The sequence below is a fragment of the Pleurodeles waltl genome, chromosome 11 (assembly GCF_031143425.1).
Source record: "Pleurodeles waltl isolate 20211129_DDA chromosome 11, aPleWal1.hap1.20221129, whole genome shotgun sequence".
NCBI lineage: Eukaryota > Metazoa > Chordata > Amphibia > Caudata > Salamandridae > Pleurodeles > Pleurodeles waltl.
The window spans coordinates 985791699-986368414 of record NC_090450.1 but is presented as its reverse complement, the minus strand read 5'-3'; the positions used below and the strand labels follow the sequence as shown (position 1 = coordinate 986368414).

General features: G+C 47.6%; 2 protein-coding genes across 2 annotated transcripts; one reads left to right on the top strand and one right to left on the bottom strand.

Moving 5' to 3' along the window:
- Positions 1-113741: 113741 nt before the first annotated feature.
- TXNRD2 (thioredoxin reductase 2) lies at positions 113742-469726 on the bottom strand. The gene is made up of 17 exons (XM_069215297.1): positions 469580-469726; positions 460977-461042; positions 432775-432831; positions 431463-431607; positions 428902-428976; positions 408211-408289; positions 384124-384186; positions 376674-376744; positions 310423-310442; positions 308891-308982; positions 281939-282113; positions 205678-205814; positions 182880-182975; positions 174437-174529; positions 150033-150104; positions 137109-137206; positions 113742-118855 (listed from the first exon to the last, which is right to left on the bottom strand). The coding sequence occupies exons 1-17, from the start codon at positions 469668-469670 to the stop codon at positions 118732-118734; spliced, it is 1554 nt and encodes a 517-aa protein (XP_069071398.1). The 5' UTR covers positions 469671-469726; the 3' UTR covers positions 113742-118731.
- A 59821-nt stretch (positions 469727-529547) lies between these two features.
- LOC138266469 (catechol O-methyltransferase-like) lies at positions 529548-576506 on the top strand. Its single transcript, XM_069215294.1, has 5 exons — positions 529548-529760; positions 550486-550768; positions 560255-560448; positions 561577-561708; positions 573834-576506. Exons 2-5 carry the CDS (start codon positions 550486-550488, stop codon positions 574011-574013), a joined length of 789 nt encoding a protein of 262 aa, XP_069071395.1. The 5' UTR covers positions 529548-529760; the 3' UTR covers positions 574014-576506.
- The last annotated feature ends 210 nt before the right edge of the window (positions 576507-576716 follow it).

Here is a 576716-nt window from a genome sequence, read left to right as displayed (position 1 = left end):
TGGTCTCTCCCTCTAAATTTGGTTGCTGGGGCTTCACACACCCCGCATTTGGCAAACTGGTGGCCCCATATAAGTTCCTAGTGTATGGTACCTGGGAACCAAGGGCATTGGGGCACCAGGGGTGCCCCATGGGCAGCAGCATAGATTAAGCCACCAATGGGGGCCCATGTAAAATGTATTTACACACCTGCCATTGCACCATGCGTGAAAAGGTGCACGCACCCTTTCACTACAGGTCACTGCAGCAGGTCACCCCTATGGTAGGCCCTCCTAGCCCAGAGGGCAGGGTGCAGGTACCTGTGTGTGAGGGCACCCCTGCATGGACAGAGGTGCCCCCATGAAATCCAGCTACATTTTCCTGGACTTCCTTAGTGCGGGGATGCAATTTTATACGTGTACTGGACATAGGTCCCTACATTTGTCCAGCTACATAATGGTAACTCCGAACCTTGGCATGTTTGGTATCAAACATGTTGGAATTATACTCCAGTACTGTTGCCAATATTGGTTGTATGAGTCCATGCACTCTGGGGGCTCCTTAGAGGATCCCCAGCATTGCTCCTACCCTACCAGCTTTCTGGGTTTTTCCCGGCAGCTCACGCTGCTGCCACCCCTCAGACGGGTTTCTGGCCTCCTGCTGCTTGACCAACTCAAGCCCAGGAAGGCAGACCAAAGGATTTTCTTTGGGAGAGGGGGTAAAACCCTCTCCCTTTAGAAATATGTGTTACATGGGTTGGGAGGGGTAGCCTCCCCAAGCCACTGGTATGCTTTGAAGGGCACAGTTGGTGCCCTCCTTGCATAAACCAGTCTGCACCGGTTCAGGGACCTCCAGTCCCTCCTCTGGTGTGAAACTGGACAATGGAAAGGGGAGTAACCGCTCCCCTGTCCATCACCACCCCAGGGGTGGTGCCCAGAGCTCCTCCAGGTGGCCACTTGATTCTGCCATCTTGAATCCAAGTTGGGCAGAGGCCTCTGGGAGCATCTGAGTGGCCATGTCAGGCAGGTGACGTCACAACCCCCTCCTGATAGGTGGTCACCTTGCTTGGTGACTAATCCCCCTTCCAGGGCTATTTAGGGTTTCCCTCTTGGGTGGATCCTCAGATTCGACAGGCAAGACTCCAGCAGAACTCTGCTGAAATGTTTGCTTCGACTTCTGGCTGTTGGAACTGCAACTGGACTCCACTGGAATCTACAATCTGCAGCTACAGCAACGTCTCTGCTCTGCAACATTGTTTCTCCGGCTCCTTCCAGCAACTGCAACATTTCCCCGGCTGTGCATCCTCTGTGAGTGACAAGTCTTTAGTCTGCACCAAGAAGCAAGAAGGAATCTCCCTTGGAGTGGGGAAGTCACTCCCCTGAATCTGCAGGCACCAACTGCAACGACGACCGGCTGCGTGGATCTCCTCTCTTCGTGAGCTGTGTGGATCATGCATCATGAGTGGTGGTCTGGAGTGGTCCCCTTGGTCCTCTTTGCCAGCTTTCCAACTTTGGAGTCGGTAAGTCCTTGCCTCTCCACGCAGAACAGTACCTCTGTGCACTACATCTCTTGCAGCTACCAAGGCTTGGCATCTCCTCTAAGGGATCTTCAGGCTTGGTGTAGCTCCAGCCCCAGCCCCCAGCAATCTTCCCCGTGATGCATAGCCCTCTGTTTGTTCCTCCTGCGACATGGGGCTCCTTTCTAGTTGTGTTGCGTGGGCCTCTCCACGACTCCTGTGCTTGCTGCCTGTGGGTCGCCTGTGGGGGCTGCCTCCTCTTCTTCTGACTCTCCTGGGTCCTGAGGGTCACCTGGAACTACCTTTCCTTGGGTTGACTCCCCCAGACCTTGCTGATCCCCGGTGGCTCCACTGTTCTTCATTCGCGACATCTGCTTTTGCCAAGGCTTGTTGGTGGTTTTTCCACACCGCAGACCAAAAGCAATTCTTCATCCAGCGTGGGACGTCAACTGCATCACTCAGGAACCCTTCAGCTGCTCCAGGGCTGCATTGCTGACCGTCTTCGTCTCACCCTCAACCAGATCCTGCATCCACAGACAGGTGGGTAGTGGCTCCGACCATCACCAGACTCTCCAACGTGAACTGGACTTGGTCCCATTATTTTACAGGTCTTCCTCTTCCAGGAACCACATTTGGTTTCCTCCAATCTTGTCTAGGTCTTGTAATATCCTTCTCTGAAGTATTTTTGCTGGGTTTGGGAAGAACCAAGCACTTACCTTTCTTCTCCTGGTCTCCGGGGGGCACTCTGGTACTTACCTTGTGGGTTTCCTAGTTACTCAAGCTCCCCTCTACGGATTCCACTTCTTTGGGTGGGGGCTCGACGTTCGCATTCCACTTTCTTAGTATATGGTTTGCCCCCCCCCCCCGGCCTTCATTGCTTACTATTCCTTCCACTGTTTTCTATTGCATTCTAAGCTAATTCATGACTTCTGCTGTGCATATATTAGTGTGTTTTACTTACCTCCAGTTGGGGTATTCCCTATAGAGTATTTTTGTATTTGTGTTAGCATAATAAAGTACCTTAATTTTCGAAACACTGTGTGGTTCTTTCATGTGTGTAAGTGCTGTGTGACTACAGTGGTATTGCATAAGCTTTGCATGTCTCCTAGATAAGCCTCGGCTGCTCGTCCACAGCTACCTCTAGACAGCCTGGTTTCCTAGACACTGCCTACACTTCACTAATAGGGGATAAGGTGATAACACCATTGGTGCTCACTACATACCAGGCCAACTTCCTACAAAAGTGTACGGTGGAGGTGCTCCAGGTTTAGATTGGTGTAATGTGGATTAAAATAGCCAGGAGATACCCAAATAAATTTAATGGGCGGGTTCTCTTGTCAAAATTAAAAAGCAGTGGGTGGCTGAATGTGGAGGTAAGGATCCCATACACCTCATAAAATGGTGTGTATAAAGATTGACATGTTTCTTGCTTCGTGTGTCGTTATCGATCAGGGCAATTCCTCAGGAACAAAAACCCAAAACCTAATCTACAAGGGATGGGGGAGGATGGGGGCAGCATGAGAAAGAGTACCGCAATCACACACATCCAAATCCTCACAGTAAAGTCTACCTGGGGATGTCTAAAACCCGACCCAAGTTCAGAAAGCTACTGACCCCTTAGGTGGTGGCAGGGACCATGCTAGCTGTGGAACAAAAGGTTTCCAGCGCACTGACTTAGCGGCGACCTACCCCTTCTCTGCCACCCTGGAGGGTAACCCGAGAGAGGTACCAGCTAACTCTCAAATTGTAAGTTACACCAAGGTCTATCTGTGATGGAGGCTTCCATCAATATATCTGTAATACATGGCCTCTCCCCTTCTCTGCTTCACTCCTGAATCATATCCCCTCAGCATCTCCATCCCAGCTGCCTCACATGCTTTCCAACTCAGCACCAACTTTCTGCCAGTGATATCACAGATGCTTCAGTAGAGCGGACTCCATAATCTTTTGCACCACACCAAATGTAGATGTCCATCATACAGACAAACACGCAAAGAAATAAAGAATCCCCACGACATGCAACTCCTGCTTGACAGAAAAGCCAATATTGCCTTGAAGGCTGCACAAACTAAAAACACTGACAGACACTGTGTACCAGCAGTAGCCTTTGCAGTGCTAACTATACCTAGAAGTTACTGATGGGTGAGCTCTTCCAAACCTACTCTGGGGCAATTGAGGTTCAAACTGTAACCCAAGGTTAAAAGAATCCCAAGTGCCCTCAGTATGCACCCTGTGTGGCCTCATAAAGTGTGAAGATCAGCTTGTACATATCAAAGACTGAAAAAGTCTATTCAAGTCTTTCAGACAACCAGTCAAATTCTCCTTTAAGCCAGAATCAGAACCCCAAACCTCCAGACATTGCTGGCTTTATTTACTCCAGTGGTCTTCCAGGAAGGATCTGGCAAGAAGATCATTCCAATTGTCTAACACTCTCCTGCCGGAGCCATGTCCTCTTGCGTTCCTCAAATGGGGCATTGGTACCCATGTTTTCAAAATTATGGGAGTGCTCACTGTATCCCTTTTACCAGATCTAGGGTCAGCACAACCATTGCTCCTTTGATTAAAAAACCTGGAGTGGCTAAAAAAGACCTGGCATGTGACCGTCCCAAATCGAACCCCCCCAACTCCCACGTATGATTATAAAAGGTGTTGTGCAGTCAACAACTTCAGAACTTATGGAAAGTCACATTATCTTCCATAATTGTGAATAATGTTTCAAGCTGCTCAAGGAAACAGAGACAGCACAGTGTGATATACATGCTTTCTTTTCATCTCAAACACAGATCAGTAAGAGGTCCTAACACTCCTTGTCTAATCATTGGCATATGAAATGGTCTTCCAAGGTATCCCCCTGAACTGCCTGGGTGAATGGCCTGGAGTCATAGTCAATGCTCTAGTCAGGGGCGTAGCTTGGTGAGGAAGGTTGGGGGAAGTGAACTTCAGATTTCACAACAATGTCGCTGGTATATCTTATTATAAAATGAGAAGCGGGACAAGAGGGGGGGCTTAAGAGGCAGTGGAAAGTGAAGGAGTGCGGATTGTTAGGGTTACTTTAAACACAATATTTTCCAAACTAATCAACATTTTTTTAGGCCTTTTTTTAAAGGTTTTTGTCTTTTTGTATGTAAAACTCAAGGGTGAAATTTGACACTTCACAATACCCGACTAAAAGCACTTGTATCCAACTATTTACATCAGAATACATTTTTTGGGGGGCTGTGACACCCCAAACTCCTCCCTGAAGCTACGCCCCTGCCTCTAGTATGACACAGTCACGTCCTTCACCATACACATGTGCTGTGGAGTCCCCCAAGGCTCACCTCTCTCACCACTGCTATTCATCTCTGTATGGGTCCTCAAATGGCTGAGATCACTGTGTTTCATCCAGGTGCATTTTGAGATCCCCAGTTTCACCTCCTACTAGAGCACAACTATCAAAATGCAAAACTGGGAAATGCTTTTTGTGAAATTTGAAAACAATTGTGCAACATTTCAGGAAATTCACGTTGCGGTATCTTGCATTGAAATTGAACATGATGGCAAAACATGCATCCAAAAGTCATGCAAGAGACTGTTAAGAGGACTGGTCAGAGGACACATTTTCTCCTGTGAGCCATGTTCTCCTCAAGCAGAGTCCAGTAAAAAAAAAAGGAATGCAAATGTTGCCACAATAAAATTTGCAGGATTTTGTAGATTTCTATTAATCATAACAACAGTCCTTGTGACAGCATCTGCAGCGGATTGCACCATACCATTCAACTACTCATCAAAATGGCAGCAGCCAAATCTTGTGGCTCAGTGGGTTAATGCACCCACCATAGGGATCTATGTGTGACAGTAAGCTACAGTGGCGAACCCCTTTGAGCCCACTCAGCTTTTCATCATTCTGAGGTCAGAAAAGTCCATTCCTTTCAGTTGTGTAACAATAAACACCTACTACCTGTATGTAGCATCGAGAGGTTTCTTGGGGTGTGCGTTCACTCAATAAATAAGCCTTCTATTTTATGTGACATTGACACCAGTGAGTAAAAAAAACATCTTCAAATATGGTTTAAATTGTGCCACCCCTTTAATTACGAGACCCCAGCTTTTGTAAAGAGAGCATACTACCAGATTTGGATGTCTAGGAGGTACTCCCAGTGTTGTGGTGACTCATAGAAAGATTCCAAGAGAACTGGTCTTAAACCCTCTGAGATACTGTTTATGTAGCCCACATTGGAGCACCAAGGTTTGGCTTATCGAAACTCCAGTTGATACAGACACCAGCGGGATAAGTCTACCTGAAGTTGAGGTAGACAGACCACATCTCACCACTCTCAGTAGAGCTGCTTTGGGTTTATTGGAACTGAGGATAAATTAAGTTTCTATGTACAGTTTACAACGTCTTTCGAAGTAATGGAATGCTATGTGCGCCGGTGGTTTGATATCGTATAGTAATTAAAATTACTTTACGTGAAAAAGAAAATAAATTAATTGACTAAAACAAAGGTTACAGGGACATTATAGTTAGGCTCACATTTTAAATGCACAGAACCATAGAAATTCATATGTTAAAGTTAGAGTTATTTGAAGTAACTATAACTTGTGCCCTCGGGTAACTATCTGCGCCTCTGCCCCTCAGCTGCTTTCTTGTTCTTCCTGCTCGTGAAAGTCTGAGGATTAAAATTAAATGCTGTTCCCCGAAAAAGAGTGCTGGTGGGCTCTACCTGGAAATACCAGTTCAAATTAAGCACTAATCAGGGATGTCTTCACGGTGGTTCGAAAGAGCTGGATCCAGGTCAGAATTTCAGGATAATCATTAAATACATGAGTTTCTATTGCATTCTTTTTATGTACCTATCTCAAATAGATATCTGGAAGATTTGGGATGGATCCTGCCCTCCTGGGCCTATGTTAGACATCCCTGCAGTATGGAATGCTGAGGCTGGCTCCTCCAGTGATAACGCTTATGGCCATACTTATTGATGCAGCATGGTGCACGAGCGACGCAAACCTTAAGTCTGATTTCTGAGGCTATGCAAAGCCACTTTACGTGGCTCTGATTGGCTTAAAAAATCTGAAGCAATGAAATGCAGGGCAAATTGCTGCATTGCGTTATTCTGCCCTGGAAAGCGTTCCATGGACGTTGTGGTGTTCTCACAAAACTCCAATGGATTCGGACGCATCCCCAGATTTACAAGAACTTGTACACCTGGAGATGCGCCAAAATCTTATGCCTTCTTATTTCTTCCTCTTTCTATGAGTGCTGCATTCGGAAAAGTCTCCGTGGATTGTTTTTCTGTGCGGAAAATTGCTCCTTCCTGCAGAAAAACAATCCCGTGTGCAATGCAGGCGCCCTTGCACCATGGTGCAACGATGCCTGCATTGGCAGTAGGCAGCCCGTTGTGCGCCAGCACAGGGGAAAGGACAGGAATGCGTAGTGTTGCCTTAAATATGGTGCATTCCTGCCCTTTCCCTATGATGCAGCGAAGCTAGATGGCTTGCTGTGATGCATTGCACCAATGTCCCATAAATATGCCCCTTACAATTTTCAGTAACAGGATGAAGCGTTCTCAGTGAGGCACTGTGTCCCGGTTGCGGATATGGAGGTGATAATAGCCTGATAGCCTACATCCTAGCTTACATCCTATTGGTCGTTAACTAATGTTACTGGCCCTTCCCGCTCATTAAGGAATCACACCTTTTTGCTAAGTCCTTTAACTGAAGCAAGGGCAATTAATATTAATCAAAGTCTGCACTAATTGCTATCAATCAGTGTTAACACCTTGAACAGAGGATTAGAGCACTTAACTATCAGGATAAATTGGACGTATTAAAATGTGATGCTGTTAAGGAACTGTGCAGCGCCTCGACGCCTGGACCGGCCCAGTGGCTAGCTCACACTCTGCGAAACAGTCTAATGAATACATATACAGGTCCTGAGCTCGCCCCCCACGACCGCAGCACCAACCTGCTGCCTCCTGCCTCTGTCCCCTGACCACGCTGCTGTTTGCGTGTTCGAGGCCCTCCTCCACCCGCAGGCATCCTCCTGCGCCTCATCCCTGGGGTCTAGTGGGCTCTGACTAGCTTCACTTAACCCGTGTGCCGCTTTCCGCCGTCCCGTAAGTGTTTTTCGTTTTTTTCGCTTTTTCCAGCGCCTCGCCGCCGGCGCTTCTGCCCCCTTTGTGCCCCCCTGATTGCTGTCTCCCCGATCGTATATTGTGCCATTATTGTTTTTCTGATTGTGTGCTTTTCTTATTGTAACTGCTTGTATTTTGCTCGTTTTCAGTGTTTTGCCCCTTGTGCGCTCCCCGTTCCCTGCCGCTGCCTCCCTGCGGCCCCGCCCCCCTCGCGCCCCCATTTGCCGCTCCCTCCCGCCTCCCGCCTCCCAGCTGCTCCTCCCTCCCCCTCCCTTCTTAATGGCTGGCGCTGCGCGTCGCGAGTGAGCGACCTCTGACCTGTTTCAGGTCCTGAGCTCGCCCCCCACGACCGCAGCACCAACCTGCTGCCTCCTGCCTCTGTCCCCTGACCACGCTGCTGTTTGCGTGTTCGAGGCCCTCCTCCACCCGCAGGCATCCTCCTGCGCCTCATCCATGGGGTCTAGTGGGCTCTGACTAGCTTCACTTGACCCGTGTGCCGCTTTCCGCCGTCCCGTAAGTGTTTTTCGTTTTTTTCGCTTTTTCCAGCGCCTCGCCGCCGGCGCTTCTGCCCCCTTTGTGCCCCCCTGATTGCTGTCTCCCCGATCGTATATTGTGCCATTATTGTTTTTCTGATTGTGTGCTTTTCTTATTGTAACTGCTTGTATTTTGCTCGTTTTCAGTGTTTTGCCCCTTGTGCGCTCCCCGTTCCCTGCCGCTGCCTCCCTGCGGCCCCGCCCCCCTCGCGCCCCCATTTGCCGCTCCCTCCCGCCTCCCGCCTCCCAGCTGCTCCTCCCTCCCCCCTCCCTTCTTAATGGCTGGCGCTGCGCATCCGCGCAGCGGGCGCGCCAGAGGCAAGCCCGTCTGCGCCCGTCCGCGCCTGGACCGCGCCCAGCGCCACACCCCCTGGCCCTCGCGCCCCCCGCATCCGCTACTCGATCAACGAACTCCGCGCCTTCAACCCCGGCCCCTCCACTGAATGCTACCGGGCATCCCCGAAGCACACTAAAGGACCTTTTTCCTGCCGTACCTGCAACTTCTCCTGCATCAGAACGACCAATCCAACTACGAAAACATCCAACCCCAACCACCTGAACTGCATCCTCATCAACACCCGCTCCGCACGAAAACACGCCATCGAGCTCTGGGATTTGCTCGACACCACTGCTCCTGATGTGGCTTTCCTGACCAAAACCTGGTGGAACGACTCCTCGTCTCCGGACATCGCCATCGCCATACCGGACGGCTACAAAATCACCAGAAGAGATCGAACCAACGGAATCGGCGGCGGAATAGCCATCGCTCACAAAGCTACCCTCAAAATCCACACCCACTCGGACGACACCCTCAGGACAGCCGAACACCTCCACTTCCAGATCCACACGGACCCCAACACGACCCTCAGAGGAACCCTCATTTACCGCCCTCCAGGACCAAGAGCCCCCTTCAACGACACCATCGCCGACCTTGCAAGCACCCACGCCCTCGCTTCCCCGGATTACATCCTCCTGGGAGATCTGAACTACCATCTGGAAAATGCCAACGACGTCAACACCGCGTCACTGACCTCCAACCTCCTCAACCTCGGTCTCCGCCAGCTAGTCAACACACCTACCCACATCGCCGGTCACACCCTTGACCCCCTCTTCACCTCTAGCAACCACATTTCCTTCAGCCACACCTCCGAACTCCACTGGACTGACCATCACTGTGTCCATTTCACCTATAAGAAAACCACAGAGCAACACCGCATCCAGCTACCTCCCCACCGCCGCTGGGGCAAAGTCACCCAAGAACAACTGACCAGCACCCTCATCAACAACCTTCCACCCGACGCAATCGACCCGAGCACAGCCGCCAACAACCTCCATCAATGGATCCTCGACTGCGCCAACACCCTTGCCCCTCTCAAGAAACCCACCACCATCCAAGGAAAGAAAAAACCAGCCTGGTTCATAGACGATCTCACCACCTCCAAAAGCAACTGCCAGAAGCTCAAAAAGAAATGGATCCAAGAACGCACACCCGACAACCTCGCCGCCCTCAAAAACGCCAACCGCCAACACCACCAACGGATCCGCACCGCCAAGCGCGCCCACTTCACCGAACGCATCAACAACAACGCCCACGACTGCAAAGAACTCTTCGGCATCGTGAAGGAACTCTCCAATCCGAAAGCCAACTCCAACGACATCCCGCCCTCCCAGAAACTCTGCGACGACCTCTCCACCTTCTTCCACCAGAAAATCACCACCATCCACGACAGCTTCATCACCGGTCCACCGCCAGACCCCACCCCCGACGTCTCCTCCCGCGACTGCCGCCTCACCGCCTGGACCCACGTGGACGAGGCAGAAACCATAGCAACCATGAACACCATCCACTCAGGCTCCCCCACGGACCCCTGCCCCCATCATGTTTTCAACTCAGCCAACACCACCATCGCCCCCGAACTCCGCAAGATCATCAACCTCTCCTTCACTTCTGCCACCTTCCCGGACAGCTGGAAACACGCAGAAATCCAACCCCTCCTCAAAAAACCCAAGGCTGACCCCAACGACCTCAAAAACTTCCGTCCGATCTCTCTCCTCCCTTTTCCAGCGAAAGTCATCGAGAAGATCGTCAACACTCAGCTCACCCACTTCCTCGAAGACAATTCCATCCTGGACCCCTCACAATCCGGATTCAGACGAAACCACAGCACTGAGACCGCCCTCCTCGCCGCCACAGATGACATCAGACATCAAATGGACAACGGCGAAACCTCAGCCCTCATCCTCCTCGACCTATCAGCCGCTTTTGACACCGTCTGCCACCGCACCCTACTGACCCGCCTCCAGGAAGCCGGCATCCAAGATAAAGCCCTCCACTGGATCTCATCCTTCCTCTCCGACAGAACGCAGAGAGTCCGTCTCTCCCCTTTCCGCTCCAAAGCCACCAACCTCATCTGCGGCGTCCCCCAAGGATCCTCCCTCAGCCCCACGTTGTTCAACGTCTACATGGCCCCCCTCGCTCAACTGGCCCGCCAACATCATCTCAGCATCATCTCCTACGCCGACGATACCCAGCTCGTCCTCTCCCTGACCAAAGACCCGCTCACCGCCAAGACAAACCTCCACGAGGGACTAAAATCCATCGCCGATTGGATGAACAACAGTCGCCTGAAACTCAACTCCGACAAGACGGAAGTCCTCATCCTCGGACGCACTCCCTCGGCCTGGAACGACTCATGGTGGCCCTCCGTCCTCGGACCCCCACCCACCCCTGCCAGCCACGCAAGAAACCTCGGCTTCATCCTGGACTCCGCCCTCACCATGTCCAAACAGGTCAGCGCCGTCTCCTCCTCCTGTTTCAACACCCTTCGAATGCTCCGCAGAATCTTCAAGTGGATTCCAACAGAAACCAGAAAGACGGTGACCCAGGCCCTCGTCAGCAGCAGACTTGACTACGGCAACGCACTCTACACAGGCATCCCAACCAAAGACATCAAACGCCTCCAACGTATCCAAAATGCCTCCGCCCGACTGATCCTCAACATACCCCGCCGAAGTCACATCTCCCCTCACCTAAAGGAACTCCACTGGCTCCCGGTAGACAAGAGGATCACCTTCAAACTCCTGACCCACGCTCACAAGGCACTTCACAACACCGGACCCTCCTACCTCAACACCAGACTCAACTTCTACACTCCAACACGTCAACTCCGATCCGCCAACCTCGCCCTCGCCATCGTACCCCGAATCCAGCGCAAGACATCCGGCGGCAGATCCTTCTCCTTCCTCGCCGCCAAGACCTGGAACTCTCTCCCCACATCTCTTCGCCAGACCCAGGACCTCCTCGCATTCAGAAGGCTCCTCAAGACCTGGCTCTTCGACCGCTAAACCAGCAGCGCTCCCCCCCCCCCCCCCCCCCCCCCCCCCCCTCAGCGCCTCGAAACCCTGACGGGTACATAGCGCGCTTTATAAATACTATGATTGATTGACGTTTTAAGGCCTGGGCAAAGTGGGCACTGTCCCGGGGCCCCAGCCTGCCAGGTGGCTCCTGATAAAGCCATCTCTCTTCTGCAGATAACCTTGAATAATTCATTCTTAAACAGATTGGAAAGAATACAATTTTCCTTTAATTTACTTTTAATGTGGTTGATATGAGGGAGTCTTCTAAATACATTTTGCAGAGAAATGCTGTGTTTATGTTTAATGAAACATCCATAAAGTTTCTTTTAGTTTAGAACATGATCTCGCATATGAGAAATGAGAGGGGGTCACAGAGATTATTTGCAGTAGTATTAGTGAACTGCTGCGTGATACAATATTGAAAACACACGTCACTATCCCTGAATATAAGATGTCAACACATTTAGACTTTGGACTAGTTTCCTGTGCACTGTCAGTGACCTGTCCAAAGCGGGCATAAAAGAGCTGAAATTGGATCATAAATTCAAAGCTGTTCTGAACAGGAGCCACAAGAATATGTTTGGCCCGGGGACCCCAATATCCTTAAGATGTCCCTGTACATATTTGCACATTAGGTGGCGGGTCTAGTAAGGGGCTGTATCGTCCCCCAAACTGGCCTGCCCTGTGGGTAGCTTGTCCTAACCCTGCAATAATCACACAGGAAGTTTTTGTCAATCAATTCTTCCGAGAGTAAATTGCCTGAGCGGAAGGGCGTGTGGGGGACCCCTGTACATGGGGGGACGCGCAAACCGTGGCGAGCTCAGCGCCTCGCCTGTCAAGGCCAAAATCACAGAGAATTAAAAAAGCACATGGGCGCGGGAGGAGACGCTGCCTGTCCCTACACGGGCTGCCTGCCTTGTGATCACAGGCGAAATAAAAAGGATATGAACTTGGAAACCTATCATGTGTCAAGAGTCACCGAGAACACAAACATTCCCCCCTCTGCGCCCTCCGTGTCGACAAACCACAGCATTTCTGAGGCTAATGTGGGAGAGATAAAACAATGCAGGAGGGGAGCCCGGCTGAGTCAGCGCTTTCAAAAACAAACACAAAAATCAGCTTTTGAAAATAGCAACACATTAAGGCTGGAAGAAGCCCGAGCGGGACAAAGAGATCGTGTTTGTACAGCTTTGCAGCGTGTGGGCCCCGCCTTTTTCTGCTGCCGACATGTGCAGCTCCTAGAATCACAGTGCGAGGCGCCGGTGGCAGCTGGAGGCGCGTGGTGGGGCCGGAGAATGGAAAGTGGATGTTTTCATCTAGTCTGGGCTACGAAGGAAGGCGTGAGGGCGACTTTTTAGAGCACAAATAGAGTCAGAAAAGCGTGTTTTAGATTCTCACATAGCGCCCACATCCTGGGGCAAAGTTTGTGCCAGTGGTGAGCGCTAGGTCTCATTTTCACCCTCCTCCTCTGCCCCAGAGCAAGAGATGCATAACACGAAGAAAAGTGCGAAAACAGTGTCAAAGGGAGAGAGAAACCTACGAGGAGAGAGATAAAGAGAGAGGAAGTTAAGGGCGTTGTAATTCGCAGAGGCTGGGGTCAGTGCCTTAGAAACAAGCATTTGCAATGCAATGGGTTACGCGTTTGCTCGAGTTAGAGGTACTAGCGTTGTAAATTCCTAAGTGGTCTTTTCTTGCCACATAAATTGAAAATGAAAAGTAAAACAGTTTACATAAGCAAGCCGATTCCAAGCGCCATGGCCGTCGTGAGCGTGAGCGCAAAGGAGAGACACAAATGGAAAAAGAAGTTCGCTCGCAGTCAAACGTATCGGCAAACGTGCAATTATCCATGTAGAATGGTCTGTATCCAAGAAGGTAACAAAACTGCCCCAAGGAGGGACAAACATAAAACATATACAAATGATAACAAAGATTTTTGAAAGGCAAGCCCATGAACGAGTGAAAGTGATGGGCGTGGTTAAAAGCCCACAGATAGATTACAACAGGCCGGACAGCTTGCACACTCGACCTAAAAATGTGGGCTCTTACACTTGTGTCTGTTTTGTAAACACATGATGCACCATTCATAATTCCCATATGTCCCTTACTTGAAAGCACTACGCGTAGGTGAAAGACCACAGGGCCTGATTTAAAGTTTGCCTGAAAGGGTTCTCCGTATCACAGACATGTCCTCCTAACTTTCAGTTCGCCCACCTCATTTAGAGACAGCAGACCCTATGCTTTCCGTCGACAGGGCCCGCTGGTTTCCAGCAACACCAAAGCTTCCTCCGGGGCGGAGAAAGGGCAATAAACAATTGCCTACTTTGGGTGTCTTTTCTGTCTCTGGGGGTTCATTAGGTTTTTTTTTTAACACACTCCTGTTTCAGAGTTTATTTCTGAAAAACAAAGAAGTTTGGTAGACAGCCATCAAAACCTACGACATCCTTTCCACTAAACTTTTTGTACTTCGAAGGGAACCAATGTGATGTGATTTCTGAACACTGGATGTCTCTTCCAATTAGATATACTCATTTGCTTATGATAATTGCCATTTATTTCATGATTGGGTCCCATGTGCTATACAGCACCTTTTCAGTTGAGCGAAGAGTTGATTTGAGGGCCTCTTAAGAGCAGGCAACTTTTGGAATTTAGAGTTGTTCTGTTTTGAAAATAAGGAAACCCCCCGTTTCAACAAATTTCCAAACCAAACAAAGTCTAGAGAGAACAAGTTGGTAGAACTTTATTTAAAGTTAAAAGGATGAAATACCTTTTCCACAAAAATGTATTGTTCTCATGGAAAAGGTAAATGTAGAGAAAGAAAATAACAGCTTTACAAAGAGTTAAGAATAGAAATGGGGTAGATTGCAGTACAGAGGATGGCGGGGATGGGAATGGGGAGAGATTGTAAAGGGTTTTTTGGGGAAAAAAAAGTAGTAAAGGGGGAGGAAGTTAGTTTTTTTTTAAAGGGAGTAAAGCGGGATGGGGGAAGGGGTTTGTAAAAAAAAACGTGTAAAGCTGGAGGGGAAGTAAAGCGTTTGTAAAGAAATAGAGTAAAATGTGACTGGGTAAGAGGTTTGTATAAAAATAAAACAGGATGAAAAGGAGTAGGAGTAACGGTTTTGAAAAAACGGAGTAAAGCGGGGGGTTAAAGGGTTTGTAAAAATGTGGGAGTACAGCGTTAGAAGGTGGATGGTGGTTAAGGGGAAACACCCCCCTTTTGAAAAGGAACAAAAGAAACAGCCTGAAGTAAGGAATTTTTTGTCAAGAAAAGCGTTCGCCGGATTGATTTTGTCACCTTGTTGAAAACCTTTCTTGATAACCAAAAAGTCACCAACAATAGCTCAACAGAAACATGTAAGTTGATTCGTAATCCAAAAATGTACACCCGAAATTAATAGTGTTTTTGTTTTATAGATAGCACCTCAGATTTCCAGTTTTAACCACTGTAAGTAACAGATGCCACCCGTATCCTACTTATGGTAACAATTGAAAGAACTTAGAAGGATGGAAGGCTGAGTTGGCCTTGTCAAGAACTTGTGACCTTCAGGTGACCAGATGCCAGCAGTGAGTGCTCAACTCATGTAATGAGCCATCTTACTAGCACAAGGCATAGAAGTATGAATGTATGAATATAAGAATGTCAGAGGGCTCGGGTGACTAATACAAGCGGAGAAAAACAAGCTAAGACAAGTGAAATGAACAAAAAAATCCTTAACAAAACTGTGTCAGCAGACACATGGAAGTCTACACCAGTGTAGGATTAGAAGAAGCATGTAGGGTGCAAGGGCTGAGGTGCACCAGGTGCTCTGTTAAATCGACGGGTAACATCAGGATGTCAGTATCGTGAAGCCGCTTGTCTTTTTAGGGTCGAGCCTGCGAGTGCATATGCTAGCGCATGCGTCTTGCTTGCGAGACGTTGTTGTGTTCAGTACAGGGCTTGAACCCCGCCTGTCGCTCACCATTGGTTAGTTTGCGTGGCACTCTTCTTTACAGCATCGTAATTCGTCAAGGCATGTCTGGCATCATTTCTGTTCCTCAGTGTGGAGCAGGGATCAAGCACTAATTGATTTCAACTCAATTAGTGCCCGTCCATTGCTACCGACGTGATCAAGGTAATATTTGTTGTTTTTATCTTCGAGTGCCCCTCAAACAGAAGGCTTGTGATTGGCAAAAATGTGCCCAGCAGGCACAAAATTTCAAAGTTTTATTCTTTAAATCTAACTTTATTTTATTTTGCCAAGTTGTATTTTCTCAGTTTCTTCTCATGTTTTCTTTTATTTTTGCTCGTGGGCGCTGTTGTCAAAAGATGACAATATGCAAGACCTATAGCATTGCAAATGCTTGTCCTGCGTTGTTTTCATTTTTATTTTTGTGATGATTATATAAGGGATAAATTGCCCCCGGTGGTACATTACAAGGATATTGCAAGTCACGGAAGAGTTCCATAACCATCGACAGAAACGAGTCCTAAGGCTGAGTTCCTTTATAAGATTATAGAACTCTGAGGTGATTTGTAATATCTTTTTCATGCTCGGTTAACTTCATATAATAGATGGCCACCTCATCACCTTTCCCACAAACGACTTAAATACTTGGTATGTAGCTCTTTCATATGAAAGAGCAACCACATTTGCAAACATGAGGAATAAAAATAACCTAGTGAGTGCAAACCTAAACACATCAAAAAAACATATTAAATATTTGTTGCAAACAGATATTAGAAACTGTTCATATGTCCGTTAAAAAAAAGCAAAAAAAAAAAAAAAAAAAGCTACAGTAGCTTGGAACCAGTAGAAATGCGTGGAAAGATTCTAGCTTTTCTGTATCTAAAGAGTGCAAAAAATAAACATGCTCTCTCTGCCTCTCATTGTAAGCTATTAAAATAGAGCAGAAGAAAGAAAAGCAACCTTCAGTTTTTGTGCTTTAAACAGCTGCTTTAATTACGCTCCGTGACCTGACCTGCCTTTCATCTCGGCTGCTGACAGCAGTCATTGTGACATCTGTAATAACCTTATAATAGTTGAGTCCTGACATCTTGTCTGCGAATTGGTGCGTCACATATCACTGATTATAAAGGAATTAATGACTGCTGTTTATACAGGCATTACAGAATCCCAATGTATTATATGTATACATCTGTATTATTAAAAAACAGTGTTACATTCTGCATTCTTGTCATCATAAGCATGCTATACCTTCGTTGTCCCACACGATTCCTACTGTGGAGTGTGTTTCTTCAAAGATTGGGATGTTTCTAGGTGATAGTTAGTTGGAGCACTTCTCAGAGCTATGGTGATAAAAGTATGTTCTTGTGATTTCAGTGGCTTTAAGTCATCATTTGGCTCCACGACACTCGCATGCCTATTTTTATTTTTAGGTCGAGCGCGCAAGCTCTCTTGCCTGTTGTAATCCATCTGCGGGCTTTTAGCCACACCCACCTCACACCCATCACTGCCCACCGCACGCCCATCACCATCACTCGTTCATGGGCTTGCCTTTCAAAAATCCTTTGTTATCATTGGTAAATGCTTTACGTTTGTGCCTCCTCGGGGCGGTTTTGTTACCGCCTTGGCCATCGACCCTGTTACATGGATAATTGCACGATTGCTGATACGTTTGACTGCGAGTGAACTTCTTTTTCCTTTTGTGTCTCTCCTTCATGCTCATGATCATGACGGCCGTGGTGCTTTGAATCGGCTTGCTTATGTCAACTGTTTTACTTTTCATTTTCAATTTATTTGTCAAGAAAAGTCCAGTTAGGAATTTACAACGCTAATAGCTCTAACTCGAGCAAGCACGAGACCCGTTGCATTGCAAATGCGAGTTACTTTTCTTCTTGCCCACATTACAACAAGGTACTCAAATATACACTTCCCCTGAATATTTGAAAACTGGAGTTCCAATAGTAAATTATCCTGTATCTGAACCTTTGGTGTACTTCTGTGATTCCACTCCCCATAAAGAGAAAGTATCAGAATATTCCTTCTTAAAGCAGATATAGAGATATACGGTAGCTCAAATGGCTAGAACACCACTGTCTCCTTTGACAGGGCCACGGACCACAAGTCCCCTTTCTATTTCGAGGAGTTGAAAAAGAAAGAGGACTTTTTGGACTAGTTGTCAGAGTCTTCATTTAAAAATTACCAGCTTTGACCTCTCCATATCGAACTGTTTCCCAAGGTTTTTAGCTGAGGAGCTAGGGGATATAAAAAAATCCAATGAAGGAAACAAGTCCAGGGCGGGCATGGATTACAAAATACTTTATCTTTAGAAATATTACGTTCAACAAGGTCTGAATGTCATGGATTAGAGCAGTGGTTCCCAACATGCGGTCCGGAGACCCCTAGGGGTCCTCGAAGCCTCCTCAAGGGGTCCGTGACTGCTTAGAAAATTAAACAATATTAACAGATTAGGTCCCCAGCTTTCAGTAATGACTCAGTGTCCCCATATTCCAATAATGATTCAGTGGGGGTCCCCGGATTCCAGTAATGATAAAGTGGGGGTCCACAGAAGTCAAAAGGTTGGGAACCACTGGATTAGAGGACAGCATAGCAATCCTCACCAAATATGGAGGGTTGTTTAATACTATTCCGCACAATGCAGGAAGGGAAATATCTTATAAAAGTAGTGGCAGGGTTCTCTGAGCCAGAGACTCTTACACACAATCTTACAGGAGGTTCGGACCTTGCGAGAACAGGTGCCATGTTGGAACCAGATGGCATCTACGAAGCCCTCAAACTATCGTTCTCACTGAAAAGCTGAGCATCTGAAGCCTGTTACTTCGATTTCCTGCCATTTGGATTGAAAAGTTCTTTGATTTATTTGACTCCCTGACAACTTGCGAGGGGTACTTTCTCAAGCTTATTATATTTTTGGACTAACTGCTTTGTTTAGACTTTGGCAGACATGAGACTCATTCACAAATGTGACAGATGTCCTGTCAATCACCGTACTATGAGTACATTGCATTTATGGCAGACAGGATAGCCACTGCATTTTAAGGGGGCCTCCCCTATGCCAAACTTTAAATAAGACCCTAAGTTTGTTTCCAGTTTCCTCATTCGTTAAATTTGATGGAATACACTTTTTACCTAAGGACTGTTGAGATCCGTTCCTTGGATTCTGAAACTGTGGAATTCATATTTTGCGTACCCACAAAACACTTCTGGATTTCTCTTCAGTGAATATTATTTCTACTCATGCATGCATATGTTTGTATCAATAGTTTATGCTTAAAGCTTGTCTTTGTGGCTGGTGCTTGCACAATATATGGTCTCTACTATATGCACAGTATACTGACCTCTTATCTATGCACAGTATCCTGGCTTCTGATCTATGTACAGTATACTTGCCTCTGATATATATATGCATACAGCATTCTGCAATGTGATATATGCACAGTATACTGGCCTCTGATATATGCACAGTGTACTGGCCTCTGATATATGCACAGTATACTGGCCTCTGCTATATGCACAGTGCACTGGCCACTGATATATGCACAGTGTACTGGCCTCTGATATATGTGCAGTATACTGACCTCTTATCTTTGCACAGTATACTGGACTATGTTAAAGGCACAGCATACTAGCCTCTGATATATGGACAGTGTACTGGCTTGTGATATATGCACAGTATATTGGCCTCTATTATAGGCACAGTATACGGGCCACTAATATATGCACAGTGGACTGGCCTCTGATATGTGCACAGCATACTGGCCTCTGATATGTGCACAGTCGACTGGCTTCTGATATATGCACAGTATACTGGTCTCTGATATATGCACAGTATACTGGCTTCTGATATACGCAAAGTATACTGGCCTCTGATATATGCACAGTGTACTGCCTCTGATATATGCACAGTGTACTGGCCTCTGATATATGCACAGTGTACTGGCCTCTGATATATGCACAATACCTGGTCTCTGATATATGCACTGTATAATGAACTCTGATAGATGCACATATATAGCCTTTAATATATACACAGTATACTGTCCTCTAATATATGCACAATATCTGGTCTCTAATATATGCACTTTATACTGGCCTCTGTTGTATGAACAGTATACTGGCCTCTGATATATATATATATATATATATATATATATATATACACACAGTATACTGGCCTCTGATATATGCACAGTGTACTGGCTTGTGATATATGCACAGTATACTGGCCTCTGTTATATGCACAGTATACTGGCCTCTAATATATGTACAGTGTACTGGCCTCTGATATATGCACAGTATGCTGGCCTCTGATATATGCACGGTGTACTGGCTTCTGCAATATGCATAGTGTACTAGCCTCTGATATATGCACAGTGTACTGGCCACTGATATATGCACAGTGTACTGGCCTCTGATAGATGCACATATATAGCCTTTAATATATACACAGTATACTGTCCTCTAATATATGCACAATATCTGGTCTCTAATATATGCACTTTATACTGGCCTCTGTTGTATGAACAGTATACTGGCCTCTGATATATATATATATATATATATATATATATATATATACACACACAGTATACTGGCCTCTGATATATGCACAGTGTACTGGCTTGTGATATATGCACAGTATACTGGCCTCTGTTATATGCACAGTATACTGGCCTCTAATATATGTACAGTGTACTGGCCTCTGATATATGCACAGTATGCTGGCCTCTGATATATGCACGGTGTACTGGCTTCTGCAATATGCATAGTGTACTAGCCTCTGATATATGCACAGTGTACTGGCCACTGATATATGCACAGTGTACTGGCCTCTGATAGATGCACATATATAGCCTTTAATATATACACAGTATACTGTCCTCTAATATATGCACAATATCTGGTCTCTAATATATGCACTTTATACTGGCCTCTGTTGTATGAACAGTATACTGGCCTCTGATATATATATATATATATATATATATATATATATATATATATACACACACAGTATACTGGCCTCTGATATATGCACAGTGTACTGGCTTGTGATATATGCACAGTATACTGGCCTCTGTTATATGCACAGTATACTGGCCTCTAATATATGTACAGTGTACTGGCCTCTGACATATGTACAGTACACTGGCCTCTGATATATGCACAGTATACTGGCCACTGATATATGCACAGTGTACTGGCCTTCTATATATGCACAGTATAGTGGCCTCTGATATGTGGACAGTATACTGGCCTCTGATATGTGCACAGTGTACTGGCCTCTCATATATGCACAGTGTACTGGCTTGTGATATATGCACAGTGTACTGGCCTGTGATATATGCACAGTATACTTGCCTCTGAAATATGTGCAGTTTACTGGCCTCTGATATGTGCACTGTGAACCGGCCTCTGATAGATGCACAGTGTACTGGCCGCTGATATATGCACAGTGTACTGGCTTCTGATAGATGCACAGTGTACTGGCCTCTGACATATGTACAGTGTACTGACTTGTGATATGTGCACAGTATACTGGCCTCTGTTATATGTGCAGTTTACTGGCCTCTGATATATGCACAGTGTATTGGCCTTTGATATATGTATAGTGTACTGGCCTCTGATAGATGCACAGTGTACTGGCCTCTGATATATGCACAGTGTACTGGCATCTGATATATGCCGAGTATACTGGCCTCTGCTATATGCACAGTGTACTGGACTCTGCTATATGCACAGTGTACTGGCCTCTGATATATGTGCAGTATACTGGCCTCTGATATATACACAGTATACTGGCTTCTGTTATATGCACAGTGTACTGGCCACTGATCTATGCACAGTGTACTGGCCTCTGATAGATGCACAGTATATGGCCTTTATTATATACACAGTATACTGGCCTCTCATATATGCACAGTGTACTGGCTTGTGATATATGCACAGTGTACTGGCCTCTGATATATGCACAGTCTACTTGCCTCTGAAATATGTGCAGTTTACTGGCCTCTGATATATGCACCGTGAACCGACCTCTGATAGATGCACAGTGTACTGGCCTCTGATAAATGCACAGTGTACAGGCCTCTGACATATGCACAGTGTACTGGCTTGTGATATGTGCTCAGTATACTGGCCTCTGTTATATGTGCAGTTTATTGGCCTCTGATAGATGCACAGTGTACCGGCCTCTGATATCTGCACAGTACACTGGCCTCTGATATGTGAACGGTATACTGGCCTCTAACATGTGCACAGTGTACTGGCCTCTGATATGTGCACAGTACACTGGCCTCTGATATGTGCACAGTACACTGGCCTCTGATATGTGCACAGTACACTGGCCTAGATATATGCACAATATACTGGCCTCTGATATGTGCACAGTACACTGGCCTCTGATATATGCGCAGTATACTGACCTCTGAGATGTGCGCAGTATACTGGCCTCTGATATGTGCACAGGATACTGGCCTCTGATATATGCGCAGTACACTGACCTCTGAGATGTGTACAGTAGACTGGCCTCTGATATATGTGCAGTGTACTGGCCTCTGATATATGTGCAGTGTACTGGCCTCTGATATATGCGCAGTATAGTGGCCTCTGATATATGTGCAATATAGTGGCCTCGGATATATGCGCAGTATACTGGCCTCTGCTATATGCACAGTGTACTGGCCTCTGCTATATGCACAGTGTACTGGCCTCTGATATATGTGCAGTATAGTGGCCTCTGATATGTGCACAGTATACTGGCTTCTGTTATATGCACAGTGTACTGGCCTCTGATAGATACACAGTATATGGCCTTTAATATATACACAGTATACTGGCCTCTCATATATGCACAGTGTAGTGGCTTGTGATACTGTATATGCACAGTGTACTGGCCTCTGATATATGCACAGTATACTTGCCTCTGAAATATGTGCAGTTTACTGGCCTCTGATATGTGCACCGTGAACCGGCCTCTGATAGATGCACAGTGTACTGGCCTCTGATAGATGCACAGTGTACTGACCTCTGATATGTGCACAGTACACTGGCCTCTGATATATGCATAGTATACTGGCCTCTGATATGTGCACAGTATACTGGCCTCTGATATATGCGCAGTATAGTGGCCTCTGATATATGCATAGTATACTGGCTTCTGATATGTGCACAGTATACTGGCCTCAGATATATGCGCAGTATAGTGGCCTCTGATATATGTGCAGTATAGTGGCCTCTGATATCTGTGCAGTATACTGACCTCTGAGATGTGCACAGTATACTGGCCTCTGATATATGTGCAGTATAGTGGCCTCTGATATCTGTGCAGTATACTGACCTCTGAGATGTGCACAGTATACTGGCCTCTGATATATGTGCCGTATAGTGGCCTCTGATATATGCACAGTATAGTGGCCTCTGATACATGCGCAGTGTACTGACCTCTGAGATGTGCACAGTATACTGGCCTCTGATATATGTGCAGTATAGTGGCCTCTGATATATGCGCAGTGTACTGACCTCTGAGATGTGCACAGTATACTGGCCTCTGATATATGTGCAGTATAGTGGCCTCTGATATATGCACAGTATGCTGGCTTCTAATATGTGCACAGTATGCTGGCCTCTGATATGTGCATAGTATACTGGCCTCTGATATATGTGCAGTATACAAACCTCTTAGATGTTCACAGTATACTGGCCTCTGATATATGCGCAGTATAGTGGCCTCTGATATATGCACAGTATACTGACCTCTGATATATGCGCAGTATACTGGCCTCTGATATATGCGCAGTATACTGGCCTCTGATATATGCATAGTATACTGGCTTCTGATATGTGTACAGTAGACTGGCCTCTGATATATGTGCAGTGTACTGGCCTCTGATATATGCGCAGTGTACTGGCCTCTGATATGTGCACAGTATACTGGCCTCAGATATATGCGCAGTATAGTGGCCTCTGATATATGTGCAGTATACTGACCTCTGAGATGTGCACAGTATACTGGCCTCTGATATATGTGCAGTATAGTGGCCTCTGATATCTGTGCAGTATACTGGCCTCTGATATGTGCACAGTATACTGGCCTCAGATATATGCGCAGTATAGTGGCCTCTGATATATGCACAGTATGCTGGCTTCTAATATGTGCACAGTATGCTGGCCTCTGATATGTGCACAGTATACTGGCCTCTGATATATGTGCAGTATACAAACCTCTTAGATGTTCACAGTATTCTGGCCTCTGATATATGCGCAGTATAGTGGCCTCTGATATATGCACAGTATACTGACCTCTGATATATGCGCAGTATACTGGCCTCTGATATATGCGCAGTATACTGGCCTCTGATATATGCATAGTATACTGGCTTCTGATATGTGTACAGTAGACTGGCCTCTGATATATGTGCAGTGTACTGGCCTCTGATATATGCGCAGTGTACTGGCCTCTGATATGTGCACAGTATACTGGCCTCAGATATATGCGCAGTATAGTGGCCTCTGATATATGTGCAGTATACTGACCTCTGAGATGTGCACAGTATACTGGCCTCTGATATATGTGCCGTATAGTGGCCTCTGATATATGCACAGTATAGTGGCCTCTGATACATGCGCAGTGTACTGACCTCTGAGATGTGCACAGTATACTGGCCTCTGATATATGTGCAGTATACTGGCCTCTGATATATGCACAGTATACTGGCTTCTGTTATATGCACAGTGTACTGGCCTCTGATAGATACACAGTATATGGCCTTTAATGTATACACAGTATACTGGCCTCTCATATATGCACAGTGTAGTGGCTTGTGATACTGTATATGCACAGTGTACTGGCCTCTGATATATGCACAGTATACTTGCCTCTGAAATATGTGAAGTTTACTGGCCTCTGATATGTGCACCGTGAACCGGCCTCTGATAGATGCACAGTGTACTGGCCTCTGATAAATGCACAGTGTACTGACCTCTGATATGTGCACAGTACACTGGCCTCTGATATATGCATAGTATACTGGCCTCTGATATGTGCACAGTATACTGGCCTCTGATATATGCGCAGTATAGTGGCCTCTGATATATGCATAGTATACTGGCTTCTGATATGTGCACAGTATACTGGCCTCAGATATATGCGCAGTATAGTGGCCTCTGATATATGTGCAGTATAGTGGCCTCTGATATCTGTGCAGTATACTGACCTCTGAGATGTGCACAGTATACTGGCCTCTGATATATGTGCAGTATAGTGGCCTCTGATATCTGTGCAGTATACTGACCTCTGAGATGTGCACAGTATACTGGCCTCTGATATATGTGCCGTATAGTGGCCTCTGATATATGCACAGTATAGTGGCCTCTGATACATGCGCAGTGTACTGACCTCTGAGATGTGCACAGTATACTGGCCTCTGATATATGTGCAGTATAGTGGCCTCTGATATATGCGCAGTGTACTGACCTCTGAGATGTGCACAGTATACTGGCCTCTGATATATGTGCAGTATAGTGGCCTCTGATATATGCACAGTATGCTGGCTTCTAATATGTGCACAGTATGCTGGCCTCTGATATGTGCACAGTATACTGGCCTCTGATATATGTGCAGTATACAAACCTCTTAGATGTTCACAGTATACTGGCCTCTGATATATGCGCAGTATAGTGGCCTCTGATATATGCACAGTATACTGACCTCTGATATATGCGCAGTATACTGGCCTCTGATATATGCGCAGTATACTGGCCTCTGATATATGCATAGTATACTGGCTTCTGATATGTGTACAGTAGACTGGTCTCTGATATATGTGCAGTGTACTGGCCTCTGATATATGCGCAGTGTACTGGCCTCTGATATGTGCACAGTATACTGGCCTCAGATATATGCGCAGTATAGTGGCCTCTGATATATGTGCAGTATACTGACCTCTGAGATGTGCACAGTATACTGGCCTCTGATATATGTGCAGTATAGTGGCCTCTGATATCTGTGCAGTATACTGGCCTCTGATATGTGCACAGTATACTGGCCTCAGATATATGCGCAGTATAGTGGCCTCTGATATATGCACAGTATGCTGGCTTCTAATATGTGCACAGTATGCTGGCCTCTGATATGTGCACAGTATACTGGCCTCTGATATATGTGCAGTATACAAACCTCTTAGATGTTCACAGTATACTGGCCTCTGATATATGCGCAGTATAGTGGCCTCTGATATATGCACAGTATACTGACCTCTGATATATGCGCAGTATACTGGCCTCTGATATATGCGCAGTATACTGGCCTCTGATATATGCATAGTATACTGGCTTCTGATATGTGTACAGTAGACTGGCCTCTGATATGTGCACAGTATACTGGCCTCAGATATATGCGCAGTATAGTGGCCTCTGATATATGTGCAGTATACTGACCTCTGAGATGTGCACAGTATACTGGCCTCTGTTATATGTGCCGTATAGTGGCCTCTGATATATGCACAGTATAGTGGCGTCTGATACATGCGCAGTGTACTGACCTCTGAGATGTGCACAGTATACTGGCCTCTGATATATGTGCAGTATAGTGGCCTCTGATATATGCGCAGTGTACTGACCTCTGAGATGTGCACAGTATACTGGCCTCTGATATATGTGCAGTATAGTGGCCTCTGATATATGCACAGTATGCTGGCTTCTAATATGTGCACAGTATGCTGGCCTCTGATATGTGCACAGTATACTGGCCTCTGATATATGTGCAGTATACAAACCTCTTAGATGTTCACAGTATACTGGCCTCTGATATATGCGCAGTATAGTGGCCTCTGATATATGCACAGTATACTGACCTCTGATATATGCGCAGTATAGTGGCCTCTGATATATGCGCAGTATACTGGCCTCTGATATATGCGCAGTATACTGGCCTCTGATATATGCGCAGTATACTGGCCTCTGATATATGCGCAGTATAGTGGCCTCTGATATATGCACAGTATAGTGGCCTCTGATATATGCACAGTATACTGGCCTCTGATATATGCGCAGTATACTGACCTCTGATATATGCGCAGTATACTGGCCTCTGATATATGCGCAGTATAGTGGCCTCTGATATATGCACAGTATACTGGCCTCTGATATATGTGCAGTATAGTGGCCTCTGATATATGCACAGTATGCTGGCTTCTAATATGTGCACAGTATACTGGCCTCTGATATATGCGCAGTATACTGGCCTCTGATATATGCGCAGTATAGTGGCCTCTGATATATGCACAGTACACCGGCCTCTGATACGTGCACAGGAAGCAGGTCTTTACAGATTCATAGCATGAAAACCTCATTTTCGTGTAGTGCATGCAGGCCTCTGAGCTTTGGCTCGTATTCAAGTCTCCGATACTTAGTAATAATACTTTATATGAAATGTTTCATATTGCATGTTTGATGTTTTTGGCAGTATAAATAATGGTCATGGGTGTTACTCAATTTGACAACCTCAGAAGGATGGAAATCCCTGCTAGGATTCAAACTCACGATTTACAGATCACACTGGGTGTCCGGGGTGAGCACTGACTCGGTGTACTAGTGGGATTACTACATGCACAGTTAATAGATGTCTGAAACATGAATCACTTACGTGTATCTGAGGTCTCCAGTGTGGAGATCTGCAATGCTGTCCATGCACCGGAGGCTGTGCACTCTTGGCGTCCATCAGAGGCTTGCAGAATGCTCTGTGCATTGTAGAGGCCTTTATACTGTGTATATAGTAGAGTCTGTATATACGTGCAGGGATCCAAGGCGTGCACACTGTGCATATATCCAAAGCCTTCCTGCACTCTGTGCACGTGTAACTGTGCATTAAGCCTGTGCACACTGTGTGGGGCAGTAGAATCCATAGTGGCCACCTCTCCGGCAGCAGCAAAGGTCTCACCTCTCTACAAGGGAGGACCATGGCGTGGGATGTGTGGTCACTTACCGAACGATTAGGAGTCACCTCACATTGTGCGAACCTCTAGGATGAGTTTTTGAGTGAGAAAGGGGGTGCATGTGTCTATTGACTCGCAGTGGGGTGACAGGTAATTTAAGCGGGGAACGGTAAAAGTGAATATTGGTGTCAAGCATTAGAAACAGAGCTCACATAGTTCAGATGAGAAGCAGAGAACCCATTCATGTGGCAGACTCACCCCCTAACATATGAGGTGCGATACCGAGAGGAGCCTTACATTTGGGTTCAAGATGAGGCCGGATTAAAGAGACCAGGATGTTGTGACTGGTGGAGGAAATGGGAGATTACAATTTGAATTGTGCCCTATGCAGCTCTAGTATTCATGTTTTATATTCCCCGTGTTCATACATTTACAATTTTTAAGTCACATCAACAAAAAGTTATTCTTCCAGGATCACACAATGAATTTGGTCGCAGGCTAAATAGAGAACCCATCAAAACCTCGTTAAGTTGCATTACATTTATTTTTGACTTGTGCTTTGAAAGCCAATACTTTTTTCAAATAAATGCTAGAGAAGTATAACGCTATTATAGAAAAATAAAATAAAAATTGCATTGTGGGCACATTAAAACCTAAGCACACACAGCAGAATTGCAAAAAACATCCCTGCAGGTATTCGATTTCAACCCCATGACCCGGACCAACATTGCCTACGAACCCTCTGATTACTTATTTCATGTTGTAGTTATCTTCGGGGCTGCCCCCCCTCCCCCCCCTTCCCAAAAACCCATACTCCTGGCTAGAAACCTATTCGAAGCCAGTTTTCCGCTTGTGTTGGTCACTACCAGACTTTACCATAGAACTTAAAACTTCTCTCCCAGGATGGTTTGAGCCCCGCCAAGGCCCGGCTCAGCCTGGGCACATTAGGGGCGACAGCTAGAGCGCCTGTTTTATGGCGGGAACCCGACCCCAGAGGGAAAATGTACCGATTCGTAACCAGGATTAGACGCTAATGCCTGAACATGGGGTGTCGTAGTTTCACAGCCAGCCCTTTACACGCGATGGGGTGGGCCGGGCTCTTAAAAGCACAGATTGGAAGCCCCCCTCTCCCCTCAGCACGCCGCGGGGGCTTGTAAGTGGGCACAGGTTGCGTGGAGGCGTGCAGTGGGGTTAGGCGGGCCCCCGAAATCAGAGAGGCGTCTAATCTGGGTAATACCACCCCCTATTCCCGGCAGATGAAAACGGTCACACACTCTGGTCACAGCTGGACGCTAAGCTCGTAACCATTAAATGTCAGTAGCCACCGTGTAGCTGGCTCGGAGCCCTGGCACTAATGTGCCACTAAGGCCGCGGGCACAGCTGCCCCGGGGCACCGCCCTCGCCTGCCTGGCTACACAAGCAGCCCCTATCCTTTTATCCAGGGGAGACCTAGAGAGAAAACAAGGGTTCCAAGTTCTATTCACCGGAGGAAAGGTCTCTGGCTTTGGGCCGTTTTAAAAAGCACTTTTTGAGTTCACTCAGAACAGTGGCGGCCAATTTTGGGAAGTCAGAAGAAAAATAAGTACATCTATACGTCTTCCGGGCACTTGGTAAAGCACCACAGCGGGTGGCACTTTCCTCTTGTCGGCAACCAAAAACACTTCACGGTCTTGTTTTCTCCTTTCAAAAGCACTTTAGGGTTCTTGTTGTCTGCTTCCAGGCACTTCACCTCCTAGTCTTGTTGTCCGATTCCAAAAGCACATCCTGGTCTAATCTGCTTCCAAGCACTTCAACTCCTAGTCTTGTTGTCTGCTTCCAAAAACACTTCCTGGTCTGGTTGTCTGCTTCCAACCACTTCACTTCCTGATCTTGTTGTCTGCTTCCAAAAGCACTTCCTAGTCTTGTTGTCTGCTTCCAAGCACTTCACCTCCTAGTCTTGTTGTCTGCTTCCAAAAGCACTTCCTGGTCTTGTTGTCTGATTCCAAAAGCACTTCCTGGTCTTGTTGTCTGCTTCCAAAAGCACTTCCAGGTCTTGCTGTCTGCTTCTAAGTACTTCACTTCCTAGTCTTGTTGTCTGCTTCCCAAAGCACTTCCTGGTCTTGTTGTCTGCTTCCAAAAGCACTTCCTGGACTTACTGTCTGCTTCCAACCACTTCACTTCCTAGTTGTGTTGTCTGCTTCCAGGCACTTCACCTCCTAGTCTTGTTGTCTGCTTCCAAAAGCACTTCCTGGTCTTACTGTCTGCTTCCAACCACTTCACTTCCTAGTTTTGTTGTCTGCTTCCAAAATAACTTCCTGGTCTTGTTGTCTGATTTCAAAAGCACTTCCTGGTCTTGTTGTCTGATTCCAAAAGCACTTCCTGGTCTTGTTGCCTACTTCCAAAAGCACTTCCCGATCTTGTTGTCTGCTTCCAGGCACTTCACCTCCTGGTCTTGTTGTCTGCGTCCAAACACTTCACCTCCTAGTCTTGTTGTCTGCTTCCAAAAGCACTTCCTGGTCTTGTTGCCTGCTTCCAAAAGCACTTCCCGATCTTGTTGTCTGCTTCCAACCACTTCACATCCTAGTCTTGTTCTCTGCTTCCAAAAGCACTTCCTGGTCTTGTTGTCTGCTTCCAAGCACTTCACCTCCTAGTCTTGTTGTCTGCTTCCAGGCACTTCACCTCCTAGTCTTGTTGTCTGCTTCCAAAAGCACTTCCTGGTCTTGTTGTCTGCTTCCAGCCACTTCACCTCCTAGTCTTGTTGTCTGCTTCCAAAAACACTCCCTGGTCTTGTTGTCTGCTTCCAAGCATTTCACTTCCGGATCTTGTTGTCTGCGTCCAAACACTCCACTTCCTGGTCTTGTTGTCTGCTTCCAAAAGTACTTCCTGGTCTTGTTGTCTGCTTCCAAAAGCACTTCCTGGTGTTGTTGTCCGCTTCCAAAAGCACTCGCTGGCCTTGTTGTCTGCTTCCAAGCATTTCACTTCCTGATCTTGTTGTCTGCGTCCAAACACTCCACTTCCTGGTCTTGATGTCTGCTTCCAAAAGTGTCACGGTTTTCAATGGGCTTACCGTCGAAGTTGATGAGGGTTGGGGAACGACCCCGGTTCCGGCAGGTTCTGCTCTGGCCGAGGTAGGGGCGACCCCTTCCGGTAGCCACGGTGCTGTTTGACAATAGCAAGCCACTACAGTCCGTGCCCTCCAGAAGGAGTCCCAGAGGAAAAACGCCAATAGGGTAAAAAACCTCCAACAGGAACTCCCTGAAACAGAAGGAGGACACCAAGGCGTTAGAGCTGAAGATCCGAGGGTACAGGAAGACTGGAAACGAAGACAGGTCAGGAAATACGGGATTCACAGGAAGAAACCAGCCGGAGCGTGACTACCACCACAGGAGTGTTGCAACGCAATGAACAAGCAGCTGAATTCCCCTTATATACCCCTAGACAGGAAGTAGGAAACAGGAAGTAGAAACACCACCATCTTGGATTGGGGAAAAGAGTATAATAGTGAATAAAGTACATGCGTCCAAACAAAGAGAAACAATGCATCCTGGGAAGAGAGGAAGGGGGCAGCATGCTGGGAAAGGGAAAAGACAGGCATAAAAACACCACCATGTGCAAGTATTCGGCTTTTGCCTGTAGACACTGGTAAGTGGTGAGCAGATATTTATATAAATTAGACTGAAATGTAAAGCGCACTAAACGCGCTATGCGCGGTCAGGCCTGAAACCCACTTGGGGTCTCAAGCCCTGCCGCGTCTGCCTTTGCGGCAGAATTGAAAGAAGGGGGCGCGGCGAGTGCCGCGACCCCTGACCAGGCTTATGGCTTTTCCTGCGGCTTGTGCGCAAGCCACGGCTTCTCCTGTGGCCTGTGTGCAAGCCGCGGCTCGCACACAGGTCACGCTATGAAAAGAATGCCGAACCGTGGCGTGACAGTAGGTCCCCCCCGAGGCCCCAGGTTTGTGAGGGAAGAGTCGAAAAAAGCGACGGACCAAAAGAGGGGCATGAACTGAAGGGGCATCCTCCCAGGAACACTCACTCATAGGGTATCCTTTCCAATGCATAAGATATTGGAGGCGCCCATGGAAAAACCGAGAGTCACAGATTTCCTGGACCTCGTACTAGGGCACATTATCAACCAACAGAGGAGGGGGACAGGAAAATTGTCTGTGAAAAGGATCAGGAAGGTAAGGTTTAAGTTGAGAGACATGGAATACAGGGTGAATTTTCCACGTCCGGGGCAGGCGAAGACGCACAGACACTGGGTTAATCTTTTTGAGAATCAGGAAGGGACCATAAAAGCGGGGTTTGAATTTGTTCTGAGTGAGTCGGAGAGGTAGGAATCTAGAAAAGAGCCAGACTTTATCATGGACCTGATATTGAGGAGCCGCACAACGTCTCCTATCTGCTATCCTCTTCATGCAGGACTTAGTGGCCACAAGGTTGGAATGGATAACACGTTGGACACCCCGTAACTGTCGAACATAGGAGGAAATGGCAGGAAGATTGGAATTATCTCTCAGGGGAGTTGGAAAGGCCTTGGGATGGAAACCGTAGGAGCCATAGAAGGGAGAGACCTTCGAGGCGCTGTGTATGGAGTTGTTATAGGAGAATTCTGCAAGCGGTAAATAGGTAGCCCAATTACTCTGCGTAGCATTGCAGAAGCTACGTAAATATTGTTCGAGTACTTGATTGAGTCGTTCCGTCTGTCCGTTGGTTTGAGGATGGAACCCAGATGATAAGGCCACTTTGATTCCCAATGTCTTACAGAATTGATTCCAGAATTGGGAGATGTATTGAGGACCCCTATCCGATATAATGACCTGAGGTAATCCATGAAGTCGAAAGATTTCTTGTGTAAAGAATTGACCTAAATCTTTTGCTGTTGGCAACTTTCTTAAGGCCGTGAAGTGAGCCATTTTAGTGAAGGAGTCCACAGTCACCATTATTACGTGATTTCCCATTGAAGAGGGTAATGAGCACATGAAATCTGTGGACATGGTGTGCCATGGACCTGGGGGAACTGGTAGTGGGCGAAGTAACCCTACTGGTTTAGTACGGGGTGTCTTGGCTTGAGCACATATAGGACAGGATGATACATATTCTTCCGTATCTGACTTGAGAGTTGGCCACCAGAAGGAGCGAATCAGAAGTTCTTGCGTAGCTTTCATTCCTCGATGACCTGCGATGGGGGAATCATGGCACATACGTAAGGCTTCAATCTGTACTCGTTTAGTGGGTAAGAACAGGGCCTGATCATGATAGTAATACCCTTGCTCTACATGAAATTGCGGCCCCAACTTATTCAATTCTGTGTCTTCTAGACGGGCGTATTCAGACCTGACTTGGTCTAAGAAGTTCTGTATTAAACCAATGATTTTGTTATTATCAAATAGGTTCTGAACCGGAGAATCACTGCACTCAGGGTAACGTCGGGACAAGGCATCCGCCAGGATGTACTGAGAACCAGGAATGTATGTGATATAAAAGTCATATTGGCTAAAAAAGAAGGCCCATCGAGCCTGCCGGCTATTCTGACACTGAAAGTTTCTTAGGCACTGTAGATTTCTGTGGTCTGTCCGGGCTTCAAAAGGTTCTTTCGAGCCCATCAGAAAGTGTCTCCATTCTGTGCATGTGGTCTTTAAGGCGAGTAATTCATGTTCTAGCACGGAATAGTTCAGTTCTGAGTCGGATAGGATATGGGAAAGGTAGAATACCGGGTGCTCTAAATCATCATTGTCTTGTCTTTGCAGTAAGGCAGCCCCAATGGCTCTTTTTCGGTGGCTCCCTTGGGTTCAGGACGGACTTCCTCAGTACGATGAGAGAAGGTTCGAGATGTCCCTGAGTGTGATGGCAAACGACTCTTCCTTTTCTCCATTCTTCGTTCATTCAAGCGATATTCTATAGTCAGAGTCTGATCCATCAATCCTTTAAAGTTCTCTATTCTAGCAGAGTGCACCAGTTCGTCCTTAATGTCTTCTCTGAGACCTCTGCGGAACAGTGTCACCAAGGTACGTTCCACCCAGGATGTTTCTGCTGCTAATTGTCTGAAACAGGTGATGTATTGTAATACATCTTGATTCCCTTGTTGGATATCACAAAGAGCTTCTTCTGCTGAAGCCTCGAGTCCAGGACCCTCAAACATCTGTTTAAAGGTAGTGGCAAAGGTGGAATAATTAGACAGGCAAGGATCATTTCTTGTCACTAAAGGAGTGGCCCAAGCCAAGGCTGGCCCCGATAAGGCACTCATCAAATACCCCACCTTGGTCTTGTCTTGCACAAATTGCGAGGGGCGAAAGGCAAAGTAAACCGTCAAGGCATCCAGAAATTCTCTCAATTTGTTAGGCTCCCCGGAGAAACGGGGTGTAGTGGTAGATACTGAGGGGACGTCAGTGGTCCTGGATGCAAAGGCTTGTCGATAGACGGTATTTTCAGTACGTAGCTGTTGGAGTTCTTGAGCCTGTTGTTGTATTGTCATGAGCAGGGTCTGACTAGTGGGTTCCATATTTGCCACTGGATTATCCATGGTTCTGGACTGCAACTGGATTCTTTGGCGTTGCAATCTGTCACGGTTTTCAATGGGCTTACCGTCGAAGTTGATGAGGGTTGGGGAACGACCCCGGTTCCTGCAGGTTCGGCTCTGGCCGAGGTAGGGGCGACCCCTTCCGGTAGACACGGTGCTGTTTGACAATAGCAAGCCACTACAGTCCATGCCCTCCAGAAGGAGTCCCAGAGGAAAAGCCCCAATAGGGTAAAAAACCTCCAACAGGAACTCCCTGAAACAGAAGGAGGACACCAAGGCGTTAGAGCTGAAGATCCGAGGGTACAGGAAGACTGGAGACGAAGACAGGTCAGGAAATACTGGGTTCACAGGAAGAAACCAGCCGGAGCGTGACTACCACCAAAGGAGTGTTGCAACGCAATGAACAAGCAGCTGAATTCCCCTTATATACCCCTAGACAGGAAGTAGGAAACAGGAAGTAGAAACACCATCATCTTGGATTGAGGAAAAGAGTATAATAGTGAATAAAGTACATGCGTCCAAACAAAGAGAAACAATGCATGCTGGGAAGAGAGGAAGTGGGCAGCATGCTGGGAAAGGGAAAAGACAGGCACAAAAACACCACCATGTGCAAGTATTCGGCTTTTGCCTGTAGACACTGGTAAGTGGTGAGCAGATGTTTATATAAATTAGACTGAAATGTAAAGCGCACTAAATGCGCTATGCGCGGTCAGGCCTGAAACCCACTCGGGGTCTCAAGCCCTGCCGCGTCTGCCTTTGCGGCAGAACTGAAAGAAGGGGGCGCGGCGAGTGCCGCGACCCCTGACCAGGCTTATGGCTTTTCCCGCGGCTTGTGCGCAAGCCACGGCTTCTCCTGCAGCCTGTGGGCAAGCCGCGACTTCTCCCGCGCTTGCACACAGGCCACGGTATGAAAAGAATGCCGCGCCGCAGTGACCTGAGCATGCGGCCGCGGCCGCCACAGGAGCCGCGGTGGCCACGGCGTGACAAAAAGCACTTCCTGGTCTTGTTGTCTGCTTCCAACCACTTCACATACTAGTCTTGTTCTCTGCTTCCAAAAGCACTTCCTGGTCTTTGTTGTCTGCTTCCAACCACTTCACTTCCTAGTCTTGTTGTCTGCTTCCAGGCACTTCACCTCCTAGTCTTGTTGTCCGCTTCCAAAAGCACTTCCTGGTCTTGTTGTCTGCTTCCAGCCACTTCACCTCCTAGTATTGTTGTCTGCTTCCAAAAGCACTTCCTGGTCTTGTTTTCTGCTTCCAAGCATTTTACTTCCTGATCTTGTTGTCTGCGTCCAAACACTCCACTTCCTGGTCTTGTTGTCTGCTTCCAAAAGTTCTCCCTGGTCTTGTTGTCTGCTTCCAAGCACGTCCTAGTCTTGCCTGCTTCCAAAAGCACTTCCTGGTCTTGTTGTCTGCGTCCAAACACTTCACCTCCTAACCATGTTGTCTGCTTCCAAAAGCACTTCCTAGTCTTGCCTGCTTCCAAAAGCACTTCCCGTCCCTGTTGTCTGCTTCCATAAGCACTTCCTAGTCTTGTTGTCTGCTTCCAAAAGCACTTCCAGGTCTTACTGTCTGCTTCCAAAATCACTTCCTGGTCCTGTTGTCTGCTTCCCTAAGCACTTCCTGGTCAGAGATCTGCCTACCTGGAATCCAAGATGGCTGCCTCTGCAGAGAGCCAGGTGTTCAGGTCTTGGAGTTCAACAAGGGATAGCTGATTTCAACATTAGGCAATACTTGTTCTTAGGCCAGTCCATGTCTGAGCTGTTTTCTCCAGTAGCCGCAGTAGTTGTCATCAAGTAGTCTTGGATTGGAAAGATTTATCAACAGTAACTAGTGACCCAGCAGAGGACCCCAACTTTGCATAGCCACAAAGCTCACTAAACGTTATGTTGTGTTAACTGGTTCTTGTTTTATAGCATATACCGGCCACTGGTACAACCTCGAAGCGGTTTAGCCTGGCTTGCATGCACTTTTCCACATGGAACGGCTTATGAATGTCCGGAGTACAGCTTATGTATTGCTGGGTGTTCTGTGTACCACTGGCATGCACTCTTGTGGCTGACGCAGGGATGTGATGTAGGGAGGGACATGTACGGAGGGAGGCTCGTGTTAGGTGGCTTGTAAGTTGAGTTGTTGCTATCTGCGTCACTACAGTCATTACTGCTGGTGGCAAGTGTTTTTTAATTGCTGACTTGCACGTACAGCAAACACCAACCGTAGGCTGGTAGGTTACACCAACAGAGTGTAAAACAGTGCTTAATTTGAGCCAGTGGTATCTGTTGCTTGGCACCGGTACTTATTTGTCAACACCACCACTTTGTACAATCTGCCACATGGTGGCACTGTTTAGCTAATTTGAGAATAAAGCACAACAGTTGTTTTTTAATTAAACATACAGTAGAAATGACTAATGTCTGCCGCTCAAGATATTCTTATAGCTTTGGGAGCCTAGAATAGCCTGAATTGTCACACTTCCAGGAGTGTGATGTTTGTAGCTGTGTTGCTACTGTCATTGGCAACACTGGCAGGGGGAATGTGTGGGGCACGCTGCAGTGCCTCCCGACGAGGGCCCCGGCACTCATATTTAAACAAATTAAGCACTGGTGTAAAAACAGACGTCACAGTGACCCGGGGGCGGCTCGAGCAGCAGTGGGGATCCCTGAACCCTCCAGGGCGCCCCTCTCCCTCGGCACTGCAGAGCCGTTCAAATGGAAGGGGTGGGCTATGTAAACAATTGTGCGACAAAAAACATACCTGTGCTTTATTTCAGAGCCAAAAACACTACAAAGAGCTGCATATTTATTGGAAATGTACCGTCGTTATTCTGCTCATTTGAAAAGTGAACAGAATACCAGTCTGTACAATAACTCAGCTGCAAAAATATTTGTATTAAATTAAATATGTTCACGTCGTGCCAGTCTATCCAGTGGGCCACCAAGCGGGTAACTTTACACCGGAAGTGCAGAACAGCAGCTGGTACTGAGACCCGGTCAGTGGCAGGAGCAGAGCCTATGTTAGGCCTCCAAGGGCACAGGTTTCAGGTGTTCGAGCCTGCCAGGGAGAGGCCAGCTTTGTGCAGAGTTACATCCGAGGTCAGAAGAGAAACAGTACTTTTGCCAGGTGCACTGCAGTCATCAGTGCACTGACTGTTTATGTATATATAATATACATATATATATTTTTTACATATACCCACTTGTGTTAAAGCAAGTGAGGGGGAGGGGGGAGAGGATAGAGTAACATTGTTCCAGGTGCTTTCATGAAAACTGTCTTCCCCTGCTTTTCAGGTAAATCCCCATCATCTGCAAATTGTATTAATTACATTATGAAAGTGTAGGATGGCTTTTAACCAGAAAGCCAACCCGCCAGTATATACCAATATACCTGCACCCTGCTCACAGGAGGAGGAGAGTGGCTTGAAAAGCGGAAGGCTATCTTTACTCCAGGCACTGAGCATCTCAACTGAAATGGAATTCAGAAACTCCACTCTGAGTGGAAAAATAAATGAATGATGGAGGGAAAAATGAACACATTAAGAGACCCCCACTCGCATATGGATTACAGGCTATATTTGTTCATTCCCTGCTACCATTTCCTTTCGAAAATGCTTTCTAGGCGCTTTAGACAAGTTACACAACAAAACGTAGACATCTAACGTCCTATGAAGAGAATAGTACAGCCCTCGACTTTGGTAAAAGGCGTGACACCACTTTTAAAATAGAAGACATCAAAAATCTCTTTAGAGCCTTGGGCTCGTATCAGGTCACGTGAGTAAATCAGTTCTGATCACCCTTTGACTGTAGGAATATTCATGGAAGAAAAACTACCACCTAGTCACTTTTGCACAAGAATCTCCTCTTGATACCTAGTCACACCTATTAATCTCACTTACACACATTCGCGTTTTTTGTCTACCTGCAACAATGCAGCCTAAAATTGACTAGGCATGTTCTTCATGAAGTAATTGTGTGTGAATGAGTTTATTGTTCTGAAAATACAAATAGAAGTTTTGAAAAACACTTATTTATAGTACAAAGAGCATCAAATCTGGCTGGGATTGAAAACAGCCAAGAATGTGTAACGTGAGATCGACACCTTTTTGAAAGACGTGAGAAACGTTCGTGCTCCTCCCAAATAACTCGAGGGAAGCGGAAGGGTGTGATCCTCGGCAGCCATCACTGAGAGGAGACAAGCCTCAGCAAAGCCAATTGGTCTGGCCTTGGCAACTTAGCCTCGTGATTCATTTTTATCTTTTTCATTGCTAGCATATGGCACAGAATAAAAAGAAGAAGAAAAAAAAAGAAAACGAGGAATGGGAAAAAACAAGCATTGGTAATAAGAAAGCAAAAAAGAGAGGCCATGTAACCCAATAATCATAAAGAGATGCACAAAGAAAAGTAGTACAAATACAGAAGGAAAAAAGGGAGAGTCACGTCAGATACCTTCAAAAACATGGAAAAGTTTTCCATGTTTTGACGTGAACCACTTGCCGAACGTGGCATTAATGTCTATTTGGAGATTATGAAATCAGAATGTGATTAATGCCTGGACTACTCCGTTGCCTAAGCCTCGTCATAAGCATATTTAGCCATTAAGAACTTTCATTCGAATTGTCCTAAAACAAGCGGAGGAGGTTTTTCCTTTCTGCCCTGAGGAAGCCCTTGACTAGGCGAAACGTGTTGGCTGTGCTATTTGTGTACACTAAGAAGAAATAAAAGAAATACAAGATCAAACACGGACTCTCACTTTTTTCTTCTGTATTTGTACTACTTTACTTTGTGCGTCTCTTTATAATTATTGGGTTATCTTGCCTCTCTATTTTGTTTTCTAGCTTCTTATGTGGGGCCATTTGCCAGCTGGTCACTAGAGGTGGGCAACACTGTCCTTGTACGAGGTGACAATTTGGGGTGGTGCACCAACAGATTCCCTCGCTGCCATTTTTCATTCTAGCATTGGTAATGCCAGTTGGTCTGGCTTTACAAGAATGTTTTATGATAACACAAATAATTACAAGCAAATAGCACTGGAATGTATACATGTTTGTGTGAAAGCAAATAACTGTACAATAATATTGGTGTAGGTTATAAGATCAGGTGACCTTGCACTGTCAAGCCAGACCTAAAAAAACATGGATGTTAATGACTGCCCTCCTGCCATCTGTGCTACTGCTAGGAAAACAATCTACAACATACATAATCTAGTTATCTAAGACACTGTCATAGCATTGCAGTGTCAAGTGCGTGACCCTGAAAGATCAAGCTCAGGAAGCTGGGTAAAGGAACAAAATAATTCCACTTGGGTGGAGAGCAAGCACTTTTTTGTGGAAGCACACACTTCTGCCCAATCAAAATGTGTACCCTTTACTCCCAACATGTAAGCAAAACCAAGGCTCTGCTCTAGTGATGCTCACATAATTGTCTGGCGATAGCTTTGCAGTCAAGCCATACCGTCCTGATGGGTGGAATTACTTGAGGTCACATCAGTTTTTTTGCCAATCATGCTGCCTCAGCCAGGAACCAGTCACAGGTAAATCAGCCTTGGTCTTGCTTCAGTTTGAGCAGTACAGTTTAAACTGCCAGGCCAGGCTCCTCTAAACCTGGACACAAGCACCCCGTACCCCTTTGAGGCTATCTGGGTCTCTTCAGTTGGGCGTAGCTTTGTTCAAGTGTCACAGTGAGCATGGGTCCCGTGTCCGGGCATACTTGGTGCATTTACGGAGTTGCACTGAGCAAACAAAAAAGCCATAGGTAATATGCTTAATTAGTCCTATCCACTGGGCCCCATCACAGTCCATCCTTTGTTCCCACTATGCCACCTCAGACAGGAGCCAGCCATATGCAAATCAGCCTGGGTGCTGCTCCAATGGGAACTGTCCAGCCTGAATCGTCAGGTGAGGCCCCCTCTGAACTGGAACACAAGCAACCCCAGACCAGTTTCAGCCTAGTTGGGCCTCTTCAGTTGCGCAGTTTACCTCCAGTGGCAGGGTGAGCATGGTACTCACTTCTAGGAATATCCATCGTTGTATTCTTCAGGGTGACGTCTTGAGTGTGGCAGCCATGTGCATGCAATAAACATGTTACGTTTGTTAAATTAAAAACAAATCACATAGAATTTTAAATAGAACAGCACCGGGGCTTCCTAGAACAAGTATAGAAATTATGTTTAGTTTTAATACATAACACAGGCAAATATGATTCTTTTAGTCAGAAAGAATATGTGTTATTGATTTTAAATTACTGTAACCCGAGGACCCTGTTTAAACACACATACAAGTGTGACTACAAAAAGTTAAAAAAAAGGTTAAAAAAACAAACAAAATTAAAAGAACAGTGGAAGTGTGAGATCTTCCCCCCAGCCTTGGCACTGAAGAGCACTTGTTTGTAGGCAGATGTGCATGTGATGAGTCCAAATGCTGTCGCTCACCAAATGCTAAAGTGAGCTGAAGGGGGTGGCCACATGTTGTATGCTGTGTGTGTGGCAGAAGTAAATTGTAAATGACACCTGACTGATGGGTGAAGAGGACTGACAAACACTTCTGAGTATGCAGGCGCTATGTATTGTTTCATTTTGTGTTTTTTTATTACATGAGGCTGACAAAACATTTCAATCTGTGTCTGGGCCACATTTTCATCCGATATTTACAGTCCCCACGAGGCAGGTACCCATTGTCAAACATAGAGGAGAAATTAACTAAGATTTCCACATAGTCTCACCTGAGATGCAAGAGGCGTAACAGCTGGAGGGGGTTCATTAAATGCTGGTAAGACAGCTTGGTTGGTTGTAAGTGTCCTGCAGAGCTTTGTTCAGAGTCCACCAGCCACACATTTCAATCATGACAGGACTCTTGTTTTTCAATTCTTACTGGATCTGTAAGATGAGAACCAATGAGTACTTTTAAACAATCTATTTTTGTGTGATAGTTCAGTTTGTTTTGTGATATAAGTGGTATCCATATTTCTTCTTTCAGTATGTGAAAAACTTACATTATTTGCATAGAAAACGTGTCTCTCACTTTCTTATTACAGTGTAGTTGTGACATCACTAGAAACCAGCAATAGCATAGCTTCTCTACTGTAGTAAGTTGATATAGTTGAGTTGTAACATCACAATACCTGATGGTATAGACCAGTGGCTCCCAACCTTTTTATTTCTGTGGACCTCCACTTAATCATTAGTGGAACCTGGGGACCCCCACTAAATAATTATTGGAATCTGGGGACCCCAATGAGTCATTAACGAAAGCTGGGGACCTAACCTGTTAATATTATTTAATTTTCTAAGCAGTCGCGGACCCACTGAAGAAGCTTCGCGGACCCCAAGGGGTCCCCGGACCACAGGTTGGGAACCACTGGTATAGACAGTGTGCAAGGCTAGTCGCTGAGCAGAATTACAACTGTTGTTGGAACAACGAAAGGGAGAAATATCTTTTCTGCTCTTCTGAGTGGTTACACCATGGAAATACGCAGTCATTGGCGATAAGGAGTCATTTATTGCAGAGTCTTTATTTTCGCACTGACAGAGTTCTTTACACAAGAACAGGATTCTGCCTGCATGTTGCCACTTATTGTGAACTGCAGCTGTTTCTTAAAAGTGACTTATTAAACTGCTTTCAGTATGGTTTGCAGTTAAGTAGCTGCATACTGGTGTGTTTGATTCCGCACTTCACCAATAACTTCAGATAGCTGTAACCATACTCTCTCAGTTACATGAAGAAACAAGAGCTCACACATTTAAGCTTTTTGGGTGAATGTAGCTGTTTTCCACTGTATTATAAGGAATAAAATACCATCTGTGTGAGTTAAAAAACATTGAAAGTCACCCTTGAGTTTCATAAGATCATGTCCTTGTAAATGCACTTTGCCTTTGGCCTTATTATTCTATATGGTCACGGGACTCCTCAGCAAAACCGACTTTAGGACGGTGCGACCTGTGCAGCTGCACCGGGCGATGAGTTGGGGGTGGGGGGCAAGGGCAGGGCGCTAAGTTCCAGGGGCGCTGTGTTACAAAATAACTTATGGATTTAAAAACAACCGCTCTGACTGTGTCCAGCAGTTTTCGGGCAACAATAAAAATGTCACGATAACTCTGGTGGTTAATGTTACTGCTGGAGGGAGATGGGGGCTTGTCTAGTGTTAGTTTTGACTCACCATAAAGTAGCACAGAGGGTTAATATGCCTCCTGCAAAGAACATGGATCAGGAATGTCACAGAGCTGTATTTCTGTGGACAGCTCAGTGGGTTACTGCTTTAGTCGCAGAGATCCTTTTGTTACTTGCAGTTCATAAGTTACAATCTTAATATAGCACAGCGAGCTATGAACTGGCATCAAAGAGCTGCACGCAAACTGCATGGAATAGGTTAGAATTATGTTTTCCCCCAGTCTTTCATTACCTTAATGTTACTAAAAAGGGTTAGTATGGATAAAAATAAATTCTTATTAGTAAAGTCAACTCCAACCGCAGTGTAATGTTTTTAATTGTAAATTTGCACTTCTCTAGATCAAACACCCTTAAAATATCATGCGTACTAGTATAAACGACATGATTCCTACATCTTGCAATCCTGATTGTTTTATGTAACATTTCCAAAAGACTCATTTGGTCACATAGGATTCATCGTTTTTGTATTAAGTGTGTGTGATGTAAAGTGCTCCGACACCCTACACTGGTATGCGTAGCGCTATAAAACAAATGCTATGCAAGTGAGAGAGGAGCTATGGAGAGATGAGGGCACTGCTGGAGAGTGGTAGTGAGGGAATCCGTGGAGAAGGTGGTTGTGGGTGTGGGGCACCGACAAATATTGTCACACCGGAGGCCCCCTGCGCTGGTGCCTGTCAGAAGATAAATGCTGCTCTCACACAAGATCAAACCATGTGCTCCTGGGCACGGTACTCAGTTCTCCTATTTGCCAAAAATTCTGAGAACCAAGGAGGCCATGGGGGGCAGGTGCAAGCAAGGAAAATGCCCCCTTTTACTGCTACTGGGATAGTAAAATACAGCAATTATCAGGGTTCAACGCCCCCCCCCCTCGGGGCCCGGTGCCACTGCACCTGCTGCACCAACGATCGCTAGGCACCTGCTAACTTATTAGGCTCTATTTATAGACGGCACATCTGATTCGAGCTATTTAGTGGCATTTTGAATTCCGAATTCAGAGAATTAGAAAACACTCGAAAACGTATTTAAAAAGAAACCTTCCAGCAAATGGCTTGGGCTGGGGACAAACGTTTAGGTGAAAAACATATTTTCTGGCAGATTATATGGCTTCACTGAAACGGACGCTGTTATTTTTCAGGGAAATTAAACCATACAATGTTGACTCAAAGGTGAAAAAACAGGGGCAACCTCAAAAGATCAGGCTGGGTCTGTCCAGCAGCTGCACCCACAAAGGGCCCCCGCATCTCCGTGTTATATAGACAGGGACACGAGTGAAAACAGGCAATGAGTGTCGGCAACATCTTCAGCCTGGAGATAGACGGCACAGATAGGGTAAGAGAGACAGGAACAGAAAGGAGCCCTTGCTAAAAACAAAATGAACGAACGTCTGGTGATGATTCCTATCTCATGCAAGTGCCAGTTCCCATCATAAAGCAGCTGGGTGCCAGGTGCACCCCTGGCCTGGCCTCTGCGTGCCCTGCCTGCTTTGATGGACAGGCTGGTTATGAAAAATGTCCCGGTAACAGGCAGGCTCTGGGCCAATGGGCGCACAGCACCTGCTCCCACACTAATGAGTCTGGCGCACAAGGTGTTCACTGTTCAAGGATGGTTATTCACGAGTTTTTTTTTCTTTTTTCTCACCCTTCGTTTCCTCTTCTTCTCTTCTACGATGTATCAATTAAAATTCTGCTCCGGGCCCCCGGGGGCTCTTTGCGCCGGCCAAGATCTGAATAACCGCGCTGTGAGTAGGTAGGGCGCATGGCAAGCCGGGAAACGGAAAGGCAGCCAGGTATTTGCTTTTGGGATGAAGCATAAATCAAACATTTGGCCTTTGTGTTCGCGCCTTCACGTAGCATCGCTCCCAACGTGATTCACGCATTGCAAGAGGAGGCTGCAACAGGCACTGATCGCCCAGCCTCCCCACGGCGGCTCACCTGCGTAGAGAGTTACAGACGTGCCCACCTGGTGGAGAGGGGGAAGGGGCGGATCGTGGTGCTGATGGGAGGGTCTCTGCGGAACAGTGGTCTCAGGTGCCTTCTAGCATCTGTTCACCTGCACTGGGCCTGCTAAGCCACCCTCAGCTCCTGAAACCCCATCAGACTGCTGAGGACAACATGGCAGCCATGCTTGTTTGATGCACACATGGGCACTCTTTGCTGATGGCATCCTGCGGGTGCCTGCTATAACCTCTGTTCACCTGCACTGGGCCTGCTAAGCCACCATCAGCTCCCGATTGCCTGAATCCCCATCAGACTGCTGAGGACAACATGGCCAACATGGGAGCAGCCATGTTTGTTTGAAGCAGCTCATGGGAACTCTTGGCTGGTGCCATCCTGCTGGGGGCCCGCTCTAACCTCTGTTTACATGCACTAGGACTGCTAAGCCGCCCTCAGCTCCTGATTGCAAACGTGCAGTCCAAGGGTTGCCTGAACCCTCCCTGGCCCTGCTGAGGAGCTCATGGCTGACATGGGACCAGCCATTGTTATTTGAAGCACATCATGGGCACTCTTTGCTCAGATAATTTGTAAGACATGGGCAAAGTGGGCTCTGGCCAGGGCCCTCACCTTTCTAGGGGCCCCATCATTAAGCACAGTTCAGAACAGTTCCAGACTGTCTAGAATTTTATATAACCATGTTGCTTACCTTACCAATTTTTTTTATTTTTGAGCCAGTCCAGGTTGTCCGGCCAACACTGAAGGATAGTGAGGGATAAAGAAAAACACCTTTAAGTTCTGGAAAGATTCAGCAAGCCCTTTAACCTTTTAACATGCACAGGCCCAGTCCAATTGTACAGGCTTTTGCCTTTATGGAGCATGTGCCACTTACTGTGTGCTCTCTCGGTGACTGCATTGTTCTTGTGGAGCTGCAGCCGAACATGCGTGATAATAGCCTCATCACCAGCCCCCTGCAGCACAGGCTGCGCAATAGACAAAATCACCCATCAGCACCGCATGCTTGAATGGTGCTGACAGACTTGATGCACTGCATATTGTTGACAGACGGCTTGAACAAACCAGGGGCCATATTTATACTGTTTCTGCGCCGCATTTGCGCCATTTTTTTTACGCAAAAGCGGCGCAAACTTACAAAATATAATTGTATTTGTTACGTTTGCGCCACTGTTGCGTCAAAAAAGTGACGCAAATGCGGCACAAAAAAAGGTATAAATATGGGCCCAAGTCTTTTTGCTTTTCTGGTGCAATCCAGTTGCAGACCGCTTGGGTTAGCCATGTGACAATGTAAACAACACTCCTTCTGGAGTAAACAACCAACCTGCTAGATCCAAAGCACAGATGTCGGATGCCCTTTTGCAAGACAGGAGGCACAGCAGCGTGGTCAGTTTGGCAAAGAGCTGCTTCCTGGACAGGTCAGCATTGTCCGGCCAGCTCTTAAACAAGTGGATCCTTTTTGACCCTTTGGGTGGACACCGCCTCTGTACTCGAGAGGTGAGTCATCTACCTATGAAGTCAATTTTATAGCAGGTATTCGGCTGCTATCTTACACTGTCACTATCATTTTTTGAGAAAATAAACTTTTTTAGAAATTACAACCCAATAGGATTGTCAGGCATGAGCTGACCTACCCTGGAGTGATGACAGTTGCAAGGAACTTTACTTTATTGGATAACTACGTGGTTGGAGGCACATCGTGACTCCAGGTGAGTCAGGTCTTGCTATACCATGCCTATCACGATACATAAGTCCTCACAGTCTGCTTGTTTTAAACAAACAGGTTGCTTCTAGCATAGTCCTGAGCAGTGCTTAATTTGGAAATAAAAACGTGCTGGTGCTCAAAGCCCTCCTCTTAAACATGCAGCTGCTGCAATTAAATGTGGGAACATGGAATACTGAGGCAGCGTAATCCTGGAGCCATCTCGGGCCTCTTCAGTCTATTTACAGCCACTCCCTGCCCCTTCAGCTCACTTTTGCAGCTTTCTACTTTCTCCCTTTGTGACGCTTTTTCGTTTTTTCCCTTCATCTGTCTTTACCATATCTGTCTTTTGCTCCCAGCAAATGCTTGAGGCAGAAGAATTAGCCCCGGCCCTAAAAAATAAGTGCCAGTGCTCAGCACCGGGAACAACAAGCACAAATTAAGCACTGGTCCTGAGGAAGATCAGCGCTGATGTTTAATTTCAAACACGTTGATAGAGGGCCAAAACGTCGAAGATCAAGTAGAAAGTACCTGTACTGCAAAATGGTCCCGGAGACAGCAAAGAAGAGATACAATTCCACATGATCACAGACAGGCTAACACCAGTGCCCTTCAAACTCTGTTGCCCATACTGCATAAGTTCCAAAAGATTTTGTTTGCTTTACTTATACAGTCACATTGTGCTCACTTCATGCACTGCACAAGCACCTTTCCTGTTGCACATATGACGCAACCTCCATCAATTGAAAGTAAATATGAATGTAAAATGTGATAAACAGAAAATATTTTGAATACAAAAAACAAAGTGTGATATGCCTGTGTGTGTTCTGTTTTTATGTTTATTGTTTACACCTCTTTTTCTTGTTAACGTGTGTTTTTATGAAGAAAAATAACGATTGATGTCTCTTTGATGCAGTTACTAACAAACTGTACATGCCATGACGATAGTTGTTCCAACACAACCAATTGTTTCTTTATACTAATTAATACGCAGATTCTGAGGAATACAGGGTTACCCCATTGAGGCTTGATGTTGCATCGGGGTCGGTAGGTTGCACTTGATCATCGGATGGACTTCTCCTACCGCTCCCTGTAAGACTCCCTGAAATGCTGGAAAGATCACAGGACAATTGCTCTACATCTGGAGGAGAAGAGAGAACCAAGCTTGAGATCGCCATAGTAGTGTCACTAGGGTAATCTCTGCCTGCTGACACCTGGCTGAGTCACCTCCCAGGTAATCATGATGAAAGGAGGGAAGACATAGTCCAACCCTTCACTCCAATCCTGATTGAATGCATCTACTTCGGTGGCTTCAGGATCTGGTCTCCAACTGAAGAACTGCGGAGCCTGTGCATTTAGTCCTGATGTAAACAGGTCCCTGACGGGGGCTTCACCATCTCTGGCAGAGGAGAAGGAGGATCTAGTCTCCAGTCACTGGAGTCCGTCAGAAAGTGAGAGTTCCAGTCTGCCATTGTGTCGGAGGAGCCCAGAGAGTGGCCTGCTGACACTGAAATGTCTTTCTCTAGGCAATAGTGCCAATAATTAATCACTATCTCTGCCAGAGTCCTGGATCACGCACCCTTAGCTTGTTGACGTATTGCACTGCTAAGATGTTGTCCATTCTTAACGAGATGCAACACTTCACCTTGTCCTTCGCTAGGCTGCAAATTGCCTAGGAACTCACCAGCAGTTCAAGGCAATTGATATGAAGGTTTAGCTCTTCCTGGGACCAACATCCCCCTGCTGAAACATCCTCACATCTGACACCCGAGCAGCTGGCCTCAGATTCTATCACCATCTCCGGAGTTGATCCAAAAATCAGGGTGGGAACTTCCTCTGAAAAGGAAAGGGAAATGGTTGCCTTGTGGCCGTAGAGTACCCTGAAGTCTATGTGGAATCCTTGCACTGTCTTAAGGACCCATGCACCTGAGGAAATCTCCTCCCATTTGTCTTGACACTCCGCCTTTCTTCCCCCCAGTCTTACGAGGAAAGAAAACCTGGTCCTCACCTGCAGAGATGGTGGATCTTCTGCCACCACCTCTGGAGGTGTGTCCTCAGCCAAACTTGTTGTTGGAGGGAGTATACCCCATGAACGGTCCACTCATAACATCTGGGACCTTGGTTCTCGCTGGACCCCTGATGTAAGAAGCGACCGGACTAACGGCCCGTCAACGCCCGGCCCATCTAAAAACCTTAGAGTGGGACACTTTTTTAAGCATGGCTTGCACCTTATCAAGGACAGTAAAGGCCTGGTCGAAGTTTGCCAAATCTTTGACAAAGGCGTCACATTTGATGTCAATTTATATTGACATTTTGAAACCAGACCTGCCTTCACGGAGGCCCGCTCCACAAGTTTTGGGTCCAACGAAGGAGGAGATAGTGCATCAACTCAATGGACAGCAATTGGCATTTTCTACGAGACAAAACAGCCCTTTGGGGCCAACCTGAGTAGATCAAGGGGTCAATCGTTTCTCATGTATGTTTGGAGTCTTCCATCATTTTCATTATCTTTGAGAAAGGTACAGTAGTAATGAAAAGTTTGTCCTGACATGATCGCCATGGTCTATTTATACACCTTTTGAGGTCTTTAATGAGCCGTCCCTTGAATGTGACAATGGTAGCATCCAGTCTAGGAATGGCTGCGATTTTCCCCATCAGTGGAGGGTCTTGGGCATTCCGCCTGAGATCTATCTGAAATCTCCTTGTCCAAGAGCTGTCTGAGGTCTTGTTTCAGGTAGTATGCCACCTTGGAGGATGGCGCCCACTCTGAAGAGACGAGTTGCCAGATATTCTTTGGATCAAAATTGTCAATTTGGTCCTGGTCATTGGGGTTTGTGACAGTCTTCAACTTCTTTTAAGACCCCCACCGAGGGTTGCCTGTACCTTGAACGCTTGGACACCTTGTCCAAATCTAAGTAGGCGTGGGGGTCAGAATTGTCATGGTCCTGATCTTGATCACGGTCTGACCATGGAGCCCCTCAAGAGGTGTTTTTAAAAGAGGCGTCTGGGTCTCGCTCCGACTTGGGAAAGATCTACCTGGGTAGTTTGCAATAAGTGTTGCAACTTACCAAACCATTCTGCTGGACCCCTAGAGTGTTTGTTACCTGGTGCCTCAATGGGGGTCTCCCCTACACCTTAATGGTGTGCCTTAGGTACAGTGCCCACAGGACCCTTGGGGTTCTTGGCGGGGCACTCTGTTATTTTTGTGATGTGATGGCTATCGCATTTTCAACTGACTTGGGGACCACCAGGTCAATCATCTCCACCATCTTAGGGTCAATGGCACATTGCTGCCCCACCTCCTCCTGCCTCCCATACACATGGTCATCAGCCATCCTAAGAGTTAGGGTAAGGTAAGTAAACTACACCCCAGAGAGATTCAAGGGGGGAAAAAGTAGCACTAGGGCTGAAATAGAGTGGTGTGCTGATAATGCCAGGTGATCTGGCCAGATTCTAAAATGGCCAACGTGACTCTCACAAGGCAGAAGCAATCGATCAATTTATCAATCAGTCTGCAGAAGAAGCATGACCACTCCTGAAAACTCCCTTTGGGCAGATGTGCAACATTAAGGTGGGGTGGTAGAGATTAGATGCTGCTGCGCTGTCCCATCCTGACGGGACGCGCACACTCCTCAAGTCCTCCCCGAGCGCAGTCTCCGAGCGTTCTGTCACCAGAGTGCACGACAGGGAGGAAACAAAGACCAAATAATCAGCGACTGCACAAATTGTTGAATTAAAATACAAACTCACTATTAATCGCTCAGGTGAAGAAATGTACTTACCTGAAGCTCGTGTGAGCTGCAAAGAAAGAGGACAACCAGAGGATGATGCTGTGTTATATACTGTTATGGACAATATTGATGGTTGGATTGGTCACCAGTTTGTGGCTTTATACTGTGTTCGTGGAAGTTGTAGTTTTTCTATTGCGGCTGCTATGAGAACAAGCATTTGCAATGCAATAGGGTCTCGCATTTCTCCGAGTTACAGCTATTAGCAGTTGTAAACTCCCAACCGGATTTTTCTTGCCACATTGAATGGAAAAAAACAGCGTGATTGTGCTACTACAATTCACTCGTAGTGAAACCTATCGACAAAAGTGCAATTATCTACATAACCGGCAAAAGTGCAATTAACTAATTAACAGGGTCGATGTTATGCAAAGCGCTCGCCTTCTGCCAAGCGAGATCACACTGCGAACAAAAGATAAAAAGTAGTCCACAAACCTGATGGGAAACAGCGAGCCTCGCATGTTTTCAGTACTTGGTCGCTGCGCCCGAGGAGGGCTAACCACCAGAAAAGGCATGACGTATGCGTGCCTTCCACTAATGAAAGCAACCAGATTTTAACAGGCAAGCCCACGAACCAATGAAAGACACTGACGTGACATGGAGAGGGCTCCGAGCCCTTTTCTAGCTCCTAAAGCGTCTCGCAAGCGAAACGCATGCGCAAGCGCATGCGACGCAGACTCGACCCTAAAAAGGGAGAAAAGCAGAATTGAGCCTCTTGTCCCGACATGGAATTCCTTAGACAATACAGTGCCTAATATTTTTATACATTAAGCGCTGCCTTAACGCTCAATCTTGACCCTGTCCTGTGCTTCATTATCCTAATTTGGATTAAATATATTTCTTTGATTAACATTTCTGATTTGTTTTTCAATTAAATGCTTTTTCAGTTACATTTTTTTCATGGAAATGTCTTTACTCTGAAATGTACTTTTATGAAGTGACAGGATATCGAATACTTTCAAGTACATCTTTTTATGCTCACTATACCATGGCAGGGACCACCCATAAGCAAATAAGCCTTGGTCTGGCACCAAATGGGACACTTCATCCTAGACTCAAGACCACATAACAGGAGACAAAGCAGATGAACCCAAGATCCAGTGGAGCCTTATTTGTAGTTTTTGGTGACCACTAAATGACTTCAATAACTGATCCTGAGAATTAAATAAGCTGAAACTTGCACCAACTTCTGCCCTGTGGAATGGAAGGCGAAATGTGCCAAACTTTGTGACATCATTACCAAATTTACAAGCAAACCTAATGATGCAGCAATGAAAATCAGCATGCCCCTAATTCACCCTAGATATGGGTTTAATGTTCAGTGCCACACTGGTGGGTCTGCGCTCAGATGGTGGTCACCGTGGGGTCAATTACCTCGACTGTGATCGAGGGTCACAAGGATTTTTATGGGTTATTCAAGAAGTCTGTGATGCAGGAACGTGATCTGCTTTGTGGGACGCGAGTTCACATATGTTTGGCAAGTCAACAGAAGGCATCATTTAGGGTCCCAGTGTGGCGGCTATCCAAGGGTCGGTGCCTAACCCGGAGTCATACAGGGTGGTCTGCTCAAGAGAGACAGAGTATGAAAGGGGCCTGCCCTTTGCAGGCTGGGCCACTTCCAGGACAACACAATCACCAGTGGGCATCAACAGAAACACCAGGGGGCACTAGACTGACTTGAAGGTAGCAAATGGTGTCACATGGTGAGGGGTGCAAGGTGATAAATGTTACTTCACCTACAGTAAAATGTAAAACTTAAACTTCGCACTTGTATAGCGCACTACTCACCCGTTAGGGTCTCAAGGCGCTGTACGCATACCGGGGTGGAACCCCTGCTGGCTTTTCCCTGTGAGGCACCCACTCCTGGGCAAAACCCAGGGTGAAGCCAGTCATCCAAGCGCTGTCAGGGCCGTTGTGGATCTTAAGCAAGCTATTGCCCAGAGTTACAGAGTGGGACCCATTAATTAGATTAGGCACAGAGGCGAGAATTATCTGGTCCAAGGGAATTGAGCCCAAGACCCGCCGAGGTGGGAATTGAACCCTGGTCCCGGGCCAGATCTCTGCATCAGGGCCTGCCGCTCTAACCATTGTGCCACATTTCTCCACTAGTAGCAAACATCCTTGAACTCACTGTCACTGAAGATCAGAGGAAAGTTGTGTAGAGCTGGAATAACAGTGGAGAGGAGTGTTGGATTGCAACCACCCTGGGAGCAGAGGTTTTTAAAGACCTCGGTAAAGTGGTCAATTGCCCAGGGCTTCCACTTTCAAAGAGCCCCCTGACAAAGTGATTGGAACAGTAAGTCTCTCTCTTTCTCTTTCTTTCTTTCTTTTTCTCTCTCTCTCTCTATCCCTTTCCCTTTCCAGCTTAAGGTTTTGCTCCCTCACCTCTCAAGCTATACTCTCTCTCTGCCTTGCACCCCCTCTTAACTCTTCTCCATACTTCTCTGTCTACCTCCAAGCTACTCTCACCTCCCACTCTCTGCTCCCTTCACTTTCTACCTTGCTTTTCTCTTCATCATCTCTGTTTACTGCTTGTTCGTATTTTATTTCTTGTCTCTCTACTTCACCAATCACCAAACACTTGCCCTCCTGTCTTCCTCACTTCTTAGTGTACCCCTCTTTCTGGTTGCCTCCGTCTCTTCTTTCTACCACCATCTACCTTTATTTCTCCGCCTTACCTCTCTTTCTTTCACACGCTTCTCTCGTTACTTCACCTCACCTCCCCATCTCAGATTTATCACTTTACTTCTCTTGCTGTCTATGTCTGTGTTCCTATCTACTATACGCCCGATTCACCAAGGTAGACATGCAGCTGAAGTTTAGACCTAAACTCTAACTTTAGACCTGATGTCCAAGTTTAGACCTAAAGTCTAACTTTAGACCTGATGTCTAAGTTTAGACCTGAAGGTTAACTTTAGACCTGAAGTCTAAGTTTAAAGCTGAAGTCTAAGTTTATACTTGAGGTTTAAACTTAGACGTTAGGTCTAAACTTCGGCTTTAGGCCTAAGTTTACTTTTGTGAATCAGGCCCTATGCATATACCTCTACTCTACCTCACCTCTGTGTCCTGCACCTCTCTTTCAAGTTTCCTCTTTCTCTCTTCCCCATCTCTCTCTGCCCATGTCTCACAAACTCACTTGTACTCTGTGTGCACCCCCACAACCCTATCACACTACTGTGTCACAGTCTCTGCCTAGTTATCTCTCTGCCCCCCATGGCTGTGTTTCCATCTCACCCCCCTGCAGCTCTCCTTTCTCTATGCCATCTCTCTCTCTAACCTCATTACTCTGTACCTTACTCCTTTTCTACCTTATTTTTTTACCTTACATCTTTCTCACTGTCTCATCCTTCGCTACCCCGCTTCACTTTCTTTTTTTCCATAACTCAGGTGCTTTCAAACTGGGGGGGGCAGGCCGCTGGTAGTGGGGGCTCAAGTGATCCCATGGGGAGGGGGGCACCAGCCTCTGGCCAAGAGAAGCATCATGCTGATAACAGGGCTTTGTTTAAGCTGAACAGAACTGAGCAGCAGTAAACACTCTGTCAGGGGCCATCACTGGCATGCTCTGTCCTTTATAGCCAAGCTGGGGGTGTGTTAAAAGGGAAGGGTCTCCAAATACTCTTCAACGGCCCCCACACACCACTTCTAATAATCACACTGTGGATACTTTTACAACTTAGTAAGACCTCCCTGACCAGAATAGTATGTTTGGCTTCATGTATTTGATTGCATTTTTAAAACAGTAACAAACTTAACTGCTATGTTTTAATAAGGCTAGACATATTTAAACTTTTCCAATTTAATAGAATAATTAGGAGGGGGCGCAATATATATTTTTTCCAGAGGGGTGGCATTGAAAGGTTTGAAGACCACTGCCCTAGCCTCTCAGTGTACCTTCTCATTCATTCCCCAAGTCTCCTCTCCATCTAACGTCTGCGACCTCTGCTCCCGTCTACCTCTCCTCTCATAGTCCCAGGGCTTCTTCCCTCCATCGTTCTCTACTTCTCATCTATTCCTCCCTCGGTTTCTCATTGCTTGCTCTCACTTCTTCCGGTACCACCTTCCCTACCTCACGTTTCCTTCTGTCTTCCTCTTTTTATAGATGTCCCTGCTCTTCCGATGCCTGCCTCTAATGCTCTCTACCTCGCTCTCCCTGCTGCCGTATTATACTCACCTCTCCTCGCCTCCTTTGCCCTCTCGTTCCCCTTCCTTGCCACACTGGGCTTTTTACCTCTCAGATTCCCTTATCCTACTCCCTCTGACTTCTCTCACTCAGCAGAGCCAGAGGTGCTGTCCAGGCAGCGAGGTGCCCTCACGGAAAGAGTAGAAAAGAAACAAGATGGGGAGAGAGTTAAATAGAAATTAATCCGATTTCAACCTATGTGTCATGGTGAAGATTCTCAGAGCGATGCTTTGATTTTCACTGTTCCAGCAAGAATGCCAGTTGGGGAATTAATTTGTGATTATGACTATCAATGGGCGTCTGCAGTGGGTGGGGGATTTAGGGGGACCCTTGCCGCCCCCCCACCCCAAATTTAGCTCACAATGCAGCATTAACACTATGGGCCTGCACTAGTACGTTAAAATTGTGCCCCTGCCAAAAGAAATTTCTGTGGATGCCCATGTGAATATCTACCAATTAATACTACAATTTCATGAGCTATGTGCACATGTCTCATTTAATTCGATGCACTAGTCGACTTACTGTGTCACCGAATCACCTTTTCAGTGTCTTTCTCAGTGTGGGACAAACAGGCTCCTTAGACACTGAACTACACACAAGTTATTATTGCTTCAAGACTAAAAAAAATCTAGATCCAAGCGCAAAAAGAAATGGCTTTACCAATGCTCCTTTAAGCTTCATATTTCACTGGTGGCTGCTTGATGTTTCCACAGTTTTGTGTGCCCCCATTTCTTTAAGTATAAAGTATAATTACACATTGTTTGTCATTGGGACCCCTGAATTACCTGAACATGGGGAATGAATTTGAAGTTGTTCTGCACAGGGAGGCTTAAAATGTACCTTGGCTGCCCCCAAAAAATCGTTAGGGGTTCATGGGTACTCTGACGTGTTTTGGGTGGACTTTAGGGGCGGTCACTGACACGAAGAAACACGTTAATTTGGTAGTTTTAAAGGGGTTTCATGATATATCATAGGTGGATGTTGATGCATCTTGTTAAAAAAAAAGGCGGTCACTGTGTCCGTATAAGAAATAAATCTATATGGTGTAACGAGTAACGCATGTCCTTTCACTGACAAATAAATGCATGCTTTGAATTGTATGTACTTTGGGACCGCACAGCGACTTTCACCAGGGTAAAAGAGTGCAAATGCACAGAAAGGTGAGCGCTGGTATATCACTCACCTGGTCTCTGCCCCGTTTCACGGATAAAAGAGTGCAAATGAACAGAATGGTGAGCACTGGTATATCACTCACCTGGCTCTGCCCGTTTCACGAGGGTAAAAGAGTGCAAATGAACAGAAAGGTGAGCGCTGGTATATCCCTCACCTGGCTCTGCCCCGTTTCACAGATAAAAGAGTGCAAATGAACAGAAAGGTGAGCACTGATATATCACTCACCTGGCTCTGCCCCGTTTCACGGGGTGAAAGAGTGCAAATGAACAGAATGGTGAGCACTGGTATATCCCTCACCTGGCTCTGCCCCGTTTCACGGGGTGAAAGAGTGCAGATGAACAGAATGGTGAGCACTGGTATATCCCTCACCTGGGCTCTGCCCCGTTTCTCAGGAGTGAAGGAGTGCAAATGCACAGAAAGGTGAACATTGGTATATCCCTCACCTGGCTCTGCCCCGTTTCACGGGGGTAAAAGAGTGCAAATGAACAGAAAGGTGAGCACTGATATATCACTCACCTGAGCTCTCCCCCGTTTCACGAGGGTAAAAGAGCGCAAATGCACAGAAAGGTGAGCACTGATATATCACTCACCTGAGCTCTCCCCCGTTTCACCGGAGTGAAAGAGTGCAAATGCACAGAAAGGTGTGAACTGGTATATCACTCACCTGGCTCTGCCCCGTTTCACGGGGTGAAAGAGTGCAAATGAACAGAATGGTGAGCACTGGTATATCCCTCACCTGGCTCTGCCCCGTTTCACGGGGGTGAAAGAGTGCAGATGAACAGAATGGTGAGCACTGGTATATCCCTCACCTGGGCTCTGCCCCGTTTCTCAGGAGTGAAGGAGTGCAAATGCACAGAAAGGTGAACATTGGTATATCCCTCACCTGGCTCTGCCCCGTTTCACGGGGGTAAAAGAGTGCAAATGAACAGAAAGGTGAGCACTGATATATCACTCACCTGAGCTCTCCCCCGTTTCACGAGGGTAAAAGAGCGCAAATGCACAGAAAGGTGAGCACTGATATATCACTCACCTGAGCTCTCCCCCGTTTCACCGGAGTGAAAGAGTGCAAATGCACTGAAAGGTGTGAACTGGTATATCACTCACCTGGCTCTGCCCCGTTTCACGGATAAAAGAGTGCAAATGAACAGAAAGGTGACCACTGGTATATCACTCACCTGGGCTCTGCCCCGTTTCACGGATAAAAGAGTGCAAATGAACAGAAAGGTGAGCACTGGTATATCACTCACCTGGGCTCTGCCCCGTTTCACGGGGGTAAAAGAGTGTAAATGAACAGAATGGTGAGCACTGGTATATCACTCACCTGGCTCTGCCCCGTTTCACGGGGGTAAAAGAGTGTAAATGAACAGAATGGTGAGCACTGGTATATCACTCACCTGGCTCTGCCCAGTTTCACGGGGGTAAAAGAGTGCAGATGAACAGAAAGGTGAACATTGGTATATCACTCACCTGGCTCTGCCCCGTTTCACGGGGGCAAAAGAGTGTAAATGAACAGAAAGGTGAGCACTGGTATCTTACTCACCTGGGCTCTACCTCATTTCACCAGAGTGAAAGAGTGTAAATGAACAGAATGGTGAGCACTGGTATATCACTCACCTGGGCTCTGCCCCGTTTCACGGGGGTAAAAGAGTGTAAATGAACAGAATGGTGAGCACTGGTATATCACTCACCTGGGCTCTGCCCCGTTTCACCGGAGTGAAAGAGTGCAAATGCACAGAAAGGTGTGAACTGGTATATCACTCACCTGGCTCTGCCCCGTTTCACGGATAAAAGAGTGCAAATGAACAGAAAGGTGAGCACTGGTATATCACTCACCTGGGCTCTGCCCCGTTTCACGGATAAAAGAGTGCAAATGAACAGAAAGGTGAGCACTGGTATATCACTCACCTGGGCTCTGCCCCGTTTCACGGGGGTAAAAGAGTGTAAATGAACAGAATGGTGAGCACTGGTATATCACTCACCTGGCTCTGCCCCGTTTCACGGGGGTAAAAGAGTGTAAATGAACAGAATGGTGAGCACTGGTATATCACTCACCTGGCTCTGCCCCGTTTCACGGGGGTAAAAGAGTGCAGATGAACAGAAAGGTGAACATTGGTATATCACTCACCTGGCTCTGCCCCGTTTCACGGGGGCAAAAGAGTGTAAATGAACAGAAAGGTGAGCACTGGTATCTTACTCACCTGGGCTCTACCTCATTTCACCAGAGTGAAAGAGTGCAAATGAACAGAAAGGTGAGCACTGGTATATCACTCACCTGGTCTCTGCCCCGTTTCACGGGGGCAAAAGAGTGTAAATGAACAGAATGGTGAGCACTGGTATATCACTCACCTGGCTCTGCCCCGTTTCACGGGGGTAAAAGAGTGCAGATGAACAGAAAGGTGAACATTGGTATATCACTCACCTGGCTCTGCCCCGTTTCAAGGGTAAAAGAGTGTAAATGAACAGAAAGGTGAGCACTGGTATCTTACTCATCTGGGCTCTACCTCATTTCACCAGAGTGAAAGAGCGCAAATGAACAGAAAGGTGAGCACTGGTATATCCCTCACCTGGGCTCTGCCCCGTTTCTCAGGAGTGAAGGAGTGCAAATGAACAGAAAGGTGAGCACTGATATATCACTCACCTGGCTCTACCTCATTTCACCAGAGTGAAAGAGCGCAAATGAACAGAAAGGTGAACATTGGTATATCACTCACCTAGCTCTGCCCATTTCACGAGGGAAAAAGAGTGTAAATGAACAGAAAGGTGAGCACTGGTATCTTACTCATCTGGGCTCTCCCCCGTTTCACCGGAGTGAAAGAGTGAAAATGCACAGAAAGGTGTGAACTGGTATATCCCTCACCTGGCTCTACCCCGTTTCACGGAAGTAAAAGAGTGCGAATGAATAGAAGTGTGTGCACTGGTCTTTCCCTCACCTGGCTCCGCCCCGTTTCACAGGGGTGAAAGAGTGCAAATGAACAGAAGGGTGAGCACTGGTATATCCCTCACCTGGCTCCGCCCCGTTTCACAGGGGTGAAAGAGTGCAAATGAACAGAAGGGTGAGCGCTGGTATATCACTCACCTGGCTCTGCCCCGTTTCACGGGGGTAAAAGAGTGCAGATGAACAGAAAGGTGAGCACTGAAATATCACTCACCTGGGCTCTGCCCCGTTTCACGGATAAAAGAGTGCAAATGAATAGAAAGGTGAGCACTGGTATATCCCTCACCTGGGCTCTGCCCCGTTTCACGGATAAAAGAGTGCAAATGAATAGAAGTGTGTGCACTGGTATATCACTCACCTGGCTCTGCCCCGTTTCATGGGGTAAAAGAGTGTAAATGAACAGAAAGGTGAGCGCTGGTATATCCCTCACCTGAGCTCTGCCCCGTTTCACGGATAAAAGAGTGCAAATGAACTGAATGGTGAGCACTGATATATCACTCACCTGGCTCTGCCCCGTTTCACGGGGGTAAAAGAGTGCAGATGAACAGAAGGGTGAGCAGTGGTAGCTCACTCACCTGGCTCTGCCCCGTTTCACGGGGTGAAAGAGTGCAAATGCACAGAAAGGTGAGCACTGGTATATCACTCACCTGGCTCTGCCCCGTTTCACGCGGGTAAAAGAGTGCAAATGAATAGAAAGGTGAGCACTGATATATCCCTCACCTGGCTCTGCCCCGTTTCACGCGGGTAAAAGAGTGCAAATGAATAGAAAGGTGAGCACTGATATATCCCTCACCTGGCTCTGCCCCGTTTCACGGGGGTAAAAGAGTGCAGATGAACAGAATGGTGAGCACTGATATATCCCTCACCTGGCTCTGCCCCGTTTCATGGGGTAAAAGAGTGCAGATGAACAGAAAGGTGAGCACTGGTATATCACTCACCTGGGCTCGGCCTGGTTTCACGCAGGTAAAAGAGTGCAGATGAACAGAAAGGTGAGCACTGGTATATCACTCACCTGGGCTCGGCCTGGTTTCACGCAGGTAAAAGAGTGCAGATGAACAGAAAGGTGAGCACTGGTATATCACTCACCTGGGCTCTGCCCCGTTTCTCTCGAGATGTCATTCAACATCTGCCTGGTAGCAATGCGCGTGACAAGATGTGGAATTTGGGAAAAACGGCGCAAGGTTTAGTGGTAAAACCCCGAATCCGACACGGTCCCGGCGCGTTAGGGAAAGTTGGCGCCTAAACTGAAGTTTTCAGAGCGATCGGTCTTGCGGGTAACTTCTCCTTCTGTGCGCCACAGCGCCTGGTACCCATGGTTAGGGTGACCAGACGTCCCGGATTTCCCCGGACACTCCCGGTTTTTAGAGGACTGTCCCGGCGCTTCTCTTAATTTTAAATAAATGTCCCGGTTTTTGGAACAAAGGTCAGATCAATAAATAAATGTCCCGGTTTTTGTGCCAAAGGTCAGATTATCTAGGAAAGCAGAAGTTAAAGTATAAAATATATAATACACACACACACACGTATAGGCACACATTCACAAAGCTAAGCAAAAAAAAACGGGACAGGCCAGATATAAAAGTGAGTGTAAAGTCGTTAGTCCTTCTTTTATATGCTGAGTGACGCAGGGACATGTGCTTGACACACTGAGTAATGTACACTGTTAGTAAGGGCATTGTCTCCAAAGAGCACTTGGGGAGTCAGTGCTTCAGGGAAACATCTATAACAAACCCATGCTTTAGCAATTTTATCTACTGTGCATCTCCCTTAAGGTTGAAATCAATATTATTTGGAAACACAAGGGCTTGAAATAGCTGAAAATGGGCAATACATTTAAAGCGGACCTGTACAGGGGGTCCCAAAATCCGTCTCTACCAGGGCCCCAAAAATCCTTTAAGATAGTCCTGTGTGAAGTAGGGAGCGTGCCTATGCCTGACTGACTGGTCTAAAAATAAACAGGGAGGGCTTAGGCGAGGCTGCCCAGGTCCCTTTGTTTGCCCTGAGCTGAGGATAGGCTCAGAACTCTCCTGAATGCAGAGGTACACCATAGCTTGCCCTGAGGACAGGCTCAGGCGAAACAGCCTTTTCTACCCGGCCGGAGTCATGCAGGCCGAAACCACGCAAGCTTTACCACGCTTGCCTGAACCACGCATGTGCCTGAACCACGAAAATGCGTTGTTAAGGCACCATGCAAATGTGCAGTTCAAGCACACAGTGGGAACAGCCGGGAGAGGAATGCCGCAGCCGGGTAAGTGGGGTTGGGGTGGGTGGAGGGATTTTTAAGGACAGGGTGGGGTAGGTATTAGAGTCCAGGGTGGGGGCGAAGGGTTTGAGTAGTTTTTAGGATAGGGCAGGGTAGGTTTTAGGGTTTAGAGGGAGGCAAGTGATCGGGGTAGATTTTAGGACAGGGCAGGGTAGGTTTTAGGGTTCAGGGTGGAGGTGGCGGACTCTGGGTTGTTTTTAGGACAGGGCGGAGTAGTTTTTAGGATAGGGCAGGGTAGGTTTTAGGGTTCAGGGCGGAGGTGGCGGACTCTGGGTTGTTTTAAGGACAGGGCGGAGTCGTTTTTAGGGTTGAGGGTGGGGGACTCTGGGTTGTTTGTAGGACAGGGCAGAGTAGTTTTTAGGATAGAACAGGGTAGGTTTTAGGGTAGGGGGTCGGGTTAGATTTTAGAACAGGGCATGGTAGGTTTTAAGGTTTAGGACAGGGGGTCGTGATGGTTTTTAGGACAGGGTAGGTTTTAGGGTGCAGGGCGGTTGTGGGGGACTCAAGGTTGTTTTTAGGACAGGGCGGAGTAGTTTTTAGGGCAGGTCAGGGTAGGTTTTAGGGTTCAGGGTGGGGGACTCGCGGTTGTTTTTAGGACAGGGTGGGGTAGGTTTCCAGATTCAGGGCAGGTGCGCTCGAGGGGTTGTATCACACAAGCACATGTGTCATTACCACATATGCCATTACTAAGCATGCATTCTAAAGGTGCAGTCATGGTTCCGTGGTTCTGCTATGCGTGGTTCTGTCATGCAACCCAGGCTGAGAAGTGTCCTGACTGCAGAGGTACACCTTAGCTTGCTCGGGTGGGCACAGGTGATATACACCTGTTTTGGATGAGTTGAGCTTGAGGGGGTTCAGTAGCACACATCATTCCGCTGCTTGGAGGCCTTGCCTGAGTGAACAGTTGTCTAGACCAAGAGGGATTGTCAACCTTTGAGACGGTCTGGTAGACGTCTATATCATACAGCATGGTAAGGATGAAGGACTTGCTGAGGTCAGGTAGAGGTCTGTACTAAACACTGAATAGAGGAGAATTAGTGGACTTTCTCAGCGCTCCGAGGGTAAAGGTGAAAATGTGAATGTCAAAGCTTTCGACTAGTACCGGGGATAAAAGTGAAGAGAAGACAATGTTGGATTTTTCAACTAGTAAGAAAGATGTCTATCCAGGAAAGAACCTTGATTTACAATCTAAAGATAACGGTTAAACGTGACGAGGAGACAATGTTGCTTCTTTCGGCTAGTAAGAAGAATGTCTATCCAGGAATGAAGCTTCATTCCCAAACCGAGGATAAAAGTGAACAGGAGACAGTGTTGGGTTTTTCGACTAGTAAGAAAGATGTCTATCCAGGAAAGAACCTTGATTCCCAATCCAAGGATAAGAGTAAAAAGAAGGCAATGTTGCATCTTTCGACTACTAAGAAAGATGCTTATCTAGGACAGATATGTGATTCCTAATCCGAGGATAAGATTGAAAAGGAAACAATGTTGGATCTTTCGACTAGTAAGAAAGATCTCTATCCAGGAAAGAACCTTGATTCCCAATACGTGGATAAGAGTGAACTAGTAAGAAAGATGTCACTCCAGGACAAAAAACTGACTCCTAATCTGATGATAAAGGTGAGAAGGAGACGGTGTTGCATCTTTCGACTAGTGAGAAAGATGTATATCCAGGTCATAACCCCGATTCCCAATCAGAGCATAAGGGTGAAGAGAAGAGAATGTTGGATCTTTCGACTAGTAAGAAAGATGTATATTCAGGTTAGAACCCTGATTCACAATCCGAGGATGAAGGTGAAGAGGAGACAGTGTTGCATCTTTCGACCAGTAAGAAGATGCTTATCTAGAACAGATCCGTGATTCCCAATCCAAGGATAAAGGTGACGAGGAGACAGTGCTGCATCTTTCGACCAGTAAGAAGATGCCTATCTAGGACAGATCCTTGATTCCCAATCCGAGGATGAAGGTGAAGAGGAGACAGTGTTGCATCTTTCGACTAATAAGAAAGATGTATATTCAGCTTAGAACCCCGATTCCCAATCAAAGGATAAAGGTGAAGAGAAGAGAATGTTGGATCTCTCGACTAGTAAGAAAGATGTTTATTCAGGTTAGAACCCCAATTCCCAATCAAAGGATGCAGGTGAAGAGAAGAGAATGTTGGATCTTTCGACTAATAAGAAAGATGTATATTCAGCTTAGAACCCCGATTCCCAATCAAAGGATGAAGGTGGAGAGGAGACAGTGTTGCATCTTTCGACTAGTGAGAAAGATGTATATCCAGGTCATAACCCCGATTCCCAATCAGAGCATAAAGGTGAAGAGAAGAGAATGTTGGATCTTTCAACTAGTAAGAAAGATGTATATTCAGGTTAGAACCCTGATTCACAATCCGAGAATGAAGGTGAAGAGGAGACAGTGTTGCATCTTTTGACCAGTAAGAAGATGCTTATCTAGGACAGATCCGTGATTCCCAATCCAAGGATGAAGGGGGAGAGGAGACAGTGTTGCATCTTTCGACCACTGAGAAAGATGTATATCCAGGTCATAACCCCGATTCCCAATCAGAGGATAAAGGTGAAGAGAAGAGAATGTTGGATCTTTCGACTAGTAAGAAAGATGTATATTCAGCTTAGAACCCCGATTCCCAATCAAAGGATGAAGGTGGAGAGGAGACAGTGTTGCATCTTTCGACCAGTAAGAAGATGCTTATCTAGGGCAGATCTGTCATTCCTAATCTGAGGATAAAGGTGAAATGGAGACAGTGTTGCATCTTTCCACTAGTAAGAAAGATGTGGTTCCAGGACAAAGCCCTGACTCCCAATCCAAAAATAAAGGTGAAGAGGAGAGAATGTTGGATCTTTCGACTACTAAGAAAGATGCCTATCCTGGAAAGAACCTTGATTCCCATTCTGAGGATAAGATTCAAAAGGAGGCAATTTGGATCTTCCGACCAGTAAGAAGATGCTTATCTAGGACAGATCCGTGATTCCTAATTTGAGGATAAAGGTGAAATGAAGACACTGTTGCATCTCTCGACTAGTACGAAAGATGTTTATCCAGGTCGTAACCCTGTTTCCCAATCAGAGGATAAAGGTGAAGAGAAGACAATGTTGCATCTTTTGACTAGTAAGACAGATGTTTATCCAGGACAGAACTTTGATTCCCGATATCACACAGCTTTTGTAGGATGTGGAGTGATGCTGGATGGGGGTTGCTCTTGAGGTCATCCAAGAAGGGAACCAACTCATGCACTGTGAGCCTCAGCTGCACTCGATGGTTCGTATCAACTACACATCTACACAACACTCCATCATTCTTTTCACAAGTGGAGCAAAATGTACCAACCCTCACGTCTGGATCTATCTAAACACACGTCTCTGCACCTAGTGTACACACATGACGTGCTCAAATGGTGTGCCAAGCAGAGATTCCAAATTTTGCACAAGGCTGTGAACTCTTTACTGACCTGGTTCACACACTAAAAAGAACCCTCAAAATAAAGACAGAAATAAGTAAAGGAAATCAAAATGGAGCCAGATAAATTGACTGGTAGTAAACCGGTGTAATACCCTTCAAAGTTGAGAAGTGTAACGCTTATCTGTGGGGAAGTATTCAATGCCCAACACTGGGACCATGGAAGGCTGGCGTGGACTGGTGTATACAAGCTGAAAACACAATGTACAGAGTGGGGGGGCTACACACAGAAGTTTGGAAAGGTGTGGACGCTCATGGAAAGACTACAGAAATATGGTATGATGACCAGGGTTGGGACGCACCCCATTCTATGGTAGGACACTGATTGGTGTATGCGTAATGCTATATGACCTGTTTCTATGCCTGTATTACTGCTGTAGTGTTGACAACACAAAATGAAATAAAATAAAAAGCTCTCTAGAGCAAAAAAAAAAAGTGTAACACTTGCAGAGTGTCAGGGTCTGGTTTAGATTTGGATGGTAATGGAAAATCCCCACAGTTCAGCAACACCCGGACAAGACTCCACCCCTGTGGCTTCCCCTGAAACATCACCATAGTTGTGGATACACACCCCGGGTGCATCTCCTCCGGATTTAGTACACCCTCCAGTCGATAGCCAGCCACCTCTAAATCAGACCCTCGAGCCCTCATTCACAAAGGTAACTTACACTTTTAAGTAATTACTACTTTTCTGTATTCACAAACTGCACTTTTGTAGTAAGCCCAGCACGACACGTGGCTACCCACGGGTACTGTAACACCCTCCCATAGAAAATAATGGGGGTAGGGACTAATTACAAAAGTATAATTTACTACTACAGTGTAAGTTACCACGAAGTGCAGTTTGTGAAACAGGCCCAATGTGCTTGACTGCCTTGTGCCTTCACAGTGCTTGGAGGTGCTCTGAAGTGGCAAGGTGGCAACTTGGAGCTACACGACACATACAAACAAAGGTTGCATGGATGCCACTGCTTGGCCTAGTGATAGGGAAAGACTGCACAAAAGGGCACTTCCACCAGATGCTAGCAGGCAGGTGCGGTTCAGGTAACCAATGATGAATGCCCCACGCACTCGGAAGAGCCCATCACATAGGCTTTCCTGCTCTGAATGGTTCCCCAGGAATCAGCCTACAGCAATAATCCGCAGATAGAAACCCAGGGATGCGTGGAGCCAGTTCCGCCAGTAAATGTTGATCTTGGCGGCCAAGGGCCTGTTGCCGTGCCTGTGGTATTATCTGACACGCCCTGAAGGCAGACTGCATAGGTTAGGTGCTACCCTGTGCCAACTAATCTTTTGCAGAAAATGTGATGGCATGGCTCTGAAAACATCAAACTTTTCCACTCAGATGCATTGTAGCAAGAGGGCAAAGGTGAAGTTTTGGTTGTGCAGAAACCCAGTGTGGCCTCAACTGATATGTGCATGTACAAAGTGCAACTGTCCAGGTCAGGGTGCAGGACAGGGCCCTGGAGTGTGCCCTCTTTCCAAGTCTGTGTCCACCGCCATCAGAGGTTGAATCCATTTCTTTTAGTGCTCAAAGGTCTGACTCCAGTAAGTTCACTCAGCTGCAGCTGGTAGAGATTGTCAACACAGCAAACCTGACATGACCCCCTAATTCAATGCCATCGCCGTCTCATGCTTCCATACCATGAAGAGACTGAGGAAGATTTTCAAATGGCTCTCAGTCAGCACCTGGAAAACCGTCACACATGCCCTGGTCACAAGCAAGCTGGACTATGGGAACACCCTCTATGCAGGGATCAACAAAAAACTCACCAGGAAGCTGCAGACCATTCAGAACTCGGCGTTCAGAATCACTCTCAACCTTCCACACCGCACTCACATCACACCACACCTGAAGGAGCCCCGCTGGCTCCCCATTCACAAACAAGCACAATCCAAACTCCTCACCCACACTTTCGAGGCACTACATAACACTGGCCTAGCATATCTCAACAATCGTTTCCGTTTTTCAGAAACCTTCCAGACACCTCCGCTTGTCCGACTCCTACTGGCACACATCCGACGCATACAGAAAACCAGATCCGGCGGTCGAGTCTTCTCCTACATCGCTCCTGAAGCAAGGAACGACCTGCCGCTACACACAAGAGCCTCCTCCTCACAGCTTGAATTATGCAAGAAGCTGCAGACCTGGCTTTTCGAGTAGTCCCACTAAGCCCTAGGCGTGCCTACACTCACACCTGCTCGGTGCCAGGATACCCTCTTGGGTGATAGTGCGCCCTAAAAATCTGTATAACGTAACATAACGAACCCGCAGCTCAACGTGTGTCTCTTGTCCACGAATGTATCTTGTTCAACAATTCAATATGATACAATCCCTCGAAAAAGAGCCACACTGCAGGTTTCAATAAAGATTCTTTTTTAAAAATATGGGCAATCACCTGCCACTGAGGACAAGTATCTTGTTATGACACTTCCTATGATGCCAGCAGGACCAGTTCTTTCTGGATATGACTTTTCAAGATGTCATCAAGAGCAACATGTACTAAGAATGTGTGATATCACTTTCTGTTATATTACTGAAGGTGACATTAATGTGTGATGTCACTTCATTTGTAGAGAAGCAGGATTAGGGGTATATCATAATACTTCCTAATGTATCACTGGTGGGGATGCGTCTTAAAATTGGGTGATATCAATGTATGTGATGTCATCGGAGGGGACAGGTCATAAGGATATGTGCTATCACTTTCTGCAGTGCCACTTGTAGGGACATGTGTCGGGACATATTCGGAGGATGTGTGATATCACTTCCTGTGATGACACCAAAGTGGACAAGTTCCAAGGCTGTCTAAAATCTCTTCCTGTGATGTCATCAGAGACAACAGGTTTCTATGCATGTGTGATTTGATGCCATCGGAGTGGACAGGTTGTAAGACTGTAGCATATCATACCTGTGGTATTAACTGATGCAAGCTGGGCGTGAAAGTGCTGCTAATGGTATTAGGGACATGCTGATCTTGATGGTCTACTCACCCAGAAAGAGTGTAATCCTTTTTAGAATAGAAAGGCCTTTCAACTTTTTAGTTTCAAAGAAAACATGCACTAACGCTCAGCTGTTCACAAAGATAACTTACACTTGTGAGTACTTAACATATATAATTTACTCTTACACTTCTGAGTAAACCTAACTGCTTTTGGCTAATCACAAAATCCGAGTGTAAAGTTACTCAGAAGTGTAGACTTACACGGTTCCACCCCAAGTATAAGTTACTACTGCCAAAAACAAACAGTAGTTAGTCTAGCACCACACATGGTCAACCAATGATGCTGCATCGCCCTCCTGTAGAAAATAATAGACACATGACATTAAACTAAAACCAACGGGAAATAATGTTAAAATCTATTGAATTATTTGAATCAGTTTAAAATATGAATACATATGATTTAATCTTAAAAAATATAACAAAATACAACATATTAATCCATTTTAAACTATTTTAACAGTTTCAAATTGTAATTAATGCAACATTACTTTTATTAAAATCTAATTCAACTATTTTTACTATTTTTACTTAATTTTATACATCACTTTGGCAGAAAAATAATTTTTATTACATTTGAAGATTTAATTAAAAATTGAGTTGATAGTATTGTAAAATGTCTTACTTTTTCGTTCTACATTAAAAAAAATATATATAATTAATTTACAATGATATTGAACATAAAGAAATGTTTACTAATTTATTTTGAAGTTCACTAAATTTTACCTACACTTTACCAATGGGAGATTTCCACCCCGAATGTGATACTAAGGTATGGGGAAAAAGTAAAAAAGTTTACTTAACTAGAAAAAATACTATAAATATTTTTGTGTTCTCGGGCAAGTCATCGGTCCAGTAGTCATGTCACCTGCACTGGATTATCATGGGCAGTTCTCATCTGTCAGGTGGGGTGTTTCTGTAGAGCAGAAAGCAAATTTGGGGTCTTCCTCAAGGTTTCAGTCTGCTGATTGGAGTCTTTATGAAGGTCCATGAGACTTGTCAGTACAGTTTGGAATGAGCCAGTGATAGGTTTTCAGGAGAGCTGGGCACCAAGTCCAAACGGTGCTAATGCAATACTGAAGTCATGGATAACATTCGATAAGCGAGTGAGCCTAGGTACTGGTTTTCATTCCAGCTGGGGCAGGGTGAAGCTTTGGGCTGAGATGGACGGGTTTCTTTACAAGCCCCGTGGAGAAGGGCAGTGCAGAAAATGGCCTTGGTGCGCTACCCCACGCCACAGGGAATGGGCAGAAATGTGGCTTATCTGCACGATGCAGCACATTTCTGTCCTCTCCTCCGTGCTGTTTAACGTCGATACAGACACCCTGGCACCATGGAGCAAGGATGCCTGCATCACAGGCAGGATTGTTTCTGTGCAGGAGGGAGCACTTTCCTGCACCTCAAAAAGAATCCATGGAGACTTTTTCCTCTTTCTATGTGCGCTGCAGATAGAAAGAGGAAACTAGATGGAGAAATAAAGATATTTCTCCTTTTTGTGCTTCCCCTGGGGAGGTGTAAGGTTTTGACGCATCCCATGTTTACATTGCCTTGTAAATCTGGGATTGCGCTGAAACCCATGAGTGTTGCATGGGAAAACCCACCGCAAAACACTCATGGAACGCCCCCTCCTGATGCAGTGTAAGGCAACGCAGCGACCTGCACTGCAAATTGGCTTTGTGTGGCCTTGTATATATGGGCCTGCACAATGCACTGCTGGTGGGTCACAAAAAGTGACGGACCAGCCGCGCACAGGGCTTGTAAATAAGCCCCTGGATGTGTACGGCAGCCTCTGTCTGAGACATGATTACAATCTCTTCCGTCAGCTTTTCTTTCACCTGGAAGAGCATTGCCATCTGCTTCTTCGTAGAGTTTGTGTTGACCGCTGCCTAGATTGGAAGTTATGTGTATTTTCTGGACAGTGGAAAAGGAAGTGCAGGAGATGCACTGAGTACAGACCTATTCTCTGTGCTGGCTCTCATCGGCTGAGGACAGAGGTGTAGTTATCAGTGGTGCAGCCGGTGCAATGCACCGGGACCGAGAGGTGGAAGGGAGCCCAACAACAACATCGGCCAAATAACCATGCTGGAATCCGACGGTGACTGAGCATTAAAGACGACTTTAAATGTTGTTTTTCTCTTGTCACATTTGGTATGCAGTTTAAACAGAGAGGTCAAATGTCAGCCTAGACTACTGACAAATTGATGCTTATTTTCTTAACATGTAGACTGGTGTTTTCTTTCTTACTGCAAAGTATGAGGATTTTGTAAATGAACTATGTGATATGTTTGCTGATGTGAAAATAAAGGCTGTAACATCTCTTTTCTTCTAACACACAACAAAATGTAAATACCTATAAATGAACTGACAAATATTTCAACAGTTTAGAAGACACAAATGAGGCACATTTTGTCTAAATCTAGTGTGCTGGAAACTAAGAGTTTAGTAAGATGAAAAAAATCAAGGCAGTTTGCTTGTTGATGCGCAAATGACAAATATTTGCTGAAACACAATTTCCACACATTAACGGTGTGTGCTGTATAGTTTTATCTGTAAAACTGTACGTCTGTGCAAATGTAGTGGTCCTTTCAATGGGAACCGTGCTGTCTGTAAATGACACTAATCCATGCTTCAGTAACATATGTGTGAGTGTGCTCCTAAATGCAGCAGCAGCTACATATTACACGCTTACCACATATTTCATGTCTTTGAAGGGAGGACACTTGCACTGGCCCTACAGTACCATTCTTGTTCCATGCTTTTCAGGGAAGATTGTGATGCTCCTGACCAACGTTATTTGTCTTGTGCGTGTGAGCCATGCACTGGCTGCGCTCGTGCTTTCTGTGCTCTATTTCTGTGCGTTTTAGGCAGGACCAATAAACAGTTTTAGCTGTCTTGCCCGCATCATGTTTTCTAAACAATAGTGCATGATCTTGCTTAGAGAAATAAGACTTTCTGCAGACAGAGTGTAATTCACATATTGGTTCAGCGCTTCGGAGGAGTATACATACAAATAGGCAGTGGATCAGCCCTCTGGTTTTGTTGCCAATGTTTGCTTCTGCGAAGTAGACAACTGCTGGTCGTTAGGATGTCAGGCAGTCTGAGTAACAGTATTTTGCCCGCTTGGTCTGTGTCACTATGCAGCCTGAGAAGTTTGACCTCATGAGTTTTCTCTTTTAGTTCATCTCCAGCAGCTCACCTACAATTTCACACTAATGCTAACTGAGTAATGAGAGCACGAGCACTCACCTGCCATTGGTACTCAACTTCCTTAGGGGGCAATCCAGGCATCACTGCTGCAATTTTAAAAACCATGCCGCCATCTTGAAATAGTATAATGCATACTCTGTGCTCTATCATTTTTGCTGTTCCAAGATGGAAGACCAGTGCAAAGCTTTGCTTTTGATTATTTTTTAAGGAAACACATGCACTTATTTTGTTTTTCTTTGTTTCTTTCGTCATTCATTTATTTTACTATATGCAGGACTTTTGTGATGCCAACACTCTTCCTCAGTAGAGTCCACAAAGATCAGATACACAGTCTGCAGGGCAAGAGCTTTGAATTACACTAGTGGACCGATGCACCAGATACTCAACATGTGCCACCATCTGTCCCAACTCCATCCTTCCTAGTGAGCACTGTACCTGTGTAGGAGCAGTGTGCTTGTGTGAGTGCATGTTTGCAACCATGCTTATGAATGCTTTGTTAGGGGTGTTTTTAGGATTAACATTGTCTTTTGTTAGTGCAGGGTGAGTGGTCTACAGGTTGAAGGTTGTGCCTCTGTGAGTGCAGTGTGAGGGTGTGACTATGAGAGGGCAGCAGTGTGAAATTAGGGGTCCCTACAAGTTATGCCTCTTTGTTTGCATGCACTTTAAAACGGCCAAACCTATTGGCTTTGGTAATGCTTTTCAGGGTTATGGCTTTGATTTGCAGGAATGCAGAGCAGGGAGTAGAAGTACATTAGTGTGTGTATGCAAATGGTAGTGAGTTTTAATATGGCAGATGCAGACTCTGTCTAAGGAGGTTCACGAGTGTCGTGGGCAGCTGACAGACTGAAATGTCATCCCAGTGAGGGGGCCCATTTACTTTACGTGGACTAGGACTCATGGCACCCTAGCAACTCCACCGGCTGAGGATTTGCAGGCCTATTCCAAAAAAGGTACAATTCTAAAAAAACAGTTTTCACCATATACTTGACCCCCAGTCACCAAAACCTGTTGCAGCCTTTTGATGAATGCTCTCTGACCAGAATCAAGGCAAACACAGAGAACAGCGCCTCACAACCTTTTCCACACACTGTAGGCGCTATTATTTAAGCAAGTTCTTTTGTCTTTCAGGCTCTGCGATGCTCTTGGAAATCACAAAATGACTTCAGTGGAACCCCACTTTATCATTACTGGAACCAAGGACCTCTACTGAATCATTGTTGAAATCCGGGGACCCCTTCTCGGTCATTACTGGAATCTAGGGATCGCCCCACTGAGTCATTACTGGGAGCTGGGATCCCGGCCTAAACATTGTTGATGATTTGACCCACAAAGCAATACACACAAAATACAGAAACACGCATTCCATCAAACACATAGACAAATGAAAACACATTTTATTTAATTTACAAACAAATAAAATAAAAAAATGTAAATTTTATAGTGAGGTTGGAGCTTTTCTAAATTCAACTGAAGCCACAAATTGTCCATTCTATATTCTGTTTGATGCACCCGCGCTGCTCCCACATATCAATCTGAGGACACTAATTTAATTTTTAGCCTCCAATTTCAAAGTCCTTGACACTTACAGTACGTTTTAAAATGTTGTACGTTTAGCCACTTTACTTATATATTCATCCGTTAGTATTATTTAATTTTCTATGCAGACATCGGCCCCCTGAGGAGGCTTTGCGGACGTCCAGGGGTCCTCGGACTACAGGTTGGGAACCACTGTGGTACAGCATCGGCAAGAAACTGAGCAGCATGGGAAAAAGCGAAAAGAAAAGTATGGTGAGGCAGCTACATCAGTTTCTACGGCACGCATGCTCTAATATGCACGCATGCCTGCAAAGTGAGGCCGACTGCATTTTTTTTTCATTTACCCATTTGAAATGGATCAGTAAATTAAAAAAGCCGAAGTAGCCCAAAAGCACTTTTAAGGCAGACGGGCTGAATAAATTTGCTGTCTGGTCCTCTGCAAAAAGAAAGAAAATATATTAATAAATATTAAAAAAGACCGTGAGTAGGGGCACAAACAGGCAGAGGAGGGTGGGGGTCAGAAAAGTGGAGCTGGTGGGTTGAAAGGGAATCAGCACTCGAGGGAGAAACACATGAGTAAAAAAAGCAACAGGCAGAAGTATACAACAATGAGTGCAACATGGTGGAGCTGGCGAGGAAGCACATAGTGAGAGAGCAACACAGAGTGTGGTGCTGGGTGGAAGAGAAGTACATGAGGGAGACAGCTGAAAAACACATACACTGTCATGGAGTGTTTAACCAAAAAGAAAAAGGTAGCTCCCAAAAAGTAAGCAGTGTAAGAACACACGTAAAGAGGCAATGCTTCAGGGGAGGGACAAATACTGAATAAGAAGGCAAGCCCACATATGACAACAAATAAAAATCAATAAACAGAAAGCTAATGAGAGTGACAATACAGCAAAGAAATGGTGAGCTGTGGGTGGGCTGGAAGCTCACAGTAAGCTAAGAATAGGTCGTTTGCCCCCAGGCAGCTTGCACTGTCTGGTAGATGAGACCTAAAAAAGGAAACTGCACAAACACTGTTGTATCTGCTATTGGACATGTCACCTGGAGTAGCACAAAAAATCCCCAAATACTGTATACCAAAGTGTCTACAAATGTTTGTGAGAAATAAAGTAAAAATCTGCAAAGAAAACTTCAGACTCTGATGAAATCATATATTTATTTTTTTATATAATTCCAAAAAGAATTAAACAAATCCAATCAAATTATACTCACTGCATCATTTTAAATCCATCATGCCTAAATGTTTAGAAAGCAAACTAATAGAAATGTGTGAAGTGAACCTATTGAGATATTTAGGAGGGTCTGTCCCTCTTGCACACATCTCTCGTCAGCCTTTCTTGTTCTGATACCAGGTTCATTTCCTCTCCAGCCCCCACTGTGCATCCTGATGTCAAGGTCTCGGTCGCCCTCACACACATCCCTCGACAGCTGTGTCCTGATGCCAGGGTCTCTACGCCTCCTACACCTCACCACAGCCTCCTTGGCTGCTTTGTGCCCCACAGAGCCCCCACGTACTTGCCAAAGTGAGCCATTGTGGATACAAGAGACTAGTGTTTAGTGTGTAAAAACACAGAGACCCTGACAGCCCACTGCCTCCACTGCTGGATGCTGGGTCTGCTGAACTCCAAGGATGTCTCCTCACTCACTCCTTCTCCACCACCCTACACTTCCACCGTCGCACTCTTGAAGGCTCTTTTTCCTGGTTTTTTCCCCTTTGTCATTGTTTTTCTATCTTTGTCTTCCTTCCACTTCTGCATTTCTCTCTTGCTGTGGGTCAAAGTCTAATGATGAAAAATACCTCTTGGTCCCCAAAAATGAGTCCTGAGGTCCCCCAAAATCACAACTAGTGGAGCGACTGCTGGGTGGATGCAACCCTGTCAAGTTTCCTAGGTTCATGCCTGATGTGCTGGGCCAGTTCTGGTTTTTATTGTGAATTCTGGGACTTGTAGTCTTGTTTTTCCATTACAAAACAGGACTACAACTCCCAGGATGCAAAGAAAAATAAAACCTGGAGTGGAACAGCACATCACACATGGACCTATATCTTCCCAGCAGATATGCTCTAGGTAGTTGCCCACTGCTCAGTCTAAGCTGTGGGGAGCTAATGATGACTGCCTCCCTCAGGGGCATTTTACAGATTTTGGGGTCCCAGGGCCAAACATACTTTGGGTCCCCTGGTCAGAACAACTTTGAATTTATGATCCAGTGTCCGCTCTTTCACGCCCTCTTTAGCCAGGTCACTGACAGCGCACAGGACACTCCTCCAAGTTCTACATGTGTTTACATCTAATATTCAGGGACAGTGACGTGTTTTCAATATTGAAAAACAACAACAGTTTATTAATATTGCTGCAAATAATCTCTGTGACGCCCATTTCTAATATGTGAGGTCCTATTTTGATGGAAAATGAACTTTTTTGTGGTTGTTGCATGAAACATAAACACAACATTGCAAAAAGTCTGTAATAGACTCTCACACATCACCCACCATAAAAATAAATTAAGGAATTAGGAAAATCTGTTTAAGAATTATTTAAGGTCAACAGAGCAAGACTCTCTGTAGAACAGAATTGGCTCTATCAGGGGCCCCCTGAAATGATGGGGCCCTGGGCCAGAGCCAACTTTGTCCATGCCTTAAATAGACTCAGGCCCCCTTGCAGCTCCGAGGCTCAGACTTCCATTTCATCTCCACCTGTTGAAATTCCCAAGAAATGTTCAGGGATTTAAATTAAGCGCTTAATGGTTTCATTCGGGGATTGACTTCAGGATTAGATGAAAGGTTTGGAAATGTAGGAGCTAAAATACTCCAGAGGTGGTTGGGTCTGGAGGAGCAGGAATTCAGTAACTGTAATTTAGGACGACATAGCTAAAAGACTAGGCGCTTGGCGAAGTTAGGGATTAAAATGGTGAAAGTTTCCGTAGCAAGAGGAGTGGCTCGATGGCAGGACCACCCTTGCTCACTTTCCACCAGTGCCAGCATCTCTAATGCCCATCACTGTGGGCACAACACACTCTCCACCAGTGCCTGCTTCTCTTAACGCCCATCACTGTGGGCACAACACAGTATTCACCAGTGCCAGCATCTCTAATGCCCATCACTGTGGGCACAACACACTATACACCAGTGCCAGCATCTTTTAACGCCCATCACTGTGGGCACAACACACTCTCCACCAGTGACAGCATCTCTAATGCCCATCACTGTGGGCACAACACATTCCCCACCAGTGCCAGCATCTCTAATGCCCATCACTGTGGGCATAACACACTATACACCAGTGCCAGCATCTCTAATGCCCATCACTGTGGGCACAACACACTCTCCACCAGTGCCTGCTTCTCTAATACCCATCACTGTGGGCACAACACACTCTCCACCAGTGCCAGCATCTGTAATACCCATCACTGTGGGCACAACACACTATACACCAGTGCCAGCATCTCTAATGCCCATCACTGTGGGCACAACACACTATACACCAGTGCCAGCATCTCTAATGCCCATCACTGTGGGCACAACACACTATCCACCAGTGCCTGCTTCTCTTAACGCCCATCACTGTGGGCACAACACATTCCCCACCAGTGCCTGCTTCTCTTAACGCCCATCACTGTGTGTACATCACACTCCACCAGTGCCAGTATCTCTTAACATCCATCACTGTAGGCACAACACACTATCCACCAGTGTCAGCATCTCTAATGCCCATCACTGTGGGCACAACACACTCTCCACCAGTGCCTGCTTCTCTTAACGCCCATCACTGAGGGCACATCACACTCCACCAGTGCCAGCATCTCTTAACGCCCATCACTGTAGGCACAACACACTCTCCACCAGTGCCAGCATCTCTTAACGCCCATCACTGTGGGCACAACAAACTCTCCACCATTGCCTGCTTCTCTTAACGCCCATCACTGTGGGCACAACACACTATCCACCAGTGTCAGCATCTCTAATGCCCATCACTGTGGGCACAACACATTCCCCACCAGTGCCAGCATCTCTTAACGCCCATCACTGTGGGCACATCACACTCTCCACCAGTGCCAGCATCTCTAATACCCATCACTGTGGGTACAACACACTATACACCAGTGCCACCATCTCTAATGCCCATCACTGTGGGCACAACACATTATACACCAATGCCAGCATCTCTAATGCCCATCACTGTGGGTACAACACACTATCCACCAGTGCCTGCTTCTCTTAACGCCCATCACTGTAGGCACAACACACTCTCCACCAGTGCCAGCATCTCTTAACGCCCATCACTGTGGGCACAACACACTCTCCACCAGTGCCTGCTTCTCTTAACGCCCATCACTGTGGGCACCTCACACTATCCACCAGTGCCAGCATCTCTAATGCCCATCACTGTGGGCACAACACATTCCCCACCAGTGCCTGCTTCTCTTAACGCCCATCACTGTGGGCACCTCACACTCCACCAGTGCCAGCATCTATTAACGCCCATCACTGTGGGCACAACACACTATCCACCAGTGCCAGCATCTCTTAACGCCCATCACTGTAGGCACAACACACTATCCACCAGGGCCTGCTTCTCTTAATGCCCATCACTGTAGGCACAACACACTATCCACCAGTGCCAGCATCTCTTAACGCCCATCACTGTGGGCACAACACACTATCCACCAGTGCCTGCTTCTCTTAACGCCCATCACTGTGGGCACAACACATTATCCACCAGTGCCAGCTTCTCTAAACGCCCATCACTGTGGGCACAACACACTATCCACCAGTGCCAGCTTCTCTTAACGCCCATCACTGTGGGCACAACACACTATCCACCAGTGCCAGCTTCTCTTAACGCCCATCACTGTGGGCACACCACACTATCCACCAGTGCCTGCTTCTCTTAACGCCCATCACTGTAGGCACAACACACTATCCACCAGTGCCAGCTTCTCTTAACGCCCATCACTGTGGGCACAACACACTCTCCACCAGTGCCTGCTTCTCTTAACGCCCATCACTGTGGGCACAACACACTATCCACCAGTGCCAGCATCTCTTAACGCCCATCACTGTGGGCACAACACACTATCCACCAGTGCCTGGTTCTCTTAACGCCCATCACTGTGGGCACAACACACTCTCCACCAGTGCCAGCATCTCTTAACGCCCATCACTGTGGGCACAACACACTATCCACCAGTGCCTGCTTCTCTTAACGCCCATCACCGTGGGCACATCACACTCTCCACCAGTGCCTGCTTCTCTTAACGCCCATCACTGTGGGCACAACACACTCTCCACCAGTGACAGCATCTCTTAATGCCAATCACTTTAGGCACAACACACTATCCACCAGTGCCAGCATCTCTAATGCCCATCACTGTGGGCACATCACACTCTCCACCAGTGCCAGCATCTCTTAACGCCCATCACTGTGGGTACAACACACTATCCACCAGTGCCTGCTTCTCTTAATGCCCATCACTGTGGGCACAACACACTCTCCACCAGGGCCTGCTTCTCTTAATGCCCATCACTGTAGGCACAACACACTCTCCACCAGTGCCTGGTTCTCTTAACGCCCATCACTGTGGGCACAACACACTCTCCACCAGTGCCAGCATCTCTAATACCCATCACTGTGGGTACAACACACTATACACCAGTGCCAGCATCTCTAATGCCCATCACTGTGGGCACAACACACTCTCCACCAGGGCCTGCTTCTCTTAATGCCCATCACTGTAGGCACAACACACTCTCCACCAGTGCCTGGTTCTCTTAACGCCCATCACTGTGGGCACAACACACTCTCCACCAGTGCCAGCATCTCTAATACCCATCACTGTGGGTACAACACACTATACACCAGTGCCAGCATCTCTAATGCCCATCACTGTGGGCACAACACACTCTCCACCAGTGCCTGGTTCTCTTAACGCCCATCGCTGTAGGCACACCACACTATCCACCAGTGCCAGCATCTCTTAACACCCATCACTGTGGGCACAACACACTCTCCACCAGTGCCTGCTTCTCTTAACGCCCATCACTGTGGGCACAACACACTATCCACCAGTGCCTGGTTCTCTTAACGCCCATCACTGTGGGCACAACACACTCTCCACCAGTGCCTGCTTCTCTTAATGCCCATCACTTTAGGCACAATACACTCTCCACCAGTGCCAGCATCTCTTAACGCCCATCGCTGTGGGCACAACACACTATCCACCAGTGCCTGGTTCTCTTAAGGCCCATCGCTGTAGGCACAACACACTCTCCACCAGTGCCTGCATCTCTTAACGCCCATCACTGTGGGCACAACACACTATTCACCAGTGCCAGCTTCTCTTAACGCCCATCACTGTGGGCACAACACACTCTCCACCAGTGCCAGCATCTCTTAACGCCCATCACTGTGGGCACAACACACTCTCCACCAGTGCCTGCTTCTCTTAACGCCCATCACTGTGGGCACCTCACACTATCCACCAGTGCCAGCATCTCTAATGCCCATCACTGTGGGCACAACACATTCCCCACCAGTGCCTGCTTCTCTTAACGCCCATCACTGTGGGCACATCACACTCCACCAGTGCCAGCATCTCTTAACGCCCATCACTGTGGGCACAACACACTCTCCACCAGTGCCTGCTTCTCTTAATGCCCATCACTTTAGGCACAATACACTCTCCACCAGTGCCAGCATCTCTTAACGCCCATCGCTGTGGGCACAACACACTATCCACCAGTGCCTGGTTCTCTTAAGGCCCATCGCTGTAGGCACAACACACTATCCACCAGTGCCTGCTTCTCTTAACGCCCATCACTGTGGGCACAACACACTATCCACCAGTGCCAGCTTCTCTAAACGCCCATCACTGTGGGCACAACACACTATCCACCAGTGCCAGCTTCTCTTAACGCCCATCACTGTGGGCACAACACACTATCCACCAGTGCCAGCTTCTCTTAACGCCCATCACTGTGGGCACAACACACTATCCACCAGTGCCAGCTTCTCTTAACGCCCATCACTGTGGGCACACCACACTATCCACCAGTGCCAGCTTCTCTTAACGCCCATCACTGTGGGCACAACACACTCTCCACCAGTGCCTGCTTCTCTTAACGCCCATCACTGTGGGCACAACACACTATCCACCAGTGCCAGCATCTCTTAACGCCCATCACTGTGGGCACATCACACTCTCCACCAGTGCCTGCTTCTCTTAACACCCATCACTGTGGGCACAACACACTCTCCACCACTGACAGCATCTCTTAATGCCAATCACTTTAGGCACAACACACTATCCACCAGTGCCAGCATCTCTAATGCCCATCACTGTGGGCACATCACACTCTCCACCAGTGTCAGCATCTCTTAACGCCCATCACTGTGGGTACAACACACTATCCACCAGTGCCTGCTTCTCTTAATGTCCATCACTGTGGGCACAACACACTCTCCACCAGGGCCTGCTTCTCTTAATGCCCATCACTGTAGGCACAACACACTCTCCACCAGTGCCTGGTTCTCTTAACGCCCATCACTGTGGGCACAACACACTCTCCACCAGTGCCAGCATCTCTAATACCCATCACTGTGGGTACAACACACTATACACCAGTGCCAGCATCTCTAATGCCCATCACTGTGGGCACAACACACTCTCCACCAGTGCCTGGTTCTCTTAACGCCCATCGCTGTAGGCACACCACACTATCCACCAGTGCCAGCATCTCTTAACACCCATCACTGTGGGCACAACACACTCTCCACCAGTGCCTGCTTCTCTTAACGCCCATCACTGTGGGCACAACACACTATCCACCAGTGCCTGGTTCTCTTAACGCCCATCACTGTGGGCACAACACACTCTCCACCAGTGCCTGCTTCTCTTAACGCCCATCACTGTGGGCACAACACACTATCCACCAGTGCCAGCTTCTCTTAACGCCCATCACTGTGGGCACACCACACTATCCACCAGTGCCAGCTTCTCTTAACGCCCATCACTGTGGGCACAACACACTCTCCACCAGTGCCTGCTTCTCTTAACGCCCATCACTGTGGGCACAACACACTATCCACCAGTGCCAGCATCTCTTAACGCCCATCACTGTAGGAACAACACACTATACACCAGTGCCTGCTTCTCTTAACGCCCATCACTGTGGGCACAACACACTCTCCACCACTGACAGCATCTCTTAATGCCAATCACTTTAGGCACAACACACTATCCACCAGTGCCAGCATCTCTAATGCCCATCACTGTGGGCACATCACACTCTCCACCAGTGCCAGCATCTCTTAACGCCCATCACTGTGGGTACAACACACTATCCACCAGTGCCTGCTTCTCTTAATGTCCATCACTGTGGGCACAACACACTCTCCACCAGGGCCTGCTTCTCTTAATGCCCATCACTGTAGGCACAACACACTCTCCACCAGTGCCTGGTTCTCTTAACGCCCATCACTGTGGGCACAACACACTCTCCACCAGTGCCAGCATCTCTAATACCCATCACTGTGGGTACAACACACTATACACCAGTGCCAGCATCTCTAATGCCCATCACTGTGGGCACAACACACTCTCCACCAGTGCCTGGTTCTCTTAACGCCCATCGCTGTAGGCACACCACACTATCCACCAGTGCCAGCATCTCTTAACACCCATCACTGTGGGCACAACACACTCTCCACCAGTGCCTGCTTCTCTTAACGCCCATCACTGTGGGCACAACACACTATCCACCAGTGCCTGGTTCTCTTAACGCCCATCACTGTGGGCACAACACACTCTCCACCAGTGCCTGCTTCTCTTAATGCCCATCACTTTAGGCACAACACACTCTCCACCAGTGCCTGCATCTCTTAACGCCCATCACTGTGGGCACAACACACTATCCACCAGTGCCTGCTTCTCTTAACGCCCATCACTGTGGGCACAACACACTCTCCACCAGTGCCTGCTTCTCTTAACGCCCATCACTGTGGTCACAACACACTATCCACCAGTGCCAGCATCTCTAATGCCCATCACTGTGGGCACAACACACTCTCCACCAGTGCCTGGTTCTCTTAACTCCCATCACTGTAGGCACAACACACTATCCGCAGTGCCAGCATCTCTTAACGCCCATCACTGTAGACAAAAACACACTCTCCACCAGTGCCTGCATCTCTTAACGCCCATCACTGTAGGAACAACACACTATACACCAGTGCCTGGTTCTCTTAACGCCCATCACTGTGGGCACAACACACTATCCACCAATGCCAGCATCTCTTCATGCCCATCACTGTGGGCACAACACAGTATTCACCAGTGCCAGCATCTCTTAACGCCCATCACTGTGGGCCCAACACACTATCCACCAGTGCCAGCTTCTCTCTCCCTGTTCAAGAATTGCATCTTGCTGAACGAAGTACCGGATAGCTGGAGAGGTGCAATCTTAACGCCAATTCACACAAAGGGTGCATAGGATCAGCCCGCCAATTCCTAATTAATTGCCCTGCTGAACATCGAGGGCAAATTGTTTTGCAAAAATTCTGAATAAGGAGCTAGAGGAATGGGCCAATACAAAGTGCATAATCCCCATTAGTCAATCTGGCTTCAGGCGCGGGCACAGGAACTGAGGACATTTTAACTATCTGGTCCGTGTTAATCTCTGCAGCCAATATAGAAGTACCCCAAGTCTATGTACCCTCAATAGACTTCACAACTGCGTTCAATAAGGTGAACCGACCAAGGCTGCGGCAAAAGCTGACCTGCTGAGGCCTCTCGGGAAACCTGCTCAGAGCCATTAGGAGTCTATACACCAGAGCAGGGGTCTTGTAAAGAGCCCCGAACATAGGGCCTGATGTACCAAAGGATTTTACGCATTCTGTGTCTATGGGAAAAAGCTTTCGGACATATGGCCCATAGTAACAACCGGTATGATGAAAACTGGTGTTAAACAAGGATGCATTTAAGCTCCTTTATTGTTCAGCCTCTATTTGGCTGATATAAGTGCGCTCTAGTCCAGTCCGTGCCTTCCTCCAAAGTTTGCAGCGCACACATGCACTGTGTCCAGGACGCAGATGACACATTCCTAGTTAATCACACTGCGGTGGGGCTGCAGCGTTCATTGCAGGCTCTTTCGCTGTACTGCAACAACACATGATCAATCAACCTCCACCCACAATATCCTTCAGGTCTCTCCAGTAAGTGCCACAACAACAGGAACCTACACGCTGGACCCACCTTTCTAGGATCTTCTCACAGTGCACGACTGCTAGCTGTGCACGGTAAGGACCAGTTTTCACCAACAGCCTTGCTTCTTGTTTGCTAAAGTGCGTTAGACTGTCGTGCCATGGTACCCAAGATCCAGAGAGAGTTGCAGAAAGGATGCTAAACAAGGGACCAGCCAGAAAATAAATATCCCCCTCCCCCACTTGGACCAGTCCTCTGTTCACGTCAGCACATGACGCAAGCAAACCACCCTTCATTGGAATAGTTCCTTTCCCCTTTCATCTTCGTTCTATCGACTTGTACCTCCATCCTTTTGGCCACCTGTTCATGCTTTCACCTTCACATCAATCCACCTATCCCTTCATCCTTCAACTCTCTTCTGCCAGCGTTCCCCCATCCGTCCATTCCTCTCTCTTCCATCTATCAAGCCTTTCACCTATTCAGCTTTTCACTCTTCCTTTCACTCTTCCATCCTTCCAGGCACTTCTTTCACCTCACCCCTCCCCCTCTTCTAGTCCGCCTTTCATATTTTCTTCTTTCTTTCCCGTCATCCTTTCTTCCCTTCTTTCAACCATCTACTGGTCTTCTTTCTCATGCTTCATTTTGTCTTCCTCACCTCTCTCGTGCTCACTTCTCCTGTTTGCTAGTCTATGTTTTCTTCTGCTTTCATCATTTCTCTTTCTTTTTTTCCTTAAATGTCCACGTCAGCCCATGGCCCACATCCAATGCCATGGTGTTCCCTAACAATGTTATGAGTGTTTTTTACCTGCAGGCAGAAGAGGACCATAAAAACTAGTTAACATTTTAGTGGGACCGAGTTCACCAACCCAGGTGCAGCCCCGGCTTAGGCTGCTAAAGTGGGGGTGTTCAGTACCCCGCGGATGCTGAAAGCCGTTCACATCCTAGTGGTACATAACCATATCATAAACATTCTCAGCAGTTCCTGAAATATGCTGCACTTCCCATGATGCACTGGGGCAAACTGGGTGCTGGGATATAAGGCAGTGTGCCCCCACCTTCCTCCTGTTTGAAACTGAACCCTTGGGCTGCTGAGCTGACGAGCTTGGGGTGATGCACCTGCACCCAGTGAGGGGTCCAGAGACCTGAGGAGACTGGGCAGCTTCTCCTGCTCCCCTAAACAACTTGTTGCTCTCTACTGATGAAACATTGGATCCAGAAGCACATGTCTAGAGTTACACAGCACAGGCTGCACCAACAAGGGTGAAAAATTAAAGACTGCTACTGAAGAGTTATCCTGCAATACATTTACCATGAGGCATTGGGGCAAACTGAGGGCCGGGGTGTGCGCCCACCCTCCTTCAATTCCTCAAATATTTTGAGCATTAGAAACTGATCATCACATTCATTAGATTTTTTTTTTTTTTTTTAACAGAAAATTGACTTCCAGTTGCAATGATTTGACATTGTGTTTTTGACTCTTCGTGGTTGAGAGATAACAGCCCATAACCGAAGAATAACAGCCAAAACAGGTTTCGCCTCGTCTCCGTCAGCAGGTCTTGGGCTTTTTCAGGGCTAAAGAATAATATCTTGGTTATTAGGTTGTCCGATCACTGTCAGCCTGCCCTGGATGAAACTTTCCAATGCTCAAAGTCGTCCTTCAGGATTGTTGCTGGTCTGTCAGGCAAGGACCCGCTCGGGACTGCTACCGCAGTGTTTTGCGTCCTTGATTGGTATAGTCACTGGTGCATCCAGAGTAAATGTTCTCATGCAGTCTGTTGAGCGTTTCAGTGGGAGCAGGTTCGAGACAGGGATGTCCATACTGCATAATTCAGCAGTGCTGGTCAAGATGCTAGGATATGCCATCCACTGGTCCAGGGGCCACTGCATTGTACCTTGGTGGACAGTGGCAGCCGGCAGCTTTAGGAGGGAGGGGGTGGGCGGGAAGCGCGCACACACACACACACACACACACTCATTCTTTCATACACAGACAAGCATGCACGCACGCATGCACATCCATCAACAACACTCATACCAATCAAACATGCACGCACGCACCAAACATTCATTTTAAAACATCACACACACTCATTCTTTCACACATACACGCACGCACGCACATCCATTAACAACACTCATAACACTCAAAGATGCACGCGCGCACCAAACATTCAATTTAAAACATCTCTCTCACACACACACACACTTATCTTCAGTCTCCAGATTCCAGGAGGGTTGGGACTGCTGCCTTCCCTCATTGGCCCCTAGGTCAGCCAATGAGGGAAGGCAGCAGTCACAGCCTCGTCACAGAGTGGGATGGGGTCAGTGAGACTGCTGACCCCACCCCACTCTTTGACAAAGTGTCACTGATTGACACTCGCCCTGGGCGCTTCAGGGCTTAAACCTGAAGCGCCCAGGGCGAGTGTCAATGGGTGATGCTTTCCTCGTCACCCAGGGGAGGGCCTCAAGGCACCTTTACTGAGCCAAGGAGGTCACGCCCATAGGAGCTGTGACCTCCTCAGCCCAGCAAAGTTCAGCTCAGGCAGCCAGGTGTCTGCGCAAATCGCACATGGCTCACTCCTGGCTGTCTGAGCTGAACATGGAGAGTGTCTGTCAGGCTGGCCATGGTTCAGCCTGACAGACACTCTTCATGAGGGGCAAAAGGTGGGGGGGGGTGGCCCTTCTGCCCTAAAGGACGGGCCGCCACTGTTGGTGGACTTCCCCTTCGTCGCCAGGAACAGATGCTTCATGTGGAAGGAAATGTTTCCTTAGGATGCAGCGGCTGGCCAGTGTATACTTAAGTGACTTTTACAGTGAAACCTGGGCAAGCCTGAAATCTGCAGGAGAGGGCAGTCTTCAATCTAGACTAGTATTTTGCCACACTCGCTGCACGCTTACGCCTACTTTTCAATACATACATAAGTGATCTGGTAAGGAAACGACATGCTCAAGATTACCTCCAAAGTCGGGAGGTACAAATAATGCACCCATGGTTTCACCAACTATACTGGGCACTTCGACTTGTCATCAGTGGTTCTGAATTTAATTTCCTGAAGGTTCACTCAGCAGAAAATCACTCTAGGATAAACCTATATTTTGGCCTCGGAATTGCTAAACGTAGCTGATATTTGGGCTCCCCATAGCCTGGTTTTGTAATAAAATATGGCTACATCTGGAGTCCAGTGACCCCACGCACACCACTGGGCCCAGTGCCACTGCACCTGCTGCACTACTGATAGCTACGCCCCAGCTGGAGAATGTGTCCTATAAGTTCTTGGAGTTACAAGTTGTGCACGACCTGAGTTGGACCCTATATTCGTCACCAGGAGGTGTTCAAGGCACTATATAAGGGGCCTTGAATACTTCAGCATCACCTATTTGATGGGCTTCAATCTCACCCTTTAGAAAGCGCCATCTGGGGGGCGTGACTTGGATGCAGAGTGGATGGATGGGTAACCTTACAGCTCTGTCCCACAGGACCCGCTAAAGTTCTTCTAGATGCTGAACCACTGAAACTTTTTGATGACAAAGAGCAGATACTCACTTGGAGGTGTCCGGTAAGAAGTCTTCATGGTTTTCTGCCCAAGAGACCTGGGATTTTGATGGTTCCCATGCTGCCACAAGCATGAAGCATACTGCACTCACCACTTTGAATGACAACGCGGTGCCCACTTTTTGGAAACTCTGGTCCCCTCTTCTGAGGGAATAGTTTGGTGCCTGAAGCCTCTTCTGAATATTGCCTCTCACAACTTTCACAGCAATGGGGAAACATTTATGGGCATTCGCTATTATTTTCTTAGTTATCTTCATTTTGGCTGCCATTTTTGTTGTATTTTTATAAGGTTTCTCTTCAAGACTTCCAAATAAGCTGTTTGTGACACCAATTATCACTGAGGAGCAACATTCAACACCACGTGGTAGCAATACAAGGTATTTAAGACCTCTCTTCTCTCCATGTTTTGTCCTGCAGCCTGATAGTTATTCTACCAATGGTTTCAAGACAATTGTTTACTTAGATGTCACAGTATGCCGAAGAGCTTTAATGAACTCTTTCTATTTATCCATTTTTTCTAGAGGACTCTTCTTTTGAATTTCCTGATTTCTCTTTGCTTGATACTGTATGGGGGGAAGGGAAATTACGTTCCTGGAGACCTCCTCGTGTAATGTTCTGGTAGCTCCAAGCGTCATACTATCTCCCATCCGTCTTTTACTTGTAGAACAAATGCACTAATGGCAGAACCAGCAGTTCCAGGTGATGAGGAGACACCGGTGGTCAATGAATCTTGAATCTCAATGAGTACCTAAAAATGTACCCTCATCTACTAATAAAACCAAAAATGATCCACATTCTCCGGAGAAGTCTCCTACCCTTCTATCTATGGAGCTACTGTTAGAGGAAATTAGAGCTTTGAAACCATATATGGAAGATATTAATAAAACTCTGTATATTCTTCAGGAAAAATGATCTCCTATGGACAAAAGTGTGTCCAAATTGGAGCACTGAGTTAGTGATATTCAGACTCTACCACTAAAATAGACAACCTACAATGGAAAGTTCATGAACTAAAGAGACACACTGAGGACCTTGAGAACAGAAATTACAGAAATTATTTGAGAATTCATGGTCTGCCGGAGAATATGAAGCGAAATGATCCGATTCATTCCTTCCAATATTTCTGGATTGCTCTCATGCAATATCTCTGAATACTCAAAGGACCCGTAGATTGGGTCACAAATCAGTCTCTAAACCCAGAGGAGTTATCATCCTTTTATGAACATACTGACCTTATTAAAATCCTTAATGCTGCCAAATTAAAAAAGCAGGTTGTACGGTCTGGTGACTGGCTGTACTTCTCTCAAGATGTGGCTAAAAGCTACAGGATACAGGAGAAAGCAATTTTGTGATCTTCGACCACAGCTGCAGGTATAAATACTAGATTTGCCTCGATTCATGCCTGCAGGTTTAAAGTGACTCTGAGAGATAAAATAATGACTTATGAGGATTCTGTGCAAAGAAAGAAATATGTGCATGCGTGTAGATAAGACGTGATGGAGACTGCTATGTCATGATGTGTTTTCTATTTGTAAAGGTAACTAATTGGTCCCTTTTCAGTTATTATGTAAAACTTAAATTGATGTTTCTTTTATTTTAAAGTTACTCACTTTGAGTAGTCTTATTTATATGGATCGTGACTGGGACAGATTCATGTTCGTCTCTGTTTTGTGCTCCCACCCTCCCTGCAGCACAAGAATCCCCCAAGAAGTATGTTTTTCAGTCCTCATTCATTTGGTCTGTATAATCTTCTTTTTATTATTACTTGGCCTTCTGTCTTTCTCCCTATCTTCTGCCCATCTATCTTTGCTCACATTTCTTCTGCATCTTTCTTCTTTCATTCCCTGTGCATGCGTACCTTTAACCATATGTCTCAAATTATCACTTTCATTGATTATTCTTTTTATAATGTTATTGTAATCATAGGTGAGATGTTTACTCCTGTACTCCATTCAGGGTAATATCATGGAATGTCAAGGGTTTGGGTTGGGTACCACAGTTAAAAGACAAAAGGTGCTTTCGCATTTGGCCAGATTGAAGGCTGATACTGCTCTACTGCAGGAGACACACTCACCTGAGCCAAAAGCAGTAAAACTTAAGCAACGTTGGGTAGGTCAGGTTTTTGTGTCCCTGGCTTTGCAGAAAAAGAACAGTACAATTCTTCTTGAGAAGAATTTAAATGTGCAGGTGTTATCACAATCAAGTGATACTGAATGGAGATGGATTGCAGTAGAGTTACTGATAAATCAGATCTGTCCTCTCTGCAAAGAAGCCCCATCTTGTAGATATACATATATATATTGCTTTAAGGTACCACAGCCTCAATATGGCACCGAGGAAGCACATATATGATGCTTCGCTTAGGGGTTTCACCCCGGCTGACATCACTATGGCTGTTATGGCCTAGTCTAAGGGGTGGCGGGCTCCACTGCCTTTTTGTGGCCAGGCTGAGGTGTCCCCCTCCCCACATTGTAAGAACATTTGCGGACTTGTCAAGGCACCCACACATATGAGGCTTCGGTGTGCTGGCACGTGAGGGCTCACAGGCAGAATGTCAATTTGCAACACGGAATTTGCTGTGGAGCTGCTATGTGGGGAATGTTCACGGATATTTCCAACTTTATGCATTCATTTGATTTTGAAGTTTGAAATTCTGTAGCTATTAAATGCGATGACTGTTCTCATGTTGCTAATTTTGTTTTTGTATTATAGAATGTTTGCACAGTTCACATAAACCGTTATCAAATTTACATAAATAAACATTTTCAAGCAAGAAAAGGTACCAGTTTCGCACATTTCCTGCCAGCCTCTACCACTGTCCACAGATCTGCATCAGACCTGCTCAGGAGAGGAGATGGAGTAGGACTTCAGAGTCCTTGCACATTCAATACCTGGCCTCTCTGCTGAGACCTATCACAGAGGGACCAACGTAATCCATTTCCTTTCTAGCTCCAAAACCTTTCTGTTGGCAACAAACAATGAGGAGAAAACACGCAGCCTAAACTGAACTCTGCTGAACACCAAAGAAAACGCCTTGAGAAGTGAACAGATATAAATTAAGTATGATAAAAGGAACATCATAACGGCCATGACATCACGTGGGTCGCCATTGGCACTATTTACCAGTAAACAATTATGTCCAGAGCCACTTGAATTATTTGGCAATGGAGGATCAAATTATACGACAGAGCTGAATAAATTAAGCCCATGTAAAGTCAGATTATGAGGCATCATACAACACATTATGTGGCATAATCATGCTACTATTTTATCATTTTAACACATTTGTAACTATTGTTTGAGCGAATGTTTCACCCCATTAGTACCTGTTTAACGCCTGAAAAAGCAGTCAGCCACGAAATGGTGGCAAGGTGGCCCCTGTTAATGGTCTACCACTGCATGGACACACGTGTGGCACGTTTTAGGCAACTTTTGATCTGTCCAGCTACAAACAAAATCTGCAAAATATGTGTCGGGAAGTGGGGTATGTGGGTAGCTGAAATACCCTTAGTTATGCAGAATCACATAATGGACCTGATGGCGTCCCAGGGCCAGCTCCGATTCAAAGATTTTCCGAGCCAGATGTGAAATAAGTTTGCCTTTTTGGACACACCATCTTGCCTAGCAGTTTTTGAGTCTGTGCGTGGCAATCGGATGCCCTCTAAATGTGGCAACACAAGGCAGCTGCTGACGATGTCCTTAATGTAGTTAGTGCCAGCCATGCCCAGGGCACGGACACCAACACCGGGCACCGTGTGACTTTGATCTGAACCACAGTCACTAGGAAAGTGTAGAACAAAGCAACGCAGCTCTGTCCACAGCGTGAGATTCAGCGGGCTCCACCCTCTGATTTAATATTTGTTATTGTATTTACATAGCGCGTATTGCCCCTCATAAGGCGTTAAAGCGCTGTTTGGCGAGTGAAAAGATCATACAGAATTAACTGCAAGGAGTTATCTGCTCAGGACTATTTGCAGCCCTTCATAAAATCAGGATTCACTGGCAGACAGCTTTAAAGAATGTGCATTTTGCTCTGCACCAGTCCTTAACTTGTGCAGGTGTTTGCAGGTAGTCAGCACCACCTCTCATTTTTGGGGACCAGGATGTTTTCATAACCCGTGTTAGGTGCACCGAGGGAGTCTAATGGTTTCTGCTTGTGGAAGAGATGTGGCCCAGTGGACCAGCGTCAGACATTTAAACCAGGTGACCTGGAGACTAACCCTTGACCAAAATTGTGTGATCCTGGGCAAATCACACCATCTTCCTAGGTGCTCGTTTTCATATCTACTAAAAGCTTCCAAAGGCCAGCATTCAGAGAAGAGGGGGTTCACATGGTGGTGCCGGACTACACTAGTCCTCTCAACCGTCCTGTCCCCTCCATACACTCTGAAGTGCCCCCCAACCCTAAAGACTTCAAGGCAGCTTTGGGGCACCCTCCATGCCAGGCACCCAAAGATCTTGCACCTCCTGGGAGACAGAAGGCACAGAGAGTAACGTCTAACCCACACGTGCACCACTTGTGTACTTTTTATGAACTTTCCTCTTATCTGGGCTCACATACCTCCCCCCCTCCATCGAGGCAGCAGGGTCCTTGACCCCCCGAGCACATGTTAAAGGGAGGGTTGGGGACAGTGAGATCACAGGACGCCTGTTCGAGGGAGGTGCCAGGGATGGGATTGGCACCGAGATGGGCTCCGGGGGAGTTGGACGCCAGACTTTCATCCTTCAAGGTCAGATGCTTAGAGAGCTGTTCCGGCACTGACCAGGGCTTGAAAGAAGGTCCCGGTCTGTGGGTACATCTGAAAGGACAAGGGGTCCCGTCCAGGCTATGGGAACGCTGAAGAAAGGCGCGTCCACTCAGCCACGAACCCACAGCCATGGGGGGGCGGTGAGTAAAGGCGCCATGAGGCAAAGCGGGGCTGGGGGGAATGGAAATAAAATGTGAGGAGAGGCGGGCTCTGTCAGCGCCCTCCCCCTCCTTCAGGAGTGAAGAATACCGAGGAGAACAAGGGCATGCTGGGAGGGTGAGAGCAGTGCTTAATTTGTGAAATAAGAACTCCCGGGAACCTGGCCAGGAGGCCACCACAGCTCGCACCACACACTGCCCCTGCCTGTGCTGCCAATAACACTACCTACACAACTCCTAGCCATCACACTGCTACAAGTGTGACAATTCGGACTGTTCGTGGCCCCCAAAACTATAAGAATCGAGTGGGATGCAGCTATCAATCAATCGATGAGGGAATTTGTAAAGCGCACTACTCACCCGTGAGGGTCTCAAGGCGCTAAGGGGTTGTTTTAATGTATATTGAATAAATAAACAACTGCTGTTCCGCTCATCTTTAAATTACACAAACAGCTCCACCATGTGGCAGTTGTCATAAGTGCAAGTGTTGGAAATTAAGTGCTGGTGTCAAGCACCGGAAACTACTGGCTCAAATTAAGCACTGAATGAAAGGCGCCATCATGGACGTCAATTCACCGAAACGCCAGGGGTAGTGCAAGTGACATCACATGCCCTTTCACCTCCACTTTCACTGACACGCAAATTCACTCATATACACACCCTCTCACCCGCAAGCACGCGCACAACATACATTTAAAGACATTTTCTACTTACCTCAGCTGCCAAGGAAGGGCATAATCCAGCTAATTGTACCCCGTTTTCATTACACAAATAGTGAATAATGTATTATTAGTCACTGTTACTGTAATAAAAAATTGACAGAGAACAAGAGTGGAGGCCCAGTCAACGTCCATGAGGAGGAGCTGCCACTGTGTTTCTGGCACTTAGTTTGCCACCTCTGATGCCAGGGGTCCCAAAGGCAGTGCCAGGGGTAGCAAAGAGCAAGCCAGGGGTGGCAGCTGAGACCTCTGACGACCTCTAAATGGCATCCATGCTGTGACATGGAGAGTCTCTTTGTGCAGGAACACACCTGCCTACCAGTAAGGGTAATCTCTTAATAATACTCAGCATGCATTTAGCACCTACGCATATCAAGCACTCGTACTCGCTATACAAACAAGTGTTATTCCTCCACTCACTTTATTGACCTCAGAAACCCATGTCAGGTTTTGAACCTGTGATCACAGACAGCTGGTGTATTGTAGTGTTGTACATGCCTTGCTCATTGTCAACTGCTGGGACTTCACATGTGTGTACACATCTGTCACCAGATGAATCTGTGTCACTGCAACACAATTGTTTCAGTCTTGGGCTTCCCTGCGAAAAATCACTCTTTTCTGGTGTCTTAGTTCAATTATTTAAGTTTATTTGAATCAGGACTACAACTCCCAGAATGTACTGATTTGTTAAAGGGTATCAGATCTGTTAAACCTAGGGTGGTATCTAGGGCCTGCAATGGCATTCCACCACCTCCTCTAGGTTTCCACAGACTTGCGAGAAGTTAGGAAACAACTGCTATAGCTGAACAAAGGGCATTGCCAAGGAGGGGTGTTGAGAACACAACATACAATTGCACACATGAGCCGGCAACAAGGTTGTTTTCTTCCAGCCATGGGGACCCGTAAAAAATGTCCAGGGGCCCAAAAACGTGTATCTGTAACGTGGAGGTTTGCATTGATGCCTTTAGGGTGGTGGTCAGGAAAGTGGAGGATGAGTTGGGGGTGGGAGATGGTGTAAGGTGGTTGTAGGGGAAGCACAACACATAAATCTAGTGGCTAAACTGCACAATATGAAACCATAAAATCCGGGTTTATTTCAGGCGCCCCCAGATTACCAAATGGTATGATCCTAAGCAGTTGTTTTATTTCACTTTCCCTTCTTTTTCTTCATTAGCACATATAAAAGGTCCTTGAAATACGTGACTTCAGGATGCGCGTTGTACATAACCTACTCTTGTGTTCAGTTTAATAATGTTATTCATGTATAATAGGAACCCGGGCCACTCAAAGAGGGCACAGAACAACAGACTTTGGCATTGTTGTCAGGTGGGCGGGGCGTTTGTAAAGTCATGTTTGAAAAATATCACTTTAAAGAAAATACCTCTCAAAGCACCAATGTAACCTGATGTACTGAGGTGAAATGGCTCTGCATGTTAATGAAATGCACTCTTTGAATTAGGAAGAGACTGTCATATGTTTATACTTGAATTGCACACCTGGTCACCGCCCACCCGTCACCATATGACATAGTAGGCTAAACGTCCCCCCTGCATCCCCTGGGAAGCGCCCACCACTTTGACCCTCCCTATCTGCAGTGTGCACACTTAGGTGCTAACACAAACACAACAACTCCTGTCAACATCAATCGACTAATGTACAACACACATGTGATCCTCAGTGTAATGCGTGTGCTGTGTGATGCTCTCAGCTGAATATGTGGCTTTCTTTGTTACCTCTCCCCTCTCTCTCTCCCTCTGCACATGTTGTTTATGTAAAACAATAAAAATATATTTAAACAAAAATCATATATTTACAGTTTTGCTGCAAGATGTCTTTAAAATAAAAGCGTTTCTAAATTTAAGGTGTGCAGTATAATATAGCTCAGTGGTTCCCCAACCTGTGGTCTGGGGACCCCTGTGGGTCCGCAAAGCCTCCTCAGGGGGTCCGCGACTACTCAGAAAATTAAATAATATTTACAGATTAGGTCCCCAGCATTCAGTAATGACTCAGTGGGGGGGTCCCCGAATTCCAATAATGAGTCAATGGGGGTCCCCGGGTTCCACTAATGATAAAGTGGGGGTCCACAGAAGTCAAAAGGTTGGGAGCCACTGATCTAGCTACTTCCTTTCTTCAACCAACCTAGTGCAGTAAACAGCAGCCCGGTGCTGCTGCTGACCTGGGGACTACATGTAAAGGTCAGGGGTCCTCATGTACCCCCCACCCTTCCCCTGGGGTACTACATCTAAAGGTCAGGAGGCTCTCATGTACCCCCCCCTCACCTTCCCCTTAGGGTACTACATGTAAAGGTCAAGGGTCCTCATGTATCCCCCACCCACCCCTTGAGGTACTACATGTAAAGGTCGGGGGGGAGGAGGGGGCTCATGTACCCCCCCCCCCCCTCTTCCCCTTGGGCGTACTTTGAGCATCACTGCTCCCAGCTCTAGGTTACCAATGAAGGACTGGGACAACAGTGGACTTTCCTAGGACATCACTTGGAATCACCCTGGTCTCTTCAACACCCCTGAGCCCCAGTAAATATCCTGTTGTTATTACCCATGCACTATTCAGTTTAAAATCCACTGTTTTCAATGTAGCACGTATCTCTGCTACTTATACGTAGGATCTCCAGATTTTGGCCGGTAAACCACTCGCCCGCCTCACCACCAGTCAGTTGCCCTGACAGTTTTGGTCAGCAAATTTACCCCCAGACATTGTTACATATTTACAAATTTTGCCTGGGCGGTCCTCGAAAATCCAACATCTTGTGGGCCATCCACTGTGGCCACAGAGGTTTGTACACTTCAACATGGGAAAAGCCACCGTGGAGAAACAGATTAGTGGAAAATCCACCAATATCCGTCATTGCTGGTGAACTTTCCTCTAACAACCTCTTGCACCAAAATGTACGTCCAAAGTGGGTAACACTGCCAGTGACAGCATCCTAGTCCATGCGCCCCTAGGGCTAGAACCCCCCCCCCCCCTCCCACTCTACCCCCACACCCACTTTTGTGTCTTGGCCCGGGCTGCAGCTGCCACAGCGCACACAGATCTTTAGAAGGTAGGTCATTGGTTGTTTCCAAAGGAGAACCAGGCTTTCCTTCTGAGTGCATGAGAGCAGGGCCATGGTCGGTGGGACATCGATGTAGCTACGAAATGAAGAATATATTCTGCGACTAGTATGTCAACCTTCAGGCAAATACATACAAAATATAAAGCACACACCTTAAAAGAAACACAGATGCCACAATAATCTGTGGGAAATGTATTCTTTTATGCTATGAAAGCTGAGTTGGTTAATGGGCTCTCTATGGATTTGTGTGTATAGTCACACAACTGAATCCTGGTTTGATAAACCAGTAACATATATCTATAGCGCTACGCGGTCCCACTCTGTGATAGAAAGCACTGTGAATATGCAAGCCATTATTTTAAAGATGCATTACACTCAGTATACGAAGGGGTATATGTGCAGAGACGAAGGGGAACATTTAGTAACTTTTCACTCGACACCACAGCAACCATAGTTGTGCTGTGTTATGTGAAAAGGAGAGAGCAGAATCTATTAAAATGCGGCAATAAGCCCATACCTACTAAGATATGCCACTGTTCACTTCTCTCCCTGAGCTGGCGCACTTGTGGCTGACATGCGCGAAAACACTCTCGCACTGGTCTAATAGAGTGTGTGTTCTGGCAGGCACAGGACAGGTACCTTCCAGTATAAAATAATATGCTAAAACATAGTTTAACATGTTCCCCACTTTGTGTGGGTGCTGTACAGTGCAGCACACAAAGTGGGGAACATCTGGAGAAACAAAAGCATCCGGGTCAACGTCAGCCACAAAGCTACATTATTTTTCTGCACAAAGCCCTGTCTACAAATGTTGGTCAATAGGAATGTACGTGAACCCATGGGTGGGCGCTTGGTAATGCCCATGTACCACCCACGGTGTGCTGCCTTGATGCAAAGCTGAGCTAGTGACACTTTTTGAGACGTGAGGGCTACTTTCCAGCGAAAATAACATTTTGCGCTGGAAAATAAATCTCAAATCAACAGTCTGAGTGACTTTTGCGCACATAATGGATGAACCGTTAGTAAATCTGCTCCTATCTGTTTAAAAGCAAAAACAAAACAAGTGTGTTAAAAGTATATATTTTTAGAACAATACTATCAAACTCTACCTAGCGCAAGCCTGGCTTCCATTAGAAGGAACCATTCCATAATGCAGCGTTAACCTACCAAAATAATAAACGTTTGTCACCATGAAACATGAAATGCCTCCATCAATTAAAGCCTACACTGGCTCACACACATCCTTTAGATTAGCTGATTAACTAATTGCACACATTTACTTTTATTTCAGGTAGGAGGCGACCGGACAAGTGGGTTTCTTTCTGTTTTAGCTCTGTTCCTCGCCCTTTAAAAAAAAAATATATATATTTATAATAATGGTGAAGTGTGAAATATTTGCACAGGCAGAGTTACTATGTGTAACAACTACAAAATAAACAAGCAATACAATTACAAAATGTGCTGCATAATATACCTTTTCTTGTTGCATAATTTAGTCAACCCTGACACATAATTTGATCCTCTCTTGCAGCATAAATCCAGTGGCCCTGCCTATAGAGCTGTTGTACTGCCGGCATAGCAGGTATGGGGTCAGATGGCCCTTTCCTACACTAGAACATATATATATATATATATATATATATATATATATCTACATATATATATATATCTACATATATATATAGAGATATATATATATATATATATATATATATATATTTGACACCGTAATCACCCGTATGAAGAAAGCCTGTCATGGCCTCCGACGAGAGCCCTTTGCTTACCATGAGCCCATCACGCGTGCTCCGACCAGAGCCCTTTGCTTACCATGAACCCATCACGCGTGCTCATTCTAGACACATAGTTGACTTAGCAGCAGAAATGAAGGGTGCCTGCAACTCCGGAGCCAGCAGACTTATCAGGAACCCAGTGCAGCCACTGGGCCAAAGAAAAGAGTGTTCTATTTCGACTGCTACTCGTTCATCTCATGAGGGGAAATGCGGGGCAGGCCACCTCAGTGGGTTGAGTGGATGCTGCACAAATCTGTGAGCAAATTTAGGCCACAGTTTAAAACGCAAGGGTGAGAGCCTCCCATTCTTCTGATGACGATAAAATGTTTACAGCCTAGTAGATAATAAGAGCAATCCAATATTGTGTCCCTACCAAAAAAGATGAACAAGTTACTTACTTTTGGTAACGCCTTATCTGGTACGGACTATCTAGTCGCAGATTCCCTACCTTAGAATATTCCCCAGGCACCAGACTGGATCTGGCATATCTTGAGCAGTAAATCTGCGTGCTGGTAAGTGGCATTGATTGGCACCACAACTGCATCATATGCGCCAAAAGTGACGTGCGTGATGCCTATCCAGGCGCCACTCCAATGCGCTGTCATCAGTTTCTTTTCATGACTATTTTTGCGCCAAAAGGACAGAGCCACGACAGAAGGCTGATTCGACAACTGCGCAGATTTTGAGAGCCTGATTTTCTTCAGAACGCGGGGTAATAGTGGTATTATGGGAAAGGCCAACAGGAGTCCTGAGCTCCACTCGAGATGAAAGACGTCTCCGAGCAAGAGCTACATGGAAACTGCAACACACAGAATTGCTGACGTTGCGTGATCTTGGCGGTGGCAAACTGATCTAACAAAGGTACTCCCTAATCACGGAATATACCTCAATCCACCTTCGAGTGAAGACATCATTTGTGATTTGCAAGTCATCAACGGCTGAACTCGTCCACCCGAGTTCAGAGATCCCATCAGGTGCTGCATGACCAAGAAACTGCCTTGACATTCCAGCCATGCCCAGGGCCTCCTGGCACATGGTCCAACACTCCACCCCGCCCTGCTTGTTGCAGTGCCACATGTGGTGATGTTGCTTGTGAACACCTGGACCAGCCTCTCCTTGATGGAGGGAATGAAGGCTTTCAATGACAAGAGAGTCACTTTCAAATCCAACAGGTTGGGGTACGGCTGAGATCTGGCCGAAGACCAGAGGCCTCTGATCTCAACCTCACCCATATGGTCATCCCAGCACAAGAGTGACACATCTGTCTGCCTGGGGCAATCTCGCCTTCAACAGCCAGTCGTTGAGGTAGAGGAATAAAACCCCTGACCTCTGCAGATGGACTGTAACCACCATCATCACTTTTGTGAACACCTAGGGGGCTCTGGCAAGGCCAAAGTAGAACACAGCGATTTAAATGTGCTTGCGACCACTGCGAACCAGAGGTAAAGTCTGTGAGTCAGCAGGACGAGCATTTAAAAATAAGTGCCCTGCAAGTCCAGTGCTACCATCTATTCTCCAGGGTCGACAGTAGACAGGACCTCAGCCAGCATGATAATTTTGAATTTCTCCCTCTTCCGGAAGTAGATGAGTGGGTGCAGATCTAGTATAGGGCGGAAGCCTCGGTCATTCTTTGGCACCAGAAAGTAGCAGGGACAGCAACCACAATCTACTTCTGATGTTGGCACTCTCTCAATGGCTTATTTGACCAAAAGAGCCTGCACCTTCTGACACAACAAAGAGAGATGGTCCTCCATCAGCTGGTCTGAGGGTTTTGATAAATGGAAAGGCGTAACCCTGCTGAACAATTTGGAGCACCCATTTGTCTGGAGTTATAGACTACCAGGGGGGCAGGTGGTGCCTGATCCTGTTGTCAACTGGTTGCCCATGATGTTCCAAGGGCACATTAAAGGGATTTGGAGGATTGAATGTTGATTGGGTGGGGGAGGGACTGGATTGGGGAGATCTCTAGCCTTTGGCCCCCCAAGGTTTGTGGGAGCCACTTCTGCTGGCCAGGGTGGCTAGGAGTAAATGTTTGCAGCTGGTAGCACTACCGTAGCCGCAGAAGGCAGAATGGGGTTTGTGTAGGGCCGTGGAGAGACTCAACAGCCTGGCGGTAGCCCTCCAGCTCTTGAAGCGCTCTAATATTGAATCTGCCCTGTTGCCACAGAGGCAAGTGCTGTCAAAGGGCATGTCCATGATGGATGCCTGACACCAGCCAGGCATGGCAATGACCTGCCTCCAGCAAAACAATTGCCTAGAGAGTTTGCTGTGTCCAGTCCACAGCGCATCGTGAACGTTGCTGTGTCCTTGCCATCGGCAATAGCCTGAGTCAGAATGGCTCTGGCTTCCTCCCATACAAAGGGCAGCGGTGTTTCCAAACCGGATAGTCTTGTACTGGTTGGCGCCGGAGTCGATTTCGGTTGGCTCTGGTCCGACTCTGTAACAGAGTCCAGTATAATGATGGGTCAGGAATGGCACCACTGGAGTGGACTCCGATGAATGTCTTGGATCTACAACAGGAGCCGATCCGGATCCAGGAACAGATGCAAAGGGCTAAACTGGCATCAAGAGTGAAACTGCCCCCAGGAGTCCAGTTGGGGCACCTGCTGAACCATGGGGCGAGAAGGTTCTCCAGAGGAGTGAGAACTCTTCAACTGCGTGGGGATTGCTCTGGTTTTGGGAAATCCTGGATGGTGCGGAGCAGCCCTGGCCTCAGGCTCAGCAGGTGCCATGTGGGAGCAGGGCCTAGGTTTGCAATGTTGTTCTCATGCCTCGTCCGAAGCTTTTACCAGGTGCAGTGAAGCTGAAGAATGCTTTGACTGCTTGGATTTCTTTTTCTTCTATGACATACCGAACAAGGATTTCGATCCTGATGGTGACCAACGAGTGGCACCGACAGTGGGCTCAGGACCATCCAAGGCCTGGAGCGGTGCAGAGATGCTGGCGTTCAGCAACCAGGAGCTTCAGGGCACGCTCGCAGAACACCGTAGGGTTCATGGCACAGCAGTCAGGACAGGCCTTGGAGTTGTGTTCCAGCTCCAGACACCACAAACAAACCAGGTGTGGGCCTGTCACAGACATCTCCCTGTGACAAGAACCACAGGGTGTAAACCCCAGAGGGTTTTTAAGGGAGATCCCTTATACACACTCAGAGTGTAGCTCTAAAAGAATTTTGCAGAAAAGGTTGACCAAAAAAGGACTGAGGTATCCAGATCTGCGCTGTCGTGGATAGAAAAGAATGTGTATCACGTGTATGTAGGCACCACGCATGTCACTTCCGGCGCGGATGACGCAGACTATGCCGACACAAAGCCAATCGATGCCACCCACCGGTGCCCAGAGGTACTGCTCAAGATTTTCCGGATTCACTCTGGCGCCTGGTAAATATATTCCAAGGTTAGGAATATGCGGCTAGACGTCTCTATCAGATGTTCTAATGTATAGTACCACAGTTGGTAAGGTATGTTGTGGCCGTAAAACAGCTGACGTTTTCTCACGTCAAATGTGGTCCTTCCAGTCGTGTATTTTTCAAACCTAATTGTCTTGACAGAGAGCATTAAAGTGTATAGTTTAAAAACCCCACAAAAGCAGTGCCACATGTGGGAGATGGCTGGCTGCCCTGCAGTCTTGTAAACTGATGTCTCTCCTCTGTCACTGCTCAGCCCCACGTGTGAAGCATGGCCCGGCTTCAGCCTCTAAAAGTGACTTATGTCCTCTGATAGCTTCCTGTCCCAGCCTTAATATACCGGATAATGAGACTTGGGAACCAGAGAGCCGGGGCAGCCAAGGCAGGACCAGGAAGTGAGCAAGAGTGTGTGTGCTTCAGGAGAGGAAGTCTCCCATCCTCAGATCAGCAAGCTTCATCTACACACCCGAAGGCCGGGACTCTCGGACATGCATAGGACCGGGGAGAGACCGAAGGCCAAGCAACAAAAACATCTCACTGCAGAAACACCGGAATTCAATTAAAATAATAAATAAATCCAGGACTTGCAAAGCGCTGCAAATCACCTGTGAGAGTCTCAAGGCGCTGAATTGTGGGCGCTGGAGATTAAGTGATTTGCCCAGAATCACAGGATGTTGAGCTTCCCCGAGACTCGAACCTGCTTCCTAGGCCACATCCTTTCAGCTAATCATTTTCTGGTCTAGTGGCAAGAATTTTGGGAGAGAATTACTGGCTCCTTCAGACGTACAGACTCTTCCACTGCTTGCAAAACAGTCATAAAGGAATTCCCCCCTAAACAGCCCAGTCCACTTGGTGAGTGAGTGCCCGAGTTTAGGTCCATGGGGTGAAATCTTCTATCAGAACAATTAAACAAAACATTATTTTAATACCACTCCACCTGAATTAACTATAAAGGGATGGGAGCAGTTTTAAGACAAACTGTGCACAAGTGGAAGTCAATGCGTCTCTGTTTTGCATGTCGATGTTATGTTTTACAAGTGTGTGAACTGAGCTAACTGGCAAAAAGCGCACGAGCAGAAGGCCTGGTTGTAACCCCTCCCCCCCCCCCCATATTGGAGAAATGTGCAATACTGGCGAATCAGCCTCCGGGGACCCGTAGGGTGGAAATATGGCGGGAAAGGATACGAGGCGATTCCTGCAGGGATCCGCCACAGCCTGTCCAGGGGTTGATGAATGTAGGTATTCAAAGCGTCATCCTTGCCAGGGTATGTTTTCCGCCCCTGTCTCTATTGATAAATATTCTACAAGCAAATGTGTCTATTGGCCCCAAAGCCTCTGGTGCAATTTAACATTTCTGGCACAAATCCCACTGCTGTGTTTTTTTGCCATTGAATCGTCACATTGGTCGGTATATTGAAATAAGGCGGAGTTTCATCTGGTCAGACAGCGGAAGTTTGCAGCCTGCCACTGGCAGAAACAGTGTCGCCAGTGCTTAATTTGTAAATAAAAACGTGCCGGTGCTCGAAGCCCTCCTCCTAAACTGGCTGCTGCTACATTTAAATGTGCGAGCACTGAATACGGAGACAGCGTAATCCTGAAGCCATCTCGGGCCTCTTTAATCCATTTACAGCCACTCCCTGCCCCTTCAGATCACTCTTGCAGCTTTCTCCCAATGTGCCGCTTTCTCGTGTTTCTCTACCTCCGTCTTTCCCATATGTGTCTTTTGCTCGCAGTAAATGCTTGAGGCAGAAGAATAAGCGCCGGCCCTCAAAAATAAGTGCGGTGCTCAGCACCGGAATGAATAAGCACAAATTGAGGATTGAGCGTCGCTCTGATGCACCGTTTGATTCTGAGCAGGTAACCCACAGAAACAGGGCCGGCTGGGGGGGAGGAACAGTACACATCAAGAAATGTTATCCCTGAAATAAAATCGCTGCACAATATACCCCGGGAAGTAGCGTTTATTTGCGAAATGTTTGTTACGAGTAAAATTTCCCCCTAGAATTAAGTACTGTCGTCTTTTTTTCTACAATGGCCGTGACAATATCACGCCCACCCTAGACGCCCTCCTTTGGCTCCATGTACAGGAACGAGATGCCTTGTCCACAAAGTCTTGTGGACAAGCAGCCCCAAAATGTGTGTCCCAACCCTACAAAGCCCAAATGCTTAAGACCAGTGGGCCAGGGCAATCCACGCACTCGTATCCTCCCTTCGACCATATCTAAGACTAAAAAATGCTTTTTCAATTTCGGAAAACTTAAAAACCCATCTTGTCTTCAGGGCTGTTGGTTCGTCTTCTGAAGCCATCATCCCGCACAGCTGCACCAGCTGCAATCAGTGATACACGAGCATTCACACAACAAAAAGGTTTTTGTTAAAATCTGCAGGTTATGCGGCAAAAGATGGATTGTGCGGCAAATGCGGCAGATCAATAATTATGCAGAAGTAGCCGCATTATTCCATCGGCACGGGATATAATCTTCTTGCGAGATGCGCCCCGAGGAAGGTTATGGGACACCTCACCTAAAGGTAAACGTCACTGAATGCAGATATATGGAAGGATTGCATTTGCCTCCAGCCAGAATGTTTCCCCATCTCACAAGGTAGACGAAGAGGCGGGAATGAATCTTATTTTTTTTTTTAACTGATATCTTCTGGTTAGTTAGGACTGACGGACTCCCCTACTCAAAACATCTGCGAGGAACATGGCGGGGCTAGGACTTTCTAGCTGTTTTATAGTTTATACGGATGCTTTTTCACGCCAGATAATCGGACCCCTTGTTTTATATCCCGAGTGGTTTTTAGGGGGTACTTCTTATGTGATGAAAACAGCTGCTATGGCCACGGAGCGCTGGTGCACCACAAACTCTGCAGCCCTGTGGTAGCCATAAAGGGCACTTTCCACCTGTGTGAAGGTCAAACTGGGCAGGTTTTGCGGGTAAGACTCGCTGTAAAGCGGTAATTTAAAGAGCTGACACCCTCACAAAAGATTATTTTTGACTACCCGACTTTCTCCCTTATATGTTTTCCAGTGGTCACAAAGCGCCACACCATCCCTTCTCGCCCTCGGCCTGCCAGATGGCTTGTGACTGAAGCAACCGTGAGCATCGGGGCGCCAAGAAGCGACTTTCCTCTTCTGTACCTCAAATCACACTGAACCCCACAGCTGTGACCAGGAACGAGGCTAAGCAGTTCTCTCCTCCTCAGACCAAACACACAGAACCCTTTTGGACTCTACGTGCTTCTGCAGCAAGAAGTCCGACCCAAACTGCAACCTCTCTGGGTGCCTGGCCCTGTGGTACAAGGCTTCAGCACATCCTACTGCCTGGTGCCAGCAGCACCACCAGTGGGCACAGGACCACGAACACACAGTGTTACCGAGCTGATACATACCACTGGGGCATTTCACAAATCAGTGCATTCTGGGAGTTGTAGTCTTGAAATGGTTGAACATATTCCATTGCACTATCCAGGTGGAAACAATGATCAGTTAAAGGATAAGGTGTTCTGCTGCCATGGAGTGACTGAGCCTCCTCCTGTTTGTTCCTTAAGGCCTTGTTTAATCCATTCTACCTGAATCGTAGCACCGCCCACTGAGGTATCTCTGCCATAAGCTGCTTTGCTCCCTTCGAGTACGTTTTAAGGCATGGGCAAAGTGGGCTCTGGCCCGGGGCCACATCCTTTCAGGGGGCCCGCGATAGAGCCAGCTCTGTTCCACAGAGAGTTTTGCCCTGTTGACCTTGAATAATTCTTAAACCGATTGTTTTAAATACTGTTTTCCTTTAATTTGTTTTTAATGTGGGTGAAGTGTGAGAATCTATTATAGACATTTTACAGGGAAATGGGTTTGTTCCATGCAAAATCCACAAAAAAAGTTTATTTTAGATCAACTCAGGGCCTCCCATATGAGGAATGGGAGGGTGACATGTGAGTGAGCTGTTACTGAGTTACAATACTGAAAACACACATGTGCCTAAACATTAGCTGTAAACACATCTAGAATTTGGAGGAGTCTGCCTGAGCGCTGTCAGTGACCTGGCCAAAGAGGGCATGAAAGAGCTGAAACTGGATCATAAATTCAAAGGTGTTCTGAACAGGGCCCCCCCCAAAAGATGTTGGGCCCAGGGCCCCCCAAATACCGGAGATGACCATGTAATAAAGGTGTAAATGATCACAAACTGCCAGTGTTGATGGCTGATTGGAACCATGTGCACATGGCACAGCTGCCCGAGTGCCCCCACTGCCGGCAGCACTGCCAGTGGTTGGCTGTGTTACAAAGAGTAAGTTTGTGTTGGCACACGCGCCCTTAAGCAAATTAGAACAAAAACAGAGTATTCCCTCTGCACCACCACATCTGGGTTGTGGATAAAGAAACATCGCGACACACTGATCGTGAGTATCGCTCCCATTTCTTTATGGACCACACTGCTAAGCGCTATGTCCCATAACACAATAATCGCACCTCGGTGGTGTCATCACGCATGACATGGAAACACTTCCCACATAGGACCAAAACAAAGACAAGGTCCTTCCAACCACACACCCTACACGGTGTGTGCTGACCAAGCACACAAACGCTTCAGTGCCTCACACGGGGAATTGGGCGCTATATCAATGTTTCAATACAATAATGCTTCTAATGAAGGCCTGTGTGTGTGTCACTACGGCCAACACACCTCCCTGCTCTACAAACTTCCACAGCAGACCCAGTGACCACCTCCGGCAGTGTCAGGCCTAGTTCCCTCTCAAGCCCACTTCCTGCCTGTGTCCATCCCATGAGTAATGTCCCATCCTTGTCCATAGCTACCACGTTTTCCAGGTCCATGCAGAATGTTCTGCTCCAGTCCAGGCTTTTTTTAAATTGAATTCTGGGACTTGTAGTTCTTTTTTTATAATGGAATAAACATGACTAAAAGTCCCAGAATTGAAAGGAGAAACCTGGACTGGAGCAACACATCACGCATGGGCCTGGGAATCCTGGCAGGGCTGCCTCTCTCGCCTGTAGCGCCCATGTGTTCTTAAGGATCCGTGCCTCTGGGAGCGCCCAGAGCAGGTGTGTCTCAACACAACACAACACACTTCCAGCCTCTAGTGCAAGACGGATGTCAGCTAAACACGCTAATAGAACCTGCCACTCGTTGGAAACCCACACAGCTGGCAACCCTCTATGAGGGGGGATTAGGGGTGACAATGGCTGACAAAGAGGGCTCGGGGAGCCACAATGGGAAGGTGATTAGCTGCCTGACAGTGAGTGGGCAGCTCTGATTTGGGTCTGAGTGAGTCCACCCAGGCCCTGCCTTGTTTCCTTTCAGAGTGACTGACAGCTCGCTGTGTCCATCTTCACCTCAATGGGCCTGTGTCCAGGCCACTTCCCAAGTGCCACTCACCAGGGATGTTCGGATGACACCAACGTCACGAGATCCACTTACATCACAAAACTGCTGAGTGAAAGGTGACAGGCTGGGATGAGCTACCTACAAGCTACTCTACAGGTAACCAGGGTCTGCTGAGAGGAAGTCAGTGCTCCCACAGCTGGAGCAGCAATAACTATCTGAGCAGTTGGACTGCTGAGGCCTACCTGCTACCTTGTGCTCTAGTCTGTGGGTGCTGTTGTCGCCCTGTGCCTTTAAGAAAGGAACGCATATTGTATTCATTTGTACAAATATCTATAATAACTATGTTTTTAAAATATATAGATACTCTTTAGGTCTGCTTAACAAAGGCATATATTACTTACGGTTAATAAAAATATATATATATTATACTATGTTTAACATGTTTATAAATCACTGCTTAGTTTTTCTATATAAATTGTTTGATTAGATACTTAGTTGTCTCTGTTTTATCACAATAGGTAAATATAACTATCTACAGGCATTTCACTATTGAAATATTGAGGAAATAATACAGTTTAAAAAAAATTATTAAAAAAAAAAACAGTTGTTAAAAAAAAAAAAAAAAAAAAAAATTACCTTCAAGTACTGCAAAACTTGAAAGTCTGCGTTTATATTTCCATATACTAATCTACAACAAATCCTTCTGGGTTCCGGAGTAGCGTGCTACTCGTCAAAAAGCGCTTGAAGGCCTCATCAGGGGTAGTAAGCGCTACATAAATACAATTACAGTACCTTTCCTCGTTATGCTTTGTGAGAGTGAAGGAGTTGTGTCCTAGCCTGTAGGCCTGTTGCTCTATTGAACACTTGAAGTGGAGCGGTTGTATTGTGGCGTGAGTGTGGCGTGAGTGTGTGGCGTGAGTGTGTGGCGAGTGTGCGGTTCCACATGTCCTAGGCTGTGGGTCTGGCTGCTGTGATCTTCCTGTGGGAACGGGAGGAGTGGTGTTCATCTGTTTGCTGGGCTTGCATGTAGGGATGAGTTACGTTCTAGTCTGCTAGTCCTGTTGTGCCATTTCTTTGCGAAATGAAAGAGTGCTGCATCGGGACTTGGTGGGCCTTGTTTATATGTTTTGTCATAATCCGTGGGCACTGTCGTTCTCATTCACTTTAAAAAGGGAGGACTGTTGCACATCACTTTCACGGGCCTTCTACGTATGTATGCATGTATGTATACATGTATGTATGGGATATCTGCCAGCATAAAGGAGAAGCAAGGAGTTTTTAGAGCTCAGTGGTGGGTATTTTATCAAATAAAATTTACATTTTTATTAAAATATAATTGTTAAAACAATAAAGTCATATATATCACATTTTAAAACATAAAATGTACATAAATATGATTTGTTATTCTTTTTATGCATGTGTGTGCATGAGTAAAATATGTACCCATATGTACATTTTAAACAAATATACTGATCACCTTGCCTAGGAGGTAAAGTAACCCTGATGTAAAGTGATGTAACTGAAGGGGAAGAAAGTAATTGCTGAGTTAAAATACACTCATTCTTATATTACGGCTGTCTGAAACTGACCAGAAATGTTACCAACAACTGGCTTATCTAGACAGTCAAAGGATCACATTAATTTTGGCCTTTGCAGGAGGAGCCATTTCTCAATTAACAAAATCAGTGAATGTCGCTATAACATCAAAAGAACATAAACCATACACAACTGCATATGTTGGCACACTAAGGGCCTGGTTTAAATCTTGGCGGAGGGGAATATCCTGTCTGCCGTATTACGATCCCATTATATCCTAAGGGGATTATTATATGGCGGATGGGAAATCCGTCACATTTGTGAAAGTGCATCCCTCCGCCGATCTCTAAATCAGGCCCTAAGTTGGTAATTGACATCACTAAATGTAACTGCAATCGTATATTTACAGGAAGCACTATACGCTGTCTGAATGAAAGAATATTGGAACGCATTAGGGCCATCCATCCATCATCAGAATGAAGGAAGCCCCTTGGCTAAACTCCACATATCACACCACGCCCAGGATGAGAAGATTAACGTTAGGTTTCAGGGTGTAGAAATAATTAAAGTGCACCCAGAGGAGGTGACCGGGTGTTAAGGTGAAGAAAAACTGGTGCCAACAGGATTGCTAGACTCAGAACTGTAGATACAAATCTAAATCAAGATAGAGAACTACAACACCTTTTGGGCAGTAAATAATTAATATATTTAATATGTTGTAATAACAATCATTGTGAACTATGATATTCTGAAAAAATAATACGCCAAAGCAAACAAGTCTTTCCACCTCTTCAGACAAGTAATTAATTTCAGGGTTGTGATTGCTGTCTTCCTTGACATGCACAATACTGAATATGAATTGTTATGAAAGGATCAGACAATATCACCAACTTAGAAGATATTGTAATAACATATGAATCTCTGAGTATAAATATGAACAAGGATCCCCTATGTCGCGCTTGGCCACATTACAATTCGTTCTGCTTTCACTAGTCATTGCAGTATTGTTCTCCAATTTCAATATGTCACTATATTAGGACATTGCTATTATCTAGGATGTTATTACAGGGCATCTTTAACTTCTACTTGAAGAACTTCTGGCTGTCACCTTTCTTTGAACACTCTCCAAACTAGCAGTTCATCAAATCGCAACTCATTCCTGGACCTATACTGAATTATAAAACTCCTTTATTTAGTTTACCCAACATAAGATGCCCTCCTTGTCTACTGTGTACCAAGTATATCACATACACAACATACTTCTCACTCTCTCTTACGCCTGCTTTATTCAATATAGTCATGGGACACGGACTCATGTTTATCTACCACGCCGGTGACCAGAATTTTCACTTTACCACCTTTTTTCCTCCGACTGCTGACCTTTATATCGCAACAAACAGATTGGGTCACCATCCACAGCGACGCACAAGTTAGTTACCATCGGTAATGCTCCTTGTGGTGGACACTCAATCTAACCACACATTCCTCACCTTCTGAATAGCCCCGGGTGCCAGGCTGGATCCAGAGATGTTTCTTGGCATTCCTTCTGTGCAACAGGGGGGAGCGTCGAGCAGCTCCACATCGGGTTTGTCCTGCCCCGGAAGTGACGCCGAAGCCACATATATCCACCACCCCTGCGTGCTGTCAGTTTCTTGTCCGTCTGCGCCGTCGGATGTGGAGCTCAATAACTGAACAGATGTACAGTATGCAGATCTCTAGGTTGAGACCTTTTTATAGACATAGAGACCATTTCGCAGGGCGGGAGATCCGTGAAGTATCTGTGGTTAGAGTATCCACCAGAAAAGACTGTTAAAGTTAAATAATTTGTTCTTCTGTCCTCATAACCCTCACTATGTGAATTGATACCAAAGCAATATCCACCAAGGTGGTTGGTCTGTGGAATGGCTCAAACCAAAAAGTCCTGCAGGACTAAACAGGCAAAGTGCCCTTCTTGCCAAACCTGGCTATCGAAGCTGTGGTGCTTCGCAAACATATGGAATGATGCCCACGTCACAGCCTAACAGATATCTATAACAGGATCTCCGTGGGCCAACGCAGTGGTAGCTGCCTTGGCTCTGGCCAAAACAAACCTCAGTTCCTCCAAGGGCTGCTTCTTGCCAATGCAAAGCAGACCTTAATACAGACGTCTATCCACCTCAAATGGTCATTTTCTGCCCGGCTTACCATTCTTGGCCCTAGAGAACACAACAGAGAGCTGATCCCCCACCTGATGGCCCTTGGTACCATCAATGTAAAACCTAAAGGCTCTTTTGCGATCCAAGGGATGGAGTCTCTCCTCTTCTTTTTGGGGATGGAGGGGGGGGGGTGATTTGAAGCACAAAATGCCCCAAGAGTGATCGATTGGCTGACATGAAAGGGAGTCAAACCTTCTGCAGCAATTCTGCTCTGGTCTTCTAGACCAGTTTGTCTGGGGAAAAGGTGGTGTATGGAGGCTGAAAAGAGAGGTTGCAGCTCGATCATGCAACATGCTGAAGTCATGGAAATGAGAAAGACTGTTTTAAGAGTCAGAAGACACAGAGGACAGATGTGCATAGGCTCAAATGGGGAATGCGTGAACCAAGTTAAGGTTCCACTACGGCACCACACAAGGTTTGGGTGGGAACATATAAAATAAACCTTTAAAAGCCAATCACAACAGGTGAGTTAAAAAAGAACAGTTTGTCTGGCAAACACAAAAAGGCCATTGGACATCTTTGCTTGCAACGTGTTTATATGGCAGGAACTACACCAGGCGACTAACTTACTGCATCGTCTGACAAACAGATTTTGTGGATGGATGCCTGGCAGGTGGAATTACATCCACAACTGCGGTTCGGGGGGGCTGAAGGCAGTCAACTGTCATCACTCAGTCTCCACACATAGATGTAGATAACACAGGCCCAGAAGCAGGATCCTGCGACTGAAGATACTCCCAAATCCGCAGCCTGATCCAAAACACCCCTGGGACTGCCGGCCGGATCTCGCCAAGCATGTCCATAAGGCAGGACTGTATCTTCCCAGCAAGCAGCTGTCACTGGCTGGCTGTGGAAAACATCTAACTCCTAAAGGTCTCAAGGCATTTCCAAATTCTGCCAGGAGAAGTTGTGGAGAAAGAACTGGGGCTCACCCTATTGGTAAAGCCTGGACCACTAAAGTCTCTTGTGTAGGGTGGGTGCTGTGTCAATAAATACGGCTCACCCGGTGCAGACTTGTGGCCCCTGGCACCCTGCTTATTTACTGGAAAGAAGGAACAGGGCTTGGACCGGCTGCCCATAAGGGCGTCATTCAGGGCCTCATTAAATGGGAGTAAAGGTTCTTACGAAGTTTGTCCAAGTTTGTAAAATCTCTGGTAGCGCATTAGTTTTGACTTCCTAAGAGGGCAATTGCAAATCTAAAACCTCTGCCATGCTTCTCATCACCAGGAAGGAGGACACACTCTCCTGTCAGTGGTCCAGAGAGAGAATACAACCCAGAGTCTGGGGAAGTGTACAATCCAGTGGCATCTTGTAAATCCAGCCATCCTCATAATGTTGGGGAAAATACTCCACCATCATCACCATTGTCATTCCTATAGGCTAGCTGGCTCTAGTCAGAGTCCAACACCAAACGTTGGTGGAGCGCTACGGTACAGCTCTAAGATAGTGTTATAGTTCTGTCGGACTCTGAATGCACTGGGACCGAGTGTAGCGGTATGGTGTCGAGACCAGACCTCGGCCAAGATGGATTTCGTCTCAGGGTCAGATAGGACATCCTCTGGTGTTGGTGGCATCGGACTTGGCGTCAAATTCCAGGGGCTGGCTTGGATCTTGGTGCCAGATTGGAAGTCCGCTCTGGTGTCCGAGCGGAAATCTAGGTAGGTTCTGTAGGCACAGATGGCACGGAAGGTGGGCGCCTCGTGGTATCCCGACTAGAGGCCTGGACATGGGTCCCGAACACTCACCAGAGGGAGCCAAAAGGGTGATGAAAATTCTCTTTGAATACCTTAATCTAGTCAACATTGTTGATGGACCCTGAAACTAGGGGTGTGTCAGGATTAGCTGCAGAATCGGTCTTCAGCAAGGTACCGAAAGTAGGACCACAAGACAACTTGAAGTCCTAGTCAAGTTCTCAGGTTTTGGATGGCGGAGTGGGAGGAATCCTCCTTTTTTCCATCTACTTAGATTCAGAATTACTTGAAAACTTGGACCTCAATGATGACCTGTTTCTGGAACAGCCTCGAGAGCCGTCATGGGTTTCTGCCTCGACTTCAAAACAGCAACAGGACTTCCAAGGCTTCATTTGGTGTTTGATAAAATGCGCCATCACTTTACATTGCCAGATCACCCTCGGGTTCATAAGGGTGCACTTCTCACAGGATTTGGAGTCATGCGCTGAGCCCAAACACCAAAGACAGACCTCATTGGAATCTGTCACAGGCAACTGTTAGCCACAGCGCCTGCAAGCCTTAATTTGTGGTCTTACGGGAGGACATAGACCTTGTACACTAGAAAATAGAATTTTGAGAAAAATAAATCATCATATGATGAGTAAAAAGTTGGAAGAAAGCTACATAGCTACATACGAAGATGTGGAAACAAAGGAACTGACGTCAGCAGGCATGGGTGACGCTTAACTGCGTGCTCCATTCTTCACCTCCAGGGTGGGATGAAGCCAGAACGGAGCCTCACGATGCCATCTACTGGTGCATGGGAGCAATGATGTCACAATCTTGCAGATAAATCTGGCGTCTGGGGCTAGTCTAAAGGTGAGGAATCTGTGGTTAGAAGTATCTATTCGAAGTTGATTTACTCAAGTACTTCACATATATAAAATGTATTTTTCCATAGTAAAGAAAAATTTCCTGAACAGAGAAGGCCCTTTTCTGCACCCCACCAATAAATATGAAGATAATCCCACCTTGGAAATGCACTTACTTCTACAAGCATTTCCGGGGTGGAAATCTACCAGGAAGAGTATATAAGCTTGTGGATGCCGTAATTCAATTTCCAGTTTCAGAAGTGCACTTCCACAATGTAAAATTCCACCAATTTTAGTTCTGTGAACCAGGAAGTCGAATTCACATTCACAAATAGCTGTTTTTGCATTCCTGGCTTCCACTAAGTTGGACAATAAGGTTTTTTGTGAAATGGGCTGGAAAACTTATTTCCTGTTCTGCTCCACGATTTCCTTCCTGTAATATGGAGGGTGATAGCTCCTTGTCCCTAGGTCTGACCTTGCGACAGCTTTTGTCGTCTGCCCAGTCCCATGTTCTCCAAACATTACGTCATAAAAATACATTTGGGGATTTTGGGTCATCTCTCTTCATCCATTGCTCTCTTTACTGTGTGACGGCACTTTGCTTGTGCACATCCACCTAAAGTGTAAGTGCTGGTAGGCGACCCTGTGCTTTTGCTTCATGCTTTTAATACATTTTTGTGATGGGTCCTGATTTCACATATTGTAAAGACATTTGTAAACAAAAATGCACGCGCCTGCAAAAATAGAAAAACATTTTTTTTTTTTTTTAAATGCAGGTTTGCCAAGTCCATACCACTTGGATTTGCCAGTGCTTGTTTCTTTTTGGTCCTTGCTGGTTTCTTCTATTTTTATTTATATTTGCACATTTTGTACTTAAAGAACTGTGCCGTTTGCTGGGCTTGGTTTGTGATTCACACAACTTCAAAAAATAAGTAGGTATCACCACTGGTAACTCTGCCTGTGACAGGTTCAACAATCACTTGCAAGTGCCATTTCATGGGGCTCCCTCTGTGCAGTGTCCACATGCACCATAATGGCAGGACACAGGCTTGCAGACCTTTCCTTTTGTACTACAGACCATTATCAGATGTGTCAGTCCAAGTGACTTCCCCAATCAAACCAGGAACACATCTTCCAGGACACACCAGGCTTTGAAATGAGTCTAGGACTGGAAACAAGTGAAGCTGGTGACATGTAGTGACGTGATTTATGAACAGTGCTAAAAGCAAATATTGAGTAACCCAATGCATCATTTGTCAGAGGTATGTTGGTGTGGGGTGTCGAGTTGAATGTTGTTCCCTTTGCAATTTGTGGGTACAGATGAGAATTAGTGTGGGTTTTCTTCTGGTGTGAGCAGAGGTGGTTTCTGCAGGGGGGGGAGGGGGCCGGTTTCAGCCCCTGTTGCTCCTGACTCTAAGATGGGGATCCTTCATCCAAGGGTGGACCAGGTGAGGGGTCAATTTTGCTGATGCCCGGGGTGTCTCGCGGGCGGTTCTAGCTCATACTTTTTTGAGATATATATATATGTATATATATACTGTATAATGTGCAGGAAGTGTAACATCATTTTATTCTGCTGAAATTTGGCTGCCCATGATTTTCTTTGGTGAAAGTGGCAGCTGCAGACCTGTGGGGCCCTGGTCAAAAGTAAAATGACCTTTTCTCGAGATCACTCGATCTACCTGCAGATTCTTTAACTTTCAAATACCCTCAGGCACCAGAGAGTATCTAGACTTTTTTCTGTCGAATCGCAGGACTGACGTGGGCCATATGGTGCCTCTCAAAGCTGTGCCCTTGCTTCCACATCCGTTTTTTCAGAGTCCTTGGAGGCAGAACAAGCGCAGCATCCGATCGAACGTGGATGTGCAGTTCAACAATCTAAAATGTCCCATTATTGGCATTAGCATATATGACCACCTTTCAGAGCTGTGAGCTGGGCGCATCGGTGTGGAATATGCCAGAAAGACTGTTACCAAAAGTAATTAACTTTTTCTTCTGATGGATAATTTTACCTGCAGATTCCTCACCTTTTGAATAGATACCACATAGTCAGACAAGGAAATCCTGGAGCATGGAATAAGCAAAACAGCCACCCTGTCTCACTTCTGACCCCAAGAAAAAAAGCTTTGCTGAAGTCTGATGAGAAGCACGTGTTTCTGTGTGGAAGAGAGGGGGAAATAAGAGAACAGACATGATTGCGCCAAGGTGGGGCTTTACGGCTCCAGTGATGTCACACCTGTGCCACGTTCGGAGCCTAGAAGGACCTGGCATCACCTACCAGCGGAGGAGAGCTATCACAAACGTAACCAGCTCTCGTCTGGCACCTGAGGATATTCAAAAGGTGAAGGATCTACAGGTAGAAATAGCCATTAGAAACATAGTGTGATCTCTTATTTGTGTTCCCAAACCAGGAGTTACCGGGGAAAACAAGTGGGGAAGGAATCACACATACACAAGCCTTACCCACCTACCTGCAGGTTACTAACAGATCACCAGACGGAGAGCTCAACACCCTGGACTGTTGTATGAGGACTCCAACGCGTAACCTGCAGGTTACACCCTTGTATGTGTCATGTGGACAGTTCATTGATCTAGGACCAGCTTGCAGCAAGTTATGTTTTTATAACACCAAACAGTGCTCTGGGGTTTGGCTAGATGTGTAGCGTCGGTGAAGTATATAGCATTGGTACTGAGTATCTAAAACGAGAGTTAGCATTCTTCTGCGGCATCGTTCACAGTTTATCAACCACAGAAGGATGAAACGCCGAGTCACCCCATGTACTTATTTCCTGCAGTACCTTACCAGAAGGCAGGATTGCAGCAACTACCTGCTGGGGTGTGTTTCGTCGCATTCATCATGTCGGGTGCATCAGCCTTGGGGCACCCCTACATTCGGCAGTACTGGGAAGGGGTGATTAGATGCACGCATGTTTACTGGCCACCAACACATTAGATCTCTGCACAGGGACAACCCCGTCCAGGACTGGGGGAGAAGGTCGCCGCCGCTATTTGCTACTTCCGCCACTAGATGGCGCCATTTTAAAACCATTTACTAGACTAGCGCGGCCTGGCAGTCTGTTTTGGGGAACATGTCCCAGTTTTGAGACCGTCTTAGATCTCCTAATGCACTCTAATCCCAAGAGATGCTTTTCACCACGGAGCCACAACAGTTTGTCACAGGCGTGACTCCATGGCTTCCTTTTAACGCTTGTTGAAGGAAAAAAAACACACACAACACATTAGAAATATTACTCTTTATTGAATCATAACTGGTGTAATAAATATTGCAGTTTAATGTCTCGGTCAGCAGTACTCGAGCCTGTGCCGCCCGCAGTCTGGGTTTACGCACAGACCGTCATGAGCCGACCTCTGTGAGCTGCAGCCGGGGACATGTGCTCACTCACACATTCATCCAAGGAGCACACCCACCCATTCTGGCACATATCCCGGCGCCGCTCTAGCTGGGAAAAGTCACCCCTGTGAAGCACACTAAAGACCTGGGCAGAAAGGAGGGGTCACCTCGGGTCACTCGCTGGATTCCATACAAATCTGCAGAGGAAAACACGTGTATGTGCAGGGACGCCGAAATGTCAGCCTAAATTTAGCAGCGAGCAAAAGGGCATTGTTTGTGCCAAATCAAACAGAAAGGCTTTTTAAAAAGCACCCCCGGAGCCTGGAGGGGTTGTGAAGGGAAAGGGCAGGGATATTTTGCGCAAACACCGGAAAGTAGCGTAGAATAAACTCGCTAGGCGCTACCTTTGATAAGGACTGGCACACGTTGTAATATAGCTGGAACGGTGCTCACCGGGGCCCGTGCATGGACGGAAGGCCGTGTTAATGTGTCGTGTCAACGCCGTGGTGATGGGGCCGGGGCCAGTGGGCATGTGGCATGCCTGGGAGGGCAGGGACCCGGGCCATGGAAAGATGAGACCTGAGCTCACCCCCTTCCCCGTGAGGGATCCGCACCAGCCAGGGGTCCTCTGAAAATTGGCTAAATGATGTGTACACCTGGGAGCCTGGAGGGACGGGGGTGGGGGGGCTCTGCCAACCAATCACCCATCAGCCTAGATGGGAGAGGGTGCCCTGGGCAGCAGGGGGCCAATGGGTGACCTTCAGGGGACCTGAAAGTTTTAAATAGGGGAGAGCGGGCAGGACAGGTGAAGGGCCAATTTCAAGAGAGTTCCTTTCTAAGGTGGAAAGAATGGGAGCTGGTTCTCTTGAAGGTATAAAGACGTGACAAGGAGGGACCGACATCAGTTTACAACCACCCGAAGGACGGCCGAAGTCAGAGACAACTGTAGCGGTTCCTCTCTTTAAGGACACCGACCTCCTCGGCTGCCCCAGCGCCCGCAGCGGTGTGAGTTCATCAGCTGCCCTCACACATCACATGAACAGTTCAGGGGTCTAGGCTTGCACTCTCATCGCTCCACTGGTAGTGACTACAACTCTTGGGTCAGTCTCCTGACTCACTGGTGACAGCGACATCTGTCTTCTTAGCATCAGTGGCTGTGACCGCGACTACTCTCGCAGTCTTGTAACACACACTGGCAGTACTCACAACCATCTCCTCTGTAACAGTGGTTGTGAGTACAAGTCCTAGCGCGGGCTCTTAACACACCCTGGTAGTACTCACAACCATCTCATTTGTAACAGTGGTTGTGAGTACAAGTCCTAATACAGGCTCTTAACACACCCTGGTAGTAGTTACAACCATCTCCTTTGTAACAGTGATTGTGAGTACAAGTCCTAGCACAGGCTCTTAACACACCCTGGTAGTACTCACAACCATCTCCTTTGTAACAATGGTTGTGAGTACAAGTCCTAGCGCAGGCTCTTAACACACCCTGGTAGTACTCACAACCATCTCATAGGGCCAGCAGTTGGGACTACAAGTCCTGGTATCCAGCCTGACATTAGTTACAACTCTCTTGCTGGGATCAGTGTTTGGGCTACAAGTCCTGGTGCACCATTTTCACACACAGGCAGAAGTTACAACTGTCTTGATGCGACTGAGGGTTGTATCTACAAGTCCCTTTTCACCCGTATCACTGCATATTAGTTACAACTGCTTCTTGGGCTCAGAAGTGGTATCCACAACTTTGTTCACCCGTCTGACAGACTGATATTAGTTACAACTGTCTTCTTGGGATCAGCGGTTGTATCTACAAGGCTCCCTTCAACCCGTATGACAGGCTGGTTTTAATTACAACTGTCTTGTTGGGATCAGCGGTTGTTTCTACAAGTCCTTGTTTACCCCCTATGACAGACTGGTATTAGTTACAAATGTCTTGTTGGGATCAGTGGTTGTATCTACAAGGCCCCGTTCAAGCGTATGGCAGGCTGGTATTAGTTACAACTGTCTTGGGATCAGCGGTTGTACCTACAAGTCCTTGTTCACCCCCATGACAGATTGGTGTTAGTTACAAATGTCTTGTTGGGATCAGCGGTTGCATCTGCAAGGCCCTGTTCACCCGTATGACAGGCGGGTATTAATTACAACAGTCTAGTTGGGATCAATGGTTGTATCTACAAGGCCCCGTTCACCCCTATGACAGGCTGGTTTTAGCTACAATTGTCTTGTTGGGATCAGCAGTTGTACCTACAAGTCCTTTTCCACCCGTATGATAGACTGATACTAGTTGCAAATGGCTTGTTGGGATCAGTGGTTGTATCTACAAGGCCCCGTTCACCCCTATGACAGGCGGTTATTAGTTACAACTGTCTTGGGATCAGCGGTTGTATCTACAAGCCCCCGTTCACCCGTATGACAGGTTGGTGTTAGTTACAAATGTCTTGTTGGGATCAGCGGTTGTTTCTACAAGGCCCCGTTCACCCCTATGACAGGCTGGTTTTAGCTACAATTGTCTTGTTGGGATCAGCAGTTGTACCTACAAGTCCTTTTCCACCCGTATGATAGACTGATACTAGTTGCAAATGGCTTGTTGGGATCAGTGGTTGTATCTACAAGGCCCCGTTCACCCCTATGACAGGCGGTTATTAGTTACAACTGTCTTGGGATCAGCGGTTGTATCTACAAGCCCCCGTTCACCCGTATGACAGGTTGGTGTTAGTTACAAATGTCTTGTTGGGATCAGCGGTTGTTTCTACAAGGCCCCGTTCACCCCTATGACAGGCTGGTTTTAGTTACAATTGCCTTGTTGGGATCAGCTGTTGTACCTACAAGTCCTTTTCCACCCGTCTGATAGACTGATACTAGTTGCAACTGTCTTGCTGGGATCAGCGGTTGTATCTACAAGTCCCTGCTCACCAATATGACTGGATGATATTAGCTTAAACTGTCTTGTAAGGCTCAAAACTTGTATGCTGATCCATTACACACTACACAGACTTCCATACTTTCCCAGGCCAGTAACTAGGGCCCTTTCGCGTGACAATACAACATGTCCTTCCACCTGGTCCGCACATCGCGGAGTTACCGTAAGCTACTCTCTGGGGGAGGCCTGGCTGCCACATCAGTCGCATGAGACACTTCCTCAGGATGTCCTCAGCTATTTCTGATAGCACCAGAGGGAATCCCAGGCCTTTGATGGGGACTTGTGAGTCTGACAATATTTTCACCAAAGTCCACAGAAACCGGCACGGGTCCAAGGGTATTTTCGGCTTCGAAAGTTTCCTTTCGCAGGCGCGGCGTGCTCGCGTGAGTAGGACAGATGTTGTGTCAAGAGTGGAACTGAGCACTCATAGCAGGTCTTTCATGTCAAGCCTTCCTTTCCGGGACCCCCACACCCTTTCCATGGCATCCTGGTTTCGAGAAATGAAATCTTCTCAGTGGGAATGTCCTGTGCAGGTTCATCTTAATCAGGACTCAGACTGCACAAACATCTGAGCCTGCAGCCTCTTCTGCAACACAAGGATGCTAAGAGCCCCAGCAGCACTTGCACTAAGATCACCATCTTCAAGCTCAGCATTTTAATGAACAGCCCACACTTTGACGCCAGACCTGGGCACAAAGAAGTGAAAATGTATGAAAGAACAGCTGAGGAGGCGAGGTGAATGAGAGCTTTCGATAGACCTCCAGATTCACAGATTTCATAATTCTGAGCCCTCCAAGTGCTGTCTTGACACATACCAATCTCTTCCAACCATTAACTCTACCAGCTGCTAACTGAATAAGCAGAAACTCCTGCCCATGGCCATCACAGTTCCACCAATGGACCTCAGTCCATGGTTGCACCACTACTGACCCTGAAAGTTTACAGCTTCCTTCTGACTCACCTGCCAGATATATCTAGATCAGTTGCCACAAGGTGCAAATGTCGCCATGGCTGGCTTCGAAAGCAGGAGGCGCTGTGGCATCAAACCACCCCAACACCCTCCCACAAGCCTCAAGTCTGACAAGCTGTGGAGATGCACACATCTTCTTGAAAAGGATTCAGGTCCTCTGGAAGGAAAGTTCCTCAACACGTCAGCCTCGATCAGCGACATTAGAGAGTTCTGTGACAATCATCTAAAAGCTGGAATGAGATGCGATTCAATCACATTTTTGTACATTAAACTAATGATTGACAAACTATCAGAAGGGCATGCCCATGCTCTAAGAAAGCACCTGGCTAAAGACCAGTGTTTGGAGGCCTTATCTTAAAGCAGGTGCCACCAGCTCAAACTTGTCTCTTTAGCTGCACACAGTACATCACTGCTACTACTTCTGGATCTACAGGTCAAGTTCCCGGACACTTCTGTATCCATGGCGCCAGCAACCAGTTGTTTCTCTACAACAAAGGCTGGATGCCACCCACATCCGCCTAGATGGAATGTAAGGGCCGGATGGGCAACCCCAGACCTACTGATCATTCGCAGACCACCATGTCTGTTGGTATGCCTCCAGATATTGCTCTTGGCCAGTCCACCAGTGGTCTGAACCCAAGAAGCGGCGTCCGTTTTAGTGTTCAATCTTCTCACTTTTCAACGTTTGCACCGACCTTCTGGGGAACTTCCTTTGGCACTTGCGGAAATGTCCATGAGAGAGAGCGAGCTCATAAGGGCGGATTGGGAACATCCTTCAGTGACGTGTCAACGGAGGGGTTAAACGTTTCAATGAAAATGGCCTCTGCTTGAAGTGTGAAGGGTCACCCACATGATGTCCCCCCTACACGTAAGTGTTGGGGTATGAGTCTGAGAGTGCGTAGCGGGGATGGAGGGGGCCCTGCAGGTTACCCCTACTCTCCGGCCCAGTCCATAGGTGCTTCTTCAGCAGGGGTGGGCTTAACCTCAGCAGCCGGTGACAGTGGCGTCCAGGCCCGAGCGCTTGGTGACGCGCAGCTTGGTCACTTCCTCGGCCGTGGTAGGGTGGATCCCCACAGTCTTCAGTAATTGCCCATACGTGGCGCCACACCTGCAAGGTGCAAACAAAAAGACAAAAGGGAAGGACTGATCAATGAAATAACCTACGGTGGAGAGGCCACTGACGAGACAAGGGCTGTGATATGGACTGGGGCCGCTCGTTTGGGAGGGGCTCTGTCATCATGCCATTGGCTGAACACATTTCATTATGGACCAGACCCCTGGGGAAGACTTGAGTGCTCTGATGCGGTAAGAGCTTCTTTGTAATGTTTGAGTTTGCACCTGGGGCTTGAGTTGCACAGATGTTTTTGCAGTTTTTTTTTATTCTTACTGTGCGGTGCTCGGTTAGCTAACCAACAGTTTATGCTCAACAGGAACTGAATAGGTATCAGTGCAAAGTCTTTGTATGTGAGTGGATGTAAGTCATGATACGTCAATGGCTGTACATTATCTGCGTGACTACGCCATTGTGCATGAGTAACTAGAGGGAGCTATGTGTGGGAGGGCCTGGAAGTCATTGTCCTTCAGTGGCTACAAAAGACTGTGTAAGGCCTAGAAGTCTCTGGGTGCACGAGGCTACTTGCCATCTTGTGAGAGTGGCTGTCATCTGATGTTGTGATTTGCTATATGAGTGAGTGTCTCTATATAATTTTTTTGTGAGTGTCTATATACAGTTTCATAAGAGGCTATATACCATCTTGTGTGAGAGGCTATATGCGCTCTTGTGTGAATGGCTATACACCATCTTAGGTGAGAGGCTATACGCGCTCTTGTGTTAGTGGCCATGCACCATCTTGGGTGAGTGGCTATACGCCATCTTGTGAGAGTGGCTATGCACCATTTTGTGTGAGTGGCTATGCACCATCTTGTGTGAGTGGCTATGCACCATCTTGTGTGAGTGGCTATACACCATCTTGTGTGAGAGGCTATACGCGCTCTTGTGTGAGTGGCTATACACCATCTTGTGTGAGAGGCTATACGCGCTCTTGTGTGAATGGCTATACGCCATCTTGTGTGAATGGCTATACACCATCTTGTGTGAGAGGCTATACGCGCTCTTGTGTGAGTGGCTATACACCATCTTGTGTGAGAGGCTATACGCGCTCTTGTGTGAGTGGCTATACACCATCTTGTGTGAGAGGCTATACGCGCTCTTGTGTGAGTGGCTATACACCATCTTGTGTGAGAGGCTATACGCGCTCTTGTGTGAGTGGCTATGCACCATCTTGGGTGAGTGGCTATGCACCATCTTGGGTGAGTGGCTATGCACCATCTTGGGTGAGTGGCTATGCACCATCTTGGGTGAGTGGCTATGCACCATCTTGGGTGAGTGGCTATGCACCATCTTGGGTGAGTGGCTATGCACCATCTTGGGTGAGTGGCTATGCACCATCTTGGGTGAGTGGCTATGCACCATCTTGGGTGAGTGGCTATGCATCATCTTGGGTGAGTGGCTATGCATCATCTTGGGTGAGTGGCTATGCATCATCTTGGGTGAGTGGCTATGCACCATCTTGGGTGAATGGCTATGCACCATCTTGGGTGAATGGCTATGCACCATCTTGGGTGAATGGCTATGCACCATCTTGGGTGACTGGCTATGCACAATCTTGTGTGGTGGCTATACACCATCTTGTGTGAGAGGCTATACGTGCTCTTGTGTGAATGGCTATAAGCGCTCTTGTGTGAATGGCTATACGCCATCTTGTGTGAATGGCTATACGCCATCTTGTGTGAATGGCTATACGCCATCTTGTGTGAATGGCTATACGCCATCTTGTGTGAATGGCTATACGCCATCTTGTGTGAGAGGCTATACGCGCTCTTGTGTGAGAGGCTATACGCGCTCTTGTGTGAGAGGCTATACACCATCTTGTGTGAGTGGCTATACACCATCTTGTGTGAGTGGCTATACACCATCTTGTGTGAGTGGCTATACACCATCTTGTGTGAGTAGCTAAACGCCATCTTGTGTGAGTGGCTAAACGCCATCTTGTGTCAGAGACTATACGCCATCTTGTGTCAGAGACTATACGCCATCTTGTGTGAGTGGCTACACACCATCTTGTGTGAGTGGCTATACGCCATCTTGTGTCAGAGACTATACGCCATCTTGTGTGAGTGGCTGCACACCATCTTGTGTGAGTGGAAATGCACCATCTTGTGTGAGTGGAAATGCACCATCTTGTGTGAGTGGAAATGCACCATCTTGTGTGAGTGGAAATGCACCATCTTGTGTGAGAGGCTATACGCGCTGGTGTGAATGACTATGCACCATATTGTGTGAGAGGCTAGACGCGCTCTTGTGTGAGAGGCTATACGCGCTCTTGTGTGAGTGGCTATACACCATCTTGTGTGAGTGGCTATTCACAATCTTGTGTGAATGGCTATACACCATCTTGTGTGAATGGCTATACCCCATCTTGTGTGAATGGCTATACACCATCTTGTGTGTATGGCTATACACCATCTTGTGTCAGAGGCTATACACCATCTTGTGTCAGAGGCTATACGCCATCTTGTGTGAGTGGCTATGCACCATCTTGTGTGATTGGCTATGCACCATCTTGGGTGAGTGGCTATGCACCATCTTGGGTGAGTGGCTATGCACCATCTTGGGTGAGTGGCTATACACCATCTTGTGTGAGTGGAAATGCACCATCTTGTGTGAGTGGAAATGCACCATCTTGTGTGAGTGGCTATGCACCATCTTGTGTGAGTGGAAATGCACCATCTTGGGTGAGTGGCTATACACCATCTTGTGTGAATGGCTATACACCATCTTGTGTGAATGGCTATACACCATCTTGTGTGAATGGCTATACACCATCTTGTGTCAGAGGCTATACGCCATCTTGTGTGAGTGGCTATGCACCATCTTGTGTGAGTGGCTATACACCATCTTGTGTGAGTGGCTATACACCATCTTGTGTGAGTGGCTATACACCATTTTGTGTGAATGGCTATACGCCATTTTGAGTCAGAGGCTATGCGCCATCTTGGGTGAGTGGCTATGCACCATCTTGGGTGAGTGGCTATGCACCATCTTGGGTGAGTGGCTATGCACCATCTTGGGTGAGTGGCTATGCACCATCTTGTGTAAATGACTATGCACAATCATGTGTAAGTGGCTATACACCATCTTGTGTGAGTTGAAATGCACCATCTTGTGTGAGTGGAAATGCACCATCTTGTGTGAGTGGAAATGCACCATCTTGTGTGAGTGGAAATGCACCATCTTGTGTGAGTGGCTATACACCATCTTGTGTGAGTGGAAATGCACCGTCTTGGGTGAGTGGAAATGCACCGTCTTGGGTGAGTGGCTATACACCGTCTTGTGTGAGTGGCTATACACCGTCTTGTGTGAGAGGCTATACGCGCTCTTGTGTGAGAGGCTATACGCGCTCTTGTGTGAGAGGCTATACGTGCTCTTGTGTGAGTGGCTATATACCATCTTGTGTGAGTGGCTATATACCATCTTGTGTGAGTGGCTATGCACCATCTTGTGTGAGTGGCTATACACCATCTTGGGTGAGTGGCTATACACCATCTTGGGTGAGTGGCTATACACCATCTTGGGTGAGTGGCTATACACCATCTTGGGTGAGTGGCTATACACCATCTTGGGTGAGTGGCTATACACCATCTTGGGTGAGTGGCTATACACCATCTTGGGTGAGTGGCTATACACCATCTTGGGTGAGTGGCTATACACCATCTTGGGTGAGTGGCTATACACCATCTTAGGTGAGTGGCTATACACCATCTTGGGTGAGTGGCTATATGCCAATACTGGATTATCCCGCTTGAATAAATCCATTGTACAGTTAATGTGACTGAGCTGCTGTGCGCCAAGTAAGCCGGGTCATTTCTATCAACAGCCTAAAAGTGGAGTGGGGAGATCACCTTTCCTTTGACCTCAACAAATGATGGATGGGACATCCCATGACATTTGACATATGATGGGTAAGTATATATTTTACATAAACATTCTTCAGCAATACCCTGGGGTGAACACCTATTAATAGACAATAATGGGCAGCATGCACATACAGGGAGTGCAGAATTATTAGGCAAAGGAGTATTTTGACCACATCATCCTCTTTATGCATGTTGTCTTACTCCAAGCTGTATAGGCTCGAAAGCCTACTACCAATTAAGCATATTAGGTGATGTGCATCTCTGTAATGAGAAGGGGTGTGGTCTAATGACATCAACACCCTATATCAGGTGTGCATAATTATTAGGCAACTTCCTTTCCTTTGGCAAAATGGGTCAAAAGAAGGACTTGACAGGCTCAGAAAAGTCAAAAATAGTGAGATATCTTGCAGAGGGATGCAGCACTCTTAAAATTGCAAAGCTTCTGAAGCGTGATCATCGAACAATCAAGCGTTTCATTCAAAATAGTCAACAGGGTCGCAAGAAGCGTGTGGAAAAACCAAGGCGCAAAATAACTGCCCATGAACTGAGAAAAGTCAAGCGTGCAGCTGCCACGATGCCACTTGCCACCAGTTTGGCCATATTTCAGAGCTGCAACATCACTGGAGTGCCCAAAAGCACAAGGTGTGCAATACTCAGAGACATGGCCAAGGTAAGAAAGGCTGAAAGACGACCACCACTGAACAAGACACACAAGCTGAAACGTCAAGACTGGGCCAAGAAATATCTCAAGACTGATTTTTCTAAGGTTTTATGGACTGATGAAATGAGAGTGAGTCTTGATGGGCCAGATGGATGGGCCCGTGGCTGGATTGGTAAAGGGCAGAGAGCTCCAGTCCGACTCAGACGCCAGCAAGGTGGAGGTGGAGTACTGGTTTGGGCTGGTATCATCAAAGATGAGCTTGTGGGGCCTTTTCGGGTTGAGGATGGAGTCAAGCTCAACTCCCAGTCCTACTGCCAGTTCCTGGAAGACACCTTCTTCAAGCAGTGGTACAGGAAGAAGTCTGCATCATTCAAGAAAAACATGATTTTCATGCAGGACAATGCTCCATCACACGCGTCCAAGTACTCCCCAGCGTGGCTGGCAAGAAAGGGTATAAAAGAAGGAAATCTAATGACATGGCCTCCTTGTTCACCTGATCTGAACCCCATTGAGAACCTGTGGTCTATCATCAAATGTGAGATTTACAAGGAGGGAAAACAGTACACCTCTCTGAACAGTGTCTGGGAGGCTGTGGTTGCTGCTGCACGCAATGTTGATGGTGAACAGATCAAAACACTGACAGAATCCATGGATGGCAGGCTTTTGAGTGTCCTTGCAAAGAAAGGTGGCTATATTGGTCACTGATTTGTTTTTGTTTTGTTTTTGAATGTCAGAAATGTATATTTGTGAATGTTGAGATGTTATATTGGTTTCACTGGTAATAATAAATAATTGAAATGGGTATATATTTGTTTTTTGTTAAGTTGCCTAATAATTATGCACACCTGATATAGGGTGTTGATGTCATTAGACCACACCCCTTCTCATTACAGAGATGCACATCAACTAATATGCTTAATTGGTAGTAGGCTTTCGAGCCTATACAGCTTGGAGTAAGACAACATGCATAAAGGGGATGATGTGGTCAAAATACTCATTTGCCTAATAATTCTGCACCCCCTGTACAGCTAAGCACTAAAACTTCGAGTTTACAGATGTACTTACCAGTAAAAGGTCAACAGAGGAGTTACGTCACCACATTCACTAAAGAGCACCGTAGGGGTGGCTTGTGCCAGTTTGGGGACCTATATAGCCTAGCTACATTCAGAATCCTCTCTCCCAACCTGACACATACATTTATGATTTTAAATAACGCTCACCACAGTTAGCTTGCTTCTGAGCTACATATTAGCTGGTACATATTTCAGCAGAGAAGGGATGAAGGGACTTCCACTTGGATAAACAACGTCGGATGATGAGCAATGCTCTCTGAAGCGTCGTGTCAGTAATGTACACACACAAACTGACGGACAAGTTACTTACCTTTGGTAACGCCTTATCTGGTACAGACTATAACTAGCTGCAGATTACTTACCTTTGAATTCTCCCCAGGCGTGAGACTGGATCTGGAAGATTTTCACAAGCAGTACCCCTGCGCACTGGTAGGTGGCATCGATCACCTCCGCATCTGTCGTCCGCCCTTGAAATGACACTGTGGTCCCTATAGGAGCTCCACCCAGGTGGGGGACGTCAGTTTCTTTTCACAAGTTTCCACACCAGAAGTGCAGAGCCATGAAAAACACTGACCACCTCTGTGTTCAAACTAGGGCCCTGAAAGACGAGTCCCTGCCCCTAGAAATCAGTGCGCAGTGCGGGGAGGATGGATAGGTCGGTAAGGAATCTGCTCTTCGATACAAGACCTGATTTAGAATTTGGCAAACAGGTTACTCCATCACAACGGTGACGGATATCCCGTCCTCTGAAATATAAATCCAATAAGATATAAGGGGATTGAAGGGAGTGCATATCAAAAAGGTCAGAGTCAAATCCAGATCCCATTGGGGCATAATGAATGGGGAAGGAGGAAAGAGATGAGTAAAACCTTTAAGGAACCTATGTACAATAGGAGAGTTAAACAAGGAAGGTTGATTAACAAACAGCAAACAAAGCAGAACTAGGAGACAAATATCCCTTGAGAGTGCCTAAGGATGGGCAAGGGAAAGAATGAACAATAGGACCTCAGAAAGTGGGTCAACAGACTTCTGCACCATGCCACAATTTTTTTCCAACAACAGACAGATACTGTTTTGGTGGAGGGACGCCTGGCTGCCAAGAATACATTACAGACTTCTGGAGGATGGTCAAAACATGTCCACTGCTGCCGCTCAATCTCCACGCAAGAAGTTGGAAAGTGGACAGGTTCGGGTGATGAACCCTCCCCTGCTGCTGCGTCAGAAGATCCTCCCGAAAGGGACGTCTGATCGGAGGTTTTTTTTAACATGCTCAGCAGCTCAGGATAAAAGACTCTGTACTCAGTCCAGAGCCACAAGGATGACCTGGGACCGGTCTTTCCTGATCTTCTTGAGATCTCTGTGGAAGAGTGGTATGGGTGGAAATGCATACAGGAAGTCTGAGCTCCACTCAAAACGAAAAACGTTTCAGAGCAATTGCCACCTTGGAAACTAGAACTCGCAAAACTGCTGACATTGCGCGTTCTCTGCGGCGACAAACAGGTTTAATCAAGGCTCTCCCTAATGCTGAAAGAGACCTTGTGCCACCTCCGGATGGAGATGCGATTCGTGATCAGCTGGGCATTTTTGACTGAGTTTGTCTGCTTTGGCGTTCAGAGAGCCCACCAGAAGTTGAATCACCTGGGATATTCCCTGATGTTCAAGCCATGTCCAAAGGCGTAGAGCCTCCTGACAAAGGGTCCACGCCCCCCACCCGCCCTGCTGTTTGCAGTAATACACGGTGGTGGTGTTGTCTGTGAACACCTCCATCATTTTTCCCTTGCTAGAGGGAAGAAAGGCTTTCAGTGCCAGTCAGATTGCTCAGAGCTCCATCATGTTGATGTGAAGTCCAGCTTCCATTGGAGACCAGATGCCTCTTAAATCCACCTCTTTCACATGGCAGCCCCAGCCCAGAAATTATGTGTCTGCCCCTACTGTCAGATCTGGCTGGAGAAGGGAGAGGGCCCAATCGCGGTTCATTAACCACACTGCAGATCTTTCACAGTTCCCTTTCGAGATGTGGACCATGTCGGAGAGATTCCCCTGAACCTGCGCCCACTGGAATTTTAGTTCCTACTGCAGAGCCCATGTATGCCATCTGGCATGTGTCACCAGCAGGATGCACGCCATGAGCCTCAGAGTCAGTCTCACTGAAATCCAGGATAGAGGCTGTAACAGCACTATCATAGTCAGAATATCCTGATCTCGACACGAAGGATAAGCCCGAATTCGCACCATGTCCAGAACATCTCCAATGAAAGGAGCATCTGAGAGGGAGTCAGGTGTGACTAGAGGCCCTGCAAGTCCAACACTACCATCCAGTCTACTGGACCTAGGGCAGACAAGTCCTGAGCCAGTGTGAGGATCTTAAACTTCTCCTTCTTGAGGAAGAGGATGAGGGCTTGTAGGTCGCGGTTGGTAACTCCTTCCATAGCCAGGAAAGGGGTGAAAGGCATACTGAGTGGGATGATGGGCTGGCGCGTGGCCAAAAGACCTGGCTGTAGCATGAGAATCCTTGAAGTACTCGAGTGCCAAGTCTCCGCAGAGACGGGTGCCATCAAAGGGCATGTCCATCAAAGAAGCATGGACATCCCCGAAAAGCCAGTCGTCCTCAGCCAGGCTTGGTGCCTCAGGGCCACAGTCGTGGAAAATGCTCTGCCTAGTGAGTCGGTCGTATCAAGTCAGCAAAGAAATGTGAACTTGCTGCATCTCTCCAGTGACAACAGCCCAAGAGAACAGCACCGGCCTCCTCTGGGACCTTTGGCAGTACTTATACAACTGTATCCCACAGCATGTGGGAATAACACCCCAAAACGCCTGCAATGTTCACTGAGTGCAATGCAAGGCTGGCAGAAAAAATACATCTTCTTCCTAAATGAATCTAATCTTTTGGATTCCCTTTCCGGGGGAAGCGGCAGGGAATGCCCCTTGGGAAGTAGAGACTTGGACCACCAAGCTCCCAGGGGTGGGGTGCTGCTTCATCAAACTGGAGTCCCCCAGGTGCGGGCGATGTGAGCGGCAATGGTCCTGTTCACAGGAGCCCCGGTGCTGGGTTGGGACCAGGTACCCGGTAGGACGTCAGTGAAAGCATCACTGACCAGGAGCAGGGGTTCTGAGGTGGAAGCTCCCGGTTGCAGCACCTCTGTCAAGAGATTAGTCTTGATACCCACTGAGGGTAGCTGAAGGTCCGGAACCTCAGCTGCCATCTTCACCACCATTGCATAAGAAGCTCCCTTCTCTGTAGCCGCGGTGAGGGTAGAAAGCATGCCAGTATCTGGATATGTGTCCAGTCTGCTGGCTTCACCCAAGTCCGTATGCCAGTCTATTTCACCTTCATATGGATGTATTCTAAAGGGTCCAGTGACCCCTCCCATTCTTCCCCGAGCCTAGCCCAGCGAAATAGGGCTCGGGATCCGAGCGAGGTCACAAAACCTCTGCCGGCGCTGGAGTCGATCGGGGCCCATTCAGGTCTGTGTCAGGGATGACAATGGGTCTGGATCCATGACTGGACTGCATCTCTGAGAGACCACTGGCGGCAAGGCCGAAGCCACCAGCGCAGATTTCGATGGGACCAACTCTGACTCCGCGGGCCTGAACGTGCTCCAGAATCATCGAACTGACCAAAAATGAGCCACAAACTGCCCAAAAATGAGCCTCTGATATCAGCAGGGGTCGCTCTGGCTTCTGGAAATTCAAGGAGGCACAGAGCCAGCCCAAGCACAGGTTCCACAGAAATAGGCCTAGAATGACAACGCTCCGTTGTTGTGTTGGCCGTCGAACGAGGAGAAGTCGAAGACCGCTTTGACTTCTTGCTTTTCTTTTAATGCCTCAACTTAGCTGATCTTCCCAAGGACTTTGAATGGGACGACAATGACTTTGGACCAGAAGGGACAGTGATGGTCTGCCTCGAGAAGAGGCCTGACCTCAGCCTGTCCAACCACTGACAGCATGTGATCTCCCCCCTCCCCTTGTTAAGTTCCCTCCTTTCCCTGGGGCCTGGACTAGCGAGCTCGACAAAGCCCCAGAGGGAGACTCTATTGGACACGCAGGATTAAGATCGACGCTGCCTGCTGATTAGCTCAAACCTGACCACTGGGCTTGACAGTGTGACAGCAGTAAATGTGACTGCTTGGGAAATCCGACAAGCTGCTGCTCCAGGGCCAAATATATCGATTTAAAAGCTTTAGAAATACTGTTTTGTCATGAAAATGGGAACCTTTATGGGAATTCAACTTGTTTACACAAAATTCTGTGCTTCATGATGAAACGTCAGAATTTTCAGAAACTGACAAGCTCATGTTTCATATGAAATGAATGCATTCATAAAATATAATTTGACCCTTGTGCTTGAGGGTGATGCATGCTGAGTTCAGGAGGCTTACTGCTGCCTTTGGTTGCTTCATAGCAGAGGACACTTGCTGCTAAGGCTGCTATTTCATGACTTTCACGCCCCACCACCCTCACAGCTCACTGGCCACCACAGGAGGTTATGCGACTTGCCCAGGATCACAAGGCCGGTCAAGTGGGGAAGCCGGGCTTTGGACTAGGAGCTCGACGGCTCCACAGCCGCAAGCTTGGGCACTAGATCGCATCTTCCGGGTTTCTCTGGGGGCGCAGAGCGAGGAGCCGAGGCCTGTACCCAGGGTTCAGGCCTGCCATCCTGTCGGGCCGTTCAGAGCTCATCTGAAGAACAGGGCCAGGCCGGGAGGGTGTGGGCGACTGAAAAAACTCAAGGGCAATAAGGACCACGCCCAGCGATCCAACTTTCTCAGGCTTCCACCGACTAATCCTTGACAGGTGGCCCCTAAACTTGCCTAAATATTGCTCTGTGATGCGAAGAGGTTGTGATAGCAATCAGGGGCGAGGGAATGTAAACAGCCGCCGAGCACACATGACTTGGGCTGTGCACGCAGCTCGTTAGGAGCGCGCACCATCCAGGCATTTCCTTCCATGCTTGTTTTGGATGAAACTTCAAACCACCTCCGGGCTGGTCCTGTGCGGAGCACAAACACGTGCTGGGGGCGTGCGGGGTCCCCTAGCCTTGCAGGACACCCTTCTCCCCAACTTATGGTGTGCCTTTGTCCCTCACAGGTCAGCAAGCCGTAACGCTAAACAGTGACCCTGCGTAACACCCCCGAGGGGCAGGGAGCGTGTCATGGAATGCAGGGCCCTCCGTCTTCATCAGGAAACAAGCAATTAATTAATCACACGAGTATTATACAAAGAAGACGGGTCTTTGAAAACAAGCCTCGGTGCAGCGTGATTGGGACTCTCGACCGCATCAATAACGAGTGCGGGGGTGCCAAGAACTGAATTACGGAGTATGGACAGGCGGGCCATGGTTACACATGGTGCACAGCAACCCATGATACCCAGAGAGGGGTGGTCACAGCATCCTTCGTGCTCTGGGACCGGGAGGAAGGCTCCTGACCAAGGAAGATGGGCTGAAAGTTCGAAAAAAATGAGGACAACGTAACGTGAGAAACTTTTAGAATAAACACGTGGAAATGTATTAAAAACTAGAAGAATATCGAGCATTTTATACATAAGTAAAGAGCCCTCGCTTTTTTGTCTTTAAATTATGAAAACTCTTTTCTCATCCTAACTCTGACTACCTTGCTTTGCATTGACCCCCTCAATGTAAGCACTGAACCCCTCTAATCACTCCAGGACCCTAAACCGATCCCTAACACTAATCATATCCTAGGCAGGAAGCATTCCTTTCTTTTATCCTATCAAAACCCTATCTCTATCCGTAACTTAAACCTTAAAGTGATCTATCAACATCCCATAACACAAAGCCTATCCACAGCCTCCAACATAAATCATAACCCCTGCCGACATAGCCTAACCCAAGCCTACATCCATTAACCTGAACTGTAACCCAGGCCTACACCCTCTAACCTAAACCTACATCTAACATAAACCTAAATCCACCAACCCAAACCTACATCTCTTAACCCAAACCTACATCTTCTAACCCAAACCTAAATCCATAACCCTAACCCAAGCCTACATCACCTAACCCAAACCCAATACAACATCAACAAACCCAAACCCAAGTCCACATAACCCAACCCGAACCCTAACTCAAGCTTACATTACCTAACCCAAACCCTAACCCAAGCATACATCATTTAACCCAAACCCAATACTACATCAACTAACCCAAACCCTACCCTAAGTCCACATAACCCAACCCAAACCCTAACTCAAGCTTACATCACCTAACCCGAACCATAACTCAAGCATACATCACTTAACCCAAACCCAATACTACATAAACTAACCCAAACCCTACCCCAAGTCCACATAACCCAACCCGAACCCTAACTCAAGCTTACATCACCTAACCCGAACCCTAACCCAAGCATACATCACTTAACCCAAACGCAATACTACATCAACTAAACCAAACCCTACCCCAAGTCCACATAACCTAACCCGAACCCTAACTCAAGCTTACATCACTTAACCCGAACCCTAACCCAAGCATACATCACTTAACCCAAACCCTAACCCAAGCCTACACCACCTAACCCAAAACACAACCCAAGCCTACACCTCCTAACCCAACCCTACATCCCCTAACCCAAACATACATCACTTAACCCGAACCATAACCCAGGGCTACACCCCTTGACCCACACCTACATCTCCTAAACCAAACCCAAGCTTACATTGCTTAACCCAAACCCTAACCTACATCTCCTGACCCAAGTCTACATCCCTTAACCCGCACCGTAACCCAAGACTACATCCCCTAACGCAAACCCAAGCCTACATCACCTAACCCAAATCCTAAACCAAGTCTACATCTCCTAACCTGCATCCCCTAATTGAAACCCAGCCCAAACCTAGAACCTCAATATTCCCATCCCCAACCTAGTCCCGTTTGTTCCCCTAGCTGTATGGATCGATGTCACGCAGTCACTGCGGCTGACCGAAGACATAGACACTGCGGAGGGGGTGTACTTGGGGTGCCGGCACGTGAGACCCGCCTCTTCTCCTAAAACAACAGAGGTTTTAGTTGCACATCTCAGAGCTCCGAGTCTTCCCTTCTCAGTCAACACCCCGCTGTCTACGTGCTTCAGGGACACCCCAATTCCCCCAAGCACCGCCTCACTGTGGGTGACTTTGTTGTGTCTGCCTGAAGCTTTGAAGCAGGACACAGGACAATAAACAGCGGCGTCCTTGTCTGTACGGATCAGGGATACTGGGGGCGCAGATGTCATCCTGGGCTTCTAAGCGCGAGGTTTCAGGAGCACAGAGGAAGAAAGGCAGTGCTTAATTTGTGCTTGTTGTTTCCGGCGCTGAGCACCGGCACCTATTTTTGAGGGCCGGCGTTTATTCTTCTGTCTCAAGCATTTGCCGCGAGCAAAAGACACGTGGGAAAGACGGAGGAAGAGAAAAACGAAAAAGCGCCACAGAAGGAGAAAGCAGAAAGCTGCAAAAGTGAGCTGCAGGGGCAGGGAGTGGCTTTAAATAGACTGAAGAGGTCCGAGATGGCTTCAGGATTACGCTGCCTCAGTATTTCGTGTTCCCACATTTAATTGCACCAGCCGCGTGTTTAAGAGGAGGGATTTGGGTACCGGCACATTTTTATTTACAAATTAAGCAGTGAAGAAAGGCAATGTTTATTGTAGGTTAATCCCGTTATCAGTGGCTGGGAACGGGGGGAGGCGGGATTAACCTGCAATAAACTGTGACCGACCTCTGAAGAACATACGTGCATTCACAGCCCCCACAAAGTGTTAAATGTGAAAACATCTATCCCCGAGGTGCATTTCTTAAAGTCATGAAATCTCAACTATGATGCACTTTAAGGTGTCCAATTATCCTTTATAGTGCCCTAAAGGAAACTTTACAGCACCCCCAAAAAGATAAATTCAGGAAGACAACTTTAACCCAAGAGGGTACTCGAGGGACAATGAAAGTAGCCCACAAACACCTTCACGCGGCTCAGAGTGCCACAAAAGTAGAGGCAGAAAGGCCCCTCCCATGGCTTGAGAGGAGAGGGCGAGGACTCAGCAAGATGACTTCCCAGGAAACGGAGAGCTGGTCACCCCACGTACCCGGGGAGCATCCTTCCAGAATCCCAAAGTCCTGTCCAAGAAGACCGCTCCAGGTAAACACCGCACCTCGGGGTGCTCGACCCCCCGGTCCTGTCTGTGCGCCAGATCCACCGGGCTGCCCACACTCTGAGCTCAGCATCCGCCACCAGCGGGATACTGCCAGGGCTCAGGCCTCTTGAGAAACGGTGTCCACCCTTCATTCTTCTCATCACCGACTTCAGAACCACCCCCTGGACCTTCAAGGGGTCCCCCTAACTCTCGAGCCTGGAGCTGTGACACGACCTCCGAAATAAAGCCAGAGTGAGACCTCATCCTTCGGTCCGACCCATCCCAGGCCACCCACCTGGCGTCTTCCAGGCACTGCAAACACCGGCAGCAACACAGCTCCCCTCCCGTCTGAAGCCTGGTGAGTAACCTCCAGTCCAGCTCCACCCAATGCAGAAAGGAGCACTGGCCCTTCTGAACATAGGGGAGGAGGCAGTCGCCACCCGCGACAAACACCAAGCCGGATACCGCTACCCACATCAGCAGCCGTCAACAGCACGGATCATAGTGGGCTCTCCTGTTTGGTTGTGTGAGTAGGAACCATTCTGTCCCAGTTCACATCCTCCATGAGCAGAGGCCACTCTACAAAATGGTGCCCCAAAGCTCCTCCATCACCTACAAAGTCCTACAGTGAAAGCCCGCTCACTGATCCTCTTGAGTTGTAGTCAGCCAAAAGCAAACAGAAGAGACAACAGCTTTCACAAGTCGCTGCAGACACCAACATCCACCTGACACTGGAGGAGGGATCCGGGAAATGACACAAAGTGTAACTCCCAGAAGCTGATTACTGTGACTCAGCGGACGGAAAAGGTGTCATCATCAAGGGCTTTTTGGACCCAACATCTCTTGCACTCACAGGTTCTTGGTCCGTCAACAAAGTTTGAACAAAAGTACCCCTGCCATCAATGTTCTTCAAAACTAAACTCTCCTTTCCTCCACAGGTGAACTCCATCACCCAGAATGCCTTCCATCATCTAAGCATTCCACGAAATGGAATGGACAGGATGGCGACAGGACAGGGAGACGCCGGGACAGGACAGCGAGACGTCATACCGCAATGGCCCAAAGTGCATGCACAGTAACACACTTGGGAAGAGCAAGGCTTGGACTTGCTCATTTTCCAGGATATAGAGAATGGCTTCTAGTACAAGAGAAGACTTGAAATCTTCTTTGTAGTAGCTTTTGTGAACCCTAATTACCTCATAGCCACCCAGGACCTTCTAACCTATGGGAAAATCATGCAGGATCCGAATAATAATTATGAAAAAGTGAAGGACGCGTAATGTTCATGTTTGTAAGAAGATCCAAAGGAAACTTTGGTAAAAGTGAAGGATAAGCCGATGGAGCCACCTTGTATTCACAGAAAGCTTCATAAGTCTTCTCCTACGATGGATGAGCAGCGAAAACATCTTCAATATCCCCAGTTTCTCCTATCGTTAGATTCCAGATGACATAATACAACAGTTGATTCTCAAGAGGAGAAACCACCAAACTGTGGACTGCAGACGGAGATGCACATCAAAGAGAAACTTATCAACTATCTGAAGACAATCCAACATATCTTCAGCATCTGGGGAAGGACCTATCTACATAAAAGGTAGGACAGGAAGGGCAGATCATGACCAGACCAACTCCAATTATTATAAAAGAATTTGGTGGACCAACTCCAATCACTGTAGAACAAAGGGTGAAAGACAGAATCATGTGACCTCAGTGTAGGGTGAGATATGATAGACAAGTACATCAGTGCAGCACAGTATGTAAAGAACAGGTATAATTTATGTGACAGTGTTGGAAAACACTTATGAACAAAGCGGGAAGGATGCAGTCATCGTGGCAAATGCTGAATCCACGTTTTAAGGGGTTTGCACAACAGAGTAGCACCGTGTCAGAGGAACAGAGAGTAACAATAGCACACTGATGAGAGGTTAGTTTCCGGGTCATCGGAAAGAGTCTAGAATGGGTCTTCTTCCTTTCCTAGCCAAGACTTCCAACAAGATGACAACGCACAGAATGGACCGATTACAGGGAAACAGGATGGCAAGCACATTTTCTAGAGTGACAAGTTAACCAAACGGATGGCGCGAAGGAGAACAAGAAGTGAGCTATAACTAACGCCAGTGGAAATGTCAGGACACCTCTTGATACAAGCCGGAGAGCGCATTAGGAGCACAGGAGTAGGAAATAGGCCATGCACTCCTCAAACGAGGAAAAACTTGAACAAAAGGGGCCATTTGGTGATCATAAGAAAAGGGTGGGCTATGCACGGCTTTAGTAGGTGGTTGACTCCCCTCCATCTAGTCCAGTATAAGGGCAACTTTCAAGGCAAGGGACAGCGATGAGACGAGCTTACACTGGGATGTGCAGGGGTAGGCAATGCCCCAAAGATAAAACATCCCTGTGTTTCCTTGTCTCCTGTTTTTTATGCGTTAATGAGACAAATAAAAACACATCTCTCATTGAAGTTATAGGATGCTAATTCATGCAAGTTACTGCAAATAATTGAACACGTGGATAAATGGCTTATTGTTAAAGGTGCGCTGGTGGAAGGGGGCAGCACAATGTGTGTCTCTAGAGGTTCATTTTGGAGTTTAGGATTTTTCTCTTCCTCCAGCCCTGTTCCCATCCTACCCAAACACCTTCATCATGGGGGCTGAGGACATCAGTGAGGCAGCAGGATGGATACAGCCCAACTCCATGCTGCTTGCTCATTTCTGCCCCTTGCTTGGTCACACAGCAATCCCTCCAAGGAGGCACACGGTGTACCACATCCCAGCATCCTTGCAGTGACAGCAGCAGAGGTGGACAGAACAGGGCAGGGTGCCGCAAACTAGCATCAATCCCAGACAGTCAGTTCAATGCCACCCCCCCGCCCACATAGCATACTTTAGTAACATGCAGCATATCATATTCTGATACCGTCACTTCCTCTTAGCATCAATAAATCTAAATTGCATGTCACGAGGAGTAGGGTGTGACCCCATCAGTGAGTTGGGGGGTGGAAAACACTGGTGGCACTGCCTGCTGAGCGGGGGACCTTTTGATAGGAAGGTGCCAAAGATCCAGGGAGCCTCACCAGAGGACAGAGATTCCAGCCATGGCACAAACAGATGCATTATTAACTGCTATGCCCATGAGTGGATGGTCTCCAGTGTCTGTACTGTGGAACCTCTCAGGGGAATCTATTACGGTTCACCCATCACTTGAGGATCTGGTCCTCAGCTGACCCACAGGAAACATTCCATGGGGAAGAAACCTCTGAAGCAGCCTGTGACAGCGGTGATAGACTTCCTATGTATTTTCTTTACTCTGGCTTGCAGCATCTTGAATCAAAGTGATGCCTTCAGTTCTAGAGTCACTGCACTCTTCCTGTGGCACACGGGGCTCTTTCAACAGCCCACCTGTTAGGTCAACTGTGTCACTCCATATAGAATCTCATGCCAGGTCCTAAATGCCCCAATGTTAGGGTAACCTGGGATGTTCCCCAGTGGCATTTTGGAGTGAGCCCTTGGGGTATGGACACTTTAGGGCCGTGTCCTGTTAGAACATGGAAGCAACTCAGGAATGTCAACACAACTGGGGAAACACAAGTAAATCACCCTAGAACAGGCCTCCGGAACCAGCCACACTATGAGAGTCTTTTTCCAAACCACCAGGTCTGCCAGGAGCGAAGGGATCACTCTGTAGTCAGCCTATGTGAAGAGACTCCAAGACCCGAGATGGATGGAAACAAAGTGTGCCTATGCAGCTATACTTGACTGGTCTAGATGAAACTGAATCACACACTGAGCACAGATGCACAGGTGCTGGGGCTGCAGTCAGTTGAAGACCAATGTGACCTTCAGGATCCACATTAGTTATATCCTTTTACCAGTGGAACAAGCAGGAGATAGGAAGCAAGGATAAGATGACCTACTGCCATAAAGAACTACTGAAGCACCAGGAAACACAGCACAAGTAAAAGCTGAGAGCACTAGGCAACAAAGTCTGAGGATTTTTAAGTGGGAAAAGAGCTGGAGTCTTGGCACTGGCTGCCTGTGCTTCTACTTACAACGGCATCAACTCTGGCTGCATAAGGATGCCGTGGTCCATGTCCGTACAGGCAGCGATGATCCATTTGTCTGGGGAAGACGTTGAAGTCTTTAGAGGGCATGCAAATTCGTGATATGGCTTCTGATCTAGCTGGGACTTGATGAAGTTGTTTGCACGGTTTCACATCTAAGCTTTTCACCGTATTGCCTCCCGCTCACCAACACAAACAGATCGCCCACCTCTCTTTGCCAGAACAATGCAGGATTTCGAGGATAGCCACTATGAATATTTGCCCCTTAGATTCATTGCATGTGGATGTGATGAGCATCTGGCATGGAGTTGGAACTTGGGGCTAACAGTAGACACTACTGGTGTAAAGCTTTGTACAATATCACGTCCGCTAGTACAACCTACCGCTGACCTACGATGGCCATAATCCCCCCATCCGCGTGCACCACCTTCAGTAAGATATGCTCAGCTTTGAAAACATGTGAAACTCACTTTATTCCAAGAGCGAATCCTTGGATGACTTCACCAGCATTTGGACCGATGAAATGAAGGCCAAGTATCCGCTGTCCTTCGTCGCGCAGGCAAACCATCTGCAGAAAGAAAATACAAATTCAGCAAACAAATAAAATTGCAGATAATGGTACAACATATATGTAAAAAATGCAGTATTACCCAACATGTCAGCCCTCAAGCCTAACGAAAATTCAAGACATATTTTACTCCAATGAATGGGTAAAACTATTTTACTTTGAAGGCAGTGACACATAGCTGGAAATACAGCTTTGCTGGGACATGGTAGTTTTACAACACAGCTTCTGCAAACTGCAAAGGTAAGTCTGTCACCATCACCTCAGGCCCACCTGAGCCCAGAATAAATGTGAGCAGCTTGCTGCGAATAAGCAGCGAAACATATAGGTCAAACGCCATTAAAAGCCCTTCATGGCGGCGTGGCCAAGATGGCTGCGCGCTAGGACGTGCCTGTCCGAGCTCCGCCACCCTGGCCCAGAACAACGCTTACTGGCCCGGCGGGGGGACACCCTGAGGCCCCCCCGAATCGACGGGCGCTTCTGTGGGCTGTTGACCGCCTGGTAGAGGCTCTGGGGCGCGTCACGCTGCTCCCGCTGGGAGAGGAGCGGCTGGGGCCGCGGAGCGGCTTTGGCGGTGGCCTGGGCTGCGAGGCAGGCCCTTCCCCGGCGGATTCCTGGGCCCGGCGCCGGAGGGGCCGAAGGCCTAGAGGGCTTGTTTTGGGCCCCGCGAGTGGCGGGACCTCAGTGGGGGCCTAGACTCCAGGATCTGCGAGCGCCTTGGGTGCGGGGGCGCCCCCGCACGCAGGATCTGGTCGGGGGCTGGCGCCCCCCACCCAGACGAGCCTCTGCGGGTCGGAGGAGAGGCCTGAAGTTCTGGGCAAAGACGGGAGGTCGTCGCTTTGCCCACAAGGAGCTCAAGTAAGTGCGGGCCCTTGCAGGAGGAGGCAGAGGCTATAACAGCGAAGCTTCGCAAGGAGGAGGCTACCGGGTGCTGGGTCCAGGTGCAATCTCTGACGCGGCGACGCCTGGTGATCTGTCCCAGACGGAGCTTTTGGAGAGATTTGTGGGGCTGAGCCGGCGAACCGAGACTGGGCCCGTGAGCTATGGCGACGTCCAAATCCAAGCGAGAGCGCTCAGTGAGAGAAATGCTGACAGGGGCCCGCCTTACATCGGGTGGTATGGCTGAGGACTCACCGGCGACGAGACCCCTGGAGGGTCGGACGGAGATGGATTCGGATGAGGGTTCACCGGTCACGAAGGGCTTTTTGACCTCCCTGTTTGATTCGCTACGTAGCGACATTCAGGAGCTGCGTAGGGACATATCCCAGGAGGTGAAGGAGTTGCGAGGAGAGGTTACCTCCTTGGGAGAGCGAGTTTCGCAGCTGGAAGATGGTGAGATTCCACGTGGTGAAGAGGTGGCGGCCTGCAGCAGGAGGTAATCCGCCTCCGAGAGCAGCAGGATCTCCTCCAGACAGCGGTCAAGGAATTGGAAAACCGCTTGAGGAGATAAAATATTCGCACCAGAGGGGCCCCAGTGGGGGCGGAAAAGGAGGACATTGGGGACTATGTGGTGGGCCTGTTTCGCTCTCTGCTTGGCCCGGACGCGACTCAAGAGATAGTCCTGGATAGAGTTCATCGTGTCGGCCGCGCTGGTGGCCTTGGAGACCACCCCCCAGATATTCTAGCCTGTCTCCACAATTTTGTCCTTAAAGAAAAGATCCTACAGCGGGCTCGCAATCTTCAGCAGGTACTCTTTAGAGGGCATGAGCTCCAACTATTCCACGACCTCTCTGTGCGGACCTTGCAAATGCAGAGAGAATTTAGACCGATTACGGAGCACTGGCGGGCCCACAATGTGTCTTACTCTTGGGGCCACCCGTTCCGACTGGTCTTCCGCTGGGAGGAGCAGCTCCGGCAGGTGAAATCCATTTTGGAAGCAAGTCGGATCCTGGGTCTGGAGGATATATGCCAGGAAGCGAGCAAGAAGGCGGCCTTGCCTGTGGGGGGTCCTCCGTGCTGGCGGCGAAAGGAGAAAAGAAGGAAGCTGCAGCACCCAACGGCTTCGGAGCTGAGGTCGGAGAGGGAATCTGTTTTGAACAGTGTGGCCGCCGGAACTTCAGCTTAGAGAAGTGGAGGTGGGAGGGTGGGGGGAGGGGGTCCCGAACTGCGGTTGGCCTGCACGTTAACGGCATGTTGATCGCTGAAGAGGGTCAGAGCGGCGGCGATGGACCTGGTTTACCAAATATGAATGGTTCTACTGCCCTGTGGAGACTTTTCCTCGTGAAGATGGATGTTCGAGGACTTCTGTGTTGTATGCACCTGTTGTGTGTATTGGTTGAATGTTGATGGGTTTCCCTGCGATGCTGGCTTTTTTGTGGAGATACTCACAGACCTTGGTGCTATAGGTGGTGTAGATTTTGGCGCGGGGGTGCTCTTCTTGCGAGCTCCCTTTCTTCTTGCATGCTGCCCTCATTTTAGTATATGATTATTAAATGTACAAGCTGGAATGTCCGTGGGCTCAATAATCCTGCCAAGAGGCTACCCATCCTGTCAGCCTTGGAGAGATCGGGGAGTCACATATGCCTGCTGCAGGAGACACACCTTGTCCCGAAAGATACTTATCGTATGCGCTCCAAGTGGTTCCCCAGGCAGTTCTGGTCTTCGGCTCCCTCAAAGCATGCAGGGGTGGCGATACTATTAGCGCGCTCATTCCCTGGGGAAGTGGTGACAAAGCTTCATGAGGTGCAAGGGAGGCTTCTAGCTATGAGAATGAGGCTGGGGTTTTTTCCCTTCACTATTGCTTCCCTCTACGCGCCTAATTCCCAGAAATAAATCTTCCTAAAACAGGCTTTGACCCCGCTGCTGCAATCCCCTGACGGTGCCATCCTGGTGGGGGGTGATTTTAACCTGGTGATGGATGGTGATCTGGATCGTTCTGGTCACCGGTATGGGCAGACGGGGTCAATGACGTTGGCTGGTCATCAGTGGCTGAGTGTGGTCTGGAGGATGTGCGGAGGAGGGCGCACCCCACGTTAAGAGACTACTCCTTTTACTTGGCAGCGACTAAGACATATGCTAGGCTGGACCTTTCCTTGGCCTCGCAGGAGTTTCTTCCCCCGGTCAGGGAGTCAGAGATTGAGCCTCGAGCCCTGTCGGATCATGCCCCGGTTACAGTTGAGGTTCACATGAACATGGAGCGCGTGGGCGCATCGGGTTGGCGATTTCGGGACTCAATGCTTCAGAACAGTAGGGGCGATTCGTAGGACAATAATAGACTACCTTAGCCTTAATGACGACGGGACTACTTGCATGGCGACGCTGTGGGAGGCACTGAAGGCTGTAGTGAGGGGTGAGGTGATGTCACTGTCCGCTAGGGATAATAAAGCAAGGAGATTACTCAGAGAGGATTTAGAACAGCGAGTGAGGGTGTTGGAGCGTTCACATAAGTGCACCGGTGCACCGAGAGTATGGAGAGAGCTTGAGAAAGTAAGGAAGCAGTTGAGGAGGTTGGATTGGGACAGGGCGGAGTATGCGGTAGCTCGCCTTAAGCATAAGTACTACATAGGAAGTAATAAATGTGGGAAGCTACTGGCACATCGGTTGCGAGCGCAGCGTCAATGATAAAAATGGTTTGCTCTCCCTCGGGAGCGGAAGCACGCACGAGCGACCAAACTGCGGAGGCCTTTACGGAATTCTATCGGGAACTATATGGGGCTGAGGAGCCCGGTAATTCAACTCCAGAGGCCTTCCTAGAGGGTATAGCAATTACTTCCTTGACCAAGAGGGAGGCGACTTCGTTAGATCAACAGATAAGGGCAGAAGAGGTCATATCAGCAATTGCGCGCTTGCAGGCCGGGAAGTCACCTGGCCCGATGGTTTCTCCGCACTTTTTTATAAGATCTTCTGTATGGAACTTGTACCCGTTTTAGTGTGACTTTTTAATTCCTTTCGACATACGGGGGCTGTCACTTCTAGCATGTTGGATGCCACTATCGTGGTTATTCCGAAGCCGGGGAAGGACCCCGGGGAGTGCGCCTCATACAGGCCTATCTCCCTCTTGAATATTGATGCCAAACTGTTCACTGGCATACTGGCATACCGTCTCAATTATTACATGCCGGGCCTTGTGGATCCTGACCAAGCGGGATTTATACTGCATAGGCAGTGTAGTGATAACACCAAGCGACTGCTTCATCTCTTGGATAAAACTGATCACTCGCGTGGGGAGGCGCTCTTCCTCTCTATCGATGCCGAAAAGGCGTTCAATAGGGTCCATTGGCCATACCTGTTCAGGGTGCTAGAGCGCTTTGGGCTGGGCCCGGGCTTCATGGCATGGATTCGCTGTATTTATCAGGCGCCTCGGGCGGCGGTCCGAGTTAATGGGACGCTTTCGTTGCCATTCTCAATTCAAAGAAGGACCCGGCAGGGTGCCCGCTTTCGCCCCTCTTGTTCGCGCTCTATATGGAGCCCATGGCGCACGGCTTCGGGATAACCAGCGGATTACGGGCTTGCAGTTTGGGGGAGAGGAGCATATCATATCATTATACGCGGATGACATGATTCTTACTTTGGCGGAACCCGCAACCTCACTGCCTGCCCTAATGGGTATACTAGAGGAATTTGGACGGGTCTCGGGATTCAGGATAAATATGCTAAAGTCGCAGGCCATGAGCAGGTTTATCAGTGCCGAGCATGAAAGAGATTTGAAGGCCCGATTACACTTTATATGGCCTTCCTCAGTGCTCCCGTACTTGGGGGTTGAGTTGGGGTCCACGGTCGCTCGTACGGCGACGTTGAATTACACAAAATTGATTCGGGAGGTGCAGCGAGACTTAGAGACATGGGGGAGACTTAAACTGTCTTGGTTGGGTAGGGTGGCGGCAGTGAAGATGACCATCCTACCACGTGTACTGTACGTGTTTCAGGCACTTCCAGTAGAACCCCCGCCACGAACGATAGCAACCCTTCAAACAGCGGTTCTTAGATTTATCTGGGAGGGAAAAGCGACGCGGCTACCACGACAGGTGTTGTATCGCCCTAAGCAGGAGGGAGGATTGGCGGTCCCCTGCCTTTTACGATACTTTCATGCAGCACAATTGCGTTTCCTATTAGAATGGAGTCGCCCGTCTTCCGAGAAACATTGGTGCTTCATGGATCAGGCGGTGGCGGGCTCCCATATATGGAAGGAGCCCTGGCTTAGGCGCCGTCACATAGCGCGGGGGCTGTACGTATCCCCGGTCACGGAAGTGTCAATGAGGGTGTGGGACATTGTGGCCAGCAGAAGGGGCTTGACAACTTTCCCGTCCCCAATTATCCCCCTAGGTGCGAACCCTGATTTTGGTCCGTGCCTTCAATTGGAGGCATTGCGTCGTTGGCATGAAGGGGGCTGTAAAAGGGTGGGATACCTTTTTGATGAGCAGGGGGTGATCCCCTTTGACCAGATGATGGAGACATATGGCTTAACCGAGGCGGACAGGATGATGTATTATCAAATACGACACTGGGCCCTGCTACCAGCCAATAAAGCATTAATAGATAGGCCGTTAACACCGTCTGAAAAAGGGATTCTAATGAAAAAGGACGATAAACGGGTGATTTCAGAGCTTTACGCTCTCCTGCGGGGGGAGGCCCTCTCGCCTAAGACGAAGGGTCAGCTGAGGTGGGAGAAGGAAATGGAGAGGGAGCTCTCTGATGAGGAGTGGGATAGCTTCTTTTATAGGACACACCACACAGCTTAAAACGCGGCTGGTACAGAGACAGCTTATAAAGTGGCCTCATATTGGTACTACACCCCAGCAAGGATTCATGCTTGGGATCCCACTAAGTCCCTCCTTTGTTGGATAGGGTGTGGGGGTGGGGGGTCGCTTGTCCACTTACTATGGCATTGCCCTAAGCTTCATCGGTACTGGGAGAATATATTAGACATTATTGACAGGGCGTTTGATACTCAGATCCCCAGATTTCCTGCATACACTTTGCTTGGCCTGCCTAATCCGCTCACTTTCTCCCTGAGATCATTGAAAGGACGGCAGATGGCCTTGGCACTAAACACGGCACTACAGCTGCTATTAACCGTGTGGGGGACTGACCAGATCCCGACAGTAACACCATGGCTCCATAAGCTGTGGTTTATCCTCGCTATGGAAAAGCTCACTTTGACTTCACAGCAGCGTAGTGGGGACTTTAAGGAACTTTGGCAACCATTCTTACAAATACTGTCTGTGGAGTTCACAGAATTGACATGTCCAGCCTATTTGAGGGTTCTTGCGTTGATTTGAGCGATTGGGAGCGAATGTGCAGTAGAGATGTATATTTAGGGCCAAGATTGCATGGGTACGAGGCCTGGGATCGTTTGACTGTTGTGTGGCACGCCAGCCGCAGGGAAACATAGTTGAAGTTGTTAGGTTCAACTAAGGTTAGGTTTTCTATCATTGCGCATGGAGCATGCTGTATATCTATGCAATTGTATTATTCTGATGCGTTGCCTATGTGATGTTTATAATTAAAAATATCAATAAACAGATTTGATCCATAAAAGCCCTTCATGACAAGGCTGACCAATCTGGTATGGTCTGCAGCCGAGGCAGTAACACCTCAGCAATGACACATGCTATATTGCTAAAACCACACAGGTTTATCAACAAATACTAGAAGCTACTGCCTGGTACCTCGTGCTATCGTAGAACATGTGATGTCCTTCCAGAGAGGGCAGCCTGAAAGTGAGGACAAGTGCAGGGAGATGACATTTTCAGAATTGTTCAGGGAAACACATTTCCACAGCTTGGGAGATGTGCTGAGTTTCTTGGTCCAATAGTTTTGCTCTGATTAACTCCCTCATAAAAGTCTAACAATCCACTGACACTTGTGTCTGGTTTTCCCTCAGTTACTGTGCCACCAAAAGGGCTTAATTGTCCAATTCAGACGGTTTCTTCTCTCAACTCGAGTACCTGTTCCGCACTGTAAGGAAGAGATGAGATGAGATGAGATGAGATTCCTTCTGATGAAACCAAATCCTTGATGAAGTCTCTGTTTCATGGAATTTATCTCAGGGGGAAATAGACAGATAGAATGAATGAATATATATCCAAAACAAAGCAGTCCAAAGAACACTACGCGCTCAGTAGCTGGTGCGAGACAGGGGGCTGGCCGAACCCTGGATAATCTTTTCCGAAAAAAAATGATAGCCGCGCACTCCGTTCAGACCACAAAGAGCAATATCAAAGTTTATTCAGTGGAGAGGTGAACAACGCGTTTCGACTTAGCGGTCTTCTTCCTAGTTACCTAGTCCTTCCTCTATCCTATTTATACTACTTTATTTCAAAGACCAATACAATGCATTCTGGTCAAGGTAGTTCTTTGTATGTAATGTATAATATACACTAATTTTTTATTCAACATTATTCAAAAAATTATAATTAAATAGATGAATTTCTAAATACATTTAAACACAACTCAAATACTAAAAATCAAAGTTAGAGGAGGACATAATAAGTCATAAATGATATGTGAGTTAATAATGGGAGGAGAATAATACGCAGTGCTCATTAAATATGATGAGGATTCTTATAGAATATGCTAAATTGGATTTAGAAGAGATATATAATAAAATTAAGGACTTGGAAGAACAGGCTGGTAAAAGTGAAGAGAAAGATGAACAATCATCACTTAGGAAAAATATGGAAGGTAAACTGGACAAATATGAGACTGAAATACAGGAACGTAAGAAAAATAAATTCATACGGGATGAAAAAGACTATAAATATGTCAGAATCTTAACATTTGCTAAGAGATTTGAGAGTCTGAAATTTGATATGCAACGGAAGGATATGAAAATCATTCAGACCAAGTGAGTCTGATGTAGATGTGAGTGAGGGAGAGAGTTCCTCGGAACGTATGGAGACCTCAAGTAAGAACACTTTCTTTTAGAGGAAATGCTAGTGCTATATATAGATCAACGGTTAATGAGAGGGAGAGGAAGAATTCAAAGTCGAGGTCTTGGAAGAAAAATGGATCAAATGGAAAACAGAAGAGAAAAAACAAAAGAGCCAAAAGAAACAGAAAAGAGGCAATACCCCCTCATAAGCCAGAAGAAACAACAATAGAAACGCCAAAGTTAGTGGTAAATCTTTCAGACTATGAGTTAACATCATCTGAACTTCAGTTATTAAATAAAGGCTTGTCATTTTGTCCTGAGAAACATTTTAACTATGTAAATACTCGAATTGACATTTACAAATTCATTCGAAAGTTAAAATTGGTTAAATATCATTCGATGCATTCTAAGGATACAGGATTGGATCAAGATGAAGTAACAACTGATAATTCTAAGAAATCAGATTTGTGCATTGATCAAATTGCAGATTTAAAAACCTTATTTGATTTGTATTATGATCTACCGGATGAGGAGTATACAGAATTGGAAGTCCTTCGAGAGTTGGAAGTAGACACTAATAAACATCCATTTAGTAACTTTAAAGAAAAATCTAAGTTTTGCCCAGTTTTGTCACCAGGAAATAAGATTGATATCTTTTCCGTATAAATATTGGAGGATTTGGAAAGACTACAAAATATTAGGCATCACGGGCAACGGGAGAACTTAACTAAGGATGAACGAATGGCATTAAAAAAGCTAACAGATGATAACAACATTATAATTAAACCAGCTGACAAAGGTGGAAATATCGTGATCCTTAACATACAGAGTTACATGGCTGAGGCATATAGACAGTTAAATGATGAATCTAATTATAAACAAAACTTGATCATAATCCCCTTAATCAAATGGTTTATCAACTGCATTCAAAGTTGAATGATTGGTACCAACAATCACTTTTGAATAGGGATGAATATCATTGTAGTCTGAATGGAGTGCGCGTCTATCATTTTTTGTCGAAAAAAAAAATATATATATATATATATATGGATAAAAAGTGAAGGAGCATAAAGTTCTGTACGGAGAGAGGAATCTAAGATATTTCATTACGGAGGATAGACAACCTAAATGGAGACTGGAGAAGTAGGAAGCTCTACAAATTTCATGAAACAAACACCGGCTCAATTAATCAAGGAGCTTGAAAAGGCAAGAAGAACTGAGAAGAAGCATTGGTGGGAGATGATTACAAGTAATTTTACTGCTTACATATAAAGAAATGGATGACGACCTGATAAATGAATGGCGTGAGAACACATAATAATGTTCAGTGAGGCTAACGAGAACATTGATAAAGCATGCGAAGAGAAAAATAGAAACACAAGCAGGAAAGACTTATATGATTATAAAAGAATTGGAGAAATATAAGGATGATATGACAGTGAAATATCAGCTGGAGAAGATGGAAAAGCCATTGAAAAATATGATGAAGAGACCACAGAACGAAAAGCAAGGAAATTCAATAGGGACAGACTGGATTACTAATATGGTTGAGTGTATACCTTATCAAAGAAGTATGGCTGTTTGAGGGTCAAAGAGAAAATAAATATACCATTGAGAAATCTTCAGAGTGAAAGTGAGATCAGCTCGGACCCAGGCTCGAGTGCAGATGAAGCACGAACAGAGAAAATGGATCTTCACAGAGAACTTCAGGTGTTGCGGATGACAATGCAACAAGGTGGGGGAAATGGAACACAAGAGCCACGGAAAAGGAAATGTGAGACAAGGAGGGGCAAGAGGAAAAGGACGAGGGATACATATATGGAGTTCAGGTAAAATAAATAGTTAATGTGAGATCCCGCATAGTGAATATTTAATCTATAACAGTGGGCCCTAATCAAAAGAGGTTATTGAAGTTGGGCTTAAAATTTCGCCCAACAGCAAGTCCAAATTTCAGATTCTCAAATTGAACTCTACAAATATGTTAGAAAATAAAAGCTTCACAAATACCATCAAATGAGTGAAGAACACCACCATGAAATCGCCAAAAAGGGGGAAATCCTCTATGTTTAAAATATCTGATATTTCTGATTTAAATACCTATTCATGATGTGGCCAATGCAAATAATAGTACAACAACATTATGAATGGATAACATCACTGAAATGGATGGGTACCCAGATATACAAGAATATGATGGAATGAGAGATCAGGGCATTTTGAAATCTATCTCTGAAAGGTATGTCCTGATCGATATGGGACTTGAAACGGATCATCATGTAGGGAGTGGCCTGAACCCAAGAAGCAAAATCTGCCATCAGCTCCCCCAGAGGGAATCAAATAGATCTCTTCCAGCAATTGATCATGTAGGATCTGAATGTATTACGGAAGAAAGTAAGGAACAATTTTAAAGGAAGGAATAATAATAATTTTTCCATGAAAGACTGGAAGGCTATCTATGAGTTGAAAAATAACCCTATATCGATTGTTAAACCATCAGACAAAGGGGGTAACATTGTCCTAATGGACCAGAAAATGCATTTAGAAGAGGCCGGTAAAACAGCTAAATAACGTGGCACCTTGCGCTTGTCTTCCTGGGAATCCGCCGAAGGATCTAGAGAAGGGATACCCTTTGAAGTTGAAACCATGGTATGAAAGGGGTTTATTAGAATGGGAGGAGTGTTAATATCTCAAAGTGGAACATGCAAAAATGGTGACTTCCTATCTACTCCCTAAAATACATAAGGAAAAGCAAAATCGACTGGGAAGACCAATTGTAAGCTATATAGGAGCCTTCTTGGAAAACAGTTCACGCTATTTGGACCTGTTTTTACAGGATTATGTTATGAATTTGTCATCATATTTAGAAGATTCAAGTGATTTTTTTAAGAAAAGAAATCATATCCCATGGAAACAGGACTACATAATGGTTACACTTGATGTTGTATCTTCTCTATTGGTCATGAGGAGGGGATTAAAGCGTGTGAACATTTTTTAGGAGATCGCCCTATAGAATGGTTGGACCATACTAGGATGTTACTGGAGATGCTGAGGTACTGCCTTACCCACAATGTTTATACTTTTGATGGCAGATATTATTTACAACAGGGCACGGCCCCACCTATGCAAATGTATTCATGAGGTGGAGGGTGAAGGTAGTAGCCTGTGCCGAGGAGAATGAGGAGTTTACTCCAAAGGTTGCCCTTTGGACTCGGTTCATAGACGACTTGTTTATTTTGTGGGAAGAGAATGAGAACAAGCTGAATGACTATCAGAATGACCTTAACCTACAATTGACTTGTACCCAGAGCCAAACTCACCGCGAATTTCTTAATGTGGAGTTAGATGTGGTGAGTAATGTATTAAAGACGAAAATCTATAGAAAACCCAGGGCCACAACCTCCCTATTACATGCTAACAATGGACATCCGGATGCTCCTAAGTGGAGCATCCCGTACAGTCAAATGTCAAACAGTCAGAAAAATAGGTTCAATGGATAAATTATTCAATGAGGGAATACACAACATGACTGAACGATTTAGAGCAAGAGAATATAAAAAAAAAAGTCCCGGAGGATGCAAAAAAAGAGAGTTGGTGGAAAAACTAGAGAACAACTGTTGTATTCCCAAACCAAGGGTAAAGATAGACTGGGTGACGAAGTGAAAAGATTATTTTTTTTTAGAGTTTAGCTCGGCCAAACCCAGCATAAAAAAAGGATTTTACAAAAGAATTGGCATGTCCTAAAAAAAGATGTACATCTTACAGCCATTGTGAGAATGGGTCCAAGAGTAACTTCGAAGAGAAGGAACATGAAAGGTTTCATAAGGTGCAGTTCTTGCAAGGCATGTAAATATGGGCTGAATAGCAAGGATTATCAGACTTCTGAAGGGGCGCGTAATACCAATCAATGATAGGATAACTTGCAACACGGAGTATGTAGTATATGTTCTTAAATGTGGTTGCAATAAGCTTTATGTGGTGAGTACTATTAATAGGTTGAAGATCAGGTTAGTCCAACACATCAGAACTATTACAAATGGAGATGAGGACTACACAATGGCTTGCCACTTTGATAAGTGTCTTGATTGATCGTTGGAAACATTCTGATATTATGGGATTATACATGTGCGGGATCGTCTCAAAGGTGGTGATCGAGAAAGAGAATTAAGAAAACAAGAATCACGGTTAATCATAGCACTGGGCACTGAATCACCATGGGGTCATATACTGATGCAGAACTGTATGTGCATTTGTGCATAAGATGGACTAATACATAAGAAAATTGAATGTTTCCCCATATGTTCCCTTCCTTTTAAATTGAATGTATTTTGACTGATATGCAATTTATATGAATATGTGACTAATGTTCAGTATTTATTGTTATGATATGCACTTTAGCGATATTGGGCATTATGTGATCGGGGTGCCTTTTAAGATGGCAGTAGGAATTTGTTGTTTTTAACGGCACTAGGCACTTTCTATGTTGCAATTTACATCTTCCTAGGCCTCTTTAGGGCACCAATAAAAACGAAACATGGTCATAAACAATTTTTACCTCAGCTTGTGGTTTATATATCACAATAATAGCACTGTAAATCATATATATATATACATGCGTGTGTAATGCACATTGCTAGGTTTTTCCTCACTGATAACTGGAATGGTGAGTGTAACAAGGTTGTGACAGTCCTTAGTATGAAATGACATTGACACTAACAACACTAATTTTTCCGCCTTTTATTTTTCTGGGACTTGGTCACTGCTTTCGGGGTTCAAGGGATGGCAAGCTTGGGCATCAAGAACTTTCTGGTTGCCCTACACAAAATTAATAAGTTGCTTACTGTTCTTGAGTTAGGGTGAGTTCTTTCATTCCAGGGTATTTTCCATGAACTATGTTTGTGAGTAAAGGACTCCTTCAAGGCAGCTTCATCATCTCGTATCCCAATGAAACTGCTCATCTGAACTGGACCCAACCAACAAATATTGGGAACCTGGCTTCTATGTCCAACACTCACTTACCTTTATATAGCACTGAGAAGAGTCTCTCCCCGCCACAGTGAATTCCAGAGGTTTGTAATAGGCATGATAGACCTGAGGATAATGAAGATGAAAGCATCAATAACGCCATCTTAGGACAAAAACAGAAAGCTCTTTATCATGCATCTGTTACCAGCATAGGTTGGTGGGATGATAAATTAAAAAGAAGGTCAGCAACTGATGAGAAGTTTTATGGATTTATGTGTATAACACACTGCACTGTCTACATCGAGACCTTCAAGGATCAAGCAAAGAATACAATCACAAACTGTGTAGGAGGGACAAGATTTGAGCCCTTTTAAAATGCAAGTTTTTCCAATTACAAGAATACAAAGCTTGGGTAGATGAACTGTAGACTACAAAGAGATCATCAAACATGTGACTAAAGGTTCCATGGCCATCACATGGGCCTTTCAACATCCAAGCATTCAGTTTATTTTACCTATTCTCCCACAGTCTACTCAAAGTAACACCTATTGTGTTGAGTGGAGTGGCATAGAGCGGAATGGTACAGAGTTAAGTCAGGCATAGAAGAATGGCGTGGCGCAGAGTAGAGTGACATAGAGGAGAGTGGTGTGGAGTGGCATAGAGTGGACTGGAGTAGAGTGGCTTGGAGGAGATGGTGAAGAACAGCGTAGAGTGGAGAGGCGTAGAGTAGCACAGAGTGGAGTGACAAAGTGGAATAGCACAGAGCAGAATGGCATGGAGTGGAGAGCAGTGGCATAGAATGGGGTGGTATAGAGTGGCGTGGAGTGGCATTGCATGGAATGGAGTGGCCTACAGTGAAGTGGTGTAGAGTAAGTGGAGTGGCATACAGTAGAGTGGCATAGAGTAGACTGTTGTGGTACACAGAGTGCCATGGAGTGGAGTGGAGAGGCGTGGAGTGGAATAGAGTCAAGTATAGTAAAGTGGCGGAGAGTGGAGTATCATACAGTGGAGTAGAGTACAGCAGAGTGGTGTTGTGTAGTGCAGTTGTGGGTGTAAGTAGCTTAAACAAGGAGCTGAACTTAAAAGAAATGCAAAAGTATGAAGCATAAAGGGAATGAGTGGCTGAAAGGCAAAAAAAATAGGCAAGCGGCGGCAAACATCATGAAGGTGTAAATGTGTTATTAGTGTGACATTTATACAATACAACGACCTAGTCCTGTGTATATAAAGTGTATTTTATTTTAAGTGTATGAGTAAGCCAAACCATGCAGGTGTAGAACAATGTCCAAAAATGAAAACAGAACGAATGGCGAAAGTAGCAGGAGAACTAGAAACAGAGGTAGTGTCCAGAAACACTTACGTGTACGGCGTTAAGCAATATAAAAATATTAAAAAAAGATGTATGTAAAAAGTGTAGCAGTGAAAGAATTAGTATCTGAATCACAGAGCGTGGAGCAGACGGACACTAATTAAGATAAATCAATCTCTGCTTGGTCAATGCTCCACAGAAAGAAAAGGCAGTGACCCTTGGAATGTGCTGACCAATTAGGAGGCAGAAGAGTGACAATGATGCCAACAAATGGTAAGCAATGGACAGGATCCTAGCCCTTTATAGTAAACAGTACCCTTCCCAGCGGACTTCATATGCGCTGCCGGCAGGCAAGACCTAAAAACATCCACTCATCCCACGGGCAGACATACATGGTCAAGAGACTGTATAAAGTCTAAAACACAGCTTGCCTCCTTATAGTTACGCTAAATAAAACGGCAAGCTACGGCAACCCAAGTCACAAGCATTGGTAAAGGCAATAGGTCTCACCTTGGGGACTCATTGGATTTGCCAATTCCTTTTGCTCCTTGGATGCTGTACAGAATTGGGAAAAAAAGATTTTTGCTGATGCTATGCAGACACAGCCAAAAAGAGAAAAGGGGAAAATAAGGGGCCATGATGCAGCCTCCAGCATTTTGTCTGAAGTTTTGTGTCAACACAAAAACATGCACATGCTCCTCAACTGCCTCTCAGCACAGGAATGAATATAATTCATGGGTCTTGCTTAACCTACAAGTGCACGGAACTCTCAGCTCAAAAATACTTAGAAATATTTGTTATCCCTCCACACACAGTCCTCCACAAAAGAAAATCTCACATAGTTACAAAAAACGAGAGCAGCGAAGACAGATTTGCAGTGCTGGTACCCTGCCCCTGGAACTAACTAGGGCCTTTGTCTATAGGGAGACAGTACATGGAACCTGGAGTAACATGCTGCCAGGATCAAGACTGAACTGCTAAAGTAGCCTCTGGGCAAAACTTTCCATTTCCCATCATTTTCATTGTATTGCATACATTTGCTTTGAAAAAATTATTGTGGCAAAGGCACTCAACAAACAACATGCACAGTAAAAAAAGATGGCAGATATTTGCCAAATGATTATGAACCCAGAACAGGCAGGAGTAATACTGGTCAGAATGACCAGGGCAAAAGGAAGAAGTAAATACTAACCCAAAATCATGGTTCTCCCCAGAATACGTTCTCTTCACAAAGCCACAGTTTTGGACCAGTCTGCTCACCAGCTGCAAACCGTGAACAATATTTTAAGGGAAGACAGACAGTGATGGTGCACTTGAACACTCCTTCCAGAGCACCAGTGCACACACCGTGGGGCTGGTGAGGGTAGACGTGACCACTCCTCCCAGAGCACCAGTTTCCACAGCGTGGCGCTGATGATGGGAAACGTGACCTCCTCCCAGAGCACCAATGCCCACACCATGGGGCTGGTAATGGTAGACATGACCACTCCTCCCAGAGCACCGGTGCCCACACTGTGGGCTGGTGATGGTAGATGTGACCCCCCCTCCCAGTGACCACACTGTGGGGCTGGTAAGCGTAGCCATGGCCACTCCTCCCAGAGCACCAGTGCCCACACAGTGGCGTTGGGGATGGTAGACGTAACCGCTCCTCCAACACCAGTTCCCACACTGTGGGGCTGGTGATGGTAGCATTACTGTCCACACTGTGGGGCTTGTGATGGCAGACGTGACTGCTCATCAGAGAGAACCAGTGTCCACACCATGGCGCTGGTGAGGGTAAAGGTGACCTCTGCTCCCAGAGCCCTAGTGCTCACACTGTGGTGCTGGTGAGGGTAAAGGTGATCTCTCCTCCCAGAGCAGCAGGGCCCACAGCGTGGGGCTAGGGATGTTAGATGTGACCTCTCCTCCAAGAGCACCAGTGCCCACACCCTGCTGGTGATGGTAGATGTGACCATGACTTCCAGAGCACCGATGCCCACACCATGGTGCTGGTAGACATGATCGCTCCTTCTAGAGCACCAGTTCCCACACCGTGGGCTTAATGATGGTAGATGTGACCACTCCTCCCTGAGCACCATTGCCCATAGCGTGGGGCAAGTGAGGGTAGACTTTACCGCTCCTTTCAGAGCACCAGTGTCCACACCGTGGTGCTGGTGATGGTAGATGTGACCATTACATCCAGAGCACCGATGTCCACACCGTCGTGCTGGTAGACATGATCGATCCTCCCAGAGCACCAGTGCCCACACCATGGGCCTAATGATGGTAGATGTGACCACTCCTCCCAAAGCACCATTGCCGTGGTGCTGGTGAGGGTAAAGGTGATCTCTCTTCCCAGAGCACCAGTGCCCACAGCATGGGGCTAGGGATGTTAGATGTGACCACTCCTCCCAGAGCACCAGTGCCCACACCCTGCTGGTGATGATAGATGTGACCATTACTTCCAGAGCACCAATGCTCACACCGTGGTGCTGGTGATGGTAGACATGATCGTTCCTCCTAGAGCACCAGTGCCCACACAGTGGGCTTAATGATGGTAGATGTGACCACTCCTCCCAGAGCACCATTGCCCATACCGTGGGGCCAGTGAAGGTAGACTTTACCGCTCCTTTCAGAGCACCAGTGCCTACACCGTGGTGCTGGTGATGGTAGATGTAACCATTACTTCCAGAGCACAGATGTCCACACCGTGGTGCTGGTAGACATGATTGCTCCTCCCAGAGCACCAGTGCCCACACTGTGGGTTTAATGATGGTAGATGTGACCACTCCTCCCAATGCACCACTGCCCATACAGTGGTGCTGGTGAGGGTAAACAGGATCTCTCCTCCCAGAGCACCAGTGCACACAGCATGGGAATAGGGATGGTAGAAGTGACAGCTCCTCCCACAGCACCAGTGGTAATGGTAGACATGACCACTCCTCCCAGTGTCCACACCATGGCGCTGGTGAGGGTAAAGGTGACCTCTGCTCCCAGAGCCCTAGTGCTCACACTGTGGTGCTGGTGAGGGTAAAGGTGATCTCTCCTCCCAGAGCAGCAGGGCCCACAGCGTGGGGCTAGGGATGTTAGATGTGACCTCTCCTCCAAGAGCACCAGTGCCCACACCCTGCTGGTGATGGTAGATGTGACCATGACTTCCAGAGCACCGATGCCCACACCATGGTGCTGGTAGACATGATCGCTCCTTCTAGAGCACCAGTTCCCACACCGTGGGCTTAATGATGGTAGATGTGACCACTCCTCCCTGAGCACCATTGCCCATAGCGTGGGGCAAGTGAGGGTAGACTTTACCGCTCCTTTCAGAGCACCAGTGTCCACACCGTGGTGCTGGTGATGGTAGATGTGACCATTACATCCAGAGCACCGATGTCCACACCGTCGTGCTGGTAGACATGATCGATCCTCCCAGAGCACCAGTGCCCACACCATGGGCCTAATGATGGTAGATGTGACCACTCCTCCCAAAGCACCATTGCCGTGGTGCTGGTGAGGGTAAAGGTGATCTCTCTTCCCAGAGCACCAGTGCCCACAGCATGGGGCTAGGGATGTTAGATGTGACCACTCCTCCCAGAGCACCAGTGCCCACACCCTGCTGGTGATGATAGATGTGACCATTACTTCCAGAGCACCAATGCTCACACCGTGGTGCTGGTGATGGTAGACATGATCGTTCCTCCTAGAGCACCAGTGCCCACACAGTGGGCTTAATGATGGTAGATGTGACCACTCCTCCCAGAGCACCATTGCCCATACCGTGGGGCCAGTGAAGGTAGACTTTACCGCTCCTTTCAGAGCACCAGTGCCTACACCGTGGTGCTGGTGATGGTAGATGTAACCATTACTTCCAGAGCACAGATGTCCACACCGTGGTGCTGGTAGACATGATTGCTCCTCCCAGAGCACCAGTGCCCACACTGTGGGTTTAATGATGGTAGATGTGACCACTCCTCCCAATGCACCACTGCCCATACAGTGGTGCTGGTGAGGGTAAACAGGATCTCTCCTCCCAGAGCACCAGTGCACACAGCATGGGAATAGGGATGGTAGAAGTGACAGCTCCTCCCACAGCACCAGTGGTAATGGTAGACATGACCACTCCTCCCAGTGCCCACACTGTGGGGCTGGTGAGGGTAGACGTGACCGCTCCTCACAGACCATGGTGCTGGTGATGGTAGACATGACTGCTTCTCTCGGAGCACCAGTGGCCACACCGTGGGGCTGGTGATAGCAGACGTGACCACTCTTTCCAGAGCACCAGTGCCCACACTGTGGGGCTGGTGATGGTATATGTGACCGCTCCTCCCAGAGCACCAGTGCCCATGCTGTGGGGCTGGTGATGGCAGCACCAGTGTCCACACCGTGGGGCTGGTGATGGTAGACGTGACCGCTGCTCCCAGAGCACCAGTGCCCACACCATGCTTGTGACGGCAGGCATGACTGCTCCTCACAGAGCACCAATGCCCACACCATGCTGGTGATTATAGATGTGACGGCTCCTCCGAAAGCACCAATGCCACGGCATGAAGTGACCGCTCCTTCCAGTTACCAAACCATGGGGTTGGTGATGGAAGACATGACCGCTCCTCCTACAGCACACCAGTGCCACACCATAGGGCTGATGATGGCAAATGTGACCACTCCTCCCACAGCACCAGAGGCCACACCGTACTGGTGATGGTAGAAGTGACTGCTCCTCCCAGGGTACCAATGCCCACATCGTGCTGCTGGTGATTGTAGACGTGAACGCTCCTCCCACAGCACCAGTGCCCATACCCTGGAGTTGGTGATGGTAGACATGACTGCTTCTCCCAGAGCCCACATTGTGCTGCTGATGATAGTAGACGTGCCCGCTTCTCCCAGTGCCCACACCGTGGGGCTGGTGAGTTTAGACGTGACCACTCCTCCTACACGTGGTGCTGGTAGACGTGACCGCTCCTCCTACAGCACCAGTGCCATATCATAGGGCTGATGATGGCAAATGTGACCACTCCTCCCACAGCACCAGAGGCCACACCGTACTGGTGATGGTAGAAGTGACTGCTCCTTCCAGGGTACCAATGCCCACATTGTGCTGCTGGTGATGGTAGACGTGAACGCTCCTTCCAGAGCACCAGTGCCCATTCCGCGTCTTCCCAGAGCCCACATCATGGGGCTGATGATGGTAGACGTACCCGCTCCTCCCAGTGCCCACACCGTGAGGCTGGCGAGTTTAGACGTGACCGCTCCTCCCACACTGTGGTGCTGGTGATGGTGGACGTGACCGCTCCTCACAGAGTACCAGTGCCCACACTGTGGGGCTGGTGATGGTAGATGTGACCACTCCTCCCAGACCACTGGTGCCCACACCGCGGTGCTGGTGACGGTAGATGTGGCAGCTCCTTGAAGAGCACCAGTGGTCACACCAAGCTGATGATGACAGACATGACAGCTCCTCCCAGAGCTCACACCGTGGGGCTGATGATGCAGATGTGCCTGCTCCTCCCATAGCCCACACAATGGGGCTGGTGAGGGTAGATGTTACAACTCCTTGCAGAGTACCAGTGCCCACAACGTGGGGCTGGAGATGGTAGACATGACTGCTCCTCCCACACTGTGGTGCTGGTAATGGTAGATGTGACTGCTCCTCGCAGAGCACCAGTGCCAACACAGTGGGGCTGGTGATAGTAGACGTGAGCGCTCCTCCCACACCGTGGTGCTGGTAGACGTGACCGCTCCTCGCAGAGCACCAGTGCCCACACTGTTGGGCTGGTGATGGTAGACGTGACGCTCCTCACAGAGCACCAGTGCCCACACTGTGCTGGTGACGGTAGATGTGACTGCTCCTCCCAGTGCCCACACCATGGAGCTGGTGAGGGTAGATATTACCACTCCTTGCAGAGTACCAGTGCCCACAATGTGGTGCTGGTAGATGTGACTGCTCCTCCCAGTGCCCACACCGTGGGGCTGTTGATGGTAGACGTGATCACTCCTCCCAAGGCACCAGCAGCCACACCGTGGTGCTGGTGATGGTAGATGTGACCGCGCCTCCCAGAGCGCCAGTGCCCACACCGTGGGACTGAGAATGACAGATGTGACCCACTCCTCCCACAGCACCAGTGGCCACACTGTGCTAGTGATGGTAGAAGTACTGATTCTCCCAGAGTACCAATGCCCACATTGCGCTGCTGGTGATGGTTGACATGACAGCTTCTGCCAGAGCACTAGTGCTCACATCGTGCTGACTGTGCTACTGGTGATGGTAGACGTGACCACTCCACGCAGACCACTGATGCCCACACCGTGGTGCTGGTGACGGTAGACGTGACCACTCCTCGCAGACCACTGATGCCCACACCGTGGTGCTGATGATGGTAGACGTATGCAACAAGAACAGTTGATGGACGGAATGTAGACCAAATCAAACATTCACCCCCAGTCACAGATCTGGGTTTAATCCATCCGTTTTTTTGCTCACCATGCCATTCCAGTTTGGACCCAGCCATATGCAAATCAGTCGACCCTGTTCTCCATGGGAACAGTCCAGCCCGAACTGCCAGGCCAGGTCCTCCCTAGACTGGAATCAAACATTCGTGAACCGGTTTCGGGGTATCACCCTTAATCAGCCAGGCTAGCTTGAATCTGGTGGCATAGTGAGCGCGGGACCCACGTCTGGGCATACCCTTCCCACTTGGGGCGACAAATGCAAAAAGAACAGATGATGGACGGAATTCAAGCTAGCCTGGCTGAAGAGGGGCGATACCCCGAAATCCGTCCGAGGATGCTTGTTTCTGGTCCAGGGAGGACCTGGACATTTGCATATGGCTGGGTCCAAACTGGAATGGCATGGTGAGCAAAAAAACAGATGGATTAAACCCAGATCTGTGACTGGGGGGTGAATGTTTGATTTGGTCTACATTCCGTCCATCAACTGTTGTTTTTGCATTTGCCGCCCCAAGTGGGAAGGATATGGCCAGATGTGGGTCCAGTGCTCACTATGCCACCAGATTCAAGCTAGCCTGGCTGAAGAGGGGAGATACCCCGAAACCGGTCCCAGGATGCTTGTTTCTGGCCCAGGGAGGACCTGGCCTGGCAGTTCGGGCTGGACTGTTCCCATGGGGAACAGGGTCAAGACTGATTTGCATATTGCTGGTTCCAAACAGGAATGGCATGGTGAGCAAAAAAACTGATGGATTAAACCCAGATCTGTGACTGGGGGTGAATGTTTGATTTGGTCTACATTCCGTCCATCAACTGTTGTTTTTGCAGATGATGGTAGACGTGACAGCTCCTCCCAGAGCTGACACCGTGGGGCTGATGATGCAGATGTGCCTGCTCCTCCCATAGCCCAAACCATGGGGCTGGTGAGGGTAGACGTTACCACTCCTTGCAGAGTACCAGTGTCTACACTGTGGGGCTGGAGATGGTAGACGTGACTGTTCCTCCCACACTGTGGTGCTGGTGAATGGCAGATGTGACTGCTCCTCGCAGAGCACGAGTGCCCACACTGTGGGGCTGGTGATAGTAGACGTGACTGCTCCTTCCACACTGTGGTGCTGGTAGACGTGACCGCTCCTCGCAGAGCACCAGTGCCCACACCGTGCTGGTGATGGTAGATGTGACTGCTCCTCCCAGTGCCCACACCGTGGGGCTGGTGAGGGTAGACATTACCACTCCTTGCAGAGTACCAATGCCCACAATGTGGGGCTGGAGATGGTAGACGTGACTGCTCCTCCCACACTGTGGTGCTGGTGATGGTAGACGTGACTGCTCCTCACAGAGCACCAGTGCCAACACTGTGGGGCTGGTGATAGACGTGACTGCTCCTCCTACACCGTGGTGCTGGTAGACGTGACCGCTCCTCGCAGAGCACCAGTGCCCACACTGTTGGGCTGGTTATGGTAGACATGACGCTCCTCGCAGAGCACCAGTGCCCACACCATGCTGGTGATGGTAGATGTGACTGCTCCTCCCAGTGCCCACACCATGTGGCTGGTGAGGGTAGACATTACCACTCCTTGCAGAGTAGCAGTGCCCACACTGTGGTGCTGGTAGATGTGACTGCTCCTCCCAGTGCCCACACCGTGGGGCTGGTGAGGGTAGACATTACTATTCCTTGCAAAGTGCCCACACCGTGGGGCTGGTGATGGTAGACGTGACCGCTCCTCCCACACCGTGGTGCTGGTAGACGTGACAGCTTCAGCCAGAGCACTAGTGCTCACACCGTGCTGATTGTGCTACTGGTAAGGGTAGACTTGACCACTCTTTCCAGAGCCCTGGTACTGGATTCTGTCACCCACTGTTATGTCTTGTGTTAGAAATGGGGTTGGCAGTTAGTTTACACCCCGTCCAAGTAGGGACCCTCACTCTAGTCAGGGTCAGGGAGATACACAGTTCACATAACTCCTGCTCACCCCCTTGGTAGCTTGGCACAAGCAGTCAGGCTTATCTCAGAGGTAATGTGTAAAGTATTTGCAGAAATACAAACAGTAACAGTAAAAACACCACAAAAGGACTCCACACCAGTTTAGAAAAATAGCCAATAGTTATCTAAATCAAACAAGACCAAAATGACAAAAATCCAACATACACGAGCAAAGATATGAATTTTATGTAAGGACCAGAGGAGAGGATTATGCTCTCTTCCTTCTTTTATTTTACTTGCAGCAGATTCAACAACAACAAAAAAGTATCTTTCCATTCAAACCCATGGGAAAGAACTACAAAGAATACAGCCAATCATAGTCCATCCATCTTCAGATAACCGCGCGTTCCTCCGACGTCTTCCTCTTCCTGCTTGCCACCAGATAAGTACCCTTCCATTCGCTAATTACAATCTTTGAGGGTGTTTAACCTTGTCCTTTTACCGAAGCAGGTTTTGTTGTGCTAGTTGTCGCTTGGCACACCTCAGAGCCCCTTCGCAGCAATCGTCAGTTTCGGGTTACTGCTCGAGTATGGTACGGCCACTAGAGGGCACCGGTCACGCGCTTGCATGCGACCTTGACAGATCGCTGGAGTCTGTCGCCTGAGTTAGCTGGCCTAGGTGCCTCGTTCGGTCACCTGAGCCGCCTGGAAGCCTGAGGCCCATCTCTTTAGGGGTCTGTATTAGAACCAAACCACAAGTGTTGGATTGTTGGGGACAGCCGACGCTTGCCGAGCGCATCGGCACATGTAAATGGGCTGAGTGCGCATTGTTAATGAAAGGGGCTGTCCCGAGGGCCCCAGCACAGGTGAGAAGAAGAAGAAGAGTTTCTTTGGTTTTTTTTCAGTAACCCCCAGAAATCGGGGACGTGGGCCACAGATACATAGTACATTGCGCCCAGCACAGCCAAAACACCTCTGGCTTGCCCAGTCCTAAAAGAATAGCCATTGTGCTGCATAAATTGCCCCCTCTTGGCCTGCAAGCCTAATTCTCCACAGGCAACCGTGTCTCCGGCATCTGAATTTGCCTGTAGGAACTGCAGCAGAGTACTGCTCTGCCTATATACATACACCCTTTTGTTCGCCCCCAAGAGAAGTCATGGCAGAATATTCGGAGGAGGAATCCTTGCAGGTCCTCCCCCACTGACAACGAGTTTTGCAAGGTGGTGGATGCCTCTATCCACCAGACCGTCGCAGCAGCGATTGAACCTTTAGAGCGCCACCTTCTAGCACTTGCAGCAGGATGCGCCTTTCCCCTTCCCGGGCTGTGCTATCCTCAAAAGTGCACACAAAAGCGAAAAAGCGATACAGGCCTCAATATAGAGGCTTTTGACTGCCTAAAGAAGGCCTTATTGACTACTCCACAGACAGGGGACGCCCCTGCTGCCTCCGAGGAGGCCCCACTGTCCCCTGACCTGAATGAAGATGATCTTGAAGGGGACTCCTCTGACGAAGCTGGCCCCTCACACCCATGGCGTTCCTCACTGATCCCAGGAGACCAGCGCAAGGAAACCATGGATATAATGGAACCAGAGTACCTAATTCATCCGCACTCTGTGGAATGGATCCCAACTGAGAAGGTGGCAAAACAGGTGGCCAGCTGACTTAGGAAGTCCATAGGCAATGATGTCCGCGTCTACCTGAAGCCAGCATGTCCACATCCCTGCCTCCCCGGGAAGGTGGCCCTTACACCAGAACTAAACCCACGTATGGCCACCTTCCTCCAGAAGTATATTTGCGATCCCAAGAAAGGGATCCATAGGTCCTGGCGGTCTTGCCAGGAAAAATCTCCCGGACATCAGTGGGCCCTTGACCAAGAACCTCGTGCTCGCGGAGGAGGCAAAATCCTCTGGCAACTCAGTGTCGCCTAATGTCCTCTCTGGATGGGCACAGCAGGTGGTGATTTTCTTGAGGAACGCTAATTGTGCCCTATCAGCAGAGCGACACCGCTCTTTCTTGTTGAAAGTAGACCCCAAGCTGGGAGACCTGGCAACCACAGAGGTGCTCTTCAGGGAGCCTTCCATGAAGGAGCTGAGCAAGTTTGTGGCCATGTTCACGTCGCTCAACAACGCGCAGACCTCGATCAAGAAGATTTTTCACCCTAGGGTTTCCATTGGGGCCGGTTGTGGTAGGGGGTGCTCGACCGGCCGCGAAGGGTTGCAAGAAGCCACAGGAGCAGACCAGGCAAGGGGAGTTCTTTGCCTCACGCAGAGGTTTCCACAGACGGTACCCCAGAAGTTCGTCCAGAGGACACTTCCAAACAGGTAAAGAGTTTCCCATTCTTCCCTACTAAAAGTGGGAGGCAGACTAGGACGGTTTGCGTGGGCAGTCCTCACGTCTGATGCGTGGGTCTTACAAACGGTCAGTGGGTTCTGCACAGACTTCTACAGGACCCCACCCCAGCCTGTTCGCCCAAGAATGCTGACCTTTTAAAAACAGCAGTCTTTACTGATAGACAGGGAAGTCGAATATCTCCTCCAGAAGGAGGCCATTATCCCGACACAGCTCCACCCTAACAGGTTTCTAAGCAATATCTTTCTTGTGGACAAGAGGGATGGTGGCTAGAGACCAGTCATCAATCTAAGAGAATTCTAGGGTGGCTCATATATAACCACTTCAAGATGGAGGGGATACACCTTTTGAGCGGCCTGCTGCATCCCAACGACTGGATGGTTCGCTTGGACCTTCAGGACGCGTACTTGGAGGGTCCAATTTTTCCCCCACTCTGCAGGTTTCTTCAGTTCCTGTGGAGAGACCAGGTGTTCGAATTCACCTCTCTGCCATTCAGGCTGTCGTCAGCCCCCGGGTGTTTCACCAAACTCCTTAAACCCGTGGAGGAGTACCTTCAGGCTCTAGGTCTCCAACTCATAATCTACTTGGACGACATTATGCTGATGGAGCAATGCCCGATCCATTTGGTGGATCAGCTTCAGGCGACGATTCACTTGTTGGAGCAATTAGGCTTCATTGTCAACGAACAGAAGTCCCTTCTGACTCCCTCCAGGCAGACAACCTTTTTGGGGTTTGTAGTGGACTCAGATAAAAAACACCTGGAGTCTTCCCTCCTAAAAAAAATTGGCAAGATTTGTGACGAGCTGCAGCAGACGCTGTCCGGACCTTCCACCTCTCTCAGATAGGTGGCAAGCATGATGGGACTCCTTTCCTTATTGGTTCTGACGACCTTTCTGAGCCCTCTCCATTGTAGGGCCCTTCAATGCCTCAAATGCAAAAAGAACAAGTGATGGATGGAATGCTGAACAATGTCAAACATTCACCGGAAGCACCGAGATCTGGGCCTAATTCCATCATTTATTTTGCTACCCATGCCATTCCAGTTTGGACCCAGCCATATGTAAATCAGTCTTGAACCTGTTCCCCACGGCCCGAACTGCCAGGCCAGGTCTTCTCTGAACTTGAAACAAGCATCCTGGGACCAGATTCGGGGTATCACCCCTCCTCAGCCAGGTTAGCTTGAATCCAGTGGCATGGGGAGCACGGGACCAACGTCAGGGCATACCCTTCCCACTTAGGGCGACAAATGCAAAATGAACAAGTGATGGACGGAATGGTGAACAATGTCAAACATTCACCCCCAGTACAGAGATCTGGGCCTAAATCCATTGTTTTTTGCTACCCATACCATTCCAGTTTGGACCCGGCCATATGCACATCAGTCCTGACCATGTTCCCCATGGGAACAGGCCAGCCCGAACTGCCATGCCAGGTCTTCCCTGGACTGGAAACAAGCATCCTGGAACCGGTTTCGGGGAATCACCCCTCCTCAGCCAGGCTAGCTTGAATCCGGTAGTCTGGGTAGCACGGGACCCACTTCTGGGCATACCCTTCCCACTTAGGGCGACAAATGCAAAAAGAACAAATGATGGACGGAATGTTGAACAATGTCAAACATTCACCCCCAGTACAGAGATCTGGGCCTAAATCCATTGTTATTTTGCAACCCATGCCATTCCAGTTTGGACCCAGCCATATGCAAATCAGGCTTGACCCTGTTCCCCATAAGAACAGTCCAGCCCGAACTGGCAGGACAGGTCTTCCCTGGACAGGAAACAAGCATCCTGGGATCGGTTTTGGGGTATCGCCCCTCAGCCAGGCTAGATTAAATCCAGTTGCATGGGGAGCACGGGACCCATGTCTGAGCATACCCTTCCCACTTAGGGCGACAAATGCAAAAAGAACATGGACGGAATGCCGAACAATGTAAAACATTCAGCGCCTCAAGGCCTCCCATTAACCCAAGGGCCTCCAATACTCAGAGCAGATCCTTCTCTCAGACGAAGTCCGGGACGAGATGCAATGGTGGCTAGCACACATGGAAGCCTGGAATGGGCGTGCCATATTTGGTTCAGACCCAGATATTGTGACAGAGTCTGATCCCAGCAAATCCAGCGGGGCGCCCGTTGTGGGTACTCGTCTACAGGTGGAAAATGGTTTGCAGAGGAACGACAATTCCATTTCAATCGTCTGGAGCTGATGGCAGGATACTTCGCAATAAAATGCAGGATGAGGGACATGGTGCAGTGCCACGTGCCGTTGAAGATGGACAATATATCAGCAGTCTGGTATATCAACCATCTGGGGGGTATCAGATCCAAAGCCCTGGCAAATCTAGCCAAGGATCTTTGGGAGTATTGCCTCACAAACAGCATATTGCTCACAGCGGAATACCTTCTGGGAAAATCCAACATGGTAGCGGATCGATACTCCAGGGTATGGTCGGATTCCAGCCTATGGCAGTTGAAACCGCAGGTGTTCAGGGTGCTGGAAGCCCAGTGGGGTCCGTTCTCGTAGACCTCTTTGCTTTGAGGTTGGATCATCAGGTTCCCAGATTTTTCAGTAGGAAACCGGATCCACTCACAGCAGCAACAGATGCTTTCCTGCATGACTGGGCAAATGAGCAGGGGTATTCTTTCTCCCCATTATCAATGATCATGAGGCTATCCGCTCAAATAAGGCGACAGGGCACAAGACTAGTGCTGATCACTCCCTGCTGGAGGTCGCAAGTCTGGTTTCTGGTTCTTCTGGAACTTTCTTGGAATTCTCCAATCCCTCTAACGCATACGCCAGATCTCCTCAAGGATCCCCTGGGCAACCCTCCTCCCCTGATACCCCAGGGTCGGATGCCTCTCGTGGCCTGGTGGATTTCAGGCAACGCTGGAGAGTCTCAGGCCTTTTGGAGGACGCTGAGAGAATGCTCTCTGCGTCTTGGGCGGACAGTACCAATAAACGGTACAAGTCCACAGGGACACAGTGGGTGAGTTGGTGTATTCAAAACCACCAGGATCCCCTGGGGTGCGATGCTGTCCCTATCATAAAATTCCTGGCATCCCTGGTGGCAAAAGGACTAGTACACAGGACTGTAGACTCGTATTGATCAGTAATTTCGGCGGGCATGTTCCGATCCGGGGCTCTCAAGTAGGAGAGCACCCTCTAGTGTGCAGAGTGATGCGAGGGATTCGCCTGGTTCTTCCCCCTGGCCTGCAGTACTCCATCCAGATTTTCCTTTCAAGGGCCCATGGACTGTACGTGGCACCACTGGGCAGGGTAGGGGTCTCAGCAAGAGAGCCCAGGTGCTGGCAGATTAAGTCTTTGATGTCCCTGAGACTTCAAAACAGGGGGCAAGCTCAGTCCAAGTCCTTGGAGAAACTTCACAAGCAGGTTTTTTAGAAAAGCAAAGTTCAGTTCTTACCCTCCTCAAGCAGAACCAGCAGCAGCAGGCCGGCACAGCAAATTAACAGGCAGAGTGGCAGGTCCTCCTCCAGCATCACGCTCTTCTCCTTGGCAGAAGTTCCTCTTGATCCAGAAGTAATCTAAAGTTGTGGGGTCAGCAGTCCAATACTTATACTCATTTCTGCCTTAGAAGTAGGCAAATTAAATTTCAAAGGAAAGTCTTTGCAGTGCACAAGACCCTGCCTCTTCCTTGCCCTGTCCCAGACACACAACAGGGGCCGGAGTCAGTATTGTGTGAGGGCAGGCACAGCCCTTTCAAGTGCAGGTGTCAGCTCCCACTCTAGCCCAGGAAGACTCACCAGGATATGCAGGACACACCTCCACTCCCTTCGTGTCACTGTCTAGAGTGAACTCACAAACAGCCCAACTGTTCAGTCTGACCCAGACTTGTATTCAGCAGCCAAGCAGAGGCACAGAATGGCAAGGCAAGAAAATGCCCAGTTTCTAAAAGTGACATTTTCAAACAGACAATCTAAAAAACAACTTCACTAAAAAATTTATTTTTAAATTGTGAGCTCAGAGACCCCAAACTCCGAATCTCTATCTGCTCCCAAGGGTAAACTGCACTTAAAAGATATTTAAAGGCAATACCCCTGTTATCCTATGGGAGAGATAGGCCTTGCAATAGTGAAACACGAATTTGGCAGTATTTCACTATCAGAACATGTAAAACACAACAGTACATGTCCTACCTTTTAAATACACTACACCCTGCTCATGGGGTTACCTAGGGCCTACGTTACGGGTGACTTACATGTACAAGAAGGTTTGGACCTAGCAGGTGGGTACACTTGCCAAGTCGAACTGATAGTTTAAAACTGCATGCACAGACACTGGAGTGGCAGGTCTGAGACATGTTTACAGGGCTACTTATGTGGGTGGCACAACCAGTGCTGCAAGCCCACTAGTAGCATTTGATTTACAGGCCCTGGGCACACACAGTGCACTTTCCTAGGGACTTGTTAGTAAATCAAATATGCCAATCATGGATAAACCAATCACCACTACAATTTAGACAGAGAGCATATGCACTTTAGCACTGTTTAGCAGCGGCAAAGAGCCCAGAGTCCTAAAGCCAACAAAAACAGGTCAGAAAAAAATAGGAGGAAGGAGGCAAAAAGTTTGGAGATGACCCTGCAGAAAGGGCCAGGTGCAACATCTTGGTTTTTGATCTCTGTACAGATGTGCTTGAAGCACCAATATTTACAAAGTCACTAAAACTCTACATTGATATAATGAATCTGCTGCAGAGATCTGTTAAAATGTACTTTTTGTTTAAAGCTCAGAGTACATATCTTCGCCTCTTTGCGCTTCCGCAGAAAGGCGAAAAATACCAGTGTTGTCAAAAAAACAGCTGCAGGTGCTTATAGGTGGACAGAGGACCACTGAAGGGCGAGCACCTCCTTTGTTTCCAGTATTTAGATGCTGGCTCTCGGACATAAAAGGCCATAACTCAGTTCCATGGACCAGGGGTGGCCTGCTGACAACTGTGTCCAGTTGGACCTCTGGTACTTATAAGTGATGCTTAGAATATCTTCTAATGTGCCAAGCCAAGGAGGCTTGGCACATTAGAAGATATTCTCAGAAATGCAAGGATTAGGTAACAGTTAACTTTGGGGAAAGCTCATACAGGGTCATTTTCACATTTTCTTTAACATTGTGCAAAAACTCCTTGGTGCAAATTACACTATGGCACATGCATGGTTGCAAAATCACTAACATCACATAAATGAGGAATACACGTGGAAGCAACATTGGTGTCTGTTACTCCTGCATGTTCACGGTTTTGTTCTCGTTGTTACCACCTACTCATAGTTGGAGGTAATGAAGATAGAAAAACCCAAGTTAAGCGCCTATGGCTCGGTCGCCCGCCTCTCTTCTCTTCTCTCCACAGCCGTCGCGTGGTCTCCCACTTTCTCTGAGAACCCAACCCAGCCCAACCATCCTCCCTGAGCAGCTGAACACAGCACGTGTTAAGGTGATTTGGTAGTCAGGCATACTTCTCTCTTTCGTCAGGGTGGCGCTAGGATTCCCTCTTGGATCGCAGTGCGCTTTAGAAACCCAGACTCATTCATTATAAGTCAGATCGGCGCGCGTCTGTGTGGATTCTGCAGCCAGATCGAACCCAGCATGTTGACTCAGTCTTCCATCCTTCTAAGAATGATAACATGATGACCAAGTCTCAAGGGCAATGGCTGCTCTGCTAGAAGCACAGATCTCTAGCGCCTTCCGAGTGCGGTGTGGTAAAAACCTAGGACGATCCTGAGCGCTCACACAAAGCGCCTAGACTGCAGAAGGACCAGTAGGGGGGGGGCGTTTATTTACATCACACGCTGAACAGGCCTAGGTGCAAAAAAACAGATGCTACCGCAGTGACAAGAGACTAAACGAGCATCTCGGCTGAAGGCCGCTGATTTAAACCTACAAAGGTGGCTACTTCCCCATGAGACGGGGGGGTTGTTTCCAGAGTCTGGGTCACAGCACAGAGAGCCTCTGGTGACCCCACGATCTACAATTAATTTGGGGACCCGTTAAGGGCACAAGGTTAGCCTAAGTAGAGCACTGTACCCTCGCCCCCTCAGGTCCAGAGGACTGAGTCCCCCATCCCTCGCGCCCCAGGGTCACGTAGGCATCCATCACTCCATGCCACGGCTCTCTCCACGTCCAGGGTTCACGGCAGCGCCGGTGCGCGGCTGTCAGTCACTCCTGAAGAGTGGGCAGGAGGGCATCGGCGGCTGTCACTTACTCCTGCAGGTGGCGCCGACATACCCCTGGAAGAAATGCGCCATCCTGCGCCTCAAAGGAAGGCATGCGGCGCCGGCGCCCTGGGCGAGCAGGAAGCCCGTCAGTGTCAAGTCTAGTGCCTCGAGGAGGACATCAATGCGCGCAGGCCCTTGATGCTGGGGACACCGCCGACAGCGAGGACGGCTTCCTTCCACCAAATGCGTCTTCAATCTGGGTTTACAGCAGAACAAAGTCTAGTTTTACCCGCAGAATTTTAATAGCTGTTCAAACAAACCCTGAACATGGCATTTTTTAACTGCCTGGGAGTGGAAAAGTTACCTCTTGGTGACCGCGTTATTTTCGGTTCTTCTTTCCTGTCAATCAGCGGATCCTGGAAAGTGTCGCCCCCAAGTGGAAATACAGGGGGCAGCTCCTAAAACTATTAGAAATAAAACAGCCTCGCGCTGGGCTCGCGCATGCGCGTCCCTGCATGCAGGCGACCCCTGTGGCGAAAAGTGTCATAAGATGTGAACCTGGACATCTTTTCATCTGGTTGGACATTAGTAAATGCTCAGCCCCCCAGAGGGAACAACAACTTGAATTAAACGGAGCTGCCAGCCCCAGGAGCCAGTTTTCAATGTTCCCTGGATGCGAGGTGTTTAGGTAGGGGACCCTAGTACAGGCGTTTTAAGGCAGAGGCAAAGTGAGCTCTGGTCCAAGGCCCCCACTTTTCAACGCCCCCCCCTCCTTAGGCTTTTGTGACAATACTAGACTGCACAGAGGTTTTAAATAACCAGTTTGTTTACTAAGTTTTCTGTTTTTTAGCCAGCCCAGGCTGACCACCCTCTCCAGTCCCTGCCTGAGAGATGGGAAGAGTTAATCAAAAATACCTAAGAGATTCTGGTTAGCTCCAGCAAGCGTTTAACATCTTAAAGTATACAGGTCCGGCCCAGTTGCACCAGCCTGTGCTTTGTGCAGCGTGTCCTACGCTCACTGTGCAGTGGAGACTGATAGTGTGTGTTCCCTCTGTCAGTGCATCCTTCTTTTGGAGCGAGTGCCAGACAGGTGCGATCGTGGCCTAGTACCACCGGCCTGTCAATGCCAGCCCTACGTACGGAAGCCGATAGTAAACAAAAGCACCGTCGGTGCTGAGCCACAAACTGTGCCACACATTGTGGGTAGAAGGCTTGGTCCGGCTGAAGACCGCTCTCACCGAGGTAGGGACCAAGGGCACGCCAGCAGTGTGGTCCACGTCACCATCCACGCGGAGCCACAGCTGGATAGAGCGATCAGAGCATCGTGCTAACTGACTCCCAGTCGCTGCTCCTCGCACAAAGGCAACTGGAGTGCATTAAACAACAAGCATTTGCAATGCAACGGGTCTCGCATTTCTCCGAGGTAGAGCTATTAGCAGTTGCAAACTCCCAACCGGACTTTTCTTGCCACATTGAATGGAAAAAAGAGCGCGGTCGCGCTGCTACAGTTCACTCGTAGTGAAACCTATCGGCAAAAGTGCAATTATCTACGTAACCGGCAAAAGTGCAATTAACTATGTAACAGGGTCGATGTCATGCAAAGCGCTCGACTTCTGCCAAGCGAGATCGCCATTCGAACAAAAGATAAAAAGTAGTCCACAAACCTGACGGGAAACAGCGAGCCTCGCATGCTTTCTGTACTTGGTCGCTGCTCTCGAGGAGGGCTAACCACCGGAAAAGGCATGACGTATGCGTGCCTTCCACTAATGAAAGCAAGCAGATTCTAACAGGAAAGCCCACGAGCCAATGAAAGACACTGATGTGACATGGACGGGGCTCCGAGCCCTTTTTTAACTACTAAAGCGTCTTGCAAGTGAAACGCATGCGCAAGCGCATGCTCGACCCTAAAAATGCACGCTCTCTGTATGTACAGGCCCAAAAGATGAGTCATCAGCCACTGCACCGCATGCAGCTGGCTTGGTCATGTCGCTAGTCTCTCTGCTTCACTAGTGCTGGCCAGCCGGAGAGAACCGGTTTGTTGCAGGGTAGTGCCCAGAGGGCAGCTGGCCAAGGAGGGGGGTTGTCAATGATCCCCTCAGCTGATGTCGCGACTGAGCTGGAGAATAATAAATTCAGAGTTGTTGCAAGCAAGGGGCCCCCAAATTAGGTTTGGCCCAGGAACCCGCAAAATCCTTAAGATGTCCCTGGTTCTGAGTAAAACAGGTTCCCTAGCGCCAGAGCCAATGGACAAAAGGCTTGTCCGCCAAGTAGTGACATTCGGAACTGGGGGGAGGACAGCTGAATATAGTTATGGTATTGAGGCGCACAAGAATGTACCCGTGGGGCCTGATTCACAAAGGTAAACTTACATGTTTGTGGAAGTTCATGCTTTTTTAGTATTTGCAAAACTGCATTTTAATAGGGATTTTACGTGAGTGGTGACTTCGCAGTTGGGGTGGAGAACTCTGCACCTAACAAGATATACATGAAGGAGGAACTAGATTGTGTATAACTGTCCTATCTTTTTATGTGCAGAGAAAGGCCTGTCCTTTATGTGCAGAGAAAGGACTGTCCTTTATGTGCAGAGAAAGGCCTGTCCTTTATGTGCAGAGAAAGGCCTGTCCTTTATGTGCAGAGAAAGGCCTGCACTTTATGTGCCGAGAAAGGCCTGCACTTTATGTGCAGAGAAAGGCCTGCACTTTATGTGCAGAGAAAGGCCTGTCCAATCTCTTTATGGGCAGAGAAAGGCCTGTCCTATCTTTTTATGTGCAGAGAAAGGCCTGCCCTTTATGTGCAGAGAAAGGCCTTTCCTATCTTTTTATGTGGGGAGTTCTTCACCCCAACCCGGTAGTCTACACACCAGTAAGTTTACTATCAAAATGCAGTTTTGTGAATACTGAAAAAGCGCAAATCTACACAAATGTGTACGTTTACCCTTGTGAATCAGGCCCATGGTGTCAGTTTCTCCCTCAACCTCATGTGATAAAGGACTGCAGAGCAACAGAGTTCTTCAAAGTGATCTGATACGTCACTCAAGGTCAATATAAAAGTCACAACAGGCGTCGGCTACACAGCCATATTTATAGACACCTTAGCTAGATGCAGATCTGCAATCTGTGCATGACGCAGTTTATTTAGTAAACCAAGAAAAGGCCAATTAAATGGTCTTGGCATCAGAAGGCCCTGCCAGCTGATAAAGGAATTTGGAACCAGAAGGGGAAGATGGGTCGGAATAAAATTAACAATCTTCCTAGTAAGATATGGTCTAGAACCATCATCTGGGATTTCATGGTAGGCCAATTATCCTGGTTAGGAGTCCCCCGGGGTAGGAAGTTCATCCAGGGTGCTAGGCCGGATCAAGGCGCTTGGAGATTCTGGTTCCCATTGGTAACCCTCAGCTGTGTGTTTCTGTAATTATTCGCACTCTAGATTGCCAGGAGGCACCAATAACCAAAGATCGCCATCCACTGGAGGAGGATCTGGATCGCAGCCTAGAAGTCAAACTGAAAATTAAGGCCCGCGGGATTAAGAAATGTTAGGGTTGGTAAGGCTCCGATTCATAAAATCAGAGCCTTTTCCACCACAAAATGTCCATTCACCAAAGAGACATAGTGATTCGGTAAGTTTACAGAATCTTACCGAATCGCATTGGGGTTGGGAATAAGTAATGATTTGGTACTTGGGCATCCCTTCCAGATACTGAATCTTTAAAATATTTGAAAATGTTTTGTGACCGAAATCCGGTCGCAAAACATCAATATTTTACTACCTCCTTAAAGGAGGTGCTACGCCGTTCGCAAACGAGAAGGGGTCCCTTTGGGACCCCTTCTCATTTGAAAATGTTCACAAAAATCTCTTTTATGAGCAGGCAGTGGTCAATGAGACCACTGCCTGCTCATAAAAACGGTTTGGGTAATTCTTTTTTTTTTTTTTTTTAACGTATCCCATTTTCCTTTGAGGAAAACAAGCTGCATGTAAAAACAAGCGTTTGCTCGAGTTAGAGCTATTAGCTTGTAAATTCCTAACTGGACTCTCCTTGCCACACAAATTGAAAATGAAGAGTAGAACGGTTGACAGAAGCAAGTCAATTTAAAGTGCCACGGCCGCCATGAGCGCAAGAGTTATTGGCTTCCTGCGTGAATGTCTAGAAAGGATTGCAGCTGGGATGAAAGGCAAACGGAAACCAGAGGCGGGGGCCACCACACGCTGTAACAGGAGGAAGAGTGACAGTGTGATGGCCAACAAAAATGTTCACTTAGTGAAATCGCCTGGGAGGGAACTCAACAAAGGATGGACAATTCACAAAATGCACCAATAAAAATTAAGACAAGCACAACAAAGAATGAATAGCAAAAGTGGGCGTGGTTAAAAGCCCACAAAGAGATTACAACAGGCTAGAGTGCTTGCGCGCTCAACCCTAAAAAAGATTGCTTTATTAAAAAGCAATCACAGAGATGGGGGTCTGCTGATCCCAGCAGACCACCATGCCTCTGACTGTAGCAGTCGTACTGAGCCACAAAGTACCAACTACCTCATGCATATTAATGAGGTAGGTCGAATTGCGACCCACTACGATTATGTATTTTGAAAACCGAACTATCAGTACATAGGTCAGTTTGCAAAATACAACTGCATTCGGTAAAAGTCGTTATGCTTTTACCAAATCCATTTCTGTATATTCCTGTTAAGGAATCGCAAATTGTGAATCGTTAAATTCTGCTAATGATATTTGTGACGCTACTCCTGGTCACACTACTTCCTGGAAACCACTAGAATCACTGGTAGTTTGAAACTACGTTGGAACGCCTAAAATTACTACACCAGTAAATCAACAACTACCATTCAACTGAGCAAGACTCCCAATTCACCCGTCAGACTAAAGGTGACAAGGTACAGTATACCTTTTTACACAGTGTTTTGAAAAGCTAACTCTTTGTTTACGTAACTCAATGTGTAGGTTACTCCATGAAAATGCACAGTGTACTCAATGAGCGTCAACTCGTTGAGTGCACCCAATACTCCATAGCCGCGTACAACAGCCTGTAGGGTTTCGATCTCCACCAGGGTCAGGCTGAAGAAGATACTCAGACAGTCTGAGAGACTACTCACGGTGTTGACCAGGCCCAAGACTTGGGGGTACAGCTCCAGCAAACTCTAATCCTGCACCAGGACTGGCCAAGTCCTCATTCGGTCTTAGGAAGTCTTGGAAGGGTCCACCGTGTGCTGAACTTCTAGGCGGCTGTCTGGGCGCCTCATTAGCTTTAAGAACCTCGATTCCCCACGCCGTCAGTTCACTATGTCAGCCTGCCAGCTTTCCACCCCCTCAGTGTGGTTTTGCTTTCTGTGCTTTGGAACCGACTGCCCCTCTCATTCCTTGCTGCCTTTCATTTTACTCCAGTACTGCTAAAGGCGTCAGACTGCAGAACTTACCTTGGAGCATCCAAACAACCACTGTCAACATGAGCTCCTGGGAAGAGAACCGAGTACCTGGGGGTCTCCGTGTGGGGCTGTACATAGTTTAGTGGCGTGTTGCCCTAACCATTGCGGAGGAGAAAATGCATCCTGTTAGTTTATTTCACACATGATGTCAGGAGTTTGTCCTATATGTCATGTTCTGGTGTAACCTGTGCCAGGCGCTGTTTGCTCTTTCAGGTGTCTCCTGACTCATTTAATCTCAGTCAGTCCATAGCTCTGTTGGAACAGTACTGCTAGTAAGGTACCACTGCCTGATACACACAATACCTGGGTCAGAAACAATGCAGAACACCCTCATCTCTGGTGGCCCTGTGCTCTCTGTCCCTTTCTCTATGACTGAGGGCGCCTTGAGACCCTCGCAGGGGGTTTGCTGCGCTTTATAAATCCTGATTGATTGATTGATTCTGCCTGTGGGTAATGGGCTCCAAACTACCCATGAGGGTAGTCTGGAGGAGGCTTTTGTTTGTCCCACACACCATAAAAGTGCCGATGTATACTTCATGAGCCTTCACTCTCCTGTGGTAGGAAAAATAATCTAATAATATCATATTGATTTTATATAGAGCCTAAAACTCCAATGCTGAGGCTTCTAAGTGCTGCAAATAATAGCTGTTACTATTAATAATTAATGGTACTCAATTCACTGACCTTAAGAGGATATAAGGCCGATTCAGCCATGCCCAGATTCCAAATAATGATCAGCAGACCACTGCGTACATCAGCGGTGAGCGTTTAACTCATCCTGCAGCTCTATCTTGTTCTACTGTTGTCAAACATCTCTTACCTTTGCGTAAGGGACCCAACACCACGTCAACAGGACATAGCCTTACCTCAATGTTGTCCTCCCCGTGGTGCTCAATGGCTTCCTCTTCTGACAGCCCCACACATCCATACTCCAGAGGGGTGAAGACAGTGGTAGGCACCTGCACAGCCCCAGCAGATATATGAAAGCAAGCATTAGTCTTGGCCAACAGAAGTACTCTATATTAAGGTACAGTGTAGTATCTCAGCACATTAAAAGTGGTTTACGGGCAAACACAAGGCGTTAAGTGGGGCGGGTCCTGCCAGGTCTCAGATCCAGCATTAATGAAAACCAAACTATGAAACAGGGACTTACCGGGCCTCATATTTGTGTCCTCAAGTCTGCAGACATAAACCTGATCCATTTGTAAACCGAGGCTGTAGACTGAGGTAATCCATGTCCATGATGCAGGCACGTTTCACATTTAATTCAATGTATTTTCTTCCCTACGAGCATTTCCTTTCCCTGATGTTGCATTTCTGTAGTTGTATATACAACATACAACCCTTGAATGTTTCATACTGTGAACTGAGTCACTGCTACATGTCTGGGTGAGTTCAGGCAGTAGGTGGGTGTGTTTGACCTGGCACGACTGAGAGCTCCAGAGTTGGGCCTGAAGGCAAAGTGAGTTTTGCACAGTGCTAGTCAGTGTGTTATAACATGTCCACACTCAGTGCCCATACAAACCTTGGTCTCTCTACATAGAGAACAGTGCAATGGTCTTAATATGTGCCATTTGTAATGAACATTTTATGCAAAAGTCTATGAGGCGGTACACAGCTGTTCAGAGCACCAAACCAATACGACATGCTGTGATTCCAGGCGAGGGGGGGCGGAGGTGTGCATGGGGAGGAGAAGAAGTAAGTGTAGAAGGACAGAATGATGAGACAGTGATGAAGAGGAAGGAGATCATATCTGCGATAGGCAGAAGGAGGACTTCAGAAAGATGTGGGAAAAGAAAGTGACTAATGGAGCGAGAGACAAAAGAAAACTTTTGTGAAGGGGAGAACAGGAGTGACAGAGTTCCCAGACACCACAGTGATGTTTAACATGGTCTCATCCTTCCAGAATTGAAACATCTTCACTCTAATCCCAATAAAATATCAGTGAACTCACTTATCTAAAATTGCATCGGCAAAGCCAGTAGGTCTGGCTTGTTCTAGGTGTTTGTTCATTGCTTTGAGAAAAGTCTGGATGCAACAAGAGGAAGCTCACAGGGGGGCGCAGGCAAATACCGGTCAGGTGGGACTCAGCGTGAAGCTCAGGAGTTCAGTACACATGGCTTAAACCACACCCTAATTACATAGGCCACGCCTCTTGGAAAGACTCCTAGTTACGCTTCAGTTGCCACGCCCCTTTTAGAGATCACCTAATTATTTTATTATACCACTTAAAGCACCAGCAACAGTACTGTGTGTGTGCATCACTAAATGACCAATCACAGCCCACACCAGCCTTAAAGTACCTCGGACTCATTGATGGTAGGCAGCAGCTGCTATACAGCTAAGGTGTCCAACACTGGTCCACGAAAAGATAGGTCCAGGACAGATTTTCGGGATAACCGATACAGACGTGCAAGGATAGGACTTTGTTGCATAAAACATGCGCAAGCATGCATAAGTCACAGCACGCAAGCTCAGGGCTTTAAGTGGGGTTAAAAAACTGGGGGAGGAGGTTTAATCTCTCAAAGGGGCGTGGCCGGTGTAATTAAGGGCGTGGTCTGTGTGCAGCCGACTGGTATTTTGCTGCTTCTTTCTGTCATTGCAGCCAGATATATAATACAAGTAACATTACACCTACAAGTCAGGACTACTGGCTTTGTCAATGGTTGTTAGTTGCAAAAGATAAATAAGCAACAACAGTGGCTTTGTTATGTATACTACTGAGAAAGCTTCAGTTCTGAAATGAGACTGTGAAAGAACTATAAGGAGTCTCTTTGAAGTTACATCAAAGGCAGAGAACGCTGATACTGCTGCAGAGTTACGTTTGTTTTGCACAGTGAGGGAGAGGACAAAAATAGGGGCCCGATAGGGACCGTCTCAGCCAGTGCTTAATTTGAGCCGGTGGTTTCCGGTGCTGGGCCGGCACTTATTTTTCTGACTCGAGCATTTACTGCGAGTAAAAGACACCCTAGGGAAAGACGGAGGAAGAGAAAAATGAAAAAGCGTCACAAAGGGAGAAAGCTGCAAGAGTGAGCTGAAGGGGCAGAGAGTGGCTGTAAATAGATTGACAGGGCCGAGATGGCTTCAGGATTACGCTGCCTCAGTAGTCGGTGCTCGCAGATTTAATTGCAGCAGCCGCATGTTTCAGAGGAGGGCTTTGTGCACCGGTACGTTTTTATTTACAAATTAAGCACTGGCAGCGCCCGGCCCACTTTAAGCCCTGTGCAAGCTCATGGTAAAACAGCCATACGAGGAGTTTAAGGGCCTGACAATAGTTGTCAGCCAGGGTCACCCACATGTGCAAACTGAGAAACAGCAGCAAAGTCCTCAGATGAACCTTGTTTAAAAAGTCAACTGTCCTAACTATTCAGACCCTGTCCCGAGGTTAGGGAGAACGCTGCTGTGTTCTGCTTGGCTTGCAGGGAGTGCAGAAGTCTGTGCATTACTGGGCACCATGCAAGCGCTATATCAGGGGAGAGGAAGGGGTTTTGAAGGATGCAGCTCTCTCCCTTAAACCTCGCTCAGGCAGTGACTTAACACTGACGTCACAAGCCACCTATGAGTTATGACATCACAGGACTGAATGCAGATCAATGTAGGTGGAATAATATATCAGATTTTTATATACAGGTACAGAACTTAAAGTAGCTTCAGAATACCCTCGAAATGCCCTTCAAAAGGGGGGGGGGGGAATGAGGGGGGTAAAGGAGGCATAATTTAGCATCATCATGGATTTTTTAAGTTTAGAAGAATGCTCCAGACGCTGCATGGTGAGCACTTTTTCACAGTCTATTAGAGGATATGGTTGCAAGGGACACTCTGGGGAGTGTGAAAACTACTTGGGGCGACTGGAGAGGGTATGCACGGTGTATGGATTATGGGGGCCCAGGGCCAAACCTATTTCGGGGGCCCCTGTTGGACAGCTTTGAATTTCTGATCCAATTTCGGCTCTTTCACGCCCCCTTTGAGCAGCTCACTGACAGTGCACAGGCGCGTCCACATCCTAGAGGTGTTCACATCTAATATTCAGGGATAGCGACGTGTTTTCAATACTGTAACACAGCAGCAGCTCGCGAATATTACCGAAAATAATCTCTGTGAGGTCCTTTTTGCGTGCAACAAACACATTTTTCTGCAAAATTTAATAGTTTCTCGCACATTAAAAATAAATTGAAGGGTAACAGTACTTAAAACAATCTGTTTTAGTATTATTCACGGCCATTAGAGCAGGAATCTGCAGAATAGAGCTGGATCCCCGGGCCAAAGCCCCCTGTACTCATGCCTTAAAACGTCTCTGGTGTTACCTCGCAAAGTGACAGCTCTACAGGGGTGTTCAAGGAGGCCCAACTTCACAACAGTGCGCTCGGAGTCACAAGAACTCACTAGGACCTCATGGGCGACCACGTCCCACAGGGGTGAGGGCGCAGATGTGATTTATTCCCACCCAGCAAGTTACCACCTGATTACATGACCAGATTTTGAAGGCCCAAAACAGGAAAATTAGCAAATACAGACGAAGGACTACATTTTACATCATTCAAGGGGCGCTGCCTGACTTAAATGAGAACGCTCATTAACATAGAAACACAATGAGGGACTATTGGACTAAATTACATGAAACTTTTAAACCCATGTTCATGCGAGATCATTAAATGACTTCCCAGTAAAAGCTGCTAACTCATTCTGCGTTGGAACATAAAAACGTGCCTCACTCTCTTTTCAGTCCATCCTCTCTGAAAACTAGAACATGTTCGAAATTTGCCCAAATCTGCCAGGGCAGATGGTTGTACAAGCATTGGCAAAACCAGTAGGTCTCGCCTGTGCAAGAGCTAATGGCTTTACCCATGTGTTTTAGCCATGTGGTTCACAAGCGTGGCTGCTGTTCAGCTTGGCTAACAGTTAGTGGCACAGAGGACGGTGGTGTAAAGTGTCGTAGAGTGGAATGGCAAAGAGTGGAGTAGAGTGTTGTGGAGTGGCAGAGAATGTGTATTGAGTGGCAAAGTGTGCAGTTGTGTAAAGTGGCACAGAGTAGAGTGCACTGGCGTAGAGTGTTGCAGAGTATAGCAGCATAAAGTACAGTGACATTAGGGGCAGTGGATTCAGTGGAGTACAGAACAAAGTCATAGAATGCAGTGACATATATTATAGTGGTGCATGGCAGAGTGCAGTGGTGCAGAGTGGAGAGGAGTGGAAGCAGAGTGGAGAAGAGTACAGTGGCACAGAGTGCAGTGGCATAGAATGGTGCAGAGTGGAATGGTGCAGAGTGCAGTGGCGTCGATTCGGGTGACATGGAGTGCAGTGATGTAGAGAGTGGAGAAGAGTTAAGAGACATCGGGTGCAGTGGCGCAGAGTATGGATTAGTGTCCAGTGGCATTGAGTGCAATGTCAGAGTGATACAGAGTAGAGTATCACAGAGTTGAGTATAGTGCCGTAGCGGCAGTGGCGTCAAAAGTACCGTAGAGTTCAGATGCAGATAGTGCAGTGTTGTAGAGTGTCAGAGTGCAGTGGTGTAGAGAGGCAGAGAGCAGAAGCATAGAGTACAGTGATGCAGAGTAGAGTGCAGTGACAGAGTGCAGTTGTTTAAGTGCACTGACGTAGAGTGCAGTGGTTAATAGCAGAGTGACAGGGTGCAGTGGGACAGAGTAGATTTTTCAAAGTACAATGAAGTGGCACACAGTGGAGTGGTGCAGCGTAGAGTGCAGTTGGATCGAGTGTAATGGCAAACTGTAAAGTGGTGTAGAGTGCAGTGGTGAAGAGTAGATTTGAGTTTCTTACAGTGGATTGGCGTAGCTTGCAGGAGCATAAAACTCAGTGTTACAGAGTGAAGTGGCGTAGAGTGCAGTGTTGAAGAGTAGAGTGACGTAGAGTGGAGTTGTGCAGAGTAGATTGCTGTGGCCTTGACTGGAGTGCTTTAGAGTGCAGTGGTGTAGAGCAGAGTGGCGAAGAGTGAATTGGCATAGAGTGGAGTGGCACACAGTAGAGAGGCACAGCGTGAAGTGGCGTGGAGTGGTGTAAAGTGGAGTGGTGCAAAGTAAAGCGCAGTGCTGTGGAGTTGTGCAGAGTAGAGTGGAGTAGAGCGGAGTATTCAGTTGAAATGACCATTACATTTGCACAGACTTACTGGTTTTCTAATAAAACTACAAAGCACACAGACGAAAATGTGTGGAAATTGCATCGCCTAGTGTAATGATTTGTTTGGATCATTTTAAAGGTTTTGTTTTCTCCAACACGCTTCAGAAATAGCAAACTATGGCCCTCATTACAACCCTGGCGGTAAATCCCGCTTACTGCGGTGCAGAAGACCGCCAACATACCACTGCGGCCACGGAATTCCGCTACAGGTATTACGATCCACAGCCCAGAATCCGCCACAATACAGACACCCACACAAGTCCGCCACACCAAAGGTCAGTGATAAACTGGCGATACCAAATTGACACTGTCACGCCAACAAGAATACGCCCACACTATCACGACCCATGAATCAACGCGGCGGTCTTTCAACCGCAGTAATCTATTGGCGGTACACACCGCCGCGCTCAAAATACACACACATATACAAAACACAACCACATTGGACAATTCGAAATACACACACCTGACACACATACACACACCACACACCCACAACATTATAAAACACACACCCACATTACCCACAAACCCTTACTACCAGAAATTTGAACTCAAAGAAGAAGGTGGTTGATGCCAACGTAGCACATCCGAAACACAATACCGATCAGTCTTCCCATAACAAGAAGCAAATAACAAATGGTGCAATCCTGGTTGAAAAAAACCCAACCACCACGGGTTTTATAGGTACACAAAACCACAGGTGGACCTAGGAAAAGGAACCGTCTATGGCATGTGCTGTAGAAACAAGATGCGAAAGAAAAAAGGACAACCAAGGCACTCCAAGGTCAATAAAGTGTCCGTATGAATCCAGTTGTTGTAGAATGTTTATTTAGCAAGAAAGGCTTGTTATAATGGTTCAAGACATGAATAAATCCATAAATGTCACAAAAGAACAACAGCCAACACGTGTTTCGTCCTATTGGACTTTTTCAAGGCTCAGCAAAAATCGTCGAGGTAACATGTAGACCACAAACACTATTCAAAAATAGAGTAGCATGTCGTGTCATCCTAGGTCCAAGTGAGAAACCCAGGTTAAAGAAGTAGCCGTAAGGGGGTAAAAAATGTTGTCAAAACGGCGTAGATTCAAGTGCTTCTAAGAAGATGTAATGGAGTAATCGTCTGAACATTAAGTCCGTCTTACTTGAAGGAAAAGTAGAGATCCTATGTTAAGAGGTAACGGCTGCGCATGGTAACGCTTCCAGTCGGTGCAATACTGTGACATTTATGGATTTATTCATGTCTTGAACCATTATAACAAGCCTTTCTTGCGAAATAAACATTCTACAACAACTGGATTCATACGGACACTTTATTGACCTTGGAGTGCCTTGGTTGTCCTTTTTTCTTTCGCACCAGAAATTTGAAAGCAGGCCACAGAGAGAGACTACCTAAAACAACACCATCATCCACAGACACACAACACCATCACTTACACAACATCCACGCACCTCAAACAACACACACACCAACACACCCCCTCACACATCACAACAGACACCACCTCACAAATCACCCACACCACATCATGGCACCTCAACGACACCCCAGGTTTTCTGAGGAGGAGCTCAGTATCATGGTGGAGGAAATCGTCCGGGTAGAGCCATAGCTATTCGGATCACAGGTGCAGCAGACGTCCATTGCAAGGAAGATGGAGCTATGGCGCAGAATTGTCGACAGGGTCAACACAGTGGGACAGCATCCGAGAACACGGGATGACATCAGAAACAGGTGGAACGACCTACGGAGGAAGGTGCGTTCTGTGGTCTACAGACACCAAATTGCTGTACAGAGGACTGGCGGTGGACCCCCACCTCCTCCCCCACAACTAACAACATAGGAGGAGCAAGTCTTGGCAATACTGCATCCTGAGGGCCTCGCAGGAGTAGCAAGAGGATTGGACTATGGTAAGTCAAATCTTTACCACTATATCCCCCCCCCACCTGCATGCCATCACATACTCCCCCCTTACCCTCACACCCATCACCCCAACAACCCACAGATACCCCACCAACACAACCCACACATCCCAAAGCCAAGCCCTGCATGTAACACCAATGCATGAACACCCATCACCCAAGCATGTCCAGTACAGAGATTCACTCATGTCCCAAAATCACCAATCACACAAGGACCAAGCCAATAATGCAAGCACTGGAGTAGAGGGTCAACCACCCATTGCACACGATGGCACACACAGATACAATAATTATGCATTTACACCCCAACAGGACCCCTACCCAATGTCACCGGACAGGAGGTGCCAGACATATCCAGTCCCCCCACAGAACAGGCCCACAGTGATGACAGCAGCTCTGCACAACTGGATCAAGATGACCAGCCCGGCCCATCTGGGCCCTCGGGACAGTAGGTTCCCCTGACACTGTCACAAGCCACCACAGAGCCTCCCCCCTCAGGAAACATCGGCACAGCACCCAGCCAGCGGGCCCATCCCTCTGTCCCCAAGACACGTCAATCAGCAGTGTGCCACCACTACAGGGAACCCAGGCAAACCCACCAACCCAAGAAAATTAGGGACCTAATTCTGATATATTTTGAAATATTTACACAGTTCATTTAAATGTTGTTGTGTGCTAGAAAAAATTATTTCCTACCCCCACTATACAGCAAGATTGTCGCATAAATCCTCTCACTTTGAATTTAGAAAAAGAAAAATAAACAAGCACCCTCAGAAGACATCGCCTGGCATTTGACCTCAGTCTTTGAATGAACAGCAAAAGTGAGAAGATAAGAACAAAATTTACAGGCCTGTTCACAGAAAGGGAACTCTCAGAAGGATACTGTAAGTAAGGTTTGGGCAAGGGAAGGTATGAACTCAAGCTGGACAGCCTAAAACAAAGCCTGCAAATGGAAATCAAGAAAATGTGAGTTAGAAACCACAAACCCAATAACAAGTAATGGGCAGAATGCATTCCTACGGCAGCTTTTTGAATGTCCCCGGGATGTTTTTAGCAACAGCTGTCTGGTAGGCTGCAACCTAAAAACCAGGACAGTCTTGGCAACTTCAAGAGGCCTGGTCATCTTATCACCTGATTTATAGATTCTGGCTCTGCCACCAGTGAGTGCCTAGAAACAGTGTCATGTGTGCTATGCCAGGCGACAAGGTCAGATAAGTTGTGACATCAGTGAGACAAATGAAGGTCGGTGTGCACTTACGTTGTCATAGTCCATGGTCTCGGATGAGTCATTGAACAGGCGCTGAGCCAGAAGCTTCCCGGCAACAATCGCAGTCGGTGTCAGCTCTGGGCGACCCTACAAGCAAAACATAGGAGGCAACATGAGCCAACGATAATCATTTACTAAGCACCCTCCTACTCTCAGAAAGTGCCCTATTGCTAGACCCAAGCAAGAAAAGCTACTAATCTGAAAGTGTGACTCATCAACATTATGCCAGGCATGCCGAGGGGGCAAGGTAGTAGCAAGTCTGGGTACAGACCCATAGTGCTTTCACTCCACTGATATTCTGAACATTCATTTATTTAAAAGTTTTACATAGCTCTCTTTCCACCATGTATATCAGGTCATATGTCACTTTACCAGGCACTATGAAGAGAAAAATAAGCATAGCAGCATAGTGATGCGACTGGGGGTTGTGGGCGGGGAGCAGGCAAATGAGAAATTGGGGGGGGGGGGTGGAGGAAGGGAAGAGATACCAAAAAAAAACAAGAGAAGTTTGTATATAGCCTTAGATCTGTGAATTAATCACCTTTAGAATACTTCCCGAGTCAAATTAGGGATTATGAACAATTACTGTAATGAAGAGGGGTTGTAGGGGTGAACCATGCCAGAGGCACTTGGTGTGAGATGATGGGCTTGGATCTTCAGGCGGCAGGAGCGAATTGCAGGCCCCTGCAGTCCCTGTGGTGCGGGGGGGCTAGGGTTCCTTGTTTTGGAGGCGGACCCTCACCCTCTAAGCCATGCCATTGCATGCATTGCAAAAATGTGTGCAATGTCACAGAATAACAAATAGTTAAATGCTTGAGAAAGGGACTGTGTGTTCCCGAGCTGACCACCTGAGCTTCAGGGGGTACAGCAGGTTTTGGGGGAGAGGGGTGTCAGGGTGGACATCTGTTCAGGGGGGCACCACTAAGACCAAGAAAAATGAATATCTGTGCAATATGGGAGACACTGCGGTCCCTCATCACATTCTGCACAATTTTGCGTTCTGCCACTGTCTTCAAGGTAGAATCTAAACAGTGAGTCTTTGGTACTTTTCTGAAAATCAGGATGTTCCCTGGTGCTTTCAGCAGATGCTGCAGAATGTTGCAGGAGCTAGAAGTGGAATCAGGAAAGGATTATTTTAAGGTAAAGGAGGATTTGAATTTCAGGGCAAGGGAGGATTTGAGTTTTGGTGTTTCCAGGATGAGAGAGCACTCAATCCTTAGTTGTCTGAAGCCTCCAGACAGGACCAGAAGGTCCACTGGGTGTCAGTATCAGTGAAAGAGCTGCTAGCCTCCATATCATGACCTGTGCATGTGCTCTTTCTCAGACTGATGGACCCTGCCATCCTTCTAGGTAGGGGTGGGCGAATAATTCTGCTGCGCCGTCAGAGTTCGCTGAGTTTTGCCCACTCTGCACTCCGCTTGGAGTATGGATTTATGGCGAAATTCTGCCAACCGCCGCATGGTGGAGTTTTTTTCTCAAGTGCTGCATGCCAACGTTAAGTTGGCGAGCGCAAGCTAGAATTTGCATCCCCTAGGGTGATTTTTAGGTGCTAGGACACCTCCCGGTGAGATTTCTCAGTTCGAGTTGAGAAAGCTGCTGCTCGAGTAGAAAATCTACTCGAGCGGCAGAAAGAAGCAGAGCCCTCTGGTGCGCTGAGTGATGCAATTTGGGCTGAACAAGCTCCTGGTGCAAAACAATCTGCGCAACGTGCCAGAATTTCACCCACTCGGGGAATTCCGCTGAATCTCAGAGAGTTTTTTTATTCCTCGAAATTCTGTGGAGTGAAACTCTGCAAGTTCTGACCAGCCCTACTCCTGAGCTGCTACGCCCGCATGTCAGCATCTTTCACAACAGTTGGGTATGTGCCACATTTCAACCTTCGCTACCAAAGAAATAACATCCTCACATAGATACCCGCTGTCCTACGGTGAAATCAGGAGAGCTCTAGGAAGGCTGATGACATTCTACCAAATAAAGATGTTCAATGGTACAGAGGATGCTTGCTGATTCTGCACACATGCGATTAGTAGAGCCCTTAAGATGGGGTAACTCCCAGACCTGCACTGTCCAAGATCAACGCTGAGTGCTATAGCTATTACCAATGGGGATCAGCACTACTAGAATTAAGCAGCAGAGGAAGACCAAATCATGCGGCAAGGCTGAACAAATTGTGCGGCAAGAAAAGGCAAATTATGCGGCACATGTTGTGAGTATTACTTCATTATTTTGGTACGGAGGAGGCTGACAGACCTCCATCGCTGGTACAGAGACAGCATGTTGTCACTGCACATTAACAGGTTTACTAGCAGGCGGTGCGGTACGGAGGAGGCTGACAGACCTCCATCACTGGTACAGACACAGCTTGTTGTCACTGTCCATCAACAGGTTTACTAGCAGGAGGTGTGATAGAGAGGAGGCTGACAGACCTTTATCACTGGTACAGGGGCAGCTTGTTGTCACTGCCCATCAACAAGTTTACTAGCAGGCGGTGCAGTAAGGAGGAGGCTCACAGACCTCCATCGCTGGTACAGACACAGCTTGTTGTCACTGCCCATTAACAGGTTTACTAGCAGGCGGTGTGGTACAGAGGAGGCTGACAGACCTCCATCACTGGTACAGAGACAGCTTGTTGTCAATCAATCAATCACAATATTTATAGAGCGCACTACATACCCGTTAGGGTTTCAAGGCGCTGAGGGGTGGGGGGGTTGCTGCTACTGGTCGAAGAGCCAGGTCTTGAGGAGTCTCCTGAAGGTGAGAAGGTCCTGGGTCTGTCGCAGGGCGGTCAGGAGGGCGTTTGCAGGTCTTGGCGGCGAGATGGGAGAAGGATCTGCCGCCGGAGGTCTTGCGATGGAAGCGGGGAACTATGGCGAGGGCGAGGTTGGCGGAGCGGAGTTGGCGGGAGGGGACATAGAAGTTGAGTCTGTTGTTCAGGTAGACTGGTCCGCGTTGTGGAGTGCCTTGTGTGCGTGGGTGAGGAGCTTGAAGGTGATCCTTTTGTCCACGGGGAGCCAGTGTAGGTCTTTCAGGTGGTGGGAGATGGGGCATCGGCGGGGTACGTCGAGGACCAGTCGGGCGGAGGCGTTTTGGATTCGTTGTAGGAGTCGGATGTCTTTTGCTGGGATGCCTGTGTAGAGTGCGTTGCCGTAGTCTAGTCTACTGCTGACGAGGGCCTGGGTCACCGTTTTTCTGGTGTCCGTGGGGATCCATTTGTAGATTCTACGGAGCATGCGGAGGGTGTTGTAGCAGGAGGAGGACACGGCGTTGACCTGCTTGGACATGGTGAGGGTGGAGTCGAGGACGAAGCCCAGGTTGCGTGCGTGGTTGGTTGGTGTTGGAGGGGGGCCCAGCGCGGTGGGCCACCAGGAGTCGTCCCAGGCCAAAGGGGTGCGTCCGAGGATGAGGACCTCCGTCTTGTCGGAATTCAACTTCAGGCGGCTTTTTCTCATCCATTCGGCGATGGACTTCATTCCCTCTTGGAGGTTGGTTTTGGCGGTGAGTGGGTCTTTGGTGAGGGAGAGGATGAGCTGGGTGTCGTCGGCGTAGGAGAGAATGTTGAGGTTGTGCTCACGGGCCAGTTGTGCAAGGGGGGCCATGTAGATGTTGAACAGCGTCTGGCTTAGGGAGGAGCCTTGGGGTACGCCGCAGATGATGTTGGTGGCTTCGGAACGGAAGGGAGGGAGTCGGACTCTCTGGGTTCTGCCGGAGAGGAAGGAGGAGATCCAGTTGAGGGCTTTCTCTTGTATTCCGGCTTCGTGAAGGAGTGTTAGTAGGGTGTGGTGGCAACCCGTGTCGAAGGCTGCAGAGAGGTCAATGGAGGATGAGGGCTGATGTTTTGCCGTTGTCCATTTGCTGTCTGATGTCGTCTGTGGCGGCGAGGAGAGCAGTCTCGGTGCTGTGGTTGCGTCTGAAACCGGACTGGGAGGGGTCCAGGATGGAGTTGTCCTCGAGGTGGTAGGTGAGTTGAGCGTTGACTATCTTCTCGATGACCTTCGCTGGGAAGGGGAGGAGGGAGATCGGGCGGAAGTTTTTGAGGTCGTTGGGGTCTGCCTTGGGTTTTTTGAGGAGGGCGTTGATTCCGGCGTGTTTCCAGCTTTCAGGGAAAGTTGCGGTTTCGAATGATAAGTTGATGTTCTTTCGAAGTTGGGGGGCGATGGTGGAGTCAGCTTTGTTGTAGACGTGGTGGGGGCATGGGTCAGAAGGGGATCCTGAGTGGATGGAGTTCATGATCTTGCAAGTTTCCGATTCATCTACGTGGGTCCAGGAGGTCAGGCGGTTGGTGTAGGTGGAGCTGTCGGGGGTGGGGTCTGGCGGAGGCGTGGTGTTGAGGCTGTCGTGGATGTCGGCGATCTTCTGATAGAAGAAGGAGGACAGGGCGTCGCAGAGTTCTTGGGAGGGAGGGATGTCATTGGCGTTGGCGCTGGGGTTGGATAACTCTTTCACGATGCAGAAGAGTTCTTTGCTGTCGTGTGCGTTGTTGTCCAGGCGTTCTGTGAAGTGGGAACGTTTGGTGCGTCGGATTAGCTGGTGGTGCTTGCGGGTGGCTTCTTTGTGGGCTGTCAGGCTGCCTGGTGTGCGTTCGAGGAGCCATTTCTTCTTTAGTTTCTGGCAGGTGCGTTTGGAGGTGATGAGTTCGTCTGTGAACCAGGCGGCTTTTTTCTTTCCTTGGTTGTCGGCGGGTCTTTTGAGAGGTGCAAGGGTGTTGGCGCAGTCGTTGATCCATTGTCGTAGGTTTAGAGCGGCGGTGTCTGGGTTGGTGGGGTCGGTAGGCGGGTTCTGGGCGAGGGTGCTGGTCAGTTGGTCTTCGGTGACTTTGCTCCAGCGGCAGTGGGGTGGTAGTTGGGTGAGGTGGTGTTCGATGTGCTTCTTGAATGTGAAGTGGATGCAGTGGTGGTCGGTCCAGTGGAGTTCGGTGGTGTGGCTGAAGGTGACGTGGTTGCTTGCAGAGAAGATCGGGTCGAGCGTGTGGCCGGCGATGTGGGTTGGTGTGTTGACCAGTTGTTTGAGGCCGAGGTTGGAGAGGTTGACGATCAGGGCTGTGGTGTTGGCGTTATTGTTGTTGTTCTCCAGGTGGAAATTGAGGTCTCCAAGGAGGATGTAGTCCGTGGAGGCGAGGGTGTGGGTGCTCGTGAGGTCGGCGATGGAGTCGCTGAAGGGAGCTCGTGGTCCTGGGGGGCGGTAGATGAGTGTTCCCCTGAGCATAGTGTTGGGGTCGGTGTGGATCCGGAAGTGCAGGTGTTCAGCGGTCTTGAGGGTGTCGTCCGTGTGGATCTTGAGGGTAGATTTGTGGGCGATGGCTATTCCTCCTCCGATTCCGTTGGGGCAAACTCTTCTGGTGATCTTGTAGCCGTCAGGGATAGCTATAGCGATGTCGGGTGCTGAGGAGTCGTTCCACCAGGTTTCGGTTAGGAATGCTACGTCTGGGGCGGTGGTGTTGAGCAGGTCCCAGAGCTCGATGGCGTGCTTTCATGCGGAGCGTTTGTTGAGGAGTATGCAGTGGAGGTGGTTTGTGCTGGTTGTTGCAGGTTTCCTTGTTCTGTTGCAGGTGAAGTTGCAGGCGAGGCAGGAGAAGGGTCCTTTGGTGTTCTTCGGTGTGGCCTGGGAGCATGTTGTGGAGGAACCGGGGTTGAGAGCGATGAGTTCGTTGGCCGAGTAGCGGCGTCTGTTGGTACGGGGGTCGCGCGGACCAGGGGGGCTGGCGCTGGGCGCGATCCGGGCGCAGACGGGCTTGCCAGCTGCGCAGAAGCGCAGCGCCAGCCATTAAGAAGGGAGAGGGGTAGGGGGAGGGAGGAGCAGCAGGGAGCCGGGAGGGAGCGGCGAATGGGGGTGTGAGGGGGGCGGGCCGCAGGGAGGCAGCGGCAGGGGAAAGCGGCAAGGGGGAGTGCCCAAGTGGCAAAAAACAAGCAGAGAAAGCACAAAAAGTGAAAAAAGGCACAAGGCAATCACAAAATAAGGAATACAGTCACAAATACGGTAAACGGCACAACACAAGCGGAATACAGCAATTTAAAAAGGCACAAATGGGGGCAGAAGCGATAGGAAGCAAGGCGCAGAAAACAGAATACAGTTAAAAGATACGGCGAAAACGGCACAATGCACACAAGTCTAGCGACGCTTACCAGAAGCCCACTAGACACAAGGGATGAGGTGCAGGAGGAGGCCTGCGGGTGGAGGAGGGCCTCGGACACGCTAGCAGCAGCGTGGGCGGGGGTCAGGGACACGGAGACAGCAGGGTGGTGCTGCGGACGTGGGGGGCCAGCTCTTGACCAAAAACAGGTCAGAGGTCGCTCCACAGTCACTGCACATCAACAGGTTTACTAGCAAGCGGTGCGGTACAGAGGAGGCTGACAGAAGAGGCTGACAGACCTCCATCACTGGTACAGAGACAGCTTGTTGTCACTGCCCAATAACAGGTTTACTAGCAAGCGGTGCAGTACAGAGGAGGCTGACAGACCTCCATCACTGGTACAGAGACAGCTTGTTGTCACGGCCCATAAACAGGTTTACTAGCAGGCGGTGCGATACAGAGGAGGCTCACAGACCTCCATCGCTGGTACAGAGACAGCTTGTTGTCACTGCCAATGAACAGGTTTACTAGCAGGAGGTGCGGTACGGAGGAGGCTGACAGACCTCCATCAATGGTACAGACACAGCTTGTTGTCACTGCCCCTTCAACAGGTTTACTAGCAGGCGGTGCGGTACGGAGGAGGCTGACAGACCTCAATCACTGGTACAGAGACAGCTTGTTGTCACTGCCCATAAACAGGTTTACTAGCAGGTGGTGTGGTACAGAGGAGGCTGACAGACCTCCATCACTGGTACAGACACAGCTTGCTGTCACTGCCCAATAACAGGTTTACTAGCAGGCGGTGCGGTAAGGAAGAGGTTGACAGACCTCCATCATTGGTACAGAGAGAGCCTGTGGTCACTGTACATTAATAGGTTTTTGGACAAGTTAAGTGGTTAAGCGAAGACTGACTTACAATGAGCGGTGTAGAGGGGGGGAGGTTGTAACCCCACCTTAAGAGTCTCATTAACACGCAGCGGGGTGTGGAAAGGAATGACCGAACCATCACTGGTACAGAAGCAGGTGTTCTCACTGCGCATGCGCATTATCAGTAGGTTCATCACCACGGGCGAAGCCTTACAAGTCGCCCTCGGCTCAGGGCGGGGTAACCCAAAATGGTTTGCCTCCTTCCTCTCTGATAGATCCCAAATGATCAAAATAGCGAACAGTCTTTCAGCTCCTTTAGCGGTCAGTCAAGGTGTTCCTCAAGGCTCCATACTTGCACCCACACTGTTCAATCTCTATTTAGAACCGTTGGGAAATCTCCTGAGTAAATCCGGGATCCACTATCATCTATATGCGGATGACACTCAGATCTACCTTAAGGTGGCCTCCACTCACGATCTCTCCTTCCTTAGCTCTACTCTCGACTCCATTCAAAACTGGATGTTAACTCATCAACTGATCCTGAATCCCTCCAAAACAGAATTCCTCCTCCTCTCCTCCTCACTCTCTCATCCCCCAGTGCAATCATGGATGGATCAGATCAATCTAATGAACAATAAGCCCATCATTGTCGAGAGCGCAAAATCCCTTGGTGTCATTCTCGACAAAAAACTCAATCTACTCTCCCACATCGACTCCATTGCAAAGTCTGCTCGACACCAACTGCGCCTTCTTTGGGGGATTCGTCGCTTCTTCCCGGAGCACGACCTTAAAACCCTGGTCCAATCGCCGGTTCTCTCCAGATTGGACTACTGCAACTCTCTTCTTACTGGCCTTCCCAAATCCCACCTTTCCCCCCTGAAGTCTATTCTCCATTCAGCAGCTCGTTTCATATATGGGGCCAAAAGAAGCGACCACATCACACCCATTTTATCCACCCTCCGTTGGCTTCCCATCGAGGCAAGATCTATCTACAAAACTGCATGTATCACCCACAAAGCCTTGCACTCCTCCTCCCCTCGCTACCTGGTGAATAAACTGAAACTCTCTGGGGGCTCCAGACCATCACATAATGCAGAAAAGTTATTGCTTGAACCTTCCATTTTCAAGAAGGAAAGATCGATGGCCCAATCCTTTCCAGGCAACGCGGTGAGAATCTGGAACTCACTTCCGCCTCAGCTTCGGACCACCACCTCTTCCCAGGCTTTCAAAACTGACCTCAAAGCTCTCCTCCTTCAAAGACACTTCCAAATGTAATTCTAGCCCTCTGTTTTCTGAAGGAAGTCCTTCCATTATAGGAAATTCTGTTCTCCATGCCTATAGAAGTGCCTTCTCAGGGTGTTTTTGTATTTTGAGTGTCTGCCATTTAGTGCAGTATTATACGTCTACCTGTATTTTGTACTCTTCTGTAACATGCACACGGCACCTTTCCTTTTACAACCTATCATTTGCTACCTCTTATATCTTGTTTACTTTTGATACATGCACAACGGCCACCACTGCCTCATGTAACGTAACTATTGTTTGAGTGTTTTGAGTGTCTACCATTTATTGAAATTTTTTTTTACCTCTACTCGTACTTGATGTGCTCTTGTAACCTGCACACGTCACTTTTTCCTCGTCACGTATCGTTTGCTACCTCGTGTATTTTTTGCTCTTGATACTTGCACAATTATCACTATTGCCTCATGTAATGTAACGTTTGTTTTTGTAACAGGCTCACTTGTAATTCTTCTCCTCTTGTATCTTTACTCTGCCTATTGTGAAGCGCTCTGACACCTTCGGGTAAAGTCCGCGCTATATAAAAACGCATTAAATAAATAAAAAATAAAAAAAACTCTTGTCCCCTCCGCCCTATGATGACCAATGGCAGGGTTCAGGCCTCGAAGCCTCCACGGAGGCTGGGGCTGGGGCTTCGGCCTCCCTGCACGCCGCCCACGGCCAAGCCCGACATTTGTTTAGCTTTCCAGGCATTTGTCGTGAGCGCAGCTGCCCATCGCGGCGGCTGCAGGAAATGCAGATGTTGTTCTGGCATCCCACAAATGGAGCCCAGATTGGAGGGGAGATTACATTCTCAGCGCACTGATGCCAGCTTTCTGTTTAAGCGCACTAATTGCCAAAACATCCTTGCAGATAACACATGCTTTCTCCTGAACAATGGCTTCCCGGGCCCGGCCGGCTGAGTGCCGTTGGTTAAACCCTTTTAATGCCACGATGCTGGGCAGGGCAGGGGCAGCATCCTTTCCAGTGTACACAGCATGGGCGCGTGGGACCATGGCACCCGAGGATGCTTTGAAGAAGATGGAGGGAGATCGTTTCCTTGCGTTTCCACTTGGTTTCATCACCGCCGCAGAATCCGAAGCCCTTGAACTGTGCCATGGGGCGAGGGATTATGAATCGGGCACCTAAAGCGGTGCCCGTGAAGGGAAACGAGTGGACAGGAAGGCATTGACTGGAAGGCGTCAAAGGATCCCAATTCACAAAAACATTCGCCCACTCAGCAAATCCAAGATTACTCACTCAAAATTACATCAGAATGGGGACATTCTACACGTGAAGCAAATTTGCTAGTGAAGTGGGGGGCGATGCCACGGAACACTGGTTAATCGACAAATCCTGTATGGCATATTTGATGCCCTGGAAAGGAGTAAATCTATACACACCATGGAAATGGACGGGGAGCAATTCCATCGTTGGTGGGGAAAGGCGTCCCTCAAACAGGAAAAATATTTTCTTTGTGGAGAAAAAGGACTGCAAAATGGTAGCAGATCGCAAAAGTACTCATGCTAAGCAGTTGCACATTATGAATCTACATAACGAATGTGTAAATACTTAAGATTAGAAAGGTATTAATGCAACTATCACAGATTCCAAATAACTATCAGATAATTTTTTTAATTAAAAAAAACTTAAATAAACTTTGAACAGGTAAAATCTCTCTCGGTGGTCGCAAAAAGATTGCAGCAGAGTTTCCCCATTGTCGAAAGATGCCCTTTGCCACCTGGGAAAGAAGCTGTCATTCGTGATCCACAAAGCAAGGCCAGCTGAGTTTGTCGGCCAGGTGTTTAAAGATCCTGCCAGGTTCTGTGCAACCAGAGAGATGCCCTGATGACTCCGAGAGCTCGAGAGGTGCAGAGTCTTTTGGCATAGGACACTCAGTGCTACCCAACCTCGCTTGTTGGAGGACCCCATGGTGGTGGTGCTGTCTTGTAAGTACCTGCACTTGTCCCCTCTTGATGGACAGTAGGAAAAGCCTTCAGTGGAAAGCAAATTGCCCACAACAGGTTGATGAGGAGGGCGGTTTCCACTAAAGACCAGAGTCCTCTGATCTCCACCTCTCCCAGATGGGTAGACTAGTATTCCCAACCTCCTTAAATGGGCAGCAACCACCACCATCACTTTTGTAAACACCCGAGGGGTACTAGTGAGGCCTAAGGGGAGCACAGAGAACTGAAAATGGTTGTGGCCTACCTGAAAGTGCAGGTAAAGTCTGTAGGATTACAGGACTGAAATGTGAAAATAGTCATCCTGTCAAATTGTTGGTATGATGCAGTTGCCTGGATCCAGAGTAAACAGAACTTGGGCCAATGCATGCATCCTGAACTTGTCCTTCTTTAGGAAGTTCAGGGGGAGGAGATCTAAAATAGGACAAAGTCCTCCATCTTTCTTTGGCTCCAGAAAGTAGCACCCAGTTCCGTTCTCTGTTTTCAGGTAGCTTCGCTAAGGCTTCCTTCTCTAAGAGAGCGTGAACTTCTTGCCAGAGAATGGGCAAGTTGTCCTTTGAAATCATGGTGTAGGCAGAACGTCTGGAGAGATGGAGGAAGAGAAGACAATTAACACACTGGACGATTTGTAGCACCCATATCTCTGATGTGATACTTTGTCACCTGTGGAGATAATAACTCATCCGGCCCTCAACCAGGTAACAATGCGCCACCGAGGACAACACTCATCATTGCCCACAACGCATACGAGTAACTAGAGTTGACAGACCAAAGAGCATGGCTGGCAGAGGAGATCACTGTGCTCATGAACGCCTCCATACATTTCGATTCTGTCCGGCTGAACAGTCGGCAATGCAGTCAGGTCGAGCTGGCTGGTGGATGCCTGGACAACTAGGCTCTCTGGTGTTGAGCGCGGCAGGAGAACAGATGGCTCTCCTGGAGCTAGTTGGTGTAGCCGGGCTATCTGCCTGTTGCCCGGGAAAGGGGCAAGATCCTGACTTTGAGTGCCCAAGAAAGTGTCTGTGCAGGTTTTATTCACAGGGAGAAGTGGTTCTGAGGAGCCTACCCTGGCTGTAGGACCTCAGTAAGCACATTTGTTTAAACCCCCACTGAGGGAAGCTGGAGATCGAGAACTTCTGTTGCTCTTCTAATTACTAAAGAAGCTGATTCCTCCTTAGTTGCTTACACAGTTGAAAAGATTTGTGAATTTTTTTTTCCTGTCAAGTGACAGAAAATGAGGGCGCGAACTCCGGATTCGCGTCTGATGACACAGAAACAAAGAAACGGACATGCAGATGTGGCAGTGGTTGTATTGTGGCTCTGATGTCACTTCTGAGGGAGGGTGGAGCAGACGTAGGCTGCATGACGCCACCTACCAGCACACAAGGGAACTGCTGAGAGAACTCTTAGACCCAATCAGGCACTTTGGAGTATTCACAAGTTGAGGAACCTACGGTCAGAAGTATCCATCAGAAAATAGCCGATTCTATGAATGACATAACACGCTGTGATAATGCACCTGCCTAGTTTACAGCGAGAACTAGCTAAATGTAGTTATTGTAATGTAACTTATCACTGGGAATCTGTCGGCGGTCATCGTTAATTACGTGATGGTATGAGTAAATATGATGGTAAAATAAAAAGAGCGGTGGCGTAATTACTGACAAGTGGGTGCCATTAACACAATGATGGTGTAGTTTATAAAATATTGATCTTTGCCTGCATAACTAATGCAGCTAGTAACAGGCTAGTCATGTTAAAATGCAGTTACTGACATGACGGATAAACTAACAACATGACAGTGCATTTTAGGAGGATACCCTAATTAACAATAGAACAGTATAGTTAATGACCTTTTCTTCTTTTTTCTTTTTTACAATGAACAAGTAGTGCTACCAATTACACGATAGTGCATTCAATCACATGACTATACAAAAAGTAACGATATGGTAGTGAAATAAATGAAATGGAGTCAGTCATAGAATAGTGTACATAACTACAGGTTGTAATTAATATAATGGCGCGACTAATGCCACAAGGATGCAGAATTAATAGGGCAGTGCAGTTATTGAAAACATTGCAAACAAAAGAAAGTAATGAATGCAATGGGGGTATTGTTTGATGATATGCTAGAATTAATTATATGATTTATATTATTAAGGGGTTATTTGTGACACGGTGATTTGTTAATTTAAAGACGTGTAATAACACAATCTGGTGTAATTAACGCGCAGATGGAGCAATTAGCAACATGGTGCAATAAAAGTCGCTGTGATGCAAGTGATCAGGCAGGGGTGAAGTTATTCACTTGGCAGGGCAAGTGTGAGGCAAATAATGGGATATAATGGGAATTAATGACAAGAATGCATGTAATGCCAATATCTTGCTACTAATGACAGGATGGCACAATTAATAACACTGCAATGTAAACACTGAGATGGTGGTACGAGTGGTGACATATTGAGGAAACTACTGACCCTTCAGTGTAATTAATGACCAGTGAAGCTATTAATTACATCATTTTTAAAAACATGCAAGTGCGATTCATGATGCTAGGGTTATTAATGGAATGACAATGCAAATACTGACGCTGGTGGACACGGTGGCATCTGTTAGGGCACATTACCTAGCAGAGGGGTGGGATACACTTCTTTTGCACATCTCTGCGCCGGCCGCCTGTTTATACTTTTCTGAGCAGCCCTGTGTATTCCCCCAGTGACCCTGACACAAAAGCTCACTCACTGAGGGTACGTCAGTGTCGAAGGGGGAGCCCAAAGAGCACTGCTGTTTGAGGGACCGACTGTCCTCTGCAGCCATGCTGTGGGATACTGACAGAGGAGACAGCATGACCTGCAGGCAGGGGATCAAGACTCATGACCTGCACCTCCCTGGAATGATGGACCACCGGTTCCCTCCAAGTAAAGTCTGTGATGTCTCCATTACCTGGGGTTCTTTGCTATCATGATATCTGACATGCGCGAAGGGTGTTGGCCAGTAAATGTGAGTTGGGAATGTAGGATTTCAAGTGTACCTGGATAGATGACTGGAGTCCATTGGAGTCAATGAGTTTGTGATGCTCTAGGCAGTGGTTGCATCTAAGTGAGGTTGCCAACTCCATCCCAGACACTGCAGCCTGTATATTCACAATATCCCCCTCCTTACACCGTACTCGGTGGGATGTTGACGGTAATCCACCCATTCCGTCGATATAGCCCTTCTTCCCCTACTAGAGTTACATTCTCCCCCTTTCTTTTCGGGATCTGAATCTTTTGGGAGATGAACTCTTGACTGCAACCATTCAACATGTTACTGGTCTGAGCAAGCAGCATGACCTGGACATCACCATGCCTGGACCATCATGACCAGAAATGAAGAGTCCCCAAGAAATTCATACGGTGGAGACACAAGATTGATCAGGCCTTGCCAACCAGGTAAAATACATTACATCATTTAATCCCGCAGAGTAGAGATCCGAGCACGTCCTCTGCACCAGCCCTGGAGAGACACTGACAAGCTCCAACAGCGGAACCACTGAAGGGTTTCCACTTTCCTTATGGACTGGGACTAAGGCCCACATTATGAACTTGGCACGGTGCCCCGCCGCCAACCGTGCCGGCAGTCAATGAAAGACAGCCAGTGGCGGCGGCCGGCATCCCGCCAAATAATGACGCATGGAGCTTCACAGCCATTGATGGCAGTGAGGGCCGCCATGCGCCACGATGGCGGTCGGTGGCGGGGGGGTTGGGGGAATGCTGCTCCACCCTCACCGCCACATCAGACCATACACCGCCACACCTATAATGAAGCAGTTATAGGCGTGTCGGTGTATTGAGAGGCGGCGATGGCGGCGGGGCAGCATCCAGGGAGCCCGTTCCCTCTCGGAGCAGCGCAATGGAAGAGGTAAATGCTGTCCGAGAGGGAAGGGGGGAGGGGTGTGTGTGTGTGTATGTGTGGGGGGGGAGTGGTGTCTGAGTGCATGTATGCGTGTGTGCATGTAGGTGAATGGGTGCATGTGGATGTGGGGGGTTGGGTTTTGGGGGACCTGTATGTAGGGGTGGGGGGTGGTGAGGGTTGAGTTGGGGGGGCCTACATGGGGTTTTGGGGGTGTAGGGTCGCTTTTCAGGGTTTTGGGGGTGGGTGCGGATCTGGCCTGGCAGTGGGTGGTAGTGAACTAGCTGCTTTGCAGCCAGTTCACTACTGTGTTCAGAATATGGCGGTATGGACCACCATGCTGTTGGAGGTAAGGACTGCCACCACCGGCGTGACGGTCCAGACCGCCATGTTCATAATGACCACCTAAGTCTGGGAAGACCCAAAGAGACTGCTTGCTTGACGCTGGGAGCAGGGGGAAGTTGCATATCTGCACAAAGAGCTGGAGTGCTCTTGCCAGGAGCAAGTGACCTGCTAACCAGGTAAGTACTGAAGTCCAGCTCATTGGAACAACCTGTGGTACATCCCAATGACTTGTGATGTCCCCCAGACCCAAGGTCGCCATAGCAAACTGCTCAAGGCAAGAAGCACATGTGGGTTCAGGAAAGGCTACGCTCCCTTAAAGTGTGAATCTGCTCCACACTTTGCAACCATACCTGTGCTAATTCTTTAGCCATTCTTGGAGGTCAAAGGAAATCCTGGGCCTGAGGGGGTGGTCTCCCTAATTAGGGAACCATTGGAATTGTCTTCCTAGCTAACATCAAACAAATTCTGAAGATATCATGATCTGAAAACCCATTCACCAACCCCTCTGTCAGCCAGGAGGCAACTGGCAATTACAGTTCCTAGAGCCTGCTTTGGGTACCTCAGACCAGTAGGTGGCCAAGCTACAGGAAACTTTTAACAAGGACTGGAATGTTCTGAGATGCTGGCCCACTTCCCCCCTTTGGCACTGCAGGGTCACCCAGAGTGACCTTCCATTCAAGCTCGCCACTTACACCCGACCCAACCCCGCAGTGACTACTGCATCTAGGACTCGAGTGACAGTGCCATCTCCAAGAGGCAAAGGTGACCAAGCACTTAAGTTGGGAACACGGAAGACATCCCTAAACAAAATATATACCAGGAAGAGTGTGCTCTTTGTTTCTTTTGGGTAGGAGGCTATTTGCTTTCTTGGACAACTTTAGGTCTCTAACAGGGACACAAGATGCCTTCCTGAGCCCATCCCCAACACTACTTACTTTAGACCCCTCTCAAGTCCAAACCAGTCAAAGAATTTAGGCAACTAGATGGATGATTCTCTCTTTCGAGACCGAAGCCAAATCACATGTAGGTACCTGCTTCGATCTCTTAAAAGGCCTTAAACCCATCATTGGTTTCTTCAACCCTCTGATCCGGCAGACTGTTATTTAGGGCCAGATGTATCAAAGGGTTTTGCCCATTCTGTGTCTATGGGAAAATGTGTTCGTACATATGGCCCTTAATCGCTAATTCTGTCTCATCTCATTGCAATGTTCTATATTTGGGGGTCAATAAATTAGTTACAAAAAGGCTCCAGACTGGCCAAAATGTTGCAGCTAGACAGATTTTCTCTCTTCCTAAATTCTGCTCAGCCTCCGGGTTCTTCCAAAAACTCCAATTGCTATTTATATATAACCATATACATTTCAAAACCCTGTGCATTGCTCACAAGATCTTACATTGTCAAGGAGCTCACAAACTTGCTGGGCTCCTTTTACAATACGTGTCTACTAGGTCCTTTCGCTCGGCCGATCTCAATCTAGTTATCAGCCCCCGGATCAAAAGGAAAAGAGCAGGAGGGCGCTCTTTCCGAACCATGGGCCCAGCCTTATGGAATGAACGAACGAGTTACTTACCTTCGGTAACGACTTTTCTGGTGGATACATTAGCTACCTGTGGATTCCTCACCTCATGAATACTCCCATGGCGCCAGCATTCGACGGAAATCTTCTTACTAGTCTCTGCACGTCGACGAGGACGTCACTGTCTCGCACGCGACGCCGTCTGACGTCATACAGGCAATAAGAGGTCCTCGACGACGTGCAGACGTCAGTACCAATCATTTTTTACGTGCATGAGAACAACCAGGCAATGCAATGAAAGAGCAAGGCAACATCCATTATATTGTAAAATGCACCACATTGTATGAATAACTGTAAATCTTTTTATGTACATATATATATATATATATATATATATATATATATAAAACTCTCTCTTTTAAAATATATACACACACCAAGTATATACCATATACAGATATATATATACAAATATATTATATATATACATCTATTGCACCCTCAAGGACCAAGAGGAGCGCACTCAAGGATTACTTGGCAAGACCATAAAGGCAACGGGGAGGCGGGTGGGACCGTGAGGAATCCACAGGTAGCTAATGTATCCACCAGAAAAGTCGTTAGCGAAGGTAAGTAACTCGTTCTTCTGATGGATACAACTACCTGTGGATTCCTCACCTCATGAATAGAGTCCCAAAGCAGTACCACGCCCGGCGGTGGGTGCCTAAATGGTCAAACCAAGAAATCCTGCAGCACTGACCGTGCAAAATGGCCGTCCCTTCTAACCTCAGAATCTAAACAGTAATGTTTTGCAAAAGTGTGAAGGGACGACCAAGTTGCGGCCTTGCAGATGTCGACCACAGGAACACCTCTGGCTAAGGCCGAAGTGGCCGACTTAGCTCTGGTGGAATGAGCTCTAATGCCCTCAGGAGGATCCTTCTTTGCCAAAGAGTAACATATTTTAATGCAAAGAACAACCCACCTGGATAGTGTTCTCTTGTGGACTGCCTTTCCTCTCCTCTTGCCCACGTATCCAATAAACAGCTGATCCTCCAGCCTGAAATCCCTTGTTCTATCGATAAAGAAGCTCAACGCTCTCTTTGGGTCCAGACGGTGCAGTCTTTCTTCCTCTTTGGAAGGATGAGGCGGAGGATAGAACGTGGACAAAGTAATTGCCTGAGCCAAATGGAAGGGTGAAACAACCTTCGGGAGGAAAGCAGCCTTGGTCCTCAACACCACCTTATCCCCATAAAAAGTTGTATAAGGGGGTTTTACTGATAAGGCCTGCAACTCACTCACTCTCCTTGCTGATGTGATAGCTATCAGGAAGACTGTTTTTAAAACCAAATACCTCAAGGGGCAAGAATGCATAGGTTCAAAAGGGGACCCCATAAGGAAAGTCAGGACTAAGGACAAATCCCATTGCGGCATAACGAATGGCTTTGGAGGATATTGATTTAGAAGACCTTTCAAGAATCTGATAACAATAGGGGATTTAAATAAAGATGGTTGGTCTGGAAGACATATGAAGGCTGACAAGGCCGATAAATAACCTTTAATGGTAGCCACTGCACAACCTTTTTGCGCCAGAGATAGAGCAAAAGACAAAATGTCCGATAGATGAGCATGTAAGGGATCAATCTGCCTCTCTCCACACCACGCAACAAATTTAGACCACCTATTAGCGTAGATAGATTTAGTGGAGTGTCGCCTGGCCGCTAATATAACATCCACTACCTCAGGCGGGAGAGAGAAGGAACTCAGGTTGCCCCGTTCAATCTCCAGGCATGTAGGTGCAGACTCTGGAGGTTGGGGTGTAGAACCTGCCCCTGCGACTGTGAGAGGAGGTCTGCCCTGAAAGGGAGACGGAGCGGCGGGCACGTTGAGAGTTGGAGAAGGTCGGAGTACCACACCCTCCTTGGCCAATCCGGAGCTATTAAGATTACTAGAGCCCGGTCTTGGCGAATCTTCCTCAATACTCGAGGAATCAAGGGTATGGGAGGAAACGCGTAAAGCAACTGGCCGCACCAGGTCATTTGAAACGCGTCCCCCAACGCTTCCTGCATCGGATACTGAAGGCTGCAGAACAACGGACAATGCGCGTTCTCTCGAGTGGCGAACAGATCTACCCGAGGAAACCCCCACTTCTGGAAGATTAAACGGACTTGATCTGGATGGAGACGCCACTCGTGGTCTGCCGAGAAGTGGCGACTGAGACTGTCCGCACGCACGTTCAAAACTCCGGCCAGATGGTTTGCTATCAAGCAAATCCGATGGTCCTTTGCCCAGGACCATAGTCGAAGAGCTTCTCTGCAGAGAAGGTACGACCCCACTCCTCCCTGCTTGTTTATGTACCACATCGTGGTAGTATTGTCCGTTAGGACCTGTACCGACTGACCACGAAGGGAAGGGAGGAAGGCCTTGAGAGCCAGACGTACAGCCCGTAACTCTAACAGATTGATGTGAAAAATCTGTTCCTCTGGAGACCAAAGACCTTTGATCTCCAGATCCCCCAGATGAGCTCCCCACCCTAGAGTGGAAGCATCCGTTATGACTGTGGCCACTGGTGGCGACTGCTGGAACGGCTTTCCTTGTGAAAGATTGTTGCTTGCAATCCACCACTTCAAATCCACAGCAGCATCTCTGGAGATCTTGACAGTACCCTCGAGATCCCCTCTGTGTTGAGACCACTGCCTTCGGAGGCACCACTGAAGAGCCCTCATGTGCCAGCGAGCATGCGTGACCAACAGAATGCAGGAGGCAAAAAGACCGAGCAGACGAAGGACCTTGAGGACTGGAACTACCGCTCCATTTCGAAACATTGGAACCAAATCCTGAATATCTTGAATCCGCTGAGGCGGAGGAAAGGCCCGACCCAATGTTGTATCCAGTACTGCCCCTATGAACAGGAGGCGCTGAGAGGGCTCTAGGTGAGATTTGGGCTCGTTCACCGAAAAGCCCAGGTCGAACAACAACTGGGTTGTTGACTGCAGATGACGCAACACAAGCTCCGGGGACTTGGCTTTGATTAACCAATCGTCCAAGTAAGGGAATACTGCAATCCCCTTCCTTCTGAGCTCTGCCGCAACCACCGACATCACCTTCGTGAAGACTCGAGGTGCTGAAGTAAGACCAAACGGAAGGACCGCAAACTGGTAGTGTTGCGATCCCACCACAAACCGGAGATACTTCCTGTGTGACTTGAGTATCGGGATATGAAAGTAAGCATCCTGCAAGTCGACAGACACCATCCAGTCTTCCATGTTCAACGCCAAAAGCACCTGTGCTAGGGTCAGCATCTTGAACTTTTCCTGCTTGAGGAACCAATTCAAGATCCTCAGGTCCAGAATTGGTCTCAAACGACCATCCTTCTTGGGAATCAGGAAATACCTTGAGTAAACTCCTTGACCCCTTTCCTGCTCCGGGACCAACTCCACCGCACCCTTTAAAAGGAGGACTTCTACCTCCTGTTCTAGCAACAGGAGGTGTTCTTGTGAACAATACGAAGGGCGGGGCGGGATGAGGGGCGGAAACTCCCGAAAGGGAAGGGTGTAGCCTTTTCCCACAACACTGAGAACCCAAGTGTCCGACGTAACAGTCTCCCATTTGGTGAGAAAATGCTGTAATCTTCCCCCTACAGGAGAGGAGTGAGTGGGAAATGGTGGAAGCCTAAGGCTGCTTCCCCTGCTGCACCCCGCCAGAGGATGAGGAAGAGGCAGAGTGCTGCTGAGAAGCTCCCCTGGTGCGGACCCTACCCCTCCCCCTAAAAGATCTATAGGGATGGGAAGAGGCAGGTTGCTGATATCTTCCCCGAAAGGAAGAGGAGGAAGAGCCACGCCCAAATCCACGAAACCTCCTGAAGAATCTGGAAGAGGCCGTGGAAGAAGGAGCTTGGAGTCCCAGCGACTTAGCCGTGGCCCTGCTCTCCTTAAACCGTTCCAAGGCCGAATCAGCCTTAGCCCCAAACAGTTTGTCCCCATCAAACGGGAGATCCAACAATGTGGACTGTACATCTGCCGAAAAGCCCGAGTTACGGAGCCAGGCCTGTCTCCTTTCCACCACAGTTGTGCCCATTGCTCTGGCTACCGAGTCGGTGGTATCCAGTCCCGTCTGGATAATTTGGGTCGCAGCAGCCTGAGCATCAGAGACAAGATCCAAAAGACCCTGGGGAAGCTCTGTAAACGAAGAGGAGATGTCATCCATCAGAGCATGAATATACCTCCCCAGGATACAGGTTGCATTGGTGGCTTTTAAAGCCAGACTGCATGACGAAAAAATCTTCTTCGACTGCGCCTCCAGCTTTTTTGAATCTCTGTCCCCCGGCACCGTCGGAAAAGAACCAGGCGCTGACTTGGACGAACAGGAGGCCTGCACAACCAAGCTCTCCGGCGTAGGGTGCCTAGATAGGAAACCAGGATCAGTTGGAGCCGTCCGATACCTCCTGGCCACGGCTCTGTGAACTGCTGGGGAAGATGCCGGCTTCTTCCACACCTCTAAAACCGGATCCAGCAGAGCGTCATTAAAAGGTAATAGAGGCTCCGCCGCGGCTGAGGCCGGATGCAACACCTCTGTCAAAAGGTTTTGTTTCGCCTCCACCACCGGCAAAGGCAGGTCCAAAAAACTAGCTGCCTTCCGTACCACTGTATGAAAGGAAGCAGCTTCCTCGGTATATTCCCCCGGGGACGAAAGGTCCCACTCAGGGGAAGTGTCCAGCCCACTGGCCGACTCCAGTCCACGCAGCCCATCACCCGAGTCCTCTAGCTCTCCTTCCTCTAGGGCTCGTTGGTACTCCTGCTCCTCTAGTACCCGGAGAGCACGCCTCCTTGAATGCAGTCGTTGCTCAATCCGCGGAGTCGACAATACCTCCGCCGAAGTCGGAGATCGGCGCCGATCTTCCGAAGCCACCGACGCCGCATCCGGCGCCACAGGTAACTTCGGCGCCGACTGAAGAGCAGATGAAACGGATGGACCCACCGGAGTCACAGGCCGAAATCTCGACGGGATGGAAATCCCTGGGGCCAATCCGTCCGAAGCCATCGGAGCGGCCACCGGCGCCGACACTGGCGCCGAGCCCACGTTCCCAAACGGGAGAAAGGGCATAAAGGGTGCCGGCCGAAGAGGCGCAGGATCACCCAAAGAAAAGGCCAAAGGCCCAGCCGGAGCACCCCCTGGAGCCATCTGTTGGAAGATGGCATACATCGCATTCAAGAATGCGGAACTATCGGCTCCAGGGGTGGGAAAAGCCGGATACTGGGGTGCCTGACTCGGAGGCGACCCCGACGCCGGCCTCGGCGTCTGCGCCGGAGAAAACACTTGAGGCTCCAATACCTCAATCACCGACGCCTGTCCAGGCGAAGTTGGAGACGCCGGAGAGAGCAACGGCGTCGAAGGATGCGGCGTCACCGTGGGGCTGACCTCCCATGTCCTCCGGCGCCGATCCGGAGACCTGGAACGAGCCTCCCTTGAATGACGCCGAGATTCTCTACGGCGCCGGGAGTCTCGATGACGCCGATGTCTTGGAGAAGACTTTTTCTTGTGATGCTTCTCCTTTGACTTGGCCATAAACAGCTTCGCCTCGCGTTCTTTAAGGGCCTTCGGATTCATGTGCTGACACGAATCACAAGTCGAGACGTCGTGGTCGGAGCTCAAACACCAAAGGCAATCGGAATGAGGATCCGTCACCGACATCTTGCCTCCACACTCACGACAAGGCTTAAATCCAGACTTTCTCTGCGACATTATTTCCACAGAGAAAGAGTACGCAGCAAGATATACACTGTAACCGCAAGAGTAACAGTTGCTCCCTCGAAGATAACCGTTTCGAATGCACGGAAAAAAGGGAACTGACGTCTGCACGTCGTCGAGGACCTCTTATTGCCTGTATGACGTCAGACGGCGTCGCGTGCGAGACAGTGACGTCCTCGTCGACGTGCAGAGACTAGTAAGAAGATTTCCGTCGAATGCTGGCGCCATGGGAGTATTCATGAGGTGAGGAATCCACAGGTAGTTGTATCCATCAGAATGCCCCTTTACCTACGGAATAACCCAAACCATCTCAACTTCGGGAAACTACTTAGGACCTAGCTATTCACCTCTTAGCTGTTTTCATTCTCAAGTTGTTCCCCTTTTGTGATGGTATTTTGAGAGTACCAAGTCTCTATGGTTCAGTTCTAGGAAGACCCATTAATTGGGCAGTTAAGCACTTTACAGTCTTTTTAACATAACATAACTACAACAGAAAATAAATCACTGCAATCCAAACTAAAGGACCATTTGTTTTGGTTTTAGAATAATCCTGAGACCCGAGTACTTCCAACATTTTCCAGAGTTGAGTTGCATTGCCCCATGGGATAACTCTACCAAAAGCACTCAATGTTAAGCTATTTTATGCCTCAAGCACTTAGGATACATAAACCTGCCCTGTGTTGAACCCTGCACCATAAAGTCCCTCTAGGCCCTAGGTTTGGCTAGACTCACACCTCCTCAGTGCCAGGGTACCCTTCCAGATGATAGTGCGCCGCTCTACAAATCTGCATAACATGACAGGACACAACAAAACGTGACATTACATAACAAAGTGTTAGGTACTTTTTCGATTTATCTATAATTGGTGTGTAGAATTGAGGCAAAGAAACACCAGGACATTCCAGTTATACAGTGTTACCTGCAGATGTAATTTATCTTTGAACGCCTAGCCCCACACTATCTCCTGGAATAAGCCCTGACTCCTTCACCCCAGTACTTACGTGGAGTCAGATACTAAAAGGGAGTACCTGGTCAGTGAGTGCACTCTGACACCAGTATACCAAATTAGTTAAATGCACTACAGCAAACTAGCGAATGTTATGAAAAGACCACTGCACCTCGGTTATGTCTCCAACGGCGTAAATGTGAGGGATGGAGGTAGCTTCAAAAGCATCAACAATTATCTTCCCCGAACTGGGATCTGTCCGAACGCCAACCTTCTCCAAATTCAAAAATTTGGTTTCTGGAGCCCGACCTTTCAGAGACAAAAAATAAAAAGAAACAAGCAGGTTAAGTCTGCAAATGTGCTCTCCTTGGCCCAACACAAAGTCCATAGTCCTTCACCCCAGAAGAAGTGGAAACAAAATGGGGGCTGGGGTTGGTCTTTGGGTCCACTCCCCTCAATGGCTGTGTAAAGGCTGCCCCAATGAAGCATTTTATGTATGCATATTGTTACGTATATATGTAGCATTCGTATTGTGTAGGTCAGTGGTTCCCAACGTTTTGACTCCTGAGGACTCCCACTGAATCATTACTGGAAGCCGGGGAACCCCCAAGCAATTTATACGATTTAAATTTCAAACTTTAAAACAGTAATTCGCAAAAAATATAGCAAGTGCACACCAAACAAATGCTCAAATTACTAAAGATATAATTTGGTAATATTGAAAAAGTATGCAAAAATCGAAACATTTTAATGGAAAGGTTGGCGCTGCCTCACTAATTTTTCAATGTTTGGTTTTATTTAGGAAAGGTGAATTCTCAGGTTAGGTCGCCCACACTACAGAGGGGCGGTTCGGGTCCGCTGCAGTCACAATGCGGGGCTTTGCCTGGTGTTTTAGAAGACAGCAGCACTAAGTGACCGCACTTTAAACCAGTTTTATAGAACAAGCAAAGGCTGTCGAGGGACAGCGCACAGCGGGTACACTGGGGTATTTGTAGTGTGCTCGAAGCGCTTTGTCGCAATAACGCGCAGGCACTAAATGCTGATTTTCCTGGACGTTTCACTGTGACTTTAAGATGGGATTTCCACAGAGGTCGTGAACGCGACGTTATTACGAAGAACTTATGGTGACTCCAGATGATTACACAAGGACTTTTCAAGGTGAATAATTAATGACAGTGTATGGTTAATGGGAATATTTTATTGCGCAACGTTTATTAACTGCCGTGCATCTCGCAGCGCTTGCTGGAGACACCCCAGATTAATGATAACGCACATTACAGAAGTTTCTCATAACGTGTTCTTACCCGACTCATTTATATGTTTCTATCGACTCTGGCAGGAGCAGAGGCTAAAAGGCCCACATGGAGCTTTTAAAGCAAACATATCTGCAACAGATGCACTATTTAATCCACTTCTGGAGCGCGGCTCACGATGACGACATTGGGCAAGTTTGTGATTCTCGTGTCCCCCTCTCCCCCTCGTCCCCCTGCAGAATGCGACCAGGGCACTTCCTGTACTATATCTCACAGATATTGCTTAGCTATGGGGTGGATGGGGCCCCCCTGAAGGACTGGGGTACCCCCTGCGTCTGTGTCACGCCCCTGTGTGCATTGTTTACACAAGACACGATGACAACCAGCAGCACTTAAGTTTGCTTCTTTGCAGCACTTCATAGACAGTATGCAGAAGCACTTAATGGTGGATTAGGAAGACGAATCCTTAGGTAAATAAAACGGGCACTTTTCCTATTGACGTTAGGTGACACCTCATGAGAGGCTCAGAATACAACCGAAAACAGGCTCGGGCACCAAAATAAAAGGATCCTCCATTAGCGAATCAGAGAGCTAAAAAAAGGGTTTCACGTTTGCAAATCAAGAAGTTTTGAACTTAGTTTTGAACTTGTAAAGACACGGTATATAGGTGGTTTGCAAGGAACAGAAGACTGAAGGCATGTATGCTTACTGCAGACAATGTTTATGGTAATATCAAGGGACATCAACCCTAAAAGAGGCCCACAAACAGCCACAAAACGGCCCAGAGAGCTCTCCGACCCCGCTTGATGAAGATTTCATAGAGCTTATGACCTGTTAAGAGGGGCTCAGGGCTCAATCTTGCACAGGCCTTTGACCGGTGAAGTTTTAAACCATCTGCTCCCAGGCCACAGATGGAAGCAAGGGACCCTTAAAGCTGTAATGGGGTGCCACGGACACGAGGCCTTGCACCCTACCTGTGGCTCCGCCCCCACAACAGTTAATGACATCCCCCACCAGGTCAACTAGACATTCTATAAGGTAAAGCGGCATTAGCATTGGCAAAGCCAACAGATCTGGCTTATATGAGAAAACAATATGTGTTCTTGTTTTTATTAGCATGTGAGCTCGTTAAAGCCAAACAGGTTGGATTTGGTAGTGTGGATGGTGGTGGTAATTGCTGGTGTTGGTGGTGGTGTGGATGGTGTGGATGTTGGTGGTAACATTGGTGTTTGTGGTAAGGTTGATAACATTGGGGTCCATGGTGGTGGTGTTCGTGGTAATGTTCAGAACGCTGGTGTTGATGGTGGTGGTGTTCGTGGTAAGGTTGATAATGCTGGTGTTGAGGGTGGTGGTATTCATGGTACGCTTGATAACGCTGGTGTTGATGGTGGTGGTGTTCGTGGTAAGGTTGATAACGCTGGTGTTGAGGGTGGTGGTATTCATGGTACGCTTGATAACGCTGGTGTTGATGGTGGTGGTTTTCATGGTAAGGCTGATAACACTGGTGTTCGTGGTATGGTTGAGAACGCTGGTGTTGGTGGTGTTAGTGGTAAGGTTGATAATGCTAGTGTTGGTGGTGGTGTGTGTGGTAAGGTTGTTAACGCTGGTGTTGATGGTGGTGGTATTCGTGGTAAGGTTGATAACCCTGGTGTTGATGGTGGTGGTGTTCGTGGTAAGGCGGAGAACGGTGGTGTTCATGGTAAGGTTGATAACGCTGGTGTTGAAGGTGGTGGTGTTTGTGGTAAGGTTGATAATGCTGAGGTCGATAGTGGTGATGTTCGTGGTAAGTTTGAGAATGCTGGTGTTGATGGTGGTGGTGTTTGTGGTAAGGTTGATAATGCTGGGGTTGATGGTTGTGGTGTTCGTGGTAAGGTTGAGAACGCTGGTGTTGAGCGTGGTGGTGTTTGTGGTAAGGTTGATAACACTGGTGTTGGTAGTGGTGTTGGGGGTAAGGTTGATAACGCTGGTGTTGGTGTTCGTGGTAAGGGTCATAACACTGGTGTTGATTGTGGTGCTCGTGGTAAGGTTGATAATGCTGGTGTTGGAGGGTGGTTGTGGTAAGGTTGATAACGCTGGTGGTCGTAGTAAGGTAGCTAATGCTGGGGGTCGATGGTGGTGGTGTTCGTGGTAAGGTTGAGAATGCTGGTGGTGTTTGTGGTAAGGTTAATAATGCTGGTGTTGATGGTGGTGGTGTTCGTGGTAAGGTTGATAACACTGGTGTTGGTGGTGCTGTTTGTGGTAAGGTTGAGAAAGTTGGTGTTGGTGGAGTTCGTGGTAAGGTTGATAATGCTGGTGGTGGTGTTTGTGGTAAGGTTGGTGGTGGTGTTCGTGGTAAGGTAGATAACTCTGGTGTTGGTGGTGGTGTTCGTGGTAAGGTCGATAATGCTGGGGTCGATGGCAGTGGTGTTTGTGGTAAGGTCGGTAACGCTGGTGTTGGTGGTGATCGTGGTAAGGTTGGTAATGCTGGTGTTGATGGTGTTCTTGGTAAGGTTGATAATGCTGGTGTTGATGGTGGTGTTCGTGGTAATGTTGAGAACGCCGGTGTCGATGGTGGTAGTGTTCGTGGTAAGGTTTATAACGCTGGTGTTGGTGGTGGTGTTGGCAGTAAGGTTGCTAACGCTGGTGTTGATGGTGGTGTTTGTGGTAAGGTTGAGAACGCTGGTGTTGATGGTGGTGTTCGAGATAAGGTTGATAATGCTGGTGTTGGAGGGTGGTGTTTGTGGTAATTTTGATAATGCTGGTGTTGGTGTTCGTGGTAAGGTGGAGAATGCTGGTGGTGGTGTTTGTGGTAAGATTGATAATGCTGGTGTTGATGGTGGTGGTGTTCGTGGTAAGGTTGGTAATGCTGGCATTGATGGCGGTGGTGTTCATGGTAAGGTTGAGAATGCTGGTGTTGATGATGGTGGGGTTTGTGGTAAGGTAGATAACACTGGTGTTGGTGGTGGTATTCGTGGTAAGGTTGATAACGCCAGGGTCGATGTTGGTGGTGTTTGTGGTAAGGTTGATAACACTGGTGTTGGTGGTAAGGTTGATAATGCTGGTGGTGGTGTTCGTGGTAAGATTGAGAACGCTGGGGTCGATGGTGGTGGTGTTCGTGGTAAGGCTGAGAATTCTGGTTTTGGTGGTAAGGTTGACAATGTTGGTGTTTGTGGTAAGGTTAACTCTGGTGTTGATAGTGGTGGTGTTTGTGGTAAGGTTGATAATGCTGGTGGTGGTAATGCTGGTGTTAGTAGTGGGATGGTGCTGGTGGTGTTGGTAACTGTACTGATAATCTTCATGGTAGTCGTAATTGACAAGGCAACCAGTGGTGCTAACGGTAGTAACAGTGGTGGTAGAAGTAGAGTAGTGGGGTTGTAGTCATAATGGTGGTAGTAGCAGTTGTAATGGTGGTCGTGGTGGTAGGATGGTGGTGCTGATTGTAAGATTAGTAATGCTGGTGGTTGTGTTATAGATGGTGCTAATAGTAATGGTGGTGGTGGTAATATTGTGGTGGTGGTATGGTGGTAGGATGGTGTTGACGGTAAGATTAGTCATGCTGGTGGTTGTGGTAATGATGGTGCTAATAGTAATGGTGGTGGTAATGGTAGGAGTAGTAATGGCAGTAGGATGGTGATGTCAATTGTAAGATTAGTAATGTTGGTATTCGTGGTAATGGTGGTAACAATAATTGGGGCGGGGTGGTATTGACAATAGCTGTAGTAGTAATAATTGTTATGGCTAATGGTGGTGGCGTTGGTAATTGTGGAGGTAAAGGTAGCAGTGGTAATACGTTGGTGTCACTGCTAATGGTGGTAGTAATGATAATAACAGGAGTGGTAATAGTAGAGGAGATGAGTTAGAAGGCAGAGACAGAAAACAGGCAGTGGAGTAACAAGATGACGGGCCACCCTCGAGAATGTGATGAGGGGCCCGACGTCTCCCAGATTGCACAGATATTCATTGGTCTTGGCCTTATTGAGGGCCCCTGAATGACTGCCCCTCCACCCTTAACTGCAGGGGTCTGTCCTGGAAAGCAGAGTGGCTTTCCCGAGCCTTTAACTATTTCTTATTCCATGACATTGCACGCATTCTGCAATACATGCAATGGCATGGCTTAGGGCGTGAGGGGAGCCCCTCCAAAATGAGGAGCCCCTGCATCTCGGGAGCTGAGGGGGGACCCCCATTATGCCCCTGCAAACAGAAGTGCTTCTCAGCAGGGGAGCGGGTGCCACAAGCAGGGGAAAAGCTGCTGGGCCAGGTGCTGTGACATGCACAAGAGTGCTTCACAGGTGCTCAATGGTGGAACACAACGAAAGAGCATCATGGGAGCTGCCTGGCCAGCTGGAAGTGTGTGAAGTGGCCCATCAGCGGGAAAGCCAAGGTAACAAGGAGGGCGGAGTTCAGCCACAGCAAGGATCTTGTGAGTCGGGACATCCTGATGCTTCAAAACGAAAAACCAATTGGGCGGTCATCCTAAGGTCAGGCAAGCACTAATGTCTGGACAAGAACATTTAACAAAAGCCTACTGCAGTGAAAAACAAATACAAGGGTTGCTTTCTGTATACAATATATGCATGAGATAAACAACTGAATGTCTGATGACCGAGTTAATTTTTCAAATGTAACATGCATTACAACTCAAGTGCTTTAAGGGAGACAGAATGACACGCCCACCAGACACTAGCATGAGGTGATAGAGTATTAACTATCTATGAGACTAAGCCCATTCTGTGTATATTTTAAGTAATTGACAACAACACCTTAACAGATAACTGGCCCAGGCCAGACCTAATAACGGGATATTCCATGACGAGCCTAAGTCAGCGTCTCTGAAAGGCTAGCTAGGCTGGGGGCAGAGGGGGTGTAGGAAGCTGGCCTGGTGAATGGTGGACACCTATGGTGTTTGCACCTTATACCAGGTTCAGGCAAGTGAGAAAGTGTCTAGAAGCCAGGACTCTCTAGTGGTAGCTGTGCTGAGCAGCCAAGACTTATCTAGGAGGAGTGCAAAGCACTTGCAATACCTCAGCCGTCCCACACCAACTTATCACACCTGAAAGGAACCACATAGTGTTACAAAAATAAAGGTACTTTAGTACACTAGCACTGAACTAGATTACTTATAGGCAGTCCCCCAACTGGAGGTAAGTACACACTTTATATACACACAGTAATTATTAGGCATTAGCATATAGAAACAACAAGCATAGGCAAGAAATAGCAGAGAATAGCTAGGGCCCTATAGGGAGGACAAACCATAAACTAAAATAGTGGAATGCAAGGTTAGGTCCCCCACCCAGGGCGTGGAATAGTTAGAAGGGAACTCTGGACCACAAAAGGTGAGTAGCTAGGTGACCCCCAGTGACCAGGAGAGCAGAGGTAAGTTACCTGGTCTTTCCAAGGACCAACAAAGGGAATGGGAAAAGGAAGATTGCAAGACCAGCACCAGCCCAGCGGAACCCAACGGTAGATTCTGGAAGAAAAGGACATGCACCAGGAGGGGACAGAGTCCAATCCACACAGGTGGGCAGGAGCCACTACCCACCCTTCTGTGGAAGAAGATCTGGGTCGACGAGGGAAGATGAAGATCAGCTGTGGAGCCCAGGAGCTGTAGAGAGGTGCTTGGAGTTGTGCAGATGACTTGCTTCTTTGGTGCAGCTGAAGTCTTGCCGACCCCAGAGGATGCATAGAGGTCCTTGGAGTCGTGCAGATGACTTGTTCTTTGGTGCAGCTGAAGTCTTGCCGACCCCAAAGATTGCACAGCCATGGAAATGTTGCAATTGCTACAAGGAGCCGAAGAGACAATGTTGCAAGGCCAGGTTGTCTCAGGAGTTGCAGGCTTGTTTGTTTCCTGTGAAGTCCAGCAGTGGTTTAGATAGCCATGAGCAGAAGAGGTCATTACAGAGGAGCCCTGGTGGAGTCTTGCATGCTGAATCTGGGGACCGAATCGCAAGGAAGTCCCTAAATAGCCCTAACAGCGGGCTTGGTTACTCTTCAGGGTGACCACCTATCAGAGGGGGCCACTGATGTCAGTCACCTGCCCTGATCAACCAGATGCTCCGAGGGGCCTCTGTACATCTTGTTTTCAAGATAGCAGAATCAAGTGGCCACCTGGATGAGCTCTAGGTACCACCCTGGGGTGGTGTTGGACAGGGGAGTGGTCACTCTCTTTCCTTTGTGTGCTTTTGCACCTGAGCAGGGACCGGGGGTCCCTGGACTGGTGCAAACCGGATTATGAAAGGTGGGCACCAAATGTGCCCTTCAAAGCAAGCAAGCCATTAGCGTGGGGAGGCTACTCCTCACCAGCCTTGTAATACCTATTTCCAAGGAACAGGGTGTTGCCTTCCTATCCCACAGGAAATCGTTTGTTCTGCCTTCCCTTGCTTGAGCTGGTCAAGCAGCAGGAGGGCAAACACCTGTCTGAGTGGCTGCAGCAGCAAGGGCTGCCCGCAAACCCTGGAAGACTAGTAGAAGCAATACTGGGGGGGGGGTCCTCTTAGGAGCCCCCAGAGTGCATGGAATCGTGCTACCAATACATGCATTAGTATTGGGATATGATTCTGACGTGTTTGATACCAAACAAGCCTAAGTTCGGAGTTACCGTTATGTAGCTAGACCACAGGTAGTGACTTGTGGCCAGTACACGGGTAAAATGGCTTCCCCGCACTCACGAAATCCAGTGCATTGGAACTGGAGTTCTTAGGGGCACCTATGCTCATGCAGGGGTTCCCTCACACACAGGAACCTGCACCCTACACTCTGGGCTTGGAGGGCCTTACAGTGACCTGGTGCAGTGACCAGCAGTGAAAGGGTGAATGCACCTTTTCATGCAGGCTGCAATGGCAGGCCTGCAGATACAGGTTGCATGGGCTCCCATTAGTGGCATAATACATGCTGTAGCCCATTGGGGACTGCAAGAGGGGGGGAGGGGGGTTCCCCGGGTGTACCAATGCCCTGGGTACCCAAGTACCATGTACTAGGGACTTACAGAAGTACACCAGTATGCCAAATGTGGGGAGCAAAGGGTACCAAAGCACCCAAGTTTAGAGGAGAGAGCACAATCTCTGGGGTCCTTCTTTGCAGGATCCCAGTGAAAACAGTCTAAACAAACTGATAAACAGGCAAAAAGTAGGGGTAACCATGCTAAAAAGAGTGAATTCCCTACAGGGGGTTGGGGGAGGGGGGGGGGGGGGGGAAGAGCAGCTGAAAGCACGAGCCATACTTGAGCCTGAAACCTGGCTCTAAATCAGCTCGAGGTCCTGTTGGAACCTCGAGCTCATAACAAGCCGAGCTTTTATGTGGCTTCTGCTTGCCACCCTCGCTCTACCCTTATGCACAAAGAGGTAACAAGCATTGGCAATGCCAACAGGTCTCGGTAATCTGAGAGCTATAGGCACTGGCAGTGTTAATGCATTTGCGTACAACTCTGGGGCTGGATTTTTTAATATACACAATGCATTAATATTGCAAAAGCCTATAGTTACTGGATTGCTGAGACCTATTGGCAGTGCCAGCACTCACACTCTTGTGATCATAGTGAACGTTCCACCTCTTCTCATCAGGAGCCAGATTCTGGTCCCTACCCATTAACTTGGTGAGTAGCTGAGTGGCTGACAACATCATTCAGCTCGCATACTCCAGCGGAGATTGTTTGAATATCTGAAGACTCTATGCCAGAAATGCAGAAAATGGAGGCACAAGTGGGTTTGACGCAGACAGAGGACTAACTAATTGTGAAAAATAATGCAGCCATTTTAAAATTCAGCTTTAACTACATGATTTTTCAACGCTCTTAAAGGATGTTAGCCCAGATTATCAAAATGGTTTCATACTCTTAATATTTGTAGTATCTTTTTAACACAAGTAGATATATATTTTAGAAAACTCGAAAACATAAGCCTCTGAGGATGTTCAACAAAACAAACACAACACTGGCTCTCAGACAGATAGCTATTCAATAGACCATAAAAATAAACTAATTATTTGATGGAGGTGCAATTAATATATGTGGGCACTTAGTACGGCTGCCATTTGGCAGCTGTGCATTTCTTCTACCAAAATGCAACTGTATTTAGAAGCCGGTTGTTAGTAAACAGGAGCAGAAAACACTAGAGCGCGCACCTCAGTGGAGAACTAGTATCTTGGCAGATAAACTCACCTCCTTTGGTGTGACGTTGGTGGCCTTTCCGAGACCCACTAAGAACTCAGCCACCTTCATGTGATCAGCAGACAACAATACACATCCTAGAAATACAGCCATTCCCAAGAATGTCCCCTGTAGAAATTAATACACTAAAGCTAGCAGTCGCAACAAGAGTGCCGCTCTTTTCTTTTACAGATTGTGTATGTGCATAAAATGTGCTGCGGAAAACGGAGCGGAGGAAAACACAAGTGCTTGTTTACCTTGTTTTCAGCACTTCCCACATGCACTTGGGTTTTTTGCCGCTCAGTTGGATATTTTTTGCTTGTTTTCAGTGCTTAACATGAGCGCTTGTGTTTTCAGCCAAAAATAAATGCGTGTGTTAAGCTCTTGAGTTAGATGCTCAAAAGAAACAAAAACAAAAATGCACGTTGGAGTGCAGAGCGGCCAAAAGCACAAGCGCTTGTGTTAAGTGTTGAAAACAAACTAAAAAATGAGTCCCTAAACACTAATCAAAAATGGGAGGAGTGGATGAATGGCAGTACTTGGTCCCTGCTTTCGGGAGAGGGATAGAGACATGAAGAGGCATGATATACGCATGCCATTACAAATGAGTATTACAATTAGGAGAGCGACGATGGAGCAAACAAATCAGAAGCTTATGGGCGGGCTGAAGCCCACAAAGTAGATACAGCATGTTTCGGTTTAAGACAGCGACAGTAACTCTTTCATAGAGAGACCCATACGTACCCATATAATGGCTGATTTGTATTAAGTGAAGCAAGAAAATCTACATTAATTGCGACTTCCCTGCTTAACCAAATTGTGTGATCTATTGCAAATATTTTGTTTTAAAAAACGTCCTTTTTTTCCACTATCACATATAAAAACATTCATGTAAGTGAGTTCAAAATGCAAGCTGTACAAAAACACATTGTTGTAATGAATAGACTGTAATGTCGCTCTATGTTTAAGAATCTGCACCACACACGGGGTTCAAGTGACAACTGTTGTTCAGTAAAGGCACTGTCGCAAATATGGTGCGAGGGCAGAATGGTTCTACATTCATGGTTTAAAACTATAACTTTAAATAATTACTTCTCGGTGCAGTGCTATGTGACGTATTAATGTTGAAGCTTCCACATGTTAAATAAATACATTATTTTTTTTAAGTTCGAAGTGATGTATTTTGTGTGATGTTTGTTGCATGATTTACATGGCAAACATTTTCAGGGCTCGGCTCGTGCACGGGCTGTAAGAGCCGAGCCAGCCCCTCAGCTCGGCTCGCCTTGTTAACCTGCAGTCTCACCCACCTCTACTGGTCACACGTGCCGCGCATACAAGGGTCCAGTCAGACTCGCCTCACGTGGCGACTAAACATGGTGCTATTTTCTCCCTGTCCACCCATGAGACTGCTCCACTTCTGTCCCATCCCTGCTCACAGGTGTCCCCCTGGTCTGATGCTGTCAGACAGCACTTGGCTGTACCCCCACCCACAACCCTCCTGGCATGGCGGGTCCCTGGCCTGATGCTGTCAGACAGTACTTGGCTGTATCCCCCAACAGCAACCCTCCCGGCATGGCAGTCCCTGGCCTGATGCTGTCAGAGAGCACTTGGCTGTACCCCCACCCACAACCCTCCCGGCATGGCGGGTCCCTGGCCTGATGCTGTCAGAGAGCACTTGGCTGTACCCCCACCCACAACCCTCCCGGCATGACGGTCCCTGGCCTGATGCTGTCAGACAGCACCTGGCTGTACCCCCACCCCCAACCGCAACCCTCCCGGCATGGCGGTCCCTGGCCTGATGCTGTCAGACAGCACCTGGCTGTACCCCCACCCCCAACCGCAACCCTCCCGGCATGGCGGTCCCTGGCCTGATGCTGTCAGAGAGCACTTGGCTGTACCCCCACCCACAACCCTCCCGGCATGGCGGGTCCCTGGCCTGATGCTGTCAGACAGCACCTGGCTGTACCCCCACCCCCAACAGCAACCCTCCCGGCATGGCAGTCCCTGGCCTGATGCTGTCAGAGAGCACTTGGCTGTACCCCCACCCCCAACCGCAACCCTCCCGGCATGGCGGTCCCTGGCCTGATGCCGTCAGACTGCACTTGGCTGTACACCCCCCCCCCCCCCCCCCCCCCTGCTCACTGGTCCCCGGCATCATGCTGTTATATTATACCAATATCGCACCCCCTGGGCCTCATTCCGGCTCGGATGTGAGACAACTTCCCTCCAGGGAGGGCTCCTTTGTGCCGGGACACAAGTGACCGCACGTGCTGGACACGGGGCTTTTCTCGTTTCTACCACTTCCCGTGACTGTAGTGCCAAGAAGCGAGCGAGGCACGCAATACCAGGAACTACACCCCATCTGTGAAGGAAGGGGGCTGTGACAAAAACAACAGCTTAGACATCAAAAGGTGGGGGCTGGTTGGGGGGGTAGCTCACCTGTGAGCCAACCATAATCGCCGCCTGCACCGCAGCCGGAGCTCTAACCCACTCAGCTGCAATTACCAAAGCCCGAAGGGAGCTGGACGCTCGGCGAGCTGTGGCTGGGGTCAGCGCCTCACCTTCGGAGGGGGGTCACCACAAGGTGTTGGAAGCATCCGTAGAGCGACAGGTAACCTGCAGCCTGGGTCGAGTGAACTGGGAGAGCATCTTAGAAGAATCCACCAATCCGCACGGCTCTAAAGTTTGTATAGAAGATGAACCGGGCAGCATTGTAATTATTACAATTACAGGTGAGGCGCCAGGTAAAGACAACAGAATTATCACTGCAGCCACGGGGGGGCAAACACGGTGCAGGATTATCAATGATGTCCGAAGGGCAGACATTACTGGCCCGGTGGGTGGGGGGGCACCTTCAGCCGCCGCCCTCCGAAGTGGGGGACGTTTGAATCCCGGCTTCGGCTGATCATCCTGTGATTTCTGGCAAAATCGCGTTATCTCGCCGTGCCTAGAAAATGTGTAACTAGTTTGCTTCTATTTTCAGGCGCTCCAAAGGCCTCGGGACAACAATGCAATAAAAAAAAAACACGTGACATCAGCAATAAAAAAGTAGCTATGGAGAGCAGGACTGCCGAGCTTATAATAGTGAAATAAGCAATCACGAAACACGACGAACGAATATCACGAAAGACTGGTGGTGGCAAACACGCTGCAGGAGTATTACAAGATAGAGGTACAGACATGACGCGGTGCCAGAGACAGCGAGCAGAACATACGTGTAACATGAAAACACGGCAACAGCAGACACGAAATACACGGATCAAGAAAGAGGGAAAATGTGGACTCAAATTATTAATACCAAGAAAGATGGGAGTACCCAACATGATATAAAGTCATCACACAGGGTGGAGAGCAGCAAACACCATATACAAGATCATGAGAGACAAGAGTAACAAACATGATATAATGTCATTACAGAGGATAGAGAGCAGCAAACACCATATACAAGGATCATGAGAGACGGGAGTAACAAACATGAGATAAATTCATCACAGAGGATGGAGCGCAGCAAACACCATATACTGGGAGCATGAGACAGGAGTAACAAACATGATATAAAGTCATCACACAGGATGGAGAGAAGCAAACACCATATACAAGAGCATGAAAGACGAGAATAACAAACATAATATAAAGTCATCACACAGGATGGAGCGCTGCAAACACCATATACAAGGATATAAAGACGAGAGTAACATTGATATAAAGTCATCACACAGGATGGGGTGCAGCAAACACCATATACAAGGATCATGAGAGACGGGAGTAACAATGATATAAAGTCATCACAAAGGACGGAGTGCACCAAACACCATAGAGAAGGCTCATGAAAGACTAGAGTAACAAACATGATATGAAGACATCACAAAGGATGGAGAGCAGTAAACACCATATACAAGATCACAAGAAATGGGAGTAACAAACATGATATAAAGTCAACACACAGGATGGAGTGCAGCAAACACCACCCATGAGAGACGGGAGTAACAAACATGATATAAAGTCATCACACAGGATGGAGAGCAGCAAACACTATACACAAGGATCATGAAAGACGGGAGTAACACACATGATATAAAGTCATCACAAAGGATGCTGAGCAGCAAACACCACATACAAGGATCATGAAAGACAAGAGTAACCCATGATATAAAGTCATCACAAAGGATGGAGCGCAGCAAACACCATATACAAGGAGATGAAAGACAAGAGTAACAATGATATAAAGTCATCACACAGGGTGGAGCGCTGCAAACACCATACACAAAGATCATGAAAGACCTGAGTAACACACATGATATAAAGTCATCACACAGGATGGAGAGCAGCAAACACTATACACAAGGATCATGAAAGACGGGAGTAACACACATGATATAAAGTCATCACACAGGATGGAGAGCAGCAAACACTATATACAAGGATCATGAAGGACGGGAGTAACAAACATGATATAAAGTCATCATACATGATGGAACGCAGCAAACACCATATACAAGGATCATGAAAGACAGGAGTAACAAACACAATGTAAAGTCATCGCAGAGGATGGAGAGCAGCAAACACCATATACAAGATCATGAGAGATGGGAGTAATAACCCTGGTATAAAGCCATCAGAAAAGACGGAGAGCAGAAAACACCATATGCAAGACTCATGAAAGACGGGGAATAACAAACATGATATAAAGTCAACACACAGGATGGAGCGCAGCAAACACCATATACAAGGATCATGAAAGACAAGAGTTTCAATGATATGAAGACATCACAAAGGAAGGAGCGCAGCAAACACCATATACAAGGATCATGAAACGGGAGTAACAAACATGATATAAAGTCATCACACAGGATGGAGTGCTGGAAACACCATACACAGGGATCATGAAAGACAGGAGTAACAAACACAAAGGGATGGAGTGCAGCAAACACCATATACAAGGATCAAGGAAGGCAAGAGTAACAATGATATAAAGTCATCACACAGGGTGGAGAGCAGCAAACACCATATACAAGGATCATGAAACGGGAGTAACAAACATGATATAAAGTCTTCAGAAAGGATGGAGCGCAGCAAACACCATATACAAGATCATGAAAGACAGGAGTAACAAACATGATATAAAGTCATCACACAGGGTGAAGTGCAGCAAACACCATATACAAGGATCATGAGAGACCGAAGTAACAATGATATGAAGTCATTACAAAGGATGGAGCGTAGCAAACACCATATACAAGATCATGAAAGACAGGAGTAATAAACATGATATAAATTCATCACACAGGGTGAAGCGCAGCAAACACCATATACAAGGATCATGAGAGACCGAAGTAACAATGATATGAAGTCATTACAAAGGATGGAGCGTAGCAAACACCATATACAAGGATCGTGAAAGACGGGAGTAACAAACATGATATGAAGACATCAGAAAGGATGGAGCGCAGCAAACACCATATACAAGATCATGAGAGACGGGAGTAACAAACACAAAGGATGGAGAGCAGCAAACACCACATACAAGATCATGAAAGACAGGAGTAACAAACACAGAGGATGGAGAGCAGCAAACACCATATACAAGTATAAATAGCATAGGGCAGCCGACGCTGTCTGGAGGTATCTTAAATGCCAGAGGGAAGCTGACACTGTCCAGAGGTATCCTAAATACCAGAGGGCAGATGACACTGTCCAGAGGTATCCTAAATACCAGAGGGCAGATGACACTGTCCAGAGGTATCCTAAATACCAGAGGGCAGCTGACACTGTCCGGAGGTATTTTAAATAACAGAGGGCAGCTGGCACTGTCCGGAGGTATGTTAAATACCAGAGGACAGGAAATAGTGCACAAATGTATGAAAGGCCAGGGGACTGCAAACACCCTATAAAGGACAGAGGGCAGTTATTACCGTGCAGGTGTATCACAAATGACATAGGGCAGGTGTATCACAAATGACAAAGGGCAGTTAACACCGTGGAGGTGTAGCACAAATAACAGAGGGCACTCAACACTGCAGGTGTATCACAAATGGCAGAGGACAGATAACACTGTGCAGGTGTATCACAAATGGCAGAGGACAGATAACACTGTGCAGGTGTATCACAAATGGCAGAGGACAGATAACACTGTGCAGGTGTATCACAAATGCCAGAGGGCAGCAAATACTGCATAGGGGTGCAGTGAATGTCAGAGGGCTACAAATACAATACAGAGCTGCCAGAGGGCAGATACTGTCCAGAGGTGTCCTAAATACCAGAGACCAGCTAAGACAGTACAGGTGTACCTAAGTGTAAGAGGGCCACAAACATGTACCTGTGTATCATACGTCAGAGGGCAGCACATACTGTCCAGAAGTATCACAAAGGCCAGAGGTCTGCAAAAACCCTACAGATGTATCTAGTGCTAGAGGCCAGCAAAGACAGTAACATAAAAGCCGGGGGGCTGCAAATATTATACAGCGGCATCAGAACCGATAAATTCCAGGGGGAAGCGTACACTGTACATGGGTACCCAAGTAGTCAAGAGCGACAAAAACTGCACAGTAGTATCATGGATACAATGGTAAGTCGTAACTACTGTAGAGAGGTTTCATGAATGTCAGGGCAGTAAAACTGTACAGATGTACCATAAGCCCCAGAACGCACCTACTATTGTACAGAGGTAAGAGAAATGCTAGAGGATAGTGACAGCTGTACACAGATAGCAGGAAATGCACAGTGAGTAGCACAGAGTCCAAATGTGTCATGAGCACAAAGAGACTACCAAATAGACACCCGAGTAATGCCCAAATATGTTTTTGGTGTTGTTGGGCAGGAGGCTTGGTAGAGGTGTGAGTTAGTACAGTGTGGTATGTGGTGAGTGTGTTGGTGTCATGAATGAGGTTCAGACATGTATTTAGGTTCTGACAAATGTGTCGCTGAGCGTAAACATAGAATGAAGCCGGCACTTGCAAGGAGGATGGACATGCTTTGGTGCAGAATTATAATCTCCGGGCAGGTCAATGAGCAGCTGTGCAAATCTTTGTTCTGGGTCTGATCTAATGGGAAGAGTTCGAGGGTGGCCATGGAAACCTCCAGTCCTCTACAGGGCACCCAGGAGAGGGTGGGACGATAACGGGACAACACACTGGCAGCTTGGCTACCAATCAATCAATCAGGATTTATAAAGCGCAGCAGATCACTTGTAAAGGTCTCAAGGCGCTGGAGTAGCTAGCTGCTTTGCTGTGCTCTGTTCATTCAAACAGCCATGTCTCCAGTCCTTCCCTGAATTCCAGGAGCGGTGCAGCATTCCTAAGGTGCAGGGGAAGGTTGTTTCAAGCTTTTGCCAGCAGGTGAGAGAAGGACCACCCTCCGCAGTTGGATCGGCGGATCTAGGGGTGTCTGCGAGAGACAGGGAGGTGGATCGCAGGTGTCTGGTCGGTCCACAAAGCGTCACTAGGAGTCTATGAGGTCCAACCAGGAGCAGCTGGGATACAATCCAACAAGGACACTGCTCTTTAAAACCATTAAGTGGGTAAGAGCCTACGGAGCTCACTCTTAAGCTGTTGTGGTGCGATTCAGAGGAAGGCAATGTTGCTCAAACCATTAAGTGCTTAGCACACTATCAAGTTCATAAAAGTACAACAGGGACTTCCCCATAATCATTCCTGCACCTCCAGAGCACACGGCAACAAGTGGACTCTAGAAGAAGTCACAGCTGGTCACCACCAAACAAAGAGAATGTATTGGTTCCACCCAGGAGGGTAGGGAACCAGGTGACTGGTAGACACAGCTTCCCAGACCACAAATTCAGACATAAAAGTGTGAGATTCAGCCAGGAGTTATGAGTCAGCTAAGTTATGGTTTAAGGGGTCTTCTTGATGGGATGCAGACACCTACTGTTAGGGTCTTATGGGTCTACGGAGGAGAGACTTCAAAGAATGTAGTCTGGGCCCTTGGTGAGATGCGTTAACTCAACAGAAACCAAGGAAGAAGCATGAGAAGGCTGGTAGTGAAGGGCAGGAGAGAAGAAGAGGAGGGATTCTAGTCCTAAGCCCTTTCAGACCCTAGCAGGCCAGACAGGGAAGACACTACAGGAAGACACTCTTAGCACTTTACTTCCTGGAGTCCCTGGGAGGTCAAGGAACACCTTGGGAGTGAATGATGCAACCAGGGCACAGCCGAGGCCATGCACCCAAAGGGGTTGCCAGACACATTAGTGGCCTGAAGGTGGACCAGGCTCAAAACTTCAGCAGAACACAGAAAAGGGACTGACCAAGTGACAAGTTAATGCACAATGTACAGAATAACCTATGCAGAGTGAGGGGAAATGGCCCAGACCTCAAACCTCAGCAGGACACAAGTAATGGGGGGCTGTGGGGGCAGGAAGCAGCGTTATCGAGAAAGTGTGTGAGACGTCGATACATACGTGAGGTTTGGAGTGCACAGTAGAAGTCCTATGAAACCAGGGGAATCTCAAACACGCTGCAGAAGTACTAGTTTTTCAAACCTGACAGCATCCTTTCAAACAGCACACCCACAAACTCCAAGAAGAAATCCTACCCTGCCATAGGAAGCCCTCAGTTTATTTGAAATACAGCGAAGCCCCCGCTTAATGTAGTCGGTCGGAGTGAATTTCCTGCACTGCCACGGCGAACATTTCCTGTACTTCTGTTTTCTTTCACTGGAGGTGGAAACACAATACACTGCGGAGAACGATCCGTCTGCCGTCCTGAGCCAGTGACTGGCGCAGAAACCCAGCCCGTTCCCGAACATGCGAGTCCCCGCGGAGGAGTCCAGGTTTATCAACACAAACAAACTGAGAATTCAGGCCAGGATGTCCAGGCGCCCCGGGCGAGAACAGAACTGCGAAAATGAGCTGTACCCCTAGGTGATCTGATCATCAGGGGTGGCGGTTCTTTCAGAAAAGAGTGATTTAAAAACAGCACGTTGGAGAGACTTGAGAGCAGCACACTGGACAGGACCTGAACAGCACAATAGGTTCATGAACAGCACAATTAATAGGTTCATGAACAGCACATTGGACAGATTTAAGAACACAATGGATAGGTTTAAGAACAGCACATCGGATAGGTTTAAGGACAACACACTGGGTAGGTTTAAGGACAGCGCATTGGGTAGGTGTAAGAACAGCACATTGGGTAGGTGTAAGAACAGCACATTGGGTACGTGTAAGAACAGCAAATTGGATAGGTTTAAGAACAGCGCATTGGGTAGGTTTAAGAACAGCACATCGGATAGGTTTAAGGACAACACACTGGGTAGGTGTAAGAACAGCACATTGGGTAGGTTTAAGGACAGCACATTGGGTAGGTTTAAGGACAGCACATTGGGTAGGTTTAAGGACAGCACATTGGGTAGGGTTAAGACATTACATTGGGTAGGTTTAAGAGCAGCACATCGGGTAGGTTTAAGAGCAGCACATCGGGTAGGTTTAAGGGCAGCACATCGGGTAGGTTTAAGGGCAGCACATCGGGTAGGTTTAAGGGCAGCACATCGGGTCGGGTAGGTTTAAGGGCAGCACATCGGGTCGGGTAGGTTTAAGGGCAGCACATCGGGTCGGGTAGGTTTAAGGACAGCACATCGGGTAGGTGTAAGGACAGCACATCGGGTAGGTGAAAGGACACATATTGGGTAGGTTTAAGAACAGCGCATTGGGTAGGTGTAAGAAAAGCGCTTTGGATTGGTTTAAGAACAGCACATCGGATAGGTTGAAGGACAGCACATTGGGTAGGTTTAAGAACAGCGCATTGGGTAGGTTTAAGAACAGCGCATTGGGTAGGTTTAAGAACAGCGCATTGGGTAGGTTTAAGAACAGCGCATTGGGTAGGTTTAAGAACAGCGCATTGGGTAGGTTTAAGAACAGCGCATTGGGTAGGTGTAAGAACAGCGCATTGGGTAGGTGTAAGAACAGCGCATTGGGTAGGTTTAAGGACAGCGCATTGGGTAGGTTTAAGGACAGCGCATTGGGTAGGTGTAAGAACAGCGCATTGGGTAGGTGTAAGAACAGCACATCAGATAGGTTTAAGGACAGCGCATTGGGTAGGTTTAAGAACAGCGCATTGGGTAGGTTTAAGAACAGCGCATTGGGTAGGTTTAAGAACAGCGCATTGGGTAGGTTTAAGAACAGCGCATTGTGTAGGTGTAAGAACAGCACATTGGGTAGGTGTAAGAACAGCGCATTGGGTAGGTGTAAGAACAGCGCATTGGAAGGTTTAAGGACAGCACATTGGGTAGGTGTAAGAACAGCACATCAGATAGGTTTAAGGACAGCACATTGGGGAGGTGTAAGAACAGCAAATTGGATAGGTTTAAGAACAGCACATTGGGGAGGTTTAAGATCAGCACATTGGGTAGGTTTAAGAACAGCGCATTGGGTAGGTTTAAGAACAGCAAATTGGATAGGTTTAAGAACAGCGCATTGGGTAGGTTTAAGAACAGCGCATTGGGTAGGTTTAAGAACAGCGCATTGGGTAGGTTTAAGAACAGCACACTGGGTAGGTTTAAGAACAGCACACTGGGTAGGTTTAAGAACAGCACACTGGGTAGGTTTAAGAACAGCATATTGGGTAGGTTTAAGAACAGTGCATTGGGTAGGTGTAAGAACAGCAAATTGGATAGGTTTAAGGACAACGCATTGGGTAGGTGTAAGAAAAGCACATTGGGTAGGTTTAAGGACAGCACATTGGGTAGGTTTAAGAACAATGCATTGGGTAGGTTTAAGAACAGCGCATTGGGTAGGTTTAAGAACAGCACATTGGGTAGGTTTAAGAACAGCACATTGGATATGTGTAAGAACAGCGCATTTAGTAGGTTTAAGAACAGTGCATTGGGTAGGTTTAAGAACAGCGCATTGGGCAGGTTTAAGAACAGCACATTGAATGGGTTTGAGAACAGCGCATTGGGTAGGTTTAAGGACAGCACATCGGATAGGTTTAAGGACAACACATTGGGTAGGTTTAAGGACAACGCATTGGGTAGGTGTAAGAAAAGCACATTGGATTGGTTTAAGAACAGCGCATTGGGTAGGTTTAAGAACAGCGCATTGGGTAGGTTTAAGAACATCGCATTGGGTAGGTTTAAGAACATCGCATTGGGTAGGTTTAAGAACAGCGCATTGGGTAGGTGTAAGAACAGCGCATTGGGTAGGTGTAAGAACAGCAAATTGGATAGGTTTAAGGACAACGCATTGGGTAGGTGTAAAAACAGCAAATTGGATAGGTTTAAGGACAACGCATTGGGTAGGTGTAAGAAAAGCACATTGGATTGGTTTAAGAACAGCGCATTGGGTAGGTTTAAGAACAGCGCATTGGGTAGGTTTAAGAACAGCGCATTGGGTAGGTTTAAGAACAGCGCATTGGGTAGGTTAAAGAACAGCGCATTGGGAAGGTGTAAGAACAGCACATTGGGAAGGTTTAAGAACAGCGCATTGGGTAGGTTTAAGAACAGCGCATTGGGTAGGTTTAAGAACAGCGCATTGGGTAGGTTTAAGAACAGCGCATTGGGTAGGTTTAAAAACAGCGCATTGGGTAGGTGTAAGAACAGCACATTGGCTAGGTTTAAGGACAGCACATTGGGTAAGTTTAAGGACAGCACCTTGGATAGGTTTAAGAACAGCGCTTTGGGTAGGTTTAAGAACAGCGCATTGGGTAGGTTTAAGAACAGAGCATTGTGTAGGTTTAAGGACAGCGCATTGGGTAGGTTTAAGAACAGCACATTGGGTAGGTGTAAGAACAGCACATCAGATAGGTTTAAGAACAGCACATTGGATACGTGTAAGAACAGCGCATTTTGTAGGTTTAAGAACAGTGCATTGGGTAGGTTTAAGAACAGCGCATTGGGTAGGTTTAAGAACAGCGCATTCGGTAGGTTTAAGAACAGCGCATTGGGTAGGTTTAAGAACAGCACATTGGGTAGGTTTAAGAACAGCACATTGGGTAGGTTTAAGAACAGCACATTGGGTAGGTTTAAGAACAGCGCATCGGATGGGTTTAAGAACAGCACATTGAATAGCTCTTCACTTGGGCATTCTGGTGAATGAACTATCTGGTGCAGTGCTGGGAACGTATCTAGCCACAAATTTGACTAGATCCAAGGTGGTGATTTTTCCATTTGTAGGATGCTCCGGCTTTGTAAGAAGGTGTCCTGGCGTTGATCACTGCCTGAGTCTGCCAGTTTGGTTCGGCACCTGTCTAAAGTCTGCTGAGACATGTTGTCAATGATTTTGTGAACTGCAACATTTCGGAGGTGGGGCATAAATGCCAACAGCGGTAAAATTACCGCTGGCGGAATGCACATTATTAAACAGCTAGGAGAGCAGAAGTTTTATATGTGTCCGGTAGTACATTTTGATGATGGCGGTAAAACAAATGACCTTCTTTTCCCCAGCCCTGGAACAAAAGTGTGAACTGACGAGGCACTGACTAAAAGCCTTTGGCAAAACAACCCTTTCTTTTTCGATACCGCCTGCGAGCGGGTAGGGGTGCCATCAAAGCAAAGTTTCATGAGCAGAAGTTGCATCAGACTTTGGCACTATGTAATGCCAGCTATTACAAAGGCTGGAGATCTGGCCTGGCACCTTTGAAACTGCTTAGTCCTTCATTTCCGGGTCATCTAGGACAATGGGAATCCAGAGTCATCTGACTGGCGTTATGCAGCATATCCCAGGGACCACGGGGCTCCCGCTTGCTTGGCTTGTACCTATGACCCCTGATGTAACTCCTCTAGCAGTACCAGGGCATTACCAGATATGTGCTGATGACACTCAAATCCTCTTCATGCTGGAGTACAGCCCAAGCTAACATCACAACATGCTTGGATCATGACTTCCACCAGATGAAGGAGACATCCCCTGCATGAAGCTGAAACCAAAATCAATGTGATGGGCGTGACAGCACCAGGCCCTCTTTCCTTTGTCTAGCACCAAAACGTGGAACACCCCCACAGCTCCACCAACAGTAAGGAACACGGGGACTATCCTGACTTTTGAGCAACTGAAACCAGCACTGTGGCCTCGGTGCGTCAACACACAACTCTGCTTTTTACAGAAAATTTGTCTTTTTCTTCCAACTGACTTCCGCATGAAACGCGCAATGGTGTTGGTAATGGCACACTTTGACTATCCTAATGTCCTCTAGTCAAGGATATCTAAGAAACTCATTGAACGGTTCAAAGGTTGCAAACACAGGCTGCAACAACATGCTTGGACCTAGAATAGCATCATGTAATGGCCAAACCTCTATAGGCAGCTTGTAGACTTGTGTGTCTAACTGCATTAATCTGTGTGTATTTTTTAATCAATTGTAATAAGTAGCTGTAGATTGCCTTCTGAGAGCGACCTGTATAATTAGTTGAATTATAACAAATGTATTCATTATGAAAGAAGATGTATAGCTTTCTTAATTTGCATTCAATATCTTTAATGTTAACCATTTTCATTTAGAACCTGTTTAAATCTAATGTTGGCCTCATCTGTAAGCAAACCTAGCAAACGTTACGTTTCATGAAAATGTTTTCTCTTCTCTGCAGGTGTCTTACTGATGTGCTTGCTAAGTTAGAATACCCTTATTGTTCCGTTTGTTAGATTAGGGAGGTCTGATCTTTTAATTAAATTTTAGCCTCCGATGTGGAGACTGTTGCAGTGGGAGAAATCATCCTGGACCAGACAGACCCGACTGATGTCCCATCCAAGGTTAGTCCGATGATTGCTTCTTTGTAGGGAGCTGGGAAACTAGGGAGTCAACCTGCTATCAGAGAACAGTCTTTTGATTGGTGCATTCGATGGACAATGATAAGGAGAAGCCTTCCAGAAACTTCTTTCCTGCTTTGTGCGCTCTTTAGAATCGCAGACCAGACCCCACCTGACTCTGCTGAGAGAAGACCTCTTCTCAGCTCTGCTGATTTCCGCTGCCCAGAGGGTTACGCTTCATGCTTGAATACGCAGACTCTTTCAATTGAGCCTTAAACCTGGTTCATCAGATGCTGACATCTTCTACATAAAATTTCCCCTTGCTACTGTCAAAATTCCTTTATGGATACTGCTCAAGTCATATTTTGTCCGCGGTATGGTACTCTACTTTGGATATTCTTTCTCATCACATACAAATTCAGACTGCATGAACCTTTAAATATCTATGCTTTTACCATATTTCCCATCAATTTTACTGACGGATTTAACTTATAATCTGTACTAAATTTGTTAATAAAACCCATCAGGTATTACACCACCCACTGTCGCTTCTGTGAGTCACATTGTTTTCACTGTACTTGCAAAGTATTTCTAAAGGCATCTCCTTTCCTACACTTCACGTCGACGATCAATAGTCTACACGAATAGAGGGAGGAATGTGTTTGATTACTTCACTAAGAGATCAAGATTCAAGAAACTCCGCTATGTCAAATCTTTACAAACATGACCACATTTTGAGATGCAAATGTAGGCTACTTGATGTACAGCTGTGTTTTCAGTGCCAGACTGCGTGCGCACAGTATCCCAGGGTTTGATTTTGGCCCTGGCCTGACACTCATCCAGTACACAGATATCTAGACTTGAACCCTGACACGTGGGAGGTACTGGACCTGGACTGTGACATGAAGGGGCGCAACAAACATGCCTTCATTGTACATGCCTGTGGACTACTGCCACAGGTTTGGTACATAGAGCGGTGATGGCAGCATACTATGTTTTGTGAATCTGTAGTTGTGACCAGACCTGTTTATCTGTTACTGGTGTGGAGGCCCATTGGCTCACTTGTGCAAAGTTCAGCATTTACGCACAAACCAAGATCCTAGCGCTAACATTTCAAATGGATGTTGTGCATATTTGTGCATGAGCCTTGCATGGAACATGCATGATGTGTATGAGTGAACCAAACTAATGGAGGCCTGTGGGATCCATTTTGAATTTTTTAATATCCAAAAACTGGCTTTGTGCATAAGATGGAGGTGAGGGTTTTTTCCTAGGCAGTAGCAGTATATGGTTGACGTTCCTGAAGCTACGGAGTGGAGACCTTGACACAGAAGTAGGGGAAAGAGAAGAGAAGACTCATTTAGAAATCTGAATATGCCTTTTGCTGAGAAGAGCTTTTTCCTAAAGCTCTGCCATTTGGTAGTTGGTGGGGATGAAGGATTGGACTGCGGTTTCTGTTGCCCCAAGTGAAAGGGGCACCTTAGATGAGGCCAGCCTTTCCTCTGTCCCCTGATCACTCTTCAGTGTGGCTCATGACAACCAGGTGCAGAAAGCTCAAACCTCTGTGTGCCTCGTTTGTGGATATTCCAGGCTGGAGGCTGCCTTTTTGTGAGGAGCATCCCTCTACACAAAGGCTACCTCTGGAGAGCAGCCTATAGAGAACATTTGGAATGAAAACCACTGTAAACTGTTTTCAACATTGCAGATCCACATCTTCTGTCTGCTTTTTACTGTAAAAAAGTGGGGCTCACTGACCCACTTGTTGTTCCAGTTCCACCTTCTTTATGGCCAAGGAAGGCACTGCTCTGCTGAGTACTCCAGAGTACACCAGAGCTGGTGGCACAGCTGGTGAGGGGACATCGCCTGAGTCCATCTGCTGAGAGAGGGAAGGAGCCTGACTATCCTGGAAGGGGAGTGACTGTACAGGAAGAGTGAGGCGCAGGGTGACCCCGATGTCTGTAGAAGAGGAGGACACTGAAGAGTGATCCAAGTGCCCTAGTGTCAGGCTGCGTGTCTTGGTGCAGGTAAAAGTGAAGACACAACATGGCACACAGCCTGTGAGCCCTGTCCCTTAACACTGCGTGCAATATATGTAATTCACCCCTTACAGCAGGCCTTACAGTATGATTCCCGGTGAGAATCGTGAAGCTGTGACATGACCTGATCCACTCACCAGATCTGTGAAGCTGCTGCAAGACCCGAGATGCTGAGGATCTGTGAACCTGCAACATGATCTGAACCGCTACACATGTATTGTGAAACCGTGGTGTGGCCAGGAGCTACTGAACAGGCACCCTGTCGCCGAGAGACCTCGAGCTGTTGCGCGACCTTGGCGTGCTGTACTCTGATCTACCATCCAACCAGTGCTCGAGCCATGCAGAGCGCGGCTGCACTGATTTGGACCTGAAAACCCCAAACTGCGCTGCCCTGAGCACCGTCAGGATGAGCCATGAGAAGATCCTGCAATCCCCTGAGCAGCCGTCTGCGACAACTTCTGCATCACCCAGACGCGACTTCTGAAGAGGACGAGGCGCTGCATGCTTGCACTCAGCACAAATGTGTGAGTGAGCGAGGCTCGGAGGAGGTGAGTACCCCACCTGAAAGGCACCGGCCTGTTCACAGACTTAGAGGGACTTGAGTGAGAACCAATTAACTAGTTTAAAAAGACTGCGCTAATACAAGAGTATGGTATAATCTGCACCTGACCCTAACCCCACCTAGGACCAGACCCATGGCGGAAACAGCCTGAACCATAAGGAGACCCAGAGTCAATAGTGGTTAAGGGTGTCAAACCACTCCAGTGCCAGGACACTAAATAGCATGGTGTATGTTTTCTTATGAGTAGCATTAATCCTGGTGTGCTTTAAAGTACATTTTGCCTTGAAAGTCAAACACTGGGCTCAACAATCCTTCATTCTACTAATGTGTGTTTGTTGAGTGTGGATCTCTAACACGTCCACATTATCTCACTGAGGAACCTGTGACTATCGCCATTGCTACCACTGAAAGACAAAAGCTGAATGATTCTCCTTGAACCAGTTGGCAGAGCCAAAGGAGGACATACCCTGGAACATCAGGTGCGAACAAGCTCCACTCTCACGGCAGAGGCCCAGTAGGCCCTGCTTGCCCATAAGCCCTTCGAATGAGGTCTAACACCACATTATCCCAGATCTAAAAGCACACTATAGCTTAACAGTGGATGCACAGATTACCTTCAGTGTCCCTTCCATCATCCATAAGGCCTCAGGTATCTACACACATTACAACTGAATAGTCATCAATCAAGAACCCTCACTAAACAACTGCACAGCTCATCACCCAGCAATCCTCCAAGCGGCTCAAACAGTAGATTCTTCTGAGTTAGAGCTATAAAACAACCAGGACTCGTACATGGATCACATCAACTAAAATGTGGTTCAGACAATAGGTGCAAATGAACTCTTCACCCCAGCTACATCTGACATGTCACAGACTGAAAGGGTCTGGAATAAATAAGGTTGGATATGGTTTGACTGCAGACAACCAAATCAAGCATTACAAGCTGACTTTTCTTAGCATGAATTTCAGCACTCAAATGTAAATGAAAGAAGACTTATTGCTATAAAAATAAAATCACATTAATTCCAGATTTCATAACCCTGAGTGCTTAAATAGAAGGGATTTAAGGGATTTAAGGCTATTTAAGCACTCAGAGTTATGAAATCTGGAATTAATGTGATTTTATTTTTATAGCAATACGTCTTCTTTCATTTACGTTTGAGTGCTGAAATTCATGCTAAGAAAAGTCAGCTTGTTCAAGAGTCAAGATGACCTCCATGTCAGAGCTTTAAATGAAATCATAAATAAAGGTTGAGAAAATGGGTGCTGCTTTCCCTGATACAAGTGTATTCCCTTAGATTTCCTCCTGGTCTCGTCAAATACATATGTAAAGAGTTCTATGTAGACTGGGCAAAAGCAGAGTGAATTTTTCAATTTCAAAAACATGGGGTGTCTCTTGACCTTGGAACATCTCTAACATTGTTAGTGTTCTGACATGGAGGCCCTCTCAGATCTTGGATTGGTCTTCTTTCATCACAATATGACATGGAGGCTATCTTGACTCTTGAAGGTGTCTTCTATGTCTGTGACAGAGGACAACTTGAATCTTGAACAGATCTGTTGTCAGTGCTCTGACATGGAGGTCATCTTGACTCTTGAATAAGTCTTCTATACTTACACAACAATTACAATTTGGAATGTTGAACCGGTCTTCTATTTTCAGTGTTCTGACGTGAAGGCCACTTGATTCTTCAATATGTCTTGTATTGTCAGTGCTCTGACATGGAGTTTATCTTGACTCTTGAACATGCCATCTACATGACTTCTCTGACACGAAGGCCCGACGCTTAAAGATGTCTCCAAAGTCACATTATCGGACATATAGGCCATCCTGACTCTTGAACAGGCCTTCCATTGTCAGTGCTCCGACATGGCGGCCATCTTGACTCATGAATGGGTATTGAACGTATCTTTAATATGTCTTCCGTTGTCAGTGCTCTGACATATTGGCCAAGTTGACTCATGAACATGTCTTGAACGTATTTTCAATATTCCTTCGATTGTCAGTGCTCTGAAATGGAGGCCATCTTGACTCATGAACGTATCTTAAATATGTCTTCGACAGTCAGTGCTCTGACATGGCAGCCATCTTGACTCATGAACGAGTCTTGAACGTATCTTCAAAATGTCTTCCGTTGTCAGTGCTCTGACATGGCGGCCATCTTGACTCATGAACGAGTCTTGAACGTATCTTCAATATGTCTTCCGTTGTCAGTGCTCTGACATGGCGGCCATCTTGACTCATGAATGTGTCTTGAGCGTATCTTCAATATGTCTTCGATTGTCAGTGCTCTGAAATGAAGGCTATTGTGACTCATAAGCACAGCTTTTGTTATGACTTCCCTGACATGAAGGCCATTATGCCTCTTGAAGATGCCTTCTATGTCGCTTTTCAAACAATATAGGCCATCTTGAATCTTGAACAGATCTGTTGGCCGTGCTCTGACATGGAGGTCATCTTGACTTACGCATGTGTCTTCTATTGTAAGTCTGACATCAGTACCGTTTGGAATCTTGAATGGATCGACGTGGCAGAAAATAGTTGTAATTCCATTTAAACTGTCTTCCCCATATTTTAATCTTGCCAGACGGACTCCGCAATACACACTGAAAAGGGCGCAGCCTCTGCAATTTTCACCATCACTTCATATAGACTTCACACCCTTTTCGTTAAAAAGTTCTCCTTTCAAAGGAGAAAAGGTTGTGTCATGCCCCACGATTCTCAGAGGGTCGGGAAGAACTCAATGACGAAGCATGACACTAAATAACATTCAGTGAGGGAGAGTTCCTTTTAGGAAAAAGGTTTCTTTCCTTGGACAAGTGGGCTCCCGTCACATGATCCAAGGGTGACTCTTGATTGCACCGCTGTATGGGGGAGGGTGACTCTCAGCCTCCTGTTTTCCGCTTTCCTCCCTCTCTTGATCTTTATTTTCTATTGTCAGTAGCCTGACAAGAGGCCTTTTTGTATCCTGACCAGGTCTTCTGTTCAGCCAGAATGAACCTTCTGCCTTCATTGCGCTGCGAAAATAACGAGTAAGGCAGTGCATAGCATCTTCTATTTGTAAACTTGGATCCACTTAGTTGCATAAATATTAAATATTAAATGAGGTCCTGCTATTTGTTTATGTCTTTGGCTCATAAAGTATTTTCAGCCTTCCCAAAGATGCCTAATAGAAAACGCATAAGTGGTAGCAACTCATTCATGTGCACATCAGTGACTTGCACAAGACTTTGTAAGAACTGTTTCAACCTGCAGTCAGTGGTCCTTCTTCATGCAGAGTGTGTTCTCAGTTCCACGTGTGGCAATGTAGCGACATATCACATCACACTGTATCACTCCATCTCATACACGCGTCATGTAATGCCAAAAGAGGTTTAACTACTGACAAGCAGCATGCCAAGCCACAGAGGCCAAGACATCCTGGAGGAGCTCAGTGTGTGATGAAGACCACAGGTCTTGGAGATAAAGAGGGTTTCAAACCACCCCAGGGACTGTAGCCGTGGCCTTCTCCAGGACATTGCCCTGTTCTGTAACTCGCCTCCCCCTGGCAGCCCCAAGCTTCTTTCTGTTAGATTTACTGTGAAGCTCCTGGACTCCATATGCTCTCATGTGTGATAATGAATTAAAAGGAAGCTCTGTGAAATAAAAAGTGTGTCTAGGATCACACCATTTGCAAAGGGGAAAAGGGGATTAATCACAGGTTTTCTTTGCCAATCTTGTTCCAAAACTCAGGAACTCCCACCTCAGGACGAAAGGAAACCTGTCAAGTTTCAGAAACTAACTCAAAACCCATTAACCCATTTATTTGCCTGAAAGGCTCACCTTCTCATCAGTCCTGTTACCGCTGGGAAGCCTGTTTTGGTAGTCACCCACTGTACTAAAACCCCTTAATAATACTACCACCACAGCTGCCAGTCGCCAGGCTGGCACACATCACTCAAAATGACCCCCCTGTTTAGACTAGATCTGGTGAAACGTGCCCGCTGTCTCCGATGAAACATCCGCACGGCCTCTTCTCTCGGACGAAGGATCTAAGATGCAGATCACCAGGCAGGAATCCCTCCGCTGGGCACGTTCTGGATGTGTTATCTGAGGCGCCTGGTTGTGGGTGCGTCGAGGCGCAGAAAACACAATGAATCCTGTCCCGGGTGCAGTTCCGCCAGCTGCTTCCAGCGGTTGGCGCCTTTAATCCTGCTGGGTGGAGGGACTGGAGTGAAAAGGGCCGGGACAACACTTGTAATTTCAGAGTTTCCACCACGGACACTAGCGCTTCGACGCTGTCCAATGGCGTAACAAAACTTGAGGGCCCCCCATGGAGAATACCACTTCCTGACTCACTCCGGGGCTCTCAGGCCAGGTATCTGTGCTGAGGGGGGCGGGGGAGGGGAGGAAGCACCGCGATGGCTGCGGGGGCCTTTGTTGCCACTGACCCTGCATATAACAAGCCGCGCGGCCGGAGGAAGCTGGTGCGCAGACTTGGACCAGTCTGATCACCCCCGGACACAGAACGGCTCTTCTGGCCCAGAGAACTGAGGGTGCTATCAGCCAATCCCTGCACCTCTCTCTCACTACTGCCCCCTGATTTCTGATGCTCGTGCACCGACGCCGCCTCCTCTCCTGGGGCTGAGAATGATTCTTGTGGTCCTGCCCCACCGCCCCTTCACAGACAGCATCCGCCCTCCCAGGTGCAGAGAAGCCAGCAAGGGATGAGGGATGACCCCCGGCCCATCTCTCCGGGCTGAAGGCCTATCCGTGGAGAAGCCACTGACACAACATCTCTCCAGGCGAGTCTGACGGGCTCAAGAAGATAAGGTTTCAGAAGAAATCCACCTACCTGTAAATTAGCTAAACTGAAAATAAAAAAGAGGGAACTTGACAGGACACGGACTAGTAGAAAAGGAGTCTGACGGCGGTTCCCGGCTCCGGCTCAGACAGATCTGGATAACAAATCTTGACTGGGAGAAGCCGGCTGTCATCCACATCAGATAATGATGAATCACTTAACCGCTGCTGGTGGGAGGGGGACACAGGGAGGCAGGGCTCACGGACATGGCGGCCGGTGCTGCAGCTGAGGCTGGGGTGCCCTGGCAGAGACTCCTGGTGGAGGGGTCCAAGGACATCTGCAATGCTAAAGGGAAAGAGATATGTACAGGGACTCCTGGTGGAGGGGCACGGGGACATCTGGCAAAGGAACATCTGGCAATGCTAAAGGGAGAGACAGATGTACAGAGACTCCTGGTGGAGGGGTACGGGGACATCTGGCAAAGGAACATCTGCAATGCTAAAGGGAGAGACAGATGTACAGAGACTCCTGGAGGAGGGGTCCAAGGACATCTGCAATGCTAAAGGGAAAGAGATATGTACAGGGACTCCTGGTGGAGGGGCACGGGGACATCTGGCAAAGGAACATCTGCAATGCTAAAGGGAGAGACAGATGTACAGAGACTCCTGGTGGAGGGGTACAGGGACATCTGGCAAAGGAACATCTGCAATGCTAAAGGGAGAGACAGATGTACAGAGACTCCTGGAGGAGGGGTCCAAGGACATCTGCAATGCTAAAGGGAGAGACAGATGTACAGGGACTCCTGGTGGAGGGGCACGGGGACATCTGGCAAAGGAACATCTGCAATGCTAAAGGGAGAGACAGATGTACAGAGACTCCTGGTGGAGGGGCACGGGGACATCTGGCAAAGGAACATCTGGCAATGCTAAAGGGAGAGACAGATGTACAGGGACTCCTGGTGGAGGGGCACGGGGACATCTGGCAAAGGAACATCTGCAATGCTAAAGGGAGAGACAGATGTACAGAGACTCCTGGTGGAGGGGTCCAGGGACATCTGCAATGCTAAAGGGAGAGAGATGTACAGAGACTCCTGGTGGAGGGGTTCGGGGACATCTGGCAAAGGGACATCTGCAATGCTAAAGGGAGAGACAGATGTACAGAGACTCCTGGTGGAGGGGCACGGGGACATCTGGCAAAGGAACATCTGCAATGCTAAAGGGAGAGACAGATGTACAGAGACTCCTGGTGGAGGGGTACAGGGACATCTGGCAAAGGAACATCTGCAATGCTAAAGGGAGAGACAGATGTACAGAGACTCCTGGTGGAGGGGTACGGGGACATCTGGCAAAGGAACATCTGCAATGCTAAAGGGAGAGACAGATGTACAGAGACTCCTGGAGGAGGGGTCCAAGGACATCTGCAATGCTAAAGGGAAAGAGATATGTACAGGGACTCCTGGTGGAGGGGCACGGGGACATCTGGCAAAGGGACATCTGCAATGCTAAAGGGAGAGACAGATGTACAGAGACTCCTGGTGGAGGGGTACAGGGACATCTGGGAAAGGGAAAGACAGACGTACAGACTCTTGGTAGAGGGGCACGGGGACATCTGGCAAAGGGACATCTGCAATGCTAAAGGGAGAGACAGATGTACAGAGACTCCTGGTGGAGGGGTACAGGGACATCTGGGAAAGGGAAAGACAGACGTACAGACTCATGGTAGAGGGGTACCGGGACATCTGGGAAAGGGAAAGACAGACGTACAGAGATTCCTAGTAGAGGGGTACGGGGACATCTGGCAAAGGGAAAGACAGACGTACAGAGACTCCTGGTGGACGGGTACGGGGACATCTGGCAAAGGGAAAGACAGATGTACAGAGACTCCTGGTGGACAGGTACGGGGACATCAGAGACTCCTGGTGGAGAGGTCCAGGGACTTCTGGCAAAGGGACATCTGCAATGCTAAAGGGAGAGACAGATGTACAGAGACTCCTGGTGGAAGGGTATGGGGACATCAGAGACTCCTGGTGGAGAGGTCCAGGGACTTCTGGCAAAGGGACATCTGCAATGCTAAACGGAAAGAGAGATGTACAGAGACTCCTGGTGGAGGGGTACGGGGACATCTGGCAAAGGGACATCTGCATGCTAAAGGGAGAGACAGATGTACAGAGACTCCTGGTGGAGGGGTACGGGGACATCTGGCAAAGGAACATCTGCAATGCTAAAGGGAGAGACAGATGTACAGAGACTCCTGGAGGAGGGGTCCAAGGACATCTGCAATGCTAAAGGGAAAGCGATATGTACAGGGACTCCTGGTGGAGGGGCACGGGGACATCTGGCAAAGGGACATCTGCAATGCTAAAGGGAGAGACAGATGTACAGAGACTCCTGGTGGAGGGGTACAGGGACATCTGGGAAAGGGAAAGACAGACGTACAGACTCTTGGTAGAGGGGCACGGGGACATCTGGCAAAGGAACATCTGCAATGCTAAAGGGAGAGACACATGTACAGAGACTCCTGGTGGAGGGGTACAGGGACATCTGGGAAAGGGAAAGACAGACGTACAGACTCTTGGTAGAGGGGTACCGGGACATCTGGGAAAGGGAAAGACAGACGTACAGAGATTCCTAGTAGAGGGGTACGGGGACATCTGGCAAAGGGAAAGACAGATGTACAGAGACTCCTGGTGGAAGGGTATGGGGACATCAGAGACTCCTGGTGGAGAGGTCCGGGGACTTCTGGCAAAGGGACATCTGCAATGCTAAAGGGAGAGACAGATGTACAGAGACTCCTGGTGGACAGGTACGGGGACATCAGAGACTCCTGGTGGAGAGGTCCAGGGACTTCTGGCAAAGGGACATCTGCAATGCTAAAGGGAGAGACAGATGTACAGAGACTCCTGGTGGAAGGGTATGGGGACATCAGAGACTCCTGGTGGAGAGGTCCAGGGACTTCTGGCAAAGGGACATCTGCAATGCTAAAGGGAAAGAGAGATGTACAGAGACTCCTGGTGGAGGGGTACGGGGATATCTGGCAAAGGGACATCTGCATGCTAAAGGGAGAGACAGATGTACAGAGACTCCTGGTGGAGGGGTACGGGGACATCTGGCAAAGGGAAAGACAGATGTATAGAGACTCCTGGTGGACAGGTACGGGGACATCTGGCAAAGGGAAAGACAGACTTAGAGACTCCTGGCGGACAGGTACATCTGGCAAAGGGAAAGAGACGTACAGAGACTCTTTGTGGACGGGGACATCTGGCAAAGGGAAAGACAGACGTACAGAGACTCCTGGTAGAGGGGTACGGAGACATCTGGCAAAGGGAGAGACAGATGTACAGAGACTCCTGGTGGAAGGGTACTGGGATATCTGGCAAAGGGAAAGACATATGTACAGAGACTCCTGGTGGACGGGTACAGGGACATCTGGCAAAGGGAAAGACAGACGTACGGAGACTCCTGGTGGACGGGTACGGGGACATCTGGCAAAGGGAAAGACAGACATACAGAGACTCCTGGTGGAAGGGTACGGGGACATCAGAGACTCCTGGTGGAGCGGTACAGGGACATCTGGCAAAGGGAAAGAGAGATGTACAGAGACTCCTGGTGGAGCGAAAGAGAGATGTACAGAGACTCCTGGTGGAGCGAAAGAGAGATGTACAGAGACTCCTGGTGGAGCGAAAGAGAGATGTACAGAGACTCCTGGTGGAGGGGTACAGGGACTTCTGGAAAAGGGAAAGAGGAAGCACGGTGGGCAAATAAACGATGGATTACCCAGATCTGTGACTGGGGTGAATGTTTGCATTGTTCGGCTTTCCGTCTGTCCTAAGCACAGCACCGTTCGCTGAGATGCACTGGCAGAGCTGTGCTTAGGTCATGAGTGGACTGTGCTGCGGGAGGAGTGCTTGGGTCTGGACTGAGATGCACTGGCAGAGCTGTGCTTGGGTCATGCAGAGGAGCGCTTGGGTCTGGCTTGAGGTGCACTGGCAGAGCTGTGCTTACGTCATGCAGAGGAGTGCTCGGGTCTGGCTTGAGGTGCACTGGCAGAGCTGTGCTTGGGTCATGCAGAGGAGCGCTTGGGTCTGGCTTGAGGTGCACTGGCAGAGCTGTGCTTACGTTATGCAGAGGAGTGCTCGGGTCTGGCTTGAGGTGCACTGGCAGAGCTGTGCTTGGGTCATGCAGAGGAGCGCTCGGATCTGGCTTGAGGTGCACTGGCAGAGCTGTGCTTACGTCATGCAGAGGAGTGCTCGGGTCTGCCTTGAGGTGCACTGGCAGACCTGTGCTTAGGTCATGAGTTGACTGTGCTGGCGGAGGAGTGCTGGGGTCTGGCTTGAGGTGCACTGGCAGAGCTGTGCTTGGGTCTGGCTTGAGGTGCACTGGCAGAGCTGTGCTTAGGTCATGAGTGGACTGTGCTGGCGGAGGAGTGCTGGGGTCTGGCTTGAGGTGCACTGGCAGAGCTGTGCTTAGGTCATGAGTGGACTGTGCTGGCGGAGGAGCGCTTGGGTCTGGATTGAGGTGCACTGGCAGAGCTGTGCTTAGGTCATGCAGAGGAGTGCTTGGGTCTGGCTTGAGGTGCACTGGCAGAGCTGTGCTTAGGTCATGAGTGGACTGTGCTGGCGGAGGAGTGCTGGGGTCTGGCTTGAGGTGCACTGGCAGAGCTGTGCTTAGGTCATGCAGAGGAGTGCTTGGGTCTGGACTGAGATGCACTGGCAGAGCTGTGCTTAGGTCATGCAGAGGAGTGCTTGGGTCTGGCTTGAGGTGCACTGGCAGAGCTGTGCTTAGGTCATGAGTGGACTGTGCTGCGGGAGGAGTGCTTGGGTCTGGACTGAGATGCACTGGCAGAGCTGTGCTTAGGTCATGCAGAGGAGTGCTTGGGTCTGGCTTGAGGTGCACTGGCAGAGCTGTGCTTAGGTCATGAGTGGACTGTGCTGCGGGAGGAGTGCTCGGGTCTGGCTTGAGGTGCACTGGCAGAGCTGTGCTTGGGTCATGCAGAGGAGTGCTCGGGTCTGACTTTAGGTGCACTGGCAGAGCTGTGCTTACGTCATGCAGAGGAGTGCTCGGGTCTGGCTTGAGGTGCACTGGCAGAGCTGTGCTTGGGTCATGCAGAGGAGCGCTTGGGTCTGGCTTGAGGTTCACTGGCAGAGCTGTGCTTACGTCATGCAGAGGAGTGCTCGGGTCTGGCTTGAGGTGCACTGGCAGAGCTGTGCTTGGGTCATGCAGAGGAGCGCTTGGGTCTGGCTTGAGGTGCACTGGCAGAGCTGTGCTTACGTCATGCAGAGGAGTGCTCGGGTCTGGCTTGAGGTGCACTGGCAGAGCTGTGCTTGGGTCATGCAGAGGAGCGCTCGGATCTGGCTTGAGGTGCACTGGCAGAGCTGTGCTTACGTCATGCAGAGGAGTGCTCGGGTCTGCCTTGAGGTGCACTGGCAGACCTGTGCTTAGGTCATGAGTTGACTGTGCTGGCGGAGGAGTGCTGGGGTCTGGCTTGAGGTGCACTGGCAGAGCTGTGCTTGGGTCTGGCTTGAGGTGCACTGGCAGAGCTGTGCTTAGGTCATGAGTGGACTGTGCTGGAGGAGGAGTGCTGGGGTCTGGCGTGAGGTACACTGGCAGAGCTGTGCTTAGGTCATGAGTGGACTGTGCTGGCGGAGGAGCGCTTGGGTCTGGATTGAGGTGCACTGGCAGAGCTGTGCTTAGGTCATGCAGAGGAGTGCTTGGGTCTGGCTTGAGGTGCACTGGCAGAGCTGTGCTTAGGTCATGAGTGGACTGTGCTGGCGGAGGAGTGCTGGGGTCTGGCTTGAGGTGCACTGGCAGAGCTGTGCTTAGGTCATGCAGAGGAGTGCTTGGGTCTGGACTGAGATGCACTGGCAGAGCTGTGCTTAGGTCATGCAGAGGAGTGCTTGGGTCTGGCTTGAGGTGCACTGGCAGAGCTGTGCTTAGGTCATGGGTGGACTGTGCTGCAGGAGGAGTGCTTGGGTCTGGACTGAGATGCACTGGCAGAGCTGTGCTTAGGTCATGCAGAGGAGTGCTCGGGTCTGACTTTAGGTGCACTGGCAGAGCTGTGCTTACGTCATGCAGAGGAGTGCTCGGGTCTGGCTTGAGGTGCACTGGCAGAGCTGTGCTTGGGTCAGCAGAGGAGCGCTTGGGTCTGGCTTGAGGTGCACTGGCAGAGCTGTGCTTACGTCATGCAGAGGAGTGCTCGGGTCTGGCTTGAGGTGCACTGGCAGAGCTGTGCTTGGGTCATGCAGAGGAGCGCTTGGGTCTGGCTTGAGGTGCACTGGCAGAGCTGTGCTTACATCATGCAGAGGAGTGCTCGGGTCTGGCTTGAGGTGCACTGGCAGAGCTGTGCTTAGGTCATGAGTTGACTGTGCTGGCGGAGGAGTGCTGGGGTCTGGCTTGAGGTGCACTGGCAGAGCTGTGCTTAGGTCATGAAGAGGAGTGCTTGGGTCTGGCTTGAGGTGCACTGGCAGAGCTGTGCTTAGGTCATGAGTGGACTGTGCTGGCGGAGGAGTGCTGGGGTCTGGCTTGAGGTGCACTGGCAGAGCTGTGCTTAGGTCATGAGTGGACTGTGCTGGCGGAGGAGCGCTTGGGTCTGGATTGAGGTGCACTGGCAGAGCTGTGCTTAGGTCATGCAGAGGAGTGCTTGGGTCTGGCTTGAGGTGCACTGGCAGAGCTGTGCTTAGGTCATGCAGAGGAGTGCTTGGGTCTGGCTTGAGGTGCACTGGCAGAGCTGTGCTTAGGTCATGAGTGGACTGTGCTGCGGGAGGAGTGCTCGGGTCTGGCTTGAGGTGCACTGGCAGAGCTGTGCTTGGGTCATGCAGAGGAGTGCTCGGGTCTGACTTTAGGTGCACTGGCAGAGCTGTGCTTACGTCATGCAGAGGAGTGCTCGGGTTTGGCTTGAGGTGCACTGGCAGAGCTGTGCTTGGGTCATGCAGAGGAGCGCTTGGGTCTGGCTTGAGGTGCACTGGCAGAGCTGTGCTTACGTCATGCAGAGGAGTGCTCGGGTCTGGCTTGAGGTGCACTGGCAGAGCTGTGCTTGGGTCATGCAGAGGAGCGCTTGGGTCTGGCTTGAGGTGCACTGGCAGAGCTGTGCTTACGTCATGCAGAGGAGTGCTCGGGTCTGGCTTGAGGTGCACTGGCAGAGCTGTGCTTGGGTCATGCAGAGGAGCGCTCGGATCTGGCTTGAGGTGCACTGGCAGAGCTGTGCTTACGTCATGCAGAGGAGTGCTCGGGTCTGCCTTGAGGTGCACTGGCAGACCTGTGCTTAGGTCATGAGTTGACTGTGCTGGCGGAGGAGTGCTGGGGTCTGGCTTGAGGTGCACTGGCAGAGCTGTGCTTGGGTCTGGCTTGAGGTGCACTGGCAGAGCTGTGCTTAGGTCATGAGTGGACTGTGCTGGAGGAGGAGTGCTGGGGTCTGGCGTGAGGTGCACTGGCAGAGCTGTGCTTAGGTCATGAGTGGACTGTGCTGGCGGAGGAGCGCTTGGGTCTGGATTGAGGTGCACTGGCAGAGCTGTGCTTAGGTCATGCAGAGGAGTGCTTGGGTCTGGCTTGAGGTGCACTGGCAGAGCTGTGCTTAGGTCATGAGTGGACTGTGCTGGCGGAGGAGTGCTGGGGTCTGGCTTGAGGTGCACTGGCAGAGCTGTGCTTAGGTCATGCAGAGGAGTGCTTGGGTCTGGACTGAGATGCACTGGCAGAGCTGTGCTTAGGTCATGCAGAGGAGTGCTTGGGTCTGGCTTGAGGTGCACTGGCAGAGCTGTGCTTAGGTCATGAGTGGACTGTGCTGCAGGAGGAGTGCTTGGGTCTGGACTGAGATGCACTGGCAGAGCTGTGCTTAGGTCATGCAGAGGAGTGCTCGGGTCTGACTTTAGGTGCACTGGCAGAGCTGTGCTTACGTCATGCAGAGGAGTGCTCGGGTCTGGCTTGAGGTGCACTGGCAGAGCTGTGCTTGGGTCAGCAGAGGAGCGCTTGGGTCTGGCTTGAGATGCACTGGCAGAGCTGTGCTTACGTCATGCAGAGGAGTGCTCGGGTCTGGCTTGAGGTGCACTGGCAGAGCTGTGCTTGGGTCATGCAGAGGAGCGCTTGGGTCTGGCTTGAGGTGCACTGGCAGAGCTGTGCTTACATCATGCAGAGGAGTGCTCGGGTCTGGCTTGAGGTGCACTGGCAGAGCTGTGCTTAGGTCATGAGTTGACTGTGCTGGCGGAGGAGTGCTGGGGTCTGGCTTGAGGTGCACTGGCAGAGCTGTGCTTAGGTCATGAAGAGGAGTGCTTGGGTCTGGCTTGAGGTGCACTGGCAGAGCTGTGCTTAGGTCATGAGTGGACTGTGCTGGCGGAGGAGTGCTGGGGTCTGGCTTGAGGTGCACTGGCAGAGCTGTGCTTAGGTCATGAGTGGACTGTGCTGGCGGAGGAGCGCTTGGGTCTGGATTGAGGTGCACTGGCAGAGCTGTGCTTAGGTCATGCAGAGGAGTGCTTGGGTCTGGCTTGAGGTGCACTGGCAGAGCTGTGCTTAGGTCATGAGTGGACTGTGCTGGCGGAGGAGTGCTGGGGTCTGGCTTGAGGTGCACTGGCAGAGCTGTGCTTAGGTCATGCAGAGGAGTGCTTGGGTCTGGACTGAGATGCACTGGCAGAGCTGTGCTTAGGTCATGCAGAGGAGTGCTTGGGTCTGGCTTGAGGTGCACTGGCAGAGCTGTGCTTAGGTCATGAGTTGACTGTGCTGGCGGAGGAGTGCTGGGGTCTGGCTTGAGGTGCACTGGCAGAGCTGTGCTTAGGTCATGAAGAGGAGTGCTTGGGTCTGGCTTGAGGTGCACTGGCAGAGCTGTGCTTAGGTCATGAGTGGACTGTGCTGGCGGAGGAGTGCTGGGGTCTGGCTTGAGGTGCACTGGCAGAGCTGTGCTTAGGTCATGAGTGGACTGTGCTGGCGGAGGAGCGCTTGGGTCTGGATTGAGGTGCACTGGCAGAGCTGTGCTTAGGTCATGCAGAGGAGTGCTTGGGTCTGGCTTGAGGTGCACTGGCAGAGCTGTGCTTAGGTCATGAGTGGACTGTGCTGGCGGAGGAGTGCTGGGGTCTGGCTTGAGGTGCACTGGCAGAGCTGTGCTTAGGTCATGCAGAGGAGTGCTTGGGTCTGGACTGAGATGCACTGGCAGAGCTGTGCTTAGGTCATGCAGAGGAGTGCTTGGGTCTGGCTTGAGGTGCACTGGCAGAGCTGTGCTTAGGTCATGAGTGGACTGTGCTGCGGGAGGAGTGCTTGGGTCTGGACTGAGATGCACTGGCAGAGCTGTGCTTAGGTCATGCAGGAGTGCTCGGGTCTGACTTTAGGTGCACTGGCAGAGCTGTGCTTACGTCATGCAGAGGAGTGCTCGGGTCTGGCTTGAGGTGCACTGGCAGAGCTGTGCTTGGGTCATGCAGAGGAGCGCTTGGGTCTGGCTTGAGGTGCACTGGCAGAGCTGTGCTTACGTCATGCAGAGGAGTGCTCGGGTCTGGCTTGAGGTGCACTGGCAGAGCTGTGCTTGGGTCATGCAGAGGAGCGCTTGGGTCTGGCTTGAGGTGCACTGGCAGAGCTGTGCTTACGTCATGCAGAGGAGTGCTCGGGTCTGGCTTGAGGTGCACTGGCAGAGCTGTGCTTAGGTCATGAGTTGACTGTGCTGGCGGAGGAGTGCTGGGGTCTGGCTTGAGGTGCACTGGCAGAGCTGTGCTTAGGTCATGAAGAGGAGTGCTTGGGTCTGGCTTGAGGTACACTGGCAGAGCTGTGCTTAGGTCATGAGTGGACTGTGCTGGCGGAGGAGTGCTGGGGTCTGGCTTGAGGTGCACTGGCAGAGCTGTGCTTAGGTCATGAGTGGACTGTGCTGGCGGAGGAGCGCTTGGGTCTGGATTGAGGTGCACTGGCAGAGCTGTGCTTAGGTCATGCAGAGGAGTGCTTGGGTCTGGCTTGAGGTGCACTGGCAGAGCTGTGCTTAGGTCATGAGTTGACTGTGCTGGCGGAGGAGTGCTGGGGTCTGGCTTGAGGTGCACTGGCAGAGCTGTGCTTACGTCATGCAGAGGAGTGCTCGGGTCTGGCTTGAGGTGCACTGGCAGAGCTGTGCTTAGGTCATGAGTTGACTGTGCTGGCGGAGGAGTGCTGGGGTCTGGCTTGAGGTGCACTGGCAGAGCTGTGCTTAGGTCATGAAGAGGAGTGCTTGGGTCTGGCTTGAGGTGCACTGGCAGAGCTGTGCTTAGGTCATGAGTGGACTGTGCTGGCGGAGGAGTGCTGGGGTCTGGCTTGAGGTGCACTGGCAGAGCTGTGCTTAGGTCATGAGTGGACTGTGCTGCCGGAGGAGCGCTTGGGTCTGGCTTGAGGTGCACTGGCAGAGCTGTGCTTACGTCATGCAGAGGAGTGCTCGGGTCTGGCTTGAGGTGCACTGGCAGAGCTGTGCTTAGGTCATGAGTTGACTGTGCTGGCGGAGGAGTGCTGGGGTCTGGCTTGAGGTGCACTGGCAGAGCTGTGCTTACGTCATGCAGAGGAGTGCTTGGGTCTGGCTTGAGGTGCACTGGCAGAGCTGTGCTTAGGTCATGAGTGGACTGTGCTGGGAGAGGAGTGCTGGGGTCTGGCTTGAGGTGCACTGGCAGAGCTGTGCTTAGGTCATGCAGAGGCGCGCTTGGGTCTGCCTTGAGGTGCACTGGCAGAGCTGTGCTTAGGTCATGCAGAGGCGCGCTTGAGTCTAGCTTGAGGTGCACTGGCAGAGCTGTGCTTAGGTCATGCAGAGTAGTGCTTGGGTCTGGCTTGAGGTGCACTGGCAGAGCTGTGCTTAGGTCATGCAGAGGAGCGCTTGGGTCTGGCTTGAGGTGCACTGGCAGAGCTGTGCTTAGGTCATGAGTGGACTGTGCTGGCGGAGGAGTGCTTGGGTCTGGCTTGAGGTGCACTGGCAGAGCTGTGCTTAGGTCATGCAGAGGAGTGCTGGGGTCTGGCTTGAGGTGCACTGGCAGAGCTGTGCTTAGGTCATGCAGAGGAGCGCTTGGGTCTGGCTTGAGGTGCACTGGCAGAGCTGTGCTTAGGTCATGCAGAGTAGTGCTTGGGTTTGGCTTGAGGTGCACTGGCAGAGCTGTGCTTAGAACATGACTGGATTGTGCTGGGAGAGGAGTGCTTGGGTCTGGACTGAGATGCACTGGCAGAGCTGTGCTTTGGTCATGCAGAGGAGCGCTTGGGTTTGGCTTGAGGTGCACTGGCAGAGCTGTGCTTACGTCATGCAGAGGAGTGCTTGGGTCTGGCTTGAGCTGCTCTAGCAGAGCTGTGCTTGGGTCATGAGTGGACTGTGCTGGCAGAGGAGCGCTTGGGTCTGGCTTGAGGTGCACTGGCAGAGCTGTGCTTAGCTCATGCAGAGTAGTGCTTGGGTCTGGCTTGAGGTGCACTGGCAGAGCTGTGCTTAGGTCATGAAGAGGAGCGCTTGGGTCTGGCTTGAGGTGCACTGGCAGAGCTGTGCTTAGGTCATGCAGAGGAGTGCTGGGGTCTGGCTTGAGGTGCACTGGCAGAGCTGTGCCTAGGTCATGCAGAGGAGCACTTGGGTCTGGATTGAGGTGCACTGGCAGAGCTGTGCCTAGGTCATGCAGAGGAGCGCTTGGGTCTGGACTGAGATGCACTGGCAGAGCTGTGCTTAGGTCATGAGTGGACTGTGCTGGCGGAGGAGTGCTTGGGTCTAGCTTGAGGTGCACTGGCAGAGCTGTGCTTACGTCATGCAGAGGAGTGCTCGGGTCTGGACTGAGGTGCACTGGCAGAGCTGTGCTGGGGTCATGCAGAGGAGTGCTCGGGTCTGGACTGAGGTGCACTGGCAGAGCTGTGCTGGGGTCATGCAGAGGAGTGCTCGGGTCTGGATTGAGGTGCACTGGCAGAGCTGTGCTTAGGTCATGAGTGGACTGTGCTGCGGGAGGAGTGCTCGGGTCTGGCTTGAGGTGCACTGGCAGGGCTGTGCTTAGGTCATGCAGAGGAGTGCTCGGGTCTGGCTTGAGGTGCACTGGCAGAGCTGTGCTTAGGTCATGAGTGGACTGTGCTGCGGGAGGAGTGCTTGGGTCTGGACTGAGATGCACTGGCAGAGCTGTGCTTGGGTCATGCAGAGGAGCGCTTGGGTCTGGCTTGAGGTGCACTGGCAGAGCTGTGCTTACGTCATGCAGAGGAGTGCTCGGGTCTGGCTTGAGGTGCACTGGCAGAGCTGTGCTTGGGTCATGCAGAGGAGCGCTTGGGTCTGGCTTGAGGTGCACTGGCAGAGCTGTGCTTACGTCATGCAGAGGAGTGCTCGGGTCTGGCTTGAGGTGCACTGGCAGAGCTGTGCTTGGGTCATGCAGAGGAGCGCTCGGATCTGGCTTGAGGTGCACTGGCAGAGCTGTGCTTACGTCATGCAGAGGAGTGCTCGGGTCTGCCTTGAGGTGCACTGGCAGACCTGTGCTTAGGTCATGAGTTGACTGTGCTGGCGGAGGAGTGCTGGGGTCTGGCTTGAGGTGCACTGGCAGAGCTGTGCTTGGGTCTGGCTTGAGGTGCACTGGCAGAGCTGTGCTTAGGTCATGAGTGGACTGTGCTGGCGGAGGAGTGCTGGGGTCTGGCTTGAGGTGCACTGGCAGAGCTGTGCTTAGGTCATGAGTGGACTGTGCTGGCGGAGGAGCGCTTGGGTCTGGATTGAGGTGCACTGGCAGAGCTGTGCTTAGGTCATGCAGAGGAGTGCTTGGGTCTGGCTTGAGGTGCACTGGCAGAGCTGTGCTTAGGTCATGAGTGGACTGTGCTGGCGGAGGAGTGCTGGGGTCTGGCTTGAGGTGCACTGGCAGAGCTGTGCTTAGGTCATGCAGAGGAGTGCTTGGGTCTGGACTGAGATGCACTGGCAGAGCTGTGCTTAGGTCATGCAGAGGAGTGCTTGGGTCTGGCTTGAGGTGCACTGGCAGAGCTGTGCTTAGGTCATGAGTGGACTGTGCTGCGGGAGGAGTGCTTGGGTCTGGACTGAGATGCACTGGCAGAGCTGTGCTTAGGTCATGCAGAGGAGTGCTTGGGTCTGGCTTGAGGTGCACTGGCAGAGCTGTGCTTAGGTCATGAGTGGACTGTGCTGCGGGAGGAGTGCTCGGGTCTGGCTTGAGGTGCACTGGCAGAGCTGTGCTTGGGTCATGCAGAGGAGTGCTCGGGTCTGACTTTAGGTGCACTGGCAGAGCTGTGCTTACGTCATGCAGAGGAGTGCTCGGGTCTGGCTTGAGGTGCACTGGCAGAGCTGTGCTTGGGTCATGCAGAGGAGCGCTTGGGTCTGGCTTGAGGTGCACTGGCAGAGCTGTGCTTACGTCATGCAGAGGAGTGCTCGGTCTGGCTTGAGGTGCACTGGCAGAGCTGTGCTTAGGTCATGAGTTGACTGTGCTGGCGGAGGAGTGCTGGGGTCTGGCTTGAGGTGCACTGGCAGAGCTGTGCTTAGGTCATGAAGAGGAGTGCTTGGGTCTGGCTTGAGGTGCACTGGCAGAGCTGTGCTTAGGTCATGAGTGGACTGTGCTGGCGGAGGAGTGCTGGGGTCTGGCTTGAGGTGCACTGGCAGAGCTGTGCTTAGGTCATGAGTGGACTGTGCTGGCGGAGGAGCGCTTGGGTCTGGATTGAGGTGCACTGGCAGAGCTGTGCTTAGGTCATGCAGAGGAGTGCTTGGGTCTGGCTTGAGGTGCACTGGCAGAGCTGTGCTTAGGTCATGAGTGGACTGTGCTGGCGGAGGAGTGCTGGGGTCTGGCTTGAGGTGCACTGGCAGAGCTGTGCTTAGGTCATGCAGAGGAGTGCTGGGGTCTAGCTTGAGGTGCACTGGCAGAGCTGTGCTTAGGTCATGCAGAGGAGTGCTTGGGTCTGGACTGAGATGCACTGGCAGAGCTGTGCTTAGGTCATGCAGAGGAGTGCTTGGGTCTGGCTTGAGGTGCACTGGCAGAGCTGTGCTTAGGTCATGAGTTGACTGTGCTGGCGGAGGAGTGCTGGGGTCTGGCTTGAGGTGCACTGGCAGAGCTGTGCTTAGGTCATGAAGAGGAGTGCTTGGGTCTGGCTTGAGGTGCACTGGCAGAGCTGTGCTTAGGTCATGAGTGGACTGTGCTGGCGGAGGAGTGCTGGGGTCTGGCTTGAGGTGCACTGGCAGAGCTGTGCTTAGGTCATGAGTGGACTGTGCTGGCGGAGGAGCGCTTGGGTCTGGATTGAGGTGCACTGGCAGAGCTGTGCTTAGGTCATGCAGAGGAGTGCTTGGGTCTGGCTTGAGGTGCACTGGCAGAGCTGTGCTTAGGTCATGAGTGGACTGTGCTGGCGGAGGAGCGCTTGGGTCTGGATTGAGGTGCACTGGCAGAGCTGTGCTTAGGTCATGCAGAGGAGTGCTTGGGTCTGGACTGAGATGCACTGGCAGAGCTGTGCTTAGGTCATGCAGAGGAGTGCTTGGGTCTGGCTTGAGGTGCACTGGCAGAGCTGTGCTTAGGTCATGAGTGGACTGTGCTGCGGGAGGAGTGCTTGGGTCTGGACTGAGATGCACTGGCAGAGCTGTGCTTAGGTCATGCAGGAGTGCTCGGGTCTGACTTTAGGTGCACTGGCAGAGCTGTGCTTACGTCATGCAGAGGAGTGCTCGGGTCTGGCTTGAGGTGCACTGGCAGAGCTGTGCTTGGGTCATGCAGAGGAGCGCTTGGGTCTGGCTTGAGGTGCACTGGCAGAGCTGTGCTTACGTCATGCAGAGGAGTGCTCGGGTCTGGCTTGAGGTGCACTGGCAGAGCTGTGCTTGGGTCATGCAGAGGAGCGCTTGGGTCTGGCTTGAGGTGCACTGGCAGAGCTGTGCTTACGTCATGCAGAGGAGTGCTCGGGTCTGGCTTGAGGTGCACTGGCAGAGCTGTGCTTAGGTCATGAGTTGACTGTGCTGGCGGAGGAGTGCTGGGGTCTGGCTTGAGGTGCACTGGCAGAGCTGTGCTTAGGTCATGAAGAGGAGTGCTTGGGTCTGGCTTGAGGTACACTGGCAGAGCTGTGCTTAGGTCATGAGTGGACTGTGCTGGCGGAGGAGTGTTGGGGTCTGGCTTGAGGTGCACTGGCAGAGCTGTGCTTAGGTCATGAGTGGACTGTGCTGGCGGAGGAGCGCTTGGGTCTGGATTGAGGTGCACTGGCAGAGCTGTGCTTAGGTCATGCAGAGGAGTGCTTGGGTCTGGCTTGAGGTGCACTGGCAGAGCTGTGCTTAGGTCATGAGTTGACTGTGCTGGCGGAGGAGTGCTGGGGTCTGGCTTGAGGTGCACTGGCAGAGCTGTGCTTACGTCATGCAGAGGAGTGCTCGGGTCTGGCTTGAGGTGCACTGGCAGAGCTGTGCTTAGGTCATGAGTTGACTGTGCTGGCGGAGGAGTGCTGGGGTCTGGCTTGAGGTGCACTGGCAGAGCTGTGCTTAGGTCATGAAGAGGAGTGCTTGGGTCTGGCTTGAGGTGCACTGGCAGAGCTGTGCTTAGGTCATGAGTGGACTGTGCTGGCGGAGGAGTGCTGGGGTCTGGCTTGAGGTGCACTGGCAGAGCTGTGCTTAGGTTATGAGTGGACTGTGCTGCCGGAGGAGCGCTTGGGTCTGGCTTGAGGTGCACTGGCAGAGCTGTGCTTACGTCATGCAGAGGAGTGCTCGGGTCTGGCTTGAGGTGCACTGGCAGAGCTGTGCTTAGGTCATGAGTTGACTGTGCTGGCGGAGGAGTGCTGGGGTCTGGCTTGAGGTGCACTGGCAGAGCTGTGCTTACGTCATGCAGAGGAGTGCTTGGGTCTGGCTTGAGGTGCACTGGCAGAGCTGTGCTTAGGTCATGAGTGGACTGTGCTGGGAGAGGAGTGCTGGGGTCTGGCTTGAGGTGCACTGGCAGAGCTGTGCTTAGGTCATGCAGAGGCGCGCTTGGGTCTGCCTTGAGGTGCACTGGCAGAGCTGTGCTTAGGTCATGCAGAGGCGCGCTTGAGTCTAGCTTGAGGTGCACTGGCAGAGCTGTGCTTAGGTCATGCAGAGTAGTGCTTGGGTCTGGCTTGAGGTGCACTGGCAGAGCTGTGCTTAGGTCATGCAGAGGAGCGCTTGGGTCTGGCTTGAGGTGCACTGGCAGAGCTGTGCTTAGGTCATGAGTGGACTGTGCTGGCGGAGGAGTGCTTGGGTCTGGCTTGAGGTGCACTGGCAGAGCTGTGCTTAGGTCATGCAGAGGAGTGCTGGGGTCTGGCTTGAGGTGCACTGGCAGAGCTGTGCTTAGGTCATGCAGAGGAGCGCTTGGGTCTGGCTTGAGGTGCACTGGCAGAGCTGTGCTTAGGTCATGCAGAGTAGTGCTTGGGTTTGGCTTGAGGTGCACTGGCAGAGCTGTGCTTAGAACATGACTGGATTGTGCTGGGAGAGGAGTGCTTGGGTCTGGACTGAGATGCACTGGCAGAGCTGTGCTTTGGTCATGCAGAGGAGCGCTTCGGTTTGGCTTGAGGTGCACTGGCAGAGCTGTGCTTACGTCATGCAGAGGAGTGCTTGGGTCTGGCTTGAGCTGCTCTAGCAGAGCTGTGCTTGGGTCATGAGTGGACTGTGCTGGCAGAGGAGCGCTTGGGTCTGGCTTGAGGTGCACTGGCAGAGCTGTGCTTAGCTCATGCAGAGTAGTGCTTGGGTCTGGCTTGAGGTGCACTGGCAGAGCTGTGCTTAGGTCATGAAGAGGAGCGCTTGGGTCTGGCTTGAGGTGCACTGGCAGAGCTGTGCTTAGGTCATGCAGAGGCGTGCTGGGGTCTGGCTTGAGGTGCACTGGCAGAGCTGTGCCTAGGTCATGCAGAGGAGCACTTGGGTCTGGATTGAGGTGCACTGGCAGAGCTGTGCCTAGGTCATGCAGAGGAGCGCTTGGGTCTGGACTGAGATGCACTGGCAGAGCTGTGCTTAGGTCATGAGTGGACTGTGCTGGCGGAGGAGTGCTTGGGTCTAGCTTGAGGTGCACTGGCAGAGCTGTGCTTACGTCATGCAGAGGAGTGCTCGGGTCTGGACTGAGGTGCACTGGCAGAGCTGTGCTGGGGTCATGCAGAGGAGTGCTCGGGTCTGGACTGAGGTGCACTGGCAGAGCTGTGCTGGGGTCATGCAGAGGAGTGCTCGGGTCTGGATTGAGGTGCACTGGCAGAGCTGTGCTTAGGTCATGAGTGGACTGTGCTGCGGGAGGAGTGCTCGGGTCTGGCTTGAGGTGCACTGGCAGGGCTGTGCTTAGGTCATGCAGAGGAGTGCTCGGGTCTGGCTTGAGGTGCACTGGCAGAGCTGTGCTTAGGTCATGAGTGGACTGTGCTGCGGGAGGAGTGCTTGGGTCTGGACTGAGATGCACTGGCAGAGCTGTGCTTGGGTCATGCAGAGGAGCGCTTGGGTCTGGCTTGAGGTGCACTGGCAGAGCTGTGCTTACGTCATGCAGAGGAGTGCTCGGGTCTGGCTTGAGGTGCACTGGCAGAGCTGTGCTTGGGTCATGCAGAGGAGCGCTTGGGTCTGGCTTGAGGTGCACTGGCAGAGCTGTGCTTACGTCATGCAGAGGAGTGCTCGGGTCTGGCTTGAGGTGCACTGGCAGAGCTGTGCTTGGGTCATGCAGAGGAGCGCTCGGATCTGGCTTGAGGTGCACTGGCAGAGCTGTGCTTACGTCATGCAGAGGAGTGCTCGGGTCTGCCTTGAGGTGCTTTGGCAGACCTGTGCTTAGGTCATGAGTTGACTGTGCTGGCGGAGGAGTGCTGGGGTCTGGCTTGAGGTGCACTGGCAGAGCTGTGCTTGGGTCTGGCTTGAGGTGCACTGGCAGAGCTGTGCTTAGGTCATGAGTGGACTGTGCTGGCGGAGGAGTGCTGGGGTCTGGCTTGAGGTGCACTGGCAGAGCTGTGCTTAGGTCATGAGTGGACTGTGCTGGCGGAGGAGCGCTTGGGTCTGGATTGAGGTGCACTGGCAGAGCTGTGCTTAGGTCATGCAGAGGAGTGCTTGGGTCTGGCTTGAGGTGCACTGGCAGAGCTGTGCTTAGGTCATGAGTGGACTGTGCTGGCGGAGGAGTGCTGGGGTCTGGCTTGAGGTGCACTGGCAGAGCTGTGCTTAGGTCATGCAGAGGAGTGCTTGGGTCTGGCTTGAGGTGCACTGGCAGAGCTGTGCTTAGGTCATGAGTGGACTGTGCTGCGGGAGGAGTGCTTGGGTCTGGACTGAGATGCACTGGCAGAGCTGTGCTTAGGTCATGCAGAGGAGTGCTTGGGTCTGGCTTGAGGTGCACTGGCAGAGCTGTGCTTAGGTCATGAGTGGACTGTGCTGCGGGAGGAGTGCTCGGGTCTGGCTTGAGGTGCACTGGCAGAGCTGTGCTTGGGTCATGCAGAGGAGTGCTCGGGTCTGACTTTAGGTGCACTGGCAGAGCTGTGCTTACGTCATGCAGAGGAATGCTCGGGTCTGGCTTGAGGTGCACTGGCAGAGCTGTGCTTGGGTCATGCAGAGGAGCGCTTGGGTCTGGCTTGAGGTGCACTGGCAGAGCTGTGCTTACGTCATGCAGAGGAGTGCTCGGGTCTGGCTTGAGGTGCACTGGCAGAGCTGTGCTTGGGTCATGCAGAGGAGCGCTTGGGTCTGGCTTGAGGTGCACTGGCAGAGCTGTGCTTACGTCATGCAGAGGAGTGCTCGGGTCTGGCTTGAGGTGCACTGGCAGAGCTGTGCTTGGGTCATGCAGAGGAGCGCTCGGATCTGGCTTGAGGTGCACTGGCAGAGCTGTGCTTACGTCATGCAGAGGAGTGCTCGGGTCTGCCTTGAGGTGCACTGGCAGACCTGTGCTTAGGTCATGAGTTGACTGTGCTGGCGGAGGAGTGCAGGGGTCTGGCTTGAGGTGCACTGGCAGAGCTGTGCTTGGGTCTGGCTTGAGGTGCACTGGCAGAGCTGTGCTTAGGTCATGAGTGGACTGTGCTGGCGGAGGAGTGCTGGGGTCTGGCTTGAGGTGCACTGGCAGAGCTGTGCTTAGGTCATGAGTGGACTGTGCTGGCGGAGGAGCGCTTGGGTCTGGATTGAGGTGCACTGGCAGAGCTGTGCTTAGGTCATGCAGAGGAGTGCTTGGGTCTGGCTTGAGGTGCACTGGCAGAGCTGTGCTTAGGTCATGAGTGGACTGTGCTGGCGGAGGAGTGCTGGGGTCTGGCTTGAGGTGCACTGGCAGAGCTGTGCTTAGGTCATGCAGAGGAGTGCTTGGGTCTGGACTGAGATGCACTGGCAGAGCTGTGCTTAGGTCATGCAGAGGAGTGCTTGGGTCTGGCTTGAGGTGCACTGGCAGAGCTGTGCTTAGGTCATGAGTGGACTGTGCTGCGGGAGGAGTGCTTGGGTCTGGACTGAGATGCACTGGCAGAGCTGTGCTTAGGTCATGCAGAGGAGTGCTCGGGTCTGACTTTAGGTGCACTGGCAGAGCTGTGCTTACGTCATGCAGAGGAGTGCTCGGGTCTGGCTTGAGGTGCACTGGCAGAGCTGTGCTTGGGTCAGCAGAGGAGCGCTTGGGTCTGGCTTGAGGTGCACTGGCAGAGCTGTGCTTACGTCATGCAGAGGAGTGCTCGGGTCTGGCTTGAGGTGCACTGGCAGAGCTGTGCTTGGGTCATGCAGAGGAGCGCTTGGGTCTGGCTTGAGGTGCACTGGCAGAGCTGTGCTTACATCATGCAGAGGAGTGCTCGGGTCTGGCTTGAGGTGCACTGGCAGAGCTGTGCTTAGGTCATGAGTTGACTGTGCTGGCGGAGGAGTGCTGGGGTCTGGCTTGAGGTGCACTGGCAGAGCTGTGCTTAGGTCATGAAGAGGAGTGCTTGGGTCTGGCTTGAGGTGCACTGGCAGAGCTGTGCTTAGGTCATGAGTGGACTGTGCTGGCGGAGGAGTGCTGGGGTCTGGCTTGAGGTGCACTGGCAGAGCTGTGCTTAGGTCATGAGTGGACTGTGCTGGCGGAGGAGCGCTTGGGTCTGGATTGAGGTGCACTGGCAGAGCTGTGCTTAGGTCATGCAGAGGAGTGCTTGGGTCTGGCTTGAGGTGCACTGGCAGAGCTGTGCTTAGGTCATGAGTGGACTGTGCTGGCGGAGGAGTGCTGGGGTCTGGCTTGAGGTGCACTGGCAGAGCTGTGCTTAGGTCATGCAGAGGAGTGCTTGGGTCTGGACTGAGATGCACTGGCAGAGCTGTGCTTAGGTCATGCAGAGGAGTGCTTGGGTCTGGCTTGAGGTGCACTGGCAGAGCTGTGCTTAGGTCATGAGTTGACTGTGCTGGCGGAGGAGTGCTGGGGTCTGGCTTGAGGTGCACTGGCAGAGCTGTGCTTAGGTCATGAAGAGGAGTGCTTGGGTCTGGCTTGAGGTGCACTGGCAGAGCTGTGCTTAGGTCATGAGTGGACTGTGCTGGCGGAGGAGTGCTGGGGTCTGGCTTGAGGTGCACTGGCAGAGCTGTGCTTAGGTCATGAGTGGACTGTGCTGGCGGAGGAGCGCTTGGGTCTGGATTGAGGTGCACTGGCAGAGCTGTGCTTAGGTCATGCAGAGGAGTGCTTGGGTCTGGCTTGAGGTGCACTGGCAGAGCTGTGCTTAGGTCATGAGTGGACTGTGCTGGCGGAGGAGTGCTGGGGTCTGGCTTGAGGTGCACTGGCAGAGCTGTGCTTAGGTCATGCAGAGGAGTGCTTGGGTCTGGACAGAGATGCACTGGCAGAGCTGTGCTTAGGTCATGCAGAGGAGTGCTTGGGTCTGGCTTGAGGTGCACTGGCAGAGCTGTGCTTAGGTCATGAGTGGACTGTGCTGCGGGAGGAGTGCTTGGGTCTGGACTGAGATGCACTGGCAGAGCTGTGCTTAGGTCATGCAGGAGTGCTCGGGTCTGACTTTAGGTGCACTGGCAGAGCTGTGCTTACGTCATGCAGAGGAGTGCTCGGGTCTGGCTTGAGGTGCACTGGCAGAGCTGTGCTTGGGTCATGCAGAGGAGCGCTTGGGTCTGGCTTGAGGTGCACTGGCAGAGCTGTGCTTACGTCATGCAGAGGAGTGCTCGGGTCTGGCTTGAGGTGCACTGGCAGAGCTGTGCTTGGGTCATGCAGAGGAGCGCTTGGGTCTGGCTTGAGGTGCACTGGCAGAGCTGTGCTTACCTCATGCAGAGGAGTGCTCGGGTCTGGCTTGAGGTGCACTGGCAGAGCTGTGCTTAGGTCATGAGTTGACTGTGCTGGCGGAGGAGTGCTGGGGTCTGGCTTGAGGTGCACTGGCAGAGCTGTGCTTAGGTCATGAAGAGGAGTGCTTGGGTCTGGCTTGAGGTACACTGGCAGAGCTGTGCTTAGGTCATGAGTGGACTGTGCTGGCGGAGGAGTGCTGGGGTCTGGCTTGAGGTGCACTGGCAGAGCTGTGCTTAGGTCATGAGTGGACTGTGCTGGCGGAGGAGCGCTTGGGTCTGGATTGAGGTGCACTGGCAGAGCTGTGCTTAGGTCATGCAGAGGAGTGCTTGGGTCTGGCTTGAGGTGCACTGGCAGAGCTGTGCTTAGGTCATGAGTTGACTGTGCTGGCGGAGGAGTGCTGGGGTCTGGCTTGAGGTGCACTGGCAGAGCTGTGCTTACGTCATGCAGAGGAGTGCTCGGGTCTGGCTTGAGGTGCACTGGCAGAGCTGTGCTTAGGTCATGAGTTGACTGTGCTGGCGGAGGAGTGCTGGGGTCTGGCTTGAGGTGCACTGGCAGAGCTGTGCTTAGGTCATGAAGAGGAGTGCTTGGGTCTGGCTTGAGGTGCACTGGCAGAGCTGTGCTTAGGTCATGAGTGGACTGTGCTGGCGGAGGAGTGCTGGGGTCTGGCTTGAGGTGCACTGGCAGAGCTGTGCTTAGGTCATGAGTGGACTGTGCTGCCGGAGGAGCGCTTGGGTCTGGCTTGAGGTGCACTGGCAGAGCTGTGCTTACGTCATGCAGAGGAGTGCTCGGGTCTGGCTTGAGGTGCACTGGCAGAGCTGTGCTTAGGTCATGAGTTGACTGTGCTGGCGGAGGAGTGCTGGGGTCTGGCTTGAGGTGCACTGGCAGAGCTGTGCTTACGTCATGCAGAGGAGTGCTTGGGTCTGGCTTGAGGTGCACTGGCAGAGCTGTGCTTAGGTCATGAGTGGACTGTGCTGGGAGAGGAGTGCTGGGGTCTGGCTTGAGGTGCACTGGCAGAGCTGTGCTTAGGTCATGCAGAGGCGCGCTTGGGTCTGCCTTGAGGTGCACTGGCAGAGCTGTGCTTAGGTCATGCAGAGGCGCGCTTGAGTCTAGCTTGAGGTGCACTGGCAGAGCTGTGCTTAGGTCATGCAGAGTAGTGCTTGGGTCTGGCTTGAGGTGCACTGGCAGAGCTGTGCTTAGGTCATGCAGAGGAGCGCTTGGGTCTGGCTTGAGGTGCACTGGCAGAGCTGTGCTTAGGTCATGAGTGGACTGTGCTGGCGGAGGAGTGCTTGGGTCTGGCTTGAGGTGCACTGGCAGAGCTGTGCTTAGGTCATGCAGAGGAGTGCTGGGGTCTGGCTTGAGGTGCACTGGCAGAGCTGTGCTTAGGTCATGCAGAGGAGCGCTTGGGTCTGGCTTGAGGTGCACTGGCAGAGCTGTGCTTAGGTCATGCAGAGTAGTGCTTGGGTTTGGCTTGAGGTGCACTGGCAGAGCTGTGCTTAGAACATGACTGGATTGTGCTGGGAGAGGAGTGCTTGGGTCTGGACTGAGATGCACTGGCAGAGCTGTGCTTTGGTCATGCAGAGGAGCGCTTGGGTTTGGCTTGAGGTGCACTGGCAGAGCTGTGCTTACGTCATGCAGAGGAGTGCTTGGGTCTGGCTTGAGCTGCTCTAGCAGAGCTGTGCTTGGGTCATGAGTGGACTGTGCTGGCAGAGGAGCGCTTGGGTCTGGCTTGAGGTGCACTGGCAGAGCTGTGCTTAGCTCATGCAGAGTAGTGCTTGGGTCTGGCTTGAGGTGCACTGGCAGAGCTGTGCTTAGGTCATGAAGAGGAGCGCTTGGGTCTGGCTTGAGGTGCACTGGCAGAGCTGTGCTTAGGTCATGCAGAGGAGTGCTGGGGTCTGGCTTGAGGTGCACTGGCAGAGCTGTGCCTAGGTCATGCAGAGGAGCACTTGGGTCTGGATTGAGGTGCACTGGCAGAGCTGTGCCTAGGTCATGCAGAGGAGCGCTTGGGTCTGGACTGAGATGCACTGGCAGAGCTGTGCTTAGGTCATGAGTGGACTGTGCTGGCGGAGGAGTGCTTGGGTCTAGCTTGAGGTGCACTGGCAGAGCTGTGCTTACGTCATGCAGAGGAGTGCTCGGGTCTGGACTGAGGTGCACTGGCAGAGCTGTGCTGGGGTCATGCAGAGGAGTGCTCGGGTCTGGATTGAGGTGCACTGGCAGAGCTGTGCTTAGGTCATGAGTTGACTGTGCTGGCAGAGGAGTGCTTGGGTCTGGCTTGAGGTGCACTGGCAGAGCTGTGCTTAGGTCATGAGTGGACTGTGCTGGGAGAGGAGTGCTGGGGTCTGGCTTGAGGTGCACTGGCAGAGCTGTGCTTAGGTCATGCAGAGTAGTGCTTGGGTCTGGCTTGAGGTGCACTGGCAGAGCTGTGCTTAGGTCATGAGTGGACTGTGCTGGCGGAGGAGTGCTTGGGTCTGGCTTGAGGTGCACTGGCAGAGCTGTGGTTAGGTCATGCAGAGGAGTGCTGGGGTCTGGCTTGAGGTGCACTGGCAGAGCTGTGCTTAGGTCATGCAGAGGAGTGCGTGGGTCTGGCTTGAGGTGCACTGGCAGAGCTGTGCTTAGGTCATGCAGAGGAGTGCTGGGGTCTGGCTTGAGGTGCACTGGCAGAGCTGTGCTTAGGTCATGCAGAGGAGTGCGTGGGTCTGGCTTGAGGTGCACTGGCAGAGCTGTGCTTAGGTCATGCAGAGGAGTGCTGGGGTCTGGCTTGAGGTGCACTGGCAGAGCTGTGCTTAGGTCATGAAGAGGAGTGCTGGGGTCTGGCTTGAGGTGCTCTGGCAAAGCTGTGCTTAGAACATGACTGGACTGTGCTGGGAGAGGAGTGCTTGGGTCTGGACTGAGATGCACTGGCAGAGCTGTGCTTTGGTCATGCAGAGGAGTGCTTGGGTTTGGCTTGAGGTGCACTGGCAGAGCTGTGCTTACGTCATGCAGAGGAGTGCTTGGGTCTGGCTTGAGGTGCTCTAGCACAGCTGTGCTTGGGTCATGAGGGGACTGTGCTGGCAGAGGAGTGCTTGGGTCTGGCTTGAGGTGCACTTGCAGAGCTGTGCTTGGGTCATGAGTGGACTGCGCTGGCTGAGGATTGCTTGGGTCTGGCTTGAGGTGCACTGGCAGAGCTGTGCTTAGGTCATGCAGAGGAGCGCTTGGGTATGGCTTGGGGTGCACTGGCAGAGCTGTGCTTGGGTCATGAGTTGACTGTGCCAGCGGAGGAGTGCTTGGGTCTGGCTTGAGGTGCACTGGCAGAGCTGTGCTTGCGTCATGAGTTGACTGTGCTAGCGGAGGAGTGCTTGGGTCTGGCTTGGGGTGCACTGGCAGAGCTGTGCTTGGGTCATGAGTTGACTGTGCTGGCGCAGGAGTGCTCAGGTCTGGCTTGAGGTGCACTGGCAGAGCTGTGCTTACGTCATGAGTTGACTGTACTGGCGGAGGAGTGCTTGGGTCTGGCTTGAGGTGCACTGGCAGAGCTGTGCTTAGGTCATGAGTGGACTGAGTTGGGAGAGGAGTGCTGGGGTCTGGCTTGAGGTGCACTGGCAGAGCTGTGCTTAGCTCATGCAGAGGAGTGCTTGGGTCTAGCTTGAGGTGCACTGGCAGAGCTGTGCTTAGGTCATCCAGAGTAGTGCTTGGGTCTGGCTTGAGGTGCACTGGCAGAGCTGTGCTTAGGTCATGAGTTGACTGTGCTGAGAGAGGAGTGCTTGGGTCTGGCTTGAGGTGCACTGGCAGAGCTGTGCTTAGGTCATGAGTGGACTGTGCTGGCGGAGGAGTGCTTGGGTCTGGCTTGAGGTGCACTGGCAGAGCTGTGCTTAGGTCATGAGTGGACTGTGCTGGCGGAGGAGTGCTGGGGTCTGGACTGAGATGCACTGGCAGAGCTGTGCTTTGGTCATGCAGAGGAGCGCTTGGGTTTGGCTTGAGGTGCACTGGCAGAGCTGTGCTTACGTCATGCAGAGGAGTGCTGGGGTCTGGCTTGAGGTGCTCTAGCAGAGCTGTGCTTGGGTCATGAGTGGACTGTGCTGGCAGAGGAGCGCTTGGGTCTGGCTTGAGGTGCACTGGCAGAGCTGTGCTTTGCTCATGCAGAGGAGTGCTTGGGTCTAGCTTGAGGTGCACTGGCAGAGCTGTGCTTAGGTCATGCAGAGTAGTGCTTGGGTCTGGCTTGAGGTGCACTGGCAGAGCTGTGCTTAGGTCATGAAGAGGAGTGCTGGGGTCTGGCTTGAGGTCCACTGGCAGAGCTGTGCTTAGGTCATGAAGAGGAGTGCTGGGGTCTGAATTGAGGTGCACTGGCAGAGCTGTGCTTAGGTCATGAGTGGACTGTGCTGGCGGAGGAGTGCTGGGGTCTGGCTTGAGGTGCACTGGCAGAGCTGTGCTTAGCTCATGCAGAGGAGTGCTTGGGTCTAGCTTGAGGTGCACTGGCAGAGCTGTGCTTGGGTCATGAGTGGACTGTGCTGGCAGAGGAGCGCTTGGGTCTGGCTTGAGGTGCACTGGCAGAGCTGTGCTTAGGTCATGCAGAGTAGTGCTTGGGTCTGGCTTGAGGTGCACTGGCAGAGCTGTGCTTAGGTCATGAGTGGACTGTGCTGGCGGAGGAGTGCTTGGGTCTGGCTTGAGGTGCACTGGCAGAGCTGTGCTTAGGTCATGCAGAGGAGTGCTGGGGTCTGGCTTGAGGTGCACTGGCAAAGCTGTGCTTAGAACATGACTGGACTGTGCTGGGAGAGGAGTGCTTGGGTCTGGACTGAGATGCACTGGCAGGGCTGTGCTTTGGTCATGCAGAGGAGTGCTTGGGTTTGGCTTGAGGTGCACTGGCAGAGCTGTGCTTAGGTCATGCAGAGGAGCGCTTGGGTCTGGCTTGAGGTGCACTGGCAGAGCTGTGCTTAGCTCATGCAGAGGAGTGCTTGGGTCTAGCTTGAGGTGCACTGGCAGAGCTGTGCTTAGCTCATGAGTGGACTGTGCTGGGGGAGAAGTGCTTGGGTCTGGCTTGAGATGCACTGGCAGAGCTGTGCTTAGGTCATGAGTGGACTGTGCTGGCGGAGGAGTGCTGGGGTCTGGCTTGAGGTGCACTGGCAGAACTGTGCTTAGGTCATGCAGAGGAGTGCTTGGGTCTGGACTGAGATGCACTGGCAGAGCTGTGCTTAGGTCATGCAGAGGAGTGCTTGGGTCTGGCTTGAGGTGCACTGGCAGAGCTGTGCTTAGGTCATGAGTGGACTCTGCTGCGGGAGGAGCGCCTGGGTCTGGCTTGAGGTGCACTGGCAGAGCAGTGCTTACGTCATGCAGAGGAGTGCTTGGGTCTGGCTTGAGGTGCACTCGCAGAGCTGTGCTTAGGTCATGAGTGGACTGTGCTGGCGGAGGAGCCCTTGGGTCTGGATTGAGGTGCACTGGCAGAGCTGTGCTTAGGTCATGCAGAGGAGTGCTTGGGTCTGGCTTGAGGTGCACTGGCAGAGCTGTGCTTAGAACATGACTGGACTGTGCTGGCGGAGGAGCCCTTGGGTCTGGATTGAGGTGCACTGGCAGAGCTGTGCTTACGTCATGCAGAGGAGTGCTCGGGTCTGGATTGAGGTGCACTGGCAGAGCTGTGCTTAGGTCATGAGTGGACTGTGCTGGCGGAGTAGCGCTGGGGTCTGGCTTGAGGTGCACTGGCAGAGCTGTGCTTGGGTCATGAGTGGACTGTGCTGGCGGAGGAGCGCTGGGGTCTGGCTTGAGGTGCACTGGCAGAGCTGTGCTTAGGTCATGCAGGAGTTCTTGGGTCTGGCTTGAGGTGCACTGGCAGAGTTGTGCTTAGGTCATGCAGAGGAGCGCTTGGGTCTGGCTTGAGGTGCACTGGCAGAGCTATGCTTAGGTCATGCAGAGGAGCGCTTGGGTCTGGCTTGAGGTGCACTGGCAGAGCTGTGCTTAGGTCATGCAGAGGCACGCTTGGTTCTGGCTTGAGGTGCACTGGCAGAGCTGTGCTTAGGTCATGAGTGGACTGTGCTTGGAGAGGAGTGTGGGTCTGGCTTGAGGTGCACTGGCAGAGCTGTGCTTACGTCATGCAGAGGAGTGCTTGGTTCTGGCTTGAGATGCACTGGCAGAGCTGTGCTTAGGTCGTGAGTGGACTGTGCTGGCGGAGGAGCGCTTGGGTCTGGCTTGAGGTGCACTGGCAGAGCTGTGCTTAGGTCATGCAGAGGAGTGCTTGGGTCTGGCTTGAGGTGCACTGGCAGAGCTGTACTTAGGTCATGCAGAGGAGTGCTTGCTTCTGGCTTGAGGTGCACTTGCAGAGCTGTGCTTGAGTCATGAGTGGACTGTGCTGGCGGAGGAGCGCTTGGGTCTGGCTTGAGGTGCACTGGCAGAGCTGTGCTGGGGTCATGCGGAGGAGCGCTTGGGTCTGGCTTGAGGTGCACTGGCAGAGCTGTGCTTAGGTCATGAGTGGACTGTGCTGCTGGAGGAGTGCTTGGGTCTGGCTTGAGATGCACTGGCAGAGCTGTGCTTAGGTCATGAGGAGGAGTGCTGGGGTCTGGCTTGAGGTGCACTGGCAGAGCTGTGCTGGGGTCATGCAGAGGAGCGCTTGGGTCTGGCTTGAGGTGCACTGGCAGAGCTGTGCTTAGGTCATGAGTGGACTGAGCTGGGAGAGGAGTGCGTGGGTCTGGCTTGAGGTGCACTGGCAGAGCTGTGCTTAGGTCATGAGTGGACTGTGCTGCGGGAGGAGTGCTTGGGTCTGGCTTGAGATGCACTGGAAGAGCTGTGCTTAGGTCATGAGTGGACTGAGCTGGCGGAGGAGCGCTTGGGTCTGGCTTAAGGTGCACTGGCAGAGCTGTGCTTAGGTCCTGAGTGGACTGTTCTGGCGGAGGAGCAGTGGCAGAGCTGTGCTTAGGTCATGCAGAGGAGCGCTTGGGTCTGGCTTGAGGTGCACTGGCAGAGCAGTGCTTAGGTCAAGAGTGGACTGTGCTGGGAGAGGAGTGCTTGGGTCTTGCTTGAGGTGCACTGGCAGAGCTGTGCTTAGGTCATGCAGAGGAGTGCTGGGGTCTGGCTTGAGGTGCACTGGCAGAGCTGTGCTTAGGCCATGCAGAGGAGCGCTTGGGTCTGGCTTGAGGTGCACCGGCAGAGCTGTGCTTAGGTCATGCAGAGGAGCGCTTGGGTCTGGCTTGAGGTGCAATGGCAGAGCTGTGCTTAGGTCATGCAGTGGAGCGCTTGGGTCTGGCTTGAGGTGCAACAGCAGAGCTGTGCTTAGGTCATGCAGAGGAGTGCTTGGGTCTGGCTTGAGGTGCACTGGCAGAGCTGTGCTTACGTCATGCAGAGGAGTGCTTGGGTCTGGCTTGAGATGCAATGGTAGAGCTGTGCTTAGAACATGACTGGACTGTGCTGGGAGAGGAGTGCTTGGGTCTGGCTTGAGATGCAATGGCAGAGCTGTGCTTAGGTTTGCCTGATATCCACCGTCATACCTCGCCCTACCTCAGAACAGCATGCACTGGCGCAGTGCTGCTTGAGTCATGAGTGAGCTGCGGTGGCAGAGGGCTACCTGGGTCATGAGTGAGCTCCGGTGGCAGAGGGCTGCTTGGGTCATGAGTGAGCTGCCCTGGCGCAGTGCTGCTTCGGTCATGAGTGAGCTGCGGTGGCAGAGGGCTACATGGGTCATGAGTGAGCTCCGGTGGCAGAGGGCTGCTTGAGTCATGAGTGAGCTGCAGTGGCAGAGGGCTGCTTGGGTCATGAGTGAGCTGCGGTGGCAGAGGGCTGCTTGGGTCATGAGTGAGCTGCGGTGGCAGAGGGCTGCTTGGGTCATGAGTGAGCTGCACTGGCGCAGTGCTGCTTGGGTCATGAGTGAGCTGCAGTGGCAGAGGGCTGCTTGGGTCATGAGTGAGCTGCACTGGCGCAGGGCTGCTTGGGTCATGAGTGAGCTGCACTGGCGCAGTGCTGCTTGAGTCATGAGTGAGCTGCACTGGCGCAGTGCTGCTTGAGTCATGAGTGAGCTGCAGTGGCAGAGGGCTGCCTGGGTCATGAGTGAGCTGCGGTGGCAGAGGGCTGCTTGGGTCATGAGTGAGCTGCACTGGCGCAGTGCTGCTTGAGTCATGAGTGAGCTGCACTGGCGCAGTGCTGCTTGAGTCATGAGTGAGCTGCACTGGCGCAGTGCTGCTTGAGTCATGAGTGAGCTGCACTGGCGCAGTGCTGCTTGAGTCATGAGTGAGCTGCGGTGGCAGAGGGCTGCTTGGGTCATGAGTGAGCTGCACTGGCACTGTGCTGCTTGAGTCATGAGTGAGCTGCAGTGGCGCAGTGCTGCTTGGGTCATGAGTGAGCTGCGGTGGCAGAGGGCTGCTTGGGTCATGAGTGAGCTGCACTGGCGCAGTGCTGCTTGGGTCATGAGTGAGCTGCGGTGGCAGAGGGCTGCTTGGGTCATGAGTGAGCTGCGGTGGCAGAGGGCTGCTTGAGTCATGAGTGAGCTGCACTGGCGCAGTGCTGCTTGAGTCATGAGTGAGCTCCGGTGGCTCCGGTGGCAGAGGGCTGCTTGGGTCATGAGTGAGCTGCACTGGCGCAGTGCTGCTTGGGTCATGAGTGAGCTGCACTGGCGCAGTGCTGCTTGGGTCATGAGTGAGCTGCGGTGGCAGAGGGCTGCTTGAGTCATGAGTGAGCTGCGGTGGCAGAGAGCTGCTTGAGTCATGAGTGAGCTGCACTGGCGCAGTGCTGCTTGAGTCATGAGTGAGCTGCGGTGGCAGAGGGCTGCTTGGGTCATGAGTGAGCTGCGGTGGCAGAGGGCTGCTTGGGTCATGAGTGAGCTGCCCTGGCGCAGTGCTGCTTGAGTCATGAGTGAGCTGCACTGGCGCAGTGCTGCTTGAGTCATGAGTGAGCTGCACTGGCGCAGTGCTGCTTGAGTCATGAGTGAGCTGCGGTGGCAGAGGGCTGCTTGGGTCATGAGTGAGCTGCACTGGCGCAGCGCTGCTTGAGTCATGAGTGAGCTGCAGTGGCGCAGTGCTGCTTGGGTCATGAGTTAGCTGCGGTGGCAGAGGGCTGCTTGAGTCATGAGTGAGCTGCGGTGGCAGAGGGCTGCTTGGGTCATGAGTGAGCTGCACTGGCGCAGTGCTGCTTGGGTCATGAGTGAGCTGCGGTGGCAGAGGGCTGCTTGGGTCATGAGTGAGCTGCGGTGGCAGAGGGCTGCTTGGGTCATGAGTGAGCTGCCCTGGCGCAGTGCTGCTTGAGTCATGAGTGAGCTGCGGTGGCAGAGGGCTGCTTGGGTCATGAGTGAGCTGCCCTGGCGCAGTGCTGCTTGAGTCATGAGTGAGCTGCGGTGGCAGAGGGCTGCTTGGGTCATGAGTGAGCTGCCCTGGTGCAGTGCTGCTTGAGTCATGAGTGAGCTGCGGTGGCAGAGGGCTGTTTGGGTCATGAGTGAGCTGCGGTGGCGCAGTGCTGCTTGGGTCATGAGTGAGCTGCACTGGCGCAGTGCTGCTTGAGTCATGAGTGAGCTGCGGTGGCAGAGGGCTGCTTGAGTCATGAGTGAGCTGCACTGGCGCAGTGCTGCTTGAGTCATGAGTGAGCTGCGGTGGCAGAGGGCTGCTTGGGTCATGAGTGAGCTGCGGTGGCAGAAGGCTGCTTGGGTCATGAGTGAGCTGCACTGGCGCAGTGCTGCTTGGGTCATGAGTGAGCTGCGGTGGCAGAGGGCTGCTTGGGTCATGAGTGAGCTGCGGTGGCAGAGGGCTGCTTGGGTCATGAGTGAGCTGCCCTGGCGCAGTGCTGCTTGAATCATGAGTGAGCTGCGGTGGCAGAGGGCTGCTTGGGTCATGAGTGAGCTGCCCTGGCGCAGTGCTGCTTGAGTCATGAGTGAGCTGCACTGGCGCAGTGCTGCTTGAGACATGAGTGAGCTGCACTGGCGCAGTGCTGCTTGAGTCATGAGTGAGCTGCAGTGGCAGAGGGCTGCTTGAGTCATGAGTGAGCTGCACTGGCGCAGTGCTGCTTGGGTCAGGAGTGAGCTGCACTGGCGCAGTGCTGCTTGAGTGAGCTCCGGTGGCAGAGGGCTGCTTGGGTCATGAGTGAGCTGCCCTGGCGCAGTGCTGCTTGAGTCATGAGTGAGCTGCGGTGGCAGAGGGCTGCTTGGGTCATGAGTGAGCTGCCCTGGCGCAGTGCTGCTTGAGTCATGAGTGAGCTGCACTGGCGCAGTCCTGCTTGAGTCATGAGTGAGCTTCGGTGGCAGAGGGCTGCTTGGGTTATAAGTGAGCTGCACTGGCGCAGTGCTGCTTGGGTCATGAGTGAGCTGCACTGGCGCAGTGCTGCTTGGGTCATGAGTGAGCTGCGGTGGCAGAGGGCTGCTTGAGTCATGAGTGAGCTGCGGTGGCAGAGAGCTGCTTGAGTCATGAGTGAGCTGCACTGGCGCAGTGCTGCTTGAGTCATGAGTGAGCTGCGGTGGCAGAGGGCTGCTTGGGTCATGAGTGAGCTGCGGTGGCAGAGGGCTGCTTGGGTCATGAGTGAGCTGCCCTGGCGCAGTGCTGCTTGAGTCATGAGTGAGCTGCACTGGCGCAGTGCTGCTTGAGTCATGAGTGAGCTGCACTGGCGCAGCGCTGCTTGAGTCATGAGTGAGCTGCAGTGGCGCAGTGCTGCTTGGGTCATGAGTTAGCTGCGGTGGCAGAGGGCTGCTTGAGTCATGAGTGAGCTGCGGTGGCAGAGGGCTGCTTGAGTCATGAGTGAGCTGCACTGGCGCAGTGCTGCTTGAGTCATGAGTGAGCTGCGGTGGCAGAGGGCTGCTTGGGTCATGAGTGAGCTGCGGTGGCAGAAGGCTGCTTGGGTCATGAGTGAGCTGCACTGGCGCAGTGCTGCTTGGGTCATGAGTGAGCTGCGGTGGCAGAGGGCTGCTTGGGTCATGAGTGAGCTGCGGTGGCAGAGGGCTGCTTGGGTCATGAGTGAGCTGCCCTGGCGCAGTGCTGCTTGAATCATGAGTGAGCTGCGGTGGCAGAGGGCTGCTTGGGTCATGAGTGAGCTGCCCTGGCGCAGTGCTGCTTGAGTAATGAGTGAGCTGCACTGGCGCAGTGCTGCTTGAGACATGAGTGAGCTGCACTGGCGCAGTGCTGCTTGAGTCATGAGTGAGCTGCAGTGGCAGAGGGCTGCTTGAGTCATGAGTGAGCTGCACTGGCGCAGTGCTGCTTGGGTCATGAGTGAGCTGCACTGGCGCAGTGCTGCTTGAGTGAGCTCCGGTGGCAGAGGGCTGCTTGGGTCATGAGTGAGCTGCCCTGGCGCAGTGCTGCTTGAGTCATGAGTGAGCTGCGGTGGCAGAGGGCTGCTTGGGTCATGAGTGAGCTGCCCTGGCGCAGTGCTGCTTGAGTCATGAGTGAGCTGCACTGGCGCAGTCCTGCTTGAGTCATGAGTGAGCTTCGGTGGCAGAGGGCTGCTTGGGTTATAAGTGAGCTGCACTGGCGCAGTGCTGCTTGGGTCATGAGTGAGCTGCACTGGCGCAGTGCTGCTTGGGTCATGAGTGAGCTGCGGTGGCAGAGGGCTGCTTGAGTCATGAGTGAGCTGCGGTGGCAGAGAGCTGCTTGAGTCATGAGTGAGCTGCACTGGCGCAGTGCTGCTTGAGTCATGAGTGAGCTGCGGTGGCAGAGGGCTGCTTGGGTCATGAGTGAGCTGCGGTGGCAGAGGGCTGCTTGGGTCATGAGTGAGCTGCCCTGGCGCAGTGCTGCTTGAGTCATGAGTGAGCTGCACTGGCGCAGTGCTGCTTGAGTCATGAGTGAGCTGCACTGGCGCAGCGCTGCTTGAGTCATGAGTGAGCTGCAGTGGCGCAGTGCTGCTTGGGTCATGAGTTAGCTGCGGTGGCAGAGGGCTGCTTGAGTCATGAGTGAGCTGCGGTGGCAGAGGGCTGCTTGGGTCATGAGTGAGCTGCACTGGCGCAGTGCTGCTTGGGTCATGAGTGAGCTGCGGTGGCAGAGGGCTGCTTGGGTCATGAGTGAGCTGCGGTGGCAGAGGGCTGCTTGGGTCATGAGTGAGCTGCGGTGGCAGAGGGCTGCTTGGGTCATGAGTGAGCTGCGGTGGCAGAGGGCTGCTTGGGTCATGAGTGAGCTGCCCTGGCGCAGTGCTGCTTGAGTCATGAGTGAGCTGCGGTGGCAGAGGGCTGCTTGGGTCATGAGTGAGCTGCCCTGGTGCAGTGCTGCTTGAGTCATGAGTGAGCTGCGGTGGCAGAGGGCTGTTTGGGTCATGAGTGAGCTGCACTGGCGCAGTGCTGCTTGGGTCATGAGTGAGCTGCACTGGCGCAGTGCTGCTTGAGTCATGAGTGAGCTGCGGTGGCAGAGGGCTGCTTGAGTCATGAGTGAGCTGCACTGGCGCAGTGCTGCTTGAGTCATGAGTGAGCTGCGGTGGCAGAGGGCTGCTTGGGTCATGAGTGAGCTGCGGTGGCAGAGGGCTGCTTGGGTCATGAGTGAGCTGCACTGGCGCAGTGCTGCTTGGGTCATGAGTGAGCTGCGGTGGCAGAGGGCTGCTTGGGTCATGAGTGAGCTGCGGTGGCAGAGGGCTGCTTGGGTCATGAGTGAGCTGCCCTGGCGCAGTGCTGCTTGAATCATGAGTGAGCTGCGGTGGCAGAGGGCTGCTTGGGTCATGAGTGAGCTGCCCTGGCGCAGTGCTGCTTGAGTCATGAGTGAGCTGCACTGGCGCAGTGCTGCTTGAGACATGAGTGAGCTGCACTGGCGCAGTGCTGCTTGAGTCATGAGTGAGCTGCAGTGGCAGAGGGCTGCTTGAGTCATGAGTGAGCTGCACTGGCGCAGTGCTGCTTGGGTCATGAGTGAGCTGCACTGGCGCAGTGCTGCTTGAGTGAGCTCCGGTGGCAGAGGGCTGCTTGGGTCATGAGTGAGCTGCCCTGGCGCAGTGCTGCTTGAGTCATGAGTGAGCTGCGGTGGCAGAGGGCTGCTTGGGTCATGAGTGAGCTGCCCTGGCGCAGTGCTGCTTGAGTCATGAGTGAGCTGCACTGGCGCAGTCCTGCTTGAGTCATGAGTGAGCTGCGGTGGCAGAGGGCTGCTTGGGTTATAAGTGAGCTGCGGTGGCAGAGGGCTGCTTGGGTCATGAGTGAGCTGCACTGGCGCAGTGCTGCTTGAGTCATGAGTGAGCTGCACTGGCGCAGTGCTGCTTGAGTCATGAGTGAGCTGCACTAGCGCAGTGCTGCTTGAGTCATGAGTGAGCTGCGGTGGCAGAGGGCTGCTTGGGTCATGAGTGAGCTGCACTGGCGCAGTGCTGCTTGAGTCATGAGTGAGCTGCAGTGGCGCAGTGCTGCTTGGGTCATGAGTGAGCTGCAGTGGCGCAGTGCTGCTTGGGTCATGAGTGAGCTGCGGTGGCAGAGGGCTGCTTGGGTCATGAGTGAGCTGCACTGGCGCAGTGCTGCTTGGGTCATGAGTGAGCTGCGGTGGCAGAGGGCTGCTTGGGTCATGAGTGAGCTGCGGTGGCAGAGGGCTGCTTGGGTCATGAGTGAGCTGCCCTGGCGCAGTGCTGCTTGAGTCATGAGTGAGCTGCAGGGGCAGAGGGCTGCTTGGGTCATGAGTGAGCTGCCCTGGCGCAGTGCTGCTTGAGTCATGAGTGAGCTGCGGTGGCAGAGGGCTGCTTGGGTCATGAGTGAGCTGCCCTGGTGCAGTGCTGCTTGAGTCATGAGTGAGCTGCGGTGGCAGAGGGCTGTTTGGGTCATGAGTGAGCTGCACTGGCGCAGTGCTGCTTGGGTCATGAGTGAGCTGCACTGGCGCAGTGCTGCTTGAGTCATGAGTGAGCTGCGGTGGCAGAGGGCTGCTTGAGTCATGAGTGAGCTGCACTGGCGCAGTGCTGCTTGAGTCATGAGTGAGCTGCGGTGGCAGAGGGCTGCTTGGGTCATGAGTGAGCTGCCCTGGCGCAGTGCTGCTTGAGTCATGAGTGAGCTGCACTGGCGCAGTGCTGCTTGAGACATGAGTGAGCTGCACTGGCGCAGTGCTGCTTGAGTCATGAGTGAGCTGCAGTGGCAGAGGGCTGCTTGAGTCATGAGTGAGCTGCACTGGCGCAGTGCTGCTTGGGTCATGAGTGAGCTGCACTGGCGCAGTGCTGCTTGAGTGAGCTCCGGTGGCAGAGGGCTGCTTGGGTCATGAGTGAGCTGCCCTGGCGCAGTGCTGCTTGAGTCATGAGTGAGCTGCGGTGGCAGAGGGCTGCTTGGGTCATGAGTGAGCTGCCCTGGCGCAGTGCTGCTTGAGTCATGAGTGAGCTGCACTGGCGCAGTCCTGCTTGAGTCATGAGTGAGCTGCGGTGGCAGAGGGCTGCTTGGGTTATAAGTGAGCTGCACTGGCGCAGTGCTGCTTGGGTCATGAGTGAGCTGCACTGGCGCAGTGCTGCTTGGGTCATGAGTGAGCTGCGGTGGCAGAGGGCTGCTTGAGTCATGAGTGAGCTGCGGTGGCAGAGAGCTGCTTGAGTCATGAGTGAGCTGCACTGGCGCAGTGCTGCTTGAGTCATGAGTGAGCTGCGGTGGCAGAGGGCTGCTTGGGTCATGAGTGAGCTGCGGTGGCAGAGGGCTGCTTGGGTCATGAGTGAGCTGCCCTGGCGCAGTGCTGCGTGAGTCATGAGTGAGCTGCACTGGCGCAGTGCTGCTTGAGTCATGAGTGAGCTGCACTGGCGCAGCGCTGCTTGAGTCATGAGTGAGCTGCAGTGGCGCAGTGCTGCTTGGGTCATGAGTTAGCTGCGGTGGCAGAGGGCTGCTTGAGTCATGAGTGAGCTGCGGTGGCAGAGGGCTGCTTGGGTCATGAGTGAGCTGCACTGGCGCAGTGCTGCTTGGGTCATGAGTGAGCTGCGGTGGCAGAGGGCTGCTTGGGTCATGAGTGAGCTGCGGTGGCAGAGGGCTGCTTGGGTCATGAGTGAGCTGCCCTGGCGCAGTGCTGCTTGAGTCATGAGTGAGCTGCGGTGGCAGAGGGCTGCTTGGGTCATGAGTGAGCTGCCCTGGCGCAGTGCTGCTTGAGTCATGAGTGAGCTGCGGTGGCAGAGGGCTGCTTGGGTCATGAGTGAGCTGCCCTGGTGCAGTGCTGCTTGAGTCATGAGTGAGCTGCGGTGGCAGAGGGCTGTTTGGGTCATGAGTGAGCTGCACTGGCGCAGTGCTGCTTGGGTCATGAGTGAGCTGCACTGGCGCAGTGCTGCTTGAGTCATGAGTGAGCTGCGGTGGCAGAGGGCTGCTTGAGTCATGAGTGAGCTGCACTGGCGCAGTGCTGCTTGAGTCATGAGTGAGCTGCGGTGGCAGAGGGCTGCTTGGGTCATGAGTGAGCTGCGGTGGCAGAGGGCTGCTTGGGTCATGAGTGAGCTGCACTGGCGCAGTGCTGCTTGGGTCATGAGTGAGCTGCGGTGGCAGAGGGCTGCTTGGGTCATGAGTGAGCTGCGGTGGCAGAGGGCTGCTTGGGTCATGAGTGAGCTGCCCTGGCGCAGTGCTGCTTGAATCATGAGTGAGCTGCGGTGGCAGAGGGCTGCTTGGGTCATGAGTGAGCTGCCCTGGCGCAGTGCTGCTTGAGTCATGAGTGAGCTGCACTGGCGCAGTGCTGCTTGAGACATGAGTGAGCTGCACTGGCGCAGTGCTGCTTGAGTCATGAGTGAGCTGCAGTGGCAGAGGGCTGCTTGAGTCATGAGTGAGCTGCACTGGCGCAGTGCTGCTTGGGTCATGAGTGAGCTGCACTGGCGCAGTGCTGCTTGAGTGAGCTCCGGTGGCAGAGGGCTGCTTGGGTCATGAGTGAGCTGCCCTGGCGCAGTGCTGCTTGAGTCATGAGTGAGCTGCGGTGGCAGAGGGCTGCTTGGGTCATGAGTGAGCTGCCCTGGCGCAGTGCTGCTTGAGTCATGAGTGAGCTGCACTGGCGCAGTCCTGCTTGAGTCATGAGTGAGCTGCGGTGGCAGAGGGCTGCTTGGGTTATAAGTGAGCTGCGGTGGCAGAGGGCTGCTTGGGTCATGAGTGAGCTGCACTGGCGCAGTGCTGCTTGAGTCATGAGTGAGCTGCACTGGCGCAGTGCTGCTTGAGTCATGAGTGAGCTGCACTAGCGCAGTGCTGCTTGAGTCATGAGTGAGCTGCGGTGGCAGAGGGCTGCTTGGGTCATGAGTGAGCTGCACTGGCGCAGTGCTGCTTGAGTCATGAGTGAGCTGCAGTGGCGCAGTGCTGCTTGGGTCATGAGTGAGCTGCAGTGGCGCAGTGCTGCTTGGGTCATGAGTGAGCTGCGGTGGCAGAGGGCTGCTTGGGTCATGAGTGAGCTGCACTGGCGCAGTGCTGCTTGGGTCATGAGTGAGCTGCGGTGGCAGAGGGCTGCTTGGGTCATGAGTGAGCTGCGGTGGCAGAGGGCTGCTTGGGTCATGAGTGAGCTGCCCTGGCGCAGTGCTGCTTGAGTCATGAGTGAGCTGCGGTGGCAGAGGGCTGCTTGGGTCATGAGTGAGCTGCCCTGGCGCAGTGCTGCTTGAGTCATGAGTGAACTGCGGTGGCAGAGGGCTGCTTGGGTCATGAGTGAGCTGCCCTGGTGCAGTGCTGCTTGAGTCATGAGTGAGCTGCGGTGGCAGAGGGCTGTTTGGGTCATGAGTGAGCTGCACTGGCGCAGTGCTGCTTGGGTCATGAGTGAGCTGCACTGGCGCAGTGCTGCTTGAGTCATGAGTGAGCTGCGGTGGCAGAGGGCTGCTTGAGTCATGAGTGAGCTGCACTGGCGCAGTGCTGCTTGAGTCATGAGTGAGCTGCGGTGGCAGAGGGCTGCTTGGGTCATGAGTGAGCTGCGGTGGCAGAGGGCTGCTTGGGTCATGAGTGAGCTGCCCTGGCGCAGTGCTGCTTGAGTCATGAGTGAGCTGCACTGGCGCAGTGCTGCTTGAGACATGAGTGAGCTGCACTGGCGCAGTGCTGCTTGAGTCATGAGTGAGCTGCAGTGGCAGAGGGCTGCTTGAGTCATGAGTGAGCTGCACTGGCGCAGTGCTGCTTGGGTCATGAGTGAGCTGCACTGGCGCAGTGCTGCTTGAGTGAGATCCTGTGGCAGAGGGCTGCTTGGGTCATGAGTGAGCTGCCCTGGCGCAGTGCTGCTTGAGTCATGAGTGAGCTGCGGTGGCAGAGGGCTGCTTGGGTCATGAGTGAGCTGCCCTGGCGCAGTGCTGCTTGAGTCATGAGTGAGCTGCACTGGCGCAGACCTGCTTGAGTCATGAGTGAGCTGCGGTGGCAGAGGGCTGCTTGGGTTATAAGTGAGCTGCGGTGGCAGAGGGCTGCTTGGGTCATGAGTGAGCTGCACTGGCGCAGTGCTGCTTGAGTCATGAGTGAGCTGCACTGGCGCAGTGCTGCTTGAGTCATGAGTGAGCTGCACTAGCGCAGTGCTGCTTGAGTCATGAGTGAGCTGCGGTGGCAGAGGGCTGCTTGGGTCATGAGTGAGCTGCACTGGCGCAGTGCTGCTTGAGTCATGAGTGAGCTGCAGTGGCGCAGTGCTGCTTGGGTCATGAGTGAGCTGCAGTGGCGCAGTGCTGCTTGGGTCATGAGTGAGCTGCGGTGGCAGAGGGCTGCTTGGGTCATGAGTGAGCTGCACTGGCGCAGTGCTGCTTGGGTCATGAGTGAGCTGCGGTGGCAGAGGGCTGCTTGGGTCATGAGTGAGCTGCGGTGGCAGAGGGCTGCTTGGGTCATGAGTGAGCTGCCCTGGCGCAGTGCTGCTTGAGTCATGAGTGAGCTGCGGTGGCAGAGGGCTGCTTGGGTCATGAGTGAGCTGCCCTGGCGCAGTGCTGCTTGAGTCATGAGTGAGCTGCGGTGGCAGAGGGCTGCTTGGGTCATGAGTGAGCTGCCCTGGTGCAGTGCTGCTTGAGTCATGAGTGAGCTGCGGTGGCAGAGGGCTGTTTGGGTCATGAGTGAGCTGCACTGGCGCAGTGCTGCTTGGGTCATGAGTGAGCTGCACTGGCGCAGTGCTGCTTGAGTCATGAGTGAGCTGCGGTGGCAGAGGGCTGCTTGAGTCATGAGTGAGCTGCACTGGCGCAGTGCTGCTTGAGTCATGAGTGAGCTGCGGTGGCAGAGGGCTGCTTGGGTCATGAGTGAGCTGCGGTGGCAGAGGGATGCTTGGGTCATGAGTGAGCTGCACTGGCGCAGTGCTGCTTGGGTCATGAGTGAGCTGCGGTGGCAGAGGGCTGCTTGGGTCATGAGTGAGCTGCGGTGGCAGAGGGCTGCTTGGGTCATGAGTGAGCTGCCCTGGCGCAGTGCTGCTTGAATCATGAGTGAGCTGCGGTGGCAGAGGGCTGCTTGGGTCATGAGTGAGCTGCCCTGGCGCAGTGCTGCTTGAGTCATGAGTGAGCTGCACTGGCGCAGTGCTGCTTGAGACATGAGTGAGCTGCACTGGCGCAGTGCTGCTTGAGTCATGAGTGAGCTGCAGTGGCAGAGGGCTGCTTGAGTCATGAGTGAGCTGCACTGGCGCAGTGCTGCTTGGGTCATGAGTGAGCTGCACTGGCGCAGTGCTGCTTGAGTGAGCTCCGGTGGCAGAGGGCTGCTTGGGTCATGAGTGAGCTGCCCTGGCGCAGTGCTGCTTGAGTCATGAGTGAGCTGCGGTGGCAGAGGGCTGCTTGGGTCATGAGTGAGCTGCCCTGGCGCAGTGCTGCTTGAGTCATGAGTGAGCTGCACTGGCGCAGTCCTGCTTGAGTCATGAGTGAGCTGCGGTGGCAGAGGGCTGCTTGGGTTATAAGTGAGCTGCGGTGGCAGAGGGCTGCTTGGGTCATGAGTGAGCTGCACTGGCGCAGTGCTGCTTGAGTCATGAGTGAGCTGCACTGGCGCAGTGCTGCTTGAGTCATGAGTGAGCTGCACTAGCGCAGTGCTGCTTGAGTCATGAGTGAGCTGCGGTGGCAGAGGGCTGCTTGGGTCATGAGTGAGCTGCACTGGCGCAGTGCTGCTTGAGTCATGAGTGAGCTGCAGTGGCGCAGTGCTGCTTGGGTCATGAGTGAGCTGCAGTGGCGCAGTGCTGCTTGGGTCATGAGTGAGCTGCGGTGGCAGAGGGCTGCTTGGGTCATGAGTGAGCTGCGGTGGCAGAGGGCTGCTTGGGTCATGAGTGAGCTGCGGTGGCAGAGGGCTGCTTGGGTCATGAGTGAGCTGCGGTGGCAGAGGGCTGCTTGGGTCATGAGTGAGCTGCGGTGGCAGAGGGCTGCTTGGGTCATGAGTGAGCTGCCCTGGCGCAGTGCTGCTTGAGTCATGAGTGAGCTGCGGTGGCAGAGGGCTGCTTGGGTCATGAGTGAGCTGCCCTGGCGCAGTGCTGCTTGAGTCATGAGTGAGCTGCGGTGGCAGAGGGCTGCTTGGGTCATGAGTGAGCTGCCCTGGTGCAGTGCTGCTTGAGTCATGAGTGAGCTGCGGTGGCAGAGGGCTGTTTGGGTCATGAGTGAGCTGCACTGGCGCAGTGCTGCTTGGGTCATGAGTGAGCTGCACTGGCGCAGTGCTGCTTGAGTCATGAGTGAGCTGCGGTGGCAGAGGGCTGCTTGAGTCATGAGTGAGCTGCACTGGCGCAGTGCTGCTTGAGTCATGAGTGAGCTGCAGTGGCGCAGTGCTGCTTGGGTCATGAGTGAGCTGCAGTGGCGCAGTGCTGCTTGGGTCATGAGTGAGCTGCGGTGGCAGAGGGCTGCTTGGGTCATGAGTGAGCTGCACTGGCGCAGTGCTGCTTGGGTCATGAGTGAGCTGCGGTGGCAGAGGGCTGCTTGGGTCATGAGTGAGCTGCGGTGGCAGAGGGCTGCTTGGGTCATGAGTGAGCTGCCCTGGCGCAGTGCTGCTTGAGTCATGAGTGAGCTGCGGTGGCAGAGGGCTGCTTGGGTCATGAGTGAGCTGCCCTGGCGCAGTGCTGCTTGAGTCATGAGTGAGCTGCGGTGGCAGAGGGCTGCTTGGGTCATGAGTGAGCTGCCCTGGTGCAGTGCTGCTTGAGTCATGAGTGAGCTGCGGTGGCAGAGGGCTGTTTGGGTCATGAGTGAGCTGCACTGGCGCAGTGCTGCTTGGGTCATGAGTGAGCTGCACTGGCGCAGTGCTGCTTGAGTCATGAGTGAGCTGCGGTGGCAGAGGGCTGCTTGAGTCATGAGTGAGCTGCACTGGCGCAGTGCTGCTTGAGTCATGAGTGAGCTGCGGTGGCAGAGGGCTGCTTGGGTCATGAGTGAGCTGCGGTGGCAGAGGGATGCTTGGGTCATGAGTGAGCTGCACTGGCGCAGTGCTGCTTGGGTCATGAGTGAGCTGCGGTGGCAGAGGGCTGCTTGGGTCATGAGTGAGCTGCGGTGGCAGAGGGCTGCTTGGGTCATGAGTGAGCTGCCCTGGCGCAGTGCTGCTTGAATCATGAGTGAGCTGCGGTGGCAGAGGGCTGCTTGGGTCATGAGTGAGCTGCCCTGGCGCAGTGCTGCTTGAGTCATGAGTGAGCTGCACTGGCGCAGTGCTGCTTGAGACATGAGTGAGCTGCACTGGCGCAGTGCTGCTTGAGTCATGAGTGAGCTGCAGTGGCAGAGGGCTGCTTGAGTCATGAGTGAGCTGCACTGGCGCAGTGCTGCTTGGGTCATGAGTGAGCTGCACTGGCGCAGTGCTGCTTGAGTGAGCTCCGGTGGCAGAGGGCTGCTTGGGTCATGAGTGAGCTGCCCTGGCGCAGTGCTGCTTGAGTCATGAGTGAGCTGCGGTGGCAGAGGGCTGCTTGGGTCATGAGTGAGCTGCACTGGCGCAGTGCTGCTTGAGTCATGAGTGAGCTGCACTGGCGCAGTGCTGCTTGAGTCATGAGTGAGCTGCACTAGCGCAGTGCTGCTTGAGTCATGAGTGAGCTGCGGTGGCAGAGGGCTGCTTGGGTCATGAGTGAGCTGCACTGGCGCAGTGCTGCTTGAGTCATGAGTGAGCTGCAGTGGCGCAGTGCTGCTTGGGTCATGAGTGAGCTGCAGTGGCGCAGTGCTGCTTGGGTCATGAGTGAGCTGCGGTGGCAGAGGGCTGCTTGGGTCATGAGTGAGCTGCACTGGCGCAGTGCTGCTTGGGTCATGAGTGAGCTGCGGTGGCAGAGGGCTGCTTGGGTCATGAGTGAGCTGCGGTGGCAGAGGGCTGCTTGGGTCATGAGTGAGCTGCCCTGGCGTAGTGCTGCTTGAGTCATGAGTGAGCTGCGGTGGCAGAGGGCTGCTTGGGTCATGAGTGAGCTGCCCTGGCGCAGTGCTGCTTGAGTCATGAGTGAGCTGCGGTGGCAGAGGGCTGCTTGGGTCATGAGTGAGCTGCCCTGGTGCAGTGCTGCTTGAGTCATGAGTGAGCTGCACTGGCGCAGTGCTGCTTGAGTCATGAGTGAGCTGCGGTGGCAGAGGGCTGCTTGAGTCATGAGTGAGCTGCCCTGGCGCAGTGCTGCTTGAGTCATGAGTGAGCTGCGGTGGCAGAGGGCTGCTTGGGTCATGAGTGAGCTGCACTGGCGCAGTGCTGCTTGGGTCATGAGTGAGCTGCACTGGCGCAGTGCTGCTTGAGTCATGAGTGAGCTGCGGTGGCAGAGGGCTGCTTGAGTCATGAGTGAGCTGCACTGGCGCAGTGCTGCTTGAGTCATGAGTGAGCTGCGGTGGCAGAGGGCTGCTTGGGTCATGAGTGAGCTGCGGTGGCAGAGGGCTGCTTGGGTCATGAGTGAGCTGCCCTGGCACAGTGCTGCTTGAGTCATGAGTGAGCTGCACTGGCGCAGTGCTGCTTGAGTCATGAGTGAGCTGCGGGTGGAGAGGGCTGCTTGGGTCATGAGTGAGCTCCGGTGGCAGAGGGCTACTTGGGTCATGAGTGAGCTGCCCTGGCACAGTGCTGCTTGAGTCATGAGTGAGCTGCGGTGGCAGAGGGCTGCTTGGGTCATGAGTGAGCTGCCCTGGCGCAGTGCTGCTTGAGTCATGAGTGAGCTGCACTGGCGCAGTGCTGCTTGAGTCATGAGTGAGCTGCGGTGGCAGAGGGCTGCTTGGGTCATAAGTGAGCTGCGGTGGCAGAGGGCTGCTTGGGTCATGAGTGAGCTGCACTGGCGCAGTGCTGCTTGAGTCATGAGTGAGCTGCACTGGCGCAGTGCTGCTTGAGTCATGAGTGAGCTGCGGTGGCAGAGGGCTGCTTGGGTCATGAGTGAGCTGCACTGGCGCAGTGCTGCTTGAGTCATGAGTGAGCTGCAGTGGCGCAGTGCTGCTTGGGTCATGAGTGAGCTGCGGTGGCAGAGGGCTGATTGAGTCATGAGTGAGCTGCGGTGGCAGAGGGCTGCTTGGGTCATGAGTGAGCTGCCCTGGCGCAGTGCTGCTTGAGTCATGAGTGAGCTGCGTTGGCAGAGGGCTGCTTGGGTCATGAGTGAGCTGCCCTGGCGCAGTGCTGCTTGAGTCATGAGTGAGCTGCGGTGGCAGAGGGCTGCTTGGGTCTTGAGTGAGCTGCCCTGGCGCAGTGCTGCTTGAGTCATGAGTGAGCTGCGGTGGCAGAGGGCTGTTTGGGTCATGAGTGAGCTGCACTGGCGCAGTGCTGCTTGGGTCATGAGTGAGCTTGGGTCATGAGTGAGCTGCACTGGCGCAGTGCTGCTTGAGTCATGAGTGAGCTTCGGTGGCGCAGTGCTGCTTGGGTCATGAGAGAGCTGCACTGGCGCAGTGCTGCTTGGGTCATGAGTGAGCTGCACTGGCGCAGTGCTGCTTGAGTCATGAGTGAGCTGCGGTGGCAGAGGGCTGCTTGGGTCATGAGTGAGCTGCGGTGGCAGAGGGCTGCTTGGGTCATGAGTGAGCTGCCCTGGCAAAGTGCTGCTTGAGTCATGAGTGAGCTGCACTGGCGCAGTGCTGCTTGAGTCATGAGTGAGCTGCGGGTGGAGAGGGCTGCTTGGGTCATGAGTGAGCTGCGGTGGCAGAGGGCTGCTTGAGTCATGAGTGAGCTGCACTGGCGCAGTGCTGTTTGGGTCATGAGTGAGCTCCGGTGGCAGAGGGCTGCTTGGGTCATGAGTGAGCTGCGGTGGCAGAGGGCTGCTTGGGTCATAAGTGAGCTGCGGTGGCAGAGGGCTGCTTGGGTCATGAGTGAGCTGCACTGGCGCAGTGCTGCTTGAGTCATGAGTGAGCTGCAGTGGCAGAGGGCTGCTTGAGTCATGAGTGAGCTGCACTGGCGCAGTGCTGCTTGAGTCATGAGTGAGCTGCAGTGGCAGAGGGCTGTTTCACAGAGGACTGAACTGTGTTGCTTATTTCAGATTGAGATGCCTGGGCAGAACTGTGCTTAAGTCACAACTGAGCTGTACTGGCAGAGCTGTGCGTAAGACATGAGTGAGCTGTGCTGGCAGAGGAGTGCTTGGATCAGGTATGAACTGCCCTGGCAGAGCTGCAGCTGTGCCAGATGAAGTCATGGCAGAGCTGGGCTTAGGGAAAGCTAAGAGGACTTTTCTTACCTGTGTGCTGTGCTACCAGGTGAGTGCTTGGGTCTGACATCAGCTGCCACTCCAGAGGTGAGGCTAATCCAAATTAAGGGCCTGATGGAGACTACTCCAAATTAAGGGCTCCAATTGGGGGAGGGAGTTACTCTATCACACACATGACGGATATCCTGTCTGCCATATTACGAGACCGTTATATGCTATGGTCATTGTAATAAGGCGGATGGGATATCCATCACGTTTGTGATAGATTAACCCGTCCACCAAACTTTAAATCAGGTCCTAAGATGCAAAAGTAGAGCTGTGCTTAGGCTACACTGAAACACTCTTTAGAAACCAAGTTGACACGCACTGGTACAACTCTGCTTAAATCAGGAGTGAGAGGCGCTGGGGCTATGGTGAGAACTGAGCACTGGTGGGAGAGTTGAATTTAGGCCAGAATGAGACGCACCGGCAGAGCTGTGCTTAGGTCAGGATTAAAGGGAACTAGCAGAGGTGTGCTCAGGCCAGATTGACATGCCCTGGCAAAGCTCTGTTTAGGTCAAAATGAAGCTGTGGGGTGTGGTTCCAAGGACCTCATTTAGGTATATCATGAAGCACTTTCATTACAGCCAGTCAAAGTTCTAAGGGTGTATTGTATTAGGAATTTATAAAGCACATTATACCCGCAGGTGTCAAAGCGCTAGCAGAGAAAGTGAGCGAATACAAAAAAACAATAGAGGAGTGAACCAAGCACATCCATCAAGGAAGAGAAAAAAGCCAGGTTTTTAGCTGCTTACGGAAGCAGTGTGGAAGTTTAGCCTCGCACTATGAGCAGGAAGTGGATGGGTGGCTCTGCAAAGGGTACTTGAATGCCAGAGACGGTGGAGAAGCGAACCCTAAATGTCAGACATAGAACCTGTGAGGCCAGAAGGTACCAACGCAGATGCATTCTGGACAAGCTGCTAATAGAAACCTGCCAAGGTTTCCATACAGGACATCCACTGGAAGGTTAGTAAGGAGACCACCACTACTCCAAGTCATCAGAGATACTTAACTTGGGATCCACTATGATTACTCAAGGGGTCCATGACTGTTTGGAAAATTAATTAAATATTAGCAGATTAAGGAAGTACATATACATAAATAAGCAAAATTGAAAATTCTAAAACTGTATGTACGTATGAAGATTTTTGAAACTGGAGACTAAAATTATTTAAGTTGCTCTCCTTATCTTGATTTTGTGGGAGCAGCCAAAGGATAGCTAAACCATCTAGCGTGGACGGTCTGTGGCCCCAATGGAAGCATGGGTTAGCACTGACAGAAAGAGAGCATGAATTTGGAGCAAATAAGACAAAATGATATGCTGGAGTCCTTTAGAAATTAAACAAGATTTTGAAATGCTTCAACCTTGCGTTTAAAATTTTAAATGTTGATTTTTGCACGTCTTTGCTTCTGAATTAAATAAAACACTTCATAATTCGAGTATTTGACATAGATGTGTTTCCGTATTATGGGTATTGTTTTGAGGTTCAAATCATATAAATGGCTTAGGTAGTTTCCTGGGCTAGTGACATGGCAGCTGACTGTCAAACATCCATCTTTAAAAGGTTCATAATCAGAAGCTGAAAGAAAGCAGCTCCCCAAAATCAAAAGGCACAGCTTGATTCTGACTACCTGTGCCAACTATACGGGGCAAGCTAGAGACATTGATGGACAGCACTTACCTACGGCCCACATCACCGTGTCAAACGTGCCCACCTCCTCCGCACCGGAGTCCAGGTTCCGCCATGTCACCAGGAGCTTGCCGGCTTTATCCTTCTGTACTCTGGTCGGGGTGCACTTCCGTAAAAACTTAGTGCCGTAGGACGTCATGTAATCCGTCACCAGCGCCGCCATTTGCTGCAAAGACAGAGGGAAGCGAACACAGCAAAAGCAGAGTTCAGTCTTGTAAAATTAGAAGCAAATGCACCTTACATTAATTGTAAGTCTTTCAGCAAGAAGAGCTTATAAGGATTATGGGCGCATCACAAAAAATGTAACTTTAATATGACCTGCAAAAAATGTATAAGTGAAACTTCAAAGAACGGTTGTTTGGGAAGCTGACAATTTTGGATATCAGTAAAGGTAGCGACTAGGGCCAAGGAGAAGCTGGTAATACCGTCACCACACTGGCACTGGGTAGATTTATTGGCGAGGCAGGGTATTTCATGAAAAAAGACTGATAAAATGAATGTGCTGCAACACTCTCTTCATCCATAAATTATAAAACCGGTGCTATCATGCCAGCAAGCAGCCAGGCGCTAACTTCTTAGTGTGGCCACAGACTGTATGATAGACCAGCAGATCTGAGTCCAAGGGCTCTCTGATGTGCAGGCACCCAGGATCCTGAGCCCGCAGTGCCACTCATATTACTTTTAAATGACCTGCATTGTGGGAACACAGTCAGTTGTGCCAACAGCCTTTGTGAGCATACAGGAGTTTTAAGGGAGTCCCCGATCACTGAGTAGGGCTGGTTCAATCAGAGCCCTTTCAGTGCTTAATTTGCAAATAAGGAAATAAGTATAAGTAAGTCAATATAAGTAAGTAAAAGTAAGTATAAGTAAAGGTAAGTAAGTAAAAGTAATTATAAGTGCAGTATAAGTAAGTGAAAGTAAGTATGAGTAAGTAAAAGTAAGTATAAGCGTAAGTAAACATAAGTATACGTAAGTGAAAGTAAGTATAATTATGTATAAGTAAAAGTAAGTACAAGTAAAAGTATAAGTATAAGAATAAGTAAAATAAGTACACGTAAAAGTATAAGAGTAAGTAAAATATGAATAAATATGTATAAGTAAGTAAAAGTAAGTGTACGCATAAGTATGGAAAATTAAGTTTAAGTACAGTAAAGTAAAATAAAGTAAGTATAAGTAAATAAATGTACATGTAAGTAAAACAAAGTATAAGTAAGTAAAAGTAAATAGAAGTAGACGTAGAAGCGAGTAAGTATAAGTAAGTAAAAGTAAGTATAAATAAATATAAGTATGTAAAAGTACAAGTAAGTATAAGTTAAAGAAAGTATAAGTAAGTATAACTAAGTATAAGTATATTTATAAGTAAGTATAAGTAAATGTAAGTATAAAGAAGTTAAAGTAAGTAAAAGTAAGTATAAGTAAGTAAAAGTAAGTATACGTAAATAAAAGTAAGTATAAGTAAGTAAAAGTAAGTATACGTAAATAAAAGTAAGTATAAGTAAGTAAAAGTAAGTAGACGTAAATAAAAGTAAGTATAAGTAAGTAATGGAAAGTATGTAAGCACGTATAAGTAAGTAGGGGCCTGATTTAGAACTGGGTGTACGGGTTACACCGTCACAACGGTGATGGATATCCCATCTGCCGAAATCTAAATCCCACTGTACTCTACGGGTCTTTGATTTCGGCGGACGGGATAACAGTCACCGTTGTGACGGAGTAACCCATCCTCAGAGTTCTAAATCCGGCCCTAAGTAAGTAGGTATAAGTAAGTGATATGTCCATTCTTGGGAGGCAACTGAAACTTGCACTAAGCCGTTCCCACTGCCAATTCCAGGACCAACACAACTACTAACCATCACACTCCTGCAAGTGTGACAATTTTGACTATTCCAGGGGCCCAAAGCTATGAGAATGGCCTGCATGACAGGTGCTATTCATTTTTAACGTGTATTGAATTATTAAACAACTATTGGCGTGCTTATCTCAAAATTAGACAGACTGTGCCACCATGTGGTGGACTGTCATTGGTGCAACTGCTGAGACTTAAGTGCTGGTGCTGAGCACTGGAAAGCACCAGCTCAAATTAAGCACCGAGCCCCTTATCACTGGTGTCTTGGGGTGTAACTTTACTATTCAACCCAACACTGAGAACCAATTTAGCACTTGTCGTTCACAGCAGTAAAGTTGAGGGTTTACGAACTCCTAACTCCTTGACGAAATAATTGAATGTCCAGCCTGTGCGTGTTCTTTTGAAATCAAAGAATTTTATTCAGGCGCACACAATTAAATACGGCACATAATGATCTAGAAATAACACATTATACCATGTACTGGTGAAACCTTTTAACATCTACTGGGGAGGCAGCCTCTGCTCCTACCATGTGGGACAGCATGCTAGGGTATGCTCTGTGCAGTACTTGAAGTGTCCGAGGTCTCTCCTAAAAGAGTCTATTAGGTGGAGAACCTATGGGAGGTGCTGGCACGGTCGTGCACCAGCCTGTCATGACATCTGTTCTTCTGTTCTCCCCTATAGCCGGAGACCCTGTCTCCCCACTGATGAATTTCCCAGATATGCACACTACCTTTTCTGTTGTCTCAGTCTATAAGCACTGCAGGACCAGTGCTTTATTTGTAGAAAAAATAAGTGCCAGGGCCTTGCTCAGGCTACTGCAGCTTGTACCACCCATTGCTGAAGCGCTCAGGTTAGAAAAGCAAACGTGCAGAAGACTTGAAAGGCGCTGGTGCGCACATCATGACAATGTAGAGAAAAAATTGGATAAATCTGCACTGGCCAATTATAAATCAATATTGCTTAAAGAAAAAAGCGGCTATTTCACCCATCAGCATGAGTCTGGCAAAGACCCAACCATGGAGCTCTTTAGAGTCCTATCAGAGTTAACTACCCTGACAAGCAATAAACATACCAATCACAGACAACCCTTCTGCGACAACCTAGCCCTCAGCTTGAGAAGTAAGGTCAGTCAAATTTATGCTAAATTTGAGACGTACAACATTCCTGAAACCATTGATGAATCCTCCCAATCTGACTCGGTTCATACATCTTTTAGGGAACTTCAATCTGTCTCTCCTGACCTGATATCCAAAAGGATCATTTCTGCAAGGCTGGTTCCCCTCATGACCCCTGCCCTCCCTCCAAACTTGAGCTAGCCTCTGATATAAGCAGCTCCAATCTTGCTTCCATTTTGAATTCCATGTTCATTTCAGGGGTTTTTCCCTCACTATGGAAAAAAGCTTCAATTCTCCATCTTGAAGAAACCAGGATTGAATGCAACGGACTCTAACAACTATCGCCCAATTTCCCACCTTCTCCTTCCGGCAAAGATTGTCGAGAAGAAAATGAACGCTCAGCTCTCCCAGTTCATTGTGGACAATCAGCTACTGGATCCCTCACAATCTGGTTTCAGACCAGGGCACAGTATACGGAAACCACCCTGATCAAAGCAACCAACAAATTTAGGGCAACACCGGACAGAGGTGGGGCCGTGGCTCTCATCCTCCTGGACTTATCTGTGGCATTTGATACGGTTGACCATGAGCTTTTGGCCAGCTGCCTAAGGACTTTAGACATTAAGGAAAGGGCATTGGCCCTCATACATCATTTCTCTTGGGAAAAGAAATTATGGTGGCATTGGCCAATTCCAATCAACCTGTTACTCTGCCTTGCGGAGTCCTCCAGGGGTCTCCGCTTAGTCCTACACTCTTTCATATTTCACTGACTTGGCCTCTCTGATTAAATCATTTAACTTCACTGTAACTTCCTATGCGGACGATGCCCATATTGTTGTTTCAGCCTTTAATAATGATCCGGTAGCTTCCTCTCAATTCCATGATTGTATGTTCTCCATCAGTTCGTGGATGAGCAAACACCGTCTGAAGCTCCATTCGCATACAACCGAGGCCATCGTGTTTGGTAACTTTTCAGAACCTGGGAGTTCAAATCCACAATAAACTACATTTTGCAAGTCAGGTTATCTCAATAGTATCCTCCTCCTTTTTCACTCTTAAAATGATTAGGAAAATTCTACCCTATATTCCCCTCTCTACCAAAAAAACTGTTTTTACTGCCCTGGTTCTATCAAGACAGGATTACTGCAATGGGCTCTATATGGCTTTGCAGGAATAGCACCTTATTAAGCTTCAAATGGTGCAAAATGCTGCCACTAGGCTACTTCGTGGAATCCCTAAATTTCATTCTATCTCACGGTTAATCAACAAACTACATTGACTTCAAGTAAGAAACCGTGTTAAGTTCAAGGCTTTGTGCATCGCCCACAAGGCTCTGCACATTACTGGTCCAGACTTCCGAAAGCGCAGTTTTGTGTGGTACTAACCCAGCAGACTCCTTCGCTCTTTTGGAGGTAAGAATCTGACTATACCAAGGTTTAGAAAGGAGAGTTGGGGAGGCAGGAGTTTCTTTACAAGAGCCACTAGACTCTGGAACAGCCTCCCCCCACACATCAGAGCCTTGCCTCTACTGACCTCCTCTAGGAAGGAGCTGAAAACGTGGCTGTTTCCCAACTAACCGACAGGGGCTGTTCCACACTTTCTCAGGAAAGCTTTGCTTGTAGCACCTAGACACCTCAGGTTAGTTGTGCGCTTTATGAATCTCTAACATTAACATAACATTGCCAGTGCTGCCAATAACAGTACCTACACAACCACTAACCATCACCCTGCTGCAAGTGTGACAATTCAGACTGCTCGAGGCCCCCAAAGCTGTAAGAAAGGTCTGGGGGGCAGGTATTAGTTTATTTAAATGTATATTGCATTAATAAACAACTGTTGTCCTGCTCATCTTTAAATTACACAAACAACGCCACCAGGTGGCAATTGGCATAAGCGCCGCTGTTGACAATTAAGTGCAAGTGCTGAGCACCTGAAATCACTGAGTCAAATTAAGCACTGCCCTGCCTGCATTCTGTTGGCAGTTCACGCTGCTCAAGATGGTGCGCACTGCATGGCCATAAGCGTGAAGAGCGGGGATCTAGCCACAACACTGTAGGTTGGTGCCCACAAGTCTGGTCTTGGGCACCGGTGCCAGGTGAGCTGAGCCAGCACCAGTCTGCGGTGGAGTAGAGGAGCTCCTCCCTCGAATACTTCCATGGCCTAAACATAAAACTGTGACCGTAAACAAGCTGGCAGCCCACCACTTGCGGTCTTGAGTACTTAGTTCTGGATACCACCCTCTGATTTGATGTTCTCCTCCTCCAGCACGTCTGCTTCTTCTTTGTGCACAGGGTGGTCTGGACTACTTTAGTGCCGCGTGGCTTCTTGGTGCTTAGAATGTGGCTGTGGAGTTACAACCAGACCTGCCAACCTTGGAGCTGGGGAACCAGGTTCGAGTCTTGGCGTCGGCTCAACATCCTGTGATTCTGGCACATCGCTTAACCTCCTTGTGCCTACCAACAAAGAATGTGTCCTTGTGTAATGTAACTGGTGCGCATGTAAAGCGCTCCAATACCTTCTGGTCGAGTTAGCGCTATACAAAACTGCACAAACACCTTCCGATCAGAGAGGTACCCAGTTCCGCTCAGGCTGCCATGCCACCTCGAGAACCCTGGGCCGCATCCTTGCAGAGCGGTGCGGGTCCATCCATCCCTGGTGCAGCAGCGCGCATCGGGGCCTCATCTGCTGAGCAGCGTCTTCCTCCTGCGAGGGACCCTCCAACGCTCGCTCCTTGAAGCCCCTTTAAAGCGCTGCTGTGGTATTAAGCGCAGTGCTTTAAAGGGGCAGTTACTGTCCGGTACGGAGTACCTGCACTTCTTTAATTTGAAGTAAAATGTACCTGCACGTCTCAGTACTGCTCTAATACATTGCGATGGATGAGTACCGGCACTTCTCAAGAGCAAACAGGTACTCTGAATGAAGAGTACCTGCACGTCTCAGTACTGCTCTAATACATTGCAATGGATGAGTACAGACACTTCTCAGGTGCAAACAGGTACTCTGAACGAAGAGTACCTGCACGTCTCAGTACTGTTCTAATACATTGCATTGGATGAGTACCGACACTTCTCAGGTGCAAACAGGGACTCTGAATGAAGAGTACCAACACTTCTCAGTACTGCTCTAATACATTGCAATGGATGAGTTCCGGCACTTCTCAGGTGCAAACAGGTACTCTGAATAAAGAGTACCTGCACTTCTCAGTACTGCTCTAATACATTGCAATGGATGAGCACCGGTATTTCTCAGGTGCAAACAGGTACTCTGAATGAAGAGTAATGGCACTTCTCAGGAGCAAACAGGTACTCTGAATGAAGAGTACCGACACTTCTCAGTACTGCTCTAATACATTGCAATGGATGAGCACCGGCACTTCTCGGGTGCAAACAGGTACTCTGAATGAAGAGTACCGACACTTCTCAGTACTGCTCTAATACATTGCAATGGATGAGTTCCGGCACTTCTCAGGTGCAAACAGGTACTCTGAATGAAGAGTACCGGCACGTCGTATTCCCACTTAAAGTACTGATGAAGCCTCCGCCAGCTCTGTGACTGACAGCATCACTGAGTCCTCATCAAACAGGAGCCCAGTAGTCCTGTCATCGCCCGGCCTGGAGCGCCCGTACCCGCCGGCACGGTTCGGGTACGGACCGGACAGCCTCGGCGCCAAACGAGTGAAAAATGTGACGATATTAAAGTAACTCATCCGAGACTTCTGTCTGAGCTCGGAGTAAAGCGTGTAAATGTTCGAGCGCCCAGGGGCCCATGGGCGGCTATTACACAAAAAAGAAAATGCGGATTTATCCGTCCAATCTGTCATGCACGGTCATTAGTGTCACAGAAGGCCGTGCTTCATGGCGCTAGAGCCGTCTGAGTACGGTGCATGCGGCGTGACGCGCGCCGGTGAGTTATGGTGACAGGTCACAGGTCACGCCGTGCAAGGCACTAATCTGTGAGTCTCACGCCCCCTCCCGTGCGTGAGACGCCGAGAGCTCGGCGGTTTCTCTTCTTCATCTGCTGGGTGTTTGCTTTCCCATCTCTCCCTCCGCTCTTCTGGCCCAGATGTGCACCGACTGGTTTCCACGTCAGGCCCGCAGGCGGAATCCGGAGGGCTCCAAAACAAACACAGAGAGTACAAACTACAGCAAACGCGGAGTGTAAAGTGAGTGAGGTGGGGCCACCTCTGAGCCGCCCTCGGAGACTTAAAGAGACATCTGCGGCGCACGCATGCGCACAGTGCGCTCTTAGCTTCCTGGAAGCAACTCTTATAAACCAGGGTGTCCAACTTGGGTCCAGATCTAGGTCAGACTCTTGAAATATCTGCTGACGATAAAATGTACATCCGAAGGGGTTACAGAATTAGGAGACCTTTGGCACTGAGAGCGTCCTGGTCCAACTTTCGAAACCCCAGAAATAAACTAGTCCCTTTGGTTAAACTCTGGGTGACGAGTCACAAAGAGACCTAGGGGTCCAGTCTCTTGCTTCTAGACATCTGCACATCTCTGTTTTGTGTTTAAAACGCATCCTGTTTTGCTTTAATAAAATTGTACTCCATTTAAAAAAAACATTGCTTTTTTTAAAAGCAAACAGGCATGGTGGTCTGCTGTCCCAAGCAGGCCACCATCCCTCTGTTTGTAGCGATTGGGGGTAGTGATGTAGGTAGGCGACTGTTGTTCTCAAAGCATGATGGGCTGAGGTTAAGAGAGACGGGGAAAGGAGGAGCACAGCAGGGTCATTGTCACCACACACGCCTTCTGACAACACTGCATCCCTGTAATCACGCGCTACTAACCAGTTTCCAGCGACCACTTTCTCCCAGCGGAAGTGAGACAAGCTCCTTTCCCCGGAGTACCTCCTCCGTGGCGGGTCTTGCGGAGTACACAGCCACCCGAAACACTGCACACCGACCATGGTTACACACACTGAGTGCATCCCTCACTGCCCTAACGCTGCTTCGCATCCCTGGACACATGCATCATGTGTGCCTTTGCACATGGAAATCCATCTTTTCCAACACCGCATCCCTGCTTCTCACCCAACACCGCACACCCTGGATGCCTTATGCCAGGGACAACTTAAGGATTTCAGGGGCCCTGGGCAAAATGCATTTTGAGGGAGGGGCCCTATTCGGAACAACTTTGTATTTATGTTTCAATTTCAGCTCTTTAATACCCTCTTTAGCCAGGTCACTGACTGCACACAGGTCCTAATTATAAACATGTTTATATCTAATATTCAGGGATAATGATGTGTGTTTTCAATAATGTAACACAGCAGAAGCTCTTTAATATTTACTGTATATAATCTTTGTGACACCCTTTCGTTTCTCATATGTGGGGTCCTGTTTTGATCTAAAAAACTTTTCTTATGGATGTTGCATGGTGTTGACAAACAAATATTTCTCTGTGAAATGTCTCTAACAGACTCCCATACACCCCCATGTTAAAAATGAATTAAAGGAACACTGTATTTAAAACAAGGTCTCTGCACAACCGAGCAGGTTCCATCTACCCACTCCCCCCTTGAAAGGCGGGGACCCTCGGCCAGGAGCCACTTAGTCCATGCCTTAAAACGTCTCTGCTTTATGCTCGCACACCTGTAGTAAACGTATTAAAAACCAAGGCCTGAGGAGTGTCACAGCTTCTGAGCCTAGAGGCGAAGGACCAACTGTGCCTTAAAACGCGCACCGACTACAACTTAGGGTAACAATGAGTCACTGGGTAGAGGCAGGTTTTATTTTTATTGAGCCCTGCATTATGTGTACTTTTCAAAGCTATAGTAAGAGGCCTGTCGAACACTAAGGTGGCCTCTTATGGGCATAGGGCACTCCGGGGGGGGTCAAGCTCACCCCAATCCTGGCATCCAGGCAACTATGGAGGGGCTTCAAGACACACCAGCGTTGTCTCCGGACACTCACCAGACACCCCAATAAAGACTCTTATTGGGGTATGTGTCCTAAAACATGCATGTGCATTCCCTCTCAATTACTTATATATTTTGTTTTCTAAAACTGATAATGATGTTATATACGGTGGATATTTTTAATGGATAGATTTATTGCTGGTCATGAGTGAGGAAGACTGTGATGTATAGAACAACTTCCAATTACCTTAAAGCCACGTCAAGGATTAACATTCTTAGTAAATGCATGTTTAAAAGACACTTTGTGGAAAAAAGCATCCATAAACGTTTAATTAACGAAACACAGCAATTAATAAGTCCAAAAAGAGGACCAGCGTTGACTGTTTCCGTGTTTTCCTGATTCTGTCGAGCAAGATGGCACAATAACCTTTAAAAAATAATTTTAGTATGAAACCTTTCAGTAGAGTTACTTCTGTGAAATATAGTCTGGGGGCGCAGTATCCAGCATCAGGGATTATCCTCCCCCTGCATGCATGCATGTTATGAGAGCGAGTATTACAGGGCTGTAGTATCCAGAACCAGGGAGTATCCTAACCCTGCATTTATATTATGAGAGTAAGAACTCCAGGACTATTGTATCCAGCATCAGGGAGTATCACCCCCTGCATACATGTTATGAGAGCAAGTAGTTTGGGGATGTAGTATCCAGCACCAGGGTGTATCGTCTGCACAGAGTGTATCTTATGAGAGCAAGTACTCCGGGGCTGTAGTATCCAGTACCAGGCAGCATCCTCCCCCCTGCATAAATGATATGAGAATGAGTACTCTGGGCTGCCGTATCCAGTACCAGGGAGCATCCTCCCCCCTGCATATATGTTACAAGAGAAAATACTCACCGGCTATAGTATCCAGCACAAGGAACTGTCCTCTGCCTAAAATGCATCTTATGAGAGCGAATACTCCGGGTCTGTAGTATCCAGCACCTGGGAGTATCCTCTGCCCAGTACGTATCTTATGAGAGCAAGTAATCTGGGGCTGTAGTATCCAGCACCAAGGAGTATCCTCTGCCCAGTATGTATCTTATGAGAGCGAGTACTCCGGGGCTGTAGTATCCATCACCAGGGAGTATCCTCTGCCAGTATGTATCTTATGAGAGGGAGTACTCTGGGGCTTTAGTATCCAGCAACAGGGACTATCCTCTGCCTTGTACGTATTTTATGAGAGCGAGTACTCCGGGGCTGTAGTATCCAGCACCGGGGAGTATCCTCTGCCCAGTATGTATCTTATGAGAGCGAGTACTCTGGGGCACTCCAGGGCTGTAGTATCTAGCACTAGAGAGTATCTTCTCCCCCGCACACGTTATGAGATGCACACATGCAGCCTGGTGCAATAGGATTCAGCACCAGTGAGCATCCTCCCCCTTGTATGCATTGTTTGAGTGTGAATACTCCAGGGCTGTAGTATCCAGCACCAGGGTGTAGCGTCTGCCCAGCATGCATGATATGAGAGCGAGTACACCTGGCTCTAGTATCCACCAGCAATGGAGTATCCGCTCTCTGCATGCATGATACGAGAGTGAGTACTCTGGGGCTCTGGTATCCACCACCTAGGAGTATCCACGCCCAGAATGCCGATTAAGAGAGGGAGTACTCCGGGGCTGTAGTATCCAGCACCAGGGAGTGTTTTCTGCCCAGTATGTACGTTATGAGAGCGAGTACTCCGGGGCTGTAGTATCCAGCACCAGGGAGTATCCTCTGCCCAGAGTGTATCTTATGAGAGCAAGTACTCCGGGGCTGTAGTATCCAGTACCAGGCAGCATCCTCCCCCTGCATAAATGATAAGAGAATGAGTACTCTGGGCTGCAGTATCCAGTACCAGGCAGCATCCTACCCCCTGCATATATGTTACAAGAGCAAATACTCCCTGGCTATAATATCCAGCACCAGGGAGTGTCCTCTGCCTAAAATGCATCTTATGAGAGCGAGTACTCCGGGGCTGTAGTATCCAGCACCAGGGAGTATCCTCTGCCCAGTATGTATCTTATGAGAGCGAGTACTCCAGGGCTGTAGTATCAGGCACCAGGGAGTATCCTCTGCCCAGTATGCATCTTATGAGAGCGAGTAATCCGGGGCTGTAGTATCCAGCACCAAGGAGTATCCTCTGCCCAGTATGTATCTTATGAGAGCGAGTACTCCGGGGCTGTAGTATCCAGCACCAGGGAGTATCCTCTGCCCAGTATGTATCTTATGAGAGGGAGTACTTTGGGGAACTCCAGGGCTGTAGTATCCAGCACCAGGGAGTATCCTCTGCCCAGTATGTATCTTATGAGAGCGAGTAATCCGGGGCTGTAGTATCCAGCACCAAGGAGTATCCTCTGCCCACTATGTATCTTATGAGAGCGAGTACTCCGGGGCTGTAGTATCCAGCACCAGGGAGTATCCTCTGCCCAGTATGTATCTTATGAGAGCGAGTAATCCGGGGCTGTAGTATCCAGCACCAAGGAGTATCCTCTGCCCAGTATGTATCTTATGAGAGCGAGTACTCCGGGGCTGTAGTATCCAGCACCAGGGAGTATCCTCTGCCCAGTATGTATCTTATGAGAGGGAGTACTTTGGGGCACTCCAGGGCTGTAGTATCCAGCACCAGGGAGTATCCTCTGCCCAGTATGTATCTTATGAGAGCGAGTACTCCGGGGCTGTAGTATCCAGCACCAGGGAGTATCCTCTGCCCAGTATGTATCTTATGAGAGCGAGTACTCCGGGGCTGTAGTATCAGGCACCAGGGAGTATCCTCTGCCCAGTATGTATCTTATGAGAGCGAGTAATCCGGGGCTGTAGTATCCAGCACCAAGGAGTATCCTCTGCCCAGTATGTATCTTATGAGAGCGAGTACTCCGGGGCTGTAGTATCCAGCATCAGGGAGTATCCTCTGCCCAGTATGTATCTTATGAGAGGGAGTACTCTGGGGCACTCCAGGGCTGTAGTATCCAGCACCAGGGAGTATCCTCTGCCCAGTATGTATCTTATGAGAGCGAGTAATCCGGGGCTGTAGTATCCAGCACCAGGGAGTATCCTCTGCCCAGTATGTATCTTATGAGAGCGAGTACTCCGGGGCTTTAGTATCCAGCACCAAGGAGTATCCTCTGCCCAGTATGTATCTTATGGGAGCGAGTACTCCAGGGCTGTAGTATCCAGCACCACTGAGTATCCTCTGCCCAGTATGTATCTTATGAGAGGGAGTACTCTGGGGCTTTAGTATCCAGCAACAGGGACTATCCTCTGCCCAGTATGTATCTTATGAGAGCGAGTACTCCGGGGCTGTAGTATCCAGCACCAGAGAGTATCCTCTGCCCAGTATGTATCTTATGAGAGCGAGTACTCTGGGGCTTTAGTATCCAGCAACAGGGACTATCCTCTGCCCAGTACGTATCTTATGAGAGCGAGTACTCTGGGGCTGTAGTATCCAGCACCGGGGAGTATCCTCTGCCCAGTATGTATCTTATGAGAGCGAGTACTCTGGGGCACTCCAGGGCTGAAGTACCCAGCACTAGAGAGTATCTTCTCCCCCGCACACGTTATGAGATGCACACATGCAGCCTGGTGCAATAGGATTCAGCACCAGTGAGCATCCTCCCCCTTGTACCCTTTTTTTGAGTGTGGATACTCCAGGGCTGTAGTATCCAGCAGCAGGGTGTATTGTCTGCCCAGCATGCATGATATGAGAGCAAGTACACCTGGATCTAGTATCCAGCAACAATGGAGTATCTGCTCTCTGCATGCATGATATGAGAGTGAGTACTCTGGGGCTCTGGTATCCACCACCTAGGAGTATCCACGCCCAGAATGCCCATTATGAGAGGGAGTACTCCGGGACTGTAGTATCCAGCACCAGGGAGTGTCTTCTGCCCAGTATGTATGTTATGAGAGCGAGTACTCCAGGGAGGTAGTATCCAGCACCAGGGAGTATCCTCTGCCCAGAGTGTATCTTATGAGAGTAAGTACTCCGGGGGGCTGTAGTATCCAGTACCAGGCAGCATCCTCCCCCCTGCATAAATGATATGAGAATGAGTACTCCGGGCTGCAGTATCCAGTACCAGCCTGCATATATGTTACGAGAGCAAATACTCCCCGGCTATAGTATACAGCACCAGGGAGTGTCCTCTGCCTAAAATGCATCTTATGAGAGCGAGTACTCCGGGGCTGTAGTATCCAGCACCAGGGAGTATCCTCTGCCCAGTATGTATCTTATGAGAGCGAGTACTCCGGGCTGTAGTATCCAGCAGCAGGGAGTATCCTCTGCCCAGTATGTATCTTATGAGAGCGAGTACTCTGGGGCTTTAGTATCCAGCACCAAGGAGTATCCTCTGCCCAGTATGTATCTTATGAGAGCGAGTACTCAGGGGCTGCAGTATCCAGCACCAGGGAGTATCCTCTGCCCAGTATGTATCTTATGAGAGGGAGTACTCTGGGGCTTTAGTATCCAGCAACAGGGACTATCCTCTGCCCAGTACGTATCTTATGAGAGCGAGTACTCTGGGGCTGTAGTATCCAGCACTGGGGAGTATCCTCTGCCCAGTATGTATCTTATGAGAGCGAGTACTCTGGGGCTGTAGGATCCTGCACTTGGGAGTATCCTCTGCCCAGTATGTATCTTATGAGAGCGAGTACTCTGGGGCACTCCAGGGCTGTAGTATCCAGCACTAGAGAGTATCTTCTCCCCCGCACACGTTATGAGATGCACACATGCAGCCTGGTGAAACAGGATTCAGTACCAGTGAGCATCCTCCCCCTTGTATGCATTTTTTGAGTGTGAATACTCCAGGGCTGTAGTATCCAGCACCAAGGTGTAGCGTCTGCCCAGCATGCATGATATGAGAGCAAGTATACCTGGATCTAGTATCCAGCAACAATGGAGTATCTGCCCTCTGCATGCATGATATGAGAGTGAGTACTCTGGGGTTCTGGTATCCACCACCTAGGGGTATCCACGCCCAGAATGCCCATTATGAGAGGGAGTACTCCGAGGCTGTAGTATCCAGCACCAGGGAGTGTCTTCTGCCCAGTATGTATGTTATGAGAGCGAGTACTCCAGGGATGTAGTATCCAGCACCAGGGAGTATCCTCTGCCCAGAGTGTATCTTATGAGAGCAAGTACTCCGGGGCTGTAGTATCCAGTACCAGGCAGCATCCTCCCCCCTGCATAAATTATATGAGAATGAGTACTCCGGGCTGCAGTATCCAGTACCAGGCTGCATATATGTTACGAGAGCAAATACTCCCCGGCTATAGTATACAGCACCAGGGAGTGTCCTCTGCCTAAAATGCATCTTATGAGAGCGAGTACTCCGGGGCTGTAGTATCCAGCACCAGGGAGTATCCTCTGCCCAGTATGTATCTTATGAGAGCGAGTAATCCGGGGCTGTAGTATCCAGCACCAAGGAGTATCCTCTGCCCAGTATGTATCTTATGAGAGGGAGTACTCTGGGGCTTTAGTATCCAGCACCAAGGAGTATCCTCTGCCCAGTATGTATCTTATGAAAGCGAGTACTCCGGGGCTGTAGTATCCAGCACCAGGGAGTATCCTCTGCCCAGTATGTATCTTATGAGAGGGAGTACTCTGGGGCTTTAGTATCCAGCAACAGGGACTATCCTCTGCCCAGTACGTATCTTATGAGAGCGAGTACTCTGGGGCTGTATTATCCAGCACCGGGGAGTATCCTCTGCCCAGTATGTATCTTATGAGAGCGAGTACTCTGGGGCACTCTAGGGCCGTAGTATCCAGCACTAGAGAGTATCTTCTCCCCTGCACACGTTATGAGATGCACACATGCAGCCTGGTGCAATAGGATTCAGCACCAGTGAGCATCCTCCCACTTGTACCCTTTTTTTGAGTGTGGATACTCCAGGGCTGAAGTATCCAGCAGCAGGATGTATCGTCTGCCCAGCATGCATTATATGAGAGCAAGTACACCTGGATCTAGTATCCACCAGCAATGGAGTATCTGCTCTCTGCATGCATGATATGAGAGTGAGTACTCTGGGGCTCTGGTATCCACCACCTAGGAGTATCCATGCCCAGAATGCCCATTATGAGAGTGAGTACTCTGGGGCTGTAGTATCCAGCACCAGGGAGTATCCTCTGCCCAGTACGTATCTTATGAAAGCGAGTACTCTGGGGCTGTAGTATCCAGCATCAGGGAGTATCCTCTACCCATAATATATCTTATGAGAGCGAGTACTCCGGGGCTGTAGTATCCAGCACCAGGGAGTATCCTCTACCCATAATGTATCTTATGAGAGCGAGTACTCCGGGGCTGTAGTATCCAGCACCAGGGAGTATCCTCTGCCCAGTACGTATCTTATGAGAGCGAGTACTTCGGGGCTGTAGTATCCAGCATCAGGAAGTATCCTCTGCCCAGTATGTATCTTATGAGAGCGAGTACTCTGGGGACTCCAGGGTTGTAGTATCCAGCACTAGAGAGTATCTTCTCCCCTGCACACGTTATGAGATGCACACATACAGCCTGGGGCAATAGGATTCAGCACCAGTGGGCATCCTCCCCCTTGTATGCATTTTTTGAGTGTGAATACTCCAGGGCTGTAGTATCCAGCACCAGGGTGTATAGTCTGCCCAGCATGCATGATATGAGAGCGAGTACACCTGGCTCTAGTATCCAGCAACAATGGTGTATCCGCTCTCTGAATGCATGATATGAGAGTGAGTACTCTGGGGCTCTGGTATCCACCACCAAGGAGTATCGACGACCAGAATGCCCATTATGAGAGGGAGTACTCTGGGGCTGTAGTATCCAGCACGAGGGAGTGTCCTCTGCCCAGTATGTATGTTATGAGAGCGAGTACTCAGAGGCTGTAGTATCCAGCACCAGGGAATGTCTTCTGCCCAGTATGTATCTTATGAGAGCGAGTAACCCGGGGCTGTAGTATCCAGCACCAGGGAGTATCCTCTGCCCAGAGTGTATCTTATGAGAGCGAGTACTCTGGGGCTGTAGTATCCAGCACCAGGGAGTATCCTCCCCCCCTGCATACATGATATGAGAGTGAGTATTCCAGCTGCAGTATTCAGTACCAGGCAGCATCCTCCCCCCTGCATATATGTTACGAGAGCAAATACTCCCGGCTGTAGTATCCAGGGAAGGTCCTCTGCCTAAAATGCATCTAATGAGAGCGAGTACTCCAGGGCTGTAGTATCCAGCACTAGAGAGTATCTTCTCCCCTGCACACATTATGAGATGCACACAAGCAGCCTGGTGCAATAGAATTTAGCACCAGTGAAGCATCCTCTCCCTTGTACGCATTGTCCGAGTGTGAGTACTCTGGGGCTGTAGTATCCAGCAACAGGGACTATCCTCTACCCAGTACGTATCTTATGAGAGCGAGTACTCCGGGGCTGTAGTATCCAGCACCGGGGAGTATCCTCTGCCCAGTATGTATCTTATGAGAGCGAGTACTCCGGGGCTGTAGTATCCAGCACAGGGGAGTATCCTCTGCCCAGTATGTATCTTATGAGAGCAAGTACTCTGGGGCACTCCAGGGCTGTAGTATCCAGCACTAGGGAGTATCTTCTACCCCGCACACGTTATGAGATGCACATATGCAGCCTGGTGAAACAGGATTCAGTACCAGTGAGCATCCTCCCCCTTGTATGCATTTTTTGAGTGTGAATACTCCAGGGCTGTAGTATCCAGCACCAGGGTGTAGCGTCTGCCCAGCATGCATGATATGAGAGCAAGTACACCTGGATCTAGTATCCAGCAACAATGCAGTATCTGCTCTCTGCATGCATGATATGAGAGTGAGTACTCTGGGGCTCTGGTATCCACCACCTAGGAGTATCCACGGCCAGAATGGCCATTATGAGAGGGAGTACTCCGGGGCTGTAGTATCCAGCACCAGGGAGTGTCTTCTGCCCAGTATGTATGTTATGAGAGCGAGTACTCCAGGGATGTAGTATCCAGCACCAGGAGTATCCTCTGCCCAGAGTGTATCTTATGAGAGCAAGTACTCCGGGGCTGTAGTATCCAGTACCAGGCAGCATCCTCCCCCCTGCATAAATGATATGAGAATGAGTACTCCGGGTTGCAGTATCCAGTACCAGGCTGCATATATGTTAGGAGAGGAAATACTCCCCGGCTATAGTATACAGCACCAGGGAGTGTCCTCTGCCTAAAATGCATCTTATGAGAGCGAGTACTCCGGGGCTGTAGTATCCAGCACCAGGGAGTATCCTCTGCCCATAATGTATCTTATGAGAGCGAGTACTCCGGGGCTGTAGTATCCAGCATCAGGGAGTATCCTCTGCCCAGTATGTATCTTATGAGAGCGAGTACTCTGGGGCTGTAGGATCCAGCACTTGGGAGTATCCTCTGCCCAGTATGTATCTTATGAGAGCGAGTACTCTGGGGCACTCCAGGGCTGTAGTATCCAGCACTAGAGAGTATCTTCTCCCCTGCACACGTTATGAGATGCACACATGCAGCCTGGTGCAATAGGATTCAGCACCAGTGAGCATCCTCCCCCTTGTATGCATTTTTTGAGTGTGAATACTCCAGGGCTGTAGTATCCAGCACCAGGGTGTATCGTCTGCCCAGCATGCATGATATGAGAGTGAGTACACTTGGCTCTAGTATCCAGCAACAATGGAGTATCCGCTCTCTGCATGCATGATACGAGAGTGAGTACTCTGGGGCTCTGGTATCCACCACCAAGGAGTATCCGCGCCCAGAATCCCCATTATGAGAGTGAGTACTCCGGGGCTTTAGTATCCAGCACCAGGGAGTATCCTTTGCCCAGTATGTATCTTATGAGAGGGAGTACTCTGGGGCTGTAGTATCCAGCACCAGAGAGTATCCTCTGCCCAGTATGTATCTTATGAGAACGAGTACTCCGGGGCTGTAGTATCTAGCACCAGGGAGTATCCTCTGCCCACAGTGCATCTTATGAGAGCAAGTACTCCAGGCTGTAGTATCCAGTACCAGGCAGCATCCTCCCCCCCTGCATACATGATATGAGAGTGAGTACTCCGGGCTGCAGTATTCAGTATACCAGGCAGCATCCTCCCCCCTGCATATATGTTACGAGAGCAAATACTCCCGGCTGTAGTATCCAGGGAAGGTCCTCTGCTTAAAATGCATCTAATAAGAGCGAGTACTCCAGGGCTGTAGTATCCAGCACTAGAGAGTATCTTCTCCCCTGCACACGTTATGAGATGCACACAAGCAGCCTGGTGTAATAGGATTCAGAACCAGTGAGCATCCTCCCCCTTGTACGCATTTTATGAGTGTGAATACTCAAGAAATGTAGGATCCAGCAGCAGGCAGTATCATAAATCATTACCCTCCCCCTGCACACATTATGAGAACATGTACTCAGGGACTGTAGTGTACAGCACCACGGAGTATCACCAGTGAGGATCATCTCCCTCGCATGCAAGTTATGAGAGCGTATACCTTGGTGCTCTAGTATTCCTGCACCAGGGTGTACCTTCCCCCTGCATACATATTATCAGAGCGCATTCTCCGGGGGTGTAGTATCCAGCACCAGGGAGGATCCTCTGCCCAGAATGCATCTTATGAGATTGAGTACTCTGGGGATGTCGTATCCAGCACCAGGGAGGATCCCCTCCCCTACACACGTTATGAGAGTAAATACTCCGGGGCTGTCATATCCAGCACCAGTGAGTATCCTCTGCCCAGCTTGCATGACATGAGAGGTAGTACACCTGGGCTGCAGAGTTCACCAACAGGGTGTATCCTCTGTCCAGCATGCATGTTATGAGAGCAGGAACTCTGGGTATGTGGTACCCAGCATCAAGGCGTATCCTCCCTACTGCATACATGTTTTGAGGGTGAATACTCTGAGCCTGTAGTATTCAGCACCAAGGAGTATCTTCTCCCCTGATCAGGTTACGAGAGTGAATACTCCGGACTGTGGTATCCAGGACTAGGGAGTATCCTCTGCAAAGCATGCATGCTATGAGAGCGAATACTCCAGGCTGTAGTATTCAGCATCAGGGAGTATCCTCCCCTACATGCATGTTTTCAGAGTGAGTAAGCCGGGGCTGTCGTGCTCATCATCAGGGAGTATCCTCTCCCTGCAAACATGTTATGAGAGCAAGTACTCTGAGGCTGTAGTATCACGCTCCAGGGAGGGTTGTAAGTCAGTATCCTCCTCCGTGCACACGGTACGAGAACACATACTCATGTACTTTAGTGCTCGCACGCACGTGATGAGAGCTTGTACTCTGGTGCTCTAGTATTCCTGCACCAGGGGGTGCCCTCTCTCCTGCATGCATGTTATGAGAACGAGTACTCTTGGGCACTCCAGGGCTGTAGTATCCAGCACTAGAGAGTATCTTCTCCCCTGCACACGTTATGAGATGCACACATGCAGCCTGGTGCAATAGGATTCAGCACCAGTGAGCATCCTCCCCCTTGTATGCATTTTTTGAGTGTGAATACTCCAGGGCTGTAGTATCCAGCACCAGGGTGTATCGTCTGCCCAGCATGCATGATATGAGAGTGAGTACACTTGGCTCTAGTATCCAGCAACAATGGAGTATCCGCTCTCTGCATGCATGATACGAGAGTGAGTACTCTGGGGCTCTGGTATCCACCACCAAGGAGTATCCGCGCCCAGAATCCCCATTATGAGAGTGAGTACTCCGGGGCTTTAGTATCCAGCACCAGGGAGTATCCTTTGCCCAGTATGTATCTTATGAGAGGGAGTACTCTGGGGCTGTAGTATCCAGCACCAGAGAGTATCCTCTGCCCAGTATGTATCTTATGAGAACGAGTACTCCGGGGCTGTAGTATCTAGCACCAGGGAGTATCCTCTGCCCACAGTGCATCTTATGAGAGCAAGTACTCCAGGCTGTAGTATCCAGTACCAGGCAGCATCCTCCCCCCCTGCATACATGATATGAGAGTGAGTACTCCGGGCTGCAGTATTCAGTATACCAGGCAGCATCCTCCCCCCTGCATATATGTTACGAGAGCAAATACTCCCGGCTGTAGTATCCAGGGAAGGTCCTCTGCTTAAAATGCATCTAATAAGAGCGAGTACTCCAGGGCTGTAGTATCCAGCACTAGAGAGTATCTTCTCCCCTGCACACGTTATGAGATGCACACAAGCAGCCTGGTGTAATAGGATTCAGAACCAGTGAGCATCCTCCCCCTTGTACGCATTTTATGAGTGTGAATACTCAAGAAATGTAGGATCCAGCAGCAGGCAGTATCATAAATCATTACCCTCCCCCTGCACACATTATGAGAACATGTACTCAGGGACTGTAGTGTACAGCACCACGGAGTATCACCAGTGAGGATCATCTCCCTCGCATGCAAGTTATGAGAGCGTATACCTTGGTGCTCTAGTATTCCTGCACCAGGGTGTACCTTCCCCCTGCATACATATTATCAGAGCGCATTCTCCGGGGGTGTAGTATCCAGCACCAGGGAGGATCCTCTGCCCAGAATGCATCTTATGAGATTGAGTACTCTGGGGATGTCGTATCCAGCACCAGGGAGGATCCCCTCCCCTACACACGTTATGAGAGTAAATACTCCGGGGCTGTCATATCCAGCACCAGTGAGTATCCTCTGCCCAGCTTGCATGACATGAGAGGTAGTACACCTGGGCTGCAGAGTTCACCAACAGGGTGTATCCTCTGTCCAGCATGCATGTTATGAGAGCAGGAACTCTGGGTATGTGGTACCCAGCATCAAGGCGTATCCTCCCTACTGCATACATGTTTTGAGGGTGAATACTCTGAGCCTGTAGTATTCAGCACCAAGGAGTATCTTCTCCCCTGATCAGGTTACGAGAGTGAATACTCCGGACTGTGGTATCCAGGACTAGGGAGTATCCTCTGCAAAGCATGCATGCTATGAGAGCGAATACTCCAGGCTGTAGTATTCAGCATCAGGGAGTATCCTCCCCTACATGCATGTTTTCAGAGTGAGTAAGCCGGGGCTGTCGTGCTCATCATCAGGGAGTATCCTCTCCCTGCAAACATGTTATGAGAGCAAGTACTCTGAGGCTGTAGTATCACGCTCCAGGGAGGGTTGTAAGTCAGTATCCTCCTCCGTGCACACGGTACGAGAACACATACTCATGTACTTTAGTGCTCGCACGCACGTGATGAGAGCTTGTACTCTGGTGCTCTAGTATTCCTGCACCAGGGGGTGCCCTCTCTCCTGCATGCATGTTATGAGAACGAGTACTCTTGGGATGTACTATTTAGCACCAGGAAAGATCCTCTACCTGCATGCATGTTATGACAGCGTGTGTCCTGGTATTTCTGCACCAGGGAGTATCCTCGCCCCTGCACGTGCTATAAAAGTCCCTTTCGGGGTATTCAAGGGTAGTCACCCTCAGGACCATGTTCAAACTCAAAGGGAGTTTCTTGTCTTATACGTTTCACTACAAATCTGGGAAAATTACAATGGTAAGCTTAGTGAACAATGCCAGTCAATAGTTGGCATCACCAGCTGGGTGATTATGTGGAATCCGTCCATTAATGGAGCTCACTGTATCCGTGGAAGCTGTGTTTGTGTAGGGAGGAAACACTGGTACATATGGAAGCCCTGTAGGGGGCGTGTGTGCACGTCAAGGGTAGACAAGACCAACGGGTGGTTTAGGTGGTGTTTCAGTTCTGTATTTACCCATCTCTTGCCTTTCCCTCTGCATTAAAATACCAAGACCAATACCTCAGCTCTTAAGCTCCTCTGCTTCCAGCTCTGTGGCACTTGGATCTAAATGTTTTTGGACTTCAGGAAGGTAATGTCAGGATTCGTTTAGCATTACTGGTGGCAGAGTAGAGAAATAAATGATACTGAGGCCCATAGTATCTTTAAGATGCTCCACACTCGGCATGCTGGGATATGAATGTCCGAGGGGTAGGGGGGGCGATGAGGGGGGCACAGGGCTGGTAGACAATGGAGGGACTTCTATCTTAGGAAAGATGCGCCTCCCTCGTTGACCCTGGTGGCTTCTCCCCTACCCCTGGTGGCTTCTCCCCTACCCCTGGTGGCTTCTCTCCTACCCCTACCCCTGGTGGCTTCTCTCCTACCCCTGGTGGCTTCTCTCCTACCCCTGGTGGCTTCTCTCCTACCCCTACCCTTGGTGGCTTCTCTCCTACCCCTTCAGGCTTCTCTCCTACCCCTGGTGGCTTCTCTCCTACCCCTGGTGGCTTCTCTCCTACCCCTGGTGGCTTCTCTCCTACCCCTGGTGGCTTCTGTCCTACCACTGGTGGCTTCCCTCCTACCACTAGTGGCTTCTCTCCTACCTTCTCTCCTACCACTGGTGGCTTCTCTCCTACCCCTGGTGGCTTCTCTCCTACCCCTGGTGGCTTCTAATGGCTTCTCTCCTACCCCTGGTGGCTTCTCTCCTACCCCTGCAGGCTTCTCTCCTACCCCTGCAGGCTTCTCTCCTACCCCTGGTGGCTTCTCTCCTACCCCTGGTGGGAAGCTCACGGCTAGGAGAGGAGGCCAGCATCCACACAGTCTCTGGCGACTCCCAACTCACCTCCCCGTTTCCTTCACGGGTTTGAGGGTGCCCGTCAGTCACCCCATGGCTGCCTCGTTTATGAGTGAAACCAAACCCCTCATAGCTCCTGAAAGACAACCATCTTCGCGGAAGGCAGACCACCTCCACCACCCCTGTCAGAGAAAAACTGCATGTGCAACAGCATTGGGCTTTCTCCTCTCTCTACACCACCTGCAGGGGCATCACCAGGGTAAGGGGAGTACTGCAGCCGTCTGGGCCAAGGCAGAACCATGCCTGTCCATGTGATGTGATGCCGAGCGTTGCTGCATATATCAAGGGCATCTGTTATGTCATGTGGGAAGGCATGAGAAACGCACACTGTGCTTGTGATGTGATGCTAACATGTGAAAAGCATGAGAAACGCACACTGTGCTTGTGATGCTAACATGTGAAAAGCATGAGAAACGCACACTGTGCTTGTGATGCTAACGTGTAAAGCATGAGAAACGTGTTGCTGGACACTGTGATACTAATGTGTAGGCATTGTGTGATGGTAACATGTGAAGGAATGAGAAACGCACACTGTATGTGATGCTAACGTGTGACGGCATGAGAAATACACTGTTTGTGATGCTCACGTGTGATCACATAAGAAACGCATTGTTGGACACTGTGATGCTAACGGGTGAAGGCATGAGAAATGCATTGTTGGATACTGGGTTTGTGATGCTAACATGTGTAAAGGCATGAAAAACGCATTGTTGGACACTGCGTTTATGATGCTAACGTGTGAAGGCACGAGAAATGCAATGTTGGACACTGCGTTTGTGATGCTAACGTGTGAAGGCACGAGAAACGAAATTGTTGGACACTGATGCTAAATGTGTTAAGGCATGAGAAATGTATAGTTGGACACCGCATTTATGATGCAAATGTGTGAAGGCATGAGAAACGCATTATTGGACACTGTGATTCTAACATGTGTGAAGGCACGAGAAACGCCTTGTTGGACACTGCATTTGTGATGCTAAGTGTGAAGGCATGAGAAACGCATTGTTGGACACTGTGATTCTAACGTGCGAAGGCACGAGAAACACCTTGTTGGACATTGCGTTTGTGATGCTAAGTGTGAAAGCATGAGAAACGCATTGTTGGACACTGTGATGCTAACGTGTGAAGGCACGAGAAACGCCTTGTTGGATACTGCATTTGTGATGCTAAGTGTGAAGGCATGAGAAACGCATTGTTGGACACTGTGATTCCAACATGTGTGAAGGCACAAGAAATGCATTGTTGGACACTGCGTTTGTGATGCTAAGTGTGAAGGCATGAGAAACGCATTGTTGGACACTGTGATGCTAACGTGTGAAGGCATGAGAAATGCATTGTTGGACACTGCGTTTGTGATGCTAACATGTGTGAAGGCATGAGAAACGCATTGTTGGACACTGTGATGCTAACGTGTGAAGGCATGAGAAATGCATTGTTGGACACTGCGTTTGTGATGCTAACATGTGTGAAGGCATGAGAAACGCATTGTTGGACACTGTGATGCTAACGTGTGTGAAGGCATGAGAAATGCATTGTTGGACACTGTTTGTGATGCTAAGTGTGAAGGCATGAGAAACGCATTGTTGGACACTCCGTTTGTGATGCTAACATGTGTGAAGGAACGAGAAACGCATTGTTGGACACTGTGATGCTAACGTGTGTGAAGGCATGAGAAACACATTGTTAGACAGTGTGTTTATGATGCTAATGTGTGATGGCATGAGAAACCCATTGTTGGACACTGCGTTTGTGATGCTAAGTGTGAAGACATGAGAAACGCATTGTTGGACACTGTGATTCTAATGTGTGAAGGCACGAGAAACGCATTGTTGGACATTGCGTTTGTGATGCTAAGTGTGAAGGCATGAGAAACGCATTGTTGGACACTGTGATGCTAACGTGTGAAGGCACGAGAAACGCATTGTTGGACACTGCGTGATGCTAACGCGTGAAGGCACGAGAAACGCCTTGTTGGATACTGCATTTGTGATGCTAAGCGTGAAGGCATGAGAAACGCATTGTTGGACACTGATGCTAACGTGTGTGAAGGCATGAGAAATGCATTGTTGGACACTGTGTTTGTGATGCTAAGTGTGAAGGCATGAGAAACGCATTGTTGGACACTGCGTTTGTGATGCTAACATGTGAAGGAACGAGAAACGCCTTGTTGGACACTGTGATGCTAACGTGTGTGAAGGCATGAGAAACACATTGTTAGATAGTGCGTTTATGATGCTAATGTGTGATGGCATGAGAAACCCATTGTTGGACACTGCGTTTGTGATGCTAAGTGTGAAGACATGAGAAACGCATTGTTGGACACTGTGATTCTAATGTGTGAAGGCACGAGAAACGCATTGTTGGACATTGCGTTTGTGATGCTAAGTGTGAAGGCATGAGAAACGCATTGTTGGACACTGTGATGCTAACGTGTGAAGGCATGAGAAACGCATTGTTGGATACTGCGTGATGCTAACGCGTGAAGGCACGAGAAACGCCTTGTTGGATACTGCATTTGTGATGCTAAGTGTGAAGGCATGAGAAACGCATTGTTGGACACTGTGATGCTAATGTGTGAAGGCACGAGAAACGCATTGTTGGACACTGTGATGCTAACGTATGTGAAGGCATGAGAAACACATTGTTGGACAGTGCGTTTATGATGCTAATGTGTGAAGGCATGAGAAACGCACTGTTGGACACTGCATTTGTGATGCTAAGTGTGCAAGCATGAGAAACGCACACTGTGATGCTAACTTGTGAAGAAACGATAAAAGCATTGATGGACCCAGCAGTGGCCAATATAACACCACCCTGAACCCCTCAGCTGGTGTAAGGCGAGGTAACTGAACGGTAAAGCCCTCGCATGGAGCTGGTGTTTGGTTTAGGGCTGGAGAACCAGCACTGCATTATGGCAGTCTTGGTAACAGGTGACAAGTGATTGGAAGTCTAGTCTGTGGCCACTGAGGGTTGTGCATACACCTTGATGCTTCTTAAGGCTCTATGTCTAGATTACCAGGGCTTTTTCAACCCTTTCTGACCTTAGCCTGCACATAATGAATCACTCGATCTTAGTTTGCAATGAGAAAGGCTCTTCCTATTGGAAACAATCTGAAGCCCCTCCAGCAATTACTACTAATTAGAAAGAACAGAGCCACTCAATCATTTTCTATTCATGGCATTAGGAAGGCTGCAGAGGGCCCGTGTGGCTGAAGAACAGTGTAGAGTATTGTCAGAAAAACTCGTGTAAATTGTCAAGTGAGTCAGAGACATCGTGGAGGAGGGACTGGGTCTTTGCAGGGTCTGGAATTAAAACAGACACATAGGGCCTGATTTAGATACTGGTGGATGAGGTACTCTCTCACAACGGTGACGGATATCCCGTCCGCTGAAATTGAAATCCTTAAGATATAATGGGATTTAGATTTCAGTCGATGGGGTATCCATTACCGTTGTGACGGAGTAACTTGTCCATCAACATCTAAATCAGGCCCATAGTGATATAGAAATGTGCAAGCTGGGGTCCCCAGCACCCACAAATCTCTGCTCTGAAGCTGCCAAGCTTGGGAGGAAATGTAAATTAAGCCATTTTACAAAGAGTTGTTCGGAATTGGATTGTCAGCAATGGTAACCCGATTAAAATGTTACCTTTGTGGACCGCGGGGGTGGAAGTAAGACTGATTCCATTTCAAGAGAGCGCCTTGATTCTTACTCCGGAAAGCCTGGGCTGGGAAGGAAAGGATTTCAGAATCGAGGGGTTGGGCGCCTTGTTAGAGGGGTAGACATGCACTGGATATCCGGGGGAGACATGACGCGCAGATACAACCATATGTCTTTCACATAATGACTTGCAGACACCACCTGCGTCACCACTATATCACCCAATGGCTCCATTTCACTGTTAAATCTCTTTGCAATCTCTCTCTGTGGTCAAAGGTGCTAAATGCTTCCTGGAGATCAATCCTACACCCATTGGCCCTCTCGCTCTGCCAGACTCGTTTCTGCTTCGATTGCTTTCACTTTCGCTTTCAGTTTTCTTTCTGAAACTAAAACCACCCACTTCAAACACTAAGGTCAACAATTTCCGGGGCGGGGTTACAGTCAAAGGTGAAGGAATCTCAAACGTCACTCTCGGTATTGTTACTGAAAGGAGAAACAGGAAGTCCTAGAACACTGGGCCTAAAGCAATCTCCAGGAAGCCAATTCAGAAAGCTTTCTTACCTGAGGCTTGCTCCATTCTTTCTGTGTAAAGAGTTAGAGCAGTATAGCAACTTAAAGCATCAACCTGACATTATATGTTTCCTTGCAATCAAATCCTAGGGCAATTTTACTACTCCGAATAGTAAAGCGGTTTAGCAAAGATTGTGCAGAAGTAGAGGTTTTGCAGAAGGTTTTTAAAGAATACATCAATGATGACGTTCAGGCTTTTCTCAGTACCGAGCACTTGCAAGAAAGTAGTTTGTTAGAGTGCAGGTAGTTATGGAAAGAAAGGAATTACAAACTGAACTGACAATGAAATTAGACAAGCTCCCACTGATTGAAATGTTGTGCAAAGAAGTACCTGATCAAATCCTCGAAGCGGTATGCTTCTCACCATGGCGGTGGTGTCCACTCCAAGGCCTGTGAGAAATCCAGCACATTCAAGAGAAACATCTGGCCATTGTGCAGTCAAGGAGAGAAGGTATATTTCCAAAAATATACATTTCTAAAACAAGCTTCTCACAATTCCTTCCCACTGTATCCATCAGCCCCAAGAGACCACCCCCTCCATTCTGAGGCTAATTCAAAAAGTTAATTTATGTTCAGAAAGTGTGTGTATGTATTTGTGTATTCGTAGCGTGAAAGCAGTCCGGGAAGACGTAAGAGAGATTTACACAATTAGAAAAAGTGGTACAGTGCCCAAAATAGTAACAAAAACAGAAAGGCATTTTGTGTAACACAAAATAATATAATATATCTTGCTTCATCAAGACAACCTTCATGCAACAGTCGGACATTAAAAGTACAGTTTGCAATGCACAGACTTTATTAAGATTGCACTGAAGCAACTAATTTCCGCAAGGAGGGTTTGTGCTGTTGCATAAATTTTAGAGAGTTGTCTAGTTAAAATATGATTATAGTTTGCAGCCCTGCGGTTCTGGGGTGAGAGGGTGGGGGTGGGGTTATATACAGTGCACTAGACCTAAAAATGGTAACAGACCACTTTATAAGTACATGCAGTTTTTACTGACCAAAAGAGAGTAAAAAGAAAGATTCATATGTCTACAAGATATAGTAGCAATGGGTAAAATAAAATAAAACCTTTACCTTGGAACACGGAGTAAAGACCCTAGAAATAATACAGATGTGTAAAACGTCAGTGTAAGAAGACACCAGATGAATTAGGACCCAAAACAGGGGTGGGGGGGCAGAGGTGCAGGCAACCAAGCTCAGTTATCCCCACCACTGATAAACAACCTCAAAAAACTGAGAAGGTCAGTACTAGTTAGGAATTAAGTGGTATCCACTGATATGAACTGGCGAAAATCACAACAGGCACCACCAGCAAATGCAGTTTCGGATACATGTACCTTTGTTACTTTGCAAGACGATAGTTTTGCCCGCTTTCTTTTGGCATAGCGTGGCGATGGACTGTTGTTTGCCTGTAGTGATGCTTGTACGAGGGCCAGAGGGAGATGGTATTCAAAGTAAGACAGAAAGGAAAGTAACATCTATTGCTGGGTACCTGGGAGAGGAAGAGGGGTGTAGAGCTCTCCTTTTATGGAGTAATTTATGCAAAACACTCACATGCGGCAGAGAACTGACAACTCAACAGGCACAGTCACTGCGACACAGATACACAATCCAAGAGATGCATTAAAAAGCAGTCTGAATCTAAAGGCCCTAGAAGGACTGCTGCTTTAAGAACATGTTTCAGGTGCTGCTAGCAACTTCTCTTGCAAACATTCACCAAGAAGGACTCCCAGGTCAATCCTAGCTCAGCCATCTCAATGATTAAGTGTTTTTATCAGTTCAATCTCTCAAACACTTTAAATACTAAATAGCATCAATCAGAAAAGAGCAACCAATGGGATGTCAACGAATAAAGGATACAGCTGGCTCCAACCACTAATCTGTAGCAAAAAATAAGAACAGAAGGAATGGGTTATGTCTCTTTGTTAACACGACCATGCATCAATCATGTCATGTTAGGTCTACTGACTGACTTCAGGAAAAACTACTTTAGCTTTAGCTTTTCAAGTGGCTCAGCTTCCTGAACCCAAATTAAATGCACTGATAAAGCTGAAACCTGGGTTTTGAGGTCAATGATTTTGTTGTAAGCCAACGGTGGAAGAGTAACCAATATTAACACGCACATTTATTTCCAAAGTAAACCAATGTGTAATATTGTAATTTGGCTGGTGTACACTGTACCATGTTAATTTCAAACAACATGTTCGGATGAAAAGAAGAAAATATGCAATATGTGAGGATCTACAGTAGATGAGACAATAAAGCGCTTCTATGAGAGTGCACAGAAAAAAACAATTAATTTACAGCTTTAGATCGTGTTGCACAATTTGCATGTATTTGTTGCGAATAAAACATATCCAAAACGGATTCAGTACAGGTCTTTAATATTCACACTTTCCATCTGCTTTGATATAAGGAAAAAAACTTTTAAAGATGCTAGATTTATAGAAATTATTTATAGAAAATAACATTTTTTTCATGGTTTCAGAGACCGATTGATTAAAAACCTAAATAAAGAAAGTATTGACACCTTTGTTTCCCAAAAAAGCACTTTTAGAAAATTCTGCAAGAAATTAACTCTCTCTCAATCTTTGAAATAAATGTACACGCGTTTCAAGAAATACCTCAGGTTTCTAGAATATCAGTCTGGCTACATGAAATATATTTGTACATCAAACGAAGCAGAGGATTTATTTCTAAAGCTAAAGATAACCTTGGGTACATTAAAAAAATCACTTTCCATGAACAATGGGTGCTGAAGAGCACAGGTGGACGGACGTGTTGTTATTAGTCAGGGGACTGGGAAATGGACTCTGCCTTCATGGACGGAGAAAGAGGGTTGTGAAATCCTACTGCACAGCACAGGGGACTGTTGGCTAAGTGCCTTTCAGCTACACCTTGGTCCAGATCGCTCAACCTCTGCCTGGACAACAGAACGTGTCCAGTTAGGCGTGGGCTGTGCCACCCATTGTGACAGGTACTTTTGCACATTCAGTCCGGCGGAAACAATTGGGTGAATTCTTATCTGTCAAATGGCAGTCATGTGAACTGGATAAACCGAAGTCTGTTCACCTACCATTGACCAATGTCTATTGGCCCTGTGCCTCGGCCTATGTGATTGGGTGCTGAGCAGCCATTCAAAACGGCTGAAACCCCACACACCTTTCTGGACCAGCTTAGTGTCCAGGGCATACAGTGCAGGGGCGATTTTCACTGGTGAAAAATTAAAGTCTAGCAATGACAACAATTCAGTTATGTTAGCCGAATGCTGGGACATGCAGGTTTTGCCCATTCGCATTTTGGCAGAATCATTTTGCCCTCTTCAAATGAAGAACAAAAGAAACACTGCCGCAGAGTCACCCATCTGGAGCATGGAGGAAAAACCTAATGAGTGTTGCACTTAAGTGATGCTCCCTCAAACCAGAATCCAGTATGAAAGCACAGATTACATATTAACAGATACCAGAATCAAGAGACACCTGGTACTCTGTCTTCTTGCAGGAAAGAATGGTCTTCTTGATATCTGCAACTTCTCTTTACCTGTGATCAGCCTCTTTCTAGGCCCCTCAGTGATAGGACATTCTTAATTATAATGTGGAGACGTCTCCCATGCAGATATACTAAACCTTTGCCTCCCACAGCAGGTAAAAGATCCTACTATTTAATAGGATCTGGTTCTTTTTAAGAATAAGCTTCACCATCTCAAATTATCAAGTCATCTCAAGTACAACATCTTCCAGTTTCGATAAAAATACATGTTTTATTTCAACAGTAAAATATGTTACATCTAACATACGCCAGTTCCATCCATTAGAATTGAGTACTTACTCTTTCATACAAGTGCCTTACTATAACTTGCGCCCCGACCATGCAGAGCGTGGTCATCAATTTTGTCTTTTCAAATGTTGCATTAATGTTATCAATGATGTCATAGAACATGTCATGAATGAAGTAATATGTGAGGCATAAGCAGTGCATAAAGGGCACGAGTCATAGTTACTTCAAGTTAAAACACAGTTCCTGCCTTTCTTCCTGTTCCCGCCAACCGAAGTCGGTGCACGGCTACGGACGCAGGACCCGTAATTATATTGTCCACATTGAAAAATTCCCAAAAACGCCAGCACTCCAGACAGCTCCAATGGTATTATTTAATGGCTTACATCAATGGCAACATGTTTCATGATGCCTCAAGAAAAATGCAAACAGTCTTCAAGTTAACTATAATTGGTCAATTTCAGTGGGTTTTAGAGTTTAAAATGTAATGTTTAACTGATGTTTTTGCCTAACTATAACGTTGTGGTATCTGTAAGCTTCTATGGCGATGGATTAGAATACAGAATGTGATGAAAAGTAAAAGAATGTGGACCTGTGAAAACTGTAAAACGTCAGTTACCTGCCAACCTCCATTGTGGCTGGGTCGTTTTACTTTTCCTTAAATACTTTTAAAGGCTAATAAATACTTTTATGCCGACTTCGCTGGATTCTCTCTCTTCTTTACATTGGCGACGAGCTGCTAAAAAGACCTACGCCTTCGATCTCCTCGATACCAAATCTTTAAATTACTAGCACGATACAAAGGTGGGTAACGTCTCAACACAAGATTCAACATACAAAGTACACACCGCATATTTACGAATGGCAGATGATAACAATTGGTGAGCAGAAAAAAAAAAAATTATGCTTGCGGCTAGACGATGACTTTAATATTGATCCAAAAATATACGTTAGTTCCTTTTAAGAAACTCATTTCAGAGTGAGTGCTACTACTGAAACAGTTGTGAGAGGCACTTAGACTTAGTGTGACTTTTAAGCACATACCCTATATTTTGTGGCTGTTGTCTGCAGTTGCTGGGCGTTCTGCTCGTGCCACGCGCGCATGTCTGTCCACTCGCGTTGGTCAGCTACTGTCTGGCACAGCAAGAGTTCGAGGCTCTGCTCGCGCAGTGTATTCATTCACAAGAGCACTGTCAGAGTCGTCTACACGTTACTGGTTCTCTTCAGCTGCAGCAAATCACGTCACCACATTCACCACTTGTGACGTAGACAACGTAGGAAGTCAGGCTGGTTGTATCCTGTTACCATTGTAACGTTTGTTGCGTGGGTTGTCCAGACGAACCCAAACGTGCCGCGTGTGGTGCAGCTAATACTGGTGCTGGGAGAGGCAATGAAACTCCCACTGTTATACGCACACTTTCTAACAGAGTGTCACTCCAGGTAGGATTTGGTACTGGAATGGACTGTTTGGGAGACTTTTACGGTGATGTGTACACCTACAAGTGCGTTACTGTGTCATTTGGATTTACGGTGATGCACACATCTTCTGTTGGCATCGTACGGTGATGCGCACACCTACAGACTGCGTGTCACTTGGAAAAACCGGTGATGCGCACGCCTTATTTTGGCAGGTCATTTTAGATCTCTCGTTTTTTGGTTAGTTTTCTCCATATTTTAAGGTCACTATAAAAAAAATAAAAAAAAAAATATATAGAGTGGGTTTAAATGGTGACATGCATATCTAAAAACTTTGTCTCATCTTTTTAAAACCTGGTACTTTCCCTTAAAGTCACTTTCTACAATAAACTCATATGTGCTATTTAAAATAGTTCTTACGCAAGCACAGTGCTGCATATTTGTTGTGTATTTCCTGGTGAGGATGCAGAACGTCACTTGCCCGCCATTCTTTTCATCCACACCTGGTGAACCACCAATCAAAGGAGCTAAGTGGAAGAAAGTCTTCTTCCACTCTGTTAGAGTATGCAGTGTGTCCTTAAGCGCTGAAAGGAAGACTTCATTACTTTTACATTGCTTAGTCTCAGAGGGACAAGAAGTCTTCGAACATTTACCCGAGTAATCAGATGAAGAGTCAAACAATTCAAATAAATTTGAAATTTGTCTAGCCAAACCAGACAAACACCATTTACCTCAAGTAAGTACTATTTTACAAAGGTACCATTTTGGCTGATGAGACCGTTGAGTCTAATGTTACAGCATTACGGAAGTTAGGAGCTGCTTGTAAATTTGAAGGATTACTTGAGGAACGTATACGTGACCAGTTCATGTTAAGGTGTAACATTGGTAAGATAAAAGACGAACTACGGCGGAAAGATAATCCAAGATTGGATGAGGTGTTAATTATAGCAAAGGGTCTAGAACATTCCTTAACATGCGTGAAAGTGTTGAGGAAAGAGTGTGCCAACAACTTACCTATACATGTTCAAAGCATAGCAAGGACATTCAGTGAGGGAAATAAGAGCTCAAAAGGAAAAGATAAATAAATAATAAAGGCAACATACTAATGCTAAAAACAGAATTGGAAAATCAAAGTGTTTCCGGTGTGGGAGCACTGGACATTTAGCTAATAATAAGTCATGTTACAGTCAAATGTCACAATTGTGGAAATGTGGGTCACTTTGCAAAAAGCTGCAGGTCGACCGAAGATACTAGATGTGTGAGTGAAGTAAATGCCAGTGGAGGATGTTGATGCATACGATAAGATGATATGCACTGCGGTGAAGTTGTGCTTCAGGTCGAATCCTGTAAAAACAAGGGACTGGCAGACGAAGTGTTAGTCAAAGGTCAACCAGTCAAAATGTTGTTTGACTCTGGGGCGCAAACTTAGTTCATACCAAAATATTTTTATCGGGACAAACTCAGAGAAGGTGAAACTGTTCAAACCAGATATTCAACCTATAGCCTAAGGAGATCAACATATAAAGTTACTAGGACACTTTTGGGGAGAGGTGGAATATAAAAGGTAGTTACACTGCTGGGAAAGTTTATGTTTCACGTAAAGGTGAGAATATTTTAAGTTGAATTCATCAGGGTGAAATGGAAATCATGTTGGACCCTAATGGGCAACCCAACACAGTTCTGAAGGAGGTAAAATTAGAAAGAGAGTTAAACAGTTACCTAACCCCTGTAGCGGTGTGAAAGTGATTTCTGTGATGGACAAAAATAACAATGTTCTCTGAAAGGAGTTGCGCAAAAAAGTTTAAAGAGGTGTTTTAAGACACATTGGGATGCCTGACCAACTATTCTCACAAGATAACATTTAGAGATAGTGCTACACCTGTGTGTTGTAGAGGACGTGGAGTACATTTAGCCTTACGTGATGCCATGCTCACGGAGATTAACAAACTTAAGGAGGGTGGTATAATAGTGGACACAGAAGCTTTGTGGTTGGCCCCAGTTGTGATGGCTTGTAAAGAATAATTCCACCCGTTAACCTCAGAGAGACAATTGTACACTTGGGCCAACAAGGGCAACAAGGAATTCCAAAGTCAAAAGAACGGCTAAGGCTATACTAATGGTGGCCTGGCATTGATGTCCAAGTTGAAAGAATGGTTAGAGATTGTGGGGTATGCTTGAATAGTGATAAAGTTTGTAAAAAAAAAGAAAAAAAAAAAAAAAGAACCCAACTTCTGGTGGTAACACAGTTGCCGATCAGTGCATGGCAAGAAATTGCTTTGAATTAGGACCAATCTCATGAAAAAATGGACAACATTATGTGTAGATTTGTATTCCAGATGTTTTATTTACCCAAAGTATTGAAACAAAAAGTGTAATTAAATTTCTTAGCAAAGTGTTTAGTAGAGAAGGCTTACCCGAAGTACTTTTAACAGATAATGGAGTACAATGGTGTCTAATGAAATGGAAGAATTCTTGTTGACATTTGGCATCAAGCATAAGATGTGCTCTCTTTATCACCTGGAAACAAATGGAACTGTAGAAAGGTTTAACAGGGTGTTGAAAGAAACTATACAGGTGGCAAGGTCTCAAAATAAAAACTGGAAGCCTGAAGTCGAGGAGAGAGTGGTTTTGTACAGACTCACTCCTCATTCCATCACTGGTAAGGTGCCTTTTGAACTATTCAGAGGCCATATACCCATTTCCCTTATATATACAAGCTGGATGTGAAAAAAAGAGGTGGGTAAGACAACTAAAACAGATTTGTGGGAAAAAAGGACAAGATTACTATTTAAGACATGTGGTGTCATCACTAAGGTTGCATTGGGTGATATGGTAAGGGTGGGAAAATCCTCGGATGGTTGAGGGCACAAAATTCTCTGCTCCTCTCAAAGTCTTTAAACTGTTTCGGAATGTGGTTAAATTAAGTGACAATCACATATAGAATTTAAGTAGAGTAGTAGTTGTTATTAAAAACTCAGAAAATTCAGACATTATGAATTCTTCATCAGGGGCCACTGCACTCCAGGTAAAGACCATACCGCTCCAGCTCAGAGTGCTTTAAAAATCATGAAAAGCTCTCCTGGGTTCATGCATTCAATATCCCAGGAGACTTACTGTGAGTTTTAATAAAATATCCCTCGGGCCTGCGAGCTCCCTGAAGCCCTGCACCACATCCTAATAAATGGTTAGTGGTGACCCTGAACCTCCGTGGGGCACCAGGAAGAGAAAAATGCATAAACAAAGCCCTAGCAGGGCATTATGGATCTCTCCTCTGCAGAGCAGTGAATATTTAATGAGTGGCTCCGCTCTCTTTCTGTGAGGCCATTGCCACCTTTCTTTATCTTTCCTGAATCTATTTTCTGGATGCCCAGGTCCAACCAGGTGTTTTAAACAGACAAGGGAACCCAAGGCTGAATAGGGACCAAGGGTAGTCATAAAGCTATAAGGAACACAGGTCCCTAAGCATACATATAATAAACTGATGCACAAAATGCAAAAAAACATGCATATGGTGGCTTTTACTTCTTATTTTATGCATGCCATTTACTCATTGGGGACCACGTTCCTTCCTTGATGCTTCTTCTTAGCACACAGCACTGTTTTCCAGCATGCCCTCACCATAAGGGTATCACGGCTGTTCAACAAACAAAGAAACAACCCACCTCCAAATTAGGTTCTACAACGTAGAATCCCACACTATAGTAACATCAAGCAATTAGTCAAGAATGCAAAATACATTTCAAATACTTTTGTTATATAACTGGATAAATTCTAATATAACCAAACAACTATCATTCAACTACTATAGTTGAATGATAGTTCTTTAGCAAGGGAGCAAGATATCCAGGTACTGCACATCAGAGTACTATATTATGTACTATGTGTGAAATTATAATCATGAATATGAATAATAAAAATGACTCTGGCTATATTAGAATGTATCCAGTTGTTGAACCTAATTAGAGGTGGGTTGTTTATTTGTTCTTGTTTACTGTCCCTGCTCCGCTCCTATATTGCCTGTTTTCAGGGAACCCGTATGGTATTGTTTCGAGCTTTTAGTATGTAATTATCTCGATAAATATATTTATCTCTCTTGTTTTTCTTCTTTTTTTCCTCTTATTGTTCTCAAATTGCAGGTTGCAAAGTATATTTACTGATTTATTTATTCAAATTATATAAGCAGGCAAAAATTGTATTGACCTGATGATGATCCCATATGTTGAGGGGATCGAAACTTCGTCGAGTAAGTCACTCTGACTCTTGTGAATTGAGAAAATCGCTCTTTTGGGTGCTGTAGTGCTATCATTTTAAAAAGCAATGTGACTGTTTTGCTTATAAGTAATTTGTGATGTCACAACTTGTTTCTTTGCCTGTTTTGTTTATGCAATACCTGCTACGGTGTGCCATGTAGGGCTGTATACCCTGAAAATAACCAATTTTAATTTGTTCATTATAAATAAATCGCTACTTGTTTTTTACTTTGTCTGTGCATGATTTTTGTCCATTGAGAGCATCAGTGTTTATATGTATGCTTAGGGACCCGTGTTCCTTCTACCTTCAAGTCCGACCTTGGGTACCCACAACTGCTAAAAGGTAAAGGGGGATGCAGCGGACCCGTCAGCTCACCAGCTCCTTCAGTGCCAGAATGGGAGCCAGCCACAGATTTAAAAAAAAAAAAATTGTGGGTGCCCTGGTCTAACTTGGGGCACCCACAACTCAGGATCTGACTGGGGGGGCCAAGGAGGTAGGTCCAATCTGCCCGTGGTCTGCCTGCTCTCCAGTCTGCACCCATCCTCGGGTACCAAGGTGGAAGTCTGCCACAGCAGCATGTGCTCCTGCCTGATGGGAGCAACCTTTATTTCCACTTCTACCTGTGGCAGGAGCAATCCAGTGTTCCCTGTCTGTGCTTTTGTAGACAGGGAGGTAGACCTCCCGGAGTGTCCTTGGGAATGGGGTCCCTGAGGCCAATACATGGCTCAGGAAGCCAAACATATACCCACCTCCCCAATATATTTTTCAACAAAAAAATGAGTAAAACTTGCAAAAGGCCTAAAAAATTGACACTGGAAGAGGGGCTGATGCAAACCCACCCCTCCCCATGTTCATATAAAAAAGAAAACATTCTGACCCCGGCCATGGTCCTTACTGGGGGAATTTTAATGAAAAAAGGACACCCACTCATTTTTTTATTGTATTTTTTCTGGCTTTCCCACCATACTCCGCGGATCACAACATGATTTGATTTTTTATTTTCGCTCCAGTGGTGGCCCCTCCAGCATCTTCTCCCCACCCACTCCACAAGGGCTCGAGGGAGGTGGGGGGGGGGGGCATGGAGTCCGACCCTGACCTCTTATGTACTTGCTTTCAAAAACATTTTTAGGACAGGAAACCATGTCACTATGTCTTGTAATGGTGGCCGCAAAATTTCTGTTCAAGTTGCAGCAGGCCAATCAGAGCAGTCACTCCAAAAAGACCCCTTGGCCAATCAGAATATCTCAAATTTTAGAATTCAAGTCCAACGGTCAACATATCTATATTTTTCTTACCTTCGTTTTTCCAAAACTTCTGAACGAATTTACACCAAATTTGGTGTAATTCAATTCACCTGTTTTGGCTGTAATGCTGACTAACATTTTCTATTGGAATTGCACAGAGAAGACATGTTTTGGTCCCCCACTTTATCACGGCTACTGCTTAACAGATCACCCTGAAACTTTCCAGGAAGGAGCTCAAGTGGGTGAACTTTTTTTGGAAAGTTTCATGAAGATTTGTCAAACGGTGCCAAAGTTACTGCAATTCCAAAAACGCTCTTCCAATGAGGTCTGACCTAACTATAACTACAAAGTGGCGTCTGCCACTGTTAAATATATATATTCAAATTTCTATTCCTCTGCATCCGGGAAGCTGACATTCACTGCGGCGACCAGGCTTCAGTGCCAGATTTCTGCCCCCTCCACCCAGTATCACTTAGCACACATGGATGATACTCACGACTCAGTCCAGACTTGCAAAAATAAGTCATTTTAATTCTTTTGTGCCCAACGTGTGTCGTCGTTGGGCAGAAAAGGAATAAAAACCACTATTTTGCAATTCTGTAGTGGCTCATTAGTAGCATCCAAGGACTAAGTGATACTGTTTGCATACATAAATATATATGCATACTATTTATGAATTAGGCTTGCATGCCACTTGGGGGTGAAACACATTGTCTGTAGACCTGTGAACCGAACAACTAAAAATCAAGCAATTGAACAAGACGACCTGCTGCATATTCTCATTGTTTCCTGAAACTATCTTTCCTCAACATATAATATAGCAATGAGATGAATGGTGTGCCATCATTTCTAACAAAATTTACATGTTATTACATACCCTGCCTTCCTTTTCTTGGGTTTGTCTCTCCCATAGAACACAACTGCTTTACCATCCTTTTAACTGGATCACTTGTATCCTTCCACTGCAGACGTTCATGGAACTATTTTTTTCTTATATTCCCTCTGTTGGAAGGCAGGGCTGGAAAAATCTACTTGACCACGAGTCATTTTTTTTTTTAATCAGGTCGAGCTATTTTTAGGACCTACTTGCCCCTTCTGGCAAGTTGACACAGAACAGATGTTCTGTTTGGTCAGAAAGTGAAAAAGATGCCTTTAAATCATGTTCTTGTTACATTTGCTTCATGATCAGAGACAAAGGTCAAAAGTCAAATTGTCTTTTTCCATTCTGACTGCAGAGTTCCACATTGTCTAAGGTGACCTGTCTGACCTGCTATAAAAACTGTAAAATGAAAGTCTAGGTGGGTTTTTCCTAACACACAACATTTAAATAACTAAGTCAACTGTACAAAAAATTCAAAATACATCTTAGTAGCCACAAAAGACCATTTTCTGTTCTTCAGTGTGATGCAAAAATATTTTAATAGGATGAAAACAAATAAGAACACTTTACTTGGTGAGGTTCAAACAGTGCTTAATTTGTGCTAGTTGTTTCCGGTGCTGAGCGCCGGCACTTATTTTTGCGGGCCGGGGCTTATTCTTCTCCCTCAAGCATTAGCTGCAAGCAAAAGACACATATGGGAAAGACGGAGGAAGGGGAAAACGAAAAAGCGTCACAAAGGGAAAAGGTAGAAAGCTGCTAGAGTGAACTGAAGGGGCAGGAAGTGGCTTTATATGGATTGAAGAGGCCTGAGATGGCTTCAGGATTATGCCGCCTCAGTATTCCGTGTTCCCACATTTAATGGCTGCAGCTGCATGTTTAAGAGGAGGGCTTTGGGCACTGGCACAGTTTTATTTACAAATTAAGCACTGGGTGCATATGATAAATATGTTTCCTGAAAGCCAGTTTTCACAGATTATTAATACACTACATGGTTTTATCAGCAAAGCTGCAAGTTAGTGGGAAGGCATGTGGACATTTCTCAGAAATGTACTGCCTGTAAATGACACTGTGCTACCACATCATGCTTTAGTAAAATATTTATTGAAAGTGAGTGTTTAAATATAAACTGGGAAATACGTCTGCCCTGAAGGCAACGCTATTAGTAAACTAAAGCAAGTCAATGATCATATGTACCCTACACGTGGGCTAGATTCCTATTATACATGGAGCAAACATTTAGGGTCAAATTTACATTGTTTTCGAGCAGGACTGAGCCACAAGCCTTCTTGCTGCGCTGCCCTGCATCTAAACATAAGGGCAGGAATGTGCCGTACATACAAGACATGGTGCATTCCTGTCCTTATCCCCTGCACTGGCGCACAAATTGCTGCTGTGCGCCAACGCAAGCACCCTTGCACCATGTTGCAACGGTGCCTGCGTTGCGGGGATGATTGTTTTTGTGCAGGAAGGGTCACCTTAAACCACAAAAACAATCCACTTTCTATGTGTGCTGCAAAATGCAGCACGCATAGAAAGAGGTAAAAACAGGGAGAAATAAAGATATTTCTCCCCGTTGCCTCACTTCTACACCACCCCTGGAGTGGCGTAGGGTTTTGACGCATTCCCAGGTTTACCAAACCTTGTAAATCTAGGAATGCGTCAAAAATCCCTGGGTGTTGCATGGGAACATCCACGCAACACCCATGGAAGTGCCTACCCGACGCAAAGTACATCAGCACAGCGACTTGCACTGCGTTGCTTTACTCCATAGCCACAAGGCCATGTAAAGACACACAAAGTGGTTTGGGGGCGGCCTTGTAGATATGGGTCAGCAGCCTGTGCCGCCAATGCATCAAAAAGAGTGACACATCGGCGGCGCAGGTTGCTTGTAAATCTGGGCCTTAGTCTATTATCCAAACAAACTACTTTTTTTGTACATCAGAAATGCTGAACTCACATATTTGAAGGTGCACTCGCGAGAATGAAGGAAAAGGCGACTCTGTAAAATAAAATATTTGCCTAGGATCACACAATTTGAGACCCGTTTATAGGTCAAGGACATTATAGTTAGGTCTATTAGATTATTCAAGTTATTCGACCTGCCGGTCTAGTAACAATTGTAACATTTTTCAACCCCTGAGAGGTGCGTGTCTTCTTGCTCTCTTTCCCACGCAGTTGTGTGCTGCTTTCCCCCTTCACATTGTGTTTTCTTGCTCTCTTTCCCACTCAGCTGTGCACTGCTTTCCTCTTCACATTGTGTTTTCTTGCTCTCTTCTTCCCCACTCAGCTGTGCACTGCTTTCCCCATCACATCGTGTTTTCTTGCCCTCTCTTTCCCACTCAGCTGAGCGCTGCTTTCTCCATCACATCGTGTTTTCTTGCTCTCTCTTTCCCACTCAGGTGTGTGCTGCTTTCTCCCTTCACATCATGTTTTCTGGCTCTCTCTTTCCTACTCACCTGCGCACTGCTTTCCCCATCACATTGAGTTTTCTTGCTCTCGCTTTCCCACTCAGCTGTGTGCTACTTCCCCCTTAACACTGTTTTCTTGATTTCTCATTCCCACTCAGCTGTGTGCTGCTTTACCCTCCATAATGTGTGTTCTTGCTCTCGCTTTCCCACTCACCTGCGCACTGCTTTCCACATCACATTGAGTTTTCTTGCTCTTGCTTTCCCTCTCAGCTGTGCACTGCTTTCCCCTTCACATAATGTTTTCTTAACACTATTTTCTTGCTCTCTCTTTCCCACTTAGTTGTGTGCTGCTTTCCCCCTTCACATCGTGTTTTCTTGCTCTCTTTTTCCCACTTAGTTGTGTGCTACTTTCCCCCCTTAACACTCTTTTCTTGATTTCTCTTTCCCACTCAGCTGTGTGCTGCTTTACCCTTCATATTGGAAAGATCTCTGTAATGCTTCTTAATTCCCCAGCTCGTTGGTACACCTTCCACTACTCTGCTGTTCTCCGGCCCGCCTGCTCCCTGCCGCTCAGTGTCGGTGTTACTCGCTCCTCCTACCTCTCCCACTCGCACCTGCACACTTTTTATGTTAGTGTTTGATTTACTGCTTCAAGATGGGCATCCATCATCTTGGAACAGCAAACTAATAAGAAACAAAAGGTTGGAGTGTCATGACTTATGCACGAAAATGTGTGGTGATGAATCATTGTGCATACATCATCATGCTGAGGCCAAAATGGAAGTGCATGTGTCATCATGCTTGCATGTGTCATCACGCTTGGGTGCCTTGTGAATTATTTGTTGATGTTACTGATCATGTGCATAAACGTTTTTCTTCCTTTTTGTGATGGTGATCAAGATCTGCAAAGAGCATTTACAGAGCCAAAGAGCTGGCTAACAGCTTTTGAAGGTAAGTTGTATTGACTGTCCCAATGCTTGTTTATTCGGCAGACACAGATTACTGGGCCTCAAATGTTGATGTTCATTAGTAATAACTGCCATCTAATTCGGCTTTGTTGTGTTTCATATATGTTTTAGGTACTGATGAAGCAAATTAGCAATACCTGTACAGTATACAATGCAGAACTACATCAGACCAAAGGGACGCCAGTGGCCTGGGGGGAGGGGACACGGCTCCATGCTGCAGGGGGCATGGGTTGGGAGTCTTAAACTAGTGGTGATGGCTGAGGAGAGGCTACTGCATGAATAATACAGACCCATCGAAAAAAAATGGACACCACCCTGGCCACTGCAAATTCCACAGATTTGGTCCCAACTGTCAAGGGCAGAGTGAGCATCAAGAAATGAGAATTATCACAGCTCTAAAACATCTTCTGGATGGCAGGGGGTGCCTTGAATTGGAAAGCACCAGGTACGTAGGTGGATGGGTGCCTTGCCATGGAAAGTGCCGTGAACGTAGGTGGATGGGCGCCTTGGAATGGAAAGCGCTGGGAGCGTAGGTGGATGGGCGCCTTGACACGGAAAGCGCCGGGTATGTAGGTGGATGGGCGCCTTGACATGGAAAGCACCTTGACTTGGAAAGCGCCGGGTAAGTAGGTGGATGGGTGCCTTGACATGGAAAGCGCCGGGCACGTAGGTAGATGGGCGTCTTCACATGGAAAGCGCCGGGTACGTAGGTGGATGGGTGCCTTGACATGGAAAGCACCTTGACATGGAAAGCGCCGGGTACGTAGGTGGATGGGCGACTTGACATGGAAAGCGCCGGGTACGTAGGTGGATGGGCGCCTTGAAATGGAAAGCGCAAGGTGCGAACAAGGATGGGTGCCTTGTCATGGAAAGCGCCGGGTACGTAGGTGCATTGGCACCCCGACATGGAAAGTGCCGGGTATGTAGGTGGATGGGCGCCTTGACATGATAAGCGCCGAGTACAGAGGTGGATGGGCGCCTTGTCATGGAAAGCGTCAGGTATGTAGGTGGATGAGCGCCTTGACATGGAAAGCGCGGGGTACGTAGGTGGATGGGCGCCTTGACATGGAAAGCGCCGGGCACGTAGGTGGATGGGCGCCTTGAAATGGAAAGCACTGGTTAAGTAAGTGGATGGGCGCCTTAACAAGGAAAGCGCCAGGTACGTAGGTGGATGGGCGACTTGACATGGAAAGCGCCGGGTACTTAGGAGGATGGGCGCCTTGACATGGAAAGCGCCGGGTGCGTAGGTCGATGGGCGCCTTGACATGGAAAGCGCCGGGTACGTAGGTGGATGGGCTCCTTCACATGGAAAGCGCCATGAAATGGAAAGCACCAGGTATGTAGGTGGATGGGCACCATGAAATTGAAAGCGCCAGGTACGTAGGTGGATGAGCGCCTTGACATGGAAAGCGCGGTGTACGTAGGAGGATGGGCGCCTTGACATGGAAAGCGCTGGGCACGTAGGTGGATGGGCGCCTTGACATGGAAAGCGCTGGTTATGTACGTGGATGGGCGCCTTGACAAGGAAAGCGCCGGGTACGTAGGTGGATGGGCACCTTGACATGGAAAGCGGCGGGTATGTAGGTGGATGGGCGCCTTGACATGGAAAGCACCTTGACATGGAAAGCGCCGGGTACGTAGGTGGATGGGCGCCTTGACATGGAAAGCGCCAGGTACGTAGGTGGATGAGCGCCTTGACATGGAAAGCGCGGGGTACGTAGGTGGATGGGCGCCTTGACATGGAAAGCGCCGGGCACGTAGGTGGATGGGCGCCTTGAAATGGAAAGCACTGGTTATGTACGTAGATGGGCGCCTTGACAAGGAAAGCGCCGGGTACGTAGGTGGATGGGCTCTTGACATGGAAAGTGCCTTGAAATGGAAAGCGCCGGGTACGTAAGTAGATTGGCGCCTTGACATGGAAAGCGCCTACGTAGGTGGATGGGCGCCTTGAAATGGAAAGTGCCGGGTACGTGGGTGGATGGGCGCCTTGACATGGAAAGCGCCGGGTACGTGGGTGGATGGGCGTCTTGTCATGGAAAGCACCAGGTACGTAGGTGGATGGGCGCCTTGACATGGAAAGCGCTGGGTACGTAGGTGGATGGGCGCCTTGACATGGAAAGCGCCGGGTACGTAGGTGGATGGGCGCCTTGACATGGAAAGCGCCAGGTACATACGCGGAGGGTGCCTTTAAATGGAAAGCGCCAGGTACATACGCGGATGGGTGCCTTGTCATGGAAAGCGCCTTGACATGGAAAGCACCGGGTATGTAGGTGGATGGGCGCCTTGACATGGAAAGCGCTGGGTACGTAGGTGGATGGGCGCCATGACATGGAAAGCGCCAGGTACGTAGGTGGATGGGCCCCTTGACATAGAAAGCGCTAAGTACATAGGTGGATGGGCGCCTTGACATGGAAAGTGCCGTGAACGTAGGTGGATGGGCGCCTTGGAATGGAAAGCGCCGGGAGCGTAGGTGGATGGGCGCCTTGACACGGAAAGCGCCTGGGTATGTAGGTGGATGGGCGCCTTGACATGGAAAGCACCTTGACTTGGAAAGCGCCAGGTAAGTAGGTGGATGGGTGCCTTGACATGGAAAGCGCCGGGCACGTAGGTAGATGGGCGTCTTCACATGGAAAGCGCCGGGTACGTAGGTGGATGGGTGCCTTGACATGGAAAGCACCTTGACATGGAAAGCGCCTGGTACGTAGGTGGATGGGCGCCTTGACATGGAAAGCGCCGGGTACGTAGGTGGATGGGCGCCTTGAAATGGAAAGCGCAAGGTGCGTACAATGATGGGTGCCTTGTCATGGAAAGCGCCGGGTACGTAGGTGCATTGGCACCCCGACATGGAAAGTATGTAGGTGGATGGGCGCCTTGACATGATAAGCGCTGAGTACAGAGGTGGATGGGCGCCTTGTCATGGAAAGCGTCAGGTATGTAGGTGGATGAGCGCCTTGACATGGAAAGCGCGGGGTACGTAGGTGGATGGGCGCCTTGACATGGAAAGCGCCGGGCACGTAGGTGGATGGGCACCTTGAAATGGAAAGCACTGGTTATGTACGTGGATGGGCGCCTTAACAAGGAAAGCGCAAGGTACGTAGGTGGATGGGCGACTTGACATGGAAAGCGCCGGGTACTTAGGAGGATGGGCGCCTTGATATGGAAAGCGCCGGGTGCGTAGGTCGATGGGCGCCTTGACATGGAAAGCGCCGGGTACGTAGGTGGATGGGCTCCTTCACATGGAAAGCGCCTTGAAATGGAAAGCACCAGGTATGTAGGTGGATGGGCACCATGAAATTGAAAGCGCCAGGTACGTAGGTGGAAGAGCGCCTTGACATGGAAAGCGCGGCGTACGTAGGAGGATGGGCGCCTTGACATGGAAAGCGCCGGGCATGTAGGTGGATGGGCGCCTTGAAATGGAAAGCACTGGTTATGTACGTGGATGGGCGCTTTGACAAGGAAAGTGCCGGGTACGTAGGTGGATGGGCACCTTGACATGAAAAGCGCCAGGTACGTAGGTGGATGGGCGCCTTGACATGGAAAGCACCTTGACATGGAAAGCGCCGGGTACGTAGGTGGATGGGCGCCTTGACATGGAAAGCGCCGGGCACGTAGGTGGATGGGCGCCTTGAAATGGAAAGCACTGGCTATGTACGTAGATGGGCGCCTTGACAAGGAAAGCGCCGGGTACGTAGGTGGATGGGCTCTTGACATGGAAAGTGCCTTGAAATGGAAAGCGCCGGGTACGTAAGTAGATGGGCGCCTTGACATGGAAAGCGCCTACGTAGGTGGATGGGCGCCTTGAAATGGAAAGTGCCGGGTACGTGGGTGGATGGGCGCCTTGACATGGAAAGCGCCGGGTACGTGGGTGGATGGGCGTCTTGTCATGGAAAGCACCAGGTACGTAGGTGGATGGGCGCCTTGACATGGAAAGCACTGGGTACGTAGGTGGATGGGCGCCTTGACATGGAAAGCGCCGGGTACGTAGGTGGATGGGCGCCTTGACATGGAAAGCGCCAAGTACATACGCGGAGGGTGCCTTGAAATGGGAAGCGCCAGGTACATACGCGGATGGGTGCCTTGTCATGGAAAGCGCCTTGACATGGAAAGCACCGGGTATGTAGGTAGATGGGCGCCTTGACATGGAAAGCGCTGGGTACGTAGGTAGATGGGCGCCATGACATGGAAAGCGCCAGGTACGTAGGTGGATGGGCGCCTTGACATAAAAATCGCTAAGTACGTAGGTGGATGGGCGCCTTGACATGGAAAGCGCTGGGTACGTAGGTGGATGGGCGCCTTGAAATGGAAAGCGCTAGGTACATAGGTGGGTGGGCGCCTTGAAATGGAAAGCACCAGGTACATAGGTGGGTTGGCGCCTTGAAATTGAAAGCGCCAGGCACATACGCGGATGGGTGCCTTGTCACGGAAAGCGCCTGGTACGTAGGGGGATGGGCGCCATGACATGGAAAGCGCCTTGACATGGAAAGCACCGGGTATGTAGGTGGATGGGCGCCTTGACATGGAAAGCGCTGGGTACGTAGGTGGATGGGCGCCTTGACATGGAAAGCGCTGAGTACGTAGGTGGATGGGCGCCTTGACATGGAAAGCGGCAGGTACATAGGTGGATGGGCGCCTTGAAATGGAAAGCGCCGGGTACGTAGGTGGATGGGCGCCTTGAAATGGAAAGCGCAAGGTGCGTACAAGGATGGGTGCCTTGTCATGGAAAGCGCCGGGTACGTAGGTGCATTGGCGCCCCGACATGGAAAGTGCCGGGTATGTAGGTGGATGGCCGCCTTGAAATGGAAAGCACCAGGTACGTAGGTGGATGGGCGCCTTGACATATTAAGCGCCGGGTATGTAGGTGGATGGGCGCCTTGACATGGAAAGCGCTGAGTACGTAGGTGGATGGGCGCCTTGACATGGAAATCGGCGGGTACGTAGGTGGATGGGCGCCTTGAAATGGAAAGCGCCGGGTACGTAGGTGGATGGGCGCCTTGAAATGGAAAGCAAAAGGTACGTACAAGGAAGGGTGCCTTGTCATGGAAAGCGGCGGGTACGTAGGTGGATGGGCGCCCCGACATGGAAAGTGCCGGGTATGTAGGTGGATGGGCGCCCTGACATGGAAAGCGGCGGGTACGCAGGTGGATGGGCGCCTCGACATGGAAAGCGCCGGATACGTAGGGGGATGGGCGCCTTGACATGGAAAGTGCCGGGTACGTAGGTGGATGGGCGCCTTGACATGGAAAGTGCCGGGTACGTAGGTGGATGGGCGCCTTGATATGGAAAGCGCCTTGACATGGAAAGCACCGGGTACGTAGGTAGGTGGATGGGCGCCTTGAAATGGAAAGCACCGGGTACGTAGGTGGTTGGGTGCCTTGACATGGAAAGCGCAGGGTACATAGATGGATGGGCGCCTTGAAATGGAAAGCCCCAGGTACGTACGTGGATGGGGGCCTTGTCATGGAAAGCACCGGGTATGTAGGTGGATGGGCGCCTTGACATGGAAAGCGCCAGGTACGTAGGAGGATGGGCGCCTTGACATGGAAAGCGCTGGGCACGTAGATGGATGGGCACCTTGACATGGAAAGCGCCGGGCACGTAGGTGGATGGGCGCCTTGACATGGAAAGCGGCGGGTACGTAGGTAGATGGGCGCCTTGACATGAAAAGCACCGGGTACGTAGGTGGATGGGCGCCTTGATATGGAAAGCGCCTTGACATGGAAAGCACCGGGTACGTATGTGGATGGGCGCCTTGAAATGGAAAGCGCTGGGTACACAGGTGGATGGGCGCCTTGGATGGGCGCTTTGACATGGAAAGCGCCGGGTACGCAGATGGATGGGCACCCTGACATGGAAAGCGCCGGGTATGCAGATGGATGGGGGCCTTGACATGGAAAGCACCGGGTACGTAGGTGGATGGGCACCTCAACATGGAAAGCGCCAGGTAGGTAGGTGGATGGGCGCCTTGACATGGAAAGCTCCGGGTACATAGGTGGATGGGCGCCTTGGATGGGTGCCTTGACATGGAAAGTGCCGGGTACGTAGGTGGATGGGCGCCTTGACATGGAAAGCACCAGGTACGTAGGTGGATGGGCGCCTTGAAATGGAAAGCGCCAGGTACATACGCGGATGGGTGCCTTGTCATGGAAAGCGCCGGGCACGTAGGTGGATGGGCGCCATGACATGGAAAGCGCCTTGACATGGAAAGCACCGGGTATGTAGGTGGATGGGCGCCTTGACATGGAAAGCACTGGGTACGCAGTTGGATGGGCGCCATGACATGGAACGCGCCAGGTATGTAGGTGGATGGGCGCCTTGACATGGAAAGCGCTGGGTACGTAGGTGGATGGGTGCCTTGACATGGAAAGCGCCGGGTCCGTAGGTGGATGGGCGCCTTGATATGGAAAGCGCCTTGACATGGAAAGCACCGGGTACGTAGGTAGGTGGATGGACGCCTTGAAATGGAAAGCGCCGGGTACGTAGGTGGATGGGCGCCTTGACAAGAAAAGCGCCGGTTACGTAGGTGGATGGGCACCTTGAAATTGAAAGCGCCAGGTACGTACGTGGATGGGGGCCTTGTCACGGAAAGCACCGGGCACGTAGGTGGATGGGCGCAATGACATGGAAAGAGCCGGACACGTAGGTGGATGGGCACCTTGACATGGAAAGCGCCGGGCACGTAGGTGGATGGGCACCTTGACATGGAAAGCGTCGGGTACGTAGGTTGATGGGCGCCTTGACATGAAAAGAGCCGGGTACGTAGGTGGATGGGCGCCTCGATATGGAAAGCACCTTGACATGGAAAGCGGCGGGTACGTATGTGGATGGGCGCCTTGAAATGGAAAGCGCCGGGTACATAGGTGGATGGGCGCCTTGGATGGGCGCTTTGACATGGAAAGCGCCGGGTACGTAGGTGGATGGGCACCTTGACATGGAAAGCGCCGAGTACGCAGGTGGATGGGGGCCTTGACATGGAAAGCACTGGGTACTTATGTGGATGGGCGCCTCGACATGGAAAGCGCCAGGTAGGTAGGTGGATGGGCGCCTTGACATGGAAAGCGCAGGGTACATAGGTCGATGGGCTCCTTGGATGGGCGCCTTGACATGGAAAGCGCCGGGTACGTACGTGGATGGACGCCTTGACATGGAAAGCCCCGGGTACGTAGGTAGATGGGCGCATTGATATGGAAAGCGCCGGCTACGTAGGTGGATGGGCGCCTTGATATGGAAAGCGCCAGGTACGTACGTGGATGGGGGCCTTGTCATGGAAAGCACCGGGTATGTAGGTGGATGGGCACCTTGAAATGGAAAGCACCGGGTACGTAGGTGGATGGGCACCTTGACATGGAAAGCGCCGGGCACGTAGGTGGATGGGCGCCTTGACATGGAAAGCGCCAGGTACATAGGTGGATGGGCGCTTTGACATGAAAAGTGCCGGGTACGTAGGTGGATGGGCGCCTTGACATGGAAAGCGCCGGGTTCGTATGTGGATGGGCGCCTTGAAATGGAAAGCGCCGGGTACGTAGGTGAATGGGCGCATCGACATGGAAAGCACCAGGTAGGTGGATGGGCGCCTTGACATGGAAAGCGCCGGGTACATAGGTGGATGGGCGCCTTGACATGGAAAGCGCCGGGCACGTAGGTGGATCGGCGTCTTGACATGGAAAGCACCGGGTACATAGGTGGATGGGCGCCTTGACATGGAAAGCGCCGGGTACATCGGTGGATGGGCGCCTTGGATGGGCGCCTTGACATGGAAAGCGCCGGGTACGTAGGTGGATGGGCGCCTTGATATGGAAAGCGCCTACGTAGGTGGATGAACGCATTGACATGGAAAGCGCTGGGTACGTAGGTGGATGGGAGCCTTGACATGGAAAGCGCCAGGTACGTAGGTGGATGGGCGCCTTGAAATGGAAAGCACCAGGTACGTACGTGGATGGGGGCCTTGTCATGGAAAGCGCCGGGTACGTAGGTGGATGGGCGCCTTGAGATGGAAAGCGGCGGGTACGTATGTGGATGGGCGCCTTGACATGGAAAGCGCCGGGCACGAAGGTGGATGGGCGCCTCAACATGGAAAGCGCCGGATACGTAGGTGGATGGGCGCCTTGATATGGAAAGCGCCGGGTACGTAGGTGGATGGGCTCCTTGGATGGGCGCCTTGACATGGAAAGCGCCGGGTACGTAGGTGGATGGGCGCCTTGACATGGAAAGCGCCGGGTACGTAGGTAGATGGGCGCCTTGATATGGAAAGCGCCTTGACATGGAAAGCACCGGGTATGTAGGTGGATGGGCGCCTTGACATGGAAAGCGCCGGGTACGTAGGTGGATGGGCGCCTTGGATGGGCGCTTTGACATGGAAAGCGCCGGGTACGTAGGTGGATGGGCACCTTGACATGGAAAGCGCCGGGTACACAGGTGGATGGGGGCCTTGACATGGAAAGCACTGGGTACTTAGGTGGATGGGCGCCTTGACATGGAAAGCGCCAGGTAGGTAGGTGGATGGATGGGCGCCTTGACATGGAAAGCGCAGGGTACATAGGTGGATGGGCTCCTTGGATGGGCGCCTTGACATGGAAAGCGCCAGGTACGTACGTGGATGGGGGCCTTGTCACGGAAAGCACCGGGCACGTAGGTGGATGGGCGCAATGACATGGAAAGAGCCGGACACGTAGGAGGATGGGCGCCATGACATGGAAAGCGCTGGGCACGTAGATGGATGGGCACCTTGACATGGAAAGCGCCGGGCACGTAGGTGGATGAGCGCCTTGACATGGAAAGTGGCGGGTACGTAGGTAGATGGGCGCCTTGACATGAAAAGCACCGGGTATGTAGGTGGATGGGCGCCTTGATATGGAAAGCGCCTTGACATGGAAAGCACCGGGTACGTATGTGGATGGGCGCCTTGGAATGGAAAGCGCCGGGTACACAGGTGGATGGGAGCCTTGGATGGGCGCTTTGACATGGAAAGCGCCGGGTACGCAGATGGATGGGCGCCTTGACATGGAAAGCGCCGGGTACGCAGATGAATGGGGGCCTTGAGATGGAAAGCACCGGGTACGTAGGTGGATGGGCACCTCAACATGGAAAGCGCCAGGTAGGTAGGTGGATGGGCGCCTTGACATGGAAAGCTCCGGGTACATAGGTGGATGGGCGCCTTGGATGGGTGCCTTGACATGGAAAGCGCCGGGTACATAGGTGGATGGGCGCCTTGACATGGAAAGCACCAGGTACGTAGGTGGATGGGCGCCTCGAAATGGAAAGCGCCAAATACATACGCGGATGGGTGCCTTGTCATGGAAAGCGCCGGGCACGTAGGTGGATGGGCGCCATGACATGGAAAGCGCCTTGACATGGAAAGCACCGGGTATGTAGGTGGATGGGCGCCTTGACATGGAAAGCACTGGGTACGTAGTTGGATGGGCGCCATGACATGGAACGCGCCAGGTATGTAGGTGGATGGGCGCCTTGACATGGAAAGCGCTGGGTACGTAGGTGGATGGGCGCCTTGACATGGAAAGCGCCGGGTCCGTAGGTGGATGGGCGCCTTGATATGGAAAGCGCCTTCACATGGAAAGCACCGGGTACGTAGGTAGGTGGATGGACGCCTTGAAATGTAAAGCGCCGGGTACGTAGGTGGATGGGCGCCTTGACATGAAAAGCGCCGGGTATGTAGGTGGATGGGCGCCTTGAAATGGAAAACGCCAGGTACGTACGTGGATGGGGGCCTTGTCATGGAAAGCACCGGGCACGTAGGTGGATGGGCGCCTTGACATGGAAAGAGCCGGGCACGTAGGTGGATGGGCACCTTGACATGGAAAGCGCAGGGCACGTAGGTGGATGGGCGCCTTGACATGGAAAGCGCCGGGTACGTAGGTTGATGGGCGCCTTGACATGAAAAGAGCCGGGTACGTAGGTGGATGGGCGCCTCGATATGGAAAGCACCTTAACATGGAAAGCGGCGGGTACGTATGTGGATGGGCGCCTTGAAATGGAAAGCGCCGGGTACATAGGTGGATGGGCGCCTTGGATGGGCGCTTTGACATGGAAAGCGCCGGGTACGTAGGTGATGGGCACCTTGACATGGAAAGCGCCGGGTACGCAGGTGGATGGGGGCCTTGACATGGAAAGCACTGGGTACTTAGGTGGATGGGCGCCTCGACATGGAAAGCTCCAGGTAGGTAGGTGGATGGGCGCCTTGACATGGAAAGTGCAGGGTACATAGGTCGATGGGCTCCTTGGATGGGCACCTTGACATGGAAAGCGCCGGGTACGTACGTGGATGGACGCCTTGACATGGAAAGCCCCGGGTACGTAGGTAGATGGGCGCATTGATATGGAAAGCGCCGGCTACGTAGGTGGATGGGCGCCTTGAAATGGAAAGCGCCAGGTACGTACGTGGATGGGGGCCTTGTCATGGAAAGCACCGGGTATGTAGGTGGATGGGCACCTTGAAATGGAAAGCGCCGGGTACGTAGGTGGATGGGCGCCTTGACATGGAAAGCGCCGGGCACGTAGGTGGATGGGCGCCTTGACATGGAAAGCGCCGGGTACGTAGGTGGATGGGCGCCTTGACATGAAAAGTGCCGGGTACGTAGGTGGATGGGCGCCTTGACATGGAAAGCGACGGGTTCGTATGTGGATGGGCGCCTTGAAATGGAAAGCGCCGGGTACGTAGGTGGATGGGCGCATCGACATGGAAAGCACCAGGTAGGTGGATGGGCGCCTTGACATGGAAAGCGCCGGGTACATAGGTGGATGGGCGCCTTGGATGGGCGCCTAGACATGGAAAGCGCCGGCCACGTAGGTGGATCGGCGTCTTGACATGGAAAGCGCCGGGTACATAGGTGGATGGGCGCCTTGACATGGAAAGCGCCGGGTACATAGGTGGATGGGCGCCTTGGATGGGCGCCTTGATATGGAAAGCGCCGGGTACGTAGGTGGATGGGCGCCTTGATATGGAAAGCGCCTACGTAGGTGGATGAACGCATTGACATGGAAAGCGCTGGGTACGTAGGTGGATGGGAGCCTTGACATGGAAAGCGCCAGGTACGTAGGTGGATGGGCGCCTTGAAATGGAAAGCACCAGGTACGTACGTGGATGGGGGCCTTGTCATGGAAAGCGCCGGGTACGTAGGTGGATGGGCGCCTTGACATGGAAAGCGCTGGGTACGTATGTGGATGGGCGCCTTGACATGGAAAGGGCCGGGCACGAAGGTGGATGGGCGCCTCAACATGGAAAGCGCCGGATACGTAGGTGGATGGGCGCCTTGATATGGAAAGCGCCGGGTACGTAGGTGGATGGGCGCCTTGATATTCAAAGCGCCTTGACATGGAAAGCACCGGGTATGTAGGTGGATGGGCGCCTTGACATGGAAAGCGCCGGGTACGTAGGTGGATGGGCGCCTTGGATGGGTGCTTTGACATGGAAAGCGCTGGGTACGTAGGTGGATGGGCACCTTGACATGGAAAGCGCCGGGTACACAGGTGGATGGGGGCCTTGACATGGAAAGCACTGGGTACTTAGGTGGATGGGCGCCTCGACATGGAAAGCGCCAGGTAGGTAGGTGGATGGGCACCTTGACATGGAAAGCGCAGGGTACATAGGTGGATGGGCTCCTTGGATGGACGCCTTGACATGGAAAGTCCTGGGTACGTAGGTAGAAGGGCGCATTGATATGGAAAGCGCCGGCTACGTAGGTGGATGGGCGCCTTGAAATGGAAAGCGCCAGGTACGTACGTGGATGGGGGCCTTGTCATGGAAAGCACCGGGTATGTAGGTGGATGGGCACCTTGAAATGGAAAGCGCCGGGTACGTAGGTGGATGGGCGCCTTGACATGGAAAGCGCCGGGCACGTAGGTGGATGGGCGCCTTGACATGGAAAGCGCCAGGTACATAGGTGGATGGGCGCTTTGACATGAAAAGTGCCGGGTACGTAGGTGGATGGGCGCCTTGACATGGAAAGCGCCGGGTTCGTATGTGGATGGGCGCCTTGAAATGGAAAGCGCCGGGTACGTAGGTGGATGGGCGCATCGACATGGAAAGCGCCAGGTAGGTGGATGGGCGCCTTGACATGGAAAGCGCCGGGTACATAGGTGGATGGGTGCCTTGACATGGAAAGCGCCGGGCACGTAGGTGGATCGGCGTCTTGACATGGAAAGCGCCGGGTACATAGGTGGATGGGCGCCTTGGATGGGCGCTTTGACATGGAAAGCGCCGGGTACGTACGTGGATGGGCGCCTTGATATGGAAAGCGCCTACGTAGGTGGATGGGCGCCATGACATGGAAAGCGCTGGGTACGTAGGTGGATGGGAGCCTTGACATGGAAAGAGCCAGGTACGTAGGTGGATGGGCACCTTGAAATGGAAAGCACCAGGTACGTACGTGGATGGTGGCCTTGTCATGGAAAGCGCCGGGTACGTAGGTGGATGGGCGCCTTGACATGGAAAGCACCGGGTACGTATGTGGATGGGCGCCTTGACATGGAAAGCGCCGGGCACGAAGGTGGATGGGCGCCTCAACATGGAAAGCACCGGATACGTAGGTGGATGGGCGCCTTGATATGGAAAGCGCCGGGTACGTAGGTGGATGGGCTCCTTGGATGGGCGCCTTGACATGGAAAGCACCGGGTACGTAGGTGGATGGGCGCCTTGACATGGAAAGCGCCGGGTACGTAGGTAGATGGGCGCCTTGATATGAAAAGCACCTTGACATGGAAAGCACCGGGTATGTAGGTGGATGGGCGCCTTGAAATGGAAAGCCCCAGGTACGTACGTGGATGGGGGCCTTGTCATGGAAAGCACCAGTTATGTAGGTGGATGGGCGCCTTGACATGGAAAGCGCCGGGTACGTAGGAGGATGGGCGCCTTGACATGAAAAGCGCTGGGCACGTGGGTGGATGGGCGCCTTGACATGGAAAGCGCCGGGTACGTAGGTAGATGGGCGCCTTGACATGAAAACCACCGGGTACGTAGGTGGATGAGCGCCTTGATATGGAAAGCGCCTTGACATGGAAAGCACTGGGTACGTATGTGGATGGGCGCCTTGAAATGGAAAGCGCCGGGTACACAGGTGGATGGGCGCCTTGGATGGGCGCTTTGACATGGAAAGCGCCGGGTACGCAGATGGATGGGCGCCTTGACATGGAAAGCGCCGGGTACGCAGATGGATGGGGGCCTTGACATGGAAAGCACCGGGTACGTAGGTGGATTGGCGCCTCAACATGGAAAGCGCCAGGTAGGTAGGTGGATGGGCGCCTTGACATGGAAAGCTCCGGGTACATAGGTGGATGGGCGCCTTGGATGGGTGCCTTGACATGGAAAGAGCCGGGTACGTAGGTGGATGGGCGCCTTGACATGGAAAGCACCAGGTACGTAGGTGGATGGGCGCCTTGAAATGGAAAGCGCCAGGTACATACGCGGATGGGTGCCTTGTCATGGAAAGCGCCGGGCACGTAGGTGGATGGGCGCCATGACATGGAAAGCGCCTTGACATGGAAAGCACCGGGTATGTAGGTGGATGGGCGCCTTGACATGGAAAGCGCTGGGTACGTAGTTGGATGGGCGCCATGACATGGAAAGCGCCAGGTACGTAGGTGGATGGGCGCCTTGACATGGAAAGCGCTGGGTACGTAGGTGGATGGGCGCCTTGACATGGAAAGCGCCGGGTCCGTATGTGGATGGGCGCCTTGATATGGAAAGCGCCTTGACATGGAAAGCACCGGGTACGTAGGTAGGTGGATGGACGCCTTGACATGGAAAGCGCCGGGTACGTAGGTGGATGGGCGCCTTGACATGGAAAGCGCTGGGTACGTAGGTGGATGGGCACCTTGAAATGGAAAGCGCCAGGTACGTACGTGGATGGGGGCCTTCTCATGGAAAGCACCGGGCACGTAGGTGGATGGGCGCCTTGACATGGAAAGAGCCGGGCACGTAGGTGGATGGGCACCTTGACATGGAAAGCACCGGGCACGTAGGTGGATGGGCGCCTTGACATGGAAAGCGCCGGGTACGTAGGTTGATGGGCGCCTTGACATGAAAAGAGCCGGTACATAGGTGGATGGGCGCCTCGATATGGAAAGCACCTTGACATGGAAAGCGGCGGGTACGTATGTGGATGGGCGCCTTGAAATGGAAAGCGCCGGGTACATAGGTGGATGGGCGCCTTGGATGGGCGCTTTGACATGGAAAGCGCCGGGTACGTAGGTGGATGGGCACCTTGACATGGAAAGCGCCGGGTACGCAGGTGGATGGGGGCCTTGACATGGAAAGCACTGGGTACTTAGGTGGATGGGCGCCTCGACATGGAAAGCGCCAGGTAGGTAGGTGGATGGGTGCCTTGACATGGAAAGCGCAGGGTACATAGGTCGATGGGCTCCTTGGATGGGCGCCTTGACATGGAAAGCGCCGGGTACGTACGTGGATGGACGCCTTGACATGGAAAACCCCGGGTACGTAGGTAGATGGGCGCATTGATATGGAAAGCGCCGGCTACGTAGGTGGATGGGCGCCTTGAAATGGAAAGCGGCAGGTACGTACGTGGATGGGGGCCTTGTCATGGAAAGCACCGGGTATGTAGGTGGATAGGCACCTTGAAATGGAAAGCGCCGGGTACGTAGGTGGATGGGCGCCTTGACATGGAAAGCACCGGGTTCGTATGTGGATGGGCGCCTTGAAATGGAAAGCGCCGGTACGTAGGTGGATGGGCGCATCGACATGGAAAGCGCCAGGTAGGTGGATGGGAGCCTTGACATGGAAAGCGCCGGGTAGATAGGTGGATGGGCGCCTTGGATGGTCGCCTTGACATGGAAAGCGCGGGGCACGTAGGTGGATCGGCGTCTTGACATGGAAAGCGCCGGGTACATAGGTGGATGGGCGCCTTGACATGGAAAGCGCCGGGTACATAGGTGGATGGGCGCCTTGGATGGGCGCCTTGACATGGAAAGTGCCGGGTACGTAGGTGGATGAGCGCCTTGATATGGAAAGCGCCTACGTAGGTGGATGAACGCATTGACATGGAAAGCGCTGGGTACGTAGGTGGATGGGAGCCTTGACATGGAAAGCGCCAGGTACGTAGGTGGATGGGCGCCTTGAAATGGAAAGCACCAGGTACGTACGTGGATGGGGGCCTTGTCATGGAAAGCGCCGGGTACGTAGGTGGATGGGCACCTTGACATGGAAAGCGCCGGGTACGTATGTGGATGGGCGCCTTGACATGGAAAGCGCCGGGCACGAAGGTGGATGGGCGCCTCAACATGGAAAGCGCCGGATACGTAGGTGGATGGGCGCCTTGATATGGAAAGCGCCGGGTACGTAGGTGGATGGGCTCCTTGGATGGGCGCCTTGACATGGAAAGCACTGGGTACGTAGGTGGATGGGCGCCTTGACATGGAAAGCGCCGGGTACGTAGGTAGATGGGCGCCTTGATATGGAAAGCGCCTTGACATGGAAAGCACCGGGAATGTAGGTGGATGGGCGCCTTGACATGGAAAGAGCCGGGTACGTAGGTGGATGAGCGCCTTGGATGGGCGCTTTGACATGGAAAGCGCCGGGTACGTAGGTGGATGGGCACCTTGACATGGAAAGCGCCGGGTACGCAGGTGGATGGGGGCCTTGACATGGAAAGCACTGGGTACTTAGGTGGATGGGCGCCTCGACATGGAAAGCGCCAGGTAGGTAGGTGGATGGGCGCCTTGACATTGAAAACGCAGGGTACATAGGTGGATGGGCTCCTTGGATGGGCGCCTTGACATGGAAAGCGACGGATACGTACGTGGATGGACGCCTTGACATGGAAAGCGCCGGCTACGTAGGTGGATGGGCGCCTTGAAATGGAAAGCGCCAGGTACGTACGTGGATGGGGGCCTTGTCATGGAAAGCACCGGGTATGTAGGTGGATGGGCACCTTGAAATGGAAAGCGCCGGATACGTAGGTGGATGGGCGCCTTGACATGGAAAGCGCCGGGCACGTAGGTGGATGGGCGCCTTGACATGGAAAGCGCCAGGTACATAGGTGGATGGGCGCTTTGACATGAAAAGTGCCGGGTACGTAGGTGGATGGGCGCCTTGACATGGAAAGCGCCGGGTTCGTATGTGGATGGGCGCCTTGAAATGGAAAGCGCCGGGTACGTAGGTGGATGGGCGCATCGACATGGAAAGCGCCAGGTAGGTGGATGGGCGCCTTGACATGGAAAGCGCCGGGTACATAGGTGGATGGGCGCCTTGGATGGGCGCCTTGACATGGAAAGCGCCGGGCACGTAGGTGGATCGGCGTCTCGACATGGAAAGCGCCGGGTACATAGGTGGATGGGCGCCTTGACATGGAAAGCGCCGGGTACATAGGTGGATGGGCGCCTTGGATGGGCGCCTTGACATGGAAAGCGCCTACGTAGGTGGATGGGAGCCTTGACATGGAAAGCACCAGGTACGTAGGTGGATGGGCGCCTTGAAATGGAAAGCACCAGGTACGTACGTGGATGGGGGCCTTGTCATGGAAAGCGCAGGGTACGTAGGTGGATGGGCGCCTTGACATGGAAAGCGCCGGGTACGTAGGTGGATGGGCGCCTTGACATGGAAAGCGCCGGGCACGAAGGTGGATGGGCGCCTCAACATGGAAAGCGCCGGATACGTAGGTGGATGGGCGCCTTGATATGGAAAGCGCCGGGTACGTAGGTGGATGGGCTCCTTGGATGGGCGCCTTGACATGGAAAGCACCGGGTACGTAGGTGGATGGGCGCCTTGACATGGAAAGCGGCGGGTACGTAGGTAGATGGGCGCCTTGATATGGAAAGCGCCTTGACATGGAAAGCACCGGGTATGTAGGTGGATGGGCGCCTTGACATGGAAAGCGCCGGGTACGTAGGTGGATGGGCACCTTGACATGGAAAGCGCCGGGTACGTAGGTGGATGGGCGACTTCACATGGAAAGCGCCTTGACATGGAAAGCGCCGGGTTCGTATGTGGATGGGCGCCTTGAAATGGAAAGCGCCGGTTACATAGGTGGATGGGCGCCTTGGATGGGCACTTTGACATGGAAAGCGCCGGATACGTAGGTGGATGGGCGCCTCGACATGGAAAGCGCCGGGTACATAAGTGGATGGGCGCCTTGGATAGGCGGCTTGACATGGAAAGCGCCGGGTACGTAGGTGGATCGGCGTCTTGACATGGAAAGCGCCGGGTACGTGGGTGGATGGGCACCTTGATATGGAAAGCGCCTTGACATGGAAAGCGCCTCTGTAGGTGGATGAGCGCCTTGACATGGAAAGCGCCGGGTACGTAGGTGGATGGGCTCCTTGAAATGGAAAGCACCAGGTGCGTACGTGGATGGGCGCCTTGACATGGAAAGCGCCGGGCACGTAGGTGGATGGGCGTCTCGACATGGAAAGAGCCGGGTACGTAGGTGGATGGGCGCCTCGACATGGAAAGCGCCGGATACGTAGGGGGATGGGCGCCTCGACATGGAAAGCGCCGGGTACGTAGGTGGATGGGTGCCTCGACATGGAAAGCGCCGGGTAAGTAGGTGGATGGGCGCCTTGACATGGAAAGCACCAGGTACGTAGGTGGATGGGTTCCTTGACATGGAAAGCGCCTTGACATGAAAGCGCTGGGTTCGTAGGTGGATGGGCGCCTTGACATGGAAAGCGCCGGATACGTAGGTGGATAAGCGCCTTGACATGGAAAGCGCCGGGTACCTAGGTGTATGGGCGCCTTGACATGGAAAGCGCCAGGTAGGTACGTGAATAGGTGCTTGTCATGGAAAGCGCTGGGTACGTAGGTGGATGGGCGCCTTGACATGGAAAGCGCCAGGTACGTAGGTGGATGGGTGCCTTGACATGGAAAGCGCAGGGCACGTAGGTGGATGGGCGCCTCGACATGCAAAGCGCCGGATATGTAGGTGGATGGGTGCCTCGACATGGAAAGCGCCGGGTACGTAGGTAGATGGGCGCCTTGATATGGAAAGCGCCTTGACATGGAAAGCACCGGGTATGTAGGTGGATGGGCGCCTTGACATGGAAAGCGCTGCGTACGTAGGTGGATGGGCGCCTCGACACGGAAGGCGCCGGGTAAGTAGGTGGATGGGCGCCTTGACATGGAAAGCGCTGCGTACGTAGGTGGATGGGCGCCTCGACATGGAAGGCGCCGGGTAAGTAGGTGGATGGGCGCCCTGAAATGGAAAGCGCCGGGTACGTAGGTGGATGGGCGCCTTGACATGGAAAGCACCGGGTACGTAGGTGGATGGGCGCCTTGACATGGAAAGCACCAGGTACGTAGGTGGATGGGCGTCTCGACATGGAAAGCACCGGGTATGTAGGTAGATGGGCACCCTGACATGGAAAGCGCCGGGTACGTAGGTGGATGGGCGCCTCGACATGGAAAGCGCCAAGTACGTAGGTGGATGGGCGCCTCGACATGGAAAGCTCTGGTTACGTAGGTGGATGGGCGCCTTGACATGGAAAGCTCCGGGTACGTAGGTGGATGGGCGCCTTGACATGGAAAGCGCCGGGTACGTAGGTGGATGGGCGCCTTGAAATGGAAAGCGTCGGTGCGTAGGTGGACGGGCGCCTTGACATGGAAAGCGCCGGGTACGTAGGTGGATGGGCGCCTTGGATGGGTGCTTTGACATGGAAAGCGCCCGGCACGTAGGTGGATGGGTGCCTTGACATGGAAAGCGCAGGGCACGTAGGTAGATGGGCGCCTCGACATGAAAAGCGCCGGATATGTAGGTGGATGGGTGCCTCGACATGGAAAGCGCCGGGTACGTAGGTAGATGGGCGCCTTGATATGGAAAGCGCCTTGACATGGAAAGCACCGGGTATGTAGGTGGATGGGCGCCTTGACATGGAAAGCGCTGCGTACGTAGGTGGATGGGCGCCTCGACATGGAAGGCGCCGGGTAAGTAGGTGGATGGGCGCCTTGACATGGAAAGCGCTGCGTACGTAGGTGGATGGGCGCCTCGACATGGAAGGCGCCGGGTAAGTAGGTGGATGGGCGCCCTGAAATGGAAAGCGCCGGGTACGTAGGTGGATGGGCGCCTTGACATGGAAAGCACCGGGTACGTAGGTGGATGGGCGCCTTGACATGGAAAGCACCAGGTACGTAGGTGGATGGGCGTCTCGACATGGAAAGCGCCGGGTATGTAGGTAGATGGGCACCCTGACATGGAAAGCGCCGGGTACGTAGGTGGATGGGCGCCTCGACATGGAAAGCGCCAAGTACGTAGGTGGATGGGCGCCTCGACATGGAAAGCTCCGGTTACGTAGGTGGATGGGCGCCTTGACATGGAAAGCTCCGGGTACGTAGGTGGATGGGCGCCTTGACATGGAAAGCGCCGGGTAAGTAGGTGGATGGGCGCCTTGAAATGGAAAGCGTCGGGTGCGTAGGTGGACGGGCGCCTTGACATGGAAAGCGCCGGGTACGTAGGTGGATGGGCGCCTTGGATGGGTGCTTTGACATGGAAAGCGCCCGGCACGTAGGTGGATGGGCGCCTTGACATGGAAAACGCCGGGTATGTAGGTGGATGGGCACCTTGACATGGAAAGCGCCGGGTACGTAGGTAGATCGGCGCCTTGACATGGAAAGCACCTTGACTTGGGAAGCGCGGGCACGTAGGTAGATGGGCGCCTTGACATGGAAAGCGCCGGGTAAGTAGGTGGATGGGCGCCTTGACATGGAAAGCGTTGGGTGCGTAGGTGGATGGGAGCCTTGACATGGAAAGCGCTGGGTGCGTAGGTGGATGGGCGCCTTGACATGGAAAGCGCCGGGTGCGTAGGTGGATGGGCGCCTTGAAATGGAAAGCGCCGGGTACGCGTACGTAGGTGGATGGGTGCCTTGAAATGGAAAGCGCCGGGTATGTAGGTGGATGGGCGCCTTGACATGGAAAGCGCAGGGTGCGTAGGTGGATGGGCGCCTTGACATGGAAAGCGCAGGGTGCGTAGGTGGATGGGCGCCTTGACATGGAAAGCGCCGGGTACGTAGGCGGATGGGTGCCTTGACATGGAAAGCACCTTGACTTGGAAAGCGCCGGGCACGTAGGTAGATGGGCGGCTTGAAATGGAAAGCGCCGGGCACGTAGGTAGATGGGCACCTTGACATGGAAAGCGCCGGGTACTTAGGTAGATGGGCGCCTTGACATGGAAAGCACCTTGACTTGGGAAGCGCGGGCACGTAGGTAGATGGGCGCCTTGACATGGAAAGCGCCGGGTAAGTAGGTGGATGGGCGCCTTGACATGGAAAGCGTTGGGTGCGTAGGTGGATGGGCGCCTTGACATGGAAAGCGCCGGGTGCGTAGGTGGATGGGCGCCTTGACATGGAAAGCGCCGGGTGCGTAGGTGGATGGGCGCCTTGACATGGAAAGCGCCGGGTGCGTAGGTGGATGGGCGCCTTGACATGGAAAGCGCCGGGTACGCGTACGTAGGTGGATGGGTGCCTTGAAATGGAAAGCGCCGGGTATGTAGGTGGATGGGCGCCTTGACATGGAAAGCGCAGGGTGCGTAGGTGGATGAGCGCCTTGACATGGAGAGCGCCGGGTGCGTAGGTGGATGGGCGCCTTGACATGGAAAGCACCTTGACTTGGAAAGCGCCGGGCACGTAGGTAGATGGGCGCCTTGACATGGAAAGCGCCTTGTGCAAAGCCCTAAAGCTGCGGGTGGGCCAGGACGCAGATCCCGGGTCTTTGAAGGGATCAGGGGATGCTGCAACGGCTCAGGTGAACGGCGGCCCTAATCCTCGAAGGTACTCATAGCCTAATTCCACCTCAAAGAGCATGAAGTCTCCGCCGAGAAGGCTGCACGTGCCCCGGGGCGGGAGCAGATCCCACCTGAGCGCGAGGTTACAGGTATGCGCCTGGAGGCGCTGTCAGGAGTGAGGGCGCTGTGGACGGCGGCGGCTGTCCCGGGAGCTCAGAGGATCAGACGAGATTTGAGGCCTTTGGAGCAGTGAAAGGGTGAGAATGGGGGAGCGCTCAGTGCCTTGCTAGCGCTTAAAGGAATTCCCCAGAGGTATCGAGGCGCTGAGGACCGGGCTCTGCTGCTCAGTTTCTACCCGCCCGCCACGTACATCAATGCATGGGGCTTCGTGCCCACGTACATGCCCACTGTGGTCAGCCCTCTTACCTGTATCGAGTCCCCTACCAAGGGGGGCGTCTCTCTCCACACAGGACACAGATATGGAGTCAACAGCTCAAGCACAGGGCCTTCTGTAGCCCCCCAAAAATACAGCAACCACACCCCGCCAGGTTACCCACCTGATGGACCCAACGTCTCCGGCTCCTTATTACAAAGAACTGAGCTACCACCGGGTCCGTAGCACCAAGCACACCAGGCCTGGTCACTCTTTCCAGGAGGGACCGGACGCCCACCTGATGAACCCAGCACCCCCCCCCCCCCGACACTTACGACAAAGAAGGGGGCTCCACCTGCCCTCAGCCCATAACTGAGGCCACCATACCAGGCCAGGTCACCCATCTGATGAACCCAGCACCCCCTGACACTTACAACAGAGAGCTGGGCTCCCACCTGCCCTCACCCCTAGCTGACGCTACCATACCAGGCCAAGTCACCCATCTGAAGAACCCAACGTTCCCATCTCCTTCTAACAAAGAACAGGGGATCCCATCCTCAGCACCAAGCTGAATCAACCACACCAGACCAGGTCACGTTTTATTACAAAGAACTGGGCTACCACCTGCCCTCAGCATCAAGCTGAATGGACCGCACTAGGCCAGGTCACCCTTCATTACAAATAAATTGACTACCACCTGTTCTCAGCACAAAGCTGAGTCAATTACACTAGGCCAGGTTACCCTTTATTACAAAAAGCTGGGCTCCCACATGTCCTCAGCAACAAGATGAATCAACCACACCAGGCCAGGTCACCTGTTATTACAAAGAATTGGACTACCACCTGTCCTTAGCACCCATCTGAATCCATCACCCCAGGCCAGATCGCACGTTATTACAAAGAATTGGACTACCACCTGTCTTCACCACCAAGCTGAATCAACCACACCAGGCCAGATCATCCTTTATTACAAAGAACTGGGTCACCACCTGTCATTACAACCATGCTGAATCAACCACACCAGGGGAGTCACCCTTTATTACAAAGGACTGCGCTATCACCAGTCATTAGAACCAAGAGGAATCAACCGTATCAGTTGGGTCAAGCTTTACTACAAATAACTGAACTCCCACCTGTCCTCAGCACCAAGCGGAATCAACCGCACCAGGCCAGGTCAAGCTTCACTACAAATAACTGACCTCTCACCTGTCCTCGGCACCAAGCGGAATCAACCACACCAGGTCAGGTCAGGTCAAGCTTTACTACAAATAACTGAACTCCCACCTGTCCTCAGCACCAAGCGGAATCAACCGCACCAGGCCAGGTCAAGCTTCACTACAAATAACTGACCTCTCACCTGTCCTCGGCACCAAGCGGAATCAACCACACCAGGTCAGGTCAGGTCAAGCTTTACTACAAATAACTGAACTCCCACCTGTCCTCAGTGCCAAGGGGAATCAACCACAGCAGGCCAGGTCAAGCTTTACTACAAATAACTGAACTCCCACCTGCCCTCAGCATCAAGCTGAATGGACCACACCAGGCCAGGTCACCCTTTATTACAACCAAATGGGCTACCACCAGTCATCACTACCAGGCTGAATCAACCACACCAGGCTGGTCACTCTTTCCATAAGATCTCCTGCTGAACTCAACACACTGAACATTTATACATTTTCTTCACATAGGCAGTCCAAGAAAAACGCATGTGACAAAAGCCAAGACTTTAGATAGCGGTGTTAGCAGGTGGAGGACTCTCTCACGAGAGGAGTACAAAGTGATCTTGAAAAAGTTACAACAAAGGAGCTTTGAGATGCTAAGCTAGCTCGATGAGAAAAGGCCAAGTAGCTCTGCTTAACACAGGCATGTAAAATGGCCACTGGCTAAACATGGCATTTAGAAAATAAGGCATGTGTCAGTAAAATTGCATGAATTACTTTTTTTTTAATTTTATTTTTCACAAATTAAGTTCCGGCACCAGCCCATTACGGCTCCCTATCCCTCTCCAGATAAGGAGCTGTGGGCCCATCCACCTTGACAATTCACTACAGTGATGTCCCATTAGGCTCCTCCAGCCTGTCCAGGGACCTCAATATCACCTTGTCTGCATAGAAAAATCCCTTAGGTCGTCAAATAAGGCCACCAGGCCCATCCAGTCTACACAGATGTCCTCAAATAATGACGACAGTCTCATCCTGTCTGCAAACAAGGCGTAAAGCCCCACCAAGGTTACCCAGGCCACAGATAAGATCCCCTTGCCCATTCAACCTGCTCATTTCCCAAAAGGCAGGGCCTGTGAGGCCACTCTACTCTTCCTAGAATAGGCTCGGGGATATTCAGTCTGCCCATCTCTGTGCAATGAAGGACCCAAGGTCATCCCAACTGCAGATAAAGACCCCAAGCCCAACCTCTCTTCAAATATGGCCCCAATATCATCGTGTCTGCCCAATTATCTTGCAGATAAGGAACCCCAAATCCATGCTGACTGCAGTCAAGGCCTCACACCATCACGTCTGCCTAATTTTCTGTAAAGGGCCCCCCAATCCCATCCTTTCTGCAGATACGGACAAAATGTCATCAAGTCTGCTCAGATCTCTACACATACAGAACCCCAAGACAATCCTCTTTGCTGGCAAGGCCCTATCAATCATGTCAGCTCCATTCTCTTTAAAGATCTCCCCACAGCTCATCTTGTCTGCAAATATGGCCCTATACAGTCTATCAATTTCTCTGCAGATACAGACCCCAAGCTCACTCTGTCACCGGAAATGACAATTCATCCCAATCAGTCTTCTCAATTCTCTGCATATAAGGACCACAAGCACACCCTGCCTACAGAAAAGTCTACCCACGTCTCTGCATAAGGAACACAAGCACACCCTGCCTACAGACAAGTCTACCCATGTCTCTGCATAAGGACCACAAGCACACCCTGCCTACAGACAAGTCTACCCATGTCTCTGCAGATACCAACTACAAGCACATCTTGTATAAGGCCCAGTTCCTATCAAGTCTACCCCCATCTCTGCATATAAGGACCTCAAGCACATCAGCCAACAGATAAAGCCCCAATCCCCTTCAAGTCTACCCCCGTCTCTGCATAAGGACCACAAGCACACCCTGCCTACAGACAAGTCTGCCCAGGTCTCTGCAGATACTAACTACAAGCACATTTTGTATAAGGCCCCGTCCCCATCAAGTCTACCCACATCTCTGCATATAAGGACCTCGAGCACATTCTCTCTGCAGGTGAGGCCCCCATCAAGTCTACCCAAGGCTCTGCAGATAAGAGCTACAAGCACATCCTAGATGCAGCCCCCATCCCCATCAAGTCTGCCCATGTCTCTGCAGATACCAACTAGAAGCACATCTTGTAAAAGGCCCCGTCCCCATCAAGTCTACCTAAGCCTCTGCATATAAGGACCCCAAGCACATCAGCCTACAGATAAAGTCCCCATCAAGTCTACCCACATCTCTGCATATAAGGACCTCGAGCACAGTCTCTCTGCAGGTGAGGCCCCCATCAAGTCTACCCAAGGCTCTGCAGATAAGAGCTACAAGCACATCCTGCCTGCAGATGCAGCCCCCATCCCCATCAAGCCTACCCAAGGCTCTGCAGATAAGAGCCACAAGCACATCCTGCCTGCAGATGCAGCCCCCATCCCCATCTAGTGTACCCAGGTCTCTGCAGATAAGTCCTACAAGCTCAATTTGCGAACAGATATGCCTATATGCAGTCTTTACATTTCTGTGAGGATAAAGGCCCCAAGCTCATCCTGTCGACAGAAATAGTCACCCACCCTAACCAGCCCACCTAATTCTCTCCATATAAGGATGACAAGCGCATCCTCTTTGCAGATAAGGCCCCGACCCTCATCCAGTCTGCCCAGTTCTCTGGAGAGAAAAAAATGTCCCCAACCCCATCTTGTCTGCAGATAAGGCCCAGTCAAGTAGTCCAATTGTCTTCAGCTAAGGACCACACGTCACATCCTCTCAGCAAATAACATCCCATCATATGTACCCAATGCTCTGCAAATGAAGACCACAAGCACATCTTGTCTGCATATAAGGCTCCCACCCCATGCAGTCTACACAATTCTCTGCAGGTAAACGCCCTCACGCCCACCTTCTCTGAAGACAAGGTCCCCATCAAGTCTAACCAAGCATCTGCATATAAGGACCACAAGCACATCCTGCCTGCGGATACGGCACCATCACATCTACCCAAGTCTCTGCAGGTAAGAGCCACAAGCACATCCTGCCTGCAGATAGGCCACCACCCGGCTTATCGTCCAGAAGGTAAGGATTGCAAGACTCCACCACGCTATCTCTGCCCTGCAAATAGGGCCCCAGCGCACATTTCTCTGGTGAGAATAACCGTGGGTGTATCCAATGTGCTCCCCGGAAGTGAGAGGCGAGCATCCGGTAACAGGACGGGGACCCAAGAGGTTGCCTCGACATAAGTCCTAGAGATTTCCTCGAAAGTGGGCTGCCTAAGAATACGAAAGTGTAGGGCCCTGATCTGAAGACACTGGGTTTCTCCTAGTTCTCTTCTTTGTCTTACTAGGAGGAGCAGAAGGCAGGGTCTAACTTCCATAGATCATGTAGATAGACCCTGTATCCCATGCACATGAAATAGAAGTCTGACCAGTAGAGAAACTAGGGAGACAGAACTGTAAACAACGAACTGCAGTTATCCCTGAGCGGTGAAGCGCCTGGATCTCATGCAGCAGACATGGATGCGGACTCACATCTCAGCATGAGCTGGTCGCTGATCTGTGTGTGGGAATGAAGAGTTTGGGCACCAGAGGCAGAAAAGGCAATGCTGGCGGGTGCGTGACACAGATATCTGGTTCACATGCACTAAGGATTCGGAATCCTACTGTTAGTGGCTTTGGCGAACCTGCAGTCTGAACACAGACAAAGACTTCCAAAATACTGACCACACAAATATGTCTCTAGCAACATTTCGACCTGTTTTAATGACTACATCCACCCAAACTCGTTCTCCCCCTTTTGAGGGTCTGGGTTAATTCACTATTCTATACCCTGCCTCGACATGTTTGCGGAAATTGCTGATTATGGGTTTAAGCAAACACTGGAACAGTTGAGATGTTTGAACATAATCAATGTTTTGACCAGCTCCATTTATGGAGTCTGTCTTTTCATGATCTGTAGCTGTACTCACTGACTTGAATTGTGATAGGACGCAGACGAAGATAGGAAAAACATGCTTGAAAAAAAATGATGACCAACCTAAGTCCGGAACACTTCTCTGCTCATCTAGGCAGAAGGAATGAGATAATATGAGATAATACTTAACTGTTTGGTAAATATGGGATCCAAGGCAACAGTGCTTAATTTGAGCTGCTGTTTGCCGGTGGGGGCACTGACACAATTTTGGGGACCAGGACTAATTTCTTCTCATCAGACAATTCCCAAGACAAACCGAGGGGAAAACAAACCAAAAGCAAAGACTGAGCAAGAGAAATACGGAAGCAAGTCATCAAGGGAGAAAGCAGAAACCTGCAAGAGTGAGATAACGGGGGCAGGGAGTGCCTGTCTGGGAATTAAGGAGGCCTGAGGTGGATTCAGGACTGCTCACCCTTGGTATTCAGCAAGCTGACATTTTGTAACGCCTCTCATGCGTGTCTCAGCAGCGCTTTGGGCACTGGCATTTATTGTTTTACAAATAAAGCAGTGCAAGGCAAGAGGAAGGAGTTGTTTGCAGATACGACTGTGCATGCGTCTTCGGCCTCATTATTATTATTATTATTTTTTTAACAACTTCCAGTACCCTCCAAAAGGTGTCGCTGTTTGCACACATTCCAGACGGAGGAAACTGGACAGAGGTTTACAAGTTGGACAAGGAGGTCTGACACTTCCTTTCCCAGTACTTTTAGGAACAGCACTGCTAGATCTCCTGTCCCGGAAGTCAATGCTCGCTGTCCCTATTCTTGACACCCTATGAATGCGGACCACACAGGAGCCTTTGGGGCTTACATTCCAAACACAGCGAGTGACACCTCAGACAGAAGTGAAGTGATCAGCACATTTTAGCACGTTTATCTGTCAATGGTTCTTGAATGACTATTAATCCTGTTGTCTTTAGGGATTCTCTGGGTTCTGCACCAGCTCTTGAGAGCCCCCGCCTGATGGACCCCTCTAATGGAGCACACGCTGATGGAAAAAAGGGTGCAGCGTCACTGCGGCTCCGAGCCACAATCCCCTAAACCTCTGCAGTGCACTCACTCCAGACTCCTAATGGAAGAGGCAGGTGAGGCCCAGGCTGGAAAATGAAGAGGAGATCAGTTATGCAAACACTTTACTAGTCACGTCTACTGACATGCCCTTGGTGCAACCTGCTCAGGGAGCTCAGCTCAGGGTGCTGGGGCGTGCACAGGGGATAGGATATGTGCAGGGCGTGGAAAGTGCATCAGAGGGCATGCGCAGGGTGCTGGGGCGTGCGCAGGGTGCAGGGACGTGCGCAGGGTGCAGGGACAAGTGCAAGGAGTCAGGATCTGTGCAGGGGGCTGAAAGTGCATCAGAGGGCGTGCGCAGGGTGCTGGGGCGTGCGCAGGGACGTGCGCAGGGTGCAGGGACAAGTGCAAGGAGTCAGGATATGTGCAGGGTGCTGAAAGTGCATCAGAGGGCATGCGCAGGGTGCTGGGGTGTGCACAGGGGATAGGATATGTGCAGGGCGCTGAAAGTGCATCAGAGGGCGTGCGCAGGGTGCTTGGGCGTGCGCAGGGTGCAGGGACGTGTGCAGGGACAAGTGCAAGGAGACAGGATCTGTGCAGGGGGCTGAAAGTGCATCAGAGGGTGTGCGCAGGGTGCAGGGACATGCGTAGGGTGCTGGGGCGTGCGCAGGGTGCCGGGGCAGTGCAAGGAGAGAGGATCTGTGCAGGGGGCTGAAAGTGCATCAGAGGGTGTGCGCAGGGTGCAGGGACATGCGTAGGGTGCAGGGACATGCGCAGGGTGCCGGGGCAGTGCAAGGAGACAGGATCTGTGCAGGGGGCTGTAAGTGCATCAGAGGGCGTGCGCAGGGTGCTGGGGCGTGCGCAGGGTGCAGGGACATGCGCAGGGTGCCGGGGCAGTGCAAGGAGACAGGATCTGTGCAGGGGGCTGTAAGTGCATCAGAGGGCGTGCGCAGGGTGCTTGGGCGTGCGCAGGGTACCGGGGCAGTGCAAGGAGACAGGATCTGTGCAGGGGGCTGAAAGTGCATCATAGGGCGGGTGCAGGAGCAGTGCAAGGGGATAGGATATGTGCAGGGCGCTGAAAGTGCATCAGAGGGTGTGCGCAGGGTGCAGGGACATGAGTAGGGTGCAGGGACATGCGCAGGGTGCTGGGGCAGTGCAAGGAGACAGGATCTGTGCAGGGCGCTGAAAGTGCATTATAGGGCGTGCGCAGGGACATGAGCAGGAAGCAGGGACATGCACGGGGTGCTGGGGCAGTGCAAGGAGACAGGGTCTGTGCAGGGCGCTGAAAGTGCATCAGAGGGTGTGCGCAGGGACATGTGCAGGGTGCAGGGACATGCACAGGGTGCTGGGGCTGTGCAAGTAGACAGGATCTGTGCAGGGTGCTAAAAGTGCATCAGAGGGTGTGTGCAGGGTGCTGGGGCAGTGCAAGGAGACAGGGTCTGTGCAGGGCGCTGAAAGTGCATCAGAGGGCGTGCGTAGGGTGCAGGGACATGCGCAGGGTGCTGGGGCAGTGCAAGGAGACAGGATCTGTGCAGGGCGCTGAAAGTGCATCAGAGGGCGTGCGTAGGGTGCAGGGACATGCGCAGGGTGCCGGGGCAGTGCAAGGAGACAGGATCTGTGCAGGGCGCTGAAAGTGCATCGTGTGCCGGGGCAGTGCAAGGAGACATGATCTGTGCAGGGGGCTGAAAGTGCATCAGAGGGTGTGCGCAGGGTGCTGGCGGAATGCTGAACATTGGCAAACATTCACCCCCAGTGCAGTGATCTGGGCCTAAATCCATCGTTTTTTTGCTGCCCATGCCATTCCAGTTTGGACCCAGCCATATGCAAATCAGTCTTGACCCTGTTTCCCAGGGGAACAGTCCAGCCCGAACTGCTAGGCCAGGTCTTCCCTGGACTGGAAACAAGCATCCTGGGACCGGTTTCACCCCTCATCAGCCAGGTTAGCTTGAATCCAGTGGCATGGGAAGCACGGGACCCACGTCTGGGCATACCCTTCTCACTTAGGGCGACAAAGCAAAAACAACAAGTGATGGATGGAATGCTGAACATTGTCAAACATTCACCCCCAGTACAGTGATCTGGGCCTAAATCCATCGTTTTTTTGCTGCCCATGCCATTCCAGTTTGGACCCAGCCATATGCAAATCAGTCTTGACCCTGTTTCCCAGGGGAACAGTCCAGCCCGAACTGCTAGGCCAGGTCTTCCCTGGACTGGAAACAAGCATCCTGGGACCGGCAAATGGGGCTGATAGGTGCAATGTGAATATGTGGAGGGTGCTGGACCTGTACAGGGTGCTACGACATGTAGACAGCACAGGGTGGCATGATTTGCACAGGGTGGTGGGACCGTACACGGTGCTAGGACATGTAGACAGCGCAGGGTGACATGATTTGCACAGGGTGCTGGGACCGTACACGGTGCTAGGACATGTAGACAGCGCAGGGCGACATGATTTGCACAGGGTGCTGGGACCGTACACGGTGCTAGGACATGTAGACAGCGCAGGGTGACATGATTTGCACAGGGTGCTCGGAGAAGCGAACGGTGCTGATAGGTGCCTGGAGGGTGCTGGAACTGTACAGGGTGAAAAGACATGTAGACAGCACAGGGTGACATGATTTGCACAGGGTGCTGGAACTGTACAGGGTGCTAGGACATGTAGACAGCGCAGGGTGACAGGATACGGGCAGGGTGCTGGCGATGCGAACGGTGCTGATAGGTGCCCGGAGGGTGCTGGAACTGTACAGGGTGATAAGACATGTAGACAGCGCAGGGTGACATGATTTGCACAGGGTGCTGGAACATGTGCAGGAAGATTGCATTTGCGCAGGGTGCTAATACGGGCAAAGGTTGCTGAGAGGTGTGATGTGTGCATGGTGCTGAAAGTGTGCATTGGGAGTGCAGGGTGACAGGGTACGCACAGGGTTCTGGGACATGCACAGAATCAATATTCCAACACAGTGAAACAGGGCTAGGGAGTGGCCCTGCCACCAGGAAGGGAAAGGAAGAAATGTACCTGCTGAGGGAGGTCTGGAAAACACACCGTCCCTTCTGTGATCCTACTAAAGATGAGGATCTCCAGCCAAGCCAGAGCATAGTTCCCTCTCTTGGGGAAAGACAAGGGGTACCTCATAAAGAAAAGACAGGAGCAGGGAGTGAGTGGGGCCCTACTGGGTGCATTAGAGGTTTGCTACCCTTGACGACTTTGTGACTACAGAGGCACAATACCCCTGCCCCGAGAGGTATTACTGGTAACCCAAAGGGGGTACCACGATCCTGTTCACAAATGAAGAAGGCGAGTCGGTACACTCCCTGCACGCACGTTTTTAGCACTGAATGCTTCATGTGTTCATTGTGTCTGACTTGCACATTGACGCCGGGGCAACTACAAACTTGACACGTCCTGTTGAAAGCCCGGGACCTCTTTAGGCCATGGTCAGGGGCCAAAACATGTCAACAGCGTAAGTGAGGCAAAGATAATTGTGGCTGTGTGTGGATGGTACGCACTACCAAAAGCTGTTTGCTAATTAAAATACAAAGTTCATGGTGAAAAAGTCTCTTCTTGGAGAAAGGGAGTGCTCAAGCGGTTAAACACCCAGCCACAGGGTGTGTAAGCTGTCACCCAGGAAAGGTCACAGTCCATGTATGAATAAGGAAACCACGGCACATCACAGGATCATAGTGTGAAACATTTAATATTTTGTGGTGTTTCAGGAAAGACAGATATCCTGATCCAATAGAACACACTCAGAAAGTTGCTTGTAGATCAATTTCATAATGGTAAGAAAACAGCCGACACGTGTTTCGTCATCATTGACTTTTTCAAGGCTGTGAAGAATGGGATGTATCAATCACAAAGCTTGTTGGTATTAACAGATTGAGTTTTAGTGTGAAATGTGATTGTACTTAGAAGTGTGGAAAATAGAAAAGGAAAAAGGAAGAGAAAAGACCCTTTATCATTAATTGTGCAAATTGAAATATACACCATAGGTGTGGCGTCCCCTTAACAGGATGGTCATTCTATGTGAAAAGGAAAATAAGCATTTCTAGTGTAAAATATAGATTCTAATACGTCACCACAGTGAGAAAGCGTGGGAAATGCAAGCAACCCAAACTAAGAAGGTGGTGTGTTAGGTGGTCTGAGTAGTGAGGGTCTTAGAGCCATACGAATCCAGCAGTCCCTCCCAGCTGATTTTAATACCTAACTGCATTGACCGCGCATAAAGGGACACCTTTGGCCGACGTGAGGTATTTTATCTTTCAGTCCCATAGTAGGATTTATATCAAAGTGCTCCCTGAAAAACAGCTGTCTCCACCCTGGCTTCTAGAGGCTGGGGTGGACCTGATGATGAAGCATGTCACTACTAGAGTGGGTGAGTGTCATACATAAAGAATTATTATTTTTCTTTATGAGGTACAGCTTGTCTTTTTTCCTAGTGAGGGAACTCAATTCTAGCCTGGCCGGGAACATCATGCACAGAATCTGAAATCTCCACCTGCATCAACTAGGGCCAGCACACGGATGTTTCCAATCTAGTTTCATCCCAGCAATGGAGCATCATTTGCTGCTCTTTCTGGCCCCTCCACGCCCTTTATTTCTCAGTTTTGTGTCTTTATGAAGAGCGAGGGAAGAAGATCTTGTGATTGCCGCCATTCGTGGTGCACCAGGTGGCACTTTCCTCCACAGGCAAACCTTGTGAGTTAAAGACCCTCACCTTCTCCAGTGCCCCCACTGGTGTCTCAGAGGGGGATTGGGCATGTGCCTATGAGCTGAAAGCAGAAAGGATCCACGGTTTACAAGTCATCAGCTCTAAGGCAGCTGTTCTGTTTGATTGTCTGTGACTGTCGCATTGTGCGGACAGGTGTAGGTTTGTGCCTGTTTGTGTTTGCATTTGTGTGCCTCGGTCTATGCATATGTTTGTGTTTAAACTCTCAATGTATTCGTTTGGATTTGTCCATAAAATTGTGTGAGTCCATTAATATATCTTTGTGACTGCAGCCTGGGTGTGTTGGTGTGCCTGTTTTTGTCAGCATTTGTAATATGTGTGTATTGTGTGGATGCCGTGTGTTGCTGACATCAGCAGTGACTTATGCTTTAAAGCTTTGAATGCAGGAAGTCATGGAAATACTTACCTTCCTGATCTCAGTAAATACAGAGCCAGAAAATGGACTGAACAGTAACAAGCTATTTGCAGTGCTTGGAAATAGCAAAATCTGTACTGGTAGGAGCTATGTAAAAAAAACATCTCAGCTTTAAAAGAGTCCACTATGTCATTCAAATTTAACGCGGTAGCACACACCTACCTGAGTAAGCAGATTACGTGTACTAATACAATATGGTTCAAATGCTGAGGATCACATTCCCCAACAAGCACTGCTCCTCCCCAAAAGATAGGCCTTCATACTGCGAGAGCACCCAGCCAGTGTCCCCACACCCAGCCAGTGCCCCCACATATTGTCTTAGCCCTCACTGCACTGACCACCTTACCCACTTTTGGCCCTCCTTCACCACTTCATCCATCCACGCGCTCAGCCAGTCATCCATTCATTCATTCATTCATTTAATGACTGACTCATTCCTGCGTTCACTCACTCCACATTCTCACAAACATGGGTACATATTTACCCCTCCGAGAATAAGTATTTTTGCTAACGAGAACACATGACCAACAGACTTTGCCAATGCTTTTGTTGAAAGCAGTGTGTTAGCATCTTGGAACAGTAAAGAATGAGAATGTCTTACAAGGCCATTCGAAAGTGAATGGCATTTGCCACTTTTCAGTAAGAATAAAAAAGGGGTAACCCAGGTCTAAGGCTGCCACCTGTACAAACACAGCATTGTCAAACCTAATAGCTCCGAGGGCGGCCATTAGAGGCCAGGCCTACTGGTTTTGCTGATGCTTAGTACATTAGACGTTAGCAAAGACCTTTTGACTTTTAAAGTACATACATAACATACTTATTTATATAGGGCTTTGAGTCAACCCTCTTCATCCATTGGTCTGCTATTGTGTTATTTGCATTTTCCTGCCACCAGTGGGTCTGCCCACTTCAGCCATTGGCTAACTTTACTGTGAGTGACAGCATTCCACCCTTTTACAAGGAGCCCATCCACACACAAAACAGTTCCTCTAAGTGCCAGGGAGTACTGTGGCAATGCGTGCTTTTTTGCTCTAGGATAAAAAGATTTAAGATGGTGAGGGCAGCTTTCCCAACAATTAAGTGTTTAAAAAACATGACAAAACCACCCCAAAGACCAACACCAAATCTTCTTTGCCAACACTTCTTGTGATCATATATTGAATGTGTACTGGAAAGTTCTCAAAAAGTTGTTGTCGCTGAGAGACCTGTAGGTCTGAGTTCAAGTGACCACACATCAGACATAAGCAGACACAAGAATGACTTATCCCCACCCATCCTGGCCTCTCTTGGAACTTGCCCTCTACACTATTGGCAGGACCACTGGAATTATACGACTGTGTAGCTGCAGCAATTTTCGCATAGTTATAGATTTGCTGCATTTACCACATAATGTGCAGATTTTAACCATAAAAATTGTTTCAAGCTCAAATGGTCAAAAGTTACTAAACCTTCAGCAACACGTGTTGCAGCACAGTGGAAGGCTCTTTGCAAAGCTGGACCGGCCACCTTTCTATTGCTTATTGCTACATTTGGGTGTTAAAATTGTACTAATAATGTGCAGCCAACGCCCAGGCACTGTTACCAAGTTTAAAAATGAAATAATGAGGTAATATTATCACAAAATGCTGCACGTAATACTATTACAAAATGTCCAGCATTATTCCACATAATATGGCTATTCTGGCCGCATAATTTTATTTTACCCTGCCACGTAATTTGGCCCTGTGTTGGCGCATAATTCCAGTGGCCCTAACTATGGGTAAGCATGCCCCCTCTCAGCTGCCACACAGAAGGTGACAGATTGCAGAAACGCTACTGTACCCCCGAAGGCTTATTTTGACAGAGGCTGTGGAATGCGGCGTGTAAACAGACGGCTCTCAAGCCCCAGTGTTACAACCTGCACCGGCTCTGAGGGACAGAAAGGGCTGATTTTCAGACTAACCTCTCACGGGGCAAATCCGGCCCGTCACTGCTTCCCCTTCGCTGTTTCCTCACATCAATCATGTTATCAGAGCACTGTAAACACCGGCTCTCCGAGCCAGGGCTGAGGAGGGGGCTGCTCACTGGACCCACATGCAGGCACCCCACAGGCACAAAAACCTATAACGAAATCTGTGCATTGTTCTAGGGTGCGGGCACCAGGGCTGGGTGACCAGATGCAGGCCTCAACAGGAACCGCCACATTTACAGAAATCTGCACAGTGGTCTAGGAGCTGCCTCTCCTTGGGCATCAGGGCTGGAGACGGCAGGACAGAGCCACCGCACAACCAGGCGGCAAAGTGCAGGCCTGCTTCAGGGGAGCTCACCTGACCTCTAGGAGGCCTCTGTCTTTCCATACTCCATCCCCTGGATAACCACAGGTTTAACAAGAATCTGGCTCAGATCAGGGAGAAAGTCTCTGACGCTTCTTTTAACTCTCAGCTAGTAACTATCACTTTATGCTAGGGCAGTGGTTCCCAACCTTTCAACCTTTTGACTTCTGTGGACCCCCCACTTCATCATTACTGGAACCCGGGAGTCCCCACTGAATCATTACTGGAATCTGAGGACCCCCTACTGGGTCATTCCTGGAAGCTGGGACCCCGGCCTAAAACATTGTTGATGATTTGTACACACAAAATACAGAAGCAAGCATTCCAACCAGACACAAATGATACCACATTTTATTTAATTTGCAAACAAATAAAAAAAAAAAAACTTAAATTTTAAAAGGAAGGTTGGAGCTTCTCTAAATTCAATTAAAGCCACGCATCATCCATATTATATTCTGTTAGATGCACCCGCACTGCTCCCACAAAACAATCTGAGGATAGTAATTTAATTTTTAGCCTCCAATTTCAAATTCCTTGACCTTTACAGTACGTTTTAAAATTTTCAGTTGTGCATTTGGCCATTTATTTATATAGATGCTATTAATCTGTTAATATTAGTTTAATTTTCTAAGGAGTCAGGGACCCCCTGAGGAGGCTTTGCAGACCCCAGGGGTCCCCGACCACAAGGTGGGAAAGACCTTGTGTGTTTCCAGGACTGGTATAAACTAAGGGACTTTGAAGTGTTAACTCATTTGGGAGAAATTACACTTAGTGCCTACTGGGGTAGAAACTGGTCTTTGTATTTAGGAGGGATAAGAAATTCAAGGATAGATGTACAAAGATTAGTAATAGCGATTTTTTGCAAATCCCTATTTGGTAATCACAATTACCGATGTACAAAAGTAATATCTGGGCCATTAGAGATTCGTAGTGGGCCGCAAATACACATTCCTAATGAATATTAATGAGGTAAGTAGCAATTTGTGACCCACTAGGATTTGCTACCATCACAGGGACGGTGGCTGGGGTCAGCAGACCACTATGCAGGGATTGAGGTTAAATAAAGCAATCATTTTTTTTTAAATGCAGTCTGTTTTCCTAAGAGGAAAACCGGATGTTTTTAAAAACAAAAAATGAAAGATTCATTTTTCAAGGGAAGGCAGTGGTCTGTGGGACCACTGCCAGCTCTTAACAATATACATATATATATACATATATGTATATAATATATACATGGTACTAGCTTTCACCCGAGACCACTAATTAAAAGTATTCCATATGGTGAATTTATTCGCATCAAAAGGAATTGTTCTAATGAACAAGATATGGATAAAAGATTTGCAGAAACAAGACAAAGATTTATGAATAGAGGTTATAAATTGAAGGCAATAGAACAAGGTGAAAAAAGTAAGAACAATGACACAAGCACAGGTACTGGTGAAGAATCAGAAAATGTCAGAACAATCAATGACAAAGAATGATGAGTTAAGACTTATCATGGACTATAGTAAAGAGAATCAACAGATAATCAACATACTAAAGAAATATTGCCATCTGATCCAAAGAGATAATGACATTGGGCAGCGAATAGGTACCTATTCTTCTATTACATATAGGAAAGAACCATCACTAAAAGACATGCTAGTGAGAAGTCATTTTGAGACAACAAATATGGTAAATTGGTTAGTGGATGCAAACAAGGGCTTTCTTTGTTGCAGAAAGTGCAAAGCGTGCAAAATTGGCTGCAACAAAAAAGCGATAACAGACTTTCAGGGCAAAGAAATTGTAATTAGAGATAGAATCACATGTGAGACAAGCTTCGTGGTCTATGTCATAGAGTGTAGATGTGGTTTTAGGTATGTTGGGAGTACCATATGTCCTCTAAAAAAAAGCGCATTCTTGAACACATTAAAGCGGTACAAAATGATGACTGTACCTATGCCATGACCAAACACTTAAAGACCCACTCGGAATTAAATTGGCTACATATGAAATATTATGGGATTGCGACAATAGCGAAACATGAACGAGGAGGGGATAGAGTCCAAAAGCTGAGACGCTGAGGCTGAGTCTAGGTATATCATCAGATTAAAAACGAAGATCCCATTTGGGATCAACTGTGACGAGTAATTATACTGCCACTTGTAAACATAAAATGTATTAATATCAAAAATTAGTAATTGAAGAAATAAGTAAATTGCAAGTACAATATGTAGTGAATTGAGAATTGGAAAAAGAATACAAACTGGGATATGAGCCCTAGTAGGTAGCTTAAAGGAATATTTAAATCATTATTACGTTTGTGGATTGATAGAGTGAGGAAGATATAATAACAACATATATAGACATCTGTGGTAATTGGAAAATAGTTGAGTAAAATTGGTTAGAGTATATAATTCGAGAAATTGCCATTTGGAAATATAAAATGAACTAAGATCTAAAATTAGTGAATAAAGAAATAAGGAGGTTGTAGAGAATTGAAAAATGACCAAAAAAGAAAAAAATAGGGTATGATACTACTAGGAATCATAAAAGAACATATAAGTCATTAGCATATATGTGGATGAGTAAATTGAGAACGATATAGGAATAACACACATAGATACTTGCGGTATTTGGTAAAATTGATGTATAAAATTGGCAAGTGTGTATACTTTGAGAATTATGTAGAATGATCTGTGTTTTTAATTTGTGTAATATATATGCTTTTTTTGTTGGTTGGGTGTTTTAGAGGGTTTGAAATTAATGGGGTTATTTGGTGAGAGAATATTTTGATTTACTTACATTTAAATGTTGTATAGATATTTTTAACAACTACATATCCCAGAATGCCACATAAAGGCATGAATGAGATGAAAAGTATAAACAGAGCACTTAATGGATTGGTCAATTACCGTGATCAAGACCGTGAAGGTCGAAACGCGTTGGTGTCTGTTTGTCTGGTATTATTTCACTTATTAAATGAAGATTTTGTGAAAATCCTGTGAGTGCTGCGTCGTTGACAGAAGTGTCAAGTTGGTGTAAAAATAAATTAAGGGATAGGTCCTTCCTTGGCGCAGGCACCGATATTAAGAGCGTGCCTGAATTGGACCTCTTGGGACGTGTGTGTGTGTGTGTGTGTGTGTGTGTGTGTGTGTGTGTGTGTCTGTGTCTGTCACGTCCTAAAAGTGTGTTCTCACTTCCAAATTGGTTATTGAATTGCAATTTGGGATTAATACAGACCAAAATGTATTTTTTGCAGTTGCCATTCGTGATTGCAAAAATGCTTCGTACATCTAGCCATGAGTGCTTTCAACTTTAGCTTTTGTTGGGCATACATGTCCATATATAGGAGATGGTAAGTGTGTGGAGGCTGTTCAGACAATCAATTTTCATTTACAATTACTGCTTTAGTCAAAGGAAACGCTGGCTCTATACTAGTTCGCTAGTGGTTCCCCATAAGGTTTAAAAAGGTGTCTAGGATAAAACCTTGACGAAACCCTAATAAAGAGGGTTGTAAGAGGGTGCCAGTTTTGAGGCTGATTTGCAAACCGTACTTAGCAGGAAGTTATTTGTAAGGTAAGATCTGAACCAGCTTAGTACATTATCTTCAAGGTCCATTCAGCCTTGTAGGAGGGCGCATAGGACATCATGCTGAATTGTATCGAAAGCTGATGAAGAGTCCGGAAGCACCAGTAAGTATCAGATGCCACTAGTTCGTGAGTGCTGCCTACTATCCTAAAGAAACCGGTCTCTGCGCTAGGTCCACATCTGAAGCCTGAATGAAAATGCCCAGCCATTCGGGGTTTCTTTGAGGGTATTTGCAGGTCAGTTACTCATTTTGCAAGTATATTTGCCAGATACTGAAAGCCGGAGAGTTATGCTAAGTTTGGACTTGTACCCTCTTTCGTTTACACGTCTCCTTGGATCCCTCTGCGTCAAAGGCGGTCTCAATGGTAAGCATTAGAGTGCAGAATTTGGAAAGAAAACTTGCAGATATACTATGTAATGGACATGAGAAACTACAACAACCTCCACAAAAAAACTAGATTGGTCCAGGAAATAAACATTTGTATCACGAAAGGTAAAAATATTCAACAATAGAAAGTGCAGACACAATAAGCAGCAATGAAGCTTGAGGAAAAATCTATATCTCAGGTCAGAACCACCTCGATTTAAAAGGTAATGAACACAATATCCACCTCTAAAAGGAGGGAATTCTCATAAGCATTTTTTAAATGCATTCTGGACAGTGGCGATATGTAAGTAACACCTCCTGATTAAATGACACTGTAGACCAAAATAGGTACAGTGAGACGGGTCCTATGGATACAAAAGGAGATCCTGACATATGACTGCTTCCAACACCCAGTACAAACGAGCTTCCACTTTATCTAAGAAAATATGCTGTGGTAAGACATTCTGTCTTCTAGCAGTTTCAGACTTCTACTGAAGACCATCCATTCCAAATTCCAGTCCTTGCCAACTGGACCCTACTTCCTGGAGGCCGAGTTGCACAAATGAAGGGTTACAGACTACAGACAGGTATATCTCTTCTGCCCGTAGCTCCTTTGCTGCAAATAGTTATTTTATGTGATACTAACATATATGGTAGACATTCTATAACCGAGTTAACCTCAAATCAGCACTTGGGTTTGGTACCTTCTCGTCCTGTTTCTGAACTCCACGGAGCCTGATGTGGTTGTGATGAGTAGAAGCAGTTTGAGGACATTCAATATGTTGGCATTGAGGATTATCTTTGTTATACGTTTGGTGGTTGAGGGAGCAGTTTTGCAATGATGCCTACAAGCTAACTGGTTATCTGGCTTGTACATCATCCAGAGGGTTTGTATCCATATAAATCAACAGTAGGACTGCCTGTTGAGAGTATAGGCATGACACAGTTGGTCCCCTAGCTCCCATATAATTTCTGAGAATAATGAATTTTGGTGGTGGTGGAACACGCAAGAAGGTATTCGAGGCAAGTTACTGTTGAGGAGAAGAACTACCTTGTGGTAGGTAAGGCTTCAATTTGCATCTGGATTCTCCACAGAGGCCCTCTCTGACCGTGGGATGTACGTCACAAAAAGTTTACTGTGAAAATATCTCACTGAGATCGCAGAACAGTGTCCCCAGTGGCTCATGGGGGCTGATGAAACAAGAAGAGACAAATGTAACTGAGCTATTCCACTGAAGGTAGAAGGCTTGGAGGGGGAGTCTGAAGGTTAGACAGGCAAGACGAAAGGGGTTTGCTTGTAAGACGACTGACTACGCTACACTGTCACTTGAACAACATAGATCTGCTGCAAATCCCAAAAAGGGAAAACAGAACTAGATAAAAAGGCAGTGAGTTGTTAACAAATTGGTTTCCACCTCCTATCAGATAGATCCAGTTTGCTATCCATTTTGAATTCCTTTCGTGTAGGATATACCTTTGGTAATTTGTTTGTAACCCTCGCTGTCCTTATTCTCAACTCATCAGCCACTTGAGTTGGCACCATATGTTTATGCAACATTACATTTTAGGTCACGTGCGCAAGCGCTTTGACCTGTTCTAAGTATTGTGGGCTTTTAATCACACCCACCGCACGCCCATCACTTTCTCTCATTTGTGGGTTGCCTTTCAAAAATCCTTTTGTATCATTGGTAAATGCTTTACGTTTGTCCGTCCTTGGGGCGGTTTTGTTACCACCTTGCAGACTGCTCCTGTTACATGGATAATTGCACAATTGCCGATACGTCTGACTGTGAGCGAACTTCTTTCTCCTTTTTTGTCCCTCCTTCGCGCTCACGCAGGCCATAGCGCTTTGAATCGGCTCGCTTATGTCAACTGTTTTACTTTTCGGTTTCAATTTAAGTGGCAAGAAAAGTCCAGTTAGGAATTTACACCGACCCATTGTATTGCAAATGCTTGTTTCCTTTCTCCCCATTTAGGCTCTCATCTCCTTTCTTGTGGGCAACTTAATATTTTTTTTTTATAATCTGCTCTCCTTCTTCCTTGCCCGTCCCTTTTGGTCTCCATTACCCAAATCCATGGTTTTTCCTGTCCTCCCCGACCTTCAATCTCATGTCCGTTTGCGACTTTTCTCATTCGTTTCTGCTTTCAGTTTGGAGCCATGGCAGAAATGAAAAACAGACAACTACACCCTAACGTCTCTGTTTTCTCTGTTTTTATCTTTTTCTTGTTATTTTTCCTTCGATTGTTTGAAATTATTGAGTGTTTGCAATTTCTTCTAAACCTCAGACCAAGGATTTGATTTGTCTTTATGATATTTGTAGCCTTTTCTCTACATTCAAATCGGTAGGTTCTCTAAATTAACTTTTCACCAGAGACGAACCTTGTCAGGCTGGTTTCAATAACTTCTAATTCGCTATGTTGTGTGTTTTTTTTTTTGTAAAACGCATAGTCACACTCTTGATTCACCCAGTCAGATTGGCTTTTATTATAAGATTGTGTGTCAATAAGCCAACATCTTCACCCAGCTTCTAGATGTCACTAAAAGAAGTCACTAACAGCCTCTATCGACCTGGTCCTGCGAATTCATGATGCAGATCAGTTTATCATAAAGCATCCTCTGGTCAGCTTTAAAACAGATCAATTTTAGAAATACCTTTAGGCGATGGTCATTGGGCCCTATACACTTCTTCAGCATGTGTTTTTAAACACCAGAGGCTCACCATCACCCTCAGCTGCCCCCTCACCAGGATATGGTTGATGGCCTGACCCAGACTCCTCTCCAACAGTTCTGTCCTCTCAACAGACTTATCTTAAATGACTGTACTGCCAAAACTCCCAACCACCATGGTAACTCTCGCACTTCCATCCAACACCTCAGTCCTACAATCCCTACCATCAGCTCTGACCAGTTTAACCAAAAATACTGCACTCAGAAGGTTTTCCTCTTAAGTTCTTGGCAGCCTGACACATAATGGGCATGTAAAATGTGCCTTCACACGTTACTACACTACTGCACCCCCCTTCCTAATCATCCCTAGCTCAAATCTACACTCCTTCCACTCTAATCAACTACAAACTTATCAAACTGCAACTAGATCACCTAACCAAACAAATTCAAGTCATCCAGAAGATCTACTTCTCTTTCTCCCTTATACAAAAATAAAAACTCTCCAACTACCTCCTGCATTTCCTCTACCCACCGTTCAGCCTATCTGTATGCACACCACCTTTGGTTTCTCTAATTATCCTCCTTCTCAGGTAAACACACTCAGAACCTGGACACTGCCCAACATCATATCCCCACCACTCCAAGAACCAGGCGGCCACAACAGAACCCAAGATCTATTTGCCCAAGCAAACTCAAAAATACCACACCGTCTCGTACCAGAGAGCCGACACCCCTAATCACATTAATGCTGTTCTCTGCAGGTCCTGCTGTTGCGACCGCCACATCTGTATCAGCCCTCACAGTGGACTACAACCTTGATGATTACCTCTGACTCAAACCTGGCTCCCACAACCTTCTGCTCTGTTCTTTTATATTTTACTACCTCTATGCTATAAAATTATACATCTCGACAGAACTAAGAAAGTAGGGGGGATCTGTATCACTCAAGAAAAAGGAATCACTCAAATGCAGAGAGGTAATGTCATTCAATTTCTCCCTTTACCAATATCTCAAAGTTGGGATCACAAACATAATCACTAACCCTCTGACAGCGTAAAGCTTTTAACACCAAGCAGAAAGGAAAAGGACTTCCTGGAAGATTCTCTTGCATACAGCACAGACCCACTCATCTACTCATCCCTTTGCGTGACTATATTTTCCTTGGTGGCTTGAACAGCTGTCAATAAGAGAAATAAGGACACTCATTCATCTACACTTAGATCTTTCTTATATGAAAATCACCTATGTCAACATTGCATCTCCTCACTTAGAAAAAGGGTACCACCTTGGACCTGGTCTTTGCTAAGATGACCTACTTCAAGTTGCACACGCCCTTCGAGTGGAGTGGTCAAGCTCACCTCCTCATCCAAATCTGTACCCCAACAAGCCAAACAAGAAACCAGAGTGGTAAACGCTGCAGTCCTCAAAGGCACTGAAAAAGGCCCCTTGGCCCACTTACTACAAGCAGAGTTCAAGACCAACTAGTAGAGGGATTTCACAACAGGGTGTTGACTATCATATACAACTTCGACCAGGCTAAAAGGACATGAAGGGAATGAACAAATCTGTACCTTCTCAAACTCAAGATGGACAGATATTATATAAAGATCATATACCGTGCAAACTCCTTCTTCCAAAATGCAAAATTTACACATGCATTGAAAAGCCCCCAAGAACTTTTCTAGATCATTCAGCAACAAACTACAGAGGATGCACCACTCCCATCACAGAATCCAAAAGCAATGACCTAGCCTCACACTTCTTAAACAAAGTCATGAAGGGTAGGGATGATATAGCCAAACAATAATCTTCAACTGAAACAGAAAACCCAGATTCCACCAAAAAAACCTTGTAACCACCTGGAATGCTTTCAGTCGTGTTACTATAGAGGTACTAAACTCAGTCACCAATAACACAAAGCCACTGAACTTTGTTTAAGATCCCATGCAATCTCCTCTCGCCAAACATCACTCTGATACCTTCTTCACTTTTTATGTTTAAATTATAAAGTCCTCCTTAAAATGGGGTTCTCTCCCAGATTCTTTAACAATAAGGCATGTTTATCCCCACCTTAAGAATTTCAACAGAACCTAGTGTGCTTAAAAACTACAGACTGATTACAGGCTTCCCTTTCCTCTCAAAGATTACTGAAAGATGTCTAGCCAGCCAGCTAAAAGATACACAAGTAGCAATCATCTAAGTGACCACCATCCTTGGTCACAGCACGGAAACCTCAATTTTAAAAATTGTGAATATTGCCCTATGTCTCTCTCTCTAATAAGGAATATTCTTAGCTCCTAGTTCTTCTTGACCTACCACCAGCCTTTGCATTGGTCAGGCAATTTGTTAATAAAACATCTCATCTTATTTCTGCAGTAAACCTAGGATACTCCACTTTACAGTCGAATTGAAAGCTCCAACAGCCACAGACGCATATCTCTTCCCTACAGAACAGGATGTTACACATTAAACTAAATGTAAACTCTCAAAAGACTTAATTTCTCCTTCTCCCCACCAAACAAAGAACAGGGACTCCTATCCGAATGGTCAAAGCAGTTCATGGGCCTCACACCAAAGACGCTCACCTGAGTTGATTCAAGAAGCGTCAAGCTCCGCAAACTACTCCACCTTGACCTACATATCAAAGAGATGACCACGAATACCAGATTTCAAATAAAGTGTTTTGGCAACTTTAACCATTTCCTCCCAAAACAAGACTTTAAGCTGGCAGCCCAAGTCCATATCATCTCACACGTTTCTATGGGAGTGTGCTTCTGACTGGGCTGCACAGATGTTGCCTAGCTCCCCTCAAAGTAGTACTTCATTCAGCACCCCAAACTGTCTCAAATATAAAAAGTATAAAAAGATCTCAGCCCATTACCCCAATTCTTTCTTCACTGGGCTGGCTACCCATTGTCAGTCACTCTGTGTATAACAGGGGTATTTATTAGAACGAACCTGAATACTTGGTTAAGAAATTGCCTCTCCTGTAGAACCAAAACTTTCTTTGCTCAAACTAAACACCCCAAAGAAAAAGTGTGTTTCACCTTGAAACACTCATACTGTGGAAATGGCCCAAGGATCTGCATTGACACATACTCGACAGGACACATAGAGTTTTACTTTTAAGAAAGATCTGTAATATCTAAAAAGACTTTCATGATCTGTACAGCACATCTGATCTTCTAGAATCCTGCATCTCAAACATAACACTATCTTTTAAGTCCTACATTTTCTACTTTTGTTAAATATTCTTTGCTTCATTCCCTGTTATTCCAGGCCTTTGCTCTGTAAGGCACTTTGCCACCCTGTGTTAAATCAAGAATCTATTTTTTTTTTCAAAGTACCAAAAGATTCAGTTAGTACTGTGTGCAATGTATATACTTAGCAATTCCACAAAGCATATGCAGAACAAGAAAGCTTACAAATTCGCAGAGTTTGAGAAAGTCAGAAGCACTTTAAAATCTTCATTTACCACTCAACAACTTGTGTTTAACACTATATAGTGTATTGTATCCTTTGATGGCTGCTGGTGTAGGTGACAGATTTGAGATTCCAACTCTGGTCTGACATATCTCCTACTGACCCCAGGAAGGACACGGCTTGAAATTAAGAGGGTATCTATTGTCAGCGAAGTGCGGCACTTTGTGTCTGTTTGTGTGGCAAACAAAGGAGAACCTCATTGCAACTTCCCAGGTGTGCAGGCACCACTCCCAGCAGCTTCCCAGCTGTGCAAGCACTGCTCCCTGCAGCTTTTCAGGTGTGTAGGCACCGCTCCCTGCAGCTTCTCAGGGGTTGCAGGCATCGCTCCCTGCAGCTTCTCAGGGGTTGCAGGCACCGCTCCCTGCAGCTTCTCAGGGGTTGAAGGCACCGCTCCCCGCAGCTTCCCAGGGTTTCCAGGCACCGCTCCCTGCAGCTTCCCAGGGGTTGCAGGCACCGCTCCCTTGCAGCTTCTCAGGTGAGCAAGCACTGCTCCCTGCAGCTCCCCAGGTGTGCAAGCACTGCTCCCTGCAGCTTTCCAGGTGTGCAGGCACCACTCCCTGCAGCTTTACAGGTGTGCAGGCACCACTCCCTGCAGCTTCTCACAGGTTGCAGGCACCACTCCCTGCAGCGTCTCGGGGGTTGCAGGCAACGCTCCCTACAGCTTCCCAGGCGTGAATTCACTACTCCCTGCAGCTTCTCAGGGGTTGCAGGCACCGCTCCCTGCAGCTTCTCAGTGGTTGCAGGCACCGCTCCCTGCAGCTTCTCAGTGGTTGCAGGCACCGCTCCCTGCAACTTCTCAGGGGTTGGAGGCACCGCTCCCTGCAATCAGTGAACCAAAGGACCCTAGTGGTCATTATGAGGCTGGTGGTCTCCCCACCGCGGACCCAGCAGTGAAGACCGCTGCATTATGAGATAGACCATGCCGTCAGTACCGCCAGGGCGGTCGGATCGCTGTCGGTGATATTATGACCCAGCGGTTGGATCGCTGTCGGTGATATTATGACCCAGCGGTCGGATCGCCGTCGGTGATATTATGACCCGGCAGACCACCAGGCTTTCCGTGGTGGTGGCACCGCCACGAAAACCCTGGCGGTAACTCACACGGCAACAGGATTCTCCATTCCTGTCGCCAGCAACCTCCCCCCTGCAATGTCCACACATGCACGTACCCTCCCCCCCATTTCCACGCACATGTATGCACCCTCCCCATCCACTTCCACGCACATGCACGCACCCTCCCCACCCAACTGCACAAAACCATACACACACCCCCACTCGCACTCACACATACGCACCCCCTTCCGCAATCATGCACACGCCACCCCACCCATGCGCGCACTCCCCCTCTCTGCATTCATGCACACACACTCCCCCTCTCCGCATTCATGCACACGCACTCCCCCCTCCACATTCATGCACACACACTCCCCCTCTCCGCATTCATGCACACGCACTCCCCCCTCCACATTCATGCACACACCCAGACACTGCATCCATTCATGCACCGACACCCCCATTCGCACACATACACGCACCCAGACACCCCCATTCGCACACATACACGCACTCCCTCCCCCCTTCCTCAATGTGCCCCTTTCAGACAATCAGCTTACCTTTTCTGGCGACGTGGTCGTCCGGGAGGGGATGGGTCCTGGCGTCTTCCGCCACCAGCACTGCACCGCCAACAGGACACCGCCACGTTGTATTACGTATCGTAATACGGCGGGCGGAGTCTTGTTGGCCTTGCGGTGGTAGTGGTGGAACCGCCTCTCTTCCTTTTGTCGGCCAGGCCGACGGGGTCGGATTTCCACCCGTAAACTGGCAGAAATCCTACCTAACTCAAAATATGGTGGGCTTCAGACCGCCAGCACTGGCGGCGGCTGCTTCGACGGTCTTGGAAAAAGACCGCTGAAGTCGTAATGACCACCTCTGTCTTCAGTGTCAGAGAACTGTGGATGCAAGGTTTAACTCACGCCTATCTCAGCCGCTGGTTAGGAAACAGAAAATGGAAGAAAACTGCCCTGTGAAAACACCGCATTACCAACTCAGCCTTTCATCCTCTGGGTGTTGATAAAAATTAGCAGTACGGCAGGGGGCGCTAGTTCGAATTCCCAGATCAGCCTTTCATCCTTTGGGTGTTGATAAAATGAGCACCTCGGCAGGGAGCACTAGTTCGAATTCCCAAACTCAGCCTTTCATCCTCTGGGTGTTGATAAAACGAGTACTGCAGCAGTTTGTCGTGTCTGAGAGCTGTGGTTACAAACACTTGTTTCTAGTGGTGGTTTGTAATAATGTACTTGTCCGAGGCCTCACTGCTTGACGAGGGGGCTGCTCCCCTCCTGCAGCCCCGGCCCCTCATTACTCACTGCGCAGCTCCCGCTTCACACCCTGGCACAGGCCATTTCCACAAAATGTCGTCGCTTAAATGCTTTGCTCTTTAACAAAGGTAAACACTTGTGAAAACCCAGGCGCTGACAGCCCTACAGTGCACCCGGGACTGTAACCCTCCGCCTCACCTGGAACAGCTCATTCAGCGGGAACAAGAGGCATATTTGTGAGAGTATTTACCCGCTGACAGCCATGTCAAGTACGAGAGTAAACAGTATCTCAAACCCCACAACCGAGGCCTATTGTGTGTCCACAAGGCCTGGGAGCACAGGCGGGGCGGCCGTGCGGGCGCAAAGCGCGGTGTCTGCTGGCCTCTGGTGGCCGCAGGAGGCGCTGCAACGGGTGCGCAGACAACCTTTATTGGGGGCACTAAAAAGCAGGGTTCCTCCTGGTTTTGCGGATTTTTTTGTATTTTGTAAACATTTCCATCTGAATTTATCCACATTTATTTTTTGCCCATCTTATTGATATTTATACATATTTATTTTGTTTTTTGAGAATAAATGGACCTGAAATTTTTTATATTTCCACATTCACTTAATTCTTAGCGGTGCACTCACATGTGGATGCCTGTTGCGTTTTAGCAAATTAAGCAGCCACATACAAGAAAACACCAGGGGCGCCCCCCCCCCCCCCCTTAAGAGCGGAGGGGCATTGCCCCGCTAAAAAAAAATGCCCCAGAACGGGAAAAATAAAATGGTAATAAACCATGTTTATTAACAGTTTATTTTTGAGCACCCCGTCCTGAACCGAGTGTCAGGACAGGGCGGGGCAATTGCTGCTCAGTGGCAGCCGGGAGCTGCGCACTTGTTTAAAGTGCGCATGTCCCTTTGGCCGGCCATCTTGCGAAGGCCAGCCTGACATGCACACTTTAAAGCACAGGCCTCCAGTGCTCTTGTGAACTCTGAGAAAGGCCACTCCCACCAATCCTGACGCTGGTTTCATGCTGGTTGCCAGCATAAAAGCAGCGCCAGGATTGGCTTGTGCAGTTTTCCGGGGTCAAGTCGCGTGTCGGAGCCAGGAGAGAAGGTCCTCCTCAGGTAAGTGCCTTTAAATTAAAAAAAAAAAAAAAGTTTTAATATTGTATGTTATTTAAGCTTCATTAGGATATATTTTTTCTTTTATGTTTAAGTCTCCTACATGCCCGCCTGCACAGCTATAGACTTAGCACGTGTGACTGTCAGTAGTGTGAGCCCTCCAGAAGAAAACCTATTTTCTGTATTTTTCCATATTTAAAAATAAATACAGAATGGAAAATAGGTTGTTTTCTCTCTACATTTATCCGTAAAAATTAATTTAAAAAACGGAGCACTGGTAGCCTTAATTATGATATTAATGGTAATCCTTTGGAAGTAAAGGCTGCTCAATATATGCATGCACCCAAAGAATATTTATTCAGAACCGGAGCATTATGGGTGAAATCTGTACATCGAGATAAAATTATATTAAAAAGGCCTGCTGAATATTAGCACAGTTGTTTCTGAAGGAAGAGTTTAATAATGAGCCAGCAGTTCAGTGAATATTTCCGCTGCTATGAAATAAAACATTAAGAAGGGCTGTTCACACGTGCATTAACGCGTCCGAAGGTCAAACAGTCACTGTATAATGCCTGAGAGATTAATTCATAGTTATATACAGGGCCACCGGAATTATGTGGCTTTGGCAATTTTCACAAAAACAGATTTGGCGCATTTGCCACATAATTCATTATCTCCCACATGATCTGCAGATTTTAACAAAAAAATCATAATAATTGTAGCTCAAACTGTTCAAAAGTTAGTAAAAATGCAGCAACACGTGTTGGCCCGCAGCGATGGCTCCTTTTGCAAAGCTGGACGGGTCAACTTTCTGTTGCTTATTGCTTTATTTGGGTATTAAAATGGTACTAATGGGGTGCAACCAAAGCCCAAACAGTGTTACCAAGTTTAAAAATGATGAAATATTGAATTAATATTATTACAAAATGTGCTGCATTACGCTGCATGAGTTGCCTTTTCTTGCCGCATAATTTACCAAACTCTGCCGCATAATTCGGGCCTCTTCTGCCGCATAATTCCAGTGGCCCTGGTTATATAGTGCCGGTATGTATGCAGGGTGAACTTCGCCTGGGACAACCGGAGGCAGATTCACATAGGCGAGGAGACTTGCAGAGGGTAGTACCCAAAGTAGAAGGACGCGTCACTTCTGCCACAATGAGAGCACAGACGTTGCTCAGTACATATGCAGACCATGCATCATTCACACAAAGAAGGGCACAGAACCTAGTTACCGAGACAGCCCAGGAGAGTAGAACTTGCGCTATAAGGTCTGTGTGAAGCTATACCTTCAGGCCATTACTTTGAATCTGTTTACAGCGCTGGCGTTTTTTTACGTCGGGTTTTATATACTGCACGAGGCTCAAAAAGGGTTGTAAAGCAATCGGTATAGGTAAAGCACTGAGCAGATACATATACATTTATCTAGGCTTAATGGTAGGAATGAGTAAAGCACCCATGGTGTAGTGTAAAACTCTGCAGGTAACATACACAAGTGCATAGTCAGTGTAAAGTGCCGAATCCACTGACGTCATCTGTCCGATGAAGAGAACATCAGTAAATCATCCAGTATGACACAGGGCTCGAGGCGCTAGAACTGCGGCACAAGAGCGTCAGCTCATGTCTGAGGGCTCCTTGGGCGAGTCTGGATGTCACTGCGGGGGTTGAGCCCCGCACCCTGAGTGGGGCCTGGCAAAGCTTGTTTGAGAGTTCCTTTTAGCTTCTGGGAAGTGGTCATCTGAGCCTAGAACTGAGTGGGCTCCTCCTGACAGCCAAAATGTAAGATTTCAAATACTGCGCACAGTGGTTTCAACATGCACCACGGACCGGCCTCTAGCATGTGCACAGTGGGCCTAGGCCCAGGGCGCCGAGCTCCAAGGGGGCGCAGGAGCGGCCTGCTGCAGTCTCTCTCTGACCTGGTCCGAAGAAAAGTGGGTTTAAACGCTGTTGGCACCAAGTCCGCATGTTGTCTCTGTTTCTTTTCATGGAGTTCCCCTCACCTACGCCAGGTATGGTCTTGCCCAGGGCACTCTCGAGCAAAGCCCAGGTCTGCATGCACCTGGCTGCAAAGGGAACTGATTTCAGGGAAATCAGAGCTGGACTGATACGGTCAGCGGGCTTGCTTGCTGACCGGTAAGAGACTACAACCCCGTCCGCTGCTTGGGGGCTGAGGGATGTCCTTGCTGTGCGGATGGATGGTTGAATGAACAGTGGCTAGCTACAGGTGATGTCCCAGCTACCGCTGGCCACAACCACCCGTGGAATCACTGCTCAAGGTCCCTGCTCCACTCAGACTCGACATGCTGTTCTCCATCGCTTATTGAACGCAACAGACAACTTATTTAATGACCTCAGTCTCCGTGTGATCCTCGGTGTTACCCCAACTGATACTCCCCTCAATGTCTTGGGCGACTCCGATGCTTCCCTAAAGAACATTCATTTAGGACACGCTCTGTTCAACCAACTCCCACCGACCCCTTCCATTCCCCAAACAGGCACGCGGCCATCTCACAGCCACCGCAGGCCCCTGGAAAGTACTCTCGCCTGTGAGTCACTGAGTCACACAGCATCATCCATCCTGGATGCTCGCAGCGCCTTGCCCACATTAAAAAAAAAAACTGACACAACCCAGGACTATTTCAATCAAATCCATAAAGGTCTCATCTTTCAGTTCGAAAACCCTTCTTCAGAATGTTGAATACACACTTGGCAACCCTCAATTATTACAATCTGTTCAAACAAACCCTCACCCCATCCTGTTCTTACCCCCCCCCCCCAATTCCTAATCATGGATCCCACCAAGCACCTGTGACCTAAAGATGCCAACGAATGTCTATCGAGGGATATTGTGAAAATCCCGTCCTCAAGAACATATCAGCGCTTACAGAGAGGCACTCGAAGCATTGGCTTAGCATGTTGACATGCTACTGTGATCTCACTTCCGCTCTAAAACCCGGCTCACAGAACTCTTTTTGTGTCATTAACCTTCTCTTCACACGAGCATCACCTCATCCCAGGACACCCTCACTGTACTGGCTATGTGTGTCGAATATTCCTTTCGAAATAGTTACCATAAGAAAAACATATGTTTTCCACCATTCCCTTCCATTGTCATGCATGTACCCTCCATTCAAAATCACCCACCCTAATCTACTCTACAGCCCTCAACAAATGCAACCCCTTTATCTTCAACGAATAAAGTTTGTAGCAAAAGGTCCTTCGATCCTTAAAGCCAGCCCCACGCCACACGCGCTTCCTAGACAAGCCAGGTCATCAGAGACCAATCTCAGGGAGTCACAAGATTCCACCAGGAGAGAGGAAGAGCTCAACCTTCATGTTCTTGATGCCGACATTAGTGAACTCCCCGCCTGCAGCTCTGCGAGGAGACAATTTCAGGTTCAGAAAACAACTCATGACCCATCACAATTCACTCAACTGCTCGTGTCCCCACCTGCGCCTTGTTCCTGATGCATCGCCCTACGGACATATCTAGCAGATTCCCACCCGCCTTCCTCTCCACATGCACTGAGAATCCCTTGTTTCTAACTGTGTAAGCTGTTGCACATCACCAGCATCTAAAGTCCAAAGCTGATTTTAACGTCCTTTTCAACCACACTCTCATCCCTGGATCTGGCACGAATTGCCTTGGAACTGAGGTTGTACTACCATCGCTAAAACAGGGGAAGGCCGCCTGGTACTCAACCAGTCGACTTGTTATCTCTTCTGTATCAACCATTAACTACCTCCAATCCTAATTTGGGTAACTTTACTCCAAAGAAATTAGTCTCACAGGGATCTGGAACTTTCCCATTTTTTTCGATCAGTTCTCCTGTATGGTCATATTATTGATCGCTCTGAGACATGCGACGCAGACAATGACGAACCCTGCGTCTGATCCTAGTGTCTGACTGTCTCTGGCACGGCTTGGAAGGGTTTCCTTCCTTTCTCGTCATTTGTGATCTTGGTGACAGTCACACTTGCCAATGAACCCCCTCCCGGTCTCACGATTCAGTCCTGTATACTCAGTCTCTTGGTGAATGAATTCCATTGGTTTTCTAGATCACATACTTGCTCACAACACACTCGTCCAGCGCATAGTTCTGCAAGAATCTGTCTGACGCACTGCCTTAGGAAACTGGGTGGGGCTCTGTTACTAGATGCTAAACTTGTCTAAAAGTGGAAAAAACACTTTCCAGCAACAACAGCTCATGCCTCTCTCCTACGGCAATCACCACCCTCCAAACATTGCCTCCATCTGTTCAAGTTAGGAGCCTGGAATCCTGCATAACCTTACCACGCTGCATGACGTCACCACTTGCGTGAGAACAGCAATGTTTCAGCAGCTGGAAAACAGCACCTTACAGGCCAGTCCCTGTTCAATTCATTGGTGATGAGCACGACCATGCACTAGGTGGGACTCTGGCCCCCTCCCCCACCACATGAGGGGCGAAGTCGGCGATATAGAACTTAGCAGGAAGCCCTCGCAACTCAATTCGCTGGCACCAAGCTGGACGTCTGTCTACCAAACACAGAGCTCAGTACAAAATCTACTGCCAAGTGTTTCAAGAAATCAAAGTGTAGACCTCGCTAAATATCTTAAATGGTTGTACTCCACTCCCCAGCCCCCACCCTACATTTCATTTAGACCCCAAATTTCAATGTTAGTAGGTTTCAAAGTACAGTGTTCAAAATGCAATCAGAATCTTAAAAAACAGAAACTGTTGTCTCAAGCGCTTCTCGTGTCCAATGTAATCATGGGCCATAAATCAGAGAGCAGGGATTGAATGCAGACACCACAGAACATGGCCTCAGGCAAATTCCTAAATGTATCCAAACCGTGAAGGGGGGGTGCCCCAATATTAGTACAAAGGCCAGTGGCTTTGGAAGCTGGACTATGGCTGCAGGAGGCAGCTCATAAGGGCCTTCTAAAACCAACATTTACGACCTGACTTACGTTTTTCCAGGGGGGTCCTTCATCCAGAATATGTCATCGCTTGTAATCCCGTATTCCTTCGCGCCTCTGACCTAGAGACAAAAACACGAATTGAGAACTGTGTGGGACATCAGGCCTCAAACATTCATAGTGTTATCCACAGTGTCAAGATGCAGCTAAGTGGGGCCAGATGGGCTGTTCAGCCTCCCCAGAACAAACACCACAGGTCAGAATCAATGGCTCAGCAGATCGCTCTTTTACACCAGTGTGCCTGCCCCTCGGTGACTCGTTGGTAGATGCGGAGGATCAAGGGCACATCCCTGAACTGTTGAAGAAGTGGTATGATCCGAGCTCTTTCAGAAATCTGAACAGTGAGGCTCTGCCAGACCAGCAGCCCATGCACCGAGTCAGCAGAAGTCTATTTTGACTTTATGTTGCCCTCCTACGGCCCTTTTCATCTCCACCTTTCTGTCGATTTCTTTATTTCACTCACTCACTTGCAGACCCCTCGCTGATTCAAGGGCACCGCACTGATCTCCCCTCACTACTTCCCAGAGATGTGTTTTTTTGCACAAGAATCGAGGTGGGCCGCGATTTCAGCATGCACCATTAAAAAAAAACAGTTACTCAGCACAGCATGCTCTTACTGTACAACATACAACTTTAGGGTACAAAGTGAGCCGGCATCCTCGCCTTCCTGCCACTGTCTTCCCCTCCCTCCCGCTCCTTCCGTGCATTTGTCTCCATCTCTTAGCACTCACATACCCAGGGGTTCCAGCCAGGAATAAGAATGTGAAACACAAATACTGTAATGATTTTCATCCGCTACAAAGAATAGTTTAGTCCTTTTGGCATCAGGAAGATGGAGACTGTTCCAATTGGTTGAAACTGATTAGGAACTAAGATAAGAAGATTGATGGGTTGTTTAATACCAAAATCCCAAACACCCAAGAGAGGAAACCCTGGATGGCTGTAAGAAAACCTCGCTCTATTATGAATAAACATAAACGATTTGGCTGCAGAGCTGAACGGTGGGTGGGTGGTCAGGCACAGAAGTGAAACAGGAGAGCGCCAAATAAGCTGTACTCCAGAAGGAGCAGAACAAATGTAGTGGTATTTATTTATTTGAGTTTACGTAGCTCCAACCAGACCCAAAGGGGTAGCAGAGGGATCTGTACAGAACTGTTACATGAATCACAAACTGGTACCTGGTCACTGAAGGATACATCAAGTAAAAAGCTGAAAAACCTTAAATGTTGTACCTGTAGAGTAACAGCTGACAAACAATAGCCAACAGGTTAATCAATCCATCTATCCATCCATCCATCTATCCATCTATCCATCTATCCATCCATCTGGGTGTCTATTAACTCTCACCAGAGTTAAAACATGAGTCATGTTAGAGGCTCAACCGTGTAAAACTGCTGAAATTCACCAGTCATGTTTTAAAATGCACACAACACAAGCCATAATTCATAGCCGTTCGCCTTATTGTTTTACAGATAACAGTTTTTGTGTATATATGTCCTGTTGGCAAAAATGTGTTTTTGCATGATGGTAGATGGTGAAATAAATGTTTTTCTGTTTTACTTTATTTTACAACCCTCACTGCACACAACCTTCGTGTGCACTGTGGTTGGCGGCGGGGCTTGGCTTGTGGCCAGGCCCTACACCAAACCCATACTGGCCTTTGACGGTGTGCTGTGGGGGCTGGGTTCACAGGTCTGGCTTGGGCCCTGTGCCCAACGCTCCACCCAGCTTGGCCACCCAGCCCACACTGGCCTTTTACAGTGTGCAGTGGGGGCTGGGCACAGGGGTCTGGCCTGAGGCCTGGCCCTGCGCCCAATGCCCTCTGGCCACCAAATCGCACTGCACACAGCAGATCTCCTACCTCCTGCCTTTCAAGCAAAGCAGACACTTACGTGTTTGGCTTTGCTTGTGTGTGTTTTTTTTTTTTTGCAGTGCCTAAAACTCGCGAGCTGCTTTCAACTCACAGGAAAGGCATAAAATGTCTGTTGAATCCAGCTCCAACAAGCATTGGCACAGCCAAAAGATCTCACCTTTGGGACCTTATTAGTGCTTAACCATGCAGCACATGGGTGCATGGTTAAGGGTTTAACCATGCAGCACAGAAACAAGAGGGCGCTGATCTCGAACCCTAAGGCTCTTGATTTGCAAATAGAATTTGTGGAGTGATGAGCGCCCGAACCTCGCCTCTTCCTTCATTCACTACTCTAGAGATGTATTATTTATCCGCTGTGTAACTTTCTGCCTTACTTTTGCCAAACAAGACAAATCAGTGAATTATGATTCCAGAGCTGTCTTTGCAGTGTACTAGCCCCCCCCTTCACAGCCCCCTCCTCCATCTCCAACCCACCCCTTCTTTTTGCGTGTTTCCTAGGCAGGAGATGCTTGTCAGTTTTACTGTAATGTGACATTTTATGAGCCGGCTGACTGCCTTCATCAATAGGAATTATGCACAAAATCCTGTGTGGCTCTGTGGGGGTAAAGGGGGGGGGGGGGGGTTCGGGAGGGAAAGGGGGGGGGGGGGGGTTCGGTAGGGAAAAGGAGGGGGGGATGTTGGGGGGGGAGAGGGGGAAAGAGGTGGGGGAAGGAAAAAGCGGGGTATGTTGCATTAGCCGCACTTCTATAGCATGACTCGCCGTCAAGAGACCACTTCAGAGCGCTACCGACCAGCTGAAAGGTTCTTGTATGCAGTTGATATGGATATGGTGTTTGATGGTAAATGGAAAATACCATTTTGGGTAAAGTTGATAAAACAAACAATGTTATCTGCACATTTGTGCGGAGCGCTGTTGTGGTGTCGTGGCACTGACTCTCTGGAGGGATTGCTGGTCTGGTTAAAAATGGTGGGTGGTTGTAATATGACCTATATGAAAACATTTAGGTGGGATACATACACATTGCCAGGTGGTATCATGGTGAACTTGATGCTACATGTGTGCAGTGTTTATAGAAGTAGGTGAGAGGAATTAGTGCTGATGAGAACAGGAAAAAAGTTTAGTCATGTGGAGCGCCATGCCTAAGTATTTTTCTAGTTCACGTCTGTGGCAAAGGTTAGACATGACAGGGATAAATCACTATAAATCTCTCTATTCTCTAATAAGACAAACTCATCCAAGCCTTGAGAGGACTCAATGCCAAATAAGGGTCTGGCATGATTATTTGTGATCTGCCATCAGGCTGCCCAAGCACTTGGTTTACCGCCTGCATCCTTGGCCCAGCGGCGCGTGCCAGCCAGGAAGGCAGCGAACTTTAGCAGGCCTACCATGCAAAAAGAGGGTGTGCGAGACGCCTAGTCAAAGTTGCATACTTCAGCCGGGCGCAGTATTTCCTAATTAGTCTAGTTTTCTGTCTGCCGAGAAACGAGCTGGCATCCGTGTGTCTTTTTAACGATCAGGCTTCACGGCACCAGGTGTCACCAAGATTTCAACGCTTAACACTCAGTTGCGTAAAACATTGTAGACGTGTGGTGCGCTAGGTTCTTGCTTGCAGCTGTATCTTCCATTGAAACAAATTAACAACTTCCCGTTCTCTATGAACGTCACAGTTTTGTTCGAAACCAGATGGGAGGAGGGGCCATCACACACTGTAGCAGGATAAGGAAGAATGACATAGTGTGATGGCCAATAAAAATGTTTGCGACTGGGGTTAAAGACAAAATCGAAACCAGATAGGAGGAGGGGCCATCACACGCTGTAACAGGAAGAATCGTGACGTAGTGTGATGGTCAATAAAAATGTTCTCTTCGTGATATCACCTGTGAGGGAACTAAGCACACAAAGGAGGAACATTGAGAAAAATGCACCAATCAAAAGGAAGCATTTAGGACAAGCACAACAAAGAACGAATGGCAAAAGTGGGCGTGGTTAAAGCCCATAGACTAAATACAGTATGTCTTGCAGACAGCGGTGCGCACTGCCTAGGCTCGACCTAAAAATGGCCTGTGTCGAGCTCATAAGTCAGCTAGACTTGCAAGTTACACGCTAAAAGTTTAAAAAATTTTTCAGGTTGTCCTTGGATTTCCCACGTGTCTGGGAAACACACACAAAAAGGAACATTTAGAGAAATTACAAAGAACAGCATGATTAATGGCTTTCAATAATAGGCATTCACAGGGTGTGGGCGACAAGGGAAAGTGACCCTGAAACCAGAGGCATTTAAGCTCTTTTTCGAAAAACTAGTGAGGAGGGTCTGTCCTACTAGCTGGAGGATCGAGTAACCAACCCTAGGTGCACTTCCTATCAACAACTGCTTGAGAGTTATTTTGTTTCGGAAGGACGTGTATTCAAGGAGGGTGTCAGAGATCTAAACTTATCAGCGACTGCCAGAGAGGACTAGTTATGAGCCAGGTTGTTTGCTATTCCCGAATGAGGAATTTTATGGACTATGCAGGATAGCTATAATATGCCACTGGACTCATTGGAAAGACATGTAAGTGTGATTAATATTGGAGTAATGTGCAGAGAATTCCAAAGGAGAATTGCAGTGGGGTTTGTGAGCGAAGGGGGTATACTGGACAGTGTGTTACTGTGAAGGCGCACGCTGGGACATTTTCTGGGCTTTCTTGGGTTGTGCTATTCCAACCCAATCTGCACAGGGAGGCGATCGGGATACTGGACAGGCTTCTCCAGGCCCCTTCCTCTTTACAACACAGTCAGCAGTCAACAGAAATACTTATTACACACTTGTGTTCATTGCCAATAAATACACAACAACCATATGGTTGTCTGCAGATGCCCCATTCATCACACAATGGAAGAATAAAGTTAAAGGCATGAGAGAGATGGAGAGAATACACACAGCCTGTCTCACCTCTCTTACATTACTAGAAAATGGTACCCTCATAATTACTACATAGTATATTAATGTTAGAACGGTTATGCCATATGCCAAAATACAGTACTTCGTAATCAGGCCAACACAACCCACCACTACACTGAACATTCCCGAAGTCTTAAACTTGAGTAACACCCTGAGATTGTAGGGATGGACCAATCTAGATAGTTCAAAAATAATAAGGGGTGGGGATCAGAAGTCTCTAATGTAGGAACATAGCCACAGTAAGGTCCATTTCCCACTGGGCCTTGCTGAGGAAAAAAGGCCTTTGAAGTAATCTTTTTTTTTATCTATGTCGAGTTCACCCGTGGAGATGTGAAGGTGGGACTTCCTGTGTTCTGTAGTACCTCTTAAACTATATTAACATATTTACTGTGCCTTGAAGAAACTGCATAGAAGGTGCCTGGGGTAAACAATGTCTACAGTGTGTTTATAGAGTGAACTTAGGGCAGTAAGAAAAACACAAGATCTGTGAACTCAAACGGAAGTCCACAATCTTTTTGAAAAGTTTAAAAAGGAAAGTAATGCGTTGATTGGTTGAAAGCTTAGATATTATTACTCAATATTTGACATTATTAAACACTAATGGTAGAGCGTTTTAGAAAGAGGATAGAGAGATGGGTCATATCAGGCTAGACTTCAAGGGGGGGAGAAAGGTTGAAAAGAAATACCCTGCCTTGGAAAGCACCCAGATAAATCTGCAAAATTTAAATTATTCATACAGTGCTGTTCATTCTTTCTGGATATCTACAATATAAAGGAATCTAAAGATCAGGCACAAGATCAAATATATGTCTGAACTAATGACATTAAAAAAATAAAGATGCTTAGGCAACGAAGAAGATTAACATGGCAAGGTTGGGTTCCCAGATGTCCCTGCCACCAATCACAGGTGCGGGCCAGGCCATCAGCCCAACCCCCGAGATGTCCCAGCAGCTGCACGCACGATCTGGCCATACATCCCCATGGGTGGACGCATGGCGTAGGCTGTGACCATGCGCTACGCCTAACTGCCTGTGCATCCTTCTGAGCCCTCACCCAACCACAGGCCCGATGACTTAGGGCATGATGTACAGGCATGCAGACCTTCAGTATCTCAACAACAGAGTCTACTCTGAAATAGTGCTCTAACGGCTCAATGGCGTACGGGCCACCAGACTTTTGGTGATTCGACCACCCTCCACATTTAGAGTGTGTGGTCGAATGGCCAGTTTTCGCTGTTGGTCACCACGGAGAAAAACCTGGCGAAAGGGGCAGTGAAAATGTTAAAATGTCCCCCACACGATGGGAGACAAAAATAAGGACTTCCGGACGTCTGTCAATTTCACATTAGCATACGTCAAATTTTATTAAACTGACCGGAAGTGCCATGACAGCACATCCGGGCAATGACCAGAGATGTCCACTGGGCTGGCAGAGGACGGGCACTCCATCACATAATTTTACTACGTCGCCTGACTGAATACAAACTGCAGTCTAAACCAGGCCCTTGATACTCCTTTTATTTATCTTGAAAATCGCATTTTTATAAACGTGGTTTCCCATTTTTCTCTATTTGTAAACTAAGTGTTTTTTTTTTTTTTATTGTACCTCAATTATTGACCTGTGCCTTTTATTCATCAACTCACTCTTTTTTCAATCTAGTTTACTGTGCTGTCATATATGTACATTCACTTTTGATTTGTATTTGTGAAACTGGCAAACACACAAAAATGCACACGCTCGAGAAAATGCTGTTTTTGAAAAGTAAATGGCCTCTGCTTACGCTCGTTTTTTTTGGATTGTGTGAGTTTGCTGTCCTCTGCACGTGTTTTTCTATTTTTGTGAGGGGCTACCTACCACCCCCTTACAGCTTAAAACTAGTCATTATATTTTTATTTTCCTTTGTGAAATTTGTGTCCTCGGTGCAAAACTCTCAAATGTGGATAAATGTATGAATCTCAAGATGGCGGAAAAGAATAACTGAAGCTCTTCATCAGCTCATCACATTTCATCTTGAAAATGTAACCATTTAAAGCCATCGGCTACTTTTTTCAAATGCAAAATATCTCAAAAACATCTTGAAAGGCTTTCTGTTTGAAAGGCTAATGTCATGTCAAGTTTGATTTAAATACTTAAGTGGGTTTTTGAAGCACCAGACCAAGTTTCCAAAGTTTCCCATGAGCTAAAATGTGAATAGATCGTTTTTAAGCTTCTGTTAACTTTTTTTGTTGGCACGAAAATTTGCACTACAAAACTTAGCCAATTACACTAGGGGATTACCAGAGTTTGTGTACATTCGCAGAATTGCGCCTATCTTGTGAGAAAAACCAATGGAAAGTGTGGGTGAAAAAAAAGAGCAGAAAATAAATAGAATGAAAATACGGTAGTTGACAAGGATAAAAATATCTGAAAATTTGGTCAAATTAATTCGGAGTTAATGATGAATGTTCACAGACAACTACATTATCGCTCACTGCACTGGACAGCCTTACTCCACTGATGCACGTAAAAAGAGAGGCTCTGTTCGACTACTCGTGCATTAGGTGTCCTGTTTACACACGTCTTCATCTTTTTCTCTGTTAATGGTGGACAACTTAATTTTGCATGAAATGATTTAAAAGGTACTCACGTTTGCAGGGTACTGTGGGCGTCCGCCAGTGGCTATCACTATGTTACTTGCAGTAATTCTACTCTGTGAATGAAAACAAATGAGGTCAATGAGCAGACAAAATGAACAGGTCCTGTGGGCCATTTATGTGGAAAGAAGATACCCAGGGGATGTCTGCAGCGTTGGTGCATTGACTGGTGTCATCAACAGACTCCAGAAAGGACAGTGTTTTCACAGTAAGACCTGCACCAGGGGATGAAGAAACAGCTGGATTTACCATCTCTCTCTGTCATCAGGCCCACACAGAAGGAGGATTTGTTCAAGGATGCACCTGTGTTTGATGTAAGAAATAGTGGCACAGATTTCCTCTGCAGCATGCTGGGATCTTAGGGTCAGATGTACGACGATCAGAGATTGCAACTCACAATTTGCGAATTTTAGCGACTTGTGAGTCACAATCTCTGATGTACTATAGTGTCTGAGACACTGTCTGCGATTGCCGAATGGGTCGCAAGGGACCTGCCTCAGTGTTCATGAGGCAGGTCGCAAGTTGCGACCCATTGGGAATGTCCCGCACATACAGAGATGGTGGCCTGCTGGGGTCAGCAGACCACCACGTCGGTGACTGCTTTTTAAATAAAGCAGTTTTTTAAATGCATCGATTTTTCCTTAAAAGAAAACGGGAAACATTTTAAAAATAAAAGGTTTTCTTTTTAAGAGTTGGCAGTGGGCTGAAGTGGTTCGTGTGATCACTGCCTGCTCTGAAAAAATGTTGGCACCCCCTTTCACAAAGGGGAAGGGGTCCCTCTGTGAATGGCTTACCACCAATTTGAAATTAGTAGAAATCTGCGAATGTTTGGGGACTCCATTCCCTGTTGCAAAACATTCATACATACCAGTGTAACTCACTATTAGAAGGAACACCCTTTACACGCCTCTTCCTAATAGCGACTCACAAACCCTATTTTGCCAGGCAGTAATACGTTACAGACTCCCAAAATGGGGTTGGCACAAAAAAAATGCGTTTTACCGGTCACAAACGGCCCAAAGGGCCATTTGCGACCGGTAAAATGTGTCCTACATCTGGCTCTTAGAAAGAGTCAAGGATGCAGAGTGGATCCAAGGTGTTCACTGCACCACAACCGGCTCTCACTTACATCTTAGTTGGCAGTCTTTGCTCACAGGCTGAGGAGTCATGGCATGGGACTACCCACGCTCACAGGTGGCTACACCCTGCTCAGCATGGATCCCGGAATAATACTTGAAGGTGAGTATAAAGGAAGCACGGTTCAATTCTGCCATGCTGTACATTACTAGCACATACAGAAATGCAATGTAATATCTAAAGGTATCATCCTGGCAGATGTAATGAGCACTGTTTGCACCAAACCTTGAATACAGCAAGGCCAGGTTACCAAGAAACAAGGATTTCTCACCGGCAAGATGACATTTTTAAGCAGCGCTTCGCACAAAAATACTAAATTTTGACTTCTTGTCCGCAGTCTAACCAGACGCAAACCCTCCACAAACTCAGGGAGATGCGGCAAGGTGGAACGCTTCATCCGATGTACTTACCTTCGATAACAAAAACTATCTGGTAGAGACATATTCTAGTTGCAGATTCTTTACCTTTGAATTTCCCCAGGCATCAGACTGGATCCGGAGATTTTTCTTCAAGCAGTACCTCTCGTCAGATGGCATCGGTCAACTCCGCAGGCGTCGTGTTCACCATGATGACGTCGCTGTCGTATATAGGCGCCACCACGGCACACTGACATCCGTTTCTTTTCACAACTTTCCATGCCAGTAGCACGGAGCCATGAAGAACACAGAGTGGTGCGCCAAAACTAGGACCCCCAAGGGAAAGTTCCTGTCCCTAGAAATCAGTTTGCAGTGCGGGGAGGATGGGCGGGTCGGTAAGGAATCTGCAACTGGATAATGTCTCTACCAGATATTTTGTTACCGAAGGTAAGTAACTTGTACATCTGATAGAGACTTCTAGTTGCAGTTTCCTTACCTTTGAATAGATACCCGAACAATACCATCCCCGGTGGTGGGCTGCGAACCAAGATCACACCAAGAAGTCCTACAGGCCTGAACGGCCAAAGTAGCCATCCCTTCAGACCGGAGTGTCCAGGCAGTAGTGTTTGGTAAAAGTGTGCAGAGATGCCTACGTCGCTGCCTGACAGATGTCCAGCACTAGAACGCTCCATGCTAGCGCTGTGGTAGCAGCAGTAGCTCTGGTGGAGTGGGCATGCAAACCTTCAGGAGGTTGCTTTTTAGCCAGAGCGTAGCACATTTTGATGCATAAGAGTACCCATCGCGAGATGGTCCTCTTCTGCACCACCTGCCTCTTCTTCGCACCGACATAACTCACAAAGAGTTGATCGTCTACCCGGAAGTCTTTGGTACGATCAAGGTAGAACGCCAGGGCTCTTTTTGGGTCCAGACGGTGGAGTCTCTCCTCCTCATGAGAGGGATGAGGGGGTGCATAAAAGGTAGGCAAGGTGATGGACTGTCCGACATGGAAGGGTGTCACTACTTTAGGTAGAAAAGAAGCCCTGGTGCGAAGTACCACTTTGTCAGGATGTATGGCCAGGAAAGGTGGCTGAGATGAAAGAGCCTGGGAGTTCACTAACTCTGCGGGCAGAAGTAATGGCAACTAAAAAAAAGACAGTCTTTATAGTTAAGAGCCTTAGAGGACAGTTGTGAAGTGGTTCAAACGGGGTACACATAAGGTAAGTTAAGACCAGGTTGAGATCCCATCTGGGCATGATGACTGGGATAGGAGGAAAGAGATGTGAGGCCTTTAAGAAACCTCCCAACTATGGGGGAGTTAAATAAAGAAGGCTGATCAGGTAACCTCAAGAAAGCAGAGATAGCAGAGAGATATCCCTTAAGAGTGCCCTGCCGGGCAAGGGAAAGAATAAAGAGAAGGACTTGAGAAAGAGGAGCAGATAGAGGATCGACAGAATTGTCAATGCACCATGCCACAAATTACTTCCAACGACAGGTGATGAAAATGTCACTTACCCAGTGTACATCTGTTCGTGGCATTAGTCGCTGCAGATTCACATGTTGTGCATAGTCCGCCATCTGGTGTTGGGTCGGAGTGTTACAAGTTGTTTTTCTTCGAAGAAGTCTTTCGAGTCACGAGACCGAGGGACTCCTCCTCTTTGCTTCCATTGCGCATGGGCGTCGGCTCCATCTTAGATTGTTTTCCCCGCAGAGGGTGAGGTAGGAGTTGTGTGTGTTAGTAATAGTGCCCATGCAATGGAATGAATAAGTATGTACAAATTAAGGTTTAAGTAATATATTTACAAATGTACAAATGTTGAAGATAACTTCCAACGGCTACAGGCTCCCGGGGAGGCGGGTGGGCACATGTGAATCTGCAGCGACTAATGCCACGAACAGATGTACACTGGGTAAGTGACATTTTCAGTTCGATGGCATCTGTTGCTGCAGATACACATGTTGTGCATAGACTAGTAAGCAGTTATCTCCCCAAAAGCGGTGGTTCAGCCTGTAGGAGTGGAAGTAGTCTGAAACAAAGTTCTTAGTACGGCTTGACCTACTGTGGCTTGTTGTGCGGATAGCACGTCTACACAGTAGTGCTTAGTAAATGTGTGAGGCGTAGACCATGTGGCTGCCTTACATATTTCGTGCATTGGAATATTCCCTAGGAAGGCCATGGTAGCGCCTTTCTTTCTGGTTGAATGTGCCCTTGGTGTAATGGGCAGCTGTCTTTTTGCTTTAAGGTAGCAGATTTGGATGCACTTAACTATCCATCTGGCTATACCCTGTTTTGATATTGGATTTCCTGTATGTACTGTTCCACCATAGAAGCGAGATGTATGTTTGGCGGTCTATCAACACCAGATCTAGAAGGTGACCCTGTGCATGTGACCATTGTGATGCTAGGCACTGTTGTAAGGGCCTCATGTGCAGTCTTGCGTTTGGGACAATGGCTATGCATGAGGACATCATGCCTAGGAGTTTTAATACCATCTTTGCCTGTATTTTTTGTGTTGGATACATGGCTTGTATAACCTTGCGAAAATTTTTAACCCTTTGTGGACTTGGAGTGGCTAATCCCTTTGTTGTGTTGATTATCGCTCCTAAGTATTGCTGTATTTTGCACGGCATAATGTGTGATTTTGCATAGTTGAGGGAGAACCCGAGTTTGTAGAGGGTTTGTATGACATAATCTGTGTGATGTGAACACTTTGTTAGGGAGTTGGTCTTGATTAGCCAATCGTCTAGATACGGGAATACGTGTATTTGCTGCCTTCTGATGTGTGCGGCTACTACTGCTAGGCATTTTGTAAATACTCTTCGTGTGGTCGTTATACCGAACGGTAAGACTTTGAATTGGTAATGTATTCCCTTGAATACGAACCTTAGGTATTTCCTGTGCGAGGGATGTATCGGTATGTGGAAATACGCGTCTTTGAGATCTAAGGTTGTCATGTAGTCTTGTTGCTTTAGCAGTGGTAACACCTCTTGTAGCGTGACCATGTGAAAGTGGTCGGATTTGATGTAGGTGTTTAGTATTCTGAGATCTAGGATTGGTCTCAGTGTTTTGTCCTTTTTTGGTATTAGAAAGTACAGTGAGTAAACTCCTGTGTTTATTTGTGTACATGGTACCAGTTCTATTGCTTCTTTTTGCAGTAAGGCTTGAACTTCTATTTCCAGAAGGTCTAAATGCTGTTTTGACATATTCTGTGTTTTTGGTGGGACATTTGCAGGGATTTGGAGAAATTCTATGCAATAACCATGTTGGATAATTGCTAAGACCCAAGTGTCCGTTGTTATCTCCTCCCAAGATTGGTAAAACTGACTTAGTCTTCCCCCCACTGGTGTTGTGTGGAGGGGTTGAGTGACTTGTGAGTCACTGTTTGGTTGTAGGGGTTTTTGGGCTTTGAAATTTTCCCCGGTTTCTAGGGAATTGTCCTCCTCTGTACTGGCCCCGAAAGCCTCCCCTTTGGTACTGTCCCTGGTAGGTAGACGGTGTTGATTGTGAGGTGCTGGCTTGTGTGGCCTGACCCCGAAACCCCCCTCTGAAGGTTGTTTTACGGAAGGTGCCGAAAGTGCCTCTGCCCTGCGGGGAATAGAGTGCGCCCATGGCCTTGGCTGTGTCAGTGTCCTTTTTCAGCTTCTCAATTGCCGTGTCCACTTCTGGTCCGAACAACTGTTGTTCATTGAACGGCATATTGAGCACTGCTTGCTGTATTTCCGGTTTAAAGCCAGATGTGCGCAACCATGCGTGCCTTCTTATGGTTACTGCGGTGTTTATTGTTCTTGCAGCTGTGTCCGCTGCATCCATAGAGGAGCGTATTTGGTTATTGGAGATGTTTTGTCCCTCTTCAACCACTTGTTTTGCCCGTTTTTGAAATTCTTTGGGTAGATGCTCGATGAGATGCTGCATCTCGTCCCAATGGGCTCTGTCATAACGCGCTAGGAGCGCCTGAGAGTTTGCGATGCGCCACTGGCTTGCAGCTTGTACTGCGACCCTTTTCCCAGCTGCGTCGAACTTGCGGCTTTCTTTATCCGGGGGTGGTGCATCGCCTGATGTGTGTGAGTTGGCTCTCTTGCGAGCTGCCCCTACTACAACTGAATCTGGTGGCAGTTGTGAGGTGATAAAAGCAGGGTCCGTGGGCAGTGCTTTATATTTTTTCTCCACCCTTGGAGTTATCGCTCTACTCTTGACAGGGTCTTTGAATATCTGCTTTGCGTACCTTAGCAATCCTGGAAGCATAGGCAGGCTCTGGTAGGTGCTATGGGTGGAGGAGAGGGTGTTGAAAAGGAAGTCATCCTCGACAGGTTCTGAGTGTAACGACACGTTATGGAACTCTGCTGCCCTAGCTACCACCTGTGCATACGCTGTGCTGCCCTCGGGTGGTGAGGGCTTGGTAGGGTACGACTCAGGACTATTGTCTGATACTGGGGCGTCGTATAGGTCCCAAGCGTCTTGGTCATCTTGGCTCATGGTGGTGTGAGCCGGTGAATGTGACGGAGTCTGTGCCGGTGATATATGAGTTACAGGTGGAGGAGAGGGTGGCGGAGTTACCTTCTTCACCACTTTTGTTTGTGGTGTTTGTTCTTCTGTTTGGAACTCAAGTCTCCTTTTTCTCCTGATTGGGGGAAGAGTGCTGATCTTCCCTGTCCCACTCTGTATGAAGATCATCTTTTGTGTGCGGTCTACGTCAGTGGTCTGTAACTCCTCTTCAAATCTGTGTTTGCGCATTTGAGAGGACAGTGATTGTTCCTCTGAATATGAGCTGGTAGTCGGTTCGGTTGCTGGTCGTTTTGGCACCGAAACTGTGTCTTTGCTTGTTTTCGGCTCCGAGGGGAATTTTTTCTTTTTCGGAGTCGAGCCTTCTCGGCGTCGATCATCCTCTGTGCCGCTGTCTCTGCGTAGAGCAGCTTCGGTTCCGCTGTCTCGGCGTCGAACTTTTTCGGCAACACTTTCTCGGTCCCGAGATTGTTGCGTGCCTGTGTCTCGACCGGAGTCGGACGATCTCGGCACCAGTTCGGCCTTTTTCGGTGCCGATGGACGGTCACCTACTTTATGGGTTGAGCCATGGCCTGTTGGCAGTGGCGTCCCCTGGGCCTTGTCTGTCTTCTTGTGTGGTGCTTGTTTCGACGTCTTACTCACGGTTTCCTCGACGTCGAATTCTTCCAAGTCCGATTCATGGATGGAGAAGGCTTCTTCTTCTTCTCCCTGTTCCTCGAACCCTCGTTGTCCTGTCGGCGTGGACACCATCTGTAATCTTCTGGCTAGCCGGTCACGGAGCGTTTTTCGGGACCGAAACGCACGACAGGCCTCACACGTTTCTTCCTTGTGCTCGGGTGACAGGCACAAGTTACAGACCAAATGCTCGTCTGTATATGGATATTTATTGTGGCATTTAGGACAGAATCGGAACGGGGTCCGTTCCATCAGTGTCGATGTTACACGCGGTCGGGCCGACCAGGCCCCGACGGGGGATCGAAAATACCCCGAAGGGCTACCGGAGCTCTTCACGATTCGGTGTCGATTCTATCTAACCCGATCCCGAGCGAAACAATACCGACGTAGTTTTCCGAAGTTTTGACTATCTTTCCGTCCCGAAACCCGGAGCGAAAAGGAACACGTCCGAACCCGAGGGCGGAAAAAAAACAATCTAAGATGGAGCCGACGCCCATGCGCAATGGAAGCAAAGAGGAGGAGTCCCTCGGTCTCGTGACTCGAAAGACTTCTTCGAAGAAAAACAACTTGTAACACTCCGACCCAACACCAGATGGCGGACTATGCACAACATGTGTATCTGCAGCAACAGATGCCATCGAACATACAGTTTTGGTTGAGGGACGCCTGGCTGCCAAGATAACGTCACAGACTTCGGGTGGCAAGTCAAAAGACGTCAACTGTCGCCGATCAATCTCCACGCAAGAAGCCTGAGAGTTAACATGTTCGGGTGGAGGACCTTTCCCTGCTGCTGCGACAGAAGATCCTCCCAAAGGGGCAGTCTGATCGGAGGAGCTATGGCATGTTCAAAAGCTCGGGATACCAGACTCTTCGTGCCCAGTAGGGAGCCACCAGTATTACTTGGGCCCAGTCTTGCCTGGTCTTCTTCAGAACTCTGGGCAGAAGTGGTATTGGTGGGAAGGCATACAGGAGACCTGAATTCCACTCGTGACGAAAAGCGTCGCCGAGCAAGTGCCGCCTTGGAAACTCCAACAGGCAAAACAGCTGACATTGCACGTTCGCTACAGAGGCGGACAAGTCTAACCAAGGTTCTCCCCACTGCAGGAAGAGACCTTGCGCCACCCCCAGATGGAGACGCCATTTGTGGTCAACCATGCATCGTCGGCTGAGTTCGTTTGCTCTGGCATTCAAGGAGCCTGCCAGGAGAACCACCAGGGAAATGCCCTGATGTTCCAGCCAAGTCCAGAGGCGAAGGGCCTCTTGACAAAGGGTCCACGACCCCACTCCGCATTGTTTGTTGCAATACCACATGGCGGTGGTGTTGTCTGAGAACACTTGCACTGCTTTCCCCTTGAGGGAGGGAAGAAATGCTTTCAATGCTAGTCAAATCGCTCTGAGCTCCAGATGATTGATATGGAGCTCAGTTTCCGCGGGAGATCAGATGCCTCTGATCTCTGCCTCTCCCATGTGGCCACCCCATCCCAGGAGTGACGTATCTGTCACAACTGTAAGATCTGGTTGGGGAAAAGAGAGTGATCTGCCCTTGACCCAATCCTGATTTGTTAACTACCACTGCAGGTCTTTCGCAGTCCCTTTCGAGATCTGGACCTTGTCGGAGAGATTTCCCTGATGCTGCGCCCACTGGAACATCAGGTCCCTCTGCAGAGCCTGCATATGCGATTTGGCATTTTGAACCAGCAGGATGCAAGAGGCATGTAGCCCAGCAGCCTCAGAGTCATTCTCACCAAAATCCAGGACAGAGGTTGAAACATCGGTATCATAGCCCGAATATCCTGGACTCGCTTTTCTGGAGGATATGCCCGAAACTGCACTGTATCCAGAACAGCTCTGATGAAAGGGAGCGTCTGAGAAGGAGTCAGGTGTGACTTCGGCACACTGATAGTGAACCCCAGCGAATGAAAAGGTTTGCCGTAGTCTGCAGGTAGGAGACGACTGTCTGGGGCGAGTTCGCCTTCAACAGCCAATCGTCGATGTAGGGGAAGACTGGGACCCCTAGCCTGCGCAGATGAGCTGCCACCACTATCATCACCTTTGTGAACACCCGAGGGACACTGGTAATGCCAAAGGGAAGCACGGTAAACTGAAAGTGCTTGTGACCTACCACGAATCGTAGATAATGTCTGTGGGCCGACAAAACGGGAATGTGGAAGTATGCGTCTTGCAAGTCCAACGCTACCATTCAGCCTCCGGGATCCAGGGCAGATAGGGCCTGAGCCAATGTCAAGATTTTGAACTTCTCCTTTTTTAGGAAGAGATTGAGGGACCGAAGACCTAATATAGGCCTAAGACCTTTGTCCTTCTTCGGAACCAGAAAGTAGTGGAAATAGCAACCACGACCTACTTCTGGCAACGGAAACCTCTCTATAGCTCCTTTGGCCAAAAGGGCTTGGACTTCCTCGCGGAGAAACGCCATATGATCCTCCGAAATCTGACTGTATGAAGGTGGCATGGCTGGAGGAGATGTCTCAAAGGGGAGGGAGTAGCCCCTTTGGACAATTTGGAGAACCCACCTGTCCGAGGTAATGGAATGCCATTGGGGGAGGTGATGGTGTATCCTGCCACCTACTGGCTCCTGATGTACCTGCGCACTAGGAAGGCTTGGATGCTGAAGAAGGGGCAGGGGTGGACTGGGCGACCCGCTGGCTCCCTGATCCCCGGGAACATGGGGTCCCGCATCCGCGCAGTGGCTATACAGCATGCGCGGGTCTGTGGCCAGGGGGAAAAGGACATGGTTGGGTGCCCCTTCCGTAGCCACGAAAGGGGCAAAAGTCAGACTGCTGGGGTCTAGATGTGGGTACGAGGCCAAGGGACCGGGCTGTGGCTCGGGAATCCTTAAAGTGCTCGAGCGCAAAGTCCACCTTGTCTCCAAAGAGACGTGTGCCATCAAAGGGCATGTCCATCAAGGATTGCTGGACATACCCCAAAAAGCCAGATGTTCTCAGCCAGGCGTGGCGTCTTAATGCCGTCGATGCAACCGATCTGCCCAGAGAGTCGGTCGTATCCAGTCCACAACAAATCATGAACTTAGCTGCATCGCTCCCATCTGTTACGGCTTGGGTAAGGACAGTCCAGGCCTCCTCCGGATCTGAAGGTAGCACTTGCGCGACCGTGTCCCAGAGAGTATGGGAATAGCGTCCCAAAAGGCATGTGGTGTTCACGGACCACAGCGCTAGACTGTTGGAACAAAACAACTTCTTCCCCAAATTATCCAGTCTTTTTAATTCCCTATCCAGGGTGCGGCAGGAAATGCGCCAGATGAAGAAGATGCCTGGATGACAAGGCTCTCAGGCGTGGGGTGTTGGGTCAGGAATTTCGGGTCTGATGGTGCAGGTCGGCAATCATCCTATTCACAGGAGCCCCTGTGCTGGGTCTGGACCAAGTACCCAAAGGACGTCTGTCAGTGCTTCAATAAAGGGTAAAAAGGGCTCAGAAGAGGAAGACCCCAGCTGAAGCATGTCGGTTAGGATGTTAGGCCTAACCTCCACAGAAGGTAGCTCGAGGTCCAGGATCTCAGACGCCCTTCTCACCACCATAGAATAAGAAGCACCCTCCTCCGTAGCCGCGCTAGGCGGAGAGAGCATACCAGTGTCAGGGGAGGAGTCTAGACCACTGGCATCACCCAAATCCTGCACCAAGTCCATTTGGGGGTCAAGCTGGTATTCTAAAGGATCCAGTGTCCCCTCCATACTCTCCACATATCCATACCCACAAGAATAGGGGTCTGGATCAACCTTGGGCCCAGAAGAGCCCATTGAGAATGGAATTGGCGTCGATCAACGTTCTTCCGGCTCTGGGTCGTCGGGTATGACGATGGGATCGATGTTGATTGTATGCCCAACCGACGTCTGACCCCGACGCCGGGGAAGGTCTCCGTGGCACACCAGCGTCGGGATGGATCCGCGATTGGTTCCGGAGGAACCCCCCGGAGCCGTGGCTGAAGCCGACGGCTTTAAAACCGAGGTGACCCCAACTGACTCACCTGTGCCCAAAGGCTCCGAAGGTGGGTCGGAAAGCCCAAAAATTAGGCGCATGGCCTCGTAAAGTTCTTTAAGTTGGGCGGGCGGCTCCGGCTCCCGGGAAGTCGGGGAAGCGCGGAGCCGACCCAGAAGAAGGCTCCGTTGATGGAGGCCTAGAGCATTGATGCTCTTCCCACGTGGTATCATCTGATCGACAGGGTGAAGTCGAAGAACGTTTGTCCTTCTTCGACTACTTCTTTTTGTGACCCAAATGGCCCGATGACTTGGAGGACGAAGAGTGGTTGTGACTTTGCAGCCGGTCTCAAGACCTTCCTCTTGAACGGGACATGAGCGCCGCAGAGTCGAGTGTCGGGCCACCATGAGCTTTAGGGACCGCTCCGTCAAAGTCTTCGGGTTCATGGCCCGACACTCGAAACACGACTTCGGGTAGTGATCGTGCTCCAGGCACCAGAGACACACATGGTGCGGATCCGTCACCGACATGGTTCGGTGACAGGAGTCGCAGGGCTTGAATCCGGTCTTGCGGGACATCTCTTGACGCATCCACAAACTCTTCAAAATTTCGACAAGAGTGTCGACGTAGTTAAAAAAATGAATGAGGTTGCTCTTCTCCGGATCTGCGCGTAGGCTGGTGCGGAAAGAAAACAACGGACGTCAGCACGCTAGGGTGGCACCTATATACGACCGTGACGTCATCACAGCAAACACAACGCCAACGGAGTCGACCGACGCCACCTGACGGTGCACAGAGGTACTGCTTGAACAAAAATCTCCAGATCCAGTCTGACGCCTGGGGAAATTCAAAGGTAAGGAATCTGCAACTAGAAGTCTCTATCAGATGTGAATATCTAGAGGCTAAGGTGGTTGAAGCCACAGCACTGCTAGGGGGATGCAGGTGCCATAGCCCTCTGCAGAGATGGCACCACTGCTGTGGAAGAATGTCCCTGCAACAGTAGGCCCACAACCTCTACTGAGATCAATTTGTGGGGTCCAATCAGTTGTAAATGATACCTGTGCCAACACTAAAAGCCGGTTCAGAATGTGAAGACACAGGTATAATATGATCTTCAGTCTTGGGTCACAGAGAGTATGAGGTCCTACAACGATCTGTTTGCCTTTCAGGAACCCCAAGGGGGGGGGGGGACGCATCTGCAATGAGGCCCTGCCTACCTCAACGAGCGACTTACCTTCCACACTCCCACCCGTCAGCTATGATCCGCCAAACTCCCCACCATCCCTCGCATCCATCGGACCACAGCCGGCGGCAGATCCTTTTCCCACCTCGCCGCCAAGACGTGGAACTCCCTCCCGGTTCACCTACAACCTCAAGACCCGGCTATTCGAGCAGTAGCAGCCCCTTTCCTCTCCTTCAGCGCCTTGAGACCCTAACGGGTGAGTAGTGCGCTTTACAAATTGATTGATTGACTTGATTGATCTGTATAGTGCAGGCTCTACATCCTCACTGATACTTCTATCAAGAATCCATCGCGGGGAGATTAGGGGATCTCGCTGGGAGGATGCGGGTGCTGTTGCCACTAGAAATGAGCATGCTTTACAGTCATCATCCCAGTCAGGGAACCCTGCTTAGTTCACAAAATGCAGAAAAATATACTTTTACCACTGTTGGAACTTGAACCCTATCTAAAAATCCAAAAAGCAAGGGAATGTTTCAGTGCTTCATATGAGGTATTAGAGACCTAGGAGAAAGGCTCTGGCCTTGGTACCACTCTGCTGACGTCAGTTTGCAGCATCATTTAAATGCCAGCCTTATGAATAAATAAAAGACCTTAGGATTCCAGTGATGCTGGGTAATTCAAAAGGCACGAGTGGCGGGGGTGGGCAGGCACCCTTCACCATAGTACTTCACATTGTGCAGACCCCACAGGATACGCGGCATGGATTAGAACATCTTGCGTCACTAAAATGCATATTTTGCGGAAAACATCTACATTTATTGCAGCATTTTTGCAGCACGTTAGTTTAATGACAGTCATTTCTTTTTGTATAGTTCTGTCTTGTGACTTAGAACTAATAGTGCAGTTTCTGGGCTGTGGAAGAGGGACTGTGAAGGAGGGAGAGCGTGGGTCAATAATCTCTCGGCTCTGTCATGAGTGGCCTAGGTAGCCCACACATGTGGCTGATAAGAGGCATGTGCCCCAGGCAGCGCCACGGCAGGAGACTTGTTAAAAAACAAATGGTTTACTCCGAGTGTAGATCTCACTGAAATCCAGCAACCTGGTTGTAGGAGGCAACATATGAAAAGGCCTGGCCTCCTTCCATGGCATGTGGCCACACCGAGCCGCCTGGCAGCTGTTACACTCATGTGGCCCTGGCACCTGCTGCCTGCACCCATCTTCACCCTAGGTAGACGGTAATAAAAGGAGATGTACTCTCCTTTAAAAAAACATTTGTGGTTCTTCTCAGGGTATGGCTATGATGAACATTCTGCCTCTCCTGAGATGCTTGTGCCGTTTTTGTAATGATATGTCTGTCTATTTCGCTATATCTAGCTATCTCTATCGCTATCTATCGTTATCTATCTCCCTGTCGCTATCTATCGTTATCTATCGCTATCTATCGTTATCTATCTTTCTATATACATCTCTTTCGCTAAATCGCTCTCTATTGATCTATATCTAATCGCTATCTATATATCTGTCTATTTTTCTATATCTCTAGCACTATCTATCTCTATAGATATCTGTCCGTATCTATCTATCTATCGCTATCTACTGCTATCTAGCAATCTATCATCTATCACTCTCCTATCTCTCTCTATCGCTCTCCGTCTATCTTTGTCTATCTATATATCTCTATCTTCTGGTATCTACTGCTGTCTCTATCCATCCATCTATCTGTCTGCCGCTGTCTATCGTGCTGCTAACACATCACCCGCGATCCCTCGTCTTTGGCTACCCCCGATACTGGTGCCGCTCTCGTGGCCTCTCCCCCGCTGCTGTCTCTGTCGCCGATACCGTTCCACCAGCCCGAGCAGTCTCCTCCCTAGTGCAGTCAGCCGAGCGCGGTCTAGAACCAATGCTGCTGTCTCTGATGCGGTCTCTCTCAAGCCCCTTCCTACTGCTGCTGTCTCTGATGCAGTCTCTCTCAAGCCCCTTCCTACTGCTGCTGTCTCTGATGTGCCCCTATGATCCACCTCCCACCGCTGCTGTCTCGGATGAGACCCTCTGATCCACCTCCCCACTGCAGCTGCCTCTGATGCAGTCTCTCCCAAGCCCCTTCCTACTGCTGCTGTCTCTGATGTCCCCCTCTGATCCACCTCCCACCGCTGCTGTCTCTGATGAGACCCTCTGATCCACCTCCCCACTGCAGCTGCCTCTGATGCAGTCTCTCCCAAGCCCCTTCCTACTGCTGCTGTCTCTGATGTGCCCCTCTGATCCACCCCCCACTGCAGCTGTCTCTGATACAGTCTCTCCCAAGCCCCTTCCTACCGCTGCTGTCTCTGATGTACCCCTCTGATTCACCTCCCCACCGCTGCTGTCTCTGATGCACCCCTCTGATTCACCTCCCACCGCTGCGGTCTCTGATGAGCCCCTCTGATCCACCTCCCCACTGTAGCTGCCTCTGATGCAGTCTCTCCCAAGCCCCTTCCTGCCGCTGCTGTCTCTGATGAGCCCCTCTGATTCACCTCCCCACTGCAGCTGTCTCTGATGCAGCCCTATGATTCACCTCCCCACTGCGGCTGTCTCTGATGGGCCCCTCTGATTCACCCCCACACCGCTGCTGTCTCGGATGTACCCCTCTGAACCACCTTCCCACTGCAGCTGTCTCTGATGTGCCCCTCTGATCCACCTCCCCACTGCAGCTGTCTCTGATGTGCCCCTCTGATTCACCTCCCCACTGCAGCTGTCTCTGATGAGCCCCTCTGATCCACCTCCCCACTGCAGCTGTCTCTGATGCAGTCTCTCCCAAGCCCCTTCCTACTGGAGCTGTCTCTGATGTACCCCTCTGATCCACCTCCCCACTGCAGCTGTCTCTGATAAGCCCCTCTGATTCAGCTCCACACCGCTGCTGTCTCTGATGTACCCCTCTGATCCACCTCCCCACTGCAGCTGTCTCTGATGTGCCCCTCTGATTCACCTCCCCACTGCAGCTGTCTCTGATGAGCCCCTCTGATCCACCTCCCCACTGCAGCTGTCTCTGATGCAGTCTCTCCCAAGCCCCTTCCTACTGGAGCGGTCTCTGATGTACCCCTCTGTTGTATAGGTGTTACTGTTGTTGTAGTTCAGCTGTCACAGCATGAGCTCTGCTCGTGCTGTGACGTCTGCTGCATGCTTACATCATTAGGTTCTCTGCAGCAGCACGTTCTGTTTATTTTCAATAGCGTGTGTTGTCTCTGATGAGAATCTCGTGAGTTTCAGTTTGTTTCCTGGTTGTTGAAGCTGATGGCTCGTGTGCAGGCAACATGTTGTATTTTGAATGGCACAACCGGTTTTGAAAATGTAAGTGTGACATCGGTTGGCCAGTTTTCTCCTTGTTATCTGTGCTCATGTCATGCTGGTTGTGAGCTCCTATTTTGAGGCAAATTAAAGAACTTTTTCACAGGAATCCTGCTTGGCCAGCCTCAATTTATTTCTATTTCAAGGCACTTGCAACATTTGGCGACGAGTTTTCTTAATTTTTTCGGTTTGCCTTAAGTTTATTGGAGCTCACAACTGCATCGTTCCTTGTTCTAAGTAATTAATGAACGGAATCGTTTTTTGAGGACACATCTTGTTTGCTGAGTTGCAGTTGGTTTTGTTCCTGCTGTTGACTTTCAGAACAGCCTGTCGTGTGAAATCCGGGAGTTCTCTGCAACAAACTGAAGTCTGTTTACCTTTCAACCTTTCTTGGATGGTTCCTGGTGTTTCCTACTGGATTGCTCTGTTTGCTGTTTTCTCGTGGCTGTGAAGTGACACCTGAATGTAACATTTTCTTATCAGCCCTTGAACCTTTCTGAGTTGTCCATGCAGTGTTAATTCTTTCACTGACAAGCATCCTTGTAGCACAACTCATTTCTGGTCTGTTGGAACTTCTGGAAAGGACTCTTTATTCCAGTGTTAATTACAGCTTCAAGATTCAACACAGTGATGAGCACAGCATCCTGTTGGTAACTGTTTATGTGCTTGCACCACGGTGACAGGCACACCTTTAGCAACTTCAAGTTTTAAAAGACTTCTATATCAGTAGTGTTATATTCAGTGCCATGAAATTTGGTTTGTGTTTAATTTTGACATTTTAGTTTTACAATGTTTGCAATTTAAAATTATCACAGAGTGGCTATTGGTTGGGTCTTAAAGGGAACGAAAAATAGAATTTCTAGCTAGAATGTCGTATGAATCTGCTTCTAACTTGGCTACTATTGCTCCATTCCTACAATGTCCTGGAAAACCTCATGTTAAATGGCCTATTTGGTTACGTTCATTTGAGAACTATCTAGTTGCTGTAGGTGCTGATGGTTTTCCACCTAAGCGTAAAGCTGCCATTTTATTTAGTCACCTGGGGCAAGAAGGCCAACAAGTGTTTGATAATTTACCCAAAGTTATTCCATCTGAAGAAGCGGGTGGTGATTGGAATGAATTTGCAGAAGCTATTGCACGTCTCCAACGTAAATTTTGCGAAGAACCAAGTGTCTTGTTAGAAAGGTTTAATTTTTTTAAAAAAAAACAGGCAGCAGATGAGTCTGTGGAGGATTTTATTTCAGTGTTGAGATCTTTAGCTGTCACATGCAATTTTGGGTCTGCATTAGATACGTATTTGCGTGATCAATTTGTTTACAGTTGCTATTCCAAGAAGATTCAAGAGAGATTATTAAGTTGCAGGGATCCTTCATTAAGTGAGGTGCTGATGTTAGCTAAAAGTATTGAACGCTCTATTGTTTCAACTCAGGTAATAACTCAAGAATATACCAAATCATCTTCAGTGCTGGTAAATTCAGTTAATGAAGGAGAGCATGTGGATTATGTTGGTCTCAAGGGAAGGAATGTTAAGCCTTTTGTTAAAAAAACGAATCAATATTGTTTTAGGTGTGGTTCTAAATCACATTTGAGCAATTTTGCGCAATGTCCTGCTATAGGTAAACGCTGCACTAACTGCAAAAAGGTAGGACATTTTTACAGTGTTTGTAAAAGCAGTAAAAATGTAAAAGTACATAGCATTGAAGTAACAGAAGACGAGGATTTATTGAGTTTATCTAATATGGTACTGAACTTAGATACTGGCACTTGTAAAAGTGAAGTAATCAAAGACCCTGTTTGCCAAGTTCTTTTAGGCAATATGATTTCTATCAATATGACATGTGATTCAGGGGCACCCATCACAATAATTTCAGACACTTTGTTTAACTTTCATTGGAAAGGTAAAGTGATATTAAGTAAACCAGATGTACACCCTAAAGCTTATGGGGATCAAGATATTGATCTGTTGGGATATTTTGAAGAACAAATCACTTGTTTGGGAAACAGTATTTGTACTAAAGTGTATGTGGCTATTAAAGGAAGGAATATTGTAGGTTGGCGGGATTTAGCCAAGTTAGGCCTCATGCTTGTGCCTGGAGCAGATTTGCCTGTGAGGATATGTAACATTCCTGTATCCATGGTCCAAGTTCAGGAGAAAAGTTCAGTAAAAGAGATTTGTGACGCTTACCCTGAGCTCTTTAGTCACTCTATTGGTTGTTTTAAAAATTACACACACACTATTAGGTTAAAAAAGAATGCAATTCCAGTAATTCATAAAGTTCGCCCTGTACCCTTTACCATCAGAGCAGAATTAAAAAGGTTATTGGACCAAATGGTAAATGAGGGTATCATTAAACAGGCAGAATCTTCTGAGTGGGTCAGTCCCATTGTGATCGTTCGGAAAAAGGATGGGGACATAAGACTCTGTGCTGACCTTCGCACATTAAATAAAAACATTGTTGTTGAATGTCACCCATTGCCCAAGGTGCAAGACTTGTTAGCTAACATTGGTCATGCACGTTTTTTCTCACTATTAGATCTTAAATCAGCGTATCATCAAATTCCGCTCGATCAGGTGTCACAAAATCTCACCACTTTTATAACACCATTTGGTGCTTTCAAGTTTACAAGGCTACCTTTTGGCCTGGCTTCAGCTGCCAGTGTCTTCCAAAGGTTGATGGACACAGTATTGGAGGGTATAGAAGGAGTTCAAGCTTTTCAAGATGACGTACTCATCTTTGCAGAAACTTTGAATGAGCACAATAGAATTTTAACCAGGGTTTTTGATAAATTTAGGGAATTTGGAGTTACTCTTCGGTCTGATAAATGCAAATTAAATGTGCAAAATTTTGACTATTTGGGTCACATGGTTACCCCAAATGGTATTTCTCCCAAATATTCATTAATTAAAGCTATTCAGGATGCAAAGCCTCCCAGGGATAAGGATACCTTGAGATCTTTCCTGGGCTTAAGTGAGTATTATTCACGCTTTGTGAAGGGATATGCATATATTGTGCAGCCATTAAGGAACTTGTTAAAAAAAGGCGCCAAATATATTTGGTCTGATGAGGTTGAGGAAGCATTTCAGAATGTCAAGAGATTGATAATATCAGCTCCAGCATTATCATCTTTTGTTTCTGGAAAGAAATGTATAATTACTGTGGATGCCAGTCAAGTTGGTCTGGGAGCTGTACTATCGCAACGGATTGAAGGCAAGGAAAACACTATTGCTTTTGCTTCACGTGCACTGAATTTGGCAGAGTCACATTATAGTACAATTGAACGTGAAGCACTAGCATGTTCATGGGCAGTGGAAAGATTTAAAAACTATATCTGGGGCACACAATTTGACATGTTTACGGATCACAAGCCGTTAATTCATCTCTTGAATGGAAATGGAACGGGGAAAGCGTCGTCACGTCTAGTGAGATTGATTTCAAGGTTGCATGAATTTGATTTTGTTTTGAAATATATCCCTGGAGGTAAGAACGTTAGAGCAGATTGCTTGTCAAGGTTACCAGTTTCGGATGAAGTTGTACTAAATTCGGAAGAAGAATGCGTGGTGGCATCTATAGAGGACATTTTACATAATACTGGGTTACTTTCGCATGAAAAATGGATAGAGGCTTCTAACAATGATCCTATTTTTTCTAAGGTCACAACTTATATGAAGGACGGATGGCCTCGTGAGAGAAATGTGGAGATGTCATTACGTCCCTATATTCAAGTGTCTGAAGAACTATCATTGGTGTCTGGTGTATTAATGCGTGCTGACTTGTGTGTCCCTCCAAGTTCTTTAAGGGAACTACTAATTGAAGAAGCACATAAAGGGCATTTGGGCATAAGTAGCACCTGTAAAGCTCTCAAACAATTTTATTGGTGGCCAGCAATGGAATCCCAAGTGGCCACTTATATTGGTGCCTGTGCTACTTGTCTGGTCTCAGATAAACATTGGAAGTTGCAGGAGACACCTCTACACAACACTCCTTATCCTGATATGGCATGGGAAAAAGTGGCAATAGACATTGCAGGCCCTTTTGAGTTGCTTCCATCTAGTCAAAGGAATATGATGGTTTTAATTGATTATTTTTCTAAATGGGTGTATATTGATTTTGCTACAAATCCAAATACGGACACTGTAATCACATTTTTGCAGAAGATATTCAATATTGAAGGTGCACCAAATGAAATAGTAACAGATAATGGTACACATTTCACTTCACACAAAATGTATGAGTTTTTATCTCAGCATCACATGAAGCATAATAAAGTGGCTCTTTATTCCCCTTCATCAAACGGTTTAGTGGAGCGTATGAACAAATTCTTAAAGGAAGGTGTTCAAACCGCTTTAGCGATGGGTCAGGATGTTAAAATGTTTTTAAAAGAGAAAATTTGGTCATATTTAACCACTCCTCACAGTACTACTGGCGTTTGTCCTTTTGTGTTATTACGCAAAAGGTTGCCCAGATTTAATATGTTACCTGATTGGATTAGAAATTTGAACAAAGACAAATTTGAGGATTTATCTAAAGTGGAAAGTTCAGTGATTAAAAAACAAAATCTAACAAAAGAACTGTTTGACAAGAAATTTAGAGTTAAATTAGTGGATGTTCAGGTTGGAGATTGGGTTTTAGTGAGAGTACCGTCTAGGGTTAAAAAGGGAAGTTCTAAATTTTCCTTACCTGCCCAGGTTGAGAAAATTTCTAAAGGTTCTGTGTTTTTGTGGAACAAAGGTTGGTGGAGCAAGAGAGACATTGTTAAAATTTCTAAAGAGCAAGCAAAGAAAATATTGTTCGTCAGATCAAGAACAACAAATCAAGAATATAATTTTGTGGGTGATCAACAACTTATGAATTTCTCTCAAGTTGATTTGAGTAGGCCAACCTTGGAAACACAATTGACGGAAGGTTCAGAAGTTTTGGGTCCGTGTGATGAGGAGAGTGCCTCTTCTAGGCAATCATTACATCAACCTTCTTCAACAGTGAAAAGTAGAAATTCTCGCAATGCGTCTATGCCTGTCAAATTTCAGGACTATTATATCTCTTAGCTTTAATGCTTTAAGTTATAAGTTCTGCACTGGCTTCTTAGTAATTGGGTAAATGTAATGACAATATGTATATATGTTTATGTTTATGTAGTCATTGATTTATTTTATTTTAATATTTTTTCTTTTGTATTAAAAGGGGGGGGGTGTTGTATAGGTGTTACTGTTGTTGTAGTTCAGCTGTCACAGGATGAGCTCTGCTCGTGCTGTGACGTCTGCTGCATGCTTACATCATTAGGTTCTCTGCAGCAGCACGTTCTGTTTATTTTCAATAGCGTGTGTTGTCTCTGATGAGAATCTCGTGAGTTTCAGTTTGTTTCCTGGTTGTTGAAGCTGATGGCTCGTGTGCAGGCAACATGTTGTATTTTGAATGGCACAACCGGTTTTGAAAATGTAAGTGTGACATCGGTTGGCCAGTTTTCTCCTTGTTACCTGTGCTCATGTCATGCTGGTTGTGAGCTCCTATTTTGAGGCAAATTAAAGAACTTTTTCACAGGAATCCTGCTTGGCCAGCCTCAATTTATTTCTATTTCAAGGCACTTGCAACACCCTCTGATCCACCGCCCCACTACAGCTGTCTCTGATAAGCCCCTCTGATTCAGCTCCACACCGCTGCTGTCTCTGATGTACCCCTCTGATCCACCGCCCCACTGCAGCTGTCTCTGATGAGCCCTCTGATCCACCTCCCACCGCTGCTGTCTCTGATGAGCCCCTCTGATCCACCTCCCACCGCTGCCGTCTCTGATGAGCCCCTGTGATCCACCGCCGCACTGCAGCTGCCTCTGATGCAGTCTCTCCCAAGCCCCTTCCTACCGCTGGTGTCTCTGATGTGCCCCTCTGATCCACCTCCCCACTGTAGCTGTCTCTGATGAGCCCCTCTGATTCACCTCCACACCGCTGCTGTCTCGGATGTACCCCTCTGATCCACCGCCCCACTGCAGCTGCCTCTGATGTGCCCCTCTGATCCACCTCCCCACTGCACCTGTCTCTGATGTGCCCCTCTGATCCACCTCCCCACTGTAGCTGTCTGTGATGAGCCCCTCTGATCCACCTCCCCACTGCAGCTGCCTCTGATGCAGTCTCTCCCAAGCCCCTTCCTACTGGAGCTGTCTCTGATGTACCCCTCTGATCCACCTCCCCACTGCAGCTGTCTCTGATAAGCCCCTCTGATTCAGCTCCACACCGCTGCTGTCTCTGATGTACCCCTCTGATCCACCTCCCCACTGCAGCTGTCTCTGATGTGCCCCTCTGATTCACCTCCCCACTGCAGCTGTCTCTGATGAGCCCCTCTGATCCACCTCCCCACTGCAGCTGTCTCTGATGCAGTCTCTCCCAAGCCCCTTCCTACTGGAGCTGTCTCTGATGTACCCCTCTGATCCACCGCCCCACTACAGCTGTCTCTGATAAGCCCCTCTGATTCAGCTCCACACCGCTGCTGTCTCTGATGTACCCCTCTGATCCACCGCCCCACTGCAGCTGTCTCTGATGAGCCCTCTGATCCACCTCCCACCGCTGCTATCTCTGATGAGCCCCTCTGATCCACCTCCCACCGCTGCCGTCTCTGATGAGCCCCTGTGATCCACCGCCGCACTGCAGCTGCCTCTGATGCAGTCTCTCCCAAGCCCCTTCCTACCGCTGGTGTCTCTGATGTGCCCCTCTGATCCACCTCCCCACTGTAGCTGTCTCTGATGAGCCCCTCTGATTCACCTCCACACCGCTGCTGTCTCGGATGTACCCCTCTGATCCACCGCCCCACTGCAGCTGCCTCTGATGTGCCCCTCTGATCCACCTCCCCACTGCACCTGTCTCTGATGTGCCCCTCTGATCCACCTCCCCACTGTAGCTGTCTCTGATGCAGCCCCTTAGAAGCCGCTTCCCACCGCGGCTGTCTCTAGCTCATGTTGCGTTCCTAGCTTCTGCGGCCACTACCCTCCTACCTCCCGAGACTGCCAAATACTGCAATCCTGGTTATAACAACTGCCCCCTCTCACGGATGTTATCACTCCTGTCACACCCCCATATTCAAACCACAGCCCTGCAGTCTCTTATGCTACATATAACTAATCTTGGAATCCTGTGCACCGTGCAGTCCGACATAAAGCGCTTCAACGCCTCGCCAGGGGTATGATTGCGCTATACAAATGCAGCTGCAATATAGTAGAATAGCACTGGCCCCAGGCACCACCGCCTCTAGCCGCTCTCCTCCTGGTACTGTAACCCCACCTCTGCACTATCCCTGCTCCCTCAATGATGCTGCGCCTAGCTCGAGTAATGCATCTCGGGATGCTCTTGCGAGCACCGCCCTTCCCAGTACTGCTGCTTTTAAATTGGGAGCAACAAAACCAACACGATGGGATGGGAGTAAATGCTTTCATATCCGTTTTTCGCGCAAATTAGTATAATTTTGCGGCCACACCGGGGATTTCGTGAAACGCGAAATTGCGATATCCTGCAGGGTCTGACTGTGTCGCTTCCGATGGCTTAAAACAACAGACAAAGATCAATTTGAGTCTCTTTTTAGGTACCCCGATAGTGAAAAATATCCACAGCGCATCCTGGGTTTGAGGGACCAGAATGCGACTGGATGGTGAAACATGCCACTACCAGAGAGGGTGACGGTCTTTTTTCCTTTCCTCTGATACTGACAGGGTATTTTGTTTCTTTTTTTCCAAAGAACGCCTCATATTTAGGCAGGGGATACCCATTTATCTTTTTCTGGCTGAAGCAGGGAGAGTGCACCCCATTTCCTGTTTATTAAGGACTCTCTTCCCTCCGCAGGAGTAGGGACCCTGCTTCAGGTTTGTTGGTTTAGAAGGTTTAAAACAACAGCCAGCCTAAACAGTTTTCTGAACTCTAAAGAGTCAAACTATGGTACGAGGACATGCAAACCTTGCCAAAGGGCCCTCTGCGTGTCTAATGGGTTGGCTTTGTGAAGTCTAACTCTATGAGGCCTTTCAATGTGCGGTTGGTGTAAACATCCTAAAAGACACAGGCCTCTGTCTAGGATGAGATGCTGAAGTGGTACAGGGAGAGCTTTCCACCGCAGGCCCAGGGCAGCAATCGCAACAGGTTTTGGAGACAAGTGCAGAAGATATATTTCATAGAGCGAGTCTAGGTGAGAAGCATTTACACAGTCCCCGGAGATCCTGAAAACGTGGCAGGATTACAGCCCACCCAGGGCTGCTGGCAGCAGGCTTAGGGGGTGTGACTTTCAGACGGGGCAGCAGCAAGGGAAGTCACACAGAGAGGTAAACAGACTGTTCAGAGGTCTACCAAGAAAATCCTCCTTGGGGAGAGTGTTTGAAAAGTGCTTAATCCCATTTCATTAGGGGATGCTATTGACATGGGAAGCAAACAGACCACAGCCAGCTTACGGTGCCACGGATTTAAAGAGCCTTAGTGGACAATAAGCAATAGGGACAAATGCTCTCGCCTTAGAGGCTAAAAACTCTCAGTAAAAGTCACTATTTGTGTTAAGAGACATCCAACTCCTGTCTGTGTGTTCATAGATGCGGCATTCTCTAACCAAACCCCCAGTGTTTGCATAAGGTAATCTCACCTTTCCCCACACCTACGGATATGAACTGGCTCAGTATACAAACTCAGAAGGTATTCAAAGGCGCTACATTACACTCAGTGTGGGGGTCAGGCGGGAATGGCCTCGCCCAGGGAAGTGAATGAGTGATGAGACTGACAGACACAGGAGCCAATCACAGTGTAGGAGCAAGGACAGAGCCCCGGGGGTACACATAGGGTCTATGTGGAACATTATACGGCCTTGCAGCAGGAAGCTCATACTGGGTGGGCCGGGGCTATGTAACCTCCCTGCATAGTTCCTATATGTAACGATCAAACACATTGCTTCTCAGGGGCTTGCTTACTAACAGCACAGCTCAGCACTGCTCCACGGACACTCACCTCTTTCCCCGACTTTGTTAAACCGCAGACAGTATGCTTATCCACAAACTTCCCCTTCAGGTTCAAATATTTCACGTTCCTGCAAAAAGGGGCACAAATCACACAGGTGAAGAGCGTGGAGACCGCACTGCAGCGCCAACCACATGCCTAGTGCTTAAGAATGGTGATTCTTAAAGGTTTACTGTATAAATAATCCTGATTTTATTAAAGACAAGGAGGCTAGTGCAAAGTTGGTGTTAACCAGGTAAGTTTATTTTTGTTTTCAAGAGCAGGACAGCACAACTCCCGCATCCACCTCCATCCGATTCCCCTAGCCGTCCTGTCGTCCGTTCACATTCTGTCGAGTCTCGCGCCCCCCCCAAGATTCTACAATCAGCACGAGACTCAATAGAACAACCCAACACATCTTCCCCCTTAAAAAACAATTACAAAATTGCAATTTATTGTTACAACATGACACTAAGACCTAGAGTACAACTTAAGTCCATACATCATTCAACAATTAAAATAAACACTAGAACACAAACAGGAAATAATTATTCTACTTTCATGCAAAAAGTACATAATCGCGGTATTTGCTGGGAAGAATCTTGTTCCTAGGCGAAGCCCTTTGTATTATGTCCCTTGTTTCATGCTTCACCATGGTAGATCCATCCAATCCTTTACCCACCAGCTCCACATCACGAGCCAAGGATAACTTCTCCTTATGCCACCAATTACCATCTTCTAATTTGACTGCATTTTTGCAAATTTTACCCTTTTAGGGCACGAAAACGTATATTCTCCCTTCTGGACAATACAAGCACTTTTAATCTTCACATAACCCCCCCACCTTAACACAAATTGTTTTTCTCAGTTCCCCCTCATATTTATTTTGAGCAGACATCCTTTTCTCATTCACCTTCTCAATCAATCCTTCCTTAACTGCAAATTCACCCATCCATTGTCTTGTCAACTTGGTTGCAGGAACCCTACCTCTCAATAACACAAAAAGGGACACACCGGTATCCGCATTCGGAGTGGTTCGCACTGCCCACAACAATTTCATCAACTCCACCTTGCAATTCCAACCACTGGCCTTAGCCAGTTGTACATTCTGCTTAATCACCCTATTAAAACGTTCAACCAGTCCATTACTCCTAGGATGATAGTGAAGTTTTAACATGCTTAATTCCCATGTGCACCAAGAAACTAGAAGACTGAGCAGACGTGAATTGACTCCCATTGTCTGTGAGTATCTCATCAGGAATACCTTCCCTGTCAAAAACAGATTCTAAAAACTCAATGACTCTTTGTGAATTAGGCACTTTAACAAACTTAAACTCAGGCCAATGACTATAAAAGTCAATTAATACTATACCATATTCTACCACACCTTCCAACAGGCTAACAGGACCAATCAAGTCCACAGCAATCTTACTCCATTCTTTATTGGGCACTTCAATTGCCTCAACAGGAGAGGGCAGAGTGACCTGAGACTTGTCACTTATCGCACACGCCAAGCAATCTCTCACAACGTGTTCCACTCCTTTATCCAACCCAGGCCACCAAAAATTCTCCCGAATCCTCCTCTTCATGGCCCCCATTCCAATGTGTCCTTCATGCCCCAATGTTAATATCTTGTTCCTCATCCCTTCCGGCACAACCAGAACACCAGCACGCATTAAAATGTTGTTCACTACAGACAATTCTTCAAAGACTTGCTTGTATGCCTCATATTGATCAGATTTGCATGTAGACCACCTTTGCAATATACCCTCTATAACCTCCTTTATTTGTTCATCCCTTCCACATGCTTCCTTCCATTCAACTTCCGTCACCGCACCATCCAAATGACACTCTAGAGAGCACACCAAAATATCATCCTCATCCGTGCCCTCTTCATCATGCACATTTCTACGAGGAAGACGAGAAAGACACTCAGCAAGCAAATTTCTAGCACTGGGCACATATTCCACATGGAAATCATACATCTGAAACCTATATTGCCATTTGGCAATTCTTTGAGTAGCACGTTGAGCACCAGTGGTAGAAACCAATTGCACTAAGGATTTATGATCCATCCTGACTGTAAAATGTACACCCCAAAGATAAGATTTGAAGTGCATAATTCCCCACCAACACGCAAGAGCTTCTCTTTCTATAGCTGAATAAGTAGCTTCAGCCCCTCTCAGACTCCGTGAGGCAAAAGCAATCACCTCATCCTTATCACTCCTCCGCTGCAGCAAAACAGCTCCCAAACCTAGTTGGCTGACATCAGTCATAATTATAATCTCATCCTTAGTATCAAATGCCTTCAATGGTATGGCCAGTGCAACTTCTTTTTTAATAGCTGCAAACTCCTGCTCAGATTCCAGGCACCATTCAAATGTAACTTTTTTTTTTTTTTTTTTTTTTAAAGAGTCCTAATGTTATGAGTTTTTCTGGCAGAATTGGGAATAAATCTGGCATAAAATTAAGTCAGACCCATAAAAGACCTAACTTCATCCTTACTACATGGTGACTGAAAATCCTCAATGGCTTTTATCAAAATCTCTTCCGGTTCCACCCCTCGTTCTGATATCTTATAACCTAATTAATCAAAGCATGTAGTACTGAACTTACATTTGTTCGCACTGAGAACGATCCCTTTATCACTTAACACAGACAACACTTGTTTCATACTTTCATCATGCTGCATTTGATCCTTCCTAAAAATCAAAATATCTTCCTGGAAAGCAATAACTCCTTCCATATCCTTGAATAAACTATCCACAACTCTTTGGAACACAGCAGAAGCCGATGCTAAGCCAAATGGCATTCGTTTAAATTGGAACAACCCTTCAGGAGTAACAAAAGCCGTTAAGTGTCTAGAATCAGGATGCAAATTGGTTTGATGATATGCTGAGGCCATGTCCAATATACTGGCCTGATGTGAGACTTCCTAAGTTCAATATGGCCAAAACACTCCTTCCATTTCCTCTCACTCAAGAGAGTATAGGGTGAACCGGAATCTGCCACAACTTCACAGCCATTGATTTATAATTTGCAGGAATGCCTTTTAGACCTATTGGAAAACATTCCTCCATTACTACCTTCGCTTAATTTAGCAACATTGGAGACAGTTAGAATTTCATCCTCCTCGCTAGTTGTTGACTCCAAACCACCAATATTATCATTAAGTAGTTTAAGGACTCTGTCTTTTGTACGAGACCCCGTCCTACTAGTGGCTCTACACACCCTAGCAAAATATGACCTACTTTAAAACATTTCGAACACTTCTTTCACAATGCCGGACAACCACTTGCATTACCTAAATGAGAAGGACTACAACATCTAAAACATTCTAATTTCTTGGAATTCTCCTTTTTAACGGATGTTTCAGCTCTAACATTCAAAGGATTTTTGTTTAACTTCTGTTTAACTAATGATACACACTGATGTAAGTCTTTATCACTAGGTGTGTTAATTTGCTCCATGAACATTGTAGTATTCTCAATTATGGTGGCTATTGCCACCGCTTTCTCTAACGTTAAATTTGGCGTAGACAGCATAGTCTCTTGTACCTTATTATTAGTTTTCTGAACCAGTTGATCCCTTATCATTTCATCCTCACACGCTTTATAATCACATGAAACAGCTAACATTCTTAAAGCTCCCACAAAGCTTGCAACAGGTTCACCAGAAACCTGTACTCTCTTGTAAAACTTATGCCTCTCCATAATTACATTTTACACGCTTTAAATCGAACAGCAAGTGACTTAATGGCAGAAGCATATTCATAAATTCCTCCATCCCCTTCTGCCTCAGCCAATGGCACGCTAACTTGAGGAATGTGTAAACAATGACGAAGAATGGGGAATTTTTCCTTATGAGTAAAGGAATCACCATCAAGAGCATCCATATAGGCTTCAAAACCTTCCTTCCACAAATCCCAGTCAGATTCTGAAGGAACTGGATCCAGAGAAAAAACAGGAGGAGGTACAATAGAGTGCTGCATGGCAAAAGTTGATAATCCTCAACCAATATTGTGTGCGTATCACCGTAAAACAAATATAACGTGACACGCTTGCTAACCCTCAAAGCGAATACAAAGTGACACGCTTGTTTAACAAGGTGTGCGTATCACCGTTTGAACAAACCTAATCCTTGATTCTGATAATGGGCTCCACTATTAGCTAGGCTGGTAAGCTGCCCACTCCTGCCAACCCTCCCATATAAATCACTGTTTGCAAAAACTCTTTTCATAGAGAAATTCGCTTTATGCAGACTAGTTAATGTGCGTACATATTTTGACAATGCCTTGACCATTCCATCAACAAATAGAAGGTCACGAGCCTCCTCAGAAGACTCTTTATTAGCCATATCTGATAATTTAGGATTTATACGCTGGGCCGTTTTCCTACTCTCTGCCAAACGTCCTGCATTTGCATTTCCAACATGGAAAATTGCTCTCTGACACCAACCTCGTAAAAGATGCACATTCAAGTCCTTCCCCTTCAAATATGCATCCTCTACTGTGTCAAATATCCTACCCAAAGGACCCAGCACATCAAGCAATTTATCCTAAACCTTTTATAAAGACTTTTCCAATCTCTTTCTTGGATCTTTATCCAACTTAAATAAATAAGTTATCATCTCTGGGTCCTAATTTGCTCTCATTATATTTCTTTCATCTCTCTCCAGAGGCTTACGTAATCTTGCTTTGATATAACTGGCAACATGGTTCAAAGGCCACCATTCTTTGCGCCGTGAATGTCTAATATCCTTAGGCTCAAATAACATCTCACCTAACGAATCTAAAATTTTCACGCTACTTAGTTTTCATATTGCTACCCAACTCGTCCTCAAGACCATCTTTATATTCCAGATCTGAAACATATTCGTCTAAATCATTATCATTATCATATTCCTCATTTAAATCATCTTTTTCAGCGTCAAACTGACTCTACATTGTACCGCTTAGGGTACCTCTCTTTTTTCAGCCGCTTTGGACTCCAAACTTGTCCTGCATCTCCACTAAATGTTTTCTTTTAATTGAACACTTACCCCTTGGACCTCTAAAGCGATCCTCATCCTCAGAAAAAGAGTAAAATTCTTCCTCATCAATACCTTTTCTTTTTCCCAAAGCCTGCTCAACTGACTCCTGAACTACTGCTTTTAATTCCTCAGAAACAACTTTCCTAATGAAATCCTCCTGAGTTCCTTCTTTCTCCTTGTTCATTTCAGACATTCTTTCCAAAATTATTTAAAATAGATTTTTTTCTCTTATAAATAATATAATAATGCCTGCCACCTTAAAATATGACTTTGTGTATAATGAAAAGAAACCTTTCCTCGTACTGAACCACCACCGGTGATCTGTTCCCTTGGATACCCACAACTACAGCAATCCGCTTTAAAAATAAGCTGAGTTGCTCATAACATGCCTAATTCCTTTCAAAACAAAGATAAACCATTTCCTTATTTTATTTCTGATGTGCTGATACGTCAGCGCGTCCTATTGCAGAGGAAAATGAACGTCTAAGTGTTCATTCCTCTAATCCCTCTGAACAGCCGTACTCATCTGTTCAGAAAGGCCTCACGCTCACTTTTAAGCACGAGCAAAGAACCTGCCTCGTGTGGAAGCGTGTTACAAAAAATAGACATAAGTAAGACTGCCAATTATCTTTTCAGTTAAATACACAACATTAAACCACATACAACATAAAAACTAAATGCAGAAAAACTACACTTTTTATATAATCCTTAAATCTTGTAATATAGCTTATTAAACTAATTCTACCCATAAATTCGTAAAATACATAACTATTAGTAACATACTTATCTGATCAGAAGCAGCAAACAAAAGAGGAACAAAATGGAGGACACACAGTTTATATGGAGTTGAACATTCTGTTTTGTTCTATTATAATGTTGTTAAGGTTCTATTGGATACTTTTGATGGGTTTGCTGCTCAGAAGAAATTAATAAAAGGTTTATGCATAATGCTAGCCTCCTGTCTTGACATAAAATCTGTGGAAATCACTTCCCTGTAATGCGGGCAGAACAAACATGAATCCAGTAGATGTGGCCACAGCTATCTGAGCAAACCCCTGCACGAGGCCAGCGCACAGACAGCTGTAATGAGAAAAGACTAATATACTGTAGGGTTTACAGAAGGCTCCCCTTGTATTCTAATTCATAGAGACCAATGCTGCCTACTGGGTGGGACCCGGGGAATGACCAAAGACAGCCGCTGGCGCAAGAGGCAAACACAAAAGATGTGGGTGTGAGAAAGCTTCCACTATAAGGAATATGAATATTACTTTTTCAGCTAGTCTGGTTAACATAAAGTTACAGTAGACGTGGGAGAGGTCAAAGGTGGGAGTGGCTTCTCTACACCATCTAACAGAGAAAAACTGGGTGCACAGCTCCTAGTCACACTCCCGGCTTCATCAATTGAAAGCCCTATTGCTTCAGGAGACATTTATAAAACTTCTCCAATAATTCAGGTTCTACACACTTTACAAGCCCTTGTATTTTTTGGGGTGGGGATGGGGCAGAAAAAAATGAAAACGGCTGGTCTCTTAAAACTGTCACTGAGTTAAGGACTCACTGCTGATGTCTTTATGCGACCTGCAGGTCGCAGGTGTGAGTCCTGGAAGGGCCGACTCCGCCCTTCGTCCTTCTTATGTTCTTAAATCTTACAAGGGGAGCTTGCTATGTGAACTAGTCAGACAACTAATGGGGACCCCTCTGGGCACATCGAGGTCTATCTTTCTGCACCAGATCACGCATTCCATCTCTTTTCTTAAGAAGCGAAGTGTATTCTAATAACAATGCTCCAGCGCTAAGACGCTTGAGAAGAGGCGCTCACCATGTCCAAGTTGTAGATCTGGACAATATTACAACGGGATAAGGAATCCTGTGAGCACTCATCCTCAATCTCTAAACCTGCAACAGCCTCGGCTGCCAAGTAAGAGCCACTGGCCTAGCAACAGTGGGAGGCAGGACAAGCACCAGGAAGATGTAAGGGCTTTCCCCAGAACTTAAGAGATGGCCCGTCGATGCCGCTAGCAGCCCATACAACACCAGCCAGGTGCTCGCCCACATCAGAGAGGATGACCGACAAAAACACCTCATTTCCTTAGTGGTGGACAGTGAACTCCGCTCGCAGAGTTTTTCCCACTCCGTGCTCCGCTTAGAGAGCGGAGTTGTGGAAAACTTTGCATAGTGGAGCTGAGTGGAGCTTTATTACCTAATTTGCGCTCTCGAATGTCAAGTTTGTGACTGCGAGCAAGGAAAATCTTACTACAAACCACTTCCCAGTGAGATTTCTCAACACAGGCAGTCATGGATGGTTGCTACCGCTTGCGCGCAGAAACTTTCGTTCGCGCTGAAGAAGCTGCCGCTCAAGTAAGATCTACTCGAGCGGCAGAAAAGAAGCAGCGCCCTCTTGCGCTGCATGTGGTGATGATCACACAGTTATTTTACAGCTCGGGACAAACACCCAGTGCTAAAAATCAGCGTGAACGTCTCAACCGAACTCACTCCGCCGCTCGAGAACTCGCGTAGCGCTGCAGAATTTTATGGTCACTTCACAGAGTTCCACGAAGCAGAACTCTGCCCAGGCCTAATCTCCATAGACTATCAGGATGGTTCCATGTGCCTTTTGGTTGCGAATGCTGAGCTAAGCTACAAACAACCAGACGCCCGTAAGCTGAAGTTTACCCGTGGGAGACATGCAGAGATTCACACAGGGTTCACCTTTTTAACTCAGAGCTTTAAAGGAGGTCAGCTATTGAGAGAAAGAAGTCCCCGATCCTACAGTTATCCTAGATGGGTACACCCTTTGTGAACCTGGAGATGGAAGGCAAGCAGCACCTCAGGAAAGTGCCTGGATTCATGGGGTCCCTAGAGGTAATGATGAGTCTGCCACATGCCTCTGAAGGGTGGGGCAGAGGGAGGCAGGATATGGACTTGCAGAGGGGGAGAGATATGTGAATCATTCCTTTAAGCACGGAAAGCAGGTCCCAGACACTGTGCAAGACGTGGAATAAGGCACGGACGAATTACACCAAGATCCAACGTGGGGAAATGTGTATGGTTTCCTGTGCATGTCATTTCTATTTGATTCACGGTTTGCACAAGGCAATGCAGAGCTAGCATAAATTACTCCTTAGATAACCCCTTTAATAAATCTTGCAGTGAGGTGACACATACTTGGTCTCATATGCTTGGCCTTTTTGAGCAGACGTGTATTCTGGCTGTTTTCTCTCAGTTCTAGAAACTCTCAACATGACTAAATACACGCCCCTAACTTGGGAGATTGTCCATTAAAACAATGGCAGAGAGGTGGAAAGGGGGTGTCTCTCGTTTCTAAAATAAAACATGCCTTTGGTGCCCATCTGTGTTCACAGTCACCACCCTGGCACAGAACACAAGGAGGAAGGCTTGTAATGTCAGGAAGGCCAACACACGCTGATGCAGAGGGGCACACTGAACTGATACAACAGATCTGGAAGACTAGGCTCAGCAGAAACCCAAACCATACTCTGATAGGTCTGTGGTGACCATGAGCTGTGGGTGTGGCAAGGCACCTGACATCCCACCAGCAGATGGAGCCATGGACCTAAGGCTCAGAAGGGATGTATATACTGGGTTGACTTAGAAGGACTGTCCAGAAGCTTGTGCCATGGTTTTTCAAATGATGCTGCAGGGATCTCGTATACATCCTGGGGGGTGGTGCAACCCCTATGCAGGTCACAACACCTACAGCCCCTCTGGAACCACCAATCAGTTATGAAATGTTATTTCCAGGCACGGCTTTGCAGAAATATCACCAGTCTCTCTGATGAAAAATGGGGTCTCTGGTAAGTGACCGAGAAATACTTATGACAGGCCCAATTGCAAAAATCCGAACACATTGGACTTTCCTGGATGGTATGTCAGATGATTTTTGGGAGCTCAGTGAGAATCTAAGATCGTAAAGGGTTAAAAGGCAAAGAGGCAACTGGTTTGAAGCGAAGGCATGTAATAAAATACATTTGAGTAGCATGCAGATTTCAAATGAGCTAGAATTTGGGAATAACTCAAGGGGCTGTGTTCAGGCTGGAGGGCAGTATTTTGTACAGGCAGAGCAGGCTTCCAGCTGTGTACTAGTGGAACTGCCTGGTTAGCGGATGTGAACATGGAAGTACAATCCCTGCAAGTCCAGTCACTGATCTGAACAGCTGCCATCATCTAAGCCAATCTAAGCATCATGAATCTTTGGAGAGAGAAAAGTGGTTTAAATCTTATCCACGCAGTAGTGGGCCAGACCCATCCCATCACATTCAAACATGGAATACACAGGAGTTTTTATTCCCAGAACATAAGCCTCTAAATATCCTCCATATGTTCTTTGGTAGCTAACTGTAGTACTGGTGGCTTCAATGGTGGTGGAGGAGGAAGCTATAAATTAGCTATACAGCACCACCAAGAGACCCTTCTTGGATACTACATTGAGTGGTGTTGTAATGTCGAACCTGCGAGTTTGACATGTGAGCGAGCTCGACGGCTCCGACGTTCCGACCACGGAGCTTGTCCGACAGTTGGCAGTTACGCAGAGCCAGCGAGGAGAGCGACGCTGAACCTTCCCCACGGAAAATAAACACTTTAAATTACTTTCATCTGCGTGAGGACATCGCTTTTATTACAACAATTTCTGTTGACGAGTTGCTGGCTACAGAGCTTGTGGGGCAAGGTTCGGTGCAATCGGACCGCACGTGTGACAGCGCTTCGCCTGGGGGCCACCCTTTACACGGTGAAGGTACGGCAAGTCAAAAGCTGTGCAGCTTTTTGTCATTGCCCTATTAATGATTCAAATAAGGGATCCTTCTCGTGTTGGTTCCTTTGTGGACGAAGACAAGGCGAACACAAGCATTAGGGGAATGGCCCTGGTGTAATACTGCCCTTATCAAAATAAAGGAAGGACCAGCTGGATTGGAAGAATTAGAGGAAAGTACCTAGTGTGGCACGTTGTGTTGCTTTTCAAGTGAGGATACTGTGACTTTAATCAATTGAAAGTGCTTACAGTTTTGTTTTTTTCTGTAATCTTACTGTGAGCTGAGTTTTGGGATGGATGTGTCAACAATTACACCATCTCCTCTGTTTTTGTCATTACCTAGACAGCCAGCAATAGAATGGAAGGAGTGTTTAGATAATTTTTGATAATTATTTAGAGGCGTTGGATGGTCAAAGGTTCCGCCCTAGCAGGAAAAAGCCATATCATCGAATGCATTAGGCAAAGAAGGTCAACACATATATAAGAATCTATCGATGATTTTGTTTCAAGGTTAAGAGAACTGGCAATCAAGTGTCAATTTGGACAGATGGAAGACAAAATGATTCGGGATCAGTTGATTGTCCAATGTAAAAGCAGGAAAATGCAAGAGAGGTTGTGGGCAGCTAAGAATCCCACATTGAAGGATGCCATTGAAATAACAAAATTTGTGGAAGAATCTGAGTATTGCATGAAAGCTATGGAAAAGAAGGAAAACAAAAGATGAATTAGCGGCCATAGGCAAAAGACGGGACACTTTTCCTACCAGAGTTAAGAGCTATAACAACAAAGCAAAAGAAACGGAGGTTAGGAGATGCAACACATGTGGAAGTTTCAATCACACAACGGATGCAAGATTTTGTTTTGCTGTAGGAAAGGAGTGTAGAAAGTGAGGATTGAAAGGACATTTTGCTACAATGTGCTGAGGTTTAAGGAAAAGGAGTGTGGCAACACTCTTGGAAGAAGAGGGAGATGACAACGTGTGCGAGACAAATCTGTGTACAGACATGGTCATGGAAGATGGAGGAATATGTAGACCAAAAGCACAAAGAATCAAGGCGCAATTTGTAATTCGAGGGAAACATGTTGAATTGATGGTGGATCCTGGATCTTTGTATACCATAATTCCAAGAGAATTGTTCACTTCAGTATGGCCACAAGTACGGTTGTTACCAAAAGACATAGGTCCAGGTGGATATCAAGGTGAGAAAATAGACCTCATGGGCTATATGATGGCTGAGATTCAGTTTGGAGGAAGGAGCATCAAAGGGAAGGTGTATGTTGCTGAATCAGGTCCACCATTCTTAGGATGGATCCATCAATATGATCTCCATATTATCATAAATCCACGTGCTAAAACACAAATATTAGTTGTGGAAGAAGTAACCTTGCAAGACATTCTTAGTGATGCAAAAGACGTCTTTCAAGAGGAAATGGGTCAATTGAAAGGGTACTGTCACAAGATTAAACTCAAGGATGGTGAGATTCCAGTACGGCATAGGGTCAGGAGGGTGCAGATTTTGGCCAGAGGGCAAGTTAAAGAGTTAATTGATGAAATGCTAGATTGTGGTGTCATTGAACCAGTGGAAGTGTCAAATTGGGTATCTCCAGTTGTGGTAACTAAGAAGGCTGATGGCAAGCTACGTTTTTTGTGTTGATTTGAGAAGCTTGAATCAGAATGTTGTAATGGACAATTTTCCTCTACCAAATATCAATGAGCTAGTTTTAATACTGAAAGGAGGGAAGTTTTTTTCTAAATTTGATTTAAAGCATGCGTACCACCAGGTAAAGTTACATCCCAAGTCGAAGGCTTTAACTACATTCATTACTATGGAAGGCACGTTTCAATTTACTAGGATGCCTTTTGGCTTGTGTTCGGCTGCTAGTGTCTTCCAAAGAGTAATGAGTGATTTACTTAAAGGAATTCCGAATGTTATGTTTTTTCAGGATGATATATTAATTTTTGGTGATACTGTTGAGAGCCACAATTTGACGCTGAAGCTAGTTCTAGATAACATTTTACAGTCAGGTTTGACCTTGAGGAAAGAGAAGTGCATATTTCTGGCCAAGGAAGTGGAATATCTAGGGCACACATTGTCACAGGATGGTGTGAAGCCGAAGAGGGATCTATGGACAGCAATTAGAGTGGCACCAGATCATTTAAATAAAGACCAGTTGAAGTCCTTTTTAGGCCTAGTGGAGTATTACTCCAAATTTGTGGCAAATTTCGCATCAAAAACTGAAGTACTTAAAGCATTATTGAGGAAAGGAGTGAACTTTGAGTGGGGTGCGGCACAGAAACAGAGTTTTGAGTCCATCAAGAGAGAAATTTGTAAAGCTGACATCCTGGTACCCTCTGATGGAAGAAAATAATCAATTGTTACAGTTCACGCCAGGGGCACAGGCTTAGGTGCTACATTATCTCAAATGCATGGATCAAAGGAAAGAACAATTGCTTTTGCTACTCGTTCTTTGACGCCGACAGAACGTAACTACTCTGTGATAGAGATGGAGGCTTTGGCGGCTACATGGGGTATGGAACATTTCAGAATGCATATATGGGGAAAGCAATTCAAGTTGCGGACTGATCACAAGCCTTTTGTAAAGGTATTGACTCCAGGTGGAGCTGAGAAAGGTTCTTCCAGATTGATTAGACTTGCAGTGAGGTCTCAGGAGTACAACTATACTGTAGAATATGTACCTGGATGGAGAAATGTGCAAGCTGACTGTCTCTCACGGCTGTCACAAGATGGAGAATTGTTGAATGGGGGACCTGATAGTGTTAAAGACTGGGAGGATCTAGTTGTGAGCGTTGGTGATGTAGTACAATGGTCTTCAGGGGCTTTCAGTAAAGAAGAATGGTGTCAGACCATGCTATGTGATGATGAAATGAGGAAAGTAATAAAGATGATAGTGAGTGGCAAACGAAGGGAGAGCACTTTGCCAAAAAAACTTGTGGACATATTGTAAAGTATTAGATGAACTCTCATGTGTGAGTGATACTGTTATACATGGTGAGAAATTTGTTCCTCCTTTAGGAGTGAGAAAGAAAATCTTCAATATTGCTCATGTGGGTCATTTAGGACAAACACTAATGAAGAGGAGACTCAGAGAGGATTCCTAGTGGCCAGGAATGGATGACGATGTTTTACACTGGGTGGAGAAATGTGATGGGTGTATACGTAGTGAAAAGAGACTGAGAGTAGGTAAGCAACCTCTAATAGGTCACATAGAAGATCCAGGACGAGTGTGGCATACTGTGTGCGGGGATTTCATTGGTCTGTTGTGCGGGGTCAACCCATGTCAAGGTTTGCGTTTGTTTTGCTGGACGTCCATTCAAAATGGTTGATAGTGAAGTTTATGTCAGAAATAACCACATCATCCACAGTGAAGGTTTTGTCTGAAGTATTTAAGGAAGAAGGTTTTCCAGTGTGTCTGGTGACGGATAATGGTACCCAACTTACTTCTTATGAAATTAAAGGGTTTCTTTCATCGTGTGGAATTAAACATTCAAGGACAGCATTTTATAATCCACAGGCGAATGGAATGGTGGAAAGAGCCAACAGGATGGTTAAGGGTGCCATACAACAAGCATTGGCAAGTGGTATGGATGTGGAAAGTATGGTTGCGGATGTTATGTGGGCATAACGCACTACTGTCAATTGTGCAACAGGGTCTTCACCTTTTCCATGATGAGGGGTAGAAGGCCAAATTCTAAATTGACTCCGTTTTGGTTGAGAGAATTAGTCAATGTTGATGTGGCAGAGTCAAGAAGAGAGAATAGGTGTGGAAGGCCTGTGAAAGGGGTAAGAACAAAATTTGGCCTGGTGATTGGGTGAAAATAAAGTCTGGAGGAATTGAGAGTGGAGTTAATAAATTTAAAGGCCCACTTCAGGTCAAGGAGGTTTATCCTTGGTATGTAATCCTGAATAATGGTGAAAGATGGAATTTAAGAAGAGTAGCTAAATTTAATTCAGAGGAACAGAACTTTGAAAGAGGTATGAGTTGTGATGAATGCAGTGGTTATATGTTTGATGTGCTAGGGAGGAGGAAATCCACGTGTCCAGAGGTTGCACGAAACTCTGCACTATCAGGTGCTGAGCCTGTTTTTCCTGATCTGTGTGGAGATGATCATGGAGATGCAGAGAGTAGAGAAGGACGTGATGAGATTATTGAATCCAGGGAAGAAATAGTGAAGGAGAGACCACAAAGAATTAAGAGAGTACCAGCATTTTTGGATGATTATGGGTAGGTTTCCCTAGGTGGCGGCTGAGCTACAAGCCAAAATCTACAGGTAGGCACTTTGCAAAAAACACCTCTGTTTTCCTTCAAAAATGTGGCTGTGTCCACGTTGTGCTTTGGGGCGTTTCCTGTCGCGGGCGCTAGGCCTACCCACACAAGTGAGGTATCATTTTTATCGGGAGATGTGGGGGAACGCTGGGTGGAAGGAAATTTGTGGCTCCTCTCAGATTCCAGAACTTTCTGCCACAGAAATGTGAGGAACATGTGTTTTTTTAGCCAAATTTTGAGGTTTGCAAAGGATTCTGGGTAACAGAACCTGGTCCCAGCCACACAAGTCACCCCATCTTGGATTCCCCTAGGTCTCTAGTTTTCAGAAATGCACAGGTTTGGTAGGTTTCCCTAGGTGGCGGCTGAGCTACAGGCCAAAATCTACAGGTAGGCACTTTGCAAAAAACACCTCTGTTTTCCTTCAAAAATTTGGCTGTGTCCACGTTGCGCTTTGGGGCGTTTCCTGTCGCGGGCGCTAGGCCTACCCACACAAGTGAGGTATCATTTTTATCGGGAGACTTGGGGGAACATAGAATAGCAAAACAAGTGTTATTGCCCCTTGTCTTTCTCTACATTTTTTCCTTCCAAATGTTAGACAGTGTGTAAAAAAGACGTCTATTTGAGAAATGCCCTGTAATTCACATGCTAGTATGGGCACCCCGGAATTCAGAGATGTGCAAATAACCACTGCTTCTCAACACCTTATCTTGTGCCCATTTTGGAAATACAAAGGTTTTCTTGATAGCTATTTTTTACTCTTTATATTTCAGCAAATGAATTGCTGTATACCCGGCATAGATTGAAAACCCACTGCAGGGTGCAGGTCATTTATTGGCTCTGGGTACCTAGAGTTCTTGATGAACCTATAAGCCCTATATATCCCCGCAACCAGAAGAGTCCAGCAGACGTAACGGTATATTGCTTTCGAAAATCTGACACTGCTGGAAAAAGTTACAGAGTAAAGCGTAGAGAAAAATTGATGTTTTTTTCACCTCAATTTCAATATTTTTCTTGTTCAGTTGTTATTTTCTGTAGGAAACCCTTGTAGGATCTACGCAAATTACCCCTTGCTGAATTCAGATTTTTGTCTACTTTTCAAAAATGTTGCGGTTTCTGGGATCCAGCGTTGGTTTCATGCCCATTTCTGTCACTGACTGGAAGGAGGCTGAAAGCACAAAAAATCGTAAAAATGGGGTATGTCCCAGTAAAATGCCAAAGTTGTGTTGAAAAATTGGGTTTTCTGATTCAAGTCTGCCTGTTCCTGAAAGCTGGGAAGCTGGTGATTTTATCACCGCAAACCCTTTGTTGATGCCCTTTTCAGGTAAAAAACCACAAGCCTTCTTCTGCAGCCCATTTTTCCAATTTTTCCAATTTTTTTGAAAAAAACGAAATGTTCACTGTTTTTTGGCTAATTTCTTGGCCTCCTTCTGGGGAACCCACAAAGTCTGGGTACCTCTAGAATCCCTAGGATGTTGGAAAAAAAGGACGCAAATTTGGCGTGGGTAGCTTATGTGAACAAAAAGTTATGAGGGCCTAAGCGTGAACTGCTCCAAATAGCCAAAAAAAGGCTCGGCACAGGAGGGGGAAAAGGCCTGGCAGCGAAGGGGTTAAATTACTTTAATCTGCCTAAGGACATCGCCTTTATTACAACAAGTGGATTTACCAGGAATGAACAAGACCCATACCCGGAGGAAGATGAGCGACTGGCTGGGAGTTGGGGAAGAAGGGGGTCCTACTGTTAAAAGCCTGATTATGTCTGAAGGAGGACGGGAGTCTAGAGAACAAAGGCTGGATGGATCCCAATGATCTGGCCATGTTTGTATCAGTCTTGGAATGTTACATTAATCACTTACTATGCAGTGTCATGGCTGGCATCCCGATAAACAGCTCTTCCGGCACCTCCATCGGGACACAAAAGCTCTTTTCTTGTTGAATACATCGCCCATGAAATCAGTGGTGCCCTGGTCAGAATTCACATCCGTCAACCCTGGTTTCTTCCAAGGATATGCTTAAGAGGATTTCAGGGGTGATTACATATTTATTGTTAATAGAGTCTGATTTAGAAAGGTTAAAGGTAGAAGCACATGTTTCTACTAATGTAAATGCAGGCCTGCAACTGTGCATAGATTTCTGAACAACACAAATACGGAGAATTGGTGTGGACAAGCCTTTCACTGATGGGAAAATGAGTGACAGGAACATCTTCTTCCTTGGCTGAATTCTTCAGTCTGGCCTATGATAGTGAAAAGAACATGGAAAAAGGGGATACACCCTCCTACCCACATCCTGTAAACAGAACATAGCTACTGTATCCTCTGGGCTCATGGCTTCCAGTTGCTGTGATTGATGTTTGGAGAACACAGGTTATATACATGGACTTCAAGATTTAAATACATAAAGCTCGGATGCGGAGTTGAATTGGACATCCCGGCCAAGTGTTGTGATGTCCACAGATCTCCGTAATAGGAAGTCTACCTCCCAACCTGCATCAAAGGGTGCATGTCCCTCTACCTGCAGGCAAATCTACTCCTGTCTTGTTTGTCCTGCATACTTCTCTCCTTAAACCTCTAAGATGCCTCGGAAATGTAGACTATGCTATTCATATTTAGTACTCACCAGTGTTTAAATAACTTATTACTCAAGATACCGCTAACTGACATAAAAGACCCCTAAATATTTTTCTGCCCACTGTTCGCGTCTGCAGTAAATTTCCAAGAAAGAATTATTTTTTAGGTTAAAGAAGCTTTATTGAAATGTTACTGAGAAATATATAAAGTTACATTGTATATTATATAAAACAATAATATCAACCATTGTATATTACATAATGTATATTACAAAAGCAAAATATAAGAAAACCTTACATAAATTTTAAAAGCGTTGTAACGTCAAATACACTATAATGACATGAAATTTCAGATTTCCACGTTTAATAATATCATTAGTAATATATTGGTGAATTATCAGCAGACTGTGCCCGAGTCGGTGAATATAATAACTATACGTAGGAGTGTTACAGAGGCCCTTACAACTTCTCCACTGGCTGTGAAGAGCGCTGACCCAATTTCTCTCTTAAGGGCACAACTACAGGTTTTTAATATTATAAATAAAAAAAACTGACAAGTTCAAGTTTATGTTATGAGCCTAAGACACAGGATAGCCTTCTTGGGCATATTAATAAGGGTTTCAGAGAGAACTAGTTTCCCAGGTTAGACTCCTCTTCGAGCTAGCAGAACTCAGAACTCACAGCCCAACCAACTTTCCAGGGAGAGCCAATTACAAGTGAGTTTCTTCTGGTCTATGTCCCTAGACATAGGACAAGACGGCAAAATACACCACCTACATTCACCAGGTCACTTCCTGCTCACAACAAAACAGGAAAACCACTGCGCAATAGAGACTCTAATGGCGACTACAAGAATGTAATGCCTACTTTTTTAACCTCAAAACACTGGTATCCAGATTAAAACATACTGCATCTGAAAACAAGCCTGTGAATTAACATGTGACAGCACCCAACAGACTATGTGAGACAATGAAGCCAGGAGCATACATAGAGGCAACGCTTCTGTTAAGATCCATAAAAACTAGGCACAGCCTCATACTTTTATGGGGGGGTGGAGGTGTGCTATGACACCCATGCACCACCCACCGCTGAGGATGGGGAGTTACTGTCAGATTAAGAATGGGACCAGCAGGCACCCCCCAAGCTGGCAGCAACAGGATAAGGTGGCGTACTCACAAGTCACACAGCACTGATACAGAAAGCTGAAAGCCAATGTAATTCTGCACAACAATTCTTGGAATTTCAATCTCAATCACTATTTCGAATTTGAGAGATCATTGATAAAACGTCCAGACAGGGCAGTATCACTAATTGTTTGTTGAAACGAGAATGCTGGTGGATAAAATATTTCGGATCAGAACAGATGAATGAACGTTAAAGTGAATGTTTCTTTTCTTTGAGTTTACGATTGGAATCATGTGAACAGCAAACGGAGAGGGCTGTGTCCTGTCTGAAAATGTAGTTCTTGGTATGGTTTTTTGAGGAAGACAAAGAGAAGTAATTATTGCTGGAAAAGACATCAGAAAAGACAGGTAACAGTGACAACGAATGATGCAAGTCAGAGACTTTGCACCATGAATCAAGAAACTGGAAAAACCGCTGCCATAAGTAAGACTGTTTACTATAACTTTTGCAGACCAGTACTTTTGTAATAATTGTTGAAGTACTAGTAAAGATTATGTTACCTTTTAATTACAAATAAAAACATATATTTACATAAATACTCCTGATAAAGAGTAAAGGTTACACCCGACATGCCTTGAGTTACGTATGTGCTGGAAAGAAAAGACATAAAAATAATGTGCATTATAGGCAAGAATTGATTAAAATAAATGTACTGGCACTTACTTCCCAGTGAATGCTCTTATTACCCAAAAATCAGCCCAATTTGGTATTTTTACGAGTTACTAGTGTGTTTACAGTGCATATTTGGCAAGTTTTGAGACCTATACGATATGGCAGACTTCACTGATAGACATTATGGGCCAGATGTAGCAAAGGATTTTACCTATTCTGTGCCTATGGAAAAAAAGTGTTCGTACATATGTCCCTTAATGCCTTGTGAATATAACACCAGACACAGTACTGTCTTTGGGGGAGAACTGGCCACAGTCTCGGGGTGCAGGCTGCCAATATGAAACAGTGCCATACAGTCTGAGTCAGACCTAAAGATAATTAGGCTATTGCAGCACTTGTCTGGTGCCAATAAGGATAGCAGCACTTATGCCAATGTTTGTGAAACCTTAGCACTATGGATGGCACTGACAGCAATACTGTTAAAAGCAAAGGAAGATAGTGACTGAGAATGGGGCAGCAGAAAACAAGGAAAGAGCAGGAGGAGGATTGAAAAGGGAGAAACAACAACGAAGGCTGGAGAAATGAGGGTACAAGAACAGAATACTGGAGAAAACATCTGGGAATGCTGCATACACACATCTGGCTGGTCTGAAGACGAGCCAGGTATGAAGTGCTTAGTGATAATGGAACTCCTCTTTCATAGGTTGCTGGATTTGGAACATGCATGGTTCAATCAAAGAGAGATGCTAAGTTTTGAGGCATGCTCAATACAAAAAAGTTCTACAGAGCCTGTCTCATTCTGACTGACTGACTGACTATCCCAGTGTCTATATGCCATTCTGTAGACATTGCTCTTGCACGCACGCTCAGTCATACTCAGGACTCACTTTAGAAAAGATAGCTTTACCTTTCACCCACTATTACAAATATGTTTTCTTTCGAACTCTTTCTTCAACATCTCTGTCATGCCACCCAAAACACACAGTGAAATCACTGATTCTAAAATTCAGAAGTACTATGTTAAGTAACGCTTCATTAGGTCCTGACATTACCCACTCTTCTATGTGATTGATGATCAGAGCCAGGCCTGACGGAAATTGTAAATGAAAAAGTCGGAGTAAACGTGGAGCATGTATATTGTCAAACTTTAGATTTCTGTTAGCTAACACGATTGTCTCTAAATGAATAGGGGGAATGCATTTTTCTCTTCTTCTTAGGTGGTCACTTATTGGTTTTGAGTATTCAATAAATACTGTTGTGATTGTTTCCGTATCTCTTGGGTTAACGTTTTACATAAGCAGAGGCTTCTGGTATGTGGCTTAGGTTTCAAAAGTCATATTCAACGGATGAAAGTCATAAGTAGAATACAAACAACTGGAATTCAAGGATAAATGTTCAGTATTACATGCAAATTGCCACAGCAAGGAACTCTACCCACCATTCTTGTTAATAATGAGTCTAACATTGTAAGCACTGCTCAAGTGTCTGATTTACCTGTTCTGCGTGCCCATCCATCTGAGGATAATTAACAAAAGAGAGAGCTAGCTGAAAAAGCAATACTTTGGAGAGCTCATGCCAAAATCGTCCTCTGTCAGCCACTACCTTATCAGGGAATCCATGTAAGCAGAAAACATTGTTAATAAAAAAAATCAAGGCCAAATCTTTCTCTTTAGGTAATCTCTAGCCTGGTACGTAATGAGTGAGCTTAGCTGCACCAAGATAACAGGTTGAGATAACCGTGGACACTGTCATCTGTGTTGTGAGGATGTTCATAAAGTATGACATCCCCACATAAACATGTATTTCACCACCTCTTTCTCCGCCATACTTTGGACTAAGACCTAGTCCCAGTACACCTCCCTTCTAAATCCTCCTTAGATTACACCTATTTGTTTTACTCTGAGTGAGGTCTTACAACTGCTGAGAGTCTGCTGTAATGCAGGAGTTCAGTAAGCAGGAACATACATTACTTACTTAGCCATGTCTACACTGTAGCAACCACAGAAAGTTACACACAACCTACATCAACACTTGGGCATTGTTTGAGTCTCCAGTGGGCAACTTCAGTGTTGTGAGTTTCAGGTCCTTGAGTACAGCCATGCACTTTGTAAATAACATAAGTCATAGTGCAACAATAGGGACGAGTACTACATATGGTCCCAAGCCAATACTGCAGCTCATGCATGTCATAAATAAAATCACCTGAAACAAACAAGCAGCAGCAATGTAAACAGTTTGAAGCTTTTTCACTTACCTGTCCTGCAGTTGCACTCGATGTCCCCAGTTCAGAGATTTAACATAATTTTGAACTGCTTTTGCCATTTTAGACCTTTGGAGAAAATAAAATTACTGTTAGGATGTAAAACGACACGATGCTCAGTATGAATCTTTTGCATTCAGTGCAGTGTTAGTCTTTTGTAAACCCTGTGGTGATGTCAGTTTGTTAGGAGCTCTACAGGGCATTATTCATCTTTGAACACAGCAGTGGTGTTGGTTCAATGTGAACTCTTCGGTGGCCACAGTCCACTGTGTACTGTGCTGCAGATGTGTCTGCTGGGAACACGCTGTTTGTGTTGGCTTTAGTCATTTGCAAACCGTGCAGTGCCAGCTGTCCACCGTGAGTCATGTTTTGACATTAGTCCCCTGTGAACCCAGCATTGGTGTTAGTCCACAGTGAACACAACAGAGGGGTTAGCCTGTTGTAACGCTGCAGTGTCATCAGTCTGCTATGAACTTTATAGTGGAGTTGGACCACTGGGAGCCCGTCAAGTGGTATCAATCAATTTTGAATCCTTTGGTGGTGTTTCTCCATTGTGAACCCTGCTGTGGCTTTACTCAACTGTGCACTACGCTTTGGAGTTAGTACACTATGAATTCTGCTGTGAACTGTCACATCTGAGTGACTTTGTTAGGCATGCAGTGGTAGCAAGAGAGAATGGTGTAAAGCCACAAATATGCAGGACTGGTAAATGAACCCTAGTTTTGAGTATGTTTAAAGGATTTGTTTATGCACACCCTACCTTAGAAAAGAGGTTCATTCTTGTAATGTGATATGCACAAAAAGCACCTTCTTCAGAGTCACTAAACCTGCGGAGAGCCTTAGAGAACAACCCCAGCCAATGTCTGAAGAAAGAATAACCGCAACTAATGTCTAAAAAAAGAATAACCCCAACTAAAGTCTAAAGCATGTCAAATTCTTTGATGCCAACCTTTAGCATTTGATGTGGCATTCTACTACATAGAGCCCAAAACTACAAAAGGGTGTGTGTCCTCATGCGTACGATGTTAGTATTTGGAGCCACCAATAGCTTGGTGTCATAGGACATAAAGATTTAACATTTAAGATTATTTTTTATTGTTCAGTATTTTTACCCATTATCGTGCACTGCGATGTGAACACACATGCTGTTTAGCTTCTCTTTTTAGAGGCTGAGGTAAACTGAGAGACAGTGGGCCAAGAGATGATATCTTTTTGTCAGATTCCATGTCCCAGCATCACTCAATCACCTTTTATGGTGACATGCTGGGAGATTAAGTTAGATAGTCCAGAGAGTCCTGCTAGCCGCAAGTTGAACATGTGTTGGCCAACACAGTGGCTTGGTCTGCAGACTTGAGACGTGCTGGCTCATTCATGGTGCCCCAAAACATTAATAACTACAGAGAATTTGATCTAATACCTGCAGCAGGTGAGCACCCCATTACAGTTACAGCTGTAAAGATGCTCCTTTTCACAATTCAGTGAACTCAAATTAAAGGCGAGGCTCTTCAATCATTTTAAAGGTCAAAAAGGGTGGATTAATTAGAAACATTCATAACTTTATGATTCACAGAACATGTGCTAGCATCCCATGAGCTGTAGGGCCAGGTCCACTACAAACTCCACCTCTTGGGGAATTCAAGCAAAGGGTCTTTGGCCCTGTCCTGTGCTCTGCCCTCAGAGTACGCAGTAGGAGCCACCTCTTGGGGCTTGGAGATGGGCTCGATTATAAATAGCAGTCAGTGATTTTTAATATTTCAGCTCAACCTCTGCCAAGCAAAACTAAAATTTGTGTACACTTCAACATATCCCACTTGCAAATACAGCACTCACTTTTCAGGGCCAATTTCCAATTGCATAAGTGATGTAGTAAAGGAGCTAATGTAAGCAGCTGAATATTTGCAAGCAGAGAGGTGGAACTCTGGAGTGAGGGAGGGTGGAGAGCTGCAGCCCATACTGTCCTCACCCAATGGTGCATAAAACTATGTCCTATTTTTGGACTGACCATATGCTTAATGGTCTTAAGAATCAGTGAGTTACTTAGTGAATACAAGTATATAGAGCAGTGTGAGACAGACCAAGGACAGGTGGAGCTAAGGGAGCAGGACTGTATTTACAGTTATACTGACCTTGGAGTATGGTTCTTGATGTACAACATACTCTACAGTGGCAGAGCTTGGACACACACATGCATTTCCCTCAGAGGATAATTTCAAGGAAGAGACCGTGTCTGCCCTCTTAATCTGGGGGATCAAGTGAGCAAGTCTACAACACTTTTATGGCACAGATGGACAGTGCCCTTCTCGGAGATAGGTGATACATTCAATTGATATTTCATTGACATATTTTCTTCCACTCAGTTTGTAAGGAAGACAAAAATGAAATGCTGCGTTTCCTGATGTACAGGGTGCAGGCAGCAGGCAGAATCATATTGTAATCTATTCCAGTAATATGGCAAATAAAGACTGTAGGGTTGATCCATGAAGGGGCGCAACATCGAAGAATCAAAAGACATTGGACTACAGCATAAAGGAGGCACAGCAGGTGGCAATACTTACCAGTCATGGTGAATGGGGTGAGGGACATTCCAGCCATAGTGAGACGCATCTTTGAGCGCACCCCCAAAAAGAGCTGCCTGATGGATCAGTTTCTTTGGAATGCAACCTACGTTCACGCACGTGCCACCCAGTCCCCATTTAGTACCTACAAAAAAAATAATATATATATAGCCAAAAATACATCACACATTCTAGTATTAAGTGTCAAACACGGCCATCTCCCAAATGGAGAGGGGCAATTCTTGCAGAAATCTCTTCAATTCACTAGGAGTTTAAACTATTACAAACCTTCACGTCAACCGTAATGAACCCTAACCATTTAAAACGCACAACTTTACATTGCTCCATCTGATTGTGTCTCGCCATCTTGCCTGCGTATCGGTTTTTCATCCTCCTCTCAGAATCCAGCGACCTCCATTTCTTTTTCTCTAATTTGTACTCTTCATCTCCTCTCACCTACTATCAGAGAATAACCTCTACCCCACGGCTCTCCAATTCCCTAATTCTAGTTATGTATTTAGCTCTGCACTCTGTTCTTGCTCATGCTGTCTCTTTCTGTATGTGTTGCAGTACATATAAAGAACGCTACCTCCAAAACAACTCTTCATTTTCTTATTAATGATTTTTTAAATCAGGCTAATAATTAGGTTGTACAGTTCCTAATGGTTTATGTATTCTCTAATGAAATCATTACATTTATCCTTTTTGCATTTTCTCAAATTGAAGAATGACCATTCTAGGCTCAATAGACATATTTTCAAATTTGTTTTTGTGAGCAAAACATAGCACCCCTTAACACGCACTTACTAAATGTACATATTCAAATATACTCAGTCTAGTGGATTTGGGATTATATCAGAAGTCATGCTGTCAGAAACAAAAATTCTTTAATTATCAGGCCAGAGTAAAACATTTCATCGTACTACAAAACATATCCTCATGAGTTTGATCAAGGATAATTCCTTACGAAGTCAGTAACATTCTGTAAAGCCAATTGCAGATCCAAACTTACGAATGAGAATGAAAAACAGAGGATCTATGGCTCCAGATTTAAAAACCTAGTGTGAAAAATCACAACATTTGCAATATGCTTGTGAACTCCATCAGCTTTAAGGACCAATCCAAGCCAAGAGACAACAATTCACAATTCAGAGAAAATGTCATCTGGTTCTCTGTTGCCCAGATGGGTGTGTTTGTTAGATGGATGATTCGGGTCAAGAGAGGATATTTTAAACTGGATTTTAACACTTGAAATGAACAGCGCAAGAACAAGAGACCTCCTTAACATTTGTGCTTTGTACAACTTACACACCTTTTGGAGAGGGGTCCACATAATCCATTACTGCTACTTTCTTCCCAAAGTGGGCAGCTGTTGAAGAAAACAGAGGACATTATTATCCGCTAAACCGAGGCAAACATGAAACACATTTTCATGGAAAGAAGTAAAAGATCACAACTAGTGGCAGATTTCATGATCAGAAAAAGTATTACACTTTACATTTATTGATTATTTGCCAGTCAAAATTGCTAAAGGGTATTTGTAATTACTATTTATGGCAGGAGGCTAAGGATACTTTTCATCAAGATACTTTTTTTCAGATGTTTTATTATTAGAACAGGCTAGTCGCCCAGGCTAATCGGCTTTTAAAAAATTGTCAGCTTCCCCTTAGCCCAGACATTGTCTCCTTTTCTGTATTTACATTTGAATTCAACAAAGATGCAGACCCTGTGCCACCATCTCATGTATTATGAAAAAACACTGTCATGTTGCAGGGCTATCTGAGTGCATCATTTGCCAAAGTGCAATACTGTTCAATTATGTTATTAAAAAGTACAGCATATTATAGTGATGGTTTCCAACAGCGCCAAATTCACATGTCTACATGCGTGGTTTGATCCACTCACCACTGTATTTCCTTTCTTAAATTCCTTTGTTTTTAGCGGTGATAACCAATAACATTAATACACAGAGACAACTCAATTTTATATAAACATTTCATAGTTGTAAACGTGTAGATGGTCTTTGTAAGCTTTACTTCTCCTCACCTTTGTCAACATTTTATGGAACTGGTTTGTTTGGAGTTTCATGCACTGGGTTGACTTTCATCTGAGGAGTTTCCTCAAGGAGGCTCTTCCTCCGCTTCTTTCGGTGTGAGGCTTTAGTAATCCATATTGTGAGTGCAGAAAAGTTTACTTTCACGTGGATATCTTCTACACTGAATGGAATAAATAAAGGGGTCTAGTTCTTCCGAGTGATTCAGCAATGCACACAGTTTTCAGGAATCCCTCAGTTGCAAAACTAAGGACAAGACTGGAACAATGATTTTCCAGCACATGTTCGGACAGCTAGGTTTTTGAGCCAAGAAGCTGGATACAAATTTCCAAGAAAGGAAGGTAAGCCTTGTAGGGCGTGCCTCAATTCAGTTTGTCATAATTGTGGAATGGTTGCCTATTTTAAGGAGATTCTTGCTACCTACAGTATAGCCAACAATCATACCAATTAGGAATCAACATTCCTTAGGTCCCAGGTACCTTTACAACTGAAAAGAACTTACTGCTTGCCATGATTCTAAGCAGCAATGCCTACTGCTTCCAAGACTATCTGTTCTGTGACACATCCACAGAACCATGGCTGCACTCACAGGGATGGTGGCCTGCTGGAGAACGCAGACCACCCTGTCTGTGACTGCTTTTAAATAAAGCAGTTTTTTTTTTCTTGAAATGCAGTCCGTTTTCCTTAAAGCAAAAAGGGATGCATTTCAAAAACAAAAATGAAACGTTTTCTTTTCATTTTTTCCGAGCAGGCAGTGGTCTGTGGGACCACTGCCTGCTCTGAAAAGGTATTTTTGCTACCATTCACAAAGGGGACGGCGCCTCCACTGTTCTAGGTCAGGAAATTATTTAATAGGTCACCTGAATAGTTCTTGTGTGTGCCCAAGGTCCCCTTTTCCCCTTACAGGGAGACATCCGTGGTGTTAATCCTTCTCAGCTTAATAGGAAACCCCTATTTTTGTCTGAAGGTTAATCAAGATTAAACCTTTAAAATGATTACTCCACAATAGTATTTTCCTTTTGTTGAATTCCATTCATTAAAAATGGCACTAGCAGTTAATATCCCTGTTAATAGTGAGCGTGCTTTACAGCACATTTTCCGGCGCAGCAGCTCCCCATTGCGTGTGGAGATGTTACCTTCATGGTTAAGGCACACAAAGCGTATAAATGCAATGTATTTTGTTCCTAGGTCCATTTTTCTGCAGCAGGTGCCACAACACAGACATTTCACACATATACTCTGGCTGCATTACCAACTATCTATCTAGCCAAGTCTGAGTAACAGTTCTCTTCCGTTGAGTATTCATCTAACACATATTACAACATGCATAGAGTATTCTTTTCAGTTCTGGCCTGAAAGCTTTCTCGGCCTACCAGGCTTTGGCAATAAAGAAAAATAAAAAATACCATAATAACATACAACAAGCATTTACAATGCAACGGTACACACGTTTGCTCGAGTTAGAGCTACTAGGGTTGTAAATTCCTAACTGGGGTTTTCTTGCCACATATATTGAAAATGAAAAGTAAAACAGATGACATAAGAGTGCCGATTTAAAGCGCCACTGCCGCCATGAGCATAAGCATGAAGGAGAGACACAAAAGGAAAAAGAGGTTCGCTCGCAGTCAAACGTATCAGAAAAAGTGCAATTATCCGTGTATCTGGGGCAATGGCCAAGGCGGTAACAAAACTGCCCCAAGGAGGGACAAATGTAAAGCATTTACCAATGATAACAAAGGATTTTTGAAAGGCAATCCCATGAACGAGTGATAGTGATGGGAGTGCGCTGGGCATGGTTAAAAGCCCACAGATCGATTACAACAGGCCAGAGAGCTTGCGCGCGCGACCTAAAAAAGGGGCAAGCTCCCTTCAACCAATTCTCTGTAGAATTTAGTTATATTGTAGCTCAGTTCACATGAAAACATACTGAAATTGGGAAAAGGGTTATCTCCTTTTTAGTATTGGCTTTGTTTGAAATGTAGTATCTGGCACCTTTCGGTTTCTCTTCCCCACCCATCTCTACAGGACAGCCACTGAATGCTTGGTATGCCAGCACTCAAGTGACAGAATTTTGTCTGTTTACTCTCCTGGATACTGCCAATGGGAGAAACAAAGGAGTTAATCTCTGCTGCTACAAGCCCTCTATGGAGTTAAGAACAGTTGCATGCCATGCACAGTGAGGATGAAAAGAGCACTGCACGTGTAGGTTGCTTGTAAATGCTGTAGGTACAGTAGTAGTCACTGTAGCAGTTCTTTAGGCACACCCCAGCAAATTTCTACCAACTGTATTGCCCAAAAAACACCTTCCACATCAAGATGCCCAGAAAGGGTCCATTTTTCCTTTCTAATCTTTTGGAAGCTGGCCAAGGTACCCTGTACACTTCTGAACTCATTCTTCATAACCTTCAGAAGCCTGAGGTGATAAACATGTACATCAGCTCCTCCTCCCAGAAGTGGTAGCAAACCAAATGAACCGAAACCGCAGGCTATAGAAATGGCGGATAGTCAGGAAATACTAGACTCAGCCATAAACACATTGCTCAAAGAGCCGGCGGGCATCACATTTTCCAAAAGGACTGTGAATTCAGCTGTTGTAGCCATGAGCACGGAAATACAGTATTTTAGGGAAGAGATGCCCACTTTCCAGGAAAAACACACATGTAGAAACCAGGATCAGAGATGTGAAAACGAGACTAGATAATCAACCATAGCTGGGTCTTGAACTATGGAGATTGTATAAGGAAACCACTAATTAGGAAGATCGCACCAGTAGAGAGAATGCAGCATACCGGAACAGGGCAAAAAAGAAGACATTAGTATTCTTAATACCCTTTTATCCGAAAATTGTTAAATATTGTGTTTGATTCTCAACAACTACATTGATCATGATCTAGAAAAAGGAACTGCATCATTCATCTTCGATAAATCTTAATTTGCTGAGAAGGGTACCAACAAGCAAGGCAAATTTCCATGGAGGCAAAAAAGCACGGACCATGCCAATTGAAAAAAACACGGGTATATTTTTCAGCAAAGCATTTTTATGACACATATGTCAAAAGGCAACATTTTCTGGCCCTTTGCCTGAAACTACACAAAAAAGGAGAGAATAGATGCCCCCTTAGAACCTGCAACCATGCTGATCACTCAATTTAACAAGACACTATGTAGGCACTGCATAATAGAAAAAAGGTTATCAGACCACTATCTCATATACAACTAGACATAGTCTTGATCGCCCCTCAAAATGGGTCCTTGGTGCATGAATGTTTCTAAATTTGAAAGAGCTGCAAGGCAAGGAACAACTGCACTATCATGTGATGGAGGTGAGAATCAAGGGACAGTGAACAATCCACAGACAATATGGTGTGCAGGGAATGCTTGGATTCTAGAGGTCTGATAAGAGACTTGGCTACTGCAAAACAGACGGCTCAGGCTCTTGCGGTACAATTAGAAACTAAAATGGAAACATAAGCCCATAGCGAAGCAAAACTACAAGACCTACTCTTAGCTAAAACTAAACTAAATGAACTCTACATTGTGGAAGCAGAATTTTTTTTGCCACTTTTTCCAAAGACATTACGAGGAAGGGAAGAAGGACAGTCGACTACTGCCTATACAACTCTGACAGCTTGAGTCTAACAACACTATCCAGCACTCTTTAATAATAGAGGGGAATTACTGATACACCCGACGGACATTAGGTCTGAATTTAAGACTTACTACGAGCCACTGTACACATTAGATGAGTGCCCTGAGTCTGAAGACAAAAAATAATTTTTCCAAGGGCTGGATATGTCCAGATTGAAAAAAGATCAATGAGATCAAATGGAGAGATTGCTACAGCAATTGACAACATGGCCTTAAACAAAGCTCCTGGGGATGATAGAGTTCCCCATTGATTTCTACAAAATGACCGTATCATTGACAATTCAATTATTAGCCTTGGTATACAAAGAAACTTAAAAATTAGCATATCTAAGGGATGAGCTTATCAGGGCCAGAATATCTTTAAGCTCTAAACCATGACGATATCCCAGAGAGGGCTCTAATTATAGGTCTATCTCACTCATAAACACAGGTATTAAGAATATGACTAAAGTCCTAGTCAATCGATTGAATAAACACACATCTTATATTAGGTGAGTGTTGTACCAGATGTTCCTCGGCTTTTGTACTATCTATGTTCCCTTCACATATAATCTGGCAAGTCAAAGAAGATCTTAAAAAAAGGTCCTCTAGTCATTGGACACGAGTAGGCATTCAACAGCGTAGAGTGGCGGTATCTCAGACCTCCACTCAATTCAGACGATTGAAAGAATGGGAATAGGCCATAACTTTATCATACTGGTAAGAGAAATGTATCACAACCCCACTGCATCAGTTAAGTGATGCGGGCACTGCTCACCAGGGATCTAGACATGGGTGCCTGTTGTCACTCGCAATGTTCTGATTGGCATTAGAGCCCCTTGCCAAAGCAATATAGAAGAATGAACACATTAGGGAGATAATAAGGTTGGAAAAGGAACATAAGGGTTTATATTATGGTGACAACATAGTAATGCCCCCATTTCACCCAGCGGAATTAGAAGAAGCCTTGATAAAACAACTGAACTCTAACTCAAATTCCTAAGAGATAAACCAGCCAAAGTGTGAAGTATCCACTACACACATTTCCAGAGGGAGTCCGTTCTTTAAATGGGAATATTATAGATTAAAATATTTAGGTATACATGTTATTCAAGGATTACAGGAGATGATCTGCGACAGCATCCCTCCCTTGCTGAAGAAAAGGAAACTAGATTTTCAGAAATACACACAATTCATCCTCTCTTTATGTGGGAAGTTGTAGATTATTAAAATGAATATACTGTCCAGATACAAACATGTTTTTGAGCCAGTGACAATTCTAAGAATAGTGCTAAGAGACGTTGAGAGGGAGATTCAGCAGTTTGTGCAGGATAATATGAAATTCAGGTTGAAAAGTTTGAAATTACACACTACCACCACAAAAGAGGACCCTTGACTCCCTCGGGCGGAGAGTTACAAGCTAATAAATAAGCACATTCACTTTACATGTAAAAATAAAAACACAGAGAAACTCCATCCTGGGTGGAGATGGAGAGAAACACTCCACACACAAAAAAGCAACTTTTCATATAATACACAGCACAACCACTAAAGTTACCATCAACCAACCCTATTATATTCATCTCTCAATATGCGTGACATAGAGCCCATAAGTTGTTAAAAAAACAGACCCGGACACATACATTCCAAACCACCCGTATGGCGCAAAAAGGCTGTTAGTATAGGGGAAGAAGAAATTACGGATATGAAATAAAATAATGTATCCAGATGACATAATCTACAATGGCCGCCTGAAATCTTTCCATGAGCTTAACGGGGAATATGGTCTCCCACAGACACAAAGATGGGGATACCTTCAAGTACCGCATTCCCTGAACAATACTTTAGGCCACTTGCGTATCCTTTTGGAGAAACCCCCCATTATCCAGTATTTACACACATTGGGTATTTACCCCATCTTGGTCCACCACCTCTTTTGTCACGACACCTCAGCCACATCACACTCCTGGTGGGAGGCACGATTACCGACCCATTTCCAGGATACTTAATGGGAATCAATACTAGATGATGATAATAAAAGCCCATGGTAGTTTGCTACCTCAAGTTACTCCACCGATGGCACTGGCACCCAGCCAAATTGTGTAAAGCCAAAAATTGTCTGTATTCATTATGTTAGAGAAGTGAAGAAGAGCACAGCAATATAATGCATATTCTATGAGACTTTCCTAAAGTGCTCAAGTATTATAGTCAATTATGGACCTTTCTGAGACATGATTTGAACATGGCACTTCAACTAAATGCAGGAATAGCCTAACTTCATGATATGGCTGATCATCCTGAACTAACCTCACATCCTACACAATGGTTGTCCACTGCCATTAAGGTAGCAAAGAGAAGAATCTTACAACATTGGAAAATAGACAAAATTCCCCTGTATCGCAATTGGTTGGAAGATATGCATGAAGTGGAAATCTGAGCAACTGATACACAAAATCAATGATAGCTTGCTTCAGTACGAGGGAATTTGGGGAAACTCCTTAAAGGAGTTGCGCATTACATGTAGACTCGAGAGGTTTTAATCACCCAAGGAAGGTGCAAGATTACATTTTCTGAGGGAACCTTCAGAATGCTGTATGGAATATTTAATACAGACCAGATGTTTGTCTTGCCACCACCTCTTTACCACTCCAGTAAGTACCTATTGGGAGGAGGGGATCTGAAGAAAGTCTAACTGCTACAGAAAAGACCATATTTCCTGTGGGAATTCAAAAGGCATCCTGTCAAACCTGCTGGCTGTGTTCGCTTTTGGAAGAGTGCTGCCTTTGTGGACAATATAAATGTCAGATTTTCATGTGAATCCTACGATTTTACTTCCATTGCTTTGCTTAATCCTACCTTTCCTTGTCAGCAATATCTTCACACTTGAAAGCAAGCATTCAAAAACTACTTTGACTATGCCTGAGCTTAGAAAAATCGTATGGCGCTTCCTCAGTGACTGTGCTGTCTCTACAGGATTTCTGTTTCCAGTGAGTCCAGAGCCATGTGAACGCCCCCAAGAAACCCTGAATATGTATCCCTCCAGATTTAACAATGCAAACACTCACCCCCAGTCACAGATCTGGGTTTAATCCATCGTTCTTTTGCACACCATGCCACCCCAGTTTGGACCCAGCCATATGCAAATCAGTCTTGACCCTGTTCCTCATGGGAACAGTCCAGTCCAAACTGCCAAGCCAGGTCCTCCCTGGACCGGAAACAAGCATCCTGGGACCGGTTTCAGGGTTTCACCCTTAATCAGCCAAGCTAGCTTGAATCCAGTGGCACAGTGAGCAAGGGACCCACGTCTGGGCATACCCTTCCCACTTAGGGCCACTTTAGCAACACAAAAGGATGATGGACGGAGTGCTGAACAATGCAAACACTCACCCCTAGTCACAGATCTGGGTTTAATCCATTGTTCTTTTGCTCACCATGCCACCCCAGTTTGGACCCAGCCATATGCAAATCAGTCTTGACCCTGTTCCTCATGGGAACAGTCCAGCCCGAACTGCCAAGCAAGGTCCTCCAGGATATGCATAAAGTGTAATTTTGTTTCTCAGGGCTTTCTGGGGTATGAGCATGCTACTCTATTCAGTGCTTATGAATATGAAAGATCATCCTGTGATGGACAACTAAGGTATTTACTTGTGAAGATCGTTCTCCTTCTTGAGTATCTTCCTTAACTGTATGTCCCACCCACTTGGCTCCTGGAGAAAAACAGGATTTTGGATACAGAGAAAGAAATCTTCCTTTTCGACGAAGAATAAACTAAGACTAGCTTTCGTTGCACCCTTGAGTAGACGGGATGCCTTAAAGCAGGATCTATGTTCCCTTACTTTTCTCATTTTAAAATAACTTTTAAAAGTTTATAATCTGTATAGCTGCGTTTACGAATTATAATTTATTTGAAAACCATATGCATTCATAAATAAGTGGAAACACCCAAGGATGTGTTTACGTTTCAAAGGATTTCTCTGTTAAGTGTTCAAGATGTTGCAACTAAACAGTGTTAGTGATTGGAGATTTAAGATGCTCATGAAGGAAAAAAGAGGATTACAAATAAATAATTTCTCCTTCCATTTCTTGCTGGTTTGTTGTTTCGCTCTATAACACATGGGAAATCAAAATTTTGGCCAGTGCAAAAATAGTTGACAATGATAAATAGGGTGCATTTGCATGGCCGCCCAAATACTTACATGCCCGTGGTTGTCTTCTCCAAGCCCTTCTCATAATTGGTGAAAAGGAAGGGGGGGTGTTTGGTGCTAGTTGTTTCTACTGTACGTCCTCCAAACCTCTGCTTTTGTTTTGTTTCCTACCCCCAACATCACCTTCCGGAGCTCCCAACTTTCTGCACAAGTTTCATTGGTGACCTCACCTCTGCTTCTGCCTGAGGTGCCACTGAAATTTACAAGGCTTTTACAGCAGCTCCAGGGGTGCAACTTCGTCAGTAAGATTGGGGAGGTGTGAGCTTCAGATTGCCCGACAATCAGGCTGCCATATAGTGTTAAAATACATTATACAACTAGCAGAGAGCAGGAGAAGGACTTAAGAGGCAGTGGAAAGGGAGAGCAAAACAGATTGGTAGGAGTACTAAGTGAGAACACAATATAACAGTTTTCTAGGACTTTCAAAACGGAGACAAGAGAGTGTGGGTGTTTTTGTCAGTGTAAGCATGCAAAAATCCCAAGTGAAATCGGACAGACACCTCACCATACCTAATTGAAAGCACCTGTACCCAACTATTCATCAGAAAATACATGTATTAGGGGGGTTTCACACCCAAAACACCCCGTCTGAAGCTACGCCCTGAGCAACTTATTTCCAGGTTTACTCTTCAGCCTCTCTCCAGGACTTTAAATGCAGCGTTTTTGCTCAAGGTCTTAGTTTTAGATGCACACTAGACCTGCACCAGAAGTGTCTTAATGGCTTGCATCAGGCCCGTATTCAAGTATGCACTTACCTTTTCTAAAACCGTTCATTATACCTATGCTGAGGTGTTTACATGAACATACTCCTGGTTCACACATGGGGTGGTCCTTTTTGGCTTGTGGTGTATGCGTTTTTGCATATAGATTTGTGATAGCGACATTCAACAGTCCTCGGTCATGCAAACTAGGTGTCTGCCCTTTGCTGATGCACCATCACAATCTTTTCATGTGGGCTTGAGTATCAATGCTCGTATATTGGTAAGGAAGCCCATGTGTCATGTGAAGCGAATATGTTCCAAGGTACTGTTCATTTTGTATCATTGCCTAAAGAGACTTTTATTACATTACTTTCATTACGTTATAGCTTTCAGGGCAGCAGGTGCAGTGGCATCAGGGCTATAGACGTGAGATGCACTTGAATTACAATTGCCTTTAGCTAACTAGGGGACACGGTGGAGCATCTTCTTACCTGTATCAGGGCCAGGACTGTTCCAACGCCACTGCCAAGTGTTGCTGGTGGCTGAGTCATCAGAGTGCATTAGTTTGATTTTCATGTGCACGTCAACGAAATCCAGTTACGGTGCAGCATGTGAAGCGCAAAGGTTGAGTTACCGCCCCAAGATAAACAGCAAGCCTCAAAGGATGATGGCCACTGTGCCAGCACAAGTTCTGATCCCACAATGTGTCATGAGTACAGAATGGATCGTCCAAGCAAACCTGCCCTAAATATATGTTTTACCTCAAAACCTATGCAATTTGAACCATTAGACGTGATAAGGAATCACACTGTAGATACTTTTACACTTCAGGAAAACCAGGCTAAACACAGGATATTGAGCAATCGTGTATTTGAATGTAATTTAAAAGGGATAGCTAAACATAACTGCAATGTTAAATTGTTAAATATGTTTAGAGCTGTAACTATTGCAGTATAATTATGACAAAATATGTTTGTCATTCTCGGACCCTGTGAATGAATAAACAAATGAAAATATATATGTAATTTTTTGGAAAGTTTCACGGAGATTCGTCAAATGGTGCCAAAGTTATTAGCAACAGAAAAAATGCATTTCCTATGGAAACACAATTCCAACTATAACTACCCTTTGGCAACTGCCACTGGGAAATATATATATATATGTGCATATATTTCCCAGTGGCAGTTGCCAATGGATAGTTATATTTGGAATTATATAGATCGGAGGGGGCAGCCTTTAAAAGATTGAAGACCACTGGTCTAAAATATCATGCCCTATCTAGAACCCATTTGCCTTGCCCCCTCACCTTATGTACATTGCTGAGAGCAAATGTACTGGCAACGCTGGAATTCATGAATCATATCGTTTAAGAAAAACAGTGTGATTCAAGACACCGAAATGGAAGGCAAGGGCCATGTTTTGGATATGCAGGCAAGAACTGTCCCCTCACCAGCCAGATTATCCTGGTTACTTCTGAAAGGTAGGGTCACCTTTAAGGTACGATGTCTGTGTGTTTTCGGTTAAAGGCTGTGCCTGCTGACAAATCTGCTTGAAGGGGCAGATCCCTCAAAACCTTTAACCTCAAGAGGACATCATATGATGAACAATCAGAAATGCAAGAAAGCTTAAGTGTCTAGACGATGTCTTGGTTTTTATAAAGGACGTTTTGAAACACACTCTGTTATTGATGATGACTAGCCATTTAGATGGAAAACAAACAATCTTCTTTACGGAAAGCCTTCTGGTTAGGAGCATCTCATTATAGAAGGCTTTAGTGGTTCAGATCCTGCACCATGCTGTTGCAGAACCAAGGGCTACCTACCACAAATCACACTACACTACACCACAGCATGCACCGCAGCTCAGGTGCCGTTTCGCACATTACATACTAAACAATATTAAAAAGAAATACAAATTGACAGTACCATTGCAATGATGCCCTGCACCTCCCTTGATAATGGATCATTAACTTAGTTTTCAGCTAAACATGTACATTGTCCTTCTCGAGAGACGTCTGTACTTCCTAGGGACACAACCCCATCTCTGCTACAAGGTCATTTTGACAGACAACCTCTCTAATGTCATATGGTAGTGTGGTTTAGAAGGGAAAGCATAAACTCACAAAGCAGGCCAAGCCATGGTAACAAGCTTGGGCTAGTGGGAACCCCACTGAGTCAGCTCTAAGGACCCTAGGTAGACCTCCTAAGTGTGTCAGGCATTAGAAGTTTGGGAAAGAAGGTTATATTATGAAGGTGCACAAAAAGCAGTTGGATGGGATGCTGCTGGTGGTTGGAAGTGTTGGGGAGATTAGGCTGAATAAGTCTTACTTTCTTCAATGTTTAGACCTCATCATTCTAAATGGAGATTACATCCTGGAGACCAGGATGGTACGGCATTCAGGTCTACTTTCTTGTTCCTAATCACTCTCCATGCCCGTACTTTGATTTAATGTATCAAAAACCTTTATTCTTGAAAAGCTATCCCACCACTAACTCTTACACAAAACTGAATCCCTCCATATTTGCTACCCAACTTGCAACCCGTAGGGAAGCCAAACCAGACCCTCTAATAGCCAACTAATGTATTAAAGTCTTATTATATGAACACACTTTGGAGGGAGTTACCTACAAGTACATTCTGAAATGTCTTACTGCCCAAAATACAGCAAATGTTTCCCTTTAAATAAGTGAATATCTTTCTTCAGTATCACCTTATGTGCATGACCCATGAGCAGTCAACAATTTCTTTGTTATCTTGAATTTGGCTTACTACAGCCCCAAGACCATGGGGGCTTGCATTAGTTGTCAAGGTAGTCTTGTTCTTAATGTCAAACACTCCCAGAGGTGATGCTTCCTTGATCTCACACTTAATATTCTCAAATTCAGATTAGCATTTCTGACTGCACACAAATTTACACTTAATACTTTAGGATATCTTTTGATCCAACCTTCAGATTCCTTGCACCTTTCAACCAGCATATTTTTTCTTGCCCCTGGTCATACTTGCATACCCTGGGTGGCTTGATGTATCCATCCTAGAATGGGTGTGCCTTTATTGGCTCCGTGTTATATTTCCTATTCTTAAAAGTAAATATACAACAAGATGTACCCTAGTATGTCAATATTTTGGCCACTATAACATCATATATTTATATTGGTTTCATGCACATCCCTATGTTCTACTCTTAACATTTCTCGATAGCCCTTTTGTGAGGAGACGCTACATTGCGCTCCTGTGTCCACCAATACAGCAAATTCTTCATTATCTATGGGTATCACACAATTGGGATCTCTTGTGTTTTTCTCCCTGCATTCATCCTGATCTGAACGTTCGCTTCCTTAGTTTTTATCACTAGTGTTGTTCATCACCTCTATTGTTACAGCGTAACTTTCAATATCATCGTCTTGTTCAGCATCTTACAAATAGTTTACACTTTTGCTGTCCAAAACACTTTCAAAAGTGCACACTGTCCACTTTTCTTACACTTCATGCAAGTAACTTTCTTGACAGGACATGGAGGACCATCTGCCCAATGCACAAAGCTGCCACCTCTTAAACATGTACCGCAGTTATACATTTCCTTAAAGGTTGGCGGCCAGTGGGTTTATCGATAACAGACTTATTTTTTTAAAACTTACACTTGGAATTTACAGTAGTAACTGATTCTACCCTCAAGCTCTTTGGTATACAGGTTTCACAACCGCACATTATTTTAATTCATGATCTTAGCACATTAGTCAACTCTTCTCAACCCCTTGCTAGTTCTAATGATCTCATTAAAATGGGATTTCTTGTATTCCGTAACTTTTGTTGAATGGTTTTGTTTGAAGCGTGCATCATTAATTGGTCGCGTATAAACTCTTCCTCTGTAACTGTGAATGAGCACTAAACAGGAAACATTCTTAAACTAGTAACAAAACAGCCAATTGACTCATCCTGCCCCCAAACGAGTGAAAAGACTTTAAATCATTATAAAATGATAACAGTTCTTTTTGTAAAATGTAACTCTGATTGCTTCACTGTTTTGGCATATAATGATAATGTCTCTCTATCATCTTCTTCTTGTGTTTGGTTTGGTAATGTACCATAAATTCGTAATCCTACTTTACCCAAACAGCGTAATAACGTGGCCTGTTTCCTGTCATCAATTAATTTGTCCCCTCCAGAAGCGAGCATGTACACTTTAAAGGCATCTACCCATTACCCCCAAAAGGACTGAGGTTCGCCAAGCTGAAGGAAAAAAACGTATGGAAAGTACCATATAGGACGGTGTTTAAATTACTCATCGTTCTAAAAAGAGATTACATAACCTGCCACAGCAATGCCACAGTGGAAGATGCACCTAGTCTCTACACCACAGAAGCCTAGTGAGGGTAAAGGGCACTGATACCCACACCACATCTCACCAACAAACAACAAACCAGCGACACAACACACACGGCTGCATACTCAGAGGGTGGCAGTTAGTCAACTGAATGACCTCCTCATGGCAGCTTCTCTGGTTTAATTCACAAGTACGAGTTAGCAGTCCGAGGAACAGGGATCACTAGGAGAACCAGAGCAAGCAGAGATGACCAACAATACCGATGCAAACCAACGGAGCAGATGACACAAACTATACAAAATGGACAAACAGTCTAAGAATCTGGCAACAGACTTGTACTAGCGGTATGAACACACGCACACTGAAACTGAGTCTTACAACTTGACTCCCTGTATGATCTGCAGGGCTATAGTCCAGGGGGCCCAGCAGGCCTGAGCACTCCCATCTTGATGCTTGGCTTCCCCAAACGTTTGTGGCAGTGACAACAAGATTTTTAGAGAAATGCTCAGTCACATCCAGCCACTTTTCACCTTGGAAGAAATACAGTATGTAAGTGTGCACCAGTTAAGAATAAATATTTAAGTAAAAAGCTTTGCATTCTTTTTTTAGGACGATAAACAAATCCGTTTTCCTCTTCCATTTAAACACTCCTACTTCAGCCTATCATGATCAGAGATGGTTTAAGGCATAGGGAAAGTAGGTCCTAGTCTAGGGCCCCAGCTTTTCAGGGGGTCCCCTGGTAGAGTCAGCTCTGTCCTGCAGACAGGCCTATCCTGAGGACCTTGAATGCGTCTTAAACATAGTTTGTTTTAAAAACTGTTTTCCTTGAATGTATTTTTTATATGGGTAATGTGTGAGACTTTATTACAACATTTGGCAGAAAAATATTGGATTTATATTTTTCAACACCATGCAACATGCATAAAAACGTTTTTTTTTAGATCGAAACAGGATCTCATAGATGAGAAATGGGGGGTGGGGGGTTAAAGAGATTATTTCCAGTAATATGACTAAGCTGCTACTGTGTTATGCTATTTAAAACACATGACTCTTCGATGGAAACACATTTAGAATTTGGACCAATGTCTCTGTGCACTGTCAGTGTCCTGGCCAAAGAGTGCATGAAAGAGCTCTAAATGGATCATAAATTCAAAGCTGTTCTGAACAGGGACCCCAAATATTTGTTTGGCCCAGGGCCTGGAAAATTCTCAAGATGTCCCTGATCATGATTTGTACTCCAGAAAGTGGCAGGGAACGGTACAATTCACAAGTATAAGAAATGCAATCTAGAGTAAGAAGTTCATATTGGTATTGTAGCTGAAAATGAAAATGCAGGTGTGCATAAAATGTAGGCTGGACCTGGAAAGCCCTTTCAGGAATGAATTACCTGCATGTTGATATTAAAAACTCAATGTGGGGATACATAAAAGATGAGCATTAAATATGATTGGGCCTAGAAACAAGATAAATTAAAGCATAAGAGCAGTCAGAGTTTGGGACACAATGTTGGAATTCATAAAATGTAAATTGGACTTTGGAAAACAAATGTACTGAATTGAAGTGTTTTTTACGTAGCACTGAGCCTGTCCCTTGCAAGGCCTAAATCACGTTTCTGGGTGGTCTGGTTTCATTATTTATATACGGATTCATACCAGTAACAAGGATACTGAAGCGCACCAATTTGTAACAACTGCCTGTGGCATTGTTGAAAAGTTGGTTGTGTGGTTTGGCCTTTGTTGGACAGGTCAGGTGAAGAGGCTGTAGTTTGATAGGAGAGGATGTGCTGCCGACTTTGGAACTGGGGAACCAGAAGTGAGTCTCGGCATCAGCTCATTCTGGGCAATTCACTTAATCTCTGTGTGCCTAAAATAAAAATAAATTTGCATTTTTAACGTAACTACTGCTCATGTGAAGCGCTCCAACACCTTCGGGTTGAGTTTGCACAATATAAAACTGCAAAAATAAAAAAATTATAAAAAAATAAAAACCTATGATGTCACAGTGGGCACTGCACATGGACTGTAGTTGCACATAGGATTTGTAGAGGGTGTGAGAATGACTCAGCCGCACTTGCATGCAATATACATGAAATCCACTGTTGGCGTGCAGCAGAAATGTCTATTATGGTATATGGAGCTCACCAACTACCATCCGGAGACCATACGTATTTTGGAGGCATTGTTAAACCACCATGTAGTATTATATATGGGATAAGGTTATCCCTGCCGCACATTATAAGGCTATTGGAAGTTACCAAGGAGTCCCCAGACCATATAGACGAACAAAGCCGAAGGACAAGTACAACATCCCACTTCCCATAAATGTGTTAAAACACTGGGCCCGGATTATCAAAAGTGCTGTGCTGTTTCACATGACAAGGAGAGGAGTCTGGCAACCGAGTGCCATGCACACTCCTTTGCACCACTGTGCAAGGGTGTCTGCATGAGTCTTGCATAGGTTTTGTACTGGCTGGGCACTATTTCAGAAGAAAATACTGTGCTTAGACTATTTAAAACTTTTGCCACTTCGGATGAATGCTGTGCAGTACAGCATTCATGCAAAGTGGGAAAAGTTAGGAGAAATAAAAACATTTCTCCTTTATAACACCTGATTCAAAGTGGCATTTCTTTGGCACAAAACCCTGTCTACTATTGTTAGTAGACAGAATTTTACGTAAATAAACATGGGTAGTTGCATGGGAACGCCCATATACAACCCATGCAATGCTCCTTTTGCAATGCAGCACACATGCAAGGTGGAACCGGTTAGGAGAAATAAAAGCATGTCTTCTTTGTAATGCGTGCAACCCATCCAACACCCTCCTTTGCAGAGTAATACAAAGCTAAGGGTTTGTTTGCATTTCATTGAGGAACTCAAGTTTTGTTCTTGAATGTAATTTAAAAAATCCGTTTGCACAGGTCTGCATGACTTTTGTGACACAAGCACAGTACAAACTGTTTGGTTATCTGGACCTGGGTGTCTTGCTCTTTCATGTTCATTACAGATAAGAAGTATAAAAGTAGAATCTGTACGGAAAAATTAAGCACACCAAATGCACATACTAATTTTTTTCAAAATTATAATAGAATCAGTTTAATGCAAGTCAGGTTAAAAAGGCTGTGGATCAGATTGTGTATAAGCTTGTAGAGATCCTAATGACCTACAGCGTGGAAAAAAATAACACACGTTGGCATGGATATCTCCTTTTTACTGCTCACCTTTTCTTTTTAGAAATATATATCAAAAGAAATAGCCAGTTCCCACTTTCACTGGTTAAACTGCCTTTCATCCTGGCTGCTGGCAGCAGGCATTCCGATGTCTGAACTCTAATGTAGTAACTTACTATAGCTGAGCAGCTATGTTGTTTCGTTATTGTAGATAACTAGATGCGTCCCAACTCAACCGTTATAAAGAAATTATGAATGGGACTTAGTACATGGATTGGAGGTTTCAAAGTATTATTTGAAGTCTATCTAGATGCATCAGGGAGAAACAGAAGAACAACTAATTGGAGGTGCTATTGAAACATCAAAATAATGATGTATAGTGTTCACTTAGGAGAAACAAAGGAGTAACCCTTTGGAGGGTTTGTGAAACTACAAAGGAGTCTATCCAAGTGTGACATAGAATCAACCACCAAAACAGTAGTGTATGGAGTTCACCCAGGAAGGAGTGGGGAGGGGCTCAGAGATTAAGAGAACAGAGATAGAAGGGAATCAAAGTCTGGCTCTAGCTCTCGCATCTATCAGGCACATTCACGGAAAACACCACAGGTAGACACTTATCCTTCCTTCCTTTTAGTTGAATGCCCGAGATAGACACCTTGATGGGAGATATAAAATAGGTGATCTGAGCATTATTTACCAGGAGGAGGGAGGAAGGGCTGGTCTGCAGCAGGCTCAACAACTCCACCTGCAGGTCAATAGAGACGTTAAGAGACCAGCCCTTGAGGTGAAGGTAGTCAGCTTACTGCAGGGAGGAAGCAAGGCGCTGCAGGGTATGAACAGAGCCCAATAATTTGAAAACACAATGCTAGACACATGGGAGGAAAAACAACACAAAGCAGATGAGGAAACATTGTACACATAAATTACTGTAGATGCACAATCAAAACAAATGGAAGCCTTTAAACTTTCTGACTTTCTTGTACATAGGTGGGGTATCCGAACCCACTCACATAACACCAGGAGTGCACAGGTCAAAAGTAAAACCTGAGGCCTCTATGAGATTAGTTAATCACATGGCTAGACGTTTTCTGACTGCAATATGATAGCCTATCTCTTTCACCCTTACCCACCAATATCTGACAACTGTCACAGCTGTCAACTTCAGCCAGACCAACTCATAGCCAACAATACTTTTACAAAATGCAGCTCATACATTGTTTGGAAAAGTGAGACTGCAAATCCCAGAATACCAAAAGGTGTTAGCTAAAAAGACACAGCTGAGTGAAGTCATCCCCACAGCTCGGGGCCAGCTGGCAGTCCTGACCTTCTCCTCAATGAGTTGTTGACATTAGGCCAATGTATCAGACCTACCTGCTTTCTGCTTCTGGAAATATACTAATTTTATTCCCAATGAGAGAGACCCCCAAGAAACAACAGGGAGCATCGTAAACTACCTAGACCCCCAAGGAACAACAGGGAGCATCGTAAACTACCTAGACCCCCAAGGAACAACAGGGAGCATCGTAAACTACCCCAACCATGTTGTTTCTTATGTTGCATTAAGATCTAAGGGAGGAAAGAACAGTTTATTTCTTTGGATCAACAACAAAAATAAGAGTGATAATGACTGAAAGTGGTTATTTGTGTAACCCTTTCCGTCGAATGCTGGCGCCATGGGAGTATTCATTAGGTGAGGAATCCACAGGTAGTTGTATCCATCAGAAGTACATAATTTGCAACATATATTTTTGTGGCAGATAAATTATTTGGTGAACCAACCAATGTAAGACCTCTTGGTTATATATATATATATATATATATATATATATATACAGTGCTTTAAATGGGCCGGTACTCTCCGGTACTGAGTACCGGCACTTTTTTATTTTGAGAGGGAGAGTACCGGCACATCTCAAGATAAACGTAATACTTTTAATTGGAGAGTACCAGCACTTCTCGGAAACAAGCAGGTACTCTATCACAGAGTACCGGCACTTCTATTTTTCCATTTAAAGCACTGTATATATGTATATATCTTTATGTATATACATGAGGAGCGCACTCAAGGATTACTTGGTAAGACCAGAAAGGCAACGGGGAGGCGGGTGGGACCGTGAGGAATCCACAGGTAGCTAATGTATCCACCAGAAAAGTCGTTACCGAAGGTAAGTAACTCGTTCTTCTGATGGATACAACTACCTGTGGATTCCTCACCTAATGAATAGAGTCCCAAAGCAGTACCGCACTCGGTGGTGGGTGCCTGAATGGTCAAACCAAGAAATCCTGCAGCACTGACCGTGCAAAATGGCCGTCCCTTCTAACCTCAGAATCCAAACAGTAATGTTTCGCAAAAGTGTGAAGGGACGACCAAGTTGCGGCCTTGCAGATGTCGACCACAGGAACACCTCTGGCTAAGACCGAAGTGGCCGACTTAGCTCTGGTGGAATGAGCTCTAATGCCCTCAGGAGGATCCTTCTTTGCCAAAGAGTAACAGATTTTAATGCAAAGAACAACCCACCTGGATAGTGTTCTCTTGTGGACTGCCTTTCCTCTCCTCTTGCCCACATATCCAATGAACAGCTGATCCTCCAGCCTGAAATCCTTTGTTCTATCAATAAAGAAGCTTAACGCCCTCTTAGGGTCCAGCCGGTGCAGTCTTTCTTCCTCTTTGGAAGGATGAGGCGGAGGATAGAACGTGGACAAAGTGATTGTCTGAGCCAAATGGAAAGGTGAAACAACCTTCGGGAGGAAAGCAGCCTTGGTCCTCAACACCACCTTATCCCCATAAAAAGTTGTATAAGGGGGCTTTACCGATAAGGCCTGCAACTCACTCACTCTCCTTGCAGATGTTATAGCTACCAGGAAGACTGTTTTTATAACCAAATACCTTAAGGGGCAAGAATGCATAGGTTCAAAAGGGGACCCCATAAGGAAAGTCAGGACCAGAGACAAATCCCATTGCGGCATAACAAATGGTTTTGGAGGATATTTATTTAGAAGACCTTTCAAGAATCTGATAACAATAGGGGATTTAAATAACGATGGTTGGTCTGGAAGACATATGAAGGCTGACAAGGCCGATAAATAACCCTTAATGGTAGCCACTGCACAGCCTTTCTGCGCTAGATACAGAGCAAAAGACAAAACGTCCGACAGATGAGCATGTAAGGGATCAATCTGCCTCTCTCCACACCACACCACAAATTTAGACCACCTATTAGCGTAGATAGATTTAGTGGAGTGTCGCCTGCCCGCTAATATAACATCCACTACATCAGGCGGGAGAGAGAAGGAACTCAGGTTGCCCCGTTCAATCTCCAGGCATGTAGGTGCAGACTCTGAAGGTTGGGGTGTAAAACCTGCCCCTGCGACTGCGAGAGGAGGTCTGCCCTGATAGGGAGACGGAGCGGAGGGCACATTGAGAGTTGGAGAAGGTCGGAGTACCACACCCTCCTTGGCCAATCCGGAGCTATTAAGATGACTTGGGCCCGGTCTTGGCGAATCTTCCTCAATACTCGAGGAATCAAGGGTATGGGAGGAAACGCGTAAAGCAACTGGCCGCACCAGGTTATTTGAAACGCATCCCCCAACGCTCCCTGCATCGGATACTGGAGGCTGCAGAATAACGGACAATGCGCGTTCTCCAGAGTGGCAAACAGATCTACCCGAGGAAACCCCCACCTTTGGAAGATTAAACGGACTTGATCTGGATGGAGACGCCACTCGTGGTCTGCCGAGAATTGGCGACTGAGACTGTCCGCACGTACATTCAAGACCCCGGCCAGATGATTTGCTACCAAGCAAATCTGATGGTCCTTTGCCCAGGACCATAGTCGAAGAGCTTCTTTGAAGAGAAGGTACGACCCTACTCCTCCCTGTTTGTTTATGTACCACATCGTGGTAGTATTGTCCGTTAGGACCTGTACCAACTGACCACGAAGGGAAGGGAGGAAGGCCTTGAGAGCCAGACGTACAGCCCGTAACTCTAACAGATTGATATGAAACATCTGTTCCTCTGGAGACCAAAGGCCTTTGATCTCCAGATCCCCCAGATGAGCTCCCCACCCTAGAGTGGAAGCATCTGTTATGACCGTGGCCACTGGTGGCGACTGCTCGAACGGCTTTCCTTGTGAAAGATTGTTGCTCGCAATCCACCACTTCAAGTCCACAGCAGCATCTCTGGAGATCTTGACAGCACCTTCTAGATCCCCTTTGTGTTGAGACCACTGCCTTCGGAGGCACCACTGAAGAGCCCTCATGTGCCAGCGAGCATGCGTGACCAACAGAATGCAGGAGGCAAACAGACCGAGCAGACGAAGGACCTTGAGGACTGGAACTACAGCTCCATTTCGAAACATTGGGACCAATTCCTGAATATCTTGAATCCGCTGAGGCGGAGGAAAGGCTCGACCCAATGTTGTATCCAGTACTGCCCCTATGAACAGGAGGCGCTGAGAGGGCTCCAGGTGAGATTTGGGCTCGTTCACCGAAAAACCCAGGTCGAACAACAACTGAGTCGTTGACTGCAGATGATGCGACACAAGCTCCGGAGACTTGGCTTTGATCAACCAGTCGTCCAAGTAAGGGAATACTGCTATCCCCTTCCTTCTGAGCTCTGCCGCAACCACCGACATCACCTTCGTGAAGACTCGAGGTGCTGAAGTAAGACCAAACGGAAGGACCGCAAACTGATAGTGCTGCGATCCCACCACAAACCGGAGATACTTCCTGTGTGACTTGAGTATCGGGATATGAAAGTAAGCATCCTGCAAGTCGACAGACACCATCCAATCTTCCTTGTTCAACGCCAAAAGCACCTGAGCTAGGGTCAGCATCTTGAACTTTTCCTGTTTGAGGAACCAATTCAAGATCCTCAGGTCCAGGATTGGTCTCAACCGACCATCCTTCTTGGGAATCAGGAAATACCTTGAGTAACAACCTCGACCCCTTTCCTGCTCTGGGACCAACTCCACCGCGCCCTTTGAAAGGAGGACTTGTACCTCCTGTTCTAGCAACAGGAGGTGTTCTTCTGAACAATAAGATGGGCGGGGCGGGATGAGGGACGGGAACTCCCGAAAGGGAAGGGTGTAGCCTTTTCCCACAATACTGAGAACCCAAGTGTCCGTTGTAATAGTCTTCCACTTGCGGAGAAAATGCTGTAATCTTCCCCCTACAGGAGAGGAGTGAGTGGGAAATGGTGGAAGCCTAAGGCTGCTTTCCCTGCTGCACCCCTCCAGAGGACGAGGAAGAGGCAGAGTGCTGCTGAGAGGCTCCTCTGGTGCGGGCCCTACCTCTCCCTCTAAAAGATCTATAGGGATGGGAAGAGGCAGGTTGCTGGAATCTTCCCCGAAAGGAAGAGGAGGAAGAGCCACGCCCAAATCCACGAAACCTCCTGAAAAATCTGGAAGAGGCAGAGGAAGAAGGAGCTTGGAGCCCTAATGATCTAGCTGTGGCCCTACTCTCCTTAAAACGTTCCAAGGCCGAATCTGCCTTGGCCCCCAAACAGCTTGTCCCCATCAAAAGGGAGATCCAATAGGGTCGACTGCACATCCGCAGAAAACCCCGAGTTACGGAGCCAGGCCTGCCTCCTTGCTACCACAGTTGTGCCCATTGCTCTGGCCACTGAGTCGGTTGTGTCTAGCCCAGTCTGAATAATCTGGGTGGCGGCAGCTGGGGCATCTGAAACAACATCCAAAAGACCCTGGGGAAGCTCTGTAAATGATGAGGAAATGTCATCCATAAGAGCATGAATATATCTCCCCAGGATACAAGTTGCATTGGTGGCCTTCAACGCCAGACTGCAGGATGAAAAAATCTTCTTGGACTGTGCATCCAGTTTCTTCGAGTCCCTGTCCCCAGGCACCGTCGGGAAAGAACCAGGCGCTGATTTGGATGAACAGGAGGCCTGCACCACCAAGCTCTCCGGTGTAGGGTGCCTAGAAAGAAAGCCAGGGTCAGTTGGTGCAGCTCGATACCTCCTGGCTACGGCTCTGTGAACCGCTGGGGAAGATACTGGTCTCTTCCACACCTCTAGCGCCGGATCCAGCAAAGCGTCATTAAACGGTAAGAGAGGCTCCGCCGCAGCTGAGGCCGGATGTAGCACCTCTGTCAGAAGGTTCTGTTTTGCCTCCACCACCGGCAAAGGCAGGTCCAGAAAACTAGCTGCCTTCCGTACCACTGCGTGAAAAGCAGCAGCCTCCTCTGTGTATTCCCCTGGAGACGAAAGATCCCACTCAGGGGAAGTGTCCAGCCCACTGGCTGTCTCTAGACCATGCAGTCCATCACCCGAGTCCTCTAGTTCTCCTTCTTCCAGGACTCGTTGGTACTCCTGCTCCTCTAATAAACGGAGAGCATGTCTCCTCGAATGAAGCCTCTGCTCAATACGCGGAGTCGACAATGCCTCCGCCGAAGTCGAAGATCGGCGCCGATCTTCAGAAGCCACCGACGCCGCGTCCGGCGCCACAGGTAACTTCGGCGCCGATGAAAGAGCAGTCGGAGCGGATGGACCCACCGGAGTCACAGGACGAAATCCCGACGGGATGGAAATCTCCGGGGCCAATTCTTCTGAAGCCACCGGAGCGGCCACCGGCGCCGACACCGGCGCCGAGCCCACGTTCCCGAAAGGGAGAAAGGGCATAAAGGGTGCCAGCCGTAGAGGCGCAGGATCACCCAAAGAAAAGGCCTAAGGGCCAGCCGGAGCACCCCCTGGAGCCATCTGTTGGAAGATGGTATACATCGCATTTAGGAATGCGGTACTATCGGCTCCAGGGGTGGGGAAAGCCGGATACTGGGGTGCCTGTCTCGAAGTCGACCCCGACGCCGGCCTCGACGTCTGTGACGCCGGAGACAACACTTGAGGCTGCACCACTTCAATCACCGACGCCTGTCCAGGTGAAGTCGGTGACGCCGGAGAGGGCAACGGCGTCGATGGATGCGGCGTGACCGTGGGACTGACCTCCCAAGTCCTCCGGCGCCGATCCGAAGACCTGGAACGAGTCTCCTTGCTTGAATGGCGCTGTGATTCTGTACGGCGCCGGGAGCCTCGATGACGCCGATGCCTTGGCGAAGAAGACTTCTTATGATGTTTTTCTTTTTTCGACTTCGCCATAAACAACTTCGCCTCACGTTCCTTGAGGGCCTTTGGATTCATGTGCTGGCATAAATCGCAAGTCGAGACGTCGTGGTCGGAGCTCAAACACCAAAGGCAGTCGGAGTGAGGATCCGTAACTGACATCTTGCCCCCACACTCACGACAAGGCTTAAACCCCGACTTTCTCTGCGACATTATTACTGTAGAGAAGGACTACACAGCAAAAAAATACACTGTAACCACGAAAGTAACAGTTGCTCCCTCGAAGATAACCGTTTCGAATGCACGGAAAAAAGGGAACTGTCGTCGGCACGTCGTCGAGGACCTCTTATTGCCTGTATGACGTCAGACGGCGTCGCGTGGGCTGGAGTGACGTCCTCGTCGACGTGCAGAGACTAGGAAGAAGATTTCCGTCGAATGCTGGCGCCATGGGAGTATTCATTAGGTGAGGAATCCACAGGTAGTTGTATCCATCAGAAGTACATAATTTGCAACATATATTTTTGTGGCAGATAAATTATTTGGTGAACCGACCTATGTATTAATAGGTCAGTTCGCCCAATAAGAATTCAGAGTAAGTCAGGACCCAACCTACTTCATGAATTAGGTGGCACATTGCGACTTACTCCAATGGATGGCCATTAAAAAAAATGGTAGCTTGCTGAAGCAGATCACAATGTCTGTGATCACAATTTCAATATTTTTTTTGTTTTAAATGCAGCCCATTTGTCTCAAAAGAAACAGTGCTGTATTTAAAATGTTGTTTTTTAAAGTTCCACTGGACCACTACCCACGTTTGTTTTACATCCACAACAGGGAAAGTTTCCTAAGATGACCACTTCGCCTTTGTGAATGGGTTACCACCATCTTTGAAGAGTGGTAACCTAAAAATGGTTTGCGATCCAAATTACGGTTACAAACAATTGTTACCTAGCATTCTGAAATACATTTTAGAAGGGATGCTGAAGACATGCCCCTTCCATACTGTGATTCAATATGCATTTCTGAACCTATTGTGTGATTTGGTAAGGGAGTGCTTGGCAATCTACTGCTTCTGTGATGGTTAACAAACATAAGGTCTGTGTGTCCACTAACAAAACCAAAGAGTCTTCCCATACTGTTTAAAAATGTGTGCACCTACTCCCACTGCATGTCCTACTTCCAGCAATCTTTACAATCTTACTAAAATTTTAATATTTTTAAGCAATTTAGCAAGAAAGCGTATTTCCCCACCCACTGAATTACTCTTATGCTGTGGCATTACTTGGGCCATTCCTACCCGCCCAAACAAATATTCCTGGCACCGGCCTGATGACCTGCAGGCCAACATTGAGGCTGTTCAAACGGGGGGGGCGTCGCATTGCATGAAAAGCAGCACAGCAGGGCTGCGAGCAGAAGACTAACCTCCAAAAAAGAGATCTTCAGGTTGGTTTATGAGAACCCTGGCAGAGTTTTGGGGCAACTACTGACTACATACAAGATTCCCATTTGTATAAATTGCATCTGTGGATAAATTGAGAAGCTGCTCCGGTTCTTAGCCAGTAGTGAACACCCTGTAAAGCATTGTGAATTCTCATACATTTCCACTAGGTAGCAAACTTGTACTTTCACGCAAGTACAATTCCATTCAATAACTAATTACAGGAAAACGTAGATAACACTTAAACATCCGTTCATGATAATAGAATATGTTAAAATATTTGGTATTTGAATTAATCTGTATCTCGTATTGTCCATAAGAATAAGAGTATACAATTCTAACTTAGATAACCCTCAGCGTAGGTTTTACACTCATTTATACAATTAGTAGATGCATGTAATGCATTTTAATTACGTTAATCATATAGTACACTGGTATAAAATACCAAGTTGTCATTTCTAAAGTGCGCAGTAAGACATAGGGGAGGGCATTTTTGGTAGCAGCTGCCAAAATTTTGAATTCCCTCCCCCGTCACCTCGCGGGGATTAAATCGTATCTGCCTTTAGGAAAAGCCTTAAAAACCTGGCTTTTCTATTCGTAACGCTCCAGTTTTGTGCCTAGGTTAAGAAGCCGGAATTTGTCTGCATGTCATGTTGGTTAGTCATTTACTCTAGCTCCTGTAAAGGGTTCGGGGGATGGGACAGATTATCTCAGGGTCCGCTTTCAACGCCTAGATGCCTTAGTGCATTGCTACGCTCTATAAATTTATGATTCATTCCTTAATTTATCTGACATTTCTTTAATCATTTTTCATAGCACTGCCCTTGGCATTATTATATATTTCAGTACAAAGTTTAACGTTGTTTTGCAACAATCCAGGTTTTCCTTGTCAAGAAACACTATTGGTGCAACCACTGACTTGGACCCACCTTGTGACTATATATACCTTCAGTAAACTTGCCACCACTTACAAACAAGCGTGAGGTTTTTTTAGACTCTTCAAATAATCTACGCTTCAAAAGTAGTGCATTTTCACGAGTAACTTTTCTGCCTCTTTAGAAGAGGTATAATGGTGCAAATAATGGAAAAAAGTATGTTCCTAATGCTGTTTACAGTGTACTGTGTTGTGTGTTGTGGGAACAACCGCTTGTGTATTATGTATGAGAAGATATGTACAATAAACTATTAACTTTTTACGCCCACAGCCTGCGCCTAAATAACACAGATGACTGGCCACATCCATTCTTTGTGTGCTTAATGGTTTTGTATTATTGCTTCATAACATGGCATTTATTCACACTTCGTGGTGTTCGGAGCCGTTTAAAAGTTGAAATGCAGAAAAGTAGCAGTCAGATGGGTACCTGAGCTGCGCGTTCTAGTGACTTAGAAGCTCACCATTTCCAACTTGGAGTTTCCAGCAACAACAAATAGTGAATTTTCAAATGTGCCACAGAATTTATTTTAGAAATGTGTAGAAAAATTGCCAAATTGGAGTACCTGATTTACAATGGCAGCTTGTAAAAGTCAGTTAAGATTTACTCCTATGTTTTAAGTAGATCAAAAGCTTTTTGAGAATGCATACACAATCACTATGGTACTCCTGGAAATCTGCTACACTCCTAGATTTCCAGGAGTACTCTTACAAAAGGTACTCATGCAGTTGTATGGGGTATTTCTATAGTGCAAACCTAGCCAAAAGGCAGTGGAGTGGTGTAACGGGGTCAGAGACAAGCATGATGTCAACAAATAATAGGAAAGATAGCTTGTTCGTGGACAATTAATGCATTGTGATGTAGTGTTCTTTAAAGGAGTGAGTCTTCAACTCTTTCCTAAAGTGAGGAAGCCCTGAGGTGGTCATGATGGATACTGGGTTGTTAATCCAGATCCTGAGTGAAGAGATGGAAAGGCCTGATGTCTTTTTTTTTTTTTTTTTGTTAAACACTTCTTAGTTTGCAGTTGGATGCTCCTGAGAATCACCAGAGATGCGTTTGTCTGCATAATAGGATGCAGGGTGGAGACTCGTTGAGATGGCTTTATTAATGAGGTAGCTGGTATTGAAGATGGTGTGGGCCTATAAGTGTCCCAGTGTATGTGGTCTGTCTAAAAACCAGCAATAAAATTTGAGCCAACAAAAGGAGAAAATGCTGGAGGTGAACAGGCAGAAAAGGCAGATTAACTACAACAAGTGAAGGACACTACCGGCGAATCTCACTCAAGACTTCTGTATACGAATGAGGGTGGGATGGTCGACTGTGCAGATGTTGCACCATGTGGAAAACTCACAGGTAAATGTTTTCATCAAAGGCAAGTATATCCCCATAAAGAAGCTGCTTCCCTCACAAATCCATGAAATACCAGGGTTTGCCTCTCTCCCACCGTACAAAGGCATTTGGAAATAGGTATACCTGACTGTGACTAGGAGGGAAATTGGCTGCAAAATGTTTGTGACTAATCACAAACATACACATTTGTGGGTGTCCCGTGCTTAATCAGGGATACCCAGCTAATTTCCTTAATTGGCCCAGTCTTAAAATCATGATGGAAATAATGACTGCAGATAATCTGCCACTAAGTGCATTTTGCGGTTTTATAATTCCACAAATCCAGAGTCTAGTAGACTTTACTATTATGATTTTAAAATAAATGCTAGTTTATCCTTACAGCCTGTAAAATGGGGTCAGGTACACATACTTTGTTGAACACGTTCCTCAACCAATTCATTAAATCAAATGGAACACACATAAGTAAAGAACCACTAGTTGTCTTTTACATGATAGAACTTTACAGAGTTGTGTTAGTTCATCCTAGAGAAGTAAGCAAAGCATAACAAAGGTGATACTGGATTAAATTGTTAGTAAACAGAAGAAACAAACTTATTTTCACTTGCAGGTTTATTTTTTAATATCCATGTAGAGATTAGAACATACCTTCTTTTGCACAAGCCAGTCCCCCAGAGCCTCCACCAATCACCAGGAGATCGTACTCATGATTCCCTGTCGAAACAACACAAAAAGCAGGAGTTACTGAGAAAACATGGACAAGCGACCAAACTTCCAGATCTTATGGACATCAGGAGATTACAATTTTGACCAGTCTAGCCTAAGGTTAAAAAGGAAAGGTTTGGGGAATCAGTATCAAAGACCCATGTGTGGGCCAGTACTATGGAAGTTTAGCTGCCACTCTAGATTTCGTCAGTAAGGAACGAAAAGAAAAGAATGTTAATCAGAGTCATGTTATCCCACTCTAAAATTTATTTTAGAGCGACTGTTGTGACTCACCAAAAACTGGCCTTGTTGCGAGCTTTTACCTTTCCGCGACAAACACTGGTAATCCCATTTCAAAATATTGGCTATTCTGGTACTGATTGAAATCAGTTTGGTGTTCACTTGGTGTTCTAGGTCAGTTAATTTATGTTATTTTTTCAACTCTTTCAAGTAGACAACTAACTAGGCACATCAGCAAATCACTTGGGTACAGGCCTGGTTGGAGCCATGAAACACTGGGCTTGGCTGAGCCAGCCAGAATCCCTCTGCCTCTCCCATATGGAAGTCCCCAGTTCTAAGTCCTTCGAGAGTTGGTACAGAGTGGATAAGACACAGCTGTGGAGAACAATACCACTGTCTCACTAAATATCAAAAAGGTTTCTGAATTCTGTTGCAGGAATGAATTGCTAATGCTTGTGACTACTACTCGGTCACTTTGTAGCAAAGAGATTTTGTATTGTATTGTAATAGTATTTATACAGCGCTTAGATTTGTAATACTGCCATACAATTTGCATGTTAGAAGTCATGTAACATGCATTTGTGAAATAGATTTGAGATATTTGTGACACACAATAGTGTTCTAGGTAGATCAGGGCTGCCTGTCTGCATGGTTGCTTGCTTCCTCACTGACTGCAGAAACTGTACATAAGCAGTCAGCAATGGGTCCTATTGGCATCCTGGAATATCCCAGGGTGGCCCTACTTTGACTGTGACTGAGCCATTGTAACATGTGTTATGTTGGAGTGAGAGAGTCACAGCACTATGGCTTTTCTCTCTTTCCATGAGGGTTAATGGTAGCCCTGCACCCTGCAGGTTTGCGGTCATGAGGAATCTCACTACGGAGTACGGTGTTGTATGTGCGAGGAGTCAAGTGGACTACCTAATGGTTTTATTGTAGGAATAAGTCTTGGTTTGTGGGAGAAGAGTACTGAACAGTAGAGGAGCAATGGGTTCACAACTTTATGGGTCTAATTTTCTATTGTGCTTGTGAGTGGGTAGGTAGGTTTGTCTAATGTGTTCTGTAGTCTTTGTAAATTCTGTAATTATGGGAGGATATGTGCACGCTTAACAGGTACTGTTTTACAAATCATGAGCTTTAATGTATGTTTAAAAATTACAAATAGGCACCTCTTACAAAGCCGACGACATCATCGCCCCACACCTCCAGACCGTCATCAACTCTTCTTTTTCTTCTGCTACCTTCCCCGAATGCTGGAAACACGCCGAAGTCAACGCCCTACTAAAGAAACCTACGGCTGACCCGAGCGACCTGAAAAACTTCCGCCCCATCTCCCTTCTGCCTTTCCCAGCCAAAGTAATAGAGAAGACCGTCAACAAACAGCTGACCACCTTCCTGGAAGACAACAACCTGCTCGACCCCTCACAAACCGGACTCCGAACCAACCACAGCACTGAAACCGCCCTCATCTCAGTCACAGACGACATCAGAACCCTGATGGACAACAGTGAAACAGTCGCCCTCATTCTTCTCGACCTCTCGGCTGCCTTTGACACCGTCTGTCACCGCACCCTAATCACCCGCCTCCGCTCCACCGGGATCCAAGACCAGGCCCTTGACTGGATCGCCTCCTTCTTCGCAAACCGCTCCCAAAGAGTCTACCTCCCTCCGTTTCGCTCAGAACCCACTGAGAGCATCTGCGGCGTACCTCAAGGCTCATCACTCAGCTCGACACTCTTCAATGTCTACTTGAGCCCCCTCGCCAACATCGTACGCAAGCACGACATCATCATCACCTCCTACGCCGACAACACCCAACTTATACTCTCCCTCACCAAGGACCCCGCCAGCGCCAAGACCAACCTACAAGAGGGTATGAAGGACGTCGCAGATTGGATGAGGCTCAGCCGCCTAAAGCTGAACTCTGAAAAAACGGAAGTCCTCATCCTCTGCAACACCCCGTCCGCCTGGGACGACTCCTGGTGGCCCACGGCCCTCGGCACCGCACCGACCCCCACAGACCACGCCCGCAACCTCGGCTTCATCTTGGACCCTCTTCTCACCATGACCAAACAAGTCAACGCCGTGTCCTCCGCCTGCTTCCTCACCCTCCGCATGCTCTGCAAGATCTTCCGCTGGATCCCCGCCGACACCAGAAAAACCGTGACCCACGCCCTCGTCACGAGCCACCTGGACTACGGCAACACCCTCTACGCCGGGACCACAGCCAAACTCCAAAATCGCCTACAACGCATTCAAAACGCCTCGGCCCGCCTCATCCTCGACGTACCCCGCAGCAGCCACATCTCCGCACACCTGAGACACCTGCATTGGCTCCCAGTCAGCAAAAGGATCACCTTCCGACTTCTCACCCACGCACACAAAGCCCTCCACGACAAGGGACCGGAATACCTCAACAGACGCCTCAACTTCTACGTCCCCACCCACCCCCTCCGCTCCTCTGGCCTCGCACTCGCTGCCGTCCCTCGCATCCGACGCTCCATGGCGGGTGGGAGATCTTTCTCCTTCCTGGCGGCCAAGACCTGGAACTCCCTCCCCACCAGCCTCAGGACCACCCAGGACCACTCCGCTTTCCGGAGACTCCTAAAGACCTGGCTGTTCGAGCAGCGATAACCTCCACCTTTGTCCCTAGCGCCTTGAGACCCGCACGGGTGAGTAGCGCGCTTTATAAATGCTAATGATTTGATTTGATTTGATTACAGAGGTTTAAACAAACACACCCAGTACCTCACAAAGATGCCCAACAATCAGACTGGCATCTCACAAAGATGCCTTGACAGTCATAGACTGGCATCTTGCAAAGATGTCTCAACAGTCACAAGTAGACATCTCTTAAAGCGGTCAAACAAACCCAAAAATGCTGACTATTGTGTTGCAGGTGGCCAGTCTTAGTGGTTTGACTGTCAAGACCTTCTGGGACGAGAAAAGAAAAGGAACTCGAAAGTGATAGAGGTAGAAAACAGAAGTTCTTCCTTTTGTGACATTTGCATTGTGTGACTACATAACTCAATATTGAACTTGTGTGTAAAGAGAGATCAAAAACAAAAAATACTATACTTCTTGCAACATTAAAGTAAATTCTTTGTAGCCTTTAGTACAGACATACTTTTTTAGCGCTAAGTTTACATAAACACAGTATACAATATAATAATGTTTCAATATATTTCCTTCTGACAATTTAACAATGAATTCTTCCTTCTGAAATGCATCATCGATTTAACAACAGTCAGTTAAAAGCATTTCACACTATTTATGGTCTCTGGAAGGGTCCTTGAAACAAAAAAATAAAAATAAGTATTTCACAGACAAGAGAACACTTTCGGAATTAAAATATGCACAAATGTATTAGCTGCCTTGTGGACTCCATAACTGTAAAGTGTGTGCACCCAAGAACAATGTGTAGTATTATCACACATTACTGTCCCCCTCAGAGCCAGCTAGGCTCCATCAAAGACAGTAGCCACTGTAAACCTGATTTAATTTGTGGCTCCTCTCAGATAAAAATGTACATTACAAAATGAATATTTTATTGTAGGGATATTCTAATTTGAGGATGGTAAGACATTTCAACATTTGCTGACCTTTTTAAGACTGATAAATTATCTAATTCAACGCAGACTAAGTGAAGGGATTAGATGCAGTTTTAATAAACTGCACTCTAATTGGCCCAAAGTGAGAGCCAATTCTAACGTTAAAATTGGAGAGCATTATAACAGAGAACAGATACTATTTTACTATTGAATACACGCAGAATGGAGCCAACTGACCATCCGCAGTGAGTGGAATCAAAACTTCTCAATCCTGTAGTAGAAATTGTCCCTTACCCAACCTGTATTCCGAGGTTGGTTTGCATCTCAAAGAATGAGTAAATATTTTCCAACTTTGAGCTGTTCACAAACAACTTACAATTGGTTCTGCCCCTTCCAAACACCATCATTTTGGTTCTGGGAACATTCATAAGCAATTTACTTTCAACATTGTAAAAGGTCAAAGCAACTAAGGGGTGCACGACGACCCAGAGGCGCTAGCAACATCAATGTTATCCAGCCCTGCAGTTATCAGCATGGATACACTTCACTCCTTTGATAACATCTGCAGTAAATACAGTCACCCTCTCCCTTTGGAACAAACAGGTTTTATGTCACGTAAAACATGTAGATGTAAACATGTACTAAAAACGCTGATGCCTAATAACAAACAAACTTGGGAAGATCAGCAGAGCTTTCAAGCCAAAACACTTTCTTACTGGAAAGCACAACACGGGTAACCAAAGATCAGGAACCTTCTGCAGTGAACCCATCCATGCTCAGTGAGAAAATAATACACAATTCATAACATATGTCTTTTTCACACAGTAAAAAAGCTTATACCAAAACCGGATCTGGCTGTGAGAAAGTGCAGTTATCCCGTTGCCTTGATCATTTAAGATCTTGATGGCGAAGTAAACAAAATGATTTTCAAAGACAGTTTTAAAAGCGTTTAAAGTTTATAAACCTGTATTAGTCTTCCGGTAGAACATACCGTCTGAGAAACATGGATGAGAGATTGTTCTAATCATAAAAATGTGTAATTCCGACACAGACAGCGAAATTACATTTTTGGACTGCTCTCTTCCATAAATTCAACCATTATTTGTACGACTGACTCCTTACCAGACTCACATCAGTAGCTCAAATACGATATTTTGTCTAATTTTTTGCAAGTGAGCAGATAACGGTCTTCGCCACACAGAGTGTTTTGACCGGACACAAGAAATACCCGAAATATTTGTTGATCGATGTTTCAATTCTATTAGCAATTTATTTTATCACATTTCACTTCACACAACTAACAACATTTGCACAACTAAATTCATAATTCAGACATAACTGTTCTTAAAATTCATAATCAAAACATATTTGGAAGTGGAGTCATTAAATTATTGTTTGACCAAAAGCCACAAAATCTGAATGAAATTCTTTGGAAACTTAAATGTGATGCTTGAAAGGGATCATAATTTAGTATGATTGAAATCACAAATGATTACGGAAATTCCCTTTAATGTGAAGCACCAGAACATAAGTGTAGACTGGGTATTCATAACAAAACTCGCACCCACACATTAATGAGACATTGTTACTTTGATCTATATGCCTACATACCTAACGACCATGCAACCGATTACCTCGACCGCTGCTTTACTGTGAATGAGTATTATACGTATACCACAAGATGGCAATATAGGACCATATTACACTTTGCTCGTTATTTACTTTTATATTCCATTATTTATTACTTGTTTGTAATGTTCTTTAGAAAGATTTTGGAGCATTCGAGTGTTTTCGGTCAAATGTTCATTGTTTACCTAAGACGGCAGCTATGTCTGTCAATGTTTTGAAAAATGTGTACTTTTACTGGGGACAATGTGCTAATATTTAAAAATGTGTCTTGTGAAACAATATGTATTAAAAGTCAAAATTCAGTGCAAAGCACACTGCAAGGAAATTAAAAACGTGTTGTCAAATGTGTTTTTCTTTTTTAATACACTCACACTAGAGTAAGTTTAATAAAACATATATAGAAAGGTAATAAACTGCAATCTGGAACAGTGTAAATTTTTGCTGACGGTTCTGCGTTTACAATTTGTATTCTCACATATCGTGGATGATTCATTGGTAAAGCATAGGCATAAAAGTGTGAGCCTGCCAGGTGTGTTGGTTAATGCTCTGAGAGAAGCACTGCAATTATGGAAAGATTTATGTTTTTTTTTTTTTTTTTTTACTGGCGATAACAAAGTTGTATTAAAACCTTCATCAAGAAAATAATTTAAAGTAATTGATTCAAACTATTGTGCTAATAAAGATGGAATACAGAAATGCTCTACTTTATTAACGTCTAGTGCTTTATAAATTAGCATTTAAAGCAGCTGCCAGGAAGGCCAGGAATGTTGCGTTTTGAAAGTGCCACAGCATTAAGGGCTGCCGTCCTGTTCTAGTTTAGTTTCATGTAGTGGCAATGCCAATAAGGAATGACTGTCTAATGCTTGCAGAGCAATTTATAGTGTTGCAGCCTGAGCCCGCCTCATAGTCAACTAGGAGCATCCATAGGTTGATTCAGTAGCTTGGTCGGGTTCCGAGTTGGAGGTTCAGGGGAGACATTCTTCCTGCTCACTGCTATTGCGGAGCTTCAGTTGGCAGGCTATGTGGGTTGAGGACAGGCATGACACTTATTCATCTGGCTACTACCAGGCCCTGTCCGTCAGTATTCCCATGCCTGCCTACCCTGGGTGATGTTACATGATTGGCGTGCAGTATCTGCTGTCCAGGTGTCAGTCTGTACTGTGCCCTGGCTACTTGTAGCCACCTCAAAGTCCAGGCTGCCACTCTACTGGTATCTGTGGTCATGGCCACCTGCCCAGTATGGGTGTTACCCTTGCATGCCCGAAGCATGTCTTCCACAGTGTGAGTGTGGCCTCAGCGATACAGCTGAGCTGCCTGCAATGCAATGCATTCGACCCAACAATGAGTAGCCACCACGGAGACATCAGGGCACTGCTGCAATACTTTTGTAAATCATGACTGTATTTTATTGAGATGTTATACTAATAATTTTACATTTATTTTACTTTTTAATGATTTCACTGATGTCATTTCCTGTGTAGAGCTTAATGTCAAGAAGCATGAGACATCACTTTCAGTGACATCAAGTATGCTAATTGGTCTCACAGATATTAACGCAAAACTTGAGAACACTCAAACTCAAATTCTGAAAGACTTATGTAACATGTGCTCAAGCACTCACTTGTGTAATTTGAGACTATATTGTGTTATTTTATTTTGCCTATTGTTTTATCTATCTATTCACTTATTATACGTTGTGTCTCTAGTGTAACCTCTTACAGGTAATGTTGCCTTGGGCGATGCACCTGGTCATCCACGAGCCTAGTCAAAGTTATAGAAAACTGATAATAAATATAAATAGCTATAAATGTGTTATTCGTTGTGATTTGAGTGCATCAATTCAGTTTTCAAGGTGTGCGAGGCTATTGAAGGCACATTGGAGGGCAGAAAAGGCTACAGCACATTGACAGACAGTAGAAGCACTGTGACAGTTTGCAGGAAGCATAGTGAAGATCTATGAGCAGCAGAACAAAGATATATTTGGAACTTTTTGGGAGGCAGCGAGAAGCACTGTCAGAGCTATAAGAGGCAGAGTGACTGGCTGTGTACGGGTGACAGTGTATAGCGACTGGTTGTGAGAAAGAGGTGAGAGGCTCCTAGTGGCATTGTGACAGGCTGCGATGAGACTGCAGTGAGAGGGTGTAAGAATCTTACAGACATGCTGCAGAGAACGCAGGGGGGTACTGCGATGAGACAGCAGAGGGACACACAGCAACACGCACTGTGACAGTCTGGGAGGTAGGCCAGTGCTTTAAATGGGCAGGCACTGTCTGGTACTGAATACCAGCACTTCTTTAATTTGAAAGGGAGAGTACCTCCACTTCTTTCATTTGAAAGGGAGAGTACATACAGTTCTCAGCACTGCTGAAATACATTTAATGGGAGCGTAGCAGCACTTTTCAGGAGGGAACAGGTACTCTAAACAGTAAGTACCTGCACTTCTATATTTTCATTTAAAGCACAGGAGGAAGCAAAGGGGTAGGCAATAAGAAACACAGTAATTAGCTGAGGGGCATAGTGATAGCAGTGTGTAAATATGCAAACAGACTCGATTCAAGTGGGATACCCCAATATTTTATGCCAAAAATCGATCTATTTTGGCAGCCTGCAGTCTGAAACTGCCCCTGCTACAGCAGAAGTCAATGGGACCAGTACATTCTCCCGATTATTTATTTGTGAATCTCCCACTGTCCTCCTCTAAAATGTTGGCATGTATGGAGTGCCATCTTAAGGATTTAGTGGTCTCCTGTTTGGAGCAACTTTGAATGTTATTACCCATTTCTGTTTGCTAATTCAAGCCCTGTTTTGCCTGTCATTATTACATTGTATATTACAGTTAGGGAACAAAAATACACAGAAGTGAGCCAGAAAGAAAGTTAACTTTGCCAGAGGGGCCCTAGGAAGTTGGGGGCCCTTGGGAGGTGGGGGCCCTGGGCAAGTGCCCACCTGGTCGGTGCCTAGGCTGTGAGGAGGCCTGCGGTGCACAGAGACAGCCTCCTGCCCCGGGGAGTGGGGGAGTACGGAAGAGGGGGTACAGTGAGGGGGGGGGGGGCACCCTGCGTCACTCCACGGATCACATGACGAGTCAAGGACCTTTCACACCGGCCCAGGACGCGCCCCGCGTACCTGTCGCCAGACCCCGGGGTGCCGCCAGCCAAGCCCTCCTCAGGGGAGCCCCCCGCCCGGAGCCCCTCAGGGCCCTCAGCGCCGCCGCCATGACCGAGGACACCGGGCCCGCGGCAGATTCAAAGCGCGAGCCGAGCTCAGGGCCGGAGCCGCGACACAGAAGACGGACTCCGCCGGCGCGGCCGCCATCTTGGAGTGGTGACCGATAACCCTGTCTCGGCCGGCAGGACCGGGGGTCTGCTGGGGAAACCGCTGATGCACCCGGTACACCGGAGAATACCCGAGACCAACTCATATAAATTTACAGCTAGCGTGACGGAGGGACACATTTCAGTTTATTACGTATTGTACTCAAAACGAACATGGGCCATTTCATATGCATTAAGAGATTCTGTTTTAATACGTCATTGATACAATGTTGCGCGAAGCTGTTTTTCGAGGTAAGTGGTAACTCTTTTTCCAAGACGCACTTCTCTCTTACCGTAGAATACAGGGTCAATAACCCAACGTACATTGGTCCTTCTTCTATTTCCGCACTGAAACTCCAACGCACGAAGAGGCCTCCTTCGGTTTGTTTTGTCTTTGAAGTCCGTAAGTCCCTTTTCTGTGTCTACTCACTCGATGACAGCACGAGGACAGTGCGGGTTGGGAAGCACGTGCCTGGATGGCAGCTCGAGGCAGCCTTGAGTTTATCTTGCTTTTGCTCGGGTTTGGGTCCATCTTCTAAAGTGACAAGGAGGAAGCATGTGCTATGAAAACACAGAATGTATTATTTACAGTGCAACTTTATGTATTGGTATTTATATATTATAAATTATATATTTATATAAAAGATTAAGTACTTTTATAAAAGATAAAGTGCCAATATTTTAGAAGGGGAAAGTGGGAGATTTTAAAAAAAATAACTGGGAAAATATCTTCCCCTTTGGATTCTATTGAAAGAGAGGCAATTTTAGGTGAGAGGCAGCCAACATTAAACTATTTTTGGTTTAAAAAATGAGCAACCAGCCTGAATCTGGTCTATTGACATGTATGCCTGTTGTACATGATAAGGATATTGTAAGTCACAGAGCTCCGTAACGATAGGGAGGAACAAGGAGGAAAAACCTGTTAGATCTTTGTTGCAAAAATATATTAGAATCAGTTCAATGCAAATCATTTAAAAAAAAAAAAAGCTGCAGTACCTCAGAATTTTAGACACATGTAAACTTCACACTTGTATAGCACACTACTCACCTGTTAGGGTCTCAAAGTGCTGTACACATACTGCTATGAAACCCCTCCTGGCTTTTCCCTGTGAGGCACCCGCTCCTAGACAGCCCCAGGTTGAAGCCAGGCATCCAAGCACTCTTGTGGAAATTAAGCAAGCTATTACCCAGAGTGGGACCCATTAATTAGATTAGGCTCCAAGGCGAGAATTATCTGGTCCAAGGGAATTGAGCCCAAGACCTGCTGAGGTGGGAATTGAACCCTGGTCCCAGGCCAAATCTTTGCATCAGGGTCTGTTGCTCTAGCCATTGTGCCACCCTTCTCCACATACAGAAAGAGTCTCCAATTGTCTATGGTGTGTGAAAATAAACACGCCTTTTCTGCTTGTCAATGTAAGCTAGAAAAACAGAGCAGAAGAAAGAAAAGCAAGGTTTAATTTTCGTTGTTTGAAACAGCTGCTTTAATTATGCTCTGTGACCTGACTTGCCTTTCACCTCGGCTGATGACTCTGGCAGCAGGAATTGTGACATCAGAACTCAACTGTAATTAATACAGTTGAGTTCTGACATCTTTTCTTTATAAGCGTCCAGTAGCTGTGTCACACAGACAGGTGTTTATACAGAGATTGCAGAATTCCATCTATTATATATGGTATAAAGCACATTATAAAGATATTGCAATTCACTGAGGAGTTCCATAACCATATAGAGAAACGAGGCCAAAGGAACAAAATAATTTGGGGGACACAAGGCATTGGTAATATGAGTGAGTGCAGGAGTCATATAACAAACGGAAAGTTGCCAGGTGCCATTTTACTAGTGTGCAGCCTTTTTATAGGAACCGGAAAGTCATGTGGTAGCTCTACCACCCCTGACCCAGACCTGCCTGTTTTGACCCTCTGTGTGAGCCATCCACAGAGAGCTGGGCCGTGACAATCAACAATCCTTCCTCATTTTTTGTGTGTTTCTCAAACATAATTGAATAGCCTTGCACTTGTGCCTCCTTTCCTGCAGGCCCCTTGATGAAATCCTGACAGGAATGACAAAAGAAAGGGAGTTTGCCTCACTCTAGATCATAATTGAGGCGAGGCGATATCCTACAATAGCAAAGGCATATATAGTAATACAAACAAAACTGTAACAGATATGCTGTTTTGGAAATATTGTTTGAAAACGTTTCAATAAGGATATTTGTATATGTACCTTCTAGAGAGATGAAGACACTGCTCTGTGAATTTACATGGGGAATTGAAAGTATGATCAGAAAATCTGGAGGCTAAGGAAAAAGAATGTAAGTGAAATAATTGCTAAAGCACCAGGATCTAAGATGGACACATTGTGAAGTGGCTCCAAAATTCAGGAGGTCCAATCTGCCGTTTTCATCCCTGGTGCAGAGTGGCGTAGAGTGGAGTGCCATAGAGTGGAGTAAAATGGTCTGATGTGGCGTAGTGTGGAGTAGCTTAGAGTGGAGTACAGTGTTGGAGAGGGAAGTGCTGTAGAGTGGAGTTGATTGTCGTAGAGCAGAGTGGAGTAGAGCGTTGTAGAGTCAAGTAGAGTGGAGTAAAGTGTTGTAGAGTGGAGTGTTGTAGAGTGTAGAGGCATATAGTAGGCTGGCATAAAGTGGAGTAAAGTGTCATAGACTAGAGTGTAATAGAGTGGAGTGGTGTAGAGTGGAGTGACTTGGAATAGAGTCTAGTGTGATGAGGTGGAGTGATGTAGAGTGGAGCAGTGTCAAAGAGTGGAGTGTGGTACATTAGAGTGGTGTTGAGTACGGATGCCTAGAGTGGAGTAAAGTGCCGTGCAGTGGCATAGAGTTGAGTGCTGTAGAGGGGAGTGGCATAAAGTGGCGTAGAGTGGAGGAAAGTAGATTGGCATAGAGTGAAGTGACGTAGAGTGAAGTGGCTTAGAGTGAATTTAGTAGAGTGGAATAGTGTTGTAAAGTAGAGGGGTGTAGAGTAGCTTAGAGAGAAGTAGAGTGGAGTGGAGTACAGTTGAGTATGCATGGTGTGGTAGCACACTGCTATTACAGAAAACACATTTTTAACTGAAATGACCATTACATTTGCACAGACATACACTTTACCGATAAAACTATACAGGAAACAGACAATAATGTGTGGTAATCAGCATCACATAATTTATTGATTTGTTTTGATCATATTAAAATATTTGTTTCCACCACACTTTAGAATTACAAAACAAATCCTTAATTTGTGCTTTCCTAATTCTGATATATTATGAAATATTTGCACTGTTCATTTACTGGCATATACATATTGTTGTTAGTTAGAAACAAAAATACCCTACAGCCTTTCCTTTCAATCTCCAGTACCCACAAAGATTGTCATGTAAAGCCTCTCACTTTGCAGTCAGAGAAAGAAAAGTAAACACCAAGCTTCCTCAGAAGGCAGAGCCTGACACCTGACATCTGTCTTTGAAAGCACAGCAACTGTGGCAAGAAAAACAAAATGTAAAATCCTGATTATTGCTTATTAGCTTCTGAATTCCAGCGGGTTTTTTGGGGAGGCTTCAGCACCCCACACTCTCCCCCTTACTTTCTGCTCCTATGGCAGGGGCATGAATGTGAGGATGTTTATGGCATGCTATTGGTAAACAGCAGTGACCAAAATAAACAAACCGGTAGAGAAAACATTGTTCCTCACAGACATGGAGATTAGTGACAGAGCTAAGTAGAATCAGTCAAGCAGACATATAGGAGACAAGAAACCCTTTCAAAGAAATAAAGCATGTTTACTGCTTTCTGAACTATCTATCATACAAGAGAGACAACTGAAAACACATGCACTCTTGTGGAGTGCCTCACAGAAAAGAAAAAAGAATTCCTAGAAAGTGAGAACTTGTGGAAGAATACAAGGATCCAATCACTGAGGTGATAGGCTATGCTCCAGGGGAGGGACAAATACATGCTGGACATCCTAAAAAAAATAAAGCCAGCAAATAGAAAGGAAGAAAATATGTGAGTTACAAACCACAAAGCCAATGGTAAGCAATGGAATGTATTCCTAGGGAAACTTTCAGCATGTAATCAATATCATATATGTCAATAGACCTGATTCAGATGAATATGGGACGGAACAACTCATGCTGTAACCACGCATGCCTGAACAATGCGGTCAGAACAATGACCACGTTGTTACCACTAATGCCTTTACCACGAATGCCTTAACAACAATTTTTCATTGTAAAGGCATGCCTGGTAAAAGCATGCGTGGAACGGCACGCATGGTTCCAGCATGTCACCCCACCTAAAACAATCCTACCCAACCCCCCTACCCTGCCCCTAAAACAATCATACCCGACTCCCCCACCCTGCCTCTAAAAAGTAAAATTACCCCAACCCCGCCCCTAAAACTACCATGATCCCCCACCCTACCCCTAAAAACTAAAACTACCCGACCCCCCCCACCCTGCCCCTAAAACTTAAACTACCCCACCCCTAAAACTACTGCGTCCCCCCCACCCCTAAAACTTAAACTACTCCGAACCCCCACACCACCCTTGAAACTACCCCGACCCATGACCCCGCCCTTAAAACCTAAAATCATCCCAACCCCCCACACCGCCCCTAAAACTACAGTGACCCTTCACCCCACCCCTAAAACTTAAAACTACCCGACACCCCACCCCTGCCCCTAAAACTTAAAATACCCTGACCCCCACCGGCTCCTAAAACCTAAAACTATGCCTACCCCCCACCCCACCCCTAAAAACTAAAATTACCCTGTCCCCCACCCCTAAAACTACTGCGATCCCCCCACCCCTAAAAACTCAACCTATCCCAACCCCCACCCCTACCCTAAAAACAAAAATTACTCCGACCCACAACCCCGCCCCTAAAACTTAAACTACCCTGCCCCACTTACCTGACCACGTCCAGTCCCGATGCTGGGTCTGTTTTCCTCTGCCTTAACCATGCATGTTCGTTGTTAAGGACATGCGTGGTTAACGGAGAGAAAAACAGAGTCATTGTTCACGAAGGCATTGTTCCGCTTTCATGGACAGCACACCTCAGTGTTTTGGAGTCGTGGTTTAGTCTGTTTTCCGATTAAGACAGGAGACTCCTGGTTTCTGAAGTCAAAAATGGCTTTATTTTGTGTGTCTCCTGCCTGAAATTGCCCCTGCATCCATTGAAGTCAACGGGGAAATACACTCTCCTGATTATTTTTTTTTTTATCTCACAGTTACCTCTTCTAAAATGTTGGCATGTATGCAATATGTCTAGGCAGCCAGACAGCTCTGTCCACTATTAGGCTTCAACCTAAAAAGGAATACATGAAGGCTAAAATCCTAATAGCATGTAATAATCTTTAAAATCGCTTGGTGGCGGTCTTGCTTCAGGAATGGCGTTCAGCAAAGCACCAATGAACTACATGGTCGGCAGCATCTGTGTTTAAAAAAAAATAAAAAATTGTAGAGTTCTTTTGTGTCTTGTCAAATCAGGTGCGGCAGATGTGGCAGGCCAGAGAGATCCGGGTCAGTCACTAATTGCTCTGTTACGATGTGTGTGTTATAGCAGGTCAGGTTTCCGAGGCGGGAGCATGGGGGTCTTCAAGTGAACAGGAAAGTCTGACTTCTTAGCTAGTGGACTGTGAGAGAGCAGTTTATCCTCACTCAGGGGAAGCTAGCAGCCCTGGGCTCTGCTTTCAGGTCTCTCTGGGTTGGAGCTAGCATCCTTGGGCTCCTCTTACAGAGGTCCCACAGCTGGAGGTAGCAGCCCTGGGCCATGGTAACAGAGTTCCCTCAGCTGGAGCTAGCTGCCCTGTTTACAGAGTTCCCTCAGCTGGAGCTAGCAACCCTCGGTCCTGCTTGCAGAGTTCTATCAGCTATGGCTAGCTGCCACAGGCCCTGCTTACAGAGTTCCTTTAGCTGTAGCTAGCAGCCCTGGCTTAAAGAGTTTCCTCAGCTAGAACTAGCAGCCTGGGCCATGCTTACAGAGTTCTCTCAGCTGGAACGAGCAGCCCTGGGCTCTGCCTACAGAGTTCCCTCAGCTTGAGCTAGCAGCCCTGGCCTCGGCTTACAGAGTTTCCGCAGCTAAAACTAGCAGCCCCAGGCGATGCTTACAGAGTTCCCTCAGATTTAACTAGCATCCCGGGCCCTGCTCACAGAGTTCCCTCAGCTGGATCTAGCAGCCCTGGGCCATGACTTACAGAGTCCCATGAGCTGGAGCTATCAGTCCTGGGCACTGCTTGCAGAGGTCCCTCAGCTGGAGGTAGCAGCACTGGCCCCTGCTTACAGAGTTCCCTCAGCTGGAGCTAGCAGCCCTGGCTTACAGATTTCCCTTAGCTTGAGCTAACAGCCTTGGGCTCTGCTTACAGAACTCCCTCGGCTGGAACAACAGCCCTGGGCCCTGCTTACAGAGCTCCCTCAACTGTAACTAGCAGCCCTGGGCCATGCTTACAGAGTTCCCTTAGTTGGAGCTAGCAGTCCTGACACCGGCTTACAGAGTTCATTCAGGTAGAACTAGCAGCCTGGGCCCTGCTTACAGAGTCCTCCCCTTAGCTGGAGCTAACAGCCCTGGGGCCTGCTTTCAGAGCTCCCCCAGCTGGAACTAGCAGCCCTGGACCCTGCTTACAGACCTCCTTCAGCTGGAACTAGCAGCCCTGGGCCCTACTTACAGAGCTCCCTCAGCTGGAACTAGCAGTCCTGGGCCCTGCTTACAGAGCTTCCTGAGCTAGAGCTAGCAGCCCTGGGCTCTGCTTGCGGAGTTCCCTCAGTTGGAGCTAGCAGTCCTTACCCTGGCGTACAGAGTTCCCTCAGGTAGAACTAGCAGTCCCAGGCCCTGCTTACAGAGTTCTTCCCTTAGCTGGAGCTAACAGACCTGGGGCCTGCTTACAGAGCTCCCTCAGCTGGAACTAGCAGCCCTGGGCCCTGCTTACAGAGCTCCCTCAGATGGAATTAGCAGTCCTGGGCCCTGCTTACAGAACTCCCTCAGCTGGAACTAGCCTTCCTGGGCCCTGCTTACAGAGCTCCTTCAGCTTGAACTAGCAGCCCTGGGCCCTGCTTACAGAGCTACCCGAGCTGGTGCTAGCAGCTCTGGGCCCTGCTTGCTGAGCACCCTCAAGTGGAGGTAGCAGCCCGGGCCCTGCTTGCAGATTTCCCTCAGCTGGAACTAGCAGCCCTGGGTCCTGCTTACAGAGCTCCCTCAGCTGAAGTTAGCAGCCATGGGCCCTGCTTGCTGAGCTCCATCAGCTGGAGCTAGCAGCCCTGGGCCCTGCTTACAGAGTTCCCTCAGCTGGAACTAGCAGCCCTGGGCCCTGCTTACAGAGCTCCCTCAGCTGGAACTAGCAGCCCTGGGCCTTGCATACAGAGTTCCAGAGGCTGGAGTCAGTAGAATATTCTAATAATTGTTAAATAGGTCGATTAATAGATATCACAGAGAAAGGCGTTTTGGATTCTGGGGATTTCTATTTAAAAACATTGTTTTCAGTTGTTAGGCCAAATATTTCAAAGGATGCCTCCAAGACTACAAGTCCCAGAATGTAATTATTTATTAATTGAACATCCAGTAAAGGAAAGTAGGCCTCTGGGTGACGTGGATTCATCCTGTAGCCCCGCAAAGTAGAAGCAAGTGCTGGGGTGCAAGAGGAACCCCAGTGTTTAGTCCCTCATCACGAGCATCACAGTTTGTATTCAAAATTGCATTCAAATGGATCCCTGTCGACTGTCACAAGATAGTCACCCACTCCTTAGTCACAAGCAAGCTAGACTACTGCAACGCACTCTACACCGGCACCACAGCAAAGAACATCAGAAAACTACAACTCATCCAAAACGCCGCTGACAGACTTTTCCTGAACCTCCCCCGCCAGGAACACACCTCCCAAAACCTGAGGAATCTCTATTGGCTCCCAGTGGAGAAACGAATCAACTTCAAATTACTCACCCACACCTACAAGGCCCTTCACAACACTGGACCGGCCTACCTCGCATCTCATTCCATAACCCCGCCAGACCTCTCCACTCTGCCCCGCAGGCACTGGCCGTCATCCCACGCATCCGGAAAACCACCGCCGGAGGAAGATGTTTTGCCAACTTCGCAGCTAAGAGCTGGAACAACCTGCCCACGCACCTCAGCCAAAGCCCATCTCTCACCATCTTCAGGAAGAACCTCAAAACATGGCTCTTCAAATGAGGCACAGACCCACCACCTGCGCCTTGAGACCCTCACGGGTAAATAGTTGCGCTCTATAAGAATTGATTGATTGATTGATTGGCAGTATTGCTGCACCAAATTGTGTCTTTTCTTTACAGAATGGGGAACATCCATCTACCGTGATGTATCGGGATCATTACTGTGTGGTTTTCTCCAAGTCAGAGAAGAAACAGCAGACATTTTCCACCTGCTGTGAGCCGGTGGAGGTAGTTGGGATGAGGTGGCCGTTAGGGGTGCAGGGCTGGCTGGCGTGTACTGTATGGGTCAGGGGGGCCAAACCGCGCATTGGCGTCTATTCACCAAAACGCCAGGGGAAGCAGAAGTAACATCATTCTAAGCTGTTCTTGGTTGTGTGCTATTTACTACCCGCACACGTGTTCTCTGGCTGGGACGGCCCCTGCTAGAGTAAGGCTCTATTGTTGAATGTCTAGACCAGGGATCTCCAACCTTTTCTGTAATAAGAGTTACTTATGTTCAGTGAAAATCACCTTGAGCTATTAATATTAGCCATGTACTAATATTAGCCATGTAGTCATGGACGTCATCTAGGAGCAGCTGCGACCCCCAGCTTGACCCTTGCGACCCCTGGCACAGCCTCTGTGCCCCTAGGCCTCAGAGGTCACAAAATCAGTTCCATCAAACACAGGGGCAGCCCCTCCATATAGACATTGCTTGGGCTCCACTGCCTTGCTTTTAATCAGTTTTTTATTACAGTTAAAGTGAATAACATATTATTTACTATTAGTGTAATAAAAATGGAGTACAGTTACCTGGAATTTGAACCTTCTTGGTAGCTGAAGTGAGTAAAAAACACTTTAAAATGTATGTTGTGTGCAAGCTTGCGGGTGAGAGTGTTTATATGAGAGAGTGTTTGTATATAAGTGAATGTGCGTGTGTGAGAGAAAGATGGAATGTCGTGTGATATCACTTCTGCTACCCCTGGCATCTTTGTGAATTGACGTCCATGCAGGTAGTAGTGTCCACCCCAATACAAGATTGCCAACAGTGAAGACATAAGTGCATCAGGCAGGGTTACCAGCAGTATTTCCCTCTTCATGGGGAATACATAACAGCCATAGCTGCACTTCTCTCACACCAGGGTAATAAAGGGAGTGAAAAATCTCTCAAACTCAAATAATAGCTTAAATACATTTTGAAAATTCAAGCATTTGTCTCCAAACAACAGCTTATGAGTTCTGAAAATGCACACATTTTAATTTCAAGTAAATTATTATTCATTTTGGCATACAAATAATAATTTAACCGAGCAAAAAATGTTATTGTAGTAGGCTGGGCTGCACACAGGAGGGCTACTCTTGAAAAGCTGGAGAGCTACTGGTAGCTCATGAGCTACTCGTTGGAGACGCCTGCTCTAGACCAACTAGGCCCAAACAAGCGTTTTCTCTGTCATGCAAATTGCTCCCACCATTATGGAGAGAAGGAAAAGCACTGATAAACCTTTTGGTGAGCCAACGGGGAAAAGCCCACAGAGCCCTCTTCTCACTCCAGTACCCTCCGAGATACAGATAATTTGATTGAGGAGGTGGAATGTATCTTACATCCTGAGGCTGTTAAGAGAACTCGTGCCACTTCGAGAAAACCCAAGTAGCCCCTTTGTTTAAGAAAAAAACTGGTAACCCAAAAGTATTTCCACCTCTGGCTGCTGGTCCCAAAGTAAAGGAGGGTCAGATGCCTGTGGAAGCCATACTAGCCTAGCCCAGACCATCAGTCCCCTCAGAACCTGTGATTATATGTACGAACAGCTTTGCACCCCTAATCCTGATGTACTGCTTCCCAACGATCCGGGAGCCCCTGCCGCCCAAGCCCACCAGCCAGCAGAAGCGGAAACTACTTGCTCCCAGATAAATAAGTTATAGGCGGCTATTAAGCCATTGAGGGCAGAGGTAATGGATTTAAGATTGGATTTACAATCATTAAAGAAAAGCAGGCAGCCAGGGTTGTTTCAAGGAGGTCGGGAAGAGGGTGGGGCTCCCTCTCACTAGGGTTTTTTGTCCTGTGGAGCCATTAGCATTGGGATTCTCCTCATCTAGAGGTTGTCCGATGACTACAGTAGGCCCTAGGGCTTTTTCCCTCTCTAGTGTTCCCGAAGGCACATGTACTTCTCATCCACCACTAGGCCACTACCAAAGTTTTTAAACACTACTCCCCCCCCCCACAATATACTAACTGTAGAAAACAGCCCCCTGAGGGGAGAACGTGGAGCCCATTGTCTTGTCCAGTCCACCAATGACAATATACTAAGCCAACCTTAGAGCTACCCCGGAACCATGTCTCCTTTACGGAAACTCGATCAGTAACATAAAGTGCTTTTACCCATCTTAGGACAATATCTATGACAGGTTTTCATAAGGTGTCTCCATCGTCCAGGGAAGATGAGGCCTCCCTGATAAATAAAGTGATCACTGGATTAGAGATGTGAAGAAATGTCAGTGTCATCCATGCGGACTTAGTTTGTGCAGCTCGATTCCCCTTTTCAGATACCTTAGATTGCATTAAACTGCAGTTTATTGACCCAGGAGTTGTAAATGGATGATTGTCCCTACAGGTGAGAACTACTACCCCAAACAATTCTCAGATACGCTTTAAAACCAAGGTCCTTTCCTTGCAAAGGGAAAAGCAATCACAACCCCTTTCTCCCTTATCTAGAGGAGATTGACTGGGCAATAATAATGCACAGAGTTCCCGATTGAACACCAGTCCGTGCATTAAGTACCATCTAGCTTTGGTACCTAATAGCAACCCTTGGCCGGCCCCTGATACCAACATGGTCAACCCCCTAAGACCAATTTGGTCCTCTCATTGGGATAGTCCTGTACCTTCCACTGGAACTCAGCTTCATCTTATACACAATGAACCAACTCTAGGACCCGTGGAAGTATGTGTAATACCAGAGGATGCCTCACCAAATAATTATTCCTTGGTCTTGTGGAGTATAGCAGGATTGAGACGTAAGGGTGGGCAAGCAGATTGGAAGGCATTTATTAACAAGGTTGATATAATTGTGCTCCAAAAGCCTTGGGAAATTGTTCCTTCCTACAGGCATGGCTTTAAGTCATTCAATGTGCCAGAGAGCAGGACTAGGCCAGGTCGACCATCTGCCGGCTTATCTAGCTGGGCCAAGATCTCTCCAGACTCTCATGTTAGCAGGTTGACCATTGATTCACCAGACCTGTTAGGTCTAGAGATCTCACTTTGGAAAACATTAAATCATTTATTTTTAATGTACATAGTAGGAGTGACCCCTGAAAGAGCTGAGTCTCCTGTGTACCACCAGTTGGGAGATTATACTAATACTGAGATCAAGGGTGAGGATACAGTGATTGTTGCAGAGGATTTTAATGCATGTTTTGAACCCTCGGCATTCCAAAGAGAAATAGCAGGTGATGATGACCAACTATGGGGTATTCCCCAAATTTCAGGTCCATGTCTAAAGGTTTTCCCAAAGGTAGCTCTGCAATTATTGTACCTTTGTGTGAGTTGGCATTTGAGAGCTTGCAATGGGAGAACAAAATGGGACGTGGACAGGCACCCGACCTTCCAAAGGAATTACTATGGAGTCGTATTGACTGTTTTCTTTTAGACCTTCCTTCCTGGGAAAATGTAATAGACATGGAAGTTCTTATGAGAACTAAGAGTGACCATTATTAAATGTTACTAACCCTCCAAGGAACTGTGGGCAGACTGGGGGCAGTGCTATGTATTTAAGAGGCTTTTATATTTTAAGAGTGTATAATAAGCCTGAATGATGAGATATTGTGTACATTTCCATGTGGTCCCTGAATAAAGATATAAATGTTAACACTATTCTGCCTGAGCCAAAAATATCACTGAACTAAAGAAGTTATTAAGGTTGGAAAGGGTTTTCTCTACAATGTGTCACAGGAAGTGATGTCACATGACCTTAACCTCCCATGACATCACAATGCATGCACTCACTCTCACCATCACTCACTCATTTGCACTCTCTTGCTCACTCTCACCTATACTTTCTCACTCACTCACTTTCACACACGCACTCACATTATCCCACATACTAACTTACATACTCACACATACAAACGCTCTATCACCCAAATTGTGTCTCACCCGAGTGCACTCACATAACATATAGCGAAAAGTATTTTAATTTACTTGCCTAAGATGCCAGCAAACTTTCCCTTCCAGATCCGGCTGCTGCACTTTTTATTACATTTACACTGAATGATAGATTATTAATCACTATTATTGTCACAAAAAATGAGCAGAACAGGAGCCTGACATCAATAATGCAGCCACCACTGTGTTTGTGACACGAATTGTTCCACCTCTGAGTCCAGGGGTCGCAAAGAAAGTTCCAGGGGTCACAAAGGGCAAGCCAAGGGTTACAGCTGCAACCCCTGGTGACCCCTAAATGATGTCTATGAAACCACACTGCCACGCACAGCCCCTACAGCATTTTAAAGGTTGCCCTGTCACCAGAGACAGAATTACCAGGCCCAGAGTTTGCAGACCCAATAATTCCATGCCTGGAGACACTTGGGGGTTCATTACGAGTTTGGCAGACAGTTGTCACCGTCCGATGAACTTCCGACGGGGAGGTTGCTGCCACACAGGCTACCTCCCAGCCAGCCCCATTAAGAGTTTCCCGCTAGGATGGCGGGCGGCCAGCCTAGCGGGAAACAGGCTACAGCATTGTCACCGGCTCAAAATCGAGCGGGCGGCAATACTGCAGCCCGCACGGTGCACCAGCATCAGCATTGTGAGGGTGCTGGGCAGGGGGGCCCTTGCACTGCCCATGCCAAGTGCATTGGAAGTGCAGGCCCCCCTGTGGCCCCCTGCGCCTGTTCTCTGCTGGCCTTTACATGGCGGTAATGCCGCCATGCAAAGGCTGGCGGAGAACAAGGTTGTAATCCCCAGGGCAGTGCAGGTCTGGTAGATTAGGATCTCTGCCACCATCAGACCGCCGGGATCCAAGATCCTGGCAGAGCTCACGGTTCCATGGTGGTCTGACTGCCAGGGTTTTAATGTAGCAGTCAGCGCAGCGGTCTAGACTGCTACACTCGTAATGACCTTCTTGGTTTGGCGAGATGCAGAATTCACCTGGAATGGTCGCTCTGGATGAAATACCACACGTTTGGATGAGGGCCTTTGTGGTGATATGACTACCCCTTCCTTGATACCATCATAACAGTGAAGATGTTCTAATTAAATGGCATTGCTCTACGCTCATGGCATTAACAGTGGTAAACGTGTAAAGGTTATTAATTGATGCTAATTGCCTGGCCCACAATTATTAGCCAGAGTAAACGTTGAGGTTGCATTATGAGTGGAAGGGCAATTAAAGTCTGTAATGTCTGCAATGGGTGACAGCATATGTCAGTAGGGCTATCAGTTCCCACCCCTAATATCACCATACACCCCTAAAGGATGTCTCTGCCTCAAGTCCCTGCATTACTGTCTCACTGAACCTATGATGAGGTCAAAGCACAGTAATTAGTGAGAGCTCCTTAGCCTCCTGATTGGCTGAGCTAACCTCAGCCTTCCATGACAGCCCCTAAGCCTCCTGATTGGCTGAGCTAACCTCAACCTTCCATGACAGCCCCTAAGCCTCCTGATTGGCTGATCCTCAGCCTTCCATGACAGCCCCTAAGCCTCCTGATTGGCTGAGCCATCCTCAGCCTTTTATGGAGGGTACCATTCAGTATCTTCAGGTCTCAGAGGCCTTGCAAGGGGCAGCTGAGGTCAGATGTGAGTGCTGTCCTGCTGCGAAGGAGTCTGCCTCTGTTTCCGTGGTGGAGGATGAGTGGAGCTGCTGATGAGTCCCGAAACATTCACTTGGAAACTGTCTAAGGTGCCGCTCCTGGATTAGATGGAAATCTCAGAAAACCTTTCTCTGAGCATTTTCATGATGTACCTTCAGTAGCTACTAATTCACAGTTTAGACCTGGCTATTGCAATGAGCCGCTGAGGCCTGCAAGCAGCTGGATCCTGTGCAGGGTGATTAGTCGCGCTTTACAAATCCTGTTTGATTGATTGAAAAAAATAGCTCATCACGAAGGGTCTTAGCCATGAAATTTCAGGAGTAATTCACACCTACTCACAAAGAAATATTTGGGTATCAAACTCAATTTATCTTCTGACTTACAGCTTAAACGAAATAGTCAACCACAAAGCAGTTACAGGTTTATATCATTAATAAACTATCTTACCACATAATAGTTACTCATTTTCAGAGTAAATAAAAAACAACCACAATATAGTTTCTGGTTTACAGCACAGATAAAATAGTGAACTTCAAAGTAGTTACTGATTTACAGCTTAAACAAAATAGCTAATTACAGAATATTTTCTGATGACTTAGAAATGTATAGCAGCAAATTGAGAGGTTAAAGTTTAAACAGGATAGCTAATCACAAATTTGCTACTGATATGCAGCTTAGGCAAAGGCAGCCACACAAGAAATCTAACACTTAAAATTGATAAAACATATTAAAAAAATGCAACATGAAAGACTTCCAGTACCCTCCATGTTTGCATTTTATAATCTGTCAAGAATACACCAAAATGTAGTTCTACTAGAATGTATTAATAACAGAAGCTACTTCTTAAATTAGATTCTTAAAAGACCCTACCTGAGAAAGTTTATTTCATTTCACTTACTTGTTAAAGTTTGTCTACAGTGGTGTCTCACCAAAGATAGAGGAACGTTTGATGAACTGTCTAATGAGCAGTGTCTGAAAAACACTTTGTACCCCTCAGGGAGGCTTGGACCAGATCCCATCAGATATAAGTTTATTTTGATTTTGTGATAATAACCTTTAAAACAATACATTACAAAAATCACACACATAAGATATTAGAAAATACATTGGTTACAAATACACTTGTAGTAGGTAAAAGTGAGGAAAATAATGCCAATGTGTGAAACAAAAATGCCAATAATCACAGCTCTTGCCCCCACTCTCTTAGCCATTTCCATATGTAAGCAAATTATTCAGGTAGCTGGTTTGTGTACTTCACAAATGAAATCAAGAATAACACACTTAGACTGGCACACTGAAGGACACAAGGACAAATACCAGGTAGGCCCCAGCTCCTGAAGCAGATATTTTAATAAAGGTATTCTGAACAGGGTGTTAGGGAGGAGAAACATTTACAAAAATATAAAATATATGCCTCTCTGTGTACAGACTGAGCCACAATGTCCTCACAAACCCACCCCTTTGAAAAGTATAGCATAAGATGGAATGCAGCCAATTTTAGGTCTGGCCAGTAAATCTTTTTTGTAATATTTATTTAAGCAAGATAAGTAATGTTCTGCATCACATAACCTTGTCGGTAGAGAATAATCAATTGTTTAGCTCTTTTACAGTTCACTGGTCTCTACGTTTGTTTGCCTGTACTGATTAAAGGAGTGGTGCAGCCATGATTTGTAGCCTGAAGTCGGAGTGGTAGACCTCTTCGGCCAGTCCAAACCCAATCAAGTCCTGGATAAGTCTTTACCATAGGATTCTCTCGTACTTATCATGATGTAGGTAGCTTAGCAAAGGCTTTCATTAAATTTGTACCTTCTTCTTCCTTAAAAGATTGCTCTAAACTTTGCACAGGTGGTCACAAGAAAAGCCCACTCCAACAGAACTTATGTAGGACTTCCAGGCAAACTGGTAGCCAGAATATAGAGATTCCAGGACCACACCACGTGCCTCACCTGCTGTCTGGAATGGCATGGCGAGCAAAAGAAAATGATGGATTAAACCCAGATCTATGACTGCGGGTGAATGTTTGATTTGTTCCATCATCTGTTCTTTTTGCATTTGTCACCCTAAGTGGGAAGGGTATGCCCAGACGTGGGTCCCATGCTTGCTATGCCACTAGAGTCAAGCTAGCCTGGCTGAAGAGGGGTGATACCCCGAAACCGGTCCCAGTATGCTTGTTTCTGGTCCAGGGAGGACCTGGCCTGGCAGTTCGGGCTGGACTGTTCCCATGGGGAACAGGATCAAGACTGATTTGCATATGGCTGGATCCATACTGGAATGGCATGGCGAGCAAAAGATCTGATGGAATAAACCCAGATCTGTGACTGGGGGTAAATGTTTGATTTGTTCTGCATTCCGTCCATCATCTGTTCTTTTTGCATTCACCTTCAGTCTGAAGCATATGAACCACATCGCCCCTGCTCCGATGATTCTTCACTGGCTTTGGGTCACCCACTGAACTGAGCTCAACACCTTGTGCTCAAGGTCCTGCATGACCTAGTTTCATCCTATCTCAACAAATTCTTGCAATCCTGCTGATGGGTTATAGGCTGAATGTTGGCTGCCCAAAACCTCCTTGGCAAACACCTTGTGAGGAACAAAGGCTGCGGTGGTAGATCAATCCATGCTCAAGGCTCCACCCTCTGGAAACTGCTTCCTTCACCCACGTGTATGGAAGATAAGAGACCACATTCAGGCAATACTTGAAGACTCACCTCCTCCGAAAGCCTTTTGTCAACTTCTTGCTGATAATCAGAGCTGATTCCAGCTTGCCCATGACTGTCCTCCTGCCTGACTAATTTAGTCCCACCCTTGAAAGTGCTTGGAAGCACTCTCTGGGATGCCATAGCTCTATATAAATTAAATAAATACACTTTACAGATAAACCAAGAAAACCTTAACAACAGACATATGTGATTGCCTACCTGAGGATATAAGAGTTATCATTGCTGGTTTAGCAGAACTTCTCGGAACAGGTCCCTCTCCTGAACCTCGAGGGAGCTGACATTAGACGCAAATAGTCTGGTATTATCCAGTAGAGAATTCCATGGCCTTTTGACAATGCAGAAAAGTGGTTGACTTGCTGTTTAAGATTGGAGGTTTTTGAGCTGGATTTACTTCATTGCTGCGTGGAGGCCACAGTCTGCGGTAGTGTTTGTGGTGGAGTGACGGTGGTGGACCCCATGACTGGATTCTAAAGAAGCCAATGAAGGCTGAGCCTGCATGTTAACAAGGATGATAAAGAGCTGAGGACCCCTTAGGATGGGTCAAGGATGGCTTTAGATAGACCAATCAGGAGAGGTGAGAGGATCAGTGAGCGGATGACCGGTGGTAGTTCGTGGCCTACATCAGAAGCTTAATTCAAAAGTGTGACTGCAACATGGTAGTCTTGGGTGAATCCAGTAACGTGGATTGCATGCTCAGATTAGTGCCAATAGTGATGTCTAGGCGCTTGGCACAGGAAAAAGGGCTGGATTCCTTGAGCTCTGTTGGAATATCCAGGAGGTTAAGTGGGTCGGTGAAAGGGAAAATGTGAAATAATCATACATCTGCTTCAGTGGGGGCCAGTTTTATATAGAAGGCCCTTACATGCATCCATTTTACGAGGTGAAGGTTTGTGGATGCCCGAAGAAATCCAAGTGAATCACTAAAACGGCGCTTCTAGTGTACGCTGCATCCATGGTTATTGTCCTATTAAAACAGACCCTGTGCAAAGATGTTTGCTCCCTAGCTGGAGAGAGAGGTGCTGGCATTTTGCTGCTCCTTTCCAATGACAATGGGGTGATGTTTGGTTTACATAGAGGCTCTGGTGCGCACTCTGCTGGTGGTGCAGAAGCGACAAGGCACCGGCCTGGCCTAGAGCAGCTCTTCCTGAACGTTCATAGGGGTGGTTTCAGTGGTCCAGCCTCAACAGAAACCAAATTGAAATTGAAACTCACTGAGGGAGTTATGTTTTTACAGGTGAGTCCCTGGACCCTGCCAGCACCTGGATACCCTCACAAGTGACAAGTCATGCTCTACAAGTTAACTGATTAATTGATTGTTTGATTGATTGATTGACTGGATATCTGTGGGTTAACATTTCCTGGACTTCAACCATGCGCGACAGACTGGACACCAGCCTGCTGTTTGCCAGATACTGTGTATTGAATTTCTTTGGTACTCTCCTGCACCACATGGTAATTTGCACTGCCTCTACCCCCCCAACACGTTCCCCAGCATCTGCAATGGCACTTTTTTACAAGTACTTGTGAAACAGCACTTTTGCAAGACACTCTGTTGTTTTGTAGACCTACCTTACTTACATTCATGCATTCACATGATAATGATGTGCTGGTGTTTTTGTGAGTCTTGCCCTGAATCAAGGGGGGGATTAGTCATATGGTGAAAGGCACACTGACAGCCTATGCGACTTACTTACTTATCCTCACTGCCCCTCCTGGGTATATGCCATCAACCAGGACTCTCCAGACATCGCTGTCCTCTTTTCTTTCAAACTGACTCCAGGTGTAACCCATGTCCTTCCAGTCAGCCTTGAGGCCTTGGCACCAGATGTTGCTTGGCCTTCTTGGTCGAAAGCAGGTGGATTGGCTTTGTGGCTTCCAGAGGTCTCTGACTTTCTCCACAAGGCATCATAGCTTTCTGTGAAGGAGGTTCCTCTCACCCCTTGGATGTCTTTTGGTTGGCGTTGCTGTAGCTAGGATTTTTTTAACATGGTGGGGTAGCTAGCTCCATGCATTATTGTCCTCCTTTCACAGCTGGGTTTGGGACCGGTCATGGCGGAGTTAGCCAAAGTAAGTCTGACTACTTGAGTCTGACTACTTTTGCATTGAAGGTGATCTGTCCCTAGACAGAGGTCTTCAAAATTAAGGGTCTTCTTACCTTTGGCCACCAAGATGAAGGTGATCTTGCAAAAAATATTGTGTAGGAGGAAGTGCCTCTTCTGGTGGACTGGCTAGGGGGGACGTCAGTCAGTCGAAATCCACTAGGGTGAGAGAGGAAACAGCCTGTTGCTTCCCACATAATGAAGGAAGATGCATGATTGGGTTGTAAGTCAGAAAATCATATACAGAAATATCATCTGACAAAATATTGTGTCTTAAATGTTGTTTGCATAAGTACTCTCCCAGTTGTAGAGTTTCTTTTAATGAATATACCCAGGAGATATTTCTGTAGACTATATTAGGGCACACTATTTACATAAAAGGATATTCTGAATATGATACTCTGGGGCCAGACAACATGATTGCGATGAGACGTTAATATTTTTAATGGTAAATCCTGGTATTTTTTCATTTGTATTTCAGTACTTTTGATCCTGCATTTAAAATGTGAAAATAAAATCTAAAAGTACCAAAGTAAAAAGTTGAAAACAGGACAGGATCAACTATTCCATGGGACACTGATTAGAATTAAGCAGGACTGATTCCGCCCATCATTATGAGATTGGTTTAAAATGTCAGCTCTCAGTTGATTTTATTTTTTAAATGAAACAATAGGTATTGTTCCACTCCAGCATCTTACAGCCCCAGGGGATGTCCTTGGTGTGAGGTAGTCAGCCTGTCTGGGGACTCTATAATGGGGACCCCCTCCTTTAAGACCGTAGGATGCCCTTGGCGAAAGGTTGCTGGTTATTCTGAGAACCCTACAATGCATTACCCTATTAAAGACCATCCTGGATGCCCTGGCTGGCCCATCTGAGGACCTTACAATGTGCTACACTATTGCAGACTGCAAAGGATGCCTATGGTGCGAGATAGCCAGCCTATCTGAGCACTTGGTGATGGGTAACCCCCATTAAAGACCATGAAGTATGCCTGTGGCATGAGGATGCTGCCCTTCTAGGATCTTATGTTAGTGCTATATCTACCGAAGACCTCAAATGATGCCCTTGGTACAAGGATGTTGGCCTTTTAAGACCTTCAGATGTGCTGTTTCTATTGAAGTCTGCGAATGATCCCCTTGGCCGGAGTATGCTGGCTTTCTAAGACTTTCTGATGTGCTATCTCTATTGAAGACAGTGAAGGATGCCCTTAGTACGAGGATGCCGGCCTTCTATAACCTTATGATAATGCTACCTCTATTGGAGACTGCAAATGATGCCCTTGGTGCAAGAATGCCAGTCTTCTAAGACCTTCCGATGTGCTCCCCTGTTGAAGAGTGCAAAGGATGCCCTTGGTGCGAGGATGCAGGACTTCTAAGACCTTCCGATCTGCCATCCCTATTGAAGATCACATTTGATGCCCTTGGTGCAAGGATGCTGGCCTTGTAAGACCTACTGATGTGCTACCTCTATTGAAGATTGTGAATAATGCCCTTGGTGTGAATGCTGGCCTTGTAAGACTTTATGATGTGATATCTCTATTGAAGACTGCAAATGATGCCCTTGGAGAAAGGATGCTGGCTTATTAAGACCTTCTGCTAGTGCTATCTCTATTGAAACTGCGAATGATGTCCTTGGAGCGAGGATTCTGGCCTTTTAAGACCTTCTGATGTGCTATTTCTATTGAAGATTGCAAAGGTTGCCCTTGGCCCATGATTGCTGGTCTTCTAAGACCTTCTGATGTGCAATCTCCTTTGAAGATCACTAAGGATGCCCTAGGCGTGAGGATGCTGGCCTTCTAAGACCTTGGAATGTGCTATATCTATTGAAGACCGTGAATGATGTCCTTGGAGCAAGGATGCTGGCCTTTAAATACCTTCAATGTGCTACCTTGTTGAAGAGTGCAAAGGATGCCCTTGGTGTGATGATCTTGGCCTTCTAAGACCTTCAGATGTGCTATCTCTACTGAAGACTCAAATTCCGCCCTTGGTGCGAGGATGTTGGCCTTCTAAAACCTTGCACTGTGCTATCTCTATTGAAGGCCACGAATGATGCCCTTGGCATTCTGATGCTGGTCTTCTAAGACCTTGTGATGTGCTATCTCTATTGAAGACCTTGAATGAGACCCTTGGCGTGAGGATACTGGCCTTTCTAAGATCTTGCAATGTGCTATCTCTGTTGAAGACCGTGAATGATGCCCGTGGCACGAGGATGCTGGCCCTCTAAGACATTCCGATGTGCTATCCCAGTTGAAGACCACAAATGATGCCCTTGGTGCGAGGATGATGGCCTTCTAAGACCTTCCGATGTTTTTTCTATTTAAGACTGCAAAGAATGCCCTTGGCGTGAGGATGCTACCCTTCTAAGACCTTCTGATGTGCTATCTCTATTGAAGACTGCAAATAATGCCTTTGGTGCGAGGATGCTGGCCTTCTTAGACCTTATGATACTGCTCTCTCTATTGAGGATCGCGAATGATACCCTTGGTGCAAGGATGCTGGCCATCTAAGACCTTCTGATGTGCTATCTCTATTGAAAACTGCAAATGATGCCCTTGGTGCAAGGATGCTGGCCTTTTAAGACTTTATGATGTGCTATCTCTCTTAAAGACCGCAAATAATGCCCTTGACAAGAGGATGCTGGCCTTCTAAGACCTTATTATGTGCTATCTCTCTTAAAGACCACAAAGGATGCCCTTGGCACGAGAATGCTGGCCTTCCAAGACCTTCCAATCTAGGATCTGTTTTGAAGACCATGAATGATGCCCTTGGTGTGAGGATGCTGGCCTTATAGGACATTTCAATGTGCTGTCTCTATGGAAGACCGCAAAGAATGCTCTTGGTGCGAGGATGCCGGTCTTCTAAGACTTTCCATTGTGCTATCTCTATTTAAAATAATAAAGGATGCCCTTAGTCTGAGGGTGCCGCCTTCTAAGACCTGGTGATGTGCTATCTCTATTGAAGACCATGAAGGAAGCCCTTGGCCCGAGGAAGCTGACCTTCTAAGACCTTCTAATGTGCTATCTCTATTGAAGAACGCAAATTATATCCTTGACGCAAGGATGCTGGCCTTTCTTATGATAGTGCTATTTCTGTTGAAGACCACAAATGATGCCCTTGGTGCCAGGATACCTGCCTTCTAAGACCTTCCAATCTGCTGCCCTTATTGAAGAGTACAAAGGATACCGTTGGTGCGAGAATGCTGGCCTTCTAAGACCTTCTGGTGTGCTATCTCTATTGAAGACCGCAAAGGATTCCATTGGCACAAGGATGCTGGCAGAAAGATGCTGACCTTCTGAGACTTTACGATGCTCTATCACTATTGAAGACTGCAAAGGATGCATTTGGTGCAAGTATGCTGGCCTTCTAAAACTTCTGAGGCTCTATTTCTATTGAAGACCACAAGGGATGCCCTTGGTGCAAGAATGCTGGCCTTTTAAACCTTATGATGTGCTATCTCTTTTGAAGGCCCCAAATGATGCCCTTGGTGGGAAGATGCAGGCCTTCTAAGATCTTCTGATGTGCTATTGTATTTCAGACCTCGAACGATGGCCATGGCTAGAGGATGCTGGCCTTCTAAGACATTCTGATGTGCTATCTCTATTAAAGACCATGAAAGATGCCCTTAGCACGAGGATGCTTGCCTTCTAAGACCTTCTGATATGATATGTCTATTGAACACTGCAAAGGATGCCCTTGATGCGCAGATGCTGGCCTTCAAAGTCCTTCTGATGTGCTATCTCTTTTGAAGACTGTGAAAGATGCCCTTGGTGCAAGAATGCTCACCTTCTAAGACCTTCCATGGTGCTATCTCTATTGAAGACCATGAAGGATGCCCTTGGTGTGAAGATGCTGTCCTTCTAAGACCTTCCGATATGCTATCGCCATTGAAGACTGCAAAGGATGCCCTTGTCACAAAGATGCTGGCCTTCTAAGACCTTCCAAAGCGGCATCTCCTTTGAAGACCACAAATAATGCCCTTGAAGATAGGATGCTGGCCTTCCAAGACCTTCCAATGTGCTGTCTATATTATAAACCGCGAAGGATGGACTTGGCGTGAGGATGCTGGCCTTCGAAGACCTTTCAATTCACTATCAATATTGAAGACAGCAAATAATGCCCTTGGTATGAGAATGTTGGCCTTCTAAGGCCTTCCGATGTGCCATCTATATTGAAGACCGCAAAGGACGTCCTTGGTGCGAGGATGCTGGCCTTTTACAACCTTCCGACGTACTATGTATATTGAAGACTGTGATTGATGCCCTTCATGCGAGAATGCTGACCTTCTAAGAATTTATGATAGTGCTCTCTCTATTGAAGACCATGAATGATGCCCTTGGCGCGAGCGTGCTGGCTTTCTAATACCTTCTGATGGGCTCTCTCTATTGAAGATTGCAAAGGGTGCTCTTGTTATGAGGATGCAGGCCTTCGTAGACTTTCAGATGTGCTATCTCTATTGAAGTCCACGAAAGATGCCTTGGTGCAAGGATGCTGGCTTTCTAAGATCTTCCGATGTGCTATCTCTATTGAGGACACTGAATGATGCCCTCTGTGCGAGGAAGCTGGCCTTCTAAGACCTTCTGATGTGCTGTCTCTTTTGAAAACTGAAAAAGATGCCCTTGGCGCAAAGAAGCCAACCTTCTCAGACTTTTCAATGTGCTATCTCTTTTTAAGACCATAAAATATGTTTTTGGCTCGAGGATGCTGGGCTCCTAAGACCTTCTGATGTGCTATTTCATTTGAAAACTGTGAAGGGTGCCCTTAACACGAGGATGTCGACCCCCTTGGCGCAAGAACAGCGGCCTTCTAAGACCTTCCAATGTGCTATCTCTATTGAAGACTGCAAACTATGCCTTTGGCGAGAGGATGCCAGCCTTCTAAGACCTTCTGATGCACTATACTACTGAAGACCACAAAGGATGCCCTTGGCGAGAGGATGGCGGCCTACTAAGACTTTCCGATGTGCTACCTTTATTGAAGACCATGTAGGATACCCTTGGCAGGAGGATGTCTGCCTTCCAAGACCTTCCGATGCGCTAGCTCTGTTGAAGACCACAAAGGATGCCCTTGGCATGAGGATGTCTGCCTTCTAAGACCTTCCAATGTGCTGACTCTATTGAAGACCTCAAAGGATGGCCCTGATGCAAGGATGGCGGCATTTAAAGGCCTTTCGATGCGCTATCTCCATTGGAGACGGTTGAAGGATGCCCTTGGATCGAGGATGCTGGCCTTCTAAGACCTTCCGATGCACTAATACTATTGAAGACTGCAAAGGATGCCCTGGGCATGAGGATGCTGTCCTTCTAAGACCTTCCAATGGGCCATCTCTATTGGAGACCACAAAGAATACCCTTGGTATTAGGATGCTGGCCTTTAAAGACCGCCCAATGTGCTACCTCACTTTAAGACCGCGAAGGAGGCCCTTGGCGTGAGGATGTTGGCCTTCCAAGACCTTCCAATGCACCATCTCTATTGAAGACCATGAAGAATGCCGTCCTTTTAAGACTGTCTGATGCACAATTTCTAAGACCACGGATGATGCATTTGGCACAAGTATGTTGGCCTTCTAAGACCTTATGATGTGCTATCTCTATTGAAGACCACAAATTATGTCCTTGGCACAAGGATGCTGGCCTCATAACACCTTCTGATGTGCTATCTCTGTTCAAGACCTATACAATGCCCTTGGCATGAGGATGCTGACCTTCTAAGACCTTCCGATGTGCAATCAATATTGAAAACCAAGAATGATTCCCTTGGTGGGAGGATGCTGGCCGTCTAAGACCTGATGTGCTCTCTATTGAAGACTACAAAGGATGACCTTGGCACAAGGATGCTGGCCTTCAAAGACCATCTGATGTGTTATCTCTGTTAAAGACTGCAAAAGATGCCCTTGGCGCGAGGTTGTCAGCCTTCTAAGACATTCCAATGCAATATCTGTTTTGAAGACCACGAATGATGCCCTTGACACTATGATGCCGGCCTTCTAAGACCTTCCAATGTGCTGTCTTTATTAAAGACCTCGAAGGTTGACCTTGGTGCGAGGATGCTGGCCTTCTAAGACCTTCCAATGGCTACCTATATTGAAGACCGCAAATGATGCCCCTGGTGTGAGGATACTGGCCCTCTAAGACCTTCTGATGTGCTATCTATATTGAAGACTGCAAAGGATGCCCTTGGAGTGAGGATGCTTTCGTTCTACAATCTTCTTATGTGCTGTCTATATTAAAGACTGCGATTGAGGCCTTTCGTGTTGAGAATGCTGGCCTTCTAAGACCTTACAATGTGCTATCTCTACTGAAGACATCGAATGATGCCTTGGATGCGAGGATGCTGGCCTTCTAAGACTTTATGATATTGCTATTTCAATTGAAGACCATGAATGATGCCTTTGGTGCAAGAATGCTGGCTTTCTAAGATCTTCTGATGTGCTGTCTCTATTGAAGACCGCAAAGGGTGCCCTTGGTGTGAGGATGCTGGCCTTCTAAGACCTTGCGATGAGCTATCTCTATTGAAGACACCGAAGGATGCCCTTGGCGCAAGGATGCTGGCCTTCTAAGACTTTGTGATGTTCTATCTCTTGAAGACCATGAATGATGCAGTTGGTGCGAGGATGCTGGCCTTTTAAGACTGTCTGATGCACAATTTCTAAGACCACGGATGATGCATTTGGCACAAGTATGTTGGCTTTCTAACACCTTCTGATGTGCTATCTCTGTTCAAGATCTATACAATGCCCTTGGCGTGAGGATGCTGACCTTCTAAATCCTTCTGAGGTGCTATCTATATTGAAGTCCAAGAATGATTCCCTTGGTGAGAGGATGCTTCTAAGACCTTCTGATGTGCTCTCTATTAAAGACTGCAAATGATGCCCTTGGCACAAGGATGCTGACCTTCTAAGACCACCTGATCTGTTATCTCTGTTAAAGACTGCAAAAGATGCCCTTGGCACGAGGTTGTCAGCCTTCCAAGACCTTCCAATGCGTTATCTGTTTTGAAGGCCACGAATGATGCCCTTGACACTATGATGCCGGCCTTCTAAGACCTTCTAATGTGCTGTCTGTATTGAAGACCTCGAAGGCTGACCTTGGTGCAAGGATGCTGGCCTTCTAAGACCTTCCAATGTGCTATCTATATTGAAGACTGCAAAGAATGCCCTTGGTGTGAGGGTGCGTTCGTTCTACAATCTTCTGATGTGCTGGCTATATTAAAGACTGGAATTGAGGCCTTTTTTGTGAGGATGCTCGCCTTCTAAGACCTTCCAATGTGCTATCTCTATTGAAGACATCGAATGATGCCTTGGATGCAAGGATGCTGGCCTTCTAAGACTTTATGATTATGCTATTTCTATTGAAGACCATGAATGATGCCCTTGGTGCTAGAATGCTGGCTTTCTAAGATCTTCTGATGTGCTGTCTCTATTGAAGACCGCAAAGGGTGTCCTTGGTGTGAGGATGCTGGCCTTTTAAGATCTTGCGATGAGCTATCTCTATTGAAGACACCGAAGGATGCCCTTGGCGCAAGGATGATGGCCTTCTAAGACTTTGTGATGTTCTATCTCTTGAAGACCATGAATGATGCAGTTGGTGCGAGGATGCTTGCCTTCTAAAAACTTATGATAGTGCTAAATCTATGCAAGACTACAAATTATGCCCTTGGCAAGAGGTTGCTGACCTTGTAAGACCTTCTGAGATGCTATCTCTATTGAAGACCACAAATGATTCCCTTGGTGAGAGGATGCTCGTTTTCTAAGACCTTCCAATGTACTATCTCTATTAAAGACTGCAGAGGATGCTCTTGGTGCGAGGATGCTGGCCGTGTAAGACATTCAGCTGTTCTGTCTCTATTGAAGACCATGAATGATGCACTTGGCGTAAGGATGCTGGCCTTCTAAGACCATCTGATGTGCTATCTCTATTGAAGACTGCAGACTATGCCCTTGGCGTGAGGATGCTGTCCTTCTAAGACCTTCTGGTGTGCTACCCTATTGAAGAGTGCAAAGGATGCCCTTGACGCGAGGATGCTGGCCTTCTAGGACCTTCAGATGTGCTATCTCTATGGAAGACTGTAGGGGAAGCCCTTGGTTCCTGGATGCTGGTATTGTAAGACCTTACGATGTGCTTACTCTACTGAAGACCCCAAAGGATGCCCTTGGCGCGAACATGCAGGCTTTGTAAGAGTTTGTGATGGGCTATTTCTTGAAAAACGCGAAGGATGCCCTTGGCGCGAGGATGCTGGCCTTCTAAGACCTTATGATAGTGCTAAATCTATTGAAGACTATGAATTATGCCCTTGGCAAAAGGATGCTTTTCTTTAAAGACGTTCCTATGTACTACCCTATCGAAGACAGCAAATACTGCCCTGGCGCGGGATGCTGGCCTTCCAAGACCCTCTGATGTGCTATCTCTATTGAAGACCTCAAATGATGCCCTTGGCGCGAGGATTCTGGCCTTCTAAGACCCTCTGATGTGCTATCTTTATTGCAGCCTGCAGAGTATGCCCTTGGTGCAAGGATGCTGGCTGTGTAAGACCTTCTGATGTGCTATCTCTATTGAAGCCTGGAGAGTATGCCCTTGGCGCAAGGATGCTGGCTGTGTAAGACCTTCCGATGTGCTGTCTCTATTGAAGACCACGAATTATGCCTTGGCGCGAGGATGCTGACCTTTTAAAAACCTTCTGATGTGCTTTCTCTATTGAAGACTGCAGAGGATGCCCTTGGCGCGAGGCTTCTGGCCTTGTAAGATCTTCTGATGTGCTATCTCTATTGAAGACCATGAATGATTCCCTTAGAGTGAGGATCCTGTCCTTATAAGACCTCCCGATGTGCTACCCTATTGAAGAGTGCAAAGGATGGCCTTAGCGTGAGGATTCCGGCCTTCTAAGACCTTCAGATGTGCTATTTCTATTGAAGACCATAAATGATGCCCTTGGCGCAAGGATTCTGACCTTCTAAGACCTTCTGATGTGCAATGTCTATTGAAGACCATGAAGGATGCCCGTGGCGCGAGGATGCTGGCCTTCTGAGACCTTCCGATGTGCTATCTCTATCGAAGACTGCAATGGGTGCCCTTGGCACAAGGATATCGCCCTTCTAAGACCTTCTGATGTGCGATGTCTCTTGAAGACCATGAACGATGCCCTTGGCGCGAGGATGCTGGCGTTCTAAGACCTTCTGATGTGCGATGTCTGTTGAAGACCATGAAGGATGCCCTTTGCGCGAGGATGCTGGCCTTCTGAGACCTTCTGATGTGCTACCCTATTGAAGACTGCAAAGGATGCCCTTGGCGCGAGGATGCTGGCCTTCTAAGACCTCATGATATTGCTATCTCTATTGAAGACCATGAATGATGCCCATGGCGAGAGGTAGCCGGCCCTCTGAAGATCTGACATGATTCCCACCGACAGTTGCTATCCGTTCACGGGTATCCGCGGATCAAGGACGCCAGCTCCTTAGGAGTACCACGTGCCCATCGGTGCCAGGAGCCATGCCCATGACGTGATGAAATGTGACTTTTGCAGAAGGCACTTTGGACTTCCGTGCTGTGCACTGCACTTGAGTTTTAGATCTGGAAACAAGGCGGACCTCAGCTTGATGCGGCAAGGTAAATTTAGACATTTTTAGCTCTACGTATTTGTTTATTAGGAAAGAAATATACATTTTTTAAATATGTATATATTGTATTGATTTTAGAAATAAGATGGCATCGTTCTAGAAAAATCGCAAGCGTGGCAGGAGCAATCTTAGTTACAATTAATCGGAACTAAGGCAGATCTATTACTGGCAGTTAAGTGTAATCTTCAACTCACGGAGCACGGGCCGTGGTGGTCGCAGTTTGTTAAGGGGTCGGGATGTTATGCGGTGACTGTTACCTTGGTAAATGTACACACAATAGCCTCACCTTATGCTTCATGTTTAGTCTTCCATTTTATGTTTCGACTGTGTTTAAAGATGTGTGGTACCCGCCGCACTTCAGACTTCATTATCATCAACTGAGAACGCCCAACGGGGCAAAATGCGTCCGTGATTGTTACGTTGATTTGAGAAGTGTCCGTTTTTGGCTGACAAGGTCACCTTACTGTTGTCAGCTACAAAGCGGGCTTTTTTAGTAGTATCTTGCACGTGAACCACTTCTGCTTGACTCTCCGATCGGCCCACTGAAATTATGCGGCAGTGGAGGGCCAAATGACGCTGCAAGAAAAGGCGAGTTATGAGGCGTGATGCGGCACATTTTGTGATAGTATTACTTTAGTATTTTGTCACTTTTACACTTAACACTGTCTAGGCACATGATTAGTACCAGTTTACTGTGACGTAACACAAAATAATGCCCCCCCCCCATTGCAGAATGTGGAGATGGGCCGTCGAGTCTCCCACACTTTACAGATATGTTTTTTGAGTTTGTGTTGAAAGGGACACCCTGGAAGGGTGTGGACCCCCGGGAGGGCCGGGGCCCCCCTTGCGCCACAGGAGCTGCAGGGGCTTGTGTGATGCTCCTGCCAGTTTAATACCCACATATACCAATAACCAACAGACGGGTGACCAGTCCAGCTTTGGAAAGGGCTTCTCTACAGCGCGATCTATTATTTCTAAACAAAAAAAACACTCTAAAAAAGGGCTTTTAGTCCACCCATTACTTAGTAATTGATGGCTTCATTGTCAATCTGGTTTTCTTGTTTTTCATTGTTGAATGCTTGTCAGTAGGTGTCAGCTTCACTTGAGCTTCACTTTATTTTCTTGTGTTTGTTTTTCTTCCTTGGAGCATGGACCAAGTACTGTTTATTTCTTGATTAGTGTTCTTGGTTGCTGCTTGCGTTTGAATAGAGGTACTTTTTAGGGTCGAGCCTGCGTTGCATGCGCTCGCGCATGCGTATCGCAGCGAGACGCTTTAGTGTTTAGAAAAGGGCTCGGAGCCCTGTGGACGTCACGTCAGTGTTTTTCATTGGTTCGTGGGCTTGCCTAATAAAATCTGCTTGCTTTCATTAGTCGAAGGCATGCATACGTCATGCCTTTTCCGGTGGCTAGCCCTCCTCGCGCGCAGCGACCAAGTACAGAAAACATGTGAGGCTCGCTGTTTTCTGTCCGGCTCGTGGAATACTTTTTCTCTAATTTACTAGCGCGATTTCGCTTGGTAGAAGTCGAGCGCTTTGCATAGTTAATTGCACTTTTTCGGGTTACGTACATAAATGCACTTTTGCCGATAGGTGAAAAGTCGAGTTAGGAGTTTACAACGCTATCAGCTCCAACACGAGCAAATGCGAGACCCGTTGCATTGCAAATGCTTGTTTTTTTTGCTGGTGCTTGCAAGACAACTTGAAGCCATCAGAGTTGAAGCTTGCAATTCATGGTATTTCCAAAAGCAAACTGCTGCAAATAACAGAACTTTTATTGTTGATGAAGCTGTAAACATACTCTCTTTATTTAAGATTACTGCTATGCAGTATGTGGTTTTATGAATTAACGTTTGCTGCTGTGTCACACTTATTTGTTGGTTACCTCTTTTAAGAATTTAGAGACAATTTTACTCATCATCAGGCATGCAGTGATTTCAAAAGGTTAATATTTCACCCACATCTACCTTTCCTCTACTCACCCCTGCACCCTCAAGTCACCCTCACCTCCCTTTACCCATCCGTGATCCATCAAGTCACCCTCACCTCCCTTTACCTCTACCCGCCCTATAACCCTGTCACCCTCACCTCCCTCTACCGACCCCTGAGCCTTCAAATCACCCTCACCTCCCTCGACACACCCCTGAGCCCTCAAGTCACCTGCACCTCCCTTTACCCACCTGTGATCCCTCGTCACCCTCACCTCCCTCTACCATCCGTGATACCTCGTCACCCTCACCTCCCTTTACCCCTACAGACCCCTGAGCCCTCAAGTCACCCTCACCTCCCACTACCCACCCGTGATCCCTCATCACCCTCACCTCCCTCTACCCATTTGTGATACCTCGTCACCCTCATCTCCCTTTATTTCCACCCACACATGAAACCCCCAAGTCACCCTCACCTCCCTCTACATATACCCACACATAAAACCATCAAGTCACCCTCACCTCCCTCTACCCATCTGTGATCCCTTAAGTCACCCTCACTTCCCTTTACCTCTACCCACCCCAAAACCCCAAGTCACCCTCACCTCCCTCTACCGACCCCTGAGCCCTCAAGTCACCCTCGCCTCCCTCTACACACACCCCTGAGCCCTCAAGTCACCCTCACCTCCCACTACCCACCCGTGATCCCTCATCACCCTCACCTCCCTCTACCCATTTGTGATACCTCGTCACCCTCACCTCCCTTTATTTCCACCCACACATGAAACCCCCAAGTCACCCTCACCTCCCTCTACATATACCCACACATAAAACCATCAAGTCACCCTCACCTCCCTCTACCCATCTGTGATCCCTTAAGTCACCCTCACTTCCCTTTACCTCTACCCACCCCAAAACCCCAAGTCACCCTCACCTCCCTCTACCGACCCCTGAGCCCTCAAGTCACCCTCGCCTCCCTCTACACACACCCCTGAGCCCTCAAGTCACCCTCACCGCCCTCTACCCCTACAGACTCCTGAGGCCTCAAGTCACCCTCACTTCTCTTTATCCTTAGAGACCACTGGGCCCTCTAGTGACCCACACATCCCTTTACCCCTACAGACCACAGAGCCCTCAAGTCACCCTCATCTCCCTTTACCTTACCCCTACCCATCGGTGATCACTTCTCACCCTCATCTCCCTCTACCCATCAGTGATCCCTCAAGTCACCCTCACCTCCCTTTACCTCTACCCACCCATGAAACTTGCAAGTCACCCTCAACTCCCTCTACCATCCGTGATACCTCGTCACCCTCACCTCCCTTTACCCCTACAGACCCCTGAGCCCTCAAGTCACCCTCACCTCCCTCTACCCACCCGTAATCCCTCATCACCCTCACCTCCCTCTACCCATTCGCGATACCTCGTCACCCTCACCTCCCTTTACTTCCACCCACACATGAAACCCCCAAGTCACCCTCACCTCCCTCTACATATACCCACACATAAAACCATCAAGTCACCCTCACCTCCCTCTACCCATCTGTGATCCCTTAAGTCACCCTCACTTCCCTTTACCTCTACCCACCCCAAAACCCCAAGTCACCCTCACCTCCCTCTACCGACCCCTGAGCCCTCAAGTCACCCTCACCTCCCTCTACACACACCCCTGAGCCCTCAAGTCACCCTCACCTCCCTCTACCCCTACAGACTCCTGAGGCCTCAAGTCACCCTCACTTCTCTTTATCCCTAGAGACCACTGGGCCCTCTAGTGACCCACACATCCCTTTACCCCTACAGACCACAGAGCCCTCAAGTCACCCTCATCTCCCTTTACCTTACCCCTACCCATCGGTGATCACTTCTCACCCTCATCTCCCTCTACCCATCAGTTATCCCTCAAGTCACCCTCACCTCCCTTTACCTCTACCCACACATGAAACTTGCAAGTCACCCTCAACTCCCTTTTCCTTTACCCCTGATACCTCAAGTCACTCTCACCTCCCTTAACCTCCACCCACCCTTGAGCCCTCAATTCACCCTCACCTCCCTTTACCTCCACTCACCCCTGAGCCCTCAAGTCACCCTCACCTCCCTTTACCTCCACCCACTCATGAAACTTGCAAGTCACCCTCACCTCCCTTTACCTCCACCCACACATGAAACCCTCAAGTCAGCTTCACCTCCCTTTACCTCCACCCACCCATGAAACTTGCAGGTCACCCTCACCTCCGTTTACCTCCACCCACACATGAAACCCTCAAGTCACCCTCACCTCCCTTTACCTCCACCCACCCATGAAACTTGCAAGTCACCCTCAATTCCCTTTACCTCCACCCACACATGAAACCCTCAAGTCACCCTCACCTCCCTTTACCTCCACCCACCCATGAAACTTGCAAGTCACCCTCACTTCCCTTTACCTCCACCCACACATGAAACCCTCAAGTCACCCTCACCTCCCTCTACCCATCCTTGATCCCTCAAGTCACCTTCACTGCCCTTTACCGCTACCCACCCGGAACACTGCAGTCACCCTCACCTCCCTTTACTTCAACCCATCCCTATTCCTCAAAATTATTTTTTTTATAAACTCAAAAAGTGTGGTATTTAAAAAATATACTTACATGCGTAGTAAAGTACTGCATGATATAAGTGCAAATACTTACCTGGGTGGTACTTACATGTGTGGTAAAAACTGCTTAGTAAAAGTGCTGTGTGGTGAAAACTGTTCCCTCTCTGGTAGGACATATGCCCGCCCCTTCCGTAAACACTCTCCTGCCTACAATAGCAACCCTAAATGTTTGGGGTCACTGTCTGTTGTTTTCTGCACTTCACTATTTTTGCTTCTTTGACAGTTTGCCTTCTCACTCCCCCTTCAGATCTCTACACCCCACCATGCTCTATACTTCAGGTTGCACCTGAGAGAGCGCATATGCTGACACTTGTGGGATATTTTGTTTACTTACAGGGGGCTTAGAGTCCACCCATTGATTGCCACTGGTTGGCTTCATCGTCACTCTCATTTCTTTGCTTTTCTTTGGTCAGCAAGTGCTGGTTTCACTTTCTCTTCATGTGTTTGTCCCTACCATGGAGCATGGCCCAGGTACTGCTTCCCTTACCCACTGCCCTGCCACTGTTTGCAGCTTTCAGAGGTACTATTTTTCCTATTACCTTCACCCCCTTCCTCCATCCCATATTGCTACTTCCCCTGCCCCTCCACCCTCATCCTGCATTGTTGCTTGTCCAGTCTGCCCCATCTCTCCCTCTTTCCCATCCTGCCAGAAAAAAAGCATGCAAAAGTTGAGCCACCAGGTTTTAATATACTACAAAATGCAGACAGTGCTGCACTCCCTGCTCCGCATGGAATTTTTGGACCTGTTTTCATGCGGGACCATCACAGCGAATATCAGCAGATCAAGTTCCATGATTAAACTTTTGTGTGTGAAGTCAGAGAATAATCCCATACTGAGAAAACGTATAAATTTCCCCTCCCGGTCAGCACTGGTCCTGCCATGGGGCTTTTTTAAAACTTCTAGTCATGCAGCACAACAGCCACACAGCTGTACAGCATGGCTAAAAGAAATTGACAAAGCCAATAGCTCTCCCATAGGCAAGACCTATTGCTTTGCCAGTGGTTGTTTTTATCAGATGATTTGCCTAGAGTCACATGTTTCTGAGCACAGGCTGGGGCTCCAGTCGCACGGGCAGCTGTTAAGCCACATCTCCATCCTCCCACTTCTGCTTTTGTGCTGTGTGTCTGCAGCTGAGCTGCAAATCTTTTCTCTCACTGATGACCTGCAGAAGTCAAACTCCTCTTTGTGTTTCTAATCAATGTAACCACACTGAGGTGCTGACCCTCTACCCCTTTACTGCTTTAGTAAGGGCAAGGCGGTGCTATTAACATACAATAGTGTTCTGCCTTCCATTATGCATACCTTTGTACTTTATTCAATAGACATTATAACCTTTCATGAAGATTTTGTTAGATCCAATTAACATTTGGCACTTGTATTGAACACAGTGTACCACTTTAGGTCAAGAAATAATTTAACACAAAGCATTCCCTTTGGTGTTAAAAGGGAAAATGGATATGAATCAATTTTGTGAAAGAGAAGTGTCTACCCTGGAAACCCATGTTCACAGCCCACCTTTTCCACTCCACCAAATTGTGTGATTTTATGCAAATTACATGACTTCACTGTGCCTCCTTTTAATTTAGAGTCAAATCTGAGACCACTTTGAACAAATTTAGTTCTGGATATGTGCTATATAAAGACTTCATTTACTTATGGTTTAATAGACAATAATGTTGCTCCACATTCAGCAATTTTGGTCACACAGTGTGAATGGTCACCTCTTGGTTCCTCCCTGGCAGTCTTGGTAAGGCATTGGGAGTGTGGGAAATGTCATGTTTGTAAACCTTTACTTTTAAAAAGGCATCAATGTAGTGGGGATTGAATCTAATGAACTGAAGAGAAACACACATTTTAAATAAATATTTTGAATTGAAGAAAGTCTATCATATTTTTTGATTATGTTTGCTCAGATCACTGACAATATCAAAAACAAAAAAATATTGTGTGGACAGAATATCGTGTCAAAAATATCGAGGACCAAAATATCGAGAGGGTAAGTGCAAATAGGTAAGTATAGATTTCTTCTTAGCTCCACAGCTACATACCTTGAAGATATATAGATTGCCAAGGTACATATATGTGGAGTTACATATAGTAAAACTTTGCTTACCTAAGAAACGTACCTTCACTATATTTTTGTCCTCGATATTCTTGACGCAATGTTTTGTCCCACTATATTTTTGTTTCTGATATTCTGTCTAAACACCGTTTGCTCTATAATTTACATGCTGACTCTTTTTCTGACTCGGCTCCCCCTGTGGCACTGAACACCAAGCCACACCTAACGCCCAGCTCTGCTCTCCGTATGACCTTCCTAGCACATGCACAAGTGCGCACGCATGCTCGCGTAGGAGTGCATTCCGCAGGGCTTGTACGTCAGCACCCCAGGGCACCCACACATGGGTAGAGAAAAGCAGGACCTGTATTTGGCTGTGGTATCATGGCATGGGTATATCTCCTGGCACAGAATTTGCTGCTGATGTTCTTTGTCCTACACAGGACTGATCATTAATATTACTCCTTCTTCAACAGTATTGATGATGTGCACTTATTCTGGGGTCAGCCACTATAGGTTCTGGTTCAGAGAAGTTCTGCTAAGAGTCCAGCAATTACCCCTTTCTTCTGGTTCTCCCAACCCATCTCCTCGCCCCACCCTCTCCTTCTCTGAATACTGGCATGGTTATTTCTGTCTTTCTTACTTATAAAGTGTGTAAAATTCAGTTGTGAGGAAAAACTTTCAAATAATACTCCAGACGTAGTAGAAGATCCAAAGAGTTTTACCGGAAAAGAAACTCCAACCACAGTCCCAGCACGGCTCCCATCCTTGTCTCTCTCCAAAGTTTAATTACAAGCATTCCATTAAGAACTCTCTGATGAAAAGAACATCACTATAGCAACAACAACTAGTAATAACATACAAAGAAATATTTCACAATTAGAAACGTATTTTTATAGAAATAATAGCACATTGTCACACATCTCCCCCCTTTAATGAATAACCGGAAACATTTAATCCTTTCCCACAATTACCAATCTATTGAAATTCCAAATGCGACCATCATACAATTTAGCCGCTCTCTTGAACAATTTTGACACAGTATATGTTTTACTGAACCTTGTATTAGTGCTTACCCTTTCAGGTAATTTCACCTTGACATTGTCTTCCACTTTTATTTGTAAAGGTTTGACAGCTTTGCACAAATCATTTTTTTTCTATCATTCTGTACTTGTTTATCCCTCATCTCTGAAGTCCTCATCATCTTCTCCACATTCAACTCACTCTTCTTGTATTTTCTTAGACATGGTGGATCTATCACTCTATACAGAAGATGTGTTTTTAATAAAGCAAAAAGGACTTTCTCCTGTTGTTGAATGAGAGGTGAACCTGTACTCTTCCACCTGCCTTTTCACAGCCTGCATCCAATCCTCTCCATTACTTCAGGCAATTTGTATGGGTTCTTTCAAGGTGTTATTAAATGTCTCTACCGTTCCATTTGTTTCTGGATGGTACAGGGCACATTTTTTATGTCCAATTCCCCTCTCCCTCAGAAATGTATCAATTTCCTTGGAGGTCATTTGCAACCCATTATCCGTTAATGTCATCCTGGGATTGCCCTCTCTTGCAAACACCTCAGATAAGAACTTAATAACTGCCTTAGTACAAATTTCATTTGTCAAAACTACTTGAAGCCATTTTGACATCATGTCCATCAGAACCAACAAATATTTAGGAACCCTACCTATATTGTTTGGTCCCAATATATCCAGAGCAACCTCCTCCCAGACTTCAACAGAAATATACATTCACAACACTCACAAACAATTCTTTCCACTGTTATATCCATACCAGGCCACCAATACACACTCCTAAGCCTTTCCTAGGTTTTACATATTCCTTGATGACCCTCATGAGCCAATTGAATTAATCGAGTTTTAATAGATTGTGGTAGGACTAATCTACTCCTGTTTAAAATTCCATCCTCCACAGACAATTCATTAAACATTTTCACAAAACCCATTTTTTTCATTTTTCATCCAAGTATTGTCACCATTCATTACAAACTTGCACATTTTTCTGGCTACTTCATCATTCTCCAACTCCCTCCTTTGTTCATTTTCTGTCACACAACCACGAGTTACACCTCACACTTTAACTTCCTCTTCCTACCACCAAGTATTCACCTCATCACTTTCTCCTGACTCTGTTGACAGCCTTGAAAAACAATCAGCAACTTTGTTGTCTAATCCTGGTAGATAAGGAACAACAAAACTGAAATCTTGTAGCGGTACCAACCACTTGCGTATTCTATGCAAAATATTTTCAAGCCCTTTTTCTCAAAGACCTCTTGTAGAGGTTTATGATCCGTGCGCACAACAAACTCCACACCCCATAAAAATGTTCTTAATGTCCAATATACTGCCAGGGCTTTCCTTTCAATTGTTGAGTATCTAGCTTCTGTCCCTCTCAATAAACGTGATGCAAAAGCTATTGTGATCTCATCCTTTCCTTGCCTTAGTTTCAGTACCGCTCCTAAACCTTCTCACTGGCATCTGTAAATACTATACATGGCAACCTTGGAACAAAACTGTTTGAGTGCTGAACTGACATCAAAACATTTTTAATGTCATCAAACTCATCTTGGTATTCATCCGTCTGAAAAAAAATGATTCCCTTCTTTAGCAGTTTTCTTATAGTAACAGTACGACTTGCAAAATTTGCAATAAATCTAGAATAGTACTCAGCCATTCCTAAGAAAGTCTGAATCTCCTCCTTTTTAGTTGGTTGTGGTAATTTAGATATGGCTGCAATAAGATCAGATTTAGGCTTCATTCCTTCTCCTGAGATAACATGTCCTAGATATGTTATTTTTGATTGAGCAAATTTGTATTTGCTAATAGTGAGGGTCATTCCACTCTCTTTAAATTTGTGAAGTACATCATTGACCTTGTTGACATGATCAATCAAATTCTCACTAAATATTAACACGTCATCCTGAAAATCTTTCACACCCACCATACTTTTGAATAACTTGGTTATAAGTCTCTAAAAAACTGATGCTGCTGAGCGAGCATAAACCAAATGGCATTCTGTTAGAATGAAACACTCCAAAAGGTGTAGTGAACGCAGTCAAATTTTTTGAATCCTCACTAAATTTAACCTGATGATAAGCAGATGTCAAATCAAAAGTTGTGAAATATTTGGCTCTACCCATCAATGTTACAATCTTTGTCACATTAGGTAAGGGAAATTTGTCCTCAATAACCTCTTTATTAATATGGCGAAGATCGACACACAGACAAATCTCCCCAGAAGCTTTTGCAGCTACTACAACAGGAGCCACCCATTCCGAAGCCTCCACTGGTTCAATGATGCCCTCAGCCTTCAGTCTATTGAGGTCTTTTTCCACGGCTCCATGCATGCTTAACGGAATGTTGCAAACTTTACTCCCTTTTGGAACAGCTCCTTTTTTGACTCTAATATGATGGACATACCCTCTCACACATCCTACCTTGTCAGGAAAAAACAAGTGGAAATTCATTTTGTAACTTTTCAGACAGAGGGGGTCATCACGACCTCGGTGGTCTTTTTGCAAGACCGCTGAGGGACCGCCGTGCGGAAGACCGCCTGTGCAGGCGGTTTGCCGCTCGGTGTATTATGACTGTTGGCTGCTCTCCGTCGTTATTCCGACGGAGAGCCGCCAACAGCCATACTTGCGGGCGGCGGGGAAGTGGAGGTTGCTCCACCTCCACCGCCACGCCAACAGAACACCGCCCAGCGAATCACGTCCTGTGATTCGCCGTGGCGGTGTTCTGTTGGCATGGCGGTGTCGGCGGAGCTGCCCCCATGGCTCCCGTCCCCTCCCGGAGGATCGACGGAACAGGTAAGTCGATCGTCCGTTAGGGGAGGGGGGCGGGGGGTGTTGTGTGCGTGCATGGGGGTGTGCGTGTGTGTATGTAGAGGGGGTGTGTGAGTGCGTGTATGCTTGCGGGGGTGTTGTGTGTATGGGAATGAGTGCGTGTATGGCTGTGGGTATGTCTGTATGGATGTGTGCGTGTATGTTTGAATGTGGGTGTGCGTGCCTGACTGTGTGTGTGGCTGTGGGCATGTATGTCGGGGTGTGTGCGTGTGTGTGTTGGTGGTGCCTGCATGCATGTCGGGTGTGTGTGAGTAATGTTATATTGGGGGTCAGGGTGGGGAGGGGGGCCCTGCCACCTTTGGGGGGTGGCAGGGGTGGTGGGGGGTGTAGGGGAGGGAGTCGGGGTGGGGGTGGGAGGTGGGGGAGACCCCTATCAGTGCCAGGGAAGGAATTCCCTGGCACTGATAGTGCTTACCGCCATGGATTTCATGGTGGTTCAAACCGCTGGAAATCCACGGCGGTAAGCGGGGTTCAAATACCGCCGGCGGTATACTGACGGCCGCAGGGCTGGAGACCCAGGTCTCCGGCCCGGCAGTCGTTTCCGCCCTGTTGTGCGAGACGGAGAACCGGCGGATGACCATGGCGGTGACCGCCATGGTCATAATTCACCAAGGTAAGACCGCCAGACTGTTGGCGGTCTTACCGCCAGTTGTCCGCCATCCGCCAGGGTTGTAATGACCCCCAGAATGTCAATCTTTCTTATTTGTACCGGAGGGTTCATATTGGGATCTAAATATATTTATAATAATAACATTTGGTGAGGCCAACTTAAAATTGAATCACCTTTGACTAGCACTTACACCTTCCCTTTGGCACAGTTACCTTGAAAATCAAAAACAGCTTCAAAGTAACCAATTAATTCTACAGGTTTACCTCCATAATTGTATGGAGTAACATCAGGAGCATTAAGAGCTACTTTCCCCTTAATTCTTTTTTCGTAATCTCTGTTGGAAATTAATGTCAGTTTAGTTCCAGAGTCCATCAGCATGACTACATGTGTTAACTGCATTTACTACATCATTATTGTTGACATCAGAAATTTGTAAAACAATATCATCCTCTTCTATACATACTTCATTTACTTTTTCTCTCCCCACATGAAGTGATTTGCATCATTTAGCAAATGCCCTTTTTTCCACACAACCTACATGTCAAACGAATTGCAGGACACTCCTTGGAATTAGCAAGGTGATTAGAGCTCTCACATCTAAAGCACAACAATCTCAATTTACCACTGCCTTGCTGTTTCTTACTACTTGTAGAAACGCTTTGTACATTAGTAGTCTCATTCTTTGTTGCACCACTACTTTCTTTTTTAGATGTTTGTAAATCCTGAATTCAATGCATTGAATGTTCCACCTGTTTTGCTATCATTATGTCTTCTTGAAGACAAGGATAACTTTTTACCCACAGTTCTTCCCTAACTTTGTCATTTCTACACTCTAGCATAAACTGAACATGAATACTTTCTTCTGTGTTATCCCCAAAATTACACTGTGCAGCTAGTTTTCTTAACGCAGTCACAAAATCCTCAACAGATTCATCTTCATTTTCGTTCCTTTTACCAAAATAATACCTTTGTAAAATAATGGATATGTTTGGCAAATAATGTAAATCAAGTTTTTCAATGCAATCTCAAATTTGTTCAACGTATCACCATCTCCATCCTCTTCAATGCAGGGTAAATTCTCATATACTTCTTGACCCTCTGCCCCTAGACAATGAATTAACATTGATGTTTTTTTCAGCAGACAAATTGGGACCACTTACTTTTAAATAATTAATACATACCTTTTTCCATGTTGACCAAATTAGAGGTGGGTCTCCAGGTGTGTGCTTTGCACGCGTAGGTTTGTATCCCATCCTCGTCACCAAAGTGAAATCCGTGAGGAAAATGTTTCAGATAATACTCCAGGCATAGTAGAAGATCCAAAAAGTTTTATTGGAAAAGAAACTACAGCCACAGTCCCAGCACAGCTCCCAGTAACTGCCTATCCTTGTCTCTCTCCAAAGTTTAATTACGAACATTCTATTAAGAACTCTCTGATGAAAGGAACATCACTATAGCAACAACAACTATTAGTAACATCAAAAGAAATACTTCACAATTAGAAATGTATTTTTATAGAAATAGTAGCACATTATCACACAGTGCTTAACTACCTGTACTGTAAGAAATACTTAAAATAAATGTATCTTCTCCACTGACGCACAGTAACTGTCTCCTGCATATACTGTGTTACTAGGCGGTGCACTTTTTTTATATAGCGCACAAACCTAAAAGTATTTCCATCTGTGGTGCATTGATAATCCTAGGTACTGTGGCAGACAATGAATTATTGTCCTGGTACCTTCCATTCCCCCTTTCTTAGACTCCATGAATTTTGCGATCCACAAGTCGAAGCACAGAAGCATAAGTTGCACAGCAGAAGGTACAGTTTGGGGAGACAGGCGTATGACCATCTCAGGCTCCACTCCTATGTGCCTGTTGTTTCCCACACCTCAGTCCTATCCTTCTTATTGAAGTGATACAGCTTTGGCAGCACCTGAGACCCCTTAATGTCTCAAGTCCATGCTTTTTGGTGGACCTACCTCTGGATTACTCAGTGACCTCTAGCATGACGGGTGACCCCTAGCACAAGAGATGGGTTATGACAACCCCTCTTCTTAGGGCCACCGGTTATTGACCTGGGCAGGCTGGATTCCAACCAAACATCTCAAAAGAGATTCCCGGCAAGAACCCCCTCCTGAGAACCAGACAGGGAATTTAAAGTTTCTGGAATATCCAGTCATGCAGGGCTGTCATTCACCTTCCTTGAATAGGATCAATAGTGTTATTGAAGGACAGTGCTCGACCACTTAATTTGATGTTCCGGGGGATCTCAGATCAGCAACTTAACTGATCTAATTCATGATAAACCATCTACATGCTACGTATAAACAGAGATTCGGATAATGGTGTATTGGCAAGGTGATAGTCTGGAAGGAATCTCTTTACAAGACCTACCCCACATATACTCCTGGTTTTGCAGTTCCAAACAGGGTTCAGCCATGACCAACTATGACCCTGCTGACTCCCACCATGACCCCAGTAGCGCAGTTCTCTTGGGCCCCTGTACCTATGGCCTAGATACCAGAGTCCTCAGCCCTTATTCCCTTAAGATCCCTGCTGCCCACTTCTTCTTAGGTTGAACTGACCTGTTCCCCCAACGAGGAGGATGAAGACACAGAAGAAATCCAAGATAAAATTCTTCCATGGGATCTTGAAAGATGTGATGGTTTGGATGGCCTGAAAGAGATTCAAGGTCGCCAGCAGAAACTGCAGTGCTGGGCTCAGTGCACGCCCCTCAGTTATTAAGAGAGCTCTGGAGTGTCTTTCAGCTGGATGTGTTAAAGGTGGCAGAGGAAGCTTGGCAGATGCCAGAGCTCTGTTCTGTAGTCGACAGAAAGAATGATCCATTTACAATCATTAATGCAGGGTAATGACAATCCACCCATTCACCTGTATTGACTTTATTCTATGCTTTGCACAACATTAAGTCAAGCTTCCTGCCCTTTTCATAACTTTTCAAAATATACACATCAGGCCTACAGCCTTGATCAATGGCATGTAACCATAACCAACTCAGTCCAGCTGAATTAATCATAAGCTTTCTGTTAAGGGGATAAACAGTCACACAGCAAGAATGAGTCCACAAAGTAAACACTGCAATTGTATATTCCTCAGTTAAAATGCTACAAGTACCGCTCCCAGTTCATGAATGCCGTTCAAAGTTCTATCCCCATTATTCATGTTCTAAAGAAGTTTTCTTGCTCGCACAAACATAATTTATATGACAATAATCAACCCCGAGCAGTTCAAATAGCAACATGTGATGGGATAGATATACAACTCCCAACAGTTCAAATAACAACATATGTAACACATCTTCCCCCCAAAAATTAAAACAAAAAATGGTTCCAGCATGTAATTACTATATGCAGACAAGTAATTATGAGTAATTACAGAACATAGTCCTTGCACCTCAGAGGTAATCTGCTTGCTCAGGTACTTGTTGTACATTCACTATTGATCTTCCTGAAATAACTGAATTAGTTGGGACACTCGTAGACGGTGTTACTCCATTGGTTTCCAATCTACATGGCAAGTTTGGTACTTGAAAAAATAACATTGTTATCACTTTCTCTACTTACCACTTCATCCAGCCCTTGTCTTCCTCCTTCCTCTATTTTTCCTTTAAATAGGGAAACATGATTAAGATTCCACACTGTTCCACCGACTACACGCACAGCATTTCTAAACACTTTCACACCTTTCACCGGATCTGATCAGCACACTTGTCCCTTGCTTACCGGTGCGTGTTTCTTGAGACAAACTCAATCACCCAGTTTCACATTTACGTTACTGAAATACCTTTTCTCAAATCCATCTCAACCTTCATTTTGTGCTGATAGTCCTCTACCGCCTTCCGTATTTTTTAAAATCTACTTCAGAATGATGGCTCGTCTTGTTCTTCAACCACCATGGTACAAGGCAAGTACTTGGTTTACGCCCTCTCAACAATTCAAGTGGGCTAATGTCAGTCACAGAATCGGGAGTCGTTCTATGTGCTAACAGCATTGCTTGCAGTGCCTTCCTCCAACGTAAACCTCCCTTAACAGATAGTTGAATAGCCTCTTCCACCACTCTGTTAAATCTCTCCACTTGATCGTTGGATTCTGGATGAGATAAAGAGATCCTCCTATGAATGATACCACATGTAGACAAATACTTTTGAGTATAATTGCTGTTGAATGGCAAACCATTGTCTGAAACAATTTCTTGTGGTATTCCCTCTCTGCGAAACAACACATCCAAGAATTCTACTCTCCGATGTAACCTCTTTAACCATTCTGACCTCTGGCCGCTTTGAGAAGTAATCTGTGAGAACAATCTCAAGCGCCTCCTGCTTAGTTAAGACTACAAAAGGACCAATGACGTCTATGCTCAATTTGAGCCACGGTCCTGCGTGAAATTCACTTGGGCACAAATCAGGAATGAGTGGTTTGGCTGACTTATCACTAAATGTACATTCACTACATTATCTTACTTGTTGATCAACCATGACATCAATTCCAGGCCACCACCAAACATTATCTCTGATACTTCTCCTGTTACTAGATATTCCGAAATGACCTTCATGTGCACGATCTATTAATTTCTCCCTGAGACCAAAAGGAAGGATAAACATGTCACCTCTCATAATTTGTCCATTTTCCACACCTAATTTCTCATGTACCTTAAAAAACCCTCTCAACTCTCCCGGAATCTTATGTTCCGCAGGCCATCCACTTACCAAAAATCCAGTGGATAACTTCACATTTGAGTCTTTCCTCATTTCATCACCCCATTCAGATTTAAGAATGGAAGTATTGCCCATGACTTTCAAATTCACATCAGCAATCCTAAATATTACCTCATGCTCTTCAGCCAATTCATCAACCGGATTTTCAACGAACAATGGTAATCTTGACATACAATCTGCATGAATATTGTTTTCCCCGAAACGTATTTTATTCTGTATTGAAACGCTTGTAAACTAGATGCCAATCTGGCCAGTCTAACAGTCATTACAAATCCTCCACCTGGAGACAACATGTGCACCAATAGTTTATGATCTGTATTTAGAACAAAAATGAGTACCCCACAAAATGTTTTTGTAGTGTTCTGAACCCCACACACATACAAGAATTCTCTCTCTATTACAGAGTAATTACGCTCAGCTCCAGGGAGTGTTTTTGAAGCATAGGGAACTATCCATTCTCTTCCCTTTTCTCTCTGCATGAGGACTGCTCTAGACCACAAATACTTGCATCCATAGCTATTATCCATTATTTTCCCACAGCATATGACCAGCTTATCTCTTGTACAAATTGTTCCAAATTTTATTTTTTTCTGGCGATCTCAATGGCTGCATTAAGCGACATATCAGCGCTAACCCACAACCTCTCCTGGACTTTCTTACTTTTGGTTTTCATCAGGATCTGATGTCTTAGCACCTGTTCATAATTAATGTGCTTAAATTCACAAGTTGAAGCAAGTGACCATAACTTTGAAACATATTCTTTGATAGGTTCATTGACATTTTGTTTCTTGGAATAAAATTTAAATCTGTCCATAACAACATTCGTTTTTTTCTATATCTTAAGTGCATTTGTTTTTAAGCATATTGATAAACATTCAAGTCACCAGCACTAACTCAGACGGTAGATTTTTGTACTCCTTTAACCCAAAAACACTTAAAAAGTGCTTTAATAGAGACAACTTTCTTTCAGGTCCACAATTATCACCTTCCAAAACTTCCACATAAGCAAGAAACACTGCTTCCCAAGTTTCCCAATCCATGGGAGGCTCCCTAGGTGCTGGCAGAAGCATAGGGGGTGGTACAAAGCTTGACATAATAATGCTTAATTATATATATATATATATATATATATATATATATATATATATATATATATATATATATAACAATACCAAAACTTTCCACAGATTGTAATAGAGTATCGCAGTTACTAGGTAAAAGTACAATATAGAATATAATAAAAATGCACTTCACTGTTTCATTCCCACTTAGGTGTGCGCATCACCATGAACGCATTGAGTAAAAGTAATTAATAATCAGTTAGGTGTGCGCATCACTGTTAACGCGCCTATCCCTTCTACTTAGGTGTGCACATCACCGTGAATGCACAAATAAAAGTAAATAGTAATCACTTGAGTGTGTGCATCATCGTCAATAGGCTAGTCAAATTGGAAGCATCCCACTAGCTTTCTCCTCGTACCCAGAAGCAATCTAGAATGGCCACCACGTTGTTGATGCATGGCGTGATGACATCATACCAGTCCCAAGAAGCTCTGCAGTGAAATGCACTCGAACTGCTGTAAACCGGCAACTCCTCCAGATAACAGGAATGTAATCTCACGCCCAGGCTGCCGCCGCTTGTTTAAAAAATGTTGGAATTTGTTCCAGTTACACCCACAGAGTAAAGCAGGTACCAGTGCTCCCAGGATGCGGGCGCGTCATGCAAAGGCTTTCCCTTCAATCAATCAATCAATCATTCATTTGTAGAGCGCGCTACTCACCCAGGAGGGGCTCAAGGTGCTGAGGGGGGGGAGGTGCTACTGCTCGAACAGCCACGTCTTTCCTGAAGGTCAGCAAGTCCTTGGTCTGTCGTAGGTGGACGGGGAGGGTGTTCCAGGTCTTTGCGGCGAGGTGGGAGAACGATCTGCAGCGAGGAACGGTGGCAAGGGCGAGGTTGGCGGAGTGGAGTTGACGGTTGGGAGTGTAGAAGGTGAGTCGTTCGTTGAGGTAAGCAGGGCCGGCGTTGTGGAGTGCTTTGTGGGCTTGGGTGAGGAGCTTGAAGTTGATCCTCTTGTTGACGGGGAGACAGTGTAGGTCTCTCAGGTGGGCCGAGATGTAGTTGCGGCGTGGGATATAAAGGATGAGGCGTGCGGAGGTGTTCTGGATACGTTGCAGTCTTTTCTGGAGCTTGGCTGTGGTTCCAGCGTAGAGAGCGTTGCTGTAGTCCAGTCTGCTGCTTACGAGGGCCTGGGTGACCGTCCTTCTGGTTTCTGTGGGGATCCACCTGAAGATCTTGTGGAGCATGCTGAGGGTGTTGAAGCAGGAAGATGAGACGGCGTTGACTTGCTGGGTCATGGTGAGCGATGAGTCCAGGATGAATCCTAGGTTGCGTGCGTGGTTGGTGGGCATCAGTGCGGTTCCTAAAGTGGCCGGCCACCAGGAGTCGTCCCAGGTCGAGGGGTTGGACCCGAGGATGAGGATCTCCATTTTGTCTGAGTTCAGTTGCAGACGGCTGCTCTCCATCCAGTTTGCGATGGCCTTCATTCCGTCGTGGATGTTGGTTTTGGCGGGGTCCTTGGTGAGTGAGAGGATCATCTGGGTCTGGTGAGTTCCCTTGTTGTCCGGCAACCAAAATGGGTAAAACAACGATCTCTAGCAAACGTTCCACTATGCTCAGTTTTGGTCCAAATTAAAGGCTGTGGTTACCCACCTTGTTGCCGGTGTTAAGACGATAGAGGGTCACATAGCAAGAGCAAGTCCACAACATAGATGCTCCAATTGTTTATTCCTCAGTTGCAATGCTACAAGTACCGCTCCCAGTTTACGAATGCCGTTCAAAGTTCTATCCCTATTATTTATGCCCTCAGGACATTCTCTTGCTCGCAAGCACATTTTTCGTATGACAATAATCAATCCCCCAGCAGTTAAAATAGCAACATGTAATGTTACGTTTACAACTCCCAACAGTTAAAATAACAACATATGTAACAGTTTCAATTATGTAAGAAGCACAACACAAGCACACTTTTTCAGTGGAAGCACACAACTTCCGTCCAATCAAAATCTGTACTTAAGCGAACCAACACGTGGATGGAACCTATGCCTGTCTCTCACTTGTGCTTCTTAAAGCTCATTTTGTGTTGATCACTTAAGGTCAAGCAACAGCTGCACTGTCAAGCCAGCGCTAAAAATTAACAGAAGTGAGTGCCCCCACCGAACCTTCCACTATAGCTAAGAACCTTGGAGTCAAGCTGGAAGACAAACTTTGCTATCCCACTCATATCCTGTCTGTCGCTGGGACTTATTTTGCCTTGTGTTTCTCCATCAAAAAAAAGTTGGATCTCTTTGCCTATACTTCTCGTAAAATGGTTGTCCACATGTTAATAACCCCCAGGGTGGACTATGAAAATATAGTCTACCTCAGTTTCCCAGAAAAATAGATTTAAAAAACTCCAAGTGGTACAAAATGAGTTTGTCCTGCTCAACTCGAACATCCCTATATCTCAACGTCTTCACTATCTGCACTCAAGGGCCAGCTGTAGGGTGGTGCGACTGGTGGAGTCGCACCTGGCACTGACTTTGGTGGGGGGGCACTGTGTTTAGAAATAACTTTTGGGTTTAAAAAAAACAGGAACTTCCCTGTGCGTCCAGGAGTTTTCAGGCAACAATAAAAATGTCAAGATCACTCTGGTGATTAACGTTACTACTGGTGAGAGAGCAGGAGTTTTGTCCTGTAACAGTTTTGACTCATCATAAAGTAGCACACAGGGTTAATGTGCCTGCTGCAAGGAGCATGTACCAACCAGATCACAAAAATGAGTGTGAGTGAACTATGAGTAGTGCTTAAAAAATTTAAATGTATGTCTGAGAGGACCTATGGAGAGGTCAGGCGCACGGTTGGAGAGTGGTAGTGAGGGAATTTGTGGAGAAGGAGGTCATGGGGGGTGCTAAAAAGACTGTTGCTCTGGGAGCCACCAGTATTAAAGCCATGCCTTCTACAAGAATAACCAACAGTACCTGATCGACAAGATCACAGTACCATTTGTTCAGATTACTGGTAGTGCCAAGTAGGCTGGAAGCCCTGGTTGGGTCGTGTCTGATGTGCCCCAGCAGCTCCTTTCTCCCCAACTGTGCCAGGCCGTCCCTTCCTAGGGGCACAACAGGCAGGTCTGGTTCGGCTGGGTTTCTTCATGTTATCTCTCCAGTTTAGCCCCCAGCTGCTCCCAGCGCACTCCGGACGCCCCCCATTCATCATATATTCATCTTGCTGGGTCTGGGGAGACCAGCTCTTCCCCCCGTGCCCACCAGTCTTGGGTCCTTTGAATGAATGAGTTCCCCACAGTCCACACTGTTGTCTTTCAGTCTCCTGCTCAAGCAAATGGTGACAGCTTGCTGTACAGTAGGTGTTGTATGGTTGTGGTGGGTGTAAGGGTGTAAGGGGGCGTTTGGAGTGTAGATAGCCCTAAGGCCCCCTTTCTTGCGGGATTCTCACGTACCGCTTGTAGGCTGAGAAGATCCACCTGCCTAGTCCTTTGATGCCCCCACCCTTGCGGACGTGTTGGGCTACATGCATAAGATGATGGTAGCCAGGGAGACCAGGTCCTGGTCAGGGAAGCTTAGGCAGTTCTTTCAGAAGGGCCACTTCAGGGAGCAATGCAAAAAGAAAAGCAGAAGTCCTTCTTTAGACAAAAACAGTTTTCAAGTTGGAAAGGGGTGTCAACAGCACTAGCTTTCTTTAGGCTATTTGGGGTAAGCGAGCTGGTGGCCCCATCCAAGCAGGAGACAGTGGGGCCCTGCCTCCATGCAGGCAAAATATGGCTGGGCATAGGGCAGGTCGAGGTAACACTGGGGAGGTCCTAAACTGTCCAACAGGCAAAAAGGGCACTGGTAAAACTACAGTGCCTGTCAGACAAAAATCTGTGACCATTTCACTGGATGGGGGAATAGTGGGCGATCCGCCCAGCCAGAGAGTGCCCCCTTTTCCTGCACAGCAGTGGGGAGTGGTTGCGCAGATTTCAGTTTCAGGGGGTGCTAAAGATGGCACTCACCAAGGCAGGGTTGCCAGCCGCAGATTTCGGCAAACATTCCTACGATATTGCGGCAGCGACAACAGCAGTAGCTCTGTCCGCTGCTCGCTGCCCCTCTACCCCATGGGTTGTGTCACCCTCCTGGGCTGTTCCTGTGTACTTTTGGGGGGTGCTTCAGTTATTGCTTTAAGGGAGCTGCTGCTCCTAAATGCCTGTGTTTTGAAGGAAGGGGGGGCGCATGGGCTCTTCCCCTTCTCTGGGGCCTCACCCTTTTTCACAATGCACAGGGATCACCCCTGCTGTCCTTGCAGCTCTTTTCTGAGCTGCAAAAGGCTAAGGGTCACATGTAGCAAAGTTCTGATTTGCGACTCGCAAATCCGAATGTAGGGTAGTGTCCTTGACACTAATTGCGACTCGCAAAGGGGTCGCAAATGCCCACCTCATGAATATTCATGAGGTAGGTCGCAATTTGCGTCCCCCTTGGGAATGGCCGCCCTCACAGGGATGGTGGCCTGCTAGAGACAGCAGACCACCACGTCTGTGACTGCTTTTTAATAAAGCAGTTTTTTTTTGTAATGCAGCCCGTTTTCCTTAAAGGAAAACGAGATGCATTACAAAAACAAAAAATGAAACGTTTTTGTTTCATTTTTTCAGAGCAGGCAGTGGTCTGAAAAAATGTTTTCTGTGACATTCACAAAGGGGAAGAGGTCCCAGGGGGACCCCTTCCGGTTTGCGAATGTGTCAGCACCAGTGTGACACAGGTGGTAACTGTGATTGCTTGGCGACCGCGTTCGCGGTCACTAAACAATCCTACATTGCGATGCGACTCGCAAATAGGAAGGGGAACAATGTTACTGAATCGCAAAACTGTGTTTGTGCATCAGGATGTGCTTTTTGCACGTCCCAAACAGCCAGATTCGCTGTTTGCGACGTGCAAAAAGCTTCGTACATGTGGCCCTTAGTGTACTGTTGCCTCTGGCAACATTATTATAAAAATGGCCAGGGGTCGCTCCACGCTGTTACTGTCTCCCTATTACCTTGCGTGTGTCCTTTTGTAAATGCCCAAGGGTTGCTGCTCCTTGTGGTAGTTGCCGCCCCTTTTGGAAGAGTTTATGCATAAATAAAAGCCTCAGTGCACTCTTTTATAAAAATTACCCAGGGGTCGCTCCCCATCTTTAATGTCTCCCTCTATTACTTTGCACATGTCCAAGGCCTTTAACCCGCTCCCCGCTGCCTCTTGCTACCTTGCAGTCTTTAATTCCCCAAAAACAGCTGCTGGCCCTTTAACTGCATTTGGCCGTTTCGGGGTTGCCTTTATCTTCAGGAAGAAAGCCCCGGCCCTTGCGTCACTCTCTCGGGCAGGCCCGCGGGGGAGGTGATGCGCTTCTTGCTGTGTGCACTCGCTAGGGGTCTCTGCTGCAGTTGCTGTGCTCCGGCCTGGTCTCTCCGCTGCTCTCACCTTCAGGTGGGTGCGCGGTGCCGGGCTTCCTCTGCAGGGCTATGGCCTGACCCGGTGTGATGGTGGCGTTTTTCTACCAGCTGCCTAGGGATGATGGCAATCTTGACCTGCTCGCACTCCTGACCTGGTGACTGGTGGTGATTTCTTCCTGCAGTATCATTCTTAAGAAGGTGCCGCGCCTTTTTCTTCTTCCGACGCTGTCCTTGAGGCTGGGGCTTCACTGGAGGGTTGTGCTTCACTTCTCTGTCCCACAGATATTCTGCTCCTCATCCTCGTCTTCATGCTGTTGCACCGCCTGTCGGGCTGGGGGAGCTCGCGGAGTTTCACTCTGCAGAATTCCGCGGAGTTACAAAAAACTCCGCCAAATTCTGCGGAGTTCTGCAAACGGGCAGAGTAGAATTTGGTCTGGATTTCTACTCTTCGTGCACTACGCCTCGCTCAAGCAGGCAGGACAGGCGCATCAGGAGGCACCCGACTGGGATTTGCTCTAGCAGTCTCCTAGGTCAGGCAAGTGCGGACTGAGGGTGTACTGGTTTGCCTCTATATTAAAATCAAGGAAATTGTAAGGGAAACCTTTTTACCGATCCGCGCTCAGCTCATTTAATCAGTTTTGTTTGGAGCAGCCCAATTCATCTTGGCGTGTCTGCGGGTACTACAGCCTTAACACCAGATAACAGGCGGGCATGCATACAGAAGAATAAGTCAGGCAAGGAAGATACCACTGCATTTGCCTCCCATTCACTCACTCCTACTGAAGAAAAGTGCTCAATTATAAAACGGGAAGCACTTGCATGTGTATGGGGGCTTGAACATTTTTGCCAATTTATTTGTGGCAAAAAAGTTACTTTACGAACTGCTCATAAACCTCTTACAAAAAAGTGTTAACAACCAAAGGAGTGTATGGGGCATCTCACAGATTAGCACGTATGTCAGTGAGACTCTGATTTTAATTATGAAGTACAATTGTACCAGGCACAAAGAATGCTGTTGCAGATTTTCTGAGTAGGATTCCAGTTCCCATGAGCGAAGCATGAGTGAAGCAAGTGAGGATGTTTTGGAAGAATTTCCTGTAGCAAGTATTTCTGAGAAATTTCCCAGTATTACAAGTGAAGAATGGGAAAAAGCCCAAGAACAGGGCTTGGTTCTTAAAGAGGTAGCAAGGATGATATTGATCGGTTGGCCGGATAAGCAAACTGTTAGTAAAGAGTTACGTGCATACTGCAAACTAAGACAGAAATTATCCTCAGAAGGTGGTTTAATTTTAAGACTAGGAAGAGTGGTGCCCCCTGAAATTTTAAGAGGAAAAATCCTAGAAATCTGCCATAAAGAACATTTGGGGATAAGTAAAACCAAGAATAGAGTAAAAAAAATGGTACTGGTGTCCAGCCTGTGACAAAGAAGTTGAAAGAAAAGTCAGAAATTGTATCAGAAATTGTATACAGAGTGACAATTCTGATAAGACACAAGTAACATTCAGACCACTGTTACAACCTTTACCCAGTCCAGAAATGACATGGGAGATAATTGGTATAGATATAATGGGGCCTGTAGAGGAACATGATGAACAAGGTTACATTGTTGTTTTAATAGATCACTTTACCAAGTGTCCTGAATTTGAAATTATTCTAAGAGCTGATACAAGTAGTATTATTAAATTCCTTCACAATGTATTCACTAGAGAAGGGTTACCCAAGTGCATTCTAAGTGACAATGGACCCCAGTTCATTTCAGAAAAATCTTATTTAAAAAAAAAAGGAATGGCATCATACACAAGACTACTTCAGTGTACCATCCAGCAGGCAATGGAGCAGTAGAATGGTTTAACTGTGTTATTAAGGGGATTGTGCAGTTATCCAATAATAATAACCTGGTCTGGAGGAGTGAGCTACACAAGATGGTGTGGGCATACAGAATTAATTACTTTTAGTGAAAGTACAGAATCCAGTCCTTTTGAACCTATGAGGGGAAGAACGCCCATGTCTAAAGACAACATTGGATGGCTGAAAGCACCAAAAAGGGTAGATTGGTCACCAGAGGTAATAAAAAATAATTTAATTGAAGCACAAAGTGAATGTAAAAGACATTATGACTTCAAACACAAATGCAAAACAGTACACGTGAAAATTGGTGACAGAGTCAGAGTAACAAAAAGTGGTTTCGTTGGTAAAAACTAAAGTAGTTTTACCCATCCCCTAGTAGTAGAGAAAATGTTTTGCAATTCTGTACTATTAAGTGATGGCAAAGTCTGCCATTTGTCTGCAATTTCTTTGTGTAAGACAAAGGAGGACAATGGGGTCAAAAGTAGTGATAACTGTGTTACACAAAATAGGAATGTGTTTCCTCAGGAAAAACCTACAAGTAGCAGATCTAGATTTGAGTGGTTGCAGGAAGATAATGATACCCACAGTATTATGGCTCCAGACGACAATGAACAAAATAATTCAGATCCATGTGTCAATGACTATAGTGAGAACCTAAATCAAAGAAAGCAAGGCATAGGGATGGAGTATTCACATGAAGGTAGTATCACGACCCAGGTAGGAAACACCTTAGATAATAAAATAAGAAGCAGGTCAGGACGTGAGTTATTAAACCCAGAAGTTTTGAAGACTGGGGCCCTCATTACGAGTCTGGTGGTCCCCTCATTACGACTCTGGCGGTCACTAGAATTCCAGACTCCCGGATGGGGGTCGGCCGCCGCCAGTGCAGCGGTCCGACTGCCACATTACAACCCTGGCGGTTGGGCCGCCAGGGAACTGCAAGCAGCGCTGCCCAGGGGATTACGACCACCTTCTCCTCCAGTGGTTTCATGGTGGTAGCACCACCATGAAAATGCTGGTGGAGAACGGGTCAAGGGGACCCCAGGGGGGCGCCCTGTTCTGCCCATGCACTTGGCGTGGGCAGTGCAGGGGCCCACCTGGCCAGCCCATCGCAATGTTCACTGTCTGAGGGTGCTGGTGCACCCTGCATCCTACCGCATTGCCGCCGGCTCGATCAGGAGCTGGAGACGATGCTGTAGGCCAGTGGTTCCCAACCTTTTGATTCCTGAGGACCCCCACTGAAACACTACTGGAAGCCGGGGACCCCCAAGCAATTTGTATAATTGAAATTTCAAACATTAAAACAGTAATTCACAAAAAATACACCAACAAGTATCCACCAAACAAATACTCGAATTACTAAAGATATAATTATTTTATATTTAAAAAATATTCAAAAATCGAATAATTTTAATGGGAAGGTTGGTGCGGAATCTTGGCGACTAACTTTTCAATGTTTGGTTTTATTTAGAAAAGTTGCCTCTTCAGGTCAGATTCTACATTTCTCAAGCAATTTCTGTTTTTATTTTTTAGGTACCTAAGATCTGAAAAAGCTTTTCCACATAAATATGTGGTGGGGAAAGGAAAAAAAATCATAAGGCCGTCTCATATCTCCATAGTCTCTCTGTCACATGTAATTCATTTGTTTTATAGCACCTCGCATACCACTGTAGGGTCTTGGAGCACTTTACAGGGGCATACAAGGTGTAGGATTCACATGCCATCCACACTGGTAGGCATCTTTTAAGAGCGCTTGGTCTGGCAAAGCACATGATTCAGAACATAACACAGTGGTTAGCACTGACTTTAATAATGAGAATGTATTTCTACGCAAGCAAACCTTTTTTTTCAGCAGCATAAGGCTAATGAAAGACTGGGGGTGGGGGGAAACTTTCCAACTTGTGCTATGCAGTTTGCATGCAGCTCTTTGATGGCAGTTTATAGCATTGTGCTAAATTAGGGTTCTAACTTCTGAGCTGCACAGTAACAAAAGAATATCTGTGACAAAAGCAGTAACCCACAGTAATATGCACATAAAATATTTTTCCTTGCATTATACACGTTCATTGCAGCTACCATATTCACCATCCGTGCTACTTTAGATGAGTCAAAACTGCTACTAGACAAAACTATCTCTTTCCAGCAGGTACATTAATCACCAGAGTTACCTTGACGCACAGGGAACTGTGCAGTGCTTTTAAAACTACTACACAAATGAAGTCTTAAATATAAAAGCATGCACATATTCCTGTACAGAGGCCCAAATCCATGCCTGTGGACCCCCTGGGAATGTGTCACGGACCCCAGGGGGTCCGCGGACCATAGGTTGGGAACCACTGCTGTAGGCTGTTTCCCGCTAGGCCAGCGGGCGGAAACTCAGGTTTCCACCCGCTGACCTAGCAGGAAACTCTTAATAGGGTTGGCGGGAAGGTACCCACAATGGCGGCAACCTTCCCGTCGGAAGTTCGGCGCACAGTGTGAACCGTCCGCCAAACTTATAATCAGCCCCTATGTTTGTTATTAAATCATTATTTCAGTGCACTTACATTTATATAGGTAGTTTCGTCTAGGTTAAAGTGTTACCAATACGAATTGGTAGTACATGATTGTTTTAAAAGTAACATGTCATATTAAGCGTGCACTCCTGATTCAAAACTCATTTATCTTTTAATGTTCTGTTTAATATACCGTTTATTAGATGTTGCACATATAACTATTTACATAGTAAGTTTGTTAAGGGGGGGAGATGTGTTATAATGGTAAGTTTGTCTTCCCTTAGTGTATCCTCTAAGACACCTTATCGGGGGTTAGAAACCTCATGGTGTGATTTAATCAGCTGGCATTCTAGAGTGCCATATGATCTATCAGAAAGGCTGAGAGGAACTGTTGGAGCAGAAGCGTTGTGTGTACCTTGCCGTCCTCCCTTAAAGTGTTTTGGTGCATTTAACTTCAATTAATAAGGAATCCACAACTTCGTGTGGAGTGATTCTTACAGGCTCGAGAGGGCTTGTCACCAGGAGGGAGCGTGGCTCACGGTTTTCTTCTCGGCGAGGATGAGCAGCCGCATCTGTCGTTTTCCTCCTCCCCACTGGAATTTGCATGCAGTTTTCCAGCTTCACTTGCAGCCCCCACTTCTCAATTCCATGGAATGAGGGTGGGGAAGGGTTAGTGTTGGTGGCTCCAAATTGTGTTGCCTACTGCTACAGAGAAGGGGGAGGTCTGCCCCTACTGTCACCCATTATTCCCCAACAGAATGTGTCTACAGCTAGGGGTGGGTGGTAAATTTCCACCACGTGGCGGTGGGCAGAGTTTTTGACAAACTCCATGCTCTAAACGGAGCACGGAGTGGCAAAAATCTGCGAACTCCGCTGGCGGAGCGGAGTTTACCGCCCACCCCTAATCCCGAATATAATGAGTGGGCATGGGCGCTTGCTGCACTTTAAGGGGCTCAGACGCCCCAACAATAAATTTGGAATCCCGCCTGGCATACCCATTGGCCCCTGGGATTTGCACCCTTTGCACCTGTTTTGGTGCAGTTTTTTACCTTACATCCCACTTCCCTTGCTTGGGAGGCAGGGGTGCCACTTCCTGGCCTTTGTCCCTCTCGGGACCTGCATTCTCAGGCCTTGACTTAGTTTAACACACTTCTTTTTACTGCACTGCTGCTGCACAGCGCCTAAATTATCATCTCACACAGACAGCAGAGCAGGCAGGAATCTAAGAGCTGAGCACTGTTGTTCAAAGTAAAGGCCCTTCTTCCAGTCATCAGGCCCTGGCTCAGTTTCCCTGGTCAGACCAAGAAGCCACCAATTCTTGATGAATGAAAATACATCTGAACAGGTGGGAAACGAGTCATTATGCGGCTAGCGCTGCAGGCCTACATGAATCAGTGCCACATTACCTTTCTCCTGTTGTTTCTAGGAAGGCGCCCTGCAGTCGATCATTATTGGCTGAGAGGCAGTGGTGCCAGGTTTGTTTTCTTTCTGCTACTGCTGAGCTGCTTGGAGAGACCAACTCCTGTCTCCATTTGGGAAGAAGCCTAAAAGAGACATGCTTCCAACATGATGCCAACAGTAGCAGTAGTCAATGTGGCAGTCAGTGCTGCAAGACCAGATGCCAAAGTCAGAAGAGCAGGCTCCTTCCATGGTAAAAACAACAGATGATGGACGGAATGCAGAACAAATCAAACATTCACCCCCAGTCACAGATCTGGGTTTAATCCATCCGTTTTTTTGCTTGCCATACCATTCTAGTTTAGACCCAGCCATATGCAAATCATTCTTGTCCCTATTCCCCATGGAAACAGTCCAGCCCGAACTGCCAGGCAAGGTCTTCCCTGGACCAGAAACAAGCATCCTGGGTCTGGTTTCTGGGTATCACCCTTCATCAGCCAGGCTAGCTTGAATCTGGTGGCATAGCAAGCACGGGACCCATGTCTGGGCATACCCTTCCCACTTGGGGCGACAACTGCTAAAACAACAGATGATGGACGGAATGCAGAACAAATCAAACATTGACCCCCAGTCACAGATCTGGGTTTAATCCATTAGTTTTTTTGCTTGCTATGCCATTCCAGTTTAGACCCAGCCATATGCAAATCAGTCTTGACCCTATTCCCCATGGGAACAGTCCAGACCGAACTGCCAGGCAAGGTCTTCCCTGGACCAGAAACAAGCATCCTGGGACCGGTTTCAGGGTATCACCCTTCATCAGCCAGGCTAGCTTGAATCTGGTGGCATAGCAAGCACGGGACGCACATCTGGGCATACTCTTCCCACTTGGGGCGACAAATGCAGTCCATCATGTGTGTTTTGCTTTGCTTTTGCCGCCATAAGTGCGCTGGGTATGCCCAGACGTGTTTCCCAACCTCACTGTGCCACTGGATTCAAGCTAGCCTGGCTGAAGAAGGGTGAAACCCTGAAACCGGTCCCTGGATGCTTGTTTACTGTCCAGGGAGGACCTGGCCTGGCAGTTCGGGCTGGACTGTTCCCATGGGGAACAGGGTCAAGACTGATTTGCATATGGCTGGGTCTAAACTGGGGTGGCATGGTGAGCAAAAGAACAATGGATTAAACCCAGATCTGTGACTGGGGGTGAATGTTTGATTGGTTCCGCATTCCGTCCATCATTTGTGTTTTGCTTTGCTTTTGCGTTCCATGGTAAGCACCAGGCTCAGCCCGTCTGCAGTTAGTACAGCACAGTGCGCCAGTCTATAGCCCTGTGGCCCCAACACACCCCATCTGAACATGGCTCAGGCAGCCATGCTGCGGTAATCAGTTTTCTGGTTATTATTGGTAACTCCAGCAGAGCTGGACTATTACTTATGACTACAATTGTAGACAGTGTCAAAATGTATGGGTGGGGCGTCCGGTACAAAGACAAGGTTAAAAACAGTTTGAGAGAATATTTGTATTCTGTCAGTTTGTTGGTCTTTCCACTTGAGGCAACTACAAAAAACTGCACACACCACATGCGATGCAATAGTATTGCAGGAGCATAGTCTTAGAAACGGGCAGTAGTTAGCAAGTTTGTATTTCATGAGTTTGACGCAGTTTCAATATGTTTTTAGAGTTTATCATTACTCAGTCTGGATGGTTGATTGCTTGTCACACATTTGGTCACTGAATGTCACTCATATCTGCACGGAAACCACAAAAATAGCAATAATAACAGATGAAGATGTGGGTTTAATTGATTGTTTTTTGCTTCACCACCCTATCCCAGTTTGGGCCCAGCCATGAGCAAATCAGTCTTTACCCTGTTCCCCCTGGAAACAGTCCAGTCTGAATTGCCAGGCCCTCCCTGGATCAGAAACGAGCATCCTGGGACCGATTCGTATCACCGCTCGTCAGCCAGGCTAGCTTCAATCCAGTGGCGCAGTGAGCACGGGACCCATATCTGGACATAATCTTCCCACTTAGGGCGACAAAAGCAAAAAGAACAGATGATGGACTGAATGCCGAACAAATCATTCACCCCCAGTCACAGATCTGGGTTTAATTAATCATTCTTTTGCTCACCGTGCCACCCCAGTTTGGACCCAGCCAGATGCAAATCAGTCTTGAACTTGCTCCCAATGAGAACAGCCCAGCCTGAACTGCCAAGCCAGGTCCTCCCTGGACCAGAAACAAAAATCCTGGGAGCAGTTTTCATCCCTCATCAGCCAGGCTAGCTCGAAAGCACGAAAATGTCACATGTGACCAGTCTGAAAAATTAGCAGCTATGCAGATCCCTTCGATCTGCCTCTGCACTGCTTGTCACCATGTGGGGTTTTGCTAGGCTTGTCTAGGAAGGGAATAGGTTCCTTTGAGGTCCTCTGCGCAACATTTCTCATGAAGTACCACTTAGGATGGCGCTTAAAACCCATCTGTTTAGAACACATTAATGTGCCCTCCACTGCCACTTTGGCTGTGCCTATTTAATGCCAGGATATTCCTTCGAGTAGCCATGAGCTCACAAATCTTTCATCCATTCATTCATTCACTCTTTTATTGGTGGGCATGTAAAAGGATACACTGTGTGGTGCACTTACACCCGTCTCCCAATGCCTGAAGCTTTCCCTAGCCCAGCCATACATAGTTCATCCAGTCCAGGAATTGTCTTTAGATTCTGGAACTTGTAGTCCTGTTTATTTGATTATATATTGAAGGCCGAGAAAGTCATGACTGCAGATCAAAGTCTGGACAGGATGAGTAACTTGTGCCTGGACCAGGAAAATGTGAAAGCTTTGGTCTCACAATGTTATCTCTTGCTCAGTCAAATATTGTCCATTTCTTTGTGACTGGCATAAAAATTACTCATGTGGTGCCCTGATGTCCCCAGAGCAAACCCAGAGTAAAAAGTACCACAGTACCACTGTGACTAATCTGGAGTAATAATTTCACACCTTGGGCTTGGTGGCTCAGTGAGCTAGTGTATGCAGCGTGGAGATCTGTGAGCTTCAGAACTGGTGTGGCCCACTCAGTGTTTCATCATTCTGAGGCTGGGAGAATGCATTAATTAAACGCTTAGCCCATTCAAAACAAAAAAAATTAATTACAGCATTGTGTCATAATTATTTACTCTTGTAGAGGGCATCTTCTAGGCGTTGGCGTATCAGCTGATGCTGGTCACAGTGACACAGCGTTTTGGGCGTCATTTTACCAGGCGTGGTTGCTGGGCCTCACTCCACTTGTTTAAAGAGCAGGGAACAGAGACTACAATTCCCAGGGTGCAGCGGTGGAATCCTGGGACTCACACTAGGCGTGTTTGTGACGGGTTTCCTGGGTAGTGGGGGGACTCCTTGGTGGAGGGAGGGTGGGGGCTTTCTTACCGATCACGTAGACACCCCCACCTCCCGTGGCGCACGCCCTGGCGATAATGACGCACCGACGCCCTCTCTGGCCGTCGCCGGATAAATACAGCTGGCACCTGGATCGTGCCACCTTACCAGCTCAGAGCCGAGGCTGGCATCACAGGCTGTGCGCGCCTCCCTTCCGTGAGTACCACATTTAACCTTATTTTCTGCTTGGTCAGTGAGATTGGGGGGAGTTCTCACAATCAGGTTGCCACATAATGTTTAAATACATAATAAGACAGGCAGGGTACACGAGAGGGGCTTAGGGGGCAGAGGGAAGCGGGTTGGTAAGGGTCCCAGCAGAGAAAATACAATATTTTGTAAATTGACCTGTATTTTTGAGAACTTTCCGAAGAGAGCGGAAGTGCCCGTGCGTTTGTTTTTTGTCTGTGTGTATGGAAACAATCCTGGTGAAATCCGCCAGACACCTCCCGCACCCGACTGGAAACACCAGGTCTCAACTATTTAAAATAAAATGCGTTTATTAAGGGGGTTGTAACACCCCAATCACTCCACCTGAAACTTCGCCCCCCCTCATTTTTTTTTTTTTTAAATATTTTACATGACAGGTTCGTGTGTTTTCTTGAGTGTAAAGAACGAGGAAGAACTTAATCAGAGCTGGGAGAAAGGAAATGTTATGTCTTGATTCCCCCCCCCCTTCCCCCCAAGTGCTGGAAACAGTTTCCTGGACACCTTATTCAAATCTATTAGGAAAACTACTGTACGACGATGTACCGGATTCGTGTATTTGCCATCCGTCCTCCTGTTTTCATTATTATGTTATATAAAATATCTCTCTCTCTCTCTGCCTCTCTCTCCTTCCCATTTCCTCTAAGTTCCCTCTTTCATTCTCTTCTGCGTGTTCCCCCCCCCTTCCTCGCTCTGTTCCGAGATTGTTATTTTTGATTGAATTAGGCCATATAGCGCCGCATGCTCTCGAGGTATATTCAAGGCGCCTTTCTTACCAGCACTGCAAAGACCTCATCAGACTATCGGACAGTCCTTTTTCTCTGTAGTCCAGCCTACCTACTTTAACACAAGACTGCAGATTCGGGCTGTCTGCGACCAGAAAAATGCTTTTTGGTGTGTGCCAAGCCCTGTCTGTGACTCGGTAACCTGTTACCTAATCGTAAATTGGGTTTGTGATTCATATTAGTAAGGGGTGTGTTTAGGGCGTCTCTTCTTAATAGAATCGCAGTGGTATGTGTGAATGTTTTGCAACCGAAATGCAGTCACAAAACATTTGCATTTCCATTCGGAAATGGGTGTGGGGCCCCTTCCCCTTTGAGAATGTTTGGAAACAGGGAAACCGGGCTGCATTAAAATAAAATGCTTTATTGAAAAGCAGTCACAGACATGTTGGTCTGCTAACCCCAGCCGGCCACCATCCATGCGATTTTTGCCATTCCCACTGGGTCACAAACTGTGACCTATCTCATTAATATTCATGAGCTAGGTGTATTGCGACCCACTGGGAATAGCAAAAAGTGTTAAACACACTTTAGTACATTTGTGTTTCTAACTATCAATAGCAAATCGCAATAATTTGCTGTTTGCTAATCACAAACACGTTTGTACATCTGGCTCTAAATTCCAACATTTTTGAGGTGTGCAAGTTTGATTTTTGTTCCCAGCAGGAAATATGTTTTTGCATTGAGTTTAGTCTCTGGTTTTCTTCAGTTGTGTGTGGCTCGGTGTCAAGAATGCATGTTCCGTGCACAGGCGGTCAAACTGGTTTTGTTAAGTAGAGAAGATGCGCCTGGCACGGATCTCTGGTATGTGTGCCGGTGTCCTGTCCTATACAAAGTCACACTCCAAGAGAATGCTCACACCGATAAGCTGGGTCGGTACTACATGAAAACTACTATGGGCCACTGCCTAACGGCAACAGCCCAAGTGGCCACAAGAGGGCACCATATTGCAACAAATGACCTCTAAAGGAGCTTGCTTCTATGGGAAAGGATGTTGCCATTGCAATAGTGTTGCATGAGATTCCGGAGCTCTCGCTGTTTTATGGATATAAATGCATTCTTATTTTCCACGACACATAATCACATTGGCGGCGCAGAGAGAGAGACTAGAATCTTCATGTAATGGGAAGCATTTCTGAAACACTGTCAATGAAGAAGGTTAATAGCATCTTGGGCCCAATCAAAAGCTACAGGAAAATACTATCCAGTCAAATTCCACAATGTTTTCGACAGGCCGTAACATTTGGGGGGTGGGGCCAGTGATGGATAAAAGGAAGCTGGTGCTGAGTAGCATGCAGCTGCGATGTGATATTTCGGCGGACAGGTCACTCCATCAAAATGGTGACAGATATCCTGACCGCCGAAATATAAATTCCATGTGATTTATATTTTGGTGGACGGGATATCCGTCACTGTTGTGGCAGAGTAACCCGTCCGCCGAAATATTACATCTCGGCTGCATGCAACTCAGCACCCGCTCCCTCGTTCGCCACGCTGTAGAGATATGGGACCTGCTCAACACCATCTCCCCACACGCCGCCTTCTTCACGGAAACCTGGATAAGCCCCACCTCAGCCCCGGACATTGCCACCGCCACCTCCGTTGGCTACAAGATCATCCACAGAGACCGCACCAACCAACCAGGAAGAGGCATTGCCATTGTCCATAAAAACACCCTCCGCCTCAGGGCCAGCTCCGACAACCACTCTGCCGGGATGGAACACCTCCACTTCCAGATTCAGACCAACCCGAACCCCACCCCCATTCAGCGAATCCATAGCTGACTTCATCGCGGCCACCCACCTCACCTCAGCAGACTACATCCTCCTCGGTGACCTCAATTTCCACCTAGAGAACCTCAGCGACCAGAACACCTCATCCCTACTCGAGAACCTGCGCACCCTCCGACTCAAACAACTGGTTAACTCCGCAACCCACTCAGCAGGGCACAGTCATGACCCCATCATCTCCGCCAATAACATCTCCTTCTCACACACGATTGATTGATTGATCAGGCTCCTAGTCCATTTTCTGCACTCGATATCGCAACCTGTCAAACTATACCAGAAATCTCCTGCCTTGCCCAGTACTTTTCATCTAGTCTGTTTACATAAACAAGATAATTATGTGCCATATAAATCTCTGCTAGTGCTTCTCTTATCATAATGCCGCAATCTGCATTCTGTTACTCACCTCTTCTTGCAGTGCTGTGACGCCCACCTCCTTGTGTAAAGCTTGGACACTAGCAAGAAGTTTATAAATAGCTAAAAAAGCTTTTTTACGCAGAGACAGTGGGGTATGGTACCAAAATATCATAGCCTCAATGTCCTCAGAGAAAAATCTTGTGCCCCAAATATGGTACAACAAAGAATTGCTTATTTGTAGTTAGTGGTGGAAATTCCACCCCACTAGAAGGGCATTATTTGAAAATGACATTTTGGCACGAATGTTTGTCGGCCAGCAGTAGTCTGTGAGAGTAGTAATCATAGCAAAATGATTAAACATTTGAAACCACAAAGCTGAGACACTAGTAAAATAGGCATTGGCAAAGGTAATAGGTCTCACTTTTATCACCTACTGGCTTTGCCAATGGTTTAGAGCCACACTGCACAGCATCTGTAATGTATGCAGTATGGCGAAAGTTAAAAAAAAAAAAGTCCTTTTATGCGGCCGGCCACGGAATTTTATAAGAACATGCACCAAGCATGCTCGCAGATACAAAATGACAAGGCACCTTTTCTTTTTAATTACGCAAAACAGTGTTTTTTTTTTCTTTTATGAGGCAGGGGAGCGAAAGCAACATGGGAGAGTTGGGGGGGATGGGGGGAACGGCCAAGCAACATGGGAAGAGTGGAGGGGGGGGGGCGGGCAAGCAAAATGGGGAGATTGGGGGCTTCCAAGCAATGGGGGGGACGGCCAAGCAACATGGGGAGAGTGGGGGGACCGGCCAAGCAACATGGGGAGAGTTGGGGGGCGGGGAGGCCAAGCAAAATGGGGAGAGTTGGGAGGTGGGGCGGCCAAGCAACATGGGGAGAGTGGGGGGGGGGGGTAGGGTACGGACAAGCAACATTGGGAGAGTGGGGGGGGGAAGAGGGGGACTGGCTAAGCAAAATGAGGAGAGTGGGGGCTGCCAAGCGATTGGGGGGGAAGGGTGGGAACGAGATGTGAAGCAGCACTGGGGAGTGTTGGGCGAACAGGAAAGCAACACAGAGAGGTTGGGTAATGCCAACACAACCCTGGAGAGGGCTCAAAAGCAACAGGGTGTGGAAGAGATGTGAAGGCAACAATAGAGTGTGGGGGGCATTTGTAAAAGCAACACAGGGTTGGGGAAAAGCAGTAGGTAGGGCGCGGGCGGGGAAGCTATAGGAAGAAACAGACTTAAACTGAGGGCAACACGTAGTGTAGGAAAGGAGAGATGTACACGAGGGACACGGCTCGAAAACACACTCTATTGGAGTGCTCGAGACAAAAGGAAAAAAGTAGTGCTTGAAAAGCAAGTAGTGGAAGCAGCGATGCCAGCCAATCGGAGAGACTGTAAAGAGGCGATGCTCCATCAGCGGGACAAACACAAGATTGATAAGCTGGGACACCAATAAGGAGCGGGCAGATAAGAGCTGCAAGGGAAACTAATCAAGGATTGGACTCCAAGCCCCTCAGTGGTCTCGGTAAGCCACAATAGGCCTCAGAACAGAGAGTGCACGTGCTGTCTAGTAGGCGTGATGCTTCTGGAAAGTGAACCTGGCCTGCAGGATACTGTTTTGGAAAGGAAACTGCCAATTGTGTTTGTCTCAAATGAGAAGGACAAACTGAGAAAAGCTAAGCACTGACCCATAGACTGACCCTGCAGAGGGTAACTCGGAAATACTGCGATAGGCAAGGGACAGACAAATTAGAGACCAAGGTCTGTATCTTCTCGCCTCCCAGTGTTAATGTTCACTTTTTACTTTTCCCCTTCGGGGGCATCCATCAATATTTATAATATTGCAGCCTCCAAAAGGTAGTGTCCTCAGTTACTGATTTTGAAATCAAAATGTGCTGATTTCCTGTAGTTTCCTCCATATGAAGCTGGCGATTTCCTTCAGGGTTCCTGTTGTTAACCTGCACTCACCGAAACAAACAGAACCAGGGCAGTTGGAGGGGTGAAACAACTGGGTGTTGGCTGCACCAGACCAACTGGGTTAGTTTCAGAGCCCGTCATAGCCTTTTGGTACTAAGGGCCACATGTACGAAGATCCGGTTTTGCGACTCGCAAACTGCGAGTCTTAGCAACTCGCAAAACCGGATGCACAACAGTGTCAATGACACTGTCTGCGATTCGCAATGGGGTCGCAAATGACCTGCCTCATGAATATTCATGAGGCAGGTCGCAATTTGCCATTGAGAATGGCGGCACTCGCAGGGATGGTGGCCTGCTGGTGTCAGCAGACCACCATGTCTGTGATTGCTTTTAAATGAAGCACTGCCTGCTCTGAAAAAATGTTTTTGCATGCATTCACAAAGGAGATGGGGTCCCAGGGGGACCCCTTCCCTTTTGCGAGTGGATCAGCACCAATTTGAAATTGGTGCTAACTTTGATTGTTTTGCGACCGCATTCGCGGTCACAAAACAATCATACGTACCATTTAGATTCGGTATTAGGAAGGGACGCCCTTGACACGCCACTTCCTAATACCGAATTGCAAAACCCAAACTGCGATTCGGTAACAAGTTACCGAATTGCAGTTTGGGCTTTGTACATCCCAAAAAGCAAAATGCTTCGTTCATCTGGCCCTAAAGCACAGACGAGTCTCTGCTATGTTTTCCACAAACCTCATTCCACTGTGAGAGTCTGGAGATGGACCTCTGGACTTGGATCCTCACTTTGGAAAGAAAAGGCAAACAGAAAAAAACATGTACTAACTACTTAAAGCTTTACTTCTCTAGTCCACAGCTGCGTAGCTTTAAGTGGGCCGGGTCCCTTTGGGTTTCAGACCTGGTTGTAATTAAAAACAAACATTGAACGGGTTCCTCTCAGACCCTATACTCATCTCCTTAACTATAATGGTAAAAGGAATAATCGATTTCTGAAAAAATGACTGTAAAATGTTTTTAGGTAACCCCTGACAGCGAGTTAGTTCCTGTTTATAGTTCACGGGCTTTACTCAATTTTGCATTCCCTAAGGATGTTACTGTTTCCAGGATGTTGTGTTTATATATATATATATATATGTTTTTTTTTCAATGTAGAATATAAGTCTTGTATAGTACATGCTCTGAACAGTAGCGCCCCCGGGTGTTTACAATGGGCCAGGATTGAGAACTCTGGAGTTGAGGCTGAATACAGAGCAAGCTTGTCATGGTGCCTGTCTCTGGGTTAGAAAGTTGTTCAGAATACATGCTCATCCAGTCCTTGGCCTCTCTGCAGAGCAATGGTCACGTATTCCAGGTGCAGATGTGATTTGGGGAGAACCAGGGCCTACATGTCTAACATAGAGTGAACATAACAGGAGTAATTGAGACATATGCAGACGATTTCCCCTTCCACAGGCCTCAGTAATGTTCAATTCTAAAATCATTGCAGTTAATCATTTATCCTAAACAGTGAACAGCAATTGACAAAGTCAATAGCGCTGGCTGGTTTTAGGTGTATGTGTCATATATTGAGTTGTGAACCAACATAATCGTGGCACGCTATGGGACTCACAGATCCTTAGTGTGTGTGTTTAAGTCACACACTTAATTGTATCGACCACTCCCTTTTGGAGACCTCCCCACCCCGCCCATCTTAAAGGCCTGGGTTACAGGAAATGCTTTTATGTGTCATGGACAGCAGTTGGTGCGCCCTGAGGAAACATGACATCAACTCGTTACACCATAAATTATTTTTACAGTTTATTCATTTTAGAGCCATGAATCAAGTTCAAGGCGTGAGTCACACTTTAGAATTACTTAACTAACTTCATTCACGCCCGGGTGGGGCTTTAAGAAGGTCAACTTGCGAAAGACACCCCTCCACTCCAGGAGGTAATAGGTTTTGTTTACGTAATCAAATACACGACTCTAATAAAGCTGACGCATCCACAACACAGCAAAAAATGTCCTAAGCAGGGCCTACTCCGAGTGGTAGAAGAAAATGAGTTTAAAGGATGACAGATAATCAAGTGGGAGGAGGTGTGCTCTGTGTGCGATCTGGAGCTCTTCTGCGGGCTTCACCATTCACCGCAAACTGTGTGATCTTGGACATATCACCTTGATTATTGTCCCCTGAGCTACAGGGAATCCTTACAGGCGACTTCATTCATTAATTAGAAGCACAGCGCGAAATACGGGTGTTTACAGGGCGGGCAGGATGCCAGAAAGAAGAAAGACTGGTGTGTTCTTCTCCTAGTGCCAGGAACTTATTCCTGATTTTGAGGCGCTGCATTAACAATGGCGTTCTCTCTTTACTTTTACAATACAGTTTTTACACACTCGCTGCCAGTGCAGTTAATAATTGCATGCCTTATGGGAGCACGTGACACAAGCACGCCTTTATTTATTTTTTGTTTATATAAAACCTTTCTGTATTGATGAGCCGATCTTTTCCAGTTAAAAAGCACTGCTGGCGCTGACCTTCCCTGCAGGGGACCATCCCATTAGTTATGTGAATGAATCTTATTCACACTTTGTGTTTTATTGTTTTAAAAAAAGCAAAGCGGTGCACCATGAAGGAATATAAGTTTCCGTTTGCACTGCCTTTATTTAAAAGAGAACTTGGCATTCATCCTTACTGTGTCGGTGAAATCCGAGACAGAATATACAAAAGAAAGACAGGAAATCGAACTGGCTACAGCGTGGACACGCCGGGTACCCCCCTTCACTATTCCATGTACTGAGTCAGGGACATCATAATGATTTTGGGGGTTCTGGGCCAAAAGTAATTTGGAGGCCCCTGTTCGAAGCGGCTTTGAATTTTGACCCAGTTTCAGCTCTTTCGTGCCCTCTTTGGCCAGGTGACTAACAGTGCACAGGACACTGGTCCAAATTCTAATGTTGTTGCATCTAATATCCAGGGATAGTGACGTGTGTTTTCAGGACTATAACCAAGCAGGAGCTAATATTACTGCAAATAATCTCTGGGACACTCTCCCAATTCTGTTATGTGAGTATTTTTTATGGATTTTGCATGAAACATAAACACATTTCCTGCAGATCGTCTGTAATAGATTCTCACGCATCACCCACCTTAACAATGAATTAAAGGAAAACGATATTTTAAACAATTTAGGAATTATTCGAGGGCATCTGGACAAGACTCCCTGCAGAACAGAGCTGGCTCTATCAGCCCTCCCCCCAAAAAAAAAAAGACTGGGGCCCTGGGCCAGAGCCCACTTTGCCTGTGCCTTTTAACGTCTTTGTACTGAGTAGACCATGAACCCCTTTCTCCGTGCCTACTCATTGTTGATGACAGAATCATACTTCCTTTAACTCGAAAGCAAGCCTCCTGTAAACCAAGATGGACATCTCCGATAATGCTGTGTTATGCTAGAGGATCTGTTTTCCAAAGACACATCATGTGAATGCCAACAGTGTCCCTTTGTGGGGACAAATGAGGAATATTATATTGAATACATCAGATAAGAGTGGAACTCAAACAGAAGCTACCATGAGGAGCAGCAAAAAACAGGCAATCAAAGATATTGGGGGGGGTGGAATCAGAGGGAAGCCTCAACGATGGGCAAGCATCGACTTGGGTGATGAAGAAGGAAAAAAAGGACATCAATCCCAGCTCGAGCAGTAGCTGGAGAACACTAATCAAACACAAGCAGACAGTTCTTGGTCCATGCTCCACAGTAGGGTGAACCAAAAACCATATGAAAGTGAAACTGGCACACGCTGACCAATCAGGATCCAGAAAACAGAGTGACAGTGAAGTCAACCAATGGTGAGTAAAGGATAGGCTCTAAGCGAGTGATTCCCAACCTTTTGACTTCTGTGGACCCCCACTTTATCTTTACTGGAACCCGGGGACCCTGACAGAATAATTATTGGAATCCGGGGACCCCCGCTGAGTCATTACTGAAAGCTGGGGACCTAATCTGCTAATATATGTATTCGATCTCCAAGCAGTCATGGACCCCCCGAGAAGGCTTTGCGGAACCCCAGGGGTCCCCAGACCACAGGTTGGGAACCACTGCTTTAAGCCCTTTTTAGGTTGTTTTTAGGTATTAACAGATCTCACAAGTGACAGCACATGTATTTTCTCAGGCAAGACTTAATAAAAGCATTGTATAACCTCAAAGATAAATTGTAATTTATTTTCCGAGTTGTACATTCTTAAAGTAACCTAACAGTGGCATAACAAGTGCAAAAAATAAGAAATCCCTGCCAACACAGTTCACCGTAGAACACTGTTGACAATTCCTAATACAAAGTTTTATGGAAATGTGCAGTTTCACCGTGTGTGACAGCTCCATATCAAAATATTATGCAACATGAGCGACTAAATTAACTATCATTTTACCCTAATACTTAACTGGGTCTTTACCAGAGCAAATAGCGCCGAGGGCAGACCGGCGCGGCTTTTCGGAGCTGCGAAGAGTTTGTTTCATCTCTTGCGGATGACACAAACTCCTAAAAATCAGCGTTTTTGTGTGCACTTTTTAAGATCTCAGCGCCACTTTTTTGGCCGTGAATTGGTTTTAATTTCAGACTTGCTGGCCTGAGAGAGACGCGTGTTACTTACAACACTGCATTTGTCAGGTATAGTTAGGTTACTGAATAAAGTTTTGAAAAGTTGCTCCAGAAGCTCTTGGAAGAGGCCGCAGGGTCATCCGAGGATAAATAAACCCTGACAGCACCAGGCGTGTCCAGAGATGAGCCCTAGGTGCAGCACACGCGGGGGTTCTGGCCAGGAGTGCAGGCCTCAGTCAGCAGTTTAAGCAGTTACCTCAGTGAGCGACTGAGTCCGGTGGAGGCCGAGCCACCGTGGACCAATGGAGGGCTGAGCCGGCCTGGCAGGCATCCCAGGAAGAGCGTCTGATGAGAGACGGGGGTGGTGTCTAACCCTGAAGAACAAACACGCAGTTACTCGTGAACGTGTTTGTTTTTTTATTATTTATATATATATATATATATATATATATATATGGGGGACTGGGAGGGGGGCCTGTGGGCCCCTGCACTGCCCATGCACTTAGCATGGGCAGTGCAGGGGCCCCCATTCACAGCCCCATCGTGCATTCCACTGCACGAATTACGGGCAGTGGAATGCACAACGGGTGCTGCTGCACCCACTGCACCGCCACATTGGCGCAGGCTCCTTGAGGAGCCGGCGTCAGTTAAAGCCCTGTTCTCCGTAGGGTCGACGGGCGGAAACACTGTTCCCGTGCTCCGGCCCTGCGGTGAAGTCCTATTAGGGCCGGCAGGGGTTCAGGCCGCACAGGCAGTCTGAGGGCAGAAAGAGTTTGGCGGGCAGCCTCCGCCGCCCACCAAATTCTTAATGACCCCTTTAGTCTCGCAGGAAAGCCATCCATGCATTTACCCCAGTTTGTTTGTGGTGGAAATAGACGGAGTTCCTCAGGGGGTGTGTGGTATGTTAGTTTGTGCGAATGATTGGTGGGTTGAATAGACTGGCAAGAGTGTAGAAGTATTGATCGACTGCAGCCAAGTGATAACCAATTTCTGAAAAAAAAGGCAAGGTTATTTATCCATTCTGAAGTACCACTTTTAGAGCTCTGTATTTATTTTCACAAAGGAGGGGGAATCAGACACAACATAAGCTTCTAGAACATGGGTAGTCGCAAACATTTTCCCAGGGGCCAAAAAGTTTGGTCTGTGATGTGCCTGAGGGCCACACTGATGCCAGCGGGGTGATGGTCGAGCAAGAGGGTTGTGGGGTTTGGAGGTAAGGTAGGCGAAGCAAAGGATATTTATCTAGTGGCTAATTTGAACAATGTGAAACCAGAGAACCTGGGATTAATCCCGGCTTCTTCACTTTACCAAAGTGTGTGATCCTAGGCAATTGTTTAATATCACTTTCACTCCCTTTTCTTCATCACATATAAGAGGACCTTGAAATACATGATTTCACAGTGTGCGTTGTTCAAAACCTGCTCCTGTGTTTGATTTAATAAACTATAATGTTGTTCATGTATAATAGGAACCCAGGCCACCCATAAAGTGCACATAACGACTGATTTGCCTCTTTAAATTACTGTTGGCGTTGTTGTCAGGGTAGGGGGAACAATTAATGTTTCCAAATTCATGTTTGAAAAACTATCACTTTTAAATGAATATTTCTCAATGCACTGATAAAATAAATTGGGCTGTATGACAGAACCACACACAGCAGAACCTCGCACGGCTTAACAATGCGGTTGGAACCACAACCGTGTCTTTACCACACATGCCTTTACCACGAATTTTGTTGTAAAAGCATGCTTAGTAAAGGTACATGTGGTGATGCCATGCATGGTTGTGTGATACAAGACCCACAACACCTCTCACCTCCACCCTAAACCTTAAAACCTACCCTGTCCTAAAAAATACCCCACTCCCACCCTAAACCCTTATCCTAAAAACTACCCTGGCCTGACCTAGAAACTATCCCCACCAGGTCCTAAACCCTACCCTGTCCTAAAACCTACCCAGTCCTAAAAACTACCCCACCCTATCCTTAAAACTACACTGACCTCCTCACCCTAAAACCTACCCTGTCCTAAAAACTACCCTACCGTGTCCTAAAAACTATCCTGGCCCCCACCCTAAACCGTACCCTGTCCTAAAATTACCCCACCCTGCCCTAAAAACTACCCTGACCCCCTACCCTGTCCTTAAAAACTACCCGACCCCACCCTAAACTATAAAACCTATCCTGCCCTTTCATAAAAACTACCTCGACCCCGCCCTAAAACCTACCCAGTCCTAAAAACGACCCCACGCTGTCCTAAAAACAACCATGCCCCTCCACCCTAAAACCTACCCTGTCCTAAAAACTACCCCAAGGCCCCCATCCCCACCATAAAACCTACCCTGTCGTAAAAACTACCCTGACCCCCACCCCACCCTAAAACCTACCTCACCCTGTCTTAAAAACTATGCCACCCCGCCCTGAACCCTAAAACCTGCCCTGTCCTAAAAACGACCCTGACCCCCCTGACCTGAACCCTAAAACCTACCCTGTCCTACAAACTGCCCTGTCCTAAAAACTACCCCGACCCCCTGCCCTGAATCCTAAAACCTACCCTGTCCCATAAACTACGCCACACTGTCCTTAAAAACTACCCCAACCCCGCCCTGATCCCTAAAACCTACCCTGTCCTAAAAACTACCCCCTATTCTAAAAAAAACCCTGAAGCCCCACCCTAAAACCTACCCACCCTGTCCTATAAACTACCCTGACCTCCTGCCCTGAACCCTAAAACCTACCCTGTCCTAAAAACTACCCCAACCCCCTCATCTCCGCTCTGAACTCTAGAATCTACCCCACCAAGCCCTTAAAAATTCTCCACCCGCCCCATCCCCACTTACCCGGCTGCCGCGTTCTAAAGTATGCTCAACTTTTCCTTTTTGCTATTGTTTTATTTTCTTGTACAATTTTACACTTACTGTGCAATGACTGGCAAGCAGATCATTCAATATCTTTCAGTATTGTTGCCGTCCATATTCATTCCTGAGGAAGACACAAGGATGCGCCCAAACAGACCGAAACACATTGACAATTATGGTGCAAATAAAGAAATTTATAGCAACAAAAATATTTTTTCTATTAGATAACATACTTATGGCCGGATTTAGAGTACGGCGGAGGGATCACTCCATCACAACGGTGACGGATATCCGGTCCACCGAAATCTAAATCGCATTGTTTCTAATGGGATGTAGGTTTCGGCGGACAGGTCCCCTCCGCCAAAATCTAAATCAGGGCTTAGACTTTTAGATGCCTAAATTACCAATAGACTAATGTGCATCCCAGAACTAAACAATACTTATTGGTGTTCATGTGGAAATATTAAAATTGGACTTAATACCTTTTTTTTTTTAAATCACATTTTCTATGTGTATTTTCTCTTGGATTGTGTTGCTTTTAAACAAAAGTGTTATGTGCACAAGGCACTGCAGGTGAAGATTCATATTTAGTTTCAAGGAAACAGAAAGATAAAATTGTATTAAAAGAAAGTAACAATTATAACATAGAAAGTTGTGCATCCCTAAAGGAGTGTGGCCCCTTCTTAGAGACACAAAAAATAATTAATGAAAAGGAAAAAAAAAAGTGTTGTACGTGCTGGAAACGTGAAAGATTCCTTATTTTTAATTATTCCTTTCCCATGTATACATTCTATATATTTCCCCAGGTCCATTAGGACAATAGTATGTTTTCTTATATTTTTAGGCTAAGTGATTTCTGGGGCATATATTTATGAAAAAGGTGCGCAGCAAGTCACCCTGCTCCGCGACAGGAAAACTGAAATAATGCGCCATATTTAAGTTAGTGGAGCGCAGTCCAGCCTTTCCCTGGGCAGAGGTGCCCTTTGGGCTGCCTAGTGCCAACGAAGGTACCCTTGAGGGTGCCTCGGTTGCACGCAGGATTGTTTTTGGGCAGGAGAGTTCACCTTTCTTCACAAAAGCAATCCCCTGAGGCATATTCCTCTGTGTGCAGCGGAATGCAACACACATAGAGAAAGTAACGGAGAGAAATAAAGATATTTCTTCTTGTTACGCCTCCCCTGGTAAGGCGTAGCATTTTGTGGGAGTTGCGTGGAAACACCCACACAACACCCATGGAATGTCTTCCCAGGGCAGAGTAAGGCAATGCACTGATCTGCGTTCCTGTACTCCAGATTTATGAAGCCTCTCGGGGCAATGCAAATCGGGCTTGCGTGGCTTCGTAAAATTTCATTTGGGGTTTGTGTCGTACCATGTTGCGTGGTGCAAAAGCGACACAAACCCCATCATAAATATACCCTTAGGTGATTTGCCCAGAATCACGAGATGTTGAGTCGACTCGAAGCTGGGTCCCAGTTACAAAGTCAGAAACTCTAGCGGTTTATTGTGGTTAATTCTTAATATCCCTGCCTTGCATGGAAATATAATTGTTCATGGAGTATTATTTGAATAGGTGTATACTCTAGGCAACACTGCCTAAGGTGAGTGACCCTGCCCATCTCGCCTCTCAGCAACAATGTGATGTTAGCAGTGCTTAATTTGAGCTTGTGGTTTCCGGTATGGGACACCAGCACTTATTTTTGAGGACCAGCACTTTTTTTTGTGCCTCAAGCACTTACTGCACTCAAAATACACATATGAGAAGGATGGAGGCAGAGAAAAACGAAAAAGGGTCACAAAGGGAGAAAGCACAAAGCTGCAAGAGTGAGCTGAAGGGGCAGGGAGTGGCTGTAAATGGATTAAAGAGACTCGAGGTGGCTTCAGGATTAGCTGCCACAGTATTGTGTGCTCGCAGATTTAATTGCAGTAGCCGTGTGTTTCAGAGGAGAGCTTTGGGCACCGGCACGTTTCTATTTACAAATTAAGCCCTGGACGTTGGTATACCTCTTGTTTTATACTGTATAGTCCAGAGTGTGACTTTATCCTTGACGTTCATCTTTGGTTCCAGGTAGTGCTCAGAGTTCATGTTCGTAGCAAGATCAATTACTTACACCCTGAAAACCACCAGCTCTTTCTTGCATGGTCTACCCAGTCCTGGGCTTGGCATAAGGGGGGTGGTGTATCCCTTACTGGTCTGCAATAAGTAAGTGAACATGTCTGCCAAGCTCCTGACTGAAGTGTGGGCTGATCACATGTTCACTGTCTGCCAATGTGGAATGAGTGAGTGTATAAAGATGTGTTCAGTGGTGTGGCTTCACAGCACTTCCCTTCTTTTCAATGTTTAAGTAGTATCGAACTATAATGGGTCCATCAGCAATGCTGTCACGTGCTAGATGTAGGTGGGCGATACCCTTCTGAAAGTTAGAGTGACTCCTAGCAAAGCCCACAGTGTCGATCCAACCCGAGGATGGTTTGCAGAAAGTTCCCTTGGAAAGAATCAACAAGATGGTGTAACGGTGGAAACCCTTCTGGCTGACAGTAGTTCAGAGTCTACCAGTACTTGTAGCAGAATCCGCAGGCTTGTAGGTACTGGAAGTGAGCTGTGGAGTAGGAGTTTGATCTCGGGCGTGTACGTTCCTGAACTGAGCTGTGGAGTAGAGGTTTGATCCTAGGGTTTGAAAGTACTGGAACCAAACTCCAGAGTAGGGGATTCATCTTAGTGCTTTTTAAGTACCTGAACTGAGCTGCCGAGTGGGGGCTTGACCTTAGGGCTTGTAAGTACTGGAAGTGAGCTGCAGTGTACAGGTTTGATCTTATGGTTTCTAACTACCCGAACTGAGCTGCAGGGTAGAGGCTTCATCTTAGGGCTTGTAAGTACTAGAAGTGAGCTGCCGTGTACATGTTTAACCTTTTGGGTTGGTAAGAACCCAAACAGAGGTGCCGAGTAGGGTTGTGACCTTATGGCTTGTAAATACCTGAACTAAGCTGCTGAGCAGGCGCTTGATCTTGGGCTTGTAAGTACCCGAACTGAGCTGCAGGGTAGAGGCTTGATCTTAGAGCTTGTAAGTACTAGAAGTGAGCTGCGGTGTACATGTTTAACCTTTGGGTTTGTAAGCACCCAAACAGAGGTGCCAAGTAGGGGCTTAACCTTAGGGTTTGTAAGTACCCAAACTGAGCTGCAGAGCAGGGGCTTGATCTTAGGGCTTGTAAGTACTAGAAGGGAGCTGCAGAGTATGGGCTTGATCTTAGGGCTTGTAAGTACCTGACCTAAGCTGCAGAGCAGGGGCTTGTAAGTAACTGAACTGAGCTGCAGAGTAGAGGCTTCATCTTAGAGCTTGTAAGTACCTGAACTGAGCTGCTGAGTGGGGGCTTGATCTTAGGGCTTGTAAGTTCCTGAACTGAGCTGCCGAGTAGAGGCTCGATCCTAGGGCTTGTAAGTACCTGAACTGAGGTGCCGAGCAGGTGCTTGATCTTAGAGCTTGTAAGTATCCAAACTGAGGTGCCGAGTAGGGGCTTAACCTTAGGGTTTGTAAGTATCCAAACTGAGGTGCCGAGTATGGGTGTGACCAAATGGCTTGTAAGTACCTGAACTGAGCTGCTGAGCAGGCGCTTGATCTTAGGGTTTGTAAGTACCTGAACTGAGCTGCCAAGTAGGGGCTCCATAGGACCACTGCCTGCTCTGGAATTTTTTTTTTAATGCCATTCACAAAGGGGAAGGGGTCCCGTGGGGACCCCTTCCCTTTTGCGAATGGGTTACCACCAGTGTGACACTGGTGGTAACTGCGAATGCTTTGCCACCACGTTCGCGGTCACAAAGCAATGCAGCATCGCGCTGCGACTCGCAATTAGGAAGGGGTACACCCCTTCCTAATTGCGACTCGCAGTCCCGTTTTGCAAGTTGGTAACCTGGTTACCGACTCGCAAAATGGGAATTGGGCATCGTGATGTGGGTTTTGCACGTCGCAAACAGCGAAATTCGCTGTTTGCGACGTTCAAAACCTTTGCTACATCTGGCTCTTGGTTACTCAGGCAGCTAATGTGGATTTCGGAGAAATTCTGCTCACAACCAACTGGTAAAATGTTGATGTTTTGAAAGATCTCAGATATTCTCAATGTTTTGCATCTGGTCAGTCAGCTGATGCTTTAGTCTTTTTGGTGATTTCTGACAGCAGTTCTTCAAATATTGTGGTGTTCGGAGATTTCCATTAGCGAAGTGAGCACAGTTTTGCAGTAGCCAGTAATATGCAGAGCCACCTTCTTTTATGACCAGTAAGTTCTTGAATCTTTGACATGTTGTGGAGCAGGGCCAAGAGGACACTAGGTACAATGCTCGGTTCTCGCTAGTCCTTGAAGAAATCAGAGATCCTGTTTTGGTACCCACAGTCCTATGGCACGTTCTGGAAATTGGCATCTCCAACATAAAGGGCTTGGGCTCAGATGTGTCTTGGGACAACAGTGAGTCAACCGGTGCCAACTCTGGAGAACTTTGAAGAAACTGACGGCCTGATTACGACCTTGGCGGATGGGATACTCTGTCACAAACGCAATGGATATCCCATCCGCCGTATTTCAAGCTCCATTATATTCTATTCTCTTCTATGAACTGGCTGCTCAGTATGAGTCATTTTGCCTTGCATCACTGCTGCTTCCTGCAATGTCCCCCGTGCCCTCATGGGTGAAAAATCTGTAGTGGGCACCCCCTTAATCTTGGGGAGTATGCAGATAAGGTCTAAGAGGTCTAAGAAATCTAAGAAGTCTGACCCAGACTCCCTACACGTCTTCCTTGGTTACCCCATAAGCCCCAGACTGTTTCAGCTCGCTATGCTCTGGTGATGTGGCCTGATGGTTCACTGGATCCTGTATCCACTGTAGGGATCTGTTTTGACCCCTTGGTCACAGGATCAGCTCACAGTGGATCTAGTCAGTCTTTCATTCCCCTAAGCACAATATAATGAGTACAGTTGGGTATCAATAAATATCTGTTATATAACTCATAGCCCCCTGTGGCGACTGTATCCTCAACAAATGCATGTGTTATGGAAATGAGGCACGAGCCAAAAAGGTGGACGTCATGTTAAAATGTCAAAATACATGTTGGAAATTAAGGTGGTCTGTTGCAGTTCCATCATATGGAGGTCTTGCATGCACAAGGAGAAAGCCCAAGTACAAGAAACGTAATGCATCGGACATAGTGCAATCAATAAACCACAAAACATTGATTTGAAAAGAAGCCGCCAGTCAATGGAAAATATTTGCATTCACTCTTTGTCTCTTCTATTTTATGTGGGAAATATGAATGAGAAAAAATAATTACAACAACACGTAAAAGTGCTCCTTGCCGGGAACTGAGCTTTTTGTCTAGTGTAATCTATATGTCTCTCCCCCTCCCCGCCAGCAGCAGCAGAATAAACTGTTTATTATTGTTTCATAGAAAAAGGGGCGGGGTCACAGGCTGTGACAAACACTGAGGGGAGTGCACTCTGCATTCCCCCTCAATGCGCATGTATGTTTGGCCGGCTTTCTTGGGCCGGCCAAACACACATGCGCACGGCACTAAGCTGCAGTGCTGGAGAGAGCAGGTGCAGGCTCCCAGCCTGCCTGGGTCCGCCCTGGCTGGGCGCTCCCAGCCAATCCTAACGCTTCTCTGAGCAGCATCAGGATTGGCCGCAGGGCAGGCTGGGAGCCTGTGCCTGCAGCAGAGGAGCCAGGGGAGCGGCGCGGTGCTGGCGGCGACGATGATCCAGGTAAGGTTTTTTTTTTTTTCATTTGTTTCCACCCTCTGCCCCCGTGTGCCGCCCGCCCCTAGAAAGCACCGCAAGCTGCTCCTGCATGTGTTCCGTGCATTTGGACATTGTATGATATGATGTATCCATTTAGGGAATTTGTATTTCTTGGTGAACCGTTAGCACTGATGTGCCTTGAAGTCCATAAAAGAGCATGGGAATGGTACCGCTATTGACAGCACTATTTTTTTAATGTATCACAAACCTAACTGGGATCAGCAGAGCGCTTTACAGTACAGCGGCTACCAGGAAAGGATGCAGGACTGCATACATCAAGAGGGGAATTCATATCTTTGAATGACACAATGACGTTTCCCTTACTACGACTGGACTTCAGATTTCCATTTTTTGACACGTTTGCCCAGAATCGCACAGTGACAGGCTGTCAACATGGATTGAGAAGATGTTGTATTCAAAGTTTCCTGGGGCTTTCTGGAACGTCCATGACCTCAGTCCTCTTGATAGCCCTTCGGAAATATTTCCCTGCTATTATGGGGCAGGTTTTGCAGTATCTCACCTCTTTCTAAAATGAAGCAACCTCCTAAACGTAGGCGCCCGAATCATGAAAATGATGCCAGGTCTGGTACAGTGGAGCAGAATACCTACTAATTACTAGACAAGATAGTTTATTGTTGGATCTGATGTCTCATGTCCAGGTCCCCTAGGGGAATGTACCCCCCAGTTTTTCAAAATTGATAGGGCTGGACCTTTCACTCAAAGATTGGAGAATGCACTTAAAGAGACTCTTAGGCCCATATTTATACTTTTTTAGAGCCGCATTTGCGTCATTTTTTTACGCAAAAGTGCCGCAAACTTACAAAATACGATTAGATTTTGTACGTTTGCACCACTTTTGCGTCCAAAAATGACACAACTGTGGCGCTAAAGAAGTATAAATATGGGCCTTGGTGTACAAAATCTCAAATGGTCTTACAGCCTAACCAGAAGCACAGTCACAGAACTGAGGAAAGAGAGGGCTGATCACTGTTTCTGAAAGAATAAATAGTGTAAACTAAATTTGCTGTAGTCAATATTAGAGGTGGGCGGAACTCACAGCGTTTTACTCCACGGAATTCCATGGAGTTACATTAAAACTCAGCGTATTTCTGCAGAGATCCGCCAACGGACAGAAATATGCATGTTGCGCTGCAATTCAGCAGCAGTTGCTCGAGCAGCGCTAAATAATCAGTGCAAATGGCACCTCGCGTTGTGCAAGAGTGCAAGGCCATTCAAGTTAGTTTTGTTCCTCTCTCAGTGCGACCGCCTGCATTAGAAAATGGCACTAGGGGACACCAAATCTCCCTCATCTCGCAGTTCTGGAGCCTTGCGGGAAATACTCCACCATGCGGTGATTGGTGAAACTTGGACAGAACTCTGCATCACATTAGTAACGCGGAGTCTCCAAATCCGGCCAATTCTGCCCACCTCTAGTCAAAATAAAAGAAAGATTTATGCTCCAGGGCAAAATGAGGGAAATGGATTGAAAACAATGGAGTAATCGAAATGGCAGATACGTCTTGTCCAAAAAGGACTTGTACATCAAAAGTTCCAGGCTATTAATGCTGCACTCCGACAAGTGTCGCATTAAGATGTAATGATCACTAACGAAGCCCACAGAGTGGTCAAGAGGCAGGGCTACTCCAACAGAGCCACTGGCAACTTTCATCCTTAGGTCATAAAGTACTGAGATGATAATAATGGACTGTCTTATGCCCTGAGAAGAGTTCTACATTCAGTCAAAGGTTTGTGCTGAGAAAGATCAGTAACTTTGCCTCGTGTATCAAGATGGAAATGGGTCCCCGGTTATTGGTCCATCATATCCTAAGGAAACTTTTTTAAGCAGGGAATTATCATACGTTCTTTCTGGAAAACCATAGGAAGTTTCTGTTTGGTTTCGGCTTCACTGATTCTTTTTGTGTTAAGCAGCTCTGGTCATTCAAGATCCCAGCTAATGTAAGATGTTTGGAAAGATGGTGGTAGATCTCAGAAGGATGGTGAAATATTAAGAAGTAGACACAGCCCAGCTAACCTCTAGGATTACTCTTTAAATAAGTCCAGTCTTTGAAGTAAAATTTTATTGCCATTCCTTTTCAATACTACATTAAATCAGTTCATTAAAAGGAGCCTTTTTCATAAGTCTCAATTAACAGGACTTGGAGTGCTAATCCATTTGTAAAACTTTCCTGCTCTTGCATATTCATAAATTTTTTTTTTTTTTTTTTTTTTTTAAATTTTTTTTTTACATTTACCTGTACCAGTGTTCAATATTCCCTTACTCCGTTGCACAGTTAACAGCTGGATTTCTTTCTAAGTCAAATAATTTGCAGTTGTTTGAGTACACCTCGTTCCTCTTAATTTCCTTTTGGTAATGAAACGTTTAACAGTTTCTTTTTTCAATATTAATATCCCTATGAAATCTAAATAAAAGCTGGAAAAACTGTTGTGAAGATAGTTCCAATCCTTCAAATCGTCTGATGATTTCAACTTTGTCATTCCTTCACCTTTTGCCGGTGAACTGATTCAAATCAATCATGGATTTAGCATGTTTTATATATGATTTATCTGGCCTTTATAAAACAACCACCCTGTTTTTTTTGTCCCATTCAGATGGTGGATGCCTCTACAGTTGTCTTCTCTGTTTTTGGGGTTCTTCTTGCGGCTGGTCTACTTCTCTTCGTCTTAATCCGGAACAACGGATTGGCAGCGATCCTGTGGCACGAGCTGGTGCTGGAAAGAATTGCCGACTTCTTCATGGATAACACCAAGGAGCAGCGGATTCTGAACTATGTCCTGCAGAATGCGGTCAAGGGCGATCCGCAGAGCGTCGTAGACACCATCGACAAGTACTGCTATGAGAAGGAGTGGGCCATGAATGTAGGGGACGAGAAAGGTAAACACACACCTAAGATGCACTCAACAGACACAGGCGCGCCTAGCAGGCTCCTACAGCCTCTTTGCAATGCCCCAGTTTGTCTAGGACCAGTGACTTCTGGAACCACTCTGAACTACCACCATCCCCCCCCACTGAAATCCCTCTCCACCTCCTGGAGGCTCTCAGGAAGCCCCAATTCCTGGAACATGAGTGGAAACCCCCAAAATCCTGTAATTAGTCTGAATCTCTGCCCTGCTTAAGCCCCACGCCCTACTCACACATCATGTCTGAAACCCCCCACTCCTAGAAACTTCCACACCTCTTCTCCTTGAACCCCCTGAAAGAAACTGGGGAAACAAATGTATATTGTTTAAATTATTCCTCACAGATCAATGTAGTCTCCCAACTTTATATTTCCTTCATTTTCTTTTTTTTTTTGTAATCACATTTCATTTTTAAATGTCCGTCCCCTGATGTAATCTCTCTTTGGGCTTCTAACCACGCCCATGTCACATCAGTCCCTTATATTGGTTTGTGGGCTTGCCTTTTAAAATCTGCTTGCTTTCATTTGTGAAAGGCACGCATACCTTTTCCAGTGATTAGCCCTACTCGAGCACACCGACCAACTACTGGAAACATACGAGGCTTGATGTTTTCTGTATGGTTTCTGGACTACTTCTTCTCTTTAGTTAGCAGCGCGATCGCGCTCTGTTGTTTTTTTTTGTTTCCATTTAATGTGGCAAGAAAAGTCAGTTTAGGAGTTTACAACGCTAATAGCTCTAACTCGGCTTAATGCGAGACCCGTTGCATTGAAAATGCTTGTTTGGATATGCATGGTGTCATATAAGATACATGGATCACTGAATTTGCTGCAGGTTATGAGAGAGTGTAGGTGTGGAGGGGCGGTGTGGTTCTAGTTGTATTGACTAGCGATCAGTGCTATGAATGCCAGCTTGTGTAAGGTGAGCCTTGCACCTGGAAAGCAGCAAGTGAAATGTTGCCCCGAAAATGTATAAGAGCCAGAACAGCTGAGTGGAAGTGTGGTTCAAGAGCAATGGTTTGATCTGGCAGGAGACGTATCAGATGTCATAGGTCCTGGAATCTTTTCTTTATGTAATCCTTGTAGGGGAGGGATTGGTCGAGGAAAAAGCCAAGGGTCTTGGTAATAGGGGTTCAGGTGGCTGAGACACTATTGAAATTCCTTGTGTTGAGTCAATCCATGGTATTTGGTTGACGCATGCCTCAAACTTTGAGACTCTCCTTTTTGGCTAAATTCAACTTAAAGACATCCAGAATCATATTATGACCAGGCCGTCTCATAAGCCGTGAACGTTGGTTTCTGAAGATTAGTTAAATTAAAGCTGTTTGTCATCAACACTTTGGTGTAGTGCGATGTCTGGTTCAGCCAAAGGATGTCAAGCGACTTCATCTAAGGTTTGGACACCATTGGTGCTCAGATAAGTGGTTCCTTAGGGGTCCCTAGATTTGACTAGTAGGACAATAACTTTTGGAACATATTGGTGTGTTTTTGTTTGGAAAGTGGTGAACCAATTAAGAACATAGTTGGCGAACCTCAAAGTGTACAAAGAGGCCACTAAAGTACCAAGGATCGCCCTTTATCAGGGACCTTTAGGGCCCCTTTGATAAACTGCTGAGTCACTGTTACAGTGCTGTGTAAGGAGCATAATCCTTTTAGTAGGCTACAAAAGTTGTGATTTTGGAACACCCTAAATTGTCTTTATTTTGCTTAATACTGGTGCATCAGTTTGGATGTAACTATTGAACTACATAGTTCTTTACCCAGGGTGAACCAGACTGTTAATACTAAACAGTGGAGCCTGCCATGTGTGACACCTTTAGCCAGTTGTGGCTTTCTGGTTAACAACACTTTGCATTCTGGGACTTTTGTTTCCCTTTTTCTACTATGGGGTTTAGCCTACATGAGCCTACAGTGCTTCTGGATAAAAACCTAAGAGTAGCTGAAAGAATCACGTGCCATTGGGCCACACAGCATTTATGGACTGTCTACCATTCAGTGGCCACAGTAGATTTTCGTAAAAGTGCTGGACACCCTTACACCCTGTGGAGCATGGGTAATTATTGTGCAAGAAATAGGACTAAACCTAATTTGAGATAAATAATTAAAACTATGGGCAGATTTCGAGCACCATTGTAAGCTGGTGCATTTAGTAGTTATGCTTTTGTAATCTTACATTTAATCTGCATTTTCTGAAAGTAACATTTATGCACCAGATTCTGTATTACATGAACATTTTACCTATGGTCTCCTATTTTTTTTTTAAAAACAAAAGTGAATATAGAAATGTCAGATTTTCAAAGCATAAATCATAGATTAATAACAAGTTTGATAAAAGAGGAAGGAAATTAGAAAAATAACCAGAGAAAGTATTGAGGATTCAGCTATTGTGTAAGTTACACAGATAAGGTTTTAACTGTAGTGATAAGACAAAAATGAATTTTGGAATACATTCTGTTTTTAAAAGAAATGCACTGGTGTAATGTTAGTTGTACCTTGCCATTCATTGCATACTAAGGCACAGGTGGTTTATATAACAGAAACTAAATCCATATTTGTTATGCGCTTTGGTTTGTATAGCCTACTGGCCTGGCAACAAACAACTAATTCGAACTAATTTCTGTATTTTGAGACATGGGCCTAGCTGTGTTTCGGTCTATGTCCTAATGGGGATCATCCTCAGGGTGACCACGGTCCTATTTATTTAAAGTGGGTGCACTAAATATAAGGAACCATTTTTAATGGAAATGCTCATAAACACCATCAGCAGCTCTAGACAGTGAAAGCTTAGTTGTGGATAAATGTAGCATAGATGCTGGATCACGGATTAATCCCCCAATCTAGTGCATATATTTACTTACGAAAGGTGTCCTTTGATGTAGGTGCGAGACCTGCCTGTAGAGTGGGTAGAACTGTGTAATAGAGAATTTAGACGGTGAGGGAAATGGTATTCTCTGAAGGATTTAAGTAGGAGTGGATTGGAAAGCTGTGTGCTGTTGGTAACTTAATGGACAGAATACACTTAGATATTCAATTACCATATACCTGGTGGAGCCTTACATAACTTGTGACGAGGTCAACTCTGTGCAGGGGACAGATATTTATGTACCTTCACCCCTGAATTACAAATACATATTAACTGTATGGCCTATTTTCATGTCAGTAAACAGCACCTATTCTGCAAGCATTTAGGCTGGATGTGGAAGCGAATAATGGCCAGATATCTTTGATAGCCTTGCTAAACTGTAAAGGCAGTGACTGGAATCAGTTAAAAGTGCTGTGTACCATGTGTAAACAACTGTTAATTATGGAAGTTAATTTTCAAGACCGAGTGCCATCCGTCCCGATCGGCGTGAGTCATCAATGAACACCGTTGAGGGCGACACAAGACCAAAAGGCATCCTGCAATAATGTTAGGCCCCCTTTGGTGTAATAAACGATGTAAAATGTCTGAAATCTTCATGAACATCAATTTGATGACATGCAGCAGAGAGACTAAAAACATCGATATCTCCCATCGTTGTCTGCATCTCTGAAATATTTGGAAGGGGTTGTCTGCCCACCCAGTTGTGTCTATAGAGATCACGCAAGTTGATGCAGAGATGAATCTTTCCCCTTCCTTCGGGGCTACCACAATGGGTGCTAGCCACTCTGAAGATTTGATTGGCTCTATTATCTTTTGTTCCAATAACGTATTTAGTTCTCTTTGCAAAGGCTCTCTCAGTTGGTGTGGGATATTCCACACTTTGTGGACAACCCGAGCGGCACCTTTCTTCAGTACAATTTTATGTGATAATCATCAGTCTCCATTTCTGTCATCACCCTTTGTATATCGGCCAGCATAACTGGTTGTTTGGCACTGGGGACACCCGTGTCATAATAAGACTAAGAAGCGTGTGCATCAATCCTTTTGGTGGCTTTTCAAACCATGCCGGATACTATCAACATTGCTTTTATGTGCTGAATGCTTGAGGCGCATAAAGTTAATTTCTAAAAACACGTCAGCTGAAGGAAAACTGAGCTAGCACTGCCCCCTGCTGGCCAGCCTGGAAAACGTTTTGTTGATTTAATCCTACTCCAAAGCAAAGTCCATGATATTATACTTTCATGACAGAAACAGTTAATAATAATTTCCTTGAGGACTCTCTCACGCCGATTGGTCCAGATGGCACTCAGTCTTGAGAGTTAACATCCATAAGTCCCAAAATGGATGATGCCAGTGAAAGTATTGTCAAGGAATGTCATGCATGCACCAACACTGATAAGACCGAAGTGGTGAGGCGGCCACCCCTGGGCTGTGTGGAATAGGCCTTAGGAAATGTTGTTAACTGATTTCTTTTGAGTCGTGTGGACAGGTTGGGCATGAGAGACAGATGTTGTTTATAGCACGAAATGGTTTGTAACTAAATCTACTGATCGTATTGATACTGAAAGTGGTTTGTAACAAAATTTACTGATCATATTAATACTGAAAGTTTCCTTAGATTCATGGAAGGTCTGTTCATGGATGAGGGTATTCCCAAGATGTTAGTCTCAGATAACAGAGTCCAGTTTATTTCGAAAACCATGATTGAGTTTTCCGAACCCAGGCCAATGGACTAGTTGAGTGAGTCACTTGCTTGATTATGGGGAACATTCAACTGTTATTGGCCAATGGGTTATCATGGAAAGAGGAGTTATGGAAATTGATTTAGGCATACAAGGTTATGTCTCACTCAATGACAGGTGTATCACCTTTCAACTCTCTTAGAGGAAGGGAACCAGGTAGGAAGGAAATTCCAGGGTGGTTAAAAAATAAAGAATGTGTGTGGGTTGACCGTAATACTGTAAAAGAGAATGTGATGGAGAAACAATAAAAATTTAAGAAATATTACGACACGAAGAAGGGTGTCAAAAGAATGGACATGAGGAGGATGATTGGGTGGCAGTGAGAAAAGGTGGAATTGTCAGGAAAGTAGAAAGCGCGGTTTCTGAACCTGTCGGGGTGAAAGAGGTGAATTGTGTGGTGATCCCGGCGGATGGATCCTTGTGGAGTTTGGGGAGTGCGTGTAAGTGCCTTAAAAAGAGACATGGATGATAAAGAATAAGGGTACGAAGTGTCATTGCATAAATTCTTATGCACTGCATTTTCCCTAGCACCCTATGGACAATTTACTAAGTGCACGCATTTGATCATATTTTTGCAAGTCATGTATGATGTTTTATGAACATATTCCTTATGTACATACATTTCTTAGTGGTGTCTATTTAAGTATTGCATTTATGTTGTGAGAGTATAAGTTCTCTTTTCTTTTCTTCTTGACAATTGTCATTTGTGTATATGTAGGGGGAGATGTGTGAAGTTGGTAGAACTTTAGCTATGTAATAGATAATTTAGAATATGGGGAAGGGGTATTTTCTGGTGGATTGAAATAAGAGTGGTTTGGAAAGCTGTGTGCTGGAGGTACCTTAATGGACAGAATAAACTTGTTCCTTCAATTACAAACTTGTTCCTTCAATTTCCATATGCCTGGTGGGTCCTTACATTGCTGTTAATAAAAGCTGCAAAAATCATGCCAAAAAGGACGCGTCTCATTGCTTAAAAATGTAATAAGGTATGTTCAGTGCATATTGAAAGATATAGATCTCACATCTATAGTTTTTATGTCAATACGATTGTAAAAGTAATTGAGGCAGTAATATATCCTAACTTGTGGGAGAAAGTGTGCACCTTAAGTGCAATTAACTTTTTCAAGCAGGTTTTTGCCAAGTACAAGGTTACCAAGGGCCTGATGTACGACCGTTTCATTTTCCGAGTCACTCATTGCGATTCACTGTGAATCACAATTAGAGACTGAGAAAATGAAATGTCCCAAAGGGGTAGCAAATTACATACCTCATTAATATTCATGAGGTAGGCCGCAATTTGCGACCACATTGGGAATGGCTGCACTCACAGGGATGGTGGCCTGCTGGGGACAGCAGACCACCATGTCTGTGACTGCTTTTTAAATAAGGCAGTGTTCTTTGGTTTTTTTTTGGGGGGGGTGGGGGGGTGTTAAATGCAGCCCGTTTTCTTTAAAGGATAATGGAATGCATTTAAAAAAAAAAATTAAATGTTTTCTTTACATTTTTTCAGAGTAGGCAGTGGTCCGGGGGACCACTACCTGCTCTGAAAGAATATTTTCTGTTGCATTCACAAAGGAGAAGGGGTCCCATAGGGACCCCTTTCCGTTTGCAAATGGGTTGCCACCAACTTGTAGTTGGTGGTAACTGCAATTGTTTTGCGACTGCACTCAAAGTCGCAAAACAAACTTACATCCCCCAGCGACTCGCTATTAGGAAGGGAAGCACTTGGCACACACCTTCCTAATAGCGACTCGCAAAAACATTTTGCGATTTGGTAATGGATTACCGAATTGCAAAATGGGATCTGTAAATCCAGAAATATTTTTTTCTGGTCGCAAGGAGCCTGATTCTGCAAACTGGAGAATATAGCTAAGTTGTCTGTTCATGAAGGTGTACGCCTCATAAACTCGGTAGTTTATCTTTTGCTTATATAGTCCTAGTGAGGTGGCCCGTTGGGTTTGTGGAGCGTCGGTGATTTAAATGGAAGTGGATTAAAAGTCCACTGTATTAATTTAGTGGCCCTGTTGTGTGTGTTGCACTGGGACAAATGCACTTCTTGAAATGCACATCAAGTGAGTGTGTTTTTGGAATCTGTCTTAGAGTGCATCATAGTTGTAGACCCTGTAAGAAACGCCTCCTCGTACTCAGGGTTTCTAGGTTTGTGAGCCGGTCATTGCTATAACCCATACATGGTAAATATTATAGTGACGGCACATCCAGGATGAAAGATGGAGGTATACACCATATATGATATAGAATGTGACATGGCATGCCTTTTTATAGGTGCTGTGGACAGGGCACCTGGGAGAGAACATAAAACAGATCTTCTGAGCCTCATCATTTCCTTCCTATAAGCATTTACGTCTTTTGTGTAGCGCCAACATACTGTCTTTGAAATGTTTCAAGGAACTTTGAGATAATACAAATATCTAACAGGCTGTAGGGAAGATGAGACACATCCTTGACAGGGCTAATGAGGTTTCACCAGGGCTCATCCTTGGCTTACCTCTAGGAGCCTGGCCGGAGCAGAGAGGCCCTCTGCAGAAAATATGTGGGGTGGGGGGCTGTGTGTTAAAAAACAACCAAACAATAATACAGTTAGAGTATTATATAATTTAAAAAGATACTATTCCAGTGAGAGAGATGTCACAAACATGAAATATAGAGGGAATTAAAAGTTGAAGAACATAGTAAACTGTAAACTTCGTACTTGTATAGCTCACTTTTACCCTGAGGCTTCTTGGCGCTGTACGCATACCGCTGTGGAACCCTTCCTGGCATTTCCCTGTGAAGTGCCCACTCCTGGGCACCCCCAAGGTGAAGCCAGGCATCCCAGTGCTGTTTGGGCCGTTGTGGAGATTAAGCAAGCTATTGCCCAGAGTTACAGAGTGGGACCCATGATTAGATTAGGCACTGAGGTGAGAAATATCAGGTCCGAGGAAATTGAGCCCAAGACCCTCTAAGGCAGGAATTGAACCCTGGTCCCAGGCCAGACCTCTGCATCAGGGTCTGCTGCTCTAACCATTGAGCCACACTTCTCCATAGTCCTATTGAGATACTAGTAAAGTGTGAAAAGCAACAGTTAACTGCCTGCTTTCGAAGATCTTCATGGTAAGGAGGCAGTGCACCACAAATAGTCATTATCTACGATCAGTCCTCACAGGCAGCGATACGCTAGGAAGAAGTCTGTTACCTTGTTTCATGGACACTGCTTCTTTGTGATGATTGTGCATGCATAAGATTTTTTTTCTAGTTAATTTTGTGCATGCATCTTGTTTGAGTGATCCCAGTCACTTTTACAAAAATATTGCAGAGAGGGCTTCCAACGACTTGGCTCAGCGACGCCAAGTCTTCCCAGTACTCCATGAGGTGACTTGTGGAGAAGATGGCACAGTCAATGGTACCAAAGGTATTTTTGCTGCCACCACAGGAGTGTCCCAACTTTTCCACTTTTCCTTAAAGATATGTAGAAAAGTCTTTCTCTTATCTGCCTTTCAGACTTTTTCTGAAGGACTAGTAGGCTGAACATTGGCTCATAAAGAGTAAATAAAGGGTTCCCTACCCAATACTAAACTAGTTAATTCACTCTCTAGTCTAACACTCCCAATTGTGTCCCCAACTTCAGCAACTTTAGGCAGAGTAGACCTCCTTGAATAGCAAGTCGGTGAATTCAGCCGTGCCACAATATCTTTAGTTGGACCTCGCATCGCGTCCCAGCTCCACCGCTCGACAAGCAGTGATGGCAGTGCTTAATTTGTAAAAGAATAAGTGCCAGGGGTCCAAGTTTTGATCAGAAGCCTGCCGCTGATCCAAGGTTGGGGCCCTGAATCCCAAGGCTGCTTAGTCTTGATTCCCACCCTCCCCCCCCCACGCCTCTTTGGTCCACCACCAGACACTCCTCGCCTCTTATCTCACTCTTGCAGCTTCTTTATTATCCCTGCTTTCTCCCTTTTTTCATCTGTTCTGTTTTGGAGATCTCTTCCTGCTCCTTTCCCCCCTTTGAGTTTTCCTCTCTTGTGCTCTGGTTCAGAGTTTTTGAGGAAAAGTAAGAGTTGGTTCCCTCAAAGGAGTGCGGGTGGTGGCCCGCCTGCCGCTAACGGGTCCAGCCCAATCCATTACAAAAGCATCTCAGCACCTGCTGGCATCATCCCTGGTGTAGTAACAGAAGGGAAACCGAGTCTGGGAAGAGCCCCGAGTTCACTAGAAGTCACTGGTGCACAAGCAGGTGACCTTGCACCAGGCACACACCTTTACACCACAGTGTGATGTCTGGAGTAGGTTGTCTACTGGAACTATACCAATCCAGTGCAAACTTCTATGCCTGGAGATTTTGTAAACTTTCCACACATTGGATGTGTACTGTACATTGCAGCAAACATGTAGTGTGTGATCTTTTCTTTGCATCTGCCTGAAGGAGGCATTCATTTTTCTTTTATTCAAACCTTTTCTGACATTTCTAGTGGACAAAACTATGGGTGCTGGCGGTTGTACACCCAAATACCACCCTTGCATCTCCCCCTTGACTTGGAGTCGTGCAAAACACTGTTTGGCTGAGGATAGGCTGAGGTTAGGGAATTTTTACATTGCAGCAAAAGTTTTGTGCTGAAAAGTAAATATCCTTCCAAGACCTTTGCCGCTTTGCAGTGGTGCAGTGTTTGGATGAATCTGCTCCTCTGTTTTGTTTTGTCCTGAACATTTAGCTCAGAGCAGTAGCATGAAGCCACGTGTGAAATGGTCCCCTCTATGGTCTTGCAGAGCCCAGGTCCATTCTAAAAAGCACTTCATTGTAATACGGTCCCCTTTACACCTAATGAACGCTCATAAATACCACAAAACTCTTGTTGTCTTTTGCTTTCTAGGATCCATCTTGGATAAGATCGTGTTGGACACAAACCCCTCAATGTGCCTGGAGATGGGTGCCTACTGTGGGTATTCAGCTGTGAGGATAGCCCAGCTGCTAAAACCAGGGGCGCGACTCCTCAGCATCGAAAAAAATCCTGCGAATCTTGCAATAGCCAAGCAGGTGGTTGAATTTGCCGGACTGCAGGATAAGGTACAGTATTTCAGTTAATTCTGTTGGGGGGGAGACAAGAGGGGATAGGATGGAGTGACATTATGTACAGGCCGGGGGGTGGGCAGGAGGGAACCTGCCAGAATGAGCCCAGCACCCAGACCTCTATGTTGGGGGCAAAGGTAGTGCTGATTTATTCAACCCACTGTGCATAGACCCATCCTTGAGGCAAAGAGGCGCTTGGTGGGATGAGCCCACCATGCGCTGTGTCACTCGAGGGAGGCAACAGTTAACCTGGTGAAAGGTGTGCTCTGTGCCAGCCTGCAGAGAAAAGGAGACAGTGTGGAATGAGTCTATGCCCCTCTGTCTAAGTCTGAGGTCAGCTGGGGTGGCCTGGTGGAATGTGTCAACAGTTGCTGTCTCAGTGCGAAAGGGCACTTGCGGGTAAGAGTCAGTAGCTCCCTGCCCTAGTCTGAGGGTAACAGTGGGCCCTGTGGATAGAGACTGCCACACAAAGTGCCAGTCTGGCTACAAAGGTTCTTGTAGCATGAGCCCTGTCCTAGCCTGGGGGTATCAGGGGGCCTGCTGGAGTTAGCCCACAGTCCTCGCCTGCAGGCAACAGTCGACTTGATGGACTGAGAGAAATGAAGATCTATTGTAATGATTCCTCTCCCAGCTTGGTGGCACCAGGGCCTCTGTAGTTAGCCTACAATCCAAGTCTGAGGGCAGTGATGGAAGGTACCAATGATGTAACATCATTTCCTTACCACTGACTTGTTAGATATGGCGCTTACATGATGCAACCTGAAAAAGCTCTCCTTACAATGCATGACAAGTAATTGCCACCCCTCTGAAATCTTAACTCCTTCTCCTCATGAATGGTTGTGGCCCCACAATGGGCCTCCTGTCTCAGATGTCACCCTCCTGCCTTATGAAGTAATTTAAGGAAATCGCCTTGGAGGCCAGAGACTAAAAGACAAGGGTCCCTTTTTCACCATGAACACCTTGAGGTTAGTTACGATATGTCCAAATGCACCAGTCGCTAATCAACCCCTTTAGTCCATACCCCTAAGGGTACCTTTCACGAGAGCTGTGGGGTACGCGTGTATGAGGCTGGTACTTGTGAGGTGAAATGCAAACCTTCTAATCTGAGATCTTCCATCTTCTCAGGTCCAGTTTGTTGAAGGTCCATCAAATGAGGTGATCCCTCAGCTCAAGAAGAAGTATGAAGTGGACACTTTTGATTTTGTGTTTCTCGACCACATTAAGGATGCGTATACACCAGACACAAAACTGCTGGAAGTAAGGGCCATTTTATATATCCTGAGGAAATGGTGTTTTACATGTGATAAACAAAATTGAATGTTCTGGTTTTCAGATTCTGCGTCATTTGAGGTTTCCTGTGTCCTGATTGGGAAGGATTTTTAAAAAACAAGAAATTCAGGGCTTTGGAGTCAGAAAGACAGTGTGATGTGTTTAGTTTTTCTTGCTTTCATGTGGACAGATTCTGAGACAAGCCTCTGGCCCCTGGAGTGACATTGGGACAGATTAAAAATTGGCTGGAGTGGGGTACCAATCCAGTTGGTCCAAGTTCCTGCACCCGTGTTTACGGAGTGCTTGAACTCCGTGCCCAAGTTTTACCAAAAATGGGGAAATGTACCCCATAAAACCCCATCTGACCATCCCTTGCCCTTATATCTGTAAAGCCCCCATTGGCTACCTCTTCAACTCCCATTTACTGCTGATTGGTACATGGGAGCATAAAAGTCCTGATATCCAGGATAACTACATAAAAATGTCTCAGTAATTCTAAGTACTCATTGGTATTACTCATCCAGGGCCTGAAACTCATAATCGCAGAGGATCAGTTACCTGCCTAAATCAGTAATTCTGGCTCTGATAATGTTGTCACCCCTACACCACGCGACTCTTAACCTGGCTCAGTGTGCGGAGATTTGGGCTCCTCAACAGTGTGAGGTTGGAGGTTCATGGCAAGAAAGTCAAGGAATTAGGATACATGAAATAAGAGTCAGAAACACTCATTCTCTTATAGACCTTTTGTTTTTGGCACCTTCAGGCCATCAAGTAATACCAAGGAGAGGTGCATAATATTTATTTATAGAGTGTGATCCTAGCCACAGGGGTAGTAGGGCACTTTATATAATAATTTAAAACATAAACCATTTACAATAACATTAATTGTATTTACAAACTGAGGTATAATTATGGCTCAAACGCAACAAACCACTGACGTTTGCCAGCACACCAAACTCGCAATGCCCGCTAGGCTCAAAATACCAATTAGCGAACGGCATGGAAACACAAAAAACGCTATCAATAGAACAACATGGCGGGCAGCCCGTATCTTGGCGTGTGTTCTGTGCACTGGTCGCCATAATTGGTGAATTTCAGTGGTTTGTTAAGATACAGCCAGAACTATAACTCAGTTTTAACTTTTCTATTCAAGTGAATTTCATTGTTTGTTTTCGTGTTGTCCTTAATTTCTATCAGTACAGAGCACATCTTTTGGCCATGCACAGCAGGAGCTGGGTGCAGGGCCTGGCCTCTGGACATGCACTGCACCAAACCTCCTGCTATCAGTTAAACCCTGAAGCACACAGCAGTTGTCTGTGCACCGCAGGAGTTTGGCCATAAAGTCTGATCTGGGGCCTCAGTCAAGCTGTTGCAGGCGGCCAGTTCCTGCAGCTCACTGCCTTCAGCGGTTGGGTGCCTGGCCTTTTTCTGTGTCCAGGCCTTTCTACCAACCCTCCATGAGTGCCCACCCACTGGAGTAGTGGGATTGGACAAATGTCCCACCCTGCGGCCAGGCCCTCCTCCCACCGACCTGCATCAGCCAATCCCTCACGCATTAATTTTGGCCATACGCACCAAGCGTTGGGCGCAGGTCCAGTGTGCACAGCCCGCTGTGGGTGGTCATCCCCCACGGTGCTCATGCCTGACTTTGCATTAAAGAAGGCCTTTATTTCTTTTTGTACCTTTTGTTGCACCTGAGAGTCGAACGTGGCTCACAATTTCACAAAATTGCAGGCAAATCAACTACTTAAACTGGCCGCATGTGTGTTTGCATTCTTGTTTTGACTTGCGAGTCGCATACTTTTTTCAGTTTTTTTTTTTTTTTGCTGGGTGTTATACTCTGCTTTCTGTATCTCTGGGCTCTGTCCTGCACTCCCCTATGGATGGACAACAGAAGATATTTCTCTAGGGCCACAGAAAATTGTTTTCTACAGAACGAAACTCGCAAATTGGAATCATCTAGCAATTTTTAAGATGGCAGCAAAAACCTTTGAAAACGCTTCTCAAGCCAATCACATTTCTGAAAAATTCACAATCTGATCGACGGGAGTCATGGCTCGTGATTTTAAATGGCAGAGATATCCAACACTGTAAACCATTTAAAGCCAGCGTGACAACTTTTCTAAACACTCATATCTCAATGGATTTACACCAAACCAACAAAAGCATCCTTTTCTGATGAATGTTCTACTTTGTGTCACATTTGGTGTAAATCTGTTCATTGGTTTGGGCTGTAGGCAAGAGCAAAATTTCCTGTGGGGGCTAAAAGAGGAACACACATCTCTTTTTGTGGTCCTTAACTTTTTTTCCTACACAGGGATCTTTGGGAAACTTGACAAGCCAAACCTTAGCTGACTACACCAGCTGACTGTCAAATCCAACCATTAAGTCAAGAGCAATAGGCAAATCAAAAAATGTCCTTTCAATGGCAAGCATAGCTGTTTAATAACTATGGAGTGGCAACCACCACAAATTTAAAACAAAAAAAGCAAAAAATCTTTCAGAAGTTATGGGAAGCACAATCCATAATACGTACAACAGCCATGCAAAGCATCTTACACACCAAATGCAATACTCCTGACCTCTCCTTTAATGAAACGGACGCAAACACAAATGTGGTAGATAATCTTACAGAGAAGATTACATGTCAAATGACCAAGACAACTATGAATGTAGTCTCAGTATCTTTTGCTTACATGTTGTAACATTTCACTTTTAGGTGTTGTTATTTACTGGTATAAATATCATAAGCTTGTAAGTATTACATTTGTTGTGTGAGTTATGGGCTGTAGGGCTGTTGTGCAAGTTATGGATTGTGCTTCTCACCATAACTTGGAAATTGTTATCTTTTTTTTTTTTCTTCATTTTACTTCATTACAAACTGCACTTTAACTTTTTTAAGTGATTTTCTGCGTTTTATAAACCTACATTTCAAAGCATACAAAGCTAACTCTGACTTAACGGCAACCTTTGTGTTTTTTCAGTGAAGCTTTAGGATTTTTTCTCACATACCACTCCCACAAGTTCCCTGCATCAACCCCTGGTGCATGTGATCTTTGGGTTTGCGCTGCAGAGTTGGGCACAAGAGCTAACTTTGGGCTTGTGCTGCAGAGTTGGGCACAGGGGCTGGCTTTGGCCAAGAACTGCACTCCATCCTCTGTGGGTTGCCAGAGGTTTGCCACAGGGCCTCATCTCATGTGTAACCAACCCCTCGGAAGGGGGGTGAGGGGGCTGCCTTCCTGCATATGCCTTAAGCCAAGGGCGGTCAACACTGACCGCCTTCAGCAGTAATGACCACATGCCATGGCCTCAAGGACTTGCATCTAACTCTCTGCCGGGGTCCAATACCAGCAGCGCATGGTCTTCTGCAAAGCTCTGCAGGGGTTTGCTGCAGGGCCTAGACTGAGGTCAGGCCCTGTTCCTACCTATCCGCAGGTGACCAAGTAGTGAACTCCATACTTTTTTTATTTAACAGGATTTGTGAATGCTTTGTTGGATTCATAAAACCAGGAAGGTCCACACAACCCAGGTAGGATCCAGGATTCGAGAACACAGCATAGGCTTTGCTAATCCTGTGATGTCATTTTTAAATATTTTATTGCAAGAGGTCCCTTTGGAGGGACCTCCCATATAGGGCTGGGGAGCTTTGAAGGGACCTCCCAAATGGGGCTGGGGGTAAAGATACGTCTGGTCCCAATCTCATTCATGCTCCTCTAAATAAGTCCATGAAGAACCTCATTTTAGAGTATATTCCCACCAAAACAATACGGTCACGTCCTGCTGCACCTTCAAATATCTGGCTCTCAGATATCCTTGGAGCATCTAAATTAGCTACTTGCCGGGCAGAATGCTCCACGCACAGTCAATATCAGGGAATACACAAAGGCACCTACAAAGTACATATAAAGACCTAAAAATTCGACCTAAAGGAGATTCAATTCCATTATTTATAGGAGTCGGATAATAAAACTTCAATCATCTTCCACTTTTCCTAAGTTTCAAAGCCTTCATCAACCATCCTGTATCACTAGCACCCTATCACATTTGCAAGCCTTCTGCGATGAGTTAGCAACTCTCTTTATTAAGTGCAAAACTTCTGTGACAGCATCGTGCCGAGTTCTTGGACATGAAGGAGGAAGATGTAGAATTTGTTACGGAATGCCAAATCTAGTTTTGCTGATTACTGCTATCCGATTTATCATTCTAACAAGTTCTCCCCTTATTTGGCAACTGTATTGTCCAATGCTAGTCGGGAATGGTGCCCAACTACTGGAAGGAGGTGGTAAGAATGCTATTTTTTTAAAATTCTGGATCAATTTAATCCCAGCAATTACCTGCCTACTACCTTCCTGCTAGCTCTTGGTAAGATCTTGGGGAACCATATGTGGTCAGCCAGTTCACAACATTTTCAGAGGAGGCCAATTAGCAGGATCGGTGGCAAGCAGGTTTCCAGCCTATCCTAGATGAAGATGATGTGTAGAAGTGGTCCTTAGGGATCTTCCTGCTGCAAATGATGCAGCTGACAATATCTGTTGCTGCAGCAACAGCTCCATGAAAGCAGAGTGAAAGGATCAATGCTGGATCAGTTTACATCCTTCTTGAAGAGTTAGTACCAAGCTTTAAGCCTCCTCTTCCTCCTGTTTCAAATCAGGTAGCATGGAAGTAGAATTCAGAGTCCATCAAGGGTCCACTCTCTCCCCAGCCTTATTCAACATCAATGTCCAGCCTTTTCTAGCTTTGTTGAGATCTCTTGGCTGTCGGACCCTGTCCTGTGCAGATGATGCAGCTAAATGTCCGACTGGGCCATCAAGCCCCTTCCCTCATCTGCTCATGTTTGCCCCTTCTAATAGCAGTCCGCAAATCGATGAGCCTTTTTTCAAAAATGTGTTTTTATTGGCATTTCGGTCAAAATACAGTGACACAGAATACATAACTTCAATTTGTAACTGAAGTTTTTCCGGTGGGCACACTGATTCAACAAATGTGACAGTCTAAAGTAAGCAAACATCAGATTTGTGGCCCCACAGGGCGATAACCGTCATGTGAATGCCAGTAAAACTCAATAACATACTCAACTAATACACAAAATTCATTTTTCTCAGTTAAAAAGAAACATACCGCTTCCCCTCATGTGCTCTGCTTAGTACCCTTCTGTTGAACCACGGCATCACAGTCCGGTGGTAGTCATATCATACAGCATCAACCTCCCATAGGTGCCACGTACCCCCTAACGCGACAGAGTGGCAATAGTTTTAGCTGTCTCAGTGTCTGATGGGTCCCAGGTATCAGAGGAGGTTCTTGCAGTGTTGGCATTCACGCCCTGAACCATGACTCCCAAGGCAAGTAAGTCATCTGCCAATCTTTCACACCTTTTTCATACGGGGTCCCTCCACTCAAGCCCACTCGGTTACACCCCTCAGCCATTCAATCATCTGCGGGGGTCTAGGGTTCACCCACCTAATGGCAAATTGTTGTTTGGCTAACGTCAGCCCAATTATGACCAATTATATACTCAGTTTTTTCTTTTTTCTGGTGGGAACGAGACCTAGGAGGCATTGTTTAATTTCTCTAATAATTCTCCAACCCACGACCCTATGTAAAACCGATGAGCCTTTACCACCTGAGGCGGAATGCAAATGAAAAAAGAACTCCTCAACATTGACAAACATCTGAGTCACTGGCTATACAACTTTGGGCAGCGTGCATGGGCTTTTCCCCCAGTCCCAGCTATGTAAAATGGTTATACGACGGAACACCGACTTCCGAAACAACTAGTGCCTTAACAATGAGGTCGGAACACCGACCTCGTTGTTATTACTAATGCCTTTACCACGAATGCCTTAACAACAATATTTTGTTGTAAAGGCATTCCTGATAAAAGCATTAGTAATAGGCACCATTGATCCTGCATCCCTCACCCCACCCCCCAACCCCACCCCAAAACCTAAAACACCCCACCTCCCCATCCCCTCCCCAAAACCAAAAACGCCCCAGCTCCCCAACCCCGCCCCAAAACCTAAAACCCCCTGACCCCCTACCCCCTCCCCAAAACCGCCCCACCCCCTCAACCCCACCCCAAAACCTAAAACCCCCTGGCCCCCCAACCCCCTCCCCAAAACAAAAAACGCCCCACCTCCCCAACCCCAACCTAAAACCCCCCACTTACCTTAGTCGTCACCTGCGTCGTCCTCCTTAACCGACTCCCTTCTTTGTACCTTAACCACGCATGTTCGTTGTTCAGAACATGCGTAGTTAAGGCACAAAATAACGGAGTCGTGGTTAAAGAAAGCGTTGTTCCCGCTTTCGTTAACCACGACTTCGTTATCAAAACTTCGGCATAAAGGACGTTTCCCATGTAAAATCTATTGGAATACTCCTCAGCCGGACACCTTCCTGAAACAGCAGGACATCTGCTTAAGGCCTCCAGCTATAAAACAGTCTTAAAAGTTCGAGGAAAACGCTACAGTTTCTTCCTAAGGAGTTACATAAACTGGTGGCTGTGGCATATGTCCTCTCTAAGATTGTAAAAGACTGCGGGCAGATTTCAGAAAAGTGGCGCTGCACCTCGCGCAGCTCCACTTTTCTTGGTGCCCTTAACGCCCCCCTACCGCCACTATGTGTGCGCCGTATTTCAAATATGGTTCACCATGGCGCAGGGTAGGGGCAGCAGCGTCAAAATGATTGACACTGTTGATGTACTGTTCAGGGTTAGCGCCAAATTTTGGTGCTAACCCTGAGCAGTACATAGGGGCCCATTGTAACCAATGGTGTGCCCCCTTTTAACGCCCGCTCTGAGCAGGCATTAAAAGTAGATGCCAAAAATGACGCAGTATAATCTCTTAGATTACACTGCGCCATTGTTGCGGTCCCCCTCATGGGGATCGCCCCCTTTGCATACATTATGCATGGCGCATGTATAATGTGGCGCAAAGGTTTACAAAGTGGCGCAATGCATGCATTGCGCCACTTTGAAAATATGGTGCAGCGATTTTTGAAGCCTAAAGCCACATTAGGGCCAACAAATGATGCTAGAGCTTCCTAAATCTGAAGCCTGTATCTTCCTGGCTGCGTATCGGTTGTCTCAGCTGCAAGGGATTCCTCAGACCAGACTCCAAATATTTAATCGTGTTTCAGAAGCTTTCAAATCCCTTCCTTGGCTTCTGGTTAAACAGAGGGTTCACTTCAAGGCTTACCGGTGTCCTTCCAACCACATCCGAAAGGGAGTCATTGAACCTGATGCAAATGACAGGGTTTTCAAAAGTATGAAGCGTGTTGCATGCTGCAATCCAACACTAAGCAGTTGACATCTGCAGATGTTGCATGGGTGCGTAGTGGAGTTCTTGAACCAATCAAGAACCACTTAATTGTGACCACAGTTTGTTAATGCATAACTGGGTCTGTAAACTGTTCATGAAGAAGTATGTGATCACTGTCCATGTAAATATTACTTTCTGAGGTGTGCAAAACTCATATAAGCTCTGTGAACTCTGGGTCACCATTTACCTTTTTTTTAAGGAGGACATTTCCGTCCATTCTGGATCTCCCTTGAAGTCCGTTGGAATGGGTGGGAGTTGACACGCTTTCCTCTACAAGCCCCCTGCAGTTTTGTTCCTGTAAAAAAAGGATTGGAAATCCCCTTGCAATACTTAGTAGTGGCAACAAAATTTTCAATTATTTTTACTCAATTCGGTTGCATATCTTTCCCTGAATCACAATTGTCTGAGGTTCATGAACAGTTTTCAGACATGATGGTTAAATATGCAAACAGTTGACCAGCATTCTGGAACGTGGCAGGTCAACTGTCTAAAGTGGCAATAGCAAACTGGTCCGTATTTGTTAATAGTTCTACCGTAGTTTGTGTTCAAGAAACGTGGGCAGTAAACCCAATCCACCTAAATGGTTTTAAAACCTATCATACCCCGGCGGTGCTGCCTAACTCAGGGAGAGCGAAAGGGGGAATTAGTACCTACGTATCAAACACCCTGAGGGCCTCTAGTATAATTATGCTGGGCCCGCAATCCTACCATCAGGTTGTTCTTGAAATCTCAGCCACGTGTGCTGGCATTAACCAACTTCTACAATAATATCCCGAAAGCTGAGGTAAAAACAGCCCTGACTTTATTAAAGAAGGATGTTGAAGACCTCAGAAACGGGAGATACAAGGATCTGGTGTTCCTGTGGTGGGGGGGGGGAATTTTAATACTGAAGTATGCACTAGGGGCTCAGAGAAGATATGTGGCCTAAGAGAAAGAGAGAACGATGGGCACTGACACTTTATACACTCCTTCCTTGGGGAGCAACTGAATGAGCTCATATTTAGAACTGAACTAGCTTTCTGCAATGAGATCTGCTGCCCGCCAATTCCATTTGCAGCCACATTCAATGGTCAAGGAAAAAACTCAGTGAAAGACTATATATTGGTCACAAGCAGACATGCCGCAAGGGTTGGATCACCCATACAATTGCGTGCATGACTATTGCCCACTGAGTATAGACTTGGATGTGGCGTTGTGGATTTTTTACCCCAAGCGTCACTTTCTAACTATTGCATGGTGGAGGGTATGGAAATTGCTAGGCTTAGTGGGTACACCTTGCGTTGGTCAAAGATTGATCCCCGGGAGTTCCTAAAAAAGTTGATCTGTTGATGTACGCAGGCTTTTGAGAAATGGTTAGACATGGGTATTAATTTCGGGGATATTATTGAGAGTTTTCAAAGGATTGCTGGGGGTATTAAGGAGGGAGTGGTGACTACAGGTAGGGGCAGCAGCAAAAAGAGGATGATTGGGTGGTTGCTGAATCTTGTACTAAGGCCCATAGTATGGTGAAACAAGCCCAACACAAATGCCCACGCTGTGTAAATGAAGTTAGGGTTGCTAGAAAAAAACTATAAGCATGTTTTAATGAAGAGGAAAGTAGTATTGAAAAACTAACTACGGGACAAATTGCAAGAAGCTAGCTGTAGTAAAGATTCTGCAGTTTTTTTGGCCGGTAATCAACTCTCCCTATTTTAGGTCCGACACTAGACCACTCCTTGAAATGGTAATTAGCGATGGAGACTGGATTTCACATTTCTCAGCCATCTATTCTAGTCCAACTGACATGTTATGTTTGACAAATAATGATGCTTCTGACAGCAATTCTCCTATCCATGTTAACTTTCCAATCAAGCTCGTATTTCCCTTGGAAGAGGTCATAACATAACGTGTATTGGTAAAGCGCACATAACCCGTAGGTATCTAGGCACTGAACAGATGTTTATTGTTACCCAACTCAATGGTACTCATTTTATCAACCTCAGAATTTTGGATGAAAGGCTGGGTGGATCTGCCTGGATTTGAACCTGTGAGGTCGAACACATGTTTCTAAAGTGGATGCCGTAGTCCACTAAGCCACCAGATCTTGCCTTTACTGTTGTAAATGCAAGTAAAGTTGGCAAGGCGCCGGGCACAGATTTCATCTCTGTAGACTTATTCAAAGCCAACACGGGCCTTTGAGGGCCATTGCTCACTCAAGTCCTGAATGCATGTTGCCAAGTTGGCTTACTGAGGTCTTGGAGGGAATCGATTATAGTGCCAATTTTCAAAAAGAGTGATAGACACAATCCTACCTGTTACCGCCCAATCTCTCTTTTAAACTCAGAGCTGAAAGTGGTGGGTCGCGTTGTCGTGAACAGATTACAAGACTGGGCCCAAGAGAAGAACGTCTTATCGGACTTACAGTACGGGTTCTGGGCGGGAGTAGGGACTGTTAAACAGGGCTTTAACCTAAGTATGCTGATTGAGAACTATTCCACCATCAAACAAGGGAGACTGTACCTGGCTTTTGTTGACTTAACAGCTGCGTTTCATCTATAGTAAATTGTGGGCTATTATGGGGAGTCTGGGGGTGGACCCGCCGATTGTACAATTCCTCAGGCAAACATTATGGTTGTAGGGCTAGAGTGCAGCATGGATTAATGGGTGAATGCACCCAGGCAGTCAGCATAGAGGGGGAGGGGAAGGGCAAGGCAGGGTTGTGTTTTGGCACCCTTCCTCTTTTCTTTATACATTAATAGCTTGGGTAATGTAATCTGCTGACTGTAACAACCTGCCCCAAATAGGGTCCCGGCCCATTCCTTCCTGCTGACGATGCCGTTCCCATGGCACGAACCCCTCTCGCTTTACAACAGCTACTAACGCGCTTTGTATCCTATATGGAGGATTTGGGGTTATTAATGAATAAAAGCAAGACAATTGCTATGAGGTGTGGGAAAGTGATACCGAAATCCCCCAGTCTCATGATAAGACGCTAGAATTGACTATGTCACATCCTTTTTCTACCTGGGGATAATGTTTGACCAAAATGGGACATGGCGGACGGCAACTAGAACTAGAGGGTTACATTTTCCAAAAACTGTTACAGCCTTGCACAATTTTGCTCGCAAAACCCCCTAGGGAGATATTAACAGTTTATAAGGCCAAATGTATGTCAACAGTCCTGTATGGGGCAGGCCTCTGGTGGCATGTAAAACATGACTCCCTACAACTTCTAGACAATGCATTCTTGAAGTATCTTCTCTCTCTCCCACAGAGCAGCCCATCTCATGTATGTCAATCTGAACTAGGGGTTCCGCTTATTTCAAACCAAGTTAAAATACAGCCGATTCTGCTATGGCACAAGGTATGGACTTCTGAGCACACCAAGCTGAATCAAGAGACTATCGGGGATTGTCTCAGATCCTCTCGTGTTGGAGACGTACAGTGGCTAGAATATGGCAAAAACTTTATAATTGATCTGGGGTGTAAAGATTATTACTACAAACCAGAAACTCTAGGGGCTGTAGGAAGAAAATATTTGATAAAAGAGTGTTTGTCACACTTTGGAAGAGCTAAGCCTATCTGCTGAATTGCTTAAGCCAAGTGTAGTTAGAAATCAGCTGGTTTTAACCTCATTTGGCATGCAACTGTATCTAAAGGAGGTGAGCAATGAACAGCATAGATTTGTTTTAATCAAATTTAGGCTGACTCTTTTTCACCATGACTTTTCCAACCATGAACGACTGGTGAAGGCCTATGGTTGAATGCCCTTATGATAAGGTTAATGATCAAAGTACTTCCATACTGTTTTTATTCTGCACACTGTACAATTCTCTGAGGAAGACATTTTAGTTACCATTGTTGAGATCCATGGACTTGGAACAATGTCGCCCAGCTTATGTGTTTGTACAATCTCTGCCAACTATAGATATTTGCAAAGTCATGTCCAAATTGTTAGGAGTCATTTTTAGACATAGGAAGTTAATACATTTTATTGAAGAGTGAGAGGTCTTTTTTATATCTAAAGCTGTTAAGAGATTTGATGTTTTTAATTATTTATTACTGTCTTTTTCCATGTGCTTTTATGATTTTAACAAAAATCGAATAAAGCTAATTTTTTGTTTGATTACTTCATGAAGAGGTATATGATCACGGTCCATGTAAATATTACTTTCTGAGGTTTGCAAAACTCATATAAGGTCTGTGAACTCTGGGTCACCAGTTAAATTTTTTTTAAGGAGGACATCTCCGTCCACTCTGGATCTCTCTTGAAGTCCACTGGGGTGGGTGGGAGTCGACACCCTTTCCCCTACTAGCCCCTTGCAATTTATTTCTGTAAAATAGGATTGGAAAACGGGTTTGAAATCCCCTTACAATACTTAGTAGTGGCAACAAAATGTTCAAATATTTTGACCCAATTCGGTTGCATATCTTTCCCTGAATCACAATTGTTTGAGGTTCATGAACAGTTTTCAGATATGATGTTTAAATATGCAAACAATTAACCTGCTAACCATACTGCTAAATATTCAATTTTGTTCAGAAAATACAGAAAAGAGTGTTACAAACTGGCTGAGTTTACTTGCCAAATTGATTGTCCAATAGTCCACAAGTTTATTTTTTCTGTATATGAAGAGTGTTCTCTGGTTCCCCTTCTTTACCTCAAATCATTGTCCTTCTGGTTAGTAATAATAAAATCTGCAACTTGCAGTGCATTGAAACTGTGTGGGCATTTGATATAAAACTATTTTTATTAATTACTATTAAGAACATATGTATAAACTGTTAATCAGTACCTTTCCATGTTCCTCTTTGCAGACCTGTGGCTTGCTGAGGAAGGGCTCCGTGCTAGTGGCTGACAATGTCATCTGCCCCGGTGCGCCGGAGTTCCTCCAGTACGTTCGCACAAGTGGGCGCTACGACTGCACCAACTACCCCTCCCATGTGGAGTATTCGAAGAACAAGGACGCCTTGGAGAAAGCGGTGTTTCGGGGATGAGCTCCTATTAGCTGCCACCTCTTGTATAGTGGTGTTTGGTGTTTCTTGTGCCTTTTGTGTGGGTTAAAATCTTGTCGGAACCTTTGACCGCAGCAGAGGACCTCTGGTTTTCAGAAGCCTCCACCTCATCACCCCTGAGAAGTTGTGTTTATTTGTAACTAGATTATCTTCAGATGCCTTTAGATTCAAGTTGTTCTTTTTAGGTCTGATGTTAGCCACTTTAGTGGAATTGTATATATAATATGCTTACTTAAGGGAACTTTCAGCCAGCTTTCTTAATCTATCTGTCCACGTGTCATTCACGTTTTTGTCCCACCCATCACAGCATACAGCATGGGGCCAGGGTCAGCCCACTTCAGCCACTGGGTTCTCTCTTTGAGTGATGGGATTCTGCTCTTGCACCCAAAGTATTCCACATACAGTTTTACAAAAATGTGCGTTATGTGTATTTTTACCGTTTTGTTGTCTCTTAGTAGTTTCAATTTCCAGTTGGTCTTTGGAGATGCCAAGCCCTACATAACAAAAACTTGAGATAAATGAGAGGGACAGGTTGTGTCTAACCAGAGTAGAAGCAGCAGCTGTAACTAAATATTTATATTTTATCCACATGTAAATGAATCCAAATCAGTATCATGAAACCAAACACAAACTGAGAGAAACCAAGAAAGAACTCTCTAGTAACCACAGTGTCTGTAGTCTCTGATGTGCTGCTGTGGGCTTCAGATGCCTACAGATGAAAATGTTGTCCTACAGATTCTATGCGGGGGCTGCACCCGACCCTACAAGGAGTTCCATTCCTGCTTTAAGGCAGTTTATGGACACCAAAGAGTGAGAACAGATGACTGAATATGTAAATTAAAAAGATTTGGAGTCAGTGGCTGGGAATATAAGGAGGGCTGAGATTCTTCAACGATTGTATGTAAGGCTCTACATTTTTACTTACACTGTGAATAGCAAAACTACAGGACATCCCTAAAGTGTTCGACTTTAGCAGAAGGTTGCTCCATCAGCAGAGCAACCCTCCCAATAGGCATCAACACCCAAGCATTAAACCAAAGACAGATTATCTGTCCCCTACAAATGTCTGCAGTTTCCTTCAATAGATGATTGAGGCACTTCTCCTCCACTGTAAGCATTCTGCATGTACCACAATCTAGAGACCAGCTTCAGTGCTGGTGTTACGTTTGAGCAAGCAAAAAGAACAGACGATGGACGGAATGCTGAGCAATGCAAACATTAACCCCTAGTCACAAGGATCTGGGTTTAATCCATTTTTTTTTTTTTGCCCAGCATGCCACCCCAGTTTGGACCCAGCCCTATGCAAATCAGTCTTGAACCTGCTCCCCATGGGAACAATCCAGCCCGAACTGCAAGGCCAGGTCCTCTGAAGACTGGAAACAAGCATCCTGGGACTGGTTTCAGGGTATCACCCCTCATCAGCGAGGCTACCTTGAATCCAGTGGCGCAGTGAGAACGGGACCCACGTCTTGGTATACCTTTTCCACTTATGGCTACAAAAGCAAAAAGAACAGATGACGGAAAGAATGCTAAACAATGCAAACATTGACCCCCCCAGTCACAAAGTCCTGGGTTTAATCATTCCTTTTGTTGCTCACCATGCCACCCTAGTTTGGATCCTGTCATATTCAAAACCGTCGTGGCCCTGCTCGAAAGGGCATGCAGCACTTTCTGTGCTAAGATCTGTGCTAAGAACCTATCCGAGCTTACGCACCTCCCAATCTCTGGATTTACTCATGCTTTAATAACTTCTTGGACAGTGGGCATGGAGAAAAGTGATACAAAACATTATTCACATGCATGAGGTCTATTCCAGGAGAGGATCTAGGAAACATGGAAGGGGTGACGCATATTTCTGGCTTACCGCAAGCAGAATCAGAGAATTTTCTATGACCAGCCCGGAGGTGGCACTCTTGTTCTTTACTAGGAGGATATATACTATCAAGTAGTCCAAAGTTAACAAACCATGAACTATGTGTTTCATTTCACAAGAGGTCAAAATGTATGTTTGCAAGAGAATAATATGACTAGATTTCTATTTGAATGTGAATTTGCATTTTTTAAATTGTTTTTGAAGATGTGCTTAGTAGCTGACATTTTTAACTAATACAGCTTCTTTTGTTACTGCTTTTTATAGCAGTTTATCTGGTTATAAACTGGATACAAAATACTAAATACCGAAACAATTGAGTTGTACTATGAAGGACGATGGACACGGAGGAGTTAAAGAAGAATACTATAACATACTATATGTTATACTAGGAGAGGTGTGTATCTAGGGGATTTCATGCTCCCTTTATTGTGTGTATCTGCCTGTAATGGCATCATGTAAATTGTACCAGTTTAGCAATAACAACCATTTCTGAGAAACATTCCCAGCTTGCTAATGACTACCAACTAAATAATTTAGGTTTGAAGGTGATGCCAAGAGAGTTGTGGTGAAAACAGAGTTAATAAAATGAAATCCCACCTATAGCTATTGGTTGTTTCTTTTTTTTGGTTTTATTTTTTTATTTAGCATGTGGTGATAACTAATTTCTAAGGCCTTCACTGTGCTCATTTGTTATTTACTCTTGACACCTTTCCTCATTATCATTATTATAAAAAGAATTTAAAGTTTGGCCATTTTTCAAGTGGTGGCATTTTATAATAATTTATCACCCAAGCCTCCCTCTCAGATTTTAC

What these genes read in the sequence shown, in the direction of transcription:
- LOC138266469 (XM_069215294.1), top strand. Translation starts at nt 550,486, where the DNA reads ATGGTGGATGCCTCTACAGTTGTCTTCTCTGTTTTTGGGGTTCTTCTT. An exon ending in TTGCCGGACTGCAGGATAAG is followed by an intron (nt 560,449 to 561,576) that starts GTACAGTATTTC and finishes CCATCTTCTCAG; the next exon opens with GTCCAGTTTGTTGAAGGTCC. An exon ending in CAGACACAAAACTGCTGGAA is followed by an intron (nt 561,709 to 573,833) that starts GTAAGGGCCATT and finishes TCCTCTTTGCAG; the next exon opens with ACCTGTGGCTTGCTGAGGAA.
- TXNRD2 (XM_069215297.1), bottom strand. Translation starts at nt 469,670, where the DNA reads ATGGCGGCGGCGCTGAGGGCCCTGAGGGGCTCCGGGCGGGGGGCTCCC. An exon ending in CACCCCATTCACCATGACTG is followed by an intron (nt 428,977 to 431,462) that starts GTAAGTATTGCC and finishes TTTTCTCCAAAG; the next exon opens with GTCTAAAATGGCAAAAGCAG. An exon ending in CACGGTGATGTGGGCCGTAG is followed by an intron (nt 205,815 to 281,938) that starts GTAAGTGCTGTC and finishes TGTCTCTGAAAG; the next exon opens with GTCGGGCTCCAGAAACCAAA.